At 35.7% G+C, this 539051-nt stretch overlaps 1 protein-coding gene across 50 annotated transcripts; it reads left to right on the top strand.

Moving 5' to 3' along the window:
• Window positions 1–38993: 38993 nt before the first annotated feature.
• RIMS1 (regulating synaptic membrane exocytosis 1) lies at window positions 38994–482752 on the top strand. 50 transcript variants are annotated; one of them, XM_033103221.1, is made up of 32 exons: window positions 38995–39390; window positions 115993–116073; window positions 234076–234289; window positions 237080–237091; window positions 286113–286453; window positions 289601–290466; window positions 328683–328750; window positions 329309–329419; window positions 331023–331122; window positions 335072–335195; window positions 339113–339159; window positions 341164–341276; window positions 343209–343339; window positions 343905–344076; window positions 344204–344357; window positions 345756–345827; window positions 350399–350555; window positions 351298–351423; window positions 352983–353045; window positions 357445–357534; window positions 363593–363676; window positions 371120–371191; window positions 379500–379612; window positions 383511–383540; window positions 394101–394213; window positions 400094–400260; window positions 422267–422475; window positions 472921–473059; window positions 475011–475123; window positions 478059–478160; window positions 478746–478885; window positions 480443–482752. In XM_033103221.1, the coding sequence occupies exons 1-32, from the start codon at window positions 39227–39229 to the stop codon at window positions 480659–480661; spliced, it is 4707 nt and encodes a 1568-aa protein (XP_032959112.1). In that variant the 5' UTR covers window positions 38995–39226; the 3' UTR covers window positions 480662–482752. The 50 variants fall into 50 exon arrangements, with proteins under 50 accessions (XP_032959143.1, XP_032959144.1, XP_032959112.1 ...); XM_033103220.1 differs by having other exon boundaries at window positions 38999–39390; window positions 422240–422475; XM_033103228.1 differs by lacking the exon at window positions 363593–363676 and having other exon boundaries at window positions 38997–39390.
• The last annotated feature ends 56299 nt before the right edge of the window (window positions 482753–539051 follow it).

Here is a 539051-nt window from a genome sequence, read left to right on the forward strand (position 1 = left end):
ACCTCTGCAAGTAGATGATTAGGAATAATAATACTTCCACTCTTGATTCCTGGATATGTTTATTCTGGCTACTGAGGAACAGCCTTATACTTATTGTTAGATCAAAGAATATACCATATTCTATGGCAAAGCACAGCACAACAATTCTGCAAAGTGTGATCTGCCAGCTGGCAGTGTAACTGAACTTTCTCTGGATCATTCCTTCATTCTGTTGAGCCAGCAATATCTAAGAAGTGGAATAAATAGTAAGATCACTGAAATTCATGAGCATTAGCTCAGTTGTTACACTTCTCTTGTAATGAAATGAATCCCTTAAGTAGAAACAATGTTATGTGGCATATGAAACAGTGAATTGGGCATTTTGAAAGTCCATGAATGGTGGTGGTAGGAAAGGAATGGAGTAGCCAGGAAAGACAACTGCACATCTGGAACATGGGTCTGTTGCTCTGAAGACAAATCACTGCCTCTTCTTTGATGAAAGGGTTTCAATGTAATCTACAGATTACAATAGGGACACTAGGGTGACAGCTAGTCCCCCTAGGGTGTGATGACTTATTGTAGACTCAGCACTGGCTTCTGATGTAGGTAGGTTGGGCACTTAGCAGTGGTGGTAGCTATGCCACACGTGCTGAAGGGGAACACCTGTTGTTAGGCCCATGCACAGCCTCTATCATGGCCCCCATGGATACTTTGTACATGAGTCCGGTTAGCAAGTACCAGTTAGCTAAGTAAAGAAATGACTGATAGTAATAAGATGGTTCTTTTAATCTACCCCATTATTAAGAGCCTTACCAAATTGTAAGACAGTTATTCTAATAATATTTTAAATATTTAAATAAATATTTAAATGGTAGTTTAACACATAAAGCAAATTCTTCTAGAATTACATAAAAAACTGAAAATTTACAAACGAAATTATGGTGTCAGATTTTAATACATCTTTTTCGGAACATAAAAATCAGTAGACAAAGAGAAAACAAAACAGGGATTTGGAGATTTAGCAAACAAACAATTTTATTTACATAAATATATATGTATATATGTGTATACGTGTGTGTACATGTATACGTCTATATATTCATGTGTGTGTTCAGGTATATATGTGTCCTATACTTGAAACATTTTCCTATTATATCCATAAAACAGTTCCTGAAACTAATCACATATTAGATTGAATCACATAAAATAGCCATTTTTATAGATTACAAATAGCCAAATATCAGTAATTTCATATGGTTCATTTTAATAATTGGTAAAAATATATTAAAAAGAAACAGGAACTTTATAGATCGCAATCTATAAGACAAAAATAAAAATAAAAAATAAGAAACAATAAAAAAGGCCTTCCTTGGAAAAGAGTTAGCTGCTTCTTCTGCGTCGTCATCGTTGTCGTCGTCGTCGTCTTCTTCTTCTTCTTCTTTCTTTTTTTTTTTGATTATTAGAAACTAACAATCAAAGCTAGTTACGGGTTAGTTAAAAATTTAAGAGGAGGACGCTTAATGTAAAAGCCTGTGGGATCCAGATAAGCCAAACTAAATGGAAAATTTAAATCCTAAAGATCTATAATAGAATGCTTTAAAAGGATCTCTAACAGAAAGCTTTAAAAACACATGTATTAAGTGTCCAAATTAAGAGACTAGAAAAATAATTTAAAATACTCTAAAGGAAATTAGAAGAAAGGAATTATTCAATATAACATGCTATATAAAAGAAGTTAAAAACACAAAGAGTATTAATATGTAGAAATACAATTAATTTTGGTATAGTGATCTTTAATTTCATAACCTTGCTAAAGTTACTTATTAGTAATAATAACTTTTTGTAGAATTTTGTATGTACTTCTTCATTTCTCATCCATATGCCCTTTCTTCATTTTATTTGTTTTGTTGCACTAGCTAGCTTTTAGTACAATGCTAAATTTAAAAAAAGAAAAATAAGAAAGCCCACTATTTCATATGATGTGGGCTGTAGGATTTTGCTAGATTTCTTTAATCTGATTGAGCAAGTTCTCTTCATTACTAGTTCACTGAGAGTTTTAATCATGAGTTCATAATTGAATTTTGTCAAATGCTTTCTCTAGATTTGTTGAGATATGGCTTTTTGTCTTTTTGTTTATTGATTTTGGTGAATTACCTTGTCTGATTTCAGAATGTTGAACCCACATTATATTTGGGGGATAAATACCACTTGGTCTTGTATTATTCTTTTCACATATTATTGGATTCAATATGCTAACATTTTATTAAAAATGTTTACATCTATGTTCATGAGAGAAGTGCTCTGCAGCTTTCTTTGCTGTGAGGTATCTATCTTGTTTTTGTATCAGGATAATATTGGTTCAAAAAATGTGTTGGGACACGTTCCATCTCATGTACTTTCTTGAAAAGTTTGGTATAATATTGGTATGATCTCTTCCTTAAATATTTTGTAGTATTTGCTCGTGAAACTAATTGGATCTGGAGTTTCCTTGGAGGGAAGGTTATTACAATGAATTCTTATTTAAAAATATAGGACTTTCAGTTTTGTGAGTGCTTTGGTAATATATGAATTTAAGGAATTTGTTCATTTCATTTGTCACATTTATTAGCATAAAGTTGCAGTTACCTTTGGTGTATCATCAGCTTTAAATTCCCCTGGTGATAAACTGCTGATACCCTATACTTCAAGTGAGAATTAGACTACCAGCAGATGTTTTTCAGTGTCCCTGCTCCACCCTCAGAGTTCAATAGGTCCTGCACATCTGTGCCTCTGAAGCACGCTCTCTCCATCTTCCTAGAGTAGATTGCTGTTGCTTTCTTACCCAGGACAAGACTCTGTGTGTGAGTATACAGTAGAATTACTTTTTCTCCCACTCCAGGGTCAGCCTTGGGCCAGTTCTGTGTACCTGGACTTCATAGATAGGGCAGTCTCAGTGGTATGGCCCCTCTATCAGTAGTATATAATTTCTCTTTCAGTTCAGGTTTAGAATGCAATTGGTTTTCTGCTCTCACATTTTCCCATGGCAACTAAACTCTGCCTTGTATCACCTGTGGTCACAAATGTCCTGCCTCTTTTCCAGTAGAGTATAGCTTTCGCCTAGCGTCAATGTACAGTGGGTCAGGGCAATGTTTCTACTTTTCCTCTAGCTGTATCCTACCTATACCAAGAACCAGGAAGTTGGAGGTCTTCTTGACCTTCCCCCAATGGCAGACATCTTTTGGTTTGTGCCAATGAAGGATCAGGGACTGGCCACTATATACTCAGTGGTGCCTGGAGCATGAAATAGCTTCTCCAGGTATTACTGCGGTACCCTCAACCATTACCAGACCCTGCACACTTGAACCAATGTGAGGAGCTTTTTCAGGTATTTTCCCGGCACTATTCTTTTTTGTTAGCACCAGGTGGAGACTAGTGGAAAAGAGAAGGCAAGTGGGTGAAAACTCCCCTTTATCTGAGGCTCTCAAGGATTCTGAAGTATGATCCTAGCCCACATGTAGCCTTTAAGAATTGCTAATATTTCAGTTATTTTCTTCTTACCTGCTCTTATGGATGCCAATTTTTTCTATGCTCTGTTGATTGGTAGAAAAGTATGTGTGTGCTGTCTTTCTCTAGAATCCTTTTGGAATTCAATTCATCTGACTTGTTTTGTAACCTCAGCTCAGAAAGGGAAAAAAAAGTGAGAAAACAAAGGAAGTAAGAGAGTTTTAAAAAATAATGATTTTGAAGTTTATTCAGATTTTTTCACTGCTGGAATGAGAGCAATGTTTTTGTAAGGTTTTCTATGTCCTAGGTGAAAACAGAATTCTGGATGCTTCTTTAAGTAGAAAAACTTGGAGACAGTATATCTTTAGCTAAGTTATGAACAACTTATTCAGGACAGTTTACACACCTGAGAACATTTAAGACCTTCACTACTCTAAGGATGTCACGGGATATGTATGATTCACTGGCAGGATCCAGATTGATTAAGGTGAGACTCCAGAAGTACATGCTTGGTGAGGAAACGAGTTGGTCAGGGATTTAGAAGTCCATTACTACATGTTATTTCCCCCGGGATAACCTGAACCAAAACACTTACAACAGAGACTATCTTCTGAGAATCTTTCACCCAGAACCGAAGTCGCAATTCAGCTTCCTTGTATATGTCTTCAATTCAGTCATTTGTTCATTGAACAGATATTTATTTAGTCCCTACTATGTGCTAGGTTCTATTCTGTGCACTGAAGATAATATAGTGAATAAAACAAAGATCTCGCCTTTACCATGCTCACATTCTTATAAGCAAAACAGATAACCTACAAAAATTTAATTGGGTATGTTATATAATTCCAGTTTCAGGAAGGAAAAATAAGCAGTGTAAGGAGGTAGAGAGCAAGAGTGGCTGCTATGTAAGTAAGATGATCAGAATTAAGTCCACATGTTAATATACTCTGAGCCTATACTACTCAAGGAGTTGTGTTTTTGCTGGTCAGAGCACACTAAGTGAAGGAATACAAGACTAATGGAAGCTGACATATTTGTGACTTTAGAATGCATTTGTAGGAATAATATGGAGGTTTAATATATCAGTATTGTGCTATTGAAAAAAGAATGTGGATAAAGGATTGGGAGTATAGGTATTAATGAAAGTGAGTTGCACAAGTACAGTATGGACAATTTTTAGGTCCTATACATTTAACAAATATTTGAAAAATTGCTCCTATGTGATATATTTACAATACCTAGAGTAAATTAGGAAAAATAAAGAGTTGAGATTTTGTGGAAACTTAAATCCTGAAATATCTTTCAAAAATATAGTTCATTACTTTCAAATGTATATGTCAAGTTGAATTAAACTGACCTACCTTATTAAATAAAAATTGTTTATAATTAGAGCACTAAATTTTTCTAATTAAATGAGTACCTATAGAGTTCTTCTAAAGTTGGTTCTAAGTCATTGACGTATGTTCCCCTTCATAGTGCTTATGCATAATAATTCATTAAGCAGATCCTGTCTCAAAAAGTGTGGATTTAAAACACTACATCTTCTTCTGAAATATCACAAATTTTTATGAGATTATGCTGATTGAAGTTAGTCCGAATTTATGAAGCTTTCTTATTTCTATTTTGGTCACTTCCTTGAGCCACAGTCTGTCAGGAGCCAAATCAGGAACTTCAAATACTCACAGAGCCCAGAAACAGAAAGGTGATGTTTCAGGAGGTAATGCATGCCAACATTTTGAGCTTTTAATTTACTAGGAGCAATGTTTTCGTTTTGTGGAATTCAGAGAGATTATCAGAGTCCCCAAAGATGTGCTAATAAACTTGATTGTAATAATTATTTCATAATGTATACATATATTAAATCATCACATTGTATACCCTAAATAAATAAAACTTAAAAATAAAATTTAACTCCTTTTCTTTTATATGCTGTGTCAAATATAAAACAGAAGCCATAAAGAAAATTTCTCATTTTAGTAGAACTGTAATATAATTTTATTATATTCACCTTGTCAAAGTCCAATTTTTAATAAAATTATATAACAGTTAGCCTACCACAACTGCAGATTACCACTTGCAGGTCATATAAATACTGTAGTTGATTGAATCCTTGGATACTAAACCTGCTGATACAAGGACTGAACTGAAATTATTGAAAACATATGCTTATAAGTGGACCCACACTGTTCAAATCCATGTTGTTCAAGGGTTAACTATATATAATACATACTGTACATTAGGTTATCATACTGTACATTAGGTCTCTAGAATTTATTCATCCTGCATAACTGAAACTGTAGCAGTGTTTAAACATCTCCCCATTTCCCCCACCTCCCAGGCTCTGACAACCACCATTTTACTCTTGGGTTCTATGAGTTCACCTTTTTTAGATTCCACATATAACTGAAATCTTGCAGTATTTGTCTTTCTCTGTCTGGCTTATTTTAGTTAGCATAGTGTCATCCAGGTTCATCTGTATTGTCACAAATGGCAAGATTTCCTTCTTCTTTTGTGACTGAATAATATTTCAGTGTGTGTGTATGTGTGCGCGTGTGTGTGTATCTCACATTTTCTTTATTCATTCATCTCTTGATGTACAATTAGGTGTTTCCTATCTTAGCTATTGTGAATAATGCTGCAATCGATGTGGAGGGAGATAGATATCTCTTTGAGATGCTGATTTTATTTCCTTTGGATATCTACCCAGAAGTAGAATTGCTGGATCATATGATAGTTCTATTTTTAAATTTTTGAGAACCCTCCATACTGCTTTCTATATTGGCTGTACCAATTTACATTTCCACAAAGAGTGCACAAGGGTTTCTTTTTCTCCACACCCTCACCAACACATATTATCTCTTGAAAACTTTAAAGGTTCTGACGTTTTAAATTTTGAGATCACTCTGGAAGGTGGAGGAGGCAGTTTTCCAGAGATTGGAAAGGGAAGAGACAGTCTAACTAGAAACCAAGAAGAAACATTGAGAATTGCAGGCTGATCGGGAATAATTTTGGATTGTATCAGTTGATTTTGTTAAAAACAAAAACATGTCTAGCTGCTTTACATGACTTCAAGTTTCCAAGCTTTGATGAATTTCATTCTAAGATACTGAAAATAGTTATATATATGATTATATAACCAATGCTAGTAATTACATGGAGTTGTGGATCAAGGAAGAGGTGGCACAGTCTAGGAGATGAATAAACTTTCAATTATTGAAATTTAGGAAGACAGTGGATTTTGACTGGAAATAATGTGGGTTTAATATAAATTCTCAGTAAAAATCTACAACTGTTTATTAGGCAGATGGCTTGTGAATACTGATAAAAGGAGTTCACTAAAAACATTCATTTTCTAGGAGAAAGTCATATTAACCATATTAACTTTATTTCCTTTTAAACCCACTGAAATACAGTACATTTTGAGGCACTTGGCAAATTCCCTCATGAGCACACTTAGACATATGGAAATAAATTGTGAAGTTGATTCATTGTCTTGATTAGAGGGTTCAAGTAACTCTCTTTGACTCTGCATATTTACTATTTTATCAACAACTTAATTGAAGACAAACATGCCATGCTTAGCATACCTGGACACAGCAGAATTAGGAGCGTGGTTAACATGATAAGTGGCAATGTCATAAATGTAGAAGAAAACAATAGGTAGAAATAATGAGTTAAAATTATATCTAACCAAAATAACAAAAAATTCAGCATTAAAGTAATTTTTAAAAATCAACTACAGAGCATAGACCTAAATTAATTTGGTCCTTAAAAACTACCTAGTCACTGCTGTTAGCTAAGTCCACACTGACAGGCAGGCTGAGAACATTGCTTTTTCTTTTTTTCTTTACATTTTGCTTATTCTTCTACTAAGTCTGCCCATATTAAGGGATTGTTCTTTACAAGTGAACAACGCCTGTGACAATGCATATTGGTGCTGGGTTGGCAAGAATTGGCCAGCCTGGTTTAGGCTGATTCAGGAACTCAGAGTATGGCTAGACAAGGAATTGGTAAAGGATTTACAAAAGAGGACATTTGTCTAAGTCCTGAGGTTTAATGTTTGAAACGAGATGGCAAAATCAGGCCTGCAAATCAAATCCATTCTTCCACCTGTTTTTGTGGTGCTAGTGAGCTAAGAATGTTTTTTTTTCATGTTTAAATTGTTGAAAAATAATCAGAAGAAGAGTATTTCATGACACTTGAAAATTATATGAAATTCAAATTCAAGTATCCATAAATAAAGTTTTATTGGAATACAAATATCACATTTTGTCATTAAATATCATTCTACTTTACTCTTAATGACCCTAGAGTATTCTCTTTTTTTTGGACAGCATATTTAATGAATCCCTCATTAAGGTACACTTGTGCTTTTCATAAAAGTTTTTTTGAAATTCCTTTATAACCAGTATCACTATCACATTTTATCTCAATAAACTTCACATCTCTGTTAAAGTATCTGGGTACATGGAGGAATTTTCCCCAAATCCTACTTCTTAAAAACATTAAAGTTTTGTTGGGTATAATCATAATGTGTGATTCTATAATTTATGTTACAATCATAAACTATTGATTTATTTTGGAGAATAGTCTAAGAGGAAATTCTCAGTTCTTTACATATACAATTTAATGTTTCTTCTTATAAATTAAGAATTGTGTCCGTATGATAACTCTAAATATAACTGCTAAAGAGAAAAGGGAGAACTCAAATTATATATTTAAGAGTTTAATCAACTTGTAAAATCATTAAACTATGAAGGATAAAATAGGAAAATATCAGAAAAAATACTTTCCATCTATCTTTGACCTTTCAGATAGCTACTAAACTAATAATTAAATCCTCAATCAGAAAACTTTACTCTCTTTTTCAAGGGTTTATTAAAAAAGTTGGAATTAGTTTTAATTCTCTATCAAACTCTAAAATTTCATGATTATGATAGATTCTGAAATTATTTGCTAAAAATTGGAAAATTTGTCAATCCCTGGGAATGTTTCTCCATGCAAACTTTCCATGCATGGACATGAGTAAAATGAACTAATGTCAGTTTTCCACATCCAGTGAAAGCTATGTACAAATCAATATAGGATCCAGAGACACCTGGGTTGTGCAGGAAAGAGGCAGAGAAGGGAAAGCTCAGGAACTTGCAGTAATTACTATGTTGAGACTAGTTGTTTGTACCCGCGCTTCTTTCAAAGGCTTAAAATTCAGCCCCCATGTCTTTATTCATTTTGAAGGAGGGGTTTTCTTTAACTCTCTGTCTGAAAAATCAGTACTTGTTGACGTGGTGTATATGAGTTTCCTCTTGTCATCTCACCTCAGCTACCTGGCAAGCTGATAAATTAACATAAATTTGAGAGTAGACTCCTGTGCAGAGTGGATAAAAGAATTATTCATCATGATAATTTCTCATGTAGGATGTTGGAAATTCAAAAACCTGACAATAGACACAACACCAAAAGGCTCAATCTTTGGTCCTCTTCTCTTCTCTATCTGCACCAGGACCTTGGTGAGATCACCCAGTGTTTTGAATCTAAATCCAGATATTCCTCGACTTATGATTAGTTGTGTTTCAATAAACACATCAAAAGTTCAATATGCCATAATTTGAAAATGCATGTAATACACCTAAACTACCAAACATGATAGTTTAGCCTTGACTACCTTAAGAGGTCTCAGAACACTTACGTTCACCTACAGGTGGGCAAAATTATCTCTCCTGCCAGTGCCCAATGTCCTTAGAGAGTATTATAACTCATATTGCTAGCCTGGAAAAAGATCAAAATTCAAAATCTAAGTGTGGTTTTTACTGAATAAATATCGCTTTCACACCATCGCAAAATCAAAAAAATCATAAGTTGAAGCATGGTAAGTCGGGGACCGTCTGTACGTCCACAAGGCTGTATCTCCCACATTTATATATCCAGCATAAGCCTTTCTGCTGAACTATATGCATATTCAACATTGTGACCTGAGTACCTAATAAGGTCTGAAACTCAACATGTCCTAAGTTGAATCCCAATCATTCGCCTAGAATTTCTCCACTTGAAGCTACCCCCATCTCAGGAAATGGTGTCTCTTTCCTCCTAATTGCTCATACCAAATTTGGAAGTCATTCTTGACTTTCTTTCTCCCCATCCCACATCCAATCTGTCAGGAAACCCAGTGGCTCCACTTTCTAAATAAAACCAGAAACCAAGAGCTTCCCACCACCTTCAAACTTACACTCTGGTAATTTACATCCTCCTCTCTTCCTTGGGTCATTGTAGTATACCTGCTTCTACATTTTCCCTCCTACATGTAGTCTCGACATAGCAGCTATGAGGATCTTTTTAAAACCTGTCAGATTACATCATTCCTCTGTCCAAAACCTTCAATGGCTCCCCTCTTCACTTCGTGTAGAATCCTAGTCCTACAATGCCAATGAAGGTCCTTCAAGATCGAGCCCTCTCATTGTTTTTCCCTCATATTGTTTTTTTATTATTTATATTATCTATTTGCTTCTGTAGCAAACTACCATGTATTTAGTGACTTAAAATATCAATTTTATTATATAAAATAATGTAAGAAGTATAAGAGTTTCTTAGGTTAGACGTCTGATGCAGATCTCACTGGGCTAAAATCAAGGTATTGACAGGGCTGTATTTCTACTGGAGGCTTGAGAGGAAAATATATTTCCTTGCTTTCTCTAGCTTCTAGTGGTAGTTCACATTCCTTGGCTTATAGTCCCTTCCTCAATCTTCAAATCAAGCAAGGCTGGGTGGAGTCCTTCTCACACTACCTAATGCTGACCTCATGTTCTGAATCCCTCTTCCATTTTAAAGATTACACTGTACACTTGTGATGACACTGGGCCCACCTGGATAATCCAGTGCACTCTTCCCATCTCAAGGTCATCTGAAGAGCAACTTTAATTTCATCTGCAACCTCAATTCCCCTTTTCCATGTAACATAGCATTTTCAAAGGTCTCAGGGATTGGGACATGGGCAATTTGGGAGGAGTACATTATTCTGATTACCACACTATTCTTATTCTGCTCTAGACATTCACCGTTCCATGAATATTCTGGCACAATCCAATTAAGGCTGCTGTTCCAGCTATTTCCTCTTCCAAGCATGTTCTACCCTACACTCACACTTCGCTAACTCCTTCACCTCCTTCTCAATGTCCTCCCTTGCCATCCTGTTTAACATCACAACCAACCCAACCACCCACCCCTGAATTCTATAGCACTTATCACATCCTAATGTATTATATGTTTGTTATTATTTATTACACTTATCAATTATTGTCAATCTCCCCTTTACTTGGGCGCGATATCTGTCTGTTTTATTTACTAGATATTCCCGACATGGCACAATAGCACTCAATAAATATGCATTGAATGAATCAAGAGAGCAAAGTGTTTTATTGCTAGAAACCCGAAGTCACTCTGATATAAGTTGTAATTGTGACATGATCGTAAAATCCCTGGCCACCATGAAACCAAGTAGGAAATATTTGATTATTCCTGCCATGTGCTGCATATTTCTATGGAAAAGATTATTGTGCACAATGCAGGCATTTAATATATTGGACTTACCACCAAAGCAATTATTCAGCTTTGCAATTAAGTAGGGCATGTATATGCTTGCTTTTGTGGTAGGCATAAATCACTATCTGCCAACTTAGCTGTGCTAGTCACTTTTTAACTCAATATCTGAACCCAAGCTACCATTTTACTGAAGAAGTAGAAAACTGAACACTTGTTTTTCTAGGGATATTTCTAGGGTAACATATGGAGCCAAGGCATTGATAGGGAGTGAGCTGAAATGCAGTATCTCGTCCTCCATCTTGGGTCCAGCAAGTGGCCAGGGAGACCTCTATTCCCCATACTCACCTCTCTTCTTTAGGTTCAGTTGTGTGTCTACGGGGCCTAAGGCTCTCCTGCAAGGATCTGTGATCTGTGTCTACTGTGACCAAAAGTAATGCTTTGGAAGGGAGATCTGGGCTCTCTCTTATCTTCTGACCCACACACCTCTCTCTTGCTTCTACCTATCAATTTGGGGGAATCTCTTTTTAAACTTTTCTCTACATATCTCTTTAGACATTCTACCTATGTCTGCAAATCTCTCTCCCTTTTTCAATCACTTAAAATGTTCTCAGTTCTTTTAAGAGCTTAGACTTTTGGAAAGCAAAAACCAAAGACTTGCACATTATTTCTGCTTTTCACCCTGTCACAAAGCTTTCTGAGGACAGCTGTTTAAGCTGGCTAATTCTGGGAGTGAAAAGGGGAGAAATGGAGGAGGAAAAAATATAAGCAATATTGTCTCAAATTATTTAAAAAAAATTGATTTTATTTTATTTTTAAAATACAATTGACATTCAATATTATTTTAATTAGTTTCAGGTGTACAGATTAGTGCTAGGATGTTAAGGCATTTATATAATTTATGAAGTGATCCCCCAATAAGTCTAGTACCCACCTGGCACTATACATAGTTATTACAATATTATTGCTGCATTCTCTATACTGTACTTTACATCCCTGTGACTGTTTTGTAACTACTAATTTGTGCTTCTTAATCCTTTCACCTTTCTCACCCAGCCCTGTAGCCCTCCTCCTGTCTGATAACCACCAGTTTGTTCTCTGCATCTATGAGTCTGTTTTGTTTGTTCATTTATTTTGTTCTTTAGATTCCATATATAAGTGAGATCATATGGTATTTGTCTCTTTGTATGATTTATTTCACTTAGTATAAAAACCTCTGGGTTCATCCATGTTGTCACAAATTGATTTTTAAAGCTACCTTTTCAGAGGTAAAAAAATATTGCTGCAAAGTGGTTATCTTCCTATTTGCTTCACTAAGTGATTTTGTATCAAATATTTGACCTTTCAGATAAATTGAGCAGGGGTTTACAATGATTTTAAAAATTTCACAAATATTTTTCAATCAGATGATCTTTTAAAAAACAGCATCTTTAATGTTACTGATTATAAAGCCGTACTTATGTACACAATGAGAGACATATTTAAAAAATAAACTTCATATAATTTAAGATTAGCTTTACTCTTAAGTATTTTAGAAATAAGGGAAGGCGATTTATAGTCAAGATTACTTTAAGATTTAGGAGATATTTTGTACCAGTAATTCCCCCCTTTGCCTCATTTTTGGAAAACATCTTTTAAGTCTTTTTCAGTAGTTCTCAGAAAACTTTCCTTCAAGTCATTTCTTTTTAAGAACTCACTTTTCTTCAAATAAGATATGCATAACCTTTCTAGGAAAGGCAGAAAAGTAGCTTCTCCCTTCCTTTTCTATTGGTCATAACTAACAATTCCTTTGTTTTTTGATTTTGTATTATGGTAAAGTATACATATATAAATTTGTGATTGTAAGTGACAATTCAGTGGCTTTAAGTAAATGTTGTAAAACCATCAATACTATCTGTTTTCAAAGCTTTTTATCACCCTGAGCAGAACTCTGGAATCTCTGAAGCCATGAAGCAATAACTCCTCTTGCTCCCAGCCCCTGGTAAGCTCTGATCTACTTACCATCTTTATGAATATGCCTATTCTAGATATTGCGTATGAGTAGAATCATACTATATATGTCCTTTTTTTACTGGCTTATTTCATTTAGCAATGATGTGTCAAGGTTCATCCACGTTTAACATACATCAGAACTTCTTTCCTTTTTAGAGCTGAATCATACTCTACTATGCACACCAAATTTTATTTATCCATTTGTCTGTTGATGGACACTTGGCTTGTTTCCACTTTTTGACTATTGTGAATAATACTGCCATGAATATTGTTGTATCTGAGTCCCTGTTCTCCATTCTCTCTATCCTTTAGGATATAAAGCCAGGTGAGGAACTACTTGAGCATATGCTAAATCTATGTTGAACTTTCTGAGGAGCTGCTGAACTATTTTCTACAATAGCCACACAATTTTACATTCCCACCAGCAGTGCACAATGGGTATAATTTCTTCACGTCCTTGCCAACATTTATTTTCCATATTTTTGTTTTGTTTTCTTTTGTTTTTATTAAGGCCATCCCAATAAGTGTGAAGTGGTATCTCATGGTTTTGATTTGCGTTTCTCCTGTGACTAATGATGTTGAGTAGGTTTTCATGTGCTTATCAGTTATTTGTGTATCTTCTTTGGAGAAATGTCTATTGCCCAAGTCCCTTGCCCAGTTTTTAAAAGTCGACTTTTTTATTTAGAGAAGTTTTAGCTTCACAGAAAAATTGAGTGGAAGGTACAGAGATTTCCCATATAACCCTTACTCCCACATACACACAGCCGCCCCCACTATCAAAATTTCACACCAGGGTGTTACATTTGTTATAATCAATGACCCACATCGACACATCATTATCAACCAAAGTCCTTAGCTTACATTAGGGTTCACGCTTGGTGGTGTACATTCTATGGGTTTTGATAAATGTATAGTGACATATATTAATCAGTGTACTATCATGAAGAATAAATTCACTGCCCTAGAAGTCCTCTGTGTTCTACCTACTGTTCCCTCCCCCACACCCCCACCCCCAACAACGACAGACACTGTCTTCATAGTTTTGCCTTTTCCAGGATGTTACATGGTTGGAATCATACAGTATGTAATCTTTTCAGAGTCACTTCTTTCACTTAGTAATATGTAGTTAAGTTTCCTCCATGTCTTTTAATGGGTTGGTAGCTCATTTCCTGTTAAACCTGAATATTTGATTGTCTGGATGTATTCAGTTTATTTATTCACCTACTGAAGGACGTTTTTGTTGCTTCCAAGTTTTAGCAATTAAGAATAAATTTCCTATACAGGTTTCTCCCACTACCCAAAAGCAGAGTGTTCCTATGAAACCTTTCATAAGTCAAAATGGCGGAAAGCCAAGAGTGTCCCCTGCTTTCTGAAAGTTCACCTTATGCCACTTTGCTTTTCCAAAGACCTACATTAGTATGGTAATAGCTGTTCTCATAAAAACAAAAATCCTCTTCAGATTTCTCTCGGTTAGTGAAAACAGGTACTAATGTAGGTCTTTGGTAAAAGTGAAGTGGAATAATGCAGAATTTCAGAAGTGGAGGATACCTATAAACATTCCTGTGCTTGTTTTCTGTGAGGACATACGTTTTCAACTTGGGGAGATATCAGGAAACACAATTGTTGGATCACATGATAAGAGAATATTTTTCGTGTTCAAAGTTGGCTGTACCATTTTTCATTCCCACAAGTAGTGAATTAATTTTTCTCATACATATTTTACACATATTTGGTTTGATTTATACCTAAGTATTTCAGTTTTTTTGATGCTAATGTAAATGGTATTGCATTTTCAATTTCAAATTCCACTTGTTCATTGATAGTAGATAGGAGAGTGATTGACTTTTGTATATTAACTTTGCATCCTGCAGCCTTGCTACAAATGCTTATTAGTTCCCAGAGGTGTTTTTGTCAATTCTCTTAGATTTTCTATATAGGCAATCATGTCATCTGCAAACAAAGGCAGTTTTATATCTTTTTTCCCAGTCTGTATATCCTTTATTCCTTTTTTTTTTTTAAATCTTATTCCAGCAGCTAGGACTAACAGTGTGATGTTGAGAGGAATGATGAGATGGGACATTCTTGTTTTGTTTCTCATCTAGTGGGAAAGCTTCTAGTTTCCCACCATTATGTATGGTGTTAGCTGTAGGGTTTTTGTAGATGTTTTCATTAGATATCTGAAATTATTTATATCAATCTTTAAAAATAAATCCAATATATTTCTTACACAGTCAAATTTATCCTGTGACTATTTTTGCCTCATCAGTACTAAGGACTTTGAAGTGTAGTTTGCTCTTTGAGAACCAGATTTCTACTACCCTGACCCCCACGTTCCTCTTCTCTCTGTCCCATGGAAGCTTATCAAAGCTTCTTTTGCAACAAATCAATCCTAACCTTCTAGTTTCTTGTAACTAACTAATCCATTCCCCATCTCCCTGAGAATGAATTGTCACACTAATGCTTTCTTTAGAGTATCCCACTTCTTAAAGCTTATAAGCTTGCAGTATGTTAAAACAATGATTTCCTCATAAATATCATCATTCTAGGTTAATAGGAACACTTAACCTACATTAGCAGTGGTGTAGTGATCATAAAACAAGCTGAGTATAGATATTAGATTTATTGGCCCTGTTCAGAATTTCAAGCAGTGCTGTATAATACCTGCTCATATTCTGGCATGACAATTATATGATAATGGGTATTTTTCTAACTAGCATGATTGTATTGTGTATATCACCGTATAAAATAAATAAATGGCTAAGATGCAAAAGAGAGGAAACATAGCTGTAAATTAAGACATATTGTTAGTGTCTTTCCATCTCTTCTTTTTTTAAACAATGACTATATGCTTGCTCTTTTTATAGGTATAACTCGTAAGAAGAAAGGATAAGATCATAATTGAGATTAAAAATTCAGTACATGAAAGAAATGTGAGAATTATTTTAATACATTAAATTCCATGATGATACAATTCATGGTAAATAATTTGGCATCAGGGCAATTCTGAGCTGGCGTGTTAGAGTAACTAACCTCTCAGCTAACACCCCAGGGCATGTGTTTAGACATTTGAGGCTTAGTACTGGTTCTTCGGAGAATATCGTCTCTCAAAGTCATCCCCCAAGGATTCCCTTTCCCACCCCCACCTTCTTTTAAGCTGGTGATGGCAACAGTCCCAGGAGGCTTCTGTTTTGCTTCCACAGCTTTGCGACTGTCACTGCCTCTATGAAGAGACTACTTAAAGAACTCATACCTATCTTCAGCACCAGGCTCACCAAAACTGGAGCTGTGCCATCTCTTTAAGAAATAGGCCCCTCTCTTGCCTTGACATTTGGATATTCTTGCTGTGACTATAAGATATCATGGAATAAATCAAGACAAAGCATGCTAATATAAACATGAACTTTCAAAAAACTGTAATAGTATAACTATTACTGAACAGTTGTTTAAATTATTCCCACATCAAATACAAAACTGATGGCAGTTAACTCTAAGGCATAATAATTTCTACTTTCTTCTGAAAAGGAGCATATTCAAGCTGTCATTATATGCTAAGGACCATTTCCCTAAAAATTGGGGGAATGTTGTGTATCTATCTGTAATTATGCTGCTTCCACAAAACATTTCTCCATAGATCCAAGAAGTAGTACACCATCTGGAAACCTAGTCATTTCAAATTCAGTATATCTGCTAATTATTATGGTATAGGCCTTCCAGATACAATTTTAGGGATTCCAAAAGCATTTTGCTAATGATTAACTGTGAACATTTCTGCCCATTATGTGTTACTAAATCATGCCATCTCTGTCTTTTAATTTTATAATTACTTGGAGAAATACATTGCTTAAAAATGCAGGTGGGTCTTAATTTAAGCAAACATAAAAAAAATTATACAAGAATAAATCAGAGTGTGACTACTTATTTTACAGAAAAGAAATGAACGAAACTTTGGTTTAGATCAGGGGTTGGTAAACTCTCACCGGTAGACTAAATCCAGCCCACCACCTGTTTTTGTAAATAAAGTTTTATTGGAACATAGCCATGTTCACTCATTTACATTTTGTCGAAAGGCTGCTTTCCTGATAAGGGCAGTGTTAAGTAGTTGCAACAGACCATATGGCTTGCAAAGCCTAAAGTTTTTACTATCTGGTTCTTTACAGAAAAAGTTTGTTGACCTCTGGCTTAGATTTTAAAATAGGAATATTTTAAGCCATAGGCATTTCTGATGAATTAACGGATTTTCTTGATAAAACTTAAGCTTGCATATGATATTTTGAGACTGCATGTATTATTTATGGGGAGAATCACCAATGCTTACAGTGACTTTAAAAGGTTTCATTTCCTTTTAATGCAGGTCATTGGCTAATATTCAATTAAATGATAAGAGAAGATGGCTCATTCTAAACCCCATTCTCTACTCTCCCTTCTATGTATTAAAGGTGGAATTGTTTCTTCATATGCAGAAATCTGTGTTTATATTTCATATCAGTGGATTGGCGGGGGTGGGGAAGGTGAGGGGCAGCGAAAAGAATAAACTGACCTTTGGTTTTTAATGTTTGTCAATACCCACTACTCTCTTGCTCCCTTGCTATACAAGATGCAGATACACTACACTGATGTCGAACACTCCAGCCTTGGATCAGTGCAGTCCTCTATCTTTTCTGCTCCTGTACCCAGGCTGCTTTACAGTGTTGGAGAAAACTCAGTGCAGATTGCGAGCACCAGATACTCACAACTTTTCTGTAACTTCCGCCAGGCTTTCCTAGAACCTTTGTCCATATCTCTAGTCAGATCCGTTTCCCATGCCTACAGGAGCTAAGGTGCAACTTCACAACTTTTCTCCTCTCATGAACTGCTTTTAAGAGCTCATCTTCACCCCCTCTGTTATCAAACAGGAACTTCCCTGATGCCCACCTCCAACATGCACTAAATCTCTAAAACCAATTTGTACCTGCTTTTCTTCAATTTTGAGATGAAACAGATCATGTTGTCAAATCAGACTCCCATGATCAAAGCTCCTGTCCCTTATGAAACTTGCTAATAATTTCAAGTATTTGGGAGGCACAGATAAAATAGGAAGAGGTCCAAGACCACCAACATGGCTCCCCATATTCAGTACTTCATGCCTAAAACACCGGCCCTTACTCTTTGCCTCTGATTTCACCCCAACCTCTTTTAGTAACCCACTCTCCCTCAGTTCAGATAATGCTTCTCATTTGTCAAAACTCAGTTTAGATGCCACTTCTTTCCGTAAAACTTCCCTGAGTCTCTGGAAGGAGTTGCTGAACCTATATGCCCTGTGCACCACTGCATCACAATACAACCTCTTCAGGTTGTACTGTAATTGTTTTCCTGTCTCTTTTCTGGATGGTCAGCAATTTGTGAGTGGGGACTTTTTTTCCTTCGGTATCTCTAGCCACTAGCTTTGTGCCTGTACCAAATTAGATGTTTAAGAAATGCTTATTAAAAGATAAAAATATTAAGGATCTTTGCCCTCTGGTACACTATACGAGTATGTGCAAAGTGAGAAAAGCCACATAGGAAGAAACAATTAAAATACAATAGAATAAAAGCTATTCTATATGCAAAAAGCTATAGGAATATCAGAGGGAATTACTAACTCTGTTCCAGGGAGTCGTAGAGAAAATCATAAAGGCAAAGGAGAAATAAAGCTGCATTTTGAAGAGAGAATAGATTTTTCCAGGTGTAGATGAGGGGAAAGGATGTGTCGGGCAGAGAAAACAGTAGATCTGAAGTCATCATTATCATTCTGTAGTACTCATATATAACGAGGAGAATTAGGTACATCATGTGATAAATTATTCAAGTTTCATGCTTTTGTTTAGTTATAGAAAGCATCTGGTATTTCAGTGTTTACAAAGGAAGTGAATTTAGTCTAACATTTATATTATTGGATGATGAAAGTATTTTTAAAATCAGTGTATAACTTGAAGAGAGATTTTGTGTGTGTGTGTGGATCATTATGCAATGATTATTACAGATGTACTGTGAATTATTGATTTAGCAAGCAATTGAGTTTTAAAAGTGCTGAAACTAAATTTGTAAGCATTTTAGTTTTTATGATTCATGCATCTGAGTATACAAACCAGGTATTTATATTTGAAAGAAAAACAAATAGTGTTATTAATCAAATAACAAAGGCGAGTTTTCCATCAATTGCCCTAAAGTTCATGATACCCTCAGAACCATAAGGTAAAATTTTTACTATGAAAAAGAAAAGACAGTTGTCTAAAAGAAGCCAAAGACATATGAACTGGTTTTAAGGGTAAGTACGGCTATGGTCTGAATGTTTGTGTCCCTTAAAATTCATATGTGGAGATCCTAACCCCAAAATGATGATATTAGGAGGCGGGGCCTTGGGAGGTGTTTAGGTCACCAGAGCTCTGTCCTCACGAATGGGATCAATGCCCTTACACAAAAGGCCTGACAGGGCTCCCTCACGCAGTCCTCCATGTGAGGACATAGTAAACAGATGGCGTCACCGCCTGTGCCTTGGTCTTGGATTTACCAGGCTCCCGAACTGTGAGAAATAAATTTCCCTTGTTTATAAGCAATCTAGTTTATGGTATTTTGTTACAGCAGCCCAACAACTGAGACAATACTTTATACAGCAGCTGATATTACAGAGGGTGCCAATATATATATATATATATATATATATATATATATATATATATATACACATACATACATATATATATATATATATATATATATACCCATGTTAAGAAAGGATAACTGTATTAAAATTGTAATGCTCAATATATACTAATAACAAAAGATGAATACAAGTCACGTTTGACTTCTGCAATTACAAGAGGTGCTCAAAGTGGTTACCATCAGCGTCCAGACACTTCTGATGATGGCGAACTACTGCTTGAGCAACGTTGACCAAAGTGTCTACCTATATACATTTTTTGTCACCCCAGGTATTTACTGTATTTTCCTGTGTATAATGCGCACTTTTCTCCCTAAATTTGTGAGGGAAAAGTAATGATGTGCATTATACATGGGTAGTAGTAATTCTATATCTGTATAAATGTTTTTAATTATTTTATTTATGCTTATGGGTTAAAAGTGTAACTCCAGAAATCAATAACGACATCTGTATGCAAAATAACACCCTGGAATAGGATAATAGGTTTTGTTGAACTTACTGTGAACTTGCAACAAAAGTACTTTTGGCCAACGATTCAACAAAATGAAAGGAAGAGGGATTTATTGTTGTCCACAGAATAAGTTATTCTGACTTGATAAGGTAGGTGATGCCGACTTTGTTACTGTAGGGTGAACAGTGCAACATTTCTCTTCGTACACGTTAGGCAGGGGTTAGCAATCTAGCTGCTATTTTTACAAAAATCATTGGAAAATCCCCTGGAAAATTAAAATGAAATATTTTTTCCCTGAAAGTTTGGGCCAAAAACATGGGTACACATTATACACAGGAGCACATTATACATGGCAAAATATATAGTGTATACACACACACACACACATATATATATAGCAAAATTTCAAAATCATATGTGAATCATAATTTGCAACAAGAACCATATGACTGACTGTTGACATTATTGATGATTTAATATTTATTACTAACCAAGTGCGGCAAATAAATGGGCTGGGAGACAGCACAGGAGAAACCTAGAGATTATGAAAGTTCCCTGTGCTCTTAGTATTTACCCAAACAACTGTTTGTAGGTTTTCAGGCTTCTGGAGGAACACAGCATGGGGTCCACAGGAACATTAAACACCAGGGTCTCCAGGCCCTGCCCAGAGGATTTCACATCCTAAAGAGACTACAATATACAATGGAAACTAAAGAGACAACGATATACAATGGAAATAGTGTAGAAAGGATTTGGACGAACCACTGGAACAGTGATTTTCAACTATAGGTGATTTTGTCCCCTACCCCGCACCTCGCCCTAAAGAACATTTGGCAATGTCTGGAGATACATTTAATTGTCAGAAGTGAAGGGTGCTACTGGTATTTAGTGGGTAGAGGCCAGGGATGCTGCTAAATACCCTATAATGAACAGGAAAAACCCCACAACAAAGAATTACTCAGCCCCAAATTTCAATAGTGCTTATATCAAGAAACTCTGCGCTAGAACATTGTTGATTGCAGATTTCTTTTGAATGTTAAAAAGCAAAAAAAGATGGGTAAGAAATTAATTAACATTACCTTTTAGATTATGTATAAATGAAAAACATAGTTTTAGAAGTTATACAACATGGAAATTTTATTTGGCAAAAGCAAAACAGTATAAAGAAAAAAATAAAAATCACTTATAGTCCTAACATTTAGAGGTAACCACTATTACATTTTTAAATTTATTTATATTAATTTTTGCGCAAGTAGGTTCAAAAGGCACTATTAATCAGATGTCGAATCTGCTGCATTGGAGGAGGGTAAGCTATTAAAATTAATTGCCAAAAATAACATGAGAGAAGTTAGTAAATTTAAAACAGAAATGTTCGGGTTAATGAGAACTTACAAAGAGACAAACAAGAAGCGAGGGGCCAAGATCATATGTACTTTGAATGACTTAAGTAGCGTTGAGTGTCTGTAGTGACAAAAACATGCGTGCCCCACTGCCTATGCTTCTAGCAATGGGGCTAGTATCTCATAAAAATGTTTAATGAGGAAATAGAATCAAACCAAACAAACACTTGCAAATGAAATAAATAGTAGAGCAGACTTCTTAGCTGGCAGGGAAGAAGAGTCTGTGCTACAGTCAGAGTATGAGATCTTTGGGGGACGATTGTGCATTAGGCATAGATTGGTTTAAGTAGACCTGCATGAAAGAGAACTTCTGGATATGGTATGCATTTGTTTCTTCCCATGGTTTGTCTCAACCAGTGCCAATAATCCTAGCAATTAAAATTCACATATTTTTATCTGTTCTAATTACTGGTATTGCTGCAGAAGATACTTTGTACTAGGAAATGGCAGGATTTTTTTTTTCCCCCTTGGAGACCTATGTCAATTCCTGTAAATTGAAATAATTGTAACAGTCACTACAAAAGACTTCCTATTGTCCAGATCAGAGGCATAATGGGAATAATCCAAGGAGTTAACAACATATACTGTGTGAGTAAATACACATGTATTCTAATTACGTCATTTAAAAAGTTGGGTCATAAAGCATAGAGATTTTGATGTCTGTTTTTTCATTGAGCAATATGCCATGAGCATTTTGTCATTTCATTAGTCTTCCAAACATAATTTTATCATCTTCTATGCACAGAATTATCACATAGCTCCACCATAATTTATTTAACTAATCCCTATTGTTGAACATATAAGCTGCTTATTACTCTTCTCTATTATAAAATACAACACACCAAGCATCATTATATAATATTTTGATAAAATGCTTTTAGAAATAAATGTTGGGTAGGCAAGCAGCATATTGGACTTTTATATTGTTAACAGATTTATTGGGGTATTATTGATATAAGACTCATCCAATTTAAATATACAATTCAATGATTTTTAGTATATTTACAGAGCTGGGCGACCATTATGGCAATACAATTTTAGAACATTTCTATCACTCTATAATGAATTCTTGTGCCCACTTATAGGCATTCCCCATTCCCTCCCCTAGCCTTAAACAAACACTAATCAGTTTTCTATCTCTATAGATTTGCCTTTTTTGGACATGTCACATAAAGAGAATCATATACTATGTGTTCTTGTGTGTCTGGCTTCTTTCACTAAGCATAATGCTTCTGAGGTTCATCTGTGTTGTTGCATGTATCAGTACTTCATTCTACATTGGACTTTTAAAGTTTTTAAATTCTACAATTGGACATTTACCTATCAAGAGCATGTACATGTTTTCAGATAATTTTACTAAGAAGCTTCTGATGTGTCTCATTATCCAATGTACAGGCTTGATGTTGGGTCTTGGCTGAGTGCCCACATGCCTCTTGTACACCAGGATGTGTGGTTAGTGACCTTTATTTTAATACATAAATACAGTTTAGGGCTTAAGAATTTCTCTGTTCTTCCCAGTTGGAATGCACACAATTTCTTCCTGCATTCCTTTTTTTTTTCTAGTCATGATATGGCTGTTCTAGACCTAAAAATGGTTGATCAAAAAAAACAAAATGTATTCGTTTGATTTGCAACTTTAACCTACCTAACATCACTTTGCTGATGATTAGGCATGGGTTTGATTTTCCAAGGAATACATCAAGAAACACAAACATATTTTTTAAAGAAGTCATCTTTTAAAAGGGCAACAGTCAAGAGAATGTAAATGAAAATCTATTGGAGTTCAATTGACTAAAACCTCATAATTAAGAGTTAGCAAAACAGTAAGATGGCCCAGGTTGTGTTCTAAGATGTCTGAGGAGAAGGAGTAATTTTTGGAAATATTATTAAATGTCAAATAAATAAAATGTCATAGAAAATGTTAAGTGTTTCCCAAATCAAAAACTAAGAATACAGCTAAAGCAGTGTGGTACTCAGTATAATGGCCCCCTAAATTATGCGCTTCCTGATCCCCAGAAGCCGTGAATGTTATCTTTTATGGCAGAGAATTTGGCAGATGTGATAAATTAAGGCTCTTGAGATGAGGAGATTACTCTGGATTAACTGTGTAAATCTGATGTAATCACGAAGCTCCTGATAAGGGGAACAGGGAGGTAGGAGAGTAAGAGAGGTGATAATGGAAGCAAATCTGAGTCATGCTGAACCATGGATCAAAGAATGCAGCTTCTGAAAGAGAATCTGGGAACACATCCCCAGGACCTGAACCTGGGTCAGAGCCTGACTTGTCCTCACAAAGCTCTGAATCTCAAACATTTCACATCTCTCTGCTCTCTGTTTCTCGAACTCAAATTACCCTAAAATGGCTAATTCCAGTTTACCTTCAAGACAGGGCTTACCTAACGTATAATTTAAGTGCCCCTTGGTCCTATGTTTCACTTTGTTTCTCATATGTGATTGAAATGGGTATTATCAGACAGAACTAGTTTTACATATTGCTTATACTCATTTCCAACTGCCATGGTAAGCAAGTAATATAACATATTTCAATTTTAGTGTCTTCATCTGAAAAATGAGAAAACATTACTACCTATTTCATGGAGTTGCTAAGCAGATCAATGAGGCATAGTATCTGGTTCTTAGGCAGCCATCAAAAACAGTAACCATTAATGTTATCACCACGACCACCGCCACCATCACCACCATCATCAGAAAGCCTTTAGTGCCTGGCACACAATAAATGCTATGTAAGTGTTTTTGATGTAAATAAAAACAAAGGAGAAATCAGACAAGGCATGGAAATAGGTAACGCTGAAGACAAAAATCCATAGGCTTCACACAGACTTGCTGATGGCTGGCTCTTCTTATGGGCAGATTTGCTGTGACAAATAAAAGCTACACACCGGGGATTCCATCCTGCTTAGCTGTGCAACCACTTACTTTACCAGCCTTAAATAAAGTATGATTATTTTAAATAACACTTCTGGAGTTTACTTAATGGAATTAATAATAATTTGATGTGTTTTCCTATATGATCAGATCATTGTAATTACAGAAAGATTTTTTTAAAAACTTTATTTGCTTCATAAACAAACAAAAAATATACTTCTGTGCATAGTTTTTTTTTCACTAAAATATCCCTTCATTTTCCCAGGTTACTTTTATTTCTTCCTATAACACATAGTCTTAATATATTGTGCACTTAGCCTTGACTTTATTCACTCATTTGCTACAGTGGTTGGTATCTTCAATATCAAGTACGCAATAGCGAATAATTTTTGCACAGGAAAATGTCAGTGTACTTTTCAGGCTAAATGTATTGGACTAATCATTTGCAGCAACTTGTATCCAAGTAGCTGGTTGTTCTCCTCAAAGATGGTGTTATATTAGGGGCTCAGTACTTGTCTTTGTTTCTGGTACATTGGATACTTAGCAGCAGGAGGGCAAGATCAGGCTTGATGAGTGGGAAGAAAAATACTGCTGAGTTTTATGCATACTCGCCATCTAAACCCCATGATTACTCTGTCCATGAGTTCATTAGGCCAGCCTTGGGATGATCAATGACAGAGGATGATGGACATTCGCTGGCTGAATCATGTCCACTCAACTGTTTAGTACCTTTTATCTGGTGGATGCTCTCTGATGGTCGTTAACATGTGGTACAAACACCTTCATACTTTTGCCCACTTGCATAGTTTCATCTCCATGGCCTCTTATCCAGATTTCCTTGTTCCAAATTTTCCAATATTTCTCCTTCCAGGCACATTAACCAAAAATATATGGCATTCATCTATTTATGTGTCTCTATATATTTCTTACCTTGGGCTAACATTTTTCCACACAAAGTGAAAGACTAATTGTACTGCTCAAATTCCTGACTACTGAGCGGGTTTTCTTTTATTGCTATCTTTCAGGGTCAGCCCTAAGACCCACCCACTTGCAAGAATGACCTACGCATGAACCATGTTCAGTTTGTTGGTTTTTTTTTCCCTCCTCAATTAAATGGACATAAAGGACTTATGCAGCCACAGTCATGAGCTGTTAAACAACATGGGATTGGGGCCAGCTGTTCTTCCAGCATATTTGTGTCCTCTCGCCCTGCTTATGCCTAATAACAGAGAGATGATCTATGTCGTAGAAGTATTACTTCTGGACCTATGGCCTTATGACATAATGGAACTGGTGTAACTCAGATTGTGATGGCCAGTTTTGGCTGCATGGTCACCTGGTGTCCCCTGGTCAGTGTGCTCCATCCCTACCAGGAACCAGTGTCATGCCAAGAGCTGTTTTTCTTCAGTGTGTAATTTGCTGCTTCAGACAGCAGGGCCTTTGTCAAGAACCATGGAGGTCAATATTGTGATTCTCTCTTCTTGGAGGGCGACACATGGCATCATTTCCCTCCACATATATCTGTATCTACCTTGTTTCTGATGCTTAAACACTACCCGACCTCTATAATTTTGGGATTCTATTATACTCATTTCTGTCAGGGAGGCCAGTCCTGTAATAGCATCTCCTACTGTCAGCTCTGACCTAGCGAGAACAGTGCCATTGAACTTTTTTAAGATGCTACTGCCCTTTTCACCAGCTTATTGGTTATTTCTTTGATAAATGGAATGTCCTCCAGGCTTTTGTTCAGAAGCTATCTGGCTGTTCGTTTTTATGACCTTATATGGTATATCCATGCTAGCCTTCTTTTTTCCTCTGAGTCTCTTGCTCCTTTCTTCCACTGTCTGCCCCAGCAGTTTTGATACTTCTAGCTCATTTATTATGTTTTTCACTTTCTCCATACTTCTAAGAGCCAGGAATATGTCAACACTGTCTCCCAAAATCCTTGCCAGGGTGTTATGTCCTATGTTATGAGGAAGTGTTTTTATATTCATGTCAATAAACTCTCTGTTATCCAACTTTATGTTCAGCCCTGCTTGACCCAGCACATTCGGGATTTTGTCCCACGTGTACTTTCTCAGCTCTTGCTGGTGTTGGGTAGGTACTACAAATCCTTCAGCTTATAGTGCCTGGTCTCTCTTAGCAGGCCCAGCATGACCCTCACTGGGTTATATTGTACCTAACCCTAGTTACTTTTAGTCTGGCTGCCAAAAGAGAGGCAAAGTAATGTCTTATGGGAGATACTGCAACTGTCTTCAAGAAAGGGGAACCCTAGCATTTAGCACAAAGGAGAGGGCCACTTTGTCCAGCTCAGGGAGTTCACGGTTCTCTGGGGATTCAGTCTTTCTGAGTGCATACACTCAGTTCTCATCCCATGTCTCATGGGTACATATCTCTTGATTTACGCTCTGATCATGGTGTAGCAGGCTTGCAGAATCTGGATTTCTACTACTACGGATTTCTACTACTCTTTTAATTAAGTCCTGGGTCTGAATATCATCTTTTTTCTATTCTCCTGCTGCAGGAGATAAGACTTTTCATATGCTCCCAAGGAGGACCCTTGACTTTTATACCCAGACTTTAATTGATGATAAATACCATCAGTCTTTCAATGTCTTTATCCAATGCATCAATCCAGCAGCAGCATCCAATTCCATAGTCTTTATAATCATGTTTGTCTCATGTCTTTCAAATGCCTGGACCATTGCACTCATCAGAGTAACCCTGTCCATTGGTTATCCCAGCTCACTACCAATAAAACTTTTAACAATTGTATTGTTGCTGACTAATAAGGGCTATACATATTATTTCTACTACCGATGGGCTCTCCATTGCCAGCTGGTCAGCAGGTGATTCAGCTCCAAATCTCATTGTTGAGCTGGCTTCCTTAGACCACTCCTGATAGCAAATGTTGTGGTTCAGGTTCCCAGAAAAACAGGTTTGAAAACTTTATGATTAGCATGCAGGAGGTTTGTTGTGTTATAGTTTTGAAAACACCTATGAGGGAACAAGGAAGAATAGATTGTGTAGGTTGAAAATTTGAACTGACACACAGGTGACCATTGAATGCCACCAATTGCACAGGAATATCTAAAGTTAATATGCTGCCCACTTTACAAATAAACAGGTTGGATCTTTGTATTCCTGCAGCATTGACCAGTCATTGAATTCCTCCATGGCGAGAATATAAAGTGAGGCTGCATTCTTCGTATAAGAACACAATTGTGATCTATGAGTAGCCAAACTCCTGGTGATAGTGGTAATAAGAGCCTGTATTCTGAAGGGGGATCTCAGTGAAACTATCCACTACAGTATAGATTACATTTTCAGAAACCCCTGTTTTTGAGAATTGCATTCAAGATCTCTGAAGTAGAGTCCATTGAAAAAGATAAGATTAAGTTGGTGGATTGAGGACAACATGTAGGAACTAGTCTTAAAGGACATGGGGATAATATTGTCATGGATGATAGAATTCCTTAGGACTTAATGAACCAGTGATTTCATGACTCAGTGACTCCATAATTTTATTATGCCCATCTTTATTTTGAAGTGGGATCGTTATCGTTAGACTACACTCATTGCATATGTTGTAGAATTACAACAGAGAAGGGGTAAAATATATAACTTAAACATTGTTTGGATGAAGTGTGTTCCAATGTAGAATAAGATGATGTACTATTTTCAAGACTAACTCCATAAAGTTTTGTCTGCCTACCAAGGACCACATGCCAGCTCCTACCTCAGGGGCCAAGGTAACGCAATGCACTGTGGTAAGGAGAAATGATGTTTGTCCCTTGGCTTAGGCAACCAAGCCCTAACCCTGATGCTGGGATCAATCCCCAGAGCCACAAGTTTGTAAGGGTGACATAGATGTAGATAACAGCACCATTTGAGGTAAATAAGAAATAAATGTTATCACCTTTCTTGGGTTAAATTCTGAAATATTTATAGAGTCACAGAAGATTGCAAAAATAGTAGATAGAGTCTCATGAACCATCACCCAGCTCCCCTTGACGGTGACATCTTATATAACTGTAGTAAAATATCAAAGCCAATAAATTGCCGTTGGTACATATTGTTTACTAGACCTTATCTGATTTTCACCATTTTTTTGAACATACATCCGTGTGTATGTATATGTGTATGTATATGTGCGGTTTCCCCTTCCCCCATTCTACTTCCTCTTCCCTGTTCCCTGGCAAGCTCTAATCTATTCACATCACTATAATTTTATCATTTTTAGAATGTTATATAAAGAGAACCATATCACATATGACCTTTTGGAATTACAGGCATAACTCAGTTTATTGTGCTCCATTTATAGCACTTCTCAAATATTGCATTTTTACAAATTGAAGTTTTGCGGCAAACCCTGCATCAAGCAAGTCTATTAGCACCATTTTTTCAAACAGGCTCATGTGATGGTTAGCATTTTTTAGCAATATTTTTAATGAAGGTAGGTACATTGCTTTTATAGACATAATGCTAGTGCACATTAATAGACTATAGTATAGTGTAAAACATAACTTTTATATGAGCTGCGAAACTAGAAAATATGCGTGACTCTCTTTATTGTGATATTTGCTATATTGTGGTCGTCTGGAACCAAACCTACAGAATCTTCAAGGTATGCCTATATTTCTTTTCACTCATCATTCCCTCAAGACTTATCCAAATTGTTGCATGTATCAATAGTTTACTCATTACTGCTTAGTAGTATTCCATAGGATGGCTGAACCAGATTTCTTTAACCATTAACCCAGAGGAGGAAGTTTGGGTTGTTTGCAATTATTTGCTACTATTAATAAAGCTACCATAAACATTTGTATATAGGTTTTCGCAGGAACATATGTTTTTATTTTTCTGGGAATATGTTCAAGATTGTAGTTGTTGGGTCATTTGGTGAGTAAATGTTTAGTTGTATAAGGAAGTGCCAAACCATTTTCCAAAGTGACTATAACATTTTACATTCCCATCAGCAATATATGAGAGAGCCATTCTCTCTGCACCCTTGCCAGCATTTGGTATTATCACTATTTTTATTTTAGCTCTACTAATAGGTATGTAATGATATCTCATTGTGGTTTTAATTTGCATTTCCCTAATGGCTAATGATGTTGATAAATTGACAGGTGTAACTCAAGTAAATTGGTTATATTAATACTTTTGATTTTCCTGCATATATCTTTTCATTATAATGACACTCTTAATTCACACACACACAAAACTTCTTCAACTATTTATTAAGTACTACCAGCTAGCTATTTTCACTACCTTTTTGTACCTTATAATGTTAGAGATAGACTCTTAAAAAGTACTGGTAGAGTCCTTAATTTTACATAGCAGGAAACTGAGGTATAGAAATGTTAAGTCACTTGTTCAAGACTGTACTATTAAAGCTGGCCCCAGACTCCAGATGGCCAGTTTCTTGGTTCAGCACCCTTTTTTAACAGCATTATATCTTGATGTTTGGTCTTGCCAGCTAAACTGGATGTGTGTGTGTGTGTGTGTGTGTGTGTGTGTGTGTGTGTGTGTGTGTGTCTGTGTGTGTGTCTGTCTGTCTTTTTACCTCTTTCTGTATGAAGCATATTCTCCTGAACATAACAAGTGCTCAAAATAAGGTTCTTTGTTCATTAATACACTGAGAGTTACAAACATCTCTCCTTCAGCTTCATTTTTCAAACCTGTTGGTAGTCATATGCCTATCTTTCAAATACCAACCTCTTGCTTGACTTTTCATTCCAGTTAAATTCTGTGCCCCAGTGATGGGTGTGTACACATGTGTGTGGTTGATGAATGCCTTTAGGTTTACTACTTTCTCTAACACCCTGGCCTTCCTGCACCCTTAATCAGAGGATACAAAGGCATTATATGTTATTCTTTAACTTTGTAAAGCATTACAAGGTTCATCTAGCTGGATAAGTGAAAACTGCCCTGCCTGTGCTACCCCTTCACTGTAATGGTTCTCAAGCATTATAAATCATGATGCTGAGGGTCTGTAATATTTGAGTTTCATGACTTTGAGGAAGTGTACAGTTGGCTGTGGCAGAGAGATAGATAAAAATGCTCAGAGGAGCAGTAAACAGGCAGTTTAATCGAGATGCTCTGCCTGCTTTTCTTTCCAACATATTACTGAGAGACAATAATGTGGATGGGGAGATATCTGACTCTTATATTACTTAGGAAGTAATTATGGAATATCAGCTAAATATGAAGGTAAAATAAACTAAAATCAGGCTGAAAATGGTGCCAGTGGATTATAGATCTCCAAACTGTCAAAGAGTTGTAAGATTTGAGGTCATTATAATCAATGAGGAGGAGTTTGAAATGTGATTTTTTTGGAAATGATACAGTTTTGTGTGTATTCAAAGTCTAAGGATTCGTCATGAAAATGGGTGCTGAATGGAGTAGATTCAGAAGATCAAAATATGGAAAGGTCAAAGTGTTGAGTGGATCACCCATGGGAATGCTGGATATTTTCCATGAAAGCAGATCTTGGGGTGAAACAGAAGAGTGTGAGCTAAAGTCTTAGGTAATTGAGAATGAGTGATCAAAAGGCTGGTAGACTAATCCTAGAGAAAAGAAGAAAATGGTTGTAAGTTAAAAAGTAGAAGAAATGTTATGAATTGGAGATAGAATATTAATCTGGAATGTGCACTGAAGGATCAAGGAAAGTACTGGCTCCTCCTCTGGTCCTGAGGAACACAAAAATGAGAAATTACAATGACCTACACTAGCCATGCTAAATAGTGTTCCAAAGGATGTTACTAGTACCGTGTTTCCCAAAAATAAGACCTAGCTGGACCATGAGCTCTAATGCGTCTTTTGGAGCAAAATTAATATAAGACCCAGTCTTATTTTAACATAATATGAGACCCAGTCTTATTTTAATATAATGTAAGACCTGGTCTTTATAATATAATATAATATAATATAATATAATATAATATAATATAATATAATACCAGGTCTTATATTAATTTTTGCTCCAAAGATGCATTAGAGCTGATGGTCCGGTTAGGTCTTATTTTTGGGGAAACACGGTACCTACCCACTGTTGAAAGAAATAAATATGATAATGCATGTAGAACGTCTAGCATAGACTAGTAACCCATAATATACTCAGTAAATATTATTGCTATTAGAAAAATGATGAGGATATTTCAAAAAAAAATATAATTGTTTCCACTTTACAGATAAGAGAATTCAAGCTCAGGTAGATTTAGTAACCTCCTCAATTATATAGCGCTAATTAGTGCCAGAATAAGGAGACAAGTCCCTACGTTTTTCTGTCAGTTATTCCATTTGCTTGTAGGGGTTGTGGCTGTGTGGACAGCAGCAAGTGTCTTATCCTGGGGCTGGCCTGTGTGGGGGTTAGAATTCTCATCTCAAACTTGGAAACGGAAAATAGGAAACTACGCAAGAACTTGCCCGAAAACAGTCTCAGGGGTTGGGTTTCAAGTGAGAGCTTTTTAGGAAGGAGTGCTTTGTTTAAATCTGTTGAGGTCTCTGTTGTAATAAAATATTATTTTAAGAAAAATATAATTAATAAATGTTAAATTTAGTAAACATGTTTTCCAGTTTATTAAATTTTTAGTGTTTATATATAATACAGTCTTAGAAGTTATTATCTATATCCATTCTCCACTGAAGATGTTTTTACCTTTGTAGATAGGTAGAATTAACATTTCTTTTTAAGTCAATTCAATTTGTCATACTCTTTAGAGAATGATTGATTGTACATGAAGGATCTCACTCATACAACTGGGAAGACGGCATTTAAGACTTTGGCACTTCAATCCAACCAGTGTAAACTCTGAGAAGACACTCAGAAGAATCTACCTAATAAATAGATAAGGCTTCCTCATACTACCTAAAGTCGAAACTGAAGAATTCTCAAGAAGTTACTCAATGCAAAGAAGGAAATTGGAAGAGAACAGAATGTGGTAAAATTATGCACAAACATTGCCAATTAAGCATTCTAAGTTTGACTAATATGGAAGACAATCAATCTCAGAAGAATGCCAAAGAGACCATGAATTCTGGTTTTGAATCAGGAGACAAACATTGAAAGGAAAGAACTCAAAGAAAGAATAGATAGGGATATTAATTGCTTGGAAGAAGTATGTCCAATGCTAGTATGACTGTACCATAAGAAAACAGAATGATGTCCCTCCTATGTCCAGCGACAATAACATTCCCACACATTGAATTCCTCATGAAATAAATGACAATTGTGGAACTTTACCAACAATCAGATTAAAATAGGTATTTAGCTGACTTTGAGCCAAAATATGATATCCAGTTTTAGCCAAATACTTTCAGTGAAATCTCTTGAGAGCCAAATGTTCTTTGAAGCCAAAAAGACTATATTTTTGTAAATTACTATAACTATGTATAAATAGCATGACCATATAATTTATCATCCAAACTAGGATACTTTTAACTGAAAGGATATGCTGTTGATATAATGTCAGTACAATAGGTACAAACTCAGATGGTCCTAGACAAAACCAAACACGTGATCACCTTATATATAAATGGTTCTTGTGTAATAGATTATCATGGTGCTCATGAAAACGGTGGTGAAAAATATATAGGTGGATGTGGTGATAACTTAAAACAAAACTCTAGGATTATAGTTCACTGGTTAGTGAAGATTGCATCTCAGTAGGTCTTCAAGATACCCTTAACAAATTTTTTCAAAATTTTCTAGAAATTAAAAACAACTGACTATAACTTGAGCATAGAGAATCCTGAAAACACAAATATGCTGTGCTTATTCCTTGGAGTAGAAATTAATTAGTTCTTCATCCTTAGTTCTTATCTTAGTATGCGTGTGTATGTAAACTTCTGTTGATTATGCATTAGTGGGTTCTTCGATTTTCTCGTTGTGGACAAAGCAAGAAACGCCTCTTCAGCCCTCTGACCGACCTTTGATAGAAGCAATCTTCAAAAGAAAAATCATGTCTTTTATTTTAAAGTTCACATTTTAAAGAAAACATCATTTTGGTCAGAGGGATCAATTAGCAAATTAAATTAAAATATGTTTCTTTTTTTTGAGAGTTTAGATGATGATAATGACAACAATGATGAAAGTTTCTTGCAAACCCTCCCACACTACCTATCCCTCCCTCACAGTACACACACACACACACACACACACACACACACACACACCCCATCTCAGTATATGGGACCACCACCCACTTACTGCTCAGTCCTGAATAGGAATCATAATTGATACCTTCTCTTCACAAATCCCTCCCATCTCATCTGTCAGCCAATCTCTAGGTTCTGCTTGCAAAACACATCTTGTGTATGTCCACTTTCCTCCATTCATACTGCACCACACAATCCAAGCATTTTAATTTCCCCTAAGCAGACTTCCTGCTCCTGCTCTTCCTTGCTGCCACCCATTTTCCTGCCACCCACAGGCAGAGGTATCTTTTCAAAAGTATAAAGCATATCATTGTACTCCCTGAGTAAGCTCTCCGGTGGCTTCCCATTGCACAAGAATAAAATAGGACTTCTGGTAGTGGCTGACTGGGTCCTATATCAGCACACGTCTTGCCATTTTCTCCTCTCCCCACAATGATCCCACATGACTGGCCTACTTTCTATTCCTCCAGAGCTTTGCCCTTTCCTGACTCAAAGCCTTGTCTCTAGCATGTTTCCTAACATTGTAAAACTCTGTGTCCCGCTCTTCTTAGGCTACATTCTTCTTATGCTTCAGATCTCTGCTTAGGATTTCTGTGACTACCTATCTTCCCACAGTTTACTCTCTATTATATCCAGCAAATTATTTTCTATAGCGATTATTATAATCCAACTGTTCTTGTGTGTTTATTTATTTATGCCTCTCTCCTCCAACTGCATTATAAGCATCTAGAACTGAGGTTGACATGCTTTTTTTTTTTCTTTAAAAAGGCAGATAGTAAATATTTTTAGGCTTTGAAGGACATATGGTCTCGGTTGCATCTACTCTACAAACGGTAGCATGAAGCAGCTATAAATAATACATAAATCAATGGGTGTGTCTGTGGTTTCAGATAAACTTTATTCACAAAACGAGCTTTTGGCAGCTTTGGTTCACAGGCCATATTTTGCCAATTTCCTCTAGGGTCATTACTTTATATGGATTGTTCCCTCACATATCCGCAGCACCCAGCACAGGCAGGTGCAGCACATATTCACAACCTTTCATCCTTATCAAAACCCTGGAAGGTGAATACTGTTATTTCAGTTTTACAGATGAGAAGAAAAAAAAAAGGCTCCAAAATCATATGGCTATCATATTCATTTCCTAGGGCTGCTGTAGCAAAGTATCACAAACTACAGAAACTACTTAAAACAACAGAAATGTCTTCCCTCATAGTGTGAAGGCTAGAAATCCAAAATCAGTGTGTTAGCAGGGTCATGCTTCTTCCAAAGTCTCTAGATGAGGGTCCCTCCTTGCCTCTTCCAGCTTCTGGTGTCTCCTTGCATTCCTTGGTTTGGTGCATTCCTTGGTTCTCAGTCTCTGCTTTCACCCGGCCTTCTTCTCTATGTGTCTTTATCTTCATATGGCCTTCTTCCTTGTATGTCTGTGCATTTTTTCCACTTATAAGGACACTAGTCATTGGATTTAGGTCACATCCTAATATAATGTGATGTCATTGTGACTGTAAAGGCCCATTTCCAAATAAGATCACATTCTGAGGTTTTGAGTGGACATGAATTGCAGGGGGGTTGGGGGTGGGAGATAGTATTAAGCCCACTAAAACTTTCATATGTTAGAGTGAGGATTTGAACTTGACTCCGTTTCAATGATTTTCCACTCTGAAGTTATAATCTCAGCTATTAAGTTAACAGTGGTATTCAATTTTAGAGTTATTTTGAGAAATGATGTGATAGTATCCGTGGAAAAGAGAGCTAAGAAACTTACCTTAGAGGAGTTTATCTAAGTCATCGTTTCTGATTAGTACCTTGAACATAATGTTAGTGTTGACCTTAAGAGCACCTGATGCATAATTTATTAATAGAGATTTGAGGTGTTTTTCTATAGATATCATTGGTTGAGCAAGGAGAATCACATTAGAAGTTTCACGGTCTCTCTAGTTAACATCTTTGAATATCAGGCTTGTAAGTCACGATTTTTTCCAAATCTTGTCTAAAGTATGTTTTCCCTTTTAGGGGAGAATGAAGTTCTGTTACACCCCAAATACATTTGGGAAATGCCAGGCCAAACAAAGTAAAACAGATTTCTTAGTGAAGTACATAATTGCTTCTTAACACTTTTATTTGTTAAGGTGTCTTGTGAATTTCTAGGAGGGAGGTAGTGTACATATTTTTCTAAGTTTGTTGAACTTTATTTGTAGAGTCTATTTAGGAGCTAATCATAGGTACCACACACTTTGGCACACCTACTTTGGGTGTTTACTTGCTATCTAAGTTCAGATAAGTTCTGCTTTTCTGGAAGTCAATTTGTATAAAATTTATATATCTCTGGATTTTAGAAATTTGTTGGTTTTGAACCCCTCCAAATTGGAGGAGATTCCTGACCAAGGGGAGACCCTGATGGGTTATACTATGGCATCTACTAATTTATTGGCCAATTAATTTACTCATTTTTTGTTTATTCACTCACTGATTTCATATACTCTTATGGTGCCCAAGAAAGTACTTATGAACATAAAGATGATCGAGACCCGACTTCTTTTCATTAAGTCATCCAGATAATACACATCAACCAACATTTTCCAAAGTAATTTTAATAAATGGAAACTAACTTGTAATGGACTGAAATGTGCTCCCCTCCCTAAAAATTCGTATGCTGAAGTTCTAATCCCTAGTACCTTGGAATGTGACTGTATTTGGAGACAGGACCTTTAAAGAGGTAATTAAAGTTAAATGAGGTGATAAGGGTGGGGCCCTCATCCAATAGGAATGATGTGCTTCTCAGTAGAAGGAGAGATACCAGGGATGGACATGAACAGAGAAAAGGCCATGTGAGGACACAGCAAAAAGGTGGCCATCTACAAGCAAAGGAGAGAGGTCTCAGGGAAAATTAACACTGCCAACATCTTGATCTTGGATTTCTAGCATCCAGAACTGTGAGAAAATAATTTTTTGTTGTTTAAGCCACCCAGTCTATGGTTTTTTGTTATAGCAGCCCTAGCAAATAAAGCCCTCCCACTGTTTATTGTTCATTGGGCTCTTGACTTCAAGAGTTTTATTCACTTAGTTTTAATGTTTACTGGGGATTATTCCTTTATTTGTACTTTAGAAGAATTTCATGAGGACCAACTCGATTGCACATCTTGCATCTCCCCATTGACTTAGCAGAGAGACAGGCATCTGATAGAAGGAATATATCATCTACATTTCTACTCCTCTGTGTACATTAATAATTGAGAGGTGGCCTAATACATCTCTTGGAGAGAACAAGAAATAAGAAAAAGAGAACTATAAAGTCTTAGGCACATAGCTAGATATTTCAGATATGTCTCTTTAAGTTTTTTTCTCTATTCTGAGGTAAATATCTTTACCCCATTTTTCAGATGAGGAAAGAGAGGTTCAAAGAGAATTACTAATTTCACCAAAATCATAAAATCATTGGTAGAGCCAGAATTCAAACTATTCCCACCTGGTCCGAGGGAAATAAGTACAATTTTTTAAAATGAAGAAAAGATGCTGATTAGAGTGTTTTCATCAATTGCTTAATTAAAGGAAAAAGAAAATCTGTTCAGGCAGCAGCACTTATGAAAAGAACTGGAAATTTTAGTGGACTATGTGTTTATTTCAGTCAAAGCCTCGTAACTTACATGGCTACCAAATAGTTTGGCCAATGTTAAGTTATGCAAATAAAAATAATGATTATAAAGCACCACTAAATGCCAGACACTGTTTTTGGTTCTTTCCATGTATTCTTGATACCACAAGTCTGGAAGGCTAGTGGCAGAACATAAGTGTGTCCAAAGGGTGGTGACTACAATGACCAGACTTTGAAATCATGCTACATGATTACTGGTTGAGTAAATTGGGAAGGTTTAGTCTGGAGAAAAATGAAGACGACATGATAGTTGTCTTAAATAGTTGAAAGATTTTCAGACAGAAAAGGGATTTCGACATAGGCATAGAATTGAGTATATTCAAACAGATGTGTCCATGACGAAGCAACACAGCGTTCAATGGGAGATCAAGTAGTTAAAATCTTACATTCCCTAAACTTGGAGATTTTAAGATTTTTAAGTTTCGTAAATATCATCATCATCTTCTTCTTCATTAACAAAGTTAGGCTTGGAAGAAAAAAATATTAGTGCTAGATCCCTTTTGGAAATAGAGAAATTCTCAAAAGAGAAATTAATTATTTCATCACCATTGATAAAAAAAAAGTGTTCTTCAATTTGAACCCTTCTCTTTTATAAGTATATTAAGAAAATTCAGGTTTCAAAGCCAATAACATTATTGTCTATTTATTTTTGCCTTTATCAGCAAGAGAAGCTCATCCTTAATGCCTATCATTGGGCCAGGCATTGAGCAGAAGCTTCTTACAATAAGATGTATTGGGTGTTTTACCTGAGATCAGTGTTTCTTGAGAAGCACCCACAGAGGCAAAGAAGTGAGTACAGGATGATCGTGAGCATCATTAGAGGAATTAGAGTAGATAATTCATTGGCAAGCACCAGAGAAGTGTGCTTATGTGATGTGATAGGGCTACCGGAGCCCAAAATGAGAAATTAAAGAGTTGCCGTGTTTTGGGCGTCTTGAGGAGAAATTAGAATAAATTGCAGAACAGCCCTACTGAGGATGGATCAAGAAAGACACTGCATACAGTGCCCCTAGAAAATCCAGGCTGTTGGAGGGGTGTGTGTGTGTGTGTGTGTATGTGTGTGTGTGTGTGTGTGTGTGTTAAAATCATTAAAAAAAAATTACATTGTGGCTATGAACACTTGCCTAGTAATGAGAAAGATCTGGTCTCAGGGGAAAAAAATTGCATCCAGAAGTGTTCCATCCTACTATTCAGAACGCTGTGGGTGCTCAAATACTATTAACGCTCCACGATGAAGATGGTAGCGAGGATGATAATTAACGCAACCCTTGGAAAAATAGGGCTAGGGAGGATGACATAGACCAGGGACCTGGAGAGGGAGGATGACTCACGGGTGAGGGGTACCTGGGGATAGAGCGATGTGGTGTGCACGTTGGCGAGCGTAGGGAGAGCGGCTGGGGCACGCGTGGCTTGGACCTGGGGAGTGGGCGGGTGGGTGCCCGTGGGCGGAGCGGCTCCGGGACTGAGCAGCTGTCTGCGAGAGCAGCAGCATCACCCGGGAGCGAAACCTCCGAGACTCCGCCTAACAGACACCCAAACTCTCCATCTCCCTCCCGCAGCCCCAAACTGGAGGCAGCCGAGCCTGGGAGCAGCCTCGGCGGCGGCGGCGGCCCCAGCCCGGGTCCCGGCCCCGCCCCCGCCCCGCTCGCCCAGCCCGCGACGCGGGGATCGGCCGAGCCTGGCGAGAGCCCTCGCCCCCTCGCCGCGCCCGCCGCGCCTCTGCCAGCCCGCCCCCGCCGGCCGAGGCTGGGCTGCGGGAGGCGGCCGGGCAGCCCCGAGCCTCGCTAGGGCGACCAAAACAAAGGCAGCATCCGGGGCTGGGTGGATGCAAACAACCATGAAAGACTGGGTTCGCTCAGTCCCCGGCTCTGCTGCTGCCGCTGCCGCTGCTCCTCCTCCTGCCGCCGCCGCCCGGAGGGCTCCGCTGTGAGGGGGAAGCAGGGGCGCAGCTGCTGGGCGTGAATCCGAAAGGTGAGAGCCCGAGAGCCAGAGCAAGGGGCGGGCAGGCCACGAAAATGTCCTCGGCCGCGGGGCCCCGCGGTCCTCGCCCACCCACGGTGCCTCCCCCCATGCAAGAGCTGCCCGACCTGAGGCACCTGACCGAGGAGGAGAGGAACATTATCATGGCAGTGATGGACCGGCAGAAGGAAGAGGAGGAAAAAGAAGAAGCCATGCTCAAGTAAGCCATCCCCAGCCGCACCATCCGTGCCTCCGTGCCTCCATCGGTCCATTCACCACTCACTCACCCAATCCTCTCGGCTGAGTGTGGGGGAGGGGCGGGCGAGGGTGCTGGGTGCGGGCAGAGGCGCCCGCCTGGGGGCCGGATCTCTGGGCTTGAGCAGGGAAGAGGTTAGGGGGACAAGAGGAAGGAGGGGATGCCACCGAGCCCTGAGCCCAGGAGCCAGGAGAGGTTGGTTGGCTTGAGACTGGGTGCAGAGGAGGATTGAGTGGTCAGTGAACATCCTGGGGGTGGGATATGCACGAGCTGAGAACAGCTGATCCCACCCTAGTGGAAGGGCCCTGGGCTGGGAGCAGGTTAGGGGCAGGGGATGAGTAGAAGAAAGGGGCGGTGGGATGAAGAGGTGCTGAGAATAGCTCCTCTTGTCTTTCTGGAGTGTTTAGCAGGTTGGGTTACCCCAGGGAAGGGTGCCAATATTTATTTAAGAAAAATGCTTATTTTTAGTGTTCATTTTGGTACTCATTCATCTCACAGATCAAGGTTGGGTCTTTTTTGGGGGCAGTTGCCATCTTTGGTAACCTGCCTTCCTAGCTTCTCTTTAACCTTTCGTTCAGTTTTTTTACACAGAATACTTGGGTGAAGACACATTTTGTTACCCATATCTAATGCCATTGTCAATGCAAAGTTTTTAATAATGACAGAAGCTCTTGGGGACTCTGGCCTGAATAAAATACAGGTTCCTCTTTGCTGGTTTCCAAGAAACCTCTGAGGCCTGCTCAGTTCCTGGTGGAAACAGTACAATAGGAAACTGGATATTTGCACGATCCCCCCTTCCTTAAAGCCCATCAACCCTTCAGGGGATCTCTGTCCAAGGCCCATGTTCCTGTGTCTGAGGAGGGGATGGGGCTCATTGATGGTGGTGCAGGCATGTGTGACACTGTTGTTGCTTCCTTTGGTCTCAGACAAAACTGCTTACAAGGTACTGGCATCTAGACTTGGTTTTCCTAGCTCCTTAGCATCACACTAGAGTGGAGCTGAAGGGGACTTCAACCTTGCCCTGGGAGGTCCTTATGCATTCAGGAAAGTTTCAACTCAGGGGTCAGGGAATTTAGAGACCTTGACTAGGACTAATTCCTTGGTGTCCCCTGGTTAGGCCAGAAGGTGTATCGGGGCAGAGGATTGGCATGAAGAGCCAAAGGGAACCTGTTGCATCTTGAGTTAGCTGATAGCAGAGAAGGGGCAAGCAGGGAACACAGGTAACAGCCAGCACAGAGTACACCTAGCACAGCCTCTCCCCCACCCCTAGGATTGCCTCCTGGTGAGAGGATGCTGCCACCAAAGGTTTCTTCCTTTTTCCCTCAGTGCAGCTGTGCCTCACAGGAGAGGAATGGAGGGAGGCTGCAGTCACAGACTGGTGGGTCCCCACCAGTGTGACTGCCACCCAGAAGGGAGAGAGGAATGCTGAGGGAGAGCTGTGGGTGCCAGGTCACCGCAGGAGAGTAGAAATCCAGTCATTCCTGTTCTTTCATTGTAGACTCAGAAAAGGGCCATTAACTCAGAAGGCCAGAGCTGGCCTGGTTCTGTAAAGAGCAGCAAGTTTCTGAATCCCTGCTTCTTCTCATCAAAAAAAAAGAAAAAAAAAAAAAAAAGCCACAAAAAAACTTTAAGCCTGCTGGATTGAGGGAAGCAGAACCCTTGTTAAGCTGCTGCCTGTCCCTAGTGGAACAATGACGTCCCTGGTGCTGCAGGCTTCCCCTCTTCTGAGATTGGAAGTAATGGATGGTGTCTGATGGTGCTGCTGTCTGTCTGTCTGGTTGTCAGTCTGTCTGTCCTCACTGGTTGCAGCCCCTGCCACCTGTTATGGGCACCTTATCTGCTGGTCAAGGTTTACCGGTTTGCTGCTGTTCCTTTTGGTGTTCGCTGTAGACAGCAGATGAATGGAGGCCTCCAGCAGCCAGTGGAAAACATGAGCTGCTGCTTGTCAGGGTTTGAATAGGAAGGGGAAGAAGGCACAGTGCAAGTGGTGGCCATCACGCCCCTTCATTGGCTGTTTCAGGGTTGGCAGAGAGGGAGGGACTTGAAGTGGGAGAGGGTGAGTTTTAGGACAGAATCCCAAACCTGCTAAGTGCCTGTGGACTGCAATGAAAATATTGTATGGGCTTCTATAGACAAAAATGAGGAGCGTCCAACTGCTCATGTCTAAAACATCTTTCCCATTGCTGTTCCTGTGACTGCTGTTCACTGGCTTGCAAATATTGTTCCTTCATTGCAAGGATTCACACAATATCGTAGTATGTGATGCTGTTATACAACAGCCCTTATAATCCTGGACCTCTGCATTAACTTTGTCAATCAGCCTCCTCTGCTAATGTCTTGGCCTTTTGTGCAGTGGCAGATTGGTGAGGGTTTTGGAATCCCAGTTTGCTGCCATGTGAGTGTGTCAAATTGTCTGTAATTATTGGAACAGTGCTGTACTTTTTTCTAGAGGGCACTTTATGTCTTAAAAACTGGGGATCATAGGGCCTAGTCAAATTATATAATAAATATATGAACTTAATGACATATAGTTGCAAGTGGTGGCCTTTTCTAAACTTTGCATAACAATATATTGGAAAACAGGGTGCTTTCCGTAGGGCTTTGAAATATTTGTTAAATCAGAAATAAGTTTTTGTGGTAATGCTTGGTCCATCATATCACATATCTCACTAATTACTTTCACGACAGGCCCTACAAAGCTAAAGTACTGGTAACAGAGCAATTAGACTTAAAATTCACTTTTGTCATCACTGCAGAACAATCACTTGCGCTACCTACTGAACATGCTGTCTCTTTTTACAATGTACAAAAATAAGCATTACTACAGAGAAGATAGAAAACTAACGGGTAAACATGCCAAAGAAACGTTATAAAATATCAATTAAAACTTATCTGTATAGTTTCATCAGCCTTGATTGTAAATTACTACTTGAATTTGGTCTTGATAAAGTTTTAAATACGTATAAATGGAAAAGAATAATCAAGCTACTTTCACGTCAAGATTTCAGATAAATTTTGTTCAAAATTATAAGTGCTTTTTCATAAAAACTATTCATTTTGTTGGCAAAATACACTTGTTTTGAATACCATTGCCATATAACTAGAAATAGCTTACTCCCACAAATAGTTGATTTAATTATCTGAAAATAAGAGGTCTTTTCTTAATCTTAGTAAGGTTTTTGGTGTGTGTGTGTGTGTGTGTGTGTGTGTGTGTGTGTTCTGGAGACTTTTTGAAACCTAACTTCCTCAATAAATACCCCTTCAAGTAATTGTCACCAGATACCATGAGTCAATATATTACGTGGGTTGAAAACTGCATTATCTGGACCTAAATCAGAGAAGATCTCATTAGATGTAAAATCACATTCCTTTTTAAATTTTTTTAAATAAAAGCTTCATAGAGAAAGGAACTACAGAATAGTAAGAGAATAGAAAAAAAATAGAAGTAGAGTTAAAGAGATTTTTTGCATGTGGGAATTGAGAACCTTATTGGAATATTTAATAAAACTACTAACATTTATTGAGCATTTACCTCATGCTAGCCATTATTCTAAGTGGTCATTGACTCAAATGCCAAATAGCTGAACTATACTCAGGTTTAATATATGGATATTTAAATCCTCCCAACAGCCTGGGCAGAAGGTAAGTTAGGTCATATGATCCTCAAACCCTCATCCTATACTCAGAAAGTTCCAGTAATACCCTCACCTGACACATACAGCATGACCCAATCAGGATTGAAAGCCAGACCTTTTATTCTAAGCCCAAGTATTTTCCCACACACTACGCTGTCCTTCTACCTAGAAGCTTGTACATTTTCCTTAAATTAATTTCTGCTCTTCCCTCAGTTTCAGAGAAGAGGTTTGGCAAAAGGTTAGGCTGCTTAGGAAGTTCAGCTGATGATTCTAGGAGGACTTGCAGCTGTACCCACACTCCTAATAGAGTTTTCCTGTGGATTGAGGGCAGGAGAATTGTCTCCAGTTCAAAGATAATAAAAAGCGTCATGCTGTGTTGGGAAGATCACTAATTTTGGATCCAAGCATTTAGTTCTAGTTCTGCCACTTACTGTGTAAATGTGGGCAAGAAAATTAAACTGAGGATCTAAGAGATTCTGTTTTTCTTAAAAATCCTACAATTCATGGTGTGAAGTGATTTGTAAAGAGTATTGATTTGGGGCTTCTTCCTCTCTTCTTGAAAGGAAACCAAACCCTGACTTTTCAAACATCCGTAATACCCACTTTCTTCATGAGAGGAGGAAGTAGAAGGAGCAGAACTCTTGTAACTTAAGCTTTTCCCCCCCTCCTATTTCTTCCTCCAACCAATTATAATGTTGTGGCCTGAAATGTATCCATACGGCTCAATATAAAAGACCCCAACTAGCATGTGGAAAAAGAAGGAAAAGTACACTGGGGCAGCTGGGGAAGGGTGAGGATGGAGCCATGTACGCAGGTATCATGTTTTCCTTGGGGTTTGCAAACATTTTCATAACTTACACCCAAAAATATTCTATCATGTTGCTGAGGCAGGATGAGTAAGAAGGAAAAAGAAAAAAGGCAAATAGTAATGAGAAAAGTGGCTCGGCATCTGCCTCTACCGAGATGTGTGTTAAGTAGAACAAGAACAGAGGAGAAAGCTTATGACCTTTCACTTGGAGTCTAGTCTCCTTTACACCATTAATGGATAGGGCTAAATTTAGGGAAGGTTAACCCCGAACTGCATTGGAGTTTTCCACTTTCAACAAGAACCGATGTTAGTAAACGTGCATGGTCCATACTGAGTTCTCAAATACTTATGGAAACATAGGGGAAAAACATAGAAAACGGAAGCCTGAAAATGAAAGAAGTGAGGCATTAAAAAGAATGGAGGGTGACATAACCATGAGTTCACATTTTTGCCAACCTATTTTGACTTTCTTTTAACTTGCATGCATTTCTTCTTAACCAGAAGTGAGGGGGCACCATTGTTTAAGTAAATAGATGACTACATTTGAAGTAGACTATGGAAACCAGTGTGGGCTATACGTGTTGCTGCTGACTTGAATAGAAACACATCTTGGGAGTGTTATTTGCTCAACTTGTCAAATGAGGAGAACAGTTTGTGTTAAACATGTGTAGTAAGCTCCCTGGAAAGTTATCAAACACAGGAATTCCAGAAATAATATTATTATTCTCCCACACTTGGAATAGCAGATGGACAGGTTGCTGTACCATGAATGATAAAGTCCATTGTGTTGCATGTCATTGATCTTTATGGGTTATTTATATTTTTAAACAAATTTTTACATGCTATGAGTTGGATATTTTAGAACTGGTCCCAAGAGGTGAAGTAAATTTGCCTGAGCTACATGGCAACTAGAGCAATGGAACCTGGAACTCAAGTACATTGACTCTACGTCTTTAGTGTTCTTGTGTGTCTTTTGTAAAAGTGCATGAAGCTGTGAGTATTTTGGTTGGTTTCCCTCTCCTGCTGGGGGAAGACTACCATTTCTTAGTGCCTTCTGTGTGTCAGGTTTTGGCTGGCGGACACTTCACATATTTTATTCTGCCTCATGTTCACCTGTTGATGAGAAGCCCATACTGTCAGTATTCTATTAGTTTTCTAATATTAGTGAAATTCCCAGAACTAGCTAGGTCCCTTGCTGACCCTTTGCTCATGGCATTTGATCTTGGAGTACAGAGAACAAAACTTCAAAGAAGCAGGAGAAGATTTTCACACATCTAAGTGGCATTTTCTACCTTTTTCCAAGTTGTCCCGCTCCCAGTCTCTAGATCTGGCCGCAGTGACTCATTAACCCCATATTCATCTGGGGCTTTTCTGATCTGCTTGCTCTTTTGCTCACAGTGTTCTCTAATACCTTAGCATTTTCCCACCATCCTCCTCCACCAGGAGATTATCTCTTCTCCCTACTATTGTTCTGAATTTTATTTGTTAGGTAGGCTATTTATAACCAAGTATATGATATTCAATCCAACAATAAAATCATTGTTTCAGATATTTGAATTGGGTCAGGCATTGGGCTGTTTGGGTAGAAATAGAGGGTCTTCTGCTGGCATAGTCTGATGTTGACTTAGTGTTATAAATGGTCAGTTTTAAAACTGCCATATCAAGAACATCGGATCGTTGGGTAGAGCAGTGGACAAGATTCTGGTCTTAACACTATCACTTTCTCTAGGTGTGACCTATCTGAGCCTCAGTTTCTTTATGTGTAAAGTGGAATTGGTAATAATGCCTGCCCGTCTGACTTATGAGGCTTTAACATAATAGTGGATGCACTTTTAAACTTCAAATTACTGTACCAAAGAAAGATGCTATTATTATCCTTATTCTGTAAAGCTACAGAAGAATCCCAAGATCATCTTTTCCTGTGATTATTGCAGCTACTAGGGTCCTGAGGAGATGACTTCTGGTACAATCCATTTATCATATCATGCTAGCAGTGCAGTGTGGCTAGGGCTGCAGCTATCAGTGTGAGAATTTGGCAAGGAGACAAAAGGTAAAATGAGTCCAGGATTTGATCTGAGGTTATATTTACCTTCTTTACATTCTTCTTTCTTTCTCATTAAATAGCTCATAAATATCTTTAGCACAAAAAGCAATGTGGGCAAAATGATAAAAGTTTGAAATAGCAAAAAGGCAGCTCTAATTCAAAAATGAGAAGAGAAATTAGCTTTGGGTAATTTTCTTATCTTTTACTGGAAAAAAAATTAGAGAAACAGGCTGATGATTGTGTTGTCACTGAATTTAACAAATTATTCATTTTTAGAATTAGCTGAATAAGGGGCAATGTATTTGTCAAGTAATAGTTTCTCTTTCATGTCAGTTGGGTGGTATAATAAGAGTGTATGTGTTTAAGAATTTTTTTAGGATTCTGTCATGGATGTCTTGGGTTTTCTGTATGTATATTCTCACCCTTTTACATCAAGTTTATGTACACTCATTTTGATCTAGGTCAGTTTTCTGTGGAATGACAAGAGGGGAATATACTACAGAATTGACTAGATATTTCTACCTCTGTTACTATCCTGTGAAAATTTCCTGTACAAATGAACCTCTATTTAATGACAAAATAGAGTTGTTTGAAAGGAAAGTGACTGTACATGTTGGTTTGCCCAGAACAGTATCTATTTATGCCTATATCATGCTATAATTATGGATTGTACCTTTTTCTCTCAATTTTGAATTTCAGTCTGGATGATATATTGTTTACCTCTTTATAAATTTTGCTTTCCCTCACCCAAATAATTCTTAAAACTTCAGAAAATCAAGCAATTAACAGTCATAAAATATATCTTATCAATAAGCAATGCAAGCACATTGTAGACATTGAATCTTGAAACTCATTGTTTGGTAAATGGAAAGGCTCTTGCTGAGAAGGAGGTGTTATCTTTGATTGAGCCTCAGGGGAGCGCTACCTTTAATGGCAAAGTTGAATTTAAAGTTTCAAAATATTTTTCAAATAACAGTATCTATGGGTTGCATCCGCATACATGACACTTTATGAAAATCCCCCTTTGGGCCTGGCAAAGGAGCAGCCTGCAGTTTAGAGGAGATTTAGATAGATTTTGGAATGCAGTATTTTGATAATTCTTCTGAAGTTTAGATAGTAGAAGAAGGTAATGATATAGAAAGTAATTTCATGCAATTTGTAAGTAATTAATGTGCTTAATTAGATATTAGCTCTTTTAAAGAACCATGATGAACCAAACAGATATTTTTATATAATATGAAAGGTAATACTTTGCTAATGATTTGCATACCATTTAGTATATATATTTTTTTCTATTCCTCATCATTATACCATATAATTATTGTCTGGGAGATGCTATTATATTTACATAGAGAAAGTATGTAAATTGAAAACCAATTAAGGTATCTGTACTGTCCCATAAATGTCTTACACAGTTTTGCTTTTTAAAATTGACTTATGTATGATATGCATGTTCACAGAGGGGGGCTAGTATAGTAGCAGTTGTGGATGGAGTTTTCTGGCTGTATTTGCTAGACTTTACGTAGTCTGTTTAATTAGCTCCCAGCTTACATTTCTGTGCTCAAAGCATTCTTGATTGATATTTGAGAAGTATTCTTTTCTCAAGAATATCAAGTTATTTTAACGGTCTATCTAATCAATTCGCAAACATCACGTACCCCGTTATTGTTCTGGCCATTGAAACAGCTCTTACCAACTGCATTGAGGAGCTCTGTATTTTGCTGGTTAGCTCTTTTCTTTTCCACCTATGGGGTTTGCAATTTAGGAAAACTAGACAGATGGTATCTTAAATATGTGAGGAATATGTATATCAATGTATCAGGTTCCTTTAAATATAGGATAGTATATATGTATATCCACATTCAGAATTTATATCCAGGTCAGCAAGATAGTAGAAAGAGATGAAAACAAAAGTAACCAGATATCTTTTCCTTTTATATTTCACACAGCTTAGCAGATTTGTCTTCCTTCACTATCTCTGTCTTGTAATATATTGGAGCTTAAGTCTTCTTACCTAACCCGTTTTTTCCTGGGGAAAAATGAATATATTTTACACCCTGGTATCTGAAATAAAGGGATATTGAAATTAGCTGGCTCATTTATTTTGAATATTAAAGTTTTAGTAAGAGTAAAAATTGTGAAGAGATTTTACTTTGATATTTTTCATGATCATCATGAAAATTGTCATAAAAATGTATTTGGAAAAATAAAATACTGTAAAGTCTTCTTATAATTAAATGGAATATTTCAGTTTACCGAAGTCTATGTACTGTATGCCAAATCTAGCCACCTAATATAGAGCAACCTGGAGTAAATACATGGTAGTAGTCTGAAAACTTGATACTATTATCTGAGTATTGTTCCAGATCCATTCATTAGAAAGAGGTAGCATGTTATATGGAGCTCCAAAGGCTAAAGCTGTAGTAGCCACTATTGAGTAGAACTATGATTGATAATTAGTTAGGTAGCTATCTAGTCCCTGCCTTCAAGTAAAAGCAGTATAGTTTAAGATTCTTCGAGGCCCATGTGCAATAAAAAACAAACAAAACAAAACAAAGCAAAAACACAGTGCCAGACCTCAAAGAGCAGAAACTTTATCTGGTAAGGTAGTGCAAATTGGAAAAGAAAAAAAAAAATGACATGTACTTTGGAGAAAGACTAAATATTTAGCAATACAAAATATTGCAAAATGAATGAGTAGGAGTTACAAGCAGAACTGGAGGACTTCATCGAGCTCTCTCTCTTGCCCTTACTTCTATAATTCCATTTCCTTCTGATTTGCCTTCAAATTTCCTGTATGTCCCTATTCCGTCTTCTCTTGACTCAAATATTGGCCTTCTCTTCAGTCTTCTCTTGACTTATTCCTCCCATTTTATATGCGGTCTCGGGGAAATCTCAAGCACACTCTTGGCTTTAGTCATACTTAGATGTTAACGATTCCCAAATTTGTATTATTATGTTAGAATTTTCTACCAAATTCTAGATTGCTGTACCTAACCACCTGGTAAATATCTCTCCTTGGATGTCTCATAAGCACTTCAAACCGATTGTGACCCGTCATAAATTTCTTGACTTTCTGCCAAAACACCATGCTTTCTGTAATCCCTGTCTTTATGGGGAGCATCACCATTGCAACTCCTTATTCCGGCCAGTGTCAAATCCTACAGCTTTTATCTTTGTAGAATACTTTGAAGTTCGCCTTTATTTTCCAGTTCCATTGTCTTGACTTTAATGTGGACTGTCATCACTACTCACCCGGATGCCTGCAATAACCTACTGCGTTTCCCTGCCACCAGGCAGACCTCCTCCCATCTGGTCTTCACACTAATGTCAGAGGAATCTTTCTAAAAGTCACCTGATCATGTCCCTTCAGTAAAACCCCTTTGCTTTCAGAGTAAAGTTTCAACTTCATAATCTGTACCCTGCTTAGTTTCTCCTTTCCCTGGTCCGCGCACACCTTCCTGCCACAGCCTTAGCGAACTTCTTCTTAAGGTATCGTCGCAGCTTCACAATCGGTGACTCTACTGATGCTTTTCTGTCTGTCAGGAATTTCCTTCTTAATCTACCTAGTTCTTATGTAACCATTCAAATGAGCTCAAGGGACACCTCATCTGGTACGTCATCCCAGACTTCCCAGATTAATTTTAATATTTGTCCTCTGTGCACATCTTCTTCATAACCTTATTCACTTGACAGTCTCACCTCAGTACAGCCTAGGCTCCTGAGAGCAGGGTCATTCTTATTTGTATACCTCACATAAGCATAAGCCTGGAATGTAATAGGTACCTGGATTTTTTAAATGTGTGTATGAATGAATGAATAGGTTGAGAGGATGTGGAGTCTAGGAGTCATCTAAGGCTGCTGGATGGATTAATAAAGTACGAGTAGGTGGATGGAGTGGGAAGGTTATGCTAACCATGGGAATTCTGTCAGCAAATTCTGCAAGGAGAGAATGAGCTATTGAGAGAACCAGGTTGGCCAGAACTTATGAGGATATTACAGAGTTGAGCTGAAATATAATTTTAGTTGGTCGGCTTTACTCTTAATTTATCATTCATGGCTTTTCGAAGGACAGCCTCCTTGAAGTGTTTGAATGTCATTGTGGGAGGATGTAAATAATACATTTTAAAAAGTAATCTTCTAGACAGATATGCTTCAAGGAAACATTTTCTTTAGATTAAAACATCACTAACTTCAGTAACAGTTTAAAGTATATGTTCTCTGATTTAATATTTAGAGCTAGATCAGCGGCACATGACCATAAAGTTTTGTACTGATTATACTTTTAATTAAAAAATGCCCCTCAGTTAGGTCATCTTCTAGACTTAAACTCCTTAAAAGTAGCTATTGTATTTTAATCCTCTTTGTATTTCCATTGCCTTACCCTGTGGCTGTTGCATAGTAGGACCTCAGTAAGTGCTTGTTGAACTGAATCACACAGTCTGCATGCCCAGGACACAAAGCACTGGCCTTTGTAAGCACAGCTGGACTGAGCCAAGGTATGATGGGAGCTCAGAGGTTGTCTAGTCCAGCGTAGGCAGTGTACAGGCTACATCCTGTACCTGTGGCAGCATCACTGATAAATGTTGGATGCCTCAGAACCATTATGAAGGTCCAGGCCATCAATTGATGAGATTGACAATCAAGATGAGACATTGTAGCCGCTGAAGATTTATTCCAACACCACTTTTAAGGAGAGAAAAACTGACGCTCAGAGACTCTTTCAGGTTTTCATTATTAGTGAGAAAGCTGACTTTGGGTTCTTGTCTCCTGGACCTGTGTTTTTTTTTTTTTTTTTTTTTCCTTCCTACTGTCATACTCTCTCTACATGGTTACCTTTTAACTACCATCAAATTCAAACAATTTGTTTTCCTTTTCTTTCAATTTTGGTTTGATTTACCTGCTCTATAAGATTACATCCTGTTATAGAAAATGCCAAGGGAACCTCTAATTACTTTGTTGGTTTTGAATTTGGTTATAGTGAGTATTAGTCAAAAAAAGGGAAACATTGCCAGAGACTGGGAAATATTTTATTTAAATATCCCCTTTGCAATGATATTTCTTGCAATTATATTTAAACTGTATCAATACTTCTTAATTGTGATCATTTTATTTTTAATTTTTAATGCTTCTCTGAGAATACAGTGTTTTCAATATGTAGTAATTTATTTATGATTCCAAATAGTTTTTCCTACTATGCTTTTGAATTAGGTACATATTATAATAAAAATCATGTTTTGTTTTTCACTTTGGAAAGCCAGTGGTTTTTGTTCACTCTGAGAAGAGCTTTCTTTGGTTCTCCTCTTTTAGAACTTTGGCTTCAGCTAGATTTGTTGGTCAGTGACCCAAAGAAAGAATTAGTGGGATGGGAAAGGAATGCAACTCACATGGTACATCCATGAACACTCACATCTCACTCATGCATCTGCATGTGTAAATTCTCACGCCCACACACCTGAAAACTTAACACATTCTTTCTGTAGAGTCTTCTTAAGGAAAGGTAATTTCATTTCATTTATAGAACTTGCATGATCTTGACGTACCTCACACACCTTTTTGTACCCATGGCTCTTTCTATAAATATGTCCCAGTGGCCATTCTTAAAGAAGCCCTCCATCCGTAAGATCCCACCTTGGCCTTGACTGATTGGCCTAACGATGGACACTTGACCCAAGTCCAGATGATTATTGACTGGCCAAGAACTAATGAGATTCCCTTTCAGACTGAAAATAAATGACCAGAGGATCAAGAAAATGAATGATACTCATCCTTTTTTTTTTCTAGGAACAAAAATGGATTGAATATTTATGATATGTCAGACATTGTGCTAGATTAATAGAATTATCTTTCCCTTGCCTTCTGTAGGAGGAGGTACATTTTATTTAAGTAAAATTAAAATTAACTGTAAAATTTAAGTCTGTGATAAATGCAGCACCGAGCAATATATCATAATTTGGTATGATAATATAAACTAGGAATTGTGATTAAGGCTAGGCTGTCCAGGAATGGCTTTCCATGGATGGCAGTGAGGACTGAGCTAAGATCTAAGGATGAGTAGGAGCTAATTAGGCAAATAGGGAGTGAAGGACATGGTAGGCAGGAAGAACATAGAGTCTCTGGTGGGAGGTGGAATGGTGATTCTGAAGAAGTGGAAGGAAGCCAGTGTTGTGGAAGAGGAGAAAGTCAAGAGAAAGCCAAGAGGGGTGTGGGTTGAGAGGAATTTGGAGAAGTAGGCAGAAGCCTGACAACGTCGGGTCTCCCAAGTTGCGGTAAAAAGTTTTATCTTTATCAGAAGAATCAAAAGGTTTTGAAGAGAGCTTTGATATAATCCTATTAATATTTTGAAAAGGTCATTCTGGCTACAGCATTAGTTCACTACTATGTAGAATAAAAAACTGAAAGCAACAAGTGAACAAGACAAACAAAACAACAAAAACTCATAGACGATAGTTTAGTGGTTGCCAGAGGGTAAGGAGAGAGGAGGGTGGTAGAAGAGGGTAAAGGGGGTCAAATATGTGGTGATGGAAGGAGAACTGACTCTGGGTGGTAAACACACAATGCAATACATGGATGATATATTACAGAATTGTACACTTGAAACCTATATAATTTTACTAACCAATGTCACCCCAATAAATTTAATAAATACATTTTAAAAGAATCCATTGGATGAATGCTCACGGCACATATGTGTATAGAATAGCTGGCAGGTTATTACAGAACTCCAGGTGACAGATGTTAGAAGCAAAGACTTTAGTAGTGATGACAAAATGTTAAAATTTGAGAGATACTTGGGGAGCAAAAGCCACCTTTTTTTTTTTTTTTTTAATGGATTAAATATGAGTTGATTTCTGACTTGTGGCACCAGGTTTTGGGAATACCTGGAGGGATGGAAAGGAGATCCCAAGTTTAGTTTTGGCCATTTGGCTTTTGTAGGCTGTAGGTCAGAAACTCAGAAGAGAGGATAGGTTGGAAATGTAAATTTATGAGTCATCTATACACGGGTGACAGTGAAGCTACAGGTGAGGATGAGTGACTAGATTCATAGAAGGAGAAAGCCCCTAGCATGAGCCTTAAGGAAACTTCACTTTTAAAATTTGAAAGAGGACAATGACCTTGCAAAGACATTAAAAATGAAATGTAGAATAAAACCCAGAGACCTTTGTTACACCAAATAAAAGGGAAGAGAGTATTTCATCTCACTAGGATAATTAAAATACAAAAGCCTGGCAACATCAAATGTTAATGAAGGTAATGAGCAACTAGAATCCTTACACTTTGTTCCTGGCCGCAGAGTCTGGTACAACTGCTTTAGAAAACTGGTAATTTCTAAAAAAGTTAAACATGCATCTATGTTATGACCAAGAAACTCCATATGTAGATATTTATAGAAGAAGAATGAAAACATGTATTTCCAAAATCTCTTATAAACAAGAATGTTTATAACAGCCTTCCCCATGATATAGATCAGAGGTCCATCAGGAGAAGAATTAACTTAAAAACTGTGGTATGTTCATCTAATGAAAAACTATCTAGCATAAAGAAGAATAAACTGCTGATACGTCACAACATGGATGAATCGTAAAATCATCATGCTGAGTAATAAAAGCCAGACACAAAAGAGTGCAGACCCTGTGGTTCTATTTATATGAAGCCCTAGAATAGGCAGAGCTAATCCATGGTGTTAGAAAGCAGATTGGTGTTCTCTTTTATGGTAGTAGGGGTGAGGGGTTGACAGAAAAGAGATAAGAGGCAATTTTCTGAAGGGATAGAAATGCTCTACATTTTTACATAGGCGTACATATTATACATCTTATGCATTTGTCAAAATTGATCAAGTTGTACACTTAAGATCTGTGTGTTTTGAAATTGAAATATAAAAATTTATTTAAAAAATCTGTACATTTCACTGTATGTAAATTATATCTAAATTAATGAAAAGGGGAATTCTGCTGAGACAGCGAATACAATGAGAAGTCATAAATAGCTGTTTGATTCTGTAACAAGGGAATCACTGGTGACTTCAGAAAAAGCTTTTTCTATGAAGTGATGGGGCCAGAACTACATTGCAATGATTAGCGTGAGAGGAATGTGAATGAATAAATATATAGTTAATATGGGCACATCTTTCAAGAAGCTTGGGAAGAGAGGTATGAGAGAATACCTGGAGGGAAATTAGATAATCCTATCTCATGTGGGCCTCTTTTAAGTGACAATTAAATAGGATAAATTTCAAAATGTTTAAAAGTTGATGGAAAGAATACAGCGAACAAGATGGTATGAATAAAAGAGAAAGGGCATATGTTTATGATTGGAAAGATGAAGGACCAACTGTCTGATGGTTTCCATTTTTTTCTGTAAAGTGGGAATTGAGTCATCTTCTGAGAGTAATATTGTGTTTTCCCGAAAACAAGACCTAGCCGGACAATCAGCTTTAATGTGTCTTTTGGAACAAAAATTAATATAAGACCCAGTATTATATATTATATCATATCACATCACATCACATCACATCACATCACATTATATTATATTAAAGACTGGGTCTTATGGTAAAATAAGACCGGGTCTTATATTAATTTTTTCTCCAAAAGACGCATTAGAGCTGATTATCTGGCTAGGTCTTATTTTTGGGGAAACACGATAGGAGTTGGAGATTTGAGGATGAGGAAGACAGTTTTAAATAGTTGAGGTGGAAAGCAGGAATGTGGATTTATCAGAGAAAGAGATGATTACTGACTTACAGAGGAAGCCATGTTGGTCCATCTGCAAGATGAGTCAACAGAAAGGGAGAGACTGACGGAGACATGCAGAAAAGAGGGCCATTTGGCCCCTGAGACACCAAGAGAAAAAGTCTTTGATCCTGATCTTCCAGACTGAGTTCCTGTGAGGCCTGGATGAACATTTTGCTTTGTAACCCTGATCTGAGCTAGTTTGAATAGGTTTCTGTTTCTTTCAACCAAAAAAGAGCCCTGATTAGGACTTTGTAGTTGTTCTTTTACCACACGTTATATAGATATTCTGAAGTCTGCATCTTGAGTTTTCATGTTTAGAAAAAGACAATATTTTCAATTCAATAGTATGTACATATATTCTTATGTATATGTATGTGCATGCATGCGTGTGTACATATACACACATGAAATCTCCATGCGTACTCTGTTATCAAAGTAAATTGTCCCTCCCCTTTTCCACATACATCTTTTCAGTTTATATTTTTGTCCTGTGTCCCAGAATGCCTTTTTTATTTTAACTTGAAAGCATTTGGATTATACAATCAAGAGTGACGTGATTTGCTTCAAATCCTTTACCATGAGGCACAGTTTGGGACAGATAATGTGATAGGAAAAGCTCTAGTTTGACCACTCTAATTTGACTTGTTTTGCATCCTCATGGCTGGACAGTAATTTAGATTAGTTGTAGGTCAGGTTCCCCAGAAGCAGACTCTGTGATGGAGATTATTGGGCAAGAGGTTTTTAGAGAGTATTTTCAGGACTAACATCTATGCTGGAAGGGAAGCAGAGAGGTTGGAAAGTGGAAGTTGGGCTGCAGAACAAATACAATAAGGCCTCAGCAAGGTCCCCTTGGGAGCTGTGAATCTAGTTATAATGTTGTTGCATTGCACAGTCACTGGATTTATGCTACCCGGGGAATGGGACCTGGCTTGGGGAGAAATGACTGTCTTCAGCAGAGGGCAATTTCAAAGGGAGGGTTGACAGCTAAGAGCATCTAAGAGCGTTCTCAACCCTGAGGAGTAAGTCCCCCAGACTTGAAAGGGGCATCTGGGCAGCTTAGCATAGCATCCACTTAATAATTTTAGTTGAAAATCAAAATAAGAAATTTTGAAAAGTTAAATATTTACCTACAAATTAAAGGAAGTCGCAATAGGATGACACCAAAAGGATGAGGATCAACCTAAGATTTATGGACAAAATCGAACATTTAAATCAATTATTAAGAGTATCCAATTGTAGGCCTCTTTTGGGGATTGACAATATCACCCAAATCCTAAGTTATAAATATATTTATAGAACACTTGTAAATGTCTGTGAGGCAATAGGTAAGCTTTTTGGAGGGTAGAGACTTGGGAACTGATTTATCTGTGTGTTTTTTTCTCTACATTTAACTGGAAAAGTATGCTTTCATGAAACCTTTAACTCTATTTCTCCCACCTTTTTTTTTTTTTTTTGTAAATAATGCACTTTCCCGGAAACTTCAAACAAGATTGAGCATATGCATTTAATGGATTTTTAATTCGATGATGTATGTTTGGAAAATCCTCTCCTCTCCTTTAGGCCCTTGTTCCCAACACACTCCTGACCTCTTTCCTTGGAGTATGTGCCTTGAGTAAGCACTGAACTCTAAGGACTCCATGTTATATAGGAAAATAGAGCCATCAATTATAGATCTCTTTGGTGCTCAGTCTAGATATCACTGTTACAATAAAATTATTTATTTGTCAGCAAAATTAGCACAATCAACTTCCAAGTCTTTGTGGCTTGCCATAATGAAACTTTGCTTCCCACTTGCACAGTTCCATGTGGTTTGGATGGCCCTCTTCCATCCAGAAGTTGTGATTGCTGGAATACATGGCGACAGCCAGGAAAGAGAGAGATGGAGGAGGTAGACTTAACATATGTCACTACTTCTCATGAGCCATTGGCCAGGGCCAGACAACTGCAAGAGAAGATGGAAAATATAGGAGAGCATGTGGGATAATTCATGGGCAATTTCAAATATGTTAACAGTAAATCTTTTATTAATTAAGCTACTTGTTTCCAAAAAGGAGCTAGTTGACGTTCCTTGATGTGGAAAGAATTAACTTGTTGAAGATGGAAATCAATATTTAGACTCATGGAATTTGAGTCAAAAGGGGTTTTAGCCTCCAGATCAGTGGTTTCCACGCTGTGTCTGGTGGAGTTGTCCCAGAGTGTTGGGAGTAATGTTGACGAGATGAAGAAAAGGCACTGGTCCAGGCATCTAGATGCTATACTGCTGCTTCCTTCCCAGCTCACTGCCTTGATCTGTTCTGTATTTTGTGATCTGGGAATCTTACTGGGAAAAAAAAAATGTTCTGCAGCAAAAGGAAATATCTGAAAATGACTCATCTATTCCAATACCATCCTTTTATGGCTATGGAGGTTTATTCAGCCATTTAACCAATCGTTTTGAGCGACTGCTGCATAGCAGGTGCTGAATTAGCTGTAGGAACAGAGTCCCTGTCCTCCTAAAGCCTACACACTGGTGTGTCCCAGAGCTCCAGTGACTTCCCAGCATCAGAATAAGACCTACAAGCTATTCCGCTCACTCTCAGTCCTTCTTGAAATGGCAATAACTGTTAACTGAGAATATTCTGAAGACATCTAGAAAGGCCTGGCGTAGAAATGACTACCTAGGGTGTGTCTACACGTTCCATGGAGAACAGCTTCTGTGTATCTTGGAGAAAGAATACAAACCTCTTTGAAGTTATTTTCAGTCCCAAATATGGGCAATGTTTGGACTTCTCTTCTTTCTCACATCAAATATCTTAATGACCAACAAATTCTCCTTTCAGAGTACAGTATGGTTCCTGTATGACAAAGTACTATTATCAACAACTGACATCTATATCTGTAGCAAAAAGTGCTTATGTTTATTCTTACTATGACTCTAAGAAGCCAGTAAAACAATTATTACTATCCCCACTTTACATAAAATAAAATAGAGAAAAAATTACTTAGGTCAAGATTATACAGCACAAGCAGTAAATGTTTTATGGAACTGGGAAGTAAAGTTATTACATTATTACAACCGGATACTAAAAGGCAGTAATAAACAAGAGTTTCTCTGACGTACACCCTCACCACTAGTAGTACGTAGTAGTAATTGTTGTGGGCTGCTGGGAAGGGAGCGCCTGAGTGTGTGGACTTGAGAATCAAAGAGGCCTGGGTTTGAATGTGGGGGTTCCACCTCCTACTGTATGATCTCGGTTAAGTCATTTATCCCTCCAGTTTTCTCATTTGAGCAACAGGACTTGGTGGGAGGAGTAGAGGAGATAGCAATGGCTGTATAATGCATTTGGCACAGCTCTTCGTCCATGGCCAACATTAACAACTCTGGGCTATAATAATTGTTATTTTATAATAGTATGAATTTAAGTGGTACTATGCGCCCCGGTATTCACATCTCTGAGTATAAAGACAGGTGCAACTACACTGTTTGAGCGCTGTTCCAGCTCAGAAAATACAGTACTTGCTGTGTTGAAACTGTATAAAGGAATTTTGAATCACAATTGGAGCTTTGGTTCTGACATTGTGCAAAGTTAGAATACTCCTATTCATAGTAGTGGTTTTAGCACAATGCAGTTACCTGAGCTTTAGGAACACACAGAAGTCGGGTGCTTTTTTTTGTCAAACTATAGTAATATCCCATATTTTACCAGCACTTTGGAACAGATTTACCTCACGTTATGCTTACAGATTTAATTCTTCACATTTGTTATTTTTCTAAAGAAACATGTTGACTCACCTATTTAATTTATAATTTCAGATGAATGCATAGGGATTAACATACATAATTCATGTCATCTGTATTCAGTAGAAAAGAATACCATATCTTGAGTTTTAGCCCGGAGGAATACCTCCAAAAGGAAATACTCTCTCTGTATAGGAATGCTTTATTTTAAAAGTGAATAGTTTTCCACATTGAATCAATGGCATGCCTGAGTAAATACTCGTAATAAATGCTGGATAAAATGCAAAAAATGATCTTCAAAAATATTTTTTAAATATGAAGTTAGTGTGAACTTATACTGGTAAAGAGTTGACACAATGCTGGTATTTTCATCCAAAATTAGGGGTGATGAGTATAATTTTCCAATATTTTGAAAGACATATGCATCACAGCTCTGCACCTTTGCTGAGATTAAAGCATAATAAAATACTCAAAATATAAAATAATAAAAACATCTAAGCATCACTACCAACTGCTAGCTCACAGCATGTATGCCTCCATAACACCATATGTATCAAAATGTCTGCTCTTAACTCATGAGAAAATCAAGTCTATATAAGAAAGGCCTGTGTTTTGTGAGTGAAACTCTGGTAATTTGGAGATATATATATATATATGTGTGTGTGTGTGTATATATGTGTATATATATATGTATATATATATGTATATATATATATATATACATATATATATAGCATGTAATATAAATATTCTAAAAGATAAACTTCCTTGCATAATTTTCTCTATCTTAATCTGGCAATAACTTATAAGGATCGGTGTAACTCTGAGAATCTGTCCTTAATTTTGTTTCCGTCAAGTTTGAAATTAAGAGGCTGATGATGTATTTGCCTTTATCATAGAGACACTGATAAATCTTTCACACCACATGGTTGGAAGGAGGGCTTGGCGATATGAAAGGGAGCAGTTATGTTTCCTTTTACCATTTTGGATTCTTGGTTCAAGTGGGACTGGTGTTCTTTCCCCACCCCCAAAGAGGGCACTTTCTGGCTTTTAGTTTCTCTTTTTATTTCTTTAGGGAAGAAATAATGGAAATTTGGTCAGAAATTTAGACACTATATCTTCTTTCTTCCCTTCTTTGCTCTTACTCCTCATTATAGGAGACAGAAATATGAGCACCTCAGTGGGGAATTTTCCCAGAAGACAGAGATGAAGCATCCATTCCTCTAGAATGCCAGTCATTTCTGGGGCGGGGTGATTTTCCTTGTCTGACCCCTGGGCTCTCCCCTGCTCTGTAAATCTGACTCTCTGTGCCATTCCATCAGAACTACTGGAAGGGAGACTTTCTGGAGGAGAGGACTCGGGCAGTTAGGAGAGGGCACTACTTCCTCTGAGCTTCCTCTGTTTCATCTCTCCAAGGACAGTCAGCCCTTCAGATGAAGTCAGCGTTTCCATCGACATGGGTGGCTGCGTAGGGTATCTAATTTACTTGTAGGCTCTGAGGAGTTACAGGCAAAACAAACTATGAATGAGGCAGAACAGCGCATTTAAAAAGGAAGAGGATGCTGTTGCTGGTGACAGAGTCATTGGTAAAGTTTGAGTGCCCCCTATTATTTTCCCTTCAGCACGCTGTTACAATATGTTTTGTTCAAGCCTAAATGAATCTTTTCATCTGGTAATTAACATTTTTACAGTGTTTTTCCTACCACCATATATTTTTGTTTAGAAAATTAAGTCCCAGAGCCAAAGGCAATGAGTAAAATGTTTGTTTTGTAAAGAGTATACATGTAAACCCGTAAGAGATGATTACAGGGTAAAATGAGAAAGCTAAAAATCGTTTAATCTCAGCTTCCCCTTACACACATATATCAATATTTTGATTCTACATTCTTTGCTGTTTATTTCATATGTACATTTTTTGAAATTGCTTTTGAAATTGTATTTTACAAACATTTTGTGATAGATACAACCACGGAGTGAGTTTGGGGCATACCTTTCATGACATGCATTTTGACATCCATGAAGAGTTTGTGACATCTGTAAGGTGAACTGACATCCCAGCCATAAGTTAGCTCAGGAATTCCCAGATTCTAATCTTGATTCTACTTTCTCTAATATATAACTAACTCTCTAGGGTCTCTCAGTTTTCAAGAATGTTTCATTTATTTTAAATAATTAATTGCTTAATTAAAATAATGTTTTGATTCTGGCTTGCATCAGGAAATATAGAGGTGTACTGAAATTAATAACAATTAGGTGATTCTGTAAGTGACTGCCGAGCTTATTGAACTTTCAGGAAACTTTTTTATGTACATGTCAGAGCTTGTTTTTAACTTATCTGAAGTAGTTAGTAATTGGTAATGCTGATAAGAAAATTTGTACTGTTTGGATCAGAAAAAAAATTATTATAAACTCAGCCTGTGATTAAATGCAATTTAACTCTAAAATATCTCTCCCGGCACTCCCATATTGTAGATGTTATGTTTTCTGCCCTCCTCTCATAGAACAAAGAAGCGGCCTAGAGATGATTGAACCCACATCTTTCTAACACTGATTATTTGCTATAAACTGCTTGGTCAGAGGATTTCAGCATGACTGTCTAGGTCTCAGTTAGAGATCTAAACTGCAGCAGAGGAGAGTTAATTTACACCTGGGGAAGAACTTTTTAGTACTAAGGCTTCACAGTATCTGGAAGGCTGTGAAAATCAGAGAGAGATGCATTTCTTTGCACATACTTTTTCCTTGATCAGGAGAAAATTTAAACTCACTGCCGATTTGATAAACTACCAGGTAAACTGACAGTCCAAAGCTTAAGGGGAGATAAGAACATTCCATATGTTTAAAATATATAATTTTAGAAGGATAGAGAAAAAAAAGTAAAACCAGGGTTTCAGTGTATTTGTCTGACTGTGGAAGCTTTGGAACACAGTGGAATATTGTACATTTTTAGAGTGGACATATTTTAGTCAGTGTGCTGGCAGTGAGATCCCTGAGCTGACAACAGGGTCTGGCACAGCCACTGGTGGCCAGTTGGTACACAATGCCCAGTCCATGAATACACACTGGGCCACATCATGCTTACCAAACTCTTGGAATACTTACTATCATTTTTTAACTGGACATAAACTCTCATATTCTATATTGATAATTTGCAGTTGTTGATGGTATGTAGTTTTTCTATGCATTTGGAGTTTTTTGAAAAACAGAATTTTAAGAATTTTTAGTGAAAGATTTATATTTATTAGGGCCAGGTTGGCAAAATTCAATTAAATGCCTGCTACTGCTACTCTGAATTATCGCCCAAATTTTATGATTTGATCTTATTTTTTCCTGCTCATTTTCTTGGTCTTATCAAAGTACTTACCCTCTCTTCTCCATTCTGTATCCTTTGTACTCCAGGATTGCTTTTAGAGACACTTCATACACGTTCTTGTGTGGTGTGTGCTACACGCAATGTCATTTTTGGAGTACTTTGCATGTATGCTCTGTGCTTTCGGTAGACTGCAGACACATAGAACAAAGGAAGCTAGTTGGCGTTATTTCTAATTAAATTTGGACTTTCCAGGGATGATATGTAAAAGGTATCTTCAGATAGGTTGAAAGTTAGCCCCAGGCCAAAGGTTAGATAAATTTTTGCTATCCTTTGGTGGAGTAAACAGCAAAGAACTTGGGGAGAGTTTGGAGCTCCCAAGTATGACTGAGTCTGTCATTCTGGCTCCAGGAGGAAGACTAGATTGGAAGAGAATGCAAGGAGATCAGGGTGAGAATTTGTCACTAAATCTCTGCAAGGGTGAAAAAGATGACAGTGGAATCAAATCTAATGTGGGCATCGGGTTCTAAAGGCAGTGCGATAGGTTAGGTGAAATTTGAGTATTGTTGAGATTGCTTTTAAACAGCTCCTTTGGAAGGAGTCACACTGATGTCAAACACATCATCTCTGATAGACCCTACACAGGCAGTGCCCCCTCCTGCATTGGACAAGGCCGCTCTGGTGAGCAGCAGGTTATGTAGCTGGCTTATGTTTTAACATTCATGTTGGATAAAACTATCTGAGTCACTGAATTCATCAAATACCACAGTCTCACTCAACTGGAGAGGTCTTCTGTGTTTGAGAGTCCCCCAGGAACGGAGACCACCCTTGGGTGGAAGATTCTCATGCTTACTCAGGGTAGATGCTTATGGAGAGAATTGGAATGGTGAGTGATAATCTGCCCACAATTTAAATGATTTTCTTATTTATCTCTCTGTCATATGCATATGGTTAAATTCTCAGAAGTTAAGGTCTTGTATGATGCAAGTGCACTATTTTTGTGGTCAACTGGCAATAGAAAAGGAAAGAAGCTTCCTCTAGCTTCTCAGGCTCTGTTTCTTGGCGGATTTAGCACCGGAAATAAAAATATCCACTGTTCAAGATTTCTTTCTTCTAGATGTATCACCTCTCCAGAAATAGGCTAGACTTGTTCTCAGAAAATCTCATTCACCATAGCTCTGAAACATGCAAAACTTTTGAAACCTTTGCTTCCTTAGTACACATCAGTGTAAAGGTGGAGGATTGAAGGGCACTTATTTGTCAAAATCTGTTGTTACTTACGAAGTGGAAGATACCATCTCTCCCTGGTGGGTCAGTATATATTGAGAAACACATGTTTCAGGCCTTTATGTGACTTCCATTTGGATTTGGCCTTCCCGTTTCTTTTAATTTGGCATCTCCTACACTTGACCTCATTACATCTCCATTTAAGACCTTTGGGTGTAGACTCCAATCAGTGGTCCTTCTACTGAATGGAGGAAATTTTCCCCCCTCACCAGTGTCACAACTCTAGTATTCAGTTTTGAAAAAAGTGGCCTTATGTTCTCAAACTTTTGTTGCTGTCCCTTAGAAATACGATTTTTATTAAATCCTTAAGTTCATATCATTCAAGTCCAGAGGAGAACTTGGAATTAGGTATAGAAAAAAATCTGAAAATGAAGAAAGAGGCTTAAAAACTGGCACTCAGCCGTGCCTTTTCTATATTCTATGAAGTTATATCAGAAGAGAATGTAAGAATGTGTTTCAGAGAGCTAGGGACAGTTCTTCTGTTGTTTTAGGTAATGAATGCATTTTTCACTTAGTTCAAATATATTTTATTACTGAAACCTTTGGAAACAAAATTTCTGATACTCAAATCAATCCTTTACATATCACCATTCCTTCCTTCCCTAGGTTCTTTATTTCTTACACGATTGTGTCTCTAATAGTGCAAACATAAAACACTGATATATAAAATATTGAAATAGAATTTAAATATTCTACCTTTTTATTGCAGTGGTTAATCATATTTCTAATAAACATATTTATTTGTAGTGACTCTGATCTTTAATGACTCTTCTATCATATGCAAACATATTTGTTTAAAATATCATAGCGTTGTTCCCAAGAGATGGTCTCATAATCTTTCCCAAACAATGACTTCTTGCAATGACAGGGATACTCTTTAATGGTAAAGACGGTGCCCAATAGGTCTTGATGAAACATTTGGCAAATATTAGCCCTTAGAAATGAACACAAGCTTAAACATTCAATTTAATTGAACAAATATTTATTAAGTATTATGTGTCAGGTGCTGGATCCTATTGCCCAGTGGAAAAATCTATTAGTAAAATAAATAGAATTTTAAAAGAGAAAGGTATTTGCTGTCTTTTGTGAACCCAGTGGCATGAGGAAGAAGGATTTGATGTTTTAGTATTGTTTTGCAAACAAAAGACAAACATTTTTTACAAAATCCTAGGTAAAAACACATGTGAAAAATGGACTTCACGCAAGCTTCTTGAATTTCACACACTATCATTTGTTCGGAAAACAATTGACTGCAATCAGATATGGTTTGAACTTTTTAAAGGAAATGGACTAAGAATCACTTTTTCTTTACTTAACCAAAAGTTTCTTTGACTCTATTTTTAAATCTGTGTGCTAATGTCTAACATTCCCATAGTTTCTGAACTCTATATTGTCTGTTTTGTATTAAACGACTTATTATACTTATTTGAAATAGGTGACATATTTTCATTTAGTTGATTAGGAATATAACTTTGCATTGCAAAATATTTGTGAATAAGGGTCTTATAATAAAATATTCCTGGGAGATAGTTAGGTTTGGCTCATCAATCAATAGGGTAGACGGAGAAATGGATGCTCAGGAGAGAGGCTGGAAGCCTGGAAGGAGAGGCCAGTGGGTAGACCATCAACTATCCTTTGACAAATACTGATTTTTTGAGACTATAATGTTTTTAAAAGAAATTTTGTAATCTTCTTAAATGTGCTTCAAGAATCTATTCCACACCTCCCCCCCACCCCAAGTCTGTTTCTATCTTTACTGGGATTTTCATAATGTTACACACTTAAATAGAGAACAGTTGCATCTAATCCTATTTAAAATGGTTGCTAAGGGACTATACGTAGGAGCTTAGAAATGACTCAAGATCTCTTCCCTTTAAGGAGTAAAAGTAAAGAAAAGAAAATTCATAGACAGAATTTTGACATATGGGTTTTGTCATGGGATTTTTGGTATTTAGGGTATAGGAATCATTTCCCAATCTGGGAAGTTCTGGGCCTTCCATTGAGCCCTGAACCTTCTGCTACCATGCTGGTGTCCTGTGCTCCTAAGAATTCCCATGGGAAAACAGGTCTACACAGCTGAGTTTGGGGAAAGAGGGATACTTCTTCGGTGTGGTGGAAAATGTTAACTGGAGTTTTGATTCATATCTCCACCAACCAACTTCAAAAGAGGATGTAAGAAGAGTTAGTGGAGGTAGAGTGTGGACTGAGGCTAGTGGACCTACTATGCTCAGTTCTTTAATGCCCATTCTAGGAAACATGGACGCCTACACCATGGTGCCCTGTTTTTCCTGTTTCACAATGAGTGTGAAATATATATATATATATATATATATATATATATATATATATATGTTTCACAATGAGTGTGAAATATATATATATGTATATATATATATATACATACACATATATATGTGTGTATATATATATATAGTATATGTATTTGCAATATATATATATATATTCCCTTCATCTATAAGAGTGACTTTTATATTACTTGTGATTAGGAAAATATGAATCACAGGGCTTGCCATAGACTAGGTGGAGTATGCTTCTACTATAAATGCTGTTTTTCTTTTTTTTTCCCCCAGTTGCAAATATTCAGGAGCTTATAAGAGGGAATTTTGAATGCCACACCAGACTTTTCTTTTGACAAACAGAAAGAGATCTCTTTGCTCACAAAACACTTAAGAGTGGATACAAGGACTGTTTTAAAAAACAAAAGCTGGCCAGAGATTTTAGAGCTAAGAACGCAGTGAAACATTTCTAATTTTAAGTAAAGAGATTATGGTGAATTAGTTCCCAAAACTGAAGGTGCCCATAGCCATAGAGAACAAATTGATGGTTGCCAGAGGGGAGGGTAGTGGGGTGATGGGCAAAAAAAAGATGAAGGGGATTAAGAGGTATAAACTTCCAGTTATAAAATAAGTAAGTCATGGGGATGTAATGTACAGCATAGGGAATATAGTCAATTATATTGTAATAACTGTTTGGTGACAGATGGTTACTAGACTTACATTTGTGATCACTTCATAAGGTATGTAAATGTCAAATCACTATGTTGTACACCTGAAACTAATGTAATACTGTATGTCAACTATGTTTAATAAAAACAATAATCTCATATATTTATTCTTAATAAAAATTTATTGAGAGCAAAAAAAAAAACTAAAGGTGGAACCAAGGTGAGATTAAATATGAAACGTTAACAATAAAGGTATCAATTTATCCTGAGATATTTGTATTTAAAATGAGAACTAAGCAGATATGTTCATATATCAATTCTAGCTAATCATTATTGACTATAAAATACAGACTTCTCGTTCTATAACACTACCAAGAACAAGTGGAAAATTATCATAGGCTCCATCTCATTTTGTCAAATAGCTTTGAGATCCACCCAGGGTGCCATAATTCATTATTTACATATGAATATATCTATATCTATATCTATACATATATAGATATATATATATATTTTTTTTTTTTTTCCTTTCCAGGTCTTATTTTTTATCTTTTCTCAATCCTGTCATACATGCTTTTTTTCATCATTGCCTTCACTTTCTCACCAACTCTGGTCAGGCTGCTCCAAAAGAAATCAGTCTAGTGACATATGATGTAATCTGCTTTTCTTTAAACAATTCTGAATGTAAAAGGCCAGCGTCATGGAATATGTTCGATCTGTGTAGGTGGTCCTAGCTGTTTTCTAGTTGTCCAGATGCCTTCTTTTCAAACACCTGTGTGTCTTTTTCACTCAAGAATAATCACTATCCTTTGCTCCACAGATGTTATTTCTTCTCCCTCATATTACAACAGGGTGTAACTACTGAGAATGCCAGAACTTGGGCAAGTCACTTAACCCCTCTGTGCCTCAGTTTTCTCTTCTCGCAGGATTGTTTGGAGGAGTAAATGAGTTAATATTTATAAAATACTTAAAACAATGCTGAGCACCTAGAAAACAGTATCAAATTATTTGATAAATGAAAAGGGATGTGAAGGGAAAATTAGTGGTGGAAAAAACTGGTATTTGGGAAGTGAAGTAGGAATTTCTCACTTCTAATGCAAAGGGTTTCGAAGTTCTGTGAGCTAGGGCTTAGAGAAGGTGGAAGGAGCACCAGGGAGTTTCTAACCTGATAGGTCAAGTCATTTTCATTAAAAGCCAACTAGAGTAAGTAGCACTAAAAAACATTGTTTCATGGATTAGTGTGTTTAAGGGAGAGCTTATCAACTGTTTCCAAGGATACAGAGCATTTCCTAACATTCCTTAATTGATCCCATTATCCCACTGAACAGTAATGAAATTTTACTTTTCCATAGTCCTTCTAAAAATTCACTGTCTGGTCTTTTTCCGGTGATTAATGAGTCACCTGAACCAATTCGTATTTGTATTTCTAAGAATTCATTCTGTATTTGAATAATTGTAAGCTGTTTTTTTCCTTATAAAATTATTATTGTTCTAGATTTCTGAGTATATTACTGGTTCTCTATCAGGAAGGCCTTTATTTCTAGCACAATAAAGAACCACAAATACGTTTTTTAAAGATGTCGTGAGAATCGGAAAGGGTTGTTAGTTAGCAAATTGTATCTCAAGGACTTCATTCCTAGGCAAACCCTTTGTGGTCTCACACTGAGTCTGTTTATTCTAACATGTTTAGATTGTGACTTAATTAATTATTTAGGTTAGTTAATTAGTTACTTTTGCCAGTTTGGGGAAGGGGACACCCTGAGGCAGACACATTTGTTTATTCATCCATTCAGTGCTTATTTACTAAGTGCCTACTGTTTAGGAAATATTACAATACAGTGACAACTAAAGTTCCTACCTTCATAGAGCTACATTTTAGTGGAGCGAATATATAGTATGGCACAGTTTGAAGTATTTATATTCCAGTGGTTGAGTAAAGACTTACCTTATCATCCAGCTACTTACTGTGTTATCATGTCAAGTTTTTAACTTCTCTGGTACTTCAACTTCTCTATATGTAAAGTGAGAATAATAAGATTACATACGTCGTAGAGTTGTTTTAAAGATTGAATGAGTTACTGTATATAAAGTGCTTAAAACAATGCCTGGAACCTAAGTGCTATGTAAATATTTGCTATTATTGTTGGGTAGTTATATAACATTGTTTGAAGTAAGGTTGTAAATAAGGTAGGGGATGAAGGATAAAAGAGACCATTCAGCAATCTATTGGAGAAATTCAGGTAAGAGATTATTATAGCTTGAACTAGAGCAGTAGTTGAACTAGAGCAGAAGAGGGGTTGAATAGTAGAGATTGAGTGCAATTTGTATATACCAAAAGTGGAGTTGCCAAGAGTTTCTTACAGAATTGACTGAGTGTGAGTAAAAGAAAGTAGGCAAGAATGATTCCAGTTTTGTGTGTAAGCTTCCAAATGATTGAGATGGCATTTACTAAAATGGTGTATTACTGGAGAAGAGGTCTAAAGAGACCGAGATTCAGTTTGCAACATGGTAACTTTGAGATGCTAATTAGATATACAGTTGGAAGATACTGAGTAGGTAGTTGAATATTCACGTTTGGAGTTCAGGGAAATGTTGGGGCCAGGGATATAAATTTGGAGTGGTTAGATTATAGATATTTTACAAATTCATGGAGTGAATAATCACCAAGACCAAGGGGTAATCAGTGAAGAGAAGAGGGCTGAAGATTGAGCTATGGGATTGCTAATTTTTAGATGTAGAGAACAGGAAGTGGAACTTGGAAAGTAGACAGAAAAGAGGTGACCAGTGAGATAGAAGAAGACTAGGGAAGTGTGGAACCATGGAAACCAAGTGAAGAAATAGTTTTAAGAAGAGGAGAGTGAAACAGTCCTGCCAGACGCTTATGAGGAACAGAGTCACAATGAAGGCTGAGAGCTGCTTATTGGATTAGACAGTGTGGAGGTCATAGGTACCCTTGGCAAGATTCGGCACCTTGGAATAGTTAAGACCAAAGCATAATTTGAGCGGATTCGTGAGAGAATGGGAAACTGCAGAGATGGATAACTCCTTTGAAGAATTTCACATAAAAGGGGCAGAGAAATGGGGTGTTATTTGAAGAGGATGAGGGGTTAAGTTTTTCTTTTTAAAAGGGAGATACTATCACAAGTCTATGTGCTATTGAGAATGGACCAATTAAGAGTTTAAAAGAAAAATATTAATAGTGTAGAGGAGAGGGGATAATTATACAATCAAAGTCCTTGAATAGACAAGAAAGGATGAGCATGAGCAGAAAGGAGGAAAGCAATAGGTTGTAGATACAAGCAAGGACAGTTCATCCGTTGTAACTGAGAAGTACATTAAATGAACACAGACGCAGAAGGTGGTAAATGGGAAAGTTATGGGAACATGTGGAAATTCTCTTTTGAGTATTTCTCTTCTCAGAAATATAAAGATCAGCTGAGAGCAATGAGAAGGCAGGGGGTATTCGAGGAGAAAGGAGAAAATGCAAAACAGTAGCCTGAGAGTGTGTGAATAAATTCACCAGAAAAAAATATACAGAGTTGCCAGCAATACTGAGGATTTATGTGAGGTTTGAGATCATAAATTTAATTTGAATTCAGTTATCCTGGGTGTGTGATTTTTTTCCTTCAGTCGTGTTCAGCTGTTTGGTTGTAAGCGGGGGGGAGTGGAGAGTTTGGTTGTAAGGAGAGGGAAGAGTGGATTTAACCAGGGTTAGAGTTTTGCCAAGTGAGTATGAACTGTCAATAAAGGGGTATATGCACTAAGACTGTATGTCATACTGTATTATAGTGAATTGTGGTCCATCAAATCTAAGTGAGTAAGGGGATAGAGTCAGTGAATGTTAGGTACTTCTGGGCTAAAGAATTATGAAGAGGGCTTCATAGAATGAGTGAGCAGAAGGAGAGAACGTGATGCTGAGAGGGTGAAGTGTTTAAAGTTAATAATTAGTAATAGCAAGATCCAGCCTGCAATTATGACAACGGGTAGCTAAGCTGTGGCAGTGAACCAGATCGTTGGAGAGAGAGATTGAGTACCCGAGAGTCCAGGGGCTGGTTAAATCATCTACACGTACATTGAAATGACTAAGACTGGGTGTCTTATAAACAACAGAAATTTATGTTTCACAATTCTAGAGGCTGGAAACCTGATATCAGGGCACCAGTACGGTTAGGTTCTTGTAAAAGCCCTCTTCCAGGATGGAGACTGCCAGCTTTTCAATGTATCCTTATATGGCAGAAAGGACAAGAGAGCTCTCTGGGGTCTCTTTTATAAAGGCTCTAATCCTTATGAGGGCTCCACAGGAGGCCCCATGACCAAATTACCTCCCAAGGCTCCACCTCCTCATCCCATCACACTGGGTGCTAAGGTTTGACCATATACATTTGGGGAGGGAGGAGGTCACAAACATTCAGTCCATTGCAACTGGTGATTGGTGTGGTGGTAAAGAGGAAGACAGTAAGTCACTGCAAAAGTCTTCAGTGACCTGGGGTTTGTTTCCAGGAAGCAACAAAGCAGATTGGCTGTTATGTAGGTTCCTGGTATGTGCTTTGACGTTTTTAGGAACTTTTCTAGGGAGCAGAGAGTTTAGCACCTATGATATTCTGGCAGCACCACAGATCAAAAGATGCATCAGACAGTCATGTTAAGCAGTTTGAAATTATTTAGTAGGGGAGATGAGAAACCTGCAGGAGTAATTTTAAAGCGAGTTGAAATGTGATACAAGAAAAAATAGAGGTATAGCTAAAACACAAAAGGGAGGTTAGCAGAAGGAGCTACTTTCCGATGCAGGATCTAGAGGACCCTTTTTCAAAGATTTGACTTTCCAGTGGACGTTGAAGGCTGGGAAGAATTGGAGCAGAGAGATAGAGAAGAGGGAATTTCACACACAGGGAAGAATGTCAGCAAAAGCATAAGGAGACAAGGAATTACAGGGAAGCAGCAAGGAGTTCGTTTTTGGCTTCCAAGATGCATGAAGAAGATGAAAAAGGGAATGCTACAGAGTCTGACTAGGGCCAGATAAAAGGAATCTAATGCCAAACAAAAACCTTTCATTCCTTAAGAGCATAGAGTGGAGCAAGACGTAAAGGCACACCAAACGTTTTTGAACAAAAGGCTGACATGGTCAAATGTGGACTTTAGGAAGAGAAATTATGCAACTCAATGTCCAATGGATAGAGGAGGAAGTGTCTAGGGGAAAGAGACAAGTTAATAGCATAGGCAGTGAGTGATTTATATTTGTTTTACAGCTTCTAAACACCCACTGTGGTTAGTACTAATAGTGATAGTGGCATTGGGAAAGGATTGATGGGAACAAGTTAATGCAATCTAATAGAGAATCAGTCAATAAATATTGACAACTGATTGGGTGTAGTGTCGAGAAGAGGAGAGAGGAAAGTTAAGAAAATGACAAGGTTTATGATTTTGGCTGTTGTGAAGAAACACGATGTCATAAATAGAGGACAAAGGAAGAAAAGGACCAACTGTGGGTGGAAAGATTAGCAGTTCAGTTTTGGCATATTGAGTTTGAGGTGCAAGTTAGCTTCCAGATAAAGTTATTCAGCAGGCAATTTGAAATTTAAGGGTAACACTTAAGACTCATCAGTGTACTGCTGATGGTGGAAGTCATGATACCAGGTAAGAATGCCAAGGAAAATGTGGATGTAAGAGAGAAGCAAATGGTATTGATGATAGGTCCTTTGGCACATTTTTATTATGGGGGAAGAATGAAGAGAAATAGCCAGAAACTGAGGTAGATAAGGGATAGCAAGTTCAGCCACAGAACAAGCCCACGAGACTGTAATGTCAGTGAATCCAAGAGAACATCTTTTTTTTTTTAAGAACGAAAGGAGCTATTTAATTTTGTCAAAGGTTCTAAAAAGGTTAAGCACAAGAATTGAAAATATGCTGTTGGATTTTCTAACTAAGAAATCACAACGGATGGACACAGCAAAACAATATCGATGACAGTAACTACCGCCACATGAGCTTTGGCTTTGACTATGACCAATACATCAGCAATATTTTGCCATCAGGGAGAAAACATACAGTAAAAACACCATCAACTTGAGAATGGACTCAATCTTATAGCTGATGGGGCCAGTTCATATGAGATTCAATGAGTGCGACTTATTTCAGCAAACCCTGAAGGCATCAGTAATTTATGGTATAATAGAATTGATGTTTATAATATTGAAACCTGAGTCGTTAAGAAAAGATCAATTCAACATAAAAATACTTGGTTTTAAAACCAGTGACACTAAATGCAATTTGGTATCTTGAATGGGATCTTGAAACAGTAAAAGAATATTAGTGAAAAAACTGGTGAAATGCAAATAAAGTCTGTGGCTTAGTTAATAGTCATGACCAATGTTAATCTCTTAGTATAATAATTTATGTACGATGGAACATTAGGGGAGATTGGGTGAAGGGTAATGGAAACTCCTTTCATTATGTTTGTAACTTTTCTATAAATTTAAAGTTGTTCCAAATGTAAACATTTAAAAAATATATGACCCCAAATGTCCAGTGGTGCATGTAATATAAGTGAATAAACTCTTGGTGTTTATGTAGGTAAATTTAAGTTAATGAAAATTGTATTTATGAGAAGTAACTTATTCCACAGGTATTTTTATATAAATGAGGCATGATTGTTCTGAGACTCAATAGTAATACTGAATAAAACATCCTTCAAATCACTACTTTTTCCAGCCGACTTTTATATTTATACATAGCCAACACCAACTGAGCCTATTTTACAATGAAATGGACTGTCATGGTGTATTTGTATTTGGTCTTCATAAGAAGTAATTCATATTTATATTTTTCCTTGCTAAGAATTTAAGACTAGAAAGAGACATGAGTCCATTGTCTACAAACTAACAAAGTGTTCTAACTAAACAAAAAGTACCTATTTGGTTTTGCAGGGACATCGTTCAACTTAGTGAGTGATGGTTTGCCTGTATAATTCACATTAACCCAAAGTGAAGCCATCCCTCTGGAAGTCCTGCAGGAAGGGACATCCATGTAGCTGAGGCAGGAGCGCCTCCCTCTGGTCTCACTGAAGCCAGTGAGGTTGTTAACCAAAACTCTGGTCTTGAATACATGCCGTTCTTCAGCCACTTTCTTGTCAAACGGCACTTAACGTTTCAAACTCCAATTTTCTAATACAGTATATTAAAATATTCAGGTCATTTCAACCACCCTTTTTTGTAGTGACTTGTGCTGAGCCTAGTGATTTACAAACATAGACTGTGAGTTTGGGCTCTTGTATAATCACTTTCGTTGAATTGCATTTTGGCCGTATAAGAAGTTTGCCTTCGACATTAGCAAACATAGAAGCCAAAATTGCTTATGAAAAAGAGATGGCAAATTATTGAAGGCTTATTTCCCATGGAGTTATTGAATCATTCAAAATCTAAAATTTGCTTGCATATTATACTTTCTCTAGTGGGAACCACAAATATAAGAAATAGTCATTTTACACAAGAAGCAACAAAAAGGAACCTGTTTTGGTCTTTATTATGCAAATGCATTTGAGGAAACTGGCCACCTTATCACATGGTATTTCCTTTATGAGAATCCCTGGTGATATGTATATATATTTTTTTCTTGTTTCTCTACCAGGACCGAGCCCAAGCAGTTGTTTTATTTGTTTACTTACAAACATTGTAAATTTTTGTTTTGGCTGCTATGAAAATCAGAACAAAATTTGCATCTTACCTTTACTATGTTGGATCTAATGGTATTTATTGTGTATACTTACCCAATTTCAGCCTATTTTCCTATTCTTATAGTTCCAATTCTCTCTCTCTCTCTCTCTCTCTCTCTCTCTCTCTCTCTCTCTCTCTCTCTCTCTCTCTCTCACACACACACACACACACACACATTTTTTTATTGTGGTAAAATATACATAACTTAATATTTTTCATTTAACCATTTGTAAGTGTTTAATTCAGTGACATTAAATACATTCACAATATTGTGTAATCATCACCACTCTCTATATCCAAAGCTTTTTCTTCATCTCTAACAAAAACTGTGTACCCATTAAGCAACAACATCCCCTTCCCCCTTCCTTTTATTTCCTGGTAACCTTTATCCTATTTTTTGTCTCTATGAAGTTGACTATTTTAGGTACTTCATATAAGTAGAATTACACAATATTTATCTTCCGGCGTCTGGCTTAGTTTACCAAGCATAATGTTTTCAAGGTCTATCCGTGTTGTAGCATATATCAAAATTTCATTCCTTTTTATAGCTGAATAATATTTTCTCAAATCCTTTTTGAGAGAAGCTAGGGTTTAAAGGAGGAGGAGGAGGAGAGGGGTGGAGAATTAAAGAAATAAAATATGGGAATGTGTCTAAGGTGTAGTAAGTGCTCCGCAAAAATGGTAGCGAGAACGTGTTGTTGTTCCTTTCTGGCAACCAAGATCTCCCCCTGGGATAATTATGCGATATGTGAAATTAATATTTAAGACTCCTCTGGTTCGACTCTCAGGGCCTCTCTTCCTCCCTCAACAACTTTCACTCTGCTCCTCCAGATCTCCAGGCGCCCTGCTCCACTTGTCATGTGGTCCCATATTTAAGTCTGTGTCTGAACTCTTCGCCGCTTCTTTAGGATTCCATGGCGAGTCACCCTTAACAGGCTACCGTGTGACTAACCTATGCAGTAGTATTACTACTACTAAATCCAACACTAGTAAAAAAGTAATGTAACACTCTTATTTTTGTTTCATTCAAAGGAGTTAGAATTCTAATGTTGACATTTCAGATCCTACAACTGTCCAACATGGTGACGATTTTCCTCAGGATACCAGGTGGTAAGATAGGGACAGTTTTCTCAATCTCCTCAAGCCACATTATCACCCTATGGTAGCACAACCCTGTCGGTAATGGTCACAGGGCAAGTTCCAGGATAGGACATTAAGGGCATCTGCTAGGTGCTGCCCCCCTTCTGTGACTATTTAAAATGGGCTGTGGGGAATCACGCTACCTAGAAAGATTTTGATGCTTTTTCTGCATAGAAAAGGAGGACTGATTCTATGTTCAGTTGGCAGTTTGGGTAATTACTCAGCTAATCATCTGTATATATGAGGTGTAATTAAACAATACGGTGAGTGTTTAAATAAAATAAAAATTATAGTAAAAGATGCATTGAAATTAATCCTCTTCAAAATACTCCCTCTCACTTCAAATACACTTATCCCATTATTCTTGCTATTTTTTGAAGCAGTTCTGGAAATCTTCTTACGTCTCTTTAGTTGAGCTGCTGTGGCTGCTCCAATGTCCTGCACCATTTTGTCTTTGGGGAAGAGCCAAAAGTCGCAGTGCCAGATCTGGTGAATAAGGTAGATGATGACACACTGTAATGTTTTTATTTGACAGAAATTGCTGTACCAGAAGCGATGTGTGACATGGAGCTTTGTCATGATGGAGGATGATTTACAGCACACTTAAAACACACCTCTCAACCGTAGCTCACACCTGACTGACGGCACCAAACATTTGAAACTTACCACATACTGTTACTAAGGTTCGACTCACCATTTCCCATATTGAAGATCCCTGCCTGTCTGTTGGATGGCACTTGGCAGCAGCAGTCACTGTATTGTTTGATCACAACAGAAAGGCTCCGTGTCACACATCACTTCTGGTTCAGCAGTTTCTGTCAAATAAAAACATCATGGTGTGTCCTCATCCACCTTATTAACTGGCACCCGTGTGACTTCTGGCCCTACCCCAAAGTCAAAATGACCATGAAAGGTAAACATTTTGAATCGATTTAACACATTGAGGCAGACACGACAGCACAACTAAAGACACTCAGGAAAGAGGACTTCCAGAACTGCTTCAGAAAGTGGCAAGAATGATGGCATAAGTGTGTTCAAGGCGAGGGGGAATATTTTGAGGGTAATTAATGGCAATGTGTCTTTTACTGTAACAATTTTTAAAAATTTAAACAATCACTGTATTTGTTGATCACACCTTATATTCTTCCCAAACTGCTTTCCTTACCATTGTATTAATTTTTTCCTCATTTTCTGAAAAGTTGTTTGTTGGGTCGTAAGTTTGTCCTATTAAGCATTTGCATGTTTCGTACCTGAAGTTTTTTTTATTTTACTGTTGGATAAATTCTGCCATCTAAGTAGTTGGTAATTGGGAACCAGGTTAGAGCTTGCAAAGTGATGAGGAATACAGAACACATAATGTCCTCAGCTCTCTGTGGGCTCAGAGAACATTTATCATAAAGAAAGCCAGGTCTCTATCTTTGCTTCTAGGGGAAACAGGCCTTGCTGACCCAGTAATCAGTTTAGTAATATCATCTCCAAGGATGTGCTCTCAGGTTAGTTCCCCTGCAGAGGTTTATGGACTTAAAGCTTGTGAGCTGATCATTTATTACAAGTCAATAAAATATAAAGGTTTGTTCTTCTCTGTATTCCCTTTCTTTGATACACAAGAAAATATTGCTAGAAATCTCTTTGAGGGTGTTGCCTTCACCAATGGCACACTACTTATTTTCAGTTGTTAAACTTTTGTCTTTTGAAGAATGTTCTATAACAGAGTTTGAGCTCCTAATGGCTGGGACTGTGCAGTACTGTCTTTATATGTGAAATGCCTGGAACCTACCCTGTTTCTCTGAAAATATGACCTAGCCGGACAATCAGCTCTATTGCGTCTTTTGGAGCAAAAATTAATATAAGACCTGGTATTATATTATATTATATTATATTATATTATATTATATTATATTATATTATACCTAGTCTTATAATAAAGTAAGACCGGGTCTTATATTAATTTTTGCTCCAAAAGATGTGTTAGAGCTGATTGTCCAGCTGGGTCTTATTTTCGGGGAAACACGGTAGTAGGTACTTAAATGAACACTCTGAAATGCGGGTATCAATGCATGAGTAACTACTTATAGAAAATTGTAATATACAGTATGTTTTTTTACAATGCTAATGGGTTAACTGGGAATAATTTGGGGAGATTACTAATTCCACTTTTCATGTTTCTCTGTCATCTTTCATTTTGGGACTATAACACCTTTCCACAACTGGATTTGTTAATTTGGACAGCTAAATGTCCCTCTGCTTGAGCTTCTCCACACCTCACCTTGATCCCTAGCTGCAATACAGTGAAATCAGTGTGATAATGTCTAAGTCAGAGCTCCATTCATTATTTGCAAAATGGAGATGATAAGACTTTATAGAATTTTTATGAGAAAAGAAATCAAGAGAGGGTCAAGCATCTGATAAATTAATTGTTTTCCTTCTCTTTTGTTTGAATTGGGAGTTGTGGGGAGAAGATGGGTGGAATACCTAGCTGTCAAAAGGCCGTAAAACAGGAAGTACAAATGCAATTGAGGAAAAATCTTTAATAGACAATTAAATTAAAGTGTTCAATTAAATTGAAATATTTGTTTGATGTGGTGTATGAAAAAAATGACTACTGAGATGAAATATTTAACAGTGATGTTCATTGATATTATAAATTACAACATCCTATAATAGAATTTGTGAGTAATGGAAAGGCACCAACTAGTCCAGCTATTTGCTATAATAACTGCTTTTCTACATAATCTAATTTGAAGAAATGGAGAAAAATTTAGACAACAAAACAAAGTTAGGACTTTGTAAAAACACTCATAACTGAGCGGTAGCATTAGTCGGAGTGGTTATTACTTCGGTCAGCCATGTTGTTGTCTTATCTACTATATTATTTTTATAGATTTATTTCCTCTGTTGTTTTAAAGCCAATGTTTCTGGTGCTTCTTTATAGAAACCATAGATTCCATTATATGTTTAATCAGTTAGGTGGAGAATTGATAAAGTGTTCAGTTCAGCCAGTTTAGACATGAACTTTGGATTGTTCAAATCAAAATTTATTTCTCCTCTAAGGAACAAATACAAATTTAAAGATCCAATATCATCAAGTATGAAAGAATATAAAACATTAAAAACACAACCATAGAATCATACATAAAGCTAATGCAGTCTTTAAATGTCCGCATTAATCTCTGCTCAGTACTGAACAAACAAACCAGAAACATCTTTTCATGTCATTAGCAGAATCAAAGGCCAAGTATTGCCAGCACTTTAAGGGGATAGTTGATATCCCTCAACTAAGTTAATGAGTAAACTTTTATAGAATTTAAGATATAACAGTGGCACAAACACTTTTACTTGTTAATTCCGTGTTTTCCTGAAAATAAGACCTATCTGGACCATCAGCTCTAATGTGTCTTTTGGAGCAAAGATTAATGTAAGACCTGGTCTTATTTTAATATAATATAAGACTCGGTCTTTAGAATAGAATAGAATAGAATAGAATAGAATAGAATAGAATAGAATAGAATAGAATAGAATAGAATAGAATAGAATAGAATAGAATAGAATAGAATAGAATACTGGGTCTTATATTAATTTTTGCTCCAAAAGATGCATTAGAGCTGATGGTCCAATTAGGTCTTATTTTCCGGGAAACATGGCATCAGCCTGGTAAGTTTTATGTTAATCATAACCTGAACTTTCACAGCATAGATACATTTCATGGCATCATTTCCAAAAGCAGTATACAGTATTAATATTAATTAGCCACCACAGATCATAGACATCGTGACATCATAGATGTGTGTGTGATGCAATGATATGAGTAAGGTGTTAAATTAATTCCACCTATTAGAAAACTGAGTGAAGCTTATACATCCAATAAGTAGCAAAGCGAGATACCTTCTAAGTCTGTTTAGATTCAAAGCCAGTGTTCTGTTTATTCTGCCATATTGCCACTCCAAGGTGCTCCCACTCCAAGATGAACTATATCTGAACTGATCAGAGGTAGAAAAAGAAGACAGGAATTTGAAAAGAATTAATGAATGACAATTAATAATTTATATTTTTCATACATTTTTACTCTAAGATAGAACAACGGGGTAAGACAGGAATATCCCTCAGCCACCTATGTTCTGCTCTACCCGTACTTGCAGCAACCTTGTCGTTTAAACTGACAAAGCATGGTGACTTATATATAAAGCTAGCAGAGTTACTCTGTTGGATAAAGACATTTGGAGTATTTAGACCTGACTAACTCACAGTTTTCTTACTTGTTATTGTGCAATTCTGTGCAGTGGTTTGTAAAATTATTACAGCTAACTGCATAATATAATAAACTCAAACAATGTTGAATATGTATTAGTGTATCCTGTGATGAATAAAGAGTCACAATGAATTAGAGTTCAAAGGCTAGTTTTGGCTGAATAAAGGCAGATGTTATTAATTGACTAGACAAAATTCTTATGGGCCTGCGGTATGGAGTATATGACTGTGAACTTGGGTGTGTAAATATCTGGTAGTTTTTTTATTTATTCATTTTTTTGATTACATAGTAGGGAAATATATTATTGAATGGTATTGAAGGGTATTGTTTAATTGCTAGGGAAATCAGATTAAATTGTCAGGTAAGTAGAATGCATTTATAAATTGCCACTTGGCCAAATTTCTTTCTGAAACTGCATAGTCTTATATAAACTTCTATAGTTGCTTTGTGATCGAAGTCATGGAAGAGTCATCATACTTTTTATAAGCTGGCAGGTTAGTGTGCTGAGCAGAAACTGGATATCAGAAACCTAACATTTTCAAATAAAACAACACATGAGTATTCTTTTCAAAATCTGAGCAAGATGTAAGTGTATGAAGGAAAAGAGAAATTCTCCCTTCCACCCTAACCACATTCTGCAGAGTGTGATTGTTCAGACACAGTTCTTTGTAAATATAAACAAATTTACAGGTATGTATATATACATGCTTATATACATATCCAATTATAACAGAACTCGTTTCATTCAAACTTTCTGAAACCTGATTTTTTTTATTTGACAGTGTATCCTGGACCTGTTTTCATTTACAATGTTTAGAATGACCTTATTATTTTTAATGTTATCCCACTGTAAACATGTAACAATGTTTGTTTAACCAATTCTTTTTTGCAATAGTTTCTGCTTTTCATTATTTGAAATAAAGTTCAAAGAACATCTTTTCAACACATATCCCCTAAAATGATTAGATTTGAATTCATTTTCTCCAACTTTTATCTGATTTTCTCCAACTTTATATGATTAAAATCAGTATGAATCACTGAATTATAGAAATTTAGGAGAAAGGACATGTCTAAATCAAATCTTCATTTATGAATAAGATTTATATCTATGTATTCCTTAATAACCAATCATACATACTAGAAACCAGCTCAGATACTTTTTTCCTGCATTAAGTCCTTGGATTTCTAGAAAGCACTGCATACAACAGTGCTTCACAATCTTGGCTTCATATTAGTTTTTTTAAAATTTTGATTCCCAGGTTGCACCAATTACATTAGTATCTCTAGGGTGGGACCTGGGCTTTGCAAAGCCCACCAGTGACTCCAATGTGCAGCCAATGGTGAAAACTACCAACACAGAAAGAGTGTTTGTATCAAAGGAGATATTTCCTGGAGAGAAAAACAGAGAGGAAGCAAGAAAAATTTCCAATAGATCAATCTGTCATCAAGAATTTAATATATGTGAAAAAGATATCCCCATAATGCTATTTTTTTATTTTTATTTTTTGCAAAAGACAGAGAATCTCCATTTTCTGGCTTAATTTGGTTATTGGAAGTAAAGGGAGAAATTGCAGCATTTTTCTTGTGCTCTGGACTGGTCCTCTTACCCACTGCAATTGCTCGCGTCATATCTCCTTCATAGCACTTGCTTGGGGTGCATTTTTTATTTTCTATTTATTTCCATCACTCTGCAATTTATACTTCTCTCCCCTGGCAAAGGGTACTCTCCTTGAGAGCAGGACTTTCGGCGACATCCTAAAGTTTAGGGCTGCATCTCTAGGTACTGGGATAGTGCTGACACAGTTGGCATTTGATCAATCATGGCTTCATGAATTAATGACTAGCACTTTAGGACATGAAATGAGGGTAAGAGGTATCAGAGAATAGAAGCACCTGCCATGGGAGCAGACTGCTTTTGCTTTCACTCCTTTAAAACTCTTCTGTGCCAGAGTGAGAACAAAGTACATTTTATTTGGAGAGATATCACAATGTACTTCACTTACAAGTGGGTTTTCTATAAGAAAAAAGGTTTTTGGGAAAGGTGGTTTTTGCATCATATACAAATGTGGGAAAGTGTAGCAAAATGATAATGAAGATTTATTAGGAAGAAAAAAGACAAAAAGACATTTAACGTGATAACATGGTAGTTAGTACATTGGTCAGGAAGGAAGAAAACTATTGTATATTTTCTGAAAAGCTTGTCTTATATTGAAGCAAGAAATAAATTGAAGGAAACTTTGTTGTTAAAGACAAAAGATTTGGCATGGAATGAAGATGGCATCTAAAGAAATCTGGAAGGGTCAGTTCAGCAGTGGAGGGAGCTTTTGAAACTAAATTATAAGAAAATATTTTAAAAGTTCAATTGAGACAACTAAAGATATGAAAGTTATGTTTAATGCCTAATATTAAAATTAACGGGACAGGCATGGCACTGAAAAGAATGAGAATGATTCTAATGTCCTCCAGAACTCTGTAAAACCTTGGTGTGAAATATCTAATTCAATCTTTGGAGAAAGAACAGAATATTTCAGCTTACCTTTGCAAAGTTTTATTTTTACATTTGAGGAAGTGCGGAATAATATTTTAATGCTCAAAGGCATTATGTAGATCATGACCAAACTGTCAAATTAAGATAAATGTGATTTTACTACTGTATAAATTCAGAAATAATAAAGTCCCAAGTGTATGGGAACTAAGGTGTGAGTACATGAAGATATGGTTGTAAAAAAAGAAAGGTAGTTTTGTCATGTTTACGATCATAATTATCATCAATAAATCATTTATTCCCTCTATTTTTTTATATTTTGTGTTCATACTTCCAGAACATTTCAAATTTGTCATCAGAAGAAATATGATAGTGAAATGAGCTTATTTTTATCATTTAATCATGATCCTTTATTTTTTTTAACAAAAACCAGGCAATTTTTTTATGCAGTTAAATTTTTATTCTCTAGTTTATTATGTTTTATAATGCACATCTTCAGTTGTCCTTGTGTTTTCATTTTTTTGATCATTATGAATATTATACTGGTCTTACTAAAAATGTCTTTTCTCAACAAAGAGATCCAGCATTTGCAGTTTCGAGTGGCCACTTTAAAACAGAATTTAACGGCAACATTGGTTTGTTAAAAGCAATCGTCTTAATAAAAGAAAATAAATTAGATGGCCTACTGAAATGTATGTAGTTCATTACTCTGAGGTATTTTCATTTCTCATAATACTGTTTCTCACTCTGTGCCTACTGAGAAGAGGGCAGAGGAGTAGTATTTTAATAATGTTAAGTGATGGCATTAAGAAAAGTTCTAATTATTATTTAGAGATATATTTCAAGTATTTAAATATGATATCTTTCTTCTTTATTTTACAGTATTTTGCAAATTAAGGTGACAAACACAATTAACACATGAGAAGATTATTATCATAAAACCTAAAAACCAATGACACTTGAATCATGTTTGATATAATAGTTTCCTGGATTTTAGGAGGTATGACCATTTCCTAGAATCAGAATTATATTGCTGGTGGAAAGACTGTAGAGATTAGTTAGTCCATTTCCCTGTTTTACAGATGAAAAAACCGAGGCCCAACAGGTAGTTACTTAGATAACTTTGAGCCATGAATAGAACCCAAGCTCCCTAGATTCCTAGTCTGCTGCTCTTTCGTGTCACATTTTTATTGATTTTTAAGTGAATATGGCCCAAGCATGTGTATTCTACCATCCCCCTTTTTGTTAGCAAACTCAGAATTCTTTTTTTATCATGAAAATAAAAATTATCCTCTTCCTCCCCTTTAAAGCTTGCTTGAAGATGTCCAGATGGAAATGATGTTAGCCAAGCCCAAACTGGAAGATATCTGGTATATTTAGATTATATGAAAGTAAAGGTCAGGATTGGGAAAGTCAGAATGGATTAAATGCAAAACCAGTGTGAGCACTAAGTCTAGCCTCGACCAAATATATAAAGCAAAGATTGGCTACATGTTGAACATTTTTTTGTTATGAAGCCACTAAAAATAGAAATAAATCCCTACATAATTAAATTACTTATTGTTGGTACTAATATATTTTACTTTTGAAATAGATTTTTGTAATTATAATTTCATGTATTCATGTATAAATCCTGTTCAAAATGCCAAACCCAAATACATTGACCCTAAGGAACTTAATTATTCCCAGTTCAAAAATAGGAATGTTTGAATAATTTAATCAGAAGGTTACTATGCCTGCATTTAAAAGAGTCACGTAAGACCTCAGGAGAAATGCTTGCTTAATGTTGTATATTTAAATACAGGGCAGTTATATCAAAACTCTAATTTGCATATGCTTATGAAATTTAAAAGAAAGAGCAGAAAGAAAGCCTGACAGGAATATCATAAGAATTGACCCCAAAAAACATAGCATTTTGCAATGAGTAGATTCTACTTTGTATGAAAGAATTTAAGCATAGCCATCCATAGACCAATTAGATAATCTGTCATCCTTTAATAACGATGATGAATTTATCATTAGTGATGATTAGTGCATGTCATTCTAGGATTCATTTTGTGCCATATAAATGTTCTACAACATGCCTTGGATTTTAAAAAATAATTGATGAATGGAAAGATCCCTCGAGTAAAATTTTATGGAGTGTGATTGGAAAGTATGTTAATCTGGGGGAATAAACTTGATAGAAGCTACATATCTGAATAAAATTAGGAAAAGGATAGAAGAAGGGAACATAAAGACTCTGCATTAGGTTCCTAATAAGCCTTTATTTTTTATTGAGCATGTATTTGTGTAGCAGGCACTGTACTACACATTGAGGATACAATAATGACCCATATGGATAATAATCCCTGCCCTCGAGGAACTTAATTCTAGTCATACATACTTCTTACTGTCAAAGGCTTTGAGTACATACAAAGAATCGGAACTGAGGTGAAGGATGGAGAAACAGAGGGTAGAACAAGCGAAAAATTTGAGGAGAAGTAGACTAAGTTCTGGGGCTTCCTCCATGGAGTAGGTTCTCTGACTCCACTTCTATGTGAGGTGTCCTCTCATGTACACTTGTAGGTCTGTCTGTTTTACCTCTGCAATAATCATCTCACTCTGTTTCCCCATATGTTTTCTTGTCTTTTCTCTCCTCTTGATTCTGAGCTGCTCTAAGCCATTAATCTTTGTATCCCAGAACCAACTATAGTGCTGGCACACAGTGGGTTCTCTAGAGTATGAGTATTAATAGCAGTTATGTGACAAAGTATTCAGTTGTTGTGGAGACCTGCAACTCTGCATTTGACCATTTGCATTACATTGGAAACTGAAATGGACTTTTTTGATTGAAAAAATGATGATTGAAAATACCTTTCCCTTTGAATTTTCTGAAACGAAATACCAGTGGCACAGAAAAGAGTAAAGGATTTTAGCTGCCCTGCTTCTCCCAAATAAAGTCTATCAGTTCTTCCTCAATCACAAATAAATACAACTGGACAAATAAGCAAAGTGAATTTAGCTTCACAGCAGTTCCATAGGCATATCTTCCCATCAGATTTCCACTCTAATACAGTCATTCCAGAGCTGCTACCATCAAGTTGCTAGCTACTGGAAACAATTTCTAATCTTAGCAACACTTTAATATCTCTTTTAATTATTTAATAATTTTATAAAAACACAATCTGCAAAAACAAAAATCTAACCCAAACCTCTCACTCTGTGAGCCATACCAGACACTAAAAGGAAATCTATACCTTCAGGTGTATTGCAAGTGAAACTGGAATTAGTGCCTGGAAAACGCTCCCACCTCCTGAAGCTTCCATGACAAGTACTGTTTTAAGTTCTCTATCAACTCTGTACAGAAGATCTGGAATGTGGGAGTAAAAGGGTGAGCATCAGTGTGCGCTTAGTTCAAACAGTTAAAATTAAATTCTAAGAACTCCCTAGAACTTTGTATTAACCTGATCCAGCCTTACCTCTGTTATTTGCTTTGGGAAATCATTTAAAACACATAACTGTTGTCTTTGGTTTCAACTTTACAGTCAGAGTGGGTTGAACACTATTGGCACCAAACATAAAAGCCAGAGATGAAAATGGAGCCTATTAACACTGAATATAGGTTGTGATGAATCACATTTTGTCAGCTTCAAGTATTACATTTATCTACCTAAAAATACCCTACTGTACTCAGTCACCACCACAGCTGTTTACCCTGCCTGCCACTTTAAAACTTCTAGTGCTTTTACATATTTGTTCTTAGATTGTAATGCTAGCCTTCTTCAATATTTTTTACTTACCAATTATCTTTTAATTGCCATATATTTGTCTTTTGAGATAGATATAGTACCTCACTAATCACACTAACTGCGGGTGGGTATTGGTAGCATTACTGGATTTATAGATGAATCATTGTGAGGAGAAGGGGGAGTCGATGTTAGTTGAATTTTATTAGTGCTATTAATTGAAGAGAGGAAAAAAAATACTACAGACTTTGATTCTGGACTGTGAGTCCTAGAGATAGCTGTCAAATGGCACCCAATTCCTGATGTTTAATACTAGACATTCCAGACATGGTGATGTTTTACTAGCACACCCATCTTCTTATTGGAACGCGGGTACCCTCTGCAAATATTATGCGTATCCACAATGGCCATAAATTGTATTGTATTTGTAGTAAGACACCTTTCCCTCCAGAATTAGTGTTTGTGTGTGTGCGTGTGTGTGTGTGTGTGTGTGTGACCCTAACAAAATGGGGGAGATGGAACTCAGAATTAAAGATCTGTAAAATTAATCTGTTGTTAACATTGAAACCAATGATAAAGTCAGCATATTGAATAAAAAGTTAATGTAAAGTTAATGCAGTTAGAGTGGAGAGGAAAAAAAGAAGAGAGAAAGAAATATACGGAGAAAAAGCAGAAGATAGCTAGATGGGTTGGTTTTCTTGCAGTTATGGGTAAAACGAGAATAACCTTAAAAATTAACCCTTTCTCCTCACTTTTTAGATACACGCTTAATTTGGTATTTACTGAAAACTCTTTCATTCTAACAGAGGTGAGGAATGAATATCTTATCAAGTCAAATGGATTTCCTCTCCACCAACTCCACTTCTTATTCTGTAAATCAGAAAAGATAATTTATGTACTAATTAAAAATGTGTCAGAACTCAGTCTTACCTGGTTTAAGTCCTATGGATTATTTTTATAATATCGTACATTTTCATATATGTGCTGTCATTATTTCGATCAGGAAAAAAAAGAAAAATGTATACTCACACCGCTGGGAAAAAATATTTTAAACAGCATAGGATTCTCTCATTGAAATATGCTTTGGTCTGAACATACTTGGTAGGTGGGTGAACTTTTTTTTCCCCAGTGTTTCTCATCTTTTTCATTATTATTAAAAGTTATTTTGTGACAGTGGTCAAAACTACATAGGTTTCAAGTGTACAATTCTGTAATACATCATTTATTGCATTATGTGTTTACCACCTAGAGCCAGTTCTCCTTCTATCACCATATATTTGACCCCTTTACCCTCCTCTACTACTCCCCTCCCCCCATACCCTCTGGTAACCACTAAACCGTTGTCTGTATCTATGAGTTTTTGTTTATTGGTTTGTCTTGCTCTTTGTTGCCTTCAATTTTATATTCCACATGAGTGAAATCATGATTTTTTAGTTTTTCTGTCTGACTTATTTAGCTTAGCATAGTAATCTCAAGATCCATTCATGTTGTCACTAATGGCAGTATTTCATGTTTTCTGATGGCAGAGTGGTATTCCATTGTGTATATTATATATACCACGCCTTCTTTATCCAATCATTTATCAAAGGTCACTTTGGTTGTTTCCATGTCTTGGCCACCGTAAACAATGCTGCAATGAACATTGGAGTACATGTATCTTTACAGATAAATGTTTTCATATTTTGGGGCTAGATACCCCAGAGAGGAATTGCTGGGTCATATGGTAATTCTGAAAAAAATATTCTTAATTGTTTTTGGGAAACTCCATACTATTTTCCATAGCAGCTGTACCAATTTACATTCGGTAGGTGGGTGAACTTTAAGAGCAAAACAGCTTGCTCTTGCTCTGAGGAGAGCAGTTGGCAGCGTGCTGCTAATTTTTTTTTTTTTTTTTTGCCTCTCTCCCATTTTATTGCTATAGCCATTTTCTCTGACTGACCCAGCCTGTTATACCCGTAAAAATGTGAACAAGTACAAGTTGTGACCTAGAGCTGCAGGAACTGGATGGACTTTCTCCTGTCCTGTCAAAACCAGGATTCTCCAAGTTTAAAGTAGATTCTGTGAACGCAATGTTGAGGGAAGGCTTTTGCCCTTCCCTCTTAAATATTGCAGAGATGAGCTTTCCTTGAAATACCCCATCATTGTGAGCATCAAGGAATCTCAACACAAAGTGTGAAATATTGAAAAATTAATCATGTTTTTTTCTGATGAAGACCTACCCGGTAATACCTCTAGTTCACATCCCAGAAAGAAAAGAAATCCTAGTGACGGTATTTATTGGGCTCCAATGAAACACAATCCCATCTTGAAGGAAAGGAAATTAGGAGGGATGGTTATAAGGGGCTAATAACTACAAAGTATGAGCGGGAGGGTTCTATATGTATAGATTAACCACCCGCCTCTCCTACTCCACCTAAAGCAAAAATAATCAACAAGGAAGGCAATCAAATGCCCACACAGAGCTGGATGTTCAGTTCAGTTCTTCCCTTTGGAACTACTAAGCAAGAACAATGAGCAGAATTATCTTGAGAAAAAAGTAGAGCTTCCTCTGTGGAACCTGCCTTATATTTTGTAGTTGGAATTAAGCTCATTAATAGCTGAATTTAGAGAATAGTCTGGTGGATGAGAGAAGTTCTAGAATGGGGTCTTTGGCTTTGGGGAATGGAATGCCCCCCAGTGGCTGCTCTTCTATCCAGTGATGTGTCCGTTGCACAAAGAGGACCTCGAGAGTCCACCTGTGCTGAAAGGCACTGTTACGGGTACAGCAGAACTAGAAGTCACTCCCTAACCCCTTTTCCAGCTCCCTTAACTCTGAGCTGAATAGTGATTTGGTCCTACAACATTCTGCTCCTAATTCCAACCTGTGGGATGGTTTTCCACAGAAATCTAAGCGGTGCTCCTACACCAGGTGGGTGTCCTACAATTCAACTCAATTCCGATGCCTGTCTACCCAGAAATTGTGTCAGATCCAACAGGTTAAGGGTTCGGTCCTACAGATACCAATTGCAAATCCAAGTTGTCACCTGGGCTTCTGACCAACCAGTTATATATAGATTGGAACTTCCAGTGACCCCTCTAGGGGTTTGATTAATTTGCTAGAGAAGCTCACAGAACTGAGAGAAGCATTTTACTTAAGATCATTGGTTTATTTTAAAAGGCTATAACTCAGGAAGAGCCCGATGGAAGAGATGCATAGGGCAAGGTTTGGGGAAAGGACATGGAGCTCCCAGCCTTCTTCAGGCACCAATCTCTGCTCATTTCTGAGTGTTCACCAAACCAGAAGCTCTCCCAACACTGTCATTTGGAGTTTTGTACGGAGGCTTCATTCCATAGGCATGATTGATTAAATTACTGACCACTTGGGATTGATTCAACCTCTAGCGCCTCTCCCCTCCGCAGAGGTGGGGCGGGGGTGTGTCTGAAAGTTCCAACCCTCTAATCACTGTTTGGGTCTCTTGGCAACAGCCTCCATCCTTAGGTATATTCCAAAAGTCACCTGATTGACATAAAGACGCATACCTTTATTGCTCTGAGCACAGGAAATTCCAAGGGTTTTAGAAGCTCTGTGCCTGAAAGGGGTCAAAGACCAGATAAATATTTCTTATTATAAGTCACAACATCACAGGTTCAATGACTCACATAGTTTATAAGTTATGGGCCAAAGACTTCCAAATTTAAGGTGACATTTCAGATTGGGAACAAAGACTGACTTCAGGTTTTGTTTTTGTTTTTGCAAGATAAAGAGAGTCTAATTTACAGTTTCTTTCTCTCTTTCTTTCTTTCTTTCTTTCTTTCTTTCTTTCTTTCTTTCTTTCAAGTCTTCTGTACTTGTTCTTTCCAACTCCTTTGTTTTTCAGGGTTTTTTTGTTTTTTGCTATACAGAAGTCAGCCTTTTGATTTCTTACCTCCACAGTGTCTCTTACCCATGCCCATGGAGCTGAGCCTTTTTGTTCCATGTTTTATGTCTGCTTTGAGTCCAATTGCCTCATACCTAATTGCTGCTTCTCTGCCAGCCCTTCCTGATTGAAGCTTGGGTTGAACTGTCTGCTTGGTTTGGGGGAGACTTTATATCATGTTTCAAATCTTGTGCTTTTCAGCTTTTGACCCAGTGCTGCCCCAGTCCAAGCCAAGGCAGGGTTCCTGTTCTGGAATGGGGACCCCAGGTCCAAGAGGACATTCGCACAAACTTCCCATCACTACTCACCTACATGTGATTCCTGTTCTCTGAGAGCATTTTTTTCTGCTAGTTGACACCTTACCTTTTAAAAATGGATCCTTGGTAGATTTATGTGTGGACACTGATTTGTCAAGTCTTCATTCTTTTCCTTAGATGGTTTCTGCGACAGTGCTTTAGAATGCAGAGGTAACGCCACATCTGCTCAAGGCTGAGTCAGATAGGCAACTGATTCTGTGTTTATTGCTCTGTCATTAATATGAGGATGAAAAAATAAACTTCTAAACATTCCCTTTACTAGACTCCACAAACAGGATGTAAATGACACCTAAAGTTGATTACTCTGTGTTTGCTTACATATCATTTTTAATTGATAAATTCTCTCTCCTTAGTTTACACACATTGTACATGTATTCTGGCAATTGGAATTTTTTTTTTATTTGAATGTCAAGTATTCAAACTTGTATAGTAAAATACTTTATTTGTTATTTTTCTGCAACATGTTTTACATATGTATTATGTATTTTATAATTATAGTTTTCTATAACTATAAGTTATAGTTTTGCTGCATTTAATTGTAACATTTATCAAACAACAGGCATGTACAGGTAGCTTCTTTAGAACCCTAAAGGGATTTTTAAAAATGTATTATCTTTTGCTATGATATCAGAAATTACCTGGTATTTTGAAAAGAGACATCAAAAGTGACAAAAAAATATATAGTTTATTGTCAAAGATAGAAACAGAATACTAAATATATAAATTAGATGATTATAAATTATAATTTTTTGTGGATGTCTGTCTTAATATTGATAATTATCCATGGGAAATTTACCTAAACTCACTTGCACTAATTTAGAGCACTACTTTAAAGTGATAAATGTGTGCAATTATTAAATATAAGTTTATGTAAATATTTAAAAAGTTACCATAGGTGTTTAAAGACTTGTGTATTAAAAAGGGAAAATGTATACTAAAAAGAAAACATGTGTATTAAGATCAAAGGTGAGTTCAAGTCTTGACACACACAAAAAATAGCATTTGAAAGAGTCAAGGTAAACTCTAGGTTACTTGTTCTCACATACTGCAGTTATTCCTAAAGTAGTATTGACATGTCTCTATTAAAAAAAAAAAATTACCTACCACCATTGTAAATAATTTTCGTTTATAGCTTGAGTGATTTAGAGGTGAAATTTCACCTGCAAATTTTAACTTTAAATTTTGAATTTGGTTATATTTTCTGGCTATGTTTAGATACTTGAAATCTGTGATATTTTTGACCACGTAGAACAGCATTCTTTTAGGAACAGTGTTATTGATTTGTGTTCATTTTAAGGTTATGTAGCAGAGATAACTATACGTTTCCCAATGGATGATTCCAGATTTTTTTTTTTTTTCTCACAGACTTAGCACTTTTGGAAGGGTAAGAGTTGACAATTTCTATGAAAAAATGTTTCACAAGGATTAAGAGCCAGCCACTCTTTGAAAAGGACAAACTTCCTCTTTAATTTGTTGAATTGTACCTGTGCTCAAAATCAGCACTATTTAATAATCAGTAATTCTAATTGGGCAATAATTCCATAAATGTGAAAAGGCTGGCTGTTAATGTGGATGCAGCATAATGCAAGCTGGTTATTTAAGGGCAGTTCCATTTTGTTCAGCACATACCATATAATATAGGCAATAAGCAATTTTTCCTTTTCAAAAGCAGCGGTTAATTATCATAAATGTCAAAAGTGTCGCTGTCATGGTTATTTTGCTCCCAAATTGTTTCGGCATATCAACTTCCTGATGGAATATTTGGAAACCAAAGTTGTGATCCACTTTGAGTTGCAACTTTAACTGTAAACTTGCCAATTCAATTTCTTAAATGGCTTAAGCCCATTAACTGATAGGAAGTTGCAAACTGATAGACTTAAAAATTATTTTATATTACTCAACACATATAAATAAATTATGTTGCTACTATATTTAATATACAGTATAGGAAAACGAATTCCTTTAAAATACTTTTAATTAACAATTTTGTTTTTCTTAGATCACATACCTACATAGAATACAATGCATAAAATAAATTATGCCTATCAACCCTTTAGGCATTACATTACTTGGTAAAATCTTGTAATTAATATAAATTTGGAGAGGCATTAGGGTTTATTTTCATTTTTACAATGTGTCTTATCATAAAAATGTACTTAATGACACATTTAATATTCAAAATAGGTTATATGTGTGTCTGACTGTGTTGTTTAAAACTTTTAAGTGAAAACTGTGTACACATTTTTTAAAAAGAAAAGGTTGCTAGTAAATAGATGCATCAGTATAAAACTGCGCAGATAAGAAGAGGACCCCTTCCTCCTGTGGGCTCAGCTCTCACCTGGTTAGGTTTCTCCCATCGTGTTCTTCCATGGCCTGCACTTCAGAAAGGGCACACCTAAACCTTCTCAACTACCCTGGGAAGTCCGACTTACTCTTGATATGTGGAAGGATGAGTTTGGAATTGTTGTTGAGGACGTTGTAGTATTAGAAAATGTGGAGTTGATGTGAGGTAGGTGTTAGAGGGAATAGTAGAAAGGGAGGTCACCACCCGGGTGTGAGGCAGAAGAGTAAAGAGACCAATGAGAAAGGCCCAAAATGGAGAAAATAATGGGAAATAAGGCTGGGAGGTATCTCTGAAAAACAGACTGGAAGTTTAGTTACAATTGCGATCAAAACCATACCTAAAATTGTATGTGGATTTTATCTATTTGTTCTACATAGAAATCATGTGAGATACTTGGCCTGGAGACACTCAGCTAAAGTATTATAAAGTCAACTGGAGTTAAGGTCCTCCAATTATAAACAAACTTCTTTTTTCAATGATGCTCTACTGAGTTCTAGTGATTTATCTATATGATGAATTGTTACTACCCGTAGGGGAGGGGTCCTGCAGCAGATTTGATCACTTATGGAAAAACCTAACACCTGAGTTTTCTTTATATATCTGACTATGTAGTCTGTGTATACTGTCAAGACTTCTACCGAAATTGTCTCCTAGAACAGATATCAGTATTAAATGGGTAATTTGGAAAGAATTGAATAAAGGGACTTCCTACAAAGATGCAAGTTCTTTTTACGACAGGCAATAAGGGATAGTGAAGTAACTCAGAGCTAGTAACAGCAAGGGCTGTGTCTCCCCTAGGCCTGAAGGAATAAGGAGAAAACCAGAGAAAGGCAGAGAGCTATGTGGAAATGGACAGATGTTGGGGGTTTTGGCATTCACCATAGGGACACCAGGATGCCCTCTGATGGGAAGAGTGTGAGGGGATGTATACCTCATCCAAGTTCATGCTTCACCTCCCTGATCTCCTGGACGTGCCTTTCATTGGCAAAGCCAACCCAGAACCAAAGGGCAAAGAATCCTATCGATGCAGTTCGAGTAGCTGAGCCTTCCAGACCACACAGCAGTATGGATGGGGTTAGACATTGGATCTGAGGGACAAACAAAAGATGTCCAGCCCACAGCCCTACCTCTCCCCTCAGTCACTCTCTCACAAAACCCGGTTTTATTTTTATTTTTTTCTTAGTGTTACCTAGAATTAACTTCCTCATTTGTCTATTTCATGCTGATTTTCTATCCTTTCTCACTTTACGAGAGCAAGGACCTCATCAGTCTTGTTCTTCCTTCTACCTCTAGTTCTTAGTGCAGTGCATTGCATGTGATGGGAGGTCAATGATTTGTTGACTGAATAAAGGAATAATCGTATATTAAGCAGTACACTCACATGTATACACATATATATAACTTAAAATATGTTAATTATATATGTTTGCATAGTATATATATGTATGTGTGTATATAGATATATATGTATGTATATATATGTATATATGTATGTATATATATAGATATATATATACCTATGTACACATATACAGAGGGTGCCAAAAAATGTATATACATTTTAAGAAAGAAGAAAACTGTGCTAATTGTAACACTCAATATATACCAATAACAAAAGATGAATACAAGTCATGTTTGACTTTTGCAATTACAGGAGGTGCTCAAAGTGGTTACCATCAGCGTCCAGACACTTTTAATTATGGTGAACCACTGCTTGAGCATAGATAACATCTCTTAAAATGTGTATACATTTTTTTTGATACCCCCCCCGTATATATAGATGTATGTATATATGTATATATATATATATGTGTGTGTGTATATATATGCATATATATATACGTATATATAAGCATATATATATACATATATATACATATATATGTGTATATGTATATGTATATATATATATACATATATATGTATCTGTATAAATACTCCAGATTTTTCACTTGATAGGCATCATGTTTTATAATAGTTTTAACCTAAATAGCACCACACTAGTTTCCGTAATGCAGCCTCTCATTAAAATCTTGTTAAAAGATTATAAGTGAATATATTCAAGATAGATAAATAAATGTATTCATGACCTGATAGTAAACACTGGGGTGAATTTTATAAGACATCGATCGAAGTCAGTATTATTAGCCTCCAGTCACAATTTGGGTTTTTTTATACATGATAGGTTAAAAATATCCTTTTACCTCATTTATTCTTCATTCATCAAATTGGCCACAAATGTGTTGCTAAGCTGAAGAATATCGGATGAGGTAATCATTAGAGTTCATCAGATATGACTCGTTTTTCTTCTTCTAGGCACTGGCTAGGTTTCTACTTCTCTACTCTGTTAAGTTAGGCATGGTCATGGAACTTGCTTTGGTTAATGAAATATGAAGAGAAGTGACATTTACTACTTTCTGAGTACAAGCATTTAAGGACCCGTGTTCACTCTGCCATCTTTCCCTCTGTCCACCCTCACAATTCCTGGTGAGGCTAATGGTAGAGCATCCTGGAGTGAGAATAATATGCAGCAGAGCCCCCACCTCCCTGGGATGAATTTGCCACATCAAGGAAATAAACTTTTGTCATTTGAATCCACTAAGATTTAGGAGCTGTTTGTCCTGCAGCATAACTTAGTTGATTTGGAATGGTACAGCCAGCTAAATGAGATTAAGTTTTGGCTTCCAGGGATCTCATAGTTTAATGGAGGGGATAGTTTTAAAGGCAAATTATTATAAAGCAACTCAGTAAGTGCTAACTAGAGGTGTCAGAGATCACAAGAACATGAAAAATGAAACTTCTATATGAGGTAAAAAAGGATTCAAAAAGAGGTGGTACTAGAATGTGGCCTAGAAGAACATTTAAAGATTCCTCAGGCAGAAAAGAGTAACACCAGTAACACCAAGACAAGGAACACCATGAGGCATGGCGAATTTGCAGAATGACAGAAAGCCCTGACTTTTGAGTCACATGTTTATACCTGTAAGAGACACTTGGATCAGATTTGGAGCTCTTTAGCAGAGAATAGTGAAGTGGGATAACATGGACTCAGTAGTAAGATTACCTGTGGTATCTGTGTCATTTTAGGCATGCTACATAGCTTTCTAAGATTCAGTTTCCCCTTTTGTAAGTTAGAGACAATAAAGATGCTGTGAAGATTAAATAACATGATATTTTTGATCCACTTAACAAGTGCTTGATGCATAATAAGTGTGAAAAATGTGAGTTTCATAATTATTACTAGGAATATGATATGAGTCATAATAATTTCATGGATGGAGATGAGAGAAGGTTGGGCAGTGCAGACCAGCAGGGCTGACATAAAGGAGAAGGTTAGGAAGGAACACTGCAGGCTGAAGTTACCTGGGAACTCCTCCAGCTGTCAGAGCAGGGATGCCCTGGGGACATGTAGAGATGCTAGAATGCTGACCTTGTCAAATCATATACCCTTACATTTTTAGTCTTTATACATTTAGAAGAGTCTAAGTTTACTTGTCAAACCTATAAATAGAGTGAGGGCATAAGCTAAATCAGGCCTGTGAAGCTGAGACAAGGGACAATTAGCAGGGCCCCGAGTACACCCATCCTATGGTCCCTGGTGACCTGCCTTGTCCTTCGTGATGAGACAAGTGCATTTCAAACTGTGCTGAAGACATTTTTGTAGTATGAGAATTTGTTCATCTAAGTGCTTATGGGTGTATTTTTATGCCTTTCAATGCAATATCTTAATGCAGATTCAGGGTGTATACAGAATAGGAATGGAAGTGTGGACATGACTTGCAACTTTGATCTCAGTATCCTGTATTAAGATATAAGCTTCCTTTGGCATGTCACCTCCCAGATCCCTGGGTCTGGGCATAGAAGGTTCACATGAAATACCTTTTAATTCATATAGTATGCTTTCTTCTTCTTTCTCCAAAGATCAGGAGATACAAGAGTGAGAGAGAACAACTCTCTGCTCTGTTTTCCATGTATCATTAAATATATTTTCGTAGACAACTGCCAGTGATTTCCTACACCCTGCAGAGGGCTGTAGAATCAGACTGCCTCAGATAACATTCCAAATTTGTCACTTGTTTTGTGGGCAAATTTGCCATTCTAAGCCTCAGTGTTCTTATCTAAAAAATGAGGGTATTAAGTATACTCTCCTGATAGAAATACAGGAAGAATAAAATGAGATACGCAAACTCATGATCTCTGTAAATGTTAAACTAACATTTCAAATGGCTATTAATTGTCACTTCATCATGTGGTAATATATAAATAAAATGTTCATTATAAGTTTTTATTGAAAATTAAGGAGTAACTGGAACTCTCCTATTCTGCTGGTAGGAGTGTAAAATGGTGTAGCCACCTTGGAGAACAGTTGGCAGTTTTTTAATAAAATGAACGTACACTTGTTATATAACTCAACGTTCTACTCTTAGGTATAGACCCCGGAAAATGTTGTGAAGATGTATGCCTTCACAGAGATCTATCCTCAATATTCACAGCAGTTTTATTTATAATAGGCAAAAACTGGACACAATAAAATGACCATCAACCAGTGATTGAATGAACAAGCTATGATACATCCATAAATGGAGCACTATTGAGCCAGAAAAAGGACCTCACTACTGATACATGCAACAGCACAAATTAATCTCAAAAATATGTTAAGTAAAAAAGACTAAAAATATTATGTACTGGATGATTCCATTTGTTTAATATTCTGGAAAGGACAAAATTATGGAGATAAAAAGGCATCAGTGGTTGTCATGGGATAGTGTCAGGGAAGAGGGGAGAAGGGGGGAAAGATTGACTACAAAGAGACGAGAATTTTTTGGGGTGACAGAAATGTTCTGTGTTTTGACTGTGGTGGTGTTGGTTACAAGGCTGTATACATATGTCAAAGCATATATAACTGTATGCTTTAAGTGAGTGAATTTTATTTTAAGTAGATTATATCTCAATTAAAATAAAAACTTAAGAAAGTAGTTATAATGGAAACCTCCAGATAAGGAGAACACCAGATACTAGTCAAGAATTTATAACCTAGAAGATCATTCTAGAAAGGACAAACCAAGAACTTGGATATTGAATATTTTGCCTCCCTAACAGTAGAGACTTGTACATTTGAGCCTGTCATTAGGATTTGCTGGTAATGAATTAAGTCAAAATATGAATGCAAAAAATAACAGCCTCTTAGAAAACCTGCAGTTGCAAGTTTATTAGAATAATTTTAGAAATTCCTTTCATAATTTGTTTATGAGCATTTGAGAGCTATGTCTTGTTCAAAAGTTTCAAGGCATTTGAAAAAATAACTTGCTATCTAAGCTTTCCTCCAGAAATATTTTTTCAACTAAGACAGCTTCTACCTTTAAAGCCAGTTTTTAAGTGCTATAATCTGATTCATTTTTATCCAGTGCTGAAATAACACAAACTTCCTTTTAAAAAAAAAAAGGAAAATCAAAAGGAAGAATGCCTAAAGCATACCTTTTGTGCATGCTTGTTTTTCATGGTTACATATTGTATTAGGCTGCCTTTACAAAGAAAATCAGAAGTTTAAGATAACATTTAAAATGCAGAATTATACTGTAAGTAACTCTAAAATTTGGTATTTAAATTCTTTATCAAAATCAGCATGCAAAAGTCAAATATACTGTTGGTTAGTCAGGTGTGGTAAGATTGGAAGACATGAGAAGTCACAATACACATGCGTGAATAGTAGGATAGTTTTTGTACTTTGTTCCCTATCCTGATCTGTAATGGATTGGTTTTTTTGTTTGTTTGTTTTGTTTTTTGTTTGTTTGTTTCTTTTTTTTAGTTTCAGGTGTACCAAACAATGTACTAGTTAGACATTTATCATTTATATCCCTCACACAGTGACAGCCCCCTCCCCCCATCCATTACTCCTCTGACATCACATACAGCCATGACATTTCCACTGTCTCTATTCTTAATGCTATACTCCGCTTCTTGTAACCATATATATATATATATATATATATATATATGTATATATATATATATATATATATACATACACATACACACACACACACACACACACACACACACACATAAAATTGTAGCTGACATTCATTATTATTCAGCTTCAGCTTCAGGTGTATAGTACAGTGATCAGGCAGCTACATCATCCCTGAGGTGGTCTCCCTAATGAGGCAAGTGTCAATTTGGGCAATGTAATCAATAATGTTGTAAAGATTTTGTAGGGTATCCGATGTGATGGATTGTTTAGGTCATGTTTCCTTTTGTGTATTAATAGCATGTTAAATGGAGACTTTCTTTCTTCTTACTATTTTTTTTTTTAGCCTAAGTCCTATTTCAGCTTCAGTTTGGAGTTGCAGGAATGGTTTTTGTTTTGTTTTGTGTTGTTTTTTTCTCTTGTTCTTAGAATATGGCGCTGACCACATAATCGTATGAGTAATGATGATGATATTTATGCAACTACATTTTTACATACAACAATTTTGGAGTGCGTCTATTTTAAATGTAATATTTCAAGTGGGGTAGAAGAATACTTTTTAAAAACAATACTGTACAATTTGAAATGCTTGAGTGTGTTTAATGCATTTTATACACAGTACTTCATTTACTGCTGCCAAGAATTCTCCCAGACGGGGTCCAGAAATATGTTATTTTGCTCACTGTGTTCAATGATAATGAGGCGAAGAAAGTTGTTTACCTAACATTTTCTAGAGTATGTGGCAAGCCAGGCCTAGAACTAAGTTCTGATTCCTTGCCGTGCTGCTCTACCATACTAAGACAATCTCCTTGCTCCCTAGGATTTGGGCATGTATTGGTTCTGTTTTTCTACCCAGGTCTTGTGGGGTAAAATCAGGTAGAACGTTAAAGGCAGACCCAGATTGCTGGCAACATGGCAGTTCCGTCATGTCTGGGTCTGATTACGACTTACACTGAGTGATGACAATGTGCAGTGTTACACACGGTCCTGTGGAGTTGGAGGCAAACCTACGTGGGATGGTTTGTGAAACTCTAGGCAAAGCGTTGTGACCCTACAAGATTTCCTCCCATTGTCTCCAAAAGTTCTGTAACTGTCCTTTGAGTGAATGTACTGAAGGTCCCTGTTCAATAGAGCTATTATCTATATTGAAAAAATGTTCTAACACATTTATTCAACAAATATATATTGAGCAACACCTATCATGTACCTGCCGGTTTTCTAGGAACTAGAGATACAACAGTGGATAAAATGAACAAAGCCCTGTTTCATGGAGATGTTGATCATTATTATTGACATTATGAATGAGCTTTAGCTAAAATCGGGGATTTTTGAGGATCTTGGGAAACCACAGTGGATGAGTATAAGTAGGTAATAGGGGCAGGAGGGGTTCCATCCTCAGAGATTAGGCGTCAGGTAGGTACCCACTAGGAAATACCTGGACACCTAGAACTTGAGTATCATGAGAACAGTTGGACCTACTGAAGTAGGAAGAAAAGTCTATCTTGAAACTGTATACAAAGATATCTCCCATGGGGCCTAGTAGTCATTCTAGAGGAAAGAGGAGAAATCAGCTATAAACCTCTTAGTACATAAGCACTGATCTGTCAAATGTCTGTGGAGTGGCTGAGTGCCCCAGCCAATGTTAGCTGAGTTTACTGATTCTTCATCAGGTTGGCAACATGACAGTGACGTTGGCTGGACTTCAAAAGGGGCTGGCTTTAAGCTACAGGTTGGGCCCAGATTTGCTCTAGTGTCTCGGGTTTGCCTCATGGTAATGGCAGTTTAAGAGAGTAAGCCCCAATATACCAACGTATGAACACATTTCAAGCCCTTTCTTGTTACATCTTGTCAGTCGGCTAACATCCTATTGGTCAAAGCAAATCACATGGCCAAGCCCTAACTCAAGGGGCAGGAAGTGTATTCTGTCTACCATAATGTTAAAGCAAGTGGCACAGCTAAACCCAATAAAAAGAAGTGGGGAAGTGCTGTGGGAGTGAGAGAGTGAATCTTTTTGCATAGCAATTTGATCAACTGCACAGGACAAAATAACTTTAAAGGCAGAGGATCAACTAATATAAACTTGTCTGTTAAAGCTTGTTAGCATTCTGACTTATTTCTCATTAGTTTTTATTTTATTTTAATTATTTCATACCCTCCATTACCACTTTTCTTTTTCCTTTCAAAATTAGTTTATTTCCTTAATATAAAGACAAACTTCCCACTTAGAATAAAGGTACATTGAAATAGCTTAATTTAGGGACTTCCAGCTGACTCTCCAGGAATCCTGAACAATTGAGGCTGAGTTTTCAGCGAGGAAGAAATCCAAAGCAAATGCACCTGCTCATATATTGAGACCTTTGAGTTGTGACAGCTCTAGTAAGAACACAAGAATTACAGCCCTGAGACTGTCTCCAGGCTTCTCCTCAACCATATAGCCTGAGGTTATAGGAGTGCATGTTTTACACGATAGCCTTTAGTTTTAAATTGTTTAGGCCTGTAGAAGAGATAGATTAAAGCTGTTTTGGAATATAGTGATGGCTAACTTCCACTCATTTATATAATTTTTAAAGTAATTGATTTGACTTGCATGACTTTTTGCATTTCTCAGTATTTTTCTAATAAAAATAGTTTTTCAAACCTTTTGTTGTAAGACGTTGCTCTTAGAAATTGCAACCAACACTCAGAATTTATCAGAAAATAAATGTCATTTGCCTTATAAGGCATATGGCATAAGACATATTTTCACTTCTCTGTAAAATGTAGACTGAGTCTTTCAAAATACCAATTTTAAGAATTTTTTTCAGACATAAATGCTAGTACAATTCTTCAGTAATATTTTGTGTGAAATACGGGAGGCAAGTTTACTTTTTAAATAATCTACATATAATTTATGACAGTTAATGTTTAAACACATAGTACCATGATTTGTCCTTTTTCTGAACTCTTTTTTAGTGTTCCTTTATGTTGTTTATGTATATGTAATAATTCAACTTGATGAAAAATATTCCTATAAAAAAACAAACTTGTTAGCTTTAACTATATTTATCCTTCTGATTCTGACAAGGCAAAAAGGAATAAATTGTTCACTTTGAAAAAATGTATTAATTGTTTGACTTCCAGAGTCATTTATTGGAATGATTGTTTTCCAAAGCAGTTTAAGTTGTATTCTACTTGCTTGAAAGATGACATATCCTTAAATTATAAGATGTTTGTCTTTTTTCTTTGCACTCTCAGTTGTTTTTCTTATTTTTATTGATATATTTCACATACAATAAAATATACTGATTTGAAGTGTTCAGTTTGATGAATGCCAACAGCTGTATATACCTGTATCACCACATCTCAAAACAATATTTAAAATGTTCCCATTACCATCCCGACACACACACCCCCCAACCAGAGGCAACTACTTTCTGATTCTTGTTACTATTGATTATTTTTCACCTTTTCCTGAATTTTATAACAACTTGAATTATACAGTACAAATTCTTATGTCTGGTTTCTTTGCTCAACAGAAATTTTTTGATTCATTCATACTGTTACACACTTGAATAGTACATTTCATTGTATGGATATACCATGATTCTTTTCCATCAATTTTTCTATTGCTTAACACCTAGGTTGTTTTCAGTTTTAGGCAATTGTGAATAAGGCTACTATGAATATTTCTATACAAGTCATTTTGTAGCCATATGTTTTCATTTCTTATGGATAATTATCTAGAAATAGATCTCTGGGTCATAGAATAGGTTGCTTTTTTATTGATTTATAAAAATTCTGTATGTATCCTGGATACAAATCCTGTATATATACATATAGTAATGTATATATGATACATATTTACTATCAGTCTATGGCTTCCATATTTATGATTTTAATAATGTTTTGGGGCAAAATTTTTAATTTTGATAAAGTCAAATATTTAAAATTTTATCTTTGGTGAAGGATAAGTAACTTTTAACTACTTAGTGTCAAAACCCAAAATTATTTCCAAAGTAAAGGGGTCATCTTGAGTTACAAAGCAATAAAATTATTGGCAATTTGAATAGATGAAGACAGTCTTGCCAATGTCAAATCTTTTTGTTGATTTAGTACTTAATTTTATATATGAGAGGAAAAAATAGAAAATGTTTCAGTAAGGAAATTATGTGGTTTAAGAATAAATGTCTCATTGACCCTTAAATTTTTCTATAGGTAATATAAGGTATATTATTATTTGCCTGAAAAATAAATATATACAATGTATGTATGAATGGTAAAAATAATGAGTGTAACATTTCCTCTCCAATACTAAGGTGATATAGTCTACCTACTGCAATGATTGTTTTTATTCCCTGTACATCAAACTTAGAAATTATAAAGGACATTAGGATTTCTATGCCTTTTAGTTATTTCTTTTAAAGTTTACATAAATATATTGATTGCCAACTAGGTAAAAAATCCAACCAACAAACAAACAAAAACTATAGGCTTTGCACAAAAAATTGTTAGTTTAGGTCAAAATCTGTCCCTTTGGTGAGTTTATATTGAATGCTTCGTCATGAAAGTGTTCTGTGTTTCATCTCCCTGTGAAATTAATATATAAGAATGGAGGCAAACATGCGCTCTAAAACTAGTAGACTTACTTGAAGATGAACTTTCTAAGAAGTTTGATGATATATTTATTCTGTGGACCAAATGTGAGGCAGTTGCCTATGTTCAGGTAAACATAGTAATGCTTTTAGACTGAGAGGTGGCCAATTGAAAGTATTTCCTACCAAAGTTAAGTGCCATATTTGCTATTCTATGTTATCATTGGGAATAATTTACTAAGCATTTATCATATTCCTTGGAGAATGTATTATTTCTTAAGTTGCAATTAGTAAATGTCGTTTCATCTTTTCCCAAACTGAATGCTATTTCTTTGAAAATGTTACTTATTATGCTTCTGTTTTAGAGGCAAACAATGAACACTAGCATTTTGAATATTCTGAAAATTTATGCAGTAAAAGAACCTGCTCAACCCGTTTAACTTATTTCCCTAATTTATTTGACTATGAAACCATATTTTTTCTGTGTGATGACACTGACTTAATTCCTATGGAATGTTTCCATGAAACACTCTTTCTGAAATGCTAATTTTATATAACATTTCAAATTTAGTGAGATGGCATCATCTTAATATTATTATTTATCGTATGTGTACTAAGTGCCCGGGTATGCTCTGTAAGACATGAAATTTTTCGAACTTAAGAAAAATTGCATATTCTAATTTTTTCCTGTAAAATAACATTTTGACTTTACTCTTTTTTTCTATGATTCTCTTTTGCTTTTCTCAGAAGGATTTCAACATTAAGCAGTTAAAATAGAAATTTAAACTTAAAACCATGAAAAAATGAGATTATAAACATGCTTACCTTATCAGTACTGTTACTATGATAAGCTTTAAGTCTTTTTTAACCCTGACCAAAATAAATCATGATAGTTATTTTTAATACACAGGGATGACCTTATTCTTGGTGCTAAATTTTGAAAAAAATAATAGTGAAATGAATGTGGAGTATTATAGAAAGGATTCAAACTCATACTAGAAGTGACCTCACCAGTATTTTACAGTAAAGGCAGAAACCAACTTTATACAGCTGTTCTTGTATCGACCTGTCATAAAGCTGAGGGCAGTGAAACATTAAAATGCAGTTCAGGGAAAGCTATTTTATGAGGGACTATGATAATGTAGTCAAAGTTATGGAGGCTTTTTGTGGTTTAGCTTCCTCTACGGAAAGGACACAGACTGTCCAGTGAAGTGAATGAATGGCTCATTCTTTATCAGCAGTTCCCAAACACCTGCCTGGACATATTAGAATCACCCAGGGAAGCTAATCATATGAAAATGCCTGGGTCCACACTCCAGCTTTGTAGATCTGGGCTTGGACCCAAGGAATTTTTCCTTTTAAAAACCTCTTTAGATGATTCTGACGTATGATCAGGTTTGGAAGCCACTCATAGATAATTTCCCCTGAATATCATTTCTGTCAGTTGGGCTTTTTATATGATCTGGCTATTATAGAGGGTTGTAAAATTTGAGTTTGTATTCCTTCCTGTGGACCTAGAGTGAAAATATTATACAACAAAGGGAGTCGACTTTTCAGAGCATTGTTAACCCCCAGAAGTGCAGCTAGAGTGGGCAGATCTCTGGTACACATGACTAGTGAGAGATAACTGAGGGACTGAGAAGAAAGAGAGTGAAGAGAGGATGAAGGGGACATGGGACCACAGAATTCAAGTATATGAAGAGGTGGCCTTTTTAAAAGGCAGCAAACTTGTTCCATACAGCTTTTCAAGGGCTGAGTTAGGACCCATGTGTGGAAGTTATGTAGAGGCAGATTTCAGGAAACATTTTAAAAACCATATTCCAATAGTCAGAAATCTTTAACAATAGAATTAGCTGTCTTAAGGCTAGTGAGTTCTCTGTGGCTTTAGATTTGCCTATAGCAGAAGCATGGATGCTAGAGAAGGAGTTAGTGACTTGGATGGAAGGGATGACAAGTTTCAGCCTTCAAGCTTAAAAACTCCTAATGTGTTTCTACATCCCTGATTCTGTAAATAAGAGGTATTTACCACGTAAATTCCAGCAATGCCCAGCTGGGACTCTGGAAGCGATGATGAAGAGCATGGTGAACTTTTGTTATATGTGACAATGTAACTTAAATTATTTTATTTGAGAACACTAAGTGACATGGCAGTATACCTATGCCTTAAACATATAATAGACTAGAGATTTATTTCTCAAAATAAATATACTTTATATTTAACATATTTGGGAGAAAACAGGCAGACTTTATTGCATTATCAATCTAGATTCCTACACTTAATCTTATTGTTTTCACTTGTGTTTGAAATTAATTAATTTTTATATTAAAAATAATTTAAGCAATTTCAGGAAATAAAGTGGGATGTAATAGAGTCAACTTGTGGAACTAATACTAGCAATTACATATAGCAGGGCTTTGTAAATGCTACGTCATTTTACGTAGGTTATTTAACCCATCTATCACATGAAGTTGTTGGGAGGATCAAATGAGTTCATGCATACAAAGAGCTTGAAAGAGTCCATGTGTAAAAATGCTCAATAAATGTAAATTATTATTATTAGTATTGATAAATAGACTGACTTGCTTTCAGGTTATGATCACAGCAGTTGGCGTGGTACATGGCACAGAGCATGTGTCCTGTATTTGTTCATTGATGACAAAGACATTATCGTCGGGGCTTCCCAGCCAGGGCTTTGGAACATGCTTCCATTTCATGTCCTATTTCCGAAGCAGACATTTTTGAACTTCTTCCCAGTACTTGAGCAGCAGCTATTAAACAAAGTCTCTCATGCCTATATAAGGACTGATTTTTAAGAAGATACTGGTGAAGGATTAATGAGACTTCTTAACATAGAAGGCTTCCTGGAGTTTAGTACATTTGGGTTGAATTTTGAAAGGACTGAAAATTAATGGAGAGAGAAAAAGAGGCAGATTATTTTAAATAAGACAAATGGCATATGGAATGGAGATGAAAATGATGTTCTAAAACTTTGAGATATATTTATCTGACTTGGGAAATGGGCTATGTTAGGAATTCAGAGGAAGAGATTAATGAATGAGGGAATTTGTAGATGAAATACCCTGGAACTTGATAGCTGTGTATGTATTTGATATGGTGGAGAATGTGAAGCCCTTTTGTAGAATCTGTGAATAGAAGAAAATGGAGCTTGAGGAAGAGTACCCCACTAGTTCATTCAAGAGAGAAAATGAATTTGGAAGTAGTAGACGTAAATAAGAAAGAGCAGTTTCAAGATCCTTCAGAGGAGTAACCAGAGGGCTCAATGACGTATTGGCCATTAAGGAGAATGAGAGGTCATAGTGGCATCAAGATTGTGAACATGAGTAATGGGAAGAATTATTTGACTACCCTGTAGAACTTAGGGGTGTTTAACTTTGAGAATAGGAGGAATATTAAGTTCAGTATGTTAGTTTGTTTCAGCTCTGTTGTTAGGAGGGCCCTAAGGTAGATATAGATCTAAGACCTGACAGATAATAGGGGGTGAAGTCTGCATGACAGTTGGGGAAACCGTCAGCAAACCTGAAGCCACAAAAATGACAGTCTTATCAAGTCAAAAGGGAGAGCAGAGGGCTTGGAAAATCTTTACTTTTGTCAGTGATGAGTAAGAAGTCCTATACATTGGATTATCTTTCCAAATATCATACCTTTCATCAGTATTTTCCTAATCATCTGTTCATATTTTTATCACTTTGGATGAAAGGGATGAAAATAACTTATTTATAAGCTTTTTGTTTTTCTCACTCTAAATACACACAAAAAAATTAAAACAAAGAAGCAATCATATTCAGGTATTAAAGTTCCCATTGAAGTGTCAAAATGATTTGGTTTCATTCTTTTGTCATATTTTGGGTAAAAGAAACATTGTGGTCCTTGACAAAATAGAGAAATATTTCATTTACAATAAAAAGTGAATAGTACATTTTTCTTGTATAGCACTTTAATATTTATGTACAAGTAATAGTCCACATATAATATATTTTCATGTCTGATTGGCTCCAGTTTTTCTCTAACTTTCTAGGCAGGTGAATCAGTTGAGAAAATAGTTACAATTAATTGAAAGCAATGCCTGGAATTTCATTAATGCTTTTCCAAGTTTCATTTTCCCATTTTATTTTATCTATTTAAAATCCACTTAAATCCCACCAAGGAACTATTATGGACCTCTAGTAGATATTTATTTAGCTATCTGGCTCCCCGATGAGGAAGGAGACAGAATGCTTGTGGAGAAAAGGCATATTTAGATACATAAAACTACTCTAAAATCATTATTCAAAGAGCTGTGGTTTTGTGTTACAAATAAAAAGCAGAAAAATCGTTAGTTGTGAAAAGGCTCTGACAATAATTTTTACAGATACTATTCATCCTTCTCGACTACCGAATTGCATTCTTTACTCTGGATATTTAGACTGTAGGTAACCGTTACCTGACAACTATCTATTCTTCTTCTACGACATTCAAATGTGGCAAGGGGATGTGAGCTGCTTAAAACTTGAAATATTCAATTACAGTTGTGTGCTTCGTGTTAAAACTTGAATGACAAAGAAACAATTTATTTGCTGAAAGCAGTGTTTCACAGATATCATGTAATTTTTGAAATGATTCATTGTGCTTCTAAGTAGATATTGTGGTATTTCACAAATAAATGTGTAACTTTGGTAGCGCCAAGTACAATATATGACATATGACCAGATCACATGACTAAAAGCATGCAGGATTCTTAGCACAACTCCTAGCCCACTGTAGGCACTCAGAAATTTTAGCTGGTATTATTCACTGTTCTTTTCCTGTTTTGCTATTGTGTAGTTTTCATGCCTAAATACGTTTACATTTCTTAAAATTCATCTTTTTTTGCTAAATTGATTTTTTGAATTAAGACAATTTTTAGTTACATGATTCTCATTGAGAGTGTTAATACTCCTGTTTAAGTTGGTGTTGCTATTGCTGACTAAGCAGTATCTTTCATCTCATTCATTTAAGTAAGTGACTGTTTATGATGAAGAGACCACACTTAGCTAGGCCTGGGACAGAGCCAGCAGTTTAGCAGTTTACAGCAGTGGTTCCTATTGGGTTGTAAGGCACGTAAGTTAGCTGTGAGGAGTATTAGGAACTATTTATTAATGAAATTCAAGTACTAAAAGCTGTAAACAAGTTCCTCTTTAAGATAACCTTAGTTAGTGCCAAGATTATTAACATCCTCACTCCCTTTTAGACCAATATGTTTTCTTTTTTTTAAATTTAAGTACAGTTGATATACAATATTATATTAGTCTCAGGTGCACAATATAGTGATTCACCATACAGTTTGATCACCGTAATAAGTCTAGTAATCACCTGTCACTGTGCAAAATTATAACAATATTATTGACTGTATTCTTCTTCACCTTTTCCACCCATCCCCAAGCCAATATATTTTTGTCACTTGAAAAGAAATAGGACTTTCATGTGTGCAAACTGGAGCCCATGGTGATGTGTTCTACACAGAAGCACTGTCATGGCTGCCAGAGGAACAAAAGAGGTTGAATATACTGATCAAGAGTATATTTCTCCCTTGCTAGAGTAAGTTAGATATCTTTTAGTTTTTCTGATGTTCTCCCTAGTTGCTGTGGGTGTCAATTCCGGGCGAGTTTTTGTTCCTGTTGTTGTTTTTTGTTTGGTTTTTTCAACTCACTCTAAATCTAAGTGTAAGTCTTCTGAACAGACCTCAGATGCATTTACGTAACTACCTTGAATAGACCTGAGCAAGTGAAAACGAGAAGTAGATGGAGTTATAAACATGTTAGAGTCTGTCCCACCCAGGTCTGCCGAGGGGGCTTACTTCACGGAAGCTGGACACTCAAGAATTGAAAAGGGGTCCCTCTATGCTTGCACTCAACAATCAGAAGAGGAAACTGTCAGCTTCCATTTGCTTTTGAGACATGGTAACCCTTCTCACTAGTGAAACATAACTATCATTGGTTGATGAATAGAAGGAGAGAGCTCTCTCCAAATTCCTCCCTACCCTGGCACAGATAGGAGTGGGGAAGAAATTTTGAGCAAAAGTTTCTGCCTCTAGGAGTTAGAAATATGAGAGGCGGAGAGGTGATTTTCAGTTTCTGGAACTTTCCCAAAATGAATTTCAATGGAGCATTATCCTGCAAGAATATTTTTGGGAGGAAATGAAGATGGCAGTGGCAGTCAAATGATAGGTGACATTTTGGGAACTAAGCCCCTATCTGTTCATGTCATGCCATCCTTCTCCATCTCCTGAGCAATTTAGCTTCCTCGCTAAACACCTGAACTCTCCTCTTCTGTCCGTCCTTCCCCTTCCTGGCCTTCTCCTCCCCTCTTCACTCCCCTGTACCTTTATCTCCTCCCTATCCCAAGGCTAATTCCCTCACCTAGAATTGCACCCATAAGTGTTAAAGAAGACCATCATCTTCCCTTTAATATCCCTCTTTTCTCAACTCAGCATTTATCTACATTTGTAGCAATTGTCTACAAACTCTATCTCTGTCTTCCATAGCCTTTCCCTGCCAACCCACTGCAATTCCACTTTAGCTCCATCTCTTTTTACTCTTGGAGCGTTCACAGCATGATTTCAGCCGTCATCTTATTTGATGCCTCTGCTGCATTGACTATATCGATTGTTTCCTCCCTCTGGAAATTCCTTACTTTCTACTCGATAGATTCTCCCCCTCAATGAAATGAACAGAAGTTCTCTGTTTTAGGGTTAGTGGCAGGGAATCTCTGGTTCTCTTGATGTTTCTAAAGTTGTGTTGTATTTCACAGACAGCAGATGGCTTTTGAAGAATGCATACCAGTTAGTAAGTAGAAAAATGTAAAAGGGACATTACGGAGAGGACGGTAGCAGATATAAATCCATAGGTATGTAAGATATTTCAAGAATTGGTGAATGGAGAAAGAAACTAATTGTGTTAACAGAAAATAGTAGCTTGGATAAAAAGAGGTTAATTAATCATATTGCTGAAATGTTGGAAACAATATTACGACCTTGTAGAACCAAGCCTATTAGCATTCTGGAGACATAAGCAATGATAAACAGGGCAGGTGTGAATAGTCCAGAGGACCAGGGATTTGACTTCTTACCTATTATTTTCTTTCTTATCAGTCTTTGAAAAATTTGTTTTTCCAAAATTTAACATCGCCCATTAATCTCTGTAATGAATCTTTATCTTGTTATCACTTCTATTTTAGAATTCTGTACTTTTTCGTCTGGTTTTGTGAATAACTTCCTGGCCTCTTTGGGGGAGGTTCAGCAGCCCTCATCATTCACTGTGAGAAATGGCCAGCTCATTTCCCTTTTCTTATAATTAGAACCTACTTCGCCTGTCCTCAATGTGTTTTTAAAATAGTAATTACTCTTATGTAGCTTCTGAGGGTTCCCCAAATGCACATCAGAGGTATGGAAGGCCTTGATGATTTATGACCAGCACAACTGGCTTTTCAAATTACCAATGTCCATTTTCCTCTTCTGGTGTAGAATTTTCATTGTTCCATCTTCATCTTATGGGTAACAGTCATCGTATTCGTTTGTTCACTGTTACATTGACATGAATGCAATTTTTAAAAACTCATTTTTTAAAAATACTATTTCCAGCTTTTCTTTTTTTAGCATTTGTAAATGGAGATGAGAGGATCCCTTTTGAAAACCTCCTTTGAAAAAATATATTTGAAGCAATTTTTAACAATTGTATTTGCCTTGCAAATGATTTTTAACAATCTTTTCAGCTTTTATGATTCTTTTTCTTAAATAAACACATTTTCTATCCCTGATGACCTGTCTTGCGTTTCACATTCTGTAGTATTTCCATTGGTCTTAAGGTCACTCTACATTTCTAATTTAACCAACTTGAGACCATGCTATCATCATTGTTCTGCTGTCACATTTGGTGAATATTGTCTTGTGATACTAGAATAATATTTAAAGAACACTCAATTATGTGGGGTTATTTGAATAGTGTCTACAATGTTCCTATATCATGAAATCAATGGTATTTAAACATATCTGAGGATACTGGACTCGCAACTTCATGACTGATTTTTATTAGTTTCCCTTCATGTTTCAAGTATTAACATCAGGAGTTTTTTTGTTTTGTTTTGTTTTGTTTTTGTAATGATGGAAAGGACATTACTGTGATGCCACATAGGTCCTTCATACAAATCATGGCTTCTTAAAATATCAACATTTGCCATCTATCATTGGAAAAATAATGTACTCTCTTAGATCTGCAATCGCTTCATCTGTCAAGTGGACAATCACATCTCCATGCAGGATAGTGTGAAGATGAAATGAGATATGCCGTGTACATTTTGGTAACTAACAGGTGTTGAATAAATGAAAGTTCTTATTTCCCTACCCTATTTACAAAACTCAGAAGAAAAGAGGGATTAATATTATCTCTTTACTATTAAGAAATTGCTTTATATACAATTATTTTAAAGTTTCATTTGATAAAATATCAGTACAGTAGATGTTAACGAATATCTCATTGGTTCAAAGCAATTACTTGATATTAAAGAGTGTTTTCCACCAAATAAGTCATGTGCTGACAAATACTTTTTGTCTTGCTCAGAAACAGAATGAGTCTTAGTCACAGCATATAAAAACAAATTTAGTAGAGTTATTCAAATCATAAAACTTGTTGGCCATAAATTACAGTTTGTAAATATTTTATAAAAATATGCTATAATCTTAAAGAAAGGTGTTATCTAGAATATATGCTAAATCACTAAGTTTTAGCATATGAAATTAGTTACTCAAGCTTGAAATCTATAGCTTTTTGTCCTTTTTATATTATTCATTCCTTTAACAAACATTTAGTGAGAGACTATTATGTCAGGCACTGTTCTACGCTCTTGCAATATGTCAGTGAACCAGAGATCCCTCCTCTTTAGCAGCTCATGTTTCAGCAGTGGGAGGCAGGACATTTTAGTAAGTAGTAGAGCAAGGAGATGGGTATTGGAAGTACATAGCTGTGATTGAGGTAGGGAGAACAGAGTACGTTAGTAAGTAGGAGCATCAGAGTAGGAACCATCAAAAACTGCCCTTTGAGCAAACACTTGAAAGAGGTAAGGAGGTTAGTTACACCGATATCAGGGAAGAGCATTCCAGACACCAGGAAGGGTTGGTGCAAAGGCCCCAAGGCAAGATCGTACTTGGTATGATTGAGGAAGACCAGAGAGGAGGCCAGTGTGTCTGGAGCAGAGTGAGCAAGGGGAGAGGGAGGTAGCTGTAGGAGATGAATTCTGAGAGTTATGGGAGATTGGATTATATTCTAAGGACTCTGGCATTTTACGTGAGCAAACTGGGGAGCCATTGCAAGATTTTGAGCCAAGGAGTCATAGTCTGATTTATCTTTCAAAAGCAGCACTCTGACTGTTGTTTTGTGAATAAGCTCTAGAAAGAGGACAAATATAAATGTGCATGGCAACGAGTTAAAAGTCTGTTGTAGGAATCCAAGTAGAAGGTGATGTTTTCTCGGGACACCATGGCAATAGTGGAGGAGGTGAGACATGGCCAGATAAGGCACATACTTTGAAAGCAGAACCAAGCTGGTGGATTGGATGCCAGGTGTGAGAAAAAGGAAGAGTCAAATCTAAAGGTTTTAGCTGAACAGCTAGAGAAATTTATTTGCAAATCGGCCAAGATGGAGATGACTGCTGGAAGATCAGGTTCGAGGGGGTGGAATTAAGAATTCCATTTTGGAAATGTTGATTTTGAGAGGTCTGTTAGAAATCCAACTGAAAATGCTGATGAGGCAGTTGGATGTTGGGACGTAAGAGATGATTGATTGAGCTGGAGACAGGAATTTTGCGTATATTTTAGGTTCTTTGGGCAAATGACATGTGGAAGAGTAGTACTGAATCTGAGGCTTAGAAGAGAAGGGCTGGCTAGAGAACTCTTGAGGTCTCTTCATGTCTGTTTTTTTCTTGTTTCTATATATTTTGTATCAGTGACCAGCAAATCTGAGAATTGTACATTTGAAAAATGTTTAATTCTCTTAAACTTATGTTATTTTAACTGCCCCTAAGGGTCTCTTGTAACAAATGTAGAGTAGTGCAACACCACTTGGGGAGTAAGCACAAATACACTTTTTTCCCTCTAGCACTGTTTGGATGTAATTGCTGTCTCCATAGATGATAGGAGAAACCCCAGTAAAATTCAAAAACTAAAAGATTGAGAACAAAAATGTATACATGTCATAATCTATTTGGCAGCTTAGTGCACAGAATCTAGTTTCCTGATATTAGTCGCAAAAGGTAAAACGATTTTAAGTTCAAATTGCGATAAAGTTTCATAAAAGAGTGTTCTGTTTTGTTTTTTTCCTTCTTTTTTCTGTGGGGGTTGGGGTGTAGGGTAGTGGCTGCTAGTGATTGCAGACACCAAAAGGGAAACTCAAAAAGAGAAAGTAATTATGTAAACTGTTTTTTGGAGGCATTCAGGATTTTTAATTCACATATTGTAAGTATCTGGAAATATACTTAGTTCCTCTTTGGAGAGATGGAAGCCTTACCATAGCCTCATTGGCAGGCTTGTGACGATGTTAGTTTCTCCTGTAAGTGCAGGAAGAGTAGAAGTGGCTGAGTGGGCAGTTGGCAGCCATTCATCGCATTGATTGCATTCATTCATAAAACTCTTCTGCAGCGCTCAGGGCGGAGATAGCAGCAGTCCCCTGAGATGGTAGTAGAATGTCTCATTTGCATAAATCTTCAGTGAGGTTTGAGTGAGGAGGGAATGCTTACAAGCAGTTTGAAGACTGTTAAGAGGCCCTGTCTGATAAATCTCTGAGTAATTAAAGACTTTGCAAAAACGAAGAGGTCAAACCCCTTGAACTCCTAGTCTCTCAATCCATTGTAAATCCGGGAAGTCAGCCTTGGGGCATCGTTTGCAGCCTCCTTATGTCTGGCTGAAGGAATAAATCAAATGTAGAGGAAAACCTTTAATAGCTGCAACATGCTGAAACATCATTGTTGTGTTTCTTAGAGGATGAAGGGTCTATCTTGTTATAATAACTTTAATGCGTGGGAGGTAATGGAAAGTACTGGGGCTAAACAATTTTTCTACACATTAGAACTGTCAAAACTATTACAGTTTATCCCTCCAAACTGTGCTATGCCAGACATAACAATTCAATTATAATTTTAGAGATTATGTTAATCCATGCATTCTACTAAAATCTTATACGCATATTATATTTCTTTAAGTATCTATGTATCTATCTGAATGTAGGGTGTTTTTCTTTACCTTTTCTTTCTTATATCAAGAAGAAATTTCAGCTAAAAAGGAGTCAAATTAGAAAATGTAGGAATATATATTACCATTGTTTAGAGCCCCTTCAAATTGGGTAAATTAGCAATTTGAAAAAATAGTTTTCTCCCTAAAAACTAGTTATATCACTTTAGTCCTGTGGTCAGGTTATATATTAGTATGAAAAATATGTTGTTTTTTAAAAAATAATTAAAACATATTAATTTAAATAAATGCATTTTAAATTCAGTATGTTTAAATTAATTCTAAATATATTGTTTTTGAATATTGATGTGTTTATTTTCATTATCCAAGAAAACTTTAAAGTTCAGAAATTTAAATAAAGTTTTCATTTTGAAGATTCTATAATAGCAGGGAGAAGCAGAATGTCAGCTTTGTAATTTTAAACCAAAACCATTGGGTACTTGAGATTAAATGAGAGTTTTCCTACATAGACATTCTCTTTCACTCAGAAGGGGAAAAAAAACAAACAAAAAACCATGTTACTTAGAAACCTACCTCAGTGCTGGCTGATATTCCGCATTTATTAGAAAAGAGTCACTTGACAGCATATTTAAGGAAAATTGTAATTAAGTGGCCAATAGCTTTTATTTCAAAGCTTTGTATAAATACCTGAAACTTTAGGGGAAAAAAGAAATGAATTAAGAAAGAAGGTTTCATATGGTTTCTCACAGATATAATTCTTCAAAAATGTTTCCAAATTTGGTGATATTTCCGATATTTTCACAAACCAGTACATATAGATTAAACATACTGTATGTGCTATTTTTAGCTGAGTGAGAATTGCAATAGATTTTCCAGTGCTATGAAATTTAACTTCCTGGGCATTGTAGTCTGTGTAAGTTAGATTAAAATTACTGTGTTCAGAAATCCTAGGATATGACTTCTCCCTAACAACTGCCTTCTTAAATACTTTCTTAATGCTGATGCCTGAGTGGCCTTCTCCTGCTATGAAACTGGAACAAATCAGAAGGCCTTGTGGTTCTTGTACATGTTCTTGACTCACATCTCTTGACCGATCCATTAAGAGTTTAGTATTAGCTCTTTACCGACATCACTTTTTTTTTTCCCTTAACTTACCCCAGGAGGGAGGCTTTGAAATGGCATAGTTTTCTTTTCTTGTCACCTTACATATTGATTTCAAAGTCTTACTTGACCTTGTTTGGAATGAGCAGTGTGTGTGTGTGCACGTTTCTGTGTGTTGTGTCCGTGTTTCCCTGTATCATTTCTTTCAGAAGTGGAGAATTTTGCCATGCAGCATTTAGCTTTGGGAAAAGTTAATCTGTGACTACCTCACCAATAATCCACTTCTGGAATAACACGACTGGCCTTAAATATAAGTAGTGTAGTCAAACCTCCAAGAAGCTTCCATGAAAGATGTTAAGAATGAGATTCATGTTTGAGAATCCTGGGTCCTAAGGGGTGGTTCATTTTGGCAAAGTCTAAGACGTGGGGGATCTCAGCTTTACAACCATAGCTTCCCTATTTAAAGCAGTGTTTGTTTTGAAGCTTTTGTGGTGAAGGAATGAATATCTGAGCCATCCAAGTACAGCCTCCCATGGAGGTGTTTTCTGATTTCTGTCCGTGAGTCTCTCCAATGTTCTGTAAGCCCTGATGATGTGAAGGTGAGAGTGTGTCCTCCTACTGCCCTTTGGAGCTTTGTTATATCATCCACCCTCTGCATTTATTTATTCTGTAATGGAGGACTTAAGACACAAAGACCTTTTGCTATTTTTCTTCACATTGTGGAGGTATCTTCTGTATTTTACACACACACACACACACACACACACACACACACACACACACACACTTTACATACAAACATTTTCTTCTAACTTTTGCCCTTTTCCTAGCTCGAAGGGGATTTGGAGCATGAGGCTCTGTTGAGGCTTCTCTGATCTCTTTTTGCATAAAATGAAGGACCTATGTCGTGGTGAATGACATGAAACAGGAGTCCGTATCTTTTAGTAAAATAGCCAATGCCACAGAAAATCCTGCTCATCTTTTAAGCATATCAACACAACGGCTATTCCTATTTTTAAAGCTTTCAGATGTCTTCATATGGTAAGGCCAAAGTTTTCAGTAGCATTTCTTCTGTGGGGAGAGTGGCTGACAATCATTTTATTGGTGCTAAAAGGAAAATCAAATACAGAAGCTAGCACAGATTTTCATTTGGGTATAATTGAGTTCTCAGAAGTCCTGAGTCAAGGATTTCCAGCTCTAAGGGCTTTTCCAGGGCCTCCAGGTTAATATTGAAGGGGCTTGCAAAGATTTTCCCTTAGACTGTGTTTTCAGTACCATGTTTAATTTCCAGATTTGTTCTACCCTTTTTATAATTAATAGTGCGTTGTGCTGTCTATCATGCGCCCCAGGTGTGTTGTCAGGGACATGGCGAAGCCTGCTGCCTGCAAAACACCAAGAAATGCTGAAAACCAGCCCCACCAACCTTCACCGTGAGTATGGCATTGGTTTTATCGACTGAAATGTCATCTCTTACACAGATCACTGGTTACAGATTTATTAATTCACATTGCATGTGGGAGTAGATATTCTGGCTACTCTGCTGTATGTGTGATAAAAAGGCTACTATTGAATTAGGTAAAATTATCTGTAGACACGAGCTCTGTATTAAGTATCTTGGTTAAGTGGTGTTTCTAATGTCGTATTAGAAGCATAAAACTAATTAGAGGAAAGGGACACGTTCTGAGGGAGCTATAGGATAGCAGAAATTTTGTAGTTTTGGATTTGGAATGTATGTGTGCTGGAGACTAAGAACTTAGGAAAGCAGGGAGGCAAGGTACAGAGAGGGGAGGAGAGTGAGCGTAAGGGAAATGCATAGGTAGTGCATTCCCCACCTTCATACTATTTATTTAAAAGTAATGGACAATCTGAAAGAGCAGATTGACCACCTATAATAGTTTTATTTTTATTGCAATCTCAAGTGTAGATATTAGGGAAGGATTAAATGGCCAACCTAAGAGGAAAGCAAGAAGTAGAGCAGAAACCAAATAAGTAAACTCTGAGTTGGGAATGCGGGTTTTGATGAGATAAAATATAAAGAAGTTTACAGTTCTGCAGAGTAGCAGGATATAGTCAATCTTCTGAAAAGAATTATGCTCCTGGTAAGAAAATGTAAACATTCCCTTAAAATGTCTCAGCAGTGGCAATACTTTTAGCATAGCCATTGTAGTCAAGTAGTTACTACTGGGGAAATGCCTCCTTCCAAGGTGTTTAGCAAAAGTCTTGGAAGAAATGTGACTTAAGAAATGTGTGATTTTTTAAAATAGATTTCTTTAGATATCTGAGAATTCTTTGAAGCAAAACCAAAATAAAGTGATAAAATTGTATAAAGGCTATAAGAAGAAAAGTAAATTTTTGTAATACTTTTGCTGTGGCAAGTTTTTGTTAGCATTGGCAAAGACTGAAATTAAATGCTCATATTTTGTATATTACATATAGTCACAAATAATTTAAAATTATTTATGTTTTAAGATATAACATTTTGATAAATTTCAAGAAGCTCAATAGATGGGTTATAGATTTTATCTCAATAAGTATACTTGAATATCATTCTACATTTAATCAGTACTTTTTAAGCATAAAAATAATTTTATATTTAATCATAGTAAAAATTATTTATAATTACATTGCAAAAAGTACACAACTGGAAGTACTCTTAATGATGTTGCCATGTTTATTTCTATAAATGTTCTTACTGTAAAGTCATTTTCCTAATGATGGAACTTTTCTTGATAATTCATAGAAAACTTATGATCCCCACTTTCTAGCTTATGTTCTAAGTATTAGAAAATATTTTATTTATATTAGGATTCAAGCAACTTCTGTGAAAGTTCTTTGAGGAATTCATTTTTACTTTAATATGTGTTATGTTCCACATATTGACGTTCTATTTGAATTAGTACCACTCATTCTAAAAACAATTTAAGTTGGAATTTTAGATCTAAAGCAGCAGTTGTCATCCTTCCCCCAGGTATTTTTTTTTTTTTTTTGGTCTTATTTTATTTTTATTTTTACTTTCCATAGACTTAAAGCTGTGGGGATCTGTTGTAACTTACCTGGTACCTAGTGGAATTTTCCTGGTGGACTCTCTGAGTATAGTGGCTGAAAGTATAGTATTCCTTTTAATCCTCCTTTCTGACAATCCCTTTGCTCATGCTATACTTTTCTAAGAGGGCGAACCTCTCTTTAGGGGACTTGAAGAATTTAAAATTTGCAAAATCATTTCTTATTTCTACTGATTCTTCCTAGAAGGTGGCATGTATCCATTGAGCTCTTTATATCCACCTAAGTGCCTTTCTAGATTGATAAAAAAAGGCAACAATAAACTGGTGGTAGGGGGTGATTAAAGATGGGCTGTCGCATGTAGGTCAGTGTTTTTAAATGTGTAAGTTATAAACTGTTAGTGGGTCTGAAAATCAGTTGAGGCTAGTTTTTGTTTGTTTGTTTTTAATTTTGAATAGACTAGAATAGAAAAATATATGAATGCATCCCAGATTAGTGTTGTAGGATTAATTTAGATTTCTGTATATCATAACTGGGTGAAAAATAAATTCAATAAATACTACATTTATATGTTGTGGTAATGAGTTTTAATTAGGAGAGTGGCTTAATCAGATTTTCATTATATGTATATGTGTGTGTATATATATATAAAATATGTATTACTTTACTTTGGCAGAAGTGGGGGAAATGGACTATGAATGTGATATGAGCAAAACTACAGACAAGCAAATCAATTAATAGACTACTGTAATAGCCCAGAGAAAGATGACAAAGTCTTGATCTATAGGAGTTAACAGAGTATGTGATAAGGAAACATTTCAAGAGTTGAGAAAGAAGTCAGATGTGCAGTGCTTGACTAGCAATTGAATATGGTTTGTAAGGAAAGAGTTTGGGGGCTTATCATATTAATAGTTTGGGTGAGAAGCATAATTAAAGAATCCAACAAGGCCATGGTTAAGGTGGGCAGTGAGGAATTCAGATTTTGATCGGAGGATTTCATGGTACCTGTGTGTTATCCAAGGATATATCCAAGTTGGATATGTGAACCTGAAGGACTCAGTTAACTGGAAAAGGAAATGACATCACCAAAGGATGTTAGACAAAAAATACACCAGAGAGAGTCCTAGGTAAAACCAATGGATAAGGAATAGGTAATCAACTATTAGGAATCCCTCAACTCAACTGAGAAATAATGGTTAAAGAAGTGGGAGAATTGGACGCCAAGGTAGTGGAGGGATACAAAGGGAATGCCCAAGAGTATTAAATGCAGCAGAAAATCAATAAATAACTTCAGAGATTAAAAATATCCTTTGGGTTTGGCCATATACAGGTAAATGGTGGCATTTGTCATAGCAGTTTTAACTCATAAGTGCGTGGAAATACTCTAAAGCAGTGAGGAGGAACTGAGAAGTCAGGAAAGGGAGATGGTGATGGTACATGCCTTTTTCAAAACACTTCACTGAGTAGGGAAAGAGATACAGAGTGGTAAGTAGAAAGACAGGAAGTAGGGTGACTGCGCTTGTGTTACTTTTTTTGCAAGTCTAGATTGATGGATACACATGTCAATATAATATGTATTTTTTATAACTGTGTGTATAAACCATCCAAAGATTCTTTGTCAGTTATTATTAAAATGTCACTCAGTCATATTTTAAGCATGCTATATAAGTTGTCATCACTTAATCAAAGTAATAAATATATAAAAAATATTAGTGGAGTTCCACAAATTGAGTTGTATGCCTGCTATTTCCCTCGTATAAGATGCATAGATAATAAATAAGATAGAATTTCTGTCATAAGAGTTCCCACTCAAGTGGGGGCTGCACTTATATCATCAAATAAATTATAATACTGTGTGATAACTGCAACACTGAAAGTATGTTAAAAAAAGAGAAAATGATTTATTCTGTTTGGGCTTGGTATGGTCAGGGAAAGATTTACATAGCCTGCAATAGTTAATATGAAATTTAAAGGATGAATAGTTCAGGAGGTAGGCAAGTTTGGTGTAGAGAGTTCCAGAAGGAGACAACAGTTGCCTTGAGGCCAGAATATCAGGTTATGCTGGTATAATTTAAAGCATGTACTCATTGCTGGAGCCTATGAGAGAGTGTGTGTGTGTGCGTGTGTGTGTGTGTGTGTGTGTGTGTGTGTGTGTGTGTGTGTGGTTGTGTGGGTGAGTGGGAGTCTATGTGTGTGAGGGGGAGGCGGTGAGTGTGGGTGTGGTAAGTGAGAGAGAGAGAGAAAGGCGACAGGAAGTGATGTATAAGAATCATAAGAATAGGGCACTTGTCGAATTTGGAGAAAATACACGACACATGGTTTTACTTTTAATGCTGTATTTTGAAATTGGACAGAATATTATGGGGTTTTGTGTTTTTCAAAGTGATCATGAATTTTTAAAAGTCTGAGAAACACTTGTCTACTCATCAGTCTCAGTCATGAATGTTACTGGAAATAAGTAGAGTTAGGAGATAGGGGAAATAGATTAGAGAAAGTTTTGCAGGTGGTATATAGTGATTCCTTAGATGTTATAATAAAGCAGAGAAGAGAAGACAAGAGAAGAGAAGAGCTTAATCTCTTTAGCTCAAGAGATTAAGTGAATGTGATGAAATAAAAAAAGGAATTAATTTAGGCACTAAATCAAATTTAGATTTTGCATTAGACTTGTGTATCAGTGGCCAATTGAAACATTCAGAAGACAGTGGCCTATCCATATCTCAAACTCAGGAGAGACTTAGTTGACATGAACTAATTTATGAGCAATTACTTTATAATAAAAACCATTAAGACAAATGAAATGGCATAGGGAAAAGGTGTAGAGTTAGAAGGAAAGAATGTGAAAGGCAGTGTAGAGGGTGTCTCCAATACATAAACAAAGAGCAGAGAAATTAAGTAAATTATGTAAGAACAAACTTGTCCCAGTTTTCTGGAACTTTCTATGTTGTAGTACTGAAAGTCCCATATCCTGGGAACCTCCCTTAGTCCTGGGAAAACCAGGATGGTTGGCTGCGCTAGACTTCGTAAAATTGGCATTTGAAAGTAAAAATCCAGAAAAAGAATATATTGCCAAAGATGAACTATGCTTAGACAAATAACTTTTGTATTACTGTGGAATGTGACATTATTATGAAAAACATGAATCCAGAGAGGTACATAGATCATCATTCAGTTTTGTCTTTTTTTGTTTTGCTTTGTTTTTTGTTGGTGATTGCCTGTTTTTAAAAATTAAGATATAATTCACATACCATGCATAAAATTCACCTTTTTTAAAGAGTACAAGTTAGTGGTTTTCACAAAATTGTGCAACCATCACCAGTATGTAATTTCAGAATATTTTGATCACCCCAAAAAAGAAACCTAGTATCCGTTTGCTGCCATTCCCATATTCCCCTCAAAACCCAGCTCCTACCAACTATTAATCTACTTTCTGTCTCTATGGATTTGCCTATTCTGAACATTTAATATAAATGGAATCGTACAATAATTGACTACTGATGTCTGGTTTTAACCATTTAGTATAATATTTTCTATAATAAGATTCCTCCATGTTATAGCAGGTTCAGTACCTCATTCCTTTTATTGCTGAATAATATTCCATTATATATATTATATACCACTTTTTTGTTTGTTTATCCATCCATCATTTACTTGGCATTTGGGTTCTTTCCAATTTTTTATGCTATGATATATAAAGCTGCATTTAACATTTATGTACACATTTTTGAGTGGACATATGTTCTCAGTTATCTTGAGTATAAACCTAGGAATGAAATTGCTGGGTCATATGGTAACTGTATATTTACATATTTTAGGAACTGTCAAACTGTAATTCAAAGCAGCTGCTCCATTTTGCATTCCTACCAGCAATGTAAGAGGATCCAATTTTTCTGCATCCATGACAACACATTTGTCAGTCATTTTTTATAGCTGTCCTTGTGGGTGTGAAGTGTATGGATGGTTATCTTATTGTGATTTTCATTTGTATTTCTCTAATGATAATGATGTTGAGCATCTTTTCATGTGCTCGTTGGCTATTTGTATTGCTTTTTTGGAGAAGTATTAAGCAAACCTTTTGTTCAGTTTTAATTAGGTTATCTGTCTTTTTACTGTTGAGTTGTAGGAATTCTTTATACATAATGGATACTATATCCTTGTCAGATAAAATGTTTTTTCCATTTAGTGATTGTCATTTTATTTTCTTAATAGTACCTTGAAGCACAAGTTTTTTTTAATTTTGATGAAGTCCCATTGATCTCTTTTTCCTTTGGTTGGTTACTTGTGGTTTTGGTGTTATACCTATGAAACTGTTGCCAAATCCAACGTCATAAAGATTTGCCCATAGGTTTTCTTCTAATAGTTTTGTAGTTTTAGCTCTTTTAGTTAGGTCTTTGATCTATGTTGAGTTACTTTTTATATATGGTGTGAGGTAGGAGTCCAGTTTCATTCTTTTGCATGAGGATATCCAATTGTCAAAAAGTCGTGAGAGCAGACATACATGTCTTGCTCCTAATCATGAGGGAAAGATTTCAGTCTTTCCACATTAAATATGATATCAGTTGTGGGTTTTTAGTAGATGTTCTTTATAAGGTTTAGAAAGTTTTCCTTCTGTTTTTAGTATGTTGAGTATTCATGTCATGAAAGGGTGTTGGATTTTCTCAAATGCTTTTTCTGTATCTATTGAGATGATGATGCGTTTTTTGTCCTTTATTCTATCAGTATGGGGTGCTGCTTTAATTGATTTTCATGTATTGAACCAATCTTGCATTCCTGGGCTAAATCCCACTTAGTTATCCATTTTATTATCTGTTGCATTATTTGATATGCTAGTGTTTTTGTTGATTTTTGTGTATATAAGAGATATTGGTCTATAGTTTTCCTATGATGTCTTTGTCTGATTTTAGTATCAGGGTAATACTAGCCTCATAGAATGAATTTGGAAGTATTCACTACTATTCTATTTAGGAAAAGTTTGTAAAAAACAAATTGTAAATTTTTCTTCAAATGTTTGGTAGAATTCACAAGTGGAGCCATCAGCTTTTCTTTGTGGAAAGGTTTTTTTATTATTTAAGTTCTGTCTTGTTCGAACATTTGTAACAGTTCTATATGAATGTTTATGCATGTTTAGGTAAGTGCATAATACGAAATTCCCACATCCTCTGAAAAACTTACATTTAAAAGTGAGTTTGATGTGACTCTTCCACTATTCATGATTTAGGATTATTGACACCTTTGATTTCTAATTCCTAGAAAATAAACAACACTGTGTGTGTTTGTGTGTGTGTGTGTGTGCATGTGTGCATGTGTGTTTGTACGTATGACCAATTTCATCGTATAAAAATTATCAGTAGAACTTCAGAGTTAGGGTTCAGTATAGGCAAAGAGCCAATCAGAAAAAGTATCTAAAAGACCTTGTACAAGTTCTTTATTACTATTGAGATTTTTGGTTTGGGTTTCTCTGATTACCTTCAAAATAAATATTGGAAAACTGGTTTTGATATGGTATTTATAGTTATATATTTTTCTTTTGTTTTGTTAGATGTTTGTAAGTCCTGTAATTGATTATCAGTTTCATTAATTTAACAAAAAATGAATTTAGGTTCCAGGTGAAAATTCAAATTATTTAGTCTCAGGATTTTACTGTGCCATTCTGTCTTGTCCTATCTACTTCCTCTCATCTAGAAATGATCTTTCTGTGCAGTGGTAATTCACATTCTGGACTGGATCATCGAGTGCCATCTGCATCGAGGCTTTTGACATGGGCTCGTGTGTCACACATACTATTCTTTCCCCCTTCTTCACAGCTTCAGATGAGTCAGCTTTGAATTGACAGAGAGGCTGCATCCAAATTTTTATTTTAATAGACATACTTTTTCAGATCTCCAGGGCATGATGTTTTTCAGCAACAACAACCTTTGTACACATTTAATTATGTAACACAGGGACTTCCTAGGACTAACATATATGGGGCAAAAATGAATTTAATCCTGTAAATGTGGTAACCTAATTTTAAAATAGCCGACCTTAAGAGCAAAAATATAACTGAGAAAAATATATACTAATATATTTATTTTTCCCTAGCAATATGGGAAATATACATATATCTTTATACTTGAAAGGATGGTTTCTCATTTGAAAATTACATACTTAACATCAAAATTATATCTTACACTAGGTAAAAGATTAGGCAAAAGAGTTCTTTGAAATTGTAAACAGTTGGATAGAAGCCCTTATCATTATTTCACAATGCCTTTAAGCTCTGCATACCAGACATGATCTTTAGGCTCTGTGTAATAATGCCCAGAACTCCATGTCTTGCTTTGTTAGTGGATGGCAGACGTTCCATGAATAACAGAGAAAACTGGGCAACCCACTGGCAGACTGTTACCACCCCAGACACACTTCCGTCATGGATACAATGATTCCTCTCAAAAGCCTGGGAGAGGCTCTATGAATACTGGAATCCAGTCTCCCTTTACTTGTTTTTTTTTTTTTTTTCTTGATCTTTCCCCTCTACCCATCCTGAGCCACATGGTATGCTCTCCTCCTGATGTTTTACAGATTTTTGTACTCAGTCTTGTCCTAATTCTCCTGATTTCTGGTCTCAGTGCAGGTATGGTCTACTCCTTCAGTGGAAACCTGTTAAATCAGCTTTGGATGAGAAGGCAGCATTGAAGAGAGGGGAAGTGAACTTCTTCAGCTGGTGGAAAAGTGAGCAATAGGGGAAGCAGTTTACTGCTTGCTTTGCAATGAGTCAGGCTGTTCATTCTCCCTACAACAAGTATTTATTTAGTATGTACAGCAGTGCCCCGTAATCCATGAGTTCACTTTCCTTGGTTTCATTTACCTGCGGTTAACCACATTCCAAAAATATTAAATGAAAATTACCAGAAATAAACAATTCACAAGTTTTAGATTGCATGCTGTACTGAATGGCACGATGAAATCACATGCTATCCTGCTCCGTCCAGTTTGGAGAGATTCATCCCTTTGTCCAGCGTATCCTAGCTGTATATGCTATCTGCACATTAGTCACTTAGTAGCCATCATGGTTATCAGATTGACTGTCATGGTTCCACAGTGTTTGTGTTCAAATAACTCTTCTCCTAGTTAATAAGTGTACAAGAGTAGTGATGCTGGCAATTCAGATATGCCAAAGAGAAGTTATAAAGTGCTTCCTTTAAGTGAAAAGGTGAAATTGAAAAAAAAAATCTATACCGAGGTTGCTAAGATCTACAGTAAGAACAAATCTTGTATCTGTGAAATTGCGAAGAAGTAAAAAGAAATTTCTCCCAGTTTTGCTGTTACTCTTCAGATTCCAAAAGTTACGGACACAATGTATGATGAGTGCTTCGTTACAATGGAAAAGGCATTAAATTTGTGAGTGGAAGACATGAGCAGGAAATATGTTTTGATTGATAGCAATGTGTTACATCAGAGAATATTGAAACTATATGAAGACTTCAGCAAGGGATCTGCTGAAACGAGTGACACCAAGCCATTTGCAAGAAGGGATAATTACACATTTATAAAATAGGTTTGGACTGAAAAATGTAAAAATGACTGGAGAGATTGTGTCTGCCAGTGAAGACGCTGTTACCACATTTCCAACAGAGTTGAAGAAGTTGATAGAGTTCAGTACTATCTAGAGCTTGGGCAGCCATTGGAGCTCCTGGAACCTGTGCCTTATGGATAAGGGGGTGGGGGGCTACTGTACTGTGTGCAGAGCCCAAGGCCAGGCACTGGATATGATGATGAACAAGGCAGATCCTTGTCCTGGTAGAACTTCGAGTGTGGGACATCATCTAACCAACCAACAAACATAGATGCTAAAACTGTTCATTTTTAACAAGGGCCCAAACTGACTGCTGTGATAGCAAACTATACATGGGAAACTGTTTATAGAGCATGCTCAAGTAAGGCATGCTTGAGCCTTACTTGAGGAGGTGACATTTAAGGAGAAATTTAAAAGATGAAAAGTCAGCCTTGTGAGAGCCATCAGAAGGCGACTCCAGGCAGAAAGGACGGTGTGTGACGTGGTCCTTATAGGAAAACCAGTGTAGCATGTTTGGGGAACTAAAAGAAGGCCAGAGAAAAGTGAGGAGAAGGAGAGCGATGGATGAGACTGATGAGATAAACCAGGGTTCCATCTTAGAGGCCTTTGGATTTTTATGTATGGCCATAGAAGTCCTTGAAGCAATTCAAAGAAGGGAAAACCATGATCCCATGTAGTACGGCACATGGTATAGGAAAAATATAATGGTGGTTTGGACTCTGCTGGTTGCAGTAGACATGGAGCAAGTGGAAGGTGGTCATGAAGTTTTGGAAGCAATTAAAGAGAGGAACTTCTGCTGCATAATGAAGGGAAGAGGCTCCAAGTCATGTGTATACATCTCTAATATGCTTAAAACATCTGCTGTTCATTGAACACGTAATGTGTAGGTACATATGTTCTCATAAAATCTTAAGCATCTTATTATGTACACAAATGTATCTTCAGTGACACACATAAGTGAAACTTTTAGAAATCTCAATTGTATTACTTTAGGTAAATTTGTACAGAACTTCAAATATTGAAGGAAAAAATTATGAGAAGTAAAATTCAGTAAAAACCGAAACTATTAGATTTTGCCATTTAAAATAAAACTTTTGTGATTTTCTTTCACTCCTATATTCCACTGAGATAGAAGATTTAATTATTTTGTAAGTATTTAAATACACTAGAGGAAATAAATACTTAAAAAGATATACTAGACAAAATCATTGTTCCTTTTTGAAAGATACCTCATTTACTGAGTAAAATTCAACAAGGGAGAAAAGAAACGTTTTCATATGCAAAGGCTCTTTTAGCTATATATTTTATTATGAAGGCATTATTCAGAGACAAGCAGCCTCTTCTGTACTATTTTTAGGCACACGTTTATATCAAAATTATGTTTTATTGTTTTAAGTTAAAAATGTTTTTCATCCAACAATAACAGGTGTTGTTTAATGTCACAACCAATAGTTTTATTACTACTACCTATAGTAGGGATTATATTGAGCAGGTGGTATTAGAAAGATAAAAGATCTGGTGGTAGATGAGGGTAAAAGGGATCAAATATATGGTGATGGAAAGAGAACTGACTCTTGGTGGTGCACACAGAATGTGATATATAGATTATATATTACAGAATTGTACACCTGAAACCTATGTAACTTTACTAACAATTGTCACCCCAATAAACTTTAATTAAAATAAATGAACAAATAAATAAATTTAAAAAATGATCCAACTGAAGTATATACAATTTTGTCTCTTAAAATTAAATTAGTACAGCCAGTAACTTGAAATAGATAACACTAGGAATGCTGACATTTCCAATTCATGGTTATAATTAGGAAGTGACAGAATTTTTAAAAATTGTGTGGCTTTTATAGTCTTCATTTTCTCTATATGTATTTTTGGTTTATGTAAATCATTATATGCCAGTTCACAAATCTTACAAAGCCCGTATTTCTGCTGTAACTATTTTAAGACAATATTGTGTTTGTCTCTGTCTGAATGCTCAAAGAAGAAAGTGTCTTCTGTACGTTCTTGAGTATTAAAAGAATTTAGTTCTGTAAGAGTAGAGCTGTAGTAATTTTATATGTATGTTATGTCTTGTGGAACTTGACTAGTTATTAGTTACTTTAACCAAGTATCCCTTGTTGACAAAACTAGGTCCTCTGTTCATGGTACTCTGAACAGCTCCTATGACATTGGAGGACATTATCTCTTGTATATTGTCTGTGTCTTTTGTTCCTATGAATCGAAGATATTTTAGCCAAATGCAATTTTCTCCCCTCCTGTGCAGAGCATCTGACTTGAATCCTGTTCTTTATTATCTTGTTGATTCTATCAGGAAGCCTAAAAGTCACTTTCACCTTAATCCTGGAACCAACCCTAAGCAACCAGCTCAATAGTTCTCTTGAGCCAATTTTAAGACAAATAATATTTGTCCACAGGAACAAAGTACTATTTTTTAAAAGATATCCTGAAGAAACTAAGGTTGTACAATCTCAAGCAGATTTTTGATTGAGTTCATTTCATGACAGCTTTACATCAAGCCATGTGATGTGGGTCACAACTGAGCTTCGATGATGTGCACACTTGGCCTGCATGTGGAAGACCAGACGTGAACCTTGGTAGTGACTTGTCCAGGGTCATTCAGCAGGGAAGGGGCAAATCGAGGTCTAGAATCCAGGTATCTGGATTTGTAGTACAGGATGAATTCAAACTATGAATTCAAAATATGCAATATATTATCAAGAAGAAGAATTTTGCCATTCTCCAGGGAGCAATGGGTAAACCCTAGCTTTAAGGGTTAAACAACAGTTTAACGGTTTACTTTTAGTCCTTGCTCTGGTACTCACTTGCTGAGTGACATTGGCCTAGGTGTTTTACCTTCCTAAATCTTAGTTTTCTCATCTGGAAAAGAGGAAGAATATTATTTCATTGGGAATTTTTGAGGATGAAAGGAGAGAAAGTACGTGAGAGAGTTGTATATATTCGCAGGTACTATAAAATATTATTCACATATACTGCTAAAGTAGCAGTGAATAATCTCTATGTTATTCATCATTTCATCCATTTAACGGATATTTACTAAGCTCTGAACAGTGTGTTTTTACTGGCACAATTTGAAAAGCATATTTTTTGGCCAATCCAGTCAAAATATATAGCTGCATCTTTTCTTGTCTATTACTGTTTCTTATTGAAAGGAGTAGTGTAAAAAGGCACCGGGGCACTTTCAAAAAAGGATACACCCCACCTCATACTACCCCATCATATATTAAATGCTCCATACTGTGCATAAGTCGGGAGGCCAGGAAATGTATATTTGGAAAATTACCCCAAGCTCTCCTGATTTAGAACCACTGGTATGTACCACTGAGATGCTTAGTAAAAATGAAGATTAGCTGGGGTGAGTGATAATTTCATAAATCAAAACTAATGTCAATGTCACTGAAATGAGCCTCTCTTCCAAAATTCATGTAAAAATGGTTGCAAAGGGAAATAAATATTCGCAATATTATTATTAGAAAGTCGCCATGCCTTGGTTGCCCAATCTGGTTACTCTGAATCACTGCTATTTCCTCTGCTCTTCTACAGAGTCTTTTGTCCAAGATGAGAACAGTCAGCCTGTGCCAAATAAATACATGGTTGTACAAAAACAGGAAGCTTATAGCCAAAGGAGAGTACGTACCCACTGGCTACTTCAGCACTGGTATTAGAAAGAAGATCTTAAATTAAAAGAAAAGGTTATGCCCACGACCTTGGGGAATCTATATAGAGACTCAATGTTTATTTAATAAAAATTGTCTTCAGTAGATAAATGAATGCACTGATCTATTATGCATATAACAGATATGAAACATTGTGACTATGTCTAGGATATCTTTAGTGATTTTAAATAGTATCACTAGTAATATGTAATTCGGGCCATTGAGTAGACAATTTCTGAACATGACATACTGAAGCAGACCTCTTCTTACTTAACTGTGGGTAATATTAAATAAAATTTACGTTATTTTCAAATGACCCATATATGTAGCATATATTTTGACATTCATTCATTCATTCATTCATTCATTCATTTTTACTTATTTATTCAACAAATATTTGAGACTTACAAAACATTTAAGAAGATACAGCTTAGTTAAGCTGACACAGACAAGTAAACCAATAAGTACAACAAAGTATGATGATAAGGCTATGAAAAAACTTACAGATTGTCATAAAAGCACAGAGAAATCTAATTCAAAATTGGAGATCGGAAAAACTTGTTAGAGCTGATGATACGTGGCATTTTATGATATTTATGTTAACAATTACATTCTATCTGATATTTTTCTGTAATCCTTTAAAAAACATTTATTGAGCACAAGCTATATTCCAAATACTGTACTACATTAGAGAATGAGGGAAGGAATTCCCCTCTCTCCCAAATAATGTTAGGAATAGAATCCACCTTCAAGTAATTTATAATTGAATTTATTGAAAGATGGATGGATGTATGAGTGGGTGGGTGGATTGGATAAGGTGGTGGCTATGTAGGTATAAAAGATACTTTACAATACAAAAAGTTGACAAATGTGAAGTGAATTCCTTAAAAAAAATGTGTATGGAATTTTCTCAAAGTGGGGTGATAGGCATATAAATAATTGTGGCTGAGGTGGTCTGGAGTCAGGAAATGCTACAGGCGGATAAGAAGGACTTTAGCTTTCCTTCAAGAATGAGTTATAATTAAATAGAAAGGACAGATTAGGGCATCCCTGACAGAAAATGACACGTGAATAAGTTCAGAGTGAGAATGAAGCAATCAGGCGAAAGGAACATTGAATATGTAATCTGGTTTGAGAAGCGTATTTGGCAAAATATAGTTGGGAAATATAAACCTGTAAAGGAAGGTTGGGGCCAGTGTATAAATATCCTTGAAATCCAGGCTCAGGAAACTGGTTTTACTCTGAAGGAAGATGTGAAATATCTGAACAGGGAGCTATCTGGTTGAAAGGAACGTTTCAGGATGATGGATTTTTCAGAAGTATGGGTGATGGATGATAATAGGCCATTCCTGGAGTGCAAGAGACCAATTAGCAGGTGGCTAAAATAGACCAGACATAGTTAATAATAGTAAGGCTAATGATAGTGGTTACAGATAAATGGATGAGAGAAGCATCTGGAAAGAGAAAGCAAGCTTTGGTGACAAGTGAATACAGCAAAGGAAGGAACAAGGAAGAGGAAAGACAAAAATAAATAAATAAATAGTTGGAACCTAGGAATTACCTTAGGAAAGTTAATGAAACAATAAGAAATGGAAAAGGCATAGCTATAGGGAATTCTATTTCCTAAAATATGTACTTCTTCTCTGATGCCTTAGGGAGATCCATAGGAAAGAAGAGTGGCACAATTAAAAGAACTGTTTCATTTTGGAGCATCAAAAAAGAAAAGAACACACATCTAAATTTTTTAAACCTCTCACCAACTTTCATTATACATAAAGTTTGGGCAGCAGAGTATGTAGGTTTTGTTCTTCGCAGTTCTCTATCAACTGTGGTAACAACAATAATTGCAATTACGAGGTATGATCAAAAGATACGGTGAATGTTTAAATAAAAAAATGTATTACAGTAAAAGACACACTGCCAGTAAGCCCCCTCAAAATACTCCCACTTGCTTCGAGCATACTTATCCCATTATTCTTGTGACTTTCTGAAACAGTTCTGGAAATCCTCTTTTGTGAGTGTCTTTAGTTGTGCTGTTGTGGCTGTCTCAATGTCCTGAATCAATTCAAAATGTTTATCTTTCATAGTCATTTTGACTTTGCAGAAGAGCCAAAAGTTGCACGGTGCCAGATCCAGTGAATAAGGTGGATGAGGACACACCACAGTGTTTTTATTTGACAGAAATTGCCGTATACCAGAAGCGATGTGTGACATGAAGTCAGTAAATATGATCAGTAAATATGGTGAATGCTGCTGCCGAGTGCCATCCAATGGAAAGGCAGGGATCTTCAATATGGGAAGTGGTGTGTCAAATCTTAGTAACAGTGTGTGACAAGTTTTAACTTGTTCGGTGGAGTTAGTCGGATGTGAGCTACAGTTGAGAGAAGGTGTGTTTTAAAGTGTGTCGTAAATCACCCTCGATCATGACAATGCTCCATGTCACACATCATTTCTGGTATACAGTAATTTCTGTCAAATAAAAACATTACAGTGTGTCCTCATCCACCTTATTCTTTGGATCTAGCAGCATGCGACTTCTGGCTCTTCCCCAAAGTCAAAATGATTCAGGACATCCAGGCAGCCATGACAGCACAAATAAAGACACTCAGGAAAGAGGACTTCCAGAACTGCTTCATAAAGTGGCAAGAACAATGAGATAAGCATGTTCGAAGCAAGAGAGAGAGTACTTTGAGGGGGATTAATGACAATGTCTTTTACTGTAATAATTTTTTTTTTAATTTAAACATTCACTGTAGTTTTTGATCACACCTCATATATCCTATTCCATTTTAGGTGTTACATGTGCATTTAGCCCTCCCAAAACTTTATAAAATACCATCATTATCTTCATTTTACAAATAAGGAAACTGAGGCACAGAGATGTGCATTATTTTCTTATGCACATATATTCACTTATAGTGAAGCCAGGATTCAAAGCCTATGCTCCAACTTCCTCAGAGGCAGTCACTCCTGGTAATCCATTTCAGTGATCCAAGTGAGAATCCATTTTCACCTCTTTTCTTGCTCAATCCTGGGCTACACTCCCGAAGGGTCAGAAGACAAGAATGCCATAGGGTTTTTGATTTACATAATTCATTCTAGTTGGGAGTGTGGTAGGCATAATATATATTCAGAGAGTAAGTCACACTCTGTGGTATTCACCCCAAGTTGGAACAAATTCATGGAGGATAAAAAATTTGATAGACTAGAAGAATTGCTGTAAGTGATGTTTCACATCTAAATTTCCTTATATATGAAATAAGAAGGCTCTTATTTGTGTTGCTTGCAGAAAATGGGGTTGATATTTAATTTAAAGATGAGCTCCTGCAATACTTTAAAAGTATACTAGTCATTTGTCAATAAATTTTGTGCGGCCTTGGGACATAATTTCTTTGGTTGTCTTAGTTTATTTTCAAAATAAAATTAACTTTAACAATTTTTTTTGTATCTTGTCTCCCACATGCAGTGTTCACTTCTTGAAGGTAGAGGCTATATTTTAAGAAAGTTATTGGTGTACTACAATACATAATACTATGCTATACTGGTGGAACTTGATATAAATTGCTTTCTTTTTATTTGAACTGTGCTTTGATTTGATTTGAATAACGAGTGCCAAGAGGCAAACGATTCCAAGATGGATTCTGTTACCCCCCTTATTGTGAGTGGTCAACTGAGCTGATAAATAAGAAGTAGAGAATATGGAGAATCAGGATGGAGAATGAAAACCTTTCATTTGTCCCTTTGATTTTTCTAACTTTGCCTTTCCAAACAAGGCCAGAGAGCTATATCTACCTTCTGTTATCTTTTGAAGCATTAAAAGTGTTAAAATAGTTGGGCAGATCCTTTGCAATATAATTTACTGTGATAGCTCAGGGCATAGTCTTGGGCCATGTTTATGAGAAAAGTTCAGACTTGGAAAAACTGTGACTTTCAATTATGTTTCTGTGTGTGTGTGTGTATGTGTGTGTGTCTGTGTCTGTGTCTGTGTTTGTGTGTGTGTGTGTGTGTGAGAGAGAGAGAGAGAAAGAGAGAGAGAGAGAGAGAGAGAGAGAGAGAAAGGGGGGGAGAGAAAATAAAATTTAGGTTTTCACAATTAAGATTAGAGGCCATTTAATTTTTCACTTTCAACAAAGGAAGATCTAAGTTACCTCTGTCCTGTCCACAGCAGCCAACATAGTACCTTATACAGAAGAGCACCCAAGTGGTATGTTGTTTGGGCCTAATAAGATGGAAGTGAGCTCTATATCTCCTTCTACATCACCTCCAACAAACAAACCTACAGTCACACGCTTACATCCTTCTTCACCTTCTCTTTTCTATTTGTGCCACTTCTATTCTCCCAGTCATCCACATGGAAACCGCTGACTCATTTTCAACTCCTCCCTTCCCTGTGCTCCCTACATGTAATCAGTCTCTGTGTCCTGTCAGCTCTAATTCTGAATTCTCACATCTGTTCCTCTTTCCATTCTCATTGCCATCCTCTTACGTCAGACTCTTTCTCTTTTACTTGGAGTTGGAAACTTAATTTGTCTTTTTGTCTCCCATTCTTTCACCAGTCTCAACCATCCCACCCAGCTTTGGTCAGAGCAGTTGCTCTCTCAGATGCCTTCAGGCCTAATAATCCGTGAATAAATTACTGGCCAGTGTCTAGCTGCCTTATCTCCCACAATGCCTACTCCTGGTCATATGTTTTACAAAATTTTGTTGTTCCTTACTAACTGAAGATGCTCTCCACTCCTTTTTCCATCCTGAGCTTTTGCCCCCTATTGGTTTCAGTATCGAATTTTCTCACCCAGTCCACTTTTAAGTCTCTGCTCACATGTGATTTTCTTCAAAATTTGCCTGACCAAACCACCCCACCATAATCTCTTCTTCCTCTGAGCTGTTGTTACATCTATATTACTTAAAGCACATAGCACCTTCCACCTTTTATTTGTATATATGTCTTAGATCTGATGTGAATTTATGAGCTATATTTTAGTCCTTTTTTTTTTTATTTTCCTAATTCTTATAGAAGAGGGTCAGTAGTTCTCACATGGGATTGGATGCCCAAAGGAAACCATGTGCAGCATGCTCCTGCTCTCCCATTCTCTATCTTTCAATAAAATATTAAATTTGGAGGTTAAGTTTTACAGGGGAAAGTTCAGTATTGTATGGTTAGAACAAAAGAGCTTTTGTTGTTATTGACATGAACTTAATTTTTTTCTTTCAACGTTGGCTATACAAATTTTATATTTTATCACCAATAAAAAATGTGGGGGCAGTGAACTGTATATAAACCTTAAGTACAGATATGAAGCCTCTACTTACGTAACAAAACCTATGCTGTGTATACTTTTATGATATTCTTTCTTAAATCCCATTTTTGTCATATTACTTACTGATTCAAAAATGGATTTTGATTGTTGTTGCCTATCAAGTAAAGACTAAAATCCAGTGTCCAGATTTCCTAGCATTTCCTCATCTTTATTCATTTATATTATGTCTCACTTGCTCACAGGTTTCTGCAAGCTTTTAGCCACATGCCAAAACTCATAAAAGCTGTTAATTTTACTTATTGGTTGATTGAGTATAAATTGCTGTTGTTGATCATTTTAAATAGCTCTAACCAGAATGTATTGGTGACCATGAGATTGTATTTATAACCAAACACTAGATTCTGCAATATGTTTATATCTGAGCTTGAGAAACAGGCAGAGGAGTTGAGAAACATCACTCTATTCTGAAACTCTTAAGGAATTCTTGGATGAAATAAAGGGAGATGCAGAAATTAAATGAGAATTAAAGGTTGCGAACATGCCCAGAAGGACTCAAAGCCAATGATGATCTTTGAGAAAATAGGAGGGAAAAAAGAAAGAAAACTGTACTGTTGGAACTACACTATAAGAAATAAGGGTGTGTCTCTACCTTGTACAGAAGCAGCAAATGTACAAGGTCCTGGAAATATATGTGGTATGCACAGTGATACTAACTAGGATTTTTATCCCGCAATTCTTGTTTTACAAAGCCCTCGCCTTGTGAAACCTCAGTTAATTTTCTCCCCAAGGAGGAAGGCATTATTTTATACCTTTTTGTTTTGAGAAAAGTAATGTTCAAACTGTTACCAGTAAATGATGGCGTTATTCCTTAGATCTCTGCCTCGAATTGCTCCTTTCATTTCATTGCACAGGGTAAGTAAAACACTCTGTACATTGTGCACTTTAAGTTTAGATGAACCTCCTGTGTCTCCTATCATCCATCCATCCATCCATCCATCCATCCATCTATCTATATATAAGCTGATGGAGATTGTCTAAAGGGATGTCCAACATCTTCCGTTACCCATACCCCCTGCCTATTCATTCATATTCACACCCTCACCCTCCTTGACACAAATACTTATGCTTCACCAATACAAACTTGAAGTTCACCAACACACCGTGGGGTGTTTAGAAATGGCTCATACCAGCTCTTGGAAGATGACTGTTAAATTTTCAAAAATTTTGCAAGGTGGTTGTTTAAATAGAGCTCTCTGAAATTAAATTACATAAACTTACAATTAGTTAAATTACATTAAAACAAATGTAATAAATCCTCAAAAGTCACCATTTCCTAATTATTTTGCTACAAGTGACTATTTATGCTCTTGAGTTATTCACATCCATGATGGAAATATTATATGATGGATATATTGCAGTAGCACTTGTTTTATCAATTCCATGTTAAAGTGGCATCGCATTTATTGTTTGAAATCTGCCATGGTGGGAGCATTTACACCATGGAAATTGGCAAACTATAGATCAGCACTTTTTGTTGTTGTTGTTTGTTTTGGAGAAACTGTACTGCATTTATCAGCATAGCACTGCAAACAGATTGTGTTTCTCTCTTTTTCTGCCTTGGGAAATGCTCTCTTCTCTGCCTAGAATGCCCCTTATGCTGACACACACACACACACACACACACACACACACACACACACACACACACAATACAACCAATAAACTCCTCTTAATCGCTTTAACTGGTGTCACTCCTTTACAGACACTTTTTAGGCATCCCAGAAAGAGTTAGTCTTTCTCCTTTGTAGTATTTCTGTAGTGTGAACACCTTCATTTTATTTATTTACTTTTTTTTTTTTATCTCTCTGAGCATTTCTTTCTTTTTTTTTTAATTAAAGTTTACTGGGCTGACAATTGTTAGTAAAGTTACATAGGTTTCAGGTATACAATTCTGTAATACATCTTCTATATGTCACATTGAGTGTTCACTACCCAGAGTCAGTTCTCATTCCATCACCATATATTTGATCCCTTTCACCCTCATCTACCACCCACCACCCTCCCCTTACCCTCTGGTAACCACTAAACTATTGTCTGTATCTATGAGTTTTTGTGTCTTCATTTGTTTGTCTTGTTCCTTTGTTGTTTTCAGTTTGAAATCCCACATATCAGTTTAGCATATGAGTATGTCATCATCTGTTACATTTAGGATTGCTAAATCTAGCAAATAAAAATTTGAATTTCAGATAAATAATATTTTTAGTATGTTTAGTATGTGTCCCATACATTATTTGGGGTTTACTTTTACTAAAAGAATATTTGTTATTCATCAGAAATTCAAATATAACTAGATGTCCTATATCTGTTAACCACACTGATAATTTCTTTTTTTTTAATGTTTAATTTTCCCATTTTGGTACCAGCTCTTTCTTCTATGGTGTTCATAGTGTCTCACACAGAAAATGGATCATAATAAAAAAAAGTTTGGGGTTTTTCCAAATAATATCTGAACTGTGAACCTATCTTATTCCATATCTAACATGTATTCCTACATGTTTCTGTTGGATGAAATCTGGAAACATTTTTGTGGAATTTGAAATAACATGATAAGATTTGTGTTTTATAAAGATATTGTAGATGCTAGGTGGGAAATGGTTTAGAAAGTGGAGATGGTGGAATTAAGGAAACCAAATAGGAAGCTAAGGCAATAGGCCAGATGAGTGATGACAGTGTGTGAACCAAGGAAATGACAGTCCCTTGCAATAGGGAAGAAAGCATGGATATAAATAAAAATCTGGAAAGAGAACAACTCGACATGATCACTGGATATAGATGCTAAATGAGGAGAAAATAGAAATGACTCTGAAGCTTTTTGCTTGAACAGTGGAGTTGATGGTGGTGCCGAGAGAAATATAATATGTACAGCAGATTAGGAGCAGTAAGAATAATTGAGAAGTTCAGTTTAGGACATGCTAAGTTTGATGTGCTGTGACCAAGCATTATGAAAAAAAAAATTAGCCACCAGTACAAAATGGGCAGCAATAGTTAAAATGAGATACCAAACAATGCGAATGGACAATGGCCATAAACAATCATGCAATGGTACTGCTAAGTGAGGGTGCTTTCAACTCAGTACAGATGTCCAGTAGGGAATCATAACTTTGTGTCTGGAACTCAGAAGAGAATTAGGTCTGAAGATTGTGGAGTCTTTAACTCAAATGTGATGTTTATGCTGTGGGAGTAGATGAGATCACCTATAGAATATTTGAAGAAGAGGGTAAGTGATGGATCCATTGAGTATATTAATATTTACAGGGTAGACAAGAAGTAAAAATAGTAGAAAAGAAAAAGATGAAGTGGTTACATTTTGTGTATGGTGGAGATGATGGATTATCTTGCTTCTACTTCAAACTCACATTTTTTTCTGATATGCCAATTTTTATGTTAGAACTGAAGTTACATAAATCAAGAAGCTTCTATGAAATACAAAGCACCGCAGAGATTTGGAGGCTTGACCTTTTGTGCTATGGCAAGACCACCCTTGGTTGGACCTACTGGTTGACTAGGGGTACAATAGGTCATTATCACTCCAGGAGGATCTGCTAGGACTGAAAACAAAGGTATTCAGACAGAGGGGTGTGGGCCTGTTAGTCAGGCTCAGAGTTGATTGTCCCAGCAGCCTCTCTAGTTTCAGTCTGTGAGGAGAGAAGAAAAGGCTGGAAATAGGAAGTTGCCTGTGGTGTGTCATTGATTATGTCCTTACAGGGCTTTTGCTGTTGTTATATTTCTCAAACTTGATAATAGGAGCAATTTTGAGTTGATGAGAAATCATTTGCATTTGAACAGTGAGTTGTTCTAGTTCTGTTACTCAAGGAGTTCCTGAGGAAACTAAGACTGCCAGAGTCCATATGGTCTGGAAAAGAACACCATGCTCAAGCTCGAATATGTGTGGGTCAGCAGACCGCTGGGATTTTTTTCCTTCAATTCTGAAAGGTTGCTTAATGATTTGTCTCGCTATTGCAAATGTTACAATAATAATTATAAATGGTTCTTTGCTTCCTATAGCAGCAAATCTAAATTCTTTCCCTTGACATTAAGAGCCATGCTAGCCTGTCTTTCGTAACCTCCTAAATTATACCACCAGCTTTACTGGATCTGAGTCCTTGATCGTAACATGGGCAAATCATGTTGTTTCTGGCTGCTATGTCTTTATCTTATTCCTGTTCTCAAAATTGCATCCAATTTCTGCTTTTCCTGTCCAAGCTGTTTGGACCTCATGAAACTTAAATTCACATATCCCAGATTATTTACTTAGGAAATTTTTAAAAAATCTGTGTGTGCCCACTGACCACTAGTATCCCTTTTATGAGAATATTTCTGACACTAATACGATGACAATATGGATTGATATGTATACAAGGATATGTACTGTAACAAATTGAAAAAACCTGAATATTCACCAATAGGAAAATGACTAAATTATGGTACTGCCCTGCTATGGAATTCTCCTAATCATTTGCATATATTAAAAGTAATCAAATGTCTCCACCTGTCCAGTAGTGAAACTTGGTAAATAAACTTAGCACTGTGACTAGCCCACAGCAACTTATTATTAAGTTGGTGCAAAAGTAATTGCGGTTTTTGCAATTATTTAAACCTTTGAAACCACAATTATTTTTGCACCAACCTAATATAAAAGTTAGCCATTACTACTAATATTATTATATTATAATGTTATTATATTTATTGTTAAAAAGCACATCAAAAATACATTTTTAGTGAATAAAGTATTTTCTGTGTTACCACCTACATGTCGGATCCAGTTGTTAATACAACAACGTCGTATATATGTACCTAAGCAGAACTGATTCAAATTAGTATACAATTATTAAACAACTTGTAAAGCACAGGTACAAGCCTAGCAAAAAGGATTCTGGCACAAGGACCCTAGCTGATTTGCCAACAGCTCAATATAAGCCCTGTACCTAAGGTTGTATAAACAATGGAAGAAGTATCAAATAATACACTTATTATTGTCAATAGTGGTCCATGATACAAGTGGGACTGGAGTGGAAGAGGAAAATACTATTTTACTTGAACATTAACCTTGTTTGAATTGTCATAATAGGCATGTATTACTTTTATAATTAAAAAGACTGTAATAAAAAATAATACTTGTCTAAAAAAAATTAAATAATAATACTTGTCTAGAACAGTGACTAGCACATAACAGGGGCTCAATATTTGGTAATTATTATTGTCATCATTACAACTGCATCAAGTTCAATAAACTCTAGAAACCTTCCCTAACAACATCTATGAGAGAACTATGGACCACTGAAACACTGATATGAAGAGCTTATTTGCAGTATACTTAAATGCATGGAAGAGGCTTCATTCACTATGGCCTTGCCAGCATTAAAATTTTGTTTTGCTCCAAAAGTTTAGTATATTTTTAAGACAGAGTCACATTTTATACTTAACATTTCATCACATAGTATCAAAAATTTAATTAAAATGTTGACAAACAAGTGCAATCAGTTCATTTCAAATGAATCAGAATTATGAGCCCCAGCTTCTTACTTACATTTGACGGTGTCATTGATTCATTCATTCAACAGATACATATTGAGCATCTGCTGCCTACCAGTCCCCTATGCCAAATGCCAGGAATACAACAGTGAATAAGACAGTTAAGGCCTGTGCTGTCAGGATTTTATATTCTAGAGTGGGGGATACTCAAATAATCATATATAAATATATATGTGTACATATGTGTAAATAAATCAATAAAATCATTTGAGAATGTGATGAGAGTGGGCACTTAATGAATAGGGTGCTGTGATAGAAAATGACATAGGGATCTACTTTAATACAAAGATCAGAGATAACCTCTGTGTGAGACCTGGAAGCTGATGAATGGGAAGAAGCAATCTGTGAAAAACTGGGACATATATGTCCCCAGCAGGAGGGGCAGCAAGCTCCCAGGTGGGAAGAAGTGTGTTCTGTGGTCCAGGGTGACTGGAGCACTCTGAGTGGGGTTAGAAGGGCCCAGGAGAGTTTGGAGGAGCAGACCTAGGCCAGGTCATGCAGGGCATAATAAGAACTGGGCTTATTCCAGCTGTGAACCAAGACCAGCTGCGGCTAGTGCTGGGCTTAGGCCTGCTCAGCAAGAAGTACAGACACGCCAAAGACAGATGTTGCTTGTTTGGGTTTTGTAAACCTTTGAGAGATTTTTCGGAAAGTCTGCAATGTGAGCCATGGCAAGCAGTTTGTACGAAGAAGCCACTGGAAGTGTATGTCTTGGGTATGTCTAAAAGTTGGGTGGGGTGTGGTCTCAGGGAATCTCTAGTGTGGGACAAATGAAAGGTGATAGCCAGTTTGATGGAGACTCAGATATGGTGGCCACCTGTGTCTGCACACCTGGCTGGGGGCGGGCTCAACAAAGAAACAATGACTTCTACCAGCTCCTCCATCTGGGATAAAGCTGCCCCTCCAGCCTTCGCCCTGAGGCCAGACAATGCAGTTCCTCCTCATAAGTCCTTGGCACCTTTTGATCTGCTGTGCAAGCACTGGAGCTCAGAGTGAGTGAGTCTGTATCAAGTAAATCTCTAAATACAGATTTTCAGCAAAGAAATGCTTTTGAAATATAGGCTTCTTCTCTATGTCCTTAGTTGTAGGGCTTCACTGCAGCTAGACTTCGGGCTATTCTCGATGATGGTTATTCTGTAGTTTAATTTTGTAGTTTAGTTTTATTCTGTAGTTATAATTTTGATGTGGTCATGAGAGGAGGTGAGCACAGTGTTTACGTAGTCTGCCATCTTGTCCAGAAATCCAGGGCTCCATTTTTTAAGTCACACTGAAAAGAATGTAGTAACTGCTTTAGTTTTACAAATGACTTCCTTTAAATTGCAGATTTTATTTTTGAGATTGCCTCAAGACTATATGTGAGTCATTTGTCTTTTTATATTAAAAACACAGAATTTTAAATTTTAAGCAGAATTTTATGTCAATTTGTCCAGAACATCTGAATGTGTTTTTAAAAATGTCTAAGGTCATACCATTTACTTTCCCATTTACTTGGCCATGTTCTTTTTCAGTAGTACACCCGAAAACTCAGATCCTTTGCATTTTTTAGATCATACAAATGATTGTATCTGTAATGAATAGTCCCAAAGTTGAGTGTAGTTTTGTGGGGACAGAGTCCCAGAGAGCAGTTTCCAGGCTCTCGCCCTCACGTGGAAAGGTGCTGGCTCAGGTAGTAAATGGCCATCAACTGTGATTGGATGGCCATCAGCTGTGGCTAGTTGGCCGTCAGCTGTAACCAGTGAGCCATTGGCTACCAATATAACTGCAATGGTTATGCTAGCAGAAGATGGGGGCTAGCAAGAAGATGGTGGCTGAGCCTGTAAGCGGCACAGTGAGGGTTGCGGATCGTGTGGCTCCTTTTTCCTGTTTCTCCAACCCAGCCGCCAGCGAGACTATAGTGGTGTGACTCCCCAATCTATGGCTCCATGGGTGTTCCTTTTGACCTTACCAGGCCCTGTGTTCTTACGTAGGGAGTGGGAGCTGAGACCCCACATGACACCCTGCATGACAAGTTTATTCAGCATTCATTTATTCATCTAAGATAAGCACGTGATGTGTACCAAAAAATGGGTTAAACATTGTAAAGGAATCAGAGGTGATATCAGACTTGATCTCTACCTTCAAGGATGTTCAGTTTAGTAGCAGAGTTTCTGTCTCATGCTCAAGTGAAAAGTAGAGCCTATTATATGTTACATACCAAAAAAAAAAAAGAAAAGAAAAAGAAAAAAGACGAAGTACTGTAGAAGTTTAGTGAAGTCATAGATGGAATGGAAGGTACAAATACATTGTAATAGGAATTTTCAGAATGAAGAAATTATTTCTATCCACCAAAAAAATATAGAGATATGATAATGTGTTTGGTAGCCTTTACTCCTAAAGTTGAGTTAAATAAATCAGATTTTAGAACTGAAAGAGGTTTAAAGGATTATCCAGTCCATTCTCCTTGCTTAAGATGTGATATGGAGGTTTAGAGAGATCAAATTAGAATACCTACCTGCCCAGTGTTACCCAGGGAGAGTGTGGTAAAATCTGGTGGTTTCCCTGACTGGCAGAGCTGCATGCTTTTAACCATCTGTGGGGCTGTAGGTGCCAGTTTGCAACAGGAATGTTATGCATAACAACCAAGGCTTATACAGAGAATGTGCTTTAGTCTTTTTTTATTTTTAAATAATCACATTTTATTTTCAGTGGGCTGCTAATTGGAATTTAAATGAGCAAGTGCATTTTAATCAGATTCTTCTTATCTAAATACACAGAAGACAGTAAAGGAGAAATTAGATTTAATAAAATCAGGTGAGATGTTGATTAGTCAATCATAGGTAAAGCAACTTCTCGATGTTCAGGTGTTTACAACACTGACTGCTCTGTAAAGGGAGGTTTTTGAGTCTTAGTCCTCAACATTTTAAAGAAGATAAAAGGATACTATTTTGCCTACAAGTCTCACATTAACTTGCCACAAGGTCTCTCAATGCCTCTTTGCTCTGTGACTTTATTTAAATTTTTGTTGTTGTTTTCAACTCTGTGAGGAGAGAGAAAGCTCCTGGTGGAATCTGTGCTGACATCTGTTTGTTCTCAAATCCAAAGTTCATGTCATGCAGGATAGATACATAAAGAGAAGCCTTGCTATTTTATTGTGATTGGCATCTTGATTTCTTGTTGAATACTTTTTTTTTTTAATGGGAAGACTTCCTGGGTAGAAATCAATCATGGTATAAAAGGTCTGTTTCTTCTTCCTGTCTTTGCTACATGAAGACAAAATAACCACAGTTAGTCCAGCTGGCCATGTCCACTTGGAGCTTCAAAGAATGAAAGCTTTGCATAAGTTGCCGGTGGAACCTCTATAGCAGGGGTGTCCAAACTGTGGCCCTCGGGCCAACTGCAGCCCACAATCCATTTTTAATTGGCCCGCAGCAAATTCCAAAAATATATTTAGTTTACTTAAATAAACCAGGTGAGGCCATACATACTTCACCTCGAGTGAGTGGCCCGGCTGTTTGTGTATTTTACAGCATATGGCGCTTGGTGAAAACCGTTGAAAACAAGTTTGGACACCCCTGCTCTATAGTTATTCTTTTTCCAGGTTTATAATTATTTTCAAATTATAAAGTTTATGCAGTTTGGTAAATAGGGGATTCTGTCAAAACTTTCAAATAAATGTGGGGTGGAGAATATTTCCTTCAAGTTTTAAAAATTGGATTTCTTTTGAAAATTATGGCTTAGATATATTAAATATTATTTCAGTTAAATGGTCAAGAATTGACTTTTTCTTTTTACATTTTCATTGATCAAATGAGCACTATTAGTAATTTTGGTAGTGAACATATTCACTAAGATTTTTGGAAGTGCTTTATTTTCTAAAAATGGTCCTCCAAGGGATTTTAATTCAAGGGCATTAAACCCTAAGTCAGGTGGAGGATAATTAGTGATAGTTATAGTGTGTTTTCTCAGTGCAGCTTGTGGAAGGTATTAACTGGAATTCTGCCAACTATTTTTGTATTTTACCTCCCTTGTCATTGTTAATTGAGAGGATTTATATGGGGAATTCAGTGTTGTTATTTTAAACTTGATATTAAAAAAATAAATAAACCCAAGCCATTTGGGGTTTGGTAAAACATTTTATTAGAGAAAATGTTTCCAGAAATACATAGAATAGAAACCCTCTTTGCTTCTTTAGCCTGCCATTTGTTGACATGCCAAATAAATCAACAGTTCACATAACGGTTGTGAAACTACTAGGTGATAGACACGGGAAGGATAAATGTGCTGATAATAATGACCTGCCCTCAAGAAGCATACAAGGTAAGATGCAGCATGGTATTAATATTAAACATTCAGGTGAACTATAGACAAGTCATTTGGTAATGTCATGGGACTATGTGGCCATGGTCTAAGTATAGATCTTTAATTGCTCATGAAGGAATGGCCTTAACAGATACCCTACTAACTCACTGAGTCTCACTCCATTTATCCAAATGATATTTTTTTAATTAAGCTGCCTCATAATGCTTCACTGTGCCATGAAAGCCACCCAAAAGACCTTGTCAACATCACCAACTCTTTGTACAAAGGAAAGTAAAATGACTTAGAAGCCACAGTCACAGTTTTTCCAGTGGAATGCATGAAGATTATATTTTAAACATTTAAATGATGTATGTAATTTCTCCCTTTAATTATGTCGCCTTGTATGCCTCTATCTCCAAAGATGAACCATGACACTTAGTGTCCAGGGAAGGAGAAGTGGGTATACTGCTACTACAAAAATTTCACTGTTCTGCTTTTATGCCTCCAAGCTGACTCTTTTATTGTCTTCAACAAAAAGGTGCTTTTGAAATACAACCTTTGTTAGAAAGAAATAGATTTTCTGAATCATGTTAGATTCATTAGCGTATCAAGAACTAGGTGAAGATCATAAAGTTTTCTTCATCACGTAGAATTGATATACTCTTTCTGTTGTGAAAGCTGAGCAATGGTTCCCTGCTCCTCTGAGAAGAAAAGACATGTGGTATAGAGGGAGTCCACTGAGCGATTCCCAGGTATTATTTATTATAGAGAGAGAGAAAAGATGAGGCAGAAAGACTGAGCTTAAATCTAAAAGGCATTGTTGAAAAGTAAAATAAAATATTTTAATTTAGAAATGACCATTTCTAAATTGAATTTCCAAATTCAAGTTAGTGCCTTAACCATTTCTGTCTCAGACTACATTTTCTTTGTACTTATAAGGATGAAAGTATTAAATTTATAAACTCCTACCTTGTCTCACAGTAATACAATATGAACTTAGGCAAGTTGTTGTATCTTTGGTTTTCAATTTTTTGATACATGCTGTGTATGTACTAAAGGATCCCTTCTGCATTAATTAGCTTGTACTACCATAGTAAAATACCAGAGACTGGGTGGCTGAAACAACAAAAATGCATGTATGTATGTATGTATGTATTTATTTATTTGGGGTTATAACTGACATATAACATTATATTAGTTTCAGTTGTACAACACAATGATTTGACATTTATATACACTTGAAATGATCACCAAAATAAGTCTAATAAACAGCCATCACCATAAAAAATTACGTTTTTTTTCTTGTGATGAGAACTTTTAAGATCCACTATCCCAGCGACCTTCAAATATATTCTACAATACCACTGACTATAATTACCGTGCTGCACAACACATCCTCATGACCCATTCATTTCACAACTGGAAGTGACAAATTTATTTTCTCACGTTTCTGGAGGCTGCAATTCCTAGATTTGGGTTTCCAGCATGATCAGTTTTTGGTAAGGACTCTTTTCCTGGCTTGAAGATGGCCACCTCCTTGCTGTGTCCTCACATGGCCTTTCCTTGGTACGTGTGCATGGAGAAAGAGAGCTCTCTGGTGCCTCTTTTTGGATCAGGCCCCCAATCTTATGACCTCATTTAACCGTACTTACTTCCTTGGAGGCCCTATCTCCAAATACAGCGATGCTCAGGGTTAGAGCTTTTCGTATGAATTTGGGAAAACATGTTTAGTCCATAACACATTTGAACCTAAAATTTTATTTTCAATATATACTGCGATGTTAAGTCAATCCCATTTTTATTTAATAAGGTTGGCTATAAATAGCATTCATGTCTAAGTTCAAAACAGTATTAAAAAAATTAAAATCTTGCCTCCCAACTAATGTTAAGTGCTTATGTTGTATAACTTTAGGTTCTGTACTTTAATTTATTATTATGTTTTTAAAATTTACAGCTAGCAGAATCAAACTTAAGCTTCAGGAAAGGGAATATACTGGGGGAATTCAGAGACAGCTCAAGACTGGAGGCTTTCCTTTATAATTTGTGCTTTATTCTCTTCTCTCAATGGGTTTGTTTTCTCTTTCTCTGTGTATAAAGATGGCAGAAAATGGCAAATTCATCCATGAGCCCACATTATATCCTAGCCATAGCGCCACTGATTACCTGGGTGATGTCTAGTGCCTTTGTACGGAGGGACTGAGAAGGTATGAAACAGAGGACGGGCCTGGCACAAACCTCTGTGAGGATAAAGGTAGAATAAAATAGGGCAAACTGTTTTCAGACACCCACCATGCTGTTTGGGGGGCAGTTCTCAGGATATAAAAAGAAATGTTACTGCAAAGCTATTTAAAAATCTGCCAAATAAAATTGCACTAGTTTGATTAATTATACAAAGTTCAAATTAATAATGAATTAATTTGTAGATCTAATAATTGATAGGCAGTTATCAGAGGTAGTAACTCATCTAGCCTCATGAATAAATTTAAAGTTTGCATATGGAGTGACAGATCAATTTGCATTGATGTGGTTTTATTGAAATTTTAAATTTGTGTTGGTAAATCACTTTTTCCTTTGAGCAATAACAACATTTTGTTTGAAAAACTTCTCAATGACTGCTTGCACAGAAAATATAACATTGAAGTAAATTAATCACTTTTGGAGGGAAGCATAGTTCAATTACCTATAATTTTAGAAAAGCGATAAAATAATCATTTTTAAATTAATGAAGAGTTCCATTACCTGCCCTAAAATGATTAAAGCTTGACATGTATTTTCAATTTTAGCTTCATTTTTGAATAATAGAAAATAAAAAAAGAATAACGTATTTACATGCCAGGTGATAACTTATGTGCAACAAGATTTTTCTGCAGAGATTCAAAATTCCTGGTTATAAAAAGCAAGTCAGCTAAAATTCAAAAGGAATGCAAAGACATAAAATAAAATAGGCATTTAAAATACTTAATGAAGTGTGAACAAAGCTCTTGTGCTTTAAATGATTGTCCCTTTCATTAATTTCTTCTCTAAAACCTGAACAATTAGGCTGGAATGTTAAAATCATTGCAAAATTTAAACAGCACTTTGGGGAATGAGGTGTTTTGAAGGAGGTGTTATTGCATAAGAACTGCAAACATAAAAATAATTTTATCTCATCACAGAAATCAAGGTGTGCTTTCTATGTGGGATGGGTGAAAAGAAAAAAGAGGGACATTTAAAAATAATTATGGGCAGCAGAACCCTTAGAAATATTTATAAGAGAAACTGGCTAATGTAGGCTACTACTTTAGAAACTCAGTTGTTGCTTTTTTCAATTCTAAATGAAAGTTAATAGGAATTCAAAATAAGTAAAGCATATCTAAGTGTTTTTTTTTTTTTAAATTGTACCTATCTTTTGTAGTTAATACTGTGTCAATCTTCTCCAGAAAACAAGTTAAAAACAAACAACATACTCTTCTTGTGACCTTCTAGTGGTGGAATAATATAAAAATGTATAGGAATTGAAAGAGGATGCCGCTTGTTCATGTCCAGAATTTTGGGTGAAAAATATGACAATCTACAGTGTGTAATGACTGCTGAGAAAATTTAGAGAGGCTGCTCTCAGGTTTCCTGGTCCCCCCTTTTTAATTTGGTGTTTAATGTTTTCAGTGTTCTTCTACTGTGTTGTTTAGGACATTCACCTACATTGTTTCAATTTTTAATATTTCTGTTTCTTAAACTTAGGGTATTTATTGTGGTCGGGGCTTCAGTGGTCCAGTTATTTACCACGCGCCTGGGTGCAGGCTGTCCTTGCCCTCTTTTGTTTTCTGTTCAGGTCACGTTAGCAGCAGGTCCTTTCCTGCCCGGTCCCTTTATCTAGAGCAGCAGTCTCTGCCACTCTTCCTCTCTGTGCTGTTATTATTCTTTATGGCACACATCACTATCTTCACTAAATTGTGTATCTGTTTGTGATATGTTTATGGCCTGTCTGCTCGATTAGAATGTAAACTCCAAGAGAGCAAGGTACTTGAATCTCTTCACTGCTCTCTCTCTTGTACCTAGAATAATGCCTGGTAAATGGCCATTACTCAATACATTTTTGCTGAAGGAAAGGCTAAACAAATAAACCAGTATTTCCCTATTGGTTTGTAATTCAACATTTATCACATATCTATCTGTATGTTGATATTTTTAGAGCTTCTTTTCATTTCAGGTCAATTTTGTGCTTTGTGTCATATTGTTTTTACTATCACTTTAAAATATACTTTTATACTTAACAAAGCAAATAGTCCCTTATTTCTTTACTACTATGTCAAATATATTCTAACTGTTCTGTATTTATTTTTCTAGGATGAACTTTAGAATAATTCTTTCAGATTCCAATGAGCTTCCCATTAGATTAATGCTAAATTTTTAAATGAATTTGCATTTTTAAATATTGAGTCTTCTAATTCCAGATAGATAGCATTTCACTTAATTCTCAGTTATTTTATTTGTATTGAGTTAGTTCTGTATATACATCCTTAACAATTCAAGTTAAGGTATTTTTGTGGTCTTTTTTTCCATTTTTTTAATAGGATCCTTTTACACTGTTTTTCCCTGACTGTAAGAATGTTTTTAGTTTTTTTACATATTATGAATGATCACCTAATCAAAATCAAATTTCAGCATGTAATTTCATTTTAATTTGTTATGCTTTCCAGACAGGCACTTTATAACTTTACTGCCTCTTTTCCAATTTTTTTAAAATTTCTTATTTCCTTATTGAAATATATTAGAAAGAACTCTCAGAACAATACAAAATAATAATGGTGATGATGAATTTCCTTTTTTTGCTCATAACTTGAATGGGAATGCCACGAGTGTTACAATATGCATGGCCCCGGTCATTAATTGGTGAGATGGACAAATAGATATACAGAGATTCAGACAGAAATATGGTTATAATATGTGTATCTTTTGTTCTCCAAATTATGTGTGCGTGCTACATTTGTTAAGTTTTCCTATTTAAGATTCTGTTGGTTCTGTAAAATAAATTGGCAAGAATCCCAACCCCTTGGATGGCTTCATTAGTGCAGAAACATTTTGATAGCTTGAAACTATCTGAGGCTGGCATTTTGAGATAAGGAAATATAGTTCTTTGATACCTTTTTAAATTTTTCCACCTTTATAAATATTTAGGTATTACACCTCATTTAAATTAATGTTACTAAAAAAATGATATTTATTAGTGTAGCTTCCAGTGGGCAGGATATCTGAATTTTCTGCTGGTCCCACCGCTATTGTTTGTCAGTGGTGGGATAAGATGTTTTTTGGGGGAGGTATTTACATATTTCATAGTTAGCCTGTATTTCCAACCTTCCACTCTTATAATTGGTATTATATTTTTTCCCCTCCACTTTCTGTGTCCTTTTACTGCTCTTGAGAGGGATAGTCAAATGTGAATTTTCAGCATCTTATTACACTTTAGATTGAAATACTCTTTATCTAACAGACATTTCTCAAAATTTGAGATATTAAATTGATGTTCTCTATTTCTAGTATCAGGATAAACTTTTCTAATTCATTCTTTTTTTTATTAATTTCAATCAGTTTCTGATAATTGGGGCATGGGATGGAAAGGGAGCGGTATAAGCTTGCACTTTTTCCCTATCTTTCTTGGCTATCAATGTATGATATCGCTTCTTATAAATCAAGTGGCACAAATGTCCTCATTCATAAGTAAAGTAAAAAAAAAAAGATTACTTGAGAGGTGATTTGAAATAATAATTCAAACTTTATCCTATGAATAATTTATTTTTTTGTTGATTGAGTTCAAGATACAGAACATTTTTAAGTTACAAAAATGTATTCATGAAGTATATCTGGTATATATTAATAACACTAGGTAAATATAGTTTGGAAAACTAATGGCTAAAATGTTCACTGCCTCTGAGACTTGGCATAATGGTTTTTACTACATTCTCTTCTTTTCAGTTTCTCATTGTTACAGTCATCTATTCTTCAGCCTATGGTCACAACTGAAGTTTAGCCATCCAAAATAATCTCATCTAAAAACAAACTTTTCCCTAATACATCCAAAAAGCACAACTTTTTCTAATGCCTCCACCCCACTTATACTGCCGCTCTATCTTCTCCTTCATCTTTACTACCTAACCTCATCAATGTTACTTCTGTGCTACCAGTTTGGCTGCTTCCCTTGGCACTATGGTGAAACCTGCCCCTTTGGCCACAGATATATTTCTAATTGCCAAATCCAATTGTATTGTTTTCACTGTCATACTTATTCAGCTTTGGGCATTTGGCATTGTTAATAGTTCTCTCCTTTATAATTTTCTCTCCTGTCATTACTTTTTCAGGTACTAATTTACCCAGATTATGCTAAATAATCCTTCCTGCAAGATTTTCTTCCATCAACCCTCTTCTAACCATTTCTTAAATATTTTCAACTATCTCTATGATGTGCGCATGCGTGTGCACACAACACACACACACACACACACACACACACAGATGCAGACATGTTATATTGTACATTCTATCAACTGAATATTTCCATCTGTATATTCCTCAGTCATGTTAAATTTAAAACACCCAAGCAGAAGACAAATATTTTGCTTTTAATGGTTGTATTTCCCAATGTAAACTAAAGTCATCAATTCCACTCTTTCTGTGAAGCTAGAAATCTCAGTCAGCCTAAAAAGGAAACGTGATCTCCTTAGCTTATACAAAACCCTTGACAGTCTGACCATATGCTGCATTTCAAGACTCTTCATCACCCCAGCCTTATTCTACATTCCTACTGTGTTCTCCCAGTCTTAAACATCATGTTTTCTTGCATGCTTATATATTTTACTTTGCACTTCTCTTGTTCTAAAATATATTTTCCATTTTTCTGTATCTGAAAAAGCACTACTCAAAGATCAGAACGCAGTTCAAATACAGTTTCATCCTCATAGTAAACATTTTCTCTATGATCCATTGTACTTTGTTCATATTGCTATTTTAGAAATAATGATGTGAGTATTTACTGTTATTTATGCCTGTTCCTCCTCTCTCTGCCCCACCCCATGTATCCTAGAATATGTTCCTCTTGAGGGAAGGAATAATATCTTCTGTTATTGTATTACATAAGCAACAAAGTTTTGCTAAATAAACAAAGGATAGAAAAATATGGCAAACGTTCATTCATTTCCACGGATAAGTATAGCCCAATACTTTGACTAATGCTCAGTTCTTTTTTTTTTCAATTAAAGTTTATTGGGGTGACAATTGTTAATAAAGGTACGTAGATTTCAGGTATACAGCACTATAATCTGATATTTGTACGAGTATACAGTACAAAGTGATCAGCACCACGAGTCTAGTTACTAGGACTTGACTTTTTAAAAAGTTGCTTAACTCTATACTGAGAGAAGCTGTCATCTAGTCTCCAACAAGAAAAAGAAATAATGTAATTAGCAAAAAAATGTTCTAAAATGTATAGAACGTGAAGGGTGATATAACATGCCTGGCACCCATTATAATCAGACTTAGCAACAGTACCTTGGAAGCTAGTAAGGAAATTAAAAAAAAAAAAATCTTGAAAATAGCATCCTAAAGATAAAATGTTTAAAAATACCTCAGTGGGACTGGTGAGAACAAAAGACCAAAGTTGCATGGGGTGGGAGTGCACAGAAGCTGCCGTGACACTCACATAAGCACATCATCTCAGGCAGGGAAGCTTGCCTGGCAGCCTGAGGAGGTGGCAGCGGTAGAGTCAAATTTCACTGAGCTAAGGCAAAAATCTTATGCATTCAGAAGAAACAGGATCACTATTAGCGCCTGTGGACCCCACAGGGCTGTGTGAACAGGTAACCGGGGCAGAATCAGGCAGGGTGCAGCAAAAATAGGATTGGGCAGGATAAGAGTGGTTAGCAGATGAAGAAGCTGAAAGTCAAGAGTACAGGAAAAAATAGAACTCACCTGGAGTGCTGTTTACCCTTTCATCCAGTGAAAGAAAAAAGCTAAATTCGTGTCAGAAATCCCATAAAGGAATAAAGACTCAGTGGAGTACTTGTCGTTGCTCATAGCAGAACCCATGTGCCTGAAGCTCCTAGCCTCCTCACTCTGTCTTTATGTCCTGCAGGAAAAGGGTCACAGGTGTACTTTCTAGCCCCTAATGAGACATCTGCTTTTAAGTTTTCTCCACAGCAGTCGGCCTACAGGGTGGGCAGATCATAAGAGATTATCACGACTCAGTGACTGAAGGAGGGGCAAAGATGAGGGAGGACTCAAAAATAGCTCCTAAGGTGATTATGGGGGTGATTGTGTGGTGGGTTGGATGTGAAGAGAATGATCTATCCATACCCCAATGTGCTCTCTTTATTGTCAAATCTTACAGCCCTTTGTTTGTCTTAGTTTTCCTTAGTATACCTGCAACACTCAACCCCCTAACCGAAGATGTTCCGTCCTGAAAATATCTTTCTTATCTTCTATGGCATCTGATTTTAAGTTTCATAAGGTCAGTGGTCGTAGATGTTTTACCCTCCATAGCATAACACAGAATGTCTGCCTGCTTGCCTGAGTAGATAAATAAAAGGATCAATGAATGAAACAGTTCAGCCATCTTCCTATTTCTTTCTATTTCCACTGACTCCTAATTTTGAGCTTGCTAAAATTATGAGATATACCACTTTGCTTGTGGGTATAAATGGGTGTGTATGTGTCATGAGAATTCATCTGGGCTCTCTACCTAAATAATTGCTGCTATATGACTATATTCCAAATGTATGTGTCTAACAAAAGTGGTCAAATATCAATTAGATATTTCCACTTACTATATACAGCCTTGTAGTTTTAATTAACTGTCCATAATGGTTGTTCTGTTCCTTCAATTAGATTTTAAGCAATTTGAAGAATAGGGTCATAGCTCATCCTTCTTTTCTCTACCCCTTAGGAACTAATACTGAGCTCATTAGTGAAGTTTTGCTGATTAATCAATTGCTAGGAGACAGTTTGTTGCTTCTAGCTTTTAAAAAAATCATTTTCCATTTGAGAAAATTTTACTGTTTTTTCCTTAAATTCAGACAACTAAGCAGACTAGAACAATCATCGGGTACAAAAAATACAGAGGGTAATACCCTTCTATTACTTGCCTCTCTTACAAATACCTCTGGAATTCAGGGTCTGTTGTGCAGGTGAGCAAAGCTCTTTCAGTCAGCATTTACTTGCTTATTATTCATCCAAAAACATTTATTGAATGTCTACTCTGAGCTTTATACTGGGGATAAAGAAGTGAACTAGACAGATTTGGTTTCTGCTGACATGGAACATGTAGATTAGTGGGAGGCAAAAAAAAATTAAGAAAATAAGTCAAAGAGAAATTTTTAAAAGTTCAGTTCTACGAACGTAAAGAACACAGGTTACAGTAAATGGAAGGATTGAGTTAGAGTTGCCAAGTAGTACCTATTTGACAACATAGCATTTATGTTGATATTTGAAGGATGAAAAGGTAGCCATTGAAAGACAAACAAACAAGCAAACACGCAAACAACAGAAATGGGACCTTGTGGAAAAAGATGCAATTTGGGTGTCCATTCTGAGGCATGGATGAGAGCTACGACCTGAGAGGAAGCTCATCTATTTGACGTGTACTGGTCAAGAAGAATAGTGCTTCAAGTTGAGGTTGGAGAGATGTGTGCAGCAAGATTAAAACAAAGCTCCTTGACACTGGTAAAGAACCCGGATGGTATTTGGAATGCGATATGAAGCCCTTTGAGACCTTTTCAATAAGGGAGTCACGTGATCCAGATTGTCTAAGGAAAGATTGCTCTGTTAATTTTGGTATAATGGGCTAAGGCAATAAAGTATTAGAATCGTTTAGGTCAAATTGCATGTCATGAGCATACATTTGATGAAAGCATGCATTCTGGGCTTATTTGGACTTAGGGCATGTTTTACAAAGGCAGCACTGGATTGGGAATCAAGCCACCTGTGTTTCAGTTACACCTCTCTCTATGTCTGCATAGGTGATGTACAGACCACTGCTTTAGTTCTTGATTTCTTAAACATTACTAAGGTAAATTTTATCCCAATGACTCTTAAAGTCTCTTTAAGCATTATAAATATATAAATCTATTTATATACTGGTGTGCCAATAACACTTACATATCAGGTCAAGTAGATCTACCTTGTTTCCCTGAAAGTAAGACCTAGTTCTAATGCATCTTTTAGAGCAAAAATTAATATAACACCCAATATTATATTATATTATATTATGTTATATTATATTATATTATACCGGGTCTTATATTAAAATAAGACTGGGTCTTATATTAATTTTTGCTCCAAAATACGCATTAGAGCTGATGGTCCCGCTAGGTCTTATTTTCAGGGAAACATGGTATTTAGAGAGTTTTTTAAAAATAATCACGGTGTTACTACTGATGCCTATACTGAGACAGCAATAAATATTTGAACACTGGTCTCTGCCTGAGAAAGAACAGCAATGTAATTTATAAATATATCATTCTAAGCACAGGATTTATAATAAGTACAGTATTTAGAACACTTTTACTTTAATTCTGATTATTTTCACCTAATTATTTTATTTCAGCAACTATCTATTCAATGTCCAATGTGCACATGAATTGTGCTAAATGTAGTGGCTATATAAGTAGAACAAGGCAGAGTATGTAGTCCTGACAAGTACCAAGAATAATGGGGAAGACATACATGGGAACATTTGATGACAACATGATGTCTTGTTATATAGAAATGATTACCCTAAGAATCCATAAAAACAGGGAAACAATTTGCCTAAGAAGAGATCAATGACATAAACCTAGGTCCAACATTTTCCTTCTTGCCTCAATTTCTTCTTCATTTCAAATGTTAGGTGCAATAAAGCCCAGTCCTAGTGCTTTAAAAAAACAACAACAATAAAATCAACATTATTGAGGCATAAATTACATAGTATAAATTCAGCAAGTTAAAGTGTGAAATTGCTTGCTTTTTGGTATGCTCACAGAGATAGGCAACTGTCACCACTACCGTATTTCCCCGAAAATAAGACCGGGTCTTATATTAATATTTGATCCAAAAGATGCATTAGGGCTTGTTTTCAGGGAATGACTTTTTTTTCATGTACAACAGTCTACATTTATTCAAATACAGTCATGTCATCTTCTTCTGGAACATCGCCATAACTCTCCAAACCCCAAATTCCGGCTTGAATTTCTTGCGAGTCCATTTCCTGTAGAACCTTTGGCCACAATCTCTCATGTCCAGCAATAGAGCTCTCCTTAAACGAGCACTTCTTGTCCATGTAGCCTGTTCATAGTGCATTGGCAGCACGGCTGTCAGTGATTTTATCCCATGAATTCTTCACCCAAGTCACGACCTCTTGTACCCTAGGCTTTACAAAGTTTCCACGCTGATTTCTCACTATTCTATTTTCAATGTAGTCATTGATTTCCATGTGCAAATGGTCCTTGAATGGCTTGTTTATTGTAGTATCAAGAGTCTGGAGATAGGCAGTCATTCTTGCAGGAATCATTATTTGATCTATTTTTCTCTCTGCAAGGAAGTCCTTCATGTCTGTAGTGTGGTGAGTGCTGGCTGAATCCCAGACTACCAGACCTCTTTGGCCACCACGCAAAACAAGTGGCAGCGTTAAATTGACCCATTTCCTTATGACTGCTTGTGTGCACCAGGCTTTTTCGGTTTCAAGAACATAAATGCCTGGAACACATTCAACCTTATCTTTCTTGCCCTTAGTGGTGATTAGAGGTGGGGCTTTCTTTCCATCCAGATGAATTGCCAAAACACTGGTAACATACTCACTTTCATAACCAGTGGAGAGAATTTAGATTGATTAGGCACCCCTCTGATCAATTGTCATTTGAGACCCTTGGTACATAAACACTGCAGTTTCATCCATAACAATTATGTTGGAGAGTTGGTATTTAGAAAAGTCGATGCCATCAACAAAGGACTTGTGTGCAAGTGCACATTTAATAACTTCAGCATCTTCCAGCTTGAACAGTGTTGTCGATCTTAGAGACAGCTCATATTGCTGAAGGAAGCCATCCAACCAGTGTTGTGATGCCTTGAATTCTTCTGTGGATATTTCTAACTGTGCTGCCATTGCAAGGGCAAATGCTTGAATATCAGCCCTGCGCACAACCAAAGCCTTTGCTCTCCTGTCAGCAATCTATTCACAGATAATGTCTTCCAGCTTAGGAAATAATGGTTGCTGACCTGATCCACAGTAGCACTTCTTAGCGTTTCCCTCGTCCACCTATTGACTAAGGTTATTGTACTCTGCTCGCCATTTTTGGACCATTTGGAGATCCAACTTCTTCTCTTTGCAGAAAGCCGTAAGGTTTTTGCCCCTGGAGTCCTCCACTATTCCTTTCTTGTACTCAACGGAATAGCTCTTTCTTTTTGCATTCATCTTGTGTGGGGATCAAAATATTATTCCCTTTAAATCAACCACTAAATCAAGTGTTAATTGAAGACTTACGAGACAGGAGTGACAACAAAAATGATGACTGTTAAGAATGATGGTCCACACAAAAGCAACAAAAAATTGCAGGGACCAAAATTCAGAAAACGTTTCTTTATTTCACACAAGTTTACTAAATACGTCCGTTACAACACACAATGTATTGAATTATGAAGATTCATATTAGACACAACCACGTCCGTTCGTTATCAAGTGTGCGTGTTATTCGTGTGTTGTATCTGTACTCCAATTGGTCATTTGGCAATAAATCTTGAGTTCATCTCTTTATATAGGTGTTTACCTGTCGTCCAAAGGCTCCCGCTTAGGTATTTATAAATACTTAATTATAATTTATATTATTTATTTTAAGTATTAATGTCAATAATAATGCTTACTTATATTTAATTATATATTAATATTATTATTTTATAATTCAATACATTTGTTGTGTGTTGCAATGGACGTACTAAATATGTCTGTCTGACTGATGATCTTAACTGGGGCTTATTTTTGGGGTAGGGCTTATATGAGCATCCTGAAAAATCATGGTAGGGCTTATTTTCCAGTTAGGTCTTATTTTCAGAGAAATACGTATGTAACTGCAAAATATTTTTATTACTCCAAAAAGAAAATCCATACCTATCAGTAGTCACTCCCCATATGCCCCTACATCCAACCTCTGTCAATCACTAATTTACTTTCTGTCTCTGCAAGTTTGTTGAATTTGAGCATTTCATATAAATGGAATTATACAATGTGTTTGGTCTTTTGTGACTGGCTTCTTTCACTTAGCATAATTTTTCAAGGTTCATGTGGTAGCATGTAATGTATATCAGTACTTCATTCCTATTTATTGTTGGATAATATTCCATTGTCGGGATATACTATTTTTTGTTTAGTCATTCATCAGTTGATGGAAATTTGGGTTATTTCTACTTTTTGACTATTATGAATAATGTTGCGGTAAACACTCACATACAGCTTTTTGTGTGAACTTATATTTTCAATTCCCATAGCTATATAAATAGTAGCATGATAGCTGGGTCATAAGATAACTATGTTTAACATTTTGCAGACTGGCAAGCTGTTTTCCAAAGTCTCTGCACAATTTTACAATCCCACAAGCAATGACTGAGGTTTCTGATTTCTCCATATCTTTGCCTTGTCATTGTTCATTTATTATATTCTTTTAATTTGAGCTATCCTAGTGGGTATGAAGTGTTATATCACTGTGGTGTTGATGGGCAAGTCTCTAGTGATTAATGAAATTGAACATCTTTTCATGTATGTTTTGGCCATTGTATATCTTTTTTGAAAAAAAAATGTCTAATCAAATTATCTGCTCATTTTTAATTGGGTTATTTCTCATTTTATTGTTTAATTTGTTTTTTTATTGCTAAAGTATAGAAATACAATTGATTTTTGTATCCTGCACCCTAACTCATTTGTTAGTTCTAACAAGGTTTTTATGGCTTCCTTGGGATTTTTTTGTATAGATCATATCGTCTGCAAATAGAAATAGTTTCACATATTTCTTCCCATCCTTTCTGAATGCCTTTTATTATTTTTTGCCTAATTGCCTAGAATAGATCTTCCAGTACAATTTTGAATAGATGCGATAAGAGCAGACATCCTGGTCCTGTTTATATGTTGAGGGAAGAACTAAAATTTTCTCCATTAAGTGTGGTATTAGCTGCGGGTTTTTCATAGATGATATTTATCGGATTGACAAAAATCCCCTTTTATTTCTAATGTACTGCGTTTTTCATTATGAAAAGTTTTGGATTTTATCAACTGCTTTATCTGCTTCATCTTGGATGATCGTGTGGTTTTTGTCCTTTATTCTATTAATTTGGTATATTGTATTAATTGACTTTTAGATGTTAAACCAACCTTGCATTCATGTCATATTACACTTGGTTGTGGTGTATAATCTTTTTTGTGTGTTACTGATTCAGTTTGTTAGCCATATATTGATGACTTTTACATATATATTCATAAGGGACATTAGTCTGTAGTTTCCCTTTTTTAGATCATGTCTTTGTCTTGCTTTGGTGTCAGGGAAATATTGTTTTCTACTCTCTATTTATTTTTACTCTTGGTTTTATTATTTCCATTCTTCTACTTGCTCTCAGTTTAGTTTACTCTTCTTTTTCTAGTAAAGGAACTAACCTCTTAGGCTTTTGGTTTTCACAGATACTTTGGTTTTTGAGCAGCTGGTTTTGAAGGCTACTGTGAAGCTAGGAAGAATGGAATGGGGATTGAGCAAGTGAAAATGCCATAAAACATACTGTCTTTACCAAGATTTAGCCACTTTTCTTGAGTAATCTTTCTTGGATTGTTGTAAGCTGTGCTAATTTCCACAGTTCTGAAAAAAAAAATCAAGATTTGAGAAGTTTGCCAGTTTTCTCATTGCTTTCATGGAGGGTACGATATTTAAGGTCCTAGCTCTCTCGTTCTAGAACTGCTTCCCTCTGCAGTATTATTTTAACTGAATTTGAAAGAAGGAGAATGATCCACAAAATTTTGGAGAGGTATTAGTTGTACATTTATGTGAACACAAAGTAGATGATGATATGATGTGGATGGTAATTAAAATCCTTCTCAAATGCCTGTCATGGGGAAAATAAAACATCCTTGGCAGTCACTGAGTATGTGCCAATGATATGGGACCTTGACAGTTTTATACGGTGGGAACCTGATTATTTTTTTCTCTAATGAGGAAATGCTAATGTGTTCATGGACTTAACTAAAATGTTTCATTTTATTAATTGAGTTGAGTCCATTAAATCTTTAAAATAATGCCCTTGGAGAAAAGTTCATATGCCAGCGCACCCTTTAGGGTGTAGTCATGGTGGCCTGTATTATAGAAATGGACTGAGACAAAATGCATCACCATCACTGCTATGAGAGAGCAGGCTGCCGTCTCCTTTCATCAGTGTTTATCACCCGTTTTTAGTCCTGCTCTATGTTAATATTAAAATATTTTGATTCAATTATTAACACTTAATTTCATTCTAATGGGAGCACATTAAGGCTGTGATATATTTCCAGTCAGAGCAGTGATGAGAGTAATAATTTGTTTTTTTGTGACTGAGTGCTGCACAGTTGCCATATGGTTGGTTACTAAACCTGTACTTTGCTTCTTGAGATGGTTTGTAGTGCCTTTCTAGATGTGATTCTTTCCATCTTTCAAATCAGATGTGGAAAAGCCAAATTTTGTTATTTTATATATAATAAATAAAAATATTACACAAAGTAGAAAACAGACATAAAAATAGAGTAAGATGAATATATATGTATATATGTATACATATGCATATATTATTGTAATGCACTGTGTATATATACACATATATGCACATTATGTATATATACATATATATGTATATAGCGTGGTGGATGTTCACAGTGCACTATGATAATCCAGGAACACTAGGGAAGCCTGTGTGCTGGCAGCAGAATCAGGGAGCAAAAGTAGTAGGAAATGAGGCCAAGGAAGTTCCAAAACAGCAGATCCTTGTCAGACATGGAGGGACTTTGGATTTTGCCCTGTGTAAACTGGGGAGACGTTGCAGAGTTTGCATGGCGAACTGACCTGAGGTACATTTTAACTAGATCACCATGGCTGTGGTGCTGAGCATGGCCCCAGGGATGCAGAGGCAGAAGCAGGGACACAGGGGGTTAGTGCAGTAATATCAGTGAGAGGCAATGACTTTGATCAGGGCAGTCTAGGTTTTAAAGACTTGTTGGCGTCTGGATACATTTTGCAAGTGGAGCTCAAAGGCTATCTTTTCAGATACAATATAGAGAGTAAGGAAAAAAAGAGTCAAAAATGACTAAGTTCAGGGCCTGAACACATATAAAAATGGCATTTCCATTTACTAGTTTACTGAGGCAGGAAAGACTTTTAAAAGGACAGATTTTGTGTGCCTGGGTGTGGAGCGGGGAGGTTGGACTATTAGGAGCTCAGTAGTAGCCATGTTAAAGCTGAGACGCTCATGACATCATAGACACAGATGTAGAATAGGAAGTTATATACATCAATCTAGAGTTTAAGGAGACAGCTGAGCTGGAGGTACGTTTGAGAGTTACCATTGTGCAGATAGCATTTAAAGGATGAGAGCACTGGTAGGGACCCCAAGTGTGAGCCTTTGGGCCCTCCATCATTTAGAGGCTGGAAATAGGAGGGGGAGATCTAGAGAGTGTAGTATCCTGGAAGCCAAGCAATGAGTGTCTAAAGAAAGTGAGTAGACAAGAAAGAACTGAAATTTGACCATTTGGTTTATCAGTATAGAGATCATTGTTCTATTGGGCAGATAATCACCCCAAAAATGGAGACTATTATTTCAACAAGAATTCTGCTCTATATTTCAGAATGCTGCTAAATGTTTTAATGCATGATAGAAAGCATACTGACATGGACTTAATAACTACAGTCATTGGGCAAGAAGTCCTCTGCTGGCTCTTTAGTTGACCATCCTGATTCGATAAGAAAGCAGTAGCTACAGGGGGACCGTACGATTCATGTCCTGTGTGGATGCACCATCAAGTTCTAGTGTGAGTGGTACAAACTTCATGGTTCTTATTATAATTTCATGCTGAAAAATCTGTTTGTTGCATTAAATCATGTTTGAGGTATGAGAACAATTTGATCTCATAGGATGAAAATATTTATTTAAATTTGGAGAGAAATCAGATTTGTGAGTTTGCAGTACGTGTATCTACTCAGAAACTATACTTGGCCATTAATTTAGAATTTCATTTATGTCTTAAACTAGCATTATATCCAAGATTTCTTTATAGATTACAGTCAACACAAACCTTGATCAACAAATAAAGTCACTAATGTTTGTTGTGTTCACTTGCCCTTTTTTAAAGTGTGGATCGGATGAGTAAATTAAAAGAGAAAACAATGTGAAATTATTTTGTCATACAAGATCTGACAAATTCTCCAACTCATCCTAGAAAAAGTGCTACATACCTCATTGCTGAATATCACTGCAGTCACGTTCGAAGTACTCCCCTTGGGAAGCTATGCACCAATGCCAGGGCCTAGTCCACCCTTCAAAGCAATTTTGGAACTCTTTTTTCTGGAATGGCCATCAGAGTTGTCGTCACAATACCCTTGGTGTCCTGAATGTCATCAAAATGTCTTCCTCTCAATATTTCCTTTATCTTTGGGTAAAGAAATAAGTCATTGGGGGCCAGGTCACGGGAGTAGGGAGGGTGTTCCAATACAGTTATTTGTTTACTGGCTAAAAAGTCCCTCACGGACAGTGCTGTGTGAGCTGGTGCATTGTCGTGATGCAAGAGTCATGAATTGGTGGTGAAAAGTTCAGGTTGTTTTCGTCTTTTTCATGCAGGGTTTTCAGCACTTCCAAATAGTAAACTTGGTTAACTGTTTGTCCAATTGGTACAAATTCATAATGAATAATCCCTCTGGTATCAAAAAGGTTAGCAACATCGGTGTAACAAGTTTGTGAACTTAATTGTCAGACTTCGTATATAAAGACGCATTAGGTTGGTTATTACAGAAAACGTTTACATTTTCTTTATTTTTTTATTTCAGGGAATCTGTGATGTAGTAATACAAAACAGGGAATAATTAAAATGTTAATTTTGGATTTTGTAATGTAATTTCAATGGCTATAGACATAATATACTGAAAAATTATTTTACCTTGATAATCAATCTGACTAAAGAAGCTAGAAAGTTATTTAAATGTATCTTCACTTTTTTGTTCTCATTGATTTCTGTGTTCTTGGCTCTCTCGGGGGCAGTGTGCGTGATAAATTTTTGCAGGGGTATGAGAGTGGTGGGGTTTTATCAGTTTAGTCTTTGAAATCTAGTACTTTGTTATAGTGTTTCCCCTACATAGACTGAATTTGCATATATTGTCCAGGACCTTTGTCATGATAGGATGTTCCCCACTGTCTTGTAAGATCCTTGAGGATATGGCCATGATGTGCTGAAGTTTGTTCTTCCGTATACTGTTTATCTCTTTGCTGAGCTACGCCAAATCCTCCATAAATTTGAAAACCAGAGGAAAAAAAAACCTCCTAAAGAGCTTAGGCTTTAAAGACTGAAAACTAGATTTCGAATCTTGGCTCTATCACTTTTAGGACAGGTCTCTCAACCTCTCAGATCCTGTTTTCTTACTTGAAAATAACAGAAATTATACTTATTTGGAATAATGTCTCAAAGTAAGTTCTGCCCATAGTTCTTACTCTTATTAATATAGTATGGCCATCTATTAATAATTAATGAATAATTACTACTAAAATAATATAATGATATTCTGTGATACAAGTTGCTCCCTTAGCAGGCCATTTTTCGTACTTACTTTGGGAGGCACTGGAGATAATAAAATGCCTGCATTGCAATATCCTTTTCAAATAGTCTACACAACAGCCAGAGTAAACCTTTAAAATCACAAAACTAAGTTTTCCTTGTTTAAAATCAGTGGTTTCTTTAGGGGAAAATCCTTCAATTGTTTGTATAGCCTCCAAGACATGCCATAAACCCTGCCCTTGACCCACTCAGCCTCCACAGCACTGTCTTCCCGCCAGATTCCCTCCGGGCTTAGGGGCTTTCCTACTGCTTGGGACCTTTCACTCTCCTTCCTGGCCTCCATCTACTGGCCTGGTCTTCCTTTATTTCTTCTCAGCTTAAGAGTGTACTTGACATTTCAACAATGTTTGTTGGAGAAGTCAGGAATGCAGAATCCTTTTTCCGTGGAGTTCCCAAGGAACAATAACACATAACAAAGGACAACTTAGTGAGCTAGTCCCATTTAGTGAGCTAGTCCTCTGTACCTCTGAGGTGGACTTTGGTGAATCGAGTTGGAGAACATGTGTTTGATTGAAAAACAGAGTGGAGATAAGATGCCCAGACTCCAAGAAGGGGTTCTGACTCAATTTACCTATTCCTCCATAAAAATAATTAGCGTCTTAGGGATTCTTGACCTCAGAATAGCTCATTAGGTAAATAAATAAAGAAATAAACAAACAAACAATCTGTCACTAGTGTTTATCTACTGGACTGATGTGAGAATCAAACTTAAAAATTCTAGAGGCAATAAGACATGAAAGATTCTTTGTGAATGGAACCCAATCAGTGCTGTACAATAAGACCATTGGTTTCAAATTTCCTTTCTTATAATCTAGTGATCAAGAGGATGGGGAGACAAGCAGACGTGTTCTGTTTCCTTCTAGCATCCCAGTAGAAATCTTCCCCTGTTCCCTTGTTTCCCCAAACACTGGACTAGGCCTTGCTGTTTGTGTGTTATTGGCACTGAGGGGAACATCTGCCAACACTGCTCATGGTGGTCTCAGAGGAGGTAAGTCCCCTTGAAGGTTTCTACTCTTCCTTCCCATTAGAAATAGTGAACCAATCTCCAAATTCTGAGAGCATTCTGTCAACCACAATGCAGAGGTTCCTGTTTTTTTTCAGCCTTCCCTTTCCCTTTAGGGGGGCCTGGGAGTGACACATGTGCTCTCTCTCCTTTCTCACCAGGGAAGCCAATCTGATTCCTCTCCTCCGGAACTCCCAGGAGAACTAATGCATCAAAACTGTGTCAGTCCAGTTCCTTCAGAAGTAGATGCCAAGATAGAATGAAAAGATTTTATTAGGAGAAATGCCCAGTGTGAGAAAAAATAGAAAGTCAGAAATGGCTGTGAGAGTCATTAAATGCAAATCTGACCTCGTGAGGGTTAGAAAGAGAGAGGTAGGGAAGCTTGGGTGGAAATGTCCTGTGTTGCTGGATAGTCTTAAGGAAGGTTCAACAGGGCTGTCTACAGGTTTTAATGCAATATCAGTGGTGAGGTGAGTGAGTACTTCTCCTCCTAGGAACGTGTTTGACTTTTGTATCCCTGCCTTACTCAGCATTGGCTGGGAGCAGTCTCCGGGAGGTGCTGTCTCCACACTAGCTGTGATGGTTTTCTCAGAGTGCTGAAGTTAGGGTCCTGGGTCAGTTAGACTTCCTATTCCAGCAATTACCATGACAGGCAACCTAACGCAGTGGTAAAGTGTGGTACTCCAGGTCTGTACGATTGTATTAGTTTTAATCCCATCTCTGCCAGTTATTAACTGTGTGATGTTGGGCAAGTTATTTACCTTCACTATGCCTCCATTTTCTCATCTGTGAAGTAAGGGTGATAACAATATCTAGTAGTGTTACTATAATGTTTAAATGAGTTAATACATGTAAACTTTTAGAGGAGTGCCCAGCACATAGTAAGTGCTCAGAAACACACTACTAACAGAATGAACTTGGGCAAAGGTACGTAACCTCACACTCTCATTTTCCTCATCTCATGATGAGGAGGCATATGCCATGTTGCTCTTATTGAAATTAAATGAGATAATTTTATGTAAAGCTCCTAGATTGATGCCTGGCATAGGCTAAGCCCTGAATATATCGTAGTGTGATACTGTTCTAAGTACCAATGCTGTTTTCTCTTCATTCCAAGCTACTCAAGATCCATTTTCTAACTAAAGTTGTAGTGGACATGATAGAGTAGATAATCTAGTCCCCTCTAATTTGTCTACACTTGTAAGTACATGTCCATAGATACATAAATGTTAGTGATCTTGCCCTATCTTGCATCATAAAGAGCTGGCTCACTTTGGATTGGAGTTGTCTCTTAATTCTTCACCCAAGAAGCCTTTCCAGTGTGAGACCATCTTCACAAAAATAAAAATAAAAAGCGTAATAAATGTGTTCCCTTCTGTTAAAATTAAAGCATCAAATATGTACATCTAAAGACATTCTTGTGTAATACAATATATGAGAAGCTCTCAGAATGCTATTGTAGGGACTTTAAGAGTTGAAACTGACAGGTTCTGAGGATCAGGACTTGCTAGTCATATACTCATTATAGTGGTTAATGAGGTGTGTTAAGCATTCATTAAGTCTATACCATTGTCCAGGTACTTGGGGGATACAAAGGCGGCATAGTGTCTGTCCTTGGGGTACTTATCCAGACAAATAGATAACATACTAGCATGCAGTAAGCTGTATGTTAAGCTTAAGCCCAGGATGTCTGGTGAACAAAAAAAGGACACATGTCATTTGGGATTAAAATTGCTTGAAAATAATAATAAAAACAAAATACCCCAAATAACGGGATCAGAGTTTCTTTTTTAAGCCCAAAAAGGGTGCAGTAATTACCCTAGGAAACATATGGTCCTTCACAATGTCAGGAGCTCAGCCTTCTCTTAGCCTGTTACTCCTCCGTGTGTAGCATTCTTTCCCAAGGTCACTCATGATCCAAGTCAGCTGCTGATGTACAGTGATTATGTCTGCATTGAGCCTCACCTCAGTGCAGGACTTACCCTCACCTTTGAGGAGTAAATCCCAGAAATTGTATGTAGTGCATCTGCCTCCCATTGCTCAGAAAGTGGCCACATAGCCACACCTAGATGCAACGGGCATTTAGAAACATAATTTTTATTCCAAGATGTCAGGTGCCCAAAATAATGATAGATTATCTTACAATGAAAGAAGGAAAGAATGGATACTAGGAGACAACTAGCAATTCTACCCTAAAACCCAGCCCAGCTAGAAGTGGGAGTAGAGAGAACTGTCAAGTGTTATTAATACAATAATACTATTATTAGTGTATGATGTTTTAATGTATAAGCTATATTGATTTTCAAAAAGCATTTACAGAAAATTATGTCTGTTTGAAAACCCATGTAACAAATGTGCAGCCATTGACAGTAAAATGTTTAAGTTGTTTGCAAGTAAAGATGGGAGTGTATGGAGCTATGGAGCACACTGTGGGTGTATCTTAGCTGTTCTTTAAATAAGATAGCGTCCCGTGTTTACGTTGATCACATTGTTGGGCGATATCGTTATTACCTTCCCCAAATGGTTACATGTAAATGCTTATATGAAAGTTGAAAAGTTTTTGAGGAAAGTGTGATCTTTCTAACAAATTCTAATATATTATGTACATGTACATCACAGCACATATTTGTTTCAGAGTAAAAAAAAATAATTTAATATTCAGTGCTTTAGTTTATTGCTGCTAACTTAGAGCAAAATACCTGCTAATGAGTTCAGTAAGCATAATATAATTAAATAATTAGTGTCCTTAATGCTTTATATTATGGAGGAATCCTTGGTGGGTTTTTTAAATTTGTTTAAGAGGGCTTTAGTCATATTTGGTGAAATTGATTGGGTTTTTTGGAAGGATGGAACTGCTTTATTAATTTTTCCCATTTAAATTATTGGAAGATAAGGCTCACACTGTCTGAAAATTCATGACCCAACATGTTTTCAGAAACACATCAGGTGCTTCTGTAAAGTGGAGCTAATAGTTTCTGATCAATCTTTTCTATATCTTTAGATGATAATCTAAAATGGGATACGTATAAGTAATCTGTCATACACCATTATTCTCTCAGTATTGCACATAGAAACATAATTGCTCTCATTTTCTAAAATAATATTTTGTCCAGTAAAACTGCCAGTTGAGTTGATGGCTAGGAACTATTTGTATTGGTTGTCTGTTACTTCACTCACGTAAATAACCCCAAAACTGAGGGACTTGAAACAACTATAATCATTTGTTATCTCTTATGGCTTCTATGAGTCAGGTATTTGAGAACTGTGTACGAATAGTGTGTGTAATAGAGAAGCAGCAGTATGAGTAGTTCAGGCTGAGATCCTCTCATGATTTTGCAGTCAGATGTCAGTGGGTATTACATTCAACTAAGGCTCGACTAGGACTTTAAGATCTACTTCTAACATGACTCACTTACGGTATATAGCTGGCAAGTTTGTGCTAAAAAGTTGGTTCTTTTACAGTTGTATCTATCCATGGGCCTGCTTGAGTGTCTTTACAACATGGCAGCTAGCCTCCACCAGAGCATGCAATTCGAGAAATCAAGGTAAAAGCTACAATGCCTTTATGACCTAGACGTGGAAATCACATACCATTACTTCCTTTGTGTTCTACTTGTCAGAGAGGCCAGCTCTGATTCAGTGTGGAAAGGGACTACATAGGTACAGATAGATTATTGGTGATCACCTTCGGGGCTGCCTACCACATTTTTAAAGAGAAACAGCAGTATTTTCTCATTTACCCAGAACAGAGAAGCAGTCTAGTATGTCCTAAAGAACACAGATGTGCTCACATAGGACCCCTTTTACAAAATTTTTATAGTTCCCTATTGCCAACTGAACAACGTACAAACACCTTAGCTTGGCATTGTAAGCTATCTAAAATTCTATTCCTAACCTACTTCTTTTCTCTATTTACTTTCTACTGTTCTTTATGACTAAGAAATAATCTACCCATTTTGGGCCCAGTGTAGGTTTCAAGAAGTCCTCAAAACTCAGAAATTACGTAAATAGTGTATGTAGAAATATATGTGCATTTTTTGTAGAGAAATTTACCAGATTGTCTACTGTTCGTTCCTGGATTGGTTTAAATGACAACTTTGACATGAAATCTAATCTACAGAAAGACTATTCCCACCCTCACTCCACAGTACCCACCCCCCCCCCCGGCATTATAGTGTTTTGCTTTCATCTGTAAAAGCGTTTTTTGTATACTACCTTTTGTCATGATCTTACGAGTTCATGTCTCATCTCCAAAATAATCTCTAAGGCCTTTGAAGGTAGAAGTCATTTCTAACTTATTTTGATTCCCCCTAAACTTTTATTTTTTCCAATTTAAGTAATATGTTCATTTAGAAAACCTGGAATATATAGAATGAGATAGCAAAACAGTTCTCACCCATCTTTTGCAATTGAAGCTCTAAATTTGATGGATATATGAAAAACAATACATTGATGCATTTTAATAAGGATGCATGATTTTAAATATATTCTTGTATTAATTTTTCCCAATCTATTTGGAAGGGCAGAATTTTTTTATTGTAAAAAACCTCTGAATTTTCTACTCATTCTAAGACCAAATTGGCATTCTTCTGGTTTATTGACTACCACACAAAATCAGCTTTTCGTTAGAAATGGATGAACTCAGAGGATAGGTCCAGAAGGACTTGTGGTTCTCCAACCTGGAAGATTTAAATTGCCAAATAGGCCATGTGGTCCTGTGGCTGGGACAAACAATCTCTGCTTCTCTGAAGGGGCAACCAAGAAGGTACGCTACATAAAATGATCGATTTGACCACATCTCTACCACCAAAACTCTTAAAGACTCATATAACACATATCATAGGAAGCTTTTGTAAGTGCCCTCAGAGAATGTAAAGAATATAAATCTAAACAGTTTTATTATTTCCTGACAATAAGCTAATGTAAATATCCCTTTGTTTTCATGGACTGCAGCCCCATCTCCCTATCAGATTCTTCGAAAGGAACTAAAAACATCATTCTGCACTTAAGAATTTATACTTGCCAACCTCTTCATTAATAAAAGCCATAAGAAATGTCCTTGGTCTCAGCCTCTTTCGCTGATAGCTTAAGTTATCACATAAGACTATATCCTGTGCCCTAAGTAATCCAATGATATAATTTAATTTTTGTGGATTTTTTTTTCACGGAAGTAGAGAAGATATTAGAAACTCAAGGATTATCAGACTTACTTGCACAATTTAAATTTTGAGATACTTATTTCACAGATTCTTAAGATAGTATCAATAGTAGCGGTCTTGATTTTTGTCTCAGAGACAGTAATTTTCATTTTCATATGTATTCGTCTTTCCTCAGTAAGAATATGCAAAATTGCCTATGTTTAGAATTTAGATTAAAGAAAAGGTTAAATAATCAAACACCAAATTGTATAGGCTATCAAATTGAGGAAAACATATTCTGGATTCTGCCTGAATGTTTGAAATGCAATGATTATCTAATTTAGCTGACTAGTCACCAATAATTGATCTTATCTAGTCATGCAATATCAATTTAGTAAACAGAAACTAGCCCAATGCAATTCTTAATCTCTTGACCATAATATTTCTACTGAAATGTTTCTAACAATACATTTAATAAGAAGTAGACATTCAGATATGGTTGTCAAACTATTAATATATTGACCTAAAGAGTTCATATAATTATTCAATTGCTATACTTTAACTGTGCAGAGATGTCTTTGACATGTTGTATTTTAATATTGTACTTAAATAGAATGTTGAAAATATAATTTGTGATTTGGAATTTTATGTATAATTTGGGAATCTATACAATCTTTAGATAGGCCAACAATTGAAGCTGAGTATTGTTTAACAGCTTTGTCCTAAATCAGTATCATTTTCAACATGATGGAAAATGACATGCTTTCTTTCTCAGCTTTTGCATTTTCATATTGGTGATGAGTCAACGCATATTTTTTGCCAAATACCCTCCTAACGAGACAAAATAAAAGCATGCGTATCTTTCAGTCATTTTAGTTGGATTTACATATATTAAAATAGGATATTCCTTAAAGTATTTTTGAAGTACTCAGAATATGTATGTCTTCCACCAAATATATAAACTTTTTAGAGTCATCAGGATTATGAAAGAAGAATCTATGTGAAGGTGGAGATTCAATAAACTTCTATCTATTTTTCCCTTTCTGTGTGCTCATCCCTTTGTTAGAATCAGCCGAACCAATTGTAGACCAACTTGCTTATGTTCAGAAATATGCCATAGTGATGTTGAAGAAAATTAACACTGGAGTTGTTAGATTACTAAAATTATTTCACGTGACCCCAAAAGACTTGTCTCTCTATTAGTTACTACACAGACCTTGACTACAATTTCAGCAGAATACACTTGTAACTTTTTGTTTTTACTTAAACAGTTATGCTGTTAGTATCAGCATCATAGACGTTTGAAACTAATGTATCAAAAATTAATGGAAGAAGTGCAAATTATACATGATATGTGAATATTTACAATTACAATGACATTTATCCATAGGTTTTTGTGGGGTTTTTTTGCTATAATTTGCAGATATTTGGTCATCCTTCCTATAATCTTAAAATATGAATTTTAAGACAGACTACTCAATTACATTTGAATTATTTCAATACATTATTTACATTTATTGAATTTCAATAAATTATTTCAATAATTATTTGTTTTTAAATGGCACTTTTAATATGGTTTCTTCATTTTTCTTAACATCTTAAATGATGTAAGGAAGCCTAGAATCCAAAATACATATGATCTATTTAAACACAATTACATCATATAGCTAGAAAAGCAAAATTAAAGAGGTGTTACTTTCAATTGCTTACCCCTGTTTCCATTCTTGTGTCCACCGAAGTAGATCACAGATAAGAGAAAGGAGATTTAGCTCAAACTCTTCTTGTCTGACTTGTTCAATTGCTGAGAAAGAGGGCATATAAAGTAAAAAGCACAGAAGCAGTTTATACTTTCTGTGAAGTTTCAATATTGCTTCTGTTATTTATCTACTATCCATTTTTAACTAATTTCATATGAAGGCTTTGAGATCTTTTTGGAATAAAAACAAATAAGTACACTAAATACAGCACATGACATAATAATTTTAGGAACTTTATTTCTTGTGATCATAGAATACCCCTTGCAAACCTTTAGGTTACTTGTGATCACTCCCATGTGACCAGAGATTACACAGATGGCCATAAATAGTAATAAGAACAAACTACAAGATGACAGCTTGAGACTACATTAAAAGAAGTGCTAAAAGGAGAGATAGCACCTCCGATTTTCTGTCTGGTAGCACTGCGGGATTTTTAGTTCTATCACTTCCTCTATATCTTTGGCAGTATATAAATGATTGAATGATACTTCTGTCGGAGCCCAGACCCTATTCTTATTCCCCCAACTTATCCATCCAACAAAATATTTTCATTTATGTCTTAGAATAGCAGTTTATCTATATGCGAGTGTAATTTGCCAGTGATTCTAAATGAGGGAGTGTTATTCTTGCAACTGGGATTAAAAATACAGAAAATGTTCCTCAATATGGAAAAGTAATTATAGAATTCTGATTCTGTTGAATGGATGTAAAATCTGGGGAAAATAATTGGACAGGCAGAAGCTTCAGATGGGTAAACATTCAGGAAGTAATAACAATAAATCTACAGCGTGATGGTCCGGTTTCCAAGGTATGTAGTGGTATTGTGAAGCCAAAGGGAAACCTGCTTTTAATGTCAAAATGATACATTTTTGGTAAAATCCTTAAACTTTAAAATCTATTTGTTTAAATTCAGTCATTTATTATTCAAATGCTTGAGCATTGATTAGGTATATAGCAATATACTCTGTTGTTAAGGGAGAGAAAAAGCAGAGCAGAAGAGAAAGTCTTTGCCTTTGAAGTTATAACCATAGAGATGGAAAGAAGTAAGCATATATCCAATAATTAGAATACATGAGCATATATTTGATAATATAATCTAAAGTATTGGCTCTAAGAGAAAATAATGAGGGATATAGTCAAGGAAGTCTCTTGTAAAGGGTCCTATTAGAAACCAGTGATGGATGTGTATTGGAGGAGTGGAAGTGGGAAGAAATCTAAGGCCTAGAGAGCAGCACAGGCAGTAAAGATGTCATTAGGATGTCCTTAGGGAGGGATGGAGGGAAAGGGAGGGTGATGCCTGTGTGTGGGAATGTGTGTTTTTGGATGTATGTGTGTGAGGAAATATGTGTTAGCGTGTTTCTGTATGGTCTTGAAAACAACAAGTCACCCCGAATCAAACAGAACCAATGGGCTGTATAGGAGCAATAAAAGTAAAGCATAAAACTTACTGTTTGTCAGTCAAAGTGCTTCTGACAGGTATTCAACATGTCGAATATCCAGACTCTTCCAATAGACGCTAGCTTCTTAGAGCTCTCTCTAAAGTACTGGAGTCTAGGGTTTGGAGTCTGGCTTGTCTGGGCTCTTTCATTTTAGATGGAAGTGGTATCTGGAAAGAGAAGGCAGGATACCCCTGGAACCTCATAGATTTGTATTTATTCCTGAGAATTTGTTTAAGAGGAGTTTTATGTATATAAATCCTCTGTAAATAGAAATGCTTTATTGCATTTCTGTCAGATTCCCCTCTCCCAACTCCTTGAGAAGAAACTTAGCATATTTTAAATAAAATGTGTAAAATAAATTCGTAATATGAAGCAACAGCAACGGAGAAGGGCAGACTCTGAATGACACGTTTTGTGTATCAAATACGTACCTATGATCTGTCTCTGATATCTCTCCTGTATCCCACAGACCGCTTACATCGTCATGCATTCCTTCAGAGGGATCTAGGAAACGTTTGTGAGGGACACAGTTCCTATTCTCAAATTGTTTTTGCCATTTAGGGGAAAACAGGCATGTAAATTCCCAGCTCAATCTAATAAGACACTAGCTACGTGGGAGCACTGTGGCATAAATAAAAAGTGTTATGGAGTCCTAAAGAAGAAACAACTGACCAGAGATAAGTGGACATTTCCCAGGAAGTGAAGGAGGCGAGGGAACATTCCAGGCTTGTCAGACTCTCCTGTTTCTTGGTAACTGGTTCTTGCTTTTTTCCAGGCTCTTCTCTTTTTTTTTTTCCCCTTGTCCATCTTAGATTCACAGCTTTTTGTTTGTTTGTTTGTTTTTGTTTTGTTTTGTGTCACGGATGCCTAGTTACCTTCCATTCACTAACCATCCAAATTAAAGTCCTCCTGACAAGTTGTGTGTTTTATGCTGACTTCAATGGGTAGTATGAGACTTTGCATGCATAGTGGGCTCTTATTTCAACTTATAGCTTCTGCCTATTGCATGCCTTCCCCTGAGCAGGTAATGTTTTGTATTAATTACCTAATTATGTGACCTGGATACCTAACTGTCATTCAAGTCTATATTTAACGTGCTTTTGACCTTGTATCATGTGTATTATTTTCAAGAACAAATTCCAAGGATTGTCTCTTACCTCCAAAATGGCAGATGCTCTTGATATGGTTTTTCATGTGTACTTCCTTTCTCCCAGTATTCTAATCATTTAAGAAAACCCCTCAGATTTAAAAAAAAAAAAAAAAAAAAAAAAAGAGTAACTCTGTGAGGGCTGATTCATAGAAAAAAAGATTTTTAAAAGATTTTACTGCCTGTAGAATGTTTGAATAGCATCCAAAAATGCAATTTAGTCTCTCTATATATAAATGATAATTTGGTATTGAGAAGGCACAAATGTCTAAGGAACAAGAAAAATAAAATGATACCTCAGGCTAGCATTTCTCATGCACACTCAGTGGTTCATGAGTTCTAATTATTTTCTTTTGGTTTTGTGTTTTTTACCTCAATTGAATGATTCATTTACCAGTAGCATTGCCAGATGAAATACAGGTGCCCAATTTAATTTAAATTTCAGATAAACAATGACTAACTTGTTAGTATGCCCCTAGATTTTATTACATGCCTAAAAATTTTGGTAAGTACATACTTACAGTAAAACTCATGTTCCTCAATAGGACATACAAAAAAAGTTATTCATTGTTTATCTGAAATTCCAATGTAACTGGCTGTCCTCTATATTTATTCGTTAAATCTGGCAACTCTATTTGTTAGTAATAAAGATTAAATTTATCTTCTTCAAGGACGATTCACAATTAAAAGACAGTTTCAGAGTACAAGACTTGGGTTTCTTGAATCACTATTTCTCAGACTGGGTGACTGTGGCAATAATTTTGTTGGCTCTCAGAGAGAGCCTTGAACAGGTGTCTGGATGTCTGCTCCTTACTCAAGTTTTAAAACCACTTCTTTAAAACTAGGAAACTCTCTCTGTAAAATTATTCTTCATTATCTGAGTCATTATCAAAAAATTGAACAAATATCAAGAGACTGCAGAATTCTAGGAATTAGGAGCTCAAGGAATATTAAAGATCACTTAGTTTAAATAAGTTTTATTACAGTCAAAGAATAGCACAACAGCTTTTGATGTTAAGTGGCTTATTAACAAGTTAACAGGTTAATAAGTTGAGACTGACCCTGCGTCTTCTAGCTCTTGGTCCTATGCTATGAAATATGTAAATATGAGGGTGTATGCTTTCTGTTCTGCAATGCAATTAAGATGCATAATGTTAAGTAATTAAAAGGAAGAAATTAATTGAATTCAATATCTTTTTAAAATGCATTGGCTTCGGTACTATATCGACCATAACTAACAACTTCCAGTAGCACTAATTGTATACTCAACCAGTCATCCACTTCTAGTTAAGAGCCAAGAGCCATACTGCTTAGTTTAAATCTTTGCCACAGCACCAACTAAGTGTATTACTTCAGCCAAGTAACCCCTCTGTGCCTCAATGTCTTTATCTGTAAAAAAGGGATTATGGTAATGATAGCTACATTAAAAACTGTGATAAGAATTACATGAGAATATGTGTAAAGAATTTCTAACAATACCTGACACTGGTAAGGGTTAGGGTTAGGGTTATTATTATCTTGTTGTCATTCTTGCTATCGTTAACACACCAGATACCTACAAGTGGTGAGGTTAATTTCCCTACCACTGTCAGAGTCAATGTGTGATTAAGAATGTGACAAAAGCTTTAACTGAGATAAGATTTTTAATGATTTTGAGGGAGATTTAAGTTCATAACGTTCAGCATCTTACAAGTTGCTTTAGTAATTTTTAAAAGGCAATGGATTCTCCTTCCTCTTATTTTACCAATCAAAGATGAATATCCAAGTTTCTCTCCTATTGCCTTCAGTGATACAATATCTGAGATTCAGCCCAAATTTTCCTTCCATCTTTTCAAGATTAATTAGAAAAATGTGCCCACAGTAAGAAATTAGTGTTTGAATTTGTGAGGTTATACAATCCTTTTAGAGATCACCACCCCCCCCCAAAAAAAAAATATATATATATATATATGTTTGTTTGTTTTCAGCATTCAGTTTCCCTCAGTGACTTCCCAAGAGAGTCAGTTATTTACTCATGGGAAGAAGAGAAAAAGTAGATTCCTCCTATATTTCTGATAAATCCAGTTAGAGGTTTATAAACAGAAAAGTGCGGGATAAATTTCCAAATTAGGTGGCTGCAGTGTGTTCAATTCCAGAAGAGCCATAAGGGAAACTGCCTATATTTAGCTCAGTAACACTTTGGGGTAGAAATGACCAACTCATACTTTTGGATAGAAAAGGTCACATTTTAAAAATAGAGCAAGATCTCACCTCCTTTAAATTTAGCTGAACAAATAGACAGCTGTTATTTTATACATTCAAGCCCAATATAATACCCAAAAGACACAGAAGAGCTTTCATTTGTATTCCTGAATTACTCAAATTCACAACATCCTGCTAAGTTTATGGCAGCAAGTTCCGGATGAATTTCCTGCGTGTTGGTCTCAGCATAACTGTGGGAAAGAGTGGGGATCATGTATTCCTGGTCCTTCGTGAGACCCGGAGTCCATTCCAGAGCCTCAGAAGTAGTTCAGACTTCGGAGCCCCAGCTTCACATTTAGGAAGGCCTATTACTTGTCATTAATTTAAGAACTTGAATTTAGGTGACAATTCTCCTAATTTCTCACAAGTTGTTGATAAAGAGGAGTCAAATGAAACAGTGGAGAAAGGCAGCAGTATCTTGGTGTGCAGTGATGCCAAGCATGTCTCCTGTGGAAAATCCTACCCATTCATTTTTTCACAGATTGTTTCTATATTCATTTATGCATTCCTGAACTTATCAATGCGTCCATTCATTGATCATGAATTGAGGACTACATGAATTGAGGACTACAGGTCATGTTAGGTATCAGAAATATAAAGACAAGTCAGTATCATTCCTGACCCAGAGGTCTCTGTTTGCCACTTGTACCAGAGCCTGCAAAATAACCAGGTCTCGTTCCAGTCTCAGTTCTGTAAGTTTGGTCCTGAAAGAAATCCAGTAAAATGTTGGAAAATGTTATCACCTGATAATTGGGCATCAAGGCAAATTATAATTTCCATATTACCATTGATCACATCGTTAACACTCTATACCACTGTGCCTAGCACAGTATGTGGTATACAGTGGGTAAATTGTTGTTCAAAGAGTGAGGTAATAACTAGAAATTCTCCTTCAAAAAGCATTGTGCCTTTTTGTTTCAAACAGGCGGAAACCATATAAAGTTGTCACTCATATAAAAACTTTTCTCAAACTAGAAACTGAAATGGACAACATGAGAATTTCTAATGGCGTAGGGGACTGGTACAACCTCCCTGTCTGATTTTAGGTCAATAAATAACATCTTAGCCTGAACTTTCTCCTAGCAACCGGTGTCTCTGAGCAAGTATCACATGCAGACCAGAAACAACAGCTGTGCTTCATACCAAGTGGCATATTAAGATGATGAAGTACTTCCCAGCTATGTAGTCTGTAACTCTTTGCCATCATAAGCCCCTATGTGATCTGAGTTAGGTATGTTTGTTTCCTTATTCCAAAGGCAGCTTGAAGGTTAGGGGGTGGGGGTGGCAGGCAGTATTCTATGTTGGCATGTGACCGAGTTGACAGGAGGATTTTAGCAGTTCGTGGGTGGGTGTTCGGGGAACAGGTGGCGTTGAGAGAAGGAAGTGACTGTCAGGATTCAGTGGCATTTGGGGGTGTGTATAGGCAGGCATAAAAAAAGAGTTGGGTATTCTAAAAACACTTTGGTATTCTGATCATGAGAAATGTAATCCAGGGCTTTTGGTGTTCCAAGGCACAGCATTTCTGTTTGTCACTCTGTGCAGAGTTTTAAGGAAAAGAACCCAAAGTGTTTAAGGTAAGAGCCGTAGCCAGTTTGCATACTGTGTTAAGAAAACCTACGTGATCATTTATTTGAGTTTTGAGGCAATGCTTTGGCAGGTCAATAGTAGGCCTTTTTATGTTCTTATTTTCTTAGAGTGGGAACAGTTTTCACCTCGGTATTTCTGTGGTTGGTCAATTTGAGAGACCTCAATTGCCTCAAATGAACTGAAGCTGTTTCAGTATTTGATTGGAGCCGCATCGCCAACTGGGTACCTTTAGCCCTTGGCATCAGGTGGCATACAATTGCTGAAAGTCACCTAGAGTTGCTTATTTCAAGAAATCTGGCCTCTCTGGCGTGCATAATAGATCTTCTTCTGTTATTGATATGACCAGCATGATCCCAGCCTCTTTTGGGACATGGAGAGAAGAAGTTTTGATTCAGTTCTCTGTTTAACAAACAAACAAATAAATGTTAACTTCTCCCCTCCCAATTTCCAAAAAGACAGTATGAGAATATTCAGTAAGGAAAGGTTAAACAATAGAGATACTAAAAACCTCGAAGCGTTAACCACAACGGCATTGCAAAGATAGTTCTGAAAACGAAGAGTCTCTATTTCAAATAGGCTTTTGATAAGCTATGGTCATTTGTTAAGACTGTCATTTCAGAACCATAAAAAAAAAAAGACAGAATTCAAAACCTTTGGGAAAACAGTTTTCAGAATTCAGTATAATGTTTAAAGATAAGAATATCCTTCAGATGCTCATGTCATTTTAAGGACATGGTAAGGCTTAAATACCTTACATTTACAAATTCAAGTTGAAACATTGTACAATGATAAGTTCCCTGTTGAAGCAGGAAAAAAAACGGGGATTTAAAAGAAGTGTTTACTTAAACATTTATTAACCAGGGCTATGAAAGTGGAAAGACTTAGGGTCCATTAATTATGTGGTCAATCAACAGTTGGGTGGTGAAAGTGGTGGTAAGAGAGAGCCCTAACTGTGTCTTGTTCCTCAGAGAAACAGCAGTTGGGTGCAAGTACATTGGAAAGAACAGGGCATCTCTTGTTCTGGGTTTTATAGGAGGCTCCTGGGAAGGGGGAGTATAGGGATCTGACATCGTTTGTGTTGCGATTTCTTCAAGTTACCCTAATTAGTTATTTCCTGTTCCCTGGAGCTGGCTGGGTTATAAGAGAATTCTTATGCAATGATTGTTTTAAAGTGTCTCTTAGTTATAAAATATTTGTATTATATAACTTGAAATAATGGTTTCTTTCAATTAGTAGTGATAGTCTAAAAATGTTTGAAATAGCATTTCACTGAGATTTTAACATGCAAATAACCTTGACTTGACTTTTCCTAACAGTTTTACTGTAGTTTAGGAAAGCTTTTTTATTCGTAATCATTTCTTCCCTGGAAATCACCATTTGTGAAATGCTTTCCAATAAGAAATACCAGTGTTTTTTCAGAAGTATCGGTGTGCATCAATAACATACCTATTTTGAATATCTGTATTGCTAAACATTATACTTGCAGCAGTGTAAATCATATAGAAATCAATGTAATGATTCTTACATATTTTCAGCAATGAAAAGCAAAAAAAAATACGAGGCACATTTCTCTTAATTTTACAAGTTCAGTGAGAAAATAATAATGTTTTCTAAAAAATTTTATGCTCACAGAGACGGCACATTAGCACTGCTCACAGCACATAGCCGTTAATGCTAATACAAGAAATATTTCCAAATAGTATTTTGGATTTTCTACTGACAGGCTGTGTGATATGGGATAGAAGGTGCTGAATAGCTATGAATTAGTTTTTTCGCATCTGCAAAATGAAGAATAGAACTAGGTTGCCTCTACAGTTTTATAAATTGTATTCTGTTCTCATGCCTCCTTTTCCCTTTCACATGGTGATTCCACTGCAAGACGAGTGAAGATGGACCCTGGTGTCCAGTTACTGTTTCCAACCATCTGTTACTCAGAGCTAAATGAGAGCAATAACATGGCTTAATGAATAATAGTCACAGACATCTCTAGGCAACATGACAATAATGTGATGTTTAGAAATGCTTGTGTAGATGTTGATTCCTAGCATGTAGGCCAGTGCTCATATTTTGCCGATTAGAAATACTAAGGCCCCTAGAGCTGCACCTGGAGTCAAGTTACTGAATTTCTTGAACTAAAATTTAGAGCTCTTGGGTAGTGTATTTGGGGGAAATGGATAACATTTAAAAAATGAGATTTGTAGTCTTTCATGTATTATTATTACTGTTACATAAAGTATATGTATACTCTTGAGATGGATTTTTAAGCAATCTGCAGAATCTGCTAAGGAAAGGATATCATTGTCATGAAATTCAAGAATATCATTTAATGACGCTGCACCTAGTCATTAAACAAATGCTGAGAAACTAAAATGAATTTGAAATACGTTCCCTTTCCCACTGGCCCATTCTTTACATTTGTTATTGCTTTAACCCACTTATCCCGTTAAATAATAATTTTGCTTCAATTACATATTTTTTAAAGTTAGGTGATTTGCCTTGTTCTTCTTTGTTCTTACTGACGGCCTATTTCCAATGTGTCCCCAGCAGTTTACTGTATATCCAATAATAGTTAGATACAGCCATAGAACCTCAAAATTTTAGCTCTTTCACAACTCTGGATGGGTAAATTATTAGGTAAAAGACCCTTTTATTATCTCACCTTACTTTGTATACTCATAATTTTGTCAACAAAATTATTAATTTAAATGTTATCTTTAATTTTGGAAGTTCCTTTTAGATGTTGGAAAGATATGATTAATTGTATTAATAATAATATTGTTTTTTTAACTCTTAACACACCTCACCATACAGGCTGTTTGTTACCTGATGATCATTTTCGGTATTTTTTCTTGTCCTGCTAACGTTATAGACAGTACAAATTGACCCCTAATATACTTTTCTAGGGAATGCTGACTAACTTTTTGCTTAGGCATGTGTGTGCACACACATAGGCACACATTCTACAGGTTTTTGAAAATTTATCTGGCTTCATAATAGAGTAGTATAAAATGAAATCCTAAAAAGCTGTTTGGATATATATTTCAAATAATATCAACAGAAATAGTTTTTGTCTTAATGACTTCAAATGAAGGAAGAATGCTTATCTACGGTGTTAAAAATCAGGAATAAGATCCAACTCTTTTCTTTGTCAGGTGATATCTTAGCTTTATGGTTTGAAGCTTTACTTGATATGTGTATGAGGTCTGCTTACTAATACATTTTAAATTATATTGTTACTGTTAATTTTCTTGTCTTATAAGACAAGGCCCTTCTCCCTGCAAGCTGGTTCCCCTCTATACATTCAAGCACACATTGGCCAAAATTAACTAGAACCTATGTATGAATTATCATGAGGTATGGACCCCTGGTATTCATGTATTTTTATTATTTACTGAGCATGTACCTAGTGCTGTACAAGCACAAATCACACATCTTCCTTGTTTTTTCAACATTTTACCCTTTTTTTAGGCTTATAAATATGAGATTTTTGTTTATTTTAATTTTTTCTTTAGTTTCAGGTGTACAAAGCAACATAATGATTAGACATTTACACCCCTCACAAAGTGATAACCCCCCCAATCTACTACCCCTTTGACATTGTATATAGCTGTTACAATTCCATTGACTATATTCCCTATGCTGTATTTCACATCCCGTGACTGTGTGTGTGTACACACACACACACACACACACACACGTAATTATAGTTGACATTCAGTATTATTCTACATTAACTTCAGATATACAGCACAGTGGTCCCGCATCTGCACAATCTATGAGACGATCCCCCCAATAAGTCCAGTACTCATCTGGCACCCTACATGATCTTTACAGCATTATCGATTATATTCCCCATACTGCATTTCACATCCCCATGAATATTTTGTGACTATTAATTTGTACTTTCTAATCCCTTCGCATTCTCCCCCATCTCCCACCCCCTCCCATCTAACAACCATCAATGTTTTCTCTGTATCTCTGAATCTATTTCTGTTTTGTTTGATCATTTATTCTGTTCTTTCCATTCCACATATAGTAAGTAAAATAATATGGTATTTGTCTTTCTCAGTCTGATTCATTTCACTTAGCATAATATCCTCTAGGTCCATCCATGTTCTTGCAAATGTTAAGATTTCATTCTTTTTTTATGACAGAGTAATACTCCATTGTATAAATGTACCACAATTTTTTTATCCAATCATCTATTGATGGGCAGTTTGGTTGTTTCCATATCTTGGCTATCATGAATAGTGCTGCAGTAAACATAGGGAAGCATATTGTTTTTTGAATTAGTGTATTGGATTTCTTTGGAAGGAGTGGAATTGCTTGGTCATAAGGTAGTTCTATTTTTAATTTTTTTGAGGAACCTCCATAATGGCTACAACAATTTGCAATCCCACCAAAAATGCACGAGGGTTCCCTTTTCTCTACATCCTCTCCAACACTTGTTTGTTGATTTATTGAAGATAGCCAACTGACAGGAGTGAGGTGGTATCTCATTCTAGTTTTTATTTGCATTTCTCTGATGATTATTGAAATTGAACACCTTTTCATATGTCTATTGCCATCTGTATGTTCTCTTTGGAGAAATGTCTCTTCACGTCCTCTGCCCATTTTTTAAGTCGGTTGTTTGGTTTTTTGGTGTTGGGTTGTATGAGTATTTTAAATAAATTTTGGATAGTAACCCCTTATCAGATGTCTCATTGGCAAATATCTTCTCCCATTTAGTACGATGTCTTTTTGTTTTGTTGATGGCTTCCTTTGCTGTGCAAAAACTTTTTAGTTTGATGTCCCATTTGTTTATTTTTTCTTTTGTTTCTCTTGCCTGAGGAGATATATCACTAAAAATGTTACTAAGAGTAATGTCCAAGACTTTACTTTCTATATTTTCTTCTAGGAGTTCTATGGCTTCGGGTCTTACATTTAAGTCTTTAATCCATTTTGAGTTTATTCTTATACATGGTGTAAGAAGGTGGTCCAGTTTCATTTTTTTTTGCATGTTTGTGTTCAGTTTTCCCAGCACCATTTATTAAACAGATTGTCTTTACCCCGATGTAAATTCCTGCTTTCTTTCTCATAGATTAATTGATCATATAGGCATGAATTTATTTCTTGACTCTCTATTTTGTTCAAGTGATCTATGGGTGTGTCTGTTTTTATGCCAATACCATGCTGTTTTGATTACTGTAGACCTTGTAGTATAACTTGATATCAGATAGCATGATACTTCCCACTTTGTTCTTATTTCTCAGGAGTGCTGTGTCTATTCAGAGTCTTTTATGGTTCCATATAAATTTTAGGATTATTCTAGTTCTGTGAAAAATGTCATTAGTATTTTGATAGGGATTGCATTGAATCTATATATCATTTTGGGTAGTATGGACATTTTAACCATATTAATTCTTCCTATCCATCAGCATGGTATATGTTTCCATTTTTTTGTATCTTCTTTAATTTCTCTTTTCATTGTCTTATAATTCTTTGAGTACAGGTCTTTTACTTCCTTGGTTAAATTTATTTCTAAGTATTTTATTTTTGTGATGCAATTGTAAATGTTTTTTATTTCCTCTTTATGATAGTTCATTATTGGTATATTCATATTTAATCTTAAAAGCAATCCCATAGAATAGGTCCTTTTATCATTTTAACTTAACAGATGAAAAACCTGAGGATTGTCAATATTAATTTGTCTATAAGCAAAACGGACAAATGGCAGAGCAAATTCACACCAAGGCTTACCTTACCCCAAAGTCCGACTCTAAACTACTCTATTATTCTACTTTTCCCATAATAGGAAAATTTCATTTATAACACTGGTAGCTGGATTCCCAGGTGTTGCTTTACATTATATTTTATCTTTCTATAGTTACAATGTTTCTGGATTTCATAAAAACGTCCTGAATGCCAACTATAATATTATATATATATATATATATATATATATATATATATATATACATATATGTGTATATATGTATTTATATATATATGTATATATAGGTATGTATACATTTACAAGAGGCAGAGTACAGCATTGGGAGTGGAGATAGTGGAAATGGGATGGCTTGGTGCGATGTCAGAGAGATAGTGGATGGGGGGAGGGGGGTCCACAGTGTGAGGGATGTAAATGATAAACGTCTAAGTAAAAAAAAAAACAAAAAACAAACAAACAAACGAACAGAAAAACCTCATAGATAAGACAATAGTTTAGTGGTTACCAGAGAGTAAGGGGGGTGGGGGATGGGAGATGAGGGTAAGGGGGATCAAATATATGGTGATGGAAGGAGAACTGACTCTGGGTGGTGAACACACAATGTAATTTATAGATGATGTGATACAGAATTGTACACCTGAAATCTATGTAATTTTACTAACAATTGTCACCCCAATTAAAAAAAAAACACATCCTTTCTAGATGATCACATTTTAAGATAACATATACAATGTTGTCATCAGTTTCATAAAAAATTTACTAAATTCTTACCCTGTCAATCCAGATCAGATACTATCATATATAAAGCTAAATAGTCTTAACCTAGTAGAAAGAGGTCAACTTTGGATAGTCTTTGCTACATATGCTCAATAGCTGACAAGAGAAATCCTGCTGAACAGGAGCTGCCCTCTTATGGAGAAAGACTATGTGAATATATTTTTATAGAAGTATCATTTCAATAATTGTGACTTAAGATTCTGATGAGTTCCTACTAATGTTATGTACAAAGATTTTTTTTAACTCTGGATAAATAAGAGAAAAAAATTAAATTACTTTTAATCTCCATCCACATAGAGTCATGTCTTAAAATATATATGCAATATATTTTATGTCAATAAGTATTCTTCTACCACATTATATTTAATATTGGGAGAGTATGACACTGTATAAGTATGCTATAATTTATTTCAATAATTTTTTATCAATAGACACTTAAGTCGTCTCCAATTTTCCCAAATTATTAACAATGCTTTATAACCACAAAACACTCATGTGCTTATAAAGCACACAATGCTTTATAAGCACAAAACACTCTGTATGCTGCATTTTTTTCTTTCGTCTTCTTTAATTGAGGTTAACATTCTGTGGTTAGTAATAACAGATAAGTAACATTCTAATTTAATCTATCTCAAAGAATATTTCTAATGGAATTGCCTTTCCCTTTCTCATTATAAAGGTTCTTAGCATACAAAACATAGTAAAATACTTAAAAATGGTTCAGGATTTCTCCAAGTGGTATTTGAGTACCAAGTGGATCTAGTGTAATAGCAAAAAAAAGCTAAATAGAAAATTTGAAATTAATTTTCATATCCTATTCAGGTGTTGTCTGAAACTTGTTTTCAGGTGATTGATTGTTAAAACTATATTTGCTTTGAGTATTTTGAATATTAAAAGAATATTGCTTCTTCAACTCATTAATCTCACAGAATACTCTTTTGACCAAGTATTTGAGGTTATCATTTTAAATATTACTCTAATACCACTTGGAGAAATCTTGTGAACCCATATGTAAGTGTTTTACTATGTTCTGCATGTTATGAACCTTTACAATGCGAAAGGAAAAGGAAACTCCATTAGAAATATTCTTTGAGATGGATTATATTAGACTGTTATTTATTCGTAATCCCTAAACACAGTGTGTTAACCTCAACTAAGGAAGAAGGAAGAAAAAAATGCAATGTAGGGAGGAAGCCAAGAGTGTTTTATATAACATTGTTAACGATTTGGAAAATTTGGAGACAACTTAAGTGTCATATCAATCAGAAATGACTCAAAAGTAAACTTTAGACAATACATGAATTGAATATGAAAATGAATTTCAACTTTTCTACTTTGCTTTTTTAGCTCTTACACTACACCCACTTGGTGCTAATTATAATTTTTGCCATGTTTCAGTTTATCTTGGAATCTGTGGTTTGTGCCACAGTCATAGAACATATACACATGCGCAAGATCATTTGCATCACTGATATTGTGAATACAAATAAGAAATTCCTGAAAAGGCAGGTTCCGCATTGCCAAAACTATCACTCTTAGAAGAGAGAGAAAGGGAAGTGATAAGAAATACAAGTGTTAATATTTGTCATTTTTATCTTTCTACTTTAAAATCTAGGGGAATTAATCTTTAAAAAAAATAAACCATTATCCGTTGATATTTTGCCTACAGTATGTGGCACTAGTAAAATTTCCTGATAACTTGTGAGTGTGCATGGGCTGTCAACATTAAAATTGATCAATATTAAAATTGGGTGTGATTACACAATGGAATTTTATGCCGAAATCATTCACTGATTTTTTTTTTAAGGATGTGTTTATTCTGTTGAGAACATTTGGTTTAACCCTAAAATTATTTGTGTTAATTTGAGAACATTCAATTTAACAATAAAATTGTCAAATCTGATGTTGCATTTAGAAAATGATAAGGTACTATTAACTAGATTTTTTTCCCTTTTCTATCTTATTTACTACACCTCAATATTTATTGATATGATTAAGTTTGCTAATTATAACTTAAATAAAGGTGCAACTGTGAGGAACTATAAATCAAAAAATTAATGAGTACAATTTCAAAAATTTATTATGATTTATATGTACATTTAAAAAGGAAAATTCAATTAAACATGTAAAAGAAAAGTAAAATAACCCACAATATAATCAAAACCCAGTAACCTCTGTATATATATTTTGGTGCATAACATTCCAGATATGTACATATACTTTTGGTTGTTTCAGTATTTTATTAGATAACAATTTGTAATTGACATTTAAATATATTACTACTCTTTTATTTTTATTTTTTATTCTTCTATTATAGCTGACATTCAATATTATTTTATATTAGTTTCAGGTGTACAACATAGTGGTTAGACATTTATGTAATTTATGAAGTGATCTCCCTGATGAATCTAGTAGTCTTTTATAAGAGCATTAGCCTAAAAGGTAGTCTGTATTTCTGTGACATAATTTAATGGTCAAAAATAAATAGGTTTTGCATTAAATAAGTCTGGGAAACTTTCCAAAAGTGCCAAAGTAATTCAGTGGTAAACAACAAATGGTGCTGAAACAACAGGATATCCATATGCAAATGAAAAAATAACTTAGACTTTTATCTTACACCACATACAAAAATTAACTTAAAATGGATCATAATAGTTAAGTATAAGAACTAAAACTAAGAAACTGTTAGAAGAAAACATAGGAGAAAATATTTGTGATTTTTTCATTAGGCAAATAATTCTTAGAATAGACACAAATGCATAAAACATAACAGGAAAAAGATTGATAATTGGATTTTATCAAAATTAAAATGTCTGTCCTACGAAATACACTGTTAAGAAAATGGCTCCAAACCACAGAGTTGGAGAAAAATTTTGGAAAACACATTTTTAATAAAGGATGTGTACCAAGAATAACTAAATTAAGAATACGGCGAACTCCCCATAATGTGCAAAATATTCGAATGGACACTTTACCAAAAAAGATAAACGAAAAGCAATAAACACATGAAAAGATGTGCAACATCTTTACTTATCAAGGAAATACAGATGAAAACCACAATGATACACGTTTCAAACCCACTAGAATGGCTGAAATGAAAAAGACACAATAACAAGTGTGGACAAAGACTGTGCAACTGATGTTGGGAATGTAAAATGATAAACCACTTTGGAAAACAGTGGTTTTCAAAATACATATTTAATATAATATCTAGAGATCCGATTCCTAGATATTTAACCAATGTCAATAAAAACTCATGTACTCACAAAGACTTATATGCAAATGTTCATAGCAGTTTTATTTGGAGCAGCCCAAATCTGGAAACAACTCAAATGTCCATCAGCTGGTGGACAAATAAATAAATTGTGGTCTACACAATGGACTACTACTCAACAATAAAAAGGAACAACCCACTGATACACACCGCAACATGGATGAATCTCTCAGACATTATGTTAAGTGTAAGAAGCCAGACTCAATAGGCTGCATTCCACAGATTTCTATTTATATGAAATTCTAGAAAAAGGCAAAAATGCTACCAGAAAGAGTAGTGGTTTCCAGGGACTGGGACAGAGGGGATTGATTGCAAAGGGACTTGGTGGTACTTGTAGAGGTATGATAATATTCTATGTCTTGCTTGTCAAAACACATCAAGCTTTATACTAAAAAATGAATTAAATTGTATTTCAATAAACTTGACTTACAGAAGGAAAAAAAAAGACCAGAACTCTAGCTCCCTCTTGCAGATTCACACAGCATATTCTTATCTTAAAAGCTCTAAAACCAAAGACAAATAATTTTTATTTAATTTTTAACAGCCTGGCAAATCCATAATATTTTATCTCGTGGATAAAATATGTTGTATCTCATTTAAAATATTTTCATTATTTTGCAATTATAAAACAACTAAATACTAAGCATGTTTAAATAAATTCATAAAAGTTTAAAGCTTCTGCCATACATTGTCAAATGAATCCAGAAAGCCTGTGTTAATTTTCATGTTTATGAGAATGACTATTTCTACAGCCACACAGGGTATTGTACGTTGTTTAAATCTTTTTCAGTTTCACAGGTAAAAAGTGTTTTGTGTTTTGGTTTTAAATTTGCATTTATTTTACTACTAATGAATATGGATATTTTCCAGATGTGTAGTGGCCATTTATAATGTTTCTGTTTTTAATTTCCCATACACATTTTTTTGCTCCCCTCCTTGGGGCTTTGTATTATTTATGGATGCTTAGGATGTTTTTAAAATAAAAATCATATAATTTAAAATATTGCTTTCCAATTTTGATATTTTTAAAATACATTTATTTTTAATGTTTGGGTAATAGAAAAATGTCCTTTATCGTGTATGTCCTTGGAATCATTTTAAAAAAGGACATGATTTTCTAAAAAAAAAAAAAAAAAAAAAACATACTGCTGCTGATGTGGAAGCAAGATAAAATATTTCGTTTCACATTAAGTGGTTTCATAATTGGACCAGTAATGACTGATCAGTGATCGTATGTAAATTGAAACCCTAAACTATCCTGGTTCTATTAAACAAATAAAATATTCTATCTTAATCTTATTCCAACCCTTATTTCCTTAAAAAACAACAAAAAACTCTGTAACACTAATTCACTACTGATTATTTTCCTTGGGTTTATATATTCCATGTATAATATATATTCCATGCTATACTACTATCCAAAGAGGGGGAAAAAAGAAGTTGTTGAACTCCAGGGACCAGCCTGGGTGGGTATTCACCTTAGGTTTCAGGTTCTGTATTTATATAGCCAGCAGTTTCCAAGTTCTGTCTGATGCTATTCTTGTCATCTCTGTGAGTATGTGAATCAGAGAGTGGATTGGGAAGTGGGATAGAGTAGAGGTCTTATTGTGGGAGACGGTGTTGCCATGGAAGAGACTTGACCATGTTTAGACACTAGATTCAATAGTTCTGGAGAAGTTGGAAAATAAAGAAGCGGATGGCTGATGAACTGGAATTATTGAGAATGCTGCAGGGGCTCACATCCCAGCATAGTGAGAGATTAGCCTTGATTAGAAGGAAATTATTACCTACTGAGGCTTTAAGGAAGGGTGGAAACAGGTATACATATATTTAAAACAAGAGGGATAACTTGAGGTGAATCCTAGCCCAATAGGCACTATTATTTTGATTTTTTTATATTATTTTTAGCAATGCCATTTGATTTAAATTGGGGTCTGGAGACAGGTAGCAAGTGAATGCTTTTGAAAATTTGTACTGACAACTGAAATTTTAGGTTTCATTTTTGTGAACATGGAATTCCACAGGAACATATTTTACTATTGTAGAATATTTGCCTTGGATATTTGTTTCAGGTCAACAGACCACAAAAAAAAAATAGATATTTTAGATAATTTTAACAACTTCTGCTATGACATTTATACTTCCCTGTTCTTTAACCTGTAGTATTCTGCTATCATTCCTGAATCTTTGCATAAGATAGTTCTTTCTCTCTCTCCCTTTTTTTAAATTAAAATTTATTGGGGTGACAATGGGTAGTCAAGTTACATAGGATTCAGGTGTACAATTCTGTGATACATCATCTATATGATAGTTATTTTTCAAAACTGCTTTAGATTTGGGAAATAAATGTTAAAGTCATATTAACTCAGGAAAGTAAATACTGTTTATTACATGAATTACTCATATATCTCTCTTCATTATAGAAAGGTTAAGATATGCAGTTACTAAAAAGTCTGTTTTCATATGGCCTAAAATGATACGCTTTGTGATTTGAAGTGACCTGTATAAAGAAGCAGTAGGTATTTTCTAAAGCCACTTCAGGTTTCTCGTTTTAGCTGCTTATTGCTTTTTTGTGCAACCCTGCGCATTGCAGAGATTGATTTTTCTTTTTGTGCTCCTCATTGCAGTTTTGAGATTCTTTGAATAAGCTCATCAGACTTAACTACTTACTAGGGCTTTATTTCTAAGAAGCAGCATTGTGACATTCAACAATTCCAAATTAAATCTAAATGCAAGCCATGGATGGAATTTTCAGTTTTACAATTTCTTTGAAGGCCTAGCAAATACTTCGGAGGGATTCTGTGATGTAATTCTAGAAATGATGATCACATGAGACATTGCTTGGCTTCCTTATTTTAATTTCCATTTAACCAGTTGTAAGCAGTTTGTTAATTTGCCTGAATTAAATACCTTAGTAATTCCTAATTTAAAAAGTTAAATGTAATAATATGAAAGACAGGAAGCTAATGGAACAACAACAAAACAGCTTTCAAATAATTTACCTGCCAGGTCTATAAGCTTCTGGAACTAGCTAGTTTACAGCTATTCTAACCTGGCTAGCTATGTAGAAGGTAGTAATTAGAGGAGGTACAAACTTAATCCAAATTCTCCTTCTATAAAATTTACACTAACCCTCTAAAAGAAACAAGTTAGTATTATTTACATTGTTTCATTGGGTGGCTTTTAACATCATCTTCCTAATCAGAAAGTCTTTGTTAATTCTGTGTTCTTCATGTGGTCTATGAAAAATCATTTTGGATACTGTTGGAACTATTAGCCCAAACCTTTGAGTTTACTGGACAATTACTGTATTTTGCCATGTAGAATGTGCACCCACGTTTTTGGCCCAAACTTTCAGGGGAAAAAAAATATTTTGTTTTAATTTTTAATTCAGATTCTTATTTACTTACATTTAGGTACTTGCTTTTTGTATTATTAAGGAATTTTAACATTTATGTTTTAACATTATGGTACAATACATTTTATATAACAAATAATTACAAAACACAAGAACAGATACAAGGTACAAGAAATTTTATGTACCAGTAACAAATTTACGATATTTACTCATCATAGAAGGCCAAGAACTCTTGGTCATTGGCAAGTTTGTTGTAAGTTCAACAAAACCGATTATCATATTCCAGGGTATTAGTTTGCATTTGGATATCGTTATCGATTTCTAGAGTTACACTTTTAACTCATAAGCATAAATAAAAGAATTGAAAACATTTATATAGATATGGGATTAGTACCACTCATGTATAATGCACATCCTTATTTTTCCTTCACAAATTTGGGCAAAAAAGTACACATTATGCATGGCAAAATACGGTAATTTTGATTAGCTTCTCATTTCTATTATGCCAGGTAGCAAGCAGGTAATGGTCCATTCAAACCCACTACTATTACTAACCAAACAACTTACTCATTCAACAATTGTGAATGCTTGGCACTCTTCCAGGTGTTTGGGATACAGACTGAATAAAACAAAAATCCCTTTGTCATAGACATTACATTCTATGGTGGAGAGCCAGAACATAAACAAAATAAATAAGCAAATCATATATTATATTAGAAGATAATAAGTGGCAAGGAAAGGAGAAAGAAGTGGGATCCTAAGTTTCAGAGGATGATGTATCTGTATATTCAACTCGGGTAGTTGGGGCAAGCCTCAGTGAGAAAGTGACATTTGAGCAAGGACTTGAAAGGGATGGGATAGTGAGCCAAACATTATGTGTGTGTGTGTACGCACACACACAAACACACTCTGGGTTTATGTATGTGTCTGTGTATATGTATATGTACATATGGAGGTTTGAGGCAGCTGGGACAGCAGGTGAAAATCCCTGGGGCTAGGATAGTTCCAGTGAGTTCTAAGAATAGCAGGGGCTAATATGGCAGGAAAGGAGGAAACGAGGAGAGTGGTAGATGAGTCAAGAATGATAATGGAGTTTGTAGCTATACTTCTAACAGTGGGTGTAAAAGACTATAAGCAGACTTCATAAATTATAACTGAATCCTGTATTAACATACTGAATGTTATTTGTAAAATTAGAGTTCTGCTTTCCTTTATGGAAAGGGTGACCTGATTTTCAGCAGTAAAATTAGAATGTTAGAAGTGTAAGCGTATATTTTAGAAAATAAGAGAGAAGTAACACTATAAAAATATGAAATTACTTAGAAAACACAACGTTTCTCAATCTGAAGTCTTACCACTTTTATTTAATACAGTGGCTTTAACTTACTATAAACTCATACCGAGCCTCATCAGCTTGAGTTCTTCTCATCCCTTGCCTAGTGCCTCAGAGTCAAATTCAGTTCTTGAAAGCAGAATTGACACATATATTTTAGTGGCAGTTAACCAGTAAGTGTCAGTTGTCTGTAAAAGGAGGGCAGTTCTGACAGGCACGTTCGGATTCGTGGTTGCAGTTTCCATCCTGTGTCCAGAGAATCTGTGCCAGTAGAGCTATCTGAAAGAGAACTAACTTAGTTCTGTGTCCTTTTAGAAAAGCGTGGTATTCTTGATTGTTGGTTAACTTGTATCACTTCCCAATGGGCCTCCTATAACAGCCCTGGGAGTGTTTTATTCAGAGCACTGTCAGTTCCCTCTTCTGCCTCCACCCTGTGTCAATTCCCTCTTCTACCTTCTCATTGGCCAATTTTCTCAGCCTTCTGCTTGGCGGAAGGGGTATGGAAAGAACATGATGAAGCCCCCTCAAATCTCAAAATAGAAACATAAATTTTCTGTTTCAGAATATTTCCTTTTCAAATACTATTTTCAAGAGTGAGTTTCAAGGCCCCAGGAAATGAGGAGTAAAATGTAAAATGACAGACTGAGACAAAAAAAATGGATTGGTATTATGGTACTAGAGGTACAAATTCTAGTTTCAGAAACCAGGAAGATAAGGAGGGAGAAACGAGATTTTTCAGGAATGGGTTATAGTCCCCTTTTTCAAACATTCTTTTTTAAAAAGTTAAGGTTGCCTTACTTCTGAAATCTTTTAATATTCTTTTACAATAGTGTAAAATTCAGATTTAGTATTATAAGAAATTCTTAGCTTGAAGGGAAAAGTTATGTAAATTCTATATATCTGAAATATCACTGTTATGTTACTTAAATGTAATTATAATCCGTTTTTTTTTTGGATATTGTTTGGATCAAAGGGATTCCCACGAAAGAAAGAAATTCTCTCTAAGTTGGCCTTGAATGTAATTTGAATTGTTCTCTCAGGGCTTATGATCCTCTTGTGGTTGGGGAAGATTGGTCAGTAAGCCTTTGTGGATCAGCCTTTGATTAAAATAGTGTATTTATCAAGACACCTAGAATCTGTGGTGATCCATCCACGGTGGTCAAAGTATATGCATGTTCTTAGGTAAGGTGATGTTTTTAAGTAGAAATGGTGGACAATGGGATACAAGATAAATATTTAAAGTATTTTTATTAGCCATGTTACAGCAAGAGCTACTTTGGCTTGTGGTTCCATCTGGCTCTGCACCACTGGTCCTAAGTGAAAGGATTTCCCAACAAAACATTTAAAAATAACCAGCTCCGTTGGTGTCTGAGTGCTTTCTTTCCTCTCAGGTCTCTGCCGGGGCTGGGGCTTAGCCAACCCAGCCTCTGCTTGTTTCTGCCTGATGTTGTAGATTTCTCCTGAGCCCGGAGCTGACGGGATATTATCCTTTGATGTCAACAGTAATGTTTTCCCACACATCGGGGGACTTGAAACAAAATGTGGGCCTAAATGTTGCTTTCGCAAGAGTTACTTGCTAGATTTTATTTGGCTATGTCTATAGGACGTAGCAAACAAAATAGCATAGAAGTTAAAAAGTTTGAGAAAGAACAAACCTGTATTTACAGCTGTGGGTATAGTATCCTAATGAAGGCACAGGGCCCAGGGATGCAATGTTTCATCAACAGCCTGCTGGGAAATGGGATTAAAATAACAATGCTAATGAAAGACGCTATTATCACATCAAAAGTTACTTTCTTACCTTGAAACTTTGATCATGAGAAACAGGTTGAGAATAGAGAGTAAATTTCATTGCTCATGCCTGAGATTAAGCTATTTGAATTCTTGGTGGAGTTAAAAATACTTGAGGGAGGAGCCCACAGCAGTGTGTATAAACCTGGCCACGGGTTGGCGTGTAGCCCATGACCTGCTGTCACCATCCTGCCCTAGTAATAGGTGCGATCCAGGGTGTTGGCAGGTGAGACAAGGAAGGAAGGTAGGGTTGCAGGCGGAGAGTGGGCAAAGATGGGACCCAGGACCAAGGGGAGCAGATGGGATGCTGCAGCTGTAGAGGATTGAGGGTATGGCTGCAACCCCAGGGCTACCGTGGCGTTGAGTTCAGAGTAGACCAGTCATGCACCTAAGATTCAAGAGGATGCAGAGTACAGGATAGTGGGGGGTTGTCAAGGACAAGTGCCGGAGATCCCGAGGGGAGACAAGCCATGGAGGAAGCAAAGGTAGCTGTATCCTGGCAGCCTAGGCCCTGATCAAGGACATGAGAACTGCCACCCTGCTGTCTTGTCCTGGGGGAATGGGTTTTTTTCTTTATATATTTGCTGACCAAGTGGGAACTAGCCTCAAAAGTATAGAGTTTGTAATCTGGGAACTCACCACTTCTGACAGTTTGGCAGTGAAGGTAGAGGACTGAAAACTTTTTATTATAGAAGAATCCACAGGTTGCAACATCTAGCTGTAGTTTATGCGATCTAGTTCACCTAGTTATAAAGCCCAGTTCAATAGCAGTAAGACAGTGGGCATTCTAGTAACGGTTAGTGAAGTATCAGGAAGTCAGAAAGGGAGAGGGTAAGTGTCATTGTGTAACATAAGCAACAAAGAACATTTGGGGAAATAACCCAGGTCTGTGTAATACTGAGGTACAAGATAGAGTCAACAAATAACACAAAAGAAAACATGTTGTTGCTTCACCCCCAACTACTAAAAGAGCTTGGGTAAAATTTTTGCTCTGTAAACATATACATGGCCTTTGTTTGGAGAGATATAGTTATGATGATGTAGGGAACAAAATAAGTGTAGTAGCGTTTCTTAGTGCTTTCATTATTGATCCTTGCTATCTATTTTTAGCAGTCAATCTAGTATTTCAATAATTTTTCCAGAGAAAGCACTTATTTTATATAATAGATAAAAACTTAACTCCATACATAGTAAATTATTCACTAAATATTACTTATGTGACAATGAACTTGTTTATTTGATCAAAGATACATTTTTTTAGCATGAAATTGAAAAATCCATGTTGAAGGCATGGTGAGGGAAATTAAAGAGAATCTAATGACTATACTTTCCGAAACTTAGAGAATCACTTAGGGTAAAGAAAAAAATGATTTGTATGAGGCTAAAAGGTTAAATAGTGACAGGGATTCTGCAAACTCCCCATGGTTCTGCCAAGAGACAGATTTTGAGGACAGATGTGTGCAGTGTAACTTGACTATGTCAGAGATTGCAATAGCTCAATTTTTAAAATATTTTGATAGAGAAACCTCAAGTCATGAGTAGTAGGCATCAAAATATTCTTCTACTTTCATTAAAAACTGCCCCCTTTCGCCTCAGCAAGGTTCTTTCCTCCTGCGAATCCATCTCTTTTAAAGCCTTCTTGGTCCAATTCTGTCACTTTTCAGTCACTTTTACTTAATAAAAATAAACTATTCTTAGGAGTGAGATTATCCATCGTCTGTAATATTTCAGTCTCACATTTAATTCCAGTTCTTCCTTCTACATCTTTCTCTTCCCCCTGTCCTCAGTATAGGGCACGTGTGGTCTGGACCTGCCATGGACAGTGTGGGCTTTAGGGCATAGGGCATAGTTTGCTCTCACACACTTGCCTCCTCCTTCTCTAGCCTTTTGCTGCTGGTATTTAGAGACAGAAGAGAGATAAGTATCCTCAAGTGGCATTCAGAATGTGTCTGACCTTGCTCAGTGAGTTGTCACTGCTTCTCTGACTCAGATCAAGAAGCCTTGGTTTCCTTTTCTGGCGTAGGTGTCCAAACCCTGCCTTCTCACGGGCTTTTGTGATGGGCTTTTAGAAGTTTCTAAGGGAACCTGAATATGTACAGTGTTCCAGCATGGGGCATCCAGGAAGGCTCCATTTATCCTGTCTCTAGCTGCCTTTCCTTGCTACACAATGGAAAGACAGTCGCCAACACTCCTACTGCACCTTACTCCAACACCAGTGGCAGCAGGTCTACTTTTGAGACAAGAGGCAATTACCAGTCCCCAACTTGGTGGGTGGGAGTATTGGGTTCACTGAACTGATAGAAAGGAAATGTGAAGAGGAGAGGAGGGTAAAGAGAAAGATGTCACCACCATGATGTCAGCTCAATGATTCCTCCAAAAGATGTCTCTTTCTTGTCCCCTACCTCACTATTTCACTTTGACAAAAGCCAGAAACTGGTTTATCTTCTTTTATCTTTGAGGGTATGAAGAATAGGATCTGCTTTGAACTTGACTCTGGAGATTTTAACTTCTTTTATAAACAAGGTAGCATCTTTGTAATAATCTTGTTCTGTTTTTTTAAGGGGTGGGGAGAAAAGGAAGGACTTTGCACCATCATTATGGTAATATTGAAAGTTTATTCCATGTTTTGGGGTACTATACTAACTCATTGGAAACTGAAGCCCAGGAAAGTTAAGTAACTTGCCACAGATCACATATCTAGTAAGTGGCAGAGCAGAACTGACAGCAGGGCAGTCCGGCGACAGAGGCTGTGTTCTAACCACCTCTCAAGGCTTGTAAGACGTGATGCCTGACTGTGGTTTGTAGGTTTGCGGAGGCAGGATCCTGAGACATTTGGCCGTGGACCTCAGAGGACAAGCCTGGGAACACACTTCTAACAGTGAGAATTTCGAGTCATAACACTGTGAAGCCTCACAAAAGCTTGTTGTCAGCTGCAGGACAGTAACAGTCACTGGTTTCAGGGATGGTCAGATCCCAGGAACTTGAAATTTACTTTTTGTCCAAATAAAAAGCTTATTGAAAAAAATTATAAGTATCTTAGTGCATGCTCCTTTTTTAGACTAATTAACATTTTATTTTGCACAGTAGTGTATAATTTAGTGTCCATGTAGCTGTGTATTTATCGATTGATTGACTTAATCGAATGTACCCCAAGGTGATCAACACTAGATTTATTAGATGACCAAAGAAGTTTTTAAAAATGATGCTGACAGATTAGTGGCAGATACAAGCAAGGGGAAAACGAATGCTTTTTATGCACTCTTCATGATATATTATGCTTTGCTAAAATTTCACAATCTATAGTAAACCTCCTAGAATTCTACAGCTGTTTATTGGCCAGACAGTGGTACACAGTTGGGCTTCGAGTGGTTAAAACTGTGTTGAATTGCTCTCCAACACAGCTGTATTGTTTCAAATGAAACGTGGGTCTGTCTCGCTGAGGATGAGAGCGTGGTCCTCAGGATGTTAGAGGCATTTGGAATGCCTCCAGCTGGCTGGGCTACCAGGTAGGAGCCTGCTGCCTCAGTAGCACACGTGCGTAGTAGCCATTCTCCACTGTACACAATCTGGGTTGCTTCATTACTGGAGTATCTTGCAGAATTTTAGGGCCAAAGCAACAGTGAGAAATCATGACTGAAGTCCCCAAGGGAACGCTGGAAACTTACACTTCTAACCTTTGTCTCTACAAACTACTTCCTTCGCTGGCCAATCACTGATCTGCTTTCGCATTCTTTTCATCTGTTAGAATTTTAAAAAAATGTTTATCATTTAGATTTGTCTGAAATGAAAGCATGGTGTACTGTGAAGATCACAGACTTTGAAATCTAACTGACATAGGTTTTGTATTGTAGTTTTGCCGCTTGGTTGGTAATACCACTTTGGGTAAATCATTTAACCTCAGTTTCCTTATGTATGAAAGTAATATGCAATTTACTGGTTTTCTATATGATTCTGCATAGAAAATAAGATTCTATATGTAAAGCATCTATATTGTTGGAACTGGTATTATTCTTGTCATTGAAGATTCTTTGGTTGCTTACCTAATAATGTAATGTAAACATAGTCATGTGTGACAGTTAATCCTTCAAGTGTTTGTAAATTTACACTCCTACTACGAAAAGAGAAACCAGAAGTTTGCATCAATAAAATGGTGGGGAATTTGCTTCTGTAAGAATGCCATGCACTGTGTACTATGTCTACTATGTTAGGCCAGAGGATAAATCTGATTTAACCCATTTATGATGGCCTCCTGGCTGGAGAGGCAAGAAAAGCTGATCTTATGCTCTTCTTCAAGGATACCTTCCTACTTCCTGAAGAGAATGCTCCAAGTTTAATTAGGTCCAAAAACCAGGACTCTTTCTATAAAAGTTTCTTTTCCGATCTAGCGGGAAGCCTAATCTTAGCATAGGTCTGGGTTCTCGCTCTAAATTGTCCCAATCCCTTTGCCCTGCAGCATGAGCAGTGACTCTTTAGACTTTACCCCTCTTCCCACCATGGCTCATACACACATATTTGTGACTCTGATTCACATACAAGTCTGTGCACTACAGTCCCCTTTGATCTAACATGCTGGATGTCGTATCTATGTTGCCTTTCTGTGTTTATGAAATTTCTAAGCAAAAAACGAGGATCAGTAGACCCTTGGCTTTTATGGTTACCTATCTGGTTAGTGTCACTCTTTATGAGTCACCCAACTAGCTCAGTTCCTGCAGTAATTTGTTACTTTGTAGGTACAGATTTGGATTGTTTGCCCAATGAGAAGAGATGAGTAGGAGTAAAGATTAAATGGGTTGAGGGAGCCATGCCATCTATCCAGTCTTCGTCACATCTCACTGAATATTCACAAATTTTGCTCATAAAGGCATATGTGATTACTTTGATAAAGTGAAGTACATTTCATTCCTTTGTGAAGAGAATTCCTGGAAATCAAGCAAATTCTAATGTCTTGTGCTAGAAGAGAGAATAACATGAAGAGGTATAAGAAAATAGTGCTTCTGAACCAGGACATAAATTCAGGTTTGCAAAAACTTAAGAGTAAGACATCAGAGCTCAGAGTGGTTAATACATGTAACGGGAGTAACTTTACCATATTCTCTAAATGCAATGAAGCAATGGTAATTTGTGAAAATGTTTCAGTGACTATTATAGCCAGTTCCCAAATTTTATTTTCTGCGTGATGTAGTAGAGGGATATTTGAGAACTGAGGAATTCACAGAGGTGTTGGGATGCAGTCCTTGTAATTGTTAAGGAGATGCTTTTCTTTCATTTTAAAGTAAGAATGATAGTTGCCATTTAATGAGCATTTGCTACAGGCAGGGCACACTCCTGGGTGCTTCCTATATTTTATTATATTTAGTTCCCACAACAAGTATTAGGTTGGTGCAAAAGTAATTCCTGTTTTTGCAATTATGTTTAACCTTTTAAATTGCAATTACTTTTGCACCAACCTAATACATGAAGGAAATGTTAGTTGTATTTTAAAGATGAAGAATTGAGAGTCAGGGAAGTAAATTATCTTGTCCAAAGTCACACAGTTTGTATTTCCATGAGTAGCTCAAAGTCATTTTCAAAAGTAGTGTAAAGTAATGCTCTATTATTATGAAAAATTGAAACGGTTGCTGTGATTTTTTTCTTCCCCAAACCAGCAAGACAAGTGACTTTTTTTACTTCCGTGTTTTGAATTTAGAAAAATGAATACCTTTTTTTATCTGTAAGCTTCATTCCACCATGCCAGCCTTATGAGTTCTAACATTTGTTTTCTAATTACAAATGTGATAGTTATTTCTAGAATGAGAAAGTGATTTAGAATACTTATTTTACTTCTTACATTTAATATTTAGCATATTTAAATTTGCAAAAGGAGTTGAAGTGGCTCACAAGTTAAACATAACAGAAAATAAGAAAATTAATTAAAAATAAATAAATAAATAATTTAAAACATAGCATAGATATTAAAGTATACTTAAGAAAAGCTGATTTATACACCTAGATTCTAAAATTATTCTCTGTTTTATGGCACCTAAAATAAGGCAGATACAAATTATAAGCTACGTTACCTTTTCTAATAACAACAAAAGCATGCAAAGTAATCTGCAGGTATTTTTCTAAAGTTACACTTAAGAAGGAATTTTCATATACACAGATTCAGGTGTGGCCTCCTAAAGTGGTGGATTTCAGTTGGTACTGAGGTAATGTGGTTTGAATTAACTGCTTTCTTCACCGCTAGTCATATAAACAGTAAACCAGCTGAAAGGAAACTACCATGCCCAAATGACTGTTGAAAATATCATTTAATTGGAGGAGTCGTTAGCAGTGCTTAGATACAGTAAACTCAGTCTCACATTCTTTGTCATGTGGGGGTTATACAGAGACCCTCAGCTATTAATTAAAGTTTCTGTGTTTCTATAATTTATTGTCTTAACTGGGACCCTTTTGAGAGAAAACGGAGAGCCAGTCTAACTATACGAAGACAAGAATCATCAACTGTCCCAGCAAACTGGTAATATGATAACCCTAGGGTAAAGTAACGTCAGGCTCCAGAGGGTTGTTGTGACCATTGATGAGCATACCTTGATTGTCACCTACGCAGAGGCTTACCTACTTGGTATGGGCACAGTTGCATGGATACCTACACAATACATCAAGATTTCTGTATAAAATATGTCCAACAATCTCATGGACTTTTAAAGTACTTAGTTAATTCCCCTGAAGTTGGATACCAAAGTTGTTAGAGAAACCCACTGTTTCTCTTTAAAAACAAACAAACAAAAAAATCAAGCCCTGAACTTGTAAAATGTATAAAGAGCAAAGAATTTTCACAGCATGACTTTCTGACCTTTACCCTTATTCCTAAGAGTCACCTTCCCTGTGGGGATTTCTCATTCATCACCACTGAAACCCTCAGACGGGCCTCAGAGAAGCTCTGTAAAGGCAGATGTTCTGCCTGAGTCCTCTTTTCAGAGTTGACACTGATCTTCATCATTTAACCAAAATTTTGCAGAAAGCTCAGAAATTACATATGAAATAATACATGCACAGTGACAGGGTCTTGATAACCTGGTTTATAGAACAGAATTTGTTCACCTTCATTTTGGAAGCCCTTCTGGGCTTGGGCTGCCTTCCAGGTTCCTTTTTGGCACATCTCCACCTGACTGAGCCCATCTTGTTCCACCCATGCCTTGCAGGAGTTTATTTTAGATGTGTTTACCTTACTAGAAACCCAGGCAGAGAGAGGGAGGCCCAGAGAGAAACGTGTTTCCTTTCCTCCCTGCTTCAGTTTCCTCCTTTAGGTTCTGATTCCTCCCTAAAAGCTTCTTTCCTGGATTCTTGACAGCAGGACTGTGGACCCATTCAGAGGCTCCTTTATCTCCTTATCAAAGGCATCCCTAATTTTAAGAGTGTACATACCTTATTAAAAACTTAACATGAATGTAAGAGATACAGAGAATGCTGCAGGAAGATCATTTTGCTTCATGTGATCCAAGGAAGTAGTCCACTGGTTCTGAAAAGATTGGTAAAATAGTACCAACTGATTTCTTGTTCTGTATAATAAATATTGAAAATATTTACATTATTAAAACTAGCTGTGGGAGAAAAACAGTCTCCTGAACGGATGTTAAAGGATAAATTTAACCAGTCATTTTCATATAGTAATAGTTATAGTAAGTGGAATCTTCATTCGAAACTACTTATCTACTACTCATATTGACTTCTCAAGTTATTGCTCCTAATTTTAACTTCGTGATTATCACTGGTGACAAAATATGGTATATTCAGTGATTTGACATAACTATGACCTGGTTTCATTAGGTTTTGTCAAGCAAACTGTCAATTTCATAATTTTATATAGTTGTGACATGTTTCCACCAGGTATTTTTAAGTTCTCTCTAATTATATTGCCTTAGATTTGTTAACTATTAATCAATTGATTAAAGTATAAGAAAGAATTGTGTAACATATAATAATACCTGCTGATATCCAGTTCGAGACCTTATTAGTTCATGCCAAGATCATTCTAACATTCTTGTTACTGGTGGTCCTGTTGAAAGCTGTCAGCACATGGACTGAATTCAGCTTCCAATCATCAATCCATCAATTAGTCAGTCACTACAAATTCCTTTTGAATTGTTATATTTGAGACCTGTGATTTAGAAAAGTTCACATCAACATCTGGATTTCTAGGTTTTTTTCTGAACGAACTGGAATATTTGGCAAAATTGGACCTGCCAAATTTCTTGTGGGCTAGAAATGAGACGGTCCTTCTCGAGGCTGCTTTTTGCAGTATCTTCCTGGCCTTGATGTGCATTGGCGTTTGCAGCTCCTGATGTAGACACTTGTATTCCGGTGCATCCTACACTGTGCTTCCAGATTACATTTCTAAGTGCGTCACTGTAAATGTGCCACCTCCCCATTACAGACCTTTCACAGCTCCTTCCACTGACTCTGCCATGTGGACTTCAGAGCCTTCCCATTCTGACTTTATATTCTGATATTTACCACTAGGTACCATTCTGGTCTAGTGGGGCCACTTGTTATCAGATCACAGCTTGTGCTTTTACACTTCTTCACTTTTCTGATGATTTTCTTCTCCCTCAAATTCCTTTTCATACATATTCATATATGCTTACCAAACTCATTTTTTTTTAAATCCAGTGAAAAGGTTGTGTCTCAATTATAGCTACCCTGAACAGACAGGATGGGCAGTGATTCTTTCTTCTTGTACATTCATAACACTGATTTGTCTGACTTTCAAATTCCTGAATGTAAGCCACTTTATGTTGAAATTATGTGTGATCAAGACATCTCAACAACTAGACAGGATCTAAATCTTGTTCCATTTGAATCCCACATATACTTGGCACAATTTCTTATACTTAACACTCAATAGTTACTTGTTGAATGAGAATATATTCTTCTTTGTGTAACTAACATCCTCTGAGCCACAGATGTTGATATTTATATTTGCATTTTTATTGGGTAGATAATAGATGTGTGTATTTAAAATATTGATTTTGGTGAGGCATGTGATTATTTAGAGCTCTAGGGCCTTTTGTATAATCAAACATTTGACCTTCCTGTTTATTCTTTTTTTTCCCCCCAGTAATTACCATGATGTAGTTTGGTTCTTTATAGCTCTTATCTACTAAAATAATTCAGAAAGAATTATGAAATACCAATGATATATCTTTCTTGACATTATAATAGTATCATGTCCAAACGTTAAGAATAATTGTTACTGCTAAACTGCAATGTGGTGTTAAATTTTAGGTGAGCAGGATTAAATGCGAAGCGTGACTGGGAATTTGTGGCTCAGAGAAGTCTTTTAAAATATTATAATAAAATCTTGTTTAGTATTCCTTTAGGTTACACAGTTTATTAAACTAGTCATTGCTCATTGTTACTAAGTCAAAAGCCTGTGCTTACACTTAGAATACGTTGCATGTAAAGCATGTGTTGACAACCTCATTGATAGTCTGTTTGGTCTCTTGTAGTCAGCACTCCGTTAGCAGCCATACATCCCCAACTTTCGCACTTCTGATCCTCTTCTCACTTTGTTTCTTTCTTCCAAAGGCCTGAGACCTGAGCATCTTCCCTTCTTCCCTCTTTGTTTTAAGGAAAGTGCAGATAAGGTGGTAGTGGAAGGAGAGCGTGGAGGACATCCCTTTACTCCCAGTCTTCTTAGATTTCCTGGAAGCCTGGCTCCGCGTCTCAGAGAGAATAATTGACTGCAAAATGAAAAGAGCTGCCAATGTCGGTCAATGTACAAATTCATTAAGTTCAAGTAAAAAGATTGTACTTTCAATATTTTAAATCTGTTGCCAATGATTCTAGAAAAGATTTACTACACAATGACTTTTTCCCCCAGAGGAAATTTTTAATTGTTTTTAAAGACAGGAACAATTGCAGTCTCATAAATATATTCATTACCATGTGTATAAATATAATTATTCAGCGCAGCTATGTCAGCAAGAGCTATAAGGATAACTTGTGCTTGACCTTTAATCAGAGTAGAAAAGTAAACATTTTAGGTTGGCACTTTAAATCTCTCAGTGGACTACTGCCACGGAAGAGTCGCCTAAAATGAGTAGCACCTAAACGAACATGGTATCTAATCAGGCACTTTGAAAATGTCCAGAATTTATCTATTGAGGACTTAAATTGTACTGAGGATACACAAAGCAAGTTAAAAACTGGAGTAGCAAGTGTTAACCAGAGCAGGGCTCTGAGCATCTCTTCCGTTTCTGAAGAAACTGATGACTGTTGTCAGCTAGTGAGAAGCTGACCAAGGAAGCGACAAGACCCAAAGAGTCGGTAAAATAGGAGATAGTCTGTATGTAATAGATAAGAGGAGGGAACTTGTATCTCTACCGTGGTGTCTCATGTTAGTAGGTGACTCACCTTTACTTTAGGTGAAAGTCCACATTTCTTAATGTGGTATTTAATGATTTGGCCATGGTCTGCTTCTCAAATCGCATCGAGATATTAGTTTGTATTAATTTTATCTACAAAAACTCAAACTCTGTCTCAGTTTCCTAGGGACACCATAACAAAGTACTGCAGGCTAGGTGTCCTAAACAACAGAAATGGACCTTCTCTCAGTGCTGGAGGCTAGACATCCAGGATCAAGGTGCCGGCAGGATTGGTTCCTTCTGGGAGACGTAAAGAAAGAATCTGTTCCAGGCCTCTTCCTTGGTTTGTAGATGGCTGTCTTCTCCCTGTATCTTCACATGGTTTTCCTTCTGTACAATTTTCCTCTTTTTATAAGGACACCAGTCATATTGGATTAGAATTCACCCTAACGGCTGTATTTTAACTTAATTACCTCTGTAAAGACCCTATCTCTACTTATGGTCACATTCAGAGGTACTTGAGGTCAGAGTGTCAACATATGAAATTCTGAGGGCACATAATTGAGCCTATAACACTCGGCCCTCTGTCCCCCTCCCCCAAATTCATATCCTTATCACATGTAAAATACATTCACCTTATCCCAAAAGCCCCCAAAACCATCCCAGTGTCAATTCTAAGTCCAAAATCTACCTAAAGATCATTTCAATCAGATATGAAGATTGGAGGTATGATTCATCTTGGAGCAAAATTCCTACCCAGTTGTCTCTGCTCCTTGTGGACTCCAGTTTAGCCATCCTGAATTTCTTTCTGGTCCCTGAACTTTCTCGCATCTTGTCCCTTGGATAGGCTATTCCCTCTTCCCAGGATACTTTTCCTCATTCTCCTCTCTTAGCTTTTTTTTTTTATTTTTTTTTTTATTTTGTTCATCTATCAAGCAGGGACCTACATGCTGTTTCCTCCTATGTCACTCCCCTGCATTTCTTTCAGGGTCTCGCTTGCTTACTTGCTCTGTATGTCCCTGTCAAGACACATACAACCCAGTGTTTCAAGTAGCATTTTAAACGTTCTTATCATTCTCTAGACAGGAATCTCTAAGAAAGCAAGGACTCCTCAGACATTTGACTTGTCATCACAATCACCCTGGAATGGTACTAAGAACATAGGAAGCAGTTGGCAAATTAGCTTGGAAAAAAAAACTGCTGGGGGGAGGGACAGGCTTAAAGGGAAGGAGGGAGGGAGGGAAGAAGTGGGGGGAGAGGAAAGGAAGGAAGGAAGGAAAAAAAGCAGAAATAGTGAAAGAAAGGGAGAGAGAAAGAAAGGTTTCTTGGCTTCTTGGCAGGAAGGAGTGAGCCCACTTGATAGAGAGATTTGAATGCAGGCTCTGACGATGTGGTTACCATCACAGCTGGATGCGTCTCCTTCTTTGAGTGATTTAATCCCATTGGGCTTCATCTGGCAAATAAAAGAGCTAGAGTTTGATTTTTCATTTTTCAGCAGCTGAAAGGGGGTTTAAGATGTAGGCTGGCCTCTGAAGGACCACCTAGGAGCCTCTTGTATAAATATAGGTGGGAGGTTCCGTTTGAAAGAAAGTGAAAATGATGAATTTGGTTTGGAGGTATGGTTTGGACATTCCACGCCTGCATTGCATTGCCGTTTGTACCAGAATATGCCTTTTGGACACATGCGTCTGCTGTAACATAGACATGGGGTACGTACGTCATCTTATACCACGGTCAGCTCTTTGAGAGCATAAACGTTGTCATGTTCAGGATGCAGGAGAGAGCAGTGGTGGGAAGATAGTAATTTGAAGTCTGTTTAAAATATTTGTTCCTATTGTTAATCTGAACTATGCTGATACCAGTTATTAATCACCTATGGTCAGAGGACACCCCTACCCCGCCACCCGCAACTACTGCATGAAAAGGTCCAGGGAAGTCTTCTGTGGATTAACATGGAGGAGAAAGAGCCATTTGAAGCTAATGAACGGGTCTTACTCCAAACCCACGCCTGACAGTGATTCTGTGGGGCCTAATAGGTACCACACTCTTGCCAAGGCTCATCTCTCATCTGAACCCCAAATGACCAGTAAATTGCCAGAAAAAATTACTTTATGCAATGTTGTTTCATAATATTCCATTGAGATCTCCAGAAGAAATACCTGGACAGATAACTCTGCCTGATTTTACTAGTGGAAGTTGCAAAAGATTTATGAAAAAAGAAATCCCTTTAAAAGTTAACATTTAGGAAGTGACTATTGTTGGTAATGTTAATTTTTAGAAATGTTTATCTTTTTGTGAACTGTTTCTTCCTCTCCTAGAGGAAAGGAGACAAGGGACGCATGAAATTCTAAGTACATGTAAAAATAGTAGCAATAATAATAATAACAACAATAATGGCAAATGTTTATTGATTCCTTATCCTATGCTATTTTATCAATGATTTTACCTATATTTTCTCATTGATATCATTTAATACTCACAATAACCCAATGAGGAAGATTCAATTATTATCTCTATTTCACAGAGTACAGTTTCCATAAAGCACAGAGAGGTTATATGATGTACCCCTGACATACCTGCTAACTAGATTCAAATCAGCTATCTGGAAACTATTCTTTTAAACCAAACATGCAGTAGTTATTGCTAAATAATCACTTACTGAAAAAGACTCAGAAATGATATCAAGAGAGAAACAATTGAATTAGAAGCTGAGGAAAATAAATGTTCGATCCTGATATGATACTAAACTGAATTTATATTATGTTGGGACTACTCCAAGATTATGTACAGGAAGAAACACATTTTCTGTTCCATTCAACTTGTTCTGAAGAGTGGTTGTATATATGCTGGTAAAGACCATGGAGAAACTCAGATTACAGTAAAGGTTTAGACAGCCTCTTTTCTTGAGATATTTAGGTGTAGTTTAGAGACATACAAAGTGTGATAAATGATTCATCAGTGTCCTCTTACATATTTATAGACTTTAAATCTGTAGTTTGCCAAGATAAAAATATTTGGATTCTTTCATTTTATTCACTGCTTTTCAGGTATATCCTTGGCATTCTGGGTCTTATATATCTATGACTTGATGAAATATCTCCGTGAGAGTCATCTTTTTGAGGTCATTTCGTGTTATAATTAATGTTACACTTGAATCTCAGCCAGTAACCAAGTTTATTTGACATCATGCATTTTCAGATTTTTCCTGTTAACTGTACTTTGATTTATTCCCTCAGCTAACATCGATATAAGTCCAGCTATTTGTAAACTATTTAGATCCTTCCTCTCTTTTGTTTTTATCAGAATCTTTCATTATGCTCAGAATCAAATTATGTAGTTTCTCCAAGCGTGTTTTCTCTTCTATAAAATGGAGATAATAGGTTCTACATGTTAGAACTATGAGATCATTAAATAAGACTGTGTATATTAATTATAGCCTAAAGCATTTTTCTGAGGTCTAGAAACTCATAATTGCTTCTTCAGTATCTTCACTGAGATATCTAATAGGCATCTCAAGCTTAACATGACCTAGACACTTCTCTTGAAGTTTCTCCCTCAGATTAGTTCCTTCCCTTTTTAATTCTGTAACTTTCCCAGTTCCACAGGTAATAAAGGTAGGACTGAGGCTTGAATCTTCTCATTCATTTATACCTTGCTGCCAATTCATTAGCAAATTCTCTGAACTCTACCTTCATAGTAAGTCCTGAATCTGACCATTTTCAGTATCTTCCTTGCTATCAGCCACCATCCTCTTTACCAGAGCAGTTGGAAACATCTTAACTGGTCTCCTTACCCCCCACTTTTGACCCTCTATAGATTTGTTTCCCCTCCCAACAGCAGCCAGAGTGATTCTGTTAATCTTTGATTTAGATCATGTCTCTCCCCTACTCAAAATACCCCAGTCAATTCCCATCATACTAAGAAGAAAATCCATGCAGTTTATCCTCAATGATATGACCTTACGGCATCAGGTTCTGTAATAACCTGATGTCCTCATCTATCTTGCTCATACTGCCTCTGCCCCACTGGCGTCCTTGCAGTTACTCAGTTACATCAAGCTCATTCTGTCTCAGTGCCTTTGTACTTGCTATTCCCTCTACCTAGAATATTCTCCCTTAGATATTTGCATGACTTGCTTTCTCATAAGGACAAATTAAAAAGTCTTGTGGGAAAAAATAAAATTGATATTATGAGGAAGCTATAACTCTGCAAGTTAGCTCTGTAGCAAAGGCAAAATGATAGCTATGTGTTTCAGGATTTCTCAAAAGGATGCAGTTGTTTCTGTTTCTTTTGAATATGGAAACCAACGCTTTGTTTTCTCAGTGCATGCATTGATGTAGCCCATCTTGCCATGTGCACCCTAGGATCGCTGCTCAAAACTTTCATTCTTCCTGATGCTCCTAAGAAAAGAAGCTATCTCTTTTGTTCTTACAGTATCTTTGAGCTTGGGGCCAGCCACAAACATGATTTCCATTTTTCACTAGTAAACTGAAACATGATATTGAAATGTTATTTTAGACCAGTAGAGCAGTCAGTACTTGTCCTCTCCATCCAAGCTTTCTTGCTTTTGTTGTTTTGTTTTTGATGATTGGTTTTATTTGATTTCATTTGTGTGTGTTCGGGGCTGGTGGTGCTGGGGTGCTCAGATGTGGTGCTCAGAATAATTAAATGAATTATTACTCCCTGGAAAATATGGTCTGCACTTTACTGTTGTTTTCAAAAGTTTCAATATAAGTTTTAATTTGCCATAATCGTTTACCACACCTTCCCATTTCTCCTTTAGCACCTTGCATATAATTATCTTATGTTAATTTAATTATTGAATTAACATACTTGAATACTCACTACGTGCTAGGCAACGTTCTAGGCACTCAGAATATAGCAGTGAGCAAGATAACAAGATAGCATGTAAAAATACACATATACAGACGATTCTTGGCTCATTTTATAAAATAGGTTGTACTCTGCCATTTTAGAATAGATAAAATGAAGTTGCATATGTATTATTTTTAATACCATTTCATTCATTAACACAGTGGATCTCTGATTATGAATGGTATCAGCCCCAAGGAGATGATTGGGGGAAAGGTATTGTAATAAATGATGTCAACAAAATATAACTCTATGATGAAGTCTATAAGGTACTGTGCTTATCCTCCTGCTTACCATTACAGACTCAGTATTCATCATAAAAACAACAAAAGTATTTTGAAAAAGAAACTCTTGTGAACAACCGTGAATTCCAGTTTTAGAACCTGTGCTGTACATAAGAAACGTTCAGAGAACAGTTTCAAGATACACGTTCCTAAACCTGTGTTTCCTGAACCACTGAACCAGATTTGTGTGGGGTGTGCACCTTCAGCTTTTGTATTTCTAAGTTATCTTAGTCAAGTTTATTGCTAACCCATTGTTATGAAGGACTGAGTTGGAGAGAGGTTTCTTGGTGAATGCCAAGGGGCTTTCATTTATATCACTTTTCGTAATGATTTAGATCAGGAGTCAGCAAACTATGGCCCTTAGGCCAAATCCAGTCCACCACCTGTTTTTGTGTGGCTTGTGAGACAAGAATGGTTCTTTTTGGTTGTTGTTGTTTTGGTTTTTTTTGTTTTAGTTAGTTTATTGGGGTGACAATTGTTAGTAAAGTTACATAGGTTTCAGGTATACAATTCTGTAATACATCATCTATATAGCACATTGTGTGTTCACCATCAAGAGTCAGTTCTCTTTCCATCACTATGTATTTGACCCCTTTTACCCTCATCTACCACCCTCCTCCCCACTTACCCTCTGGTATCCACTGAACTATTATCTGTGTCTATGAGTTTTTCTTTCTTCATTTGTTTGGCTTATTCCTTTGTTGTTTTCAGTTTTATATCCCACATATCAGTGAAATTAGATCGTTCTCGACTTTTTCTGTCTGACTTATTTCATTTTTAAATAATTGAACAAAATCAAAAGAAGAATATTCTGTAACATATAAAATTACATGCAATTTAGATTTCAGTGTGTATAAGTGAAGTTTTATGGGATCATAGTTGCCCTGTTTTGTTTTATATTGTCTAGGGCTGATTTCCCACTACAAACACAAGCTTGAATCGTCAAGACAAAGACTGTATGGCTTGCAAAGCCTAGACATTTGCTATCTTGCTCTTTACATGATGTTTGCCTACCCCTGTGATGAGAAGAGAATATTCATTGCATATTTCACAAGATATGAATTTGGGATAAACACAAAGTTAGATGGGATATTTATAACCCAAAGGTTCTTGTCACTAGGGAGAAATGGGCCAAATCAAGCATGATAAAATGCAGGAGGTAAGATAGTAAGTTCCTACATGTTGGCCTAAAGGAAGCAGCACACAATTATGAGTAGTTTAACTTTTGGAGATGTAAAAATGACATAAGCATTTTAGTGGACATTAAGTTCAAATAGATGTCAATTATGTGATTATGACCAATAAAAATCTAATATGATATGGACCTATAAAAATATAGTATGTAAAATAAGGAATGGTAAGATTACACCTAAATGATTGATTCCAGTTTGGAGTGTCCTACTTTCAAAATGGAATGGATATCTGAAGTATTTTGAAGAGTAGCTATTAGGATGGTGAAGGGATACAAAAATCATGTCACACAATAAATGATTCAGCTTGAGGAAAGAAGAATCTGAGGGGACGAAACAGATAACAGTCTCCAAATATTTGGATGAATGTCATATGGGAAAAGGATTAGATTTATTTGGTGAGCCAAAAGGGTAAATAAAGCCAGTTATGGAGGCGGAGAGTGCAGGCAAAATTGGCTCAGTATAATTAAACGCACTAATAATTGTTCAACTATGAAATATATGCCTCAGAAGGCGATTCCTTTATCTCCCTGGAAGAGTTCTGAGTCGGGATGTGGTTGATGAGATTGGAGAATCAGAAAGAAATTTAGATTAAATTACCTGTAAGCTCTTGCTCAACATTGTCGCAGAGATAATTCTGGTAGGTTATGCATGTGTTTTGATATTCGTTGTACACTTGTGGAGCATTGACTGTTTGTAGAACATTCTGTTTATTGTGAAGGATACAAAGGAAATCCATGATGTGGCTTGGGGGAGACAAAGGAAATTTGCAAACAAGACAAAAACACAGAAGACATCGGTATGAGTGATATATAGACTGAAATTCTATAGTTATTGAAGGACGGTGGGATCAGTGAAGATTTCAGGAAGGAGAAAGGCTCTGAACAGAGCCTTGAGGATCAGCTATAAACTTGGATAGGCCGTGGTGAAAGCACAGAGTCTCTATGTGATGAGACCAGCATGAACAGATATTAGTTAAGGAGTAATAAGTTTGGAGATATGTATGATGGGGAGAGAAAAAAAATGTTTGCTGGAGCAGCATTTATCCATTATTCATTCAACCTTAAGGAGCACCTACTATGGGAAAACATAATGTAATGTAAGGGGTTAATAAATGAATAAAATAGATTAATGCCTTCAAGGGGCCCCCAGCCCAGTAACAGGGAAATCAGTGTCTACACCTCTGTACACTAGCTTAATTCCTGGGAAATTCAGCTAGGCGATGAGTTCCTGGAGATTTCCTGTACAACTTAAAAAATTCACCAACAGTCATTCAGTAAGTATTCACTGAACTTCTGCATTGTACTAGCTGCTTGGGATATATCAGTGAACAAAATAGAGTCCTCATGATGACCAGAATGTAATCTAAACACATTTTTTGTTATTCCTTGGTCCTTCACAAAACGTAAAACGTTATTTATTGTTTGACAGACTTTGAGAAGGTAAAATTAATACAGAAAAATTTGGGGTCTGTCAGAAGGATTTTTAGAGCCCGGTCTATGAAGAAAATGATGTGCAATATTCAGCAGTGTCTCTTTAAACCTATATTTCTTTCTTGGGCAGCATTTGTATTTTTGTCATTCATTCCTTTTTGTTTTTGTTTCTGTATTTTAGCACCTGCAAAATTTAAACTGGAAGTTTCATCCTTTGTGTCTCAGTTCTTGTCACTCTAAACATCTCTTGTTGTGCGAATCAGTATTGCCTCTTCATACAAATAAAATGCAAATCATATTCTTGCCAGAGCGAAACACTTATCTCAATGAAATCAGAACAAATCCTTGAAGGTTAAAACTGAGATTCATTGCTTAGCAGAATAAAGAGAAAAGCACTGAATGCAACATGAATTTTCCACTGTGATGAATTCAAACGACAAGCCAAAAACACAGTAGAGATCAAAATACTTCTCATGCCAAATGATGGATGTTGATATCTAGAAACACTTCTCAGCTATTTTTCTTTCGCGTGAAATTTAATATTGAGCATCTGATTGCTTCTCTCTTTTGAAAAATGCCATATTAAATTTCACAAAGGAAAGCGGGCTAACTCTGGTGTCCAGGTCAAATGACTGCTCAGGAGGAACGATTTCCCTGATCACCAAGCAGAACCCAGGGCTGTACCCAGTGGCGAGTGCTGAGTGGCCCGGGTTTTCCAGTGCTGCCTCGTGCTGTGCAGTGAGTGACTTCCCTGGCCCAGTTTCCTCCTGTGTTAACTCTGTGAGTCAATGGATAGCACTCTTCAAGCAGTTGCTTTGACCCACAAAATAAACATCAGTGTATTATAAAAAGTATTCTCCTTATGTGGCCAAGAATTTAAAGCGACCATAGGCAGTACTACATTCTAAATTTGTTGTTTAATACGCTGATAACTTTTTCGACACAATTGGTTTTCTTTATAATGCTCTATGTATTTTATGATTAAAAACCCTTATCTAAAAAAGGATCCACAGACTGCCAAAGGGGTACGTAGCATAAAAAGGTTCCTAACCCCCAAGTCTTCCACTGGACTGATAGAGGAGTAGCACTTCCTCACCTCCTCTCCCTTGACTGCTTATGTTGTCCCCCTAAGAGAGAGACAGGGTCCTAGCCAGATATACTAAAAAGGTTTATGCAAAAAGTACCTACAAAGTTACATTCATTCATTCACATGATATTTTGAATTACATAGCTGGTATTCAGTTATTTTTATTTTGTTGATGTATCTTTTGTTTGAAGTGTAGGCAAAAATAAAAAGTGACATGTTAAAATCATCATTAGAATGAGCTATGGTGTCTATTGGCAGGCCGACATGTATGTAGGGCCATGAAAGTATGTATATTGTTTCTGCAGTTTTGATAGCTACTGGCTATAAACTAGAAACACTTTCCAAGGGTGTAAACTGAGTTCCACAGGTAAATAATGTACGGAGTTGTCCATCACGGAAATCTTACCGTGTTTCCCCGAAAACAAGACCTAGCTGGACAATCAGCTCTAATGCATCTTTTAGAGCAAACATTAATATAAGACTCAGTCTTATATTATTATATTGTATTGTATTGTATTGTATTATATTTTATTTTATTTTATTTTATTATATTATATATGTTATATTATATAAGATCAGGTCTTATATTAATGTTTGCTCCAAAAGACACATTAGAGCTGATTGTCCAGCTAGGTCTTATTTTTAGGGAAACATGGTAGATGTGAGGTCTAATACTTGATAGAAAGTGTGCAATTGTAGTTACCACTTTTAGCATTCTCAAAAAGGAAAAGGCGTGTGTGTGTGTGTGTGTGTGTGTGTGTGTGTGTGTGTGTTGCAGTGGTGGAGAGATCCTTGCAAAGGGTGAAATCAACCCTTTCAGAAATAATTGAGACTCATACAGAAATAATTGAGACTCATACTATCCTATGGAATAAGAGATACTACTTTACGTCATGTTCTCATGATGGTGAATTTCATTTTTACTTCAATAGCGATTCTGATGTGAAGGGATTTCATCCTGGCATCTCATTCTTAATGAGATTCAAAAAATGATTATTCTGCTTAACTAAGAGTCAAAGAATAAAAACAGGTTGTTCACAAGCCCTAGACCTACAATTCTCATCAGTTCTCCAGAAGTCTTTTCTGTAGGTATCTAACTAGCACAAAAGTCCAAACAAATTAAAGGTGTATATCTGTCTAATAACTTTGAATAAGTTTTTTTAATTAATAAGGATTGTATTTACAGAATTCTACCATGAAAGCTATTCTTTTTATACTAGCCTTTTAAAATAATAGACTCAAATACAAAAGGTAAAACATTTCTTTATGGAAAAAAAAACAAGTGATTTGAAAACTAGAATTAATTTTGCTTATGCTCAAATGTTGTGACGTAACTGCAGATGAAGTTTTATAATCACTCACCTAAGTTTCTTGTGAATGTGTGACCTGTTGGTTCATGTGTAATTATCTGTGACCCATTTTTCTTATAATATTAAATATTCACTGGCAAACTTTAAGTTTTAAAATTACTATTCCTAGGGATTGACCCTTATATTAATCATTATTAAGTACTTGAGAAATTCTTAAATTACATGTATCCTTGCTGATATTTATTAAGTACTTTAATTATGTGCCAGGCGCTGTGCTAAGCTTACCTAGCGTATCTCATTTAGGTCTCACAATACTATGGAGTAGACAATGTTATTGCTCTCATTTTTATAATTGAGGGACCTCAGTGCATTAGCCAGCTCTGGCTGCCAGAACAAAATACCACAGTCTGGGTGGCGTAAGGAATGTATTTCTCACAGTTCTGGAGCCAGAAGTCCAAGATAAAGGTGCTTGGGATTTGGTTCATCTGCAGGGGCTCTCTTCCTGCCTTGCAGGTGTGTCCTCACATGGCAGAGAGACCTCAAGCTCTGATGACTCTTCCTTTTCTGTTGAGAATAGTAATCCACCATGAGAGTCCTTGTGACCTCCTGTAAACCTACTTACCTTCCAAAGGCCCCAGCTCCAAATACCATCACACTGGGGGATGAGGCTTCAATTCAACATGTGAATTTGGGGAAGACAGAAACGTTTTCCCTAACGCTCAAGGTTTAAGGAGGTAAAGTACTTTGCTTAACGTTACAGAGCTAGTGAGTAGTTAAAGACAGAGTAAACTCCACAGACTTAAATGATAGTTTACACTGGTATAATGGCCTTAATTAAAAAATGCTCAGTTTGACTTTGCTTTACCACTCTCACCACAAGCATCTCATCAAAGAACGATGTAGCTTCTCTCTCTCCTGAACTTCCTTGCTTGTGGTCTGTTCTCCACACAGTAAACAGGGATCCTTTCAATTCTCAGCCACATCATATCAGCTTGTTACTCAAAGCTCTAGAGTGACTTCCCATCCAATTTAGAAGAAAATTGAAAGTCCTCTCAATGATTCTGAAGGCCTTCTTCACATCATTTGACTGTGACCCTCTCTCCAGTTACTCCCCTACTCTGGCCGGCTCCCCTAAGCCATGCTCTTTCTTGCTAGGCCTTTGCACTCTCTTCTTCCTCTGCCTGGAATCTGCTTCCGCAGACAGGCAGGTGCATTTCTCTGCATCCTAAGGGCTCTGCTCCCCACTCAGTCTTTCCTGACCATCCTATCTGTGTAACCATGCCCCAACCCTGCCCGTGACTCTCTACTCTTCTATTAGTCATCATAGACCGCAGCCCTACCTGATGTTATTCTAGTATATGTTCTTTTGTTAATGTGTTTTAACACCTGCCTCCCTTAGTTGAATGCAAGGTTCCTGTGAATAGAGACTTAGCTGTTTTCATGTGTATATCACGAGCACCTCAAACAGCACCTGGAATGTTGTACATGCTCAATCATTATGTGTTAAATTTATGAATCAAAGAATGATGACAAAGTTTAGGACTCCTGTAGAGAAAAAGAAGCCTGGTTCTCAGAGATTCTATGGGCACTGTCTGAAGCCCCCCAGTATGTAGGTATGTTGAGGACTCAGGTCTAGGTTTTCTTACTTCAGTGGTCTTTCCATTACACCCTCCTACCCTTCTGTGTGGGAGCACAGAACAGGGAGCCCACCATACTGTTGTGAAAGGGGAAAGTGGTGAAAGAGAAATGAGATTTACTGAGAGTCAAATCTGTATCAGATATTGCACTAGACAATCTCCGCAATCCTAAAAGGAAACGATCATTAGTCGCAATTTACAGATGAGGAGGATAAAATGGAGACAGACTAAATCTCTTGTTCGTGATCACCCAGCATGTGGCTGGCAGAGCCGTTGTTCAAATCCTGCTTTTATCTGGTGGCAGTGCCCTTCTCCGGCCATGCTGAGTGGACTTTGGATGGAACACTAATCCCAGCCTTCATTAACTCCAGAGTGAAGGGAAGAGGATGGCTTCCCCTTAGGTAATAGCAAAGTTTTCTGGAATTTATAAAACACCTTTGCCTCATGCCTTTGTGCTCCTGTTTACTATGAGGGCATTCAAAGCTAAAAAAAATCTTTTAGAAACTATAACTCGTGTATCCTTAAACCAAGAGTATGTATGCAGGAGTCCTGCAATCTGGTCACTTCGTGAAGCTGGAGTGGTGTGTTTAAAGTAGACTTTAAAGTGTCTTTTTACACAGATTCTGGAGAAAGGTGAACAGCAGGATGTGCACAGAGACAAATTAACGGTGCTCCTAGCCAGGCTGTTTAAATTATTTTTAGGCAGGAGACATACTGTACACACCAGGTCTTAGATGTGAGTAATTAATATGAAATGTTACCTCTCTCTTTGCCTGTAGTCACACTGAGACTTCTTTATTTCTCTCTCTTTCTTCCCAGGCCCGTGCTCTAGTAGCTCATGTATCGTCTCTCTAGCAGATTGCCCTTTTACTATGAAAATCTTTCTTGTTATGTTGGCTAGGATGCCTGCCCTTACAAAACTGGTGCTGGGGGCAGAAGCCATGCCCAGTGTTCCCTATGCAAGGTCCCTGTCACTTTGCTGGTACCACCATCTGAGACCTTGTCTTTCCTTATGTGATGGGCCAAAGGAATTTGTTTAGATTCCCTTGTGCCTGTATAAAGAGTACAGACAGGTTGCTCTAAAGGACCTTCCTGGAGTCTACTGCCTATTTACTGAGACCCTCCATAAATTAGAAGCTTTCTTCTAGACTTAGAAGAATCAAAACAATACAAAATAAACAAACAACAACCAACCTGATATAAGGACTTATTCAAAGAAGCATTTCCTTCACATACGAACCCATTTCCCATTCCTTCCTTCTAGATCTATATTTATAGCATTGCACAATGAGAACTCATTAAAATAAAGACCTTGAGCCTCTGCAATATCCTGGATCATCTAACAAAGTTTAATACACACACACACACACACACACACACACACACACAAGCACTTTAATGCGTTTTAGGAAATTAGCTTTATCAGAATACCATAGTTTAGGTTTCTATAATTACCTCAGGGAAGATGGATTCTATGACAAACACAAACAGAAATATTTTATTTTAAAAATTAGAGCTGTTTTTGTTCCCTCACAGAGCCTGTATTCTAATAACCATTTAATATGATCTCTACTTTCATTCGTGCCATAGACACAAAAGTTGTGACCATTGGGGCTTGGCATTGGAGCAAGAAGAAATGACAAAAAGGCTGAGAGAACACTATTAACACACGCTTCTCATACACCAGATTACTGTGTATTCACCTTGCTTATGCATTATTAATAGACCATATAAAATAAATGAAATTTCTGGTCATTTTAAAGCAATTTAATGTATCAGTTCAGGTCTATCTTGACACTTCAGTAATTGCCAGGTTTCAGAAGTTGGGTAAATGCTAGGTGGTTACTCTATCCATGATGCCAACATGCATGAGATAAGTTTGGATATTTTTAACTATGAGATAATGCATCATTGTACTTCTGTATCTCCTGAATATGTGGTCATTCCTTCAGAGACAATTTTCTTTGGTGTCACTCAGCCTGAGAAAGCTGAATATTCTTCACTTGGTGTGATTCGGCAGTAATCATCTTTGATGGTGAGAAAAGATGTACAGTATAAAATAGAAAATGCATCCTGAGAATCAGTTTTAAAAAATGAAAACTATGCTATGGTCATGAAAATAAAAATATGCCTCCCTGCACAGGTTCTGGGAAGATTTAAAGCAAGATGGAAGGAGGAAGCCTCTGAGCGCTTCCCACCACCTCCACCACAGGAGCTCTGGTCCAAACTTCCATCATCTCTAACCAGGATTTTTGCAAGGCCTCCTGTCTGGTGTCTCTGCTTTCATCCCTGCCCTCTCCTATTACAAACATAAGAGCCATGGGGATCCTATGCAAATAAAAGCCTGGTCATCTGATCCTTCCGTTCAAACTTTTCCGGTGGCTTCCCATTCACCCAGAGTAACAGCCAAATTACCATGACCCAAGAGACTTACATAACTGCCCCAAACCCCAATCCCTCCTCGCCCCTGGCTCAGTCCTCTTCAGACACACCATCCAGCTGGCTTCTCCTTAGACTCACAGGGCAGGCTCCCACCTCGGGCCTGCACCCTTGGTGCTCCTCTGTCACGTCCACTCTTCATGACCGGCTTCCTCACCTCCTTTAGGTCTTTACTCAGATTTTGCTATCTCAGTCGAGCTTTCCCTGACTTCCCCATGTCTGCTTTAAAAGCAGGAAGTCAGTAGTAATAATATTACTTAACATTCCAAGTCCACAAATGATGGTAAAATAGGAATTTTGTTCTGCATAGCTACAGTCTTTTCAATTATGCTACTAGGTTTAACCCTCAAAGGAGCAAAGGACAATACAACTTAAACAGAAAAGGGTAGATTCCTCTTTAGGATGACAAGATGTCTTTCCTGAGCCACTTTACTGAATAGCTTCCAGTTCAGTTAAACTATGTATTTACTGATGACATATTCTGTGGAGCTTGATGCAGGGGTCACTGAGTTGGGTACGAGAGGATGGGACTCAGGTTTAAAGGTTAAGATGATTTATCAGAGGAGACTAACCAAATACTCAAGAGAAATAAGCCCCCTCCCCCCCCCAAAAAAAGGAAGTATAAAATTGATTGGTACAAAATTGATCAGATTGTTGAGCTACAATTAGATCATGCTCAATTTGATGGGATTATTACAGTAACAAAAACTGCCGTATTTTCTGTCCAGAGTTCTGGTACATGTATTCTATTGAATTAAATGCAGTTGAAATTTAAAGTGCCTTTATATTGTTCTAAGTTTCTCATAGATAATGCAATATTATGAAATGTAAAATAGACTATTTCTAGCTTTGTGTTCACAATGATTAGTGAAAGTTGATTATGACACATTTTTAGTATCTAAATATAACATAAGATGTTAAGTTTTAAAAATAGACTTGATTATTCCCAGACAGTAGCTGGTGAAGGTAGCAGAGGTTGTCTGGAGTTGGTTAAATAGTGGTTAGGATTCCGGCTCACACGTGAGAGATATAGAGTACATATACATTTGTATAAATGAAAAATTCTTCTGATATTCTCTGGAATTTTAACTTGTACATTTGCAAAAACATTTGAATTATCTGCTTTATGATCTCCCTTTCATGAGTGTAAAAGAGCTGAAGTTATTTACACCACCTGTTATATTATTTAGATCATAGTTAGGTCTTAAATGCATATTAACGATGTATTTTAATTAAAGGATGAAAACAGATGTCACCATTAGCAAATATAATGGGAAGGAAATTACATCTTGTCACTTGTCTTGAAATGCACTCCAGAATGGCTTAGAAAATACTGTACCTAATGATGGCTGACTAATTCAGTATACTATGCAAGTGAAACCCAGGAAGCTTGTATTTCTCTGCTTTTAAAAAATGTAAAAGAGGAAGTCTTTTTGGAATAAATTTCTTATTCCTCAGATATTCAATTTAAGCTTTAAAAATAGGACATTTACTGGTGTTAAAAATCTGAACTCAGCCTGGATACCTTGTTTCATACTTCTAGATCCTACTGACATTTTACAATCTATTATATAATATTAGATGTCACAGTACACAAACAGGTCTTTTATCTGATTTTGTTCACGATTTTCTCTGTATATTATAAAAATGGTTAACATTTTATGGAGTACTTAGTAATTGTCCAACAACTCCCTAAGTACTTTATTGACATTAGCTGTTTTAATCCTCAAAACAACCGTGTGAGTAGGTAGGATTTATCATCTCCATTTTACAGATGAAGAAGAGGGGTCTTAGAGCGTTAAATAACTTGCCAGGATACAAAATTAGTAAGAGGAAGAGCCCAGGAAAGATTCAAACCCAGGAAATTTGGCCTCAGGACCCCTGAGCTCTGCTGTTGTCTCAAGTATTAATACACATGTGGGCTGAATCCAAAACCAAAGAAATATGGTGCATTCACTTCCCTGGGACAAGACGCAGGTAATATATTACCCTTCTACAAGTAGGGTTGACGTATCTTCATTACCGCCTCTCTAGAGATAAGTAGGTGATACAGAACCTCTGGCTAGATAAGACAGAAATGTTACAGGAGATCTGATAGAGAACCTGTTAGCTGGAATGGGTAAGGACTAAGCTTGACCAACGGGAGAATTTGTCCATGGAGACAGAATCATTAGATGTCTGGAATTTAGGGGACATTGAACATCTCATTTATTCCCGATGGCTCTGTGATTTCTAGGAAACAAAGAAGTTCACAGAGCTTTATGGCATCATTGACATTCTTAAGAAATAATTTTTACCAAATAATAGAAATGTAAGGTAATGATTCTTTATCCAAGTTTTACTGAAAGCCACCTTAGCCACTACATCCCTGATAATGTTTATTCATTTAAAAGAACGAGAAGTAAAATGTGGTTAACTCACTAATTAGGATATATTCAATGTGCATAAATTTATCAGATATTCAAAGTAAAAGTGAAAGCAACTTTTTGACAAGGTGGAAGTTTTTTATATATCATTCATTGATCCACTGTTTCAGAGCATTGGAAATACTTATAATTTAGGAAATTACATTTTTCAGTTTAAAATACCCTAATGATAATATTCTTTTTTTTTAGTTTAGATTTTAGAATCTACTTTATTTTTTGTTGTTTTTATTTGTGTGCGTGTATGTGTATGTGTGTGTGTGTGTGTGTGACTTAGCAACCACCTTAAAAAAATGCTGAAGACATTTTCAGACAAAATTATGTACATCCCCTACAGTGGTTGTATCCTGGACTTTCACAAAACAAATGATGCTGGTGGACTCTCCTTTCTCTCTGACTTGCATCTTATAAGATGACCTTCTTGACCCTTATTAGTAGTGTATTGATAGATGATCCAAGTTATTCATACTGATACCTATATGCCAGGAAATCCTGCCAGTCATAACTCCTTCCCAAACTTATCAGCTAAGTATATTCAGAAACTTAAAAGCAAAGTACTTTCTTCCCTCATGTATTATCTATGTCTCTGTATAACAATAATAGCTCACATTGATTGAGCTCTTACCATGTGCTAGACACTGTGCTAAGCACTTTACATTGATTATCTCAATTAACCCAGCAATCTTATGAAGCTGCTATTATCACCATTTCATAAATGAGGACACTGAGGAGCAGAGAGGTTAAATAATTTCCTTATGGTCATGAAGTGAAGAAAAAGAGCTAGATTTGATCCTGAGTAGGCCAACTTAAGGCTTGTGCCTAACCTATTATATTTAACCATTTCCAAAAAACATTCGGTGGTAGCGTGAAGTTGGTTAATTTTTCTTTGCCTCTCCCTGTAGTAATAAAACCTAATTAGTCTGGTGAAAATAGTCAATCATGTAGCAAAGGCAGGGTTTGGAGTTTGCTATGCATTCCAGAAAATGCAGGCATGGACTAATTCCTGAACACTGGCTGAATCATCTGTGTAGACACTGCCTTCTTCTAAATTGCTAATGCATGGAGTGTGCCCTTTATGTATTAGATACATTAGAATGATCAAATGACGTATTTTGTAAAAGTTCAAGTGGAATTAGATCTATGGAATGTTAATGAATTCCTCATCATACAGATGGCACCAGCATTACTTATTATATTATTTTCTTAAAAATTAACTTTACAACTTTCTAAAATTGAATTCCCAGTTAACACACTGCTTTATGCTTTCTCTTCCTTTCACTTGATTTTCTTCTCTTGAAACAAAGTACTATGAGTGAGATAACCTGTTTGCCAGAGTACTAAAAGGACTCCCGCTCATGCCAGATTTTCAGTTTTAGACCTCTGAAATATCTCAAATATTAGAAATCAGTGATATTGTTCCACAATCTGGAAACAGTATTTCTATGCCTCAAACTTTCTGCACATACCTCTCCATATTCAGGAGCACAATGAAGGTGTTTCTTGGGAGGTGAAGAGGAGCAAACATTTAAATGTCTGCTTGTGGTGCTCTGTGTCCTGAGATGTCTTCATTTAATGCTTACTCAGGAGTGGCCTCCTATGGTAAATTGAAAACAGAATTAAAAATAAATGCTTGACTGAAGTAACAGACTATAAAAACACTAATAGCTAATCATCAGTTATGCTCTTATTTTTCCTAAGTGTCATCTCTCAGGGCTTTCAGAACACTGTGGGATGCTGATTGGCTGAACTACATTTTTTAACAGTGCTAAATGGAGGACAAAAAACAAAGAAAGAAAAATACACAACAAAACCTCTAGCATATAATATTTTAAAGGGAATTTGGAATGAGGGTCCTCCTCAAAAGAGCAGAAATTGCAGCGCTTTATAAATTTCTCTCTTGTTCTTTTTCAGCCACCTCTGAAAACACATTTTTTCTAATAAGTTACACCCCCTGCTGATTGTACTAATTTTCTTTAACACATTCGATGTTTTAAAGAAAAATAGTTTAAAATAACTGAATTAAACCAAAAAAATAAAAATCTTCAGTGCCACCTGCTGGACATTTACAGTAAGTAAAAAGTATACTTGTAAATTAAAGCCTAAATATAGTTTAGGACACAAACTGAAACATAATTTTTTCAACTGTGGTAATTGCTAAAAATTCCTCAATAATATCTATGAGAAATGTCTTAGGCTGAAATGTTTACAATATGCATATATTCTCTATATAATACATGTTATAAGTTGTTTTGAGGGTAAACTTTTTTTTTAATAGGCTTTATTTTTTAGAGCAGTTTTAGTTTCACAGCAAGATTGTGAGGAAGACACAAAAGTTTTCCGTATAGCCCCTACCCCCACACATACATCGCCTCCCCCCATGATCAGCGTCCCCACCAGAGGGGCACATGTGTTACACCTGATTAGCCTACACTGACACAGCATCACCCAGAGTACACAGTTTATTTTAGGGCTCACTCTTGGTGAATTCTATGGGTTTGGACAAATGTACAATGACATATATCCACCTTTATTGTGTCATACAGAATAGCTTCCCTGTCAAAAATTCCTCTGTGTTTCATATATTCATCCCTCTCTCCTAACTCTTACTAGGATTATTTTAAAACCTAAAACTAACACACATATTCATGATTAATAAAGTTTTAATTTTTAAACAGAGTTGGATATCATATTAAAATATATAACATCATATTTTTTCTAAATATCAGCATATTTTCACACAGGCATTACCACAATTATTTCTGATTAAAGTTTAGTTTTGCGAAGAATATTATTTTTATGAAGGGGGATGAAAGATGTATGAAAAAAAATTGCCTTCATTTTCAAATTTACCTTTATGGTAGGGACCTCTCCCCAGAGAGAGAGAATTATGTATGGGAAATTCTAGACTCAGGTATTGTTCACCTCAGGTACAGTGGAATTAAGAAATTTGACATAAATCAATGGGTTGTAGCTAATGCGGAAAACCAACTCTCACAACGTCAGTTTCAGAATCCTTCTAGGGAGTAACCAGAAATCTAAAAACTAAATTGCACGCACTCCCTTGCAGTTACAATCCTTGATACCATTTAGGGTCCAACAGTCAGATGCATTTCCATGAGACTTGAATTGAAACTGAGTTAAATGGAGGGCCACAACAGCACACTGGTATCCATTTTGCTGGTGTCTCTGATAGGCCCAGAGTGGCTCTAAGCGTGGCTTCCAGATCACAGCAAGTCCGCTGAGGTGGTGGGATTCTCACACCCGCCATTTGGACAGTAGCTTTCTGATTCTACAGCTTCCTGATTGAGGAACTTTGAGTAGCTGGTTTTGTGCTTTTGTTTTAGGGGTCGTTCCTGGAGATCGAGCCAAGACTCTGCTTTTATCCGAGTTCCAACAATTTTGTAGTGCCAGATTCTATCACTTAAACTGTTTACTTAAAAGACTGTGATGCGTATTTTCTTTCAACTCTACTCTGATACTAGAGACTGTTATTTCCAATTATCATTAAAAAACCAAAAATCATCACTGAAGTGTAGTGGGATTTTATTGCTCTTCTCTATTGCAGATTAGAATTGAAGAGAAAGTTTCACTAAAAAGGGGACAATTGTATTTTTGTCCCAAGAAAGCATTTTTTAATTGCATATATGTTTTCAATTCACAGTCATTTATGTATGATTATTGGGCTGTCATTCATTAGAACATATAAACCGGATGTTTATTTGCTGATATGCACAGACTTTAAAAGGTGATTTAATATTACCTATATTTCTGAGAAGTTTGGGAGCATTCACAATTATTTTATTATTATCTTAGCATACTTTTCTATTTGTTTGCTTTAGCACTTCTATTAACACTAACATGTGCCATATTTTTATTATTTCAGGGAATAGTCCAAGTTCTAAATTATCCAGGAAAATGTTTTTGACCAGCTAAGCCAAAGAAATCTGCTTAATCATTTTACCTAGAATTATTATTCTCTACTGAACAACTTCTGTTCTTTGTCACTTGTTCTACATTGCCATAAACTATAACTTAACATTTACATATAACTTACTTCCTAAGTAGACTGTCCATTCATTGAAGTCAAGAACTGTATTTTAGAGTTGAGGTTAGTGTGAATTTTTTTGACAATAGAGTGTGATGTCAAAATTTTTAAAAGTTAAGTCTCCAATCTCTCAGGCTAGCAAACTGTTTATTTCAGTTACTGTCGGGGCTCTCTCCTGAACATCCTTCAGGTATTTTGGAAGCTCTTAATCAATCGAACATTGTCAGAACTCTCCTGGTTTTACTCTTCATGTCACTGACTTCGTGGTCCCTCACTGGTGCTCTGTTCTATGTGTTCTTGTGCCACGGTGGGAAAGGAAAACATAAGTCATTCTTATTATTTTCTCCATTTTAGGGTGTTCTGTGAAAACTACTCTGGTCTCTGCCCATCTCTTCATCTTAGGGAAAGCCCTCACCTTCCTTCAGGACCTGTCATTTAACTTTTGAAACTTCAAAGCACTAGCTCCCATCCCCTCCTCCTCCTGTAAAATCTAGCTTAGACTTAACGAAAGTTTGGCTAGAAAGAAAGGTGGAATTGTCTTCTTGCTTCTGAACACTTGGGAGCTGGAGAAAGGAAAAACACAAAATAGAAATAAGCGAGGTGCTGTGCCAATTACAAAGATTTCTCTGCATTCCACTATTACCAGCCACTTAGTATCTTTCTGTGTGCCTTATTTATAGTAAGTGATAAACAAATACTTATTATGTGGTAAGAATGTCATTAAATTTTTTCTGTTTAAAATACTGATTTTACATTTATAGGATGATGTTTAGTTTTGTAGCATTTAAAGAATGCTATTTAACTTTTTAGGCATTCATTTTTATTCCTTTCAAATATATGCCATTAATCACCCTAACAACTTGTTTACAACTGGCATCTTGGAGTTGCTTGAATTGAGTTCGCAGATATTAAAATAGTGCAATGATTATTACATAGTGAAACAATGGAAAACATCCAGGGAGAAAACCAAGGTTTCTGTATCAATGATTTCCTTTTGATAGCATTCATATTTTATAGCACTCTCCATTTTCTATGTAGATAATTTAAATCTGCAATTTATGCTCATATATTTTGTCAACCTAGCAAATCAATAATAATATATTGTTAATTCTAAAATTGAAGTATACAAATAAATTTCACAAAAAGATTTTACATTTGCAGTGCTGCATTTACTGTAATACATATAATAAAATATGTATTTCCATTTATTATTCATAATAGAACAATGTCACATTTTATATGGATTAAAGCATTAAAACATCAGATGCAAAAAATAAATATGCTATTTATGGTTTCACTACCAGTACCCTAATTCCAAAGGCATATTTTATTCTGAGGACAACATCTTGACAGTGTGAGATATTAGAGTAATGTAAAGGGAATACAAATTGGAAAAAGGGCACTAAGGTTGGATTTTAAGAGACAGTTTAGTAGAGCATTGCAAAAGGTTATAGAGTAGGTACATTCTGAGGAAGTGGGAGTAATGAGTGTGGTTTTTTTCCTTCCTTCCTGTTTCCTTTTGTAATGTCTGCTGCAAAAAAAAAAAAAAAAAAAAAAAAAAAAACAAGCACACTGGGACATGAGTTGGAGAAGTTGATTGACAGGAACTTGTGATGGGCTTTTTCTTTCAGTACAGATTAAGGGACTCCTATCTGTAAGCAGAGGAGGTAGCCCACGGAGAAACATATTTAAAGATGTAAGATAATTCTGAGTTGAGAAGCAGCATGATCTTTCTTCTTCTCATTGTACTCTCTTTGGGATGTTCGAACCAGTAGTATAAACATGGCCTATTGCCAAAACCAGGAAGGAATTTTGCATACATGTGACAAGAGGATACAGATTGGTGCTGGCCACCCAGGGCTAGCATAAGGAGGTCATAAGTCCTGCTAAAGCCTTTGGAGTGATGCCTGTGTGAATGGCCTCTTGAACTGTGGGGTGGGGTAGTTGGTAAGGAACTGTTCCAGTCCACTTACGTACAGCCCTCTGGGAGACAAACACTGTCCCCTGGTGGCTGTCATCCTTGGGAACTTCTCTGTAGGCTAGCTTTGTCTCCTACTTTTGATGAGACTAAAAGAGAACTCCCCTCTAAAATGTTTCATGGAGAAAATGAGAATATAGAGCCCTCACGCCCATACCTCAATCTAGAAGCTTCGTCTTACCAACTCTCCTGCTGTGGCCTCCTGGAGAAGAAACTATTGCTGCCTGCCCACCTATCACGGCCCAGGAGACCCAGCAGTCTGAGCTGCACCAGCACTTAAAAAACCGACACTGAGTTCACAAATCATTAAAATAGAGGATGAGTCTTTCAGGAGGACACAGTGGCTTGAAGTCAATTTGAGAAAAGACAGTTTAGGAATAAATACTATAGAGGAGTTGAAAGTTAATGGAAGTTATTTCAGTCATAACCTTTAGAGATATGCGATTGTGGTTCCAGATCACCATAATAAAGCAAATATCAAAACAAAGCAAGTCACACAAATTTTTTTGGTTTCCCGGTACACATAAAAGTTATGTGTACACTATACTGTAGTTTACTAAGTGTGCAATACCATTATGACTAAAAAAGTGTACATACCTTAATTTAAAAATACTTTATTCCTAACAAATGCTATCATCTGAGCCTTCAGTAAGTCAGAATCTTTTTTGCTGGTGGAGGGTGTTGCTGCTCCCTCCACCAATGTTAATGGCTGCTGAGGGTCAGGATGGTGGTTGCTGAAGGCTGGGGTTGGCTGTGTCTTAAAATATGATGATGAAGTTTGCCACATCAATTGATTATTCCTTTCACAACAATTTCTTTGTGGCATTTGATACTGTTTGATAGCATTTATGCACAGCAGAACTTTCAAAATTGGAGTCAGTTCTCTCTAAACCTGCCACTGCTTTATCAACTAAGTTTATGTAATAGTTTAAATCTTTTGTTATCATTTCAACAATCTTCACAGCATCTTCTCCAAAAGTAAATTCTATCTCAAGAAACAACTTTCATTGTTTATCCATAAGAAGCAACTTCCCACCCAGCATTATCATGAGACTGCGGCAATTCGGTCACTTATTCAGACTCCACTTTTAATTCTAGTTCTCTTGCTGTTTTCACCACACTTACAGTGACTTCTTCCATAGAAGTCTTAAACCCCTTAAAGTCATCCATGAGGGTTGGAATCAACTTTTTCCAAACTCCTGTTAATGTTGATATTTTGACCTCTTCAATAAATCATGAATATTCTTAATGGTGTCTAGAATGGTGAATCCTTTCCAGAAGGTTTTCAATTTACTTTGCCCAGATCCATCAGAGGAATCACTATCTGTGGCAGCTATAGCCTTACCAAATGTACTTCTTAAATTAAAAAGCAAAACAAAACAAAAAACTTGAAAGTTGAAATAACTCCTTGATCCATGGGCTGCAGAATAGGACGTTGTGTTAGCAGGCATGAAAACAATATTAATCTCATTATTCATCTCCATCAGAGAGCACTGGGGTGACCAGTTGCACTGTCAATAAGCAGTGATACTTTGAAAGGAATCTTTTTTCTGGGCAGTAGGTCTCAAAAGTGGGCTTAAAATATTCAGTAAACCTTGTTGGAAATAGACATGCTATCATCCATTTGTAGAGCACAGTTAGCATAATCCTTAATGGCCCTACAGTTTTCAGAATGTTAAATGAGCATTGGCTTCCATGTAAAGTCACCAGCTGCATTAGCCCCTAATGAGACAGTCAGCCTGTCCTTTGAAGCTTTGAAGCCAGTCATTGACTTCTCCTCTCTAGCTATGAAATTCCTAGATGGCATCTTTTTTCAATATCATGCTGTTTCTTCTATATTGCAGGTGTATGTTTTTTAATATAATCACCTTCACTAATTATCCTAGCTAGACCTTCTGGATAACTTGTTGCAGTTATTCCACATCAGCACTGGATGCTTCAGCTTGCACTTTTATTTTACAGAGATGGCTTCTTTCCTTAAACCTCACGCACCAACCTCTGCAAGCTTCAAACTTTTCTTTTGCAGCTTCCTCACTTCTGTCAGCCTTTGCAGAACTGAATAGAGTTAGGGCTTTGCCCTGTGTTAGGCTTTGCTTTAAGGGAATGTTGTGGCTTGCTTGATCTTCTATTTAGACCACTAAAATTTGCTCCACATCAGCAATAAGTCTATGTTGATTTCTTATCATTCATGCGTTCATTGGAGCATCACTTTTAATTTCCTTCAATAACTTTTCCTCTGCATCCACAACTTGGCTGTTTGGCAAAACAGTCCTAGCTTTCAGCTTGTCATGGCTTTCAACACGCTTTCCTCACTAAGCTTAATCGTTTCTCGCTTTTGATTTAAAATGAGAGATGTGTGATTATCCTTTCACACACAAAACTTAGAAGCTATTGTAGGGTTATTAATTGGCTGAATTTCAATATTGTTGCATTTCAGGAAATTGGGAGGCCTGAGGAGAGAGAGGGAAGTGGGAGAATGGCCAGTTGGTGGAGCAGTCAGAACACATACAACATTTATGGATGAAGTTTACTATCTTACATGGGCACGGTTCTTGGAACCCCAAAACAATGACATCAAAGACTGCTAATCACAGATTATGATAACACACATAATAATGGTGCAAATGTTTGAAATATTGCAAGCATTACCAAAATGTGACACAAAGTGAACAAAAGCTGTTAGAAAAATGGGACTGATAGACTGGCTTGATGCAAGATTGTCACAAACCTTCAATCAGTAAAAAACACAGTATCTGCGAAGTGCAATAAAACAAGGTATGCCTATATTGAGCAGGAGTAATGGCTCTGCTCTGTAGAAGTTTCAAGGCATGAGTTCATCTGCATAGCTTCTGCTTTTCCATGGTCAGCTTTTATTCATGTACCATCAATTAGCCATGATCAAAAATTGGCATTGCCTGGTAGTTAACACTTTCCTGAGTCCAAAAACACTTTTATTTCCAAGTTGAATCCTTATTTATTTTCATATTTTATGTGACCTCAATATAAAATCTGAAGTATGTGAATCTATAATGATAATATTATATTCAGGTAGAAAGTAAAAGTAAAGCCCAAGACAAAAAAGTAGTTTTCTCATCAATAAAATGAGAATAACCATACTATCTAATTCTTACAGTTATTATGTGGTTAAACATATACATATCTTCTTAAAATTAATTAGATGGCATAAATGGTCAGTACTATTATAGATTTTTTTTCACTTTTATATGATTTCTTATATATGATATGATTATGATATCTTATGTGATAGAACTGATTTTTTTCTTTTTAATATGAAATATTTTATACATGCTAAAGGGTATTATGTAACACATAATTAAAGTATAAAGAAGAATAAAACATCATGAACCTCCCACTCAGCTTAAAAAATAAAACATCTCCACTACTTTTGATGCCCAGATTGGGAAAAATTTCATATCTGTATGGAAAAAAAATATGTATTTTCCCATTGTTTCGTCTACTGGACAGATCTATACATATATAAACTTGTTGATTGTGTTGTTCCAATTTCCTCTATCATTATTTGTTTTTGATCTGTCTGGTCTGTCAGTTACAGAGAGAGCTGTGTAAAAATATCTTGCTGTGAAGGTAGATTTCTCTGTCCTAGTAGTTTCATTAATTTTGGGGTCTTTATTATATGTTATTGTATGTGTTCAAGTTTAGAATTGTCATATACAACATGCAATAAATATTTTAATAGTAGGCTACCCTTTTTATCTTTAGTAATGTTTTTTGCCATAAATATATCTGTTTGTTACTTTGTTAAGCTCTCACTGGGGAATATTTTTTCATCCCTTTATTTCAAACATTCTGTGCCTTTACAGTTTGGTTGTAACTCCTCTAAACCTCATTTAACTGAATTTTAAAAATCTAAAGTGATGATCTCTGTCTTTTAATGAAGCTGTAGTCCATTACACTTACTATGATTCCTGATGTGTTGGATTGTTTCTACCATCACATATCATAATTTCTAGTTGCGCTGCTTTGCCTGTATTATTTGTTTGTCTGTTTCAAGTCTTATCTTCTTTGGAATTTTTTTTTTTCTCATTCCATGTTTTTCCCTCAACTCGTTTGGGTATTATGTACTCTGTTTCAGTTACTTTTGTTGGCTACCTAACTAAAATTTTACAAAGGTTCAAACATGTTCTTGGTCTCAGAGCCTCAGTATATGTGACTACAGTAGCTGTTAACTTCAGAGCTATGTTACCTCTCTGAATTACTGCTCCTATTTCATTTTTCTCCTGTGAGGATCTCCATACTTTTCCCCCAGCTCAAACACAATTTAAAAGTTATTTTTTTTAAGTATTTTTTTCAGCATGTTGCAGCAGTAGAATTTTTCATGATATTTAGTCCTAAGTATGTAAATTTATTTGTTTTTTTCTCAAAATGGAATAAGAAAAAAATATATATGTATGACTTTTTATTCAGCAAATATATATTGGCTATTGTTGAGAAGGTGTATGTCTTTACTATTTTGTTAACCTGTGCTTTTCTACTTGTATTTACTGTTTAGTAGTAGAGAGGAGTCATTTACAGAAATAGTAATACAATACTATATAGTAAAATAAAACAGGAACAAAAAGTAGCCTATGGATGACCAAATGAAATATGTGGGGACAGAGCCAGGAGAGCAGTTTCCAGGCTCTCGGCCTCACATGGTAAGGTGCTGGCTCAGGTAGTAGATGGCCATCAGCTGTGACTAGTTGGCCATCAGCTGTAACGAGTTAGCCAATTAGCCACTGATATGACTGCCGTGGCTGAGCTAGCAAGGGCGGATTGTAGTTAGCAACGGGTTAGTTAGTTGGTTGGCAGAGAGGCGGACAGCGGATTGTGGATCGTGTGGCTCCTGCTTCCTGTGTCTCCAACCCAGCCACCAGTGAGAATATAGTGGTATGACTCCCCAGTCTATGGCTCCGTGGGTGTTACTTTTTGTCCTCACCATATCCTGCATTCTTGTGCGGGGAGTGGGACTAAAGACCCTGCATGACAAAATACTATGAGATTGCAGTAGAATAAGGTTTCTTCTCAGTGGTCAATGCCTTGCACGTATATATCTAGAAAAGTTTTCCTGAAATAGATGTCCTTTTGATTGGGCCCTATGGGATGGATAAAAGTCCTTTATGTTTAAATTAAAAAAAAAAAAAAGGAGACTTTGATTTTCAGATCATTATATCTTACTAAATCAGGAGTTATCATTTGGTCCACAGACCAAAATCTGGTCTGCCATCTGTTTTGGTAATAAAGTTTTATTGGAACTGTGGGGACAGAGCCCCAGAGAGCAGTTTTTAGGCTCTCGGCCTCACGTGGAAGGGTGCTGGCTCGGGTAGTAGATGGCCGTCAGCTGTGGCTGGTTGGCCATCAGCTGTAACCCTTGAGCCAATGGCCACTAATATAACTGCCGAGGCTGTGCTGGGGAGTGGAGTCGAGGAGAGAGTCAGTTGGTTGGCAGAAAAGCGGACAGCAGGTCGCACGTCATATGAATCCAGCCTCCAGTGAGACTATGGTGGTATGACTCCCCCATCTATGGCTCCGTGGGTGTTCCTTTTTGGCCTCACCACATCCTGCCTTCTTATGTGGGGAGCGGGAGCAGAGACCCCACAGGCCCCCCTGCGTGACAGGAACATCGCCATATTTATTAGTATACATATTATCTATACTACATTCATTCTACAACAGTAGAGTTGAGTAGTTGCAACATAGATTATATGGCCCTGAAGTTCTAAAATATTTACAATCTGGCCTTTTACCTTAAAGTTTGCCAACATCATATTAATCATGTTGTATATTACAAAATAAGTTTACAGGGAAGCTTTTCCCTTAGCCTAGCTTTTTCCTTCTCATTTATATTTACTTAAGTAGATTTGATTTAGTGGTTCTCACAGTAAATATTTATTCATGGATTCCTTCTATGCTTAGAGTTTATTTCTGTTTGTTTGATTCGAGATATTTCCTTACTCCCACTCCTTAATAATTATTTTCCTTAATAGAAGCTTTAAGATTTCCAATGCTATTTTGTATGGTTGCTTTTGAAATAATAAATAGCCCCAGTTCTTTTCTGTCAACTTGATCCTAGATTAATGATATTTAAATTACAAGAAATTTAATGTATCAAATAACTTTAATAAATTGATCAGCTATTCTTGCATTTATTAAATAAAATATCACTCTATCCTTCTATGAACTGAAATTAGCTGATCTTTAAATTGGAAAGGGTTTCAATTTAAACTACTTTATGTGATAGTGCCAGTACGTGTGCTTTAATTATGGTAATCAAATAGGGGAAAAAGTGTCAATTGGATAAAAAAGTGTCAATTGGATAAGCAGGAAAGGGATTTCAGAATTTTAAAAGTAATCATTAAACTTCCCAAAGTATGTTGATGTTAAAAGGAAAACATAATGAAGTCCCAGTATTTGGCCTTAATTGATTGTTTCCAGAGAGTACCAGTTCCCAACAGTTACCCTAGATGTGGAGAATCCAGCTAACTTGCCTGAATTGACAACAGCTCGTGTGTACCCTGTGTCCTAGGGAACACTCACATCTAGCAAACTAGCTCAAACACACAGATACATTTAATTAGCCACTTTCTAGGAGTTTCTCTTTTGTTGTAACAGCCAATGACTGTTGGCTTGGCCTAGGACGACTCTCTCAGTTCTTATTCACCAAACTAAGGCGTCCTTTCACTGGGGATTCACCGGATGTCCTAATGTTCTATACAGAACAGTAAGTGGTTTCTATCTGTAACAATTTAGGATTGAGGGATTTGGACTGATGAGAAGGGGAGGAGACTTGAATCATATTAAATGTGAATATTCTTATGGGACATGGTTTGCCTCAACAACTTTAGTTGCCCTACCACCAGTATTTATCAATAAAGAGTAGTAGTAACCCTTATACCTATAACCTGGGAGAGGTCAAGCAAAAGTGGGGTATGTAAAAATCTGAGTATTTGCCAGGTGTGGTTTAGAACTTTTAATGAGATTCAGAAGAACTAGCAAACTCAAATATAATGTATAAGCGAACATTCTGTATACTGTATGAAATAGTTGATACAAAATAAATGGTGTCCAGGAATGGGGCTAAAGGAAGATTTTGTGGAAGACAGATTACCTAGCAATGTAGTCTTTTTCTAAGTATGTATCATGCTTAAATAGTGAATCATAAAATTAATTTACTGAGACAAACTTTTTTAGAATTTGTACAGTATTGAACTTAGAATAAGATAGGAAATACCAGAGTACATCCTATGTAGTCAGACTAAGTATCTTGTATAAATTTTGCTTCAGTTGTGTACGCGTGTAAAGTATTGAGTCTCAGTTGAAATGCTTTGAAAGACACCTGTCTAAAAGAAGTAGAGGTATGGAGTAGATACATAAATTCCACTGTTGGGAACAAACGGTGATCACATAGAATCAACTTACACAGGGTCCAGTGCTAGTAAGCAAAATTGGGACTAATAGAATGCATGTGAATACATTTCTTACCTTTGGAGGTAAAATTAGTAGGGCCAGTTTCTTTGTATGTGTTGCCTTAGTTCAAATAGCTGTACTTCTATCCTGTTAGACAAAACATTGTTTTTGTCTCCCATCAAATAGTCTGCTACCATTTTTCTCTTTTGCCAGGAGATTGCATCAACAATTTGAAAGTTATAAAGAACAAGTGAGAAAAATAGGGGAAGAAGCACGGCGTTACCAAGGCGAGCACAAAGACGATGCTCCGACTTGTGGAATCTGTCATAAAACCAAGTTTGCTGATGGGTGTGGCCATCTCTGCTCCTACTGCCGCACCAAATTCTGCGCCCGCTGCGGAGGCCGCGTGTCCCTGCGATCGAACAACGTGAGTACTGCGTGAGCGTGAGCGGAATTCTGAATGCGGGTGCAAACCCGTGTGCTTCCCAGGCAGAAACAACACAGGTGGCTTCGAAAGCAGACACAGGCCTAAATGTGCACATTAAGGTGCTCCTCACCCATTTTGTTCTTTTGTTTTTCATAAGATTCATAGTTGTGAAGCAGTGATGAAAATAATTCATAAAAACATACTTTGTAGATGTGTGTATTTTAATAAATAATTCACATTCAAAACCAACAGATTACCTGTAGGAATAAATATTTATTTTTGGAAGAGTGTAGTAACTGTGGATTTAGAATCATTAGTTGTAAAACTCTTGAAAGTTGTTATGGCCAATTCTTGTAGAAAAACAAAATAAAATCTAGTCTCTGCAACATTTGTTTCAGATGGAAGGAAGGTAAAATTCAAGGTGAACTGTGTGGCATTGAATTTAACCCAGGATAATAATATATAAAACCAGGATCAGCCTCAATGAGAGTAATTTCACACTGACGGTTGTGTTAAAGAAATGTAGTGCTAAATTTATCTTCTGGGAATTATATATTTAGAACATGTTAAAATACTTTTTTATTTTTTTAATATGGAGGTTTATGCACTTACTTTCTTCTCTTTGAGATGTAGTCTCATTTGATACAATTTCCTTGGTTTAGAACAAGATAGGAAATATCTATGTAGTTAGGCTCAGTATTTTGTATGAATTTTGTTTGTTATATACACACATGAGTGTAAAGTGTTGAGTCCCAGGTGAAATGACTTGAAAGCCACCTGTCTAAAAGAAGTAGAAGTATGGAGTAGCTACATAAATTACACGGTTAGGAACAAAGTGATTATTATATAGAGTCTACTTATACACGGTTCAGTGCTAGTAAGCAAAATAAGAGCTACTCTTTCACTATACCAGTGCTTTAAATATAATTTTTTGAGGCACTAAGGTGTTAATGTAAAATATTCAATATTATAATTTATGAAACATTAGATTAATTCTAATAAATATTTAGTTTGGAACACATTTTAATGTACTTAATTCTATGCCCAATGTTAGTACAGTTGAATTATTTATAGGGATGTCTGTCTGAGTTTTCTTTGATACAGGTCTGCAATGTAGTATAGAAGTTAAGATTATCATACACCTAAAGAATTCCCATTGTTTGTTTAACGGATTTCTCATATCATCTAATCACATATAGAATTTATTTTAATACAAAGTTATATTTAACAATAACAAGAATGCTTTAAGCACTCTTGATGTCTTCCTAATTTGGAAAATCACAGTTAAAATTCAAATGAGCTTCTCAGTCAGCATTGTATTATTTGGTAGTGTATTTGAGTTGGAAGTAGAGTATTCTAAAATCTCTTCCAGCGGAATTAAGATGCTCAGTGAAATAGATATATTATTATACTTTAATGTGAGTCTACTACTACCTTTGTGGCCTTGGAAAATAATTAATTTCTCTGAACAATAGCTTCTTTACCTATGAAAGTGGATAGTAATAATTACTTCTTGTGGTTATGAAAATTCGATTAAAATAATTAAAATTAGGTATTTATGATATGCACATTTATATCTTTCTTAGGTTTTATACTTACGGCATATAAGTTTTCCTCTTTTCCTTCTAAAAGTTATTTGTTTTAATTAATCCTCATATGCTGCCGTAAAGCCTTTCTAGAACAACCTTGGGTTAAGATAGCGTCTGGCACATAAAAAGTGCACAAGACCTATTTGTTAATTTCCCCTTCTTTATTATTCTTAAATATACTGTTTTGGAGTGAATTCTCACAGATGAGACCTAGAAATTATATTCAAAATATTTAACAACACATGTGGTAAGGGTACAGTTCACTCTGAAAAGTTGACAGCAGTGAATAGTAGAGTGAATCGGCTGAGTGTTAATCCTGGCTGAGTGCCCACAGCGATTGACTGTGTTTAACTTCCCATTGTAAGTTTGAAGCAAGCCAACAGAAATATGGTTAATTATTGACGTATTAAAATTATTAGGGTGAAAGTTGTGTTTTAAAAAGGAGAGGTGTTTAAAGGAAATTGAGCTAGGAATAATGCTTTGGAGCAGATATCCAGGCCTAACGTATTAATAGTTCATCCATTTTTACTAAACCCATCCAATTTTGGAGAAAAAATATTCAAAAGAACAAAATAAAAGAAAACACAGCTTAGAATATTTAATCTTGAGCATAAGATAAAAAGTTGGGTAAAGTTGGTTTTTCTCATGATGTGTAAATGTTGAAATGTATAATATATTATTACAAATAATTATTTCTTGTGGAATAATTTATGGTTAAAAAAAGTATTTCTTTTTTCAATTTTATTTATTACAAATGTTTCCTATTCTTAAATTTTTCCAATCTGTAACTACAAATATTTTAACAGTAATTTGATAAAATATTCATACAAGTTATATGTATTTTAATATCTCTTAATAAAAGATAGACAAAGTATGATAGTGAATTAAGCTTTCTTTCTGAAGATTGGTTTCAATATAGATTTAATAATCCAAATTCTAAAAGTTTCAGAAATTATGGTGCCCAACTTTTGTATCTAACATAAAGCAGGATCGATATATGTGCATTTTCAATGAAGGATTGAACAATAATTATTTCGGGGGAAGAGTAAACATTTGCTTTTCAATATACTTGTGTTTCAACACTTTAAAGTGACATATAATTGTTTTCTTCAAAGTCTTTATTAATATATGCCTTGTTTTTGTTTTTCTCTTCCTCTTTTTCTTCTCTCTTTACTCTGCTTCCTTGGATGCTTTCCCAAAGGAGGACAAAGTGGTTAGAATCCATGATTTCTTTTCTATCATTTGTTATTATAATGTTGTGAACTTTATTAAGTGAATGTTTCACCTAGTGTTGTTAATCACTGTATTTCACAAAGAAATTATATGCTAGGAAGAGCTCATTCCCAGTTCTCATGGGAAAAATAATAAAATGAACATCGGGGAACATTACAGAGTTTCATATTCATAGGTAAAGTTTGGGTAGTTTGAGCTCATGGGAATGGTGATATTTTAGTACAATTTAAGTCATGAACTTATATGTGCTCTTAGCTCTCTGTGTTTTGATGATGATTCCATCTGCTGTCAGAAACAATAATGTCTGAGGGACTCTACCTTTCTCAGCACTCAGGAAATGCATAGGGAGATAATTTGAAACTTTATTGCAGAAGGAATGGAATGAACTGATTTGGTGGAGAGAATGGATCTAATTCAAATCAAGAGCTTAAAAAAAATGACTTTTCTATAGAACACAAGTAGCAGAGTTGTCACATTGATCCACATTATACCCTTCTTCTCCCTCGTGCAGAGAAATCACTCCCTGGAAGAGTGAAAGGTCCCTTTTAACTCTTATCAGCTATAGAAACTACAGAGTCTGTCCTCAGGAAGATAGGGTCCTAGTGGAACCTTCCAGAGTCTGTCCTCAGGAAGATAGGGTCCTAGTGGAACCTTCAGTCAGCCTTTCCTTTGTATACACACTGTACACTTTCATTTGGTCTAAATTACAATTCCCCCAAAGCTTACTGACTCCCCAGTATGACACTGAGGCAATGTTGGGTTCAAAATACCCACTCAGCTGCCTTTGTTCAATTGTTTTAAAGTTTAAATGATGTACCGTAGTGCATATGGCTTTAAATTGAACACCAATGTATGTGTTTTAAAGTTGATGTAAGTATGTTCATCAGTTTTTCCTAGAAAAAGAAATCAGGTTGAAAATTATATAGTGTAGTTTGTTTTCACTAAATATGTTTGCCTGGACCATTTGTGGTATGTAAGATCATTTTAGGGGCTATTATTTTAATGCAATAATACACTGTATTAGAAAAAAATGTAACTAGTCGATCACAGCTTTGGTTTCATTAATATGACTTCAGATGAGTGTATATTTCGAAAGTAGATAAATTTCAGTTCCTTTAAAGAATAAAGGTTTAAGTAAATACTGCTGGTGTTATGCAGATTTAGTGTGAAGACTTCAGCTACTGCTGTAGCACTGGCCAGACTCACTGTCACTTTGACAGCATTTCCCACAACGGTCGGTTATCTGTGTTCATTATGATCACTGACAGTATAATGAGAATCCAGGTGGACTCTGTGGTCCTCAGGCTAAAAATAGGGTGGAAAGACCTACAAAATACAATCACTTTCAATCATTTTCTTCTGTTTGATTAGAATGCATATATCTACCACTTATTTTTAAGTACTTTGTCATAATTTCATTAAAAACCCCTTTAACCTGTAGAGGTCATTCAATAAATTGCCTTTTCAGTCCAAGGAAACTGAAGCCAGATTTTGTCTTACTTGTGTTATAGAGAATAACAGTATTAAGCAAAATACTTGATTGCTAGTTCTTTCCTTATTCCTCTGAGCTCTTTTATTTTAGGTTGAAAAATTATAATTTACAGATATGTGTGTGTGTGTGTGTGCACGCGCATGCACATGGGTGCACATGTTGGTAAGAGTGGAAAGGGAAGAAAATAAGGATGAATGAAACTTTTCTGAAAACAATCTCCACCTTGATCAATGTAATAATAATGAATTCTTCTTAGTCTTAAGTTAGTGAATAAATGAGATGAAAATACTAGTGTATCTGATATGAATACCTAATCTTAGCTAACATATAAATATTTCCTTTATTAAGTCCAGCAAAAAGTAGTAATGATCGCATATTTTTTTTGCCTGGCAGTATTTTATTTTAAAACTTCACCCTTAGCCTAAATCAAATCCAGTAATATCTTGGAAGATTGTGTACTTGCTTATAAACAAAGTGGCTGTCATAAAGAAATCGTTTTGCATTTGATAAATATATAATAGCTGATAGTAGGAGAAATATATAATAGCTGATAGTAGGAGAGGGTACAAATGCATACTCTCATAGGTAGAATTATGATTATTTACTTTATTTAAAGTCTTCTATACCACAATATATAGGAATACTGAAAAATTCTCCACAGCCTGTTTAAATTGCTTTTGTCTTTGTTTTACTATTTGGTGACAGAATATTGAAGTTAGAGAACTGTGATAACATTAACACTTTGCTGTTAGTAAACCAGCTGAATTGAATCCTCCAAATTCAATTCCTTTGGGATTTCCTATAAATTGTCATCAGTATTACTTTTTTGATAGAGGTAATTGATTTATGAATACAGCAACTAAAAATGAACTTGCTACAGTTCTAATTAATCTGGAAAAATTTATTTATTTATTTTTTCCAGCTATAGTTGACATCCAATATTATTTTATATTAGTTTCAGATGTACAACATAGTGGTTAGACATTTACATAATTTATGCAGTGATACCCCGATTAGCCTAGTACCTACCTGGCACTACATATAGTTGTTGCAACATTATGGACTTTATTCTCTATGCTGTACTTAACATCTCATGACTATTTCATAACTGCCAATTTATATTTTTTTAATCCCTTCACTATTTTTCACCCAGTCCTCCAATCCACCTCCCCTCTGGCAACCATCAGTTCGCTCTCTGTATCTGAGTTGTTTGTTTATTTTTTTCTCTAGATTCTACGTATAAGTGAGATCATAGGGTATTTGTGTTTCTCAGTCTGACTTATTTCACTGAGCATAATACCCTTTCTAGTTAATCTTTATTTTCACAATAAGTGTCAGGTTTTATACATTAAGAGTATTTTGTACTAAATGTCAGCAATATTCTGAAAAATAGAGCCCTACCATTTTTTTATTCTTTCAAAATGTTAAAGTTGCACATACCTAACGTTTAAACATGTGTAAAAAATACTTTTTATATCAAAATTATAACTAATGAGATACTGTGTTTACAGAGTCATGATTTTTTTTATTATTATTATTAAACTTTATTAGGGTGACAATGGTCAGCAAACTACATAGGTTTCAAGTGTACAATTCTATAATACATCGTCTATATATCACATTTTGTGCTCACCACCCAGAGTCAGTTCGCCTTCCATCACTGTATATTTGACGCCCTTTATCCTCTTCTACCACCCCCCCACCCTTACCTTCTGGTAACCACTAAACTGTTGTCTGTGTCTATGATTTTTTGTTTTACTATTTACTTGTCTTGTTCCTTTGTTGCCTTCAGTTTTATGCCCCACATATGAGTAAAGCCGTATGGGTCTCGACTTTTTCTCTCTGACTTGTTTCACTTAGCATAATAATCTCAGGATCCATCCATGTTGTTGCAAATGGCAGTATTTCATCTTTTCTTATGACAGAGTAGTATTCCGTTGTGTATATATACCACAACTTCTTTAATCATATATTGAAGGACACTTTGGTTTTTTCCATGTCTTGGCCACTGTAAATAAGGCTGCAATGAACATTGGAGTACATATATCTATATGGATAAATGTTTTCAGATTTCTTTGGATAGATACCCAGGAGAGGGATTGCTGGGTTGTATGGTAAATTCTATTCTAAATTTTTTTTATATGTTTTTTTGTTTTTAATTTATTGGGGTGACAATTGTTAGTAAAATTACATAGATTTCAGGTGTGCAATTCTGTATCACATCATCCATAAATCACACTGTGTGTTCACCACCCAGAGTCAGCTCCCCTTCCATCACCATACATTTGATCCCCCTCACTCTCATCCCCCATCCCCCAACCCCCTTACCCTCTGGTAACCACCAAATTACGTTCCCCAGATTAATTTTCAAACCCGTGGCCATCCTGTGGTCACCAACTGCCCTCCAATCCCCTCACCCTCCCCCCCACCCCCCACCCCTCCCTCCCATCTAGCAACCCTCAGTTTTTCCTCTTTGTCTCCAAAACTGTTTCTGATTAGTTCATTCACTTATTCTTTTCTTTAGAATCCGCAAATAAGTGAGATCATATGGTACTTATCTTTCTCTGTCTGACTTATTTCGCTTAACATTATATTCTAAATTTTTTGAGGATGCTCCACACTGTGTAATGGTTAGCACTCTGAACTCATGACTTTTTTTAAACTGACTCCTCATGGATTTTAATTGGCGTTTGTTTGTAGAGATAATGCTAAATGATATGTTGATGAAGCAAGTATGTTTTTGTAGAAAAAGCTCATAAAAGTTACAAGTTGGGTGGAATGGGACAGTGCTGAGTTTATCCAGTAACTGTTCCTATCATATGTGTAAGCTGTTATCTGTGGAATAATTGATTCTTAACAGCATAAAGAAGCATTTTACCTTTGCAGACTTTGTTTTTAAATACCGAAATGATGATTTTTGTTTTTATCTCTCACTAGGATTACATAAAGACAAGTAAGCCAGTGGAATCATAATAATTTTTTTTAAATGATTTGCATGGTTGCATGAATCATTTTTTCTTACTGTAAAAAAGCTTCTCATAGTTATCCATATTTAGTCCATGGCACAATGTGAAGCATATGATCATAATTTTCAACCTTCAATCTTTTGAAAAAAGCAACTATAAGAGTTTGCCTGGACCCACTTTCATGTTCTCTCTCTCTCTCTCTTTTTTTTTCCTAGCTACTTTGGTGATGAATTTCTCAGCAAAAAAAATAATAAAACAAAACGAAAGTTCTATTAGAGATTCTCCCCAGAAATATAATATAGGCCTAAGTGGAAAGTTTATAAATATAGATAAAAATATTAATAAATAAATGTTATGGTGTATAAAGAGGAGAACTTTCTCTAAGCAGTTTAATTGATTAGATTTCTCAAGGTGTCTCTTCTCATTTTGTTGTGATTGCTGTAGAGGGGAATTAAACATCAAGTTGTAAAAACTTTTATGGTAGGTGATTCAGAAAATTGCAAATCTTTTATTCCAAATCTGTTTTTCAAGGGCATGAAATTGTAATCTCTTGCATTTAGCTTTACTATTCTGGAAATGTTTGCTAATATTCAATAATCATTAGCAAGTTTATAGTCCTGATTTTGCCCCCACTATCCAGATTATCATTTAATACACTTATAAAATTTGTTTATGCAAATCACAATTTCACAAACCAACCAGTATTCAATGCAGATGCATAGTAGCACTAAGGGAGTTGGTGCCAGGGTTTAGAAAAATAGCCTTTTCTATATAAGGAAGCTTTCACAAAGCGAAAGACAAAACCATGGTCCAACTTCCTGTTTTTTTCGTGAACATAAGTTGTCAGATCTATTGTTTACATACCAAGGAGTGGGATTGTGGGTCATATGATAGCTCTATGGTAACATTTTGAGGAACTGCCAAACTATTTTCCCAAGCTGGTGCACAGCAATGTTTGAGGGTTCCAATTCCTCCACATTCTTGTCAATATTGGCTGCCCTTTTTTAAAATTATTATTATAGTGATCATGTTTCATGTGAAATGAAATGACATCTCATTGTGGTTTTCATAAAGCTGTTTTTAAGCCAAAGTTATCAAACTGTTTTGATATATCCAAGGACTCCCTTTGATTGTGTACTTAGATTCTTGCATAAAAATGCTTCTAAGTTACCAATTTCTTGAGAATAGACTTTTTTTAAAAAAAAGACTAGGATATTCAAAGTATTAGAAATTCAGTTTCTTTCTTCTCTGGTGATTCTCTATTTTTTTTATGTTAGAATTATGTAAGTATTCATTAATCTATATAAATCAATCAGAACAGGAGCTTTGTTAAATTTAAGGTAACTTGGAATCTAATGTCTGTCGAGATTAACTATCCCTAGGGTGCCCACAAAGTAAGAGATTTTTATTGCCAATTGAAAAGACTTTTTTTCATATATGCAGAGAGAACTTGCAGCTTTAGTTCTGGCACTGAGCCATAGGTTCAAAAGTAACCCAGAAGTTCTAGCTCAGACTTTAAAGGACTGTTCTTTCACTGTGTACAAGATATTTTTCTTAGTTGATTTGAGCTTTTAGGAATGTGCAAACATACATACATAAAGATAACCAGATTTTTTGTGTTCTGCCACCAGCCTTCAATATATCCCTGATATCTGCCATCCAATGATTCCCTATCATTGCTGTCACTTCTGGGAAATGTATTATTAGTGCAGGCACAAGTTTATGTTGTCTGATATTACTATAGCCACCCCAGCTCTTATGGCTGCTGTTTACACAGTATATCCTTTTCCATCCTTTTAATTTCATCCTGTTTTTAATCTTTGAATTTAAAGTTTGCTCATATGGAAAGTACAGACTTCGATCTCTTTTTTTTTTTTTAAACACCTGATAATCTCTGCCTGTTGATTGGATTTTTAAACCATTCATATTTAATGTTGTTGATATGATTGTATTTATGTCTCCCGTTTTATGTTTTGTTTTTTATATTGAATTTTGTTTTTCTATTCCTCCTTTATGACTTTCTTTCACATTAAATGACTATTTTCTAGTCAGATAATTATTGTAGTGCTGATTTACTGTATTTTTTGAATACTTTTCTTAGTGCCTCCAGAGTTTCCAATACACATCCTAATTTAGCAGAATCTACTTCACATTTGCACTATGTTACTTCCAGTGAGAGATATAAATGTTAATTCTATATAGCTTTATTCCCCCTTTTTGTGTTGTTATTGTTTTATGTCTATGTATGTTACAAACACGATGATGCATTGTTATGATTATTACTTTGTACAACTTTATGTTTTTTTTAAAGAAAGCAAGAGAGGAAATAGGAGCAAGTATATACTTATAAGTTCTCTTCTCTTCTACCTGTGGATTCAAGTTACCATCTGGTGTCATTTCCTTATTCTGATGCAGCATTGCTTCCATCTACCTCTTTTGTGCTGTTATTTTGTCAAATATGTTTGATTTCTATTTGTTACAGCATTAACAATACTGTTATATTAATATTTTTTCATATAATTTTTAAATCATTTAAGATAATAAAGGAGAAGAAATACGAGATTATACTTTTATAATTACCTATATAATTATCTTTACCAGAATTCTTTGTATTTTCATCTGAATTCGTATTACTATCTAGTGTCACTTTCAGCCTTCAGAACTTCCTTTAAGTTCATATTTCTTTAAGATGAGTCTTGTAGCAATGGATTTTGTCAGATTTTGTTTATCTGGAAATGTCCTTATTTCATCTTCATTTTTGAAAGATAGTTTTGCTGGATATATGATTCTTGTTTGACAGTTTGTTTTTCCCTTCTTTTAGCACTTTGAGTATATTACCATTGCCTCTGACCTTCATTGTATTTTATAAGTCAGCTGTTTATGTTATCAAGATTCTCTTGTACATGACAAGTTTGTTTTCTCTTGCTGCTTTTAAGAAATTTTCCTTGCCTGTGGCTTTCAGCATTCACTATGATATATATATGTCTAAGTACGGATCTCTTTGTGTTTCTCCTAGTTGAATTCTTTGAGTTTCTTAAATATGTTTTCCATAAAATTTGGGAAGTTTTCAGCCCTTACTGCTTAGATTTTGTTTTTCTATCCCATTCTTTTATGACAACTCCTATTACTCATATGTTGGTGGCTCGCATTTCCCTTAGGCTTTAATTTTTATTCTTTTTTTGTTCTCTGTTTTTCATCTCACTACATAATCATTATTGATCTATCTTTAACTTCACTGATTTTTTTCTTTTGCTAGCTCAAATCTGTTGTTGGGACACTGGTGAATTTTTTCATTTTGGTTATTATAATTTTGACTCCGGAATTATTTTATTTTTAAAATAATTTATTTCTCTTTATTCTTTCTTTGATGAGACATTGTTGTTGTAACTTCCTTTATTCTTTGGTAATTTCAAATTAGTGGTTAATGCCATAAATTAAATGCTTTACACTTTTGATCATTTTACTCCTTCCTCTAAGACACATAAACAAACACAAAATCATGTAATATATAGTATGTTTTTTAATAATAGGGGTATTTAATGAAATATTACTTTATCAAACATCAAACGAATGATTGAAGTAATTGTTCTCTAATGCATCTTGAAATTATTTTGAAAATAAAAATATTTGGATTATGTACATAAACTCATTGTTGAACTGCAACTTCCTCATTGGTGAAGTAAGGTGTTGTGACAGAGAAAATAAAGGAATTAGAATTTGACTTGACACAATTTAGTAAGTGCAAATGAACCAAAAATATACTTTTATAATTTATTTTTAATTAGTTTAGCACTTTTGAAATATTCTGCACAGTTGTTTCCAGCTTGCATTATTTCATGGAATTAATTGTATTCCACACTGAAAGTTATGTTACTTACTCTAGGAAAAAATATCTATAGGTAGAGATTAAAAGTATAGCCAGAGAAGTTCAGAGATTTTCTATACGTTAAAATGTTGATAGAATGTAGTTGAAAATCCAGAATGTCTGCCTCAGAGCTCGTGGCATTTAAAATAATGTCATGTGATTAATTTTTTCCAGGACAATTCTCATGTTATAAACAGTCTCTGCAGTTTACAATACATTTTAAAGAGAATATTAAATCTCGTGTTTTATTTGTGGACATGTTTTAATTCCCACACTTTAATTGCTTGGATAACATCGAGAAAATTTTACTTTTCTTAGTGCTTTGTTCAGCATTTACCACAATGCTGCAAATTAAGTCAGCACTCCGAACTTTAAATGAATGGCACTTCTCTTTACCTTTCCTTCCTCAATTATGTTTTTTGGTTTTTTTTTTTAATTCCCTGATTGAAACTAAAATATAATTTTGCATTTTAGCATATCTCTTTTCTAAAACAAAATCATTAGAGCCGTACTTAGTTTATTGTATGGAGTTGTCTCGATGGGAACCAACGACCTTTGTCTTGGCCTTCTCCACTCTATTCAGATTATATGGTACGGGTCCCCCTTTCTCTCACACAAGACTCTGGAAGATGCTTGCATTGAGAAGAATCAAAAGAGGCTTCCCGCAAGCTTTTCTGCTTAACTTAGTCTAGATATGATCCAACCTCAGTAGTGAATGGTGCATACATAAAGGATGGGAGCAGGTAGATTTTAATATTTTGGAACATTCATTCAATATTTGCAAGTAATCTAGTTATCATTTCATGAATGCTTCTTAATCATATACTTCTTGATTGGTTCTCTATTATTAACTATAGTGAATTTGCTTCACTTTGTATTTTTGGTAGGCATGCAAGTTTGGCTGAAAATCAGATACTTAGATACTGAGGTTTTTTAGTCATACATTAAATAGATAACACATTGACAATGTATGATATTATTAGAAACTGATTTCATCTGTTCTTTCAATTCTCTCTTTTATAAGAACCTTATTTTTAGAAATACATGACCCAAATGCATTATGCATTACATTTTTATCATCATTTATAAGCCAATTAAAATATAAAATACTGTTGGATTTGCAAAGTGATTATATTTGTTACAAACATTTGGGTTTGTCTTTATTTAGCCTTTTCACTACTCTGTAGGACAGTTTTTTTCCCCCACTTAGATTTTTGTTTAATGCATTAGAAAATATTTGAGTAAAAAATTATAATAGTATATGCTAATATGCTATTCTTCTATAAGTTACTGCGTGTTTTGTGATTTTTAAAATGCTTTTCATAGGTGTTGTATCTGTTTACTTTTATTTTAACAAACTAAAACTGTTTTTTTAAATCTACTTAAGTAGGTGGCTATAGCACGTATCTAGTCTCCTATTCCTTATTCAATTGTGGGGTTATAGCCATTTAATTTATAGCGTACAATGCAAATAACTTCCTACCACTGTAGTCGGAAGATCATTCATATCCTCAATTGCTAGTATTCAGATGCCTTTTCTTAACCCAATCTTTTTGTTTGCATTCAAAGAAAGCCTTAAAAATCATATTTTTGAAATATCTAATTGCAAATTGTGATTATACATCATGCTTAAACATAGAATTAGAGATAATGTCTAGTAGGAGTAATTCTTAATGACAGAATGTAGATGTATAATTGCTGTATATTTTGCTTAGGGATTGTGTAAATCTTTTTCTATTCATACTTAATGCAATTTTTTGTGACATTGCTGAGATGACCACAGAGGCAATCTGGACTAGAGCAATGAACACTACAGTGAATACTAGAAAGTCTGTTTAGGCACAAATCCAACCCATCTTCTAACAATAGACACTCCCTCGAGCTATCTCTGCCTCAAGTCTTGTACAGAGAGAATGGGCAATATCCAAGACCGGTCCCCTTACTGCTTAGCTTAAACTGTGGGGATCCTTGTTAGGTTACTAACAGTAGTCATCAAGATGGGTTGTCACATCAGAATCTGTAATTCTGAGTGTAGGCTGAGATTTCATAAAAAGCAGATGAATGAGAATCTGATCAAGGGATCATTATCAGAACCCAAGACAACTAGAAGTAGACCAAAGACAGCTTTACTATGTCCTGTTCATACCGATGTAACACAGAATGCTATTCCAAGAATTCATAACCTCATGATTTACTGTTTCCAACTTCCATATAATTAAGCTTTAGATAATTGTTTAATTTTCAGAATTTTAATAATCTACGGGGTTTTGCACATTTTTTTGTAAATAGCCAGACAGTTAATATTTTAGGCTGTGGGCCTTAAGGTCTCTGTCGCAACTACTCAAATGTATGGAAACACATAGATATGGTGCAATATAACTTTACTTATGGTTACTGAAACTTTACATAATTTTCATGTCTCATGTAATAGTGTTCTTCTTTTTCTCTCACCATTAAAAAATGTAATTGCTATTCCTAGCCTCTGGGCTGTACAAAAAGACATGTCAAGCAAGAATTGGCCCACAGGCTGTAGGCTACTGACCATGCTTTAGTACAATCTTTTGATCAATACTACCAATCAGGCTTGAGTAGAACGAAAGAAGTGATTAGTCTAATTGTATTATTAATTTTGTCCACTACATCTCTAAAAGTGTGTGTTTGTGTGTGAGAGATAATATAGTTTTTCATTGGCTTGTGAACATTAAATAAGATTATATGTCAATGATTTAGCAAAATATATGGCATATAATAAGCATTAATAAACTACATATTATATATAGCAATATATAACAATATATAACATATACTTAAGTAATTTTCTAATATATAATGCATTATATAAATTACTGAAAGAACCTATATGTATATATGTGTACATATAAATATCTGATTATTTTTATTAAATCATGGAATCTTGAGTATGCAATCCAATTGGAATTCCTTTTTATTAATGGAAATTGTTCTAAGAATTTGATGTGTAAATTTTAAAACTAACTGTATGATTAGCATTTGAAAAATGAAAACTCTTAATAGCTGATCATCAAAATATATATTTTATTTTAAGAATTAAGATATCTATATTTTATCATAAAACAAACAAAAAAACTATTTCCTTAATAGTATGCTCGTTATAATGCATATCCTTCAATTTTACTCTTAGATTATTAATATTTCATATAAGAATTGATAAATTATGACATCACCAGTTAAAAAGGATGAGAAAGAATTCTCAGGTGCATTTAGAAGAATTATCCCTTTACAGTTACAGAGCACTATAAAACTATAAATGCTAAATTCACTTCTTTTTCTCTTTTAATGTGAGAGAATTGCTTTTCAATAGTGGAAAATTATTAAAAGTGCATATAAATATTTAGATTTCCTTATTTTCTTTGAGTACTATGTTTCAGCCATTGAATAACAAGTTTCATTTATAACATCTTACTAAAATCAGCACTGGTATTTATTAAAAATATGATTCTGGATTGTTTTTCCAGCTTACATAATTTTGAGACTCAAGATCTAAAATTCCTTTCCAAAGATTCTCTGTATTCGTGTCTTGTAACTTCCCTTCTATCAGAGAGGAAATACCCATCCCAGTTCATTACACCTAATTAATAGAAAAACTTTTTCCATGTTTTGGTTCTTTTTGATGGTATTATTGATGTTAATTCTTTGTATTTGCCTCTTTTTAACAAAAAGAAAAAAAAATCAGACCACTTTTAATTTATGAGCTTCAATATCACTTCCCAAACTGTGATCTGCATTCTTTATTGATTAAGTTTATTGGGGTGACATTGGTTGGTAACATTGTAAGAGTTTCAAATATACACTTCTATATATTACATTGTGTGTTCACCACCCAGAGTCAGTTGTCCTTCCATCACCATATATTTGACCCCTTTTTACCTATTCTACCACTCCCTTCCCCCCTTGCCCTCTGGAAACCACTAAACTATTGTCTGTGTCTATGAGGTTTTGTTTCTTTGTTTATCTTGTTTGTTTGTTGCTTTCAGTTTTATATACCATGTATGAGTGAAGTCATATGGTTATTGACTTTTCCTATCTGACTTATTTCGCTTAGTATGATAATCTCAAGATCCATCCATGTTGCCACAAATGGCAGTATTTCATATTTTCTTATGGCTGAGTAACATTCTATTCTATGTGTGTACCCCATCTTTTTTATCCAATCTTATACTGAAGGACACTTTGGTTGTTTTCATGTCTTGGCCACCATGAATAATGCTGCAATGAACATAAGGGTACACGTATCTTTACAGATCAATGTTTTCAGATTTTTGGGGGTAGATACCCAGAAGAGGGATGGCTGGGTTGTATGGTAATTCTATTCTTAATTGTTTAGGAACCTTCGTACTGTTTTCTATAGTGGCTGTACTAATTTACATTCCCATCAGCAGTATATATGAGGGTTCCTTTTTTTCCACAGCCTCTCCAGCCCTTGTTATTACTTGTTGATGAAAGCCATTCTAACTGGTATGAGGTGCATTCAGTTCGTTTTGTAAGCTAACACCAGTATATGCTATGAAGGTTTCCTTTTCTCTAAATTTGTGTACTCTGTCATGAGCAAATATTCTGCTGAACTGTGTTCTATTTCTCAAATTTTAGTAATAGTAACTGTGTAATGAGTACATGAAAATCACTTGAATCATCATAATTTCCTTCCATTAACTCAGTCCTGACTGTGAGATTTCATCCTATGAGGTTAACAGGAAATTCAGGCTTAGTAATTACTGAGGTTTAATTCTCCTAACACCAGACTTCCCTGACCCCTAGGGGTGTGCCTTATGTACATACATGACCGACGTATTATAAAGGCCCCTCCAGTTTGCAAGTATATGTTGGTGACTCTTGAAAGGGTTTATTGCATACTTGGAGCATGAAAATCTTTGATGAAGCAGAGGCTCTGTGCCTCTGGCCCAGTTTGTAGGGAAATAAAATTAAAAACAAAGTCTCTTTTCCACAAAGGTAGATGAGAAAGAAAACGGTTTTATTACTGAGTAAACATTAAACCAGAATACACTGTGCATCACAGGCAATTCTCTAAGAGATTGAAAAGACAGAAAAAAATCTCACCCTTTTATAGCCAGGCAGATACAACTCATTGCACATGTGTCCTCCAGATAAACAATAACTAGTCCTCAAGTAAGAGGACTTGATAGCACCATTTGTCACACACAGTCTATCCTAAATTCATCTGGTAAATGGAGTGACCATCAGTGTTAGCTAATTGGCTTTATCCAAAGGTAAAGTGAGCTTCTCATACCTTTATGACAGGATGCAGTTTTGTAACTTGCAGGGAGGCACTGGAAGAAGTTAACCTCCTACTTTCCCACAGAAACCAAGAGAGGGGCACTGTTTTCCCTGATGATTATATTTCAAAGAGATGGCTGCATGTCTTTTGGAAAGACCTTACTGGGTCTTAAAGCTGGAAAGAGACTTATTTAGTATTTGAAAACATTTATATCCATTTCAAAGAGACAGAGAAAGAATTTATGAGTTTTCCAAAGTAAATGCTCTAAGAAAAATGGTGTGGAGGAGTTTCTTCCCTTTCAACAGGGAGAATTAAACCTGTTTTTTTTTATTATTTTTTTAAAATATATGGTTGCCCTTCCACTGCCTCCCTGCACCCACATATAGCCATACCCTTAAAGGTTTGGCCACATGCCCAGGGCATTGCCAGCTAACCATGCCTGAGTCTCTGCTATCCCCAGGACTGCTAACCTTCAGGCTCTTCAATACTGGGGATCCTCCAGGAGTCCTCTCATAAAATCCACAATGTGCTTTTTTTTAATCATATATATATATACACACACACACACACACATTACTGAGACAAGAAAATCGACGATAGTCTGAACTGAATTTGGCTCTGGAATCTGGGGACAAAAACCACAGATTAATATCTAAATTAATTACTTTCACACCATATTACTATCATTTTTGTTCCTTAAATATTTTTTGAAGTGAACTGAATTGATCAGACTATATTCATTGCAGATTTGTGTGTGTGTGTGTATATAAATATTCCTTCTTTAACCTTAGCACAATATATGCTATTGAAGTCTTAATTTCTGTTGTGAGTATAATGTTCTCTCTTTAATATTTCCACATTACATGTGATAATTCCTTATCATTTTATGACATTAAATTAACTCATTAGAGTCTGTACCATAGCATAATTATTGCTCCCATCTCATTAATACCATTGAAAAATTTTAGATACTTCCTCCACGTTTGAAATTTCTCCAGAATTGTTTTCATTGTTCTGTGTTCATCCCTCCAGACTCCAGGAAGCCTATGAATATTTACCCTTCTTGCTCTAAAGTGATCTTTGATAAGTTAAACTTAGCAGTAGCAAGTTCATATGTGGTTAAAGAACCATTTATATCAATCTGTCCTTATAAGATATTATCTGTGAAGTATTACAATATTCCATAACTACCTTAATAGCATGTGAATCTGTGTTCACAAATGGGCTATGAATTTTATTTGTAATAGAGCAGATTAACTTTCATTAAGAAATCGCCGTTTTGGGAGTGATGGTGGCAGTGACACACTGGGAGTTGGTCATCTTGGTTTGAATTGCAGTCATATGTCCTGGAAAAAGTCACAGCTTCTTTGGACTTAGTTTTCTATCTGAAAAATGAAAATAATATTTCACATTACCAACTGCTCAGAGCTGTTGAATAGATAAAAGTAGTAAGAAACTTTTGGTATTTGAAAACTATGCAAGTTTAAGTTTTGTTTTGTGTTTTGTTTGTTTGTTTGTTTGTTTGTTTTTGGCATGGGACTCAGGTTTTAAATATAACAGAAAGAGTCAGGTAGGTGAGCATTGAAGCATTAATGCAGTTGTCCCCTATTTGATTGTTTTTCTCTTAAAATTGATTAAACTATATTTCTTTTACTTATTGCAAACTGCTACAAAATGGTTCATCTCTGTTAGCTTTTAAAGCTGTAGTAAAATGGTAACTGCTTCCAACCATTACTTTATGGCTGGCTTCCCATACAGTTTCAAGAAGCTTTCATGAATTGTAATCAGCCAAATGTGGCCTGCACGTTCAGGCTACACAATTAGATTGCTACTTGTGATTCCTCCTCAGGTATTATAATATATAACTCTTCTGTGGTTCCTCCTTTACAAGTTTTCTCTTCTACCCACATTATTTCAGGATGAGATCGTTTTGAATCTTATAAAATAATTAGAATTAAAAACTATTTCAACCATTTGATTTCAGTTATTAGGAATTTTTCAGATTTTTTTTCAGTTATGCCAGAAAAAATTTTTTATTTTTTTCTTTATTTTTAATCTTTCTGGCTGTTTTGAATTTTTAATTATTTTTTTCCTATACATGCTCATTATTTGTATTGGCCCAAACTCTCCGGCTGGGTGATTGTTTCAGAGACTTTATTTTTTAATGTGCTTAAATCACATTTACTTTTATGTGGTGTAAGCCATTCCCAACTAGATTATTTCTGAATTTATTATTTTGTACATGAGCTTTATTTTCTAGAGAAAAACATATTTTACTTTGTTCATATATTTATTCCTCTGCTGTGAGGTTTGATTATTTTTAGGTCAATATTTTATCAATGCTACTGCCACAATTAAACATAAATTGTGTATATTCCACATTCATTTTTTAAGTAAAATATCAAGATAGAGCCTGATTATGGAAGTAGGTCATGATGATGGATAAGCTTAGAGACGTGTTTTGGGGATATTGTGCAGTTTGATGTACTAAATTCTCTTACAGCATCATGAACATGATTCTGTTACAGGACATTTTTAATCTTAGTGCTTTTATTACTTTATTTATGGTTTATTTTTCCTCAAATAACACATTATTTTAAATCATCTTTTGAAACATATATCTGATACCATATATCTTGTAGGGGCAAAATTCTGTCCTACATACTATTTGGGAAGTTGTACAAAAGGGACAAAAGATTGAAATTTTGACAGTCCCTGAGGAAAATACACTAAGCACTGCAAAAGAATATTTACAAACCCATATTAATATATAAAAGAAGACCAGACATTTTTCACAACAAAAAAATCGGCAAAATATTAAAACATAACCTTGAGGAAACCCCCCCCCAAAATATGAAAATGTCCACATCATTATTTTTTTTAATTAATTAATTTATTTTTTTAAATTTATTGGGGTGACAATTGTTAGTAAAATTACATAGATTTCAGGTGTGCAATTCTGTATCACATCATCTATAAATTACATTGTGTGTTCACCACCCAGAGTCAGTTCTCCTTCCATCACCATGTATTTGATCCCCCTTACCCTCATCTCCCACTCCCTAACCCCCTTACCCTCTGGTAACCACTAAATTATGTTCCCCAGATTAATTTTCAAACCCCGTGGCCATCTTGTGGTTACTGATTGTTTTCTAATCCCCTCACCTTCCCCTTTACCCCCATCATTACCCCACATCATTATTTTAAAGAAATTTGAGAGTTCAGAAAAGCGCAAAGTTAAAAAGGAGAGGGTGTTGTAGGAAAGAAATAGGATTGATCAATTTGGTTTCTCAGGCATTGATAAATTACCTATGGTGTTCTTAATGTATCTTTGACTCTGTTGCTTTCTTTTAGAGAGATCTATCCCCAATATCTATTGATAATAGATATTTTAATTAGAAAGAAGTTCATCAATATTTATTCTCAAAAATCAAGGGAGTTAGAATCCTTCTATACTGAGCGGAGTGGAAAGTGGCCCAATTTCTCCCTGAAGATAAGGGAATGATGGTCTAAATATGACCAACTTAGCATTAGTGATAGCAGTAATATCATAATGGGAGTTAATTTGCAAAGCATTTCATTTGCAAATATCACCAATTGTGGTGGCATTTTTGAGCTAACGTTTGTTGAGAACATAATATTGTTGCAGTCAGTGTTTTCTGGTTTGCATGTGTGTATGCATTTGTGTATTTTACATCCATATATTTTTATTTACTCACCTAGACAACTTTATTACTATCTCTATGTGACAGATGAGAAAACTGAGTCACAGCACAGTTACTCAAGGTCATGCTTGACTTACTCCAAGCTTCACTTGGAGAAGGCTGGTAAGCAAAATCTGGATACTTTTAAAATCTAGGCCAATGCAAACAAATTACTTAAGGGGCTGATATAAATGCAGATTTCTGAGTCCCATCCCCAGAAATTATAATTCAGTAGGTTTGGTATGGGGCCTAGAAATCTGCATTTCTAAGTTTTTCAGGTGATGTCTATCCATGGATCACAGTTGGAGTAGCACTGATCGTTGTTGTATATTATCATATTATATCCTAAACACAAAGTGTGATTTAGGAATAAAATAACATCCCATTTATCTAATATTCAGCCTTCTATCAACTTCACCCTTCTGACAAACAGGTAAGAACCAGGAAGTAGTAAAAAAAAACAACAATAATGTGGAATTCCATAAATAATTTAACCACAGTCAAACAATTAAACCCATACTATTAATTCATAGGAGAGCCTAGTGTGCTTTTATTTTACCTCTTAACTGGATTTTATTGTTCATCTTCAAGTTTATCAAATTGAATTAGAGGAAAAATGAGAGCCTTCTCTAGTTTATCAGGTTTTCTGGTGAGAAGTATCTGGCAGTTTTAGCGTATAATCAAAACTAGAAAAACAGGCAAAAGAATTAAAAAATATAGTAGTCTGGATCTATGACATGCACAGTCCAGCTGACCTGTGCATCTCCATTGGACTTGAGTGTTTATAATTTTCAGTGGTGGCAGCATAAGCAAGTATACCTGTTCCTTATAGTGACAGCTCTAGGGAGAGAACAAAACATGGAATTTAGAGTAATTTCAAATTCAAATCCTCTACTTGCTGGCTGTGGATGACACTAAGATTTCTCCAACTAAATTTTCTCGTCTGTGAGGCAGTCATAGCAACTGCCTCCCAGGGTGAAGTAAATAAAGCAGGTAGGCAAGTTCCCTAGCAGGATACCTAGCACAATAGAGATCCAAGTCTCTCTTCGATCCTCCAAGTTCATGGAAGATGGAGAGGGTAGGGTATGTATCAGCTAGACCTGGGCTGAGATGCTGGCTGTATACTCATTAGCTGGATAACTTCAGGAGGCCATTTGAACTCTCAGTCCTCAGTTTTCCCATTTGCAAAGAGGAGTTAGTAATTTTTTTTTAATTCCCTGGGTTACTATAGGAATTATTAATAACATACATATAGTGTTTTGCTCATATTAGGCCTTCAATAAATGGTAATTGTAATGATTTGTCATTCCCAGTACCTTACTTTTAAGACAATATTGCGAGTGTGCTATATATTTTGGAAAGATTTGTATCCTACATAGCAAAACTTAAAATGAAACTAACAAAAACAAATCTTCAGGAGTTCAATATAATATATTCATTATTGTCCTAGTTGTTTATAGTTTCACTTTTATAGGTTAATGTTTAAAACTTACCTTCACACACAAAATCTATACTTTAATATTTTGAATTTTTCTTGTGATACGTATATATATATATATATATATATATATATATATATATGGATATATGGATATGGATATATGGATATATGTATGTATGTATATGGATTTTAATTTGTCATACATTCTCCGTACTGTACATAGATTTATATCATTACTCTTAGAGTACTAGCTTATATAGATTGATTTTGGGTTGCAGATTTGAGATCTTAAAAATTTTTAATATGGATATTATTATCTAGGGAAATATAGTTAAAAACCTGAGATTAGAAGTGTAACAGAATTAAAACCTAGCTTCTCTAATCATGAGTTTTGTAATTTAGGATTACCTACTTAATTATCTTGAGCCTAAGTTTCTCATTCATAAATTGGGATAACATTCCCTACTCTCAGTGTTTTAGGGGTGATTACTAGCATTTATGACATGCTAACATGACACACCATATAAATTCCTAATAAATGACAGTCTTATCTAGTTATTTTGTATTTCACTGTCACATTTGGTAGTGATAATAATAAAATTGGATCCCTTAGACTTCAATAATTTGGTTCAAGAAAGAAAAACTGCTGACATTTTCCCTAGTCTCAAAGATAACTCTCTTAATGGGTAGATAAATGAATACTAATAAGGGTCATAAGATATGTAGATATCTTCAGTAAGATATCTTCAGTAGATATCTTCAGTAAGCTGTAGATATTTTCAGTAAGTTAAAGGAGAAAGAAAGGAAGAGGAGTGATGAACTCAACTTGGGAAGATCAAGGAAGGCTTTCAAGAACTTGACATTTGACATGAATTTAATTGAAGTAAAATTGTTTTTACTTCAGCTCTACTACTATGCGCTTAAGAAAACAAGACAGCAGCATAGTTAACTTTTAAGTCCCACGCTAACTCTCTAACACTTGAGGGCTGTACTCTAAGAAACTTTGATTACTTATTTGCAAAAGGTGCTTAGTATGGGTGTCAGAGTCTGAGAGGAAATCAAACAGAGCCTGAAGTAACTTGGTGTTACGACGTTGACATGGACAGAAAAGTAAAGCATCTAATCTGAGGGAGATTCATAAGAGTGTTCCACCATCAGAGAACCGTCAACTTTGTTTTGATAGTAAAAAAATTGAGACATGTTTTTTGCGTATTTGGTAGGGGTAGGTGGCCATTGCCATTCTCCACATCCATCATATGCTCAGGCGGTGAGAAAGACACGAGTTACTCAGTGCATTCACCCACTTACACTGGACCCCTGTCTAGAAGATGGGACCTTTAGGAAATAACCCCATGACCTGCACGATGGCAGAAGAAATTCATCCCAGAATGAAGAGATGATTCAGTGAGATTTGGTATAACTCAAAGAGAGATTTGCATACATTAAATAAAACTACTTTGCTATGGAAAGGGTCTATGTATTACTTTGACTTTTGTTAAGCTTATGCATTCATTATTTCATATATTTTGCACCACTTGGGTTTGATTTTCTGAGAATTGCTTATTAATAGCTTTTGCTTATTTTTCTATTGGTCTTTTTCATGTAAGCACTCTGTGTATTAAATATATTAGCATTTTATCTGTTACTGCATTGTAAAAATATGTTTTTTTTAATCTATGTTTTCTTTACTGATTCTGTTTTGCTTTCGGAATTTGGTTTGCTCTTCTGTGCTAAAATGAAGGTACAAAGATGTGTGAAAAAATTAAAGTGTACGTAATCTAAGTAATACAAAATCATATGTGAGCTTGCGTGTGTATGTGTGTATAAAAAGTACAAGAAAAGGTAGATTTTGAGATTATAGTAACTTGTAGGGATATCTATGATATGTTATTATTTGAGAAAAGCAAGTTTCTGAGTAATGTGGATATTTTTAAAAAAACAATTTGAGGTACAATATACATGTAAAACTCATCTCTCTCAACTGTACAATTCAGCGATTCTTGGTAACTTTACAGAGTGGTGCAACCATTACCATAAATCAATTTTAGAACATTTTCATCCCCCCAATAAGGTCGCTACTGCCCATTTGCAATCCCCATTCCTGACCCCAGCTCTAGGCAACCACTAATCGACATTTTCTCTATAAATTGACTTTCTGGACTTTTCAAATAAATGAAAATCAAACAATTATATATATTTGAAAATAAGCTTGCCTGTGTTGTATGAACAAGGGAAAAGCTGAGAAGGGATACACATCTGGCTGTTGGCATTGGTTAAAATCAAAGGATTGGCATGAGAGCAAGGGAGGCATAACAAAAACAACCAAATATGCACTCTTTAAAACAAAAGAAATGTAAACCAACAAAATTATACACAGGAAATTCACATAACAACAGCATAGACATACATTAAGGAAAATCATTTATAATGTGAATACAGTCATGTTTTCACTATCAGATTGACAAAAATTCAGACCTGATGATACCTAGAGTTGTAGGGGATTTTGAGAAATGACAATTTTCTTACTTTGCTGGTGGGAAAGTAGATTAGTTAACCTGTTTCAAAGGGCAATTCATTAGCATCTATCAACATTTAATAAATTTACCATGGGTAATCCTACTTTCATGTTTTTTAAATCCCAGGGATATTGCAGTGTTCTATTGTGTGATACCTAAATGAAAACTCCTATACATGCACGCATATATGGGTATATATGTACACACACACAAACACACATATTGTGTGTGTATATATATGTGTATATATGTATATGTACATGTACATGCACACACACACACATATACACACATAATTACATAGATATGTTAGGATACATATGAGAAGAGATTATAAAGCCTCTTCTTTGTTGACAAGCACACCAAGCAAGGCCCTTTCCCTCGTGGATTCCTATTCCTGGACTGCCCTTCCTTCAGACATCAGTGTGGCCCACAGCTTGTGCCTCTGTTCACTTGACACCGCATTAGAGATGCCCTTCCTGAAAACTTCTAAATGAGTCCTTTCATCTACCACTCCTGCCCCTCCCTGGCCCTTTGATCCAAGTTATGTTTCTTATGGCACTACATAACATAATATATATTCTCTGGGTCTCTTTTTATTGTCTGCTTCTTCCCAGTGGAATATAAGCTTTCTGATAATGGGGACTTCTTTTCTGATTAATACCTGAAACATAACAGACATTGAATAATATTTGTGGAATGTTAAATGGACTAGATTATAATAGTTATCAGATATTGTATGAAAGGAAATTTTCAGGTTTTAACTATAATCTTTATTTTTAATTATTTACTTAAGCGTTTTTTCCAAAAGAAGATATTTCCTTACCGTGTGTATTGCTGCTTTAATTTATTTTTAAAAAATCACAGATCGAATACTAATCAATCTCTCACCTTTCCAAATTAATTCAAGAAGAATGTTTTTAGTTACATTCTTCAAATTTAATACCTAAGCAAGTCCAAACTTAAACTAAATTAAAAACCTTCATTTTAGATAAGGTAAGGAATTTGAAGGATGATTTAAGGTGTTACATGAATAGTAATGAAGGAAAGAGCAAGTTCATTTCTTTGTGTTTAACTTTGTGGGATAACTATAACTTTGGTCCAAACAAACTGAAGACAACTTCCCTTATTTATATTATGCTAGAGAAAAATTTTTCCTCATTTTTATGGATATCTAATTTGTGACCAGGTGGAACTGTATTGGTTTAGCAAACTACTCTAATCACTGATCTATAATAATAGGTAATGACTTCTTTTACTGTGACCATTCCTTTTGATTAAAAAAAATCACTTTATCAAATTTTTCCTTAGAAAATATTTTTTTCTTCACTTTACATCACTGTTTTTTAATTTATAATTACCAGAAAGAAGCAATACTCTAGTTTGTGCGTAATCCTATCTGCCAAGTAGTTACAGAATGAGATTGGAAGTTATGTGGGTAACATAGATAAACAGAAACAGAGCAGCCTGTGATGGCGATATCTAGATACCTAATTGGTTTAAAGTATTTTAGCACATTTAGCATTTTTAAATAATACTTTATGATTTGCCTGGCAGAAGTTACAAAGCATTAGGGAAAGGAAATATCCCTTTTACGTAGTATAATACATTATGATTTACTATTTCCACCTGGTGTGATTATTACATCTAAACCTTAATGCCTTAAACTCCTTATACTGGTTATTTTTATTCTGTTTGAGTTTATGAGAAAAAGCAACAGGAAAGCAGACCCCTGTTATGTGTCTCAGTGCTACCATACCTCTCACAAACCAGAGATGTTCGGATTGGGAGTTAAGACATCTAGAGTTCCATTTCCCATCTTTGTGTTATTAAACATTAATTGACTATCTTAGTTCTTATTTGTATTTCTGTCCTTAAAAGACATCAACATTTATATAACATGTAAAGTATAACTGTTTTTCTATTGTAATATAGATGAAAAGATCTACTTTTCAGTAAAAATGAGTAGTCCTTTGAAGGATTTGGGGGGTAATAAAAGAAAGTAAGGAACAAGGAAGGAATCATTCCTTAGGGTGGTGATGTTCCCTTTCCTTCCTCAGAATGGCAGAAAACTCTCGATAATTTACTACTTTACCCCATTGATGAGCAGGAGGTTACACGTATCCCGCGTTCTGGGATTGGTGTAAATTTCAGTGTTGCCAACAATATTCTGATACACCATTCTGTACATCCTCTAGAAATAGGTAATTTTTCCCATTAATGTTTTCCATATTAGAGAGTTTGACAAACTATTTGAAACAGTTAAAAGTTGGCCATGGAACAACACAGTTACAGAGTTTGGATAGAGTTTCGCTGAGAAGTGATATGGTCTTAGAGATGTTTGCCAGGAATAATATGACTAAAATGCTAAGCCCTTCCCAGCACCCATGATGCATTGCACGTCAGCTGTGCTTGACGGCCATCTATGTGCTGTTTATAAAGAATAGCTCCAATGGGGCCTCCTGTGCTATTAATTTATCCTATTAATTTATTCCCTGGCTCAAAAAAGGTTTGGTTATACTTCCAATCTAAGAGTATTCAAGTCAATTGAATAGTAGGTCTGAAAATCCATTATTACACGTGGTAAATTAGAGGCAAAGGAAGTATTAAAAAGTTACATTTTCCTAAAGATAGTATAGAATGGTGGCCAGTATACTTAGTATTCAGAAGAGTACAAACATCCTTTAAACAAAGGGAAATGAGGAAGATCCTCATTAAGTTTTTGGTATATTTTGACATTTTATAAAGTTACTTAAACTTTACCAGACAATTGATATAACCCACTGAAGAGCAAATACTAACATTCTGAATTTTTACCTAGGCATTTAAGGATAGTGAAAAAAATTCCTTGGTGTTATATTTTAAATATATGTTTTTCAGAATTTAATGTACTTACAGTAGTGTTGGCATAAATGAGGCTGGTGATTAAAAGGATAAATCACTAGGCTCGGATTAAAGTGGTTTTTCTCACCTCAGTTGAGCTCTTAATCAAATGGGTTACTGTGGGCAAGTAATTTAAATGCAGTTTCCTTTCCTTGGATGTGGTGGTTATTGAATTATGTGGCCTATAAACGCCCTTTAAGTTCTAACATTCTGATAATAAAAGTAATTATAATTTTAATTCTTTGATAAAATATTTTATATCAGGCTTTTTAACCAATTATTAAATTCTGCATTTGCCTTACTGGGTCTTAAAAATTTTTATGATGTCTTAGAAGAGATCACTATTTTCATATATGTAAACTGAGTGTGTAAGGGGAAATTCATTCAGCCTCCCTCTAAATATTAAGCATGTGCTAACCACTTTACATAAATTTTCTCTTTCAGCCAAAAAATAAGTAAATGAAAGAGTAGCAACTTAATTATTATTGTCTTCAATTTACAGAGGAGGAAACTTAAGCCTAGAAAGGTAATTGACTTACTGTATTTCAAAAAGCAATAGATCAGGTATAACTTTAAAGACTATGTTTTTCCCTCACTATACTTCTTTAAATGAAAAAGAATTCGTAACTGTTTGGAAGAAAATATGAGCTATTTTGTTATTTTAAAGTGATATTTTGACAGAAAGTAGTGAAACATTAAAAACAATCAATATGTTCTTTTACAGGTTAGACAGTAAATTCTTCATCTATAGTATGACATCTTTTCATTTCCTGACAAAACTAGATAACCATTTGTATTTATTTCTAAAATCTATCAGGACTTATCTCTAAATCATATACAATAATAAGGAAAATATTGTTTTGGGTGGTTGCAGACTTTTCTCAGTTTGAAACCTGTGTCAAATAATGTTTTTCCATTATGTATACAAAATGAGGTTAACTCCAGCTTAAAATTAAGCAGGAATCATCTTGCAATGACAGGCGTTTCTGCTTTGTTATATCATTTCCAAGGTAACAAAACAGAGCATCAGAAAGGAAGGATTATGTTAGCAGGTGTGAAATAAACGCAGGCGAACACTTTACAAAAACTTTACAAAACCTTGAAAATAGATGGCATTTTTGGCAAACATTGACACCAACAATAATACATATGGAGTTAGGGACGGGAGGGGATCAAAAATTTCTTAGTCCATGAAGTACATACTGGAAACTGGGCCAATGATAATTTATTAGAATTAGGAGAATTTTACAAACAGCTTTCTCTATGGTAGAGTGTTATTAAGCAAGCTATTTTTTCAAGTTTTTTGATGACCGTGATTATGTGAGTTGTGATATGTCAGTATGTAGTGGATAAACTTATGTCCACAATACAATGTTAATGGTGATTGGTGTGTCTATGTTTTCCTTTGTTTTTGTTTTTTTAAGTTAAAAGCTGTTTCTATTTCTTTCTAGCATGTAGGCAGTCATAGAGTACTCTAGAATATAATGTTTATTTCAAAACTAGGAGTAAAAAGATACATAATTTTCTTTTTTTGGTATGTGGTTGGCAGTGGTTTCTTGGAAAAAGACATTTTAGGAAACTGGAATGTGGAGTTGGTCCTCTTTTTGTTTCAATTAATAAGGTACACTAAAATAAGAAACTGTTTAAGTGCATACTTTTAGGGGAAAGATAATCCGTTTTAATTGTTTCATTGGAACTATAATAGCATCACAAAAGAGATTCAAAAGCAAAATACTAGGTTGACTGTCTCAACCATATGGCCCTGGTATTTGAGAAGACTGGCCAGTTTCAGAGAGTAGGAAAACTTGGTAGAAAGATGGAGTCAAGAGGTTGCCAACAGTGGAATATAGAAATGTGTACAGAATTTCACAGTCTCTAGTCGTGACTCCGAGGGCAGGGAGGAAAAGGCATTAACTTGAAACCTTAGTGATGAACTCAGGGTTTTGCCTTGCTCCCATTGCGCTGTTTAGATGTTCCACTGATATTCACTGCTGCCTTTGGAGATCAAACCCGAGCTTGAGCAGGGGAGGGCTCTGTACTCGGACAAAGGGGACATGACTAATTCCCCATAGCAGTAAATGCTGCTTCTTAGTTATATTTCCACGTCTTTTCTGCTAGAAGTCTGACACTTCAACAAATGACAGATTACTGGATAAAACCCTATTACTTGAATGAAAACTCTGAGCCATCTGTAGCTTTTGGCAATTAAAGAATAACACCTTCATCCTGAAAAGGGTGAAGGAAAGCATGGGGAAAAGTGAAGAAAGAGAAAGTCAGCTATAACTGAAAAGAAATATGTCTTGGCCTATAGTTTTCTGGGGACAAATTCACGCCTGCCTGATGTGTTCCACTGCAGCAAGGGATGCAGGCAGACAATTTTGAAGCAGCAAATCATTATCCAAGCCTCTTTAAGATACAACAGCATCAAAAATGACAACTGTGCATTATACATTTTAAAAGAATTATTCAAGTAGGTGGTCATTCATAAGATAATCTGCTTTAAAGCTATATATGCTTTTACGAAGGTTTATAACTCAGAATGACTTACCACCAATATATCAATGGTCTTGAATTTCAGAAAAATCTCTGATATGGTCTTTGTCAGAGAATAAACAAGGAGTCGTGGACGTCTATTGAACTCTTCCTATGTACAGTAGGAATTTGAGATGGCAACTCTAAACGATGTATTCTTCTGTCCTCATGAAATGTCAGGACGGGAGATAATTAAGACATTGGAATCTGAGGCATGAAGACTTTTTCTCTTGTTTATGAGTAAAAACATTAGCAGATATTTGACGCCATGCCTCGCTAATCATAAATGCATTTTATGTATCTCAAGCTAGCATAGCAAGAATTGTTTACCTTACAGGTCTTTACCTTACAGATTTTGTCTCAATTTAGTATTGCAGGAACTGAAGTAAACAAAAATACTATGAGGTAATTGTCTGTTCATAGGTCTCGCTTCCCTAAGTCTGGCTTTCTTTTTCCCTTTCCATTCCACTTCTCAGGTTTTCATTCATGATCTTGTCTTCAAATGAAGGGCATCTGCTCTTAGTTGAAGGGCCACGAGGTCCAGATTTTATTGCTGCCATTTGAAGCCCTTTTCTGCTTTTAATCTTTAGGACTTTAATAAAAACAGCCAGAATTATTGTTATACTTGGTTCTGCTGGACCTTAGTGATAGTCATAAATGCAGTTGAAAATCATTTTAATCTAGGATTTCTGAAAGCACTTAAAGTTGGAGAGGCATATATTCTATTTTAATGGAAAAGTAACCAGTTGAATCAGGATCAAAGTTGAAAGATGTGATGTCAGAGTTTAAGAATTACAAAAACGAGGTCTTAATAGGTTTTCTGATTTTTCTATGTGCACCTTCTTTATAGCCTGCTCAGATTAGAGTGCTGAAAAAATCTCTGTATGGGGAAGAAAATCATACCATCTAATTATCTGAGCTATATTTGTATTTGGTATCTCTTACTCTCAATCAGTTCTTCCTTATATTGACTCTAATCCTTGCCACTGCAATGTGGGTTCAAAACGGGTTTAATTAGAGAATTGTCTCTAATTCTCTCTTCTGCTGTACCAAGAAGATCTCTCTCTAATAATATGTCATTAGTTATAAGATAGGATTTTTGACTTAAGGAAGGATAGCATGAGTTGAATGGGAAATATTTCTTTTTAAACCCCATATTTCATCTGCTTACCAAACATTTTTACAACATCATGTGTCAGGCATTATTTGATGTACTTCACAAATGTTAATTCATTTAATCCTCACAACAACACTATGGGGGAGGTACCATTAATATGCCATATTACAGACAAGGAAACTGAGGCAGAGAGGTTGAGTAGCTTGCTCAGGATCACAGATGACAAATGACAGAGGTGGCTCTTAGCTGCTGTACTATGCTCCTCACGGTTAAATCTTCTGCATGCTTTTCTCTGACATCTTTAATGTACTTATATGGTTCTCTTCCCAATAATATCACCAACTTTGAATTTATACTACAGATATTCCTAAGGTTCTTGTGCAGTGTGTATCCAGTGTGTATGTGCATGTGTATAAGCATGTGCACACTTGTCAGTTGTGTGTTTTATTGTTATCACAGCATTCATGGAGATTCTCACACTAATGGAACCTTAAATTAGGAGGTGAGGGATATATATATCTTCCGCCACACCCCCCAAAAAGCAATCTCCTAACTAATTATACTGTGAAAACTTGGGCAATTCATGACCTCTCTGAGTCATTTTACTCATTTGCAAAATAAGGGAGCTAGACTCATTAATTGTTTTTATTCATCTTTCAATTATAGACCTGGATCAGAATATACGCTCATTTATAAAGCACCCAGTAAAGACATTTTTCCTCAGGATAGAGCTGACCATTGACATTTGAAAGAACTACATCCCAAGACGTTAATCAATTCCTGTTTTCAAGAACCAAAATGCATATTATTCTCCTAACAAAATAGAGTAAAAAATAAATGAAAAATTTCCAAGACCACTTTCTTTTTTTTTTTCACCATCATAATCAAACTTATTATGCCAATGGCACTAACACAGCTGGAGGTGCTTATGGTGGACATGACCGCTTTCTAATCCTGTTAGGTTTAAAAATATTGAAATAAAAAATTTACAAATTATTACATTAAATTGTGTAACAAAACCAAAACTTACATTATTGCATTATATAACCAATCAGATAAAAACAGCAGCAACACACCTGCTTTAGTCAAATAAAACTTGATTTATGTGCTTGTTGCATCAAGAGAGACAGTTCCAGAAGAAACTTAGGAAAGATTCTCAGGAGGGTCTTGGGGAAGCAGACCTAATACAATTAGCCAATTGTTTAATTTGATGTGACAATTATTTTGATAAAAGATTCATAGGATTGTAGATGGGGTTTGCCAATATGTAATGCTATCTCCTTAAATGGATTATTTTAGAAAATATGATGAGTATAAACAGTTACATTAATGTATTTGCTTATACAGGTGGTTGTAATGCTATAGAAACATTTTTTTAAATTTCAAAATGTTCAAATTTTGAAATTTATTTGCATGTCTGCTAGGTATAAAAGAAACCGGAGGAGTCACTGTTGAGAACATAACTCTCACCTAATGAAGGCACAGAATTAATTATGAGCTTGAATATGCAAGTGATTATGCTGCTTCGTAATATCTTTGCTGTTCTGTGAGATGAATTGTCTCTGCTTGGCAGACTGCTTGATTCCTGGAATGAAAATAAATGTATATATGTATATATATATATGTGTGTGTGTGTGTATATACATATGTATATATATATATATATACATACACACACACACACACACACACACAGAGATGATTAAAGGAGCTATAAATTTGCAAGCTGAAAAGATATTTATTAATGGAAAGAGTTACACATTTACAAAAAGCAGAATCTTTCCCTTTTCTTTTGCTTGAGGATTTTGACTCCTATCGTGTTTTCCCAAAAATAAGACCTAACCGGAAAATAAGCCCTAGCATGAATTTTCAGGATGACATCCCCTGAACATAAGCCCTAATGTGTCTTTTGGAGCAAAAATTAATATAAGACCCAGTCTTATTTTCAGGGCAACATGGTACTAAGGAATAGTGTATTGCTATGCTTACTGATAACTGACCAATGAATGGATGTATTAATTGTATGACTGTAAAATGCAAAGGAAACAAACACTTCAATGGAAGTTTATTGAGCATCAATTATGCTCACATCACATCATAGTTCCTTTATAGGAAAAAAAAAAAAGACCCACCTTTTTAGGAGCTGCAGAGATATAGCTCCTCTTACAAAAAATAAAAAAGTCAAGACTTACACCACTGGGGGTATCTTATACTGATTTTTTTTAATAGATAACAATCATCTGTGTAAATAAGAGCAAAATAACTGTGCAATTGTTCTGGTTGCACTGATGCTTTAAAAATGTAATCTACCTGACTATATACCAGGGTTGCCAAAAATATATATACACATTTTAAGAGATGTTATCTATGCTCAAGCAGTAGTTGGCCATAATCAAAAGTGTCTGGACATTGATGGTAACCACTTTGAGCACCTCTTGTAATTGCAAAAGTCAAAGATGACTTTATTCATCTTTTGGTATCTGTATATATTGAGTATTACAATTAATACAGTTTTTTTTTCTTTCTTAAAATGTGTGTACATGTTTTTGGCACCCTCTATATATAATGGAGTGAAAACTGCTCCTTTTTCTTTAATTTCTCTAGTAAGTTTTCTTGCATCAAGTCTACTTTGTCTGATATTATTATAACTACCAAGCTTTCTTCTGGTTAATATTTGCATATTTCTTTTCATTTAATATCTCTGTATCCTATATTCAAGAGTATCTCTTTTAATTAGCAAATAGTTAGGTTCTTTACATAATCCAGTCTGATGATTTTTTCTTTTAATTTGAACATTTTATTTGTTTTCTTCCTATGTAGTAATGCTGTATTTGTGTTTAAATGTTCCATCTTACTTTATATTTTCTATTGCCCTCTTTATTTCCTACTTTTGAATTAATTACATTTAGCATTCTATCCTTTCATTAGTTTGTTAGTAATACATTCTTTTGCTATTTTTATGTTATCCACAAAAATCTTATGTTATTAATGCTTCATGTATATTAATAAATTCACTCTTTGAAAATACTAGAAATGTGTACCACATTAACACAATTTACCCACCAACATTTCATGTTATTATTGTGATTTATTCTACAAGATAAATATTTTAAATAATTCTTGTTTGTCATCAACATTCATTTAGATTTAACAATTGTTAATCTCCATTCTTTCCCATATCTTGTTGCCATCTGGTATCATTTTCTTCTGCTAAAATCTTTCCTTAGTATTTCCTTTGGTTCATCTGGTAACATCTGGTTACCAGATGTTGGTTCATCTGGTAACACATTCACTTTTTTATTTATTAAGTTTATTGAGGTGACATTGATTAGTAAAATTATATAGCCTTCAAGTATACATTTCTATAATACATCACCTATATATCGCATTGTGTGTTCACTACTGAGAGCCAGTTCTCCTTCGTGCACCATATGTTTGATCTCGTTTACCCTCATTTACCACCCTCTCTTCCCCCTTACCCTCTGGTAGCCACTAAACCATTGTCTGTGTTTATGAGTTTGTGTTTCTTTGTTTGTTTGTTGCTTTCAATTTTATATCCCACATATGAGTGAAGTCATATGGTTCTTGACTTTTTCTGCCTTATTTCACTTAGCATAATCTCAAGATCCATCCATGTTATCGCAAATGGCACTATTTCATCTTTTCTTATGGCCAAGTAATATTCTGTTGTGTATATGTTCGCTTTTTGTTAAAATCAAAATGGCTTTATTTTTTAAAGGATGTTTTTGACTATCATAAAATTCTATTTGGCATTTATTTTCCTTTATCACCAAAATATAGTTGTATGGTCCTCTAACTTTTCTGTTGGGAGGTCAATTATCAATCTTGTGGTTATTCCTTTGAAAATATGTATCTGTTTTCCTCTGGCTACTTTGAAAAGTTTGCCTTTGGTTTTCCATAGTTTTAGTATAATGTGCCTAGGTGTTGTTGTTTTTGTATATATTCTGCTTAGGGTTTACTGCAATTCTTGAATCTGTGGTATAATGTCTTTCATTGGTGTCTTAGTTTTGGCTACTACAACAAAATACTATAGACTGGTCCATCAGACATTTATTTCTCACAGTCTTGGAGACCATGAAATACAAGATCAAGGTGCCAGCCAGTTTGATTCTTGGTGAGGGCATTCTTTCTGGCTTTCAGACCTTCTTATTAAATCCTCACACGGTGGTGGGGAAGAGAGCTCTGTTCTCTTTCTCCTCTTATAAGGACACTAATCCCATCATAGGATTCCCACCCTCACGACCACATCTAAACCCAATTACCTTCCAAGGGTCCCATCCCCAATACCATCACACTGTGTGTGAGGGCTTCAATGAATATAGACAGGACACATCCTTGACTTGTTTCTGATCTTAGGTAGAAAGCATTTGGCTTTTTGGCTTTCATCATTAAGTATATCATTACTGATAGGTTTTCTATAGATTTACTAATTTTTTTTATTTTATAAATTCTGTATCTATTTTTATTTTTAGACCCACATGTAAGTGACATCCTGCAGCATTTGTCTTTCTCTATCTGTCTTATCTCACTTAGTATAATGTCCTTGAGGTCCATTCATGTTGTTGCAAATGGCAAGATTCTATTCTTTTTTTTTATGACTGAATAACATTTTTTGATATACATATATATTTATATATCGCATTTTCTTTATTTTCCATCAACGGGCAGTTGTTTCTATATTTTGGGTATTGTAAATAATTCTCCTATGAACAAGGAGGTGCATATATCTTTTTGAGGTAGTGTTTTCTTTTTCTTCAAATAAGTACCAAGAAATGGAATTTTTGGATCATATGGTAGTTCTATTTTCAATTTTTTGAGGAATTTCCGTACTGTTTTCTAGAGTTGCTGCAACAATTTACATTTCCACCAACAGTGCACAAGGGTTCCCTTGTCTTACATCCTTTCCAACACTAGTCATTTCTTCTTTTTGATAATAGCCATTCTAACAGGTGTGAGGTGACAACTCATTGTGGTTTTGATTGGGATTTCTCTGATGATTGGTCATGTTGAGCATCTTTTCATATGCCTGTTGGCATGTCTTCTTCAGAAAAATGTTTATCCAGATTTTCTGCCCATTTTTAATCAAATTGTTTATTTTTTTATTGAGTTCTTTGTATATTCTGGGTACTAACCCCTTATCAGATACATAATTTGAAAATATTTTCTCCTTTTCAGTAGGACTTTGTTAATTGTTGATGATTTTTATTTTGTTGATGATTTCCTTTACTGTGCAGAAGCTTCTTAATTTGATGTAGCCCGGTGCCAGATCAAAAAATCATCACCAACACTGATGTCAAGGAGCTAATTACCTATGTTTTCTTCTAGGATTTTTAAGATCTCAGGTCTTACACTCAAGTCTTTAATTCATTTCCAGTTAATTTTTGTATTTGGTGTAAGATAGTGGTTCACTTTTATTCTTTTGCATGTGGCTGTCCAGTTTTCCCAGCACCGTTTACTGACAACTGTCCTTTCCCCATTTTATATTCTTGGTTCCTTAATTTTAAATTAACTGACCCTATATGTTTGGGTTTACTTCTGAGCTCTGCCAATACCACACTGTTTTGATTATTACAGCTTTAATATAATTTGATATGAAGATATGTGATGCCTTCAATCTTGTTCTCTTTCTTAAGGTCGCTTTGGCTATTTGGGGTCTTCCGTGGTTCTGTACAAATTTTAGAATTATTTCTTCTATTTCTCTGAAAATGTCATTGGAATTTTGATAGGGATTACATTGACTCTGTAGTATATGGATAGTTTAACAATATCAGTCATTCCAGCCCATTTGCACAAGTATCCATTATTTTCAATGTATGGTCTTTCATCTCCTTAATTACATTTATTCCTAGGTATTCTTTTTGATGTAATTGTACATGGGACTGTTTTCTTAATTTCTCTTTCTTATAGTTTGTTATTAGTGTATAGAAATGCAACAGATTTTGTATGTTGATTTTGTGTCATGCAACTTTATTGAATTTGTTTATACTAGCAATTTTTGGTGGAGCCTTTAGGGATTTCTGCATATAATATGATGTCATCTGCAAATAGTGACATTCTTACTCCTTTTCTAATTTGGATGGCTTTTATTTATTTATTTATTTTTCCCAATTAGTCTGGCTACCACTTCCAATATTATGTTGAGTAAAAGTGACAAGAGTGGGCATCCTTTTCACCATTATGTATGATGTTAGCTGTGAGCTTGTCATATATGGTCTTTATTACGATGAAGTAAGTTCCCTCTGTACACACTTTGTTGAGAGTTTTTATCATAAATGCATGTTGAATTTTGTCAAATGTTTTCATCTATTGGTATGATCATACGATTTTTCATTCTTTATTTTGTTAATGTGATGTATCGTACTGACTGATTTGCAGATGTTGAATCATCCTGTATCCCTACAGTAAATTCTACTTTAGCATGTTTTTTTTTTTTAATGAATAAAACTTTTAATTGTATAGATAGGTGCCAGGCCCAGATGGACACTTAACTGACAAATGCAGTAAGAAATGTTTGACAAAGGGGAGAGGCCGTGGAATATGCAGGAGCCTTCTAAGAATGGTTTCCTGATGAGGCCCATGTCTGTTTGGTGACAATGTTAACTCCGTACTCTGTCCTTATATGGTCATCTACTGGCTATTTCAACTTGGGTATTGAATTTTTCTTTTTTTAATACTTACACATTTATCATTTATATCCCTCACACTGTGTCAACCCTCCTCCCCCCATCCAGTACCCCTCTGACATCGCACACAGCCATTAGATTTCCACTGTTCTATTCCTTATGCTGTACTCCGCTTCTTGTAAGTATATACATACATACATACATATATACATACATACATACATATATACATATATATATATATATATATATACATATATACATATATATATATATATAAACTTGTAGTTGACATTCATTATTGTTCAGCTTCAGCTTCAGGTGTACAGTGCAGTGATCAGGCATCTACATTATCCCTGAGGTGGTCTCCCTAATGAGACAAGTGTCCATCGGATACCCTAGAAAATCTTTACAACAGTATTGATTACATTCCCCAAATTAACTTTCATAACCCAATGGCAATCTTGTGGTTACTGACTGCCCTCCAATCCCCTCACCTTGTCCCTTAGCCCCACCCCCCCTTCCATCTAGCAACCCTCAGTTTTTCCTCTATGTCTCCAAAAATGTTTCTGATTAGTTCATTCACTTATTCTCTTCTTTAGATTCCACATATAAGTGAGATCATATAGTATTTGTCTTTCTCTGTCTGACTTATTTCACTTAACATAATGTTCTCTAGGTCCATCCATGTTGTTGCAAATGGTAAGATTTCTTTCTTCTTTATGGCTGCGTAATACTCCATTGTATAAATGTACCACAGTTTCTTAATCCAGTCATCTACTGATGGGCATTTCGGTTGTTTCCATGTCTTGGCTATTGTGTATAGTGCTGCAATAAACATAGGAGTGCATAAATTTTTTTGAATTAGAGTTTTGGATTTCTCCGGATAGATACCTAGGAGTGGAATTGCTGGATCACAAGGTAGTTCCATTTTCAGATTTTTGAGATACCTCCATACTGTTTTCCATAGTGGCTGCACCAATCTGCAATCCCACCAACAGTGTATAAGGGTTCCCTTTTCTCCACATCCTTGCCAGCACTTGTTGTTTGTTGATTTATTGATGATAACCATTTTGACTGGGGTGAAGTGGTATCTCATTGTCGTTTTTATTTGCATTTCTCTGATGGTTAGTGAGGTTGAGCATTTTTTCATGTGTCTGTTTGCCATCTGTATGTCCTTTTTAGAAAAATGTCTGTTCATGTCCTCCTCCCATTTTTTAATTGGGGTGTTTGTTTTTTTGGAGTTGAGTTGAGTGAGTTTTTTTATAAATTTGTGATATTAACCCCTTATTGGATATGTCATTGGCAATATCTTTTCCCATTCAGTAGGATCCCTTTTTGTTTTATTGATAATTTCCTTTGCTGTGAAAAAACTTTTTAGTTTGATGTAATCCCACATGTTTATTTTCTCTCTTACTTCCCTTGTGCGAGGGGATAGCGTGGTTTGTGATCCTTTTAATGTATTGTTGAATTCAGTGTGCTAATATTTTGTTGGAGATTTTTACATCCATGTTTATCAGGGATATTGGCCTGTAATTTTATTTTCTTGTGGTGTCCTATCTGGTTTTGATATCAGGGTAATGCTGGCCTCCTAAGATGAATTTGGAAATGTTTATCCTAGTCTACTTTTTGGAAGAATATGAGGATTGGTATTAAATTTTCATTGAATGATATAATTTACCAGTGATGCCGTCTGCTCCTGGACTTTTGTTTGTTGGGAGGTTTTTGATTAATGATTCAGTCTCCTTACTAGTAATCCATCTGTTCAGATTTTCTGTTTCTTCTTGATTCAATCTTGGAAGGTTGTATATTTCTAGGAATTTATCCATTTCCACTATATTGTCTAATTTGTTGACATGTAGTTGTTTGTATGGAGGATATTGGTTTTTAATTTTATTTATTTATAACAGGGTTCCTTGTATCAAGAGTTTAGTATTAGGGCTAAGGAAACCTGATGAAATGAATTTAGAAGTTGAAGTGTTCCTCTTTCTCTTTTTTAATTAAAAAATAAGTTCATGTAAGATTGGTATCATGTAAGAAGCATATACTATGCTCATGGATAGGAAGAATTAACATTGTTACAATGTCCATACTATCTAAAGAAATCTGTATATTCAGTGCAATCCATATCAAAATGCCAATGCCATTTTTCACAGAACTAGAACAAATAATCTTAAAATTTACGTAAAACCAGAAAAGACCTCAAATAGCCACAGTGATCTTAAGAACGGACAAAGTTAGTGGTATCACACTACTTGATATCAAACCAGAGGGTGCCAAAAAAATGTATACACATTTTAAGAAAGGAAAAACTTATTAAAATTGTAATACTCAATATATACTAATAACTAAAGATGAATACAAGTCGCATTTGACTTCTGCAATGACAAGAGGTGCTCAAAGTAGTTACTCTCACTGTCCAGACACTTCTGATTATGGTGAGCCACTGCTTGAGCAATGTTGACCAAAGTGTCCACTTGTATATATATTTTTTGGTGCCCCCGGTATACTACAAAGCTATAATAATCAAAACAGCATGGTACTGGCATAAAAACAGACACATAGATTGATGGAACAGAATAGAGACCCCAGAAATAAACCCATGCCTATATAGTGATTTAATCTACAACAAAGGAAACAATAATATACAGTGGGGTAAAGACAATCTATTAAATAAATGGAGCTGGGAAAACTGGACAGATATATGCAAAAAATGAAACTTGACCACCTTCTTACACCATACACAAGAATAAATTCAAAATGGATTAAAGACTTAAATATAAGACCTAAAAACATATAACTCCTAGAAGAAGACATAGACAGTAAACTCTCTGACATTGTAATTATTTTTTTCTGATATATCTCCTTGGGCAAGGAAAACAAACAAAAAAAATAAACAAACTGGACAACATCAAACCAAAACGTTTTTGTACAATAAAGGAAACCACCAACAAAACAAAAAGACAGCCTACTGAATAGGAGAAGATATTCACCAATGATATATCTGATAAGGGGTTAATATCCAAAATTTATAAAGAACTCATACAACTCAACACCAGAAAAACAACAATCCAATTTTAAAAAATGGGTAAAGGACCTGAATAGACATTTCTCCAAAAAGGACATACACATGGCCAACAGATATATGAAAAGGTGCACAATTTTAATAATAATCAGAGAAATGCAAGTTAAAACCACAATGAGAAATCACCTCACACCTGTCAGAATGGGTATCATCGATAAATCAACAAACAAGTGTTGGTGAGGATGTAGAGAAAAGGGAACATTTGAGCACTGTTGGTGGGATTACAAATTAGTGCAGCCACTATGGAAAACAGTTTGGAGGTTTCTCAAAAAATTAAAAATATAACTGTCTTATGACCCAGCAATTCCACTTCTGGGTATTTATCCAAAGAAATCCAAAACCCTTATTCAAAAAGATATGTGCACCACTATGTTCAATGCAGCACTATTTACAATAGCCAAAATATAGGTAGAAGCAACCTAAGTGTCCATCAATAAATGATTGGATAAAGATGTGGTACATATATACTATGGAATATTACTCGGCCATAAAAAAAATGAAATCTTACCATTTGCGACACCATGGATGGACTTAAAGGTATTATGCTAAGTGAAATAATTCAGACTGAGAAAGACCAAATACCACATGATCTCACTTACACATGGAATCTAAAGAACAAAATAAACGGACAAACAAAACAGAAACAGACTCATATATACATAGAGCAACCTGATGGTTGCCATAGTGGAGGGGGATTGAGGAACTGAGTGAAAAAAGTGAAGGGATTAAGAAATACATATTGGTAGTTACAAAATAGTCATGAGGACGTAAAGTACAGCATAGGGAATATATTCAGGAATATTGCGACAAGTATGTATAGTGCCAGGTGGGAACTAGACTAATTGGAGAGATCAGTGCATAAATTATATAAATGTTTAACCACTATGCTGTACACTTGAAACTAATACGAAGTAATATTAAATATCAACTGTAACTGAAATAAATAATTTTTAAAAACATTGGTATCAGTTGCTCTTTAAATATGTTTAAAATAATTTTCCAGTGAAGATAGCTGGTTCTGGAATTTTCATTGTAAGCTGTCTTTTAATTATGAAATCAGTGTCTTTACTGATTGCATTTGGGTTTTCTATTTCTTCTTGTGCCAGTTTTGGTAATTTGAATTTTTAAAGAAATTTCTCTATTTAACCTATGTTAATTAATCTATTGGCACAATGTTGTTCATAATGTCCTCTTATTTATCTTTTTATTGACTCTAGGATCTATAGTGGTGTCTCCTCTTTTGGTAATTGTAAATTCCATTATTTTTCTGCATCAGTCATAATGTTCATCAATTTTATTCATCTCTTTGAAGAGCCAATTTCTGATTGCAACGATTTTCTCTAGTTTTATTGACATTTAAATGTTATAGTTCATTGACTTTCACTCTCATCTTTATTGTTTTCTTCTTTATCCTATATTTCATTATTTTTGTTAATTTATTAATTTTGTTCTTCTTATGGTGGAGACTTAGATCATTGATTTTATAGTTGTTTCTTTTGCAAAGGAGTGTTTAAAGTTATAATTGTCTCTCTAAGAAGTGTGTTACCTGCATCTCACAAATTTTGATATGTTGTATTTTTATTATTCAGATCAAAACACATTTTAATAACTCTTGTGATTTCTTTGACCTAGGCATATTTAGATATGTGTTGCTTACTTTCCAAAATTATGCTATTTCCAGAATTTTGTTATATTTTTAAAATTTTGTTGTGCCTTGATCAGAGAATTTACACAGTAGGATATCATTTATTTTATAAACCTTCTCAAAAATATTTTTTTCAGAAGGGTTGTGATAAAATATATGGAGGCCCTGCTTATATTTCTCATGGAGTTGATTGGAGTAAGAAATGCAGAGGAGCTAGAATGGAGCCCTGTATGACGTCAACATTTAATATGAGAGTCAAGAAGGATGATTTAATGGGGAATATAAGAAGAGGTGATACAAGCAGGAAGTGAACAAGAATAAAAAGTTGTCATGAAATCCAGAAACCAAAAGAGATGAGTTGTCATCTAATACTACTCAAATACTCAAAACAGCTTAATAAGAGGAAGGCTAAAAGAGTGTTCATAAGTAGAATCGGCACAATGGAAGGGATCACTAATGTCTGTGAAAAATAATTAAATAGGATTTTGTGGACTGGAGTCAGATTTCAAGGCAGTGAGAAATAAATGGTGGGGTGGGGGGGTGAGAAAGTGGAGAGGGTATTAATTTAGGTTCCTTTAACCAGTAGCTTGATTTTAAAGGGGACAGAGAAAAAAAAGTGACTAGATGGGGGATAGGTTTAAAGAATTGTTTTTATTAGAAGAAAAGTCTTGGTTATTTTGTAGGTATATGCCAAAAGGGAAGGAGCAATAGAGAAGGCAAGATTGAAGACACAGGAAAATGAAGGGGTCAGTGATGGAGTGAAGTACTCCCTGGACAGATGGGATGGGATCCAGAGCACGGCTGTACACATTTACTTTCCTTGAATGGAGGATCATCTTGTGATGTCAAAACATAGAAAACAAGGATTGGTGTGTGTTCGGATGCTACTAAAACACAAAGATGATTGGGTTGCATTAAAAAATAAAATTCAGTCCTGTGCTTTATATAAAAAGAGATGCATCTCCAATAAGATAACACAAGAAGATAACCTAAAGGGGTGGGAAAACATATTTGTCAAACATGAGCCAAAACAGAATAAAAATAGCAGTCATAGAATTCAATTCACGAAGATTCCACGATTGATTTGCAACATTTTGTTCTCAACACTGCCAACCAGATGGATCCTTTTAAAACCTAAGCTATATCAGGCCACTTCTCTGCTCAAAACCTGCCATCAGCTCCCCACTACTCTCATAAAAGTCAGTCTTTGCGTGACCCTCAAAGACCTACCCTGTTGCTTTACGGAACCCATCTCCCACTGCTCAGCCTGGCACTTACTGACTCCAGCTGTTCCCTGAAGTCACCAGGCCTACAAAGTCCTTTTTCACATGCTGTTGTTGCAGCCTGACACAGTTCCCCCCAGAGAGCTGCCAGATAGCCCCACCCTACTCGAATGTCACTTTCTCAGTTAAGTTTTCCCTGACCAAGCAGTGTTACGTTGAACTCCACTGCAAGATGGAATGCTCTAGCCCTCTGCTCTTTTCATTTGTTCTACTGTTCATCACCATCCAGCATGTCGCATACGTTTACTATTATGTGTTATCTGTGTTCTTTCACTGGGACATAATAAATTCCACAGGTGAGAATTTTTCTCCAGTTTGTTCACTGCTGTATCTCCAGTACTTAGAACAATGCCTAGTGCAGAATAGACCCTCACAAATGTTTGTTGAAATCAGAAACATGTACAGAGTGAGACAGTTCATATTGCAAACAAACAAACATTTACCTTTAGTTTGAAGACATTTCTACAGTGAGTTTTTAAATGTTGTTAATAAGTATTAATATTTATTGAGTGCTTTCTACAGTTACATATATTGTCACATTTAATCCTAACATAGAGCCTATGGAATCATTATCATTTTCCTTATTTTATGAATGAATAAACTGAAGCACAGAGAGATGATGTAATCTGTCCTACATAGCATTAGCAGGAAGGTAGGAGAACAAGGATTTAGGCTCCGACAGTCCACCTACAGGACCTGTTCCCTTCACCATCATTCAGCTGCCTTTGACATGTCGTGACCTATACAGGATCACGATAATACAGATTTTAGACGTTTACAGAAACAGCAGCAATGAGAGGTACACCATTAGACAGCAGTTGTGAAAGCAACTAGAAAATATGTAGAGACTTTGAGTAATGTAATATAATTGATATGACTGAATAAGTGCGTATATATGCACCCTTATACATATAAGTGTAGATAGATAGATAGATAGATAGATAGATAGATAGATAGATAGATAGATAGATAGATACCCTGGTATATATATGTATATGTATACCAGGGGTGTCGGAAAAATATGTAGAAGTGGACACTTTGGTCAACATTGCTCAAGCAATAGTTCGCCATCTTCAGATGTTCTGGACGCTGATGGTAACCACTTTGAGCACCTCTTCTAATTGCAGAAGTCAAATGTGACTTGTATTCATCTTTTGTTGCCGGTACATATGGAGTATTACAATTTTAATACAGTTTTCCTTTCTTAAAATGTGTATACATTTTTTGGCACCCTCTGTATATATCCGTAGGAACAAAATCAGTAGAATTTTCTTACTAACTTTGCAAGAAGTTGGTAGCCCCCAAAAGATATTATATGTATGATTAATAAAATGATGACAATTATTAGTTATTAGTAATAGTAACTGCCATGTTATTAGTACGTCATAAGCACTTACTGTATGTCAGGAACTGTGCTGAACAATTTAGATGGATTATCTCATTAATTATCAAACAACTTGATGAGGTAGGAACTATTAGTATCCTCAGTCTATTGACGATAGCATTGAGTCTTGTCTTCATTCAATATCGGTGATGAAGGTCTGATGCTTTTCTATTTCCTATTCATTGGAAGGGGACCTGCTTTTTTTCTTTCTGGAAGCTTTTCGCATCTTTATCTTTAGTGTATTGAAAACTTATAGCAGTTTTGTGTCTTAGTGGTTTCTTTTCCCATCCGTTTTGTTAAAATGCAGTGATTTTTCCCCCTCTGGGTATTTTCTTCTGTTATTTTTGCAACATTTATTCCCCTCCATGTTCTGTTCTCTGTTTTTGGAACTCATATTAGTTGTACTTTTGTCTCATGTTTTTCATCTCTTGACTTTTTGTATATTCCTTCCTTCAAATTCCTTTTTTTTTTTTGTATGACACTCTTACTATTAATTTTCAAAAGCTCTTTTTGTTCTGATATCTGAACACTAATTAAAGATTATTTTAAGGTTTATTTTTCTGTTTCTGGAATTACTCTTCCAAAATCAATTTTTCTATATATTTATCTTGGCCCTTTTCTTTAATGTTGTAGGTTTCGTTTTACTTTTTAATAGTTTAGCGGTCCTTCATTAACTTTCTATAGGAGGGAAAGACACAAAGAAGGCATTAGAAAGGATGATTGGGATTTATTAGTGTGTGTTCATGTGTGCATATATGGAAGTGTTTTTGAGTAGACAATTGAGGAACCTGTCATTAGAATGTGGACTATCTACAGAATAAGGCGTGCTTTGAAGATCAGCAATGCCCTCTATTTCAGATTTGTGTGAAAGTGGTTATTCTGCATGTGTAGAGTAAATATTCTTAATAAAGACTTTTAAATAGTCTCCTATTTTTAATTCCACATCTCCTGCCGTACCATAGTATCTGCCATTTCTAATCTAGAGCTTCTCATGGTTTTAGCTGAGATTAGCTCCCTTCTTGGTGGAAGCCCTTTCAACCTTCAGTTTATAGCTTCCTCCATTCTCTTTCACTCAGCATCCTTTTTCATACATTTATCAACTTCTAAAAATTTGTTAGGATCTCCCTTTCTTGAGATTCCTTTTTTTGTGGTGGGGCTTATTATGTCTTTGTAACTTTATTTACTATTATTTAGATGTGATCTCATTATGTTATCTCAAATATGAAACATTGGTGAGAGAGCAGGGTTGGGGGAATTTTTAAATCATTAGATTTTAAAATGCAGAACTGATGTTGTCAGGTTTTGGTTACAATTTAGCACAACCCTTTTGGGAGGCAATTTTGCAAAATATACAAAGAACCCTAACTACTGCATACTAGTTATAGCAGAAGAGCCTTAAATGTGTTGTAAAATTTTACCCAATAATGCATTGTTTCCAAATACATTCTAAAAAAATAAATGATCTTAAAAATAAAATTAGTTTGATCAACACAGTTTTTCACTTCAGCATTCTATGTTAATCTGAAAGAATATAAGCGGTTTAATGTTTAGGCAAATGATACAATTCTCTGCAGAATATTTTGTACTGTTAAATTGTTGTAGAAACATTTAGAATCACATTAAAATATTACTGTAGTATTAAATAAATAAATAGAATGCAAAGTACGGTGAAATCTTGGTTATTTTAAATTTGCATTGAGAAATTACACCAAAATGCTCATAGTGGGTCCATTTGATTGGTGGTGCTTCATTCTTTTAACAGGAAGCATTGCAGATCGTATTTTACTGATATATTCCATATTATATTTTCGTTCATAAATCCACTTCATGTACTTTATAAACTTAAAAAGGAAATAAAATAAACCTATGAAACAGCTACAATAGCAAAAGACTGAAAGAAACATGCCTCTCTCTCTCTCTCTCTCTCTCTCTCTCTCTCTCTCTCTCTCTCTCTCTCTCTCCCCCTCTCTCTCCCTCCCTCCCTCCCTCCCTCTTCCCCTCCCTCTCTCTCTCACCCTCTCACCAAAGAGAACTTTCTCCTTTTCATGTACTCTGCCAAGTATTTTCTACTATTGCATCTGCTGTTGTCAACAAAAAATACCACCCTGATAATTTTGTCCCCAGTTTCTGCTGGAGTGAGTACTTACACTGAATAGAGAAAGTAAGAAAAATGAGTGAAATTATTCAGGTAATGTAGCATCTATAATGAAGTTGAATATCTCCTGTTTTCTTTTGCATGTTTTTCAAAATGGTAGTGTAACAATTTTTAAACAAAGTACCATATTAAATAAAAGTTGGTTTTAAAACTTATGCATAAAATATAGAATGAAAATTTAAACACAGGTTACCTTTTGTATTTTAAAAATATTCATGCTTATATTTAGTCTTTATGTTACAATACTAAATACCTCAAATGGATTCTTACAAGCAAGACATTGTGTTAATGTAAGAATTCTGTACCTCTTTGTCATGAATCACCTTACTAATATCATCAAGAGATCAAAAGTATATCTAAGACACATTTCTTCTGCTCTGTGCTTCTGGTTCCATAAATATTTCATGTGAAGACAAGTATAAAGTATTTCTTCCATCTGAATAACATTTTTCTGCCAAACTCATGGTCGTATACATGGAATTCATATTTATTCTCATTTTCTCTGTCTTTATGTGTGTGTGTTTGTGTAGTAGAGAATGGTGTGTATAGTAGATAATGTTGTAACTTTTATTTTTCTGGGTAAAATATTTCTGTGAGTTTTATAAAATGATCTGTATTTCTTAAAAATTCACTAAGTGGCAAAGATGGAATTGAAAATGCTACTAGAGTAAAAGATCAGAATAAAATTTTCAAATGTTCTTCATAAATAGTTCTGATGTATGATGGACTTTCAAAAGCCATGTTACATCACAATAATCTTTCATTTATGTTTGTATCTGGTTGCTTAACATTTGTAAATTGTTAAGCTAAGTTATTACACAGACCTGCTGTAGTTTAGATTAGTTTGGCACACATCCCAGGATACTTAATCAGGGCATAATCCTGCATGGTGCCATCTCAATAGGGGTGTGTGTATGTGTGTGTGTGTATGTATGTGTGTTTTAAATAAATGGCATTTTTTTTGGTAGAAATAATTGTCTTATCCTCTGCTTAAAGAAAATTAGTTAAGAAAGGCATTTTATCCCACTTTTGGATTCTCTATTTCCAGGCAAACATAATAATACTTAATACTAAATTCAAAAACATACATAACTGTGTTGCTTCTTAGCAACTATTAGGCTCATTTTTATACATGCCTGTGATGTTGGATATGAATGCTTTTGAAAGGTATGACAAAAGATATTCTATTATGTTCTCTTTACAACTCAAAAAAGCAATTATTTCTAAACTTTGTGGCAAGAATAGTTTAGATAACTAATAATAATTGAGATTGGGAAGTAGTATTTTAATAAAAATATTTTGACTTTTTTATAGTGAATTTTGCTTTCAAATTGGAGGATAGATCAACTACACATAAATATAAATCTAAAAAGATTGTGATGTACAAGAAAATAAGACATAGGAAAAGATTTGGAATGAAACAATGTTTTTCCTAAGTGTTAAAAATAGACAAAATTGCAAATATCTTTTACCATTCAGTTGGTTGCCTCTTTGTTTTGTTGATAGTTTCTTTTGCTGTGCAGAAGCTTTTTAGTTCGAAATAGTCCCATTAATTTATTTTTGCTTTTACTTTACTTACCTTTGAGGTCAAATTCATAAAACCGTCTCTAAACCCAAGGTCCATAAGTTTAGTACCTATGCTTTCTTCTATGCAATTTATTGTTTCAGGTCTTATGTTTAGGTCTTTGTTCCATTTTGAGTTAATTTTGGTACATGATGACAGATAGCACTCTAGTTTCATTCTTTTCCACATGGCTTTCCAATTCTCCCAGCACCATTTATTGAAAAGGCTTTCTTTTTTCCATTGCATGTTTTTAGCTCCTTTGTTGAAAATTATCAGCTCATATATTTGTGGGTTTATTTCTGGGTTTTCAATTCTGTTCCATTCATCTCCGTGTCTGTTTTTCTGCCAATATCACGCTGTTTTGATTACTGTCACTTTGTAGTATAGATTGAAGTCAGGGAGTGTAATATTTCCCACCTTGTTCTTTTTTCTTAGGATTGTTTTGGCTATTCAGGGTCTTTTGTGATTCCATACAATTCTGATAATTTTTTGTTCTTTTTCTTGAGAAGAGTGCCATTGGGACTTTGATGGGGATTACATTAAATCTGTATATTGCTTTGGGTAACATGGCCATTAAACTATGTTGATTCTTCCAATCCATGAACACGGAATATCTTTCCATTTCTTTGTGCCTTCTTCAGTTTCTTTTAAGAATGTCTTATAGCAGTGTAAAGGTCTTTTGCATCCTTTAAGTTTATTCCTACGTAGTTTATTCTTTTCATTACACTTGGAAAATGAATTGCGTTTTTAATTTCTTTTTCTGCTGTTTCACTGTTAGTATATAGAAATGTAGTGGATTTAATGAAACATCAGAGATGTAAATGAATAAATAATAGTTTAGAAATATTAATTACAGTAGCTGCTTCTATTTACCCACTAATTGTAACCTTTTTGAATAAATTTGACATGATATTAAATGAATTGTTAAATTTAACTGTGATAATAATAACTATATTTTGTTTGCTTTTATTGATGCTGTAGCAATTCTGCACATATTCAAAATTTGGAACTTTCCCAAATCTGGCAATTACTTTTCACTAGACCATTTTTGTAACACTTAAAAAGTGAAGTAACCAAGTTAAGCATTTTCTAGAAAATATAAATATATGCAATAAAGTCAAGAGTCTCATTTACCCTTCTTTTTATCTATCTTATGCTCCTTTCTCCCTCTTCCTGCTTAAGTCCATTTTGGAATTTTGTATTTGTAAATTTTACTGTGTTTTTCTGTATGGTTTTCAAGGAAATTCATATTTATCCTAAGGATGCTTTAATATTTTTGTAGAAAAAGACTTACATAGATGATGAATAATATTTTGCTTATAATTAGTGTGATAAATGCAAATTTAATGTCTACTTATTTTGTGTAAAATAGTCAACATTTTCTACCAATCTCCGTGAACTACAACAGGTCCTCAATGTTGTTTCTTCAACTTGGTTTTCTTACAGTGTTGATGAGATGCCATAGGAACTTAACTTGTTTTTATCAATGAGCCTGTGGTAAATTTGGTTTTGTTATATGTTGTTTCACTTAAAGCTGCAGAACCTCTCAATGGTGTTAAGTGAGAACTACTGTACATGGCATTGTTTCAGATCTGTTCATCACTGTCTTGTCAGCTAAAAAGACAATCAATGAGGAAGCACATCACCTGTTCCCATCCAGGGTCCGGGCAAAGGAGAATCAGTATCACTGTGCATGGAAGCCCTGCCCCTGGAGCATTGCCCCCTACAATGTAATCCTTGATATGTCTGTGTACAATCAATGAGGACTTCTGAGGGACCTTATTTATGACATAAAGAGATTATGATACATTGTGGGTAATGTAGTCTTATTTGGAAATTGAAGATACATTCCACAAATCCTTTATTTTGACATAGGCTTATGAAATGCTTTGCCCATCATGATTAACATCTTAGTCAATGGGAATTCTGTGATATCAATTATAATATATTGTGTAAATGTTATTCCTAGCTACTATTGTGAACCTTGTTCATTTTACGATATGAGGAAATGTAGAGGAATTAATTAAGCTTCAACAATTGTAAATAACTTTTGTAAATCTCTCTAAATCTTAGTTTTCCTCATATTATTAATTCATTTCAGTTTCCTTGCTTGGAAAGCAGCAGTTCATAACAGTTTTTCTGCAATATTTTCTATATTAAAATATATGTTGCTTTTTTTCCCCTTTGTATTCTCACTTTGGCTTTTATTTTTATCCAGTTTTATGGCTCCAGTTACAATTTTCCTATCATCTGAATGTTTTCAGTACTACATTTTCTTCTTTTTTTTTTTTTTTTGTTGCCAAATAAACAAAACTTCTTTTACTTGTATTGTTTCTCCCTTAATGTGTTAGGATTTATTCATCATTATGTGATATTTTTGAGTAATTGTTGACTGAGTTAGTATTCATGAAAACGAGGGCCTAGAAATTGATAATCCTTTTTCCTTGGAGTGTTGTTTCTGAAGTACAAAGTGATACAAAGTACGTTCAGAGGAAATCAACTGAGGCAGGGAGCTGAACTCATGCCACAGAGAAGCAGAGGTACTGATGATGCTTGACGAGAAGGCTCATGGGGCTGCAGACACCTATCTTAGCTTCATATCTGCTAGGCGTCACTTTTATTATTAATTTCTATTATCATCGTTGTCCTCATTATTGCATTCATTTTAAATGTCACCAAGAGGAGAGCAGATACATAGATTTGTTTTAAGTGGTCATACATCTTACGATTTATCAGTGGATATGTTTCTAAATGACTGTTCCAAAATAGCTCTCCTAGTAGAAACTGTATCAGAGTTGTCACATATGAGTAAACCCAGCCCCAGACTTATTGATTTAGTAAATATGCCTGTGGAAACTTATATTTAATAGCACAAAACAAACTTAAGTTAGTTTGTTACTAATAAACTCGAGGAAATATACAGCTTGAGTTTTTCTTTTGTGCCTACCTTTTATTGTTTGTTCCATGGGGATATATTTGAATATTCACTTTAATAATGGATGATTTTTGAAAAAAAGTTATCTCCTAAGTTATTTGAGACCTGAAATTTATGTACGCATATATTAACTCTATATATAGCTCTTTAAAACATTTTTCAATCAACTACCCTACTTAGAACATTATACTAACATATACCTTAAATGAAACTTCAGAGTGAGTCATACAAAATGTAGTGGATATGTGGTAAAAGGAAACTCAGAATCATAGGATGAGAATGCCAAGAAAAAAAACTCTATCCTGGTTACCCAGAGGCACTATGATTTATATGGGTTCCGGTCCAGGCATTCATATACTTGACTGTTTTGTGCAAGGATCATTTTCACAAGGAATTTACAAGGATAAATATGAAGATGGCAGCCATCTTTTTTTCCTTAAAAGATATGTCAATGTGATGAAAATAAATTATTTCCAAATGGCATAGAAAATTTATATTGTTCTTTCTTCTTCAAATAGGTTATGTGGGTATGCAATTTATGTCGAAAGCAACAAGAAATCTTAACCAAATCTGGGGCCTGGTTCTTTGGAAGTGGCCCTCAGCCGCCAAGTCAGGATGGAACCCTGAGTGATACAGCTACAGGTGCTGGTTCTGAGGTACCCAGAGAAAAGAAAGCAAGGCTCCAAGAGCGATCACGGTCTCAGACACCCCTGAGCACAGCAGCTGCCTCTTCCCGAGACATGGCTCCTCCCAGTGCACAACCAGACAGGAGCAAAGGGGCCGAACCCTCACAGCAAGCCATGGGGCCAGAACAGAAGCAGGCTGCATCCAGGTCTAGAAGTGAACCTCCAAGAGAGAGGTAATAGTTCATAAACCCCATAGGCAAACGGCAAGGTCTTCCCTTGACAGCAAATCCATTTTCAATAATTTAACTGCTATTGAGAGAAATGTGGTGGAACTGGTGCTTCTCAGGCTGCACATGGAAGGCAACAACAGGCCTGAGGTACTTTGTTTATCTCTAGAATGTACCATGTCTTCGGAGACCTTTTTTGAGTAGCTTTCTTTCATACCATGCGCAGATGTGAATAAGTCACCCAGTTGAGCTACTAACTTCCAATCTTGAATACAGAAAAGCTCTTATTTATTCACTTACAGAATGAATCCTTTAATTGAAAGTGTACTCTGAGAGGTATGGACAGGCAAATCTGACCCATTGGAGAGCATGTGGGTACATCTTCATGAGGTTGGTAGTTTGGGGAACATGACCATTGTAGGAACCGTTGGGGAACATGACCCTTGTAGACTGGCCTGCTTTTGTGTAACCCTTAATTAGCCCACTGGGTGGGAGAGTCAGCTCTAAGGAATGCTTTTGCTCCCCCTTTCAAACAATGCCCATAAATTAGATGAAGGACTTCAAAGTTAACAGGTCTGTATCTCAGTCCTGACTCTGCTTCACTAGGCAGTAACCCACCTTACAGGGCTGAGGCAGGGATTCAGTGAGAACATTTGTTCAGATGCTGGCACATGGTTGGCATTCGATGAATATAGCTATTATTCAAGCCAGTAGTTATTGTGTATTTACTCTAAGCAAACACTGTGCCAGGGACCAGAGGGTAGGAAGATAATTAAGACATGATCCTTTTCCTCACAGATACTAGGGAAGATACCACACAACATCCTAGGGAAGCCAAACACCTGTGCAGTTAATTATACCAGGAGGCTGATTTGATCAAAACTGGAAAATAGATATCGTACTTTGGGAGCTACAGGAAAGAAGAGGCACCTTCTGAATTAAGCTCTGTAGGATATCCAGGAGTTGTAAGATATCCGGGAGTTGTAGGGTAGGTAAACAGAGTAGGAGAGGACAATACAAGAAGAGAGAATCAGTGTACCTAAATTATGTGGTGAGAAGACAGAAAGGACACCAGACATACCTCAGTGAAGGCAGAATTCATAGCTTTCGGTGATAATTCTGTTGTGGGTTCAGAAGGGACAAAAATATTGAATGTGTAGTTTGGGATTGGTCCGAAAATGATTTCTTTAAATAAGATAGAGAATTTAATATTGTAAAGTTTCTAAAGAGAAACTATGAATCCTGTTTTTCACATGAAACTAAAAATAACTCAAGAATAAGAGCTGAGAAAAAACAATTTGTTTTGACCTTTTAGATGAAATTTGAAGAAGACTGACAAGAGCAAATGCTCTCACTGATTATATAAATACTAAAGAAAACAGTAAGGACATTGGGGGTATAGGAGAAGGAAAAAAGAGAGATAGAGGGCAACTTCAGGGAGGGAAGCCTGAAGAATGGCAGGCAGACTGAAAGAATGGCAGTTTTAAATTATTGAATTCTTGATCATATTTTGTACACTTATCAGGAGCTAGTGGAAATGGAACAATTAAAGGTAGAGGTGAGAAAAGGCATAATCAATAAAGCAAAGATTCAGAGACTAAAGAACTCCTTCCATTTGCATAATCCTATATCCTTTCATAAAGTATTTTCACAGATGATGTGTCTCCTTTACTCCTTATATGAACTCTGCAAGGTAAGCATTATTTATCAGCATTTCAAGAAAATTGACTCAATATAAACTTCTAACCAGATCCGTTATGCCTTAATGAGCTACTAAATGCTTGCAGTACAATCATCATGCATTTGTGAAAACTATACTTAATAATGATTAATATGTGTTCATATTAGACCCCTAACAATGTCACGCTTGCAATCCACCTTATGATGAAAATTCAAAAGACCAATGCCTCAAGCAGAATTCGCCATGCTTCTATTTTGCTGTCCTATGCCATTTGAAACCCTTTACCGTTTCTTTTCACCATCAACAGCCTCTCCTCAGATTGACCCATAACATACCTTAGCAATTACTACTTCGGTAACCCACAATAGAAATTTTCTCATCTTCTACTTTTTTCTTGATTTTTGTTCATGATTTTTCTTTTGGACTTCCAGTCAATGTTCCCTCTGGAAAGCCCACTCTGTGGACCTCAAGATACCAAAAAGAGCCTCAGGTTGTCTCTGTATTATGTTCATAATAGATCAGACAGTGTCAAAAATGCTTAGCCAAGGCACCTACTTTTTGTAACTTCTGGTATAGTTGGTAGAACTTTCCAAAATCAGGTCCACACCAGTGTACAGTGAAGGGCTGAAAGGAGCTATTGAATGACAGACACATCTGCAAGATTCAAAGATTGCCAAACCTTTTTCTTTTCTTTTGTCTTTGTCAGTGCCTTCAATAGCACAGAAAGAAAAGTAAGAGACAAAACTGTTTTCCTCTTTTGGACTGTGTTCTGAAATGGAGGAGAGGGAGAATGGAGGGAGGAAAATATAATAATTTCACAATTTTCAGTATTTCTATTACTTTTGCCCATGGGAAGTAGGATGAATGCTAAAATCCACCCCCCCTTTTTCCCTAACCAAGTCCCTAAACAGTGTTTGGGTGCACATGATCTCCTTAAAATTACTTTTGTTCTACTATTGAAGAAGTGCTATAAGGTTTGCTTTATGAAATGGGCATACTTGTATTCACATTTCTTTAAAAGTTTCAATTGTAATAAAAGATTGTCAATATGTATTGTCCAAATATATATCAAGTGTATATTTAGTTTTGAATCGATGTGCGTATTATCTTTTGCTCCTATATTATGTCCTATATTAGTTTCATCTAAAACATTTTAGTCTAATGCACAAGCACTAGTTAGCATGAAACTTTTTATTTATTGATGCTTTTTTGAATTGATTTATTGATGCCTTGTATTGATCTAGTTAATTTATAAATAATTTTAAGTGTGCAAACTAGTTCTAAAGTCCCTGAACATATTATAATGTGAAGGAGCCTTTATTTAGAAAGCTAATCAGATATATAGGTTAATGTGGTTCCTTATCGTGAATTATAACTATTGGAAAGGACTTAGATCTGGAATACGAAGGCCTGGTCTTCACTTGACTCTTTACACGCTGCTCTCCCTCTTGACATTCCTTTGTATATCACAGAAAGAAGACTCCGGGGCCATCTGAGCAGAATGGCAAAGGAGCCCTGAAGAGCGAGCGGAAACGCGTGCCAAAGTCCTCGGTGCAACCCGGGGAGGGAGTGCTGGAAGAACGGGAGCGGAAAGAAAGGCGGGAAAGCCGAAGGCTGGAGAAAGGGCGGTCACAGGACTACCCCGACGTGCGGGACAAACGAGCGGATGGCAAAGCGGTGGATGACGAGAAGCAAAGGAAAGAGGAGGAGTACCAGACCAGGTACCGCAGCGACCCGAACCTGGCGCGGTACCCGGTGAAACCGCCGCCGGAGGAGCAGCAGATGCGCATGCACGCCCGGGTGTCCCGCGCGAGGCACGAGCGGCGGCACAGCGACGTGGCGCTGCCGCGCACCGAGGGGGGAGCCGCGCCGCCGGAGAGCAAGGCGGGCAAACGCGCGCCCGCCGCCGCCAGGGCCTCGCCGCCCGACTCGCCGCGGGCGTACTCGGCGGAGAGGACTGCGGACGCCAGGGCGCCGGGAGCCACGCCGCCAACGAACCACAGCCCGCCGGCGCCCAGGCATGGGCCGATCCCCGCAGAAGCCCCGGAGCCCAAAGCCCAGGAGCCCCTCAGGAAGCAGAGCCGCCTGGACCCCAGCTCGGCTGTTCTCATCCGGAAGGCCAAGCGCGAGAAGGTGGAGACCATGCTGCGGAACGACTCGCTGAGCTCCGATCAGTCGGAGTCCGTACGGCCATCTCCGCCCAAGCCGCACCGGTCCAAGAGGGGCGGCAAGAAGCGGCAGATGTCCGTGAGCAGCTCGGAGGAGGAGGGCGTGTCCACGCCCGAGTACACCAGCTGTGAGGACGTGGAGCTGGAGAGCGAGAGCGTCAGCGAGAAAGGTGAGGCGGAGGTGTCGTGGCGGCCGCGCGCCTGCGTGCCTGCGGGCTCGCAGGTGCTCCCGCGCTGAGACCCGACGTGCGTGCGCGTGTGCGAGGCCGGCAGGTGCGCGTGTGCAGTGCGCGTGTGCAGTGCGCGCAGGGGCGGGTGTGGGGAGCTTGCAGGTGCGTGCGTGCTGAGCGGGAGGGGTACGCGTGCCGGGTTGAGAACTGCGGCTTGTAATGGACAGTATGATGACTGTAGTTATCACTGCTATATGGATGTGTTACAAAGTTGCTAAGAGAGTTGATTCTAAAAGTTCTCATCACAAGGAAAAAACTTTTTTTTTTCTGTTGTGTTTTTTTTCTTTTTTTTTAGTTGGATGAGATGGATGTTAATTAATCTTACTGTGGTCATTTCTCAATATAGGTACCTCAAGCCATTATACAGTTTTATCTTAAACTCCTGCAGAGCAGAGCTGTATAGCAATTTTATCTCAATAAAAATGGATAAAAAATATAAAAAGAAAAAGAAAAAAGCGCTGCCCTGAAAGCTCACAGCCTAGCAGTGAATAGAAGGTTTTAGTTTTTTTGTTGTTGTTGTTTGTTTTGGGTATGATTTTAAAATAACCACAAGCTCCAGATTTGGGTTACAAGAGTTCTTAATGATTTTGGTTCCTATCATTCTGGGAAATTCAGCAATGTCTTCTGTTTTTAAGTTATTATTTTGGGGTAGATTTATTTGGGAAAAAATAGCTTCTTCGCTAGAAACCAAAAATATGCCTGACAAGGGGAAATGTATCCTTTTTAAAAAACTTCAGTGGTGTGATACGCCAGTCACAGAGGTAGCATTTTTCAAGTTTGAAATAAATCTCACAATTTGTGAAGAAATTGCTTCCCAAAGATTATATCATGAAGATGTTAATATTGTGTTTTGAATAGTAATTTTGGGGGGAAAAGTTCATTTTACCTATAACATTCCAAAAGATTTTGGAGCATTGCATGATAGGCTGCTTTTTTTTCTGTCTAAACCTTCTCTCTCAATACCATGGCTGCATGTATCTATATTTAATTTTAAATTAATTAAAATTAAATAAACCTAGAAGTTCAGTTCCCCAGTTACACTATCCACATTGCAAGTGCTCAAGAGCAGTCTTCACAGAAAGTTCCTTTACATAACGCTGCTTTAGAAAATACTTCAATTTAACATTACAATTATGTGTTTGTTTTGAGTATTCACTCATTTAAACTGGCCAGTGTGAAATCAGTGGTAGGGGTCATCATCTTCCTTGTAGTGTGGGGGTCCTTCTACGTTTTTTAATTTATATTCTGGGATGACTTTTTCATAGTTTTTGGCTTGCTTTATACTTGTTAAATTATATACTAAACTTACTAAATTTGATAAAAAATCACTTTGCTTCCTCATCTTCTCTATCTCCAAACTGTGTGCAGGTGTTGCCGGTGTATTCTCTCTCTCCTTTTCCCTCTCTCTCCGTCTGCCTCTTGCTGTTTGTCTCTCTCTCTCTCTCTCCATATATTATATATATGTATATACATGTATATATGCACATACATACATGGAGGTTAAGTAACTTGTGCAGAGTCACAGGGTACTGGAGATTATCATGGCTAGTTAATGAGATAGGCAGTGGAGGGGTTTGGTCATAAAAGCATTAATAGATATTATAGATCGTGCAATTTCCAATTCAGTTTGAAACTGGAAATGTCTGTGCTACACTGATATGCTATCCTTCTGATAACTTATGTTTGACTTCTAAGTCAGTATGCCTCTGTTCATGCGTATTGTCTATGGCCTTTTAAAAAGTTAAACGGTAAGTAGACTTTTGCTGCCTTTTGTGTCTTAAGATTGTCTTGTAAACACTTATTTCTTCCCTTTGAAGTAATAAAGTAAGTGTTAAGTAACAGATGTGCTCAATTGGTGTGTGGATAACTCTTGACAGTATATATACTGTGTTTCCCTGAAAATAAGACCTAGCCCGACCATCAGCTCTAATGTGTCTTTTGGAGCAAAAATTAATATAAGACCCAGTATTATATTATATTATACCCAATCTTATATAAGATCTGGTCTTATATTGTATTAAAATAAGACGGAGTCTTATGTTAATTTTTGCTCCAAAAGACACACGAGAGCTGATGGTCCGGCTAGGTCTTATTTTGGGGGAAACACGGTGTGTGTGTGTGTGTGTGTGTGTGTGTGTGTGTGTGTGTGTATACACACACATATATATGCACACATTATATTATATATATTATTATATATGTAATAATATAATTTTTCCCATTCCTTAAATTAAGGACTCTATACCGGCCCTTACTGCATATTTGTTATAAATCACAATGAGCATGGAATCAGACAGAATTGAATTTCAAAATTATTTACAATAAGAACAGATTGTGAAAGAAAACATGACTAGTGGCATAGGTAATTGGAGCTGGTATAATGTGAAGAACTTCTTGCCTCTGCGCACTGTCTCCCCTCCTTGGGAATTACCATTCTGAGAATTTTGGTGACCACTCAGGATATACACACCTCTGAAGCTGGGGTTAAATCTCTTCATCTGGGAACACCGGGGCATCACATGTGCCATTACCTGGTATAGACACCCTGTTTTCTCTTATAATCAATCTCCTGATGTCTTGAATTTACTCCAAAGTAGTTGTCCTGTTCTAATATTTTAATTCCAACTCAACATTTACAAAATGTAAATTCCAACTCAACATTTACAAAATGAAACTTTAAAGAACATACTTTTTATCATTCAGTGATATCTATTAATGACTTTATTACCATCATTGCCTAATAAGGGTTATCTTGGGACCCAGCAATGATAATCTCTAGCATTCTTGACCCTGCACAAGTTCCCCCATAAGTCTCAGTTTTCTTTTTGGCACAATGGAGATAAAGCTGTCTACTTCATAAGGTTGTGAGTGGTTTGAAGGAGATGATGCATGTAAAATAGGATGCTGTAGCGTTCTTCCTCTATTGATTTTGCCTGTGGTTCCTGTGCCATAGATATCTAATATCACAATGAGTATGAGATAATTGCTTATATATAACATACAGAGAAACGATTTAAAAATTTTTCTATTTTATAGGCTCCAATGGGGTGAGAAGGGGAAGAATGCTCTGGGAAGGGATTTCTTGGGAGAGAGTGGATGCCACGTTGTTTCAGGGTCAAGGGAAGAGTATTCGTGTGGAATAAAATTTACAGTGCAATGGGAGACAGAAATTAACATTGCATTCTTATATACCCCATGCATTTGCTTATTCCATTTATTGGTTGCACATATAAATAGACATTTAACACAATGCCTGGCTCTGTTAGTCTGTTCAGGCTGCTAACAAATTCTCTTATGAAGAAGAGAAATTTATTCCTCACCATTGTGTGGGCTGAGAAGTCCAAGATCAGGATGCCAGGACTGTCGACTTCTGTTGAAGACCCTCTTCCTGGTTCATGGCTCTCATCACCTCGCTTTTCTCGTATGGTAGAGGGGCTAGGGAGCTTTGGGGTCTCTTTTGTAAGAAACTAATCTCATTTACGAAGGTTCCACCCTCAAAACGTAAGTAGCTCTCAAAGGCCCCACTTCCTAATACCATCGTCTTTGGGGGTTAGGATTTCAAATTATGAATTTAGGGTGGGGTGACATAAACATTCAGATTATAGCACTGGCATAGGGTAACTACTTAATATATGTATACTGTTCTTGTAATTGATATTCTTATTCTTATCCTGAGTTGGTTTGTATATTTATTAGCAAATACATATTTAGCACTTTCAGTGGACAAACTGAGGTTTGAAGAAAAGATAAATATGCTCCCCGCTGTAATGAAGCTTAAATTCTGTTGAGACATTTGCAATAAAGAGTAATTACACAATGAAATACAATTTAATAAATGCCTCAAAGGAACATGTGTTCAAAATACATTGATGTAATTTTGCTATGTGTCTAACCATTCAGTAAAAAAAAAAGATAACCTGGTCAAATGGCAATGAAAGACAACCCAGCATTTGTATTCAATATAATATTTTGCATACGTATAGTGTAATTCCACTCACACACACAACACCCACACAGGGCTTAGCAGTGAGCTCTATCTAGTGGGCTTATCTACAAATTGAGGTCAGTGACCACATGTTTTCAATGTGGATGCTGTTCATACTGCTTTTGCCAATTGGGAAAAAGTGAGTATCTCTTGACTCTTAGCTTATAAATATTAACTAATATAGATCTTTCTATACAGAAGAAAAACAGTGAACTAAATCCTGCTTATAAAATAGTGGTTGAATTTTAAGTGAAATGTATAATATAATTCACTGAAAGTCTAGTGAAGATTTGTGCCTCCAAAGAATTAAGAGGCCTAAGAACAAAGAGACAACATGGTGCCAACAGGGAGGAGGGAAAGAAACAGTGTTAATTCTGAGAAGAAACGTAGAAGCATTGCTGCTTGATCAGGAAAGTAAGCCACTTACAATTACAAGGAACTTAAAGTATAAATCCTCAGACAAAACAAGCTGGAAGAAGAGTCTGGCACTGGATAACAGGGTATCTTCATTTTTAATTCTCTCCTTCTTGCTGACTTTGTGTAAACTGAGAAAATACAACAAAAATCCTGTCTTTGAACTTGTAAAGCACTCCATGAGTGGTTTCAGAGGTCAACCCGTATAACAAGGGCTAAGTGGTTTGTTTGTAATTGTTACTGCTAGATAGTGTATAGCAGTCCTTTTAGGAGCATGCGGTATCTGGATTGTTCATAAGAAATGATACCTGCAACGGTATCAAACAATGAGTGGTTGAAAAATGATATTGAGGACCCTTAATAACAGGTGTGAATTCAGGGGACCAGGGTGTAAACTGTGGGCAATGTGAACCACTGACTATTAAGTTTGGGTACCTGACAACTTGGGAAATCAAGAACAAGAGTGGGGAACCCTTGCAACAACTAGGTTGCAAGGGTAACTTGTTCATGGAATGCTTTATATTATTCTTTAGTCATTAAACTAAAAGTATTGGGAGTATCCATTTTGGGCTTCAACAGTACAATGCTAACTATTCATGTTGGACTTTTAATTCTGACCAGAAGTTGTTGATTTACTTCTGGTTCTTGAGAGCAAAGAATACAATTTAGATCCTTTTGATAGTCATAATGCTTTCCCCTGTAACCTTAAGAGGGTTTGAGATTTTAAAATGTGGCCACCATTCATTCATTCAAGTAATAATCCATATATGATGTTACATAAATATTGAATGGAATACGTGATATTAACCAAAATATCTATAAGAACCTCCTACATTCCAGGCATATTGTGCTAGGGTCTAGAGGTACAATATTAAGTAAATAAATAAACACAAATACATAGGTAGATATATAGATAGAGAGAGCCATGGTTCCTGTCCTCATGACATGTCTTTTTTATTGGCTAACCAGAGGACTCTTTTTGGGGACTTTAAAGAGAAACAGGATGGCCCAAATTAAAACCAGATTCTATTGTAAGAATTTGGTTACAGTCTTTTCAAAAAAGTGTAACCTTAAAACAATTATAACTTAAAAGGACTTCGTCTTCAAATGGCTTCCCAAACCTGAGCATTTGTGTTTGTTTGTTTTTTGTTACCCCATGAGGCACCATAAAAGTAAAGAGAAAATAAAGTGAACTATGAGCAATGAGATGCTTTTAGCAGATGGACGGAGGAAAGTAGCCTGCTTTTGGACGTAAGAACTTGCCAAGTAAACAAAAGGGTGTGGTCGTGGAGTTCACCTGACATGAAGCACCTTACAGCGACTTCAGTCTCAGACTTCAAATTCTGTGGATCCGGAAGTGAGAAGGAGAGCTTCAGATTTGCAGATTCGTTCAATGTTTATTGACAGAACAACTGCCACACTCTCTTCTTCACTCTTTTAACCATTTCCTCCTTTTTACCCCCTTATACACAGTAAAAGCAGCCCAACATTTAATTCCCAGGTAAAAATCAAGAGGAAATACCGTGAACTGCCTGAGCAAAACTCAAGGATAGGAGTGGGTGCTCCCCATGGTGGGACCCCCCCCCACTCCCAGCTTAACAATGAGCGTCACACCTCACTCATACTAAAGTGAAGGCTGCTGTCTCACAAGTTCCATTCGTTCACAGGGACAGTGTCAGTGTCCACAAGAGCAGCCTCGCTAAAAAGACCAACATGAAAACTCTCACCACCTACACACACAGATCCATCCAGTACTCAACATTTAAAATGAATGAACCTTGAAGGCCACAAAATATGAAGAATGCCAGCAGAATGAACTGAAAAAGATCTGGATAAACAAGTAGGCACATTGACCCTGGCATGACAGATAATTCAAGAGCAGAAGTATGCTTTAAAAACAAATAGAACAAAATACTAACTCTTGGTCAAATTTGGTACATCCTGAAATGCCTAACCCCAATCCCAGGGCACCTCCCTCACCCAAACACACAGGTACTCTATGTAAAATACCTTTTGAATTGTTAAAGTTATTATCCAAGCTTAAAGGGAAAGCTCTGGATACCAAAACCCATAGCATCAAAGAGCTTGGATGAAAACCCTTGGGCACAATACAAGACTATACAACTGGACTCAAGATCACAAACTTACCTGTAGGTATGAATTAATTCTCCTAGCCAGGAAGTAAAATAACTTTATCTTAAACATTGAAACAAAAGCTAATATAAAACCTATAAACCCCTTTGGGTACAGAAAGAGGCAACTTGAAACTGACCTATAAGGAAGTCTGTACAGCCCTGGGGATGCCCAGAGGATGAGTCTAGAGATCAAAATTGTGAAAAATAAAAAAAGTTCCGCACCATTAAAGATGCCAAGAAAAAAAGGAAAAAAAATCTATAAGCTTTTGGAGGTTAAAGAAATAAACCAGGTCATATACAAAACAGTTACACTTCTCATGGTCAATGGATTCTAGACACCACTGATCGATGCATTCAAAGTTTGGAGCAAAACTATTTTGAAACTACAGTTCTATGCATGTGTAAACCATCTATCAACTCCAAATTCTCAGAAAAACTACTTTGTAAATCTCCTGTTGAGAAAATAATTTAAAGACACACTCAAGGAAAATTATCATGCCCTCAAGGAAACTAAATAATAATCAATAAAGTAGAACAAATGAGAAACAAGAAATAGTAGAGTTAACCCAGGAGTTTAATGCAAAGAAATCCCTCACTGACATTGTGTGCAGAAAGCAATCTGTCCAAATTAAAACTGGAGGTCATTTCAAGGAGGCTCCAAAAAGAATGTCTTTATATTAAGAAGAATGTCATGGATCCCGAGAAGCATAGAATGACTGAGTTGCATTATATTATTGACCTGGAAGAGAAAGGTTGTCTCTTTTTTTCACCAATAAAAAGGAACAACTAAACATTGAGAGGGGAAAAAAAACTATTAAAGAAAATTATGGTTCAAATATCAGGCAAAAAAAAAATGTGATCCTATTTTATTATTTGAGAACAGGTCAGTTAACTGCTAACCCAGGTACATTTTCTTCTGAGTGAACAGGAACCCTGACAGGTCATCTCTAGAAAAGAAGATTTAACTTCTTCACATTATTAGTTTTTACTTGGTTCTGGAGTATTTACATGAAATAAAATTGTACATGCCCCTACTGGTTTTCAGATTTTAGGGGACAAAACAAAAACAAAAAACCCATCCATACTGAATAACTATATTTGTTTACACAATTGAATATAAATGTTTTATCCGTGGAAAAATAAATGTAAACTGACTGATACGGGAGATGAAAGGATTAGGAGATGTGGAGTTAAGTAAGCACATTGATATTTTCATCTAAAATGTTCAGGTGTTCAAATTTTAGGACGATAAATAGAAAATTAAGTGTATTTAAATGTAGACATGTAAAAGGAGAAATTGTTTGCTTTTGAAAGCACAAGGATATAAATAAAGTGCGCTGAAGTTTATTCTTTACTTAGTTTTAACCATAGATAATATCTTAAAATTAGAAATCAATTGATTACAGCCCAAATAAACCAGTCAATGTACAGAGGGAAATTATTTAAAAATTAGGGTGCTCTCCATTAGAAGAGCTCAGAACATAAATATTAAAAATAAGGGTGGGAAGTGAAATTGATAGAATGGGCAGAAGAGACATGGTGGGAAATGAATTATTGTAACTACATCTCAGGCCCTTCTTTATTTTAGTTTCCCTCATGTGCATGTATTAATTTGATATCTACTAAAATATGAAAACAGGAAAAAAATTGCTATTTAACAATAGCAATTTAGTTGCAAGTGAACAGTGTTGATGTCTTGGGGGCCCTTTCATAATTGGTATTTTAGCTACCAGAACCTGAAAACATCGATGGATCCATGTGCCACTGTAACATCATTGGCTTCTCTTTTACCTTTTGTACATTAATCTTTCATTGAGTTCCTACTATATGACAGGCACTTTCCAGGCTTTGGGAATATACTGATTAGAGCATAGCCCCTGCCCTTAGTAGTAGGTCTCTCAGAAAAGCCCACCTAATTTCTTTTGTCCTTTTCCCTTTTATGTACATCTACCTTGGCCATTTCACACAGAGGCTGATGGATAAACTTCTATAGACCTCTACCCCGACTTCTTAGCCTTTAACCAAATGATTTCTCTAGCTTCTTCTTTAATTTGCCCTCTTAATCTATCTATAAAGAGGAAAGAGACTGCTGGACCGACAGTTGGATAGGTTGACATTTAGCACCAGTGCCCAACAGTTCTACCTGGCTGATTTTCTCTGAAATTACAAAGGACAGAGATAAGAATAGGCATAAAAGAGAAGAGAGACTTGTGTTGCTGAGGGAAAGATAAATTTAAGTCTCCTTTTTAAACTACTGAAAGAGACATGATTTAGGGTGTTAAACGCCTTAGAAGGAGTCTGAGAACTAACATCTGACAGTGAATATGGAATGGACATTAGTTGTTTTAGTCATCTGTGCAATTTAAATCTTAGGAAGAGTTTGAGAGGACACAGATAACTGTGAGTGTATGTGTTGGGGCCGGGGGTTCTGAGCCAACATGCTAATTCCTGATTTCTAAGAATATGCATTAAGAAAATTTTGGAAATCATCATGGTGAGAAACTGGCTTTTTCAGTTACAATTTCTGCTTAATATATAAATAACTAAAAAAATCTCCTTGATTCTAAAACAGGGTTATGACTAAAAAGAAGTTCTATAAAAAGAAAAGAAATTAAGTCTGTAAATCTAACATGAATATACCCAATAATATTTCTTCCAAATTAATCCAAAGCTGGAAGTATTGGTCATTTAGTTACATCTAAAAGAGATTCCTATTTTTGAATCAGAAGAAACTAAATTAAAATCTGGGCTGCATTTTCAAAAATAATCATGTGATTTTACATATGATATATGCTTACAATTTTAATATATAATGTTTTAGAAGATGCATACTAAAGGTCATTTTAAGGGGAAACAGTTAAGCTTCAAAGTGCATGTAGAAAAATATTTGCTACTGAAGATTTCAGTAATACTTATCTCACTAAGTTGTTCTTCAGTATCCTTTTAAAATGCAGAATCATACTGCAGTGTTTTTGACCCATTTTATTCTGTGAATGAAAAGGTTGTCCTTACTTTTGGTTCAATTTAAGAGAATAATGGAATCTAAGACCTCAGAGAGACTTCAGAAGCAAAGAAAAAATTTCTCCTTTCACACACTATTGAACAGAGAAGAGACATTATGGGTATTAAGGTCTACCTGATGCCCTGCACCGGAAGCCATTTTCTCTTTGCACGAGGAAGAGCTTGGGCCTTATCCTGTTCCCTTCTCCAGCCAGACCCTCTGAGGACTAGTATTTAGTCAGTCCTGCTACTTGTCCTATCTGCAGTCAAGGTCCAATCCTGGCAACCTGGCTTCTAATACATTCCTGAGACCAGGCCTCAGATTTGTGCCTCGTTTTGATTAGATCTATGTTTCTATGTTACTGAGTCCAATTCTCTCCCTCATCAAACCCTGGTCCAGGAGTTATTATAAAAGCTGGCTCTCTACATACTGCCTTTCCTGATACCAGCTGCCATATTGGAAAGGCAGGTGTTACTTTTTATATCATTCTTCTTCATACGTTGTGGGGCATCTCTGATTCTTACGGCTATTTTGGATTTAATAGTCATTGCCTGTAGCTGTCTTCTTTGATTGTCTTGTTCTACCTACTGAGCTGACCTTCTGCATTTGGGTCTTTGTAAAAGCACCTGTTCCACACCAAAGGGCAGATCTAATTTTAATTCCAGTTAACTCTTCTGAGCCTGGTGTGTACGAGATGGGATAATAATTTTATCAGTTTCATAGGGCTGCCATAACAAGGTACCACAGACTGGGTGGCCTAAACAACAGAAATTTATTTTCTCACAGTTCTGGAGGCTAGAGCTCCACCATCAAGATATTGGCAGGGTTGGTTCCCTCCGAGGGCCCTGAGGGGAGGATGTGTTCCAGGCCTCTCTCCTTGGCTTGTGGATGTCTGTCGTCTCCCTCAGTAGTTATTTTATGAAAAGGATTGAAATACAAGATCATGAAGAACAGACAGTTTTAAACACAGCCAGAACCTTTTTTTAATTTTAAATTAAAGTTTATTGGGGTAACAATTGTTAGTGAAGTTACATAGTTTTCAGGTGTACAATTCTGTAATACATCATCTATATATTACATTACATTGTGTGTGTTTCTTAACCTCTGTAAGCTTCAGGTGCCATTGCCTTAGGAACTGTGAATAGTAATTGTACATATCCCATGTATTAGTTGTAAAAATTAAATGAGATAACATGCTTGGCTTTGTGTACCTTGTACTTGATACACAGCAGGTGCCATATATATATATATACACACACACGTGCTGTATTTATGTATATATATATATATATTTATATGTATTTATTTATTTTATCACTATGATGCCAAATAGAGTGTACAGATAATACATGTTACATTGTTACAAGAACTAGGAGGAAAGCTAGACTGCCAAGGTTTCATGTTGGAGCAGGGGTAGAATTTGAGCAGGAAGAATCAGTGTGGCATTCTAGTCAGAGAGACTGGCATGAATAATGAAATATGCTACGGATAGATACACACTGTTTTGGCAACGGTAAGCTTATGGACCTGTGGAAGAGAAAGAGCCCAGAAGCTATTCATCAAGGGAACACTTTTAATCCCAGTTCTTTCAAGAACTGAGTTACCTTGGGCAGCAGAATGAGAGGGATGGATCACATCAGTGATTCTCATCCTTGGATGTACTTTAGAATTCCCTGGGGAGCTTTTAAAAATCACCAAAAGGGATTCTGATTTAGTCAATGTAGATCTCTCTCTCTCTCTCTCTCTCTCTCTCCCTCCCCCCCCCCGCCCCCTTGGCTCCAATGTAGTCAAGATTATGAACTACGGAACTTGATAACCTTGTAGGACTTTTCCAAATCTCAGCCACCCTTTATAAATTGTGAAGTTCTTCCATAATTGCTAGTTCTTCCATAAGAATTTTTGTTTTGAATCATTGTATGATCTTCCCATAAAAAAAAAAAATGTTGCTTATTTATATGGAAACACATTGACTGGAAAAAATATCCAAAATGATGCAATATATGATCCAAAATGATTCAGTTTTTATTTTGGGGACAGAACAAAGAGTTATATGTATCCAGGTATATTTTACAACTCCAACCCAGGAACTTTGAATTAATTTTCTGACTCACCAGCAGATGTGAATTCTGCACGGGGTGACTGTAGTACTTAGGGACCCCCAAATGAGGGAGTAATTGAGGAACAGATGAGTGCCAATATGTGGAACGGAAACCAGAAGTTACGCCTACATTGAGACAATAAGTGGGAAAGTCATTCTCAGAGTCTAGAGTATTATATAAAGGTGAGTAATTATTACTGTCCTAACACTTGGGTCATTCCATTTGAGTTAGTGGTAAAACTCTTACAGATGGGGTCATTTCATAAAAAATGCAATCCAAAACTTCAGCCAAGCCCTTCAGTCCTCAGATTGTAGCTCCAGTTTATGATATGTACAGACTCACCTTCTCTAACACTGCTGTTCTTGGCTGATTAGCATCTATACACTGCCCTTTGTGCGTGCCATATACTTTTCCATCTCCATTATTTGTCATGTGCTGTTCTACCCCTTTAAATGCTCTCCTGTCTCTAGACATGATTTAAAACTAAAACTAAATTTTACATCCTCCTCTACTATTCTCCTTAACTATCTAATTTTATATTTAATGTTTGAATGTTGATATCTTTTTCTGAAGTATATTGGTTGTAAGTTTAAATGGAGATATGTTTCTGCATTTATATCCTCTGTTATACTTAATAAAGTGATAGTTTACAGTTACATACATAGAAGTATAGTTGTTGGATTAAGTTGTACACTGTTGGATGTTACTGTATTTGTTTTAATTTGTAGAACAAATTACAAGAAAAAAGAAGCTAATAAATTATATATTTGAATGGGGAGAAAAAATATATCCACAAGTACAGTTGAGGATAATTGAGTTTGAAAAAAGGTCATTTTTTCAGACTTCTAAATTTTGGTACATACCTTTAGTTTATTGATTTAATAAATCAAACATTTGGAAAATGTACTCAGTCAATAGGTACCTCTTCTTAAGATGACAAGAAATTACTTACTTTGTTTCTTATGAGATTACAGCTTACTTCTCTGTTCTCAGAATTCTGTTTCTGTAATTATTTTTGGTAATTTGGACATTAATTCTTTGAACTCTATAAAGGAAACCACAATATTACTACCACTAGACAATAATTTACTGTACATTTTAATGAAAGAGAAAAAAATTCAGCTATCCACAGAAAAAATTATAGTGTGAATTACAAACAATATAAATAACATCAACAATAATAGTGAAAAACAAAAAAAATAGTTTAGGGAGAACTGACTGATAGCTGAGTGATGAGGAAGGAAAGAGCTGAAAATTTAATTGGTATAATACCCCCAAAACTCTAAATTAGGTGTTTTAGAGGGAACAGTTTCTCTGGGAAACCACGAGTTAGCTTCGAGATTAAGAACCTTTGGGAAATCATGAGGTAAATTAAGCATCATCATTAAAGACCTTGTCTTTTTCATTGAGTCGCGGAGTTCGGATAGTGACTGGAATTACTCAAACTCAATCCAGATGTTTGGAATTGAAACCATGTCAGAAATTGTAGCCCAACTGATGAGTAAACTGTCAAATTCATTAATAGCTAGAATTCTTGCCTCTAACTTACCTGTTTGTATTTCTGAAATTTGATTGCATCTCAAAAAGAGTATCTTGGCAGAATAAACACTTTATGATGGATATAAGTAAATGCTTTTGTTATAGCAGTGTTTATAATATAAAAATTGGAAGCCAGCTCAATTTTTTGGTTACAAGGCACTGGTTAAAAGAATATCATGTAGCTATAAAAAAAATTTGTTATTTATTCTTATATTTATGGCATAAAAATGTGTTTGTGATAGTTGAAAGAAATCTCAAGAGCCAGAAATGAAATGAGAAAACCAGATCCCTAAGTATGGGAATTGATACTTGAGCAATAAGACTTGCAATGTCTGGGGAATTGGTTTATTAAACAACACAGGGCCATAGAGGCAGTTTGGCCCTTGTAAGAGGCAGGTAATTGGAACTGATGTCTGTCTGTGAGGCCATGACTCTCAGTGCTTGCCCCACCATGAAAGGAGGATTAATATTAAACTTCACACAGCTCCGATAAATGAGGAACCTTGTTTCTGCCTCAACCCTGGGTGAAGAAAACAATAAATTTCTCATAGGAAATTGAATCTCTTTCTGTTCCTTAGGTGGATTTTGTAAACTGAATTTGTATTGCCTACATTGTGATTTAATCCCCAAACAAGAAATTAGCATTAAATTTGGTGCTTGGTCATTGATACCTCATTCTGTAATACCTTTCCTATCTAGTTTCAAGCTGAAAAGCCTTCCCAATCCTCTGTAATCAATGACTTAAGTTACAAAGAAAAGACAATGCTAAGAAATGGCACTCAGAGAGCCAGTACTTTGGCTTTATCTATTGCGTTCCTTTTTCTTTTGACATGTTTCTATCTTTTACAAAGAAGTGCAGTAGTGGCCAAAGTATTTGTGTCAGGCTTTAGATGAAGCAGTCAACTTCGATTATCCTTTAAATATCTCAGCACCATGAAAAGCACCCAATTTCAAATTGTCCTGCTTTGCTACGTCTCCTATAGGAAATGTGTAGGATCAGTGAGAAGGTATAAATTGGAGAAATATTCTGTGGCACGTGAGTTAGGTTTGCAAAGTAATCACCATCCATAATACCAATTTACCTTCTTCACTCTCTTTCGTAGACCAATCATCTTTTCCCCAATCTCCTTAAAAAGATCCTCTCTGAAATGTTCCCTATCCCACCCCATACCACATCCCGCCACTATCTGACATTTTGGCACTCGTGTTTGCTATTCTGATCCCCTTTATTCCGTACCTAGTATTGCCTCAGTTTCCTCATGTGGTTAATCAGGATCTGGGAGACCTGGGACTCTCTAGTTTAGAAGAGAACACAGATGTAGGCCAGTCGTACTCACCAATTTTCGAAGGACCCCTTTCATCCATGCTTGTCTTCTAACACATTGGGAGAAAAAGAAGATCAGCGTTCGTAGGGTGCTCATATTCATAATATTGTAAATGGAGTTTCATTAGTACAACTGGAAAACAAGAATCCCCATACCTGTATTTCAGAGTTTCAGAGTGATCTGGGATCCAGAGCCCCTTTATAGTATCAAAGTCTTTGAGTCTTTTTTAATTTTTTTTAACTTTTGAACTTTATCAGGCTAGATTTTTTATAGACAGAGTTCCTTCTCCCGTGTTTCCCAGAAAATAATACCTAGCTAGACCATCAGCTCTAATGCGTCTTTTGGAGCAAAAATTAATATAATACCCAATATTATATTATAAAGGCCAGGTCTTATATTAATTTTTACTCCAAAAGACACATTAGGGCTGATGGTCTGATTAGGTCTTATTTTCGGGGAAACATGGTAGTATCCAATACACACTTGTGGGAAACCTATCAATCCTGATACATGATAGGTTGCAGCCTTTTGACTCAGGAAATCTCAGGTATGAAAGAGCCCTTAATTCTGGAAAAAAATTGAATTAAATATATTAATTGCTCAAATCCTAATATTTTATTCATTCTCATGTATTTAGAAATAAACTTGCCTTTTTTTTATGTTATCGTTACTCCAAAAAGTCTCCTCATTGTAATTTGTATATTGGTTTATTCTTTGTCTAGATATATACACTTAGGATTTCCTGGGATATGTCATTTGGACTTTGTGTTTGTTTTATGTTTGTTTGTCTTATTGTAGCTTAGCCTCCTTCAGGACGGTTGCTTCAGTGTGATTATGTAGGACTGAATAAATGGAAGACCTTGATACAGAAGCACATCCATGTGGGTCAGGAGGGAGATAGCTGAGCTGGTGCTTTGTGACAGCAGAATCACAGATATCCCAGTGACAAAACAGGACATAGAACAGTGCCTGTTATTAAAGAAACTATCTCCTTCCCCAAAACAACAATAACAAAAAAAAAAAAACCTACAAAAACATAGTCCTGAACATCAACTCAGAATCTATAAAATGAAATCCAATACCTCTCTCCCTTTATTTTTCCTTGAGTTATCTTAGCAAATCAAAAACTAAATAATACACCATTTCTCCAACCACTATGTCCGCAAAACAGTAATAAGTTTAGTAAGTGTGCCACGAAAAATAAGTTTTTATGCTCAAATAAGTTTCGCCAATGCTAACTTTTGCTAAAAATTTCCATGCAGGACTTCTCATCACCTTTACTGGAATGTGCATTGTGAAGAAAAGAATATGCTATGCAATGTGTCCTGAATATATTTGATCCGGGTCCTTTTTATTCATCCTTTGACATCTCCATAAACTGGTGTTCTGAGGTCAAGGCATGGTGGAGTTAGGCTAGAGTCTCATGAAGGACCTCAGCCTAGTGAATCCTGTGCATTTTACTTGGTGTAGATTCATTTGCCTCAATCACAAACCACTCAGAACACAGTCTTGTACTAGATACTGGGTAAAAGTTAGTTCCCAAACTTAAGGGTGTTGGGATCTAAATAAAAATTAGCTTTGATTATATTTTTTTATTTTTTTATTCAAATTTTCATGCCGCCGCTGACTAGATATGTCACTTATATGTATGCGTAAGCCTCAGTTTCTTCATCTGTAATGTGGGAGTAATAGCATTTAAACCTTCAAGGCAGAGGTCTGTCTGGTCTAGCTCTTTTTTCACTTTAGTGCTTAGTATATTCAATGTTCAGAATTTTTGCTAGGTGAAAGAAGTTATGAATGCCTGCATGCAGGGATCAATAAAACTTGCAAGGAATACTGGAATAAAGTCCTATGTATAACTCTTCTTTTAAGACCTAAAGGGAAATGAAAACCTATGAAGAGTTCCATATAGATTGGGTTTACTCTGTAAAAACAGAAGAGGTGCACTGAACTTGAACTTGAGTTTATGCCATAACCTTTCACAAATAATGTATTGTACTACAGGTTATAAAGATTATGAATCTTGATTTCACTCAAAGGATAAAAGGTTTACACATGTGTAGACGGAAGAGCATATATTTACCCTCTTTGCCCAGAGTTTGTTCTGCCATTGCTTCTTAAGAACCACTTCTTAAGTGCCACTTCTTAAGTGCCAATACTTTAATATAATACAGTATGGCTCACAGCGCAGATAAAGCCAGTCAATACAGCACCAGTGTCATTTACATCTGGGCAGTCTTCAATCTGTAGCCCACAGAGAATCAGATGCTTTATTTACATCCCATCAAGACTTTATAATCTAGACATTGTCGTTATTTAAAATTACTACTCAGTATCTTTGTCTATGTGGACAAGAACCTTGGTAATTTTCTGTAATTGTGAGCAGCAGAGGCTATTACATAGAGGAGTCAGCTATAGATGAGTAGAGATTTTTTTTTTTCAACTTTTGAATATACTTGAGGAGAGTTGGGAAATAATATATACATTTATTTTACGGTATTTCAGTTCCCTTTCCTTAATATGCTGATATTATATGGCACTTAGAAATTCGATGCAGTATTGATTATTACTTCAAAGTGTACTTTACTATAAGAGATTTGTGATTTGAAATCAGATTTTTTTTTATTGCTTTAATTATCAGGACTGTGGAGAGAAAAAAATAATTTCCAGAGTATTGTATGTGATTAATATTTCAACAATAACGGTATTTGCAATTGATTGAAATGCATTTTGTCTGTACTTTCTGACTCTTACATTAGTACTGAAGTTTAATTTGGAAATAAAAGTTTGATGAAGTGGAAGCCTTAGGATGGTAATTTAGGAATTTAGTTTCCAGGACATATCTGTCTTAGTATATACTCCATATGTGTTTTATAACGGTTGATTGATTCTAATGCTGCCCATCCTGGTCACCTCTCAGATTTGTTTCGAAGCACATGGATATGCTTTAGGAAGTGTGAAATACATGCATGTGTGTTATTTTTACTATTTACAATATTTTCTGTATTAAAATGCAATGAAAGTAATGATTACCTGAAGCATAATATGCTTAAATTAAAATCTCATGTACCTGTTTGTTTTAGTGAAAAGACTAAGTTATGGTAGAGGAAAAAAATATATATTTTTTCATAAAGTAGGAGTATGTAGCCCATCTAAAAGAGAGTATAGTTCCTCATAGCCTGGAATTGTTGTACCATGTCACATATTGTATTTAAAAATCCGAGAGTGATATATGTGCCTCTGCTAGGAAAATGCAGCAATAGGAAGAGTGAATCTATCTTTCAAAGTTTATTTAATTAAAAAAAAAATATGTAGAAAGATAGCCTAATTTCAAATATTTCTTCAGGAAGAAACAAAACATTTTTTCTTCACAAATCACAGAAATAATAACAAACACTCTCATTTGATTGATTGTAATAGTACCGAACAAAAGCAGAAGAATTATGTGTTAAGAAGTCATCCTATGGGCTAATGGCCATTTTGTTGTCATAAAAATTCTTTACTTAGCCCTTTCCACAAATAAGCTCACAGCAGGAGAAAGGACACTAGAGTAATTTGGGGATACGTAAGTAAACAGAAGGAATGGCTAGGAGCATCGTGTCATCTGACAGAGAGCTTATTTCCTGAACCCTGTGGATCTGGTTAAAACCCAGCAGAGATGCCAATATGCTTCTCCTCAGTAAATGCTACCAGTCGCCACGCCACCAGGCCCACTGAGGCTTGTGTACGGTATTTCATCCAAGCAGTCCTTTGCATCACTGCCCAGTGCCTGCAATGACCTGAGTCAGTCATGCAAAGAGACTTTCTTCTGCTTACACCAATATTTGTTTTCAGTTTTCCTTTTCTGCTGCTCCTGACCCACGGGCCTAACTGTGGTGGTGGTGGAGGAGGCACTTCCCTTCTTCTCAGATAAGATCTTGCATTTGTTTGAAAGCAAGGCTGACAAATCCCCAGGCTGGATTTCTTTACAAAGTTGCTGGCATGTGTGCACCTAGGATGCCTGTCTCTTCAGGAGGGTGGGAAGAAGTGAGGTCTATTGATTCCGAAGAGGAAGCAATCGAGACCCGACGAGCAGGTGCTGGTAAGCCACAGACAGTGAGTTTGGGGCATGGGGATCCCACTTCTTTATTATTTTCAGTTGGACATAAATCTATACTTACCGCTCCTTCTGTATCTATTTTTCCAGTGCACATATTCCCATTCTGTGTGTATCAGGTGTAGAGTGTTTTTGTTCCATTTTCTCAACAGAGCAAAGTTTCTAACTACCAACTATCTTCAGTCTTTTTCTCTGAAAAGATACTGTTATAGTTGCCATATAGCCCTAAAGATTATAAGATGATTAATCCTATTTATGATTTATTTTCTTGTGTAATAGACAAGTCAACAAAGATTTAAAGATCAGAATGTCAGTGTTCCCTGAAAACAAGGAAAAATAATAGCAAGTTGCTTCATTTACATGAGTTTTGTTTATAGTCAGTATATTCCATTGCTTTGCTATCTCATACTAAAACAAATCATGAGACATATATAACAAACTGAAGTCATCGTTAGTGGAAAATCAGTCCCAAAATAGGAAGTTTGTGTCACTTTTTTCAAAATAGTGGTTCCTGGGTTTTTGTAAAAGAGCTGAAACCTTTCCACAAACACAGGCCTTAACCTGGACCACAACTCCTCAAGGTCAAATGGTATATATGAAGTAAGCTCCAAATTGCAATAGATATTAGGTTTTGCGTGTCCTCTCCCACGGGAAATCAGTCTGCCAGACTTTGAAGTGGCTGTGGAATCACAGCTGAGTGGGAGGCTGTGAAATATGTAACCCCAAGGAGGGATACATGTGGCTCAAAATGGACAGAGTGCTAAAATGTTTTAAGTAAATAAATATTGTAATTATAAATTTCTGAATTAACCGATGAAAATAGAAGGATTTTTTCCCTACTTTTATGTGGACAGTGACCTCAGTGAATGACACTTGTTACTATGCTATGCGTGGGATCTCAGAGTATGTGGTATCCAGATATGAGTGAAACAGTATTATAAAATGAGTTGAACGTTAGCCCCTTCTAGTATTAATTCTCTGTTTTGATTCTTTAATTATGAAATCTGTGTATACCATTTTGGAGCTCTTACTTGGCCGATCAACTACCTTCTGTTTGAAATACAATTTGTTACCATTTGACAAATGTTCTCATATGGAGACACTTGAGGAAGCTCAAGATAATTATACCAAATTAATATAAATTCTTGAGATGGAAGGAGGGATAGATATTAGTTTAATGGCATTCACAATGATTTTATAATTTGAAATAAGCCCATTCCAGGTGATAAATGAGAAAAAAGAAATAGGAGAAAAAATATACAAAAAGGATATATCTCCAAACTCAGGCACAATATTAGCCCTATACAACGTACTGAAATATTTTAATTTCATTGGCTTAGCCTACATAGGCTTATAAGATCTATAGATTTTTAAATTTCAGTCAAATAAAATTATATGGTACCAGTTTCAAGTAGGGAAAATGGGTAAATTGGCCGTTGTATGTTTTAACTCTCCTTTCATCATTTCTCTTTCGTATACTTGTTCTATCTCTAGACAATGACATTTGTATGTCGTCTTTGTGAGAGTTTCATAGTAAAAGAAACAAATTCAGCAAGCCCTGTAAGGTGGCCTGGAGAATCCTCACTGGCTCCAAATGTGCAAAATTGAGGCAGAAAATTGTAGGTCCCTCCTGCATCACCATAGTTTTCCACACCAAGTGACTAGCACTTTAACAAAAACTAGCACAACTTTGAGGTAATCCACTAAAATAATTACAGTAGCTCCTACTTACCATGGTGTAGTGAAAAGTGCACACATGGGCTTTCCAGTCAAAGTCAAGTCCAAATCCCAACCCTACTACTCACAAACCATGTGACCTTGAGCAAGTTAATTAGCTTTTCTGAGCCTCATCTATAATATGGGATAAGTAATATTGATTTTGCGATATGCTTGTGAGAAACAAATAAATTAAATAGAATTAACACACAGTGCAATATTTGGCACATAACAGTGATTTGATTAACGTTTATTTATTTCCCTTTCTCTTCCCCAGCCACAATTTGGCCAATGTTGACTGAAGCCAGTTTAAAGCATTCTTGGAAGTTGGGGGGAAAGAAAAAATAAAGATTCTAAATAGAGACTGAAAACATGTCTTTTTAAGAGGTGAAAAATGTTCACATTATTCAATTTGTTTGAGGCTGATATTTTGTAGTTGATTTGGTGATGATGAGATGATCCATGTTTCAGCATTTCTTTTTCCTTATCAGGTCATTGTTTTTTAAAAGTACATATGATTTAAGTATACACAGTGCATTTTGTTTAAATGAATGAATGATGGTTCTTTATTCTCCCTTTGTTAAATTTGATCATATCATTTCAAAACAAACCAAAAGCCTTCTGTCTCTACTTTTCGATAACATCCCCTAGTGGATTAGGGAAGTGGATCGTTGGTCATTGTTGTTTCTGGAAACTGAATTATATACCATGATCAAAATGAACTTGGGGGTGTGACGTAATTCAAATCAACTAATGTTGTTGTTATTGTTGCTGTTCTTCTGTAATACACGATATGGGGTAAATAAAATAAATGTGACTCAATGAGAGTATGATGATTCTATGTCTCACTGAAAAAAAATTATTAGATTATGCCGTGTGACTACACTTCAAAGACCTGCATCTTTTAAAATATTGGAAATATGAGCCTCCGCACCAACTAACTCCCTGGCCAAACCTCTTTGGGATTGTCCTTTCGCCCCCTGGACATGAGCCACTGTTAGCACTGGGCTGGCCATTCCAGAACAGCCTGAGGGAGTACTTTTATCCTTGTCCCCAACAGTCACTCCTGTGCTCCTGGTTTGTGCTTCCTTGTGCCAGTGGCTGTCAGAGGGCTGAGTAACATCTCTCAGATGCGGAAACTGCAGAAGAAATGATCTGTTACACAGGACTTGGCAGGACCCTTGCCGGTAATTGATAATGGGACCAAATCATTGCAGGTGAGTTTTCTGGTCCACAAGCCAGCAGGGGTCTGCTTGACTTTGTCATCGTAGCCCATGGATATATATCTCAGGGCAGTGTCGCTGGGGGGATAATAGGAGGAGCTCTTCAAGCATCTGTCTGAGTCTTTTCTGCTGTGCTAGCTTTAAGGGACCACAGGGTTTCTTTCGCATCTCTGCCTACAGGGAGGTAGCATCTTCCGAGCATTGTTGCAGGAAAGGGTTAATTGTGGACCTCCCAGAGCTTTGGTGTTCGCTACAGTGGGAACCTCTTTAGTATAGCTCACAGCCCTATAGATTAATGCGGTAATCAATGAAAATCTGTACACTGCAGAGATCTGTTTTGATGACAACAGCACTTATGGCCTTGTTTAGTGTCACTGTTGTGTAATGTTGGGCACTGCAGGCTCTTTTTGGTTTTGACTTAGAATGCAAGGACCACAGGGAATTTTATTTAAAATTTCTTTTGCATTCTGGAGGATTTTTTTGTGTTGTGGATTTGCTGCCATCGCTAGCTAGAATTGAGTGATTTGATGCCAGTAGCATTTCTATACCCACTCCGATGCTGCTGGTATGTTGCTGGGTTTCTGCAGTTTCTCCTACTTCATACGCTGCACTCAGGACCAGGTAAACTAAGCTATGATATTAATCTTACGCATAAATGTAAAATTAATGGAATATATTGTTTAATTATCCGAAGAATAAAATATTAAAATGCTTTATGTGGGTTCTATCAGTATAGAATAAGGAATATTGTATTTTGAACAGGGAAATTACACAAGTATATTATTTTAGAATACAATGGTGATCATCTTGTTGCATTATATGAAGTTATTTTCATGATTTAAATGAATAGCTGAAGTGTACATTAAATTGTCTAAAATTTAGCATTTAACTCTTAACTTGATACATGTGTATTATGCAATTCATTTAGAATGTATTTTCCTTTTCTGATTGACCAAAGATAGCTGTTTTCCCTGTATACCGAATTTCACTAAAATGAGAAGGCTTCAGAGCTTAATCTTCTGAAAAATAGATATCATGTTACATATAGACTGTTATGTTGAAGTGTTTAGACAAAGGCTGCCAAGGCCTGGTTTGCCCTAGTCCACAACCCTGATGTTAGAGCACATTGAGGGAACGCCTGCGCTTTGGTCTGATGCTAAGCTGTGGACTAAAGGGAAAACTGTTCAGGTATGGGGAGGACAGAACCCCGTCAGAACGAAGGACTGGGAAATGCAGTCTTTTGAGTCAGAGGTTTGTGTGTGTGACCTTGGGCAACAAAGTCACTGACCCCTTCTGGCCCTTGTTTCCATTCTGCCAGTTTGAAAAAAGATTCTGTTATTCTGCGTGGGAATGGTATAACATTTTTCAGGTGTTCAAGATCATCTGATGATTTCTGTGTAGAAAAAGGCACTTCTATTAAATTTCTAAAGGTATACAGTTTTCTTAAGAAAGGGTAGCAATAGAAGTATTTTTGTTTTGTTTTGTTTTCTTTCCTTTGCAGTGTTTTCGCAGCTGAGGCTTTTTTTCTGGAAGGGAGATTATGGCTCTTTTGAATTAAACTGGAAATTCTTTGGCTCTATTGTAACTATTTTGCCAAATAGGCACTAGCAAGTTGGAAATGTCCTGAGGGCACCTGCTGTCAGATTGTACTCCTTGGGAGGGAAAAGAAGCACTGTGCATTATGCTGCAGCCCGTTAAGGTCCTGGATGCAGAGACTCTGGGGCTCTCTGAAAGGCTGCCAAGGACAGGAGCTCTGCTCACTGCTCCCTCACTGCCTCTCAGGTACAGCCTGTACCGCTCGGGGCAGCTGGGAAACACTCTGCCTGCTCTTCTCAGCAAATGACTTTCAAGAGGTCTACTTTCTGCAGAGGGCAAGCTGAGAATCCAAAAAAAATTGAGAGGCAACTGGAAAAGGAGCAGCCAGCCACCTCCCCACACATACACACTTGCAAAAGTCTGAATCAGATTGCTGCCTATCAAATGCTACTTAACATTCATGAGTATAGACTGATTAAATATATTCTTTTGGGAGAACAGAAAGATGTTATTGTAAATTGAGCCATGTGCTTGCAGAGTGGCTAATAATTGCTAGTTGATAAAGAGCCCCAATCTTCGTGTTCCTGGTCATACTTATCGGGTCTCTTCCGTGATGGACACCCACCACTCTGAGAGGAAGGCTGAGGCAACGATGATTCATGGTCCGCCGCATAAATGCACATAGAGATGAAAGAGAAACAGTCTGATCGATTTCTCTATCTCTCTCTGAGAAGCCAATCTGTATGATCATTAGCCTCTATACATAATATGTATGATGGCAATAACTTTATTAGTAAAGTGGTTCTCCATCGTACAAAAGATTGCTCAGGTCTCTTCCAACTTTCTGAAGTTACGTGGTGCTGTTAGTGATCAGGGCATGATTGGATAGCTCTTCAGAGAAGGCGATGTTTTCCCTGTGAAGTATTGCCTTGAATGTTCCTGAGGAGCGTTGTGCTGGAGAAACGAGGGAAGTCATTTGGAAAAAACAGACAAAATTTGTCTCTGTGAATAGCAAGTATATATTCTTCCCTATACTTCTCCAGGTAATCCACAGATACTTTTAATAAGTAAAAAATACTTTCTGTTCTTAATATTCTAAAGCCAAGGACATTAGGAAGAAGCATGTCAAATTATAAAGCAGAGACATCAATGAAAGAATAATTATCTTATAATAATATTAATAATTAAGATTTTCACAAGACTTATGTTCAGGTCTGTAAATTGTAGGCTAGTGAAATGGGTTTAGATTTGGATAGCATGCCTTTTTAGTAGGCCATCTTTTATTTTTAAGAAGGTATTGTTCTAATCGTGAGTTGGCCAATTCGTTGCAGAGATATAACCAGAATTTTTGAATGCCTAGTTAATTTAAATCTGCTGTTACAAAGGTTTTATATGAGTTGTATGAGTTTTAAATACCTAGGAGATACATTCTTATTCTGATAAACTGTAAATATGGAACAAATTTCAAAGGTAACTTCAGAAAAGGGGGCATATTGAATATAACAGATAGTTCTAACAAATATGTTTTCAATTGTGTAACGTCTATCAGATATTTTAGACTTATTAATAGCTTTTAAATTGTTTATGGTAACAAGAAGCTAGTAGTCTTGCAATGTTCTGTTTTTTTCCTCTGAAGAATGCTTAGCCCTTGAAGCTCGACAGGTCAAAATTGGAACAATTTTTTAATCCACTTTGGTGTTTTTCTTTTATTTCCAGATTATGTTTTCTAATAATTTATTTAGATTATATAAAGTTATTATTTTTTCTGTATTTTCCTTTTTAGCAAATGTCTTTGAAATTGTTTTAGGCACTCATCAGGGAAGAAATATTAGCCCATCTGTATGCAGTAATTTTTCTTGCCTATTGATATTAAAGGCTATTTAAAAATATGATTTAATTAGAGTCTTGATAGCTCACAGAAGTGCTTGTGTGAATTCTCTCTACCTCTGTATGTAATCACAAAGCTCATTTTCTCTGAGTATGGTTTCTTGATTTCCTAAGTGTCTAGCTTAAATGAGGGTCTTAATGAAAGCACACTGCTGAGGCTGAGGACCTGCAAGAGAGGAAAATTCTGGGAGCTAAAGGTAAAGCACCAAGGCAATGGCCCAGACTGAGTCTCTCCTTCATCCAGACTCTTGAACCATTTGTTTTTAATATGGAGAGAGTTCATGGGCCCTTTGGAGAAATAAAGGAAGCTATGGACTCTGCACAGAAAAACTCTTATGCACACAAAGTTCTGTCTTCAATTTGAAAGAGTATATGGATCCCCTAAACCTATGGTCCATATAAAAGAGGTCACATAACTCAGGTCATAACGTTGACTTAAAGATCACAAAAACAAAGTACTTGACATTCAGTGGTAAAGTCTTGCCTACAGGAAGGTACGTTTTCTTCTATGGTTAATGAATAAACCCAAGACCCACCTTGAAATGCTCTTGCTTAAACAAAACAAAACAAAAAAAACAATTTACCATTTGATATTTTCATGGGCTATATTTTATTCCACATCATAGGGAAAAAGTCACCCCAGGATTAACTTTCCAAAAGATAAATAAATGATTAAATACACCAACACAAGTAAAGGGGTTAGGAATGACTGAAAAATTGAATATAACCTAGAGGGCTTTCATTTAGATGAATAGGGGACTTCACTTTATATGGACCAACATTATTTCATCTGTACCTGAAGTGTAGCTAGGGCTGTTTCTGTTCAGAATGGCTTGTCAGACTAGGTTTTTTTCTGACAATAGGCTTCTTAGACAAATACGCATATGTTCTGATTCCCTGACTTTAGATGCTAGTGTAGTTATAGATCAGACATTTAGTTATAGAGATCTCTATGTAAAGTTTATTTTAGTCTACAAGATTTATGCTGTCATCAGAGCTATTCAACAAAGACATAAAAGGGATGGAAAAATTGAGCACAAAATAAGAACCCCTGCCCCCCCCCCCCAAATATCTATTCAATCTGAAAGACCCTTTAGAGTACATATTCGTGAGATACCCATGGTTTATGATAAGAAGAAGGATCTGTCTTTGGGGTTTTTGCTTGAAGTTGTCCCTTTTGAGTTTGCTATACAGAATCTTTGAATATATTGTCTTTAGTCTCCACATCTGCCCTGGCTGATTTCACAAAGCTGAATTGCAGTAGGTACAGTTTTCATGCGTATGACCTAACTACATATCTGGATATTTGATCTAAAATATGATGCAATGATAATTACATTGAACAAAGGTTGTAGTAGGCCCAAAGATCTGTGTGTGGCATGTGAGTGTGTGTGTGTGTGTGAGTGTATGAGTGTGTGTTTGTGTGTGTGTGTGTTTGGTCATCAAAACTGTAAGTGTATCATTTTGGAAAGCAAATAGAATTATAGAAACTCTTGACAGTAAGTGAAATTATAAAGGCTAGCAAGGTATGTTCGTTCAATGTTTTTATCCATTTCAACAGTAAAAAAATACAAAATAGCCAGGCTAGCGTAATAATAGAGTTTCTCATCTGAAAAAGAGTATTTAGCCATTAGAATACAGTGGCAACAATTATTTTAATCCAAGGTCTTTAAAAATATATTTCAAACATGAATAATAAGCATTTTATACCTAAAAATAAATGCTACTTACAATTTTACTACATAGAAAATGAGAAACTATATATTGCATATATTAGGAGATACTATTGACTAACTTTTTCATTTCAAAATGAAGATAAGCCTTTAATTTGATTTAAAGTACAATATATATGTCTTTATATTTTGGAAAAGAATAGGGTAAACTATTTTTTTATTAATATTGGAACTATTATAATCACTAATAATTTGATATTTCTCATGACTTCGTCCATTTCTCTGGGTCATTCTTTGTTGTGGTCAGTAAGGCATATTGGCTAAAATTTGGGTTGGTTTATATGGAAATCAGGTGCAGTATATGATCTTATATTGGTAAAATTATTGGAATTATTGTATCAATCTTAAATGTGTTTGTATTTATAGGGGGAAATTACTTAAAGATATTAATGTCTTTGTGAATGATATCACTCTGTGTTTTAATTAGGAAAGGTTGGTTATGGATTTATAAAATTTGAATTAGCACATAAAAATATTTTTATATACTGGAATAACATGGAATTTAATATTTTTCACAAATTGTTCAAGGAATAATTTCAAATTTCTTACTGCCACTGAAAACTTTAGAAATCAGTGCTAACAATGTTGAATTTCAGTTCTTGCACCAAATATCTGTTGATTTCACAATTTAACTCAGTTACATAAACCCCTAGAAAAGATAGTTTTGTTCACTTTGATTTACTCTTAAGAAATACCAATTTTGGTTAAGAAGACAATTCAGCCACTCTTTGTGTTGGGCGTTACACGTTCCCCATTTTGGGTACTACATTCAAAAAAATTTCAAGAAATTGAACATTCAAAGGAAGAAAGTAAGAATATTTATAGTGCATTGAATCCTTACTTTAATATGCCATGAATCTAAAGCAATATTTGATAAACAGTTACTACATGTTTCTGTATTTTGTTGCATTGATGAGTAGTGATTTAATTTTAGAATTATAAAAGTTAGCTTCAAGTCCTTCATTCTGAATAACTGAGTTTTCCAATATGCTAAATATTTCCCAGCTATCTTGCTGTTATTGATGCTATTTGTTTACATTATTTTGATTAAAATCTTTCTCATCAGAATTCTACATTACTCTATCTTTTTTTGTTTGTTTGTTTCGAACCAGGAAGGCTGAAAAGGGGATTTCATCCAACTATTATATAAGTTTATGTGCCATAATTTTTTTTTTTTAGAAAATGTATAACAATTGAAAGGAGAGTTTTAAAATGAGGTTGACAGCACAATCTTATAGCATCATCCATAGGTACTGTCAGTAAGATTGAAATTTTTGATCTCCATCATTTTAAAAATTTTTATTGAATTTATTGAGGTGACATGGGTTAGTAAAATTATATAGGTTTCAGGTGTACAACTCTATAATACATCATCTATATATTGCATTGTGTTCACCACCCGAAGTCAATTCTCCTTCCATCACCATATATTTGACCCCCTTTACAATCTTCCGCCATCCCCTTCTCCCCCTTACGCTCTGGTAACCACTAAACTATTGTGTGTGTCTATGGAGTTTGTTTATTTGTTTGTCTTGTTCATTTGTTGCTTTCAGTTTTATATTCAGTGTTCATAGACATAAAGTAATTTTTAAGTCGTTGCCTAATGGCTGTTGTTTTAGCATCAGTTATTATGTTGCCTGTTAGCCCATTCATAGAGCTACTCACAGTATCAGTGTTGAGGGGAGGTAGACCCTTAACTTGTTTGTTTGATTTGTTTTTTTGTTTAGTTTCGTTTTAATTTCCTTGTGCCTTTCTTGTGAATTCTTATTGTTGCCAATGTGCTTGTCTATACTTGACTTTTTCTGTTTAGCAAGGTGCACCTTCACTAGCCCTGTAGGGTTGAATAACAGAGAAACTCATGATTGTGACTGTAAAATTCATAGTGAAGCTCCACTGGATTTCTGAAGGATGAAAGTCAATGTGATACTCGTTTTTGCTGGATGGGAAACCTTTTTCACTTTCTTCCCATTCTTTGGCAAGATTCCGAAATAGGCTAAGATAATTTGCTATTAGCCGAATTCTGCTGTTTAAGCTATAGATAAGCTAACACCTGTATATCAATTGCATTTTTAAGTTTTTATTATTTTTTTTATTGCATCAAAGATATTTTGAGATGGATGGATGGAAAAAAATCTATATTTTACTGAAAACAATTACAATAAATATATTACATTTTGTGCATATTTAATTTTATTTTAATTTCCACTTTAATCTACCTTAATATCAAAAATGACTTAAGGTCGGTACCAAATGTAAAAATATAACCATTTGAAATAAGTTAAAAATGTGTAGAAAAGACTGGTAAGGAAGAATAAAGTAGAAAATTGGTTGCAGATTTAACCATAAACATTCTAACACACTTGCTTTGAGAAAAGTCATGTCGGTTACAAAATTTACAGCTTCCATAACATAAAAATAAACCACTTGTTTAAGTCCACACAAATTTTTCCTGGTACTGACGCCAGAGAGAAATTTCTTCTGTGTAGTTTCAGAGAGAAGAAAGTCTACAGCGGTACCGTGATCCACATAATATGAGTCGCATCATCACCGAGATCCATATGGTGATATGTTGAAGAACAATATATACCAAGGAGCTGTAGGATCAGGAAGAGGAAAAGGACTATATAAAAATATAGTGTAGTGCAGGTGCATGGTTTCTAATGGTCTGGATTAATTCAGAGTTAGAGTGTCTAAATTGATTTACTGCATAGCCCTCACAAAGACTTCTGTAGGTAACATTGCCTTAAGTTAAACATTTCAAACATATTGAAGAACATTGTATTCAAAAATATATGGTCCCTGAAGTGTGCCTGAGGTAGTTCAGTACAACTAAGTAATTGTGGAGTCCCTGATTTAATCAGCCAGGCACAGGGGGCATCGCATCTCCCTGCTTGCTGAGTACAAGGCCGTCCTGATCTTCTCTGGAGAGCACCCGGGACCAACCCAAGAACCCATGTTGAACACTTTAGATCTAGGCCTGTGAGACTTACTGATTTTTTAAAAATAACAGTTTTTGCCAAGAAACTTTAAGATGAAGATATTTTGAAATTATTTAGACTAATTTATGCCTGACTTAGCGATTGAGGAACTCTGGAAGAGAATGCCACTTTTGAGTCATTAGGTTAATCTTTGACCACCCTTACCTTAGTTTGCTTAGTCATACGAAGTGTATGTGCTATCTGTATGTATGCATTTGTGAATATTACTTTCCCCCTCCGTTTCCTTTCGTGCTTTTTTCTTCCTTGAATTATCTTCCATCATATGGAGTTGGAGCCCAGTTGAAAAGACATGCTTTTATGCAGCTTGACCACTTTTGCACTGCGGCAGAGATTTAGACCAGTGACCTTGCAGTGTTCTGCAACCTACTTTCTGATGGCTACACTTTTAAAGGTTTATGAATATGGATACGTATCATGTTTCTCTAGAAAAATGTTGAGGCATACAATGTTCTCTGAATTTCTATCCATAGTGATTTCCCAATGCCAGTCAAGGAATTTCCAACTTAAAAAAAAGAAGCCCTTTAATATGTCTGTAAATTATTTATTTGCAAAGTCAAAATAGAAACAAAGACAAAAAAACAAAAAAAAATAAAACAAGAAGGAAAGGAAAGATAACAACATTTAGAGTTACTTGCTTTGATGGAGCTCTGGTTTTAAAACATCTCTTACTATTACCAAAAAAATGTTTGTTAGAATAAATTTTCTACTATTTTAAAACTAAATTTATATGTTTCTAAATTATAAGCAGTATCAATCCATCCTAAGTACTTCCATTTTGTTCTGTATACCTTTACATTCATCTTTATTTGCCATTTGACTATTATTGTTGTTACATATATCACTAAAACCACGATAGTGTATTGATCTCCATAGTTTTCATTTCCATGTCTTTGGATGTGGAGGAAGGTAGGAATTGATTTACCATTCAGATTTATTATTGCAAATTAATACTGTTTCACTAGCGTTGCCTGGGTGTGAGGTCTGAATAAAGACTAATATTTTCCTTTTTCAAAGATGTTTACATCTAGAGTGCTTTCTTATATTATCTGCTGTGAACTTGCCCAGCACTACAATTTCTTAAACCTGTGGTTAACATCCAGTCCCCAAACAATGAAAACAAATAAACCCCAATTTTTTCCACAGGGTTTCCTGGCTGGTTATTCCGAGGCTTTGCACGTGACAACCTGTTCTCCCACGTGAATGGAATACTCAGTGTCAATGTGGAAGCCTGGTCAGTTGGAAAGTTGCAGTAAAATACCTCCTTGTGCAGCACTTCCCAAATTCTTATTTATGAAGTGTCATTGTGTTGGAAGAAAGAAAAAAGTTTCCCTCAGATTGTTAATTTTGTGTTTTGCTATTCAGGGTATTTTGCTATTCTGTATTTAGATTCTGGGGAAGAAATTTAATCAGTCATTAGGCCTCAAACCATATTCACGCATCAAATTTATTCCTCTCTAAACTATTATATGTGGAAATCTTTTTGCCCTATCTATGATCTTAGACTTTACTTCGGATATATTTTTATTGTCATTTAATACAGGTAAATACAGTCTGGTCTAGATTTCCTGAAAACCATGAATATACCCTTATTTTATTATTCTAAGGCACAAAGGGTGTGTGTGTGTGTGTGTGTGTGTGTGTGTGGTTTTTTTGTTGTTCAGAACTGTCAGAACCTTTCATTTATCAACTTCTGAGGCCTGTAGCATCGGGTCAGAGCAGAAGTCAAGAATAAAGATGTAATTGAGCCTCGTGGTGTTTTGAGAGTGTTTCCAAACCCTAAAGCTTCATGTAGTCTCAAACATATAAATTATGTAGCTTTCAAAATAGGAAAAATTAAACTGATGACTGTTTACCATCTCAAATAGCTTTATATGTTGTTTAGCCTATTTAACGTAAATCTACAAAATTTTCTGTGCTCTCCTCAAGTCCCATTATCCAGGGTGACTCTATTACATACTGAAACTTATAGTTGTTTTCTTAAGATGATCAATCTTGTTCTTAATTAGATTATTTTGTTAAGAATATAAACTAAAAAAAAATCTTAAGAAGTTAGGACATTTATAACACAGTAGAATATTAATAGTAAAATGTATTCCATAGCTAATATCTATACCAGATAAATTTTAAGGAATAAAAGATGTTGATTTCAAGGAAACATTTTTAGGATATCTTGTCACTAGAAAAAAATATACAAAGGAATAAAATGCCAACTTGTTTCACGATTTGGAGAAATTCAGTTTCAAATATTTAGTTTATACACTAGATGTATTTTGTTCTCTTGCATAAAAATATCATATAAAGAAAAAAATGACAAAAGTGCTTATATTTAGATTAAGGATACATTATGCCAGCTGACCAAATTAATTACTTTACAGTCCAGAAATTTTTGGTTAGGAGTTAATCTCTCTATATTTTAATATATAAATTGCTTGACTATAAAAGTACTGATTCTTAATCCCTTAGGCTCCCATTGGCTTTGCAGAAATTAACAGGAAGATTTATGTTACTGTTTCTGTGTGTAATGGCTCTTTTTCTCATCCTTTAACCATTGGAATTAAAGAAATATCCATTCATTCTGAGCACTTGAGCATCTGGTTTATACCAGGCCAATTAATAATTTTTATAAACAAAGTGACTTTAAGCTTTTTCTAAGATCATTTCAAGGCATATTTTACAAACATGACTTATTTTTACCTATATTAGTTATGATAGCTATTCAACTATAAATTGTATCTCTTAACACAATGATTTCATATTGCTAATCTCAATTATGTAATTATACAAGAAAATCTATTATTTCTAAAGTCTTTTATAATTTACAAAGTTGGCATATCTCATTTAATCCTCATTAGATGTGCGAGAAAGTGGCATTTTCCACATTTTATAGAGGATAATAGGTTTATAGAAATGAAGGGCTGTTATCAAGATAATGCACCTAATACAGCAGAGTTGGGACTAGACCCACAAGTCTCCAACTTCTAGCACAATGCTCTTTTTAGCACAATAGCTGTTTTGTATGGTGTATAAAAATCCACTTAATTATAAATATCAGGTAACATAGTGATGCTAATAGAGAAAATATAGTGCCGTTCTCTGATTATTCAAGGTTTCAAATAAGTAAACTGTGGGGCACAGAAAAGTATCTTTTCTTAGGTTTTACATAGCACTAGAATTGAGAGAAATGCTTATCAGTATTATTATTGGAAATACTTTTTTAGTATACATTTTTGTACTCTAATGACAGCTCATATGTCTGTGGTGCTTTATAGTTTATGAAGCAATTTCACGTGCATTATCTCATCCTCCCCCTGAAAGAATGCTATAGGAGTTATTATCTCCGAAGTTGAGGGCTAACATGCGTGACTGAGTTCAGAGTTCAGCCAGAAATGTTGATTCTGAGTTCCATATAGCTCCTTTGTAAATTTGTGTGCTGGTAGGGTTTACATTCCAAAAAAGCTCTCAACTTCACCAGACAACATATATAACCCAAAAAGTACCACCTCTGCCCAATATGTTAATGCAATTCTCCTTTTGTAGATCAGCTACTTAGCCACCTTTCCTGTGCTGCAAAATTATAAAACACAGGAATGGCATCACAAGCCCTCAAGCAAATATTTAATCTCTCTCTAGAGGTAGTTCAACTCTGGAGGTTCTATTGAGTATAAATAATTTCTGATAATAAACATCTTTGATACCTCATTAACTTTATAAATAATAGTTGATGCATTTCCTTGAACCTTCAGATTTATATACCAGAGAGGGAGAGAGAGAGTGTGTGATGTTGTTGGTTTTATGACAGAAGCAGAGCACATTATGAACAAAGAGGAATTTTGAAAGTGAAATGTCTAACATGCATTTAGAGAACTGCCACTCTAACGAACACCTAAGGGCTGGGGATAACATAATTCTTCCAAGGAATGACACTGTATGTGTGTTGTATCCTGGGCCCAAACCAGAAATTGGAATTTAAGTTACTTAGAATTACTGAAGAGGTTCTTGCTGAAGTCCCATGGCTTGGAGATGCCTCTAGTCATGCCTCAGACCTTGCACTCAAGGGACACACATCTCTGTTAACTTAATTATGCAGCATTTACCATCAAATTGCAGAGTGAACATTGTTGTGGATTTTGAACGAAATCAAAACGTATTTGGGCACCAATATTTTTACTATACTAAGAACTTATACTGACGTGTAGTTTGGCATTGGTACACATAGTAGTATTTATAGGCTTTAATTTTTCACAGATTGTATGGTTAAGGATTTAATTTAACAAGTATATCTTCCCATTTTATTTTAATGCCTAGAAAGTAAGTCCTATTAAATAATATTGCTTCTTATCTCTGACTGCTGGTTTAGTTTAGGTGAAATGACGCCTTCTAGGACTTTGCTGCATAGCAAATTATTGCTGACTTATTTCAAAGTTACCTCCACTACTATATATAATTTAGGGTGGGAGTGGACACACTCTTTCCTTTTGTAGACATAAAATTATCAGGAATAGACTTGTAAAATATGAGGAAATGGTATTATTTCAAAAGGGTATTTTCATTATATTTATCAGAAGTTAAGATTTTTATCTCAGTTCTTAGATTTTGGATTTCAAGTACTGTCTATGAAAAGAATGTCCTTGTAAAATATTAAAGTGAGTTAAAATATATAAATGCTTTTATCATATTATAACCAAAGCAATATTTATTAACTCATGTGAGCTGAGCATGGTACTCAGAATTAAAAAGTACCCTACCTTGTCTCAAATTAAAAACCCATTCTTAGAATTGAGTTGGTTTTTGTGTATGCGCTGCATATAGACATTCAATAAATATATTTTTCCCAGTGTTTTAATTTGTCTGTATACTGTGCTATAATAAAGTAGATTAGGATTTATTTAATTTTATTTAGTACCAACACACATTCTGCTGTAGAGGATAAACAAAAATAAAAGAGGAAAACACTTCAGTGGTATAGGGAATCTCTGTGAAGGATGATTCATCTGAATTTTGGTCTGTGAGTTTTGTAATCTTTTTGAATAGCAACAATCTATTATATAGATAGGACAATTTAATTTTTGAGATGAATATATATTTGGAATTGGGCAGAGTTGGCAATCTTGTAATTAGTTTGAGTCCCATCTTTACTCACCATTCATTATAGTGCTATTAAAAATATGCTGTGTCTTTTTCCTCAAGATAAAGAAGTCCACATTTTCTAATACTTCAAGGCTTTTATGTAGATAACCTTTCCTTTACTACCTGCACATTAGATGAACATTCCACTTGGTGAAGTGTAACTGCCATGTAAATTGTTAAATATGGAATGCATGAAATTAGAGTTATTGTTTTCTCCATATAAATGTCATATACTCATACATACTCCATTCTGCATCTGTGTTATTTAGGATGTATGTTTTTGTTCAGTTGCCTTTGGTCTTATTAGAATCCATCGTGGTTTGATCTCAGACATAAGATACAGAATTTTAAATCATAGAAATGCATGTTTCTGCCTTGTTATATACTTTAATCATAATGATCTGGGTTTACAAAAAGCTAGTGTTCTTTACAGAAGGCTCATGTCATTTGACTGACTTTTATTTGTACAATGAAAGTTGTGTGATTTTATATTAAGTTTAACCTATTTTTTTCACAAGGGATAGGATAAAAGTCTGTTTTTAAATTCTTCACAAAAAATAATGCTTAAAATTATAACACTACGTTGAACTTGGCTCTTTATGCGCTTGAGCCATTTCAGTGGACTCGAGCATTTGATATATTCCCTGGAACTAAGTTAGTGATAACAGTAAATTTATTCCTTTATAGTTATAGTGAACATTAGAACCAAATGCTTTCATATTAATTCCTTAAGCAAATACCATTAATTTATCATTTTGTAGCTAGGCCACTTGAAATCAATATCTTTAATCACCTACTAGAAAAATAATCAATGAAAATGTTTTATATTAATGAAATACTAGAGTCTGAATATTTAGGAGGAAGTTTGTTTAGTGTTGCTTATTCCATTAATAATAGAGAGATGTGACTTATTGAGACAAATTAGAGTACTTAAAAAGTCAATAATATCTTTAAGATTTAGTAATTACATGGAAAGAAGAAAAATTGTTTAAAGTACATATTTAGAATTTATTTTTGTAAGTGTTTAAGCAAAAAATGTTACATTTTAATGAGTGATAATGAAATTAGTGGTAAGAAAACTTTTAGAAACTGTTTAGAATGTGAAGGAAGTCTAATTGTATACTAAAATACTGAATGCATTTTTACATTTACATTCATTAGCAATTTTAGTAGATACCTACAATACTATGTCCAAAATTGGGGAAAAAATTTTTCGAAGCTTCAAAATCGATAGCATCCATATTGCCACTGTCAGGATAATGTAAGAATTAGTGCTGGCTGCACATGAGAATGTGCATATATATTTCCCATCTCCATTCAAGACCATTAGCCTAAAAAGCTTAGACATGATAGAATAACATTGCCTGAAAGCAGTGTTTTCACAGTAAAGTGTTCTTGGTATCATCACCAAAATATACCAGAAACTTCAGCTTTGGGTTCTTTACATATAAGGAGCACTTTTTGCACAGCAAACATTCTCCAGATGTATGTATATCTAGATTTACTTAGGACAAGGTGAGTGAAACACAGGTTTCAACCACCATATGAGAAATTGAGTCATAAGCCAGAAAAGGATCCCAAGGTGTATAGGTTTTAAGATATAAGTGAAATTATTGAAGAACACAACAATCTTTTGTTTTCTTGAAATCTTTCAAATAAGATGGATTTTTGTCATTTTTTTTTTTTACTGCAAAGACATCGCGAAGCAGCTTTCAAATTAGTAATTATTCATTTTATCTCAGGACTTCTATTTTTGTCACAGTATTTCAAAATGAATCAGTAATTAACAAGTCATCAGGCTTTATTACAGGTTTATGAAATTTTGGGGAGAAAGCTTTATGAATTGAAATAATCTTTTGAACATGTGTAGTCACTACTTAATTTTAATTTTATTATTATTATAAGTATTTTTTTCAACAGGAATGGTGTCATAATACTAAAGACACAACAGCTTTAAAAATATACATGTGAATATTGTAAACAGTAAAAATAAAGGAGGTAAAAATCTTTCCTTTTACAAACCTTTTTATATTCCATTAACTGAGGTGGTCCAGTAGAAGATTAAAAATCTATGACATCGGCACCGAGTCATGCATACATTTTAAAGTGTGTGATTTTGAGAGGTCATGGACTCCATGTAGAGTAAATTTTAACGGAATACAGTTTCTGCTCATGTAATTTCTAATATTCACCCTTTCGCAGAATATACTTCTGTTATCTACATGAGATATATGAGGAATGTTTTCGCATTTATTGTAGTCTATATAAACATTCTCAATCAACCCTTCTAAGATATTATATAAAAGCAAAAGGGAGCAGCTACTAAGGAATCGAAGTGGATGGATTTTTATGCCTGCATATTTAATTTTTTTATTTTCTATTATATTTATAGTGTCAATAATTGCCATGTCTACCATCTATATAAAAAGTCTTAATGACCTTCAGATACCAGCCAAACCTGTTTTTCCACGTCAGCTAGACATCTCACTGTTAGCTAGCGTGCTTTACTCATTCTCTTATTTTTCTCTTTCAACATCCATAGGGAGAAAACTTTTCATTGACTTAATGTGATATATAAAATGTAAAAGGTCATTTTCACACATGGCTTACCCACTGTATCCTTTCCATTATTGGAAAGCACTGCTGCTTTTGATTATTTTTTTGTTATCAGATGCTTTCTTTAGCATTATATTTTTAAGCCAAAAAAAGAAAAATTAAAGGTTCATAAATTCATGTTTTCAAAGTTAGGATTTTAAAAGTATTTTTTATGGCTTTAGTAAAATTGAATACTCTTATATACATGTACTCTTTTGCTAAAAGTTATTCTTCATATTTAATTACTTAGCACCATGTCCTAAAAGTTTGTGTCCTGTTTTTCAGTGGTAAGAGGATGGAGTCCAGAGAATAATTCTGAAAAATACGATATCCAGAAGAATAGAAAGGGAGACTCTTAACTTTTAAAACTTATCTCAGTTCAGTGAATAAAATTTTAGCCAGTATCACTAGATGGCAAGCTGCACCTTGGTATGGATAGTCATTTGAGGGTAAGCAGGGTGGATTAATCCAGTACTTTTGGTACTTTTTATGTATGTTTTTAGCCTGATTTATGAGAGGAAAAGGAAACTCGCCCGTAGTATGAAGTGCATTTGTAACACTTTTATTCCAATGATTCAGGTCATAGCCTTTGCAATGCAGTATGTATCATTCTGGGATGTACACACTCAGACTTACGATATTCATAACCCTTTACTTTATAGATTGAAGAAGTCGTATTTAAGTGATTAAAGCATTCTCCACTTTAAAGCATTACACTTTTCTTTTCTTTTATTCCTATTGTGCAGGTGACTTGGATTATTACTGGTTGGATCCTGCCACGTGGCATAGCCGGGAAACATCACCAATTAGTTCGGTAAGCTTTCTGAAGTTATAGTTTGAAATTGAGGGGTAATGTGTGCTGTTCATTGTCCTTTGTCTGATATGTGATGGATAGTAATCTTACTCTGCCCCATTATACATTTCATGAGAGCAAATGTTGATTTCATTTAAAACAGAACAGTTTTAAATAAAAAAGTTATAATAGTTACAGCAAATTTTAAATTAAGTAAAAAGCAGTTATTAAATAATGACTATATGAAAATGAGATATTTTTGGTTAATGATATCAACATTAACAACTTAAAATACAGAATCAGTTTTCTTTATGTAAGCAAATATATTAAATTTCAATTAATTTCATCTCAGAACTATTTTTTTAGAGATGTATTTAGTTGCTGACTACTTTTAGAACTACTTAGTATACTAAGTGTCTACTGCAAATCAAATATAGCTAGTTGTAAATGGAAACTGTTATAAGCCATGAATAGAGCCCACCAGAATCGCAAGTTCCCTCTCTAGAGTGTCTTAAGTAAGGAACTTATGTCATGGTAAAAAACAACTTATGTTCTTTAAATTTATTCATGTGTTAATAGCATCCTGTAACGTGGCAACCATCTAAAGAGGGGGACCGATTAATTGGACGTGTTATTCTTAACAAGAGAACAACCATGCCCAAAGAATCAGGTGCATTACTGGGTCTAAAAGTAAGTATGCTGGTTTAAAGTGTTTCTTAAAGGGTGAGTTACAGTATGGACTGGGTTCAACAAAGTTTCTAACAATGATTTTTAAAGAGCTTCCTCTTTTCCAAATAAAGTCCTTCTAGTGAATATATTTTGTGAATGTATTGTATTGATGTCTTATGGTAGATTTAGTATTTTTATCTGGGGTAATATTTTAAAACCATTTTATTTACATAGCATATAGATATGTTAGGAAACTGCAATAAAATATAGGAAAACTAAATAATTTTTCTCTGAATATAAAGTTCAAGGACGATTTTTATATCAGAAAGTTTTAATGGATGGTAGTAAAGTTAGATAACGTAGACTACATAATTTTATTATAATCTTGCCAAGGAACATAAAACATCAATGAAGAGATGGTTTCCTAAGTGCAGTAGAATTTATGATAATACCAAAAAAGTAAACTGTATTTTTTAAGAATATTAATTGCCTTCTAACAGCGATAAGGAAAACTAATAAATTATAAAAGATTGTATTTTATTGTAGGAATATATATATATACACATATATGTATATATACAGTTTACTTATGTGTGCACATGTGTATGTGTATCAAATCACATTGTTTTATTTGCTTTCAGAAACTTAGAGAAACATTTAAAGATGTGGCTTCAAAATATTTACCAGGAGATTATAATACAATTGGGTGATAGTTTGACCTCTTCAAAACCATTGACTGTTTATCCAAATATTTTTTTTCACTCGATGTGCTTAATGGTTTCACTTTGTTGATTTTTAATTAATAATCAATAATTAATTAATTATAACCATTCATTTCTCTTGCTATGAAATAATCCTGATCACCTCCAATAATGAGCATATCTCTAAGAAGTGCACATCAACCTCAACCTTTGAAAATATCCTTCCCACTTAAAAAATTAACTTAGAAACTTTCAGATATATTTCAGTTACAGTGGAAAAGCTGGATGTAAGTGTTAAATATTGAGTAATATAGCTCAGACTTTGAGAGTTAGATTGGGACACATATATTTCAAATGATGAGGTCATGGAGATGGTCAGTAGCAAAGATGAACCTAGGGGATTACTCTTTGACCGTGGTAAATTACTTCCGAAAACTAGCTTGCCCTTGGTTTGAATTCCCAGTCTTTTTGTCTTAGACCTGTATTCTACTGAAAATATACAAAAGAAATCAAGATCTGATGTAACAATGGGCATTATATGCGTGTAGAAATATAATTTAAATGGTGGGCATGAATTGAGAGGATAAAGAAAAATAAACTCAAATGTAAACACATGCTATTTGTTGGTAAGTAGGGGAGATCTAGCACTTGTCTTCTAAGGGTATACATTATTCATGGTCTCCTTGTTTTGTTAGGTCAATATAAATAATCGATATATAAGCTTCCTTAGGACACATGGTCATCTCAAATGTAATGAGATGTTTTCTTTTTAAAACTACTCTGTTAGCTCCATTAATCAAAAACCTGTTTCACTTCATTAGTGTCCCTACACTAAATGTATCCTAAAGGACTATATGATTAATTCCTAATAAACTTACATGTCAAGATGAGTCTTGGGAACTTATAAATTTATAATTATCCAGGTTGTTGGAGGAAAAATGACTGACTTAGGACGCCTTGGTGCCTTCATCACCAAAGTAAAGAAGGGTAGCCTTGCAGATGTAGTTGGACACTTAAGAGCAGGTAAAGTTTCTTTTTTAACATTTAAACAATGGGTACTCTGTGCATGAGTTGGTGGTTTTCAATTTGGGGTAAGTTATATATAAGTCAGTTAAGTAAATAATTTTTATGCATGAATAAAGTTTTTTTTCCTGATATGGATACTTACTGATTGCAATAATAGGTAACTATACATCAGTAGCAGTTTGGAGAGAGTAAGGTTTGGAATCTTTTTTATTTATGTAAAAATAAATAGATGCAAAATGCTGAAGGATTTATCTTTTTCGTAAATGGCTTCATGATGTTGCTACAAAAATATAAACAATTTAGCCTTGTGAAAAAATATCACTATTTTATATGGTTTGTATAGCTGTAGTAATTATAATGAAGTTTTTCATAGTGGTCGCAAAAAACTTATTCAGTAGCAGTGTTTTAAATAAGATATAATCCCAATCATATTTCATACACAGATTATATATTTTTAATTTAAATATACTATATTGTACTCATGCATATGTGCTACTTCTTGGTATTTGGAGAGTTATATTATATTGCTCTGAAACATTAATATGACATAATAAAATAATTTAATATATTCAAATGTACCATATTCAGTAGCAACATACTTTAAAATCTATTTTGACAAATTGTTTACTTTTCATTTTAGTTAAAATCATAATAACATATTTTCGCAGTTTAATTCAACATTTAGTAGAAATATTTTGGTTAGAGTGTCAGCTTATGCATTTGCAAGACAATTATTTAAAAAAAAAGAATAAAACAAACAGAATAGACTGAACTATAAAATTACAGATTAATAACCCATAGCACACAGAAAGAGAACATTTCTAGGCTATGTTTTCAGTTTTTATACCTTAAGATTATAATTGTTGAGACCTTTAGAAAAATATTCTATGACTGTTAATGACAATTTTATTGTAATTGATTACCAGGATATCAGTTCAAAATCATATGTTTTGTCTTTGATAGGAACGTGCTATGCAAGTGTTGTATAGGGAGAATATCCAAATCAGGGATTTTTCTTTATTTATTGTACATACAACTTTGAAGATGTGTAGAGGTACACTGCACCATTATTTCTTATCAGAGACTAGTTATGATTCTACATCTAACTCAATCAGGAGTGACTTTGTTAGTAAACTGAGTCTTTGCTTGTTTAGTAACTCAAAAATAAGCTTTACAAAGTATAAGAATCTCTGTTGACCATTCCAGTGTAAGATAGCTTTAACTACAGAATTCTAAATTTGCAAATCAGATTATAAAAATAACACCTTTTGATTTTGTCTTTGTGTTTTGGTAGAAGATTACTTAAGAGAGTCAGTGCAAAGTTTTTTTGTATAATATATCCCTTAGTGATTAATTTCATTATTTAACACCCTTATGTGCTTAGAGCCTGAGAAACTTAGATCTAAAATGTTAAAAGCTAAACTTAAGTAAGCATAAAACATACTAATATATTTGTATTTTCACTTTAAGCAATGGATGTATTGCAAAAAATTATTTTAAAAAGTTAGATCATATATTCTGTTTGATTTCCATTATAATGTAGGAACTATTTTTCCTTCTATTTGCATATAAATATCATTGGTCTATAAAACCACAGTGCTGTGTTTTTTTATTGGCATGACCTTTGTTCAACATTCGCAGTCTTGCTTTAATCTTGCCATAGCTTTCTTTACTGCAGATTCCCCTTAAGTCCATGCACTGTACCGCTCCTTGATATAATCATCAAAAACTTAAAATGGACTCTGACGCTCTCCTTCTTAAGATCCTTCAGTGTCTCCCAGTCATCATCTGCTCAAGTCAAAGCTCTGTAGCTTGGTCCTCTACTAACAATTCCAGATACTTCCATTACCAATCACTTTACCCTGCAGCCCTGGCACTCTACCTGTAGGTCCCTGGCAAGCTGTTTCAACCTACAAGACCCAGTCAGTGTCTCTAGTCTTCCAGGTTGCTTTTCTGCTCTCGTGCTCTGCTTGTTGAAATCCTTTGCATCCTTCAAAACTCATCTAAAGTTGCCTTAATTCTAAAGTGTTTTCTGATATCGCACTTGGAGCAGTAACTAATTTCTACCTCCGTGGCACTACCTGGCTCTGTATTTCTCCCCCACCAAATTTAAGCATAGATAGTCTCTTTGTCATCTTTGTATCATAATCTGTATTTCTGCCTGAAGAGATTATTCATGTGTAAATAAATATCGTTAAAGATACCACCTTCTGGTTTAGGAGGTATTGATTTGTAAATAAAAAATAAAGTTAATTTGATATTAAAAGTTATGATTCCAGGTTGCCGTCTAAAAAGAGGAGAATTTTATAATGCAGTGCTTTTGCAAAATGTTGATTGCTACTTATTACTGGGTAAAAAATTGATTTAACGGTTTTCATCCATCATTTTTTAAAAAAGTGAAATAGAACATAATAGAATAGAAAATATCAGGGTAAGTATTGTTTCAGAAAATGTTTTTTTTCATACACACACATATACATATATACATTCACATGATGTAAACTTTATTTCTTCTCTTGGTCAAAAAAATTTAGAAGAGTCCTAATACAGTTTAAATTTGTAATTATTTTATTTCTTTTCTCATAGTGAAGTATATTTGTTGCCTAATTGATAAATATTTCTAGGGAACCTTTTAGGTCAAACTATTAGAAGTCATTTAGCTATTGGTGATAACCATACTTTTACCAAACCAAAGCAGCTTGTGCTTTTCAAATATTTACTTTTGAGTATAGCAAATATTTGGGGGGGAAAAGAGTTACTTTAAAATGCCCATTAGAACAAAAATTTCTACTTAAAAAAAAACAGCTAAAAACTAAAAGATTTCATGTTTATGGTTAGCTTTAAAATGTGTAATGATGATATTAATTCATTAGTTCACCACATATTTATTTAGCTACTAAAATGTTATAGACACTGAGAACAACAAAATAAGCAGAAACCAAATAAATTATGATGCCTCAAAATATCATTGAGGCTGGGATATTTTAACTGATTTCTACCATTGAGAATTGAAAGGTACTGGACAGAGAACCATTTGGGACCTAAAACTATTCTAAGTATTTATGAAAATAAATAATATTTCCCAAATGATCTCTGGTGAAACTCTAATTAAAATAACAACACTAAGCTGTTACCCCATCTATTGTTACGCCATCTAATACAACATTGTATTATGTACTCTCCTTGATTAATCTTGGAATATGTAATAAACTAATGAGTACTATTAATATTTTATTATTTTAAAAATATTTCCTAATTTTATTTTAATGCTCATAGATATATATTATGTATAGAATGTGTGTGTTATGAACATCTGGAAGTGGGTTAACTGTCATGCAACAGTTTTACATCTGCTTGCTTTGTAACTTTGCCATAGCTACCTGCGTTACCCTACGGGTATGAATTCAAGTCCTTTCATGCATTTTTATTCTGTTATGCATCTAGTGAAGACAATGAAGCATGACTTATAATTGGAAAATTCATGCTAACAAATGCGAATTGCAAAAATAAAGCAGGATTTATGCAGAATTTAATAAGAATCCTTCACATTTCGAGGCACCTACTTTTATTATATGGAGGGCATGCTGCTAATTATTATTTTTTAATGTTTCCAAATAAGCTGTGCTAATTCCATCCCATAGCATGAGATTATTTTTATGTTATTTCTGGTATATTTCAAAAGATAAAGACAGTTTTGTATTGTACTGTTTCCAGTGACCAGTAGTATTCATAGGGGAAAAAAAGAGAAAAAAAAGAAAGAAAAGAAGAAAGTGTTTAGAAGAACCATTTAGCTGACATTATATGGCAATCACTTTTCTTTTGAGAGCAGAGCCTAGACATTTAAACTATTTGTATATGTTTTGCATTTCTTTGTAAAAAAGAGAAAAGATAAGAAAAATAAACAGAATATATAAGGTAAAAAAATACCCTTTTTTTTAAATTCAAGGGGATGAAGTTCTAGAATGGAATGGTAAACCCCTGCCGGGAGCTACAAATGAAGAAGTTTACAACATTATTTTAGAATCAAAATCAGAACCTCAAGTTGAAATTATTGTTTCAAGGCCTATTGGGTAAGGCTAAAAAAACTTACTTCTTAAGTTTAGTGAATTACATGTATTAGCAGGGTTTTAAAAAGAAGTTTATACATTCATACAGTACATGTTAACATGGATAGTTTTTTCCTTCAATTATGGGCATATATTTTAGATTTTTTAAATTTCTTAGTTTTTTTAAACCTGAATACTGAATATTCTTCACTACATTTTAGAAGCTCCACAATTTAATAATCTTAATATCAAAAACTATTTATATGCATTTTTAGAAGTAAAATATAAAGTAAAATATTACTTTTAATAATAGAACTATTTATTTTTAGTAATTCTAATTTAATGTGTAGTTATTTCCTTAAAGAGAGTCACTAATAAATTCATCTTGTGATATTTAAAATAGTAATGATTTCATATGTCTACATGAACTTTTCTATTATTAAAAAATAGAATATTTTTTCTATATCTTTACCCATGGGTAGTGCCAACTTTTATTTAAAAATCAAGTATGAAATCTTTTAAAAATTTACTTGATCATAAAAATTGATATGATATTTTTTAAAACTTCCATTTTGGCATAATTTAATTACCTACAGCCAATGGGTTATTTTCTGTATCTGTGTTTAGAATTCCCCATATTGTTATATTTTCCTGGCAAACCCACAGTTCCAAAATATTCAGTTTTCCCATCTAAAATTTTTTGAAAGGCATTTTGAACTGTCTCATTATAATTGGCTTAATGTTTAAATATATTTTTGGAAATAATTTCCGTTTATTTCCTGTTTTTTAAAATATTGAGCCATTAATCAAAGATTTTTATGTTGAAAAAGTAACCTGAATTTTTTGTTCTCATGAATATATGTCAATGCAAAACATACAAGGAAATATAATTATTCTAATTCTCAAAAGAATGAAAATGTATGATCATATATTCCAAACAATAATATTAATATATAAACCTCCAAAATAAAGGCAAGCTTATAACCAATTTTAAGTGACGATTATTAAGAGTAAACATTGAAGACATTTGCAAAAGTATTATACATTTCCATTTTTTAAAAATAGCAACACTATATAATTTATGCTAGTTTTACATAACATTTGTTCTAGTGCTGAGGTAAATATGGGGCTGGAAAAGAGGTAAGTAATTGGAAAGTGAATCAAAAGTATAAAAAATAAAATTTTAAATCAAGCATTGTGCACATTGCCAAATACTTTCAGATATATAGTGGTTTAAAAGTAATCAGCTAAAACATCATTAATTTATGGTGACTTTAAAAAACTAACAATTAAAGTGGACTGGAATAACATTATTTTTACTTTTGTATAAAAATAATTTAAAAAGTGCTAATGTGCATAGCCAAATGCTAAACTGTTGTGGACTATGGAATTCAAAAGAATATGAAATACAAAGATGATATTTAAATGAAAATCAAATCTGACATTGATTTTTCAGTTAATGGAGAAATTATTAGAACCTAGAAAAATAATCCTACCTATATTTAATAACTATGTTTAATGTAGTTCTGTAATTAATTTCAAGGAGAAAGCAAATATTTATTCATAGTTTCGTGGCATAGTGATTCCAAGAATCATTCCAAATATAACATACGCACATTGATCTGTATGATCTAACCATTGTGGAAAATAATATGGCAGTTCCTCAAAAAATTAAAAATAGAACTACCATGTGACTTAGCAATTCTATTTCTGGGTATTTATCCAAAGACATCCAAAACACTAAATTGTCAAGATAGATGCCCCCTATTTTCATTGCAGCATTATTTACAATAGCCAAGATATGGAAGCAACCTAGGTGTCCATCGGTAGACGAACAGATAAAGACGATGTAGTACAGATATACAATGGAATATTACTCAGCCATAAAAAAGAATGAAATCTTACCATTTGTGTCAACATGGATGGACCTAAAGGGTATTATGACTAACCACGATGCTGTATACCTAAAACTAATATAAAATAATACTGAATCTCAGTTGTAACTGAAAAAATAGTTTTAAAAAGTATAAAGGATTAAGAAGTACGAATTACCACTTATAAATATAGTCATGGGGGTGTAAAGTACAGGACAGGGAATAGAGTCAATAATATTTTAACAATTGTGTATGGTGTGAAATGGGTACTAGACCTACGGGGGTGATCACTTTGTAAGGTATATGAATGTCTAATTACTATGTTGTAGCCCTGAAACTAATATAATGTTGTATGTCAGGTGTAATTGGAAATGAATTTAAAAAGAGAGACATAAAATAGTAAACAAAACAAAAAACCCAACGTCTAAGAGACATCAGTACATCAGTCATCATAAGTTATTGACCATTTTTGCAAACCTATCAAATACAATATTCTTGACCTTTATGCTTATAATTGTTATTGGAACTATTCTGCTACCTCACTCATGTGTAAACATCGAGTGGAAATTTGTGACTAAAAATATCACTGAAGCAATTAACATGAAATCAATTTTGATTCAAAATCACTTACATTTTTTTTTTACAACTTTTTCTTGGTTTTTCTTTCACAAATATATAAAATCCAAAGCTTGTACCTGCTTTTAGAGTTCCAAACTCAAACTTTCATAATTGACTCTCAGGCTGATTTTAAAAGAACTTGTACTATCTATAAAATTGTTTGTGGATTTTTAAAAAATTTCTTTTAATTTGCTGAGATGAATTTAGAAGAAGGTAGCAGAAGATACACAGTTGGTTTCTTGTGTCTTAAGTATTGCAAATTAGTCTCTTAATTATTATATAAAACATTCATTTTACACAAATTAGTATGCAAAAATATATAATAACATGTATTTATAAAATATACAATACAGGACATAGTGTCATTTGTAAGAGGTATAAATTGTAATGGGAAATGAGAGGCAGGAAGATAATCAAACAGAGAAAACTGTTTTTGTTTCTATTCCCCCCAAAAGTGCAAAGAAAATCACACTGAAGTTAGATAACAAGGTAAGTAGTTCAAAATTCTTAAACAATATTATCTAATAATTCTATTGGTACGAGGTTACTCCAGTCTGCTTTAATATGTTATGTTAATACTTGCATATTGTTGATCTCCTTAAATTTATACTAAAATATCTGTGGAAAATCAGAGGTAGTTAGTTCTGTGCAGCACAATTCCTAAACCAAGCTGGTCCAGGGTTGCTAAGGTCACAGTGAATAAATGGATTAAGCTGAGGTTACATTAAATATTTATTCAGAGTAATTTGTGAGTGTGACAGAAATGGGTGTTCTCACAAGTCACTTTCTAATCATATAGTAAATGACCATATATTTAGCTAACTTCAGTATAGAGATATGAATCTCTATATAGGGTTATATATGTGTATATGAATTATATATTCACATATATAAAGTATTTTGGCTTTTTTGTTGCAAGCTTGTATCATTTTTAATTTTCAAAGCAATTCATCCTTTTCATTTTATTAACTTTGCCCATGATATTCACCACATTATTTTATTATCAAGAGATGTTTCCATCCCTTTCATTCAGTAAACTCTTTCAGATGTGTTTGTAAAGCATATTACTGATTTGTAAAATATGTGTCATTTTGATTTTCTAGAATTGAAGTAAAATATTACCTTTAACATTTTTTTATTTCCAAAACCTGCTGTTTTGGTAGTAAAAATATTGTGGTAATTTTAGCCACAATATTAGTCTGATTGTTGTCATGTTAAAGTGTTTTGCTATTAAATATGTAAAAACTTATTTTTACTGCAGTTTTTATTTTTGTGTGGTGTTTGACATTCATGCACATTAGTACTTGCCTTAATAGTAACTCCTGTCCATTTCCACACCTGTAAAAACCCAAAAGGACTTTTCACACCACTGAACTAAAATGTGGCTGTGATTGCCTCAGGCAGGGTATTTTAGCTAATGGGATTTTCACCATACCCTGTTTCTTTTAGTGACATTCCACGGATTCCCGAGAGCTCCCATCCTCCACTGGAGTCCAGTGAGTATAAGATTTCCTTGTTAGTGAACAAAATTGAATAAATATTGAAAAATAAAGATTTTCCATTTTCTTCAGATATTTGATATAAATGAATTGATGTTACTATACTAAGGTTATATCCAAAGATATCAGAAGTTGTCAACCATGACAAACATTGGAAACTCAAAATTCCATTTTAAGATTTTTCTTTTTCTACTTTTTTTTTGATCTACAAAAATCTTTACTGGCGATAATACCTTTCTGCATCAGTTATTGTATCGGTAGTAGTTCTAGTTGCTGTACATAAAAATTTATTATCCAGGGATTATTCAGTTTGATTGGTAATTAGGTCAGTCTCATGAGCAGTATAGTGAAGGAAACTGGCACGTTAACAGATGGGCTGAAAGCAGCACATCAGCATCCTGTATGATCATGGAAGTGAGTGTGTGGAATAAAGGTAAAGTACAATGGATATAAGTGGGTCAAGGGACAGTGAGGCTAGAGTGTTGAATTATCTAATGAGCATTAAAGACACTTCAGGTAAGAGAAGATGACAATGTGTACAATAAAGTATAAACAAGTAATGAAGTTTTCAATGAGAATGTGGAAGTGACCCAAATATTTACTTTGCTGTGGATCAGCGTTGAATTAATAATATTTGACTTCGATCACCAAATGTTATGTACCCCAGCTAATAAAAATATAAATACATGGTGACTTAAGGGGAAAACAAGTGACAGTGGTTGTAAAGAGGTATGAAATATATGAGTGAGATAAATGAGGAACCAGAGGTTAGGTTAGTATATCAAATGCATACCATCATGTTGTGCATACCGGCTAGAGATGAGCTCATGTTTGGTTTTGAGCTTTCTCATAACCCGTACACAAAGGGAAATGGAACCAAAAATGCATAATTTAAAGTGTTGATACTGTTTAAGGATAAACTGCTCTAATATTAAAAGCAAACTGATTGTTAGAAGCAACAGCATTCTTGTACTGAGACCCAAGGAAACAGTTATCCTAAGGATACTTGATAAAGAAGACATCCGAACAAAGAATTTTGTAGCACTTTTTCTTATAGTTAAAAGTCTTTGGCGGCCACAGAATGATGATATATGGCTTTATTTAAGCTTAATTTATATGCATAGGGAAAAAAATGTGTGGATGACATATCCTCAAGCAATGCTCCATAAATAGTTTTTTATCAGTAAAGCTAAGTTTTAAATGGCTGTGGGTTCAAGGTTATACTTGCTAGGATAATAGCATTATGCAGCAATTTTATACTGCTGATGGTGTCGGGGTATGCTTTAACAGTGATATGGGAAGAAAGAGTTTTCATTTGAAAAAGGAGAGAGAGGAGCCTCACTGATTGGCTGAGTGGGGAGCCAGCCTCCTCCACAAGAAGGTGAAGCAAGTCACTTGTGATGAATCCCTAGAGACAGGATTCTCTGACAACATTCAGTGTTTAGATTGCAAGAGCTAAACTGAGATGGATGGTAAATCTTATGTTAAAACAGGGTTGAATTGCAGGTTTAGATATACTCATAAATTATGTTATATATGCATGTATTCTAATTTCAGTAAGGATAGTTCAAATTGGATGATTCTTTAGCCAATATAATTAATGTAATGTGTACCATCTTTCTTATCACTAAAAGTGTGGAACCTTTCACCTACATGTGAGGCTTTACAAGGACCTAAACTGAACAATACCCTCTAGAAATGTAGAAAATCAATATCTACAAATTGAAGCGAATAAATACATCTGATTATATCATTTTAAATACCTTTCAAATAGGCAATTAATCAAAGAGGACAACGTGATAACTTTCTGTTACTATCCAATTGAAAATAGGTTCTGCTGGTATTAATGGTTTTTAATTATGGTTTTATGCAAATAACAGATGCAGTTAACATTTTATAAAAAATATTTATTCCCCTCACAAATGTTATAAATATGTTACTGAAGATTACTTAATTTTTTCATTTTTTCATTTTTTCATTTTTATTTATTTTTTATTTCAGGTTCAAGTTCCTTTGAATCTCAGAAGATGGAAAGGCCTTCCATTTCTGTTATTTCTCCAACAAGTCCTGGAGCTCTAAAAGATGCCCCACAAGTCTTACCAGGACAGCTTTCTGTATGTATTTTTTGTACATGTTGAAGACTATTGGTATTTACTCATACTGTTCTGAGTCTATCTTAAAAGAAATGTGTGGCCTTCTTTGAAGCCTGTGATATTTCCATGGTAATTTAACGCCATAATCTACTTCATCAATTGTTCATGCATTTATCAGATTATTCATTCCACATATTTATTTGGAAGTATTTATTGAGTGTCTACAATACGCCAGATGTTCTGAACATTAAATGATAACATAAGTAAATAAAATAGCCATTATATTTTGTGTGTTATATAAAAGTTTCTGAAGTAAGTAGTTGGTTAGACATAATTGACTTAGAAAGTCATGTTCCATTTACTTAACAACCTTGTGAGCCAGGAGCCTGAAATATTTAAATTTAAAATATTATGTTTAACATTTTTAGACATTTGATGAAACTCTATGCAGATATCACTCTGAAAAAGCTAGTTTTCCTCACTGTTGCCTTATTTATGCTCTGGGAAAAGCTGGAGTAAAGGAACTATGGCTATTAGGAAAAGCCACATCTATATAGTTTATGGTAAAATACTGGACATTTGTATGAATAACTAAAAGAATATCTTCCTTCAAATTATTCTATAAATGCTAGTTGATCTTTTGCTTCATTAATAAAGAGTGGATTTCTATAAGTCCGTTTTTGCTACTGTTGGTTTTACTTAAACAAGAAGATAACTGTAAGCTTGATGTTACTTTTAAAACCTTTTTTAGTTTTAACTTCTGTTTTTAGTAGATTGAATATCTTTGTAGAGTCTTTTGTGTTTATCTGCCCTGCATCTTTTTTTCTCATTGTGTGTTGTGTGTGTGTGTGTGTGTGTGTGTGTGTGTGTGTATGAATCTCTCATACACTCCACTTCTATTTTAAGAGGGACAAAAATACATTTTGGTTTTATGAAAAATACATCTCTGAAATTAACTGAGAACAGAGATAACAATTCATACAGATCCAGGCTTGAATCTTAATCTGCCCCTTACTGTGAAAGACCAATCCCATGGTAAATTATTTTATATGCAATAATGACTCTTAAATATGTTCCAGTTTATACCCATTAAACAGCTTATGTGCATAGTTCTTATTTAGCCATAAAACCAAAACTGGCTTCTGAATTTAAAAAATAATAATAATAATAAATTGTCTCCTGTCAACGCAACTGTATTGACTGCTGAAATTCTGGTTCTAGGGAGTCTAACAATAGTTTTTCAGTGTGTCATTTCCCAATTTTCTTTATACAAACTTCATGAAATATTTGGCCTTCATTAGTTTGAATGCATCATTTATGTATGGAACCTTCCTTTGTTCTTTTTCCCCTTCTCTCATGAAATTCACCTATGATAGGTTAATTATAAAAATTAAATGAGAAAAAAAACCAGAAAACAACAGTACCTGGTGTAAAATAGGCCCACAGTAAACATGTTTCCTGATGTCTTCCAAATCACTTGTACATATTGTTCCTAACATCAAGTCTCATGCTATTTCAACTATATATGATACTACAAAATGTATTTGGCCAACTATAATCATTAAGCACTTATAATCACCAACCACTGGGGTAAGCATTTAAAACAAACAAACAAACAAACAAACAAAAACAAGGAAAGTGTTTTCAATATCTTTCACTTCCCTTAGTTTTGTATAAAATTTTTATCATTAGTTTTATTTTCATAACATGATATAAGAGAGTATAACACTGGACTTAATAACGCTCCATTATAAGTCCTGTTTAAAATGCATGAAGAGAAAAGTCAAGTTCTAGGTGTTAATGCTTTCAAATTGGTATTCTTTTCAGAAATAATACCTATAATTCAACTATATTGAAATTTAAAATTTCTTTCTTTGAAAATAATTTTAGTATTTTTTGATAAAATTATAGCTCATAATCTTTACAAGTAATTCCTTTCTTCATTGCTCCTAGGTGAAACTGTGGTATGATAAAGTGGGACACCAGCTGATTGTAAATGTTCTGCAAGCAACAGACCTACCTTCTAGAGTAGATGGGCGTCCCAGGAATCCCTATGTAAAAATGTATTTTCTTCCAGATAGAAGGTAGTGAATAATTTTAGAAAAAAATTTGCAACAATCTTTACTAATAGACACAGTGGAATTTCCCCTCCTGGGATATAATTTTACTTATTTTGTAAGCTTTATTGAGGTAAAATTGATATACCAAAAATTGCGCATATTTATGTATACATTTTGATGAGTGTGGACATATACATAAACCTTGATAGTTTTAAAATATAATAGATAATTCTCTGAGGGAATAAACTGCATTATCCCTGAGGAAAAAATCTCTCAAACCTTGTGATTTTTTTGGAAATAATCTGCCAAGTTTTAAATTTTTCATTATCTTAGTCATATGCCTATTAGTCTTTGATAGCTGTACATCACTTAGGATGTACCTTCGTATATGTCCACCTATAATCATAATCACTGCTTACACTGTAGTTAAAATTAGAATAGTATTAACCTCTACAGTGTTTTTAGACATATTAAAAGGTGTGAATTAAAAATAGTAAAAATCCCAATAGCAGTATTACATGTAACTACAGTAGATGGCAGCATATACTTGTTTTTGCTTTTTCATTTACAAAACATACTTATTTTTCAGTGATAAAAGTAAAAGGAGGACCAAAACAGTAAAGAAAGTACTAGAACCAAAGTGGAATCAAACTTTTGTCTATTCACATGTACATCGTAGAGATTTTAGAGAACGAATGTTAGAAATAACTGTGTGGGATCAACCAAGAGTGCAAGAAGAAGAAAGTGAATTTCTTGGAGAGGTGATGTATATTGTAAAGATTCAAGTCAAATGCTTATTGAAAGTTTTGCGATATGTATTAATTGGGGTTACTTTTTTATTATGTTTTGGTAAATGTGTTTGATTTAATTTGAGAACTGCCCTTTCAGATCCTCATAGAATTGGAGACAGCACTTTTAGATGATGAACCACATTGGTATAAACTTCAGACACATGATGAATCTTCACTACCTCTGCCTCAGCCATCACCTTTCATGTCAAGGCGACACATTCACGGAGAAAGCTCCAGCAAAAAACTACAAAGTAGGTTAAATTATGTTGTAATGATCTAGTTGGAGATTACCGTTCCAGATATTTTTTAAATGTTTTTTAGAGATCAAAATATTGGAAAATTATTCACCTATATAAAGATACCTGCAAAACTATTTTCTCCATTTTCCTAATGAAAGTTTTATATACAAGTATATACTGAGGGTGCCAAAAAAAACAACAACAACAAAAAAAACAATGTAACTTTGCTAACAATTGTCACTCCAGTAAACTTTAATTAAAAAAAAAAATGTATACAAGTGGACACTTGGGCCAACGTTGCTCAAGCAGTAGTTCGCCGTAATCGGAAGTTTCTGGATGCTGATGCACCTCTGATAATTGCAGAAGTCAAACGTGACTTATATTTATCTTTTGTTATTGGCATATGTTGAGTATTACAATTTTAATACAGTTTTCCTTTCTTAAAATGTATATACATTTTTTTTGTCACCCTCTGAACATTAGCGTAATTCCAGAGCTGAAAGTTTAGAAACTTTGATTTGTAATTCTTTGCGCATTACTGGTTCAGTTGTTAATGAGGGAATTGATAGAATAATTTCTGTCATTATCGATGGGTTACTACTTATATGTAGCAACATCATACAACTTTATAGTTCCTGGGTATTTTTAGTATTATTATTATTAAAAAAACTTTAGAAGAACATTGTAATATATGTATTATTCTTTTGGTGATTGAGAAAAACAGTATTTTTCTGTACATATATCCATTAAATTTTGAGTTATGGCTAAATATTTAATTGAGTTAGTGAAACTTAGAAGCTTCACTTTGGTAATCTAGAACCAAATTATATTCCTCATATAATTAAATATTTCATGCTAGTGCTTCTCCGATCAAGCATTTCCTCAAAATTAATGTTTAATGCAGTATAAGGGTAATTTTGAATGCTAAACATAAATATTTTATAAAGAGCCTTGATGTTCTTTCAAGAAGATGAGCTCAGTAGAGCTCCAGCGAAGAGAGATTTCTTTGAACCTTTGTACTCAGCCCCATCTTTCCTGAACTACAAAGGAGGGCACTTAACTGGGTAGAAAAAAAGGTAAAAAACTTTGCTATAGGCTTTTAGTATAATGCTTGAATTGAAGAATACTTTGAAAAGTCAAAATCTTAGTCAATGAAGTCCCCTTCCGTTTGTCTTCAGTGATTTTAAGGAAGAAATACTGAGAAAATGTTATCCTTGGAGAACAAACATTACTTTAACAAATCAGCTCATTATTTAGTTTGTATGATTCTTGTTCAGAAATATGTGGTAGTAATATAATTAGCTTGATATTAAAAAAAAAAAACAAAAAAAACAACACTGTGACCATGTCCTTTACATTTCATAAAACAATGAAACACTGAGGTATCTGTTTTGCCTTATTGCTGTGCAGGATCTCAGCGTATCAGTGACAGTGACATCTCAGATTTTGAGGTTGATGATGGTATTGGAGTAGTTCCTCCAGGTGTGTATGTGAAGAGCATGGCCCTGCTTCGCTGTGTTTCTCTGCTTGTTTTCACCGTCCATTTCCAGGCTTCTTCGGGATACTGATCTGGAGCTATGGCACAGGGAAATCAGTATTTTATTATTCCATGGTGACTTGTTTTCCAAATTATTAAGAACGTTTAAAATTGACTCGCAACTATTCATGAACATCCCCACTTATTTGAGTCTGATTCTTTCTTAGAAGCATGGCTGGTTAGGTTAAACTCATTATTTGGCAATGCTGTGAGCATAAGTGAAAATATGAATTTCATATTGAAAGGATATGTTTAATTTCCTTAAATAAAAATTATCCTGTGTCTTATATTGTATGTCTATGATTTTCCTTCCTGTTTCTGAAAATAATGTGGCCTTCCATGGAATATACTGAGAAAGGTGCATGGCAGGGTTTCAAATTGCATGTCGCATGTCTTCACTTTTAATGCTTTTGTGATGTGTTTACCACAGATTATAATAGGATGTGTATGTATGTTTTCAAATAAGGAAATGCTTTAGAGAGATTCCGTATTCATTCCAAGTCAACATTTTTGTCACTCTATAAGTTAGTAAAGATTTTTGACATTAGAGTTCAAATCTGTTTCTCATCTGACTCTTTTGTCAGAAAAATGAGTAAAACCAAGTATTGAAGGCTTATTTTCTTGGCACTGATCCTGTACTATTTCCTTGACTTACTAATAAAAACTAAGGAAATATAAAATACGAAGTAATTAAAGAAAAAATGTTGGGACATATAAATATGAGTTATTAAAGGCTTTGTTTGCTTTAGGACAGTGTTGATATATGTCCTCTTAATTTACGTAATTTCTCAGATGGGGATACACTTAATTTGAGGGCAGTGATTTTGGCAAAGTCAATAGACAGATTCCACACTAGTGACTAAATTCACAATTTGGAGAGGTGCATACAACTTCATTAAAACTTGAAGAAAATTATAGAGTTCTCTAAAATTAGGTTTCATTTGCTTCCATAATTTAGAGAAAACATAGTATTTAATTGCTGTATTAAAATTGAAAATAGTCCTAAAAACAATAAAATTGGTGGTGTGCACATCTACATATTAATACTTAGATATTACTCTTGGATATCAGATCTTCAGGAGAGTTTAGATAATCGTGGGTAATAGTGGATAACATTTCATACTTTGTTTTCTTTTTTCTTTGTTTTTTATTCCTAAAAGGATCGTAATAATTGGATACATTCTTCACAGAAACTTTAACAGAAAATTTAGTAGAATATTATTTTTTTAATGAAATTGAAAGCAGCAAAGTGCTTGTGTATTAAATCCATTGGCATATTTAAATAGGAATCAAATGATTCCCAGTGGGAAAGTCATCAAACCTTCCTAACAAGAATGTTAGTTGTTAATCAGCCTTAATGCTGTTGTTATCAACTCATCTAAATAGAATTTACTTCTGTGGGTGGTGCTCATATTTTTTTTTCACCTAAAATTTCATATTTTATGATGAGGCAGCATAGTGAATGAATTAATTAATAAATGGCCAGTTCAATAAATAGTATAAAATGGTGAGTTTCTTCTCTTCCCCACAAGATCACAAGGACAACAGCCAAAATGGGAATTATGGGACCCACTGCAGATGGATATCACCAAAGAACACTGAATTATAAATATATTTATATTTCATACTGAAATATACCATATCATGGAGTTTGCAAACATATATAAGCTCTTTTATCATATAGAAATAGTATCTAAATTATTTATTCATTTTTCATTTAGCATTTAAAATATAATGAATAAATTACATAACCAATACTTAATATTTTATATTTTATATTCATAAATTAATAAAGAAGATAATGCAATTTATTCGTATTTTCAAGTGTGCCTTTATTGGCTTAAAATGGGTATATGGTAGCTTCAAGATATACATATGTGTGGCAAATATATGTACATACATATATACATATGTATATATGTATATATAGCAAATATATGTACATATATATGTACAAATATATGTACATATATATATATACATATGTATATATGTGTATATATATATATATAGCAAGCCACTCAGTATTATATAATACATTTTAAATACAGAGGAAAGATGAGCATGGGTGAAATAAAGGCAACCAGCTTGAAAAAAAAAAGTGAGGGGATAAGTTAACGAACAAGTGTGTTGATACATTCCCATATACTTTTAGAGGCTGATTACAGATCTGCTTATACATTTCCTAGCATCCAATATGAAGAGATGTAGATGCCAGTTCTACATATGTTTTAATGCACTCAGTGAAGTTTCTGGTTGTACCTAAAGAAGTTCAAAAGCTTGATTTAAATTTCCTACCATAGCCATACCTTACACTTTCTAATACCTTGACTTTTCTCAGAACCACAGAGTTCCATGCTCTTGTTTGATATATTTATTATGTTTCTCCACTTAGGGAATCTAAGGTTCTGAAAGCAGTTGAGATCTCCGGGACAACATTTTATTGCCTTTATAGTTATCATAGCCTTATTGTTATTTAAAATAAATTATTTTTATTTCTACTTAAGAAGAATAAAAATAATCCTATACAGATTGCCCTCATCTGAGGCAAGGCATCTGGCAACCTCAGCTTTTCAGAGCATTACTACAAATTCAGAAAATGGAAGAGAACCCTCTAACTTCTAACTTTGAGCCAACAGAAGCATTGAAATAAGCATAAAATAGCAGTTCCCTCCCACCTTTTTCTGAAGGTAGCATACATATTAACATGAAATTAAACATAATATGAAGAAAACCAAATTATTTTGTTAAAAGCAAAGAACTATGAATGTGTATTAGGATAGAATTAGAAAAGACACTAATTTCTATGTAACTACAAAGAACCCAAGAAAAAAATGAATTACACCTTTTTAACCATAAGATACCTAAATTTTCTAAAATGTCTTTCATAATAATTACTTACACCAAATCTGAAAATTCTCTTTATACATCTTGAATATTCATTGAAATATTGAAAATGTGCTCCCAATTCAATATTGACTTTCCATAATTGTTATATAATTGATACCAAATGTTATCAGATAATACCAAATATTAATTTAAAATGTTTAAGTAATTCAGACCTGGATTTAAATATCTTTGAAAACAACCAGTTTTTATAATGACCTATGAAATAAATCCACTACTTTTAAATGTAATTGGGCTCTTTCTAGACTTAACATTACAATTTATACATCTGAACAACAACAAAGAAACTTTCTACATTAAACTAAAAATAATAGCTTACTTGCTATTATTTTTGTTGCATAACGAAAGTTTATGAAATAACATTTATGTTTATGTTATTTGGTCATACTGATGATTTTAGAGTGACAAAAATGGTTGCGTTTCGTTGGTCTCAATGTTGTCAAATTGCAATTTATGAAATATTTCAAGACCTATGTTAAACTTAGTCAAAAGATCATACAATCACAAAAAATAAATTGTTGGAGAATTTTAGTCTGCTTTTAATAATGATTTATTTAGTTTGCCTTTAATAATGTTTCATGGCATATTTTAAAATAATGTGGGAGTTACTAAGTAAATAAATGAACAAGAGTTCAAGCTGCCCAGTTAAATTTAATGTTTTCCTGGTTCATTGACATCTTATGTAGTTCTATAAACAATTATTATTCTTTTGGCCACAGAATTTTTTATTTTCCTTTTAATAATACAAACAATGACCCTGTGAAAAAAGTTTAATTAAACTGTTACCATGGATTTGAGATTACTATTTTATCTTAAAATCCGAGATGATGTAAAACTTTTTTGCCTCAGAGGAGATTAACTTAGATTTTTAATTGCAGCTATGTTAACTGTATTAATTATGTTACTGCTGACATCTTTATGGAATAGCTTCAGATGTCTGGGGTAGATTTGATGATTGTATCTTTCGGAGGGTTAATTTTCTCTCTATTATTGCCATAGTTATCTCCATCCCATTCATTGTTTTCATTTGAAATTTGCAGTATTACCTGAGGTTTGCAAAATTCATGATCAATATTTGTAATAGTGAAGGTCTACTACTCTTCTTTGTTATTTAAAATTAGTAGGATATCATTTTCATTTTCTTACTAGTGAAGCGATCAGAAATTTAACTAAAATAATTTAGCCTTCGCAAGAAAAAGTAAGTTACATTTAAAGAGACACCAAATTTCTAAGCATTGACTTGTATATTAACTATAGTTCCCTGTCGGATGCTTGATTTTCATTGCTAAAAAACACTAACTCATTCATTCTTTCAATTAAAATAGTATCCCAACTCATCATAATGCTTGAGGCATCAATTGTCATATTTATATTCAGAATCTTCATGGTACCTTTGAACCAACAGTAATCTGTTCTTATGCATGTATATGTTGTTACACTCTGTGTACATACACACTTAATAGTTTTGAAAGTAAAGCTAATGATACTGATTGCATGGCATTTATCTTAATATGTCAGTGGCTGCTGTAGATACCTAAATTTGCTGTCTCCACATTAATGTTTACATTATAGGAGAATACTGATTGCTTCTTGTGTGTACTCTTGCCAGTAGGTTATAGATCTAGTGCTAGAGAAAGTAAATCTACAACATTAACTGTGCCAGAACAGCAAAGAACAACTCATCACCGCTCCCGTTCAGTCTCTCCTCATCGCGGCGACGATCAGGGAAGGCCGCGTTCACGTTTACCAAATGTGCCATTACAGAGGTAGGCTTTGCAATGGACTTTGTGTTCCTGACAGGACTTTGTTATTACAATACCATGTGAACTGCCACAGGCTTCTCACTGAAATGAAATGATGATTTGGTCAATCAGGTTATTTTTTTCAGAATCCTTTGTAGGCAAAAATGCCTGTTTATTCGCTACCCAGCATTTTGTTCTTTAATTTCAACATTCTGTTCATTAATGTCAAGAAATTTCCCAAGGAATGGAAGAATTTTACGTCCTAAGCACAGTTTCTGAATAACTGTCTTATATTCCATTTGCCAGTTTTCTCTCCTGTTAGGAGAAATCTTATGGTATGAATCAGACCTGTGGAGAGAAGTAACAAAGAGAATGAGATTAAACAACAGAATGTATTTTCAGGAAATTTAGGATTGTGTCTTTGAAGCACTTTAAATGCTTGGAAAAGTGTATAATACATAAGTAATACAGCACTCTATTTCATGAAATGCACTTCTGAAATTTTAATTAAGTATGCAGATAAAAATTGTAGTCCTTTTTTGATAGAGGTGCAAAAGAAGGTTGGAAAAATGCAGCAGAGGCAGAGTACGCATAGAGAATAAATACCTATAAATCATTAATAAAATAGGTGTTTGGTTATGATGCCAATGCTGTTTAAGCTATTCATTTGTTTGCCAGTTATTGTCAATTATTTCCCGTTAGTCTGCCTTCCTGATTTAAAATGATAACACCATTTGATGCATATGAATTTTTGTAATCATTTTAGGAGTTTAGATGAAATTCATCCAACAAGAAGGTCACGTTCTCCAACCAGACACCATGATGCCTCCCGAAGTCCAGTTGATCACAGATCCAGAGATGTGGATAGTCAGTATTTATCTGAACAAGACAGGTATTTGTTCAAATTATGATCTAAACGTTATCAATTTTTCTTTGTTTTAATATATGATAGATAATATAGTAAAGTAGAGAGTAAAAGTATTTCATCACTCAAAACTGAACAAGAACAACTGGTAAGATATGCTAACAGAAACGCAATTCTAGAAAATATTTGGTTAACATTATACTGTCATAATATATACATTTTTTAACAAATCAAAATTTTTATTTAGCCATGTTCAAATGCACAGCATTTTGTTGACTTAGATACTATCCTAAATTATAGAAGTGAGCCTACATACGCAATTTTCAAATATTTTATAGTTTTTGGGTTGCAGCCTTTGGGATGTTATTTATGTAATTATAAAATTGTGTATTTTATGTTATTAAAAATTTTGGACACAGGTCATCTGAAAGACAGTGTTGCAGAGGTTCTGTGAGAACTTCAATAATATTGTTGTATCCTTATTTTCCATAAAATAGAAAATATTGAGATGAATTATTTCTTATGAACAAATACTTCCTGGACACAATTACTGAAAAATCTACATTGTGATTGTTGTTTTGCATGCCCACAGTTTCTTCTCAAACTAATTGTATCTGTAGGATGTGCCTCACTACAAGCTCAGGGTCTGCGTTAAGGTGTTATAATACCCACCTTGTTGAATATTCTCTTCTGGCTTTTTGAAGTGGAGAAATTTTCAGGGAGGAGTCGGGAAATGATAGTGGTGCTAAATGATTGATATTTGCCCGTGTAGTCAGGGACACAGAACTCAAGCAGAGCTTCTTACCTCCCTAATTGTCATCCTACTGTGAAAAGTGGTGCCATGACCTTCAGAGAGTGGAGTTTATATTGGGCACAGGGTCAGGAGCTTCCCTGAGGAATCGGAATCCACACAACTGTTTGAGTCGAGTTGAATGAGGGGTACTTTGTCAACATTCATTGGGGCCACCATGAATTTAGGGGAGGAGGGACAAGAAGGAGACCAGGGCATTCAATAGAGTGGAATTAAAGCTTTATTTTAAAATTTTACCAATTTTTTAAATAAAACAGTCCTAATCAAGTATATTCTTGGTTGGTTAAGGAGAAACATAACATGTGATACTGTATTTTCAGTGGCTATAAAAGCCAAGAAAACTATTATCCTTTAAGTTGCTTAAAAGAAATAAAAAATTTGAGGATTCCCATTAGTATCAGAAAGGCCAGGATTATAGGCCTTTTAAAAGTTGTTAAAATACCCAAGTGTCTAGAATTGGAAATAGATTTGTGTCTTTTTGGGGGAAGGTTTGGTTTAGTTTAGTTTTGTTTTACTGTTCTGTAAAATCACTTTGAAATACAATAGCAAATCAGCAACTGCTAGGACTTTGACCATAATGTTTGTACTTTATTGTTTAAATTTTTTAAAATACTGTCATGTTTATTTTTGTTTAACTTCTCAAGCAAATATGCTAGTGCAGACAATCTGGTTTCTTCCCTCTTCATGTTTTCATCGGCATACCATTGGCCTATCCCATGTCATTTAATGCCTCATAATTTATCTGTTTCACTCACCACCCATCCTGTCTGTGCAGTGAGCTTCTTATGCTGCCCAGAGCAAAACGAGGACGAAGTGCAGAATGCCTACATACCGCCAGGTAAATACAGGGATTTGGTAATGGTAACTGTGTGTGATGACTCTCTTTCCATTCTCCTATTCTTCCATCTCTCCCTCCGTGGTATAATTACAGATACATAAAATTATCATAAAATTATTTTCCCAAGTAGTCAAAATTTGTTTCGTTTTATGTGGAGGTTGTGGGAAAGTTTCCAAATATACTTTAATTCTGATCCAGGCAGATTATTTGTAGATTCAAAATTCAGAGACTGAGAAGCCTCTGTGGAACTGTTGACACATTCCTAAAACTGAGGAACCAATTTCTGCAATTAAAATTCTAAGTACTGCCTGTGAGCGACCCCACTCCCAATGCGTACGCCTGTCTAGTCACAACAGGTCTCGTCTTCTGTGCATGGCAGTGTTACTGTTTTCATGATTATGAGTTTGTTTTGTTTTAGCCTTTTATATTTCTTTTTGGAATCTACTGTTGTTTATCTTGTTTGTTTTTAATAACATTTTTGCCAGTTCCTTTTTTAATGATTGAGCTTCAACTTCCTTTCAGTTAAAGAATGAGGATATCTGACCTGCTATCTTTCAAACCTTCCCTCCTTTCCTTCCCTCTCCAGTTCAGAAATGCTGCAGTACAAACTTTCTCATAAAGACGTGTAATGATAATGATGCTTCTTTAAACATGAAAGAAAAGGGGATGTAATATTTTCTAAATTGGAGCTTAGAACCTGATACTTTATTTTCTTCTCATTCTGTCTTGGATTTCATATCCAAAATAAATCTTCTTGCAGATGACTCATACCATAGACTGTAAATATTTCTTGTCAGTTTGGAGTTAATAGGAGGTAAGGAAGTAGTAAGTCAGTGAAACAAACCAACACAAACTCTGTCAAATATTTTGGCCTAAAGTAAGGAAGAAAGAGAAGGAAAGAGCTCTAACTGGAGTCCCTGCAGTGCAAGGACAAACAAATGCAGAATTATTGTTTCCATGTGGACCAAGTGGTTCTGCTCAATAACGCAAACGTGGTCGTGCTACTAAGAATTGTATTGACTTTCATATGTATAAAATTACCTTACTGATAACTACTGCCATGTTTGCTTGTAGTGCCACAGGAAAAAATAAGGAAATGTTAGTTGTGTTTGTGAAGTGGGAAAAAAATATAAAATTATAAATATTGTAAAAATTAACTCAAATTCTTTATAATGCTCAGCTGTCCAGGCTTACTGTTAGTTGTTCTTCCTAACAAGCAGTTTGTTAATAGGAATGATTTGTTTAGAAATTCAGAAAGTTTTCTCATAGTCCTGTTGCTCTGAGTATAACTGTAAAAAAAAAGAGGTGAAACAAAACAAAACCAAAAAAAAAAGAACTTTATTTTTATCAGGTACCTGGTGTGACCTGGTACAATTGTGTGGGTATTTCAAACATACACCAATAGTCTAAATAGAATAGCTAAATATGTATTTTTCTTTTCCTTATTTTCTACTTCTAAAGGTGAAATATCAAGATTTAAACAATATGATATACTATTAGTTTAATCATTTTGTACAATCTTATCTTCAAAATACATTGTATATTCATTTAGGAATTTTCAGAATAAAATTTGAGGATAAACTATTTTCCAGTAAATAAAGAAAATAGTTTTCATTGAGTACCAAGCATAGTGTTAAGTATTTAGTGTACTTTAGCTCAATTTCCTGACAGTAAATATATGAGGTAAATATTATCCTCATTTCACAGATGAGGAAAGATGATAAAGTTTAATTTGGTAACTAACAGAGCAAGGATTCAAAATCAGGTCGATTTGACATTTTCCACTGAGCTAGTTTTTCAAAAAATATGTTCTGAGGAGTTAGTTACTCCTGTGCAGCATTCCACCAATAAGAGTTTGTGAGTCAAACAGATTTTGGAAACTTTGCGAATTAAAGCCCTTCCCTGGAAATTTAATATGCGCAGCACATTAAGGGCATACACTCAAGAAATCTGTCTCATATTGTTTAATCCATTTTCCTTCACATTATTTAACCATCAAACTCCTTTTGCATAAAATATGTCCTGAGAAAGTAGTGTTGTACAGAAAATATTGTGGCTGCCTGACTGTGCCCTAGATGCTTTATACCTGTTACCTCATGCGAGTCTCACAGCATCCCTGTTAAGTATTGTTTCCCCCGTTCTATAGATGTAGCAAAAGGCTTAGCCACTTGACTTGAATTACCTAGGTTAGCAGCCAATGAGTGGGAGAGCCATGGTGGGAACTTAAACCTTCATATTACGAATTATATGCGATTTCCCATTTATCTTCCTATTCTCAGCTGACCCCTGTTAGACTTCCTAAAAAAAAAAAAATCATTTTTGAACCAGTTGCTTAGAAAAGTTATATAGCAACCTGTTACTAATGGTATTTGCCTAAGGTTAAGAGTTGAAGACTATTATCTGTAAAGCAGGCAGAATCCTTAGTTTTAGTAAAATCTGCCATCAATTTGCATTCAAATATGGGACTCTTAACAGACTTTCAAACTAAAGCTTTAAGATATTCCTTGGATTCTACCATAGGATAAACATGAGTGAACCAGTGGGATGTTTAATGTTTAGTATGTCCTCAGCAAATGTGTATTCCCTTCCCTGTTTATAATACTTTAATGTAAGTCAAAATGGACAATGGACTTTTATAATGAACAATTTATACAAACATTAATATTTTTAAAAATTAATTAACTGGACCTAATTTGCCCTTGGTGGTGTAGACAATCCAGAAGCCCTCATTGATTTTAAAGGAATTCAGATAAAGTTGGGCCTTGTTTCTGCCATTTTCTGCCACATCCGAATTCGTATCCTGGTTGGCATCTAATGCCCATCTCACCCACTTTCCAATGATAAATTATACCTATGGTTGGATTTCGATCCAGAAGCTTGTAAATGGAAGAACTTGCTTCAATAGAGTCCCTTCTTAATCTTTTCCCCTTTTCTTTTCTTTACCGTAGTTGAGTACCATAACCAACCTCATTCCTTGAATGGTAGTCAACTCTTTGCGTGTTCTTCGAATCGTAACTCTTGACCATATTTTAATTCACAAATCTCACAAATTATTTGGCTAGTACTTTCAGCTATGAGTTGTTTACTTCCATAGAAGCAGGTATCCTATTAAATCAGAAATTAAATAGTAAATTTAAATATTGGTGATTCAATAGTTTAGTTAGCAGATATTGTTCAAATTAAGGCAATTGAATTATTATTGAGTCCTTATCTTAATTATAAAGATAGATGTCTGTGATTTCATATTTTAATAACTTTAATCCTGCCTTCAAATAATTACCATGGTTCTTCTCAGAAAAAAAACCCAAAAAACAAAAGCTCCATCTATGTTTGTAGTTTTGTAGGCCTTCTACTTTTTCATATCCTAGTAAAATTTGCTTCATATATATTTTTCTGTCTCCTGCGTGTTTGTTTGGCCACGTTCCAGACATCTTGTAAGGCACTATAAAACATTACCGCCCAAGATGCCTTTGTTAGAGAACAGTTCTCACTGGAATATTTACAGGTAAGAGTCATGACAGTGAGTCCCGGTTATAAACTAATCCCTAATCCTTTGCCTATTAAAAATAGCGTATTTACGTTCTAATGAAGCATTAACATTTCCCTTGAAATTAATTATACCAGAGAAGCATTAAATTAATGGTATCTAAAAGTAGTTTTAATTATAAAATGTAGGAATCCTAGATTTCTCTAAATGAAATCTACTTATTCAAATATCAGAATTCTAGTTGTCTTTGTCATTTATCTTGTTTGTTTTACTTGTTGATTTTAATTGTGATAATTAATTTCATATTATTTTATTTTTGGATAATTTTAATTTGCGAAGCTCAATTCTGCCTGCACATACTAAAACCAAATCAGTGACTAGACAGGACTTTCCCCTTCGTCATGACTGCTTTAACTCAAGAGTATTGAGATTTACTGATGAAATAATGATTAGGTAAGAACATGTGGGAGTCATACCTTCCACTTCCCTTGTCTAGTGTTGTGAACCAAAATAGCTGAGTTGTAAAATTTTTCTCCTCTGATGTCCTTCATTTTGTTTTGGTGTGGCATCTGTCCTTGGTGATGAACTTTTAGGCGTTTTGTTTAAGTGCTTTCTGTATCCAGTTTTTTCATAAGTAGGTGTGATTTAGTGCCATTTTTCAGTCTGAGACCCTTTTTGAAAAACAATTATGCCAAGCAAGTCAAGCATAATCTTTGTTTAGTTTCATTTTCTAAACAAAATGTTACACTGTCATCCTGTCAGCTCTCTCACACTCCTACGGACTGAATCCCTGTGATTCTACATCTGATGTAAAGGGGACATTATTTTATGCTTTACTCTCTAACATGGTCTTCCTTTCTTTGTTTTCTTTGTCTTTCTCTTCTACCACTGGATGCAATGCACTGGCACTAGTGAACTGCAGCCCTCCCTTGACAGGGCTAAGAGTGCTAGTACCAACTGCTTGAGACCAGACACTAGTTTGCATTCACCAGAACGAGAAAGGTATAAAATAAAGACTTTCTTAATTTCCTATCGTTTGTACTAGTGATTTTTTTTCCAGTCACTTTGTTTTGTTTCATGTGACTTTCACAGGTTTATTCATTCATGTTCACATTGCTAATTGTCTCCATTCCCCCTTCCTTTATGATACATGTCTGTAGAGAGATATGTGTATGTGGATAAGCCCAAGAGTCCATATACACACATTTCCCTGAATGTTGTTGCAAATGGTGTGATGTAATTTGTAACTGCTTCTGGCTGCTGCTTTTCCCCTTCTGTTGCTTTCAGTCATTTTATTTACATACTATTCAGGGAGCCTTCAGTATGCTGATAATGTCATCAGGGCTAGTGAGTTAGCTAAAGGGGAGGATCACGTTTCTAATAGTTCCACTGATAAATAATATTTATAGGTTTCACAACAATCCTCCATAAACTCAAAACAAGAGTTCTGTTTAGATGGAGTATGTCCCCAGTGCATCTATGTTCACTTCTGAATCAAACTGCTCTTGGATATAGATCATGTTTTGCATTAAATTATATTTTGGCAGCAAAAAGTTGCATGTTCCCCATATATTTCCTGATGCCTTAAAAAATAAAAACACACACAAAAAATAAATGCACATAATATACGTATACATATGTGTACACACGTAATTTTGCTTAAAACTTTTAATTGATTAATACATAATTCTGATTTCAAATCAAATGTATTCAGTGATTATATGTTACACTGTCTCTGAATTGTGAGCAGCTAATTTTTCCATTAGATGGAACTTTCTATTCCAATAAGTTTGGTCATAGTTGATAGTTTGGGTTATAGTTGTTATCTCTTTTCAATTAGCAGTTATTCAGTAGAAATTTGCATACTAACTCTACAAATCATAAAGAAAATATTTAGTTGTGCTAACGTAATCTACTTCTTCAAAGGCTGCTGAAAGCTTTTCTTTAACAGTATTTCTAGTCTGATTCCATTCATTTATTTATGAGATGTTTATTTATAGAATAAAATCGAATAATAGGTACAAGTATACATACCTACTTTTAGTGTCTTTGTAAAATTGTACTAAAAAATCTTTTTTTTTATTTTGTATCCTTTAATATTTGTAAAATTTGTGATAGAAAAAAATGAAACCTAACTACATTTTGTATTCCTTTACCTTGTAATAGTTTTTTTTAGTTGAAATGACTATAGATTCTTCTAAAATCACAATTGAAGTTGTTTTATTTTCTTTAGTTATATATATATATATATATATATATAATATATATAATATACGTTTGGGTTTATTTACAATAAAAGATCCAGAAAGACTACTTATATCCTACTAAACACATCTAATAGATAAGGACTCTCCTTTATCTTTTCACTAGGAAATACCACTGCATGTTTACAAGAAGGTCTGGTTCTTATGCTTTCCCTTTCTTTTTATGAGAGTCTGTTTGAGGTCATTCATTCTCCCTTGTTCCCTGATTGGGAAGGAATAAGTTACAGGCCTGCTATTAACTTTCCCTTTCTCAGATTTCACAACAAATTATTGCTTAAATGTTGAGAGACATTGATTTTTAGAGCCACTGGAAAATAGTTACTTTTCTTGAATGTTTTGTCTTGTTTCTTGATCTTACATAAAAACCATAGCCTTACTGAAGGGTCATTAAAGGGTAGTCTCTACTTACTTCCTCAATTTTTTAATTTTCCAGGAAATCCTGCAGTCTGACTTCTGCTCCTTCCCACTCCACCACTATGCTGAAATTCTTCTCTAGATTATATTGGCTCTAGTTGTCCTGCAGCATCTTTCAGCATTTACATTTCACTGCCCTGTCACTTGAAGCTCTCCTCTCCTAAGTACTTGCTATAGATTTTCTTATGCCTCTGTTAGTATGGATTTTCTTAGCACCATCCTCAGTTTTCATCTTTTGCCCCAGACTTTCCATCCTGAAGTTATATTTCTAGCCAAAGTTTCCACTGTAAAACATATGAAGACAACACCTGATTGGCCAGGCCAGACCTTACCCCTGAGTAGCAGGCCTAATTTTATAAATGGTTGTCAGACCCTGTATACATCAAAGTTTAAATCAAATTCATTATCTCCCCGTACATCCTTTTACAGCAAAATGCTTCCTCTTTCTAAATTTTTCTCACATTTTATAGCCTTGACATGTAACCAAACACAGAATCTGGAAATACTTCTTCTGCTACTCTTTCACTTTCAGTGAGTCAATAAATCCTATCAATTAGCTTTTGAGAATCTCCGAAACGGATCCCTCAGCTTGATTATATTATAGCCCATCTCCAGTTCCAGTGTCACTCTTGCCCCGATTAATTTTCTCATATGCTCTAGTAATAGTTTGTATTACTTTTTATCTCCCTGGTTTTCTTTCCATTAAAATTAAAATGCTCTTTTCCTTTGTTGTCTGCTTAAAAATTCTACTCAGTCTTCAAAATTGCGTGTCAAATAGCCATATCTTCTATAAAATATTTCTTAACCACCACCCCACCACCACCACTACCACCACCACCACCGCCCCCCGCCACCAACACAGATGGTTCCCCCCCCCCCTTTTTTTTTTTTTTTCCAGTCAGACCATTGGCTTTCATTTCTGGGCCCATGTACTATTATATATATAGCTATCGAAACACATTCTGTTTTACTCAGTAGTGTGTTTGATTCTTTCACACTACTGTACTCCTTGGGGCGGGAGGGAGTCCTCTCCTTTCTGCCCTTTGCCATCTCTTATGATAACATTACTTTTTTTTTCTTAATAAATGTTCAATTTGGGGCCTTGGGGGACTTAAAAAAACACTCCCTATTATCTGCCCCCAAATTTGGATCTAATTGTAAGCTAGACCCAAGAAGTGCAAGATGGGAGAGGTAATTATCACCATAAATACAATGGACAAATTTAAAAGCTGTGCCTTTAGGTCTGTAAGCTTTCTAATTATTCACCCCAGAATCAGCCAGATTCATTGAACCACAAGAGGCTCCTGCTACTGCTCAGGCCTTCCATCTTTCAGCTACTTTGTGGGTTTGTTTGCTCTGGTGGTTGCTGTTTGCAGGCAGCCTGATTTGGAAGGAGGAATCCAGAAAGGGCTAAGTTATCAGTACCTGATTCTTTAAAACCGGCACCTCTCCTAGAAGCCACTCCTCCTTCCTTGAGGTGGAGTGAGGGGGAAGCATGGAGAGAGACCAGGAACACTACTTGAATGAATTTCCCTCCACATGGAAACCTGAAGCCTAAGGGACGGAAAATAAACCTTATTTCAAAGCATAACTGTCTATATTAATTTCAATTTAAAACACTAGTGGGGAAAATATGTAAAGGACTAAAATGAATAATGGGAATAGACGTTGAAAATACATACTGTATGATCAGTTATCTCATTTTTTTCAGATTTGGTTTCCAATGTTACACTAGTTCACACATATTTTTATTTGAACTATATATGGAATGACTGATTTATATTTCCATATAATTTATCTTTTAGATAACGAAGCCACTTACCTGTGTTGTGTCAAGAGATGTGCACCATTGAAAGATGTGTACATATGCAAGTGTGTATGTCAATTACACACTTAAACACATACACATTTGTTTTGAGATGTGTCAGTGCGGAGAGGTGGGGGCGGGAAGCCATAACATAGAATCATTTAACTGCTTTCTGAGGCCTGTTCTCATTCCTTTATATCTTATCAGTGGGTCCCCTCACCACTGTTAATTTCTTCGTTAAGCTTTTCATTATTTCTTACCTGTATTACCACCTAACCAGAGGCTTATATCCTTATCTACTTACATATTTACAAACACTTGTTGATTACTTATTCTGTGCTGTGTTATTAATTTAACTGTCAAAACATTATGTTTCCCTTATACAAGGAGCTCACAGCCTGTTAATTCAGTCCCATAGCCATTAAAGTCACCTTTCTTCTTCTGTTCTGAGCCCAGTGAAAGAGATGGGCTCCCAACAAATAGATGTCCCTGAATTAATGAATTTCGAATACCTGACATTAAAGTACTCATAACGTAACTAACCAATGTAACTTATAGGCAAGCTGGTTTTGGAAAGAGAAATCAAGAAGAGGCTGGTTTAGTTCAACTTCATGATTAATAACTACAACATAATCTGCCATGTTGGCTTCTAAGATGAAAATGGAAGTTGAAGCTATGCGTGTGGTTCAATTGCAGGGGACAGAGATTCTAATTTTGGTCTTTTTCTTCAATGCGATAGGAAAAAAAGATAGGAAAGTTATATACATTTTAAAAGCATGTAAAGCATATTACATATTAAAACTCACAAATGTCTGATATTAAAATGTATATAATATCTACTCTTTGGGCAAAATTGGATATAATTGATCCTGTTCCCATAATACTAATTATAGAGGGAAGCAAGAGATTTTTTATATGGTGCTATGTATCAGCATATTCAGAAGGACTTTGAGTGCACAGATATATACATGTATTACGATAAATTTTTCTTCAAAAATTACCTTTTAATAGCTTGCATTCACAATTGCTTGTTTCTAAATGTACACCTTTCTCCTTCATAGCTTTCCCTGCATGTTTCATAATTATAGCATTTTCTTTACTTTTTTCTTTACTTTTGTGTTTTAAATAAACACAAGGACTGGAATTTACCTCAGGAAGCAAGGTTACTCATAACCCTGTGGAGTTAATGTTACTTATCACTTTACAAAAAAAGTTACACATAACTCTATTTTTGTGTTTTGACATAGCACGATAACTTTTAACATAACTGAGTATAACAATGTAGAAAACAGTGTAGTTATAATTGTTTTCACTTTTTTGAGAAATATTTTTCTTTATTTGCAGAACAAAAGCCAGTACAGTGAAAAGATACGTTTTAAAGCATTCAGATTGGATTGATCGACTATTTAAATAATTTAAAATAACTATATAATTTAAATTAATGTAAAGTGTTTTAATTGCAAAAACATGGAACGCATTTAAGAATATGTGCTGCACAATTCCCTCTTCTGCCCAAATGCTGCTATTGAATATCTTTATTTGCTTCACAGTCCCTCAAAGCCCTACTTGAATCACGCCACGTTTGTCTACTTAGGGCTGATCATTAAGCACAGGCTTCCAAGGGGCTTAAAATTCCAAAAACTTCCAAATCTGGCCTGGTCAGTCCCTTTTCAGTTTTTGACTGGATACTTGTAATGTGTGGTTCTACACAGAGACTCTCAAGATAGTTTAATGAAAGAATGAACCACGTTTCCAGCTTTTATTTAACTGTTAATCATAAAAATGTATTGTTATAAATGCTGAAATTTAAAAAAAATCTAACCAATTGAGAACTACTTTTGAAAGTAAAGATTAGTACACATTTTTTGAAATGTAATGCTAGTTTAGCTTGACACTTACCTCTATTTCCCACTTTTATTCATCAGTGCTTTTTACTCACAGTTTTTAAATTGCGGTAGTTAGCCATGTTCTCCATGGCTGGAACACTGCAGTAGCAGTGTTCTCCAAAAATTTTGTTAAGACTTCACTTCTAGCATTCCCATGAATTATTTCTCCATGTCATTCTTTACACACTAAAGAATAGTTTTATTTCTTCCAGTTAAATTGTCTTTCTGCCTTGTATAAAATCTGTACACCTCATCTTTGCCACTTTATCCAGTAATTTCAAGGCCTAGTATCAAATAAGCACCAGTGGCTTTAAACGTATTTTATTCAAACATAAGCCAGATTCTTAAGGGTGCATCTTTTTAATCTTAAAGTTAAATACATATATGTATGTGTATGTATAGATATGTATACATACACACACATTTTAAAAGAACAAAATTACACTTAATAGATTTCAAACTTCTCAAAGTGTTTATTCACTTAAAAGATTACAAATCTTATTTTCTTACAATATTATAGTACAATTTATTTTTACAAGGCTTGTAAAATTGAAGACTAAATTACAGAGCAGAGAATCCACACTTTGTCTTTTTGGGGTATTTTTCCAGTCCTATTGTTCCATATAGTCTTTTATTTTAGGAGTTACTAAATGTCCTGTTTTTTCCTGTCTTGTTCATTGGGCAAACAGGGGTAGATGGTCCCCCTCCCTAGATAGGAGACGACCTCCTAGCCCCAGGATTCAAATCCAGCATGCGTCTCCGGAGAATGACAGGTACTAGTCAACCCCTCCTCACAGACCAAGTGGCTTCGAGAGGCTTGTAGGCCACCAAGTGAAGGAGAGCCAAGAGAGATGTTGGTTGGGACATGCTTCCTTTCAGGAGCCAGAGTCAGCTATGTCGTGATTCCATCAATAAATGCATCCTTCTTTATAAAGCACCTCAGAATTACTGAAAAGAAGGCAGCATGCCCTGAAATGAATGGCATAGTTTAAACACAATGAAATTCATTCCAGTGGAAGAGTTCTGTTGTAATCATGAGCATGTTTTAGTTTTCGTTTTTTTTACCTTCTAAAACCATATTTAACTATTATTTTTGTACATGTTTAATTTTTACATAAGTAAAAATTCTCAGGTGCTTTAAAATATATTAAACCTATCCAGAACCTGTTCTTTGTTATATTGGTTGATGGTTTAATCTTGGTTGTTTCGTTTTGTTACTACATAAGCTTGTTAATAATGAAGTTTAGACATTGGGATATATTTTTAAATGTCTGATTTAGAGTAGATCACCTGGTTCATGTATATTTTATGAATATTGTGTTTTAAACCAAATATTGTCAAGGGTTAGTGTAGGATAGATGTGGAGGAAAATGTTCCCTGCTCCTCGTTACAGCTAGGGTCAGTCCACAAGGTAGGTTTTTAAAAATGGCACCAGTGCTTTGAATCCACTTCATTTTGATATGTCAGAAGAGCCGTGATACATATTTTTCATTGCTAACTCAGTTCTCCTATTTTATGCTATTTATTATATACAGACCTTATCTTTAAATATATTTTCCCAGCTAGTCACAAAAAGTTTTGGATGTTTCTCTTCTGGTGTAAGCAGAAATCCAGTCAACACATGGGTAGTATTTATTAAGTAGATAAATATACATGGTATCTCAGAAATAGAACAACTAGTCATGCCAGCATACAGGTTCTTTTTTAAAAAAAATATGTGTATGTATAGCAGAGTAATTGTAGCCTTAGTTAAGAGTGACATAATTTATTTTCTGTATCCGTAAGTAGTCAACTCGATATCGTAAGAATTTCAGTTTGAAAGTAACACTAACAAACCCTGTTAGAAAAAATTAATAAGTCATTGTACAAATGTTGCAAAAATACCACAAACTGATATTTTATGAAGACTTTAGGGATATTTTATCATGTTTTAATCTTTAAGACATTTATGTAATATAGCTTATATTTATATATTTTGAATTTAAAAATTAATTCTGCTACTATCTGATTTCTAAAATCATTAAACATTTTTATAATTTAGTCTTTTCCAATAAGAAGAAAAGTAACTGTATAACTGATATTAAAATTTATATCTGCATTGCTATTCATTCATTTAACAAATACTTACTGTGCCTTTATTGTGTGCACTATTCTATGGCTCAAGTCACAATGTATTTGAGAGAGACAAGGTCCTAGCCATCAAGGAACTTACACTTCATTTACAAAAGACAGTTCTGGAAGCTTTTGTATTTATTCCAAAATAAAGAGGTCAATGGATTTCATCTTATGTAATGACTGTTTGAATACAGGACAATTAAATAAGATGGTCTTTCTAATGAATATAAACATAAGTTCATCTGGGTATTATTTAAGCAAAAAGGAAATCCAAATACTGGTTTTTAGTTCTTACTTACATGAGATGAAGATTAGTTGTGAATTAGTTGTCATTAAGACACACGATTAATTATGTTACTTGATACCATAGGTTGTATACATAATTTTAAGGGTAGATTTTTAAGATGACAAGTGTTCTTTTTAGATCAGGTTATAAAGGAAATTCCTACTAATACATAATTCTGAATATACATTTTACATTTATATGACTTACTGGTAAATATGTTCTATGTTCAACCATAAAGTATGTTTTAAGTGTCTTGATAATGTGATTTATTTCTATAGGGAACAGAAAATTACTTATAATAAACTTTTATTAAAGTATTTTATTAAAGCATGCCCATAAAAATAAGAGAGAGATTACTACATCAACAGATGCTAAGTTCATAGTTAACCACGTCAAGCACTTGGCAAAACTTAACACATGTATTTCACCTCTTATCAGCTTTATTTACTCATTCAGAAGTTTCTACCAATTTGCAAGTAAAGTAAACATGACATCTGTTTGGAAACAGTGATAGTTCATAAGGTAACTTTTGCCCTAGGTACTGGTAGCTAGGAAAATACTCTAAAATCAGTGACAATTTATGTAATCAGCCTTTTGATGTCCTTTATTGGGGCCATATTTGATAATTTTGAAAATCTCAAATAATGCAAAAAGTAAATTTTTGCTTAAAAGAGTTTTCTAGTAAGTTGGAAAGCATTTAGTTGCCCTCATATTTCTCAGTGTGCGCATGCATGCACACAAACACACACACACACACACACACACACACACACACACACACGTTTAATGTATAATTTCATAATTTCAACAGTAACCAATCTTGTTGTCATATCAAGTGGTATAATAGATTTATTTCAAATTAACATAGAAGTATGTTTATTTAGATCTAGGAATATTCCTTCAAAGTTGTATGATATTTAAAATAATAATGAGGAAAAATACATAAATTTGTAGCCCCAGGAAATCTTTCTGACTATATGCTCATAGTGAAAATTTTCTTGCAGTTTCATTACTAAAAATGTTAAGACATTTAAGAATATCATTCCAATAGCAAAGAATATTTGTAAATGGCTTTATTTTAATATGTAAATAGTAACTTATGAACCTGTACATTCATAAATTCATAAAATTTGTTTATGAATCTTAATAACTTTTAGATAGACTTGTGGCTTCACATTAACCAAAATTTGTAAGTAGCAAGTTGGAAAAAAATGTATTTTAATATGCCTCTGAAGCATCAAGGTTCTGAGTTTAGTGCTCACAGTTAATTAACAGTTACTTTTCTTTTCATTAGTACATTACATGAATCTCCACACTCAGGTTAATAGAATAATAATTTAAAATAGAAATTAAAAAAAAATGAGATTTATGTAGGAACACCCTCACTTTTCTGATTATTACTTTTGCTTTGATTTAGTAATAAAATAATTGTTGTTCTACCTCACATTTGAATGTCCCTTTATGGTTTTTAAAGAATTTCATTTCTGCCCTGTGAACTAGGGAGCGTAAGTCCAAACTCATATGACTATTAAGTTGTGAAGTAAAGAAAAAACTCAGCATTTCTGACTCTTGCATGTTGTATCCAAAGACACATTCTTTATAAATAATAAAATAACTGCAAACTTTAGAAGAACAAAAAGCATGTTAAAAGCCAAAATAAGACATCGTGGAAACACTATAACTATTATGTTCACTTCTGTCCGGGAATTCCTCCAGTAACATCAAGTCATTCAAAGTCACTGGATGGCAGAGTGGGCAGAGAATCGGAGGACATGGGGACATGATGGTGATGTCCTCACCAACTAATTAAGCCTATATTACCTTGGAGAATTCACTTCAACTTTCTGGGACTCAGTTTTTTCATCTGTAAATTTAGGTGGTTGTAAGTGGATTAGCTGAATTCTAATTGACACTCTAATTGGACTCTCAAATTGAGTCTAGGCTGCCTTGTTGCATCGTGATACACATACCTTGGGTCAATAATAATGACTGGCACTCATTATGCATAAAGCACTGACCAAAGGGCATTTCTTATTCATGGTATTTTATATTTTACTGAGGCCCAGAAAACAATGTCAATTTTTATTTCTAAATGTGTTTGATATAAATTGAATTTTATAGCCCTAGTTAAGTTTTTTTCACTTACTGTAACTTTTTAAACTCTCAAACTTTAGTATAATACTCAAAATATTACTTTTTTAACCATCCGTTCAACAAATACTTATTGAGCAGCTACTACGTACTGGACATTGATGTTACAATACTAACCCAAACAGACATAGTTCCTGACCACAGGGAACTTACAAGGGTACTATAAGGTAGAAGGTAGCTTATTTCACTGTGATCCATTTTATGATTACATGATCAATAGTTTCAATAGTTTAGCATATAAATAGAGGTTGATTGTTCAAACCTTTCCTATTTTACATATCACAAGTATTATTATTATTGCCACTTGGCAGGTGGAAAAAACTGAGGCACAGAGAGTTTAAGCAACTTGACTAAAATCACCCAGCTAGACAGAAACAGAGCCAAGGTTAAACCCAGTCTGACTCTAGTTGTAGCTACTATGTTCCACTGTCATTTAGGTCACAAATGCTATGTGTTCAGTGATATTATAATTACTGTGGAGTCAATTCACCTCATGGTTTGACATGTGATGACTATGTGAGTTAGAGCAATTTATTTCACTCTCCAAGCCTCAATCTCCTTATTCTTAAAAAGGATAAAAGAGTAGTACCCACCTCACTGGCCTGGGGAGATGAAATGACACGTGCAGGTAAAGTGCCCACGCTAGCATGCGGCAGGCTCTTAGATACGACTCGTCTAGCTACTTTCCTCGTCGTCATCACCATCGTCAGTCACTGTGATAATAAATAATACAAGAATCCATTCAGTTGTAGGAGGTGAGAAGAGGAAGAGTTAAGAGTTTTACAGAAAAGGTGACGTCTCACTTGGGTCTAGAAAGATTAGTGTTAATAGAAATTAGTCGGGATAGGAGGAAAAGCAGACAAGCTTTGCAAGGTGCCTATAACCCTTCAGTTGTACGGAGCTAGAACGTGTGCACAGAAGTCTACCAGATTTTGTACATCCCTCGCCTCCCAGCCCAAACTCGTGTCATCTGACTCTTCTCTTTCAACCCTTTCCTTTCTGTTCTCCTTACTGTTGCTTGAACATACCAGCCACACACCTGATTCAGGGCCTATGCACTTGATGTTTCTTTTGCCTGGGACATGATTTCCATAGGTATATGCATGGCTAATTCCCTCACCTAGGTACCTGTTAAAATGTCACCGACTCACACAAAATGAGGCCTTCCTTGAGTATCGACTTCAAATTGTAATCTTCACCTGCCCCAAACCCCTGGCCCCAACACACACACATTTCTGATCCTTCTTGCCCTCGTTTACTTTTTGATGTTGTTAGCATTTATCACTTGACATACTTAATTTACTTGTTTTAGGGTTTTTCTTTTCCTTATTGTTTGTCTTCTACCAGTAAAATTCAAATTGGGTGAAGACCGAAATCTTTGTTTTGTTCACAGACAAGCACCTAGAACAGTGCCTGACATATATATACATGCTCAACAATTGTTTGTTCAATGAATGAATGAGTGAAAACCTTCGATGACAGTGCATTCATAAATTGGCCTAAAACTTCATGCTTGCATTTGGCTCTCACTGAGTTGAAGAAAACAAAAGGAACATTTGTTGTCCCAGTCCAAAGCATTAATTTCCCATAATAATATACTACTTTTTATTCTGAGCTGACATACCTACTGGGCCTGCAGACCTTACTTTGTCTTTCTCCTCCCCTTCCTTCAACTCTTTCTGCTGTATATATGCCTGCCTTCCCTTTGTTTCAGGAATGAGCTTTCCTTCCCAACTAACGCCTACCGTTGATTTCAGGCCGCTGCTATGAATGTACTTCTCCACTCTCCTGTACCCTACACTCCCCTCTCCTGAAATCTGATCAACAAAGTAAAGAAGAAGTGGCCCTTAATATCAGAGAGAACATGTCTCACTGCTTTCCTCGGCCTGGACGCAACCTTATGGTTTCTTCTCTCCTTGAATAAGGGTGCCCAGTAGAGCAGGCACCACAGTTAACCCCTGCACCCTCTTTGCTGGACAGTATATGACAGACACGCTCAGGAGCCAGACAGCCTTACCTTGTAATCCCAGTCTTGCTGCTCCCCCATTGTGTGGCCCTGCCCTCTGCCCGTTTCCTCATCTGTGAAATAAAGATGAGCTCTTAAAGGACTGTCATGAGGTTAAATGAGTTAGTGCCTCTCTCCATGCCTGGCATAGAGTTGTCTGCCATATGTCCTCTTTTTCCAACTAGTAAGGACAGTGCTTAGGGAGAGATAGCTCCCTTCTCTGTTTCTTCCCTTTTTTTTTTTTTTTTTTTGTCTCTTCAGAAGTGAGATGTCAGAGTGACAAAAGGCTGAAGTACACAAAGCTCAAACCCAGATTCTGAATTTGAGGGTCAAAATAGTTTTAACTTAGTTTTTTGTCAATAATGAAAGCGATGGAGAAAGATGAGCTGCCCCAGAAGTGTATATCCTGTGAAGGCAGCCTTTGTACTTTGATATGTGTCCCTAGTGCTGTGCAGGGCTTGACATATTCTGGGCACTCAGGACATCGGGCATTAATAAGCAAACAGTGTAAAGAAAAGAGAGTAGATCTTAAAAGTTCTCTTCACAGAAAAAATAAAGTAAGTGTGGTGATGGACGTTGACTACACTGACTGTGGTGATCAGTTTGCATTATATACAAATATTGAGTCATTATGTTGTATACCTGAAACTAATACAGTGTTATATTTCAATTACATCTCAGTCAAAAGACAAACAGTTGTCTCCTTAACATTAGTGAAAGGAAGGGATATTGGGGAAGAAAAATAAAAATAAATTGTAGAAAATCGATTATTGAGATAAAAGTGCACATTCCTTTTTATGGTTTCTCCCTTTTTTTTTTAACGTGTGAGTTTCTTGACCACAATATTTTATATTTATTTCAAATATATAGTAGTCCAGACACATTTTAAATTAAATAGGCGTATGTAACCTGCCTTAGGGAGGTAAGCTTTATATATAAACATTATTTCTATGGGAAAATGCATTTCAAGTTCCAAATGCTTAGTGTACATATGCACTTTGGGAACACAGAGTCAATTGAGAACTTTATTCGTTCTTTAATTTGTGACATTGGATTACTTTTTATATTCGTCTCTGATTTGTGACATGTGATTAGCTTTTTAAAATGCTATATGATTACAAAAACATCTTTATGATACTTTTAATAGTTGATTTAAAATACTTTTCTCATATCAAACATTTACTGTACCATTTTTCTTCTCTTTATTATTTTGTGGGAGAAAAAAAATAAAGCAAAAATTTTTGTAGCACCAAGTTTCAATTTGTAAGAATGAGATCACTACACCCATTTGTGGTCTTTCAGCACCTTAACCATTTCTATCATCACATTGGTCATCACTACATTTCACTATTGAATTTGTTTACTCATTAAGAGAGACACACTTGCTCAGCAGGAGTCCCTATTATATCATTACACACACACTTGCCTGTCTAGACTGATGGATGTCAGCTTCTTGTGTGTCCTGTTGGTCAATTTGTGTCTTCCACACTACACCAGTTCTGATGTTTATTTTTATTTTGTTTTAAAAAGTATTGATTGGCAAAACCATTTAGGTAAGGTAGTTGCCATTTTTCATGTATGTTGCTTTTATCATTGGATAATATTATTGTAGCTTTATTCATCATATATTTTGTATTTCTTTAACATTTCATTCCACAGGCACTCCAGAAAGTCTGAAAGATCTAGCATCCAAAAACAGACTAGGAAAGGCATTGCCCCTGATGCAGAAAGGTAGGCTTGGTGTTGTGCTGTGTGGGCCATTTTCTGTTTTACTAATATATTCAAGGTGCCTTCACTCTCATTCTACATGATCCGTCCTTAAACATAAATTGTGATGTTGAAAGATTCTCCTGTAAATAAACCTATATAGGAATAGTGTCATTCAGAAAACAAGAGAGAGTTATCTGAAGGCAGCCCTTAAATCTTAAGGCTGAAGAAAAATCTCATGTATTTGTTTTAGTGATTATTCTGATTATTAAAGAGAATTAAATCCACACTTATGTACATATTAGATAATTGAAGGTTAGCAATATTTTGTTTCTGAGATAATTGACGGTTAGCAATAAACATAGTACCTGAAATATGTGAATATTTTTATTTCAGTGTCTGTTATCTGAATAATGCCATCTTTTTAAAAAAATTTCTGCAAATGGATAATCTAAGATTCTACTTGTATATTACAACCAAAGATATTTGCTGAGTTAATGTAGAAATTATAAGGATTACTTACCTTTCATTTGTAATTCATCTAATTCCTCAATTTTTTCAAATATTTTAGGTGCAAGATATTGGCACAATACAGCTGTAAGAAACACCAAAATCCAATTAATATATGTTTATTAATCCAACAGTTATAGGGTGACATAGATGTGAATGAATGAATGCATTCACTGTTACAGAAGTATGCACAAGATACAGTGAGAACACAGGGAAAAATTAGGATGCAATTAGAAAATATTTCATAAGTGTCACTTGAGCTAAGTCCAGATATATAAAAATAAATGTGAAGAGTGCTCCGTGAGAAGGAAATAATATGAGAAAACACTGAAGCTTGGATTATCTCCTGAGTTTGGGAAAACCATACCCAATTTAGGAGGAAGAACAGGATTCAGGAGATGGGAGAGAGGGCTGAAAATATAACTGGAGAAATCCTTAGAGATGATGTTATGAATGGCCTTTTCAGCCGTGCTACAGAATTTCAATTTCTGCTTTATTCCATGATCCCTTGACAGATGGGCTTTTAGCATGGATGTAGATGATTGGTGTTGAGTTTCTAAAACTGACGACAACATTTTAGAAGGTGGATTGAAAGTTCTAAGAGTAGATGCAAGACACCAGCTCAGCTATTAATAGGTGTGGTCAAGAGAGAATCTGTACAGTGCAGTGATTCATGCAGTTAACAAATATGTGCCACACTCTGTGCTAAATTTATGGAATAAAATAATGAGCAGCAAAAAATAAGTCTTCCCAGAGGGTATTACTTCTGAGTTGTGATCAGAAAAATGAGTAGGTATTAGTCACATCAATGAATGTGGGAAGGAGAGATGGAATTTATTTCTGGGTAATGGTCTGTGGAGATACTGACTATTTAGTGAACTTAGAATGGAAAAAGGATCCAGAAAATTCAAAAAAGTGTTGAGGTGGAATTCAGTTTTACAAAGGAGTTGGACATTGAGGAAGGATGTGAAGCACAGAGTTCTAGCAGTTTAGATAGATTAGATAGAGAATAGATAGATAGATGATAGATAGATAGATAGATAGATAGATAGATAGATAGATAGATAGATAGATAGATAGATAGAGATAGATGATAGGAAGATAGATAGATGATAGATAGACAGATGTTAGATAGACAGAAGATAGATGAAACAATACTGATTATGTTTGTATTTGTGTATTCTTTACTGTAAACTCAGCTAACCGCAGTCTCTTTAATAGCATTGTAAATTTTTTAATCTTCAGCCATCATTTTCAGCCTCCCTATCTCATGCACACACAATTTCAATTATTTTGAGTTGATTGAAAATTTTCCTCAGTGTTGAATTCTTTTTCTATTCAGCCTTATGTAATTCACTTAACAATTCTAGTTGAGTGGCAACTATGTTGCAGTTTTGTATTTAGGATGTATAAATGAACGTGTTTTTTTGGCAATCTGATCCTGTTTTACAAAATGTTAGATGATTCTAGATCAGCTGAAGGTGCTTAACTCCAAGTGAGTGATATTTGGGCATCTTCCTCTGCAACACCGAAAATATCTGTAGATAAACACAAAACTTCCCTTCAGTAAGAATAGCAAGGATTTGATTGACTCCCAGTCTCAAATGCTGGCTGCTTAAGAACCATATTCATATTACTCTTGCCTTTATTTACTACTTTAATATAGACAACTCTTCCTTTTTATGTGTGTAGATTTATCTGATTGTAATCAGGGTTCTTTATCAATTTTTATTAGAGTATAAATTCCATGTCTAGTATTTAAGTGAATTGTTCAATAACTAGTTACAAAAGAAAAACTGGCCTGGATTTTCTAAGTTTGCGTTAGTTCTCATTTCATTAGGAAAATGCCTTGAATTGACATCTAAGTACAGGTGAATTGAAGTCACAGTATAAATGCTTTAGACACTGATTTTTGGCCGTTGGGAATTAACAACTTCCCCACAGGAGTCCTACCACACAGGCACACCTTGGATTCTCACAAAATTTGCTGTGTAATGATTATAATTTTAAAGGCTCTTTGTTGGCCTCAACAAATTTGGCCTGAGGAGGAGCAGCCTTGAAAGAACATATCTTGAAAGATAGGGTGATCATTTGTAGGTAGAAGACAGGCAGAACTGACTTCAGACTTTTGCGTCTAGGTATTTAAAGCAGTGCTTCAGATTCTCTAGGGAAGCTGCTTGGTAAAAGGCCAACTTTTCAGCCTCACGTGCATTCAGCTTTGTGAACTGCTAGCACCATTTCTGCATTCCGTGCTAGTGACTTTCTTCTTGTCGAACCTACACTCTTCATCCTACCTGGGGGATGTTTTGTCAGGACTAGTATTAAGAATTACTTGCATGTCCAAGGTGTCTGGTAAGGAACCTCTAAATCCTTGGAATTTTCTGAGTGTCTTTATTATTCACCATGAGCACCTGGGACCATACCTGAGTTTATGCAAGGAGATCACTCAGAATAGGCGCTGACCACGCCAGAAAGACCAACCATGTGATTAGAGAACTGGGCCCTTGAGCCAGGTGAAATCAGCCTGACCTCTGGGGAAGGGAGGGGGCTAAGGGACTGAGTTCAATCATGTGGCCAATGAGTTAGTCAATCACCCTATATGAAGAAACCCTAATAAGAACTCTGAACACTGAAGCTCAGGTGAACTCCCTGGTTAGTGACACACATCAGTGTGCCAGGAGGGAAATATGTCCTGAGGACACAGAAGCTTCAAGTTCGGGACCCTTCCAGGCCTCTTCCTATATGTCTCTGCATTAGGCTGGTCCTGATTTGTATCATTTCTAGTAAAACTCTGTCATACAGTAGGGAAAAAAAAGAATTACTTGCATATGCATTTTACGTTGTTCCGGTGCTATTGGAAAGAGCCTGTGTAGGCCTGTAATCGCCTGTACAGGAGAGACCATTTCAAAGATTTGACCTTAGGTACTAGATGAATGTTCATCCTTTAAAAAGTCGAAAAGAAACAAAAAGAAAGAAACACCTCAGAACTATAATTTTAAGTTGCAATAGAAGCAATTTAATGCAAGTCTATTTGCAACAACAGAACTATCTGAGTAACAACCTAAGGGTTTGGTGACAAATGTGTTTTACTTATGTTCAAGTCTTAAACACTAGTCTTAGGTAAAGAGAATAGCCATGGATTGAACTCAGTGGTAAACATTTAGATATGCATTTGGAGATGGTGAACTAAAGTCAGACATAGTTAGGTTTGAATTAGGATTTTGCTCTAGAAGTCTCATTGTTTTTGTTTTAAAAATATGAGATATGTATAGACATATTTAGCAGAACAGGTATTCATTAAATACAATTTTCCATATATTTTGTTCCTACAAACTATCAGAAGACGATTTTATCAAATATTGCTAAACAATTTGATACTTGGACATATATTTATATTTTATCTTACACAATTAACAATGTATCCAGGGATGTGAAATTACCATTTTTCATCTCATGACAGAGAAACAAATCCTCTCAATAGGCAGACAAAGGAACAAGTTGGAGATCCACAGCCCTGTTGGATCCTGCTTTACCACATGTTAGTGCTTTGTCTTTTTGCAAGTAATTCTATGATCCTCAGTTTCCCAGCTATAAAATAGGAGTAATAACACTTCTCAGAGCTATTGTGAGAATACAAAAACAGAACATATGTATGTGTGTGTATATATATAGACACATATACGCAGCATACGTACATACATATAGACACACGTATCTTCAGTGCCTGGCGTGTATAGATGGCTCCATGCTCAATAAAGAATAGTTGTTGCTATCATTTTACTTATCCCTAATTCACTCCCTGTTCCAATCTCTAATATGGTTGTTCATAATCTTTTTCATTCTTACATCCTTAACTTTCCTAGCACATCCCATTTCATTGAAAAGATCCAGGCTTGACATCCTGGATTCTCTCAACATTTCATTCCTGTACCTCAGAATTTCTTGATTAATGTTTCTTTCCACTTGTCTAATACAAACTGTACTTGGGTCCATTATCTCTCATCTCCAAAAACTTGCTCTTCTCTCTTCAAGTTCTGCATTTTCACTCTCCTCAGTTTCCCTGCCGGTCATTCAGCCTTACTGCCCCGCTCCTGTCTTCCTTAGGCAAAGGGGTTTTCTATGCCTCCCCTTTCAGTCTGTGCCTCCATACTTGTTATAGTTTGGGGACAGAAACTGTTTTGTTATTATTGGACTTTTAGTTCATATTAAAGAAAAAAATGGATCTGGTGGTAAATGATTAACCTCCAACAGTACGAGCTGTTTTCGGGCATTAAACTTCCGTGGCTTGGGAGACGAGAATACTTAGTCACGTGGCCTCAGTCTGTAAGACACTCACCTAGAAAGCCATTTATTTGCCCCTGAAATTGCTTTTTATACTTTTGCTATTTAGTTTGGTGCCACCTACGGTCCACCTAAATTATTCACGTTTCAGGTCACATTGAAATAGTACTTTCAGTGCTTATGGATTGTATTAAGGAATAAAACAAGGTTTTAGGGAAGTTGCAAGATCCATTAAAGTTCTCAGTACTAGGGTGAATACTGTAGTATTCAATTTTCAAACCACATTTCGAAAGTGTATTATGAACAAGGAAAGCTTGAAATTTGTTCTCATATAATGGCTTTTAAAGAGTAATAGATAAAAACTCGTTCTTTATAATTGGAAAGGATTTGATCATGCAATCCTTTCCATATAAATTAACTCTGTAGAGTTGAATTAAGTCAAAAGTTAATTCAGAATGAATGAACTGTTTTGATATCTAGAGTATTGTCAGTACTTTTTTAATTTGGAAATCACGGTGACAGCCCAGGTTTTGGGATCTGCAATAGGGTCTAATAAAGCCTTAATCCAGACTTCAAGAAGATAAAATGCATATTGAAGACCTAAGGTGTGTTTTTGTATTCTCTAAAACCTGGTATTTTTCCATTTTATTATTCTAAAATAAAGGAAATACCCTGAAACAAAATAATTATAGCTGTGAAAATCATTTTACTTAAAAGAGACATTGTCAATCCGAATACAAGTTGAATACAGCACTAAATAATTAATGTGCTTCCTGTGATTAATACGTATTCTTTTCTCTCACACACTTTAAATTACTTAATTGAATTTTACAACATTGTTTTAAAAATGATGAGCTAACAGAAAAGCGAAAAAAAAATGATGAGCTGTCATTCCATTGCTTCTGTCACTGTGAAAAATAATGCATATTAGGTTTTAAGTGTGCATTTTATTTAAAATACATACTGAAAATGGCAAAAACATATCTGTTTTAAAGAAACGTATATACAGTCATCCCCCCTTATCCCTGGAGGATACAATCCAAGATTCTCAGTGGGTGCCTGAAACTGTGAATAGTACAGAACCCTAGATATACTATGTTTTTACCTATAGGTAAATACCTATGATAAAGTTTAACTTATAAATTAGGTACAGTAAGAGATTAGCAACAGTAACTAATAATAAAATAGAATAATTATAATATACTGTAATAAAATTATGTGAATGTAGTGTCTCTCTCTCTCACTCTCAATCTCTCTCTCATAATCCATCTGATAAGCAAGGTGGCTACTAAATGGCTAATAGGCAGGTAACATATACAATGTGGATATGCTGGACAAAGGGGTGATTCACGTCCTGGGTGGGATGGAGTGGGAGGGCATGAGATTCCATACACTACTCAGAATGTGTACAATTTAAAACTTGTAAATAGTTTATTTCTGGAATTTTCCATTTACTATTTTGACCGTGGTTTACTGGGTAATTGAAACTATAGAAAGCAAAACTGCAGGTAAGGGGAACTACTGTATATATAAACATTAGTTTTTAATTCTTAATCCTTAATTCATAAATTGGCTTCATAATAATTTTGAACACGATATTGAGATAACTGTCACTATATGGATAAATACAATTGGAGATACTTTCATACCTTGAAGGACATGTTTTTATCCATATATCAGCCTTATGCATTTAGTGAATTCTATAATGAAGCATTCTTCATCTTATTATATCATTTTAATTTGTTGGTCTGCTTAAATTAACCTCAGAAAGCATCTTCCTTTTGCTGTCTATTTGGCATAGACTTTCTTATTGAAGAATAAATTATGAACATTGCAAAAATGCACACAAAGTTCTACAGTGCTTTATTTCTGCTTGAAGGCAGGTGCTTGAAGTATCCCTGTGTTCATTATTCTAATCATATCCACTCACTTTATTAGGTATTTTTATTGAGCTCTTGCTCTCTGTGCAGCTATGATCCAGACACTAGAGATACAAAGTAAAAAATCAGAGATGGAAGTCTCTGTCCCTGTGGAACTTCCAAGAGCTTTATTACATTGAAGGAATCTAGAATTGCCCTCCAAAACCACATGGCATGCACATTTGCGATAACTCGTCAGTCTGAATTGAATTCCATTTCAGTAACTGTGTGATGGGTTTTCTTCTGGTGTTTAAAATCAGTGTCTTGTAAGAATAACCGGATGTTCCTTGGACAGATGTGTTGGTATCAAAGTTAATGTGAACCTGCTGACTGAAGATCTTTTTTGACCCTAATGTTTTAGGGTTCTCCCACCATGTCTTTCTAGAAGGGGATACGCAGCCCTAAGAGCGACTGATCAGCCAGTCCTTAGGGGAAAACATCCCCCTCGCTCAAGGTCGAGTGAGCACTCTAGTGTCAGAACACTGTGTTCTGTCCACCACCTTGCCCCCGGAGGGTCGGCGCCACCTTCTCCGCTTCTAACCAGGTCGCTATTCAGTGTCCAGCCCAGCATTCATGTCCTGCCTCCGGGTGTTGATGTGGTGTTGTAACTTCCTGAGCACTCGATGCTTCCACTCATTATGACACCATAATTTTTAATCCTTTCTCTGTGACACTTAAACCTCTCCCACATCCTCTATTACTTGCATCTATCTTCACTGTGCTGGTGGTATTCTATAGTTCCTGCCAATTAGCTATCATTGAAAATTCAATTTGGCTGTGTTCTGTCCTTCCATCTGTTTGTGACATATTCATATATGCATATATTTTTTTTAAATTATGTGAAGTGATTCATAAGAAATTACCTGGAATTATATGTGTATTTGCCTTAAAAAGTATAAGGAATATTTTTAAAACAAGTGTCATCTGTGTTCAGTAAAACCTTAGTTTTCAAGTTCTTTAGTTAAAAACAAACGTTTGCATGCCAACAGATGGAGATGAGCTTACTTCTAGGAGTACAGAAGTAATGTATCTGCATGCTTCTCAAATTTTTATTTGTAATTTTGATCCTTGCGTCAGTATATTTTATAGCATGTGCCCAAGGTTATTTTTTTAAATATGTTTCAAGATTTTTCCCATTTAAAAATAAAGTCCAAGTAATTGGAAATTTATAAAAAAGTTTGCAGCTAGAACTGTTCTTATCATTTAAATAAATTCAGATAGAAATTCAATAGTAGCAATGGCTTTAATAGTAGCAATTTAGGCAATAGACTTTCTTAACTAATTTACCCATGTTGTTAAGATTCAGAGGCTGGAAGTAAGAGATACCTAATAGAAAACTTCAACTTCACAGAAAGTTAATGAAAAGAAGTGAGTCCACTTCTTCCCAGTTCAGGAATTCATATGCAGAAGTATTTAAGACAGACATAGCCCTGTCTCTTTTAGCCCTTTTTTGAAATATTCCTTTTACACATATTATAAAAAAGTGTTTGATTTTGCTTCCAAAGACCTAGTTAGGGGGTTTATATCTGTATTAATAATAATAGGAAGGAGGAAAAGATTTTTGTCACAGCCTCTTGGGATTTCATCATTTCATTTCCCACCCCTTTGTTTTTTACCCACAGAATGCACCGACAAGGCAGCCCCACCCATTCTCCTCCCGCAGACACATCCTTCAGCAGTCGCAGGGGAAGACAGCTCCCACAAGTGCCCGTGAGAAGCGGCAGTATAGAACAAGGTATCCGATAAAGAGAGATCATTGTGCAATAATCGTGGATTTGAGAACCACCTCTTTCTATGCTTCTTTTAGTAAATGAGTAGTATTTTGATCGTATGTAATTTGCTGAATCCTAAGAATTTAAGTTTCTTAGAATTTTATTTCCAGCGCCGTGTTATAATGGCTCATGACATATACTCTGTTTTTGCTGAGTGAGTGAATGAATGGCTTTTAGATGGTTAACTAATAGAACAGAATGAGCCCTAGAGATACCTTTGTTCAAAGAACAAAGAAAATAAAAACTTAAAAACCTCAGTACAACATGAAATATTGTGTTAAAAGAAGACTTATTTAGCCTTGTTTTTAATTGTTTTCTTGATGAAACACTCGATCACTATTGAAAACTTTACTAGTGTTTTTTTTAAATTATTTGCAATATCTTTTGTCTTTTATATAAATTTAACGATAAATGACAGCACATGTTTTAATATTTTGTTGACAGTTCATGTTACTTAAAATTTCCTTATGTTAAACATATACACACCTTTATTTTCCAGTTGGGGGGCGGGGGGTTGTTTCAATAATGGAAATTAAATTCCCTAAACTACAGGGACTAGATGATTTAAATACTGGATTAAAATAGTTACTGTTTTCTTCATGTGACCCAAGGTGCTATCCCATTTCTCAGTAGGTGAAATGATCTGTTATCTGTATAGGTTATCACATAAATCTCACTAGGGATTCGTTAAGCAATTTACTGAAATAATTTTTAATTTGGGGTTGTAATATAAATGCAGTGGACTTATATTTAAAACATGTATTGAAAGTCTTAATTTGTCTGAAACAACTGAAAGGTTAACATTTTGGATGTTTTTTTTTCTACAGTGCTGGTTGTTGCTGATGTTTACTTGTATTTCATTCTGTTTTGAGGGTGCTGGGTACCTGCTTTACTCACATAATTGAAATGCTGTACTGAATGTATCCCAAAAAATGTTAAAGATCTAGGAAGATAAATACATTGTTTCAAAGACTGATATGGCAGAGTTTATAAGCAGAACCTTGGTTATAGAAAAATTAGTGTAGATTTTTAAGAAGCATCAACTTATTGATAGATTAATGCTGATACAGTAAACTCTGGATTTGTATTATTTTTTAAACTTATACATCCTGTTGATATATCATGTTTTAATATGCAGGGTTGTTTTAAGGATATTCATTTAGTTAATCAGGAAAATACGAGGCTATGTGAAACTCTGACTTTCTTTTCTAAAATAGTAATTAGTCACTGGAATTCTCAATTCATACTGTTTAACAAACTTTCTTTTCTCTTTTCTGGGAACATTTTGAGAAGATAATTCAAGATTAATGTTATTAAGAATGTAATTAGTAATACCCTAGAAGAAATTGTTTTAAAATTTACTTTTAAAAAAATTGGTGTTTATTTAAATTGTCCCTTCGTGACTTCCTGTTGCACAACTAAACCAACTGCAAATTCTGGTGTTAGCTACAAAATTAGTGTTACTGGCCATGTTTTGCTAAAGATTGATATTCAAAAAGTCATGTGTTCCTAAAATTCTTTGCATTTCCTCCAGTTGCTGAAACATTTAAGATTCAAAAGCATGTAAGGGTACTGCATGTAACTCTCATATAGTGAAATTACAGTTATATTATTTTTGTACAAATAATAATTGCTTCTATGAGATCAGTTGGATTGTATGCTGGATTTTGTTTTTTTAAAAAGTTCGTGTTCTATTGTTAATATCAACATTACTGTTTATGCTATTCATATTCACAGTTGTCTTTCAGAGAAATCATCAATTTATAAGGATTGAATTGAGGTGGGAAGAAAGGAGTGACTGAGGATGAAATTGATGGAGTTATTTTGTTATTTAATATCACAGATACACTAGTAAATCACTAGTAAACACTTGTTATTTGAAGTTCCTCAAATTTACGGTTATATAGATACAAACTTTAAAAAATATAACAACATGTATTATTATATCTCAGTGCTCTTCTATAATTAAAATAAATTTGGTTTAGTTTATGATGTTAATATGTGCTTTGGGACTTTTGGTAAATGATGATACTATCCTGTCATCTTATTATGGATTTATTTCAAATTGAATAGTTCATATGTCGTCTTTATATATCCTAAAATATGTTTTTAAAAGTAAACTTCTAATTTGATTCGTGGGATAGACAGAATTTAGCATGTTCTGTTTAATATTGATTTCATTGTTATTCTTAGGGCTCTAGAATTACCTTTTTTTCTTTTGATATTATTTGTTAAACTTTAGTTCTATCTTCTTTGATGATTAATGCAGTTTTTTTTGTAATTGATTAAGGTTCTAGTGCATTTGCCTTCCTTCCTTCCAGTCTTTTTTGTTTGTGGTTTTTTGTTTGTTTGTTTGTATTTTAACAAAGGGTAATTTTCCTTTTTAAAAAAATAATAGAGTTAATAAGCAGTTGATTCTAAAGAGCAAATATTTCAAACAGTTTAGATTCCTGGATAGTGATACAACTTCTTGTTGAACTTATAATTTTATTCATACACAGTTTCTGGGTACAGTTATCTACATTATTGTGTTTAGGATGTATTCTGAGATGATTAGCTTGTTTGACTGGATGCATGCTTTTTTTTTCCCTATAATTCAGTTTTACTGCACTCTCTTTATACCATAAAAGCAATATGTATTATGTTAAAGGCTATTACATCATTTGAAAATACATTTCACTTAATTTTTGACAAATTATTTCACAATTTCTTTTAAAAGTTAGGAATGCTAGCCTATTTTCTACATAAAATATATTATGTTAAAGTATAGTTAGGGAGAAAGAAGAGAGGTGATTACAATACAGATTTTGAGGTAAAGTAGCTGAAAAAAATAGCCTTAAAACTTAGGTAACTTAAATGGTATGTGATAATTGAGAGAAAAGACTTCCAAGAAATTTCTCTGGTTATATTCCAATGTTGTATTCCAGTGTAGCTCTTATGTAGAGAAAAGCTTGAAAACAGCATAATTGGTTACATAAAAATGTTGTACAGTTTTCTGAAACAAGGTGATCTTTTTTGTGTGTTCAACAGGATGTCTTTTAAAGAAGTATTTAAAGATCATTCATAAATTAGCACTTGTGTGACAGCTATGTTTTATGTGTTCGATTATATCTCCTACCTGTACCTCTAATGATATTCCCCTTCAGAAATATCTAGATAGGCCATTATTTCACAGTAAATAGTGTGCCAACAAGGAGGTTGATATAAAGCTTTATGAAATGCTTAGGAAATAATAGTCTCCAAAAACCAATTTCACCTTGAGATATTTTAGCATAACTAGAGAAGAAAGAAAGGATTACTTAAATTAGAATGTATTTTTCCCATGTGGAAAATGTTATAGAATATTTTTCACAGTGAAAAGAAAATGACTACTTCTAGTAAAAAAAAAAATAGAGTTTATTTGTTCATCTATTATATTAAATTTCAAATTATCTGAAATACTATCATTATTGAAATAAAAATGTTAGTTATGAGTATTAAATATTCTTTTAAGTACATTTACAATAAAAAGTCAAATGTATTAAAATTAAATATTTTTAGTAAAATTGGTGTTGAAATATTTTTTAATTCTTAAAAGGCAAGAAAAAATACCACAAAATATACTTTTCAAATGCCAAATGTATTAATTTCTCAATATTTCTGTTTTTATTTTAAATCTCTAAATTGTTGTATTCATTATTTCCTTAATTAATTTAAAGCATATTTGAGACTTCCTCATGGTTTGTCATTGTAACATGTCACATTATGTTAATGCATTTTTATTCACATACCATTGTGTTGATTCACATTTCCATGTCTAACTGTAAATTTGCTGATTTCTTTCTTTTGTTTCCATCATTATGTGCATTTAATTCATTGAAGAACAAGAAAAATATAACTCTTCCACAAAAGGTAAATATTAATGTAACTTTTTAACCATTTAATATTGTTCCTTACATAATATATGAGAGTTATATAACTGTATTTATTGAAATAATGAGCAAAATTATTTAACAAAATCCCTGCAATTATTTTGTAGGGCATTTTGGTATTAATTATTTTGTATTGTGAGCAGTTCACATCAAAGAAGTAACTATTGAAATTAAGAATTTTTGCTTCAAAATTTATCCCCACTGACAGCTAGGAAACAATTCTTTTTGGAAAAAAATAACATTTTTTTGTATGTTCTTGTTTATTTGTTTGCATTCCCCTGCTCTCATAAAGGATTTAATTCTTGCCTTCTGTTCAGGGTAATGTCTGGTACAATGAAGTGGAAAATCCCTGGATTTTCCCTTCCAGACAGCAGTAAGCTGAACAAATGTTTGGTCCCCACTGCAGTCTTGCATCTGAGAAGTAGCTGCTCCAATGATACTCCTCATGGCCTCGATATTGTTATAATGCCCATCAAGTCTGTCTTCCTAAGGGACGTAGGTGGGAAACGTCAGCCTGCTAGTACGCACAGTGCTGGCATACTATCTTATCGTCTTTTGGATAACGTTTGATTTTTGGTCTTTGGACTGGAGTTTCAAGTAGATGCACATCTCATCCCACTCTCATGTACCACCCACACCAACCGTTTCCTATTCTGTGTTATTGTCGTCCTGGTAATCAAATATTTGAACATGAGCTCTCTCTTAATGAAATAAGATTAATAACATTTAAAAATTATGTAATGCTTTATAGTTAATAGAAGTACATGTACTCAATATTTGTGGATTAATGATTGGATCTATTTATTGTCCTTAGTAACCCTAAAAGTGAGTCCTGAGAGTAGCATCGTCTCTATTAGGAATGATGAAACTCAAATTCAGAGAGTTTAAAGAGATTTACCCATCCACACTGCTGATGAGTAGTAGACTATAAGCTAGGTCTCTTATCTTTTACTTCCTTTCACTATACTTTAGTGGATCCTATTTTGATAGGCACAAATCCCAAATATCCCTAACAACTAATACATATATTGAGGTGTGTGTTACATATCTCAGTGTTACAGCATGAAAATGGGAGATAATATTCAATTACTTACTTTAGTTTGAATTTACAAAAATATATTTATATTCTGGCATGTGATATATATTCTAGCATAGTACCTGACACAGTAGGCAATAAATATATATTAATAAAAAATAAAACACTATTCAATTTAATTAAGATGTTTTGGTCCCTAGGTTTTGCATACATTTCTTGTCATCCTGCGTTTTAAATTCAGGTACCAGAAACACAACTTTATATTCAGTAGTGCAAAAATGACCAATGCCTTTGTACCTAGATTCAGAAGAAGAATTTTTTTGGATTTGCAATACAAATTTTAGTATAATAAAGCATTAAAGTTTTATATTAATGGGTCATGACCTAATTCATTTATCCAAAAGAAAGAAAAATATAATAATTCTTCATTTAGAGCTCTTAAATATGTATTATTATTAGACAAAGCCCATAATTACATAATCAGAACAAAACAAAATCCCTAAGTGGTACAGTCGAAAGTCTGTAGGAAGTATGCACATTTAGTGGCTCCTTGCAAGGATGTCAGATTGTTACATTTTTATTGGGTCGTTGTGTCCTGGCTGAAAGGTGTCCCCACTCTGCCAAGAATTCCATGGACATAGGATGTGGATGTGCTTCACAGAATGGACCACATGTCTGAAAACAACCAAAGAGGCACCTCCCAAAAATGCATCCAGGCAAGGCAGTGGATGGTACACCTCCAGAGGATTTCAGGGAGCACTGCTTAGCCACGAAAAGTTTGAAAAGACCAGAAAGGTTCGAAGCCAAGTTCAAGGAATTTTTTTTCAGTCAAATTTTAGGCTCACTTACTCCATAAGAAAGAAAAAAAATGTTTTACATAGAATCCCTTCTGTTCTGCTGTGAGCTGATCTTTCCTGGGCTCAACATATTGGAGATTTAACTTCCTTGAATGCTCACTAGATAGATGAGAACTGGGACACGCTGAGCCTAGCTGACAGTACAGGCTCCAGGAGCTCCTAGTAAGATCTTGTTTTCGATGACTGGTAGATGAACTTGTGGAACAACCAATGGTCCCAGTTTGTAGAGGACTGAGAGTTTCCCGAGATGCGAGACTTGCAGTGCTTAAACCAGGCAACCTGGGACCTTTGGTCACCCTACCTGTAGGGGAGCAGCATATACTTTTCCAGTGTATACATTTGTAAAGCAGATGTCTGAAGCATATAAAGAGAGATGTGAAATACTATTAATATTTTAATGATAAATAGAATTTGAGCAATTACTCCATGTCAATGACTGTACTAAGAGTGTTACGTGTTTATCTCATAATTTTACAACAACCTGAGACATTACTATTGATATCCTCATTTTCTAACTGAGAAAGCTTAAGCTTAGAAAAATTAAAAGCGTGGCTTTTTATCAGTCATACATGTGGTAAGTGGTGGAATAGGGAACAAGCTTCTAGCCTCACTCCAAAGACCTTGTTCTTAACCACTTTGCTCTACAGGGTCTCCCACATTCAGATAGCATTGACTGAGTATCTATTGTGCCTGCATACTGCATAATTATGGTAACAACACATGCACAGCTGTGTGGAGGGTATTATTACCTAATTTATAGTAAGAGAATCAAAGGGATTAAGTGGATTGCCTAAGTCAACAAAGCTGTTGCCAGGCAGATTATGACTCCACAGCTCATGCCCTGTCCACTGTCCTATGTTGCTGTGACATCCACCACTCACAATACCAGGACTTTGAAGAGGCCCAATTAGGGGTCCTACCTCCCCCTGATGACAGGATTTTTCACCATTCAACTAAATATTCTAATACCGGGCTTGCCCCTCCATGGCCACACAGCTGGAGAAAACAAAACTGGTGTATTTGAATAAAGGCAACACATCCTTAGGGTTGAAAAGTTAACTGAGGAACTATAAAAGTTCATACCATATTATTTACCTTTTACCTCCCACTTTTATGTTAAAAGCTGAGAGACCATATAATTTTACGCTTCACAAACTGCTTTGTAGGCATATTTTAAACTATTCATTCTAAAAGTAAGCCAATTTTTCCATCTCTGCTACATTTCTTGGACAGTTTTAAAGAGCCCATGAATGTAGTTTGGGGGCATCGAAATAATGATATAAGAAGATCAAAACAGAACCAGAAATTAAATGACTTCAAGGTGAGAGAAAAAATATTATTATCATAATAAGTTTCTAATTTATATGCCTTTAGATAATATTTCTTAAGTGCATTAACTTTTGGCTTTTGGAAGCAATTTTAAATTATAACAAAACACTTCATATCTTTTCTACAAATATGAATTTTCTTACTCATAAAAAATGTGTAATGTACATACACAGAGAATAAAAGGTCATTAGATTTCAAGTGATTAAATGATTTGAACAGGAGCAAAGAGTTAATAGCATTTGTTGCTTTTTGTTTTCCTGTTTCACTAATAAAATTTGTAATTATTGTAACAAGGTAATAGGGGACATTTAAGAATTGTCTGTAGTCAAGTATATTTTTAAGTACAGGTTTCTGTTAAAAATGTTCAAATAAATTACCTGTAGGTTTCTTCTTGAAATATTGACAAGAATAGTTTGAATGCTAAGTCATATAAACTATAATTGTTATGGAACTATTAGCATTAACCTCATTTAGATGCAATTTTAGTAGTATACTATGGCTGTGAAACACATGATAGAAACAAATATGTAATGAGATTTTTGCTAGAATATGTAAACTATTTTGTATATTCTTTGAAATCATCATTAATCATTATTAATAATCAGTCAGACAGCATTATTTTAACTGTCATTAAGTAGAAAAGGATTTCTATTTTATTTACATTTTTATTAGATGCATATTTATTAGATGCATATTAAGCCAGGTGATTCATTTCCTGTTATTGTATGTTAAGATTTCAAAGGTTTAAGTTTCTTAACCTTCTAGGGCAATGCTTTTCCTGAACACTTCTAATGAATATTTATTAACGTTCATTCATAAATATTTAGAGCTCCATTAGTAAATGTTTTTAATTTATCCATTTGTTTTTTGCCACAAATCCATGAATATAGTCATTCTGGTCTTCTCATTAAACTTAAGAGACATAGAGGGTGAAGCAACTCATATAAAACAATTTAGAACTCTTGGTTTTCCCTCTATTTTCCCATTCTGCTGAGTCAAATGTGGTTATTTCTAACAGCATTACAGGCTCTTAAATTTTCAAAATATTTAACATTTAAAATCAACCAAACCTCAACTTGCAAGAAGTGCTCTGTTGAGTTAATGCATTGTTACCCCTTTGTTCCTGGAATCTGTGGGGGAAAAGGCTGAGGAAAAGAGAAGGCAGACAGATGTCTAGCCATGGATAGGCTTTTTGATTATTTTCCCCTTTAAAGGGTGTATATGTCCCCTAAATAGTGTAATATTTCTTACAAATTTTACAGAAAAAGGGAAAAGACTGTCAACAAATTAATGTTGAATTTAGCTTTTATGCCACACCGAGCCTTTCAAGATAGATTCTATTAACACCAGTGTAATTGGAATAATGAAAAAATATGGTTAAACATATTAGAGATTACTTGGGATAAACAGCATGACCCCAGGGAATGATTTTGTTATTTCCCCAGAGAAACCTTAATTACATGGGCTGCTCTTCACAAAGATATTTGAAGAAGAGCGTCATAAGCAGGCACTTCTATACCAATACACAGGTTATTTTCATTAAAAGCCCTTAAAAACAATGAGCTGTTTCCACTTAATGCGTATTATTTACTTGTTGCATTTTATGGTTCTCATGCTAGATAGACGTTATCTTTATTTTCTGTTTATATTATTATAGCATAATCCTTAACATCCGAAAGAATCATAAAAAGGTATGAAGAAATTAGGCAGAATTTGGCACTTATCTACCCTTGCAAATTGAAATGCATTTTATTCTAGGAAAATGACACAGAACTTGGACATTTCTGTATAGTCAAAATATTTTAAAATTTTAATTTTTATGTATATATACGATATATGTGTTTGGAGGGGTAGAGTGTATCTAAGTATTATATCAAAGTTGCTTACTACAGTTGTACTCATAGAAGTCCAAAAATAAGGATGAACATGCAAGGAAGACATTATCTTTTAATTAGGAAGAAAAAAAAACACTAAAGAATAACGTAAACTACAATGGTGAATATATTCTCCATTAACATACATAGTGTTGGTAAATTGGCAAATGCTGGAAATTAGGTAATAGACGAAGTCATAATTTTCCATTTTTTGAAAATGAGAAAAATAGAAATACCAATACCCTACTGTACTAATATTAAAATCAGAGACTACAACCGCAGGAGGTTACTCTAAACAATCTCTTCACTTTCCAAATAAAAACTCTATAGAGGACAGAGATACGGGGAATTGATCAAGGCAGAACTGATGAACTGATAAGTGGTTGATGGGTCTAAGACTCCAATCCATGCCTAGCCGTTCCCAGTTCTGGGTTTTAACCCTGTCGCCACATTGTGTCCAGGTTTTTGGAGAATGTCCATCTTAACAATTCATATTCCTCTAAAGTCTAAAAAACTGTGAATAGAGACTAGTATTACATGTTGAATTTTCAAATATCAAACCATCTATCTTTCTATTCAAGTTTTGTGTTGTTTATGCTAGTTACAGCCTCAATTAGCTAATTTTTTTCATCTTTTATTACTTTTTTTTAATCTCTCTGTTTCACAGATGTTGTTTCTTGTATTCGAGTTCCCACTATCAGTGATTTTTTTTAAATAAAATGCATCAGAGAGGATTTTTTTTCAGTGCTGTCAATAACTGAGGTATTCATTCATGTCTTTCACTCAACCTGATAGTTTCCACATATGTGATCATTTACCATTGCTCTTTTTCTGTGACACTCATTGGAGCAACAATGAGGCTCTACTGTCACCAAACTCTTCATTGTATGGCTATACAGTGAGGAAGCACAAGCATTAATTTTCCTTTTCGTGCAGTGGGATAGCACATTCGTTAACTAGACTAGTTTACCCTGCCCAGATATTACCGTGTATCACTTTTGACACATGTACTAGCTAACTCTGTTACAAAATAAAATACTCATATTCTTTTTTCTTAGATATACTTCAAAACATAGAAATTTTTGTTTCTGTTTTCTTTTACACATATTTCACCTAAATTACTTGAAAATATTAGAAACTTGAACAATATATGGTATGGATTTATTTTGCCTATAAGCCGACATTTGAAATTTCAAATTCATGTTAATTTCTAGATGCATAGGGAGAATTATTAAACATTTAAGGAATTTGAGGATCAGATTCATTTTTATGTAATTGTAAATTCCTAAATAAAATTTTAATGTATTTATGAAAGTTTAAATTTTAAATTATAATGACCTGAAATTACACAAAGCTATGACATTGATAATATTTTAAAGCAAATCGTAAATGACTTTTAAGTAAAGGAAGTTTCCCAGAAAATTATATTCTCTTTGGAGGACGTAATTCTATAGTAATTTTTGTGTGATGGATTAAGGAAAATTTATTAAAGATCCTTAAGCTTCTTTTTTTAAGTCATAGAATTCTTTAATAATCTTATAAAAGAAATAGAGAAAAATCCATGTAGGCACAAACAACATTTGCACATGATTCCACCTTGTTCATAGATTCATCTAAGATTAACCATAACAATAGATTAAGAATTTATAGCAAAGCATATAATATGAAAAAAAGAATTATTTTAATGTCTTTAGTTTCAATAATATCTAATACTTTTCATTAGGAAATTGTAATAACTTACATACTTTTAAAATTGTATTTACTTTTCTCACCTTGCATGTTCCAATCAGTTATTCTTTTGAGTTTTGAAGACAAAAATGATTTCACAAGTATGGCTTTAATTTAACCTCTAAAATTAAGCTCCAGTTTTATACTTCCTCAAATGTAGTATTGAATTGATTTTTGACCTATGTAGATTTATCTTGTAAAAAGGCCAGAATTTAGAAACAACAATATACGTAAAGTAAAATTGATCTAAAGAAAATGAGTTATTTTCAATAAATATTTTTAGGTGTATATCTGCTTTTAAAAGCACAATTTATTCAGCATCAAACAGATCATTTAGCTTATAGAAAATATAGTGAAAAATTCCAACTTAAAAACTACTTTTTTAATGAAATTGCAATATTAATTATATTTTAAGGGCTAAGAGAGATGAATGGTATGTTACTGTCACACTGTTTGTAGCAGAAATAGTCTTTAGTTCACATCCTTGTCTTTTGACTGTATTATATATGTAAGCTATAGTTTCATTAAAAGACTAAATGAAATTACACGATAATTATATCTGTAGTAGAAGATGAGAGGGCTTATTGAACTCTCAAGTATGTGGCAGTTTCAAAATTAAAAAAACAAATAAATCCCAAAAGTCCCCCAATTTTTTTTTATATTTTTGTAAAGGAGTAGCAACTGGCATTTTGGTGATTGTGTTAGTTTCCAATATTGCGGACATTCAGAACGTTACTCAAATGAAAATTTCATTCTAGGATTTGTGGTAGAATTGGAAAATATTTTATTCTATATTTTAAGTTTGCTGTTGGCATTAAATTGTTAAAATAATATAAATTGTTCAAATTATCAGTAATCAAGCTTTTCAAAGTAAGATATTTCAGCTCTCTGGTCGGTGGTTAATTTTACTTATAGTGAGAGCTACTCAACAGGTAATCACATTCCAAGGATTCAATTCACTTTTAATCATCACTAAGAATTCATTATTTTCTGTATAAATCATGCACATTAATGGAATCATACCTTCTGGTTCAAATTTGTGATGAATATTCTATTTCAGTTCATAAATTTGTCTTACTACTTATATTGACATACCAATAATCCAGAAAAAAAAATGTCATTTTATTCTACAACATACAGTTGAAAAATAAAATACAAAATAAGCAAAATCTGTAGAAATGTTTAAAAATTTTCCAAATTCACATTGAAGATTGTTCTTTGATATTTATGGAGAAAACTTACTGAAATATGATAACTTGTATAAACAATTTCAGAATACACACTAATCTACATATCATCAAGAAATAATGAGAAACACTAAAAAAAGTGAATTATATGGAATTAGCTGACTTTTTGATATGAGTAAATAAATGTAGTTGTTTGCATTTTGCTTCTTTTCTTGGAATCTGAGAGCAAGTAATGAAGATACATAGCAACTACAGTTTTGCTGTAGAGTCAAAGAGGTCTATTCATGGTTTTGTGTCAATATTAATTTAGAGACTTTATTTGACAGAAGATTTGAACTTTCACTTCTTTAAGAATAAAGATAATATATTAATTTTTTAGAAAATAAAAATAAAGTCATTTAAAACCATTTTAAGATTTATTTTAGTTAGGCTAACCATTGTCTTCCTGTGATTTAGTTTTGAGTTTTGCAAGGTAAAGATTTAAATGCAGACATGTCATGAGCTACGTAATCCTGTTTAGAGAGACAGGGTGTTGTCCTGGCAAGATTAAGTCACCAGAATTGTTTCAGACTGCTTCAGGTCTGTCTGAAAATAATTTTTTCAGTGTCAAGTTAGGCTCTTCCCTAAGAAGTACATGGTACTACTTATAGTGACGGTTGCAAAGCTATGGGCTAATCAATGTCAAAATATTCTTAAAATTAATATTATTTAGTGAGAATATTAAGCTAATATCATTTAAATCTGCTCTTATCCCAAGTGGAGATTGCTTTGAATTGCTTTAAGCTTTAATTATAGAGCCCAACTGATTACAGTTCATCTGTCTTGCTCAAAGCTCAAAGAAAGAGCAAGTAGCCGTAGGCAGAAGACAGAGAACAGATATTTGTATGTTTTCTTGTATTGCATATGGCTTTTTCTAAATATAACTCACATTTTTAATAACTTTGTATCAATTCCTAATTACTCTCAAGTAACATTTTGCTTTATAGTACTCATAATAACTCCTTATATATTATCAAGTAATTACAAAATTTCTGAATGGCTTTTCTCAAGCTCTCCATTGAACTATCCTTTAATCATTAATAGTCATCATTTACTGTCTCTGAAATCAAGATTTTCAAAGCAAGTGTGTGTCTTTGCTTTATTTCACATAACTGTGATGTTAGGGATTGATAGTTTCTTATTTACTGAATTTAAACAAAAGCTAAACATGGAATAATTGGTGCTAAAACTATGATTAAAAACATCTAGCCACAAATTTTAAACTATGTGTTTCTTGGACTTGAACATAGAATAAAAGCTACATATTTACTTAATTTTTAAAGTGGGTGTCAGTGTCTTTTATCAAGGATGATAGGCCCAGGTTTAACCATTTGTCAGTAAGTATTTTTATAGACTTCTTGTAAGAGATAAAATCAACAACACAGTCAATCAGATATATCAACATTTCCATTATCCTTTAAATCATTAGGACCTCTTGGCAGAATCCTCGATTCGTTAATCAGAATTTTTTTTTCTGTTTATGTGTGTATATGCACAACTTAAAAATAAATCTCAGCACTTGTTGAAGAGGTTGAATAGTCTGGGAAGTTGGCAAAAGATAAGTTGTAAAAAGTAAACATAGGACTCATACCACACAGGTATATATTTTGAAGAGTTCACTCAGCACGCAATTGTACCCGTAGCTCTTTTTTCTCCTTTATTGGTAAAAATGTAAAAATTAAAGGCAGGGTCTTGAAGCTAAGCCACTTATGATGGGTTCTGACTTAAAATAACTTACATTTTATTGAAGGCTGTAATTCTTCCCATCTAAACAGTCACACTTGCTACTTAGGAGATTAATAAAGATTTAAATGGAATATGTTTCTTTACATATTATAAATTAAAGAGCTAAAATTTTTATATTACATTTTCAAAGCCTAGGACTCTTTTTATATGTCGTCAGACATAGCCATCAGAAATAGCAAATTTCTCTTAAGTCCAATTTTAAGACTGGCAAATATTCAAGAAAGCTACTGGTATAAATTAATGCTTTAGTAAGAATGCCTCATAAAAGCAGGTTCTTATCAGTGAAAACAGATTTTAGGTGACTAAGCTGAGGATGTTAAGTGGGTGTGTGCATGCACGGAAGCATGTGCATATATGTGTGATGTGTTAAGTATGCATATTTATTTTCTCTATATATGTATATATGACAACCAGTTGATTAAATATAAAACATTTTCACAATTAGATTTTGTTTTACATAATTATTTATGAATGGAATTGAAAATATTTCATAATAGATGAAGAAATAGTGTACTTTTGTTACTAACATTTGTGTTCCCCATTCTGTGTGAGTTGAGTCATGTTCATCTTTAGATTAACAGTGATGGCATTATATTTTCTGCATTTTGTTTAATTTACTAATCATATGTTATTTCTAAACTTCATTTGATTGAAGTCATATCAAAAGCATGAAAGTCTTAAACCATTCAGTTCCTAAAAGGTGCTTCACATGTTTTAATAGGCTTCCATTGTGTGTTTTTGCAGCAAGCTTAGTAGTGGAGGAGCGAACAAGACAGATGAAAATGAAAGTGCATCGATTTAAGCAGACAACAGGGTCTGGTTCTAGTCAAGAACTTGATCGCGAGCAATATTCCAAGGTAAAACTAGTAGTACCCACCAATAGTCTCCCCTTTATAAATGTGCAGTGTGTGTACCAGGTAGGACTAGCAAGCACCAAATTATATGAGAGAAGTTATTCAAATGATAGTCTTGCATCATAAACTCTCTCCTCTTGATATTTTCACAAGATATAACTTTATTAAAACACTGGTTATTAACTTGGATTTCATATTTTTTGTAAAAAGAAGATGTAAATACTTGCTGTTAAAGTCACTAAATGATCGATTGTCAATAGTCCAATTCACATAAATAAGCAAGGCATATAAAAGCATTTTATTGCTTGAATATCATTTAATAGTACATCTAAAATATTAAGTTATAGATTTATAGTCTTAAATACCATTTTAGGTTGATATTCACCATCGTGGTTTGTTACTAAAGGAAAAATTATACAGTGTGAAATTTCTTATTGGTCTGTCTTTGGTAAGAAAAGTAATTGATTTCTAACTCCTAGAAACTGAAATCCACACAAATTGTGCCAATAAACATTTAACATATATTTCAATATTGTTTTGTATGTTAGTTAGTTATAAACTGCTAACATCTAATAATTTTAATTAAAATATGCATAGAATTTTATACTTCATGACATACATATATATTATCTGGTTTATTTAAAAATCTTCTTTTAGAATACTACAAAAGTGATAGCAATTATAGGTGATAGGACAACTTGTGTTATAATTTGATGTCAAGAAGCCTTTTTGGAAGTAATGACCTTTTAGAAATTCAAGATTAAATTAAACTATACTAAATATTGTTAGCTTGAAATATGAACCTAGAAAAATCTAATAATTATTAAAATATAATTAACATACAATATTATATTAGTTTCAGATGTGCAACATAGTTATTCAATATTTAAATGCATAACAAAGTGATCACCACAATAAGTCTAGTAACCATATGATACCATACAAAGACATTACCATATTATTGACTATATTTCACAAAAAGATATATGCATCCCTATGTTCACTGCAGCGTTATTTACAATAGCCAAGATATGGAAGCATCCCAGGAGTCCACTGATAGATTAATGGATAAAGAAGATGTGGTACATACATATGTAATGGAATATTAACCAGAAAAAAGAATGAAATCTTGCCATTTGTGACAACGTCAATAGACCTAGAGGGTATTGTACTAACTAAAATAAGTCAGACATAGAAGGACAAATACCATATGATTTCACTTATATGTGAAATCTAAAAAGCAAAACAAATGAACAAACAAAACAGAAACAGACACATGGATACAAAGAAGAAACTGATGGGGGCCAGAAAGAAAGAGGGGGAGAAAAGGTGAAAAAGACTTACTTATTTTTAAGTAATGGAGGTTCATTATATTCAGAGACTGGTACAAAAAATAGAGGTGGTTACAAAGTATGTTTTGTCACCAGATGACGGTAGAGTCATGTGTATTAGATGCAGTTCATCACTTTGCATCTTAGGATAGCTGCAAAAAGATTTCCACGGAGACACTGCTTATAGTCACTGTGATTCAGTGTGACCCAATTCCCTAGGACTCTGAAACAACATTTTAAAAAGGAAAATTAGTAAAGAAAAAAAAATCAGCAAGCAAAATATCTTGATGTTTCGCAGAGTTGCTGATTCTAGCTCTACATATCTTCTTTTTGGTTTTTTCTGTATGTTATTATCTCTTAATCAGCTGATTTGTCTGTCTGCTTTATGGATATCGTCATTTTTGTTTTCTTTTTACTACAAATGCAGAACAAACTAGAAGGGTTTCTTCCTCCAAATAACTGTATGCAGTTATTTGAAAAAGTTCTTTAAACTGGAAATGTATCATAAAGCTGAAAATACTTTATCAGTGTCTTGGCATTATGTGAAAGGATGAGGTCAAATAGACAACACAATGCCATAAAATCTGCCGCCTAAATTCTTCTCATATTCTCACATCCAATATAGGACACAAGAAAGAGGTAAATAAAGAAAATCAGAGTAAAATATTAAAAGCCTTTCTGGATAATTCCGAACTAAGGCTCTAATCATTAATCAGTCGATCAAAAAAAAATACAAAATGAAGTGCCACTGAAGTCTAAATCACCACTAACACTTATATTCCTAATAAATCAAAACTAGGTTTATCTTGCTTGGGAAATTCCAAATTCTCTGGCTCATAAAAATTTAAAACTTAAAAGCGCCTCAAAATAATCTTCTATTCCATTTCTCTCATTTACCAAATTTATTAAAACTGAGGCTCAGAAGAAAGGAGACAGTCGGTTTAGCAAAATTAATATAGCCTTGCTGTAGAGGCTTTATAAGCCCTAGAAGTCCTGACTGGCAACTAAAGTACCACCTTGCTCTGCTTGTGTAATCATTGAAATGTATGCTGTACTCCAGTTATTCAGAGGTTCTTCTTTGGCTTTTAATTTGCATACAATTTAATTATATTCTTTTTTCTTCTCCCTCCTTTTCACAGGCATCCTTTTTTTTTTCTGTCTCTCATTGCATTTGAATATTTTAAAAAATTACTTTCAAAGATATTACTGTTCCTCTTACTGCATAAATTGACACTATATCACATAAATAAAATGATTATAAATTATCAATAAATATGAGCTCAAAGATATGGTGTCTAAAAAAACTTTTGAGAGTGTAAGATAGGAAAATATATAATATTGCATAACAAATAGTCTTTTATATGTCAAGTAAAAGATATATCATTACTCTTCACAATTCTAATATTCATATTGTGGCTTAACAATAAAATGTTTAAATAGTTTCCAGTAGCCATTTCAGTTAAATCTCTCTCAAATACTTGAAAAACTATCTTTTTTATTTTTTTATCCATTTACCTCAACCTTTTTATTATTTACATATAATTTATTCATATAATTTACATTATTTTTTTATAATTTAAGCACCACTATTATAAATTTACATTTATATACATTTACATTAATATACATTTAATTTTTAACCTTACTCTTTTATTCTTTTTCAGTATCTTAAATTACTTGACATTTTAGATGAAACAATACACCTTAGTTGAAATTCTGCCAAATTAGAAATTAGTTAACCATTCTCAACATATTTATAACCAAACACCACTAGAACTAAATTTTTTCAGAACAAAGAATTATATACAAATAAAGTATGATTCCTAAGATGTTTCAAACGTGGCACCTCATGTGAAATAACAAATGACCCTAATATCCATCCTGAATAAGGAATTAGCACTAACTTTGCTTTTGAAAACCAAACACAAAACTACTTTGGTATCCCTAAAATGTGACACCATACTATTTTTTCATTGACGTTATGCAGAGTTGCATGCCTTAATGATGGGGTGAAATTCATAATTGGAGGGTGAATTTGCATTTAGGCACTCATATTTTAGAGTGCTTATGTTTCTGTAACCCAGGAACAGCAACCAAGATTGATGGGACGGGTAGTAGGTAGCTGCTGAGTGTCTATTATTACTTATAAAAATAACAGCCCTATCATTAGAGCTTCCTCTACCTTAAGGACTAATTTCCCTGCTGTCTGATCAGTATGCATTTCTCCTGAAGATATTATGTTACTCAAAATATAATTAATGTATTTACATTAAAATGTTTAATTGTTAAATAGCAAATTGAACAAATTGTTCTTGATAAAAAGCCAAAGTAACTATTGAAACTTTCACAGATTTTGAATATAAGTAAATATAGTAGTAAAAAGTGAATATAAAAGTCTTTCATTTCCTTCAGATAACCAATGTAAAAAGAATCTCTGTGATCTCTTGTCAGAATTATGCAGAATTATTCTTGTAAAGAATTATTCTTTACCCAAATGTAGAAAAATTTAATATGACACAGTCTTTTAAAATCCTTTGTTTCATCTCTTCTCTAGAATAGCAAAAGTATATATACAAAAAGGTTGAGGAAGAGATGGCTTATAGAAAAGGAAGTTTTTTTGTTGGAGAAATAGTTCCATGTATATTCACATATCCTTATGCAATAGTCTGCACTATTATTATTGACATTGGTCAAATAAGGGGAGCATTTCTTCTAGATGTCAACACAATGCCAGAAAATCTGCTGCCTAAATTCTTCTCATATTCTCATGGATAAGCTATTATTTCAATATGTTTGGAAACATTATAATAATTATATATCTTATTAGCAAACTTAGCAAAATAGTTTCAAAAACAAGTAATATTGGAGTAACACTATTAAATTTAGGTTTTGCTATGTGAGCGTATTAAGATTTTTTCACATCTACTCTGAGTAAAAAACGGTTCTGACTGCAATGAAGCATGTCAGTCAGGAGCATGCCATCAGATATGACAGAATTTGTTGATAAAATATTATCACATTACTTTGAGTACATTATCTTAAAACATGTTAATATTAGATCATACATGAAGCTGTATAAATAGCTCAGTTCTGGACATAACATATATGAATTACCTTTCTGGAATTGTGTTTATGCTTGATGTAAAACTCTTTACCCAATACATACACACAAGAGATGAAGAATTAAAACACTTAAATACTTTAGGCCTGAATTACTCTCATCTGAGTAGTTCTTATAAAATAAAGATGATTCCCTTCTCTAGGATTTTTTTTTAAATATTGTATTATATATTTTTTCTATATACAGATCCAGAGTTTAGCATCAGTTTATCTAGTATACTTTCGCAAGACAATTGTTTATACACATTTTTAGAAGTAGAGAGTTTGGATTGTTTCAGATTCATTAAAAGTCATCCAACATTGAGCATCAGTGGATGGACGAGTTTTTTTCTCAGGTTAAACAAAGATTTGATATTTTCACACCTTGACACATAAAGCTAAAATTCAATTGCTTGATAAGAAACTTTAATACTCAAAGTTTAGTCATGTGTTTCTTTTAGTTGTATGTTCTTTTATTTTATATAAGACGTTATCGTACCTTCCAGTACCTAAGATAAGAGAGTCACTTATATATTATAAAATTATGTGTAATTTTATAAACTTACTATTTATTGTAATTAAAATATATATGAAACTAATATGTAATATATAAAGCTATTTATGGTGTGATCAGTTACCATAAGACAGTGAAATAGAAAGAAGAATGGCTTAACTGCTTTGACAGCTTTGATGTTTTAATCTTTTCCATAATGATTTCTAAAATCTTAGGTAATGAATACCAAAGACAAATTTAAAGACATTTATCTATAAGATGTAGTGTATATTGAAATTTTAATAGGAATCCCAGTTTTTACTTTCAACACTGAGTTGGTAGTTTAAATCTGAAAATATCTAAGTAAACCATAATAGAAAATGTAAAGCCAAAGACCACTCTTTGTTGCCATTGCTTTACTCATCTTTGGCACAGCCCCTCAGCTTTAATATCAACCCTTTTTTTGTGAAAGGATATATTTTTTGAAGAAGTTTGAAAGAACTCAATGTCTTAGAATAGGGTAAATTGAATAGTTTTAGAAAGAATCAAGAAACACAGACAAGTAGAAGCAGGCTAGACCATGGAGAGAGTAGAAGGTGAATAAAATAGGCAGTAATGAAAACACAGAGAGAAAAGAGAATCTTATGCACTAGAAAAAATAAATAATACAGTTTTGCGTATGTGCAAGTAAGTAATGAATTTTCCACCCAACCATTTAATTTTTGTGTTTCATTTACAATTTTGTGTTCCATAAACAATTTCGTATCCTTCAAAGGATGTAGGAGTTTTGCATTGGAAATCACATATTATGTTAGTGTTTGGATTGTTTTAGATTCCACACCAACTTTTTATAAAGGTACACATTTATTTGATGTTGGCTAGTCATTAACCTCACCATGTATATCTCTTTTTCCTATGATCTGATGATGGAGCTCACACTTTCTTGTTTTTAATCTTTAGTATAACATACATAAAGATCAGTACAGAAGCTGTGATAACGTCTCTGCCAAATCATCAGATAGTGATGTCAGTGATGTGTCCGCCATTTCCAGAACCAGCAGTGCCTCACGCCTCAGCAGCACAAGCTTTATGTCAGAGCAATCTGAGCGCCCCCGGGGTAGAATCAGGTGAGTTGGCAGTGCTGTTTATATAAACTGGATCTTTGTCCGTGATATAAAAATGCAACTAGCTTGGTGAATAATTAATGTTCTATTAATTGACCTAAATACAGTTTAGATCAATTAATAGAAACCAGAAATAGTAACGTTTCATTAAAATAACTGGGACTAGAGTGGGTTACACATTTATTAACTATTGTGTAGCATCGTCGATAAAACAGTTTGGTACTGTTTACTATCAGACATAGCTGATACCCATAGTCATAATTTTAGAGATTTCTCAGAGTCACATTTTCAGGGGTTTCCTTCTAATGTGATTAAATCCACAAAGCATTGTTTAGTCCAGATCAGAAAATGTTTTCTGTAAAGAGCCAGATAGTAAATATTTCAGGGGATGCAGGACAGGGTCTGACACATCAACTCGACGACAATGTTGTTGTAGTGTGAAATCTATGTAAACAAATGAGCATGGCTAGATTCCAGTAAACTTATATTTACCAAAAACCGGAAGTAAGCTGTTCCCATGGGCTATTCGTTATTTGCCGACCTCTTCTTTAATCCCGTAGCACTTGGTCAACTTTCAGGGTAGTATTGAGTGGATATGATAACAAAATACACACCCTAGTTTACATTGTGCGAACTGTAAGAAATGTACATGTTTTTTAAATCACCAGTAGTGCTCTTGTGTTCTTACCTGGCAAAATACCCTGCTGAAAGGCAAAAGACCTCAGGAATCCAAGTACCACCTTAATTAAGTAAAGCAGTAATTTTATACTTGTTCTAAATTACTTTCCAGAAATAGAAGTTTCATTGATGGAATTTGGGGGTTGATGAAATGCCCAAGAAATATAAATGTTTAAAATAGGAACAATTGCATTTCTAATACTCTGAAAGTCTGGTATCACACATTTTCATGAAATACAATAACATGTATCATAAGCATTCCTTCTTACTGGATTTCCCTTCACCTAGCCCATCTGTTGAAGAAAAGTAAGAGTAATGACGTTACTATTAATTAACAACATCATACTCTGATAATCTACATGCAATTTAAGATATTATAATAATAGAACATGTTTTTATCTTTATTTCTGATGTTATCAGCATCTGGTCTTAACAGAATATTAACCTCTCTAAAATTTAAGAAAATTAGAAAAGCTAAAGAATGTTGCCATATTGAATTGCTTAGGATCAAGTGTGAAAATTATTCCAATAGATTCCTTTTTTATTAAAATACTAATAAGTTGTATGTCAAAAAGTATTCAGTTTAGCAAAAATGTCAATAAATAGTGCTGTTCATGGACTTTGTCACTTTTAATCACTAAAAACAATTTACTAAATTATTATAAAACCATAACGATTAAGGTAATTGTACTTTATGTTCACAGTAGAGCCAAGTACCTTGCGTCCTATGCTATAAAGTATTGCTAGATCATAGAATTCAAATTACTAACCAATTGCAAGAATACTTGTGGGTCCATTGTCATTCTCTTGAAATTACAAGAGAAGAGGAATTTTTCAAAAAATTGTTTTTCAGGAAAATTGGCTGTGTGATTTTTGAGGAAAAAAAGAAGAGAGAAACATTAGGCAGCTCAACAACCAGGGACTATGATTTTGTACAAAGGAGATCAGAAGAGACAACATGTTAGTGTATTGGAGCCCATGTGGGAAAATGCCATTTAACAAATCTGCACTAATTATAGCTATATTGTGACAAGAAGCGAAAGATAGATTCTTTGCTTCCTTGATCCATATGACTTTTATTTAGTGAAAGTGGTGTTGAGAGGGTGTTCAGTGACTTAAAAAAGGTACTAATAAATTTCTTAATGAAAAATTTATTTTCTCAGGGCATTTCTCTGTTTTCAGCTTCCCTTTCCCATGTCTATAGTTAAAACACATAAGAGCTGAGAGTTATTTTTTTATGTAAGTGGATTATGTAAGTTTAGGCACTAAAGCTAATGGCTACACAAGTTTCCCCTTAAACTAACAAGCTATTTTTCTTTTAGTCTTGTACATTCTGTCAGTGATTCTCCATATGTGGTATATATTTTATTTCTTAGAATACTTAGGAGGAATAGAGAAGAAAAAGTGCAATATGGGAAAGGTCAGATCTTTCTCCTGACATTTAGAATCTAGTTATCTTTTCATGTACATTCTTCTCCACATATATCCTCATGCCAAACATGTACACAACACACACACACACACACACACACACACACACACACACACACACACACACAGTTATTTTGCATCCATCATCAACCCTGTGGTTAAGAACCTGAGAGGAGGGTTTGGGATGAAAAGGAAAACAAAAAATCAGAAGAAATGACATCAGTATAAAAATGCTATGTCTCACTGAGGTGGAACAAAGGTTGCAGGTCCTTCATCCTTAAATTCGTATCTCCTGTTTTCATAGCTACCAGTAACTCTGTGAGGAATGGTGGTTCTCAATATATTACTGCTTCTCAACATTTTCTTTTTGTCTTTTTAGTACTGAACATCTGCATAGGTTTTAAAATTCAAGTTCATGGTTAAAAGATGGAAAGTCTGGTCACTTACGATAGAATGTATTTGTACTCGTATGCCATAATAAGCAGCAGGAAACTTTTGAGTTCCTATTATATGTAAGGACTTCATTATTTTCCAAGACTGCATTAAAGTATAACATCTAGGCCACATACTCAAGGAGATGATAATCTATTTAAGAGTTTAAAACCTATTTTTATATTCTGGTTCCCTGTATATGTCTTTCCTCAAATCATCCTATGACACAAGAAATGTTTTATTACACATTGCCTGCAATGAATTTTATTCTGGACATCAATTAAAGGATTTTGAAGACATTACAGAATTCACCAAGGACAGTGTTCAGTACCCTGAAAGTCAACCAAGTACCCTGTGTTCTCATTAAGAACTATAGAAAGAAACCACATGACATGATCTTATTATATAAAACCACAGTATGTAGGCACTTAAAATATCATGTATGATTTTGATTTCCTCCATCCAAGTATATTATGAACCAAGAAAATGTCGAAATGAGCAGTGCACAGCCTTCTGTTTAATGTATAGACCAGTGTTTTCCAAACACTGCTTACTACATTTTCCTATTAATTCACAGTAGACATTATTGTTTTTAAGATTTATTGTTTATTCCAGTATATACTAGTTATTTCATTCTGGAATGCTTTTTTCATAGATATATCTATTAAGATTCTGCAGAGTTCTGAGTACAGCTTCAGAAAATTTGTTTTAGATAATTATTATCCTTCTGCCTAAAAAATACAAGAATATAAAGTTAGCTTCAAAAGGCCTGTTAGGTACAAATAAAATTAAGCACTTATAAGATGTTCACAGGCTGAAAAATATAAAATATGTTTGGATAGTGAATCTCTAAAAGATATTTTTTTAAGAATATTAGGAATCCTTCAGTCATACTGTGAATCTTTTTGTGTCTGAGATGATTATGCAACAAATATCTTGTCCATTTAGGGATGCTAGTATCTAAACCATATGGGTCTGTGTGAATTGAAAAAGGGCATTCCTTCGTCCAGATGCATTCTCCATAGGTCATTCAAAATAGTTCAAAATATATCTCATGTTTTCAAACTTTATATATACTGGGGAACTATAGGAGAAAAAAAATAGACCATAATGTTTGTATTAAAGTAAATAACCTTTTGTAGATATAATGAATTAAAAGTTATTCTAAAAAATTAGCATAGACTAAAAGCTATTTATAACTTAATTGCTAGGTTGCTTCTTGTAACACAAAATCAACTCAACCCTTCAAAATAATAAACATCAATAAAGATTTGAGGTTCTTAGTTTTTCAGATTTGTTCTGCATGTGCCTTACAATTTTAATTTAGTGTGGACTTAAATATCCTCAAAGAATGTCTTCCCATCCAACTACAAAATATGTACAGTATATGAGTAGAGATGGCTAATTAATAATTTAAAATGCACATATAGTAGAATCCAGAAAGAATATGTTGAATTATTTGAATTATCTGTGTTTATTTTTACATCTAAGTGTTCATCCCAAAAAGGAGCTGAATTTTCATGCTACAACTCTGAAATTTTTTTCATCTTTATCATATATAGAATTCTTTCCAGGAAGACAAATTTCAGGTGTTTAATACAAAATCAAGCTTTAAAAGCAAATTGCAAGCATAATTCTATAATTTATCTCAGATGTTATACAATGTTAGAAGCTTTGTCAAAACCAACAATTTTCCAACAGCATACACGTTTGTAACATATGTTCCCCAGGGTATATGAGGTTGGCTTTCTATAGCTAGGTATATTTTAATAAACATTTGAAGAACAAATTTGATGCAAATAGTTTTTGGTCTTTTTATCATTCCCCCTTTGAAAGAATATTTTCAAATGCAATTATCTTTGTTTTCTACATTCATAATGTGAAGGATATGAAAGGATTTTAAAGAGAAGTTATCTTCTTTACACAATTTAATCTTGTAGCCATAAATTTACTAAAATTTGGCATTTGATGCTAGTAGATATAATATGCATATATGTTTACTTGTGGAAATATGTTTATATTTGGGGATTTAAAAATGTAAGTTAAATTATTTGATAATGTAAATTGTGATTGAAAATAAATGCATAGGTTAATATGCGCTGGGAAATCAATCTTGATATTGCAATTGTATTTGAAAAATATTACAGAAAATTTCAAATGCCCCATATTTCATAAGAATTTTTAAGTTCAGCAAGACATTTTTAAATGATCTTTGGATTATTTGTGATGACATTTGAAAAATACTTAACTGGAAAATTATTTGCTATATTAATAGCTCAAAATAACAAAATGAAACTTTTATTTTGTATATACTTATTATGTCTACTGACATTTAATATGATTGAATGATAAAGAGGAAAGTTTCTTTTTTTTTTTAAAGTTTATTGGGGTGACAATTGTTAGTAAAATTACACCGATTTCAGGTGTACAATTCTGTAATACATCATCTATAAATCCCATTGTGGGTTCACCACCCAGAGTCAGTTCTCCTTCCATCACCATATATTTGTTCCCCCTTACCCTCATTTCCCATCCTCTTCCCCACAAGAGGAAACTTTCTTAGAGCTATACATACTTAATTTTATATACCTGCTTGTTGTACTATGGAAAAACAAAGTCTATTGAGATCTACAAAAGTACTAAAAAGAAAGAGAGGAAAACATTATGAAAATATGATGATAGGGGAGACAATGAACTAGAAACACAGTGAAAGACGCTGGATATTGACTATCTGAAAAAGAAAATGTATTTGCATGATTTTCTAGTGGCTTCTTTCATAGCATCTTCTTAGTTTTAATAGTCCAAGATTGATGAGTCATTGTCACTATTATTTCCTGTAATTAGATTAAAGCTGTAAAGAGACAGAATGTACCATGTGCCCTTTATGGTAAAATTAACTGTACCATACTTATCAATATACCATATAACTACATGTGCCATATATCTAAATCATTATATCATGCTATATTCATAACATATGCAAAATACCACTTGACCTGTGAATATAAGTAACACACAAGACATTACAATCTTGTAATAGTCAGTTACAGAGTTTTTGGGATGGGTGAGTAACTTTTCCTGGTGAGGTTCTCCTTGCAAACCTTTTAGAATATAGTTTGAAATGAAGCAGCATTCGTCCCATTTGAAACAGATCCAGCCCGCTTTGTTTTCACCTTTCTACTCTGCCAATTCATTATAGATTTACTAAGATACATTTAGTTAAATTCTGGGAAGGTCAATAGAATATTACATGAATGCTTACTAATATATAATAGACAATAAAAATGGTCAGTTATAATGAAGTTCAAAATTTAATTGAAACCTGAAATATCTTATAAAGATGGGTTATTTGTGCAAATGATCATTTATAATTAGATCTCAGAGATAACCTCTATCAGTGGGGGGAAATAATTAAACATTGTTAATGGAGTTTTAAAAGTATGTCTTAACATTTTGTTATTTGTAGAAACCTACTTCCCTGTAGCTTTATTTGTTCTGTTAGAATGGTAGAAGAGGGTAAAAGGGATCAAATACCGTGTTTCCCCGAAAATAAGACCTAGCCGGACAATCAACTCTAATGCGTCTTTTGGAGCAAAAATTAATATAAGACCAGGTATTATATTATATTTTATATTATATTACGTTATATTATATTATATATTATATTATATTATATTACACCTGGTCTAATAGTAAAAGAAGACCCGGTCATATATTATATTATATAAGACCTGGTCTTACCAGAAAATAAGACTAGATCTTATATTAATTTTTGCTCCAAAAGACACAGTAGAGCTGATTGTCCAGCTAGGTCTTATTTTTGTGGAAATACAGTATATGGTGATGGAAGGAGAACTGACTCTGGGTGGTCAATACACAAAGCAATGTATGCATGATATATTATAGAAATGTACACTTGAGACATATACAATTTTACTAACCAATGTCACCCCAATAAATTTGATAAAAAAAAGAGTGGAATTAGATTATTTTTAACATTTAAAATACTTTTTAAAGCATGTTTAATGGAAATCATAGATAATTAGAATTTTTTCTTTAATTAGAAAAATAAATCTTTGTGTCTTTGGAAGAGGATATGAAAAATTTATTCAAGGTGAATAAATTTTTGTTAATAACTTGAAAGTTCAAAAACAAACCATGTTAATAACTTTTATGTTTATATAATCCATGTAGTCTGTTTATGATATTGTTTAAATTACATTTTGATTGCATATAAGTGGCTATAATTTTCCAATTTGATTTAATTATCCTGAAAGAAGTTACATGTTTAATATTCTGTTGTTAAATAAAATAAGAATTTAATTTTCCCTGCTTAATTACTATTTTCCCCACAATATACAAGAAAATAACTTATGTACTGCTAACAGCATATTGTCTATGTAACAGATCACTAAAGATATATAAAGTTTATACATTTTTTAAGTGCAAGGAAAATAACATAGATGATGAGTCCTAAAGTGAACTGACAATATTAAAGCAACTTTGAAATGCAACCAATTTATTCCCCAGGAATAGTTTTCAAAGAGAAAAATATGCCCCCAAAGTTCAAATTCCCCTTCACTGTACAGGACATGTTTGTAGTTCTGATCTTTACTAGTCACTGAGGAGAGGAACAATGTATTTATTCTGAGGTTATGACTGATGTCCCATAATACCACCTTTTGGATTCATGCCAGGTGTGGGAGTATGCTGCTTCCATAAGAGATCAGGCCCAGGTATAAGAAGCCATTCCTGTTGCTAAGATGTTGACAACTTTGCTTCAGTGCTATATAATTTTCATAGTACATGACGACTTCAAGGCCCACTTATGTGACCCTTTTGTCTTTGATGTGTTGTAATTATCACATAGACCAGCTATATGAAGGATGCTCAATGCTATATTAGCTATCAAATAGGAGGATGACTGTTTTGAGAGGACCTCAAATTTTTACTAGATTTTTATGCCAAAAAACACGTAACGGAAATTTTCTGATAGCTCTTTGTCATACTGTGTTTACATGTTTATTTGCATAGTAGAGAACTGACTGCAGATTATACACCTAGCAGTATCATATCTATTGGCAGCTAATTGATTTAAAGGTCACCAGGCATGAACTCTAGTTATCGACATTAACTACCCTTTCTTTGGACAAATATTCATATTTCTGTGGTGATTATCCTACTATTTGGAATGGATACAATATCCTTTCACTCTGAACCAGTGCTTCCCAAACTTCACCTATTTCATGTGTCATTTTTATAATTTTGCCATAACTATGTAACATGTACATTATTATATTTTTAGTATATTAAAAATATCCTGATTTATTTAAGTACCTCTTTGTGTTCCAGGTATTCTGATAGATACAATATCATGATTGCTGTAACACCCCTGTTAATAATCTCATGTTACAAATAAAGATAAAAGTGAAGCAACCTATTGAATTTCCATGGCCCATAAGCAGTAGAGCTAGAATTGAGAGGCTGGTAATTTAACTCTTTTATCATTATGTAAAGAATCTCTTCATTTCTAATAATAATTTATTTTTGCTTTAAAGTCTATTTTGTCTTATATGATAAAATAAGTTGTTTTTTTTAGTGTTTAGTCTAACTGTTCACATCATTTTACTTTCAACCCTTGCATGACCGTATCTGTTAGTTATATCCCTTGTAAATAACGTATAACTGGATTTAGATTTTTTTTGTTTCTTTTAGCCTGACAATCTCCATTATTTAATTGGCTCGTTAATCAATTTGCATTTATTTTGATTTCTTATATATTTGAAATTATTTCTAGCATTTTATTTTATATTTTCCATTGATTACTATTCTGTTTTTCCTCTTTTCTAATTGTTTTTTAATACGATTGTTTTCATTTCATATGTCCCCTCTATTATTCTGGAAATTATGCTAATTCTATGATTTTGGTGCCTACTTTATTGTTTCAAATATATATCTATATAATTTAAAGTTAATAATTACCTCTATTCTCCCCTAGGAAAACAAATAGCTATAGTACACATTAGCTTTGCTACCATTCCTCCACCATTTACATATTTTCCCAGTGTTTTAATTATATGTTGTTTTCTTTCTTCCATTATTGGATGTTATTTTTTTTTAAGGCTTTAGATTAACTTACATGTTTTCTAGTTTTTTGCTAACCATTTTTCGTGTGTCTTAGAACTTCATTTTGGGAACATTTTCTGTTTTCCTGAAATGCATGCATTAGAAATGCCACCAGCAAGGGTCCCATGGGGCTTAGACTGAGACGCCCATTGTTCCTTGTTCTTACGGATCTTGGCTCACTCAGGGATGTAAGGTCGCCCTTCTCACCAGCCTGCTCTAACTTTCGCATCTGAAAAACCTCTCAAGACATTCATAACCCACTCAGCAATCTGTTTTCAGTTCCCTCTTGGCCTTTGACTAAGAGGCTTTGGCTCTCGTGTGAACTTAGTTTTGTATTTTAATGGGTATTTGTTATAATTATTTTCATAAATTCTAGGCACTTGGGATTTTCAGTGGAAGGATTTTCAGAATATACCATCTACCATATTGCTAGGTATAGAAGATCATATTTAATGTATCACTATTTTCTTGACTTCTTAAAATTTACTCACTTAAAGGTAATTAAAATGAAAATAATAAATAAGAAAAAAATGTTGGTATAGAAGGCAAGAACTGTGGCCCAAGTGACTTCATCCCAAGTTAGTGGGCCAATGCCAAGGCAGTGCAAAGAGAATTGGACCTTGGACTGGCAGTGATATATAAGATGCCCGAGAAAATAGCTATCAGGGACATTGACAAAGATGAAGGGAGCCACCAGCTGGAAAATAAGGAGAGAAAGTAGCTCCAGCAGAGAAAGGACTGGTGGTGTTGTGAGGAGGAATGCAAGTTGGTGAATGGAGAAGTAATGTAAGAAGTAAAGGTAGAGTACAGCCAAGACAGGAAGAGATTCTGGGAACTCAGAGGATGTTGGAATTTAAGGAGGGAGAGTGGGTAGGCCTAAGGTAAAGGGACTGGTAGTGATCATCAAATAAAGTGCATTCTATAATCAGAGCCCCCATGCCAGGACAATGCATAGGCTGCCAGCCTGCTCTCGGAGGCTGCTTTCAATTCAGATGCCAGCCTTTGGTTCAGTTAGCCATGGCCAAGACCACAGGATACCATGTACATCAAATGAACAGGAGCAAAAACATATGGTCCTAAAAACTCAAATGAAAGCAGTAAAATGGGGAGGCATGCCCAATACCGGTTGCTAACAAGCAAAAAACAAGACAAAGAAAACAAACAGACAAAAAGACGTTTAATATAGGTCTTCACCTGCCACAGATTGACACAAAATAATTGCTACACCTAGAAGAATGATGACTACACCACAAATAATTAGAATTTCAGGGGCAGTATGGTATGGGGCTTATAATAATCCTTGTAGCTATAATACTGTTTATTTATTTTACAATTGCATATATTTGGCAAAGATTATTTTCATTCTCAGTTGGTGTTTCTCTCTCTTTTCATGATAGGGTATCTGAGATTTGTCTAGGGCCAAAAACAGCAAGTAATGACACTGTCATTAGCATCTAGGTCTTTCTCTCTTTAAAGCTCATAGGTTTGTTGTTGTTGTTGTTGTTGTTGACTCTACAAACCTGCCTATTTCTAAATATTAGTAAAGTTTTTGAAGGGAGAAATAGAAAAAGTAATTTTGACATTGAAATAGCGTAAATGATAAGACCTGTGAAGCCCAGAGTTTCCCAATGAATTTTAAGTAATCTTCCTCTATCTGCAATTTAGTTGTGTGGACCCAGGGAGGTACAGAGAGGAGACTGTAGGCATGGTTTCCTTGTGTTGCCATTGGCCAAATTGATGAGAAATAAATGAATGATAGCTACTACAGCCTGACTCCAGAGAGAACCTGTGAAATAGTTCCACTGATGTTTACGTGAAATCATGTTTTTCTCTGAAAATCTGACTGAGTTGGCATCAGCTGTTATCATAATACGTACTTTTGCCTTCCCATCCTGACAGACCTTGAGATCAGTTTTCAAATTTTCAAAAATCTCCATTATTATGCTTAGAGTAATTATTTTTTGTTTATATTTTATAATTCCATGTTATATTTTAAAATTATACTTCCTAAAATATTTAGCACAATGTGAGATGTATAGTTAGTGTTCAATAAATATTATAATTTAAGTAATGGTTATTGTGATTAGAGCAATTGGTTTTATATCTAACTGCAAGATATATTTTTGCAACTAATTATACTTATATCATTTTCTTGAGGTACATCAATTCTACCAATGTATCAATTCAATCTAGAAAGTGAAAGAAAATTTTATGTTATTACTACCTTAACATATATCTGATCAGCTATAACCTTTCATCTCTATAATAGACAGTTGTGAAATACTGAGATAACTATGAAAAGATAGAATCCAAAAAATCAGCTTTCTTACTGACTGCTATTTTATATTTTTATAACTATGAAATTTAATTTTGGTATCTTAACCACCCTCAACAAAAGATATAAAATATTTCCAATACCCACAAATTGTTTATTTATGATTTTTTTCCTTGCTATAAGATTAATCCCTCTCTACTGTGGTAAACCTAAGTGTTCATAGGTTTATCCATGGCCTATATTTTTAGTTAATCTTTGTCATGTTAGTGAACTCATCCATTTTATTCTGTTGTCCCTTTCCTATTTATGTTACCTAGTATGAATCTAAATTCAAGCTCTTCAGTTAACAATATTCTTGATTTTTATATTTTCTCCTTTCTGAAGTATGACAGTGGGAGATACAAGACATCACCCACATAGTACTTTTGGAGTATGATAGAGTAATGTTAACACTAGAAATCTCTGCAAAATTCAGAGGCCCTTTTCCCTGCAATAGTCAGGATTCATGGGCATTATACTCATTAGGGCCTCTGCCACTTTGTTAGATCCCAGCTGTGCCTTGTGCCAAGGCTGTAGTTGCATTTAATTACTGAGACAAGAAAAATATTCATACAGCCTTCTAACGGGGAATCTAATCTGATGCTTAATATTACATAGGTGTCCATTGTGGGAGGAACTTTTCTTGGGTACCAAACCCCAGAACTTAGGGCCCAACTTTCAGCACATGAGTTCAGAGTGTTAGTGTAACCTGTCGGGTGCTTTGGGACTTACTTCCTTTGCATATCACTTTTCAGTTTCCAAGGCAGATGAGGAGATGGTTGCTGGGGTGGAGACAGTCTTCACCAAATGTTCGGCACAAATCGTATAAGAAATGATGCCCTTTACAGCTGCATTCTCTGAGATGTCTCAACAAGGAGGTAGTGGACTGTTCCGAGCAGAGATGTGTGAGTGTCTTGGAGGTACAGGTAGATACTTATCCATAGAGAATATTTAGAGCTCGGACACATACCCATGAGAAGCCATACGAGTTGTCTATACAGTGTATTTACAAAGTTTCCGGTCCCGACAGTCACATTGACAGATGAGAAATGCAAACTTTAACCTAGAGCTTTGACTCTTCATAAGATTGCTGTGTTGTCAACTTTTTATTAATTACTTGATATAATTACTTTTTAGTATGGCTTATATCCCAGTGGGTCCTTCTTCCAGGGGTTAGGGGCCTGTACTTCGTCTGTCATGCTTGATTGACCAGCTTGGAAAGGAGAATAAATTCTCACCCTAATACTGAGTCCTGCACCTCTCAGATACATCTGTGGGAAATATTACTCATTTCTCTGAAGCCCTAACTATACAGGGAGGACTGCAGAGAAACCCCTGAATGTGACTTGATGCGTTTGTTGTAGTACCCATTTGCTTGCCTTATGTTCTAGGAAATACTGAAACAAGCCTCTCCCTCAAAAGGCCTGACTGGGGTGAGAGATCCTCCCAGACTTCACCCATACCGAAGCCTAGCCAAGTCTAGGCTACCCAGAGCCATTTGCTGAGTATATCCCATGTGTGCAGTAGTAAAGCCTGACAACAGCAACTTAGATACTCAGTTTGCAATGGGAATTTATGGAGAAAATCTTGCTGAAAAGAGAGACAGATAGCTGATGAGAGTGGCAGGTCAACACAGATCCTATATAAGTATGATTGGAGTAGACATACATAGAGAGTTTTATGTATTACAACTGAAAATGGGGGTGAGGAGGAGACCTTATCCAGATTCAAGAATTCTCTGAAGGGTATGTTTAAAGTACCTTAGGAAATATCACTCATATGCAAAGTTCTCTGTAGTCTTTGGCTATTTCTTGCATTTTGCATCTTCTTTTTGCCTCCATTAGAGTGGTATGTGGTTGACTGACATTCTAGTAGTTGGCACTAGTCAGAGTTGATGGAACTGTGCCCTTTGGAACCTACCACGTAATTATGAAACTATAATTTTGAAAGGGAATTGAGATCAATCATTATTAATCATATCACTGTAAAGAGATCCACTCTTGGTTTTTAAACACTGTCAAGAAGTATTTCCTGACTAAATATTTCCTTAACTAGATATTTTTATATTTTATTTTTTGTTAAAAACATTTTTATTTTTTACATTTATACCCCAAATAATATTATGTATCTGTACATGAATTCTTGATTCGATTGCACCAAAACATATAAAAGATAAAGCAATAAGATTCATTGTAATATTTACTTTATTGATATAAAATATATGCTACGTATCTAATTTTTGTGAGGTACTTCCCATATATTAACAACCAAAATTACCTAGTTTTATTATCAAGATTTTACCATTACTTCTGTTACTTTTATCATAATTTTATGTACTGTAAGCACAGTTATTAGTTCCAGAAAGTGATGAGCTCTGAATCTCAGATATGAAAAAGGGCATTGGAGGACACAGAGCAAGTGTAAGAAAGTTGACGGTTTAGGAAGATGTGAACAAGGATAAGTAATATGATTACATAGTAGGAAATGAAGTAAATAAAGTAGTAAATAAATATTACATAGCAGTAAATAAAGAACTAAAAATCTAGTCACTAGATAGATAGATATAGAGATTGTGTGTGTGTGTGTGTGTGTGTGTGTGTGTGTGTGTGTTGATACTACTAATAACCAGTACTGAGAGCTGTAGCAAGTACACAACTTCAGTAGAGCTTGATTTATTTTCCTGTTTAGTCATTCATTTGCTCATTCACCTATCACTTACTGGGTCCCTGTTATATGCAGGTGGTATACTTGGTACCAACAATATGTTGCAAAACAAACAGATGTGATCCGAGCTGTATGGTTTTAAGTGTATTTTAATATATATGTAGTAATAATAGTATGTGTGTATTCAGCTGAAAAATGAGACTCATACCTGGCAATCCTACCTCACAGGACTGTGTGACAATAAAATAAAATAGTGTATATCATAGTGCTTTCGAAGTGTAAACAGAGTTCTCCAATATAATTATAACTCAGTTACTGCATACCATGTTTCCCTGAAAATAAGACCTAGCCGGACCATAAGCTCTAATGCGTCCTTTGGAACAAAAATTAATATAAGACCTGGTATTATATTATATTATATTATATTATATTATATTATACCCGGTCTTATTTTACTATAAGACCAGTCTTATATTAATTTTTGCTCCAAAAGACCCATTAGAGCTGATGATCTGGCTAGGTGTCATTTTGGGGGAAACACGGTACATGATATGAAGTATTAAATGAATTACTTTATACTTTTAAAAATCATCTTTACATGTTGTACAGGCCAGATGTCTACCACATAGTATGACACACCACCTTTCAGAATTTGAATTTTGATGATTAATATTTAATTTTTCACTTAATTGTAATTTTCAAGTTCATTGCTTCAATTTGCACAGTTAACAAATTTCATACTTTTTTTTGGTATTTGTTAAATTTAAAAAAAATATATGGTAAAAGCTTTAAAGGCTTTTCCTCTTTCTTTTTTATTTGTTTAGAAAATCATCATTTAGAGCTATCTTTCTTTACTCACTTTAAATACGATTACCTTGATTTCAACTAGATCATCTTAAAGCATAGACAAAATAAACAAGCGTGTGGTAATTAAAACTTGCTAATTGAATATATACTACATATCCAGTATAATGAATCAAGAAAATATAGACCTGGAAGGATTCTCGAGAGGCTGTACATGCTGGTGGAAATATTTTCTCTTATCTCAATAATCCAAAATAATTAGGTATAATTTGTGAAAATATTTTCTAAGTTATCTGATTCATCCAAAATGATTAGTTGTCTTCTTTGTTCCTTTGTAAACTAAAGCAACAGACATCTCAAGAAATCATCTTCAGTTTAATGACTTTATCATTTGTGACTCAGGTATACAATTTTGTGGTTCATACATGATATGAGAGATTTTTCCTAATATTTTGATATTTACTGAATATTGTGCACCAGCTTTTGTTGTATGGCGTGTCTGTATGTGTATGTACACACATATATTTAATTGCATTCAGAATAGACTGGAAATACATGAGGATACATATATGTAACTGACCATTTACATTCATTTCTAAAACATTTCTTAGAACAAATATTTTTAAAATGTTGCCTTATATTTGAACAGAGTAATTATATTTTTTCCATCCCATCATCCACATGGTTTTCAAATGAAAAAAACTGCAGGCCACCTTAATTTTCAACTTTCCCCCAATCCTCCTTCTAATGCATTGTTCCTCAATCTTTTTATCATTATCAACCCCCTAAGGAGACTTTTAGATATTCTTTTCCAAATTGACCTCCCCACATGACATTTTAATATCAAGATACACTGTTTCTATACTGTGGCTATGAGGACCACAAACCATTATATTATCTAAGATTTCTTTAACCCCTCCTACCTCCCCAGAGAACCAGTTATCATCCTTTGGGGGCATATCTCCCATTGAGAATGCATGTTCAAATGAGTCATCAAGTCCTACGGATTTTACTTCCTAAATCAAACTCATGATCACAGATTGAAGATTACAGAGAACAGATGTTTTTATCCCTCTCTGCATGACAACTGAAAACTACCCAGATTTTCTAAGATCCTAAAGAATTCATCTGCCATAAAATTACAACATGGATGGATCTAGAGAACATTATGTTAAGTGAAATAAGTCAGACAGAGAAAGATAAGTTCCATATGATCTCACTTATTTGCGGATTCTAAAGAAAAGAATAAGTGAATGAAGTAATCAGAAACTGTTTGGGAGACAATGAGGAAAAACTGAGGGTTGCTAGACGGGCGGGGGGAGTGGGGGGTGGGGGGGAGGGTGAGGGGATTGGAGGGCAGTCGGTGACCACAGGATGGCCACGGGGTTTGAAAATTAATCTGGGGAACGTAATTTGGTGGTTACCAGAGCGTAAGGGGGTTGGGGGGTGGGGGATGAGGGTGAGGGGGATCAAATGTACGGTGATGGAAGGGGAGCTGACTCTGGGTGGTGAACACACAGTGTGATTTATGGATGATGTGATTCAGAATTGCACAACTGAAATCTATGTAATTCTACTAACAATTGTCACCCCAATAAATTAAAAAAAAAAAAAAAAAAAAAAAATTAGTAGACAACCATGTCTTTAAATTATAAACTAGAAAACAGCTTTCAAATTTAGTGGGTATCCACCCGAGTCCTGTCTTTTACTGTCTTCACTTTATATGTGAGATATAATTCACTTACCATACAATTCACCATGTTAAACTGTATACAATTCTGTGGTTTTTAGTATATTTATAATTAGTTGTGTAACCATCACAGTTATCTGATTCAAAAACATTTTTATCCCCCAAAGGAAACCTATACCCATTAGTAGTCAGTCCCCGTTTTCTCTCCTCCAGCCCCTGGCAACAACTAATATACATTATTTCTCTATAGATTTGACTATTGGACATTTGATTTAAATGGAACCATACAATATGTAGTCTTTTGTATCTGGCTTCTTTCATGTAGTGTAATGTTTTCAACTTCATCCGTGTTCATTCTTTTTTGTTTTTGATAATATTCCATAGTATAGATATACCACCTTTTGTTTCTCCATCCATCGATCAGTTCACAGACATTTGGATTGTTGCCTCTAACTGTTGTGAAAAATATGGATATGAATGTTCATATGTGTTTGTATGAATATATGTTTTTAAGTCTCTTGAGTAAGTACCTAGGAATGGCATTGCTGGGTCACATAGTAACTCTGACTTTAATTTAACTATGTTTAAGTTTAACAAAGCTGCCAAATTGTTTTCCAAAGAGGCTGCATCATTTTATATTCCCACCAGCAATGTGTGAGGGTTTCAGTTTCCTCACATTTTCATTAACACTTGTTATTGTCTATTTTTTTATTATAGCTATCCTAGTATGTGTGAAGTGGTGTTTCACTATGGTTTTCATAAGGCTGTTTTTAAACCAAATGTATCAAAGTAGTTTGACAGCTCCAAGAATTCACTTTGATTGTGGATTTAGATTCTTATATTAAAATTTTTGTGAGTTAACAATTTCTTAAGAATGGATTTTTCTTAAAAGGCAAGCATATTCAAAGTATTGGAAGTTCAATTTCTTTCTATGGGAATTCTTTAATTTCCTATATTTGAATTATATAAGTATTTATTTCTCTATATAATCAATCAGGACAGGAGGTCTATTAAATTTAAGGTACTTTGAAATCTGATTTCCATCTGTGCACAGGTATCCCAGGGAGCACAGAAAGTAAGAGATTTTTATCACCAACTGAAAAGACTATTTTTAAACGTGCAAAGAGAACTAGTAGTTCCTGTTTTACAACTCAGCCATAAAACTAAAATTAACACAAAAACTTAAGCTCAGAATTTAAAGGGATGTTCTTATTTCGGTGTACACAAAATATTTTCTTGAGTGATATGAGCTGTTAGTAGCGTGTAAACAGACATGCAAAAAGATTAACAAACCAGATTTACTGCATCTCCCACCCAACTTTCAGTACATCCCTGCTGTCTGCCATCCAACACATTTTATCTGCAGAGATTCCCTATCATTGCTGCCACTAGTGAGGAATGTATTATCATCACAAAGCAAAATAAGAGCCCATTTTACCAAAAACAGAAACAAACAAAACAAATGAACACATAAAACCAGGGTCGGAAGCAAAGAAAACAGAGGAACAGAGGCTGAAAGTAATGTTCTGTTGGCATTTGGTATTAAATCAAGCAGCCAGGAAAAGGCATCCTTGGGCTTAAAGAGTCCATCAAGTAGCATGCTTGGACAACACGGTGTAATTGGCTTCAGCAGGGATCCCACTCGGGCATTTTGATGGGACTTGCACCACTATCAAAACATACTTCTCAAAATTAAAACAGAACTATAAGAAAAATAGACAGCAAATGTTGAAGTTTTAGCTCCTTAGTGAGAAAACCAACACGATGACAAACTAGTTTCAAAGATGATCCAGGAAACTCATGTTCTTGTATACACACATAAATAGCCATTGGAGAGAAAAAGGAATTTTGGAAGGAATAAGGTTATTAAGTTACATTCAGAACTGAGTAATCTTCTATAGGTCAATAAAATCATATATTTTGGGGTTATCCTCTCTACTAAATAGTAATCATTTGTTCTTTATCCATTTTATTCAAGTTAGCATATAACTTCACAGAGTTATAAAATGTTTAGACCATTATTATTATTAAGTTGGTGCAAAAGTAATTGTGGGTTTTGCAATTATTTTTAACCTTTTAAACTGCAATTACTTTTACACCTACCTAATATGAGTAAATAGCAAGTCAAAAATGTTACGTGTCCTTAGAAAGTCAGATGACCCTTAGATGCACTTGTTAGATAATGTCCAGATAAGGCAACCTTTTTTTTTTTTTTTTTTTTTTGGTCTCAGTTCCAAGTTTAGATATTTTTTCCTTAACAGAGAGCAGGTGAGTATTACTCTGAGCCAGCCGGTGAAATGGTGGTCCTTCATGTGATGTAGAAAATTAGAAAGTTCTTTGGTTGGTTTGAACATGTTATTTTTGAGAGCCTTATCAGACATATCCAAGCAGAGAGGTCAGTTGACAAGTAAGTATATGAATCTGGAGTTCTGGGATGAGTGCAGGGTGCAGAAAAACAACTGGAATCTGCAGCATATGGATAGCCTGTAAAGCTTGGGACTGGAGGCAACATGTATGGGGTTAGTGTTATGTAGGAGAAGATAGTCAAAGGGCTGGGCACTGAAGAGCTCCAGTATTTAATAATGAAAGAGGATAAAGGTCCTCCCAGGGAGGCCCTAGGTAAGAAGGGCCATAAATAAAGTGTTTCAAGATCAATAGAGGCAAACAGTTTGTCAAATGCATGATGTATTGAGAGTCAAAAGGATAAGGACTGAGAAATGATAGGATTTTGCTATGTGGAGACATTGGTGACTTTGATAAAAGGCAGTTTGGGTAAAATGCAGCGATAAAGCCTGATCCACATTAGTTCAGAAGAGAATAGGAAGAGAGGACATACAGACAACTTCTTGAGATTTTTTAGCACAGAGGCAGTAGCTAGAAGGAGAGGGGGTATCAAAGAAGACAGGAGGGATATTTGATTTTTAAAGATGGGTATTTTCTGTCTGTATATTGATAGATCACTTTTGTGTTTACTTCATATTCATAAGTAATCAATTCACTCAGTAATGGGAAGGATACTGGAACAGTGATGTATAAGGTGCATGCTGATATAAAATATCAGAATCGTAATACAACCAATACAAAGTAGAAAACACAGGACTGGGAGACAACAGTCTTGACGCTGGAGAGACTCGAAAAGGTTTACAAAGCAGGAAGCCTTAAAGTGCACGTTAAAGGATTCAGGCACACCTAATGACAGGAAGAATTCTCCACGCGAAGGAAGCAGAACAAATAAAAGGCTAAGTAATAGGGGAATAGAAAGCGCTTTGGACTACCACAGTGACCTTCACCATGGTTAAACTAACTAATTACACCCCCACAAACTTCCCTCTTCAATTAGGTAGACAGAAGACTTGAAATGCCTAACATTTTCTCGTTGACTCCTGTGGTATTCTAGGTTATTTAGGAAACGAGGCATATAAATCAGATCATATAAAAATGCTTTGAAACAAAATATTTTCAAGGAAAAATTGTGTCATATTTATTCACAAAATCATTGTAACATAACTTCTTAATTCACTCCCCCCAAATATGATAATAACTTACTATACAGATTGTTCTAATTTCTTTAGAGTTTTTGTTTTGTTTTGTTTTGTTTTGTTTTTGTCAACATTGTAGAATATTTCATTGCCGTGACTGAACAGCCATAAAAATGGTGTGAATCTTCCTAGGTCATCTTGAATAAATATTTATGATGAATATTTATAGAAGATAGTTTCCTCTACTTTTAAATTTCTCTGTAACCTAAAGAACATTGTACAAAATTTCACAATAGTATTTTTCTGGAATAATTTTTAAAATCCAAATTGAGATCTGTAACAGAATTCTATTTTCATGGAAATAAAGGGGAGAACAAAGATACATGTCAGTTTAGGAAAAGAAAGGAACTTTCTTGTAAAGATAAAAATAAAATCATCAGAAAAGAGATTTTCAATAACCACTGTGGGTAGTGTACGAAAAAGATTGATAAGAGGTGGAAAAACCACTGATTTCTCAGTCACAGGTGTTTGATTGAAGATGGATATCATGACTGTGAAATTGACCAAATCTTGACATTTCTCCATATTGTTCAGAAAAACCTGCAAGTAAAATAGTCAAAAAAGCAGATGATAAGAGTAGATTTAAGGAGAGGTGGCAGATTTAGGTAATGCATTCAAATAAATTAGTGAGGACACAGAAGAAATTGACTGTAATATTTATCTGGATAGAAAATCCACTGAAGTTGGAACTATAAACCCCACAGGAAGTAGTTTTGGACTGGTCATATATACTACTGTTCTCATTAAAGTTTTGAAAAAGAGACTCCATTAAATGCAAAACAAAATTATCAGATTTTCAAATGGCTTTAAAAACTGAGTTAATGAAAAGCTGATTAGAATAAATTGAAAGAATATGAATAGCTTATTGTATCAAATGAATTTTGATGTGGACCGATTCAAGTAATGCAGCTAAGGATTAAAATTTCCTAGCAAATAGGGGTCTCATTTTTCAATTCACAATCCATGAAGGAATCCTAAGAACCCAACAGTCTTGTGTCATTTCCATAGCTTCTAACCCCTCTGTAATCTTGCCCTCTCGCCTTTCCAAACTCGTGCCACACCAATCACCTTTCTATTTAAACACCCATTATATATGGGACCACAAATATGTCACATGATCCCAAGACTTTGTTTTATCATTTCTAATCATATTAAGATTTATTCTGACTTGCTTATTAAATGGCATCACTGTTACTTACTATATTAGATAGGTAATGTATTTTTCAGGTCAAAACAAGCAATAGAAAATCAATATGGCGGCAAGGTTGAAGTAAGCCAATTTTTGCAAAAGCATTTTGAGGGAATATAAGAGGGTCATTTCGATATATCAAGACAGATCTTTTCTGGACCAAAAAGAGCCAATCCAGGTGAATAATATAGGTGCATATGCAATGTAAATTAAAAGAATCCTAACATCTTTGGCTGCCAACTTGGCTGCCTTACCTGTCCCCAACTCATAGACATACATTTACTTTGGCAAATAGACAGGATTTTTTTCCCACTAATCTTCCATGGTTCCTGAAATTCTCAACTATAATGTATTCCTTTGGCAGAAAAGTACAGTAATCTACTCAGATAAATTATAGTCTGGGGACATAGACAATTAACTTTTGATAGAAAAGAACAAAAAAAGCAAAGTCTCATCCTAGAGCATGTGAATTTAAAACACTGAAAGAAGAAAATGAGATGAAATGTGTGTGGAGGAAATGGAACCTGAGGAGACAAGGAAGGAAAAGGGAATTTTTTTTGTTTTGTTTTGTTTTTGCCTTGTTAGCAGTCTTTCGTAGACTCATTAAGCCTCAGATAATAAAAGAGATATCTGTTAGTTTGAATCCCAAAGGGAAATTAGAAAAGATAGATACAGTTGTAATTTTTTAAACTTTGTCATATGGCAAATTCAGAGTATCCATTTTTAACAATATTTTCCCCTTAGGAATGTACATAAATGTGTCTCATTGATTTAAACATTTTAGTTTTCTTCTGAAAGTAACATACTAACTATTTACAAGATTGGTTAGTAACATTTACCTCCCATAGATAGCATTGTGTTGCATTTCTTTTTACATTCTTGAAGAAGTTTATAGATTCCTCTGTGTTGAAATGGTATTGTTTTAAGCTGCATCTAGTAAATATCTGGGGTTGGTGATGTGATCTTAAAGTATTCATCGTTGTAGGACTGCTACTCAGCTGGCTTTTCCTCCTAAAAATTTGCTTGGATTATTTCAAAATAATTTAGATTGAGAGTTTCAATTATGCTGACCTGTAATTTATGGATGCATATATGTTTTTACTTTGTAAATATAGTTCATTTACCCCTAAAATGCAAGGCAGACGGATGGGGACTTCAGGAAGAGCCATCACGAAGAGCACCAGTGTGAGCGGAGAGATGTATACACTGGAGCATAATGATGGCAGTCAGTCGGACACAGCTGTGGGTACAGTCGGAGCAGGTGGAAAGAAAAGGAGATCCAGCCTGAGTGCCAAAGTGGTTGCCATAGTGTCTCGAAGGAGTAGAAGCACATCCCAACTGAGCCAAACAGGTGAGTGAAGTGAATTCAATTTAAACATCTCAAATTCTTGTTGGGGAGACCAAAGTGGATCTTGGTGCTATGGCTTGTGATGAAACTGTAGAGTATATCGATTCTTCTTTGCAAAGGGCTTTTATTATTCTGTCTCTGGAAATCCGTTGTGTGTATGGGTTTCTTTTTTCTGTACAGCTGTCTAACAATATCATGTGTCAATCTGTAATGTGGTCAGATATTTTCCTCTGAGTTAAAAAAATTAAAGTCATGTTTACAAATATGCAAGGAAATGCAAAGAAGTGTTAATGATCCAAATTGATTTGTGTGCAAGAAAAGCAACAGGATTCTCTTTTTCAAAATGTTCCATAATGAAATTGCTCATCATTTAGGCTCTATCAATACTTTTATAGAAAAGAAGGTCAGTTGTGCAACTTGAAATACAGTTTTTACGGTACCGTATAAATATACTATTTGAACTGTAATTGTTATATTTTCAATGCAAGTAAAAACCCAGCAGTTATTTTTGCTTTAGAAAAACAGGTCAGTGGATTTGTGCAAAGCATAATGTTTTCATACAAATTTGAGTTTCAAATAATTTTCTACTGCTTATAAATTTTAAAAGCTTTATGTCCTCAAGGTGTTTAGGAAAAAAAGCAAACACAAAAGGGAAGATGGTTATTTCTGTATTGTAAAACATAAAAAACTGCCTAAAATTATATATTTGGCCAGAGATATTAGAAATTCATTACTGTGCTCAGTTCTATGGAAAACCAAAGGTAAGAAAAATAGTGAACTGATTTCAGTTGTCAGCACCTGTTTCTCCTGTTATAACCATTGGTTTCGTTTTTTTGTTCCTTAACAGCAAATGTCGCAAAATTTACTTATACCAAGAAACTTACATGAAATATTTTTTGTAGTTAACTTGGCATCCTGGCAAGTACCTATTTAAAATTATGCATGCCACTGGACAAACTGAGAAGTAAATTAGAGGCAGGAAATTTTGAGCTGTTCAAAAATTGAACTAGTGCTATTTATTTAAATAGAGGTTTGTCGTTCTGAAAATCACAGGTTTAGAATGCACCTAGATTAGGTAGCATTTCTGATAGATCTGCCTCTATGCCATCCCACAAAGATGAGCTGTTTATTGTGAAGGAGAATCATTTGTCTTCCTTAGAGTCAGGTTTCTTCTTTAGTAGTATGTAGGAGGCGTTTTTTATTTGTTTTGTTTGCTTTGTTTTATTTTTCATGGTGGTGCTTCTTAGTTTTTGGCATTGATGTAATGACGCTTTACAATGTGGGGTTTGTATAAGCCTTTCACCATCAAATTTCAAAATACTTCATCACATACATAAAAGGAAAATATTATTTGATATAATTTTAGGGAACCAGGGTTTCCTGTGTGAGAGGCTGCAGATTTCAGAGATGGCTTATCTTTTTCCCATAACTTTTCACAGTCTCTCTCTTTTTTAATTTTCCCCTATGGGTTCCCCCTCCATCATTCACTAGTTGAGTACAATTGTGTTTTTTTAGAATAAAACACAGCAGTAATTTTACATACTTGTGCCACAGCTTTGTAAGTAATAGGTTCAAAGGATTGTCATTGAAACACTCAGTCCCTTTGCTTTATTAATTTAAATTTTATTCCAGTTGTGATTGTTGTTGAATTTGAAATAATATCTACCTTCCCAAAAGTTGCATTGTTAGTAACTTGCCTGGAATACCCTACTTTAAGAGATTAGGTTGCAATGTACAGGAACAAAAAGAACATTGGATTACAAGCCAAGAAAACAAAACAGTTCCTTCCCAACGTAACTTAACAAGTGAACTTGGACGTCATCTTTCTAGGACGCAGTTTGCTTATCTAATGGGTCAGTTAGACTGGATGTCCTCCTGTGAATTTTCCAGGTATAACATTTTGTATTTCTCTTTCTACATCGTAATTTTACCTTTGATTTGGTAACCTGGTCTTGTTCTTCTTGAGCTTTTTTAAAGTAAATAGCAAATGTTGGCAAACCTCCATTATCACTGTTCTTTGTTTCAGTGCAGGGCCTGCTTTTTCTCCCTATTCTATCTTCTACCAGTGATTTCCCTCCTATCAGGGATTATATTTCCTCTCTTCTGTGAAGATTTGCCAAAATTCAAAATTTCTCATTCTAAGAAATCTTTTTTTTTTTTATTGCTCCCGTTTCTGCATATGACTATCACATCTTCCTCACCCAAGAAATATTCCCTAATTTCAGCGTCCCATGAGAAAGCTCCTCTTGGTTGTTCCACTCTAAACAAGTTCAGTATCTCCACATATCAGTTTTAATAGTTACAACCCCTTAGAATATTTTTTCGTTTTTCCTAAACTCTCTCTTCCCCGGGCCCATCATCCCAGGAAAAAAATATCTGGTATTGATCCAATTTTAAGAAACACTAGCACAGTTGGTTCAAATGTCTTTCTGATAAAAACAAAACTATTAATCTCAAACTGGTGAGGCTTTTCAGGAGGCCCCCAAGAGCATAGAGAATTAAGACATATTTTCTATTGTCAATTGATCTATGACTTGGAGGAGAATAACAGCATTATTTATACATTAAAACGAGCTGATTGTTCTATGGCATAGAATGTACATATTTGGCTTAATGTGAATGTTTAATTGTGTTCAATGTAAAAAAAAAATCTTAAGGGCTTCTCTTACAGTGAGCCTCTTTGGGATCCAACTGCATACACCCTGGTTTACAGGTTCTCTATCCTCTCCCATGCAGTTGACAGATAATCAGGAAAATTGAAGAACTTTAAAAAAAAGTTTAATTAGCTCTTTTTAGAATGATAGATTTTAAGCACGTCATGTTTCTGTTTTTTTTTTTCTTTTTTTTTTTATATAGCCACAAGTTTGCTGAAAGGAAAATATATTTGAGTCTTTGTTTAAAATCAAGGAAACTATTTCAACAAGTTGAAGACGATAGTAAATTTTATACACACACACATATATTTACTATGAAGAGCATTTACTATGCTCTTCAATTATGTATTTAATTATTCTTATAGGATGTTGCAATTATAAATAATAATATTTTAAAATAAACTTTTATCATACTTTTTATTCATAACAAAAGTAGGAACAACTTTATATGTGTGTGTGTGTGTGTGTGTGTGTGTGTGTATTTTTTTTTAACTAGGAAACAGGAAACAGTAACATAAACAGGGAAGTTTCCGAACAATGACTTTCGTGCTTCTGCTGATAAATGCCTTCAGTCAGTCAAGCACGTAGCTAAAAGTCTGTGCAGCAAACGGGAGCTGAATTAGATTGAAAAGAGAAGTAGTAAAGGAATAGGAAATTCTAAGGACAGGCTCCTGATCTGGGAATATTTTGGAGTTGATGAAACTCTGGGTAAACTTAGAGCTAGGCTTTGGACTCTGACGGAGATTTTAGCTTATGGAGGTTTAGGGGCCCAACCGATGTGTGAGGGTTAGGTCCCTCACTCACAGACAATGTGACGTTCCCCCAGTGGTAATCCCGCCCTCACTTATAAAGGAAGGCACCATTGAGAAGGATACACAAATCTGTGAAGAAGTATCACTAAATACACCCTTGCAATTACCTATAAGTGTAAGATGACTGTGAGAAGTATCATGGAATGGTAAGTATTTATGTGTGTCTAAGTGAATAAAACTAATAATAAATATACATTTCAACAGCTTTTTCCATGCCCTCATAAGTTGTGTGTGTGTGTGTGTGTGTGTGTGTGTGTGTGATTTCATTCCTTTATTGGTCACAGCAAATTTATGGACTACATTATTATTCCCATTTTAAAGTTGAAGAAACTAAGGCATACAGGGATTAGGTAACTTGCCCATGGCTTCCTGGTGCCAGAGCTCATTCTCTTAGCCACTGTGTTAAAAGGAAGAGTTTACGATAAGGTCCAACACACATTTACTGCACAACTGTGTTGTTAGTACACAATAGGCACGTGCCAGGCACTGGGCTAAGACTTAGGAGTACTGAAGAGATGGATTAGATATCGTCCCTGCCCTCAGAATATCACAGTGTAAGAATGCAAATAACATAAATATTCCAGCTCAGAAAGGGCCGTCTTCCAAACGTCAGAGTGGTACAGAGGAAGCACAGGGAAGCGTGTGAGTCACTCTCGTGCAGTCTCGAGAGGCTTCCTTGAAGGGGTGAGACCTAAGCATTAAAAAATGGAACTACTGATTTGTACTTTCTAATCCCTTCACCTTCTCCCCCACCCAGTATTGTCACAAGGATATGAAATACACTATGGGAATATAATCAATGTTATAAAGCTTATGCACAGTACCAGATGGGCACTGAACTTATCGGGGGGATCACTACATAGACTGGGTAGATGCCCAACCACTGTGCTATACACCTGAAGCTGAAGTAGAATAATATTGTATGTCAACTGTAAAGACAGAGAGATAGGTAGATAGATAGATACCCATGGGATGTGTAGTACAGCACAGAGAAGATAGTCAGTGGAATTGTAACAGCTGTATGCAATGTCAGACGGGTGGTAGATGGGGGGAGGGAGGTTATCACTTTGTGAGGGGTGTAAATGTCTATTCCATTGCTTTGTACCCCTGAAACTAATAAAAATAAAGAAAAAAATTAGGGAAGGGCTTTCCAGAACAGAGGGAACAACACATTGATTAAATATTGAAAATGAGGAGTGCTAATTCCTTGGGATATGGGAAATAAATCTGTATGCATCCTAAAATTACTTGAAAGAGTTTGTTTTTAATTCTAATCGGATGCCTTCCTCAATACGAGAGATAGGTCACCTCAAGATAGATCTTATGAGCACTGTGCATGTGAGACTAGGATTTCTGATTAGAATTTTCAGCTTTTATGAAGGAAACATCTATAAATGTGAAATATCATCATCTTTATAGACAAAAAAATTGCTGGGTTTACTTTCTCTTATATTACTGAATAATTATGTTCCAGTACTATACCAGCCATAGCGGGTATTACAAAATTAAAAGTATCATGCCCTGTGGAAGGAAATCATTCACACTTGAAATGAACCAAAGAACTAAATGAGAATATGTAAAGCAAAATGCCAAACATAATACAACCCAGTGCCATTATGTGTGTTACCAAAAACAGTGGGAAGACGGATTGGTCAGGGATCTAAGTCTCCCAGGGTGAGAGAGCACATGGTAGATAATTGGGGTCTTACCCATTTAATAAAGTCGTTATTTATTATAACATTTACTGCTGAGGATACTTTGTTAGATAGATTAATATCACTTTTAATGATTAAAACACTGATTAAGTTATGGGAAATGTTCCCAGACTCTTATAATTTTCAAACAATTAAGAGTCACTTATCCACTTATAGAAGATGTCAGAGGGGTAGTAGCTTGGGGCAGAGGAGTTATCACTTTGTGAGGGGTATAAATGTCTACCTATTATGTTGCTTTGCTTTGCACACCTGAAACTAAGAAAAACAGAAAAGGAAAAAAAAAAAAAAAGAATTGAAACAATCAAACCAGAAAAAAAGAGTCAGTTATCATGTATTAAGAATGTGCTCAAAAAAATCACTTCTGTGTCTTTAATAGTAGATATTCTGTACCTTTCTAATGTTTTTCCATCATCCAAATGCCTTTTCCCCCTGTCCAAATTCTTTCTTTCAAGACCGTGCTCAAGACCCTCTAACTCTATAAGTTGTCCCCTGTTGTATTAGTATTCACCAGTATCTTTTTTTTTTTCCTCCGAATTTCTGCAGGTAGATAACCTCTCTGAAAGCTGACATCACTTTTAACTTTCTGCAAACACAAAAATTTTGGGGCTAGTGCATTAAGCAACATAATTGATATATAATTGTTAAATATCATGTGAACACATGTAAACAAAAAGTCCCAGTAACTTGAAAGTGATACACCCTCATCTAAGTAGAAGACTCTGAACCTATATAAAAATAATACTTTTTAGCCACATGAAGCTCCCAGTGTGTTCTTCCCCTCTTTTTGTGTCACAACTGAGAGGTGGAACAGGGTCTAGGTCCCTACAAAGTTCCCCCAGGAGAGGCCCTGCTAAGCCTGCTCCCCTGATCTGGCACAATTAACATCATTTGGATTAGAGATCAGGCCTTTACAAAGGTCTGAAAAAAATTACACGGTCTTCCAGCTGCCTCCTTTCCTGCAGAAATCCCTGAAGCAAGGAAGCATAAAATAATTTTGTGGAAATTATTGAAAGTCTAATAATGTTGTGGAAAGTGGAAGGAAAAATATTGGGAGGAAACCCACAAATGTATGTTTCAATAAATTATCTTAGCCCATGAATACAGTTTTGTTAAAGGAAAGGTATATGAAAGGGCTGTAGTGGGAAATAAGTTTAGAAATAAAGGTTGGGTCCAGGCCTTAAAGGCCCTTTAAAGGACCTTGTTCATTTTTTGAATGGAGACCTTTTAAGGAAGAGAATAGAAGAAACAAAGCTCTGATCCTGGAAGCTTAACTGGAAGCAAAAAGTACAAAATCAGTGAAGAAGCAAGGAGGTCAGGTTAAGACTAATGGATGCAATGCAAAATTGTGACAGTGAAGTTAGAGAAGTAACTATGGAAATGGAATGGAATGAGCTCATTCAGAAAAAGGAATGACCTGAAGGTGGAATGAACACCAAACAAGGTGAAATGCCGCATTCAGGAATAACTAGTGCAGAAAGAAGGGAGAACATGGGGAACGGGATGGGTTGGGGGTGATGCAGGGGCAGGATCCAGAAAAGAGCGAGCAACAAGGTGATACAGAGTCTCAAGGAAGGAGAGAGTTTAAACAGAGGCTGCTTGATTCTACCGAAAGCTTGAAGAGGCTAAGAAATGAGAATAGACCATTGCATTTGGGGACTGAAGGGTTATTCCTGACCTTAAATTTGAATGGACTTAAATTTGAATAGTGAGCAAGGGGTGAGGATAGAGTGTGCCTCAAGTATGGGATGGGATACAGCATGGGTTGGAGCCCATTTCACTCTCCCTTTTGTCCTTCATTTCAGCTTTCACTCTCTTACCATCGCTTCACTCCCCCAAATCACCACCACCACCAGCACCACCCATTGGATTTGGGAAGGGGCCCTGTGGGTGGGAGGAGCTAGAACAGCAGAGACAATGGGTAGGAGCTCCAGGCGATAGAGGTAGAGGGTCTACAGTGGGATAGAGTGCGGCTGCCCCCACCACCCTAAAATCTGTTCAGATAGATGAGGCTAGGGCTGGAAAGATGGATGAATAGAGGCAATTATTACAAACTTCTCTTCAGAAAGCATTAGGAAGGAAAGAGATCAAATATGAACACTTTTTTAAATTCATTCTACCAACATTTATTGAGCATTTTTTATGTACTAGATTGTAATTGAGGGGGTACCAGGAATAAATAAGGTGTTTGTGTGCATGTGTGTGTATATGTGTCAGACTAAAGGGGGCCTGAACTTTTTTCAAGATGAAATGTGTAAAGAGAGCACCTTTAGATGAAGAGATAGAAAGATACAATAAAAGCATTTTGATTAATGGAACAAAGTCCCAGAGAACAGAGGGATTAAGTCAAGGACACAAGGTTATTCTTAGAGGGAAAGATGGTTCTTTCCCTGAATTTGAAGGAAAAGAGGAAATGATTGAAATCCAGAGGAATGTTGCAGTGGGAACATTGAAAGCTGAAGGAGTTTGAGTCAGAGGCCTTTGTTCTTCTCAGAGGCAAAGCCAATGGAGTGAGGATACAAGGAGGAGTGTTGTTAAGAAATTAATTGGTGTGGATAAAAGGATTTCTGAGCAACACTGGCATCCCAGCGGAGATTGGATAATGCAAAGTCTCTGAAAGGAAATTTGTCACCCTTGCAGTTATCTAGTTCACTTTCGCTCTCCTTTTATCCTTCAAAACTGCCATCACCTGCCATTATGCATCTTCAGTGTCCCTGCCAGGATTTCTGAGGTCTTCATAGGATTCTTTGAGATCATATTTCCAGTCTGCGATTCTGAGATCAGTTTGGTTAGATGTAGATCCCTGTGCTCATTTTGGAAGTTCACCCATCTTAGGCTGCCACTGACTACTTAGTGTGACTCTTTCCAATGTGAATATCAGTCTTGTTGGAGAAAACTAAAGCTCTTCCTCTCTCTCTCTCTTACTATTGATAGTACCTCTTTGCATGTCGATGAGCAGATCTTTTTCTTGTTCTCACTCTAAATATGGGTCTAAAAGACATTTTTTTTAATCTTTGGCAGTTTATCTCAATAAAATTTAAAAAATTATTTCATTATAATCATGGGAATGAAACATTGCACCAGGTGCATAATAGAGTTTAAAACTACGTGGAGTTGACTGTCCCACAAGATTATACTATAGGCCAAAATATAAATACTCTAAGATGTTTTAGGGAGATTTATGGATGTTAGACTTCAAAATAGCTTAATAAGAATTAATGAATTTTCAAGGCATATCACTACTAACTTCTCAAGATGAAATCATAAATAGAAACTTACAAAATTACCCTTATTATTCACTGTCAAGAAAAAAATAACATACACTAATAAAACTGTAACCCACTTACACCTAAAGGGATAGAGCTTGAATCCGCTAATTTCCCCATGAGTTCAAGGCATTATTTTAAAATTCACATTGTTCTTAGACAATAATCACGCCAAGAAAATTTCCAAGATATTAAATCCCCTCCTGCTACTCTTTTTTTTCAATTTCCTTCACACAGATAAAGTTACACCGATAAAGCAAGTCATAAAATAAATCAAGCGAGCACCAGTTTGGACCTCATACTTTATTTACCTTGGGAAAACGAATGTCTTATATTTGCCCTAGGACTTACTGTTTCTCCATCCAAGCAATTCAGTATACCAAAATATTCTCCGTATGTTAAGTCTAGTGCTGCCTGATGAAGAGACTCTGCCTTTTCCTTTTCAAAAGTAGGTTGTAGCCACACGGAAGAAAAAAACTAAGGTCATCTCTTTGAACATTCTGGGGTAATGTATTCTTGGCTCAAATGATTAACAATGGAAGCAAAAAGTTCTTATAAAGGATGGGTGCTCCCCAAAGGTTTCAGGAACTGAAAGCTACTGTGAATCAAAATCTTGCTGAAATCTAAATTCCTTTGTCTGTGCCTCATTTATTTGATTCATTTAATAGCACAAGAAAAACATTCTGAGGAACGTAATGTTTCATGGTCTTTGTTTCCTGAACGCAAAATCATGGTGCCAGAAATGATTCTCAAGTCTGCAAAACTATCAAATGAATGTAAGCATGGGTTCCTTTATTTACTGTTGCTGTCTGGCTTAGGAATTCACTACTGTTAATAGAGATTCAATTCAGCTATAGTAACTCATCTTCTGAAGAGATGCCCTAATAAGGATTAGTATTCTCAAACGTACACCAGCAGCTCTATTTTTGTCCTTTTTCTTGCTCTGAACCATAAATTTTGACTTTGATTAATATGCTGATATACTTCTACATTGGTTTGGTGGGAAAATATTCGAGTGGAATTAATTTTTATATAATTAATTTGTATTTTAGGGTTTGGAGGAGGAAAGGAAACTTAACCTTTATTAAATAATTGTGTCTTCAAAGCACAATACAATAAGTACTCAAATAATTATATGTGGTGATAATTATTGCTAACTGTACTAAGATAATTTTTAAGCATGACATCAATTTCAGAATGGGTGTTTTAAAATATTTTGGGTAGCTCAACTATAACCAGAAACTTGTCTGGTTATTTTTATAGCACATGGCCATGAATTTCAATGCATCCTTATTTCATGCTGAATGCTTGTGTATAGAGACTTTTTTGTTGTTGATTTATTTTACTTTTTTTTCAGATTTTTAAATACAGAAAAGCATGTATATGTCTCCTTCAATACCACCACTAATTGCAAATTCACTATGAAAATATTAGTATATTACTGACTAATATTGTTATGCATTTGTTTTATTAATATTGATAAAACTATCAGCAAGAATAGCATATAAAGGGCAATGGGGCCAATGAGTTTGCTTAGGAAGGAAGTATAGAATATAAAGAAAGAGGATCTAGAAGACTGAAGGAAACAAAAGTAAAGGCCATTTTGAGCCTCAGTTTTCCCAACTGTAAAATGGAATAATAAATGGTACATACCTCAGAAGACTGTTGTGAGGATTCAATGAAAATTGAACAGATTAGTAATGTACCTTGCATAATGATAATAGTTAGCAGTTTTAATAATTCTGAGGAACCAAATAACAGCATAGTAGATAAAGAATAGATATCACTGACATCGTTCATGAATGGCAGTGAGGGGCTGGTTAATCCAGCCAATATTTTTATCTGCTCATTAGGTACAAAGTAGTTAATAGAATACAAATTCTTACAATCTGACTTTTGAGTTCTTCTAAATTGGTGGTTTTCATATTTCTTCCTGTCAAGTCCCCCTTTGAGGATCTGGTGAAATCTGTCAGCCCTGGCCTCAGGAAACTTTACTTGCTCATATATACTATGTTGTATACACACGTGAAGGGTGTGATTGAGGGTTTCTCCCTCCCTATTTCCTATTATCCAACCTTTTCTGTAGGTCAGGGGCCAAGAAACTCTGGCTCAAAACCTATTTTTTTATGGTCCATAAGCTAAGAATGATTTCTATGACCATTCAAATGGTTGGAAAAAATCACAGTAAGAATCATGTTTTGTAACATGTGAAAATTATTTGAAATTCACTTTTCGTGTCTATAAATGCAGTTTTACTGAAATACAGCCATACTTATTCACTTATGTATCGTCCTGCTTTCATGCAACAATGGCAGAGACTTTATGGCCCACAAAGCCCATAATATTCACTATCTAGCCCTTTAAAAAGAAAGTTCCGTGACCTTTTCTCTAGGCCAAGAACTGCGTGCCTGCAGTGGAGAGTGCAGGTAGAGACATCAGCGAACAATGATCATTTTTCTATAGTTCCCTAAACACATTCTCTGCTTCTCAGAGTCATGGGTAAACTATACTACTACTATGACTTTCCGTTTTTCCCCTTCTTCCTGTAGTGTTTATATTTATACCATGCGCCCGTTGATATCATTTCTCATTAGACACAGTGATTCTCCAGAATGAAGGCTTATTCCCCCAAAGAAGAGAACCTTCAGCCTTGCCTTAACAATTGATCCCTTACTTAGCTAATTATATAAAATAGTAAAAGCACTTTTCTCAAAGCTAATTTCCCCAGTTGGGAGCTCAGGGACCATGTTATTTCAGTGATAATTACTTAGCACAATGCCTGTACTAAGTACACAAAGATTTTCTTGAATGAATGAAACTATTTGAAAGAGTTTCCTGTATTTTGTCTCTTTCCTCACAAGCCACTCAGTCTTCTTTACTCTCTAATCTGAATTCTGCCCATCTAGTTTCCCCAAATTGTTCTTGCTAAGGTCACAGAAAGCCCATAGACATGAATTTAATTTGGATAAAACAGCGCATGGTATAGGTCAGATGTTGTGCAGGTGTGTATAATAGAAAAATATTGGTAAAAGATGTCTACTTTTTATTTGACAGGAGCAAATGATTCTTATCTATTTCTCATCTCTCACATGTGTAACTTCATTTCTGGCAATGCTCCAGCCAGACTTATCTTCCTTGAGTTCACAAAAATACGTTAAAGCTCCCTTCTTTGCACCTTTACAAATGCTAAGCCCTCCACCGAGTCTGTCATTTTACCTATCAAAATCCCTCTCTTTGTTCAGGCCCTACCCAAATTCCAGCATCCTACCAGGACGAAAAGTGATTGTCTGAACTACTGTAAGAGTTTTTGGTTCTCATGCAGTGCCGTTTAAATACTTCTATGCCCCATAAATATCTGTAGAGTTCTTGTCACAAGACAAACTTCAAAATTACTCCCGGGTAGTAACCACGCAGCAGGTATTTTTGGACACTCCATAGTGCCAATTATATGGAAGCTTCTTGGTAGAAGTCTATTGGATGGGTGAGTATGATGCTTGCTCAATCAGAATTTCATGCTTAGATGGTAATCAGTTGATAATAGTGTGGTATTTCATTTAACATTGTTACATGTTGTTCTTAATGGGTAAATTTGAAAGGCACTTTTTCTTCTGTGTTGGTTTGTGTTATATTTAGAAAATCGATACATCTTTTTTAAATTTTTTTTAAATTAAAGTTTATTGGGTGACAATTGTTAGTAAAGTTACATAGATTTCAGGTGTATAATTCTGTATTACATCATCTATAATTCACATTGTGTGTTCACAGCCCAGAGTCAGTTCTCCTTCCATCACCATGTATTTGATCCCCTTAAATTTTTAACAAGTGGAAGTTATTTTTCTCTTGTTTTTCTACCTCCATTTCCCTTTCTTTCTTTTCTTTCCTTATATGTCATTTCAAAAGCACTTAAATATAACTCTGGATATATTTTACTGAATAAGTCCACCTTTTTGCTTATAAGTTTTCACCCTTCTATAACCAACAATAGATAATTATTTTACGGTTTTGTGACAGTAAATGAATTGTTGTGATGGTAACTTCTTTACCATTACAGTGGAAGTCAAATAAAGTAACATTTTATTAGAAAATTACTGAAAGATAAAAATTTGCATTGATAATGATTGAGAAGGATGTTAGTTTCCAACACCCTGTTATATACATCACTTCGTTTACTAAAAGTTTGCTTATGAACCTTATAGAAATACTTAGATAAGAAATACAAAAATGTCCAGATTCTTTTGAAATCTATTGTTAGGGACAGAGACAGAGGGTTCCTGTGCATAATGGATCTAACGTAATTAGTTAGCCAGTCAGCTAGAGAATTCTTATGTTGAAAATAAAACTTCTGATATCAGGCCAGTACATTGTGATACTTATTGCAAAATCATTTATACCGTAATGATTCTTAAAACTGAAGAATGTGGTACATACGATGCTTAGTCATGGTTTTAGTGCGATTTAACAGTCTTTATGTTCTAGGATTACAGGAGATGTAACAGTCAGTATTTCAGATTCAAACTCAGTACCCTAGGATGATTTTGTAAATGAAAATGCCACGTTTCTTTAGCTCTTGATTGAAACAACAAAACTTCTGACAATTAATCAAATAGTAGATAATCATGTTATACTTAGGAAAGTTTCAAATGAAAGGGATTGTAAGTTGTATATAAAACTTAAATACATTTATATTTGTAAATAAACATATAGTTGTATTGAGTATTATCTAATAAAGTAGAAGAATATTATTTGGGAAATACAAGCAAATCAATATCTTAATTTAATATTTTTATTGCTCTGAATTTGAAAGTGTAAGAAGAATCTTTGATCTGTCGGCCTGCATTATAGAAACTGAAAATAGATGCAAAGCCTCTAATGAGAGAGGGTTCTTGAGAGGAAAGCCTATTGATTAGAAATTCACAGGAAAATAAATCCAAGAGATAGTCAATCGAATGTAGGTGATTGAACCTGCTGCTACTAAAAGTGCCAATTTCTATTTACAACGTTTTCCTCAGGAAATTTGCCCAAACAATTACTCAGTTGTTTTTAAAAAGGAAAAGAAGAAAGAAACAGAAGATGTCACTTTAAGAATGATTACATGAAATTTCATGGAGATTATGTGATCTTTAACAAGTCATTGACAAAAAACAAAATTAATTGATATATATACATATACATATATATGTATATATGTATATGTATCTATATAAGAGACTTATTGAGAAGGCTTATGTGAATAGCGAGATCAGAGTAGGAAAATTTTACCTTCAGAGTAAGAATTTACTTTCAGTTTAGTTCTTTGGGTTTCTATAATGCTTAATAATAATTCTGTCTTCTCAGGGATCATACTTTATTGTCTCTTTTAAAGTAAAGATTCAAAAGTAGGTTTTGTGGAGAAAAAAACACCTACTTTTCTAAATCACGTAACTAATTTTGAAAATCTGATCCAAATTTTATGTACAGAAACACGAAGGAAAAAAGCCAGAACTCAATATTTTAATGTTGCTTTAAATGCATCGACAAGGATGATAAAGCATATTTTTTCCCAGTGATGCTTGAATTCAGTCTCAGTGCAATCGCAGGTATTGATTTTAATTTCCAAACTATCTGTGGCCTGAATTATGGGTCCCTTGGTGAGAGTGCCTGAACCAAAGTGGATCTGCAATAACTGAGTTCTGCTGGCTCCCTACTGCTGATGGTGCAGGAGGCAGAAGCGTGTTTGCTCAAGACCTGTGCCAGTGTTTTCAATACATAGTCAGCATGTCCTAGATTTCTCTGGCCCAGAGAGCATGATTGGACAATTTGGTGCACATCTTTTTAATCTGTAAATGGCTTAGTCACATTATTCAGAGTAATGCCAGTTGTCTATTCTTTTGTTCTGCTTTTATATTTTTATAGTTTTCAGTCATTGCATACACTTTAGCTAGGCATTTGAGAAAAGCCTATGCTCTTTAGAACTCTGCACTGAGTATTCTTCACAGACACAAGAAATAGAAAGTATTTTCCTCGCCTGCCAGTTTCTTCACAAGTTTGTTTTACTAAGCAAGATGTCAACAGCCAAAGGGCTGTCCTCTTTTTATAGAACTTTACCATTTACAAAGTCTTTCATGCTTACCATCTCGTAAGTGCAAAATTATTGGAAGCTTTTAAAATAAGAGCCTGATCATATTAGGAAAGATTAGGAATACAATAATTAAGGAAAGAAAGTAAAATATAACTATATGTTCTTTATTCCTAAAGGGTTCTAAAATTTAATATATTATTTTTTTTTGCTTTCCATCTAGAAAATAACTGAAAATGAAATACAATTTTAAGGAGCATAAATATTTTGAATTTTACATACATATCACCTGAAATTTTAATTTAAAAAAAAATCTGGTTTTAGTAACATACCATACTAACATGTGTCTTGTTCATTCTTAGTTACTTCCTACTCACTGTCCCAAGGTAAAAAGAAGCCATTATTTTTGTTTTAAGCTTTACTTTTTTTTTTTTTTTTCCCACCAGTAAATCTTTGGGTCAATAGTGTTTGGAACAGGTAATTATTTGCCACTGAATTTAAATGACTACTGTTTTTATTTCCACCCATCATTGGCAGTAATGTTTATGTGATGCCAAACATTTCATTCATCCCCTAGATATTTCTCCAGTGGTTATCAATAGCTAATAAGAATGGCTAATGCTTGTTCAGCCTATATCATGTGACTGGTCCTGTGTAGAACACTTGATGTGCATTATAACACCTAATCTTCTCCGCAAACCTGTGAGGTTGCTCCAGGAGTGTATGACATAGTATGGTGCTCTGGATTTTCAAGGGAGAAACGAAGGCTGAGAGAAGTTAAGTCACTTGCCCAAGGTCACACAGCTAGTAAGTGGCAGAGAGAATTTGAATCTCTGTGCCCAGAACCTCAGTTCTTGCTAATGGACTGAATATTTGTGTCACCCTTAAATTTATATGTTAAAACCTAATGCCCAATATGATGGTATTAGGAGATAGGGTTTTGGGGAGGTGAGTAGGTCATGAGGTGGAACCCTCATGAATGAGATTAGTGTCCTTATAAAGGAGACCCCAGGGAACTAGCGGCCCCTCTCGTCATGTGAGATTACAGTGAGAAGACAGCTGTCTGCGAGGAAGTGGTCCCTCACCAGGCACCAGATTTTCCACCATCGTGATCTTGGACTTCCCAGCCTCCAGAACTGTGAGAAATAAATGTTTGTTGTTTATGAGGCACCTAGTTTGTGGTATTTTTGTTACAGCAGCCTGAACGGACTAAGATAGTCATTAACTACTATACTGCATAGTCTGGGTGTATTTAAAGTGCTGTTAATTGTTAGTTAAGTATATAATTATCTATAAATATCCAGGGGCAATGGTTAGCATTTTGTCATTTTTATAGACATTTAAATAACTTGAAATATATTTCATTTAGATTTTGTTACCTTTTATAGGAAGAAAACTGTAAAATGTGTACCTGTATAATTTGACACACTAAGCTGAAGTACACCACTGTTTTTTCTCCTTCAGTGATGTGCCTAACTTTATTATTAGTCCTATTCTACTCATCAGGGAAGTGAAACAGGGAGAGCTTAAGTATTAATAACTTGCCCAAACTCACACAAGTAAGGGCAGAGCTTGAATTTGAACCCAGCAGCTGGGCTACAGCATCTGTGCTCTTAAGTGGAGCATGTCATCGAGGTTGGCCAGTGAAGTGACACTGTCAGCCAGCTGTCTGTCCCTAGGACCCTGATACTGTACTGCCACCCCAACAGCTTGATAGAATAGTTCAGCTAATGTTATCTTAAAATGTGCAAAGTCTCAAACACAATAAAATGTTATTACTTGCTCATTTAACAAAAATGAGTCTGTTGGGCGTCTATGAGTTTAGTAAATTCTACTAGGTTTTTCCGTGGGAAAGGGATTATATGAAGGAGTCATCCCTCAAATTACACAGTCTTCTCTCAAGGTAGTAAGTCATACCCAGAACTGGTTTTTCTTTACACCATGTCACTGCTTTCTGAGCACTGAGAGAGTTATCAAAAGAAGACAAAATTTCCCTGGAGAGCTGGGGAGGAGTTGAAAAAGAGAAGTAAGGAAGAAGAGAGTTAAAAGACTCTTGTGTGCATTTGGGTGAGAGATGCACTTTGGTCCATGTTGTCTAAACTGTGTGTAATATGGCACCAGGGAAGTATGGGTATAATGAAAGTATGAAGCAATTATCTACAAAGATTGTGTTGGGGAGAAGACGGGAAAATGCTAGAAGGAAGTCATTCATATCTTGAGGAATGCCTCCACATGTGTATGTATATGAAAACTGGATTCATTTCTTCTTTTTAGTTAACTGATTTTTTTATCCACACGGATAAGCTTAATTATAGATATTAATAAAGACAGAGTTTAATGGATACTGGTATGAGCCAGACTGGCACAATTTCTGGCCCTATGAAACAGGTACCATTATTATCACCATTTTTTAGATAAGGAAGCTCAGGCTCAGGAAGATTAAGTAACTTGCCCAGGGACACATAGCCAATAACTGGTTCAGTATTAGTCTGCTAGTATCTATATGCTTAAAAATCATACTGTACTGTCCAAGTAACTGCATATATTAATTAAAATAATTCTAGCTGCTACAAAATTTGACCCTAAAATATGGAAGGCTCAAATTCAATAAAATTCTATTTATTGTTCATTGAACAGTTTGAGCAGGTGTTCAGAGTTGATAGTCCACTCTCCTCCATGTAGTGGCTCAGGTACCCAGATTCTTTACCATTTGTGCTTTTTCGTCATCTGAGTACATATGGCAGAAGGATAAAAGGAGGATGGAGAAGGTACATCTGCTTCTGAAAAGCAAGGAATACCACACATCTTTTCTGCTATTTTTCTATTAGTGACAGCAAATTACATGACCATGTCTACATGCTACTACGCCTGACGGCTGGGAAATACAATCCTGGCTTAACAGCCACCATAGTAATTTCATGAAATGGAAGGAGGTGGGCTGCTGACTGGCCCTCATACACATGATTTAAAATGTCTTTCATTATGATTGATTAAATCTTTTGCAAGCTTAACTTTTTTTTTTTTTTTAAGTAGAGTGAAAATACTGGTGCTTCCTTATGTTGTTGTAGGATTTGTACACTGACAATGTAATCTGTGAGCCTCATTATCCGGTTTCAGAGCCTGTCAAATTCTGAAACTGACACCAAGATTGCTAGTCATTCCTCAGTTTTCAATTTTCCTGGCCTCTTAGACTCTTGGAGTCCAGTTTCCTATGTTCTACACCTCAAAGACCAATGTCTGAAGCTCAGCCAGCTTTTTAAAACAAAGCAAAGCAAAATAAAAACTTTGCTCATGCCCAGCATTCATTAGTTAATAGACTTTGGTGAAGATTGTATTGGGAGCAGCAGGGGGATTGGAGGAAAGGAGATGATTGGGAAGTGGTCATATCACTAGACACAGTATTTTGCCATCTTTTTTCTTTTACTTTCTTCTCTCACCTCTGCTCATGTATTATTTCTCCTGTATTCTGTCAATATTTATACATAACAAACCTATACATTTATATATCACTCTTCCATGTTGCTTTATAAATATTAATTTATTTAATCTATAAAACAGGCCTATAAGGTAAGTTCTTTTATCTTTTTTCTTTGTTTACCAGTGAGGAAACTCAAGTATAGAGATTATGTGGTGATTCGCAGAGCGCAGATTTGAACCCAGGCTGCAGTCTGTTCTCTTAGCCACTAAGTTATTCTACCTGTCACTGGAGATAACATTCTCACTAAGGAAAATTCTGGTGCCTGCTGTTAAGGTAGAACTTAATACTGTTAAATTTGTTTCTGACATTAAGTTAATTTTGAGTCCAACTCTTCAGTACTTGCTGTAGTTCAAATAATTGTAATGACTACATAACACTTGTTACACTTTAACAAAAAATTAAAATGTGTTATGTAATCCAACATTGACTATTACTTATACTTTGTTTCTCAGATGCTCTATATCCCATGCTTAGTGTTAATTCTTAAAAGTGAGAGAGTTGCTAAGAATTATAGGGGATTCATTTATAACTTTCCCCAGTACTTTGCTAATTAGAATAAAGATTTTGCTAGATGTACTTAGTTTGGTGCACCCGTATGTGTATACCCTTACAGCATGTAGCCACATCCCAGGGTACTTGGTAACCTCTTTCATTCTTTAGACCTTTTGGGGGCTAGTTACACAAGTCAGCACTGGAGGCAAATCCAAACACAACCTGAGATCTTCACTGTCTTGTGCACATAACCCAGCTACCGGTTTTTTCACTGTTTTTTTCTGAAAATTTCTTCTTTTTGTGCTCAATGGTATGTTCACATAGTAAACATCTAAGGAAAGTTCATAAACCTATATAGCTAAATAGGGGGCAAAAATCTATTTAGTGTTATGATTGTGCACCCATATCACCACCAATCAATTCCTAAAAGATACAATACAATATGGAAGGAGGAATGAGCTTAGTTACGTTTTAAATTTGTAAACAATAGTATGTGTCACTTCATAATTTTTGTCAGGACACAAAGATGAAGGGTAAGAAATGAGATTATTTTCTAGCCAATCTGTGATGGATTTTATGATATCGATAAAGTTTGTATAGTTTAGTACTTATAACAATTTTTTTAAGTATTACAGTTCAACTTGTCCATTAAAAAAATAATTTATGATAGAGGATTTGCTTGGTGTAGATATTATAATAAAACCTTGACTTCTCAAAACAAGAGAATATATATATTCATACTCTGAATACCTAAAGCAGAAATAACCTAGAAAACAAGGGCATTATGATTTATTGGGGCTTGAAAAATTTTTTGAATTCTTAGAGTTATTTTTGTGTGTTTGTTTTCTTTTGCCTTTGTACGTAAGAGCCTAGTTCTTTATTCTTCTTTTATGTGCATGAAGATGACTGAAAGCACCATTATAATAAACAATTAATTTTTCACACTGATAAATTGTACAACAATTATGTTCCCAGGTTAGAGACTGCCACATCAAAAGACACTGTATATTTCCATCTTTCAGATTGCATGACATTTTAGTGAATATGTATATGTCTACTACCTATCCCCATTAGTGGATTGCTATGATTAAATGAATCTTTGAGCTCTCTTTTTATACTTTTCTTGTATTTCCAGTTCTGTACTCATTGTTCAATATCCATTTTTCCTTTCCCATCAAACAAAACTGAGTCATAATGAGTATAATCTCAAATTTTCTGGTAAAACAGACTTTGACATTCTTGTCATATACATAATGATTCTTGGTGTTGATTCTCACAAAATTATGCTAATATGGACTAGATAGATACTTCTTTGGCACAGACAAGTCTCAACACATGTAAAGGTGATTGGATATCAGCATTGACATAATTCTCTCACATAACCTGGAAGGTGATTCCAGCCAAATATATAAATATTAAGCTTGGCATTCTATATCCAGTGAGTTGACATACCCATCTCTAAGACATGTCTATTTCATGCTGGCTCTAGACCTAAGTGTCATCTTCAGAACATAATCATTTCCTACTTATAGAATACATGAACTAAAAACTTCTTTAACTCCAAAGCACTAAGCTCCAAAGAGGTTTGAATTTCCATCCTTTGTTTTCTGAAATTTAGGAATATGCTACTGGGATAAAGAAACGGTCTGTGTTTCTCAAACTTTTCCACTGAAATGCCTCTAATGGCAAAGGAAAGTAGTGCATATCTCCAGAAGGACTGGGCATAGCCAAAGGACGAGGAGTCTTATCTTAAAAATTCACGAAAATTAGCCTTCCACTTCTATACTCATGTTAATTTTACTGTAAAATTCTCCAAAATCTTCCAGTAAATGTAGAAGAGCATTCGTGTCTAAATTCCATGCTTATCCTTTACCTTCAAATATCCTCTAAAACACCGCTTAATTCCCCCCAGGAACATAGGCCAGAATCTTAAGACCAGATGTCCATACGTGTGGGTTAACCAGCAGAGATTTTCAGTGTAGTTTGTGGCAATCTGAGGGCATCCTGCAAAGCAGCCATCTTCTGTTGAGAGGAAGAACCAGTTTTTCTGCTACATAATATACATACTAGGAGAACTACACCAGCCCCCTGCCTGGAATAATAGTACTTTATGGGTAGAATATTTTTAAGTATGAACAATAGGTTCATAGGATTATTCTGTAAATAACAGAGGGTGCCGAAAAAATGTATACACATTTCAAGAAAGGAAAAAAACTGTATTAAAATTGTACTACTGAATATATACCGATACCAAAAGGTGAATACAAGTCATATGTATACATTTTTTTGGCACCCCTGGTATATATGTTTATCTGCATTTGAATATGTACTGTACAGGCCTGGGTTTTAGGGCCTCCCTCTTCCAGATGTTAGATGTGTGACCTTCCACAATTTATTTCACCTTTTCAGCCTCAGTTTTACAGCAGCAGGATAATAGAATTGGGTTATACAGGGTTTCTAATACTTCCAAGGTCTACAGTCTATGGTTCTAGAAATTATTTTTTGCAACAGTGACTTTAATCCAAACCTTTTCAATTTAATTATATATATATATATATATATATATATATATATATATATATATATATATATATAAATATTCAATATTTAGCATTTTTATAAATTTGGAACTAAATTTGCTAATAATCCTATCTCAATTATAATCCCACTTTTCTGAAATTGGTAATTAACAATTAGGAATAATTTAGCTTTTTAATTTTTTCTAAACACAACAATATATTGGGTCTGATTATTTATAGAAATTAAGAAGTCAAGAAAACAAATTACTAATACTTTTTATTTAAGGGTGATGCTCAACTCTTTTGTTTCACTTTTGTGCAATCTTAACTTTTGCACATCATACACTGATTTCCCTAAAACACCACTGGTACCTGTCAGGAAACAGATATTTTCAGGAGTGCCACCACCTTAGCTGTAAAACACAGTAAAGTACTAAAGCTATCACCGTGTTTGTGAAATTATATGAATATGTTGTTCACTTTTGACCTTCATAGAAGTGAGTGAAGAACAGGAAAAAATGGTGCTAATACTGATGATAAAAAAACATAAGCATTATAAAATATAATTTAACAAAATATAATTAAAGACTGTGTATCTTAGAGGCAAATTAAGGAAAGTGATGGAGAGATCTTCAAAATTCTGGTGTGAGGATTATTGTCTCAAAAACATTTCAGTGGCTGTAAGTCTTTTATGAAAACTGGAAGAAATATTTATAAGTAGCAGCTGAGATTCCAGAATTTCTGATTATCAAAGGCTGCTTTGATAAATTCAAGAAAAATTCTTGTTTGCAAAATATTAAACTTAACTAGAGATTATGTAGGGACAAATGAAGAAATTTATTTACACATAATTCTGAGATATGAACACAGAAGAGGGGCTGTGAAGTGTGTCAGGGAAGAATATAGGTTTTGAAACACTTAACATTCTAATGAAAGAATGATTTTAAGATAAAAAAATTGGAGGAGAATGTAATTAGTAGAGCTTGGTCCTTGAGAAGGCAGGAGGTATCAGATTCAGACAAGAGGGGAGACCTTTTCCTTGTGACAAGAGAGAAGTATGGAAAGGACAGATGTGGAAGTTCAGGGGCTCTGTGATCGTCTGGCTAAAGCCAGAACATATATGCTGCCTAAAGCCTTGGATAGGTTTTCAGATAACACGCTACCCTCAGGGTGCATAGCAGAACCCTAGCCATTAAAAGTAGATCATATGAGACATCTTAAACCTGATATGCCTAAGGCACCAAAAAGCCCACTAAGGGTCATCCTGCCACCCATTCATCTGTGTTCTCTGAGCTGCGTCTCCACTCTAAGTTCCACATTAGAAAGCAGGTTCCCTTCTCTACCAGAGTACCGAGCCGGTGAGGCACATCTTCAGTGGCCCTCCTTACTAATGAACATTTAAGATGGTGGCATAAATAGCAAAGTTCGTTAAATTAACATTTAGCACCCATGTGGACACCAACACCTCTCCAAGAGAAGAAATTAAATGACTATATTTGACATGCATTTCTTTAATCAATGTGTAAAGTAACAAAGGTTGCCTGCCCAGTTGACAAAATTTCCTTCAAGACTCATGTGAAATAAATAAAGTTCATAAAACATAAATCACAGAGGCAAAGTACTTCCAAAAGTTGTGTATCAACTATATTTTATTGTGTTTTAAAATAACTTCTTCACCATGAGCATGTACCTGAAAATTTGTTAAAAATCATGAAAAGGATCCAACATATAAAATATTTGTTTTACCCAACTTTCTGGAAGTATGATATATCCTCTTTTGTCAAACTTTATATAAGAAATTTTTAATGTGCAATAGTTTTATTGATTTTTAACACAAGCTATGTACAATTTATCAGATGGGTATGTTTGTCTTAACTGGAGTAAAGCAGAACAATTTACAAGTCAGACGTGTGTTTTGTTTGTTTGTTTTTTGCCTTCCAAATTCAAATTTTATAACTATCCCAAATTCCCAAGCAGAGGACTATTAGTTCTTACTTACTCATTGATCTGTTTTCCTGCATTTCATCTCTTTCCTCACCATTAAAAAGCAACCTTAAAAGCAACAAGTAGCATATTAGCTTTTGTAATATTTTAATTTTTGTCAAATAATGGGTTATAGATACCCTTTCAATAATCATATTTAATGCTAATTTGAAGTTCCCATTTATGTAAGGTTAATTTATATTTTGTAACCTAGCTTCTGACCAGAGCACTGTGTCTTTATCTAACTTAGAAAATAGTCTTATAAAACATATCCTACTTATAAAATGGTCTTTATCTTACTTTTGACAGAGTCTTACTTATAAAATAGCTGCTTTCAAGCATATATGGAAATGTTATTAGTCAGATTCCTTATTTGTAAGAAGATACAGTGGATATGCAGTACCTCGGTTTTCAATGTATAAACCTATGAATACTAAGTTATTATTTATTAACGTAATAGCTACTGGCCTTTCAGGTGTCAGATCCTGCCCTGGGTATTTCACATACGCTCTTTCTATTCCTTCCAGAAAACTAAACAGTCTCTACTTTACATAAAAAGAAACTGAAGATCAACAACTTATCAAAAATTGTTTCAGTGTCTGGATTTAAATGTTGGTAGTGTTTGGATTTAAATGTAGATTTGTGTAGAATTTTTTTTTTTTATTATCGTGGTGATGTTTCTTAGTAAAATTATATAGGTTTCAAGTGTACAATTCTATAATACATCGTTGTATATTGCATTGTTTGTTTACCACCCAGAGTCTTAATAAGGGTAATGTGTGTGTGTGTGTGTGTGTGTGTGTGTGTGTGTGTGTAAAACTATCTAAAGATGGGGGGAAAGCATGTTTTTGTCTGTAGTTTCTTTAGCTATTTAATAAATATTTGACTAAATGGATTCTAATTGCAAACCACTCTCTTTCCTATAGGAGTGAACATAGTAGCATTTTTAGATTATGTTTCCTGGCTTTAGAAATCCTCCTTATAAAAGTAGTTTTTTCAAAATTATTTGGAACTCTTTTATAATTATTCTCAGGATGTGGATCGTGAATCATATAAATAAAAGAAAATTTTAGGGAGGTCTCTTTGATAGAGTAACAATGTTTTGAGTAATCTCCCAGTGTGGGAAGTGGATTAATTAGTTTCTTATTGCTGCTCTAACAAATTGCCACAAATGTTGTGGCTTAAAACAGCAGAAATATATATTATCTTACAGTTCAGGAGGTCAGAAATCCAAAACAGGTCAAGATTTGGCGGGGCTCTGCTCCTTCTCGGCGCTCTAAGGGAGAACCCCTTCCCTTGCCTTCCCAGTGTAGGAGCTGTGTCATTTGTTAGCTTGCAGCCCTCTTCCATCTTCACAGCCAGCGATAGCTTTCTCATGTAACGTCATTCCTTACTCTGACTCTTCTGTCTCTCGTCCTTTTATAAGGAACCTTGAGATTATACTGCACTCTGCCCGCCCCCCTGCAACATACACACATAGATAATCCAGGATAATCTTATTTTAAGGTCAGTTGATTAACAAACTTAATTCTATCTGCAATCATAATTCCTCTTTGCCATGTAACATAACATAGGTTCTAAACATTAGGATGTGAACATCTTTGGGATTGATTATTCTACTTACCACAGGCACATTTAGATTTTTTTTAAGGTCTGAAGTTTATGGAAAGACCTGTTTAAGAATATGAACAAACAAAATTACAAATACAAAATTAGACACTAAAGAACATACTTATATATAAAGAGGAAAAAAAATGATACAAGGTACAGACCTTTACAAAAGGCAAACTGCATAAATATATCCCACGTAACCCAGTAATTTTATCCTCAATTTTCTAATATACCCATATATCTAACAAAACAGCTAGCATGATAAAAATGCCTTATTCAAAACTTCCATGTGTTTTGCCTAAATTGAAAATGAGTAGGTAGAATACTTGCCAAAATTATGTCTTCAAAGTTTGGTTTCTAACCAACTCTTTATTCATTTTTATTTATGTCTTTTTTTCCATTGGTTCAGTTGTGTTCTGGGAGATGTAACACAAAGAATATGGAATTTGGGGCCAGAAGACTTATGATCAAATCCTTGCTTACTTATTAAGCATCTAGTATGTGCCAGGCACTGGACATAGAGGATACCGTAATAAGCAGGGTAGGTCCTTGCCCTCATGGATCTTACAATGTAACAACAAGACAGACATGAGGTCTGACAATTAAGTTCGCGAACTTGTTGCAATGATGTTGCTAACCTTTTTTGCTATCAGAGGGAGTATTCATTATTGTACCAATTGGACAAATACTTAATCAGACTTACTATTTGGAAGTGCTGAAAAGGCTGCGTGTAGAAGTTAGACAACATGAACTTTTCGCCAACAATTCATGGCTCTTGTATCACAACAATGCACCAGCTCACACAGCACTGTCTGTAAGGGAGTTTTTAGCCACTAAACAAATAACTGTATTGGAACACCCTACTCACCTGATCTGGCCTCCCCATGACTTCTTTCATTACCTGAAGATAAAGAAGACATTTTGATGACGTTCAGGACATCAAGGGTCATACGACAACAGCTCTGATGGCCATTCCAGAAAAAGAGTTCCAAAATTGCTTTGAAGGGTGGACTAGGCTCTGGCATTGGTGCATAGCTTTCCAAGGGGAGTACTTCAAAGGTGACCATAGTGCTATTCAGCAATGAGGTATGTAGCACTTTTTCTAGGATGAGTTGGTGAGCTTAATTGTCCTACCTTGTAGACAGGTCATCTCAAGCACATTGTGTTGTGAAGAGGTCTTCCAAGGACTGGTGGCAGTGAGATTTACTCCAGGACCTGAGAGGAGGCTGTGATCCAGGCAGAGGGGAGTAGTGCTAGGGGAAAGGAGAGGATTTCAGGCAAAAGGAATATGATGGGCCAAGACCTATGATGGGAAAGCTGACACTAATTTTGAGGAGGGAAGAGAAGAATAGTATAAGGGGAAAGGAAGAGAGTAGTGTGAGAACATTCTTGAGAACAAGTTGGGGCCAAGTCCAGTAGGACCCTATGACCATGCGTAAGACTTTGGTTTCATCTTAACTGCAGAATACCACTGGAGAGTTTTTGAACAAAGATATGCAAAGATCTGATTAGCAAATTTAAAACGTTTCCTGTTTGTTTTGGAGCATAAGACTGGGGATGAGGCTGGGGGAGGCAAGAGTAGATGCACGGAATTTAGAATGAAGAGAAGTATTAGGAATTGAAAGACAAAGGCTTGAGTTATTAGTTACCTTCTCTTCAAAAAGATTCTGGTGTGGATGCCTTTTCATTGGCAACAACTCCTTTTTTTAAAAAAGGTTATTCATTAAGCGCTAGTTATGACATCCAAAAAAAGAAGGTAGAAAGCACACCGGATTGGTTGCTTTTATGCCGAGAGGTGCATTTATAATCTGTTTCTTTGACAAGGTGTTTGCACTTTATTTCTAATTGTATAATGAACATAGTTTTCCTAAATACTGGCATTTAAGGACTCACCAAACTGGTTAAGGCGATTATTGGGGCATCAGAAATTTTCTTTTCAAATCATACCAGGCCTTCTTTAGCAGATTTTGAAGGTTATCTGATTTTATACTTGTTGGTATAGGGAGCCCTCCTCACCCCAGCCTCCCGTTCTTGTGGGTTTAACTCCTGTTTTTGTGGGTTTAACTCATTCTAAGACTTTTGCTGATCGTGGAGGTACTTGGTGCCTTCCTCACCAGCTTCCAAGGAATATACCTCGTCTCGTCTTTAGTCCAGTCTGTTGGCATTAGTTTCTGCATTCCAGGCTGTTCAAGCCTAGCCATAGGCCAGGCCCTCTCCCCTATTCCTGTTAATAGAACTCTATTCTGGATCCCCTCGTTTTCTGCCCTAAGACTGCCAGTGACACGGTTTATGTTTCCTGTATAATTTTGTATTATCTTTAACTTTGTCACACTCTGGTTCCCCTTGTGATATAGTTTATACCTCTATTTGCTACTTTATGACAGGAAACATATCATTGATGGAAGTGTAATTATACCTTTAAAAACAGTCAAGATGTAAAGCCATCTAGGAATTTTCGCTCTGTTGAGGAGTATCTGAAGGAGTATCTTTTATAGTCTACATCAAGTAAAACTTATTCTACTCTTTATAAAATACTCATCAATTGATGAATTAAGAAAATATTTTCCACATTTCTGAAATAGTGGCTAACCTGCATAGCTTTCCAGTAAAACAGAGTAAGCTTCTCTTTGGTAGCTGTGTTGGTGGGGCTTCCCTAAAAGCAAAGCCTGAAACAAAGATTTAAGCACAAGCGGCTTATCTGTGAGGCAATGCCAGAGAAGCACCAGTATTGCAGGATTATAGGGAAATGAGACAGGGAAAGGAAGTCAGTATAAAGTGTGTTACTTAATAGCTCCATGCTCTGGGCAATTGGGGCTTGATCCCACTGGGGCTCCGTGGGAGACAGTCCACAGGCATTTCCCCTGACGGGAAAGAAGCTAGCATTTATCCATCCACTCCCATTTGTCACTGCCTAAAGATAGCCTCCAGGGCCCTTACCTTCCTGGTACTCCAGGCCTCTTTTCTGAGAGCTGTTGGAAGCTACTGGAAGGAGCTGTCAGCAGAGAGTTGCCAGTGCCTGTGGCGAGGTGCCATCTTTGCATAAAGAAACAGGAAGTGCCAAGGAGCTAGTATGAGCCCTCACCAACAGCTTCTGCTGCTGTGGCCTCCTGCCCAGGGTCTCCGCATAGGGTTGCACAGATTGGGCTTTACACAAAGGCACACAGTTAGTGGGGTCTCTACAGCACCACCACCGGAAAAGATAAGCAACCTGTGCCAAGCCACAAGTTCTGTGAGGTTATTTCCACTTGTCCTAATTTGCCCAAATGTGCTTGTGGAGGCCCCTTTATGGCTCATTTCTCTGTGCCTTCTATTCCCCGTTGGGACCCGCTGGCAGGACTTGGTTCTTGTTGATACTTTACCTCTGTCCAGGGCATTCCATGGGGATACAGCTGCCCCCTTCTGTCAGTCCTCTCCACGTGCACTTGGGGATGAACAGTAAGTTTTCATTAGTGTTTGTGTCCATCTAATTTCAAGCCCATGTATTAGTTTTCTATATACTCTTAATTTTTATCTATCACATGGAATACATCCGATTAAAGAGATTCTCCAGTCTGATGTATTAAGTTGTTAAAAGTTCAGATGACTTCATATTATTCCTTTGAGGGCACTTGCATTTTATTCAAGGGATAGAGTTCTCTTGGCAGGACTTCACGGGTCACAAGGGGGCCACCACCCCCAACACCCCTCTTACAGACATCCAAAAGAATAACATTAGCAACTTGAGAGGCTACATGCTGGTAATGAAAGACTGACCATATGCCATTTTAGATTTGAATGTTACATTACGATCTTGTCCCTTTTCAGTTACACTGGCTCTAGTTAACTTGCTTCAGTTGTGCCAACAAAGGTGCCTCCATAATCCACAAATGTTTCCTGATGCAGGAAACCCAGATAAGTACCTTTAGTCCTAAGAGGTGGATATACTATTTACCAACTGGTAAACTTTTGAGTTCCATGCACTTCCATTCCTTACCATTTAAATTTTAGTAACAGTCTAATTGGAACTCCAAAATACCAGTTGTAACTGTTTTGAGGCAGATTTAGTTTAACTTGCATCGCTCTACTCCATGTGTGTGTGTGTATATATATATATGTATATATATATACTGACTATATAATGTATCATCCAAACTAGAATATCTTTGAGAGTAAAAAGAAGAGACCCCTATAATTATAATATGCTCAAATAGCAAGCATACGCCAGGATTGTCCGGAGTTAACCAAGAAGTATGGTTACCCTGTTGCCTTTAACCTATTCATGCTCTTGACGTAGCACTGGAGGGAAGAAGAAGAAAAAGCAGGACACTGAACTCTAATTCCTCAGTGCCATTTTGGAAGTAAGGAGGAACCACAGGAAATAATGCTGTCATTGTAAATGGTTCTTTTGCTGCCATTTTCCCTTCCTCAACACGGTATGTCAGACAAAGAGCTTAAAGAGTACCTAGGTTTCATAGGATATGGGCCTTAGTTGGAATTTGCTTCTGTTTGGGGGCGTTTGTTTTTGCTGGTGGTGAGAATTTTTGGTCAGCATGATCATCTCAGGATCCATGCATGTTGTTGCAAATGGCAGTCTTTCATCTTTTCTTATGGCCCAGGCATACTGGCGAGAGTTCTAACACATGCTAACTGTTACTGAATTCTTGAGCTCCAGTTCTCACACTTGTAAAATATAGCAACATCAATACCCGTAAATAATGATGAGGGTTAATGGAAATGTGTGTAAAGAACTTGGGCATGGATAGCACTTGGTATGTAAAAAGCGCTCGGCAAAAGTTTGAGTCTTCTCTGATCGTGGTGTCCATCCCCAGGCAGGAGGGTTAGATGTGAAAGGTGCCAGGAAAGCCGCTGACTGACAGGAATGAATGCTTAATAAGCACACTTTGAAAGTGATCATTTTTACAGCTTCAGCGTATTACTCATGTATTGTAAGTACCAAGTGGATACAATGCAAGAAATCATTATGGGACTTTCGACTTGTCCATAAAGAAGCTCTTTTAACAGGTTTACCCTGGAAATCGTGTATTAGCCCTGAGATTTACTCCTCTGATGTTTCTTACATAACTAGAGACGCTACCTAGTATTTAATAGAGTGAGCAACATATTTTCATTTCATTTCATTTAAATGGCTTCATTATGCAGTCCGTTTAAAATTCTGTAACTATGTAACTGTTTTCAAATTATGACTATTTAGCAGTTTTCAAATTTATGAGTTGATACATAGCAAATTAACTGAGTAAGTTTTCACTTCATGGTCTTATAATAAGCTACAGAAAATAAAACACTCTTGACAGAAGCAATTTAATCATACTGTGTGTATGTGTGAGAAAGAGAGCAGGGAAGAAGAGGGAGGAGGAGAGAAAGAGGCAGAGAGAGAGAGGTAGGGGAGGGAGGGAGGGAAGTAAGGAGGGAGAGAAAAGTCTTGGCAGAGAGCTCCCTCCAATATTCCACCCAGAGACAGCATAAGTTACTTAAACCAGGTCAAAGCTTCTTCGGCTTTCAGTCTTCCTCTGAGAACAACTTAATGCTGATTCTTAATGTTTTCAAGATAAACAAGGTAAGTCTATGATACATGTGTGAATTTACTAAGTTCTAACAAAAGTCTGTCAGTTAATTTAGAACTTTTCATAAAACTGAAACCAAAAGCCAAATTGCTGTGTTTGTCTGAAGTTTTCAATGATATATTAACAGTTTGCAACGAAAGGTAGTGTTATTCTTGACGTTACTAATAACTGAATGAAATATAAAAAATGTAAAACTTGTTATGTGTTATTATAGAAGGATGTTGCTTCTCTAGGTATAGTTATAAAATTATAATGTCTAAATATGATTAACTTGAAACCTATACTTATAGGATTTTAATGCTGGATTTGAAATTGAGCAGTGCTTCATCAGTAGTACCAAATACACATCTTCATGTTATCGCAAAGTTATATTTTTTCTTTAAAGCAATTTCATTTATATTTAAAATTGTATCAAGTGTGTTGCATACTGTATAGCCCTTTTACATACAATTAAATGCAAATACTTTATATGGACATTTACTTTGGAAACTCAGAAGTATATTTACTTTGCATTTTGAAATTGTAAATCATCTTTCCTATTTAGGCTCCAAATATTTTGCCTTTCATTTTGTTATGTTCGGTCAAGGACCACAAAAATGTAACATTTTTGTGCGAATAGCTTATGATGACTCATATCAACTGTGTTATTTAAGATAGTTTATACTTTTTTCCCTAAGACTGCCTGTTTAGAAATGCCTTTCCCAGAAATATTTCAGAGAAACCAATTAAAATTCTCAAATGATAACTATGATTTTATTATCTTTAGAGTAGGAAAAAAAATCCATGTTAAGAATGGAAAGAAATTTTAAAAATTGATTTTACACTTTCGTTTAATTTTTGAGGAGCAGCGTAATCTGGTAATTTTTTCCCTAATCATTTTCTTACTTACTCATACTGATGTCAATAAACAGTCTGGCTGAAATGGTTAGTATTGTCATCATTAGAGTTTGTGCCAAAGCCATTCTGAGAACCTTCCAGAAAAGGACGGTCTTAGATATAGTCAAAAACAGTGCTGTTCTCCAAAGACTAAGCATGTAATCTATGTGGTAAGACCAGGATTTATCAGTAACTTCCTTTCTTGCTTCTTTCTTAAAAAGCAAAAGTCTAAATCAAGATTTGATGGAGAACACTTGCAGGGTTATATATATTATTAAGGAAGAGTCTTCCACATAATGCTTATGTGTATTTGTTTGTTTGTTTTTACATTTTTATTTTATATTCTGAGTAACACTTGTATGGAATGAAATCCTGATTTTAGTTTCAATTAACACTTAACATTTAACTTTAGCAGTAGGGCTTATCCACGGAAAGAAGGCATAAATATACTTAGAATGGCTGTAATACATTTGTGATTTATATCTTCCCCTCCCCTAATTTCTAATTTAGTTTAAGTCATTTTTCTTAAAAAAAAAAAAATCTTAACATCTGTGTGGTTTTATGCATCCTCATGTTGGACCAACCGAGTGAAATGTCCTCGTGTTTCTTATCTATGCTTATTATTAGTGGACAGCAAGAAATTATTTTTCTACCGAAGTAAAAAAGTTCTTTTATTTTCCTCCCTCCCATTCTAACGTTGGCAGAAGACCACCAGTAAAGAATCAGTGTGGTCTGGAATAATTTTTTACCTGATTGACCAATTAATAGGAATTACTGTGGGCTTCTATGAAGATATACACACAGTGAATGCTCCAAGCTTTAGTTACTAAGATTCAGCCAGCAACATCCGTCAGTAAACATTTGGTGAGCAGCACTCTTTCACGAAGCACTCTGATGGTTGAGTGCTGAGGGGAGAGATACAAAAACATATTCCAATGAAATGTTACATGTAAATGAAAGATGTTACTAAAGGTCTACCCCATTAATCTAAGTGTTTTCATAGAGCAGTTCATAGTCAATTACCATTTTATTTATAGGAAAATAATACAGGAGTTTAGAGAGCAGTATCACTGAAGCTTAGGCTGGTCAGACTGAGGTGTAAGTAGAGATGCTTTGAGGTGGTCTTAAAGGATTGCTCCGGAAAGACAGGCAGCACATTCGAGTAGGTGGGGTGGTGTCAGAAAAGGCTTGGAGGCAGAAAATATCAACTCATGGAAAGGAAACAGGATGTAGCCAGCTTGGCTGGAGCAAAAGGTTGCTATCAGAGTGTAGGGAGAAGTATTATAAATATGGCAGAGTTGGTGGAAATAAAATAGGAGAGCACTATAAATGACATGCTAGGCTGTGGGAGGGCCAGCAAAAAAGGAGCAGGGGACCAACATCTTCATGAAAATTAATTTGTTGTGGTTGTACAAACCCAACTGAAATGACAAGAATCTCGTCATGTCCCCATCTGAAACAAGCAGGAAGGAATAAGTAAGAAGAGATGAGGCAGTAAGAATATTTGATAATGGAAAAATGGCAGGACCTTTAACAGAAAGGGGACATTCGCAGAGAAGGCTAGTTTGGGTCGGGAAACCTCTACCAGTCAGGGATTGACCAGAGAAGCAGAATCTGTGGGAGACATATATTAAGAGATTCATCACAAGGAATTAGCTGACGGGATTGTAGGGGCTGGCAAGGCACATCTGGAGTCCACAGGGCAGGCCGTGAGCAGGGACAAATGAAAGCTGTCAGCACTGAATGAATCTGCAGTACACAGGTGGGCGTTTTTCATCAGGGAAGCCTCACTTCCGCTCTGAAGCCCTTCAGCTGAGTGAACCAGGCCCATCCAGATTATCTGAAATAGTCTCCCTTATTTACAGTCAACTGGTTATAGACTCTAATCACACCTACCTTCATAGCAACACCTATCTTTGTGGGTGATTGAATACCTGTGACTGTAGCCACTTCATAAAAGTATCAGAATCCTCCAAATTGCTATAAACTCCAAGGTGCTGGTAGGAATTCTTACATGAAAAGGGCCAAAAGTACATTGGAAATTCAGAATTGAAACTCAGGAAAGTAGTTCATATGGGAGATACCACGATGGGAGTTACTCACGTGGAGATGATATCCATATCAGTCAGGAAAGTTAGGGAGATCCTCAGAAAAGGCTGTCAACTTCTATGTCAAAGGTGAATTCTGGGGAGAAACCATTTTTGAGGAGCGAAAGAAAGAAGAGTTGACTAAAAGAGAAAGAAAACAATATTGAAGAGCTGAGAACCAGAATAGCATAGAGCAGGGGTGGCAAAACTGCGGCCCGCGGGCCAACTGCGGCCCGCAATCCATTGTTAATTGGCCCGCAGCAAATTCCAAAAATACATTGAGTTTACTTAAATAAACCAGGTGAGGCAATGCATACTTCACCTCGAGTGAGTGGCCCGGCTGTTTGTGTATTTTACCGCCCTTGGTAAAAAACATTGAAAAAAGTTTGGACACCCGTGGCATAGAGCCTCTCTTTTCTATGCTTTCCCACTAGTTTCCCAAGGTTTCCAATGGGGTAGAAACACTGCTGTGGTGCCCCTGGGTTCCTCCTGTATTAGAGGGTCTTGCTGCCAGAGACCCCAATGGAACAATGTGTACATTTTGGGGGCACCCTCTGTGTATTCCAGATGGTAAGGAATTAGAAGCACAGCTGTTGTGATTACTTAATGGAGGGATCTTCTGGGGACCTTTTCCTCCACAGCCTTGAAGGCTCGTTCCCTTCCTCATCTGTCTAGAAAATTTTCATGTAACCTTCCAGGTACAGCTTAAGCATCTCCTTCTCTGTGGGAAGTTTCTTAACTCACCTCAGTGGACAGGTTAACTTCATCCTTTGTCGCATCACTCACTTTGGCATATTTTACACAAATTGTTGCTCTGCTGAGATAGAATTGCGTATATGTTTTCCTCCCCCACCCAGCTGTAAGCTCCTTTCTGTTGTGGAGTCACCGATGCCCATAACACCATTTAAGTGTTTATTATATATTTGGGAAATGAAGGATGGATATGTATGCATGTATATGAGAAGACAATGTGTAGAAAGCAGATCTATATATGTTTATAAACATTTCTGGGAAGGAGAAATTTTGAGAGGTGTAAGGTTTAAAGAGTAGAATTTAAGAGAATAAGGTGGAGGGAGAAGAAGAAGAGGGGCCGTGTGGGGTAGGAATGCTGCAGAGGAGCAGAACAGGTGGAGGAGAGGTTTGTGGAGATAAGGACTGAGTTGGAAGGGAAGTGGGATGGGAGAATTCTCTCTTCCCAGGAGAATAAAACACAAATGGACGAGAGGTAAAATGTGTCTTCTCCTAAGAGAGTTTTCTTAATGTGTAAAACCTGAAATTTTTAACTGTATTTATCAATTTAACTGTGATCGAAAGCATTTAAAGTGCTTGTAACAATGAAAGCTGCTGTTTCTTTCCTTTTTGTTTTCCTGTGTTTTGTGTGTATATGTGTGTGAGAGAGAGAGAGGGAGAGAGACAGAGAGAGAGAGAGACAGACAGAGAGACTGAGAGTCTATTATGGGTAGGTCTTATGCAAATTTTAATTGACATTTCACCTCTGTGTTTCCCCCAGCCATACTCGTATGCTATCCTAGTGTTGATTGCAAATTCTGGTAAGTCGAAATATGGTTCTCTCATCAAGAAATTGGAAACATTTTGCAAATAGTATCATTTATTAATATAACTATAATACTATGGGTTGCAAGAAAACCAGAAGAATGACTTTCCATATCAACATCATATGCAGTGTCCTTGAGAGGAAAATATAGAGGTTAAAGAGAAGTATCTCATTCTACAATTGACATTGCCAGTATATGTATCCATGTTATTTAATTTCAACAAAATTAGATGTCATTTCTCATCAGAATTGTTAAATGTATTCCTGAGATAATTCTTTTCACCTGTGTCTTCCAGAGTTCCATCTTTAATTTTTTTTATGTTTTTTGCCTTTATCTTAGCAAATAATAGGTGAAGCTTTCAAATCCATAAAAAGTGTTATTTTTTTCTCAAATTGATGTAGAACTTGACTGCTTATTATCTTTAAAAAATATATATGAACTTATTTTTCAGAGAAATCCAGCTGAAGTGAAATTACCAATAATTTAGAGTACCAGGGACATACAGTACTTTTGTACTTTTTGGGGGAAATTTCAAGTATTATTGAGCTCCTTTTAAAATGGTACTTCAGAATTAGATTTGCAATCAACATCTTCCTTTCTCTAAAAAGAATGCCAGAACTGAGAGTGATTTCTCTGGACTGTGTCTGATCTGCAGTGATTGGGTTTCTATCTCTGGGAGCGCTATGTATGGCTGCATCCAGGTTGCTCCACCTGTTACATACAATTTACTGTAGCAGACAGATGCTGCGCTGGCGGGTGGACTTGGCCTGTTACAGTGTGAACAAGTGGAGTGTGACGATGTGTGATCTTTCTGAAACAATCTTAGTAATACAGGAAACAGTCCACTTACTGCTTCGCTGCTTTCATTGTGAGACTTTTTTTGGAGGGTGTGGCGGGCCGTTGAAGTTTCATCTATAGTAAAGTCCAGACAGAGACTCGGAAGTAGAACAATTCGGGCTTTGATCTTCACTGTGACATTATGGGGCGGTGTGGCCACAAGCTAACAATTTAACCTTACTGCACCTGGATTCTTTAAACAAAGAGAAGGAGATCACTTTTTTGTAAAGTTCTGGTGCTAAGTTTCAGATCTCTTCTAAAATGGATCGGTTTAGTCCACCTATCATACTTTTCAAGATTTAAGCTCAATGTTTATTTTTAATATTCTTTTAATCTTCGTTTGATGTGGATTGGAAATAAATATTGCCATGACAAGATTAGTTTACTGCTATAGTATTGCATAAGCTTCAAAATATATTTAAGTAAAGTATTTAAGATTCTTATAAATTTGCTTCTACCTGCTGAAAAAATGTCAGGTTCGCTTATAGCTTATATCCTAGTGTTTTCCTTCTGAAAAAGAGTTTTCAACTCTGCAGTCTTGACCATGTTCATTTGTTCTCACTTGTCAAGGTATAATGTCTTAGTCTGTTCAGGATGCTGCAGCAAAAATACCACAGGCTGGATGGCTTATAAACAACAGAAATTTATTTCTTACAGTTCTGGAGGCTGGGAAATCCAAGGCCAAAGACCACCATGGTCAGATTCCAGTAAGGATCTGCTTCCTGGTTCAGAGATAGCCTTCTTTTTGCATAACCTCACATGAGGGAGAAGCAAGCAAGCTACTAGGGGTCTCTATGATAAGGCACTAATCCCGTTCTTGAGGGCTTCATCCTCATGACCTAATAACCTCCCCAAAACCCACTTCCTAATACTAGATGTCAGTGTGTTAAATGGGGTGGGTGGGGGACAGAAACATTCAGTCTTTAGCAAGTAGCTAAGTCAAGATCCAACATTTTGGTGTGGTTAACACCAAATGTGTCTCAACTCCTCAAACTGTCAGGACTGTTCATTGTTTTACAATGAAGTCAGTCAGGACAGTGCCTTGAGAGTAATAAGCAATATCTGAAAAATGAGAAGCAGATAGTAATTGACTTTTCTGAGGATGTCAAAATATCGATAATATGTGCATCATTCCTGTTTGCCATTTTGTTAACACATGCACTGTACTAATGCTTAGATATCCAGGTGGGCACATTGCACCATTTGCCTGAAGAATCTTTAAATGCTGTGCTTGACATCGTTCGGTCAATTCCTTACAGTCCCTAAAATCTAGGTAATGCAGTTCCGGAGATTGGTAAACCTTGACACTCGGATTTTCCCTCCACCAGCATAGATTTTAGGTTTTTATTCTATCATATATTTCAAGTGCTTGTTCACCTAGTATTATAAACATGGAAGGTAGCAGGGTGAAAAATTAAAGAGCCCCAATCTCTAATATTCTTCTTTACTAATTTTCACTACCAAACATTTTCTTTTTATTTCCTTTACTCTTTGGGTATGCAAAGAGTATTCCCTTTACTCTTTGTTATTTAACATTTATTCTAACCACAGTAGGGAAGTAACCAGCCAGCATTTACTCAAACCTCTCAAGCCCCGGGGCTCAGAGTAACCCTTTTGTACATACATTATAGTCTTGCCAGTCATGGAATCTTTCTTGATCAGCCCCACACAACCAACCCCCAAATTACTCCCAAGAATTGTGTGGCCAGGCCTCAAATTACCACTGTTGACTTCACTTGCCTTCTTTGCCCCTTATTATGCTCATACTCTGGGGTATGGTTTGATCTCAGCATCAGCCTGAAATGAAGCAGTCAGAGCATTTTGCTTTACGGGGACCAGCTGGTCAGAATCCCGTGGAGCTGATGGCACCCTCACGCTCATGGTCTTTTTGCTGTGAGAAAATTGGCCTCTCTTTCTCTCTTTTCCTCTCCCCACCTCCCATTTATTAATTCATTCTCCACTTTCCTCTCAGAATCAGCAAAATGTCTTCTGAATTTGCTAACTTAATGCCTTTCGTGCCTATTAGCCAATCCTGATGCCTTTTTCCTCCTCTTAAACCATAAATTATCTTTCTGATCGCTCAATAAATAGGTATAACTTTTTTTTTCTTTTTTTTTCTTTTTTTTTTTTGTCCCATTCTCTAGAATAGATATGTCAGCTGGGTGTTAGAAAGTAAGCTGATGACCTAACTCGTACCAACCAGATGTAATTGGTAATCAGAAATCCAAATAAACCTCCAGTTATGATATAACACACTGAAGGGAAGCATTTCCAGATGGTAATATTTTGGTAGAGTACAGCCACCTTGAGTAGTTCCTACTTTTTCACTGTTGATTTTGCCTCCTGTATTATGGGCACATGCAGGGCTCAAGAGGCTGTGGAGCAAACTTTGTGTAGGCTAGGAGCCATGAGTATGGATTCTTTTGTGAGTGAGATCCCACGAAGGTGGGATCTCTCCAGTATTTTCTGGCTGCTGACTCCCTGGAAATTTGCTAGTGGACATGTTTATAATCTTTGCCTCCTGAATTGAAAATAGCCCCTCTGCCAATAAAATTTTGAATGTCCTTATTAATAAAGTTAAAACAGGATTATTTTAAAAAGCTACCCATAGTAAAGATACCTCTCTGGCAGCCTGTGTTTCTTACATCATAATTTTATAAATGCAAGAGAAAAGAGATAGCTCTTAGCGCCTCTGAAATTACTTTCTCCTTCTCCTGAAAATTGTGGAGTTTAAAAGGAAAAAGTATATGGTTTCCAATTTTATAGTTTTAAAAAAATTGATCCCAGTTTTTTTTTGTTTTTCTTTAAATGCTTTGTTTAAATCAAATCTTAGTAAATAATGCTTCCACTGGCTTTTTAAAATCCAGGGATAAATACCTGGTTATGTGAAGAAGGTAAACCAGACATTACAGTATGTGTTAGCACATCCTCTTTTATTCTGTGAAGTGTAAGTTCTTCTCCACTGAACCTCTTCCTCTGCTGCCTTGCTGTTACCCACTGTTTCCTTGAGGAATATTCTGTCTGGATCTCTAGGCTTTGCAGTCCCCAGAGTACCAACATGGAGATATCAACCAGAGGGACAGAGAAGTGAGGATCCAGTCTTCAGAAATATGCACACCCACTACAACTGTTACTTATATGTAACCCCTCCTTTCTTCTTGGACCCACACATTTCCTTAACTGATATGTAGGAGGAAAAACTCTATGAAAGCGAATAGGATTTTGTGACTCACGTAGGACTTCCTTGGGCTTTTATTATCAACATTTATCACAAGTTATTCAGAGCCTGGAGTTCAAGTTTCAGTTTAGAATTCTGACTGCTCAGAGTGTGGGGCTTGAACTTGGCTTACCCCCATCTCTTGCTGTGAGACCTGCTGCTCGCCTCCTCCTCTTCCCACCCTCGGCTCTTCTTGCACCTTGAGAGGCCTTGCACACGTGGTGAAACTCTGTGGATAGCCACCTGGACTTCGGGGTACGCACATTGGCGGTGCTACCCATCCTCGGGAGGCTGCATCCCAGAAAGCTGTGCGCCTGGCCTGGGTATGGACTTGGGGCCATTTGGGCAGGAAATTCTAGGATCTGGAGGCTTAGTTCAGAAGGGCAGACATGGGCTCCAAGTGGGCAGCAGCTCTGTGTGTGTCCATCCTCTTGATCCATGGGGAACGGAAGGTCACGTGCTGAGTGACGAGGTGACACCAGTAGAGGGAGAGAAGGGCCCTTTAAAGCACAAGCAAAGGGCGTAAAGGCTGTACCCCAATGACTCTTCATAACCCCTCATATACAACATGTTCTTATGAATTGTATTGATTAACTCATTTCATAACTAGTTATTTGTCAAATTTTATTTTATATATAAACCCCTTATACCCATCCAATTTGTTAGGAACTCATGGCTCATGCTGATGGGAGGGAATCAGAAATTCCTCCTTCCATGAACTTTGCCTTAAGAGTTAGTCAAACCCATTTTATTTTGTCCCTGTAGCATTTATATGGACAGTATTTATTCCTGGTTCTCAGTAATTGTCTTGTAAGTTGTTCTAAGTTTATGCCTCCCTCTCTCCATGCAGACATACACATACACACGTGCTCTCTACCTCTCTGCTGTGGATTGGGAAAATCATAAGCCTGAATACAATAAATAAATTCCAGTTCTGCTGTTAGTTCAAGCTATACTGAGTCCCCCAAATCAGAAACTACCTAGTTGCCTCTCATTGCCCACTGTTGAGAGTGCCTAACGCTGTGACTTTGAATTTCAATATGCGGCTGTCAGTGGTGACTAGTTATACATGACAGGTCTTTCCTCGGTCAGTTGTAGTCCTGTTTCAGATTCTCTCAAGAATTACTGCCTGTCTCTTAAGTTGCCCTGCTGGGTCTGCCAAAAAGAATGTCGTATGTGCCACAAAGCTTATATTTCAAATCAGACTATCACAATTGTGATGAAAGTCCGTCTGATTTGTTTCAAGGAATGTGATGAGAGGTACAGAGAACCTACTTTGTTTTATAGAATATAGAAAAAACATTTGCACTCATTTCCTTTATGATCTCAAATTCTCTTTTCTGCCCAGAATAACGAGTGCAGTAGTACAATCATTGTCACACAATAATCAGGAACTTCAGATGTGCATATTTGTTTCAGAATACTGAACTCCCAGAAAAGGGCATCTCTATTTATTGTATCCTGCAGTGTACCGTATACAGTGACGATGTTTAATGAACATTATTCATTGCTAAATTCTCCCCTTCTCACCCTACATTCTCTGAGACTTCCTAAGGAAGAAAATTTCCACGAACTCTGTTGTTAGAAGAGGAGCCTTATTCTTACAAATATGAAACTATAGAGGACCAATTTAATAGCCATAATCTCTTGTCTAAAATTAAAGAATTGACAGTACTCTTCACAAAACTATTTTATTCTTTTAAATCCACAGTGTGTTTGATTTAGAATCCTATGCATCATGATATAGGATAGGCTGCTGTAACAAGACACCCTTGGATACCGTGGCTTAATCAAGACTCGCACATAATAGCCCGGGTGGACAGTTCAGTCTGAGGCTGATATAGTGACTTCATCATGTCAGGGACCCAGGCTCTGCAGCTTCAACAAGTGCTGCCATCCTGAGGTCCAAAGCAGCCACTGCAGCTCTCACCATCCCATCCTCGTGCCATCAAGAGGGGAGAGGAAAAGGGAAAAGGCGTTGGTCCTCAGATGGGAGAATGGGGAATTTCTGTCACTGAGAGAAAAGATTGGGAATGAATACTAGGGGCACAAGTGGTCTCTGTGACATGCTGCAATTTATTTATGCTTCATTCTAAATAGCATTTTGAGTTAAATATGAGGCACAGATGTGTTTGAGTAGAGCAAGGGGAATTAGCATTGTTCAACTTGGAGACTTAATCTATGCAAAATACTTTGAGATCTTACTGTGTTAACAATAGATAACCTTGCATAGGTGCTGGGTACTGTACTGAGTGTTTTACATGGATTACCTCATTTACTCCTCTAAATAATCCTCTGAGTGAGGTACCGTTATCCTCCCATTTCATCGATGAGGAAAGTGAGGCATACAGAGGCTACGGAAGCTGCCTGCATGCACAGAATTAGTAAGTGGGAGAGCTTAGAACTAGTCAGTGAATCCAGACATTCTGATTCCAGAGCTGCCCCTCTGACCACTTCCTGTCCAGCCACCACTTTGGAGTATTAGGCTGCTTTTTGAAATTGGGTGGCAGGAAGGATTCCCTAGAGAGTAATACCTTGAGTTTAAACAAAAAAATAAAAAAGAAAAGAAAACATGAAACATAATACAACATTTGCTTTTTTCTGGGTTTCAAAAAGCATGAAATATTGTTTTATTTTTATAATCAGGATGACAGATTGTAAGGAGATAGTGTAGGTTTATACTTAATAAAGGAAATCCAGCTTCATCTAAGGTATTAATTTAGACCAAAGAAGATTTTTAAAAAAACAAACAGATTTGATCTAAATGTGATATATTTACTACCCCTGGCAAACAAATCCGTGCCCTTATTTTTTTAACATTAAGAGTTATGAATAAATGACTTAAGTATATTCATGTTAATAAATGATCCAGGGATATTCATGTCAGGCTTCAGACCACTTTTTAATCAAGGCAACCTGAGACAAGTCCATCCTAGTGTTTGGGGCTTAATCTAGCTCATCCTCAGACCATATCATAGGTGATTATCTCCAGGTGCTTTAAAATGCATTTAAATCATCACATTTATTAAATAGGAAGATGACTTTAGAATTTAAAATAACAGTATCCACTCCCTGGATGTTTTAGTTTGCCAGGGCCGCCATTACAAAACACCACAGATGGATGGTTTGTATAACAGAAATTTATATCCTCATAGTTCTAGAGGCTGAAAGTCCAAGCACAAGGAGTAGGCAGGTTTGGTTCCCTCTGAGACCTCTGTCCTTGGCTTGCAGATGGCCACGCTCTGGCCGCCTCTTCACATGGTGGTCTGTCTGTGTGTCCTCATCTCCTCTTCTTGTAAGGACACCAGTCAGATACAATTAGGGTCCCCCTAGCAGCCTTGCTTTAACTTAATTGCCACCTTAAAAGCCCTGTTTCCAAATGCAGTCATGTTATGAGGTACTGGGGGTTAGAACTTCAACCCATGAATTTGGGGGGACACAATTCAGTCCATGACATGAACATACTTTGGAAACAATAAGGCTGTGAAATCAAACAATTTGCAGAAGTAAGAAGTTCAACATTTGAATTTCCCCCTCCCTTATCACTTTGGCCAAAATAGGCTGCAGTCCAGGTGGTATGTTGTTTTCAGTGACCGTAAACCTTTTTACCTAAATTTTTTTGGCAACCTTATTAAGTTTAATATACAGATTATTTAAAAGACCATCTTGAACTTGCTATTGCTTACATTTTCACCATCTGGGCAAGAGGGAAAATCGATGTTAAATTAGCAAAATTTTGCTGAAAATATCGCGTGTGATTGAATGAACTGAACAGATAACGACAGGCAGGTATTACAGCCGCTCGTAACAATACCAGACTTCTTCCCAGAGAATAACCATTAGCCACAGAAGGGCTGAAAAACTAAAGGTCAGTGTTCAGCACAGATGAATCCTTTTTTCTAAAGTTGAATCTGTGGGGAACTTAAAGAAACTCTTTTACCTCTTTGGAGTTGCGGGAGAGGATAACTACATCACTGAAAAAGGTTTGAAGTATTCTTAAAGTATCATCAAGGGAATTTATTCCATCCATCTCACAAAAAATATTCTGAATGATACTACTTTTAGCTTCTTAAACCACTATATTTCTTTCCTTATAAATCTGGAAAATAGGAAGAGGAAAGGGCAGTAGTAGACTTTATGGCTTGTAGGATTAACCTGGAGAATAAATGAGGGAAACCATAAAAGTCAAAGAGCCCTCATACAATTTTCTAAAAATAATCTTTTGACGTGTGAAATTTTTACAAGTTGTACTTATCTGGCTTGGGATGAAATCTATTTAAAAACTTTGGCACAGTACAAAAGGAACATTTTTGTTTATTTGTTTTAAAAAATGGTTGTGGCACTATTGGACTAGACTACCTAATAAAAATTCCCAGCTGTTCGGTTACCACAACAGTAGAAGCATCTGACATCAACAAAGGAAGACTGCTGGATATTTTCTCTTAAAGAATTATTCTTGGAGATCTACGACAATAGTGCTGTATAATATTATATATAATACAAATTAAACACAGCTTTACGTAAATAGGATTGGTATTGGGCAGACCAATCCCTTGAAACCAGTAAGGAGAACAATAACGATAACACAAAAGCCACCCAAATGATACATAATCCTGCACCTTGAGAACCTTACATGAAAGTCCTGTGTGGTCCCACTCTGCTTACTTTTCTAGCTTCCGGTCTCACTATCTTCACTCACCTAAACTCTGGTCATTCTGAAAATGGAGTTATCTCAAGAGGCGACACTCCTTATCATTTCAGAACCTTTAAGCACTCTGCTCTCCTGCCCTGAAATACAAATCCCTCCTTTACCGTCTGCACAGTTAAAATTTCCTTTGAAAATCACTCAAATACCTATCCATAGTCTGTAAGCCCAATGCCATTGTTTAACTATATTGCTGCTGCTTTGTTTGAACACCAGATGAAACAATTGGTTTGTTTTTTAGGCAGTCTACTTTAGAGATCATCATAAACACCAGAATTATTTTCAGGAACTGAAACAAAGTAAGGGAAAGAAGATATGCATTTCTCACCTCCTGATCTCACCAGCTTCATGCTCATTTAGTGACATAACCAACAACAGACTCACACTCACTTTAAATTGTTGTCTCTTCCCTTCTTTTCCTCTTTCCATATTATGGAATTTACATAAAATAAGTACCTAAAGCTAAATACATATAAAGTCTTGTGTGTTGCACTACACTGAATCACAACTAAACTCATCAGTCTTTCTTACTAAACCGTGAGATGGTTGGTTCAGGGCCTCTTTCTTCCCCACACACGTATACAGTCCTGGGCCCAAAGCACTCAGCATGGTTTGTGGAATAAGTAACTAAGGGAATGAATGAACGTAACATATTATCCACAACTTTCCTTTGTAAAAATAATTGGGTTTTGTCACTGTACATATAAAAAAGTAAATTGTATGTCTGATCTCAGGTGTTCCTTTCAAGATAACCAAAAGGTTGCAGTTACTCTATAGTGTTTTCTTTGTGAGTTAATAGGACATTATTGCATTTATCTTTTGGACCCAAATTGTTTAATCAACGACGTGATTTTTTTTCACTGATTTTTTCCAATTAATTTATGGAATTAACTGTTCATTTGGCATTAGAGGCTGCTTTGATTGAAAGATGATTTATTGAACATCATCTATGTTTATCTACCTCTCTAACCAACAATTAACCTAAAAAATGTGGTTTTTCCCTGTGATTTAGTTAATCATTCCTATCTGCATGGAAACAAGTTCTTATACCACACATCTTAAAACATAAACAAGCTCCCCTCGTACTATGTGACTCTCCAAATACTACATCTCCATCATAACAAACCTTTGAAAATAGTCATAGGAGGTGTCTCTACTTACTGGTCATCCCTTCAGGCTCCCAGCCCTACGACTCATTGAATTTATTTCTCTTGAAATCACTCGTGTCCATGGAGCCAAGCAGAGTCATCACTTCTCTATCTATTCCTTACTAAAATTCTAAGTAATAATCAACACTTAATACTTTTACTTTTTGAAACACTTTATTCTTCCGCACCATGACACTTAACCTGTTTTCCCCCGTACCTTAAAAGGTCTTCCTTAACAGTCTTCGTTTTCTTCTGGACCTCTAAATATGGAAATATCCTAGCGTCCTTTCCATTTACTCTTTTTATCTGCTTGACAGTATATTGTGTCTATCTATCTGTCTACCTATTTCTGGTCCTGACCTATCCCTCCTGGTCCTGAATCATGCAAACTCTTCCTACTTTACTCTCCATGTAGCTATTTAGGAAGCTCCTCTACATCCAAAAGAGGACTCATAATTTGCACCACTCACAATGAGTTCCTCTCCCTTTCCAGTAAATGACACTACCGTTCAACTAGTTGTCCTAAGTAAAAACACAAAAGTCAATCGTTCCTTCTTTTTTCTGAACCACTTGTATATCTACTAGAGCAATGTCAGCTCCGCTTCAAAATATACTCAAAGCCCACTTCCTTCCTTATCTCCACTGCCACTTCCCTAACCTAACCTAACCTAAGCCACTGTTTGTCTCTTCTTAGGTAGAGATCTAGCTTTCCAGTTCTTCTCCCCACTTCTAGTTCCTACAGTTCATTCTCCACACAACAGCTAGAGTGATCCGTCGAAACAGTAAATCAGATCAGGACCCTCCCCTGTGGCCTCCCATCATGCTTGGTATAAAATCCGGGCCACTTTCCAGCAGCACCTACCCAACTGGGTCCTTCCACCTCTTCTGCTCCACCTTCTCTCACCTTGACCACCTGACTTCAGCCTTCCGTAGCTTTCTCAGGCAAGCCGAGGCAGGACAGTCACTCTTCAGGGTCCTGTACTTGTTCCTGCTGCCTGCAGCATCTTTCCCTCAGATCTTTGTACGGCTGGCTCCTTTTTCACATTCTCAGAAGTGGCCTTCCATGCCCAGCTGATCAAGAGTAACTCACTCTATTGAGACAGTCTCTTATGCTTCCGTTTTTCCATGACGATTACCAATATCTAAAACGTATCATGTTAAAATGTGTTTTAGTTGTTTATTGTATGCACTGTCCTGTCTCATTACTGTTGTAGCTCCAACACCTAGAATGATGCCTATTAGATTATAGGTATTTGGTGCTTAATGAGTATTTGCAAAATGGATTAATGAGTCAGCAGGGTATTTCTAAATATAACATGCACCTCCCAATAGGAAAAGACACAAAAAGTTCATATGAAACTATGATACATTTTGGAACATTCTGTGAGAGAAAGTTTGTTCTTCCAAAGTAAATATTGCCCCCGAATGTATTTTACTAATTTTTCATGTGTTTGTGAACATAGAATATTAAAATACAGTAATTTTCTAATCCCTTTGTTTTTTGTATAATACTTATGACAGTGGTTTCAAGTCAAATGTCTCATGTCATAATTTGATAATAGACTTCATCTCTTAATCAGGTTAATGATTCTTCAATGGATACAAATAATTATTAAATAATGGTGGTATCCTGAATAAACATAACAGTATTTTCTAATATTTAAGGGTTTGATGCATTATATTGATATTTTAAAAATATGTGTAACATTTATGCTATATTTACAGCATATGTATGTACACACATACAATAACTATTAATATATACATTTGTACTTGTATAGAATATATGTCATTTTAAAGTTTTCAAATGAACTTGTAAACCTGTATAAGAATGTATACATGAAAATATCTCTATAGCTAAATCATTATTCTATCTGTTAAAAAAATAAGATCAGATTTTGTATTTTCCTAAACTGTAGTATAATAGAATGATCACAAGACTGAGATTCAGAAAATGAAGTTTCTAATCCAGTTTCTGCTGCTAACTAGTGTGATGTTGAGCTAGTTATAAAAAATATAAAAAATATTTTTTTAAAAATCATTATATTTACTAGAATGTAAGTTCCGTTCGGGCAAGGGTTTCCGTCTGTTGTGTTCATTGCTATGTTACCAGCATCTAAAAAAGGCTGGGCTCAGAGTAAGTGCTGAACAAATATTTGTTGCATGAATTGTATTTATTCAAATTTACAGTTTCCACCTCTAGAAAACAACATTCCTTTCAATCATTACATTCCAAATAATACTAGAGCCCTAATGGATTTAAGTAAGACAGATTTATTGCGGGAACTGTTTGTTTATTCAGCTTTTACCTGGGCTGTTATAATATTGTTTAGTCCACCAAAGCTCTTTGCATCGAATATTTATTAACATGAATAACAAACATAAGAGGTAAATCAGTCCATGTTGCCATCTTCAGAAGGACCAGAACAAGAACTTTAAAATTAGAAATGTGTTATCCAAATGCACAAAATTAAATAAGTATAAAAGAAAGTTCAGTAACCAGCCTCTCAAATGATGCTTTTCCAAAGTGTGTAGCATTTACATTCTGGATGCTGTTAAGGTTTAAAACTGCTCTAAGAATGATGGGAACACCCTGTCGATATACCCTTCTTTAAGAAAACTTGATATTCCAATTTTCAAAACAAATTAAGAGACTCTTCACTTCTACATTTTTTCTTTTCATTCATTGAACAAATATGTAATGAATGATAGCCATATGAAACCTGTGTTAGGAAACGCAGAGAAATCAGGTCTTGACAGCCTACTGTCCACTGTTACCTGGACGGCCAGGGGTACACACAGCCCTAAGACCTACGGCAACAGAGCCTCTTGGACAGAGTAAGCATCAACATTGGAAAGACTGCAGAGGAAACCTGGAGAGCGAGGTGCTCCGGACAGAACAACAGCCCCTCCTGAGCAGCAGCACAGCCCCCACCACAATCACTGGGACTGATCTATCCGTGGGTGTTAGTTTCCTGTTCCCTCATGGCCTGTGTTCTCACTACATCTATACTACTGTTTAATGAGACCCTGACTCCTTTTTTACTGCTCTTCCCATCACTCTCTATCCCCTTTACCTTTCCTAATTTTTTTCCATCACATTTATTATGGTAGCAGGCATAGTATATATTTGTTTATTTGTTCATTGCCTTTCTTGTATACACACACTAGAATATAAGGAATGTATTCCTATAGGATAGCAGGAAATTTGTCGTTTATCAGTACATCTCCAGCACCTAGAAGAGTGTGTGACACATAGTAGGGGCTTAGTAAATGTTGGTTGGTTGGTTAGATGGATGGATGGATGGATGGATGGATGAAAAAGTAAATGAAAAGCTGAATGAAAGAATTCAGCCTGAATCTCCAACCTGAATCTCCTTGCTTCTGGTCCTCTTCCAGTTTTCAGCATCACCTCATCATTTAGATTGAAAGTTTGCCCAGATTTTTTTCTAACTATGACCCGCATTATTTTTAATAAGAATATGGTGTTCCACCCTGGCTTTATTGCCTCATCCTGCCGTGCGTAAACAAACATAGTTCACAGCTCTCCTTGGCTCACTTTGCTAATATACCCTTGGGGCTTGCCCCTACCCCTCAAGTGGGATCTAGCCAATATGTGTGCGTGAATGACACGTTTGCTCTGCCACCGTGACTTCATAGAGGACCCGCATCTAAGGAAGAGGCGTGGTATACAAGTAAATAAATGCCAGATGTAAAGTAAGCAGCTCTCAGAATGGCCATAAATGAAGTCCCTGCCTTCAGTAAGTGTCCAGATTCTACAATGAGAAGTCAGGTGGGGAAGACCAAGACCAGAACGGGGAAGGCAGAGAAGCCCTGTGCCTTAGGGAGCAGAGGGGTGCAGCCCATGAATGTTGGGAGGAGTACAAATAGCTACAATGTTTCTCAAGGACAATTTAGAAATGCTGTTAAAATGAAACAGATTCCTACCCTTTCAGTAGCATTTCAACTTCTAGAAATTTATAAAAGCTCTCTTATAACAACTGAAAACATCCCAAATGCTCAGTAGAGATGGTTGAATTATGATACCATGTAACCATACAGTGGGACGGTACAATCAGTAAAAAGAATAAACAGATGTTTTTATTACAATTACATTAAATGCAATGATAAAATTGCACATTGTTATGTGTGGATCGATCCTGTTGTCAAGTTTATAGCACTGTTCTAGATACTAGGAATAGCAGTAAGCAATATTCACAACATCCTTCCCCTGTAGGAATAAATTCTAACTGGGGAAGTAAAGCATACTGATAAACAAATAGAGGTGTAATGGCAAATGGAGCAGAGCTATGAAGAATATAAAGTGTGGCAACGGGATAAAGAGTGATGAGGATCAGAAAAAGCCTCTCTGAGGAGGTAGAATTGGCATAGAGCCTGAATAACATGAGAGAGCAAAGCAAGAAAACCATGAGGGACAAGCCGTGAGGAAACAGGGCCTGAATCACATGCTTGGAATGTACAAGAAAATTCAAGGAAGACTGTGTGTAACAGCAATAATCGTGTCGGATGAGGGATCAAGGGTGAGATCTGAGAGGTCGCCTGAGTTTTATATGGCATTTTATGGGCTGTGATAACAACTTTGGATTTTCTTTTAATGTTGATGATAAACCATCACAGGGTCTTGAGCAAGAAAGTGTCATATTCAAATTTGTGGTTTTAAGGAATCCCCATGGCTGTTATGTAGCGAATATTCAGTATTAAGTCCATATGGTGTAACCAGTTATATCTTTTATTAGACCATTTACAAAACGATTGCAAGGACCAAAACACGCAGTCTTTCATATGGCTTATTTAGCAGTGTTTTAGTTACCTCCTTCACAGATATTTTATGAAGATTGAAAAGTTTATGTGTATATTCACATATGCGTAGTTTATGTAATTATGTATATAGAACATTTTTTCACATATCAATGGATATTAAATGATATGTTAAAAATTGAAATACAAAAGGTATTAAATGCCTAACAGTTTGTCTAACCTTTTGATAATGCTCTAATCAAATGTTTTACAATTTCATTTCCATGCTGTGACTAGAATGCTGGTTAATGTATTTTAAAGGGGCTCAGAGAAGTTGCTGTGAAGTTAGAGTGTATCAAGAAAATGATCCGCCAGGATAATTCAGTGCATAAAGAGACACCCCCAAACTGTCAGTCAGACATCACACAGCTGAGTCAAAAGGCCATGAAATAGATGTGAAGCCTTGGAATTAAGATAGTACCTAAAAAAAAACTGAAAAACAACAACAACAAAAACCTAAAAAAAAAAAAGATAGTACCTATTCTACCTATGTAGGTAACCTGTATGTCATCTTCAATGAGATTGTGTACGTGAAAGTGTTGCAAAAATCATTAAAGAAAATGTTGTTCCTCTTTAGGAGGATTGCTGATACGTAGCAGTACTCACACTGGTACTTTTTGTGCTTAGATCCAAGTGCCTCTTCTCCTTTAAAGGGCAAGGCCCACTCATGGAGGTCTGTTCCCACACATTTGGAGCATTCCAGATTAGGAGAAACCCATTAGGTTGTTCAGTCTTATCTTTTCACATAGCAGTTCAGTGCCAAATCCAGTTTTTCACTGAAGTTGACAACTTCTGCAGCAGTAATACAACGAGTTCATTTGGGTTCGTTGAGATTCAGGCAGTCTCTGGACCTGGGCGATGGTCTACATCACTGCTACTCCTTTTGGCCAAGCACACTTCGGCAGAGATACTTAATTAATCAGATTATTCTCTTAGGAACTACTTTTCTGATAAACTTCTAGTTATTTGCATAATTAACAATTGTATTTGCAGAATCAATTGATATTCGGGGGGGAACTGTCTAAACACAACTTAGAGTTTCTTTTATTCTCTCCTGTCAGAGTCGGGCCACAAGAAGTTAAAAAGTACCATACAGAGAAGCACAGAGACCGGAATGGCAGCCGAAATGAGGAAGATGGTAAGGCAACCGAGTCGAGAGTCTACTGACGGCAGCATCAACAGTTATAGCTCCGAGGGAAAGTAAGTAATGCCAGCACATCTGTATGGCTTTAGAACAATGGATTACGTAGTCATCAGTAAAACAACAAATCCACCAAGGGTTAAGGTGCAGCTTCTTCACTTAACTAGACGTTCAACCGTCCACCTTAAAACAGCCTGACCTCTTATGCTACATACAGACGGACATACTTGTGCTCCTGGTCACTTCGATCTTTCAAAGGAATGAAGAAATGGTGGGTTCATATGGAAAAACTGGTTTCCATCACCCAGAAAAGCTCAGAATAGTCCGTAATGGATGTTTATTTTAGAAATGTCACAGTTAATGAATTCTTTCATATGGAAAACTCATTGTCCCACTCGCCAAAATCTGAATTAAAATTTAGAAGTGTGGAACTAATTTTCCATATTCCTACTTTTCTCCAAACTATTTTGGGCTAACTGTTTAAGTCTACCACTCTCATAATAGCAACTTAAATTTTCTTGTTTCTAAAACACTGCCAACTCATTTTTATCTTAGGATAAAAGCCCAGGATCTTTCTCATTATTTTTCTGATAAAAAGAGGTTTAGTTGATTCTGAAATTAATTTGGAAAAAATATAGCTAGATTTTTGTTTTGCTTCCTTGGATTTTTTACCATTTCATATAGATTCTACCCAAAACCTGCATTTTCCTATGCTTGAGAATTTTCCTGTTAAAACTAAACTTTTACTGAGGTGATAGATCTTACAAATTAGTCATTATTATTCTACAGTGTGTTCCTTGGGGATGACCACATACAGATTTTTCATAATTATTCATTTATCACCACTTAAATATCTCATTTACCAATCAAATATTAATAATTTATTTCATTTTACTGGAATGTCTCTATTTTTAAAAATGAAATAACATTATGCCACGTTCTTATTCATGATGTACTTTCCCGTTCCTAAAACTAGTAAGTTCGTTTACTTGATCAAATGAATGGGATGCCTGCTGCCAGCAAGATACAGCTAAGAACAAAAATCAGCAGGAATAAAAGTTACGGAGATAAACTTGCTGGCAAGATGCCAATACTTGGTGAAGTATTGTAAAGCAGTGTGCAAATGAAAGACTGGAGACATTATTTTCTGATTTAAAAATAAATCAAGTAATATTTATCTCCACTGTGGATAAGCCCCTTAACCTCTCATAGATTTATTATCAAAGTCTCTGGATGGGATAATAATATGTCCCCTATCTAATTCCCTTGATTATAAAGAAATAATATGTATGGAAGCACACTGGAAACAATAAATCCCTATGGAAATTTGCTTATTCAGAAAATATTCATGGAGGTCCATCTACCTACAAGGCCTGGTTCATGTTACACGGGATACATCAATAAACAAGAAGAGCATAATCACTGCTCTGGTGGAGCTTAGAGCCCAAGGAATTGAGTCTGTCATGGTGTAGTAAGAAATAGACATATTTTAATCAATCCATTTGAACTAAAGAAAAATCTCAGCTAATAGAAAATTTTAATTCATTTAAAAATGAATAAATTTAACATTTTTATTTGTAAATAAGAACTTTTACTATGCTATAATATTTAAGAAATGATCAGACATTTTTAATTCAGCATTAATATTAATGTTCATGACCAATTATTTATGTAAAGATCATGATATAAAAATTTAAATCTTGTATTTTGTGTCAGGGATATATTTATGTAGGGTTTTTTATTTGTAAGTGTCCAGAAAGCTTAGTATATGAAAAACTATAACTGAGTCCTCCTGAATAGAACATCAGCTGTTATAATGAGAGTTTTGACCTTTCTCAATCAATACTGAACTTCATATGTTTGGTTCAAGGGCAATGCAAACAAATCAATAAATAAACCGATTGCCTAAGTAGTGTTTATGATTCATGATCAGAATTAGTGGTCAAATGGAAACTCAAGAAAAGAATTCTAGGAGACCTAATGTTTTGATTTTTGTCCTTTTGCTAATAGCTTAATATTTCCTGGAGTGCGACTGGGAGCAGACAGTCAATTCAGTGATTTTCTTGATGGACTGGGACCAGCCCAGCTTGTCGGCCGTCAAACCCTCGCCACCCCTGCAATGGGTAAGAACAATTTTTTCTACAGAAAAACTTATATTTCATGGTCAACCAGGTCACTTAAAGTAGCATAATAGTCATGCAAGTGAGAAGTAACATTTTACCTAGGGTGTTGCTGGTTTCAAATGACTCTTCTAATTTCTAATACATTTTTCTAACTTGAGACATTATGCAAATGAATAGTTAGTCATAAATCTCTGAGTTATCAGAAAACCTCTGTCAAGGTAGTCTACAATAAATCCAAATAAAGCATAAAGGTAGCATTTTGTGAAACATATGGGGGAAAAATGAAGGGTTATTCAGTAAAGGATGTTGGCATAAATGTTTAATTATACAAAAAACATGAAATTGCCTCTCTACTTCAGAACTTAAAAAAATGTTTTATATTCAATTGTAAAAGAGAAATGGGGTGTAGAGAGACACTAGAAAATACTGAAAAACACTTAAGGTAATGTTTCTATATTCTTAGAGTGGGAAAAACTTCCACAAGATCAAACCAAAGCTAGATAAATCAAAAACTTCTGCTAGCAAAATGCACCCTAAATGAAGTTAAAAGACCGATGACAAATGGAGAAAATTATATGTAGCGTGTGCAATAGATATTTCCTGAAGAAAATTAGATGCCAGTTTGAAAGGACCCATGGTGTGCTCAGCAAAATGCATGAAAATAAGTCAACACGAAGGCACATCATCATGAAATCTCATACCAGAAATTAATAGAAAATGCTATTTTCTAAAATGCTATTACCTTTCCTAAGAGGAATAGTATCAAAAATAAGATTCTCATTGGACTCTTCAATTATAATACTGGAAACCAGGAGACTACTGAGTATTACCTTCAAAATTCTGAGTAACAATTGATTACCAATATAGAGTGCAATAGCCCGTCAAATTTTCAAGTAAGTTTAAAGCTAAACTAAATACATACTCAGACAAGAAAGGTCTCAAAACATTTTCCTCACACCCAACATTGCTCAGAAAGCTATTGGAGGATATACTTCCACAAAATGAACTAAGCGAACTTTAAAAATTGTGAACTAAAATGAGAAGATGAGATCCAGTCAGTAAATGCTTCAACACAAGAGAGAAATGGTTGGATACCCAGGAAGACAGTCTAAAGAAGGAAAGTCTAAAGATAGCCGCTGCAGCCAGATTTCAAAGCAATTTGTCCAAATTGTAGCATGTCAGATTTCATAAGATTAAAATCTATAGAATATCTAATGCATTTGATTTTACAGAAGAGGTGAACAGCCAGGAGAGTAAGAGGTTAAATTAGTGACATGTACATAAAAATGTAAGCAAATGCTTTTTTAAAGACACCTATTAAGAATAGGGAGAAGGAAGCGCTGTCCATGAAATGAGAAGTAATCCTAGTATTCCAGTTTATTCAGCTATAAATAATGTTGCATAATCATAATAATATGAATATTAATAGTGAGAGAATGGGATGACAGAAATTGTCAAATATATGTAGGGATAGGAAAGCAGTGAGAAACATCAAAATTGGAAGTGAATAATAATATCTAAAACTGAAAAAGTAGGAAAATATCTGATAAGTGTAGTATTTAGAGATAGGGAGACAAATGCCAAAAAGTAAAAAATAAATCAGATAAAAATATTTAAAATTATGAAAACAGTGACTTTTTCTGTTTTCATAACTTAGAAGGCAAGAAGTTGAGAGACAGAGAGATTGGGAATCATTTATATTAATAAGCTTTATAGAACAGTTTGACTCTAGATGATGTGTGTATCTGACTAAAACAACAAAAATCAAAGACTAAGAGACCCTTAGGAGCTGAGGTCTACAACAGAATTACAAGACTAATAACAATCCAGAAGTATAAAGTTGATCAACTGACAAAGGGAATTCACAACTGAAAAATGGAGATGATTCAACAAACTAAAAATAACTTAGAAATAATTACATTTAACATTTTCAAAGACAAAGCATCACATCTATCAGAAAAAGAATGAAAATCTTAGTGAAAAATAGGTAAAGGACATGAACAGGAAAGACAGAAGGAATGCAAATTGAAAATACTTAGAAATATGTTCAGCTTTTCTAATAATCAAGGAAATGCACATTATAACTTTTTAACCATCAGAGTGGCAAAAATTAGACATATTGCTAATACCACTGTTCATGGGTTGTAATACTTACGGTCATAGTGCAAACTGGCACAGCCTTTTGAAGGCTATTTAGCAATATGCATGGAATTTTTGAATGTCCATTCAATTAGACCCATTTTTTAAAAATCTGGGAATACATACTTGAGAAATAATTGACCAAGTGTACAAAAATTATTTATAAAGCTGTCCATTAGAGGGCTGTTTATAATAGCGGCAGTGTAGGTAATCTATATTTGCATCAACAGGGATGTGGTTAAATAGGTAATGACATGCCTGTTTAGTGGTCCATACACTCAATAAATTGAGGATGTGTGGTCATAGTAGACATATAGATAAGAAGAAAGGAAGGAAGGATGAGAGGCAGGGAAGGAGAGAGGAAAGAAGACAAGTACTTACGAGATTGCTAGGATATTCACCAAAACATTAATGGTGGTTTCTCTAGATAATGGAAGTACAAATAATTGTATGTTTTTGTTAAGAAGTATTGTATACTGGATGACATAAAGGATAAGAAATATCATTAAGAGGATAAGAATCACTTAAATACTTCTGTATTATTATAGTTAAGCGACTTATAAACTAATGTGGGACTCTCATAAGATGGATTAGTACCAGAAAAATGAAGAGAAACATTTCAAAACCTGATTTGGAGTCAGGGAGAGAAGAGTGGGGTTGGGAGGCTCTAAATCTTACTTTTTTTTATCAAGACCATGAGGATCATAATTTGGAGTCTGTTACGGACCTCTAGTTTTTTTTAACGGCACGTAACTGCAAAAGAAACTGAAACATTTTGCTTCCTCTCCACTTGCAGGTGATATACAAATTGGAATGGAGGATAAAAAGGGCCAATTAGAAGTTGAAGTCATTAGAGCACGAAGCCTAACACAAAAACCTGGTTCCAAATCTACACCTGGTAAGGAGAGATGTTTGGACAAGAAAATCTCACATAGGCAAAAACTCAAAACATTTGCTGTATTGGAATTTTACATACTCTGTTCTGTATCATCTGATTGATTAAAAAGGAATCTTTTCTGTGTTCTTTGATTCTATATGAGTAGATTCTTGCACAATTATTCTGTCAGAAAGTGTTAGCAGTATTGTCATACTATTAAGAAAAGTTTAGTTATGATTGCTTCTTCGCTTGTGTCAGTTGTTTTTTTTTCTGTACTTTTATTTACAAATGCAAAAGAAAAAAGTTCTAATCATAATATAAACCTTTAAAATATAAACCTGAATTGTAATTCCAGCTATACCCCAAGTAAGGTAGCGTCTTACGATAAGTTTGCATACATTTCATTGAAATGAGGAAAATGGCAGTAGTAGAAATGTGTGGGTGTTAAGGAATAGAATTTATGGAGCCCTGGGAATTTTAAATGATTTAAATAGTCAATGGGAAATTTTCAATAAGCATCTCTAAATCTCTAATGAGGCATTCTCTAATAAAATCAATTTAACTTAAAGGATTAACTTCTCACATGTTAAAATTAACTTTCTTTAGCTCCATACGTCAAAGTATATCTTTTGGAAAACGGGGCCTGTATAGCCAAGAAGAAGACAAGAATTGCACGAAAAACCCTTGATCCTTTGTATCAACAGTCCCTGGTTTTTGACGAAAGTCCACAGGGTAAAGTTCTTCAGGTCAGTAATACTAGTTTGACTTTTTACATTGTAATATCCACATTCTCCATGTAAACACTGAAGAGGTGGTCAAACGCGAAGAGAGTAAAAGTTCAGTAAGGAAAAATATGGTAAACATCCCTGAGTAGGAAAAAAAAATGGTAATTTACAATGCAAATAATGCATAGTATTAAAAATATCTGGTAGATCTACTGGAAAACAATATTTTTATTTTCTCTCTCCCTTTTTTTCCCTTCTCTCCATCCTCTCCTTCCACTTTTGCCCTATTTCCCTCTCCTCCCTTCTTCCGGATAGATAGATAGACAGACAGACAAACAGACAGACAGACAGATGATAGATAGATAGATAGATATCAAGTCAAACGATGCTAATAATAGTTTTTTGAGCATTACCGTGTTTCCCCAAAAATAAGACCTAGCTGGACCATCAACTCTTATGCGTCTTTTGGAGGAAAAATTCATATAAGACCTGAACTTTATATTGTATCATATCATATCATATCATATCATATATCATATATCATATATCATATCATATCATATTATGTAAGACTCAGTGTTATGTTATATTGAAATAAGACTGGGTCTTATATTAATTTTTGCTCCAAGAGACGCATTAGAGCTGATGGTCCGGCTAGGGCTTATTTTCAGGGAGGTACTATGTGCTAGACATGGGATACAAAAAGGAAGAAAGGAAAGGAAAACACAAGTGTACAGGTGCATTGTTAGGTGCTTATATACATAACCTCTTTTAAACATGTGCAATAAATGTTATCATCTCCATGTTAAAGATGACATCTGAAGACCACAGAGATTAAATAATTTGGCAAAGTTACTCAGTAAATTGAAAAGGCAAGATTCACCACCCCTGCCTATGTGAAGTCGGTGAATGAGTTCAGTTGAGAGCCTTTACAGATGACTAAAGGGTGGAAATCAGAAGCTAGGTGTAAGGGTAGTGGAATACTTACCTGTCACCAGCAGGTGTTGGCCCAGATTGTGAATGAGCTCACTGACTTATTAATTATCTGATCACAGCATTGTCAGGCACCAGTGATTTTTCAACCTACCCCTTCACTGACAAGTCCATAATATAAGAGAGATGTAATGAATATTCCCATTTTTACACCTATCCCATCATCCGTGTGCTCCCTTGTACACTGAGTTGGGTGGTTTTGCCCTCCTAGCTTCCCCAGATAATAATTTTTGTATCTCTTTCGCCCTGTACATTGCTACTAGATAGTGGTTACTAAAGAAGATATTGAATTTAAATATGAATAAATGTGTGTATTTATTTCTTTAACATGGTTTATGTGTGTAAGACTCCTCATTGACGAGGGCAACGTTACTTGCATTCCATCAAACCCCAAAATTATAGTGAAGTGTCTCTCCAAGCACCTTTTTGTTAGCGTCTTCTAATCTGCTCCTCCTCCTTGGTGTTAGTTATATTCATCTCCTCTCCTTCCCTGCCTGGCCCACGTTTACAGAATAGTTGCTTTCAAGGCTTCTAGTATGAAAGAAAAAGAAGTTCACACTGTGTTGCATTTCTCTGTCTCTGCAGGTGATCGTCTGGGGAGACTACGGCAGAATGGACCATAAGTGCTTTATGGGTGTGGCTCAGATCTTGTTGGAAGAACTTGACCTGTCCAGTATGGTAATCGGATGGTACAAATTGTTCCCCCCGTCATCACTGGTGGATCCCACACTCACACCCCTAACCCGCCGGGCTTCCCAATCATCTCTGGAAAGTTCAACTGGGCCTCCTTGCATCCGATCATAGTGAACTTATACCAGAGTCATTCCAATAACACTCTACCTTTCAGGATAATAATCTGAACCAGATATTTCATGATCAAAAGCATTGTTGGAAACAGACAATCAACTTGTGTTTTGCCTGTAGTAGTTTTTCAATAATGTGTCCCAACTGTTGTCTCAAACCTGGCTTCATCTGACAGAACAAGGCAATCTATCAAATTATAGTAAAAGTCAACATGCTAGTGAGAGTCACTGATGCTTCTAACAAATAGAAAAGGAGGATACTTCAAATTTACACACACACACACACACAGACACACACACACAAACAGACACCAAATTGAACAAACTGGAAACTCTCACTCTGTGAAAGTTGTATTTTCCACGTTTCTACGCAAACCACAAGCAGTGTTATTTCCCTGGTATTTGAGAAGTTTTGTTCTTTTGTGTTTTATTTCTATGTGTGTTATTTGTTGGTTTTGGATTTGTTTTGTTTTATTTTTTTACTGTGTTTGTTATTTACACGAGTTTTGGGCTGTGTCATGACAGGCCTCATGATGCTTACAGAGACCCTTCCTTCCTTTTTCCAAAAGCACCAAAAAAGGGCTGAAGCAGTCTCTGTAGCATCCCCCCAAAATGTCCAACAGTGAGACAAGATGAGGCGCATGACGGGTTTCACTGGTTTTATTTTATAATACTTCAAAGTCTTATGTGTGGAAACCCAGAAAACCAAAAGTTATCTTCCAAAAAAATAATCACAGAATCACTTTTACAAAAGAAGGGCATATCTGTTTGCATTCTAAAAAATTAATTTATGCTTCCCTTTGTTTTGCATGGAAGACTTTTAAAGAAGTCACTCTGCAACTAATGCTGGAAGCTAAAACTAACTGCGTAATCATACTTTGGAAACACTCCTTGTAATGCCTTTTTCTTCCTGATACCCAAAAAGAATATGCTCATGTGTATAAACTACACTTTTGACTTCCCAAAATGGTGACTAGAAATGGATTGGAGCCTAAGACACTTGCAGCTATGCCCAGGCTTCTCGACCATGTCTCAGTGTAGACACACCCATCTGCCCTGGAAAGAGCATGGTATGAGCTGTTCAGTATTCCACTGGAAATTCCAGTTGAAATATTCTGCACTAAACTACTGTTTTTTTATCAAATTTTAGTTTACATTTCTTTGAGATTGATGCAAGCACAAAGCTTGATTTTTTTTAATGCAAAGTATCTTACTTTTTTGGGGGGGGGAAATAAAGTCAAATTTCAATTTGCATTTCCTTCATCTGAGTTTTTCTTGGCCTTGATCTTCCCTTGTGACATTCTGTATGTGTGCTACAAACTGCAGACTTTGCAGGTGCATCGATATGTTCTCTCTCCTTTTATGAGTCATTCAACTTTTGTGATCACACAAACAGAGCAGCATGACTTGCAACTGTTCAAAGCCGCATGCGCGTTTTGTAAAAAAAAGAAAAAATGAAAAAGAAAAGAAACAAAAGGTTATTTAATAATGTATGTTAGTTCCACATAGGCCAGCTTGTATGTTGCATGTACTTGTACAGTTTGCTCGTTAATTACTATACTGAAATAACCAAGAAATCTAAGCCATCCATTTTTGTTATAGACATTTTGCAGGTTTTAGCCAGACTCAGTCTGTGAGTCTGGGGTGAAATGTCTATAGATGGACTTTATTTTTTACCCTCTGGAAAACGTGATGTAGTATGGACCAAATTCCTTCTAATACATATTTTGGTGTAGATTCCTACTGTGGGGCTGTAACACATGTAGACACTGTGTACACACTAGGTTTTAATCCATAGACATACTGCCTGCACCAAGTGAATTATTTATTATTATTTACACATGCCAGAATTATCTGCCCATCATTGCACAGGGCACAGACTGACCACTACTCACCATGCTGAGCAGGAAGAACTGAAGCATTGGTGCACTTCTACTAGATTCCGTTCTGTCTTAGTGGCCAACAAGCAACTAATTATAATTGGGTAGTATCTTTCTATTTTGACCACTTGTCTTAACACTCCCCTGTGCTTTTAAATGAACTTCCAACTCATGTATGTAAACATGTTTAATAAAATTTACTTTTCATGTCAGTCAGTAGCCATCTGTGTTCTGTGTTTTGCCCAGATATCCATTGTGGGTTCGATGGTGCAAAATGGGAGCCAGATCATGGGAAGGGGAGGCTGGGGTTTGTTTGCTGCTGCGGGTGTTTGACTTGACCTGTCACTGCACTATATATGTCTTAATCTATGGCCTGAAGGGTACTTTGCATCACATCCAAGTTCTCACTTTGTCAGCCTGTCTAAGTGAGCACATGACTATACTTCTGAAAAGTGGCATTATTAAAAACAATAAATCTCAGTAAGAATCAAATGGAAGGTTGTTTTTCTGCTGCTGTTTGAGTGTGCTGATAAAAGAGACAACTCTGTTGTCCAGTTGCCAAATCATTTCAACTTATGTGACGTATCAAAATATGAATTCCTGCGTCTCTTGTCTAAGCATCTGGTTCCCCTTTCCATCTTTTCCTTCTGAACTCCTGACTGATTTGGAAAACTTGCCTTAGAGTAGGCTGACTTAATGAACCAAGCAGACATTAAATCACCTTCAATGGAATCTTAGGGAATAAATATATTTTCAAATGTAGTAGATGAGTCTCTAAAAGGGACATGTTTAAAAAAAAATCATTAGCTTTCTTAATTTCGTGATATTTTTTCTTCTCCAAAAGTATGTTCATATATTTCATAGTCATCATTTTCACAAAATACTCAAAAAACACTAATTTCATGTTGCTTTCTAGTAAAATAACTGTTCAAATCTACTCTCTACCTTTTAAGAGCCCTTAAATTTTTATACATCGCACTGGCTTCAGCTTTGTAAAGCAAAATAAACACAGCTAACTCAATATCAAATTTGAGAGAATAAAGCAATTTGAGACCTGTCACTATATTTGTTGTGTAAAGTTTTTAAACAATTGATTGAATTTTACCCTACTTAATCAGTTATTTGTAAGACCCAGTTTTATAATATATAAGACCGATTCTCATATTGTATAAGACCCGGTCTTATTATATTAATTTTTGCTCCAAAAGACGCATTAGAGCTGATGGTCTGTCTAGTCTTATTTTCAGAAAAACACGGTAAGTCTTCATGCTTCTTGCTGACCCTGGCAATCTGATTTCTGGAAATCCCAGTCTCAGATATATGATCTGATTATACTTCACCAACATTATTAAGGGCTTTGTTGCATACTAGGTATTAAGTACTTGGAATATGAAAATAAGGGGAAAAAACTCACCCTGTCTTAAAGGAGCTTCCTATCTATTAAAACAGTTCATTTTATTGAAAAACTGCAATAACCTATTTGATTAGTATACAAAAAGCCATGGGATTATGTTTAATTCTCACAATATCCCCATGAGTTAAGTACTCTGATGGCTCCTATTTCAACATCAAAAATCTGCAACTTGGAGAAGCTAAGCAGCAGGCCAAAGGTCACAGCGCAGCTCGTGATGGAGCTGGGATATGAAACAAGTTCGGGCTGACTCCAGAGCCTGGCCCAGCAAACACTGCATTCTCCAATATGTGCTGACAGTTGAGCTAGATCTTCAAGGGTGCTCATATGTGGGATCTAAAACTAAAAGCAACAAAGGAAAAATACAAATAGAGAAACAAAAATCACAGACACAGATAATAGTTCAGTTGTTACCAGAGGGTAAAGAGGGTCAAATGTATGGTGATGAAAGGAGAACTGACTCTGAGTGGTGAACACACAATGTGATATATACATGATGTATTACAGAATTGTACAATTGAAACCTAGGTAATTTTACTAACCATTGTCACTCAATACATTCAATTAAAAAAAAAAAAAAAAAGCGTCCACCAGATGGGAAAGGACTCTAACCCAAACCATTCTCCTCCTTAAGGCAGCCCCCAGCCAGCCCGGTCTCCCGTTGCAGATTTCCCCAGGGCCTCTGCCATTACCACAGGGAAGGGATGGAGAGCAGTAATAGCACTAGTGGAAGGAGGCAGGTGAACTCTCTGTCTCTGGAGCCCTCTTTCTAAGCTTTGCTCCTCTCACTCTCTCCTCTGTGCTCTCTGACTACGCTTGTCACTTGCATTATCAGACTTCATGCAGCTCTCAGGGAAGAGTAGGAATAAAGGAAGTAGAATAAAGTTGCATTTCGCTGAGCCCCAGACTTATCCTTTGGTTCCAAGGTAAAATTGTTTTAGGAGTATCCCTACCCGACTCCTTGTCCCCAGTCTCAATGGAGCAGTGCCCCTCAATTCTGCATCAGTCACCAAAATCTGCATCTTGGGGTTGAGCTGATCCACCTTGATTCCCAGCTCCATGGAGCGTTTCAGTCTTCCCAGAGTCAGTTCCTATGCCCTCTCAGTTATTTCTTCCCAGACCCCTTGGACAGCTCTCACACCATACGGAGTATTTCCATTCTGAGGACAGGAAATTTGTCCTTTATCAGTATATCTCCAGCACTTAGATCGGTGTGTGACACATAGCGGGGGGTTAGTAAATATTTATTGGATGGATGGATGGATGATGGATGGATGAATGAATGGATAAATGGATGGGTGAATAAATGAAAAACAGTGAATAAATACTCTAACCTGAACATCCTTATTGTTGATCCTCTTAACTATTCTCTTCCAGTTTCTAGCATCACCTCATCATTTAGCTTGAAAGTTTTTTCTAGCTATGATCCACATTATTTTTAGTAAGAATTTGGTGTTCCACCCTGGCTTTATTGCCTCATCCTGCCGTGCGTAAACAAACATAGTTCACAGCTCTCCTTGGCTCACTTTGCTAATATACCCTTGGGGCTTGCCCCTACCCCTCAAGTGGGATCTAGCCAATATGTGTGCGTGAATGACACGTTTGCTCTGCCACCGTGACTTCATAGAGGACCCGCATCTAAGGAAGAGGCGTGGTATACAAGTAAATAAATGCCAGATCTAAAGTAAGCAGCTCTCAGAATGGCCATAAATGAAGTCCCTGCCTTCAGTAAGTGTCCAGATTCTACAATAAGAAGTTAGGTGGGAAGACCAAGACCAGAACGGGGAAAGCAGAGAAGCCCTGTGCCTTAGGGGACAGAGGGGTGCAGCCGCATGAATAGTCAGGGCCACTGCCTTTCTTGTGCACACACACCTGCAGGGGAAGCTCCACGAGAGCAGGAAATTTGTCACGGCTGTTCTGACTAGTATGTGTTTTGCTATCTCTTCATTCCTCTAGATTTTCCAAGTTCTACCAACACAAAGTAAATTCACCAGAAAATACATACCCAGGTCACATAACTTGTTCTCGCTATCATGTTTATGCCACCATAAATTCTCTAAGTTTTTCTTTCATGTTTTGCCTTTGGTTTTTATTAAGTTTTAATTAAAAATTATTCTTACACTGGCTGTATGTTTTTGTCACATATTTTTCAATATATCATTCCATATCTTTCTTTTTTTCAAATCGATGTGCATGATGTTTTTATTTGTGTGCTCTACACGTTATCCTTTTGTGTCTGGAAAAGTTTTTTTTTTCCTGCGAACTTAGCCTTTCTTCTGTCACAGGGCTCCTAACCTTTTGTACACTCTGGACTCCCGTGGTGCCTGGTGAAGCCTAGGGACTCCTCAGAATAATGTTAAACTCGTTTTTCGAGTACGTAGGATTTAAAGGAAACAATTATGATGGAAGAATTAAAAATATTTTTAAAACAAATTTGGGATGAATTAAAAGGCATGCTTTCTTTACTGATGTACTAAACAAAATAAAGTGAAAGACCCAATACTGTATTTTTGAAGTAATGATCAGCATCCATGATAGTTCCAGATATGTGCAACAACTCTTATGTGATATAAAAATATCTAATTTTATTGACAACACGGTCACAGTTATGGCTATGGTGTTGTGGTTTGCTGCCCACAGTGACAGTGAAAAGAAATGTCCAATTTTCAATTACAGGTAAGAAAAAAAGGTGAAGGGACATTTTTTTCTCCTCCTCCAAGTTCACAGAACTCCTGAATTCCTTTCTGTAGGAATAGTATAACCTGTGTATGGTCAATTTATCCTGGCAATCCAGAGCACTGCTCAAGACTCTCATGTCATCCATGAGCTCACTATTAGTGTATTTATTTTTTCTTTTATGATTTTTTCCAATAATGTTATAATCAAATGGCTTGATGAAACGCTTTGTAAATCCGTTTGAAATGTTTCAAGGAAAAAATGACTTGAACTAGTACTTCAGTGCCTGGCACATAGTATGCATACGAAAAACAAGACGGTAGAATGAATGAATGGCAGAAAGACTGAGAGCTTCATGTTTTCCTAGGTCAGTGTTTCTCAATCTATTAAAACTCAGTCACCTTTTGATAAACATACTAATTTCACCTTCTACTCCTGACATAGCTACAGTCATAATGTTCAAGCGAAGTGGTCTACATAGCTCTTCCTTCAGTTGAGAAACAAAGTTAAATTCTATACTTTTTTCGTTGCCTATAACCAAGATTTTTCTTGCATGCTATTCTCTCGCTTGTATTCCAAAAACAACGCATTTTTGTTTTGATTTACTTTTGCTTTTTTTCCTTTATCTAATTGTGTTGTCATACCAAAGATGGTGTTTTGATTTGTCATCCTCTGTGTGCCAATATGGAGATTTCTACACTGGAAATGTAATAATCTATCTCATTAAAATTGCAGGTGTACACCACATGAAGTGCTCTATGATACCAAGTTGCAAAAAATTCCTAGTTAATTTTTTTTCATGATTATTGCACCAGTGTAATTTGACATTATAAAGTGACATAAACCTGTAGGTCAGCCACCACTGTTTCCACAATTGGCCTATTGGAGCCATTTTCCTTGGGGATTTCTTGTTCTTCTGAAAGCAACTAAAGCAAGAAGTCCAAGATTCTTCCAGTCTCTTCTTTTGTAAATGTGCAAACGCTCTGATGATATGAAGCAAAGTGTACATAGCCAGAGAAGGAGAAGGGGGGAGGAACTTTGAGAGCTAAAAGGGAAATAGAGGGGGAAATTCCTAGGAGCAATGAAGAGTGAAGAGCAGTTTACCCCTAACAGTGGGGATCCCTGCCCCATTCCATGATGATCAATAGATCAACAGAGGTAAGACTACATCCCAAAGTCTAAAGGCAGTGGTCAGTCGTTGTTCAACTTCCCTTTTATACTCTAACGTTAGAATTAAGTTTTTCAAAACTTGTGACGGGTCACTAAGATTTAAAAGAAATGGTTTTGAAGAGGTTCTTATTCCCGGTATTGTAAAATAATGTCCCCTATCCTTCTCTCTCATCTGATTTAATTATCTCCCAAGTGCCCCCATCCACAGGCCCTCTGGTCTAACTGTTTTGATTCTTCTGCTCCGAAGAGGAGGATGCAGAACTCCCCCCTGTGTTCTCCACCACGGACCCACCTGCTGCTCCCACAGTTGAGCCCTCATAACCCTTCTGAGCCCTGCCTACCTTGTAAGTAGCTGAAACCAGTGCTTCTCTAACTGTAAGTTGCAACGTTTCACTCAGGATCTTGTTAAAATTTAAATTCAATTTTATAAGTCTGAGGTGGGGCCTCAGATGATATATGTCTAACACATTCCCAGACAGGACCTGCTAATTAATTTGAAAGGCCCACAAAAAAATAAAATACAGGGGCCCATTGTTAAAAAAAAAAAAAAGAAAAAATAGTAGGATTTTAAAGATGGCAACAACAGGGCATTAAGCCAAGCTTCGGGCACTTCTGAGCAGGAGACCCCATGCGACTGCACAAGCCTCACGTATGAGTATATGAAGCTGGCCCTGCTCTCAGGTGATGCACGAATCGGTGGGTGTTACTTTCAGAAAGGTGTGTAACCATGCAAACACTTCACTTCTTTAAAATGACTTTTTTTTCCTTCCTGATTCAAGCTGGCCTTGTCTAGTCTAATAGCACCATTCCTCACTTGCTTCTTTTCTTTCCTTGTCCTTCCACCTTTGCACCTACTGGGTGACCACTAATCATTAGGCCCTTAGGTCAGCATCAAACAGTCTTGCGAACAAAGCCTCAGATCTGATCTGTTGACCATAGACACAGACCTTGGGTCAAATTTAAGATAACATCTTGACCTCAGGAATGTTTCAGCTCCAGACCCATGAAGGCAGCACGACCCTGACCCTACGACCCTACGGCATCCCTTGGAAACCAGACAGAATGACACCGGGACTGATATCAGGAGCTGACGCCATCATCAGCTTCCCCCTACCCCAGCCATGACCAGTCAGGAAAGGCCACCACCCCGACTCCCTAAGATATCATGACTAACGAGTTTTCCCCAATAAAACCCATCCCCTAGCAGCCATCATTCTTTGAGTTAGCTCACGTATGTCTCAAGGTTTGGCACCATTTCCTTTAAAAAAAAAAAACAACAAAAAACTTCACTTTCTTTGCTATAAACCCCTGCTCGTATCTCATTTGGCTTTGATGCACGCAAACAAAATGAACCCCCTTTAGTTTAACAAGAGGTGTGAGTGCCTAGGCCTAGAAAGCAGAAGCTTGTAGTTGGCCATCTTTTCCCTGGCCTTTCTTTCTACTAAGAGCAACGTCCAGGTAAAACTGGCCCTGATCTTTCAGCCATTTAGATCTCTGATTCATTTGATTTAAATTGAAAAGTTGATAGCCCTGGAGCAATGTTCTAGAAATTCCTTCCCTCCGCACCCCACTCCTTTGGAACAGTTTCTCTTGACAAGGGCTTTTCAAATGATGTTCTAGAGAACTCAGAAATAATCTTTGAGTTAATCTGTAGATATTGGTAGACAAGGTAGAAGGTTCACGCTTGCCCCAACCAGAGTTCTGAGGTTTAACTTGTTTGACAATTTTATTGGAAGTTGGACAAGGGGAATGTTGGCACAGGTCAGTCAGAAAAGTTCCACTGTCATGAAAATTTAGATGGATGGAGACAGAGGATGATTCTTTTAATCTCCTAGCAGCCGCATCCCAACTATGACTCTGAGCTATGTAAATCCTCTTTCCTAGTTGTCAGAGAGTTAAACAAACAAGCAATCTAACAACGTTCCAGCAGTGGAGGGTTAGGTGGCCTCTCAGTTCCAAATGGGACAGGAAGCCCAGTAGCCGAGTACTAACTAGCCCCTTGAAATTCCACCCTCTCCATCCTCCCACTCCAGGTGCCTGGGTGTTGGCTACCAATGCAGCATAGGCTGGGTGGGGACCAAGAAAAGAATTGGAAATTCAAAGTAGTGTGCCCAGTAGTCTGTCCTCACCTCCAGGGACGCTGTGCAATATTCGTGAATATCCACTGCTTTGATAACCAGCGAACCGAAGTTGTATGATATGGTTCTTCTCAATATTCAGTTTCAACTCTCACCCTGCCATACCAACTAAAAGCCAAAAACTCAAAGTTACAAACAAGGGTTTCAGTCTCCAGTCCCAGGCCTCAATCCAGGCCCTCTGTTGGTAACAGCAGGAACCTCATCAAACAAATGGGTGTGGTGTTGCATCTCCACCACAAGATGGCAGTAGAGCTTCATGCAGCTCAGGAAGGCCCTGAAGGCAGAAGGACCTTCTGTGGGGCCAATTCGGCTGTGGAAGTCTCCAGGGAAGAAAATTTAGACTAGGACTGACTAAACCTTAAGGTTAAGGACAACACTTGTAGGGAAAAAGCTTTTTTCAAGGTATAAAAATACCTAAGAATATAAATAATTTATAATTATAAACACGCACAAAACTTTTCTAGCTTGACCTCGATCAAGAATGAGTCAAGGGGTCTTAATTTTGTTCAATGAATTCTGAGTTGTGACTCACCTTCCTGAGGGTACAGTAAGTTCGTTTTCAGTCCACAAATGTGTCTGGTCAAAGAATCTCTACCATTTCCATTTATCTAATAGTAAATTGCTTTATCCCCAGGGCTAGTGGCACCACCCTCACCCGTAGTCACCACATAGCTCTGCCAAGCTAAGCCCAAATGCCTAACACACTAGGACAGAGTGTCAGCAGCACTGAGAGAAACTTCCAAGGCTGGACCATTTTTAATCACTGAACGGTTTGTATGGGGTTGTGTATTAGCTTCCTAAGGCTGCCACAATAAATTATCACAAAATTGATGGCTTAAAATAACAAAAATGTATTGTTTTACAGTCCTGAAGTCCAGAAATCTGAAATCACAGTGTAAGCAGGGCCACACTCCCTCCAAGGCTCTATGGGAGAATCTTTCCTCGCCTTCCAGCTTCTGATGTCTCCTGGCATTCCTTGGCTTGTAGCGCATACTCCACGCTCAGCCTCCTTTCCTCCTGTGTCTCTCTGTGTCTTCTCCTTATCTGTCTCTTATAAAGACACTCATCATTGGATTTAGGGCCCATCCTAAATCAGGATTGATCTCATTTCCAGGTCCTTATTTTAATTAAATCTACAAAGACCCTTTTTCCAAATTAGGTCACATTCTGAGGTTCCAGATGGACTTTTATCTTGGGGTGGGGGCACCATCTAACCTACTACATCTTGGGGGCAAGTTATTCTCTAATTATCCTCACCAGAATTATGGAATCTCAGTCCATCTGGACAGCAGCCAGTAAATATTGGGCCAAAGCAGCCAACTTCATTTGACTACAGGTGTGGGAGTTTCTGTAGGCCATTATTGGTAAGGAAACCCCCTTCCCCAGAGATGTCTTTGTAAACGCTTCTGTGATCTATGAAACAACTTCCTAGTAACCTAAGCACATTGTGTTTAGAGCGTGTTAATATTGTGTATGTGCTTAATAACAGCCATATAAAATAATGATTTTCTAATTCATATACACATACTATAATAATGACAAAAATACTATAAATAAATTTTAAAATACTCTATTTGGATTAGTTTTTTGTGGTGAACAAGTACAAAAAAAATGGCTCTAGAATCTCACAAGCTACGTGTCACTAGGCAGAAAAATCAGATAATAATCCTGCCTACCTGGTTTGCCTAAGAGGGATGCATATGAAAATGCTTTAAAATATTGAAAACCCTACAAGACTGAGAGGTGTGGTTTTCTTCCTCTTCCACTTTTGCAGCATGAACAGAGACACCTGTGTGGTCACGTGGATACCGACGTAGAGCCTGACCTCTGCTTGTGAAAGTCCGGTCCTCTGCCCGGCAGCAACAGCATTACCAGAGAACTCGTGAGGAACGCAGAACCTCAGGTACCAGCCCAGACTGACAGCATCAGAACCAGCTGTTTCACAAGCTTGCCAGGTGATTCTTGAATACACTAAGGTTTGAGAGGCCCTTCCCTAAATGATCCCTGTTTGGTAAGTGTCATATTCTAAAATGAGGACCCTTGACATTTTTCTCATTATTAAGAGCTCCTTAGGACTACCCCAGGTATGAGCGATGATGGGCGGGAGAGAGAAGAAAAGCCTGACCCCGATGTGGACCCTCTTCACTGACAATCCCCAGCCAGATTAAGAACCACAATTACAACCCCTGGCTTGCATGTCACCTGGGTTCAGCTGTGATTACTGTGGCCTGTCGATGGGGCTATACTGTTTGAGGAAGCGTACAATATTCTGTGATCGTCATTCCTGCATTTTAGTGTGCCATTTTCACAGGTAACTGAAAAAGGAGTGCCGAGGACATTGCTCAGACCAAAAAAAAAAAAAAAAAAATCAATGAGAACAAAAGAGCTCACTGGAGAATCCTTTGATTTTTCTCACTCCTGATTCCTTATAGGAACGATGTGAATAATAATGACGTTCATCTCAATAGGGTGAGACCTACGCTGTGAAAGCATTCCTGCTCTGAGGTGTCTGCATGAAAGGTGCTCCACAAATACAAAGTGATGGCAGCAGGATTGATATTTTTCAGGAGAGAGAGTCTCCCGGTGTGGTCTCTTACTTTTTAAAAGCAGAGAATGAGCTGACACTCCTTCACAGTTTCGCTTGGTCCCACTGTGTCTTGGAGAGCTCTCTGGCTAGGACCTGGTTGCCAAGGAAACTGCTGCAGGAGAGATTAGGGCAGCCCAGGTTCTTGGTTGTTTGGTGGAACTGAGAGCAGATTTCACATGAAAGACAGAGCAGATTTCACATGAAAGACATGTATTTTGAGTGCCCAGGGCAAAGGCAAGCAGTGGCCAATGAAGAGGTTCTGCCCATCTTCTCTTCCACTGGAGCTCATTTCGATGGAAACTCTGAACAATGAGGGAAGTAGCCTTCTCAGGAGCAACTAACGGGAAGTAGAAACCTTAAGCCGGGACTTGTGTGCTCTATGGGAAACCATGGTCCTCGCCCAGCACAGAAGTCTTACTATGCCTCTTGCGGGCAAACTTAGGAATGCAATGATGAGGGCAGCCTCAGGTGATATCTTTGCCTTGTCTTGGCACAATGCTCGTTAAGGACCACAGAGAAATGCTGTCTTGGCATCTTCTCCTCTTGGAGGAGATACAGGATTTGTATTGATCTGCCATGTTTTGATCTTGCTCACATCTGTGAGCACATCTGTGAACACCTCTTGATTGCCTCCAGATAGAATCAGTTGTTCCTCTGGGCTCTCGAATACAAAAGTCAAGCCTTTAGTATCACATTCTACTGTAATTATTTTGGGTCTATTTCTTTGACCAATCAAGTAATTTCCTTAAGATCAAGGATGATGTTTATTTCTCTATTCCAAATGGCTGGCACAGCGTCTGACATAGCTCGTCCTCAAAAATTATTTGAATGAATCACCCTTCCTTAGTGAAGGCTGACAGAAGGTACAGCAGACAAGCAGACACAGCCAAAGAGTTTTTCAGAAAACCACAGTGAAGCAGGGACAACATCATCACCACAGAAGACTTACTAGCTGCCAGCAGTTTATATAGTTATTGCATTTCATTTTTATGCTTCCTCCAATCCTATAAGGTAGGTGGGGTTGCCTGCACTTATAGAAAAGGAAAGTGAACCTCAGAAAGGTTAAGGAAGTAACTTAAACATGTGTCACAACTAGTCAATCGCTGAGCCAGCGTTTGTACCCCAGGTCTATCGGATGCAATGTTCTCAGCCATCGGGCCAGACTTTTCAGGGCCTTGCGATAAACCATGTAGAGACTCTCATATGGCATCCAGAGAAGGATAAAGACCTCTTGTGGTTGTGAAACGATCCTCAGAGGGCATGAGATATCAGGTTGGGTGGCATTCAACTGGGAACAAGTGATGTGTGCTGAATAATGCCAGCAAGCACAGTTACAGACAAGGCACATTGGGGGTCAGATCCAAAATGCAATCATCACTAGCTTTGTAGGCTTTTGCAAGCAACTTAAACATTCTGTGCTTCAGATCCCTCTTCTCCAAATTGGGGCAAACAGCATTGCTTTCCTAAAGGAATTATTGTGAGAATTACATAGACAACATATGCAAACACACTTAGTTAATTCCTAACACAATAAGTTCTCAACAAATTATTATCATCTTTATTATCAATACATCATACTAATTATCAACACTGTTTTTATTATAAGAAGTAGTTTTAAAAAAATGATTTAAAGAGCTACTCAAATTTGAGTATTACCTGAGTATCATTTCAAAGCATCCTTGTATTTCAAAAGCTTAAAAAAGTCAAAAAAGGAGCTACCCAAGAGAAAGGATTCTGTCTGGTCAGTTGGCATTGGGATCACAAGCTGCCAACAAATCACTATGGGATTTGCATAAGTCATTTGACATCTTTCCCACATACGTGAACGGAGACAGTAAGAGTGAAGAATGATTTGTGGTAGTGTTTTGAAAACTAAGAAGTGCCACACAGAGGATCTTAGTCCCTGTTCACCAATTAAAATTCACAAAAACATTTGCATTTTTCTTCCCTATTGAATGTGGACAAGTCCCCTTTGGGACACCTCCCCTTTTCACTGCCCCCACTAGCTTGTCAGGGGTCAGGAGCGGAGAAAAACGTGTTTTCTTTCCATAAAATTCATTAAATAATAGCTTTTCCAAAGGCTACGATCTTTGCTTTATAGTTTTTGGTGGGATTTCTACTTCTGTAAATTCATCGTCACACGCCAATCCATATCCACCTGTCAGTAGAAGAATCTGTGGCCAGAGGAATCCTTCTACAAGTCACTGGATAGCCCAGATGCAACCACGAACTGCTAATCAGCAGCCGAGGAGCCGGTGTCTCCCCATTGCCAATTGCAGTATGTTCGGCTAAGGCTCCGCCCCCTCTCCAGTCCTTAGAGCTTAAGGTCAACAGTTCTCTCTTCCTACTGTCAGACCACGTGCGGGGGAGATCACAGTCAATGTTACTTTTAATTGTATATATTGTCAGTCCATCCACCGGATTCAGCTTACCTTCTCCAACCCAGGGGTGGCCTCCTGAGCGCTCCTTGGCGGCCAAGGTATCAAAGCTTGCTGACTTTCCATAGTACTTACGTTATTGTGTTTGCTTGGCTCCCAAGTGTTTTGTTTTGGTTTTTTGTTTGTTTGTTTTGTTGTTATTTTTTTAAAAAATCAACAAAACACTACAAAAAGGTAATCTATTTACAGAAGAATGATTTAAAGACACCATGGTTTTCTTTACAAACAGATGTAAGAACAGTGGAAATTCTCCACTTTTTATAAACTCTGCCTTTTAATCCCCCACTATTACTGCAATCTAGTGAATTGCCTGTATCAAAGACAGTCCCTTCCCAACCTCCGTTTAATGCTCTAAATAAAATTCCATCATTTCTTCATTATCTCTGACCCAGGCTCTCCTGAAAAATCTCTGGGTACAAGTCCCAAAAGGGCAGGATTATAACCTGCAATTAAAAATAAAACCACCAAAAACTAGAGATTCCGCCCCTGTGCCGTTCAGTGACCACTGACCAGCAGTCTCACGCTGTGCTGACACCCACGGCCAGCTCTCCTCTCAGGTCCCGTTCTGTTGGTGACGAGCTGTGCGGTTCACAGCAGAGGGCGTGCAGTCGGAGGAGTTGGTGGTTACCGCTGAGCATCTGCACGGACAGATGTTTTTTGTTTGTTTTTTTAAAGATTTTATTGGGGAAGGGGAGCAGGACTTTTATTGGGGAACAGTGTGTACTTCCAGGACTTTTCTCCAAGTCAAGTTGTTGTCCTTTCAATCTTAGTTGTGGAGGGTGCCGTTCAGCTTCAGTTGCTGTCCTTTAAGTCTTAGTTGCAGGGGGCGCAGCCCACCATCCCTTGCGGGAGTCGAACCGGCAACCTTGTGGTTGAGAGGATGTGTTCCAACCAACTGAGCCATCCGGGAGCTCAGCGGTAGCAGGAAACTAGTTGAGCCTGGTGAAGAGAGCCTGGCTTCCCAGGCCCACCCTGGTGTCTGCCTGTGCTAATCCCCTTCCACATGCACAGAACAGAACCAAGAGGGTAACTTTCCCCAAGGATAGGAGATCTCGATTGCCTGCTGTTCAGTGGATAGGACCCTTGCAAATAGAAATATGTCAGCCCAAATAGTCATTCATTTCACTCAAATAATAACAACCTTTGTCTCTGCAGTTGATCTGGTGATTAAGACTATCATCCTACTTGAGATTCCTGCTGATTTTCTATAGACAATTCCAGAAAGGCTGCAGTTACCGGCAGTCCAGGTTGAATGTGCTCAGCACTCCCAGTCTGTCTAGCTTTGAACCAAATGGACTCAGCTTGGCGTAGTAAGAGAAGCCATAAATGGAGACAGAAATGCAGTCAAACCATTATATTTAGCATTGCATATGCTTAGGTCAAACTCAGCTTTACAGAACAGCAGTGCCAGAACTCCTGTTTAACTCCCTAAATGTGATTGAATCCTACATTGTTAAAGTTGGCAGGGACTGCTCATTTTATACAGGAAATAACTAGGCCTGGAGCAAAGCGACCTTCTCGCTCTCCTAGCAGTTGGTGGCAGAGCTGAACTAGAACCAGTTATCATTAAGCCCAGGACCACCCCTAGTGTCTCGTGGGCCCTTCTTTTTGTTTGTGCAACAGAGTTAAAAAAAAAAAAATGCTTCAAATGGTTCACAGACTTAGTCTCATTTGATTGGCACGGATGTTGTATTGATTCCTATATAACAATCTAGTAAGTGAAGATTGAAACTTCCTGAACTGATTTTCAATTCTCTCTCCTGTGCTTCTTGAGATTACGCCTCAAGTGGAAAGATCTCCATTTGGATCCATTCTGGAAATGTTGACGAGCCGAAAGTCACAGATATCCACGTGCACGGAGGTAGATTTTTCCCTTGTTTTTCCTCAATACAAGCTTAGGGTTTGAAAGTGATCTGAGCAGGCTCAGGAAGAATTATTGGGTGATTGACACACAAAGGGAAAAGAAAGGCACAAAAGACAGCACATGAAAAGTTTATTTTGGAAGCGCCTGTTGCTCATTCCTGGCTTTTGCTGACATTCAGAGGAATTAAGACAGAATGAAGAAGAAATGACTAACCCAGAACCTGCTCACCTCATAGGGAGCAGTTCCTGGGGGTCCCTGCATTGCAGGGGGGTGGGGGTGGGGGAGGCAGCCAGGCCAGCACAGTGTGCATGCAGGCACTGAGGGTGGTCAGGAGGTTTGGGTTCCTGCCTGGCCCAAAGACAAGTTGGGGCAAGGCATTCACTCCCTTTGAACCCCTCTCTTAGAAGTGAGAGTTGAAAGCTATCAGTGGTTTTTAAACTTATTATTACTGTTACTGTTATTACTACTTGCAGCAGTACAGGCTTTCTTCAGTAGAGGGCAAAAGCCTAATCTGTAGAGGAAATCTTTTTAATGGAATGGGTTTGGTGGTTGGCTGGGTGAAAACACTCCTGCTGCAGGCCCTCCCCCGCCCAGGTCCCTGAAGCGGCCCCTGTGTACTCTGTGGGGCCTAGTCTCTAAAGGGCTCTCATTTCTCACCTTATTTGTTTTTCACTTCCATGTAAATCTGCCCTCTCTGCCAAGTGCCCTGTAACACATTGTCAGCAGGGCAAGGGGGTCCTGATGGTTCACCTCATACTCTGATCCCCAGAATCAAAGTGGACCCTGCCATCCAGATGGCACTGAAAAGAACCCCCCACCCCCACCCAGACCCTATAACCAAATGGTTTGTGTTAAGTCTCATGGCTGTAAGGTATAACCTAAAAATATTTTTTTATGTATGTGTTACACATAAATTCCTTGAAATTTCTAAACAACCGTTTGATAAAAGGCTATTTCTCTTAGTGACTACAAGAAAGGCACTATCTATAAATTGCCATGAAAGTCCTGTTTTAACAAGAATGATGTCAGGTCAGATCCGTTTCTGAGTTTCGCCTCTTGTCATTGAGAGTACCTGGGCTTTTACTAGGCCCTGCATTTTCTGTTGTGACAAGAGCCTTGGTAGGCACTGGGTCCTGGCTTCTTCCCCTCCAGTCCTTTCGCTTCTTATCTTCTTTTTCTGTATCTGGTGTGAAAAAAAGTGGGACTCTATGTCATGAGTTAATACAACAAAAATTTTTCTAAGTAGTAATTGGAGGCGTAGGAATAGGTAGACTTTCCCCAATTCCACTGATTTCTTCAGCTCTTTGTCTTTATCAATTGAATCCAGTCATTTGCATAAATTGTGCGCCTTTTTCTGTAAACGCCCATGTCTCTCTATCAGTGTCATGCACCTAGAATGTTTACCACCCAAAATATGATTTTCACTCATTCCTAAGAGGTTTCGCAAAACAACCACCAGTCACACTTTGTAATATATTTATGAATTTTCCTGAAATGTCATGAGTAACATTGCCTTTAAAGGCAAGAGGGAGGACTAAGTGTGAATTCCCTGTTGTTTTAGAATTTTGGCTAAGCCTCCAAAGCTGATAAGGAAGGGTGTTAATTGTCTGCACATTCAAAAGGAGATGCCAGTACACTTAAGCAAAACTTGCCAAGTGATAATCCAACATGCAGTTGGGCCACCTTTAACCTAATCCATCCTTCACTTCTAGAGGTATTTACCAAAAAAAAAAAAAAAAAGCACTGTGAGAAGGTTAGTCAAGATTTTCTCTGGGGAATGTTGACAGAATGCCGAATATTACCATTTGGGGGTAAGAAAACAGGATCGTTTTTGCTCCACCATGAGCTAGGTAAGGAGATCCTCATAAGGGGTGCAGGGCAAGCAGAATAGGCGCTGGCCGAGACAGGGAGGCTGACCACTCTATCCGGAGGGATTTTATAAACTGTGGAGATCTGCAGGCCCATGGCCTCCCAGTTCTGACAGATACTATCCTGGTCAGCTGGAGTGTGGGGCCAGAAGGACTCCAATTTGACTCTTACCTGGGGGAGGCTCAGGGATGGAGGCCGTTTGCAGATTCCCTCAAGGCAGGGAGAACACAAAGTGCTTTCAGTGTGCTGACATAATTCTCCTATAATGGGTCTCTTGAGTGGGGAAGACACATAAAAAAATAACTGGTCTTGGATCATGTTGAAAAAGACCCTGCTCTGAAGGGCTTCCTTCCAGGACTGAGTCATCCTGACAGAAAGAGTCCAGAGGCATGTGATTAGAGGAAATGAAGGAGGGTAAGGGCATTGTAAATGGCCAGCCAGAGACTATTACTCACCCTGGAATTAGGGCTGCAGGAGGGCCCAAGTGAAGGGATGCAGAAAGTCTGTGTGAATCCATATAAACAAATGACCCAAAACTCATCTTTTGGGCACCATCCATACACTGGAGGACACCAATGCTAGATCACAAACTGTTTAGCTCTCAATACTGCTCTGGAGCAGCCAGAAGCAACCCAGAGCGATGAGTTGAGAAATGGGGAAATGGAAAACAAACTAATCATGCCCCACTGTGTGCCACAGATTTCTGAGCCTGAATCAGGCCCAGGATGGCAAAAAGTGAGAAAATTAAGCTGGGTGAGAGGTTGAAGTTTTGATATTAGACTGGACTAGACTTTTTCTTTTTTAAGTTAATGTATTTTATTTTTATATTAAAGTTTTAGTGTACAGTTAAAAGTTAATGATACAAATTCTCCTGCTACTTTTCCTTTCGTTTTTTCTTTATATTATACTTACTTTTAAAAATAGATTTTTATTAAAATATAGCTAACATACAATATATTAGTTTCACGAGTACACCATAGTTATTCAACATTTATATACCTAAAGAAGTGATTACCATAAGTCCAGCAACCATCTGACAGTGTACCACACTATCACAATATTATTGCCTATATTCCCTATGCTGTACATTACATCCCCATGATTTATTTGTTTTCTACCTGGAAATTTGGAACTTTTATTCCCCTTCACATTTCCATCCCCCCTTTTAATTTTTCAGTTAGAGTTGACATTCAATATTATGTTAATTTCAGGTGTACAGCATAGTGGTTAAACATTTGTGTGGTTTAAAAAGTGATCCTCCTGATTAGTCTAGTACCCACCTGGCACTATACATAGTTATTACCATATTATTGACTATATTCCCTGTGCTTTACTTTACATCCCCAGGACTATTTTGTAACTACCAGTTTGTACTTCTTAATGTCTTCACATTTTTTCACCCTGTCCTCAACGCCCTCCAATCTGTTACCCCAACAAATCTAGTGCGAGTGACACCATACATAGTTACTACAATATGATTGACTATATTCCTTATGCTATACCCTATACCCCAATGTGTACTGTGAAACAACCAATTTGTACTTCTTAATCCCTTCCCCCTTTTCACTCACCCCCAACACCCGTTCCATGTGGCAAACATCAAAATGTTCTCTGTATCTCTGAGTTTGTTTCTGTTTGTTTATTCTGTTCTTTAGATTCCACATAGAAGCAAAATCACATTGCATCTGTCTTTCTCTGTCTGACACACTCCACTCAGCATAGTACTCTCCAGGTCCATCCACACCGCCACAGACAGCAAGAACCTATTTCCTTCTTTGGCTGAGCAATAGTCCATTGCACCACCTACTCTTTATCCTGCATCAACAGACACCCAGGCTGCCTCCATATCTTGGCCATTGTAAACAATGCTACAATGAACATATGGATGCACATGTCCTCTTAAGTAGCGTTTGGGTTTCTTCAGATAAATTCCTAGAAGTGGGATTACTGGGTCCTTCTTTGTCTCTTGTTACAGCCTGTGTTTTAAAGTCTATATTGTCTGGTATAAGTATTGCTACCCCAGCTTTTGTTTTTGTTTTTGTTTTTTGTAGCTGTTGTTGTTGTTGTTGTTGTTTCCATTTTCATCAAACATCTTTTTCCGTTTCTTTACTTTCAGTATCTGTGTATTTCAATCTGAAGTGAGTCTCTTGTAGGCAGTATTGTGTATGGGTTTTGTTTTCTTATCCTTTCAGCCCTCCTATGTTTTTTGAGTGGAGCATTTAATCCATTTACATTGAAAGTAATTATTGAAGATATGTAGCTATTGCAACTTTATTATTTATAATTTTGATTTTTTTCCCCCTCCATCTTAAAGAAGTTCCTCTAACTTCCCATGTAATACTTGTTTGGTGGTGATGAACTCTTTTCACTTTTTCTTCTCTGGAAAGTTCTTTATCTGTCCGTTGATTCTAAATGATAGCTTTGCTGGGTAGAGTAATATTGGTTGTAGGTCCTTGTTTTCTTTTCATTATGTTAAATATTTTGTGCCAATCCCTTCTGGCCTGCAAAGTTTCTGTTGAGAAATTAGCTGACAATGTTATGGGAGTTCCCTTATAAGTTACTAGTTGCCTTTCTCTTGCTGATTTTAGGATTCTTTCTTTGTCTTTAACCTTTGCTGCTATAATTATAATTATGTGTCTTGGTGTGGACCTGTTTGGGTTCATCCTGTTTGGGACTCTCTGTGCTTTCTGGACTTGTATGTCTATTTCCTTCACCATGTTAGGAAAGTTTTCAGTCATTATTTCTTCAGACAGGTTCTCAATCCCTTGTTTTTTCTCTTCTCTTTCTAGTAACCCCATGATGAAAATGTTGTTATGCTTGATGTTGTCCCAGTGGTCTCTCAAACTATCCTGATATTTTTGGATTATTTTTTCTTTTTGCTGTTCCGATTGGGTGTTTTGTGCTACCTTGTCTTCCAAATCATTGATTCAGTCCTCTGCTTTATCCAGTCTGCTGGTGATTCCTTCTAGTGCATTTTTCATTTCAGTTATTGTATTCTTCACTTTGACTGGTTCTTTTTTATGGTTTCTATGTATTTTTTATGCTTCCTATCTCTCTGTGGAAGTCCTCACTAAGTTCTTTGAGCATCCTTATAACCATTGTTTTGAACTCTGTCACTGGTAGTTTGCTTGACTCCATTTTGTTTAGTTCTTTTTCTGGAGTTTTCTCCTATTATTTGAGACATATTTCTTTATTTCCTCATTTTGGCTGTCTCTCTGTTTGTTTCTATGTATTAGGCAGCTCTGCTATGTCTCCCAGTCTTGGCTCAGTGGCCTTATGCAGTAGTTGCCCTGGTCACCTGCTGCACAGTCTCCCTGGTCACCTGCTGCAAGTGCTCCAAGAGTGTCCCTTGTGTGTGCCCTTCTATTATCATTGAGCCTTGATTGCTATTGGCATGTCAGTGGATGGGATTGACCCTCAGGCTGATTGGGTGTGGGATTTGGCCATGTCCACACTTACAGTCTGCTGTGTGGAGGGCTTACCACAGTAAGTGGGATTCATCCCAGTGGGCTCTGGTGCCTTTGGAGACCACACTCTGGGTGTGCAGACTAATTGGGCAGTGCTCTGCTGTGGTCTAAGCCAACCTCCAAGTATGTTGGTCCTGGGGCATCTTGTGAGGGGCTCTGATGCAGGTCCCTGTCACCCACTGCCTGTGATGGGCCAGGGACTACCTATTAGGAGCTACAAAGCAATCTGTGTTTGTTCACTCCCTATGCTAACCCTGGAGGCATATGGGAGAGACCACGCTGTGAACCGAGGACAGCTGTCACCAGTACCCAGCCTGGGGTAGCTCTGCAAAAAGCCAGGGCACACCAAAGCCTGCTGCCACCTGCTGGATCCCTTAAGATTCACTCACTGATAATACCTTGTGCAATACATAAGTTGGGTGAAGCAAGGTCTTGGGGAGTCACTAGAATGGGAAGAGTTGTGGTCACCAGGTTAATGTACACTCTGGTTTGGTGCCACTGCTGAACCTGAAATCACTCAGCAAAAGTCTCAGAGCTCACTGAGGCCAGTTGTTGCTTGCCAAGGGCCCCTGGACTCCGATAGTTTTCCAAGAAAGAGTGCAATACAGGTGGGGCTGTCTGCTCTCGGAGAAAGTGCCTCAGGTGTTGTGCGGCATCCCAGTGAGTCAGCAGGGTGGAGGAAGTGAAGCTCACCAGGCCAATCAGATTCAGATTTGATCTGTTGGGGGCGGGCTCAACACAGAAAATATGGTGCCCACCTGCTAGCTGCACGAAGGTGGACTCCTCACTGTGAAAATGCCAACTGTCCTCCAGCCTTCCCCTCTGAAGCCACACACCTCAGTCTGCACCCTGCATGTCTCCCACAGCCCCCGAATTACTGTCCCACCGCTGGAGCCCAAGGTTAGTGCCTGCGAATGAGAGAGTCTATGCTCGGGCCATTTAAGAGGAAGTCTGGGTTTCCCACAGCCTTCCGTCCCACCTGGATGGTCGGAATCCCCACTGTTTTTGTTACCACAGACTCAAAGGGGTCCACTTGCCTGCCTGCATCCCACCTAAAAGAAACCACGAGTAGGAGTTTGCAGCAAATAAAGTAAAGGCTTATTTAAGGAATTGGCACCGAGCCTGGAGACACAGGTGAGCTGGTGTTCTCAGAAACCTGGCTCCAAGATGTCCTCTAGCAGCTAGGTTAAATAAGGGAAAATCAATAATCCTGGTTACTGTGGGAGCTGGAGTCATGGGCTCTACTGATTGGTTGGGGTTAAGGTAAGGAGCACTTGATTCTGGCTTCTGGTGTGGTGTCATTCATGGCATTGTTCTGTCCAGTTCCCAGGAGATGTGGTCTGTGGGGCTGATGGGTCTGGTTTCCAGGGGATGCAGTCGGTGGGGCTATTCTGCTTTCATGAGTCTGGAGCTGCAACATAACTGAGGCCAAGGTGTTACCTTTGTTTGACTAAAACCTTCTTCTAGTTTGAGGTTTAGTTATTGTATCTTGGTCATGATTGATAGACCTAAAGCTGTGTTCTTAAATGAATGTGATGTTTACCAGAACCTAATGTTTTTAAGAGCTTAATGATGAAAAGGAGTGGACATACAGTATACGTACAGGTAGGAGGATCTGGGGAAAGAATGCAAGTGAGCTACAGTTCTATCAGGTAAACAAAGGTAGCTTAGATTAAACCAATATGCATTCTAAAAAAATAAAGTTCATGCATAGTTATATTTGTCATAACCAGTTGTGGGGACTCCTCTTCCTGACCCCAGTACTCCAGATTGGGGAGACAGGTTTGCAGCTGGGGTCCCTTGCTCCTCTGGGGGAAACTCCAACACCAAGATATCCCTTTGTTCTCGACTGCCACACAGAGTTTTGGAACCAGCCAGTTTCATGTCTCTGCCCCTCCTACCAGTCTCAACGTGGCTTCTTTATATCCTCAGTTATAAAACTCCTGTTCAGCTAGACTTCAAATGGTTCTCCAGGTTGGTTGTTCTATAGTTGAGTTGTAATTTTAATGTGTTCACAGAAGGAAGCAGGCACAGTATTTACTCCACCATCTTGGATCCCTTTGACTTTTTTTAATTATAGAAAATTTCCAAAACATGACAAAATAGAAAAGTAGTATAACGAACTCCCACGTACTCATCACCCAGCGCACATGGCTATCATTTATTTATACCCTACTCTCACCATTCTGCGTATTAAGTTGAGGCAAAACTGTACTTGACTATTTTAATACCTAAATGCAATGACTCCATTTTGATGTTTGACCACTGGCAGCTTTCAGGCCCCACTCCCCACTTTCCCCGTTTATGCCGCACTCCGAGGTCAGGAAGGAAGTCTGGGATGCTACCTCCTTTGGCTCAAACCACACAAATGTGTGATAGTACAGATTCCACAGATCCAGTCTCTTTTAGGTATTACGAAATCATCTTAGTTTTAGTGTTTTGTGGTTGCCTCATTAAGGCAGGGATCAGTCCTGCTTTCAATATCAGTTTGGATATCAAGACTGATGGTGACACACACACCCAGAGGCTGTGAAGAGACTTCTTACCCATACAGTGCGACTTTCTGGGGTGACCATGCCAAGCATCCACACTGTTCTGGGATGGGCGAACCAACTGAGGAACAAGCCTTTTGGGTTTCATGGTAGTTAGGGATAAGAACCCGGGTGAGTTTCCTGCAGCTCACCGAGACCCCCGCCCCAGGCACCACCTCAGGCACCATGCTTCCTGGGCTTGAGTCCCTCCTGGCTGGCTAAGTGCTGAGGCAGTATGTGAAGGGAGAGATGGAAGTGGCTGCCAATAGCAGTTCCTTCCAGCAGAGCTGTTTTGTGCCAGAACACATAAGGCCAGCGGTAGTGTGGCACTTTTTCCAGTATCATCTCTCACTGGGAATGCTGAATGTTCATCATAAATTATAGCTCTTCATAGATGAGTTTCTAGGAATATTTTTTTAAGTATAGTTCGTATACAACATTATATTAGTTTCAAGTGTACACTATAGTATTAGACACTTATATACCTTACAGTACAATCACCCCACTAAGTCAAGTAATCATCTGTCATCGTGCAAACTTATCACAATATTATTGACTTTATTCCCCTTCAGCTTTTTCACCCGTCCCCCAACCCACCCCCTCTGGCAACCATCAGTTTGATCTGTGTTTCTATAGCCTCTTTAGTTTGTTCATTTTCTTTTTTCAGATTCCACATATAAGTGAAGCCATATGTTTATTTCTTATTTTCATTACTTGTTCCTCCCTACCTATAGATGCTAGAGGCCCTATCTGGTCCATATGACAATTAATTGAGCAAATCATGCAGTAACGATGTCAAAGACTGACTACCTCTGGCTTCTGCAGCTGGATGTGCTACTTGTTTTCAATTCCAGAACTTCACGTTCAGCTCATCACTTGAGAAACTACTCAAGGTCCTCCTAAGTTTTGAGTAGAATACCATCAAAATCTATTGGGGAATATTGTTCTTTAGATTTTATCAGGAATAAGCCCAATGTACCAAGAATATCACAGACCCTAAATCTCTCAACCTTCAAAACAGTTTCCTTCTAGCATTGATCACTTCTCATCTACTAAGTGCCCAAGGTATAAACAGTGGTATGTTGGAGCCAGATTACCAAAACCAATAGTGCATATATCTCCCCAACTCTGTTCTGTGATGTCACATTTGTAGCTTGAAATCAGCCATGTGGGAGTATTTACACCACAGAAATTGATAAATGCTATAAATCAGTGCTTTTTATTTCAGAGAGCCAGTTTTTAAATATTTATCAGCACAAAGCCAATTAAGGTAGAACTGGGTGAAAGGAAACTAAATAAACCTTTGAGGATATTACCAAACTGTGCCAAAAATATATAACTTTTAAAGTGGAATGACTTGATTCTCATCTCTCTTTCTTTAGCTCTCACTTGGTTTATCGCCTTGCTTGTTCCATATATGAGAACAAAGTTATACATTGCAGCATAGCTTCCTAATTCCAAGTTTGGTACATTATATGAGGTAACATAGCCTCTGATTTAAGAGCTCTGAAGTCAGAATTCTGGCTCTGCCTGTTTTTAATTATCTGACCATGGAAAATTTCATCAAGCTGAAAAATCTCAGTTTCCTCATCAGAAAAATAGAGATAATAAGAGCTCTTATTTTATGAAGTTATAATGAGAAATAAGTAAGGTAATGCCTGACATATAGTGGGCACCCATTCGATATTTGTTAAGTAAATGTTGTATGAATGCTTATAAAAGCATTTTGTCAATGCCTGGCATTAACCAGGTGCTTTAAATGTTAAATAACATAAAATTAATTACAGTAGCTTAGAATTACCCTCATTAATTCATTAATTTTCTTAATCCTTTCCATATACACACCAGTCTCTCAAAAGGTTACAAGTCATTTTTGAAAATTTGACTAGTCTTGTCTCTCTCATGTGAAACAATAGGCATTTATTACCCCTCAAACAAAAATCCATTCACTGCTTAGACAAGCTGGAGAAAGAATGGCTGGATTAAGGGTGGCAGACAAGAGTTGGTACACCCACACGTGGCAGCTTGAAGATTCTGGGCATGCTATAGCATATTCTCAAATAATATTTATCAATCATCCTGTGCCGAGTGCTTTATATATTTTGACAACATGACCTTTGAACATGCATATTGTGACATTCATTTTTATATTTGAATTTTAAAATTTATCTGAACAAGCCACAAATGACTTTAGCCCTTATAATGTTCAGTTATCTTAGAGATTAAAAAAAAAATTAACTTAAGAATACAACCCATTGCATATAAAATGAAAACAAAAATGCTCCCACCTTTTTTAATACACTTTTTTTTTGAGCTGTTTTAGGTTTACAGAAAAATTGATCAGAAAGTACAGCGAGTTCTCATATGTCCCCTCACCTCTCCTCTCCCAATCTTATCTATTAGTAACACCCTGCATTAGTATGATATGTTTGTTACAATTGATGAGGCAATATCCATACATTGTTAAGTAAAGCCTGTAGTTTACACTTGGATTTACTTTTTGTGTTGTATGGGTTTGGACAAATGTATAATGCCATGTATCCACCATTATAATATCCTACAGAATAGTGTCACTGCCCCCAAAATGCCCTGTGCTCCATCTATTCATCCCTCTCTTTCTTTTTCCCTGTGAATCCCTGGCAATCAGTGATCTTTTTACTATCTCCATAACTTTTCCAGAATGTCACATAGTTGGAATCATACAGTATGCAGTCTTTTCAGACTGGTTTCTCTCACTTAGTAATATACATTTAAGGTTCCTCCATGTCTTTCTGTGGCTTGATTGGGCTTGCTAGCGCGTGCGTGCGTTCTCTCTCTCTCTCTCTCTCTCTCTCTCTCTCTCTCTCTCTCTCTCTCTCTCTCTCTCTCATATAGCTGAATAATATTCCATTGTAAAAACGTACCAGGTTGTTTATCCATTACCTATTGAAGGACAGCTTGGTTACTTTCAAATTTTGGCAGCCCTCATCTTTTGAAACTGAAATGCTAGATTCAATTAAAAGTTCTAAATTTCTTTCACTTACCTTATAGAGCAGATTATTTATTATTTATTAACTTAATGCATACGTTTATGAAAATGCATGGGTCGTCAAATAACTTGAAATACAATTAAAAAAATACAACCCTGCTTAAAATTGTATCATTTTTTAACTTAGGTATCTCTATATTTCTTTGAGTATCTATTTTATCTGGCATTAGGGGTAGATTTATGCCTCTCTGTAAAATTTATTGGAGAGATTAATGATAGCAATAACTCTTATAGGAAATAGAGAAAATAACAATTATTTGTCTTGGCTAAAAAGAAGGAAAAATAGAAATCAACTGCAAATTTAATGCACTGGTAGTCAGCTGTCAGAAGAAGCTGTGCTTTCATATAGCAATGAGCATATAGCAGCTTATAAATCATATTTAGGAAAGAGAGAACTGTCACAAGGAAAAGTAACCAGAATTAATGGGAGTCTATATTGAATTTTTCCCTGTTGATTCCCCCATACCACCTCCACTTTCTGATTCTTCTCCATTCCCTGAAAATTGGTACAAATTTAAGTGTCAGCAGATGAATTGCATGAGTAGTTAACAGCCCATTCTGCTGGGAGATTTCAATTAGTTAATCCAAGTTATCACCTTATCATGTTCTTCCCTTCTCGTTAGCAGGCCTGTGGGAAACTGTAGCCCAAGTAATAAGTATGTGCTGGACATATGCTCAGGGTTTTCTTGGGGTGGACACCGCAAGAGTATGAACGTGGTGCTTTAAAGTTTACAGTCTACATAGGGAATAAAGACATGGATACGTGCATGTCACAATACTGAACAATATTGCCCTATGTACACTTAAATGATAGTTACACACAATTTACCAATTAGTGAAGTAATTCAGATGGGATATAACTCATTGGGACTCGAGGCCATCACAGTTGAAATAGAATTGAATTGGCCCATCAGGAGCAGGTTGTATTTGGCTAATCAGAACAAATGGAGGACTTGGGAGTTGGGACAGAGACCGAGTACCCCAGTGTCAGCAAGAAGGTCAGTAGACTTAGTACAAGGCACAATGAATAAGCTATCTGATCTAAATCTAGTCCTTAGGGTGGGCGACATTCTAAACAATATTCATATCTGTGGGGTTAATGTCTCATTTCCTCAGCAGCTGGATGAGCTTTTCTACTTTATACTAGTACCCCAAAGGGTTCATTGTTCTTGTGACTTCAATGCCCTAATACAGTCTCGTTACATCAGATGTAAATCATTTTTACTTATGCTTGGTGCAGGTTTCCAGTAGACAAAGGACGAACTGGAAAACTGTTCTAACAAATTTGCTATATCAAAATGTACCCATATTACTCTGTTTACTACCCAGATCGTGGAAAAATAATCAGAAATCTCCTTTTATCTTTTACATAATAGAGTGGTGGTAAACATTATGATTGCTTCATTTTAATGTATGTGCTTTTAATAATGTAACATTAGAAAAAAAAAAGTCAAATCACGTAACCACCAACCACTACTAAAATATCCATAAATGTGACAGTGTGTTCTGCCAAAACCCAATTCACGGTGGGTAGATATTAAAATGCTAAAATACAGGAGTACATCCATACCGGGCTCTTAAAAGCACTTTTCTTTTTCATCATCAAATCTAGCACACGATTTTCACAAGATAAGTGACTGGGGGTTTTCATTTGCAACCTCACAGGGAACATTAAAACGGTGGTTATATTGACCATAATAAAGCTGAGAATATTGGTTTAAGCCAAAACCAAGGGTGGTTGGCCTGGATAGAACAGGCAACAGCCAAAAAATAAAATACGCTTTCCCAGATGAATGAGTTTTTAAAGCAAATTTAATACCAAAAGCTTTGGAAAAACTTTATTTTACTTCATCATCACTGTTCACTTAACAGATGGTAATTAAAGAAATAAGTAAAAACCTAAGGAAATAATAAAGTGGCAACATTTTAAAAGTTTTAAGGCTGTCCAAAATTTTAGTGCTTGCCAAATTTACATTTTAATTAACCTCTGTTCAACATATTTTATTCTTTGGCTTCTTCGTCACATACTCACACTCATTTGTGTTCAGACATCTGCTCAATATCCTTGACCAATCTCTCACAACTCTTAAACAGTAGGGGTCCTGCGTCCAAATAGCTGTTCTCATTGTTTTTTAGAAATCCTTTGTGGGATATTTGGGTCTTATCTTTAGTCACTTCAGCAATGGTTACAAACAAGGCAGTGACAACATGGGACCAATAACAGTAAAGATCTTCGGTGTCTAGAAGTGGGTCCGGGTGCAGAGAACCCTTCCATTTCTGTTCAGCCATCACTAGTACGTCTCTCATATGTCCCTAAACAGTCATTCCATTCCTCCCCCCACACCCCAGGTTCAGCCACAGGCTCTTGCTTTCTTGATATGCTCACACAGACACAGACACAAGTTTTCTTCCATCCATATTCTTAACTCTATGGCTCCAAATTAGAGAAGCACTGCTTTTGGTTGCTAGCACCTCTAGAGTGGTAACTCCTTCCTTTTATTTTACTTCAGCGTATGTCATGATGCACTTTTCTGTCAAAGAGTATCTCACTGTAGGACCTGCCTGAGAAGCTTATGAGGTCATCATAATTCTCTACCCTCCCATGATGCTGCCTCCAGAGACACATGGGATACTTGGCCACACATCTTGGCCATCAAGAAGCTTCCAGTCTAATAGAATAATAGGCGTGTAAACCATTACCTACACTGCAGCATTGAAAGCACTAACAGAAGTAAGTAGAATGTGCTATGGGAGCAGAGGGGGAAAAGGCACTAATTGTACCCAAGGTGTCAGAAGAGGTGAATGAGTGGATTCACAGGAGGCACACATTAACTACTAAGCAGAGAGGGAAATGTGGGCAGGTTAGGCAGCCTGTAGAACACAGAAGATGCCAGAATCACAAGCAGTTGGGCTGGAATTCCTATTACATATAGGGGCGTATTGGAAGATAACACAAGGAAGGAAGAAGAACCCAGATTTTGAAGGTTCTTTCATGCTGAGCTATGGAATTTAAGTTGTGTATGCTAGGAAATGGAGCATCTGTGAAATAATTTAAGAATAATAATATAACTGACCTTATGTTTCAGGAAGTAATCAACAATGACAGTGTTAGAAACCATAGGACATTGTTTAAGGATGTTTTGGTTTCAAGCAACATAAACAAATGGGCCAAAATTAACAAAGAAGGAGGAGAAGGAGGAGCAGGAGGAGAAGGAGAAAATTTATTGCCAAGTGTTGAGTGTTTCACTTCATTGAAGAAATTATTAAACAACTGAGACTATGGATACAACCAGGGGAGCTACAGGAGTCGTGGGCAGTCTATCTAAAGTGATATTATTAATGCATGTCAAGTTCACTAACTCTTAGTCACTCTGTTCCTCTACTAAAGAACAGATAGTTCAGATTTCTAGAAGAAAGAATCTGATTAGCCCAACTTGGACCAACCGTTCATGTTCAGGAGATGGAATTAACTAGCAGGGATATAACCATGAAGAGTCCCATCGAAAGGAGCTACTGGTGACTTGATATGAATTGAGTAGCCACCTACCACAAAGAGATAGAAAGCAATTGTTTTATACTCAGATGGAATAGTTGAGAATAAAAGGAAAAACTGTAGAATGTATTCTACATGTATTTGTCAGAAAAAAACAAATTTGACAAATAATTGGATATAGGAAATAAATAAACTGTAATGACTCTTCTATCTTAGAACATGGGATAATGGTATTACTAGTCACCAATACAGAAAACAAAGAAGAAAGAGAAGATTTAGGGGGAGATAACTGGTTCCCTCCTGGGCCTTTTCAATTTGAGATGCCTATGTGACACACTCATGAAGATATACTCAATAGAGTTGAATTCTCCCAAGTTTATGGCAGGAGTTGGGGGGCAAGATAATGACTGAGCCAGATATTAAAATCTGCACAGCGTTTGTAGCAGTCGTATGAAGTACTGCATATGATTACATTGGTTATGACCAGAAGGTAGTAGAGTTGCATAGTATGAGTCTAGAATAATTCTTTGATTTTTAGAAAAATGTCGGGAAACAAGTGGCAATGGAGAAAAGCATAACATCTTCAAAATGCTTTTAATTATTTAGGAGTGAAGCAAGTAGAATGTTATTAAATTGAAATTAATAAATATAATACTTCCAAATATTCTAGGTTTTGTCGCTCAGGTGTTTCATTTTTTAAGGTACATCCAACATGTAGAAAATGAAATAATAATAAAACAAGTTCTTAAATTTAAATATGAAGCTAATAGAAAGCTTACTATCTTTTGAGGAAACAGGCCTATTTGGTGCTAAAACGGGGAGTGATTCTATTTGCCAACAGAAAAGGTATATTTATTTATTTATTGTTAACATTTTATGTTAGCAATAGAAAAGTATCCTCAAAACTCCAGGAGGGTTGCCTACTAAGAATACTGTATATTTCCAAATGACCTTGGGTAAGAGGTTGTAAAACAAAAAGTGACGGAATGGCTTTCACAAGAATAGGTGGCTTTCCACTTCCAGCAAGTCACCATTTCACATGTTAGTCCCTCTGAAGTGTTCAGGAGATATGATTGTGGCTGCGGGACAGACTCAAACGCCAGGCTATTAAGGGCCTCAACTGAGTGCCATAACTCAAAAAGGGCTTTTCTGGCAAAAGTCTCCAGTCAGAGAGATTAAATAATGGTGATATTTATGAATAGTTATGTTTCATAATAAAAATCTTCAAAATATGAGAGACTCTCTTGATAAATTATCAAAATATTGAGTCGTTGTTCAAGAAAAAATTTAAAAACAGAAAATCACACGAAAATGTTAACAGAGATTATCTCTGAGTGATGAGATTACCGGTCTTCTTTTCTGTAGTGTCCAAATTCTCTGTAATGAACCTCTGTAAATAGTTTCCAGAAGCCATTCCTTCACTTTTATTATTGACAACCTCTGATGCTAAATGTTTAGTATTTCTTTTGAAATCAGAAGAAAACAATAAATGCTGCTAAAATAAATAATAAAAATAAAAGATGAATTATATATGTAGAAAATTGTTCCTGGGTTGATAGGTAGAAATGCGGGGAAAATGAAGAAAAGATAAATTTTGTTTTTTAATATTTGGGATTTTTCTTCAAATTAAAAAAAAAAAAGTAGTATGTGAAAAAGAGCTCATGGTTAGGTCTTTAGTTACCCCCTGACTCATTATTCAAGACTCAGCTCAGTCACTCCACTAGGAATAGCTCAACTTGCTCTCATCTCCCAGCTATCTGACCTCTACAGTACTACTGTATTTTTGTTTTACTGTATTTTTGCCATGTATAGTGTGCTCCTATTTATAACGCACACCCATGTTTTTGGCCCAAACTTTCAGGGGAAAAAAATCTTTCATTTTAATTCAAATTTTTACTTATTTACATTTAGGTACTTGTTTTTTGTGTTATAAAGAAATGCTACCATTTATTTTTTTAACATATTATGGTACAATAAATTTTATGTAACAAATAATTACAAAACACAAGAACAGATACAAGGTACAAGAAATTTTATGTACTGGTAACAAATTTATGATATTTACGCATCATAGAAGGCCAAGAACTCCTTGTCATTGCAAGTTCATCGTAAGTTAAAAAAAAAAAACTGATTATCGTATTCCAGGGTATTATTTTGCATACAGATATCGTTATTGATTTCTAGAGTTACACTTTTAACTCATAAGCATAAATAAAAGAATTAAAAACGTTTATACCGATACAGAATGAGGTACTACCCATGTATAATGCACATCCTTATTTTTCCCTCACAAATTTGGGCAAAAAAGTGTGCATCATACACGACAAAATATGGTACTTAATTTAGCACTTACTACGTTTGTGATGTTAAAGATAAACATAAATCTACAGTTTCATTTACAAAACACACACACAGATGTGCACTTAGTAACAAGGCCCTCTGTTCTTGCTAATTGGCAAAACAGTGTCTCTCACCATCAGCACCCTAAGTGTTCACCATTAGCTTCAGAACCCTAACAGTTTAGGACTCTCTCTGAGTTGAAAACTCCCTGCAGTTTGGGTCCTCCAAAGGCTCGACTGAACACGACCACTGCCACCCCCCAGGAGCCAACCATCTACAGGGTTAACTCACTAAACAATTGGGAAGAGGTTTCGTTTTGATAGCATTCTAAAGACAAACCACTCTTCCTGCCTAGACATTAGTGCCATGAAGGCACGAAAAAAGAGAAAATTCTGTGGCTTTGACAGTCAGCACGAATCAGAACTTTGCAAGAGTTTGCTGGGGGAGTATCCTATTCATAGGATGGAATCATTCTTCCTAGGGTATTTGATGAAATGCTTTTCCATGCCCTGGGCCATCAAAATACTAATACTGTATAGACATACTTGTAACAACTTGACATAAAAATTTAATCTTTTTTTCCTTCAGGAAGAACAGAGTGCCTTGTTATTGTGTGCGTTTTGTAAAGGCAAACTGTGTATTTGTTAAGCTTTTGTCTTTAAAACCACTTTCCAAATAGTATGCCTTCATTGCTTGGCAGGAACTCTGGCATTTGGTTTTGTTGACCGATGTAATAGATAGAAAATAGAATTTAAAAAAAAAAAAACATTTTGAAAGTCTCAATTAATCTAGATTGTAAGGCAAGAAGAGCGTTTGATGAACAGTTTAAGAGAACAAAGGAAGGTAGGAGGTACTCAGCCTAACATGAAGTATTAGGTTGGTGCAAATATAATTATGGTTTAAAAGGTTAAAAATTGCAAAAACTGCAATTACGTTTGCACCAACCTAATAGTTTGGACACAGTATTGAGGGATAGAGAAGAGAAATTTCCCAACAGCTTGTATGCCTGATAAAATAATTGGAGAGAGATGGAGAAAGATGCTTTGAGTTATATTCTTTTTTTTATTTAATTAAAATTTACTGGGGAGTTATTTTCTGCATGGGATGAGCATAACCCCCTTTAGACACTGGGTTGAGCCATTACAGTAGAGACTTAAATTGCTGTTCAGTTATTCTGGATATCAGATTTATGTTTCTTTGGCTGAAACAGCTGGCTGAAACATCTGGTTGAAACTGGCTTAAAGGCTGCCTGACTTTGTGCAGGTGATACCAACCCCTCAATTGGGAATGGACTTCCACTAACCCCAAATAGTAAGCGTTAGTGAAGGTATCATCCTACAGATAATGGCAACGACTGTACTTCCACAGAAAAGCAATTTCCCAAGTAGGAGTTTCACTGCGTGTGGATTTCTGGGGCAGATGCAGTGGTCGAAATGTCCTACGCAGATATAACAGATGACACAGACATGGAGGCAGCCTACCAGAAGGAAAGCAAGCAGAGTGCTTCTTCTGCCCCGCCTCATTGGCAACTGAGTGTCGCGCTGAAGCTGAACAACTACATCTGAAGGGGAAGACTGATGGATGCAAAACAGCGGGTGGTGCAGGCTTTCTGGGAAGTGACCAGGTTCTGTTTTGGTACAGTGAGTTCCACTCCTTAACTGTGTTTAATTAATCTTGATTCTCTCCTGCTGTCTTGTTGGCATCTTCTAATACTAAGAGTTAATTTCCACCATTCACTTGTCTTTGACCTTGTAAAAAGCAGTTAGCCATTTCTCTCATCTTTACTACTGAACGACTCAAGTCATAGTTGACATTGTTAAATGCCCTTCTACCATGGCCCTGGGGTCATAACTCCATGCAGTGCAGTAACTTCCCAGGATGACACAGAGTCTCCTATCCCTAACCCCTAACTTACCTGTCTTCTTGCCTATTTCCCCCACCACACAAAAGAAATCTGAATTTTTCACCTAAAATAATTATCGACATCCTAACCCGAAACAAGGGTGGATTCTTTCATTTCTCTACATCCAAATAAGTTATATATAAATGTTTTTTCCAAACTTCACCAACAGGGTTACACTTCTGGGTTGTACCAGAAGATACGTTTGCTCTATAAGAGTCCATTGGGACTCTTGTAGAAGAGCATTTGGACAAAAGACCCTTCCTCAAGGATCTCCACACTTCCTGACAGAGTAGAAATAAAACAAATATTATTTCTTATAATAAAAGAAGAGAGAAAATCAAGTGAAAGGCATTCTAAAAGAGCACCATATGGCCCACAAGACGTGTGGCTACGGAAGGCTCATGTGCTGAGGGAAACACACAGACTCTGGAAATCAAAAATGAAAACCCCCCATGAAGTAGGTCATCCCTCATAACCAGATTCCAAGATGAAATTTCTGTTGTATTAACATCTCATATTCCTAATTTAGCTTACCTTTGTTGATGTAAGTGTGTCTTTTAAAAGTGAGTGCAATTCGCACCTCAGCATGGTTCACATTCGTGGTATAGCTAAATGGCTTCATCTTAAGGGTGATGTTGTAGAGCATATGTTACTCCATTATAACATCTTCTGATGTGAACAGAGAAAGAGACAGAGATGTACATGTGAACTCACTTTGAAACCATTTACAACATGTAAAATTACTGTCCTTCACAAAAGTTAGTGAGCATTGTCGCAAAAGTTGAATGTAGGTCCAGAAGTAGGAAAGAACTTTCCTGGCTTCCTTCAGGGCAGAATTTCTCAAACTTGGTACTATAGACATTGAGGGCTAGATGATTCTCTTTTTTCAAAAAACAGATTTTATTTTTTAGCGCAAAATTGAGCAAAAAGTACAGACCGTTCCCGTATATACCCCTTGCTTGCCATAATTATTATTATTTTTTGTGTACACAGCTGTTATGTGCATTGTAAAATGTTTAGCAGTGTTCCCTGGCCTCTATACTCTAGATGCAGTAGCATCCCACATTTGTGACAAACAAAAATGTCACCAGACATTGCCAAATGTCTCCCGGTAGGCAAATTCATTCTTGGTTGAAAACTACTGTTTTAGAGTTTGGCCTACAGGAAAAACAGAAGCTAGATTATCTCTCCAAGTTTCTTAAGAGGCATCATTTGAAACCTGCTTGATTAAAACAGAAGAACCTAGCTAGATATTTTATAAGTATTTAATCTCTTCAGATGAAACCACTACAAATTCATAAACATTTGTGAAAGAGAAGACAGTTGAGGTAGGGAAGAAGGGGTTGCAGGGAGGAGGCCAAAGATGATCCTTAAGACTTTGCAAGCAGTGGTTACCCAGGGTCTTTCTGCGGCCTTACATGTCCAGATGTTCAATATACTTGAAAGAGTTATTAAAGAATTGATCAGACTCAGGGGATCAATTCATAGGGACAGTTCCCAGGTAATTATTAACTAAAACAACCATATCTATTTGTATATTAGCAATGAAAAACATCATCATGAAAAGAACTAAAAAATCCATGTTGTCTGCATCTGCAGTCCCCTTGAGTAGATTAGCTACATGTTAACTTAATTCAGGAGGGCGCTCAATGAGATTAGAACTCAAAACAGGGGAAGTAGACTTGTGATCTGCCAATGTCAAGGGCATTTGGGTTTGCTTAACCTGATATTCTCATCTCCACGTTGGGACCCTTCCCTCTGCCCCAGGGCAGCTTTGGGGAGAGTCCTGTCTGAATTTGTGCTCCCACAGGTTAATGGGCCAAAGAAACATCAGAGAAACTTGTTAAAATTCAGGTTCGTGGGCTCCACTCCTAGAGATTCTGATTGAGTAGGACCGAGATGGGGCCTGGTCACCAGCATTTTAAACAAGCCTCCCAGGTGCTTGTGAAACACTGGGCTATTGCCTTTGCATTGGCCTTTTTGCCTCTGCTCCCATAGGATTCTAACCAGTGCTGCTCTGGTCAACACAATCCTTCTCTCTTCACACCTTCAGAGGTTGCAGGAAATCCTGCCAGCCCGGAAAACTCTGTTTCTGTAGGCAGTGCTGAATATATGGGTATTGATTTCCACTCAATCAAAATGTTAGCATCTTGTCCTTATTTTCTCATTGGGCAGCAGAAGGTAGGGACATGGCAGTGTCAACCCCATCTGATACTTACGAGTACTAAAAACCATGTTTTTCATAAAATATTGTTGAAGGTAATTAATTTGAGGAAAGTCCATTCCTCTCTTTAAAGCAGATTGAGACGTTCTTGTTATGGGTTTTAGGTTATTAATTTTAGTGATATTACCACAGGAGAGCAGAATCTCACATACTGAATAATAGACACCCCCACTTCTCTCCCAGTCCCCCAATTACTAAACGGAATGTCCTGTTCTTCATATTAAAAACCCATCTGTCCATTCATTCTAGAAACATGTATTGAATATTTATTATGGGGAAGCTGCAATTTTCAGTTTTTGAGACATAAAAATCTCTGCCAAGAGGTGCAGAGTTGTTGGACTGGGAGTCTGGAGGGAGCAGAGAGATAAGCAAAGGGTCTCTGGGTGCAAGAAGGAGAAAAAAGCTAAGTCTTTAGGAGGAGAAGGGAAGCAGGCAAGCGTCTCAGAGCAGTTCACACCTGAACTGAACAGAAAGAGCAAAGATGCTCACCAAGCAGAACTAGGAAAAGATGACACACTAGAATGAAATGAGATGTGTGAAGAGAGTGGTGTGAGAGAGCCTGGTGCAGGCTGAGATCTCTCAAATTCTGGTTTGACTGGACTGGGGGGGCATAAGGGATGTGGGGTGTCATGGGAGGCAAGTAAGGCTCTTGATGAGGAATTTTGACTTTGTGGATCAATGTAGAGATGAGTTCTCAGCTGCTTTTAAGCAAGGAAAATGGTATGAGTTAACACATTTAACAGAGGTCTCCCTGGAGCAAGAAAGAGGTTTCCTGGAGTGAGAGACCTGAGTCTCAAAGTGTGGCCAGAGGAAGGGGCATGAGGAAGGGGAAGGCACAGGATTGACAAGCAGTGTTGAACATCTTGCTGCCATTTTAAAAACTTGGATGGTTTAAACAATCCATTTGCTTGGGGAATTTTTTCTGTCAGCATTCAGAAGGCCAGTTGTATAGCAGAGAAAGATGATGGTTGTGTTCATTCACAGTTGTCCTGTGTAACGTTTTTTAGAGCAAAGAGGTGAAAATTTATAGGTTCGAACAAGAGATACGATAGAAAAACGTGATGGGCAGGGAGGAAGGGGAAGGGTCAAATATGCAAGGCCTTCATGGATTGGAAGAGCATGTTTGTAGTGGTAATGAGGAAATTTAAAAACCAGAGACATAGGCTGTAATAGAGAGTGGGATACTGAAGAATAACATTAAAGAGGCAGAACAATTCTAGGTGACAAGTCAATACTGTGCATAACCATAGTGGGAAATCCGTGCAATAGATACTTTAATAGATGCTTCTTTGGGTGTCTTACTCACCCCTATTCTTACCCCTGGAACCACAGTGGGTAGGATGGAGGATCGTACCCACTGATAATAGCCTATGGCACCCTTGACTAATTAGAGTTATCAATTTCTCACTCCTGGTGATTAAATCTCAGAGTATCAGTCACTCTGTTTTGCTTGAACTCTGGTGCTGTGGTGCTTCATCATCTTTACCAGTGCCTAGTTCAGCAGAGATAACTGATGAGAGAGGGAGAAAGAGAGAGAGAGAGAGAGAGAGAGAGAGAGAGAGAGAGAGAGAGAGAGGTGCAGAGAGAAACAGAAATGAGAACCCTTATATCCACAAGAGAGAAAATCTATTTGTCCCAATGGCTTTCCAGTTTTCAGTCCATTTCCTTGGATGTTCTTCCTACAATTGGTTTTCTTGAATTGGTCCCACATGATATTGTTCTTCAGACAAACAAGCTCACCCACATTCATAAACTAAGCAGTTCAAATCTAAACATTATTAACTTATCAGGTTGGCAAGCGTGTTACCATCCAGTAATAGTCAGCTTTGGTGAGGAGATAGAGAAAAAGTAAAAGAAAAGGTAGAAAAAATATGACAGCCAAAGTTCTCTCATATTCATTTGGAAGGAATATGTATGGGAACCATCTTTTTTGAAGGACAATTTAGCAACATATTGCAAACATTTCATATATGCATTCCTTTTGACATAGAGGTTCCATCTTACATATTTTCCATAGTACACAAAATTTTCTGTGTGTATAATTCTATCCATTGTTATAAAAAATGGAAATGTAATACAATGGGTTATTGACTGGTTATGTTATGATACTTTTATACAATGTAGTAATCTTACACACAGCCCTCCAATGGAATGAGATAGATCTATATTTGCTGATATACAAGTATTTCTAAGAAATATTGAATGAAAAGGCAAGGTACCAAAGAGAGTGCATACTCTAATTGCATTTGTGTACATTTTTAAACTCTATATTTATATATGCAGTTATAGTCACAATATTTTCTGACTGGATACACAAAGTGATTAATTTAGAGAGAAGGACTTGAATGGGCTCAAGGAGAAAGGAAATTTTTATCTTTCCATCTATGCCTCCTTTCTGTACTATTAGGTTTTGGTGTGTTTTTGTGTGTGTGTGTGTGTGTGTATGTGTGTGTTTTAATATGCCCAAATGTTACTTTGGTTTAAAGAATAAAATAAACTTGTTTTCTGAAACAAATCTAATATAGATCATTTACACCAGAGTTACTCAAAATACTGGCCTATGACAAGCTCAGGTATGTCAGAATGTAAAGCAACCCATCGCTTCTGCAGCAAAATAGACTTCTTATGAAAAAGCAATGTCAGCTGAACTGAACAGTATGCTTAGTGATATAGCTGATTTACATTCCAAGGCAAGCTTCTTATTTCTCACTGGCCGGCAACAAATTGTTCTCATGTGGTTTTCAGGACACACTTTGAATAACACTGATTTATACTGTAATATGATTTTAGGAGAAGTTCTCACCTCTGCCAAGTGTACTTGTATATTAAGGCTCTTTCTTTGCATTGGAGAATAATACATTTCAAGCATATAGTGAAGGTCTTTTTTTGGGCAGAATTCCTTTCTTAATACCCCGGGTCCACACAAACACTCAGGAACCCAGGCTGACAGAAGCTCTATCATCTTTAACAAGTGGCTTTCATGGTAGCATAGTGTGTCAACATTGTCAGGAACTATTACACCGTCCCACCTCGATGCAAAAGGGTCTGGAATTTGCAGTCTCTACTGGAAAGCTCCTTCCTAACAATAGCACGCTATAAAAGGGGAGAGTGAATCTTTTGATCATCTCTGTTTCAACAATCTATATTATCTGCTCCAGTAGTGAAGAGCAAAACAAAAGAAATCAAATATTCTTTTCTCATATACACACTGATATAACGGGGGGAGGGATTAGAATTCTAACTGTTAACTTTGAAAACATCTTTTCATATACATAAGTGAAATGCCTTTCTCAACAAACTCTGAATGGCAATTGATATTATAACACTTTCTAAAGTATATTGAACTTGACAAAACAGGGTAACATGGTAACTAGCTGGAGACTTAATGGGATTCAGTAACCTAACCTATTACTGTAGGTGCATTTCTTGGTTGCCTCCCCAGACTACTCTGCAAACAGCTTACTTACCCAAGGCGGGGGAATCCTGGAAACCATGCTTAAATTCTATAACCCAAGCTTTTGCCAATTGCCTGGGGTAAACCTGAACAACCTGGACCAATCGGGGATACAAAACCTAGTTAAGTCTCTGCTGGGCTCTTAACCATGAAATGCTACAGAGAAGTGCTGGACCGGCCATGTACACATGGAGACAAAAAGTCAATCGGCAAAGGGGCAAGAATCAAGGTAACTCACAGAGAAACTGGCCCCAGAGAGTGAGATTCACTGAAAAATTAGTGTCTGCATTCTGATGGCTTCCCTGTTCTTGGTTCCAGTCCTCCTGAGGTCTCCTTGTACCCCTAGATCCTAATGATTAATTGCCCCTTCATTTTTTGTTTTCTGTTTTTTAACTTTTTAAAAAAACATTTTTACTATTAATAAAAATATAGCTAACATGTAATATTATATTAGTTTCAAGGGTATACCATAGTTGTTCAACATTTAAATACCTAAAGAAGTGATCACCATTATAAGTGTAGCAACCATCTGACACCACACCACTCTATCACAGTATTATTGACTATATTCCCTATGCTTTACATTACACCCTCATGACTTATTTGTTTTATACCTGGAAATTTGGACCTCTTATTCACCTTCTTTCCCCACCTTTTTAAATTTATCAATTACAGTTGGCATTAAATATCATTTTATATTAATTTCAAGTGTACAGCATAATGGTTAGACATTTATATAATTTAAGAAGTGATCCCCCTGACTAGTCTAGTACCCACCTGGCACTATACATAGTTATTACCATATTATTGACTATATTCCCTAAGTTTTACTTTATATCCCCATGATTATTTTGTAACTACCAATTTGTATTTTTTAATCTCATCTTTTTCACCCTGCCCCCAACCCCTTCCCATCTATCACCCCAACAAATCTAGTACCCATCTGACACTATACATAGTTATTACAATATTATTGACTGTATTCCTTGTGCTGTACCCTGCATCCCCATGACTACTTTGTAACGAAGATTTTATGCTTCTTAATCCCTTCCCCCTTTTTCACCTGCAACCCCAACCACCCTCCCATCTGGCAACCATCAAAATGTTTTCTGTATGAGTTTGTTACAGTTTTGTTTGTTACTTTTGTTCTTATATTCCACATATAAGTGAAATAACATTGCATCTGTTTTTCTCTGTCTGATATGCTCCACTCAGCATAACAACCTCCAGGTCCATCCATGCCACCTCAGATAGCAAGAACCCATTCTCTTCCATGGTCAAGCAATATTCCATTTTATATACATACCACCTACTCTGTCTGTATCCCTTCATTCATCAACAGACACCCAGGCTGCCTCCACATCTTGGCCATTGTAAACAATGCTTCAATGAACATATGGATGCACATGTCCCCTCGAAATAGCGTTTTGAGTTTCTTTGGATAAATACCCTGAAGTGGAATTACTGGGTCATTCATTGTCTCTTCTTATAGCGTTTGTTTTAAAGTCAATTTTGTCTGGTATAAGTATTGCTATCCCAGATTTTGTTTACTTTTTTTGTTTCCATTTTCATGAAATGTCTTTTCCCATGCCTTTGCTTTTAGTGTGCGTGTCTTTCAATCTGCAATGAGTCCCTTGTAGACAGCATATAAGACATCCTGGACTTTAAAATGCATGAGTTTGTCTAACCTGCGTTTGATTTTTCATCTTGTGGCTCTTCCCAATTGTGGATACACAATAAAAAGTTCTCAGAGCTTTTGCCTTAATGGTAGCCAACCTAAAATTGCTGATTTTGATCCTGAAACCATAACACCAAATATCTTTCCTTCTTGGGCCCACATTTACAAAGGAACACAATTGTGTGAAGAACAATAATTTCAATTTAGTCACGGTCAAGAACCAATTCTTTTATAAAATTTTACAGTACTAAAAATATTTTTCTTTAATCTACTTGCCTATCCAGGTGAGCACTGTCCTTCTATGTGATTCCATAGGAAATACATTTATACTTACGCCAAAGATGCATCCAGTGATCAAAATGAATAGCAGGCTCATGATTCTAGAGCACAGATAAAGTCCTCCAGTAAAAAGTATTTTCTCTGTATTTTACCTGGCTGAGCTCTTTGATCCTTTCCTACTCAAAATTTCCAGTGGGCCCTTCTATGGCCTGCGGGACCCTGAGAAGGGAACCATGAGCAGTGGGGCCAGAGCCTTAGATATGTCTGAAAAAAGGGCCCCAAGAGGAGGTTTCATTGGCCTCTCTGCTGGTTCCTAGCTTGCGATTAAGGTGTTAACATGTGAGTTTGGGAAGAAGGCTCATCAGAAAAAGAGTTTTTAATCAGCATTATGAGAAGATGAGCTCAATTCATGCTAATCCTGTCCAGATAGTCCCATTTCTCCCCAGTCATGAAAATTATGGTATTTAAATGTCTTTTGCAAAAAAAATTCAAGTTCATGTTAAAATTTAGAGGAAATCAGAGGCTTCTGAGTAAGGCAAGATCCAGAAAAATCTGTCTACTTTAGACAATAGCTCATTCATTTTCATGATATAACAAGATCATGGTTGTTCAGTGTTCTTTTCCTAGGTGACGTTTTTAAAAAAAAGAAGAAGAAAAAGAAGAAAGAAATACCCATCAGTCAAGGAGGAAGAGATTCTTTTTTTTGCAGTGAGTTTTTATATGAATCCATAAAATCTAGCCCGTTTCTATAGTTCCCACCTTACTCCCATCTCTTGCTTCTCACTCTGGCTCTTTGCCTCTTCTCTCTCGCTGTCCTCTGTCTCATCTTACTTAAATCAATTTGTGCATTTATCTCTTCCTTCTACACCTTGTGTGATGCTGTCTCTCTTATATCTGCAGGCACATAGAGGATATTATATGCAAATCAAACCTTGTTTATTCTTATAAAAGCTTGAATTAGAGACTATCATTTGCTCTCAGTCTCATTCTAAGTGACATTGATTCTGGAGTCCTAATGTTTTCCTCCTGTAAAGAATGATCTTCTCAAATCTCTAGTACTTTATACATTATTGCTCTGTACAGTGACCTGCATCCCCATGATTACTTTGTAACAATGAATTTGTGCTTCTTAATCCCTTCCCCCTTTTTCACCTACACCCCCAACCCCCCTCCCATCTGGCAACCATCAAAATGTTTTAATAGTTTTAGATCTTATAGCAAATCGCTTATTGACCACTTAAATGTGGTGGTTATGTGTTTAATAATTGATTGTTTTCTTAGTTAGATGTTTTTTAAAAACATCCTAACCATTTTTGATTGTGTAGTTTTAGAGAATTTGGGGGTATGTATCAAGAGAGATTTGGATTCAGAGTTTACTCTCCCAACATACTGCTAAACAGGAAATCCTTGTTCACAATCCTATTACTCTTGTTACCTGTTCTATTAACTCATGCTGTTTGTTTTGTTTTTTAACTTCTCTGAGACTCAGTTTCTTAATCTTGGAAATCAAGGATATTTGACTATATAGTTCATAATGTCCCTTTCAATTCTGAATTCCTTGTCACTTTGTTAATAAATCAGCAGTTTTCCCTTGTTACAAACATCTTTAGAATTCCTTTACAGAGAACTAAGAATATGTGCTAAGATTGTGATTCACTGTCAACTAATTTCTCTAAGCACCAGTTTTCACATAGGTAGAATTCGATGTTTTTTAGACCTTTTTAAGACCTATGATGCTGCTATACATGTGATAGATTCTTGCTGTCATTTCAATTTAGGATTTTTTTTTGCTACAGATAAATTCATATGTTTTCTATTGTCAGAAGCCCAAAAGTCCAAATTCATTGTCCAAAAATTACAACACGCCAAATACTGTAGCTGAAGAAAGCATCTACTTCCTTTCAAATGAATGTTGTTCTCTATTATCCTCAAATGCCTTGTTTGGAGAGTTTTCATTTGTAGGTGTGAGCAGAATGCAAGATTTAAATTCAATTCACAGTACAATCTCTCATTCCATGCTGGTACGTTTTCAGATTCTTGGTTACAAATTAGTCCACTCACTTCCCAATCTGTTCGCAGAAGCCATGAGTAAAGAAAAAATTATTCTCTCCTGTAGGCATTTCAGTCCAAGGATTAGGAACTGTTTTTGAGGGACTGGACTGGGAGAAAATGGTGCCAGAGAGGCATCCATGGGGAGCCAAAGTGGACAAGCTGTCCAGAGACTGTAGCAGTTTCTGCAAGAATCACCTGCTCACCTGTGCTCTAATGGAACGGCTTTAAATAAGCAGATTCTGTCGGTGCCCCAAGCCAGCATAGTTTCCAATCTTCTACACCCCAGGCGGCATAGCCAGTGCAGCATGAGTACACATGTGCTCACACTGGGAACTGTGGCTACTGGGTTCCTTTCTGTCTCTAGGGCCAGAACTTCCTTCTAGGACCAGGATTATGGTGTTTTCTCATCAAATGAAAGCAGCCACGTACAAGGTTAATAGTGCCCTAAAGATGTGCAGTGCACAACCTTTACAACTGTAAACAGCTGCTTTCTGGAGTACTTCTCATCATCTGGTTCAGGAGGACTTTTGGTTCCCACATGTAGCTTTGATCAGTCCAGCACTACTCAGACTAATAAATGTTCAGGAATACGTTTCTAACTAAGGAAACTCCTAATGTCTTTCAAAAATCACATAACAGATGCTATTCAATGAAAATGGTTACCATTTCTTTTTGAACTGCTGCTTTCCTGTGTCTGATATGAACTCAGCAGCTAAGGAGGCACAAAAAAAAAAAAAAAAAAAACCCAAAAAACAAGGGATGGTGATTTCTGAGAAACAATTAAGAAAATAGAGATATGTCAGCTTAAATAAACTGAAGAATGGATTGAGTGACTGATATTATTTTTAAAATAGTTATCTAAAGTAAGTACTAAAGAAGTAGAAATGGGTTTCAATTTCATCTAGTGGAATTTATTTTAGTTTAGACTTCCAGTTAAGCTGTGAAAAAGTCCCCTAAGAACAATGTAGGGATAGCAGTCTGATTCTTCCTTTAAAAAGCCAATGAGATCTAAACCGTTTTAAAACTTGTATGTACATTACCTCCGTGTTCCACTTGAAGGGCTAAACTCTTGGGCCAGAAATAATCTTTCCTCAATCAAATTTCAAAACCACTATTTATGTATGTATGTATGTATGTGTATATTTATTTATTTATTTTGCTATGTTCTAATTTCCGGAGAGAGGGGCACATTATCAAAGAATCATATTGACACTTTTCAGAGGAAGTTTGGGGCTGGTACACATTGAGTTTACTTCCCTACCACATCAAAAGATAAAGATGACTGAACACTTTTGAAAACAATGATGTTACAGGAAATGAGGGTCTCAAACCTCCACAAACCATTTAATTGTCTCATTTAACCATTCTTTTTTCCAAGTAGGAGAAGAAAAACGTATTATTCAGAATGATTTCAATTAAAAAAAAAAAAGTTTTAGCTGACTCCCGAGTTATTTATTACTTCCAAGTGACTTTCCTTGGAAAACACAAATCTGATGATGTTATATTACTATGGAAATGAGACCTGCAACCTCTGATTTGAAACTAGTTTATGGAAAGCCTGAATTGAAATAGTTAGATGAACTACTAGATGACGTTAAAACAAATTCTAACTTCCACGGCTAAAAGTCTTTTTAAAAGAAAGGGTTTATTAGTCCATTGCTAGCAAAAAAAGACCAGTATTGTGGTATGGAGTCTATACCACTGGAGCACGATTACGTAGGAAAGACAATATGTCTGTTGTCCTGGAATTTTGCAAGCATTTTTATACATCAAGTAGAGAGGAGAAAGATGCAAGCTGTTCTGAAAGGATTTACATCAGCCGCAGACGAAGCGGGTGGGGGAAGGTGAAACGGGGCTAGTTCTGGAGGAGGGACAGCACAGGAAGAAGTGCCCGCTCCTGTGGATTAGCTGTCAGCAGCAGAGTGGAAAGGTCGTGTATTAAGAAGAAGGGGAGCCTTCTGCGGTTCTATGGCACCTGGCTGTCCTCTCTTTTGGGTAATTACGGAAATAGCCACCTGAAAATGAATCCTGAATTCCCAGATATACAGGAATGTGAGCAGTCTTTTATCAGAGCTGGTTCACAGCTATTAACAGGCTAACTGTTCTGTCTCTTTCACTCTCCAGCCACTGTAATTTTAAGTTAGAACATCTCAGAATTCTTTGTTGTCTATTATTTTTTGAGGTTTGTTCGAGAATCTCAGAAATTTCCCCCACATGGAGATGTAGGTTTTCTACCCCTGAAGAATACCCAGTCTTCTATATACTCCTGAACACATTCCCAGCATTGCAAAAGATATCTGCTTTCTGAAGAATTTCCCTCAGCCACTCCACAAACCAGCAAACTGACTACACCAAAGCCAGCATTCAGTATTCTAGCCTACCTGAGTTTGTATCCTCTCTCTCTGCCTCTTCATCCTGCTTTATTTGTCTTCGTAGCACTTATCATTGCCTGACATGATTTTAACTATTTTTTTTGTTACCTGTCTCCCAACTTTGAATGCAAATTCCAGGAAAGCGTGGATTTTTGACAGTTTTGTCTATGGCTATAACCCGAGCACTTAGAACAGTGCAGGATACATAGAAGTGGCTCAGTAAATACTTTATGAGTAAACAAATAAATTTTGGTAAATTCCACTAGTGAATTGGCCCTTATTTGGCTTTATTATATGCCTAGGAAGAATCAGAATGCTAACTGAGGGACTCAGTTTTTGATGGCACTCTGAGTTATTAAGTAAATGCCAGTGAACACTTGCGTTATTTTTAGTATGAAAAAATATCTTCCATTTTTTAAAGTGTTTGACAGTTCTTTGCTTTTGGTTGATTTTTTTCTCCCTTATCGTATTTATGTGTCTAGGCGCTAATTGAGAGCTCTGAATCCTGAATACCAAAATACAAATTCATCTCAATCAAATATTTTATTCCACTCAGATGATTAGCAGAGATACACAATCCATCACCAAAAAGGAGCCATTCAGCAAATCTAGACTATGAGTGTGCAATGATATTTTTTCAACAGGACATTAACAACATTGTTTTGCAAACTACAAAGTTCTATTCAAATTAGCAAGATAGAACCTCTGATACTCATTTTGACAGGTGTAATGAACATCCTTTCCTTAACTGATATTTATTTGGGATGAACTTTAATTTTATTCAATTTTATTCACTATTCATTATTTTTAATTATGTTGGTGCAAAAGTAATTGCAGTTTTTGCAATTATTTTAACCTTTTAAACTTCAATTACTTTTGTACCAAACTAATAAAAAGTAATTTTATGGTTGTGAAGATTAATAAACAGAAATCTCATCTGAATTGAACTTGGGAGGGCCTGTAGGGAGAGCTCTCATGCCGTCACTCATCATCAATCACCCCAAGCAGAAAGACACATACCTTCCATCTTCAACAGCAAGATGTTTTTCTATTCTACTCCAGCAGGAAGAGGGAGGTTCTTCTCACCAGGCAACCCAATGAAAGAGTGAGTGTTACAACTCAGCCAATAAAAAGCCACAACATTTCGAAGTTCTCGTTTCTTCCAATGGACTCTTTGTTTACAACAGCCCCTCTGAACACCTCCTGTCCTATATAAAAGAACTGTTCCTCTCCTTTGCTCTCTGGACTTGAGCATGGTTCACCGTTAGACCGTTTAACATTGCCATTCTTTGTTGTTCTCAAATGAACCCATGTTGCTAGAGTAATATTTGGCTATTTGTTTGAGGTCAACATAATGAAACATAGTGAGCATACCCAAGATTACATAAAACATAAATTAGCAGCTTAGTGAACAATAAAGCAAAAAAAAAAAAAAAATCTCTGTAAACTCCACTCAGGTAGAAAAATATAATATTACAAGCATCTCCCAGAAATTCCGTTGTCCTTTCTCTACCCTTTCCACTCCAGTAGAAACCAATCCTGAATTTTATTAAACCACTTTCTTGATTTTTCATTAAGGTTTTACTACCAAATTATATATCCCTAAACAATATAACTTAATTTGTCTGCTTTTGAACATTTATAAATCAAATCATGCAGTATATATTCTTTTATGCCTTCACAATTCATTAATATTTTTGTGTGGGTACGTAATTGAATCTATAATTTATACAATGGAAATATACAACATTTGATAGATATTTGGATTGTTTCCAGTTTTGGTCTACAACCAACCATGCTGCGGTGGGTATTTTTGAACAGGTATCACAGTTTACATAAACATGCATTTTTGTAGGGTGTATATCTGGGGGTAAAATTGCTGATCATGGAGCATTATTAATATAATCAGTTTTATAGATACCCTTAAACATTTGTCCAAAGTTGAACTAACTTGTACTTCTACCAGTGAGAAAATATTCCCATTTGCAGATTAAAGACTTCTTAAAATTTGTCAGTATACTAAGTGTATAGTGATATCTCATTGTGGTATTTATTTGCATTTCCCTGATGGCTAATGAGTGTGGACAAAAAAAAGGGGGGGGTTCTATGAAAAGTAACCTTACAGGCTGATCTGATCATAAATTCCTAAATGGCCAGGTAATGGTGGGTAGTCACGCCCCAGACATATAACTTCTTTGGTAAAAGGCTTATCCTTGCCTTAAGCAAACTCTGTCCTTGTTTCTGTGCTTCTAGGTCAGTGCCTCCTTGAAATGCCTCTTTTCAGACCCCTCTTTCTAAAGAGTGACCACTCTCAAGAGAGCACATAATATGGTTAACTATCCTGTAATCCAATCCTGCCTTCCGTTCTCTCATAATTTTCCTTACATTCCCTCCTTAATTCCAAATGTGGAAAAGAATCTGCAAACTGTGATTTCTTGGAAGTGTTTTTATCAGTGTGTGGAGATCTTGCTTCCAGGCATATCCTCTGTTTCACTCAAGTAAAGTCTTATAAAAAAATCTCTACAGATTTGGACATTTTTTACCTCAACAGAGGTTGATCCCTTTTTTATATATTTATTGGACATTTGATTTTTCTCTTTTGTGAAGTGACTTTTTCCCATTTTTCTTTCTTTGTTTTTAATTGATTCTGGGTCAATGTATTCTAGATGCGCACCTGTAGACAATTGTATGTATTGCATACATACTCTCCCTCTCTAGGTAGCCATTTATTTCAGTCTTGTGAAATTTCTTTTATTAAATATGTATGAATTCCTACAAAGAGGCCTCACACATCTCTTCTTAATTTTATTAATAGTCTTTTATATTTTTTGTTAGTATAAAATCTTTTCATAAATTTAATTTTCTGACATTTATGGCTAATGTAGAAACATTCAATGATGTCTATTTAGCAACTTTGCTAAATTCTCTTCAAACTAAAATTTTATCTGCAGATTCATTTGAATTTTTTCTTTTAAAATTATATAACATTAAAAAAATAAAATTCCTTACGAATTCTTAGAGCTATATATTTTTTTTCTTCCTTTACTGCAGTTGCCAAGACTCTCAGTATCCTGATAAATGAAAGTGATAATAGTGGCATCCTTCATTTCTATCTCAAAGTATACTCAAAGTACAATGTTTCCTGTAGGTATTTTTGTAGATACTCTTCCCAACTTGAAGAACGTTTCTTTTTTCTATTTTTAAAGTTTTTAGTCATGAATGGATGTTGAATTCTGTCAAATGCTTTTTATGCAATTGTAATTTTCTTCCTCTAATATCTTAATATGGAAAATTATATTGATTTTTGAATGTCAAAGCAATCTTGAGTTCCTTGGATTAAATTAATTTAGTCATACATATTCCTCCTTTTATAAATTGCTATATTTGTTTATTAATTTTTAAATGATTCTTTATCCATGTTCATTGCTGAGATTGGCTTATATAATTTTGCTTCCCTGGCTTTAGTATCAATGTTATGTTATCAGAAAATGACTTGGGGAGTCTGCCCTGTTGTTATACTACTTGGAATAGTTTTGATAATATTAAAGCCATTTGAACTTGGAGTTTTCTTCATGGTAAGATTTTGATTACTATTTCTTTAATAGTTGTAGATGAATTATTTAGGGTTTGTTTATTTATTTATTTATTTATTTATTTATTTATTTATTTATTTATTTGGCTTGTTGTGTCAGTTTTGGCAAGTTATATCAACTTAAGTATCTTTTAACAGGACCATCTTTTGGCTCTCTTGATCCTCTGTATTGTATGCTTTGTTTCTATTTCAAGAAATTCTGCTCTTATATTTATTTTCTCCTTCTTTTTGCTTTCCTAGGCTTAATTTGTTCTTTTTATAACTTCTTGAGATTGTTGCTTACTTCACTTAGTATCAACACTTCCTCTTGTCTGATAATTGTATTTTAAATAAAAAATCTTCTAGGTAATGATTTAGCAGCATCTCACAAATTGTGAAATCTTATATTTTAATTATTCAATTTGAAATATTGTCTAATACATTAACTTCTTCTTTGAACCATATATTATTTACGTGATTAGTTCTTAATTTCCAAACATGGATCTGTTTTCTAGTTTTATGGCTGTTTTCCATTTCAAACATAATTGCCTTATAATCGGGAAACAAAGTCTGTAATATTTCAATCCTTTAAATGTGTTGAGATGTGCTTTATGGCCAATATTTTTTTACATATCAGTATGTGCTTGAAAATACTGTGAATTCTGCAGTTAGTTGAAAGAAAGGAAGGAAGGAAGGAAGGAAGGAAGGAAGGAAGGAAGGAAGGAAGGAAGGAAGGAAGGAAGGAAGGAAGGAAGGAAAGAGGGAAGGAAGGAAGGAAGGAAGGAAGGAAGGAAGGAAGGAAGGAAGGAAGGAAGGAAGGAAGGAAGGAGAAAGAAAGAATATATTCTAATGCCATGTAATACTATTGAAGCAAAAAAATTGAGTTACCTGAACAGGATTAAAATCTCTCTTGTTCTTCCCATACTCTGTATGTTGCTAGATTTTTTTAAAGCAGTTGTTGGTGAGATAGAAAAGAAAAGGCTAGTTGTGTCTGCATATGGGTCTTTCAACTTTGCTCAGCTGAAAAGACCATAGCAGTGTGGTTATGTCCAATTTTTGTTTTATTTTTTCCCATAATCCAAGAGACAGCATATTTTTAGAATTTCAAATGTCAGTAAATAAATAATGCATTTGGGAAAGAAAAGTTTGCTGTTAGTAACACACACACACTAATCTATAATGCATAGCTATAAATTCAATGCTGTTTCCTACAAAAGAATCTCAAAAGGTAATAAATCACTATATTTTTTTAACCTAAGCATTCATTTTGAGCGTAACACTACTGCAGTTGGAGTCAGTTTTCCTTTCCACTTGTTTCATGGAACATTCTAAAGTATCTTTTATAGGAAAAGTAATTTCATTTTGTATTCACATACCTAGACCACAATGGTGTCAAAACAGTGGGGGTGCCAGATCAAAGAAAAGCCAAGGAAATAGGACACCAACCCCCAAACACTGAATTTCCAGGGAATTTATGCAACTAGAAATGCATAAGATCAGTTCACATGACACTGTTGATGTCCAGATAGCACGAAGCATCGCGATAGAACGAGTCTTCTTTTGAGTCTTGTTTTAAGTTGTCCAGGTCAGGGTCCCTGAACACTGTGGCTCTATTTATTGCTGTTTTCTATTAATATTGAATGAAAGGGCTTGAACAATAATCACTGAGGATGGTGGTGATATTCGAGAGGTGGAAACAAAGAAGCTGAGTGGAAATGACTATTCCTATCCCTTCCCTTGGTGACTATGTGACCTTGAAGAAGGGACTTCACTCTTGTAGCCTCAGTTTTCTCATCTGTGAAATTAGAAAATCATACAAACATTGCAAGGTCGCTGTTGAGAGTTACATGTGATTAGTCCTACGTGTGACTACACACTATACACACACACGTGTGCATGCTTTGGAGATTTAATTATTTCTGTGATTATTAGATTAGTATTCGCTTCTGGAGAAAGCAGAACCTGTAACACAGGGGGAGGGACTTCCTGGTATTAGGAGGCAAATGGATCAAGGCTTTTAAATGCAGCCAAGTCTCTCTTTATGGCCGTTTCCCAAAAGCAACAATTTCCATTTAAATCTTTGGCAATACAACAAGATGAAGTGCTTTTCAGATGACAAGGTCCACTCCAAGACACAAGTGGCTTTTACACAGAAAATAACTGGATAATGAAAACAGTATCCTAAGCCTCCTGTCAGACATTATCCTTTTTCACTGTGATTCGTTTTACTTCAGGTACAGACATCTCTGTGTCATTGTGTGGTCTGGTTCCTTTTAGATATCCTTTCAAATAGAAAGGAAAATAATTTTTCAGCTTTTCTCAAACAGGAAAAGCAAAATGCAACTAATTTATTTACGATTCTTTTTCGTTCAACTCAGTAAGTGTATTTTTTTGAGCTTTATTCCAGAAAAAAATATGGTTCTTTTTACCAGAAGGATTTGAGAAGGGAGTACTTGTTGAGTGCCATAAAATAATCCATTGTGTTACTTAGAATAAGCCACCAAGTTGTCTCTCTTTAACATTCTAGCATAGAAAAAAAATGGGTAGTAATAATTTGTTTCTCCTTTAGGCAAAAAGAAACAAAAAGACAATACAGTACCGCCACAGTAATAATAGTAGCCAATATTTATTCATCACTGTCTATGAGCCAAATACTATTCCAAGCACTTCACATATAATTAATAATGTTTAATCCTCATTATAACCCTATATAGATAGAAGCTTCTAATTCTATCCCCATTTTCAGATGAGAAAAATGGAGGCATGGAGAGGTTATAAAACTTGCCTAAAGTCACAGAACTTTGCTGTTTTTCCAGTAAAATGACAGATATAAGTTCTCATCCCCAATACCAAACATTTAGTGGATCAGCAGAGATACAAAACTTTTAGTATGATAACTATTATAAAGTTTGCCTAAGTAAAATATGTTCTGCCTGTCTTAACTAAAGCCAGGAGTATGGTACTTTTGTGATAAGAAAACATGGTTCTTTGTAAACATCTTGACACACAGAGGGTATACTTCTTTTTTTTAATATTTTAAGATTTTTTATTGAAATACAGCTAACATACAATATTATATTAGTTTCAGGTGTACATCATAGTTATCTAACAGTACCCACATGCACTATGCAATGTTATTACTACATTATTGATTTTATTCCCTGTGCTAAAGAAGTGATCACCATGAAAAGTCCAATATGGTTGCTGTACTTTTCAGAGGGTATGCTTCTTACAGTTATTCAACAATAACTTCGATGTGGTCCATCCTTTAAGTTCTAAGGCTTTATTTTGCATACTTTCTCATAAGCTTTCTTCTTCAAGAAATCTTAGCTCAAACTGACTTGCCGGTGTCTCAGAAATCCTCATCCATATTCTTAGAATCTCCACAAAGTTAATTTCATAACTTGTTATGAAGCTGCGCTTCATAACATACTTGCAGAAACCTCATCTCCCCATGACACATGTGTCTAACTTGAGGTTGTTTGACTTCCGCGGAGCACGTAGTGCAAACAAACCTGCCAGGACAGGGAAGAATCGAAATTGATGCTACCTCACTTGAGTTTCTCTTTCTCACTTGAGTTCCCTCTCACATTCTGCTGTAAGAGTAGTCTCTCTTGAGTATCAGGCAGCTTTATTGATTTCCATTTTTTCTACCACAAAAAAATGAATGTATCACCCTCCTTCCCCGGCCTCCTTGATCACGTTATGACATCCAACTTTGCCTTCACATCTCTAGGTAAGCTGCAGTACTGTTGTAAGCCTTCTTTTCAGGTGTTTTGCCTTGATTGTTCATTAGTTTCAATAAATATTTTTTGAGCACCAACTAGATACCAGACGTAGAGCAAGACACTTGTCAGAAATGACTTCCTCTCTGTTTATTTTTCACCCATATTTCAAACCCCACTTATTTCATTCTTCCCATTAATACTACTTGGACTTTTTCAGAACTCATTATTTTTTATTAATTCTGTCTCCTCTATTAGGGAAGAGGTAGCTGCTCACAAGCTTTAGACCTCCATATCTTTCCAAAGTGCTTGACATCATGCTGAGTAGATGCTAACTGAGCAAAAAGTACCTGTTAATAGAGTAATTTCAGTGAAACCCTTAGCCTTATTAGAACTTCAGTCCAATTAAGTTTTCCAACCTTTGCTTAGAAAGTGATGATGAATGGCTAGGAAACTGATGAATTGTTGTTGCCATCTGTGCAGATGTAAGTGAGGAACATGGAGTCACTTTTGCTCTTTAAAAACGTATGTTGTTGATATGTGTCTGAGGACAGCGGGGGTGGGACGTGAGGAGAGGAAAAGAACGTAATTTCATCTTATACAACCTGGTCCAAATCCCTTGGCTTTGTACCTTCGTATCTTTCTACCAGCACAAAGCTTTTTTGACATATCGTGGTTCCTATGCCTCTGAAGTTTCTAAGCATAGTTTTGAGTGTGCTTTCTATTAGAGCTAGGAATTAACCCAGCTCTCAGGTCACTGCCTTGTATTATAAGATCATACTTTGTAAAATTCTTATATTTATGCAAGCTCAAACCTAGCACTGTACACATGGGACTTTTTTCACTTATTTAACAACATCTCTAGCTATTTCCAACATATTATCATATTGTAAGTAGCTTGGCTTACTCATTTAATCAAAAGCCCACTTAGTTAATTTTACTTTTTAATCAAGTTCAGTTTGCAGCACAATTGTTATGAATTTTCAATTTATTTTATATCTATTTTTATAGCTGCCACTTCCACAATGTGGCAAGCTTTTTTCCTTAACTTTAAAAACATCATTTCTGAAAGAAAGCTGTTTTGAAATCTGGCTTTTTCAGCAAACTGAACACCCACACAGTGAAGATAGAATGACAGAAGTTAGAGGTGAAAAAGATGCATAAGGTCACCCTGCCTCTTTTTAAGCAAATACAAAGATGTGTGCACAGTAATGTTTGAGTCTATATAACTTAGCATTTTAACTAGAAAACATTGACACCCCCCCCCATTATATATTCTCTTATCTGTGGGTTTTGCTAGAACCCTGTGAGCTTTGCTGTTAGTTCCATTTGAAATCAATTTGTATCTTTATGGTAAAATGTGAGTCTGATTCCAAATTTATTTTCCTTTTAAAGGATAATAATAACTTTATTTTTACCTTCCCCCTCATTTGGGGGAGTAGCATTCTCCTTATCTATTGAAACAAACCACCTCAAAACCTTAATCATTTAAAATAACAGGAATCATTTGTTTTTATCTCTCATTGTTTGGTAGGGGAACTGGTCTCAGCAAGGCAACTCTTGTCCAGGGTCACTTACACAGATGCAATCAGAGGGTGGTGGCAGCCAGAGTCATCTTAAAGGCTTTCTCACTTACTGGGCTGTTGGCTGGAATCTCAGCTGGGATTTCCAGCCAGAACACCTCTAAGTGGCCTCTCGAGGTAGCCTTGGCTTCCCTCGTGGCATGACGACTTGATGCCAAGGCAAGTATTCCAACATAGACGCTATACTGCCCTATATGACTTAGTCCCTGATGTTACACAACATCACTTCACTGAACAGTCACAAAGGAACACCCAGGTAGAAGGAGAATGGATTGAGGGTGAGGAGTCGAGCAGGTAGGGAGATCAACTCACCTCTGGATCAGAAGAGTGGCAAGAACATGTGGAATGAAAGATATTGTTACTGTCATCTTTGGAAAATATGATCTTCCAGAAGTAGTTATATAGTTAACTACTAATTTTTGCAAATGGATAGAGAATTAAAGATTTCAGTTTAGACACTATTTTCAATTCTGTTCACACCAAACAAACCATATAGATGTCACTAATAGATCTAGCAACATGCACAGCTCTTCACTTATTTTGTCTGAATACTTTCTGACCACTCCATTCAAGTTAGATCAAATCGGTGGAGGGAAAAAAATAGGCAAAGGTCTTGCTAATTCATAATCTGTACACCTTATCTTTGAACAGCTTGCTCTAATCATATATTCAATGAGTCTGGGCTATTCTACTTGCTGTGTGACCTTGAGTACCAAATGACTTCCCTGGGCTTCACTGGGGTTAAGTTGCCCCCAATTCTCTTTTAACTCTAATGTGTTAGAATTCTAACTCTTAACATTTGCAGGTCTGAAACTCTATTTTCATCTGCTAAATAAGCATCATTATCGATATCACCAGATAATTATCCTAATGAACGTGAGTGTTTATTTTTCTGTTTTGAACCCCCATGGAAAACCATGAAAATCAATTCCTATCATATGCTCCCTCTTCACAAATAAGATAAAAGGATTATGTTTCCACTTGGAGTAGAGTTAACCTAAATTACACGTATTATCTTTCCTTTTAGAATAGTTTTTCAAGCTTCAGAAGTTTTCCCATGAAAATAACACTGCTCAGACAATGTGGCCTAACTAGGCTTGTTGAAAACATCTTTCTCTGTCAAACATGAATCTGTGGTAACATGATGAAATACAAAATATGAATTTTGTCAGAAGTATGAAACTCACTTGGAAAACTAGCTATCAGTTTGTGGGACTTTCACAAAACAGCAATAACTGTGGATTTACAAACGAATGTGAAACCCAAATCTCCAAAACAGCCACTGAATCGATTGACACCAATGCCCAGCAGAAGGGGCAAAGCAGTGGCTAACAGTGTCCGTAATGTCACTCAGCAGTAATGCTTTATTACTTGGTGCAGTCGCTCTGAATAAAATAGTTGGTTAAATATAGAGAAGTGCTTCTCTTTCCTTATCAAGTGCAACTTTCAGAGTTTAATTCACACTTTCCAGCATCCCCTAAGAGCGTTTCTCTGCCTTCCCAACCAAATGATTTACTCTATCTCACTGTTAACAAGGTGATTTTTTTTCTCCACTCCTATCATTTTCTCTCTCCCATTTTGACCTTTAAAATCAATACATCCTTCTCCCATCTTTGATACAATAAACTATCACCTCTAACACATTTTTCTGTTTACTCCTACGTCTAAATCCAAATTACAATCATAGGTCAAATCCTCTGTGAAGGCCTCTGTTTATATGCAGGGCTCTACGTATAAGAACATGTACCAACAAACATATAACTAGATATCGGGGAAATCTTGCTTATCTCCCCTATCTTTATTCATTGTCTTTTGCTAGTTCTAGCATCAGTCCTAAATGTGCCTTCAAACTGACTTATGGGAGCCAAGCCAAGAATGACCGAGGAGCTCTTCAGCCTGGGTCTCCGGAAGCGGCAGGTCAAGGCAGAGAGCGCTGCAGTGGAGCCACAAGAAGACAGGGAGAATGCCGGCTATCCAGTCTCCCCCACCTTCAAATCATCTGCTCCTGAGGGAGAAAGTCAAAGGATTTCCTGGCATTTCTCTCCATCTTCATGTGTCAGCACTCCATGTAAGCACATTTTCTAGTAGCAGCTTGAGACTTAGGGGACAAAAATGACCCACACTGAAAATGCCACTGTGCTCATCACAGCCTGTCATCCAAATTAACATTTAGAAAGTGGTGGGACCCAACACCCAATTGATAAATTCTGTTTACTAAATGATCTCATCCAGAAATATCTGGCTCCGGAAAGAAGGAGAACGAATGTTTCTGCTCTAACACTTACAACGGGCCTTGTGCTGTTTAGAAAGGCAACCCACCAGAGGGGCAAACACTGCAGAGTCCTGCAAAAGGTCATTTAGACAACCTCACCCACCACTGCGGCCCTAAAGCTGCTTTTGGCCTTTGCTGGAAGAAAGTTCTTACGTATTAAGCAGCCCATTAGGGAAAGTACAGTTTCCTCTCTTCTTACCTGCCCCTTAAAGTAAAAATGCTATTTTTGACATTTAGAAAAAAACAGACTGAAAATTCATAAAAATCAGCATTGTTCTTACGCTTCTTTCCTATCATTCCTCCCAAACCAGTCTTTTCTTTTAATGGCCAAAGAGAATACAGCAATGTAACTGGATTAAAAATGTGTTCCTAGTGCTCGCTTCGGC

This window comes from Rhinolophus ferrumequinum, chromosome 3 (genome assembly GCF_004115265.2).
Source record: "Rhinolophus ferrumequinum isolate MPI-CBG mRhiFer1 chromosome 3, mRhiFer1_v1.p, whole genome shotgun sequence".
Lineage (NCBI taxonomy): Eukaryota > Metazoa > Chordata > Mammalia > Chiroptera > Rhinolophidae > Rhinolophus > Rhinolophus ferrumequinum.

Bases quoted from the DNA above. Each gene is read 5' to 3' on its own strand.
- RIMS1 (XM_033103220.1), top strand. From the start codon at position 39,227: ATGTCCTCGGCCGCGGGGCCCCGCGGTCCTCGCCCACCCACGGTGCCT. The intron at 343,340-343,904 runs GTAGTGAATAAT...CTTATTTTTCAG, and splicing joins TATTTTCTTCCAGATAGAAG to TGATAAAAGTAAAAGGAGGA. The intron at 345,828-350,398 runs GTGTGTATGTGA...TACTCTTGCCAG, and splicing joins TATTGGAGTAGTTCCTCCAG to TAGGTTATAGATCTAGTGCT.